This window comes from Podarcis gaigeae (genome assembly GCF_964106915.1).
Source record: "Podarcis gaigeae genome assembly, chromosome: 1".
NCBI classification, from domain to species: Eukaryota; Metazoa; Chordata; class Lepidosauria; order Squamata; family Lacertidae; genus Podarcis; species Podarcis gaigeae.
The window spans coordinates 76,995,519-77,424,840 of record NC_139678.1 but is presented as its reverse complement, the minus strand read 5'-3'; the positions used below and the strand labels follow the sequence as shown (position 1 = coordinate 77,424,840).

At 43.6% G+C, this 429,322-nt stretch overlaps 9 protein-coding genes and 4 long non-coding RNA genes across 43 annotated transcripts in view; 6 read left to right on the top strand and 7 right to left on the bottom strand.

Moving 5' to 3' along the window:
• Positions 1-9,476: 9,476 nt before the first annotated feature.
• Positions 9,477-78,715, bottom strand: SLC25A22 (solute carrier family 25 member 22; the record flags this gene model as incomplete). 6 transcript variants are annotated; one of them, XM_083698346.1, is made up of 10 exons in its annotated part: positions 9,477-10,350; positions 11,542-11,617; positions 12,596-12,750; positions 13,102-13,273; positions 14,946-15,064; positions 27,973-28,063; positions 33,641-33,696; positions 34,704-34,829; positions 40,760-40,876; positions 78,346-78,715. In XM_083698346.1, 9 exons carry the CDS (start codon positions 40,777-40,779, stop codon positions 10,197-10,199), a joined length of 969 nt encoding a protein of 322 aa, XP_083554472.1. In that variant the 3' UTR covers positions 9,477-10,196. The 6 variants fall into 6 exon arrangements, with proteins under 6 accessions (XP_083554472.1, XP_083554475.1, XP_083554473.1 ...); XM_083698349.1 differs by having other exon boundaries at positions 14,946-15,060; positions 78,346-78,676; XM_083698347.1 differs by lacking the exon at positions 78,346-78,715 and adding an exon at positions 50,556-50,677.
• An 8,448-nt stretch (positions 78,716-87,163) lies between these two features.
• Positions 87,164-108,794, bottom strand: PIDD1 (p53-induced death domain protein 1). 3 transcript variants are annotated; one of them, XM_083754930.1, is made up of 16 exons: positions 108,050-108,793; positions 105,827-106,200; positions 103,494-103,907; positions 102,019-102,222; positions 100,045-100,102; positions 98,367-98,568; positions 97,170-97,298; positions 95,965-96,144; positions 95,371-95,518; positions 94,592-94,727; positions 93,190-93,340; positions 92,146-92,269; positions 91,391-91,509; positions 90,151-90,258; positions 89,683-89,888; positions 87,164-88,735 (listed from the first exon to the last, which is right to left on the bottom strand). In XM_083754930.1, exons 2-16 carry the CDS (start codon positions 106,089-106,091, stop codon positions 88,498-88,500), a joined length of 2,682 nt encoding a protein of 893 aa, XP_083611056.1. In that variant the 5' UTR covers positions 106,092-106,200; positions 108,050-108,793; the 3' UTR covers positions 87,164-88,497. The 3 variants fall into 3 exon arrangements, with proteins under 3 accessions (XP_083611056.1, XP_083611057.1, XP_083611058.1); XM_083754931.1 differs by having other exon boundaries at positions 108,335-108,793; XM_083754932.1 differs by lacking the exon at positions 102,019-102,222 and having other exon boundaries at positions 108,050-108,794.
• Positions 88,701-100,038, top strand: LOC310852102 (uncharacterized protein). Its single transcript, XM_083754963.1, has 3 exons — positions 88,701-88,766; positions 97,002-97,127; positions 99,462-100,038. Exons 1-3 carry the CDS (start codon positions 88,749-88,751, stop codon positions 99,780-99,782), a joined length of 465 nt encoding a protein of 154 aa, XP_083611089.1. The 5' UTR covers positions 88,701-88,748; the 3' UTR covers positions 99,783-100,038.
• Positions 108,795-114,140: 5,346 nt separating the features above from the next.
• On the top strand, positions 114,141-120,568 carry RPLP2 (ribosomal protein lateral stalk subunit P2). Its single transcript, XM_083698765.1, has 5 exons — positions 114,141-114,296; positions 115,404-115,527; positions 116,819-116,867; positions 119,588-119,683; positions 120,447-120,568. The coding sequence occupies exons 2-5, from the start codon at positions 115,405-115,407 to the stop codon at positions 120,521-120,523; spliced, it is 345 nt and encodes a 114-aa protein (XP_083554891.1). The 5' UTR covers positions 114,141-114,296; position 115,404; the 3' UTR covers positions 120,524-120,568.
• A 1,669-nt stretch (positions 120,569-122,237) lies between these two features.
• Positions 122,238-124,953, bottom strand: LOC310825437. Its single transcript, XR_014555314.1, has 2 exons — positions 124,862-124,953; positions 122,238-123,339 (listed from the first exon to the last, which is right to left on the bottom strand). It is a non-coding gene; the product is annotated as an uncharacterized lncRNA (long non-coding RNA).
• Positions 124,954-125,016: 63 nt separating this feature from the next.
• Positions 125,017-165,042, top strand: PNPLA2 (patatin like domain 2, triacylglycerol lipase). Of its 2 annotated transcripts, XM_083757141.1 has the most exons (10): positions 125,239-125,796; positions 147,609-147,841; positions 148,064-148,129; positions 151,489-151,698; positions 152,648-152,708; positions 154,802-154,984; positions 156,716-156,848; positions 157,267-157,389; positions 159,101-159,256; positions 159,545-165,042. In XM_083757141.1, the coding sequence occupies exons 1-9, from the start codon at positions 125,610-125,612 to the stop codon at positions 159,210-159,212; spliced, it is 1,308 nt and encodes a 435-aa protein (XP_083613267.1). In that variant the 5' UTR covers positions 125,239-125,609; the 3' UTR covers positions 159,213-159,256; positions 159,545-165,042. The 2 variants fall into 2 exon arrangements, with proteins under 2 accessions (XP_083613266.1, XP_083613267.1); XM_083757140.1 differs by lacking the exon at positions 159,101-159,256 and having other exon boundaries at positions 125,017-125,796.
• Positions 155,540-167,761, bottom strand: LOC310825430. Its single transcript, XR_014555310.1, has 4 exons — positions 167,747-167,761; positions 166,733-167,002; positions 158,799-166,527; positions 155,540-158,651 (listed from the first exon to the last, which is right to left on the bottom strand). It is a non-coding gene; the product is annotated as an uncharacterized lncRNA (long non-coding RNA).
• On the top strand, positions 167,484-208,144 carry CRACR2B (calcium release activated channel regulator 2B). 7 transcript variants are annotated; one of them, XM_083756933.1, is made up of 20 exons: positions 167,911-168,142; positions 169,645-169,711; positions 178,627-178,682; positions 179,461-179,532; positions 181,722-181,966; positions 184,470-184,581; positions 186,670-186,826; positions 187,558-187,704; positions 188,480-188,570; positions 188,730-188,822; positions 190,969-191,156; positions 192,428-192,499; positions 193,454-193,508; positions 199,101-199,388; positions 200,632-200,767; positions 201,763-201,844; positions 204,376-204,490; positions 205,298-205,405; positions 206,132-206,208; positions 207,689-208,144. In XM_083756933.1, the coding sequence occupies exons 5-20, from the start codon at positions 181,766-181,768 to the stop codon at positions 207,771-207,773; spliced, it is 2,007 nt and encodes a 668-aa protein (XP_083613059.1). In that variant the 5' UTR covers positions 167,911-168,142; positions 169,645-169,711; positions 178,627-178,682; positions 179,461-179,532; positions 181,722-181,765; the 3' UTR covers positions 207,774-208,144. The 7 variants fall into 7 exon arrangements, with proteins under 7 accessions (XP_083613060.1, XP_083613059.1, XP_083613058.1 ...); XM_083756934.1 differs by lacking the exon at positions 178,627-178,682 and having other exon boundaries at positions 167,484-168,032; positions 179,460-179,532; XM_083756932.1 differs by lacking the exon at positions 178,627-178,682 and having other exon boundaries at positions 179,460-179,532.
• A 7,434-nt stretch (positions 208,145-215,578) lies between these two features.
• On the top strand, positions 215,579-257,720 carry CD151 (CD151 molecule (Raph blood group)). Of its 10 annotated transcripts, XR_014555204.1 has the most exons (10): positions 215,767-215,893; positions 231,425-231,484; positions 236,778-236,890; positions 237,545-237,736; positions 241,369-241,443; positions 245,224-245,328; positions 248,249-248,404; positions 252,309-252,395; positions 255,120-256,904; positions 257,005-257,720. XR_014555204.1 is itself a non-coding variant. In XM_083698508.1 (9 exons), the coding sequence occupies exons 3-9, from the start codon at positions 236,807-236,809 to the stop codon at positions 255,177-255,179; spliced, it is 759 nt and encodes a 252-aa protein (XP_083554634.1). In that variant the 5' UTR covers positions 215,767-215,893; positions 231,425-231,484; positions 236,778-236,806; the 3' UTR covers positions 255,180-257,720. The 10 variants fall into 10 exon arrangements, 6 of the variants coding, with proteins under 6 accessions (XP_083554631.1, XP_083554632.1, XP_083554630.1 ...); XR_014555202.1 differs by lacking the exon at positions 231,425-231,484 and having other exon boundaries at positions 215,614-215,893; XR_014555203.1 differs by lacking the exon at positions 231,425-231,484 and having other exon boundaries at positions 215,749-215,977.
• LOC310825450 lies at positions 221,575-228,643 on the bottom strand. The gene is made up of 2 exons (XR_014555325.1): positions 227,505-228,643; positions 221,575-221,895 (listed from the first exon to the last, which is right to left on the bottom strand). It is a non-coding gene; the product is annotated as an uncharacterized lncRNA (long non-coding RNA).
• Positions 257,721-300,158: 42,438 nt separating the features above from the next.
• Positions 300,159-310,400, bottom strand: POLR2L (RNA polymerase II, I and III subunit L). 2 transcript variants are annotated; one of them, XM_083698798.1, is made up of 3 exons: positions 310,286-310,400; positions 307,591-307,692; positions 300,159-300,607 (listed from the first exon to the last, which is right to left on the bottom strand). In XM_083698798.1, exons 2-3 carry the CDS (start codon positions 307,683-307,685, stop codon positions 300,499-300,501), a joined length of 204 nt encoding a protein of 67 aa, XP_083554924.1. In that variant the 5' UTR covers positions 307,686-307,692; positions 310,286-310,400; the 3' UTR covers positions 300,159-300,498. The 2 variants fall into 2 exon arrangements, with proteins under 2 accessions (XP_083554924.1, XP_083554923.1); XM_083698797.1 differs by lacking the exon at positions 310,286-310,400 and adding an exon at positions 310,112-310,279.
• A 218-nt stretch (positions 310,401-310,618) lies between these two features.
• TSPAN4 (tetraspanin 4) overlaps positions 310,619-429,322 on the top strand; it is a 500,093-nt gene continuing 381,389 nt past the window's right edge. For 2 of the 7 annotated variants that reach the window (XM_083698412.1, XM_083698406.1), the window contains exons 1-2: positions 310,624-310,740; positions 413,651-413,731. The gene's annotated coding sequence lies outside the window, so the exon portion shown is untranslated. Of the gene's footprint in view, positions 310,741-311,825; positions 311,922-366,599; positions 366,658-410,020; positions 410,076-413,650; positions 413,732-429,322 lie in introns of those variants that run through there. The other 5 variants (XM_083698409.1, XM_083698407.1, XM_083698408.1 and 2 more) reach the window with 5 other exon arrangements.
• LOC310825435 lies at positions 369,573-377,249 on the bottom strand. The gene is made up of 2 exons (XR_014555313.1): positions 377,123-377,249; positions 369,573-369,945 (listed from the first exon to the last, which is right to left on the bottom strand). It is a non-coding gene; the product is annotated as an uncharacterized lncRNA (long non-coding RNA).

Genomic DNA, 429,322 nt, shown 5'->3' with positions numbered 1-429,322 from the left:
AGAAGCACCACTTAACAAATGGGTGGCCAAGATGAATGGCAACAGAATCCTTTTTAATACCAGCAAATAAATAGTTAACATAAAATGAAGATTATCTGGTTGAACATGTTGTCAACAGAGATTTGAATTACTGAAATGAATATATAATCAGGGCACATAACCCATAAAGGGATTTGTTGGACTCCCCCCCCCCCCCCCCACTTTCTTAGCTGCAATTGATCGAGGAACTACACCAAGAAAGCAGAACCTAAGAAGAGGGATTCTTCTGAAATGGAACGCCCTTAGAAGCCCTCAAAGCATGCCAGTGCCACATGACAAAACCAGAAAAAACAACGCCAAGAGCACAGTCAGCACAGAAAAATAAGAGTAATAATGAGGGAGCTTTTCACCACCTTAACACCCAACTCTCCAGCACCATTTTGAACATCAAACGACAAGCACTAATCAATTCACATCACTGAGGAAATAGCTGCGTAGGCGGGGCTGAAAAATACTCTTGGGAAAGGAGGTAGCAGATTCAAAGAAAAAGACCACTGCTAGCCTTCTGACTGATGTCACGCATGGTCCAAAGGAGCTCACTGAAGTCACTGGAGCAGTGAATTCAGCAGCTGAAAAATTACAGTTTTCAATTTAATGGGTTTTTTTTGTTTTTGGGGAAAAAATCAGTGTTAGAACAACCTCAAAGCATTTCCATCCACAAGAACATTCAGCAATGCACAGCCTTACATAAGTGTAGCCACACAAAGGAAGCTAGATTCAGCACACTAAAAAAAAAAACCCTGCACAAATGTGTATTCACTAGACACGCTTTTTGCAGAAAACACACATTCAAATCCTATCGGTTTCCACGTGAAAATTACCAGAGGGTATTCAACTAAGTTTTACTCAGAGCCGACCCACTGAAATTAACGAACATGGCTAAGTTAGGTCTATTAATTTCAGTAGGTCTCCTCTGAGTAAAATTTAGTTGAATACCACCCATAAGCATTAGGATTTCCCAGAGTTTTCAGGTTAAAGATCTAATAAGGAAAAGGATGGGGAACCTGTGGGCCTCCAGATGTTGCTGGACTACAGTTTCCATCACCTGTAATTATAGGCCATGCTGGTAGTGGCTGATGTTGGGAGTCCAACAGCTGCAAGACTGCAAGTTCCCCTTTCCTGAAGTGGAGGTAACAGCCCCTCCTATTCACTCATAGTATTTGTTCAACTGATTGGAATGGCCTTGCTTCAGACAAGAGAGAAACATTGTTCCATTCCACAGAGCATTTTTTGCACACATGTGTATATACCCTTGTGCAATGCCAAGATAGTGCTTTCTGGATCACAGCCAGCTGATGAAATAAATAAAAAAGTTTAGCCAACTCTGTGACTGCGAGTCTATATTTTTATCTCTAATTTATATCACAAGTTGATAAATTCTTCATTTCCACATACATTATTTTACGATTCCTGAAAGCTCAGGTTTAAAATGTGACATTTTAATAAATAAATAAACAAGAACCAGAACTAACTACCCTTCCAGTTTAGATGATAGAAAGCAGGAGAGTGGTGAAGCGAATTGACAAAGAAAGGTTTTCTGGCTCCTTGATCTGTGCTTCTGTTGCCACTATTAAAAATGATGGCAGGAAACTAGGACTTGGTCCTTTTTGAGTTGCATACAGACATGTTGTTTAAACAGCTCACCTGCTGGAGAAGCACCTTCACCATGTTCTATACACTATACAATTCCCTTTTGAGCTCTGGAAAAATAAGTTCTGCCAACCAAAATCGACTGCACACAACAGATATTGGTTGGTGCTTGTGGTGTGACAAATCTGTTTCCTTCCCACCCCTAGAGCAGTGCGGCATACTTTAAAAAAGGAAATAATAATAATAATAATAATAATAATACCCTTATTTATAATGAAGTCATGCTCTGGCTTCTTTTTTTAAACAGGTACCTAGTCTACCTGAAGATTGGTGGGAGCAGCAAGAGAGATAATTGAGCTCGGTGTTTGACTAAGTGATAAGTACTCTTTGTCAAACATGAGAGGAATAGGAGCAGGGAGCAAGAGCTTGACCTGTGGGAGAAAAAGCCCAGGCAACCCCCATGTAAAGATCCATCTGTATGTACCCTTGGAATAAGAAAAGCCAACAACCTCAACCAGATGCATATTTACAGAAGTGGGTCAGGCGTCCCTATGGGATTGCTTTGTGGCCAAGTAGTTTCTGACATTTGATTTCATGACTGGGTAGAGAAGCAAGCTCAGACATTGCGCGGAGAAAGAAAGGAACAGACGGAAGTAGGCTAATCAGGAAGAAACGTGACCTTGGAGACATTAAAAATACATGGCGTTTCAGTCTTTCAGTGAAGCTGTAACGCAGCAACACATTTAAAGTGAAGACTTCAGCTCCCCTTCCAGACGAGCTTTTGGTCCTGTGCAGTCCAGTTTAGCATTGGGCAGAGGACAATGCTAATGCCATTCTAGAGAGGAGATGTGATTCATCTCATTCCCTAGAATAGACTATTTTCACACACTTCACCTTCACCCTTCACTTGTTTTCCCTGTATATTTCTTCACGTGGTTTCCAGTCATATCACATCCTTCTTGGACCTCAGGACTCTTCATCACATCCTTCAGTCCTCACACTGAAAACACTGTTGAAAACCTGCACATAATAACTCAGAATTTTCTCTAATTTCTCTTCCCCCAGCAACTATGCACATCATAGCCACAGGAGTGTTGGACTAAGACCTAGGAGACCAGGGTTCAAAACCCCGCTCAGCCATGAAATTCACTGGGTCATCTCTCAGCTTAACTTACCTCACAGGGCTGTTGTGAGGAAAAACAGGGAAGGGACAGTCATGTTAACCACCTTGGGTTTCTTGGAGAAAAGGGATATAAATTAAACAAATCAATAAATGACACCGGTACACAGACTCAGGTTGTTTTTCAGCTTCCTTCACGTGATAGCTTGAAAAACCCTATCATGCTAATTGCCAACAGTTCAGGTTTTGGTGGCTGAACATCAACAAACTAGGAGCTTATTGTGTCACATGTGTGGTTCACAAAGGCAATTAATTCACTTTGTCAATAGAAAATGAGGTTTGGGGATGCATCAGCACTATTTCACAGTCCAGTCAACACTTTGTTGTGTTCTCTCTTCACGCGTTCCACCCTCCCCAACATCCAATAGCTTCTGCAGTCACTGAAAGATGGGAGTCAAGTGATGCTCAATTGCCTATAATGTGTTGCAGACTCCATTGCCACAAGTACCAGCAAGTTACACAGCTTAGTCATGGTTCTCACAAAGGCTAATGCTCCCTCATCTGCAGCCCCCATGTCCCTATGCATACTGGTTCCAGAGTCAGGGACGCTCCAGGATGGCATGTCAAGGAGCATAAGGAGGCTGTCTATGGACAGACAGACACAGCACACACACAAACACAAACATGCACACACATGCCTTCCACTCATGTGATAGAAGTGGCTTGGGTCCAAAGGTCAAACAGCTTAGTTTCACAAAATGGAGAAGAAAAGTAAGCCATGATCCCGAAGCATTTACATAAATTCACAGTAGTGTCAGTGAGAAGCAGCCATGGCAGAGGAAAAAATATCTGAACACTCATGGCTAAATTCACATGAGAAGCTACCCTTATTAGTTATGTGGAGAAAGGCCATAGCTCAGTGTGGTGGAGCATCTGCTTTACATCTAGAAAGTCCCATGTTCAATCCTGGGCATATTCAGGTAGGGGTGGAAATGTACCATCTGAAACCCTGGAGAGCAGCTGCCTGTCAGTGTAGACAACACTGAGTTAGATGGACTATTGCTCTGACACAGTACAAAGCAGTCACTGTCAGATCCCCCTGCCAACGGCAGTGTTCTGTTATCTTCAGTGTTGACTAGCTGTAGTAAAGAACCAAGCTTAAAGTCAGACATGTGTGAGCCTTGTGTCACACCTTTCCTGGTCCATTTCCATGGGGGGGGGGGGACTATTTGTGGCCTAAAAGCTGATAGCCTAACACAGATACTGGGGAAAACCTCAAAACTTTAATACTAGCAAATATCCTGCATCTAAAAGATGGGCATACGTAGAACACAAAAGTACAGAGCTCCTGTGAGGTAATTTCACATGAAGGGAAGTTAGTGCCTTAACTGTATTGTTCTTACTACTACACAACATGTTCCAGTTAATTTTTATTTACACAACAGAATTTGGATTCACAGACTGGATGTGAAAGCAGAATATTTTAATATGCAGGGAACATTGACTGGGCATCAAGCAACTTTGATGGTTCTAGTGTGACAGATGGAACCCTAATGAGGGAAGGATCCTTAGACTTTGTTCTAAACGTAATGGAAGAATGCTAAGCTTCGAAGCACCAGTTCACACAGCTATTTCCATTGGAAAATGAGCAATGTGGCATTTTCTCATTTCATATGTTGTCTTCTGAAAGTTCTCCCATCTTTCTGTGTGAAAGTGCTTCCAGAAGTCCACTATATATCATCCTTAAATATAAACTAAATGGAATAATGAAACACAAGAATGGCCAGAATTCTACTTCATGGTTACATCAGCTAATTTTAAAAGAGGACAATGTTCAAGACAATGATAAACTCTATCATTCTCTGTCTAAGATTTAGACAGCAAGATACAAGCAGTGCTTGTACTATTCATGAATCATCTCAGTGGCAGGAATAGAAGCCAGCTGGAGTTTACCTGCTTCCATAAATCCAAGCATCAACACACACACAAAAGGGACTTGGGTTACTTAGAAAGAAAGCCAAATAACATAGAATTATAGAACTGTAGTTGGAAATGACCCTGAGGGTCATCTAGTCCAACCCTTGCAATGCAGGGGTCTCAACTAAAGCATCCATGACAGATGGCCATCCAACCTCTGCTTAAAAACCTCCAAGGAAGGAGAGTCCACCTCCTCTTGTTGGCGTCTTACTGTCAGAAAGTTATTCCTGATGATTATGTTATTTTTAATAGAGTAAAACATATTTAAAGTAGAAAGGACAGCCAATTCTAGTGGAAGTGTGTGAACACATATTCAACATCCTAGACATACACTTGGTAGCCTGAAGGGTTATTAGTTAGCATTTAAGATGCAACCTTGTGAAGTTAACTTTTAAAATGAGACCTATAAATGGGAGTGAAAAATAGGGAGCCTTTTAGAAGCAACATATGCCTAGGAATAGCCCAAAGTAAACAAACTTCATGAGAGGACGGCATTTCTGTCAAATTGTTACCTATTATAAGTCCAGTGATTGGCAAAAACTTCTGAGATCACAGTTTCTAACATGAGGAAGCTTGTGTTGATTGTTTACTCCTTCCCTAAGACCCGATACTAGTCATGTTGCAATGATTAGTTCATTATAATCAATTGTGTAAATAAAAAACCAATACATTTTTACAGTATCTGGTTGCTCTATTGAGAATCTCAAAGGGTAAGATACATATAACAGGCAAGCCAGACACAGTTGGGTTTTTTTAATTCATTTTATTAGGTTACCTGCTTAATTTAGTATGGTGTTTAAAAATTGATTTTAATGATAAATTAAGTTCAAGAAAATAAAAATCTGTTTTACACACACACACACACACACACACACACACACACACAAACACAGTAGAATTAAACTCTGGTTTGCTTGTTTTTACCTCACACCGGACTTTGCACAGCACTCTTGCCTCAGACATTATTTTTGGCTGAAACATGCCTGAGTGAAGACTGCAGTTCACATGAGTTTATACAATCACGTGAAAAGAGAATGTCAGCACTGCAACATTCCCAGTCATTCTCATACAGCAAAATTTCTATTTAACCATATGCTAAGGAACAATCCAAAACAAAATTTATTTTAAGTCACAGCTAAACACTCAGGGGGCAACATTCATAGGACGGGTTGGGGGGAGTTTCACAACGGAATGACTCAGAAAAGTAACCACATAACAGTTTGTTTGTTTTTCTATAATAAAAAAGTCATGCACATTCTCCCTCACTGGCATATTTTAGAATCATGAGATGTGGACCTCAGGATCCTCAACTGCATTCCAGGTACCCATTTTGATTTAGAAGGGCTGGCATTTTTAAAACTGAAGAGCTCAGCATTTCATTTTTTTCCTTGAAGGATATTTGTACCATTTGGTCTCTAGAGCTTCCTTGAACTCTGCTGAACTGAAAACTTGTATCTTTTTACCGCCGACACAGATTGGTGCCACTATTCCCTACTTAAAGCATGGGCTATTGTCCTCAAAAGCTGCTTGCTTCCTAGATTGGAATGGAATGGCTAAGATACTTGTTACCCCTTAGCAGACTTTAACCTGCCTTATTACTAGTACAAAAGTGTAGTTAAGAGAGACTAAAATGTGGGTTTTATTATTTCAGTGCACGATTATGATTAGAATGGGTACTATAATTCACACTGGTGATTGCAAGTACGCATCTAAGCATTACTCCAAATTTACTCAGAATAGAAGGGCATGCACAGAACTTGACAGGTCTGTGTTTATGGCATAAGTGTTGGAGATTGTAATACAGACCTCCCTACACCTGAAGGATCACTATCTACACTATCAAACTCAAATTAGCTCTGGACTAAAATAGGATTCCTTGGACCTCAGAGGACCCATAAGGCCTCTGGACCTTCTCCTTGAAAGCCCTAATCTATAGGAGCAAGAACTGAATTGCATACTTCTACCACTCACAGATATGCCTGAAATGACCTCATTAGATTTTTCTTTCTTCCTTTCTTAATGTGGACTGTGGACATGTTGGCCAATAAGCCCTTAGGAGCCAGAAAGCTTAGGAAGCAATGATTTTAGGCTATCTCCACATTGTAAATTCAAATGATTCACAGCTTCTGTAGGAACTTTAGTAGGAACGCAGTGAAGTGTGGTTCCATGAAAACACAAGGGCCTCTTAGAGCTTTCTCTAGAAGGGATGTGCATGAGATGCAGGCCAGACAGGTTTCCTCAGGATATGAAGCTGATGGAAGAGGGGAAAGCTCTAAGGTGAGAGCTGGGAGGGTTAACTCTTCTGTATGTGGAATAAGGATCAAGACATATTCATGACAGAGGGCTTGGTTTTATATATACATATAGTGTCACCCCTCTTTTCTTTATTTCTGCTTCCTGTCTCGTTTATCATTATCTTTCTTTAGATTAGTTTGGTTTTTTATTGTTATCTTATGTTGAAAACTCACAATAAAATTTAATATGAAACGTAATAAAGCTTTATCTACACTGCTAAAGCACCACAAACATTTTAAATGTTTAATTCAACATGTTTGAACAATGTGTGTCTGAAATGTGGACATATTCTAAATTTGCAGCAATAAGAATGCCAGCATTAAACATTTCAATTGACAGCTAGTATGAAGGACTGGAAAACAACACCACTCTGCTTTATTAGCTTGGTCATGCTACACTAAAATCGGGGCTTAGGAGTCTTCATGCAAAAAACAAGTAGTGCCTTTTCCCTTTACTAGCAACAGTGCTGAGCCACATCTCAGCAGGAAAATCTCCTGGCAAGCAAGCAGCAGCTGCCTTAGTGGTAGCAATGCTAACTGGAGCCTGTTTTATTTAGGCACAGATATTTTCTTTTTATCAGTATTTTTACATAAACCCTTGTTTTCACCTGGACAAAGGTTCACCTGCCATTAAAATAAAGCTTCAAACCATAAATCTCTCACACACCATTAGATTACATTTTGGGTACCACTTCAGTTTTTCTTCATGTGACAAAAGTATTGTTTAAAAAAGTTTTCTTGCAAGGGGTTGCTTTAAAATGAGGTCCCCGCTGCCCTTTCTTTTTAAAGTGCAAAAAACTAATCCTGAAGATTGTGCTTCTTAAAACACTAAATCATTGTTTGATTTCTACTTCAGAAATACCAAAGCACATCAGTGCAGATGTTCCAGGCCTTGACAGAGAATCTGTAGTCTTATGGTGGGCTCAGACATGTGGTGGCAGCGGTGGCAGCAGCAGCGAGTCCTTTAAGGCCTCCTCTTTCAAAGCGGCATTTGGTCATTTAAGCAAGACAGACATTGCAATAGAGTTTTAAATGATGATTAGATGTGAAAGTAAACAAGGGCTTACAGTGATGAAAAAGCAGCATGAAATGAAGCAAATTAAATTATTAGATGCAGCTCCTATTATAAACCAGTTCCAGCAATTTCTTTCTGTTATTTTGTGAGTCAGCACCATCAGTCCGACAATCAGTCTTCTAAAACATAATGATTCTAACATTTAATTTTCAAGATAAGCAAGGAAACCATGCTTTAAAACCCCACATTCTTCAGGCCTTGTTTTCATACGATGGAAAAGTAAAAAAAAGAAAAGTGCCATATTTTTAAAATAAATAAAACATCTCCCCCTGCTAACTCAAAGGGTCCAACAATAGGAGGGCCAGATGTAAGACAAGAGAGGGGGTCCTGTACCTTTAATATTTGTGTAGAAGAGGGAATGTCACAACAGGTGCAGCTTTCATAACAAGAAACATCAGCCAAGGCTTCCCTCTTCTACACAGCTATTCAAGGTGCAGAGTTCCTTTCCTCTTCTGCGTCTGGCTACCCTAGCCAACAGTGACATGGGCATTAGGAACATTTAAGACATCTCCAATGGCAAATGTAAATAGCCACACCATCTGCATACCTAATTCATTTCATTTCTTTGGAATGGGATATAAGAAGTATTGAGGCGCAGCAACAAGAAGACAAAGTCCAAGTTGCAGGAGGGGGGAATGTTTCTTAAACACGCTATCCTCCAAAATCAGACTACCCCACCCCCTCAAAAAAAAAAGGAATTTGCAAAACTTTAAAAGATTTTTTAAAAAATATAAAATATTTCCCTGCAATGTTGCAGGCAGCACTGTGTCAGCACCTGAGAAGCAGGAAATAGAAATAAAGGGGAAATTACCAGAATTAGCATTGATTTTGATACTTGGGTTACTTTGCTCTGATAGAAGAGTAACTGTTGAAACAAACAGAAGAAAACCAGGCTTCTATCTCTGAGAGAGAACATAAGAGATATGGAGAGCCCTGTGGAGGTTAACAAGCCACTTTCTGCTGTCAGTTTTGGTCTGAATAGGAAAACTAGCTGGCACCCTTAAAAAAATTATCATTGCAGGCCAGTAAAGAACTGGTATCTGAACTGGCATGAATATAGCATAATTCTTTGACTTCGGTGCAACTGAACCTCAAGAAATGTGCAAGATTATTTCCACTGATTTCAGCTAAGCTAAGTCTTTCTATGCCATCTGGCATTTTGCAGTGTTTACAGCCACATCAGAGATCAGCTTTCCCTAAGTAACCCTTTGGCATTATTTGTGCTCCCAGAGGGAAACAGAAAAGGAATACAGGTACAGGTCAAAACACAGACAACTGAAACACTGGGTGGAACAGCAGCATTACCAGCATCAACTAGGCTGATTGAAAGGAATGTATTACTGGGTTGGGGGTTTTTTTGTTTTTAATCCAGCATGATTTAAAAAAAAATTGATCCCAAAATTATTCAGTTCTTCCCTATCACAATGGCTCAGCTAGTTTGCGACACTGGACAGCACTGTGTTTCCACAGATGCAGCTCCTTAGCAGTTGAGTGCACATCTGCAGGGAGGACATTTCACCTGCGCACACTCCTTCAGGAAGGCAGTCCCTTTCACAAATTCTAAATACAAAATGTGCCTTTCCCTTTCCCCTCCTCCTTTGATATCCAAAGAGTTCACTTCAGTCCAGCTAATTTAGGAGAGGGATGTTTAGGAGACCTACATGAAAACAAAACATTTTTATTTCAGAAATTACCCGCCTTTTCGAATGACAAACTGGCCTCCCTTTAATGGATAGCAGCCCCTTGGCTTCCCCAGAGGCCTGAAACCAAGAATGGGTGGGGGTGGGGGAGGAAAGTCCTTTGCTCTTTCTTGATTTGTTGGTCATTCTCCCCTAGCCAAGAGGAGAAAAAGCAGGTCTGTAAGACAGTCTGTGCTAACCAGTGTCTTTTGAGATTGATAATTAGAAAGGAGATATGCATAATCAGGTATCTTCCCTGGCATAATGGTGAGGCCATGTTGACTGGAGGGGGGGGACTTGGTTTGGAGACAACATTCATCCCCCCCCCATTACTGTTTTAACTCCTTGTGCTGTTGCTCTGATAGCACGGTGACAAAGAATACTATGATGAATTCCAATTGGATGGGGAGAGGTGTGAGGGGTTAATCCTGGCGCATCGGAAGCATGTCTAGGAAATATTCAGCAATGCCGATGAAATACACAACTTGTGCAATACCAAAGAGTGGTGCGATGACCAGGGCTCTGCAATATGCCCCCTTCAAAAAGGCTGTGGGACCTTCATTCCGCCAGATTTTCCTAAAAAGGCACACAAAGAAATCAGTTGAGACTATGTGTGTTCACCACAACTCCCATTTAAGTGTTGCCAATCAGAATATGTTACTTCAGTCATGCCCGCCCCACCCATTTTGCTTTAGAGCACACAGTTATCTATAACAAACAGGCTTTCCCACATGAGCAGCAGACTTTACAAAGGCATTTCAAGTACAATGAAAAACCAATTTCCTGCTCATCTCAATGGCTATTTGGCCAGGAATAGCATAAAAATGGTTATCTGCTGCAAATTTCGTTCACATATGTGTCAGCCTTTGCCCAAACAAAGCTCAGACTAGGTGATTTTCACATCCTTGTGAAAATCACACTGGGTGGGTTTCCAGGCTTGCTTGTAGTGGTTTTTAAGAGCAATGCAAAATAAATGGTGGGAGAGGTGCAGGCAGCAGCAGCTGATGGGGAGGTGTCTGACTTCCTGGCGATGGAGTTGCTGCCACTTAATGGGTGAGAAGAGTGGGAGGGACCAGGCAGTGGGGATGCCAGCAGTGTGTGGTTGCCCCTGTGGAGCCAATCTTGCACTCCCGCCAGCATACCTGCACAGCGCCAATGCCCATGCCAAGCCCCCTGCTGCTTCACCCTTTCCCATGCTGCTAAGTGGCAGTGACTCTGGGAGCTCAGGTGAGCAGTGCTGTCCCTTCCTCCCAGTTGCTACTGGATGCAGGGTGAGACACACTTCAAGGCTGGAACCTATCAATGGGCCTAGTTAAAAACCTAAGGGCCCTGCTGGATCAGACTAAGGGCCTATCTACTCCAGCACCCTGTTCCCCACAATAGTCAACTGCATACCTATGGGAAGTAAGTCCACAGCCGCCTCTCTTCTACTGTTGTTCCCCACACCCACTGGCAACTTGTGCCTACTATGGCGTCTCCAATCCTGGAGGAAGTGTATAGCCATCAAGGCAAGCTGCCATAGTTACTATACTGTATTTCATTCACTATATTTTAATAAGAATCTCACAGTTTTATCAAAGTGGATTTGGATACATCCAGCAGCAGCAGCCCCCACAAGAAACATGTATCAAATTCATATATGAGTAAAATTCTGTTTTTATGCCTGCAACACAATCCTTTTGGTGGTAAGCCTCTGTGTTCACTGGTATCCTTGGGACAAACACCCAGGTTTCGCTGATTGCTGACCACCCTCAAAAGATCATTTACCTGGCACAGTCAATGATCCCTGAGTATGTGTCCTCGTTGACCCCCCTCTGCAAGGACTGCAATCTTGTCTTGATTACTGGGGAAAGAAGACAGCAGTGTTAGATACAATCAGTGCTCTGGTCTGTATCTAATTAATTTCTCCAGGCTTCCTTTAGCTGTTTAGGTATATACAAGTATCCCAGCACTGCTAAGCTGGAAGAGATTTTTATGACCTCCCCTTTTACAACTCTCTCTCCATGAACAGATTAGTCTTTATCATATGGACATGCTTTTTACTAAGCTCTTCATTTGCTTCTGTCATTATGATGAAGTCGCCTCCCTCCTTTAACACATTATGCTGCACCTCTACCACATTCTGCATGAACTGCAAGGCTGTTAGCCTCTGACTATCACAAAGAAGTGGGACTCTGCCACAAAATCTTGCAATGCATTTCTGATGTATGAGTGCTACCTGAGTCTGTGGCTGTTTGCTCCCTAGAGGGTTCAGATGTTCTTCTGTTAAGGTGTAGTACCTGAGGGCTCCCTTCTTCAAGGGAGAAACATGCTCTAACAGGCTACAGCCCTGGTTAGCTCCGGAGAGCTGTAAGCCCCCTCGTTGCTTTGAGAATGTCCCCCCCCCCAATCAAATGGCAAGAGATCAGGCAGAGATCACTTCTATATCTGACATGCATTTAGCGTCCCTTCAAAGATAATCTGTAGTACAGAATTTCCCCTTCCTACAAGAAGGGCCTGTGGCTGGCTGCATCTCTTCAATTCTCTTTCTCAAGTGGAAAGTATACAAACCTCCACTAGCTGGAACAATCAGGATAGCAGCTTCTCTTACTGTGGTACTGGGTGCTTTGCAACTTAGATCTTTTGCCCCTCTTTCTTAACACTGCTGTAGTCCACTGCATTATATGCCAGCTTGCCTCCTGTGACACTGTGCCTCGTGAGAACACAAAAACACCAGGGCTCACACTCTTTCCTCAGTTTCCCCCTGTCCCCAACTCTTCTGGTGAACCTCCCCACATTTCACACCCACAGCACCTTGACTGAACTTTGCTGCAGTACCTACCATCACAAGGATTCACTGCTACAGCTGCCGTGCTGCCAGCCAGGCACCCAGCAAGGAAGGACACATAGAATGGGGCCTTGACATCCGGGGTTGTCTGCCCTAGTTTGTTCAGGTTTGCAAACAATGGAAAATAAACAATGGAAAACGGTACATCCCTGCAGAAGGAGAAGCAAGACCATGAGGGAAGAGCTCTTTCCTTTAGTCCTTTAATACCAAGCTGCCCCATGCCAATTGTAAGGGGTGGGTAGTTGTGCACAGAAAGATGAGTCCCCTTTCCATAGTTTTCAAATGCATCAGATATTTCTTTCTACACTGTTCTCATTTAGTACTATGAAACTCCAGTGCAGTGTATCGCCATCTCCCTCCCTTACCCACTCTGTCCCCATCCCTAACTGAGTCAATACCCAGGGAACAACATGTGTTCCTATTCATTCCGTCTTGTTACCCCAGACTACTGGCACCATTTGGATTTTAGGTCCTCCAGAGGGCCTAAAGGGGTGCCCTACCTTAGCAACGTAGCGCCAAGTCCCTTATAAAGTCCTGCGATGCCTTTGCTCCGAAGCAAGTCCCTTGTGATTTGCATTGCTGTTGTCCGTGTCTCCACAACAGACTCTGCTGCCCCAGCACCAGTGGAAGGGTTTAACTGAGCTTGTGCGGCCATTAGCTTCTTCTGAGCAGCTGAAGAGGAATCAAGACAGAGTTGTCATTTACCGCAATAAACATGAATGCAGCATGCAAGTTACAGACAATGACAGAACATAAATGTCTTGCTTCTGACAGGAGGACAAATAGGCCAGCCACAAATGTAATGAACTGAACATTTCTTAAGGTCAGTTGTACTGCCCTCTGATAAGTCACTAGAAACCGCCTTTATCCAGTTAAGTTGTGCTGTTGAATTTTAGCTTTAAGTAAAATATTTATGTGACTGTCACAACACCATATTCTCTGAGCATATCACAGGATTTAACACACACTGCACTCCACTGTCATTCATATATATATATATATATGTATATATATATGTATATATATATGACAAAGCATTTACCCAGAGATCTATGCAGTCTGTTCACTTCTTCTCCCCCAAACTACTTCCACTGCACTTCTCCTATTTTATCAGAAGATGGAGCCCATGTAAATCCCCTGAGCTAATATATTTGCTCACATAGCCTCTGTTGCAACTGAGCACTAAATCCCAGTATTGTGCTGCAGTGAGAATCTTTCTGCAGCCTTCTAATTTAACACATTAGTAACAGAGGATTTGAAGTACAACTGGAAACTGGTAAGATACAAAAAGATTCAGAGGCAATCAGAAGCAGAGGGAGATACTAAGTCCCAGCGATGAGTGGTTGTTATTCACAATAGTCCTGTCTAACAGGATATTTATATTGGAGCTTTTGAAAACAAACAGCGTTGGTGGTTCAATTCTGTGGTTGCAAAAATTTCCCACTGAACTCCTCTGTGCTAAGCAGTTCCTGCATTATTAGAATTCATTGTTAATACAATAGACAGTGAGTATCATTAAGCTATCCCCTTTCCCAACTTACACACACACACACACACACACCTTTCCCCCTATGTTCCACACCTGTCAACAGAAAAGATTCAGTATTCTAAATTTTGTCCTGAAATTTACTTGGGGGGAAATGAGACCACATAAAAATGGTAGGTAAGGTTGTTTGGGGCAAGAACACAAGTTCTTAATGCTTAAGGGCTTTGGCACACTGCCAGACTTTCTAACTGTGGTGGAAACAGAAAGAAAGTGTCATAGAAAAGAAACACCATAGGGGGCAACTGATCCTCCTCCCTTTTTTGCATTAGTTATCCAGTTTAATAATTCACAAGCTGAACGCAAGCTATTGTTTTACCAGCCTCCTCTTCCCTATACAGATATCTAAAGATACAATTTCAGGCTCTCTCACATCAGGAGAATGGAAAGAGAACAACTCATCATTTGGCTCACAAGGCTGAGGTCCTTCCCAGTGATGTAATATATCCTGGAGCTACTCAGGGAAAGAACAACTTCAGTTAACAGAATTGCTGAAAGGGCTCCGAATCCCTAAAATTTATTAAGGTATATATTGTAACAAATTATGTCATTATGTTGTGTTCTAATTATACTCAGTGGTGTGCCCCACATTTTACTGATTCACTGTTGATGGCCTTTGGACTAAGGAATAAAAACTCAGTTTTGGATATTTGTATATCACCCCTTAATAAAACCTAATCCCAGCGCAGTTCAGTCCTATTTCCCTCCCACCACTGCCCTCCCATCATCTGCAAAGCCATCAGAGACATTTTCTGCTGCTGCATGGGCATGGTGAGGAGAGAAGAGAGACAGGTGAGGTACCAATTCGGCCTGCATCCTGCAGCTGGATTTTGAGCATCTCCATGGGAGTGGTGACAATCACCTGGCAGGTCCCTGCCCCACAGCCAGCCAGCATTTCCTTAATCAGGGTCAGCTTCTTCCTGACAAAAAGATAGGAAAGAGAAGGAGAGAGAGACAAAGAAAAATCAGCTGATTGACCCCAACTGGGTTAACCTGCCTCCAGGCAAAGCAACAGCCAGGATTGTTTCTCTCTGTGATAAGCCTTGTCTCTGTCACTTATGGATCAGAGAAGGAACAAACCCTGGGGAATGTTAGTCATCAGACATGCCCAATTTTGGCTTCCATTGGTAATGAATGCAATGCAGTAAAAAAGGCTGGAGGTAACCAAGTGACTTAAACTATCCAAGGCAGTGAAGAGACACTCAAGAGAAACAAAAAAAAAATGCTGTTGGATATCCAGATGCACAGTGCTGAATAATACACCACCAAAGACCAGCTTTCACCACAACCAAAGCCATTCTTTGGTGAGAAAGTCTCCCCAGAAGCTCAGGGAAATGCAGAAGCTTTGCTTCTGATCCAGTGAGCATCTGTTGCCATTGTGCTCCTACGAAAGGTACAGGCAAGCTAAACAAGTATAATCCCCCAGGCACTTAGGCAAGCAAGTGCACATCCAAAGAAAATGAAATTGTCAACACTGCAGGGGAGGGGGTGCAGCAGAGAGAATTTCCAGAAGACTACTTGTGTTAGTATGGACCAGGCAAAAATGTAAAGGTTGGTGGTCAACATGGGGCTATTCAGGGGCTCATCTTGCAAATAAAACCTCTCTGATGGCAAGCAATTCATCTATCCCTGATCTCAGATCCCCAGCTGTAAACACAGAACACATTCAACTGCTTTCTTCAGTTCTTCTCATAATGATTCATCCTCTGTCCAAATATAAGACATATAATCCACAGGCAGAACCGTCACTGTCATACCAAAATCCATTGGCCAAGGGGAGAAAGCAGGAACTATGAAGGAGGAAAGCTACTGTGCGGCAGTGGCTTGTGAGGGGATGTGGGGGTGCAGAGAGGCAATGCACCCACCAGAGCAAGCATAGGACAAGTTGAGCTGAGCTCTAGAGCAACTGCAGCCACCCCAGAGCTCCCCCAATCTTGCCACCACTGTGGTTTTATTTAATTGTATCTATTTATATATATTTTTTGTTTTATGGTGTAAACCACTTTGAGACTATGTGGAATAAAGCAATAACATAAAGTTGTTGCTGGTGTTGTAACAAAGTAAATAAATAAGATGTTCATTAGGTTCTTTAAAAGGCAGAGGTGGGGAACATATGGTCCTCCAGGAGATAATGGTATTACTAGACCCCAATTCTCATCACCCCAACCATTGGCCGTGTTTTCTGGGACTGATAGGTGTTGGAAGTCCAACAGCATCCTTGATGTCTGCAGGGCCACACCTTCCCCATCACTCTTTAAAAGGGATCACAAACTGGACAGCCTAAATAACCAAGTGCCTAAGATAGATCAAAGGCAAAACAAATCAGAAAGAATTGGAGATCTGAAATGACCTGTCCACTTTTAGTCCCTTAAACCTGCAGGATATTAAACATCTCATTTATAATGGGAGTCCATTTAAAACAAAACAAAACAAAACAAAAAAACCGCATGACACTTTGCCAGCAGTAGAAAACAAAGGCAGAGTCCTGCATGTGCATGTGGAGCTGTATCACTGGACCACGCTCTCCTGCGCTGCTTCCTATTAATTTGCAGCATTAAGGCAGGCAGTAAGATTTCCATTTACTAGAAGGTCACACATTAAGTGAGAGAGAGAACAGTTTCTCACTGTGTCCCATCCAAATTCCCTGGCACTTTCCACTCTGGAATGATGTGATTGTCTGATGGAGCTGTGCAGAATCTGTCCATGTGTTCAGCTCCATTTACTCAACTGAAAACTATTTCATCTAACCCCAATTAATCAAGAAGTTGGTAATCCTACTGGAGGTGTGGGAGAGATGAGGTCACCTTACAACTGCTCCATTTAGACCAGTACTCAGGTTTAAGAATGGTTTAAACTGGATATCAGGCTTATCTCTATATGGCCTTTCAGGTAGCTGTCCACCTTGCTTACTTGTATTAGCAAGGTTCAGATGCCGGCTTGCAGATCCACCCATGAAGGCATTTCCCAATGGCTGCTTCCTCCAGCAATTATGCTGCTTCTATGAACAGACACATTGATTCAGCACATTATCACTAGCATCCCACAATGTATGTCAATTGCTATGATAGTCGCTTCTCAAATGGAGAAGCAGGATTGGCATAGATGGGACAGCAACCGCTGTACCAAACTAGGCAATCAAAAGTGAAAACCCTCCCAACATCTGGGGATCCTGTTAAGATACTTCCCATTTAACATCCTGCGTTGCTGCTACAACAATACTGGGAAGCTCCTGTCTAAGAAGAAACTGCTGCTATTGCAATAACCAAATGTACTGCAGTGCTTTGAATTAGTAGAATATTCTCTGACACATTGAATCCCAGCACTTTGCAATGGGAGGGATAAGGATAAACTTATATCATCACTTTAGTTGCCCACAGTAAGGAGAAAAACATCAGGAAGCAGCAGGCTATGTGAATTTGGTTTAAAGCCCAAAGAGATCCAAAAGAAGGAGAAAAATCTCTTTACGAATATGGAAAATTCTCCAGACACAAAACTGCTCAGTTGCTGTACTTCCTCAGGAGATTTAGAACAGCCAAGGATCCTGGCCAATGGATGGCAACTTGCCCTAACAGCTAAAGGTGCAAACGGCGGCCTGTCAAGTTTACTCCTTCCAATCCAAGCACAACAGCTTTGAAGCTTAGCATCTGTGAACCGTCAACAACTTCAACCCTGTGGAAGAAGTCAGGTAGCATAAAGTTCACCCCCCTTGCCTAAGGGAACTGCCACTGCTGAAAGCTTCCTCAAGTACTTTGTTGACTTCCCTAAAGATATAACAGAATTGCTTCAGGGAACTATAGGCAGTTAATTTCGAAGACTGCATGGCTGCTGTTTGGATTCATCCTCCTCTCATCTGAGGGGATTATCGGTGTAAGGCCGCAGTGAAGATTATTAAACCACTAAATATAGATTTCTCCTTTGAGAACATAGGAAGGAATTTTTCCATATCAAATCACATTGGTGTGAAGGGAAATTAAAGAGCTGTTGACATTTTCCCCAAACAATTCATTATTGCAGTTGACTAGCTACATGCATGTGGAAGTGGAATCTGGTAGGGAGGGCCTCCATTTTCTATAAAGTCATACCTTGGGTTACAGACGCTTCAGGTTGTGTGTTTTCAGGTTGTACACCAAGCTGAACCCGGAAGTACCAGAATGGGTTACTTCTGGGTTTCAGTACTTGTGCATGCGCAGAAGCACTAAATTGTGCTTTGCGCATGCACAGAAGCGCCGAATTGCAACCCGTGCGTGCGCAGACGTGGCGCTGCAGGTTGCGAACACTGCGGGTTGCGGACGTGCTTCCCGCATGGGTCATGTTCACAACCCGAGCGTCCACTGTATTCTTTCTCTGCCCCTCAAAGCTCTTAGCCACCTCACAAATTTAGGAGAAAATGTGGATATCTACAGGGTGGTGGAGTCTCCTTCTTTCGAGGTCTTTAAGCAGAGGCTTGACAACCATATGTCAGGAGTGCTCTGATGGTGTTTCCTGCTTGGCAGGGGGTTGGACTCGATGGCCCTTGTGGTCTCTTCCAACTCTATGATTCTATGATTCTGGGGAGTTACTGCTTTAGAACTTGAAGTGTGGGGGGAAAGTTGGTGGCAACCCTTTGAGAAACATTCTCAGTATATATAGGGTATATGCTGCAGTCACTTTTTGGAAGGTCTCTAAAACAAGAGACACAAACTTAATTTCTGTCACAGTGAGTAGAAGATAGTGTATAGTCTACTAGGGGACAACTGGCTTATTTCTAGCAGAATGCAAAGCACCTGCTGGTTGCTGGGATATTTGCAAGAGAATACTAAGACTAGGTGGATCTTAGTCTGATTCAGCAAGGCGACAGTTTCCATTTCAAGCAAGAGTATATAATCAAGATCAGTAAATACAGTGAAGTAAGGTGGCCAATACCAAATTATTCAGGGTCATTAAAACAAAACAAGATTGTGAAGAACTCCAAACAGACTGAACTAATGGGCAGTAATACGGCAAAGCATTTCAATGTATACAAGTGTAAAGTGATGCATGTTGGGTTAAAAAAAAATCTTAATTTCACATAAATGTTTATGGGGTCTGAACTGGTGGTGACAGACCAGGAATGAGACCTTGGTGTCCTAATGAATAGGTTTCATGAAGATGTTGACTTAGAATGCCACAGCCATGAAAAAGGCAAATGCCATGCTAGGGATCATTAGGAAAGGAAGTGAAAATAAACAGCTGGTATCATAATGCTGTTATTCAAATCTATGGTACTATCGCATTTGGAATGCTGTGTACACTTCTGGACATGCAGAAAAGGGCAGCCCAAATTATCAAGGGGCTCCCCTATGAGGAAAGGTAATAGTATTTGGAACTCTTTAGTTTATTTAAGTGTCTATCATGTTGCCTCTTACTCAGCATGATAGACACTTAAATAATTTATTTATGGTATGAAGAAAGTGGATGAAGAAAAGTTTCTCTCACACACATAACACTAGAACTCATGGACATCCAATGAAGCAGAATATTAATTTTTTCAAGACAGATAAAGGAAAATACTTATTCACACAATGCATAATTAAATTATGGAAGTCATTTCCACAAGAGGCAGTGATGGCCTCCAAATTGGATGGTTTTAAGATTTAGGCAATTTCTGTTACGTATTTCTGTTCTCCAAGCAAAATAGAACACAAAGCAGGAAGTGGGGTGGCTTAAAGATATCGGTTTCCCTGCCGATTTTGATTACGTCCACAAAGAAACAACTACAGTAATGCAATAATGCTTAGCAGCTAGGCAGAGAAAGAGCTAAAATCAGCAGCTTTCCAGCCCCACTCTAGAACAACAAACAAAGTGAAGGTCAAGATAAAAAAGCAAAGTTATGTGATACCACAGGAAGGAGTAAACCTGAGTGATGATATGGTACCGAAATGCAGCAATATTTTCAAATGCTTGAAAGTGATTTTGGAAAGCAATGCTTTTTAATTAGAAACGTTGAGACACAGTAGCCAACATGAAATTCATGAGACAAGTCAGGATTCCTTAGAGTGATGATGTTCTTTACTGACAGTGTGTAGAAGTCATAATGCAATACAGCCTGGGAATAATATAACTTGCTTGCTTCATTCATGATGGTCATTTTCAAAGTCTTGGAGACACTTGCTTAACATCACCGCTCTACTGTCCGTGAAATTCAACTGCTTCTACTTTTGGACTTGTGAGCTGCAATGCTTAATGAAAACATTAAATTTCAAGCCACAACAGCAGTGGACTTTTGCTGCCTCTGCAGTCTCTTTACAAAAGCTGCAACAGCATTAACAGGCTGAGTGCTAATGCATTTCCTATCTCTGTGTACATATATAGCACATGGTGAATATGCAGTGCTACCATTTTTATCCTTCTGCAAACATATCTAGGATGCTGCAAAGCAGTCCCTGTAGCCAGATGTTTTTACCAAGTAAAACCGGTTCCACAGAACTGGACGTCCGCAACATGCTAATAATGTCTGCCAAGAAAGGAACTTACTGTACTTTTCCATGTATAAGCTGAGGTTTTTCTATTTAAAAACTATGTTAAATTTTGGTGATTGTCTTATACACAGATAGTGCATAGGGGGGGACGTGAGATTGGTTGCTGCTGGGAGCCGGAGATTGTCAGCGGCTATTTGGCGTGTCACTGGTGGCTGTGGCAAGGGCTGGTGTTGATTGGGTGTCACTGTGGTAAATGGGCGGGCAACTGGCGGCTTCTGCCAGCGAGGGGACAGACGATAGGCAGCTTTAGCGGTGCATGCAAGTGGCAGCATATGTCAGGCGGGTGAGTGATTTCCAGCAATCTCCCCCCCCCCCCCGCAATGCTTGACAACTCTGAGCAATCTCTCCCCCCCCCTTTTCTGAATTTTGTGTCCCCCAAAATAGGGGGCGTCTTATACACGAGGGCGTGTTATACACGGAAAAATATGTTACATTCATCCTACAAGCAATTTGACCTTGGAGACTGTCTTCAGTGGTCATTTTTACTGTAAATACATAGGCTGTGGTACACAAGTGCTTGTGGGCTAGGAAATTAATAATACAGAAACAATGTTTGAGAAGGAGTTATAAAACTATTAGGCTAATAACTATGCAGAGTGTTAATGGTACCATCTGAAAACTATCAAATAGTGGTCTTCATAATCAACACAGCTACAGAACAAATGTGGGTTATAAACACACATTAGAATGAGAACTGAAACTCTGTGTGGACCTTCTTAGGGCTTAGCCACGTTCTCTAACATAGAGTAAATTGTTCTTTCTGGGGTGGATCAGGGAAAAACTGCAACTTTCTACTCTCACCACTTGAAATTTGGGCTGGCATTGTTACAAACTGAAATTTTTATAACTTTTGGGCTGAACTGAGAAATGAAAACAAGACCAAACACAGCAGGCATAGAGGTGATGCTGCCTGTGGACTGCATCCAAGCAGCTTCTCATTCCAAAGCGTAGTGGTATTTCTAGGTTTGAAAAAGTAATATATATTTAGCCTTCATTGTTTCAGAGAGTGCCTTGAAATAGCTTGAGGGTATCTGTGTTTGACAGGTTCAATAAACAGAAAGCATTTCTACCTTTATTATATTGCACTACCCAAGAGGCTACTATTTTTATAAACAACAACAAAAAAAGATAACCACCTGTGTTTTTAGGATTAACTACCTTTTGATGCAAGCTCTCAAGGATTGCACATAGTAATGGTCAGAGTGTTTAGCATACTGTACCTTAGTATACCAAAAGGCTAAAATATGTTGGGAAATGTGAAACCGATTTTTTAAAAAACAAAAAACTGAAATGCAGCTGCAGATGGTCTTCTAGAAAATTTTGAACTATAATTTTTTCCTATATGGGGGGGCCGCTAGGGGCGCCTTGGAAGTAATTTTTAGTAATTTTTATTTACGGCCATAGGCCCATACAGGTAAAAACGACACATAAATAACAACTTGTGCACGTGGGGAAAACAGCCACTAAAACACCACTATAACAATAAAATACTATAAGATAGAATGGCATACTACGCCTTAGTTAGCTTGTAGTGCTCCTTGGCGTCGCTTTTGGGTAAGGACAGCGACCAGGAACCTTGCCACTTTCAGGGTCGTATGAGTATCCTTATCCTGCAAGATTTGGGCAAGGTGGAATTTTGGTGGGGTACCCTCTAGTTTCTGTATGATTGATCCCAACAAATTTGCCCGTGGCACATTGAACAGGGGGCAAGTGAACATAATGTGCTGGAGCGACTTTGGTGTCTCCTTATCACATTCGCACATGGCGGGGGCTTGGCCCTTTGAGAATCTATGTCTCAGGACGTTGGAGGGAAAAACGTTGAACCTCGCTTTGGTGAAGGCCAGTCTATGGGCAACAGTCGAAAGGGAGGAGAGGTATGATGGAACGCAGTAGGTTAAAGGGATACCAATGTTCTGAGGCGAGCAAACACCTCCCCCCAGCATATAATTTCGCTGTAGATCGATGTCATCCAGTCTTTGGCGAATCAGTCTTTGAGCAGTAATTTGGTCTAGTTTTAGGGAATCTGAAGGAGAGATTCCATAACTCAGGAGTTTGGCATGAATTCTACTGGTCCAAAAGCTAGAGAATTCATCTCGCCATAAGCATTGGACAAGGTAGTGGTTTGGTAATCTATGCCACAATGATAGCCAATAATTGAAGACTTGCTTCCACAGGCAAGTTTCTAAGGATGCGATCTTCAATTCTAGTCGCATGGCTGTGTTGCTTACGCACAGGGGGAGCATTAGGAGCTGACGTAGGAATTGATTTTGCAGTGTCTCGAGAGGAGCAAGATCTGTCATCACAGCCCAAAGCGGGGCAGCATAAGCAAGCACGGCAACCACTTTTGCCTTGAACACCTTTAGGGCCGAGGGAACATGCAAAGCTCCATCCGAAAAAAAGAATCAGAGGAGCGCATATGTCAGAGTTTTGGCCTTGTTAAGTAGGTGTTGAATTTGAGCTTTCCACCCCAAACTGTATTGAAAAATAACTCCTAGGTATTGAAATTTTAGAACTTGCTCTATTTTTGCTCCACCAAGCTTCCATTCGTATAATCTCCGGCTTCTGGAGAAAATCAGAATCTTGGATTTAACATGGTTGATGGTTAATTGGTTGAGTTGACAATACGTGGCAAAGATCTTCAAAGCTCTGGTTAGTCCAACACGTGTATAAGATAGAATTACCGTGTCGTCCGCATATAAAAGGAGTGGGCAGCGGTAGTCCGCTAGTCTAGGCTCGTGTGTACTTAGAGAAGAGTTAACTAGGGGTGCTCGCATGTCGCTGATGAATAGGTTGAAAAGACAGGGAGCCAATATACATCCTTGGCACACTCCCTTGTTTATTGGTATCGAATTTGTGAGGTTGCCCGCAGGAGTAAGTCTCACTCTGGCAAGGGTATCTTCGTGGAGCTGACTTATAAGCCATAAGAGTCTTCTATCAATGCCCTGTTTCGCAAGTTTCTCCCATAGGATATTTCTAGGAACGCTGTCAAAGGCTGCCTTTAGGTCTAAGAAGGCAGCACAGAGGTAGCCCCGGGGAGGAGAGGAGTACTTCCGTGCAAGATGATAAAGAACTATCACATGATCGGTTGTAGAGCGTTTAGTTCTGAACCCTGCTTGTTCGTGGCCAATCTGATTAGTCTCATCTACCCATTGCAATAGTTTAGTCAGCAAAAAGCTGGCATAAATTTTCCCTATGATCGAAAGGAGGCTGATGTTACGGTAGTTTTCCGGCTCCGTTGGAGAACCTTTTTTATGAATTGGTACTATACAATTTTATGAATTGGTACTATGAATTGGGCGCCTTGGAAGATGGCGGATATTAACATCTATCCAGCCCGCACGAGGTAATTAGAGGCTGATTATGGGGAGTAAATCAGTCTCCCTTCATCTCTCCAGGGGGGAGAGATGCAGTTTTCACCCGCTGTTGCCATAAATCACCCCTAAGTTCGGAAGAAGAAGGGAGTGAGGCACTGGGTGCACAACCCTCGGCAGGCCTTGGAACTCCTCCGAAGCTGCTTCCAGGTGTGAAACTAGTTGCGTTACTTAAAAGGAAAAAAATTGGTGAAAGATAACACAGATGCTTCAAGAAAGGCAGGAGGTTCTTATCTGCTAACAATTTTACCACTGAAATGAAGAAGACTGAGACGGAAGATTACATCAAAGTACTACAGACATGGTATGTGGAATGGAATGCAACAGAACTGAAAGGGGGGGAAATGACTTTTTATTTTTTTGCTCTATGTGATTAACTAATAACCCTCCCTCTTAGAAGATCCGTCACAGCAATTAATTGCAAATGGGACTAAAAATGAATAGTGTGGGAATAATATGAACTTAAAGGTTTTACTCTGTGAAGGATTTGGAAAGAAGAAGGGCTGTGACGCAGTAAGAATGGAGATTTGATACGAGACCTGTGTTGCAGGAGGTTTGGTCTTGTGGAGGGCGAGCCAAAGATTTATTATTTTCGAGGAGATTGTGATCTGGAAGGGGCAGCCCTCCTGGAAAAAGAGTAATTTACGATGCAACAGGTCGGGAAAGTTAAAGAGCGAGCTTTTAGACAGTATTTCATCGGAACGACAAAATGGCGATTGCTTGCTCGAGCAGAAATGCCTGGACTATTGGATGAGAGTGATTTATGAGAGAGCAGCACAAAGCCTACACAGAAACACAAATAAGACTGTTTTTTTCAACCCACTTGCGGAGCAACTCGGAGGTGAATGAAAAGGAAAATGAGTAATGACAAGGATTGAGAAGAGGGGACTGGAAATATCATTCTTAAGATGAAAGCAGTACAAATATTTGAGGATTGGACTCCTGCTGATCAAGAAGCATGGGTACCCCCCACAAAAATTTATAATTTGGAATACAATTGGATTACATGATATGTATTGTTATAATTTGGATTAATTGGTTTGATGTGTTTAATTTGGTAATATGAAACTTAATAAAAATTATTTTAAAAAATAATATAATTTTTTCCTATATTAATTTGCTTTGACAAATGTTCAGTTTGCTTTGGAAATTGTTCTGGTGCCCCAGAGTGTGACCTAATTTAGCTTGTTTGCTTTACTTGTATTTAGTTAATGAAGCTAAACTCCCATGCTTACCTAATACAGTGGTACCTCTGGTTACGAACTTAATTCGTTCCAGAGGTCCGTTCTTAACCTGAAACTGTTCTTAACCTGAGGTACCACTTTAGCTAATGGGGCCTCCTGCTGCTGCCACGCCACCAGAGCACAATTTCTGTTCTCATCCTGAAGCAAAGTTCTTAACCCGAGGTACTATTTCTGGGTTAGCAGAGTCTGTAACCTGAAGTGTCTGTAACCTGAAGCGTCTGTAACCCGAGGTACCACTGTATTGTATTTGCAACTGGCATTCATTCATCATTACTAATGAACTTATGGAACAGAGCATTTTCCACAGAAAAATAAGGCACTGGGTAATCTTCTGCCCCACATTGCTGTCTACAAGGGAAAGGTTTTCTTTTCTGTATTCTTAACCCCTTTCTGCCTTTGACCATTTTCTCACTAACTGCTTCCCCATCCAAGAAACAAGGCATTCAAATCCTTTCTCCTGCTGGTAGGCAAGCAGGCGAAGTGGAGCCTATTTCGAGTGAAGGGGGGGACAGCCTAAAGAGATGGGTTAATACTCCTCCCGCTGAAATGAGATTTGCATTCCACCCATGGCCACAATCCAGCTTTTAAGAAATGGCATTTGTAATCTATTTCCCAGGCCCTGAATTTTGCATAAATCCAAGTTTAAAGTGAATTTTAAGTGCCTTGCCTTGGTGAAACGTCCTTAGGAATTCTGAAGGTCATTGAAACAATTTCAATGAGATTCCCAAAGGCAGTCTCCAGAGGATACACCTCTTGTATCATTTTGCACAAGGCCATTCCTCAAATAATACATTGGTAAAGAATGAATGAATGAATGAATGAATGAATAAATAAATAAATAAATAAATAAATAAAGCAGTTTCACCTCTGTTTGTTAGTGCCAAACTTGCAATTCTTCAGCAGCTAGAATTTGCAGCAGAAACAAAGGGCCTCTAAGCATTAACACATGAATAATCACAGATACTGCCTTTGTTTTTGGATATTTTCCCACATTTGGTGGCAAAGTAACCTTGGCTGAGATGCAAAGGAGTCCTTTCAGTCAGCAGCCTCTCACTTTCAATTCCCGGGCATTATCTTGATCAAGTGTGCAGAATGACACATCTACTCTGTTGTATAAAGGCTCTGTAAAATTCAGATACACCTCTACCACCCAATGCCTCTTTTTGATCATCCGAAAGTAATAGTGAGGTAATACCTTTATTAGTTTCAGCTAAGGGCCAAATGTGACGATGATGCTTTAAATGTGCAAATTAAATGTGTTTGGAAATTTATGGCTGTGGTGTTTCCGATCAGCACCATGACATGCAGGGAGAGGGTAGGTAACCTTTTGCCTTTGCAAAAAAAAATACAGTGGTGCCCCGCAAGACGAACGCCTCGCAAGACGGAAAACCCGCTAGATGAAAGGGTTTTCCGTTTTGGAGGCGCTTCGCAAAACGAATTTCCCTATGGGCTTGCTTCGCAAGACGAAAATGTCTTGCGAGTTCCTGCGGGTTTTCCCCCCTCCCCCCTTTTCCTAAGCTGCTAAGCCGCTTATCAGCTGATCCGCTGATAAGCCGCTTAACAGCTGATCGCTAAATGCCGCTAAACCGCTAATAGCGCTAATCCGCTAAGCTGTCAATGGGCTTGCTTCGCAAGACGAAAAAACCGCTATACGAAGAGCCTCACGGAATGGATTAATTTAGTCTTGCGAGGCACCACTGTATCTCGGGTCCCACCAAATGCTGCAGACAGAAAAAATATGGTCACTGTCCCTTTGGTCATATAAAAGGCAGCAGTTACTGGGGTTATCGTCTCTGGTAGGAGGACTTCATGGTATGCACAGTGTCCTGCAAACAATCCAAGGAAATTGCCAGGAGGGTGTGTGACAATCAACCTAGAAATGCAACTGCATCTTTCCTAGTCCATGAATAGCTCCACAATTGGCCTTGGGCAAACAAGATATTGAATATTGCGTAATCTCCTTTGCAATTATTTCTAAAAAGCTTAACATTTGAACCCCAAAATGATCTCTCTGTGATGAGCTACAATACATTCATCATTACTGAACAAGCCAGTCTACTCAGATGCCAACTTTGTTCTCAAAGGAGAGCCCCGATGGGACCAGCAGTCGTTCTCTGCATTGGCTCCTTGTTTGCAGAATGCTCTCCCAAGGGAGGCTCATCTGGTACCTTCATCATACATCTTTAGGCCCCTGGCAAAAATCTTCCTCTTCAAGCAGGCATTGGGCTGATTGACATTCTTTGTCCTTTTAAATGTGTTTGTAGGAAGGAGGGGTCATTGCTTTGCTTTGTTTTTATTATGCATTTTGTGTTTTTATTTTGTATTTTTATGTTGTGAACTGCCCTGAGATCTTCAGATGAATGTCAATATATTACTTTAATAAATTAGTAAGTGAAAGGGAATAATATTGTCTTGAGCACTGGTCTCCACAAAATAGGGACAAGTCACCTCCAACCAAAAACTAGTGCATCCACCAAAAGAAGGAAAAACACTTGTCTGTGGTATAAATTAAATGTGTCAGTGGTATCCCATTGTTTTCAAAGCAGGCGCAGTCAAGCAGCTGAATAATGCACTTGACTCAATGGCAACAATACCAAGTACTATGGACAGCTGCCTCAGTGCATCCACACTGGAAGCAATGGGGTGCCATCAAAATATCCCAGTCATGCCACCCCTCCTAGAAAACATTATACACAGTGCCCTCTATCACACTCACCCATCTTTGGCCAGATGATGCCGGAAGAAGTCATTGGCAGCTAGTTTGATGGCTTTTTCTGGAGTCACTAGTGTCAGATTCACTGCAGCCCCTGGGCAAGAAATATGGAGAACAGAACATTAAGAGCATTAGGGAAGACTGAAAACCTTTAAAAAAAGTGTTTTCTTGGTGACCATCAACCTCACCCAGAAAACTGAGCTGGGGGAGATAAGGCACTGTAGAATCAACAGAAGATAGAAATGCAGACCAATTCTAGGAGCCACACCAGAAACAAAATGTATGCTATGTTGGAAGCCAGTGGTGGTACCCATTTCCATCCAAACCAATTGCCTCCCCTGCCACACTGTGGCATAGGATTCATTCAGTACTAACTGGGACCACGGATTCAGATGGGTCAGGGAGGAGGGTTTTTCCTCTAGTGGGGCAGAGCCAGCCAGTCCACTGCCAGCAATCAGATGCTGCTTCAGTTGCATATGCACAAACTGCTACTTGCCCTGCATCATCTAGATCAGAACCTGTGGCCCTCCAGATGTTGCTGGTCTACATCTCCAATAATCCCTGCCTATTGTCCATGTTGGCTGGGGCTCATGGTTGCTGAGAGCCCAACAACTTCTGGAGGGACACAGCCCACCCTGAAAAAAGCCCTCCTTCAATAGCTCAAGGCTTAGAAGGAGTTGGTGAATTTTTCTCTTCCAGAGGCATGCCTCTCTTCCCTCTGCCAACCAAACAGGTTACATCTGTCAAAAAGTGTTAAAAGGCATTGCTCCCTTTAACATACTATGCCCTGACCCAAGGGTCATGCACATTAATGGAGCACATCTCAATTCTGGGGGGAAAGAGCTAGGAGATGGAAACCCTGGTTAAATTCTCACTTCAACCATCTGTTCACTGGGTAGCCTTAGAGAAGCCACTGTCTGCTTCACAGACATGTACATCCAGCGGAAATTAAGGTACTCATCTACTTTATAGAATTGTTGTAAAAATTGCTGAGTTCACAAATGTGAAGCACTTTGTTAAGTATTTATTTTGCACCACAAAAAAGAGAGAGAAGTATTTCCTGTGGGAAATCTGCATAAGCATCTCTACTTAATTAACAGCATAGACTGACCTAACTGTGACCTCAAGCTCCTTTGTTCCAAACTAAAACTTGCCTCAGTTGAAAAAGTGTGTTCAATCTATGCATCCCTATCAGGGTCAGCATCAGGGGTTGGCAGCTAGTTTGTGGCAGACCATACCAAAGCACCTTTCTCCAGTTTCAACAGAGTAGGCACACACCCAACTCTGTCCTCTGGTATGTAAACAGCACGTGACGTTCACATGGTGAATGTGTGTACTCTATTATTGGGAGCAACAAACAGAAAATCCCTCTGAAGGCATTACAAACTGTGTGCTGCTCTGTATAACAAAGGAAAGCAGCATTAGTGACACAAGAGTGACCCACGCCACTGAGGTCACTTAGGAAAGGGAATCCAGTTTCGGCCGCTGCTTTTCCCCCATGAGAAGGATGACCTTTTGTTTGCTTGTTCCCCAACTATGCAGAATTCACAGAGTACTTTGCATGATGAAGGGCCCTCTGCAGTAGATTAGGGCAAGAGCCATCTCCTGAACAATCTCTTCCTCTAAAGGTTGCTTACACTTGTGATTCAGGGCCAAACTAGACATGGTGCTAAAGGCATCCCTGGGGTCAGGAGTCAGAACAGCTGCTGAAGCCCTCACCCAACAGGGAACCACTGCCACCCACTGGAGTCCTGTTTCTTCTCTTCTTTGCTGTTTTCACTTGTTCACCTGGCCCTCTAAGCTAGCGGGAGCAAGGAGGAGAAACATCCGCCTCATCTTGCTTTGCCTCTCCCCTCTAGCCAGCTGGGCAGGCTGGGGAAAGGTAATGGGAATGGGTATTAGCAGAAGTGGGAGCTCATTCAAGGAGAGTGGTTGAGCGTAGAGCTGGCACTGATTCCTATCATCTAGGTAATGGCTATCAAAGACTGGCATATTCTTTCTTGCTAAAGGTAAAGGTAAAGGGACCCCTGACCATTAGGTCCAGTCATGACCGACTCTGGGGTTGCGCGCTCATCTCGCTCTAATCACTCTCCCACTTGAACTCCTTTCAGCATACAAAAACCTGGTGCACTGTATACTAATACTAATGAAACAGCTTCTGGGTCAATATTTTTGTATCTCAAATGAATTAAAGTCAGGAAAAATGTATTTCCAGATAAAAGGTCAATCTGTGATTTTCTTCTAAATCTTTAATGTTTTCAGCAAAGCTGCTTGATGGGGGAAGGGGGAGCTATCATAATCCTTGTCCTCAGTAACCCAATGTGGCTGCAAATCACTGGAGAAAGACAAGCACACCTCCACTGACTCCCAGTATTTTTTAGTCTCCAAAATGCAGTCCTCGGCATACAGGCCAGGGGTGTTGATGCTAGACGTTGCCTAATTTACTAGGGCTGAAATGTAGAACTGCTCATAAATAAGGCTGCCAGGCTTCAGACGCCAGCAAATGACTGGGAGGCAGAGCAGACAGTCACCATAAAGCCAGCATTTTACAAGGTTTTACTAAGGGCCCCATAAACCTTTGATAGATTGACTACACATCAAGAACAACTACCTGGTTGATTTGTTACTCTACTAAAATGCTTCATGTCTTCCTTTCCATTTAACAAAATCCTCAGCATTTCTCATAAAATATATTTTATTATAAAATCTTGTTCTATATACATCCTTCTCATGCAAAGTAGTACTGTTTAATTTGTTGCTTTAATTGGTAATGAATCAACACTGGGAAATGTTTGCTCATCATCAATGCACTTTACAAGTCAACCAGTTTATTAAAAAAAAAAAAGTCAGCCATATGGAAGCATTAAATATTAGAAAGAAACCAGATAAAATGTGTGGTTTTTCTTCCCTTCTGCATCAGTCATCTAATTCCCTGCCATACATTTGCAAATGCAACAAAGGTTCTACTTTTGTTATCAGAATATATTACCAAAAATATATGCAGTTGTGTATAGGCAATGTCCTAATTCACACAATTGTGGTCAATGAATCTGAGGGTTATGAATATTTTTGCACCTATCTGCATTTATCAGGCTAAAGAGAAAATAAACTTCAGCAGAGCTGATGTTTGACGCAAGTGGGATCTGCATCAATGTACTACTGCGTGCTGCTGGAGGACACAATCGGAGAGGTTATAGAACAGCCACAAAGTGTATAAATATACTATGTATTGAAGTTAAATAAAGCCTCATTATGTTCCATCCAGCAGCTAGGAATAGTCTGCCTGTTACAGTGGGAGCCCAGGGATGACGTTGAGGGTATTCTTAGTAAGAAGGCTGTCTGCCTTGGGTGGTTTTCGCTGCTCCAGTTCTGTGCTACAGAGACCATTTGGCAAAGGTTTGGCCCTGGCACACTCACAACGCAAGAGGAAACCAATGCAGAGCAAACTGGAGGGAAGCTTCATGCCCTTAGTGTCCAAGAGCTAACTAGAATAGGAGCTGCCATCCAGAAACTGTACTGAGATATTTAAGGAGCTGCAAAGGAATCCCACCCTTTCCTGACTCAAAGTAAAGTTATATGTTTTTTACATTTATATTTTCCCACATGTCCAGAGAGGGCACATGATGAACAATGAGCTTGGCACTAAGTAAAATCTCAACTCCTTGCTGGTTACAATGAATTTGTCAGAGCTGACACAAAACACAGCCATTTGCTTCCCTTTCTAGGAACTGTTCTCCACTCAACTGCTCAACCAGCCAATCCTAATGCAGCTCCCACTCCACGCACCTCTGTCTGTTTGCCCACCACCCACCTGTAACTTGGCAGCAAGAACACTTTGCCCTCAACCGTCAGGCATGGCATCCCCATTGCCCAAAACTAGTCCCCTTTCCTGGGAAACCTGACCAAGATCTGGTAAGATCCTATTCAACTGGGAGAAACAAACTTCAAAGGTCATTCAACTTGGACTTGCGTAATCAACTAATTAAAGGTAAACTGTCAATAGTGAACTGTACTGCCAAGGTGATACAACCATGGCTTATTGCATGAATGCTTCTTGTAAACAGATAAATATCTGCACGCTCTTGCAATTCTATACTACAAGAAAATGAATGAGATTCCAGTTGTGACTGCACCCTCCTAATCACATGAAAAACTTCCAAGGTTTACAGCTGTTTGAACTCCAGCTATGTGTCTTTGATCTCTGACCACACACAGAAATATGCAAGCCAAGATAGATAAGACATGTAAGATTAACTGAAAGGTAAATTGGCTAATTTGTTACATGCTTCCTCCCCTCTGCAAGCACCAACTACTTTTTATTATCCAAGAGAGCCTTTCTGCTTTTAAACAGCTGCATGATTAGCAAAAATTCAGCACAGATGAAGTTTTTCCTCAGTGTGTAGATACAGCGGTGGGAAGAGCTCTACCTGCTGGGTTTCAGCTTCTCATGCAGCCACTAAAGTCATAGGAGACCACTTAGGAAAGAACCAGCAACTGTAGCAACCAAGAATTAGCCTCTGGAACCCACTGCTACAATTGCTGATCCCCTTGTACAGGAGCCTGGGCGCTTATAAAACTGCAGTGTGTGGTTTCCATCTTGATAAAAAGAATCCCTTCCACACACTTAAGTCAGAATCAAAATAAGAAGTAAAAGTAGCAGTAACCTTTTTCACGGAAAGAAATTCCAAGCCAGATTGTCCTATAAAGCCATTCTGAAGTCAAGAATTTGAGCGCACCAAAGAAAACACAGACCAAAATACTTTCCCACTATAAAGTTTATTTTCAAGCAGTCTCCTGTTGGGGAAATATTTGCATCTGATGATACTGCCTTTTTTCCATCCAGTATTTGGTTGAATTTGGCACTGGATACAAAAGTATTTTTTATTCAGGGCATAACCCAAACTCTTAACGGTGTGGTCTGGAAGAACAACACACTCCAGCAGTAAAAAAGAGTGAGGGAAGAAGCCATATTCATTGCAAACTGGGAAACGCCACAAAACATTGCATGCGAAATTAGTGTGCGCAAAAATTCTTCAACTCAAGTAAAAAAATACCATCTGTAAGCACAAGTCAGTGTCTAGAATTCTACCCTCTTTGCAGTGAAGATGAACTAAGCTAGATTTTGCTAAAGATAAAAATCTCCAGAAAAAGAATCCTGGAAAAGATGGTATCAAGTGGCACCCTCCAATTCGTCTGCATTTTTCTGTCCATTTCTGCTTCATATTTCTTTCCAGTGGAATAGTCCCTTACTGCATTGCTCCAATTACATTAGTTGATTCAGTTGTTTTAACTGATTAATTAACTGAATCAGTGTGCTGATGTCAAATAAATCTGCATAAAGTAAGAAGGATAGAAACAAAAAGAAACAAGAGAGCATTTTGCTAAATGATGCGGGCATATCTCATAGCCAATGCCACCTTGGTGGTGCAGGAACTCTGCTCTTCTTATTCACCATATCTCACCCCATAGGCAAACCTACACAAAAATTAGTGCTCTATGCCTGAGAAAAGCTTTGCCTGTCGAATTTCAAATTAGCATGAAGATCCTAAAAGCACAGGACGCCAGGACAAAATGTTGGCAACCCAAACCCAGGAATAACATCTTTTCCTCCTTCTCCAACAAGGCTTCCTACTGTGATAAATCATTCATAAGAATGCAGCTTAACACTGACCTCTGTACATGCCAAAATACCCTTCGGAACGGATTGTCTTGATAAGGCAGTCAGACCTATTGAAAAGATGGAGGGCAAGGAAAGTCACTTATTGGGGTTTTAAACATAGTTTCAGTCCCTTGATACAACATAAGTCATTACAAATAGTGTTTGAAGTCTGGCCACATTGCTCAGCTAGCTGCTCTTTGTCCTGTGTTAGTCATCTGGCTGCAGGTGAGAAGAGTAGGCAATTCATACACCTCAGCAGGCTTCACTAGAAAGGCAGAAAAGAGATGGAACATTTTTTTTCCAGTTTTATGCTGGTGGAAAAATGGAAGTTTTTGTAAAAACTGATACAAGACCAGGTGCAGCAAAAAGCAACAGCACCTCTCTCTGAAGGATGCACTGCCTTTCATAAGACATATCAGAATAACCCCCAGGAGTTATCCTTAGCTAATTAAAAGGCAATGCCAGAAGCAAAACTGCTTTCCTGATCTACAGATTTCTTTGGAATCATGTACCTAACGCTTTTTGCTTGTCCCCATGCTAAAGCCTACAGATGAACGGGGGGCATGGAGTGCAATGCTATTCTTGTCCACTCAAAAGCATCTGCTGAGTTCAATGGTACTTACTCAAAGGTAAGTGCACATAGGATTGCAGCTGTAATCCATTAGGAATGTTGAGTATGTAGGGGCTTATATTGGATTTTTGATGGCTCAATTATTAAAGTTAATACCCTGTACAAATGATAACCAAGAGGTTAATCATGAATCGTTTCAATTTTTAAAACTGAAACTTAATATATATATATATATATTATGTTCTATAATAAGAGATGACATGGTGGGTGACAGGAGAAGGACTGTTGCACATTTGATAGTAGTATAGGAGAAAGAAATTCTCTGTTCTAAACAACTACTAAACAACTAGTGCAAGACCCAAATGTAAAACTCTTGTTCAAATAAGAAAAAAATAAGCACAGTACTTCAAAGCAGCTTTACTGTGCAAATTGATTGTTCAAAAAAGAAATGATTGATGAATAACTACTACACAATTTCTTTCACTTTGTAACTCAAGTACTTACATGCTTGTGTACATTCTCTGGCCATTCTGCTGATTCTGTAGGCGAGTTTTTGCCAGGTCAATAGGAAATACACAGGTGACCCCAATTAGCCCAGCTATCCCTCCATTGATCAGCTTGGCAGGTAAACTGTGAGGAAAAGTGATAGAGAGGTACAAGAAGACATCAAAAGGTGAAATAACTATAGCAGCCATATGTTCAATCAAGATACATGAGCAATAATAATAAGAGGAAATAAAAAAAATTATACCCCGCCCACCCTGGCCAGAGCAGGGCTCAGGGCAGCTAACACCAGTAAAATTACAATAAAAACATAATGGGGGGGCAATTTAAAATACAATTTAAAATGCAGCCTCATTTTAAAAGTAGCCCATAGATCAAAACCATAACGGGAGGGAAACATAAGGGTCAGACTAAGTCCAAACCAAAGGCCAGGCAGAACAGCTCTGTTTTGCAGGCCCTGCAGAAAGATGTCAAGTCCTGCAGTGGACAAAGAATCTCTTACAGCAAACAGGTCTAAACCAGTATTCTCACTCTCCAACCCACACTCCCTGGTGCGCGTTATGCAGTCTAAATATTATCAGTTATGTACAGCCAGGCAGCTGGACTAATATAAATCCAGACACTTACCTACATACAAAATAAACCATGAAAACAAAGCCCACTATACTCTCAAAATCAGAAACACTAGAAAATCTGAAAGGGCCAGACTACAGATGTTGCACAGAACACATGGATGAACAGAAAAGTCTTTGTCTGGCACCAAAAAGACCACAAAGAGCAAGCACCCCCAAACTCAGCCCCCCAGATGTTTTGGGACTACAACTCCCAACATCCCTAGCTAACAGGACCAGTGGTCAGGGATGATGGGAATTGTACTCCCAAAACATCTGGAGGGCCGAGTTTGGGGATGCCTGACAAAGAGGGTGGGACGCAGGTGGCGCTGTGGGTTAAAGCCTCAGCGCCTAGGACTTGCCGATCGAAAGGTCGGCGGTTCGAATCCCTGCGGCGGGGTGCGCTCCCGCTGCTCGGTCCCAGCGCCTGCCAACCTAGCAGTTTGAAAGCACCTCCGGGTGCAAGTAGATAAATAGGGACCGCTTACCAGCGGGAAGGTAAACGGCATTTCCGTGTGCAGCTCTGGCTCGCCAGAGCAGCGATGTCACGCTGGCCACGTGACCCGGAAGTGTCTCCGGACAGCGCTGGCCCCTGGCCTCTTAAGTGAGATGGGCGCACAACCCCAGAGTCTGTCAAGACTGGCCCGTACGGGCAGGGGTACCTTTACCTTTTACCTGACAAAGAGGGTGCAAGGCTAGCTTTCATGGGAAGGCTATTGCATAACTGAGTGCCACTATTGAAAGGACCCCCCCCCCCCGTTGGTTATCTGCAATCCTTCATTGGGCAGGGCAACCTGAATCAAAGTCTTTGAAAAGGCTCTTAAAGTTCCACCACATGGATATGGCAGAGGACATTTCTTTCAATCTGGTCCCAAATGGTTTAGGCTCTATGGATTAAAATCAGACCTTTAAATTGGGCCTAGAACTGGGCGGACACAGCTAATATAGTCAAACTGCCCAGAACCAGCTATTAGTATTGTGCCCTATTTTCTGGAACAACTGTATTTGCAGACTTTTTTTATTGGGTGGTCTATATACAATGCATTGCAATACTGTAGTCTAAAATGGAAGGTTACCAGAACATGGGTAATTGTAGCCACACTATCTCCACCCAAACAAGGTTGCAGCTGGTGAATAGCTGAAGCTGATAACAGCGCTTTGAGGAACATAGGTCTCTTAGCTTCAGATGAAAAGCGCTGGATCAATAAGCACCCCAGATTGCAAACTGTGGTCCTTTATGGGGGATGGAATCCCATGTAAAATAGGCTGAAAATAATCACCTGGGTGAATGAACCACTATCAGCATTCTTGTTTGAACTGAGTCTTGGTTTATTCACCCTCACCCAGCCCATAATCACTCCCAAATACTGGTTCAGGGTTGTGACAACCTCAGCTAAGTCCAACGAAAGTGAGAGAGAAAGCTGGGTGCCATCTCCTTATGGGTGACAAATCAGACCAAATCTCAGGATAACCTCTCCCAGCAGTTTCATGTAGATTTTAAACAGCATGGAAACCCTGTGGACTCACAAAGCACTAAGGGGTGAAGAGTATTATCCCAGCCCTACTTTCCGGAAATGGCTATCCAAAAATGAGTAGAACCACTACTGGGCAGTGCCTCTCAAACCTACCCTAGACAATCAATATCAAGAAGGACACCATTTGTGATGGCACCAAAAGCCTTTAAGGAGTCCAGGTCAGAGAATCAAAAGGGTTGCGCTTCCCTTGTCTTTCACTCAAAAAAGGTAATCCCATGGGGCAACCAAGGGAGTTTGTTGTCACACAGCTAATAGTTCTCTGTGTCGTCCTATCCTGCATTTTTAAAAAACCACACACATTAAACCTGTTGTCTCAATTATAAGATGTGCCAGTAAGAGGATCTCTTTTCCCTGAAACCATTAAAATAACAAAATCCCCAACTCTTTGTCAGAAGACAACACTCATTGTCTAGCTAAGGCTCTCTGTACAAAAGCTGCTCTTAGGTAACAATGAAATTGGAAAATCACTCGTGAAATAGACAATGGCTGGATGTAAGCAGAGCCAAAGGATCAGAAGGCATTTTCTCAAAGGGCAACAGCAATTAGAAAAGCTGCTCAGATTCTCAGAGGGAGACTCGCTTTTCAGGAAAGGTCTGGCAGCACACCCAAAATGGTTGATTCGGAAGAGCCAGCCATTAAGTAGAAGTATCAAAGTCGGGCCTTGACAACTCACCTGAGCATTACGTGCCATTTGCTGTGATATGTTCTGTGTCTGTTAAACAGCTCTGTCGTCTGTTAAACAGACACTGCAAGAACACTTGCCTGATTCCATTCTAAAGTCACCGATTGCTGTGACGGTAGGGTAAAGGTAAAGGGACCCCTGCCATTAGGTCCAGTCGTGACCGACTCTGGGGTTGCGGCGCTCATTTCGCTTTATTGGCCGAGGGAGCCAGCGTACAGCTTCCGGGTCATGTGGCCAGCATGACTGAGCTGCTTCTGGCGAACCAGAGCAGCACACGGAAACACTGTTTACCTTCCCGCTGGAGCGGTACCTATTTATCTACTTGCACTTTGATGTGCTTTCGAACTGCTAGGTTGGGAGGAGCAGGGACCGAGCAACGGGAGCTCACCCCGTCACGGGGATTCGCACCACCGACCTTCTGATCGGCAAGTCCTAGGCTCTGTGGTTTAACCCACAGCGCCAGTACAAAACAACAAATTAGCTACATAATTATAGCATATGCCAGGGGTTGGCAACCTTTTCGTCCTAGTGGGCCAGATCATCATCATCTCCCATCCCCCAGTGGGTAGAGTAACCCACCTGACAAAGTTGAACCATGGGGTTGGGGGGGAGTAGTCTGCTTCCCCAGCATGCTTCCCCAAAGGGAACAAGCATCCAGCAGGACTAAACCCATCAGTTAACATCACCCAGTGAGTGACAGGCAGCTGTGGTTTGCGGGGAATGACCTCACATGCCAACTTGGAGCGCCTGTCGGGCCAAGGTTGGCAGTGAGCCAGAGGTTCCCCACCTCTGGTTTATGCCCTAACATCTTGTAGTTCATTGCCTGCTGGTCAACTGTAAACCCACAAAATATAAAATACTCTGGTTTATTAAGACAACAATGGTGACATAAATAATAGAGATATGCTGAAGACCAAGTTTTTAGTTTGATATATGGTACCTTATATGACTCAGGACCATAATACCTCAAGGACTGCCTCTTTCCATATGAACCTACCCAGACCTTCAGATCATCTTCTGAGGCCCTCCTTCATGTGCCTTCTCCTTGAGAGGTCCAGAGGGTAGCAACATGAGAACAGCCCTTCTCTGTAGTGGCTCCCTGTCTGTGGAATGCCCTCACCAAGGAAGTTTGCATGGTGCCTTCATTATACATCTTTAGGCGTCAGGCAAAGACATTCCTTTTTAACTAGGCCTTTGGTTGATCTGATTTACATCTGATGCCCTTTTAAAATGTGTTTTTTTAGGGGGGGGCTATTGTGTTTTTATTATGTATTTTGTGGTTTTATACAGTATCTTGATTTTATTCTGTGAACTGCTCTTATACCCCCTGGTATAGGATTGTATATAAATTCAATTATTATTATTATTAGTAGTAGTAGTAGTACCCAGAATTTTGTGTGTTGGCTACCAAAGAGGAGATAACTTATTGCTTGTATAGCATATTAGGAATTGTTAACTTGTTCCTGGATCCAAATTGGTTGCTGGAGGGTCAGGTAGCCTCATTTGAAAGCAAAACCTTTTACCAGCTATGGCTGTTACATTCTCTATGACCATTATTGGACAGGGATGATCTGGCCACAGAAGATTCAGGCATTGATAACCTCTAGTCTTGATTACTGCAATGTGCAGTACATGGGGCTACCCTTGGGCCTGGTCTGGGGGCTCCAGCTGGTGCAAAATGCTTCAGTCAGACTATTGGTGGGGTAAGACTCTCCCTAGCACATAACACCTATTAAGCTTTTCTATAGCACTAACTTTAACCCCTAGAAAAACATGCCATTACTATAAGATATTATGCCTCAGATTAATATAATTGCTTTAACCCAGGATTGGTAAATATTCACCCAGTGGAAAGCTGTCATGGATCGCCTTCCAGTAATATATAGGCAAGCTCACAAAGCTATTTCCCATGAAAACAGGCAATATATTTCTTAGTAACCCCACTCAACTTTTCACCTTCCATTTTCCTCATACTTCCCCCCACCCCGCAACGTTTGCAGCAAAACAACAACAACTCTGCAATATCATTTGCCTGTCCTGACTGTGTAAAAGGCAAAAAGAGCTCAGTAAACCCAGCAGAAGAATTAAAGTAAGATCACTGCACAGTCTTACTTTGTAGCCTCAAACTTTGCAGCCTTAAATTGCATGCATACTATATTTGTAAGAAGCAGAATTCCGATGAGACATTTTGCTCCCTGATTTGATCTTCTCACAGAGGAAAGAGTTGAAATTGCACAACCTTGCACAACATCAAAGTCCTTTTTCCTCCCTGCTGATAGTTGGGAGGGGACCTGAAGTGTTGGATAAAATCTGGTTGGAGGCGGCATATGGCCTGTTTTAACTCCTCTAGACTTTCTATTTCCCAGATAAATATGTACATTAATTAAAAGATGTTTGCATCCCCCAATTTTTTATTATTGGTATTTCAAAGGTGCATTCCTGTGACTCTAAAATAAATTAATAATATTGCCAGTATAATACAAAACTTATTTATCTTACTTCTATTTTAAACGTCAGAATTATAGGGTTAGTTCCAGAGTGACTTAAGTTGAAATTCACTCCCACTGATTTCAATGGGAGTAAAATCAAGTTATGATTAAATTAACATGGATCTAGTTCTAAGGACAAACAGGCCCATATACTCATGGAAAGTAATTCCACAGTGCATTATGAGTGTGAGCTTGATTGTTTACTAATTTTCCCTGGCTGAATCCACTCACATTACATTGTATGCTGCTGCATGGAGTGTCCTGATAACTAGCTTTTTGTAGAGTGCAAGTGGCTGCCAAAAGAAGGGGAACAGAAAAGACCTGGTGCAGATAGAAACAACAATCCAACTCTTTGCATCCACCTCAAAAACTAACAACTGGGCCTGTCTCCCAAACATGCAGGATGTCTAAAGCTTATGAATCACCTATGCAGATATGATTTCAAGCATGTGGGTCCTTGTATCAAAAGTATTCCTGTCCCATGGAATACAGGGCATACTCTCAGCTAAGTGGGCACAGCATTGCAGCCTGAATGCTTGAATCTGCTCCACGTGCTGTTCCTCCTATTCTGTTCCAACCACAAGACCATCAGGGGCAATAATGAAGAAAGGCAAAGGGGTAGAGAAAGACGAGAGTACTTCGGGATGTGTTGTGGACCTTACGAATGAAGAAAAGCAAATGTGGAAGGACAAAAGGAACCAGAAGCAGAGACAACAGTTGAGAGAAGAAATGCTTTTACCTGATCTGTTTATCAGCCATTTAATACAGATTTGATCTTGTGGAAACTAGATTTGTTCTTCCAGAAGTCTTTCAAATACTTTGGCGTTCAGTCACGTATTTCTGAGCAAATGGTTATCTAGAAAGAGATAGAAATATCAGGATTATAGTTTCTCATCATCGCTATAAGCTTTTTATATTCAATAAGAGCACTTACAATCTCTGTCATCATCAGGAGAATCATGCAAAGTAGATTAGGCATCCTCATTTTCAGAAAAGGACCAAAAAGCAAAGAGGCATAATCTAAAAACATCCAAAGAAGAGTATAAAATATTTTCTCTTCCACATACAAAATTTTAAAACAGTAAAGAGCAGTCTTCCAGGGTCTATGACATACAAAGGAAGATGCCAAGGTTCAAACATCCCAGGAAAACCACATTATCTGCCTAAGAAAGGGCATCCCTGGATTCCTTCTCTGGAGACATGGAGCTTCTGCTCTTATTTCAAACAAGGTAGAGGTACTCTTTCACATGCTCTACGCCAGGCGTCAGCAACCTTTTTCAGCCATGGGCCGGTCCACCATCCTCAGACCATGTGGTGGGCCAGACTATATTTTGAAAAAATAAATAAATGAACGAATTCCTATGCCCCATAAATAACCCAGAGGTGCTGTTTAAATAAAAGGACACATTCTACTTATGTGAAAACACACTGATTCCCGGACCGTCCACGGGCCCGATTTAGAAGGTGATTGGGCCTTAGGTTGCTTACCCCTGCTCTACACCATTATTACTTCTTGACACTCTGGCAAGTGGAAACTTGCAGTGCTGTCTCTTCCCCCTCTACATCCTCTCATGAATGGACCATACCTCTCACATTCACACAAGATTGATCTGATGGGACAGCACCAGATTTAGGGTGCTGTGGGCAGTTCCCCCCCCCCTCAAGGGTGCTGAGCCGAGGCAGTGCAAAATTGAGAAGATCTGTTTGGGGGCGCCAAATTTTGGCCTTGCTAAGGGCATCTTATTACCAAAAATTACCAAAGTCCGCCCCTGGATTAGATTTCCTTTAAATCAGGCTAACTTTATTAAGTCGTCAGATTGTTGAAAAACTGGTCAAGTAGGCATGCCAACTTGTTGAACTAACCCCAATAATAATTTGAGTAAACCATTACACAGCATTGTTTTAACACTGCAGACACACTGTAAATCATGCCTCTTGAACCTTATATTACTATACCAGATCCATATGGAAGTTCCTTCCATTTGTACTGGTTGTTGGCTCAAGTCATGCAGAAACAGCCTTATCTTGATTCTCAAAATGTTTACCAAACCTACACAGAAAACATCATTTCATTTGTAAGTTATTCATATTCACGTTTAATCTTTTTTTTTAAGAGCAGTATATTTCCAAGCTATTTTCTGCTGCTAACTGAAGCAAGACTGTGAAATCACACCCACTCACCCCGCGGTACCCAGGCAAGGCGCCTGCCCAAAGGTGCCAAGCTGCTGTGCTGCCAGGAGGGCATCGGAAGAGCTAAAGGGGGGGGGACTTGCTAAAGGGGGGACGACTTCTTTTTAAAAAGAAGAAGTGCCTTCTGCATAAAACTCTTAATGAAGAGAAGGGTGGAGTAGAATGAATCAGTAAGTATGAAGAAAAGGGGGGGGAACCTTGCAGGGTGGAGTTTTTTCCCCCCTAATGAACCTCATTCTAAAAGCAACTGTGCAGAGTCACAAAAAGAAGCAACAATAAGCCCCACATGCAAAACAGAAAAATTGAAAAAAGTAAATGCTGTATCCTAAAGTGACTGGGCATACCCTGAAGTGACAGCCTTGGATTTAGGAACTGTTGAGACCCTATAACACCGGTCCTGAAAGATGTACATTGGCTCCCAGTACGTTTCCAAGCACAATTTGAGGTGTTGGTGCTGACCTTTAAAGCCCTAAACGGCCTCAGCCCAGTATACCTGAAGGAGCGTCTCCAACCCCATTGTTCTACCTGGACACTGAGGTCCAGCTCTGAGGGCCTTCTGGCAGTTCCTGCACTGTGCGATGTGAAGTTACAGGGAATCAGGCAGAGGGCCTTCTTGGTGGTGACGCCCGCCCTGTGGAATGCCCTCCCATAATATGTCAAGGAAATAAACAACTATCTGACTTTTAGAAGACATATGAAGGAAGCCCTGTTTAGGGAAGTTTTTAATGTTTGATGTTTTATTCTGTTGGAAGCCACCCAGAGTGGCTGGGGAAATCCAGCCGAATGGGTGGGGTATAAATCATAAATAATTATAATAATAATTGTTGTTGTTATTATAACCTGCTTAAAACTCACTCAGGATTTTCAGGCACACTGGTGTATTAATTTGATCCACAAACTTGTGGTGCATTTTGTATTTGGTTTCATAAATGTTACTGTTGTTTTATACTGTTTGCCAATATGATATATCATTGTTTTACTCATAGGGCAAGGTAAAATTAAAAATAACCCTGCAGTTTTAGATGCTGAGCACCGCTCAATGCATGTTTTTTGCAACAATCTCTACACACATATTTTCTTGTCAAAAATTACCTAACACATTTCGGAAAAAGGAAGATATATTTGCTCTCTGTAGAGTTTGAAATTTTTAATCTATACACATAATATGCAACAGTGATATTGTTCCAACGGGATTAGGTAAGCGCTAGTGCAAATTCACGCACACATAATTCTACTCTATTTCTTCACTATTCAGATATGGCATGTACTGTAATGTGTGAAACAGTTATTACATATCAAGAAAACTCAGAGCTTTTGTTTTCCCCACCTCTACCACCACAATTTTCAGCAGTGCTTCTTTTCTAGAAAAACAGGTGCAGGAACTCCCACTTCTCCCACTTTAAGGACAACCCAGTTTCCCCGGCTGGGGGAAAAACCCCTGCTTTTCAGTACAGACAGTTCACACATTCATCAGTGTCCTAAAACAATGTCATCAAGTGATGAGAGAAGTGATGTAATCTATGATAAATTAGCTCCTGAAACTTCAATCTGTTAGCATAAGGACAGCAGTACAGAACAGGTTAAGATGGAAGAATACATGTTTGAAAACATTCTGCTGAATAGCTGGAGAGTTACTAAAGCAAATAAAAAAGACAATTGTCTCCATATAGGTAGTTTTTATTACCAAAAAGACTCTGGAAGATATGTTTGGCAGTGGGCTAACATGTGCTAGGTCCTTCTAAGCAGAACCCTGCCTGGGTTCCTAATGCAAGTGAGTGGGCGCTAGGGGAAGGGGGGTGGCTGTTAGCTGGATAGCCAACTAACTGCAATGCAATTGAGCTCTTAACCCACAAACTTGTCCATGCGTCAGAAGAAACAGTAGCATAAATGCACCCATTTCAAAACATCCCATTCACAGCTTTACTGTGTTTCACCCAGATACAGAACAGCAATAGTAACCAGTGGTAGCTACTTCCCTTTTGGGACTGCTAGGGTGGAAGGCATGGAAGAAAACAACAGGAGCCAGAGCCAACTCATTCTAGTTTGTCCCTATCCTCTTCCTCCCTACAAAGGAGTATAAGGGCAACACTGAGATGGAGGAGGAGGAGGAGGAGGAGGAGGACAGTTAATGCTACCCACCCACCTCAAACTGGTTTTAACTAAGACAACAGGCAAGCAGAGGCTGGCTGAGGGCAGATTGAGATTGGTGGGGCAGTGTCTCATTTGCCCTAATGGACTAGGCTCCTTTGATAGTGGGGGCTCATCCAGACCTGTCCCTGCCCTGCTGCTTTTCCCCTAGGGAAACTCATAATTTACCACTGAATCGGACCAAATGTCAATCGGGTTTTCTCTGAACTGACATTTGCCTGATTTATCACTGAAGAGCTGGCTTTTCTGGGGAAAGTGGCAGAGCAAGGGGGAAAACGCTTGAACCTGTGCTTTCTAGACATACGACAAGTCTGGATGAGCCCTGATTTATGTATTGCCTCTAGGTAAAACGTGTTCTTTTATGGCCCAGGAGAAATAACAGTTGATGCTGTAAACATTCCAGCCCACTGGAGAAGTGGGAAAGCATGAATTAAAAACTAGCTGTTTCCAAGTCAGAAGCTGAACTGCATTCACCCTTTCTTAAGTGTTTTGCTTGCCTGACATCAGCTGGGAACCTGCTTCCGTCTAGCAATGCACCATATCTCATTCGCTCTCAGAGCTATTCCATCTCAAATGACTGACATGCCCCGAAGGTAGAGAAGTTGTCAGTTGTTGGCATGGCAAACAGGTCAGCTACCATCCTCCCCACCAGAGGCTTTTCATTATCAGCAACTTTGGAATGAGTTGTACAGATACATTTGCATTCTGTAAGGGAATTATACACATCAGTTCCAGAAGAGGGTTTGATTCTTGTTTACATTTATAAATGTGTCAAGTAACTGCAGAGAACCAAATATATTCCAAAAAAAAAGATGTTATTTTGACAGACCAAGAAGATCAGCTTTCATTTAAATAATGAAAAATAAACAGGCTTAGGTGTTTGGTCTGCATTATTTGTTGTTGTTTTTTAAAGAAATTTTTATTAAGAGTTTTTTTTTATAGCAATAGAGAAGAAAGACAGCATAGCAAAAAAGAAACAGAAAAAGAAAAACAAACATAAAATTTAGCATCGTACATTAACCAACTTTTCTTCATTTTTTGGACTTCCTCACGTCTCTCGCTCCTACTTTCCCAATTTATAAAACTTTAACCAGCAATTTATCACCTTATTTCCATTCTTATTGTACACTTTTCCGATGTTTTGTCCCTAACTTTGAATATTTTTATCTAGGTCTTAAATATCTAATCTTACCATCATATTTATTCAAAATTTATTTTTCTCACAAAATTCACTCATTTTCACAGTCTTTTCACCCAATTTTTATGGTGCCCTGTTATTTTCAAATCCCTCATCCTTCTTAGCACTCATATAATTTACAGTGTTTTTGTAGGTAGTCCTTGAATTTCTTCCAGTCCTCTTCCACTGCTTCCTCTCCCAGGTCTCGGATTCTGCCAGTCATTTCTGCTAGCTCCATGTAGTCCATCAGTTGCATCTGCCATTCTTCCAGCGTGGGCAAATCTTGAGTTTTCCAATATTTAGCGACAAGTATCCTTGCTGCTGTTGTCGCATACATGAAAAATGTTCGATCATTCTTTAACACCCTCTGGCCAACAATGCCCAAAAGGAAGGCCTCTGGTTTCTTAGGGAAGGTATACTTAAATACCTTTTTCAGCTCGTTATATATCATTTCCCAGAAGGCCTTAACCCTGGGGCAAGTCCACCAGAGGTGAAAGAACGTTCCTTCAGTTTCCTTACATTTCCAACACTTATTATCTGACAGGTGATATATTTTTGCTAGCTTGACTGGGGTCATGTACCACCTATATATCATTTTCATAATGTTTTCTTTCAAGGCATTACATGCCGTAAACTTCATACCGGTGTGGTCTGCATTATTTGTTTCAACTCTCTCATATCTCTGCAAAACACTGGTAGCATATTGACTGAGCCCTCCAATCTAGTGGTGCTGTTGCAGAAGCCAGATCTGCCCATAAGAAAACAATGACTTGATTGTGGATGAATGGGCAGATCCAGCAGGCATTATAGAGACTTGGGCGAAAAAGCTGGGTGGCCCATATCTTACCCAGCTATGCCCACCTGGGTTTTCAGTACTGCACCAGGCTAGACTGGGGTGGTCAAGGCAGTGGTGTTGCTATTGTCCATAAGAGTGCCATCTCCCTGACCAGGAAATCTTTTGACCTTGAGACAGGTTTAGAGGGTCTGCAGCTGGTGTTGGGCCAGAGAGGCAGATTGTTGTTCACCATTTCTGGGGTATTGCTGGAGGATCCTAGGATAATAGGGTATTTATACTCTCTGTACCACCACTGGCAGCCCTACGGGTGAGGAAATTATTGTAATTATATTATTAAGAGATGCCAGAAGTTCTGAAAAGAGGAAATATTAAGATGACCAAGTTTATTCTATCTTTCATCATTTCTCAGTAGCGAGAAAGCACTAATTTTAAAGCACCTACTTCCCCCACCCATACACAAAAAAGAGCCCACTATCTGGAAGCAATCTTCAAGGTTAGCTGCAAGGTGGAAATTCAGAGGGAATGTGGAATGACGCATTATTTAGGAAGGCTTATCTTAATATGAACTGATGGCATGCGTTTTTTTTCTTTCACCTTCCCCCCTCTGCTTTTCTTTCTTTGTTACACTGGTTGTTAAAAATAATTAAAAGACTTATCTTAACCAGGTGCTGAGAAAAGAATCAAAGGCGGTACTTCAAGCAAAGAGGAGCCTCTAAAATTATGTCATGGAGATCTTGGCTGAAAATCTACCTCTTTGAAGGAAAGGACCAAAGGATAATCTACTCCAGCATTCTGTTCCCACAGCAGCTTGTGGAAGCCCACCAGCAGGACATGAGTGCAATAGCACAACAACAATGATAATTGACGGGTCTCTGTGTGCTTTCTTCTCTCTGCTGTTGAACAGATGCCACTCTGCTAAGTAAAGAACTGTGCACAGCTCCAAAGTTCACACATGGTTGCATCAGTAGAAACTGAGCCAAGGACAGAAATCATTAGCTATTTTGTACTTGTTCCTTGGGGACTAACACAGCAACAATTTTAGGAATCAAAAACTTACTATAGGAGGCAGACAAATCCACTTCTTGAACTATCCTATATACAATAAATATTATGAGTGTGAACCGTGCTGCTCTAAGACTTTTCTGATGTTATCAGTAAGATTTCCTTGGCAAGCCAACAAAACAAATACTGTTCAGGACAGAAACGCCCGACCTATCACAACAAAGGACACTGCTTAAGGTTTGCTATCTTTTATTAAACTGCTAGTTGTCTGAAGGCACTCCAAGGTTTCGAAACCAAATTCTTTTAATCTGTTCTGTTTAACATTACACTTACAAACATGTCTGATATTACACACACGCACTGTCTTTCATCCACTCTACAAGGTAAACTGTTTCATTGAAAGGGAGATGGCATAGGAGAGTCCAGCTGACAGCAGCTTAATGTTAACACTTTCCATAGTAAAAGAAAAAGTTGCCCAATTAAGAAATATTAATTATACAATAGGACATTAATTTTCACCTGCAAGTGGTGAACAATTCAGTGCAAGTGGTGAACGAACTGCTATATTGTTCATTTAACAAATGATCGATTTTATGTTTAACCCATTTTTCATTAGTTTAAAAAGAGTAGCAAGTTGTTTGAAATAGTTTCCAATGTTGTTTTCATTGTTGCGACCCACCCAGGGACGAACCTTTGACTAGAGTTTAGATGCTAAAGTTGATCAGAATCCACATGGGCATGTGGATGTTGTTTTAGGTTTTCAAATTATTATTATTATTATTATACCTCACTCAATTTACCGCTCCTTCCTCTATGGTTTCCTTTTTGTCTATTGCTTGCAAGCCCCATGGGGTAAGAGGCCTGTCAAACCTGTTCTTTGTAAAACACAATGTACACAAATTAATTATACCAGCTTTTTGGAGGGGGGGGTATAAGAAAGATCTTGTGATTTAAATGTGTGGGCAACATCTGTTGAATAGATCACTGGATTTCTTATCTTTCATGTGCTATTCTCTTACTGTAGGATCAGAGAAAGCCAAACAGCCATGCTTTCTACATTATTTCCAGTTACCTATCTCCCTCCACTCCCACCCCCAGCAGGGTTCTGGCTGATACTAAACACATGGGAAATTGTATCAGAGGACTTGTAGATTATTCCAAGATTTACTTCCCTATTTCTAGGGATAGGTAAGACTCAAGCATTTTAAAACTGATGCAGATTAACTTCAACAGAATTGTCCCCTCCCCACCCCCCAAAAAAGTCAGTTTCCAACCCTACCGATTTTCAAATCCTATTAACTGATTTTAGGATTGTGTTCTTAAAAATGCACCAGCGTGTATACATTCAGTAAACATTCAGTTGCTTAGCCTATCACTGCAGCTCTGTGACAGAACAAGTCCCACCTGCTGAACTGCTCCCTGTGCACACAGGGCTTGTCCACACTTACCTTTAGTCCAGGGGTCAGTAAGATTTATCTTGCCTGGGCCGGATCAGTCCCGCAGAGATTCCTCTGTGGGCTGGATCGTGCGCACCTGCAATTTTCAGAGTCTGCGCACACATGATTTTTGGCACCGCAGAAACGAGTCCCCGTACTGCTCAGTGCCAATTTAGTGCAGTGGGCAAGCGGGTGGCTTGGGGGCGGGTCAAACAACCTCCGCAGGCTGCTTCCGGTCCATGGGCCTTAGGTTGCTGACCCCTGCTTTAGCCCCACACATTCTCCAGGCACAGCTCCATGCTTTAAAGCTCCGTATCTGAGCGCTCTCTCTCTCTCTCATTTCCATTCCAGAGCTTTTCCCATGAAAACTCACTCTTTAAAGCTGAAACACAATAAACAGCAATTTGAATTTTCCATGGATTGCTGTTTGCTCTGATTCAGCAGTAAGGAGTAGGGTTCCACGGGGAAACCTCTGGAGCAAAAGAAAGAAAGAAAGAGCACTCAGACAGAGTTTTAAAGCACAAACCATGCCTGGAAAGCGTGGAGGAAAGGTTAAGTGTGGATAAGCACACAGCTGAGACACAATAGTCCTCTCTGAGCCAGTAAGCTCCCTACCTGAGTTTTAAGCACAAACCCTTCATTTCTGAGAGGCTGGTAATATGCCAGCAAAGGACTCTCCATCCATGATCAGAGCTATATTTACCTAGAAGCGTTCTATTTATGGGCCATGACCCCACTAAATTTTTCAATCATTGTTGAAGCTCCAGCAGTACAAAATCCCCCCACAGCAAATACATTCTTGCATCGCAACAAATGGATGCATTTGCATTTTGTGCCACTGCAACATTGTAGTGGTTAAAATCTCTTGTAAATATAAAGCCTACAAGTTCCATTATCACTGCAGATGGTGACAGCAGTCACAAAATTAAAAGACGCCTGCTTCTTGAAGAAAAGTAATGACAAGCCTAGACAGCATCTTAAAAAGCAGAGACATCACCTTGCCGACTAAAGTCCATATAGTTAAAGCTATAGTTTTCCCAGTAGTGATGTATGGAAGTGAGAGCTGGACCATAAAGAAGGCTGATCACCAAATAATTGATGCTTTTGAATTATGGTGCTTGAGGAGACTCTTGAGAGTCCCACGGACTGCAAGAAGATCAGACCTCTCTATTCTGAAGGAAATCAGCCCTGAATGCTCACTGGATGGACAGATCCTGAAGCTGAGGCTCCAATACTTTGGCCACCTCATGAGAAGAGAAGACTCCCTGGAAAAGACCCTGGGGACGACAGAGGAGGAGATGGCTGGGCAATGTTCTCGAAGCTACAAACATGAGTCTGACCAAACTGTAGGAGGCAGTGGAAGACAGGAGTGCCTGGCATGCTCTGGTCCATGGGGTCACAAAGAGTGGGACACGACTAAATGACTAAACAACAACAACAGCAAGTTGAAACTCGTTCTTTCCATTAATTCTAACAGCCGTTCAGGTAAATTCTGCTTTAACCACTAAAGAACACAAAGGTGGTCATTCTGTTCTGTAAATGCAACTGCAGATACCTTCTGGGGCACAGTACAGATTTGGCCTCGTTTCAGTGCCTTCTCTTGAGCCAGGGAGACACCACCATACCTGCATATAGCTAACAATATCCTAGCAGGATCCCTTCACGCCCTTGGCTGTTCCCTAATGGCTGTCCAAAAGAAAATACAGTTCAGTGGCTCAAGAATCCACAGCTTCAACCACACATTCTCACATTCTCGCCTGCACTCTCTTTCTCACCTTTTTCCTACCTCTCAGTTTTACGTGTACCAAAATTGAAATTCTCTTTCTACAAACACTCCAGAGTCCACATATCAGAGCAAATGCACCAGGGACCTTATTGCCATGCTGAAAAGGCAGCAATTAACTTTTGCCCCCACTTTATTACAGAAAGGAAGTACTTTATCAAAAGAAGCACAGTCCACTTTGTTACACAATAAATTTGGAAATGCTCTGTGCCCTAATAGCGAGGCTCAAAAGAAAAAGAAACCAACAAAAGCAACATAACAACTCATCGTCCAAGGTCTCCCCTCTGCATTCTGGCCCCTAACTGCCATGTTGGTAACTTACAGATCTACAATGAAGCTGCAGAACCCCAGACACAGATCCCATCTCTCTGCTGGAGTGTTCTACTATCCCAATACACACCACTCTTGGCTGTTCTATCAAGAGACTCCAGAACAGGATGTCCAGCATGTTCTGATGGACAGCTTACTTTGAAGTAAAATTCACTCTCTCAGCCAGCAGAGGAATTACCGGTAGCTTCTCTTGGCATCAGAGGCTGAATGCGACCCCTTGCTGTGCCGTTCTTGGGCAGACATTTCATACAAAATCATGCCAAATGGAGGAAAGTAGTCTTCCCACATCTAGAACACAACTGCCACCTAGGGAATTTAGATTTACTTACCTACCACCATCATGCAGCAACAAATATACACAGAGAGGCAGACATCAATAGGAAACAGATCTAAATCCAAGTCAAGCCTCTCTACCGCCACCCCTCATGCAGACACTTATTGAAGGGGAAAGGAACCAAATAAAACCAAATGTTCAGATGAAACAGTGCTGCACCTCAAGCACCAAGAGACAGAGTCTGCAGAACAGCTATCAATATGAAAAGCTAGTTACTAATCCACTGCCTATGCCAGACCAGTTTATGATATATAAATCAGGGAAAGAAAAAGTACACAGCCTCCGCCCCCACTGCCCCCTTCAAGTACAGAAACACAATCTGGAAACAAAGAGGGGAAAAGAGAAGCCCAAGAAGCAACATACACTGCAAAAAGATGCAATATACAATGACTAGTATGGAACATTATTAATTGAAAGCCTAATTCTTCTGATAAATTTGCCAGGTCAAGGCAGCTTCAGTGCTGTGCCCAGGATTTACAATGGTGAGATGGGAGTGTTTTGCCAAAACCTACAAAAGGTCTATCCAGGTCTCAGTAGATGCCGAGTTTGCCCCACTTCCACTATGGTCAAGCAGATACACTGACACTCTGGGGCACATCTCTCTCTCTAGAGCATTGTATAAATGCTTTTTCTGCAATGTTGAACAGCAGACACTCTGGCCTGCATGTTGTCTTCCCACTTCCCCCGGCAGGTGAGGCATCATTTTGAGATCACGTGACATCAGCTGACTGGTGCGGAGAGTGAGCCTCTTTGAACTTGTGCTGTCAGAACCAATCAGCTGGTTGATGCTAGGAGTGCATCTTTCAAGTAGCTGCTTCAAAAGGTGCACAGTGCCTGCAAATGGACAGCAGTCCAAAAGATCACTAGGGATGCTGAGTTACATCCCTTCAACCCTGTATGGTGTTGAAACATTCTGACAAAAGTAAAGAACACCTTGCCTAAAGATCCAGCAGTGTCTTCCTAGTTCAGAGCTGCCAATCAACCAAATGGCCTGGGAGTCTTATCTCCAGTATGGTCCATCGCACGCCTTCACTGACCACACAAATTACTGAATCACCTTCAGGGCAAGGAAGCAGTGGAGCAAATGACCTTAGAAGGGCCAAAGTGACTGACTCAGCATTAGCCTCTTCCACAATTCCTTTAAATAGCAGCACAGGTGTCAATGAGTGTGAAGATGAATGCACTGGAGCACAGAGGTGTAAAGTTTGCAGTTTGCTTGTACTTGCAGTTAAAGAAAGAATTTTGGGCTGGGGAAGGAGAACCGTGATGCAGGTGAAGGCAAGATGCAGGAGGACAGCACAGCATGATTAGATGTGAGATGTCATTTTAAAAGTTCTCCCTGGGCACCTGCTAGATGGGTGGCCCACCAACTCATCTGAATCTTGCACCCCTGCCATACACCTTTATAAATCAAGTGAACAGGCTATCTATGCGCTCATAATTGTGCATAGTTTGGCAATGCCAGAGCTTAGAAAGGGCACAGAAAGTCTGATCCAGGGTTCTACGCAGCGTATTAAAGCTGTCAAACTTCTCTTCTCAACAGACAATACTTCCACATTTTCCATAATTTTTGTTAGGATTTGTAATGGTTGTGAGGGGTTACTTGTGCGTAAATTGCCTTCGGTTTAGTTAGATTGCTTGCCCAACCATGCTTAGGGTCAGAGCTCGCCCTCCGTGACCTGTTAGTCACTTGCAGAATCCGTCAGTGGGCGTTTCTTGAACCTCTTCCAGCATAAAAGCTGTTTGACCCCGAGTCTCCTCCTATGTTCCCTGCACGGAACGCGTCTGCGCAAGTAAGGGGAAGGCAGGGGCGTGCCAGCGCTCTCTCCACTAGTTTCGGGTGAAGGGTCTTGGAGCCCTGTCACCAATTCCTCCATCTCCCTCTCTTCTCTATTGGTGTTACACTGAATTCCTTCCCCCCTGCTGGTCCCCTCTCCGGCATCGCTCGGGAGCCCTGCCTCCGCTTCTCGCTCTGATGTCAGTTCCCTGACAGGATTGCAATAACAAGAAACAATTTGGGAGTTTTTCAGGCAAATGCACACACAATCACATAAACATTTGTGCAGTGCAACATAATGTGTAAATGGACCACCACAGATCAAACACCAAGGGCAGAACTTCCATATTTCTGTAAAATCACATCAAACATGATACTTGTCAAAGGAGTCTGTTCATCTACTCAGAAATGAGTCTTCAAGTTTTAAGTAACCAAGAGTGAGGTATCAAGAGAATTGCACGTACATGTGATTCAAATTATTCATTAGAATTCCACAAAGACTGCACTTCTCAATGGAAGAGATATAAAATGCCATTGCTTGGAAGCTTCACCCAACAGTCTCAGAGTTCATCTAATCCAACGCCCTGTGGATGCAGGAAATCCACTGCTATTGCATCCCTGACACAGGTACTTAAGTGGAGGCTAGAAGAAACCACCACCATCCAAGATAGTCTGCCCACTTTCAAACAGCTCATACGTTCAGGAAGTTCTTCCTAATGCAGAGGTGGTGAGCCTGTGGTCTTCTCAGTGGTGTTGAGACTATAACTTCCATCATCCCAGACCACTGGCCATGCTGATTGGGATGTGCAGAGGTTGTTAGTCCAAAAACATCTAGAGGGCCACAGCTTCCCCACCCACAATCTATGAACTATAGCGTGTTCAGGGTTCCCCTCATCCTGGGCATGCTGTCTATAGAGCATGGAATTCAGCCAATTGTCAAGTGGGGAATGTGCATGGGGAACTGGGTCTACTCATGCCATGAAACTTTCCCCCTCTCACCTCCCACCGTGTGCCCCCTAATCCTGTTCTGGGTTTCCCTCTCCCAACCCTTCAGAGCAGATTTAGGGTGGGGGGGGGAAAGGGGGGAAAGTACCACTGTGTGAGGAGACCCCATCCCACACATGCAATTAAGTTGAACTCTATCCATAGGACTTTTTACCCTCATTGGAACCCATGAATGGGAAATTAAACAATACTCTCAAAAATCCTAGTCCTGCTGCTGTTTGTTCTTTGTATAAGCCTTACCAAATCTCCTCAAAACAACTAACCATATGGATCTGTTTCTCAGACTGCTTAGCAACCAGTATCTTCATTGGCTGCATGCCTTCTCTTGCACACGTGGGGGTTTCTAAAATATTTTGTTTGCAGTCCTGTTAAACAACAGAGCAGAACAAGTCTCATAAAACGAATGGCTCTCTGCTCAGACATTTTTCAGTTCCAAATCACCAGTCAGTCTACCCAACTATCATCAAAAGGTTTCCTTTTGGGCACTAGAACAAATAACATATGGTATTTAAGATGACTACTTTCCTTCAATCTTGTTTTTTAAAGAAATCAGGGCTCTGCTGGTGTTTCAAGAGACGAGAAAAACAATTAACCACATTCAGAAAATACTGAAAACCCTGGCAATTTGGGGAAATAAAGGACTGCAGAAAGCAAACTGGTGTACCTAATCTTTACTGTAGCCTTGAGGTGTATATTTTGAGGACCCTTCCTATTTTTGCAATAATTAAACTCTTTTAAGCTATTTTTTTAATGCTGCAGTTTAAATTATTGTACAGTGGTACCTCGGGTTAAGAACTTAATTCTTTCTGTAGGTCTGTTCTTAACCTGAAACTGTTCTTAACCTGAGGTTTCACTTTAGCTAATGGGGCGTCCTGCTGCCGCTACACCGCAATTTCTGTTCTCATCCTGAAGCAAAGATCTTAACCCGAGGTACTATTTCTGGGATAGCAGAGTCTGTAACCTGAAGCGTATGTAACCTGAAGCGTCTGTAACCCGAGGTACCACTGTAATCCACCCTGGGACCTCAGAATGAAGGGTGGATTGTTGTTATTAAATAGTGCAAGGGGACAAAGCTAAGAGACAGAGACTCTAAACAACAGGTTTGTTCTGGATATCCACCAGCATGACCATTACAAGACCAGGCTACGTTCCGTAGTCAGGAACGATCATTTTGCATTTACCCAATTCATTTTTAGAAATAATTTAGAGGAGGGAGGCAGGTTAGTGCCTAGAAGAGCTTTCACAAACCCGAACCTTCCAAACATTTTGGACCACAATTCCCATCAGCCCCAGCCAGCATGCGGAGAGACTTGTAGTCCAAAAACATCTAGGGCACCAGAATAGTGAATGTGGCTTTAATTACCGTATTTTTTGCTCTGTAAGACTCACTTTTTCCCTCCTAAAAAGTAAGGGGAAATGTGTGTGCATCTTATGGAGTGAATGCAGGCTGCGCAGCTATCCCAGAAGCCAGAACAGCAAGAGGGATTGCTGCTTTCACTGTGCAGCAATCCCTCTTGCTGTTCTGGCTTCTGAGATTCAGAATTTTTTTTTCTTGTTTTCCTCCTCCAAAAACTAGGTGCGTCTTGTGGTCTGGTGCATCTTATAGAGCAAAAAATACGGTACCCAACACCGGCAAATGCAGACGTTTGCGGCAGCCCTAGTCAGGAGGAGGAAGATATGGGAGCCTAGCAACAGGTGAGTCTGGCCTACATTCCTGTCTGCCTCTCCAGTGCTGCACAGGAGCCTATTCCCTGGCATGGCAGATTACGAGACTAAACTACACTCCGAGGTAGATAGGGGGTTGTGACATTTCAGATTTGGGGAGGTGGATTTAGGAAGGCAAAATTCAATGCACAGCAAGGTTCAAAGGCCCACTTTTGGATGTTTTCAACAAGCTTTTCCCAGGTCTCTGCTTGGAGGTTCATTCCATGTTGTTTTTAAACCTATACCTCTGCAGCTCTTGTGCTGTTTAAAAATTATTTTAGCTGTTTTTAAGGACATGTCGGCAAATTGCAACGGGACATATGTGTGGAGGGCGACTCACAAAATAAGAAGTAACAACAGAAACATTTTTAAAGCACTGTATTTCATGTGCTTTTAGGAATAATTACTTGTAGTCTGAAATCCAGAGGGATAGGCAGTTTGCCCCTCTAGATGGCATGTATCTAGTATTAGTTGAAAGTCTTGTAATTTGGGCCTTCAGTAATGACACACACCCCCTTTTTTGGGGGGGCCACCTACATTCTAAGGAGAAGGCAGGCTGGCAAATTAAGGGCCTACAGGCTTTAAATGGCTGAGTAATGCAGGATCTCAGGTGGGGGAAAGGCTTCAGGTGGCCATGAAGGGTTAGAAAGCATCCAAAAGAATGCCTTCGAACCTTGATGAGAATCAAATCTCCTCTTTCCCTTGAACCTGAAATGGCACCCCAGTGTGTAGCCCCCTGTCGACAGGCACAGCTGCCTACTCCCTTGAAGCACACGTCAAGATGTGAAGGCTGGCATAGAAAACGAATGAACACATCCTAATCCCATTTTTAAAAAGAAATATCAAAATATTTTGATATCTTCCTGCAGCCACAAACCTTTGAACGTCTAAAAATAGGCACACCGGATCTATAACAATGAAAGCGCTCTCTGGCACCCTGGTTTTCCCCCTTTTATTTTTAGTCTCAGTATGCAAGGTCTTTTTTAATCTTGACATTTGCTTATATAATTTGATTATTAACCTTAAACTTAGACAGTATTTCTTAAGTAGGAGAGGGGATTGAAATGTAATGGTTTGCATGTTGCCAACACACACAAAAAACACAACCCTACCATTTTTTCTTGCAAATAACCTTCTAAATTTTGCCATCTCTTAGCATGTTTCAACCTCCTTCACCTTGGGAACCATATATCCATATGAAATTATTAATAGTAGTAGTAGCAGTAGTAGTAGTGGCAGCAGCAGCAACAACAGTAGTAGTAGTAATGAAGTATAAACAGGTAAAACACATTAGGAACTAAAGATCATACTGCTGTTGGCCGCAGACAGGTCATGGATAGTCCCACATACAGAATGTTGCAACTTCTGTGAAAACAGTGGCTGGTTTTGCTTCCTTCTCCACGACATACTAGCAACAACTAATTCAACATATCTCTAGCTCTTATTACCTGTTAAAGCTGTAACATGGCCTCTGTTTGCTCCATGTTATCCATCTGGGATGACACTTTCTTCTTAGTTCAATTTGCATAGGTTTGACACAACTAAAGGAAAATGGACACCTTCTGTTTTGGTCCTCTAAGAACACAACACAAGGACAAAGGGAGGTCGTTTTTATTTAAAAAACAACAACAACCCACTAATATACAAAGATGACTTCTGCAGCTCGCTCTTGGTTAATGTTTGTAAGAGGAATTTGTAACCATGAGGGCAGAGTGCTCAGACAGGTGAAAAACTCAGAACAAAACATGTAGTTTGCACTGCAAACCCCTGTCATGGTATTGGGGCAAAGGTACAGTTTTAACATGAAATAAATGCCAGCAATCTATTTAATTCATTGTTGTCGATACCTGGAAGGGGCGGGGGGGGGCATCCACTGAAGCTGCTCCCAGTTACATCAGGGAGTGTGTCACTGGTCTTCTCCAGAGCAAATGAGACAGGGAGGGCACCATGGAGTGAAGTGGCCAGAAGAGTTAAATGACTAGTAATAGGTAGAATTTTGCTTCCCCTTCCACAAATCCCTCTGTGTTCAAGGGAGCAGATGAAAGAGCTGCCAGAATTCAGGCAACGAATGGGAAACACACACAAGAGCCCATTTTGAAGGCAGGCAGTCTCCAAGCAACAGGTAGCAGCTGTGTAGCAATAGCCTCTCTGCTCAGAGACCCACGGGTGTTGCCATGTGTGCACAGAGCTTCCTTGTGGGTAACAGGAGCTCTCTAAGCACATCAGAATGCACACAGAGAGTAGATGAAATCAGGCCAGAAGTTCATACTGTAGGCAGAGGAACAACTAGGTAAATAATATTCACTCTCATGGGTGAAAGGAAATATATCATGGATACTACTTCCTGAACCATTCTTTGTGCCTACTAGGGAAAAGCAGACATTCAGCTTGGCATATCCTCCGAGCTGCAGAGACTGTAAACTGAAGCACACACACAAACATTAGCATAGTGCAGCTTTTGCTGGATTGCAACCATTTCTGACAGCACATGGGGGAGCCCACGATCAAATGCTTTCTTGTATATATGTGTGTGTGTGTGTGTGTATTCCTGCCTGCACAAAACTAGCATGACAGGACAAGGTTTGCCAGACCAGCTATCTTTCTAACAAACTAGTTTGGTATGGGCAGGAATATTTTTTTTGTACTAGAAAGGAACATTCAAACATGCAGTCTCAAACAGCAGAACCCAGCAAAAGCTACATTGTTAAAAAAACGTTCCAAGTAACTGTAACTCTGGCTGGATGAAAGAGGCTGAGTTTAAAAGCTATGTCAGTCTGCACATTTCTGACTCACACAGCACTCTTCCAACTGAGCAGCATTGGAAAATAGTCAATTTTCTCAGCAAGAGGGAAAGCATAAAGCTGGTTACAAATATAAATAATTTTTTGCTGTTTGAAAGAGGAGGGGAGGGAGAGCTAATCACACTATGTTTTTCACTTTCAATACGCAATAAAGGACACTGTATGGAAGGATCAATGGGATGACTCAAGAACTCCATCAGTTGCATTGGCCGTTCTACTTGGTTCAGTCCCTAAATGGAGTTGCTGGGCATTGAACCTGAGAGCTTCTGCAGGCAACACAGATATTCTACCAGCCTTTTCCTTTTAAACAGTGCCGGTCTTGCCCTTCAGCCTGCATGGCCAGCTGTAGAAGCGGCAGCTATGGGGAAGTGCTGTGTTGCTTGGATTACAAGCTGCACCTCTAGTACATAGTTAGTAAAAGATGTAGGAGCCACATCCTCTCATTTCTGCAAACCCCACCACCACCATTCAGCAAAGGAAAGCGGCCTACTTTAGGTAGTACCATGAGAGAGGGAGGATAGAGGGAGGGGGCACCTGAATGGTGCAACAATAACACTCTCTCTCTCTCTCTCTCTCTCTCTTTTTTAAGTACTGTATTGCTCCTAACAGGAGGGGTCACATTTGGACTCCACTTCAGGCAGCAAAATGTCTTAGGCCAGCGCTGCTTTTAAAGGCATTGTGTTCATCATCAAGGACCAAGGCAAAGCACTTGGACAGAAACGTGCATATTGGGTTTTTGTTAATAGACAAAGTGCAGCCTTTTCTGAGCACTGGGGGCCTTGTGAGCAGAGACAGCATAGCCAGTGTTTAATACATTCAAACAGCATTGAAAGATCATTAAAAGAAACCTCAAGAAGCCTTGAAGAGTTTGGGAAGGGGGGGAAGGAAGAGGATCAACATGTTCCAGTTCATCACTTTGTGGGAATATGGTGCAGCCATGGCAGCATCCCATAGGCATGAAAGGTCCCATTCATTCCCCATTAGTAACAAAATACAGTTCCTGCCCAAAACTGGCTGCTTCATCTGAAAGAAAGAGAGAGTGCTTCAGGAGCACTGCCTAGGAGAAAAATCCTTCTTTCTGGCAGGGAGGCCTGGATTGCCTCACCAGCAAACCGTTTCCAGCAGCCTTAGGAGATAACTGTTTCTTGGGGACTGCATGTGCTCATCTGAGTCTCCCCTGGGGTGGGAGGTGCTTCGGAAAAGAAGCACAAGTTTAAACAAAGCAGAATGTGGCCTCTAGTCTTAGTTTGCATTGCGTAAATGTGTGTTTGGGGATGCAAGGGAGAGAGAAGGAGAGAAGTTGCACCACCTCTAAGGTGAAATCCCAGCTGCTAGGAGAAAGCTGTCACCAAGACAGTAGGAGATGCTTGCTGAAAAAAAAAAGGGATTGAAGGATATCCTCAAAAGTCCCCATATCAGCTCCTGCTAAGCTTTGGGTTTTTTGCCAGTATGGAAATCGTAGGTTTAGCATCTGGAAGGCTAACTGGTTCATGTGTCTGTTATTGGGCCCAACTATACTGACAGGGATGTCCAATTTTTTTTCCAAAGAGGGCCAGATTTGATGAAGTGAAGGGCTGTGAGGGCCGACCAAAGTTGATGACCTTTATTGTGGTTGTGGAGCTTTTTTATAATTCTACCCCCAAGTTGCTGTGCTTTTTTTTTTTAGGATTGAAGTTCTTGAGGGGTTTTTTCGGATTTTACCCCAGGAAATAAACTGCCACAGGGGCCGGATTAAACTGACCAGCGGACCAGATTAGACCCCTAAAATGGACTTTGGACATGCCTGGTAGACAGTAAAGCTGGTCCAGTAGCAGAGTTTCTCTCATTTTCAGGACTTTTGTTTCAATTTCTCCCCCCCCCCCCGCCCACCCTCCCCTGTCTCTTGAGGTGTTTTGTTGCCTCTTGTATTGTTATTTGGACAGGTATGCAGCAATTCCACTAAAAGCCCAGAGGGGAGAAAAGGCCAGTATCAGCTATTACTAAAGCCAGCACTTACCTATACAGTTTTCAATGACTCATATCCCTTTTAATCAGGCAGCAGGCAGGCAAGAAACCACCAAAAGCATCATCATCATCTCTCTCTCTCTCTCTCTCTCTCTCTTTACCGTGAGTCAGTTAATTTCAAGAAGATGCAAGGAAAGGCATTACGATGGGCCAAATGCCAGGTACTATGCACTTATGTCCTTTGGGGGACATGTTGCTTGACTACAACTCTCAAGACTGTTGGCTGTGGGGTCTGTGGCTGATGGGCAGTTGAGAGTCTCAATAACACCTGGAGGGTCATGGGTTCCCCACTCCTAACACCACCTTTGGAAGCAAACTATCTATCTATCTATCTATCTATCTATCTATCTATCTATCTATCATCTATCTATCTATCTATCTATCTATCTATCTATCTATATCTATAAAATATTCTCCACCAACCCATGAGCTCTTCATTTAGAGTGAGAGAATAACTTGATGGCCTCCAATGTTACACAAAAAGCAAGCTGTAGCCAGCATGTTTTGCAGCAGGCACCCAATGCTCACCGTTTTTCCAATGCACATTTTTGGGTGCTGCCATTCAAGGCAGGACATAAATTCTTGAAATCAAGCAAACCTTAAGTGACACAGTCCAAATGGGAGCCTCTTTCTCTCATGCTCTTGAACTACTGCTGCTGCTGCTTCCTAACACACCCTCCTGGCAATAAGAATGGCACAGTGCGCCAAGAGCCGCTTGCCAGAGCCAAGAAAGGATCTTTCATTGCTTTTTGGCATGGCGGGTAGAAACCTAGAAATGCCCTATTCATATCTGCACAGCTACCTCTTCTTTCCTTATAGAAGGCAGAATTATGGGAACAAGTAATTTGCAATTTATCTGATAGGGGTAAATACCAATTAATCAGTAGCTGCCATTTTTTGACAGATACACAGAGCTGAAGATTTCTTTCTTTGGGGGAAAAGTTAAGCCTTTTTGTTTTCCTCGTCTTGATCCACGCTCGGCAGCTAGTCACTAGAAACACACCTCTAATGCAGCAAATAAAGGCTATAGGAAGAAAGAGTGCAACCTTGTTACACAGCCTAACTCCAAATTAGGCAGCAAATTTGCAAACACTGCACATGATGCACCTGGGGCCTTATCTCTATCTCTCTGTTCTGAGAATACCATGGGCATACCAAATGCCAGCAGCTCCTGCCAGAGATGTTTTGGACTATCAAGAAACTAAGAAACCACAATAATTAGCAGCAGAGGTAATAACTACTATGATACAAGCAAGATTGCTTCCAGGATCAATGTTCCATAGGTGGTAGGTGAACGCTAGGGGATATGTTTTTATAGGACTAGAGTTTAATTGCTAATAGTGAAAGCGCAAGAAGATTTCCTTCCCTCTGTGAACAGAGCAAGCTGCTCCTGTGTTTATGCAAGCAAAAGGAAGAAGACAGCATCACTGTTAGTCCTCTTCATAGATGGAATGTGAGCGTCAAGAGAACTCAGGTTTAGCAGCCACCACTTATGGGATATACAGGTCTGAAAATAAGGAACCTTTCCATTCTGCTCAGTGGTGAAGTGTTCTATAAAACACAAATGCTTGCACGTTCCTACACACCGTCTCCCCCGTTCAGTACCTCTTTTTTCCCCCTCAGAGCAGCTTGGCAACTGTGGAGTGTATCAACGGGCTTTTTAAAAAGAATCGGTACACACTTCAGTCTTTTAGCATTTTATGCTCTTAAGAGTGAGAACTGATGCAAGACACGTACAAGCATACTTAACCCACAGGCATATCAACAAGCACATCACAAAAAAGAACAATCAAGGTTAGGCCACCTATCACAGTCTCTGCTTGTTGAAGTCTTCTTTTTCCTGTCACATGAGCAAAACTAAACAAATGTTAAGGGCAGAAGCTCAGCTTTGTTATTGCATTTCCACCAGTTAGGTCCCTGATCTACTCTCACTGAAGGCTACATCAGAGCATGCAGTGCAGACTAGCTTTACTTATTTAGAATCCCACAGAAAACACACACACACACACACACACCATTAGACATGTAGTCTCAGAAATGTAACTCAAATTACCTCCCCACCCCCACCCCCAAAAAAACCCTCAAGGAAGGGAAAGTGGTGTTTTACAATCTCTAGGCCAGAAATCTTTCTACAGAAGAAGAATGATGCTTTTGATTGTTTGTGAACTTGACCCTTTGCCAAAAACTTGCAGGATGTCATGAGATCTGTGTTCATCCTTTCCCTTGGGTAATAAGATAATATTTTCCAAGGTAATATCTTGAAACGATAAACCACTTTGGAGAGCTCCCCTACCCTTTTTCCTTGAAAGCAACAACCCAGAGAAACTGGGATTATTTACATACCGGTACTTGACCAAGTACTTTTACTCTTTGTGGGCACGGATGTGTATCTGCAACTCTACCTGAAACATTGTGGAAAGATACCCCACTAGCATATTAAAAAAATAATCCCAGCTGCAGCACAGCAACCTATTGTAACCACTGTACGTAGTGACACAAGCAGTGAGGCAAGTTCCTGGCCCAAAGAACTTCACATTTAGATCATGTGAAAGACAACAGAGGGGTGGGGAAAGGGAAATGAACAAGGGATGCAGCTATACATTTGTGCTTTACTTCATTTTACTGCAGCAAGCCTCAATGTCAGTTGCATGAGAGCAGCTTTTATAGTGGGAACATACTGATGGTATTATAGTAGAGAAAATAACTGTCAGTAAGGCCTTGTGGTAAAGAGCCACATTGATCATCCCAACAGTAACTGTGACGAATCGTGAGAGGAAGTTTTTCCCAACTGGCACAGCCCATTTTTGAAAAGGGTTCCCCAGAAGAGAATCCTGATAGGCGTCCATCAGGCTGTGGGCTGTGGGTGGCTGGGAGCAGTTTCCAAGCCTGACAAGGGCTCCTTCAACCCAACTCGGGGGGGGGGGGCGCTTTAGATTTATTTTATTACAACCTGGAGCAAGGGTTCCTAACCTGAAGGCCACATCTGGCTCCCCAATAGATTTCATCTGTTCCAGCCATTTTTGTTTTTTAAAAAAATATTCCAGCCATTTTTTTCTTTTTTTTATAAAAAAGCCTTAACATTTGACTATTCCTCTGGGTTCTCCCTCTGGGATATCATACCAAAAGGTTGTTTGGGCTCTACAATTTCTTCTACTTAAAAAACAAAACAAAAACAAAATGTATTTTTTAAGTGATGCAAAAAGGTTTGTGCCTCTCTCCAGCATCCCCTCAAAGTTATCCTTCAAACAAAATAAACCGACACACCCACTTTTTCTCCTCTCCACTGGTACTCAGAACATTCTTCAAACAGCTTCCAAGGTTTCTTTCTGCCTGTGCAACCTTGAGTCAGCAACTCAAGTAATACGGATTGATCTACTTCAGTGCGTGGGCCAGTTGCCCCGTCATTTGTTAATGGGGTTACTTAAGACGGTTACTAGACATGCACACAAGTTCTTTGTGCTTAAGTGATCTAATAATGCACCTACTAATTACATTAATTCAAACGTGCTGTGAAGTAAAGGCGCAGGGCCAGTTCAGACAGAGGAAATGACATAAAGAAGGACAAAAGGAAATGAGGAAATGAGCTACAATGGGAGAAATATTCTTACAGAATCTTACAGCATATGACACTGATGGCAGTGTATTCTGCAACTGCTGAATATGTTGGAATTTAACTCTCACTGTGGGGAAAGAGTAACCATGATGGATGAGGGGCTGCTGGGATTACGCTTGCAGTTCCAGCTGTATCATTAACCTCTTGTGTGCTAGCAGAAAGGTACCTACAGGCTTTCTTTATCTCATGCAGCTGGGAAAAGAGGTCTAATGTACCGGTATATAGGGAGTGGGGTTTGAGAATATTGATTCCATCCCCGAGAGGTAAAAATGGAAGCAAAGCTTTTGAGCCTTCCCCTTCAGAAAAGTGACCATGGACTCATATTATAGTTAATATTTACTTTTACTAGAAATGAGCATAAGCAGTAGTTTGCAGCACCAGAGCATATAGAGGGGCAGCTGAAGGCATATGAGCCCAATATTGTGCTCCAATTTTCCTCCCAAAGCCTGGGGTGTCTAATGCTCTTGCTCCAGGCCCGCTCCCTAAATTGGGAAATATCATCTGTCCTGTCAAAGCAGGTTTGGGTCCCCCATGTGTGTCTGACAAACACTTTTTGACATATTGGTTGCATTGTCTTGCACAAGATATACTATCTTCAAACCTCCCCTTCCCCTTCATACTCGCTTTACTTTTTCTAGGATGAGGCTTCCTTGTGCTGTGCTGCCACTTCTACCAATTTGTGGAAGTAAAGCAGGGAGGAAGTCCACTTCTTTAAAACTTACTGCTTCCATGATCCCTGCCACCAACAGGCTCAAACCTGCATTAAGCAACAACAGACTGCAGGCAATGGATATTTAGAGGTGTAGGGTTAAAATCCTATTATTAAAAAAAAAAAATCCCACCCTTGGTATTATCTGTTAATGGGACCCAGAATGGAATGGATGGACAAGGAGTGAAAATCAGCATGCCAAGTAAGCTAAACATACATGAAGAAGCAACCTGTATTTAAAAACAGAATGTGCATGGCATTTAAAAGCACTAAAAATGAACTTATGAAAACAGCAAACAAATATTTAAGCAAAAAATATACAATTTAATTATTATTTAATATAAGTTCTTTTGCACTAATTAGCCCAGATCTTATTGCTAGCAGGATCCCACAACAGAGGTGAGATGGGGGTCAAAGTGGGAGAGAGAGGGCTGTTGTTGTTTTTTGGCAGGGATACCCCTGTTATAAAATAGCCTCCCTAATGAGGGCTGATGGTGCCAATACATCTATCCCTCAGACATCTCATGAAGAACACATTCCAATAATTTAAAATCGTGTTGCCACTTTTAGCGTCTTATCTGCTATTTTTGTTCTGGTCTTGTCATTATATTTCTATTTTTGTAGCCAACTCTCCTAAAATAGAGTGAGGTGAAGAGCAGCATACAAATATTTTAAAATCTTGCTTTCCCAAAAGTCTTTGGCTGACCCCATTTCAAAATGGAATCAGCCACATATAGTCTCAAATAGTGAGCCAGGAAAAGCAGAGTGTTCACACCATGGCTAATTTGGTTTAAATGAATGCTACAAAGAAGACCTTGTCTTTCTTAATAGTCTTTCTGCTGGTTTTAAAAGATGATCCAAACAGGATGGGTAGAAACTGCTTTTTAGCCATCAGAGTTCCAAGTCTAATGCAAATACAGCAGACATTGTGACCTGGCAAACATAGCTGGCACCTGTGAGCCCCATCCCCCCCAACATGACACTGAACACATTCAAATAGAACACATTCACACATTACACTGAACCCAGGGACAGGTTATATTCACACCTGTAGACATTTTTCTCAGAAAAAGTGTGCACTGGTTGATTTGTTCAGCTCAATTGTTGAGTACACACATTCTACATTCATTGAACAGTACAATAACTATATAAGTACAGTGGTGCCCCGCAAGACGCCTCGCAAGACGAAAAACCCACTAGACGAAAGGGTTTTCCGTTTTGGAGGTGCTTCGCAAAACGAATTTCCTATGGGCTTGCTTCGCAAGATGAAAATGTCTTGTGAGTTTTTCTGACTTTTTTTTCCTTCCCCCCCCTTTTTCTAAGCCGCTTATCTGCTTATCCGCTAAGCAGATAAGCCGCTAAAAGCCGCTAAGCCAGTAATAGCGCTAATCTGCTAAGCCGTCAATGGGCTTGCTTCATAAGACGAAAAAACCGCTAGACGAAGAGAATCGCGGAACAGATTCTTTTCGTCTTGCGAGGCACCACTGTATACAGCTCAACTATTGTGTACATGTATTGTACGCTTGTTGAATATAACATGTGAACACTCTTACAGTCCAAACAGGATCCATGGAAGTGGTTAGGGGCTTCAGAAGTGGACTGGTTTGCTTACCAAACTTAAAGTCCGACCAAACATTAAGTTGGGAGGTTTAAGTTGGGGGGTTATTCCTCAGCTCTACCCCAAATCTTGCATTCCTCTTGATTTCATGCCTTCAGCCATTCTACCTTCATACCACCAACAACCTGATTTCAGAGGTGTCCAAATTCTGGTTCAGTTGAACTCACTGTTAACAACTATGAATTAGGAAATAAATCCCCTTTTCAAAATATTGGCATGGAAGCTAAGTTCTCCAGAGATCACTATAACCCTTGATCCCAACAGTATTGGCATTGTGACTTGATTATGTTATCTTTCACGTAGTCAGGATATACAAATTTCATACAAACCATTCTCAAGGTCACGCAAGTGCATTATCTGCTATTGATCTCACAGTGGCCACAGATCTTGGGGGGGAGGGGAGAGAAGCTATAGCTTAGCAGTAGAGCAGCTGTTTTGCATGCAGATGGTTCTAAGAAGGTCCCAGCATATCCAGGAAAGGCATTGCCAACATAATTGGCATGGATATGGAATAATGAAAGACACATGAGACTCTTGAGTGCAGATCATTTAAAGTGGTATCTCCAGAAAACCAAGCCGCATACTGACGCATTATGCGCTGTTAGAATCAGAAGAAGCATAATATGGAGGGAACGTTGTTCTAAATATAAACAGTTTTGAGGAAAGCAGCTGACATGGTACTGAAGAATGAATTACTGTAGTGCCGAAATAAAATGCTTCTACCCAAAGGCAACTATTGATTACACAAGTAAGATTTCATCTGATAGCACAGGCTTCCAGACCAGTTAGAAAATGGTAGGGAAACAAACCCTAGTTTACACAGTTGTAAACTGGAGTGTAATGGTCAAAGGGTACCTCCAGGTTCTCACTATTTTCAGGTGGGGCTTAGTCACACCCTGGCAAATTTGGGCTGTGCAATTAACACTCTTGCAAAACAAGCCCAATTCCCCCAAAGATTGGATTTTTTGCGGTGAGAAAAGTTGTGGAGAAATGCTCTGCAACATCATCTAATCTCCTCACAAACATATCAAGCTAAATGCTCATTAAGCAGGCCATCAGAAAGTGGACAGAACTGATACTGCAAGGAAACCATTGGGTGATGATAGGAAACCAATGTGCCCAGCCAGATCTACTGACTTCATCAGAAGACAGTGGTTCTCCGCCCACCGCCCCCAAGACACTTTGGTCTCCAAGTAAGCACAGTGTGCATGTCAGATGCCCTCCAGTAAGTGTAGAATTGAACCAATAAGACAGGGCAACCAACATGATGATTATTATGTTGCAGGCTTCGACTGCAACTCCCATCAGCCCCAGCTAGAATGGCCAATGGCCAGGGATGTTGGGAGTTATAGTCCACAGTATCTGGACATGACATTGGCAATCCCTGCAGTAGGGGGATTGGGCAAATTAAATGCCAAAAAAAATGGAAATGAAAAGTGGAACTGCTCATAAACTTTGGGGGCAGCATGGCAGTTTAACTCTGTGCTGCAAAATGAAGCAGTAAAGGTCCAATGACAGATCAAAGTGAGACAGGAAAGAAAGGATATGACTAAAGGTTTCTCACTCCCAGGTCTTTATTCTTAGGCCCACTCACTAGAGAGCTCTAGGAATAATTTATAGTTTCTCCGAGGCCGTCTCTCTTGTCAAGCACACACAGCTCAGGAGAAACAGCTTCATTTTACAGCCCCTTTCAGCTGACAGAGCAAACCACCTCTACATTCCCACTGAGTTGCCACACTAGGCATCCCATGGAACCCCCCCCCCCACCAACGCTTCCCTCCCCACTTCTTCTGAACCCAAATGTCATCTCAATCAGAGACTTTACCCCTCCCTCCCCTTTTGTAATATACGGGACTTCACGCAACCAAGGCTTTTTTTCAGCCTTAACCCATCAGAACCCAGTTCAAGCACCTCTCAGGTGGGCGCCATTGCTTTTCTAAGAGAACAAGGGAGGCATTTGTGGTGAGTTTCAGCACTTCTTTTTCTAGAAAAACAGCACTGCGCCCAATGGTTCAGCTGTATGCCTATTTCAGGTAAACAGCTATGCTTGCAAGTGCGTGCGTGCGTGCGTGCGTGCGTGCCTGCATGCTGTGCCACCCCATCTGCTCCAGACCATGGATTATCATGATCAGCCTGCAAAGAGCAGCTCAAGGCTGCATGTACACAGAAGCACAATAATCACACAGATCTCCTCAGCCATTATCCAACTGCAGAGAAACCTCATCACGTACTTCACGTTGCAGAACACCCTCTATCAGGCTCTGGAATACCAGGCATACACAAATATATATATGCACATGAGTCACATTGACAACAGTGGCTGTCCTTTCCTTCCAAAGCAAAATCCAGGCCATCTGTTGATCAATTTGTGAATACCGTTCCCTCTCCTGGGAGAAAGCTGGGAGGGATCCCTTCGTTTCTTTGACTGCAAGACATTTAAAAAGCATTCTCTGCTCACCACTAAAATATCAAAGTCTCAATTACGTTTGCAAAACAGTACTGATGCTCAGTGCCCCCAGCTCCCGAGAACTTGACAGAAACTCTGTTGGTGTGCAGGTGGAGTAAAGCAGAGCCAATTGCAAACCAACAGGCCATAAAACTGTTTGCAAGCACAATCTACATGAATAAAGGGTTTCAGTCAATGGAGACACAGATTTATACAAGCACCACTTTTCAAACTGATTTGGAGTGCTCCCATAAAAACTAATTGCCACAGTTGGTGAATCAGACAGGCTTAACAAGGAACCCTGTTAAAAGGACTCCTGAACTGGGAGGCTGGTCTTCTTCCCAGTGGATTGCATTGGCAGCAAGAGGGAGGCCACTAAAAACAGAAGTAGTAGTGGTAAAACATCATTTTGAAATGAAGTGCAAACTGACAACGACAGTGTTGTGAATCAATCGGTGGCACAATTTTGGATACATGCAGAAATGTAAACAACAATCAGTGAGACATAGAATTTGCCCCAAGGCAAGCATTTCTGAATCATTATCTGATATACTGGCAACAAGAGCATCTCTCTAGTGGGCCCTGAAACACATGGACTGCTGGTTAGGACATAACATTACTGACTTAATAAACCATGGTTTATTAAGCCGGGAATGAAGAATGCGCCTTCTTCACATCCTTCTGTGACCTGGAACCAGGTTCAGACAATGGCTTCCTGTCCTATTTAGCCAACTGACATTTAAAAATGAAAAAGAAATCCTGTTTTGGACATAATGGAAACTGTGCTTTCAATAGGAGCTGTGGTTTAAAGAAGCCAGGGCCAAAGCACTGAAGGCAGTGTACAGTGTAAATGACCCATGCTAATTCCTGGTTTAATGAATTATTATTTATTAAGCTGGAAATATTGCATCTGAACCAATTCAAACATGTTGTTAATTTATATGGTTCTTCTCTGAACGACAACTCATTTGCATGGATAAATTCAGACATCGTGCCAAACCAGGATTAAGGAAGTTTGGTGCAGTGCCTGAACTAATGGACCATTGTTTATAAACAGCCAGCAAAAACTAACTCGAATCTAAAACAAGGTTATGAAGTTTGCTTGCAAATAATGGTTTGTGTCAAGTGTTTAAATTGACATACCATAGTTATGGCCATAGCTCCTTCTTAAGAGAAGCTACACCATGGAGACAAGAGTGAACTTATTAAAGCAGAATTCTGAGTGTACAGAAAACAGAAAATGACAAGAAAATGACCTATAAGCCATGGTTTGCCTCTTGTACATTTGGAATTTCTAACCATGGCTTGGGTTGTGAACTATGGCTAGGCATAATGTCTGAGCCAAGGCATTAGAGACTGAGAGGTGGGGAAATGTAGGTGGTTATATAACCTGTGACAAGAAATAATGGTTTCATAGGTAAATCTGCCTCTGGCCTCAATTCTCTGCTACTAAATTCGCATACTATTTAATGGGAATGTGTTTTGTCTTCTCAACTTTAGAGATGACAACAGAAGTGAGAATTATAACAGTTCCAGAAAGTATACACAGAGATCCTTCAGGATCTCTACCAGAGAAGAATCGGTGCACAGACATATTAAAGAACTGTTTGTTTACTGCAGTAGAAACTTGTGAGAACAGAGAGCTACTTTTCAGTTGCATACCATGACATCGAGAATCAAGGAAATGACAGGCAAAGAGAGAGAGAGAATGAAAAACACTAGGAAGTTTGGGACAAACATAAATGGGATATAGGACTGCTCTGCCTAAAAAGTAATATCCGAAGGAGATAGTGGGTGCTTCCCCCTTTTTCTTCTTTTCCTTTAAAGCCAAATGATATATGGAGAATTGGAGCAAAGAATTCGTGATAAACACACCACAGCTAGATTCACAGATGCAGGATGCACAGAATCCTGCTAGACAAAAGCTTCGGATGAATCATCATCACACAGCCATATGGAGCTGTTTCTGGAGAGGCAGAAGCACCCACCAAAAACAGAATGATTAAAGAGGATGTCATGACTCAGTATGAAATGTCATTGCTCTAATCTGAGATATTAAAATGAATCAAAATGCAAAATGTAAAAGCCCTCAGGCCTTTAACTCAATCCAAGATGCTTGTGCATATGCCAACCTTCACCAAGCTGGTGCCCTCCAGCTTTTTTGGGCTACAACTCCCATCAGTCTCATCCAACACAGCTGTGCTAGCTGGTCTGATGGGAGTTTTAGTCCAAAACAGCTGGGGGGCATCTGTTTGGTGAAGGGTGGCATATGTGGTAGCAGCCTCTGGATCAGCAAATTCTGCCTAAAATTGGGTAACTACATCTGAGTCAATGTCTGCACTCTGCTTGGTGAAAGTAGAACCATGGAACTCATTGCCACAAGGAAAATGATGGATGGCAAATGATGGCAAAGAATAGATAAGACATCGGTAGAAAGTGATGTCAGTAATTGTCAATCAATTATGCCAAAAACTGTCACCATTTTGTGTTTGGCTCTGCCCCAACCTTTTATGACTGGTTGGCCTCAGCTGTCTCATGTGGGCCATGGGGATGAAAGTTTGAGAAGCCCTGATCTACAAGCCACAGATTCCCCAACCCTTAACTACTCCAAGAGATCTTTCCAGCAAGCTGAAAATTGAAGTGATGTACATAAATTTGTGAGCTTGGTTATAAAAAGTACAGATACCTTTACTCATTACCGTCTAGCACGTTTCTTCTGTAGTAATGCTGAAATGTTATATAAGTACCGTAATTGAAAGGGGGCAAAAGATCATCTCCCTCTTCCATGTCTGCAAAAGGGAACAGAATCTTTGGTGTACCAACTTGAAAAGAGATGGAAGTACATGCAATATTATCAGAAGCAGGGTATCAGTTGTAGCCTATTTTGGTAGATCCACTGAAATTAATGGGCATGGCAAATTTAAGGTCCATTAATTTTTATGAGTGTACTTGGAAAAGAATCTAGTTGGATACAACCCCATATCCTCCCAACTTCCCTCCCCACCTTTATTTGTTTTTTATAAGTGGTGGGTGTTTTTGTTTGTTTGTTCTTTTGTTTTGATTTGTTTTATTTTGTTTTTAGGTTTCTGATTAACCTTACAAAGCCCATCAGTATTGTTTGGCAGGTCAAGAAACCTATCTGAAATATTTTGATATCTCTCTCTCTCCTTGCAAATTGTGAGTGGGGGGCCTGCATGTGTGCTGAAGACCCTGGCCTTTGACACCTGAGATGTGGGTTTTCAAAGCCCACCCTGTTCCTGTGGTTGTAATCTGCCCTCTTTTTAATTTGTTGTATGATCCACATGGAAAAGCACAAGTATAGCCCACCCCCTTCAATCCCCTCCTGCTGTTTATACCCACATCTGACTCATCTAGAGCCACTCATGATGGCGCAGCGGCATCATTTAACACAGGTCCATTGGTCCCAAGTGCTGCACCAGTGTAACTCTGATGCAAAGCCATGCTGATAATTTTGTACTAGTACTGTGTCATCCTCCCCTCCTTCTGACTCTTAGACTAGGATAGCAGACCACAAGGAAGGGCTATGAAACCTGTGATCTTCCAAGTTCTAATGAACCACAATTCCCATCATCCCTGACCACTGACCATGCTGGCTGGGGCCAGAGGGCCACAGGTTGTCTATCGCTTCCATAGGGCTTTGTTCTTAGCGTAAAGGGATATGGTGGTTAGGGTGTTAGGTGGGGGAGACCGGTGTTCAAATGCTCATTCAGTCATAACGTTCCCTGGGTGCCCTTAAAACAGTTTTCTCCTCTTTCTTATACACCCACATCTCACATGACTGTGTGAAGTGAACTGTATATGCTGCCCTCAATGTGCACTTCCTGTGGCAGCCTAACGCTGCAGTAAAATGCTAGTATTAAAAAAGAAAGAGTTACCAAACGTACTCCGCCAAATCAATAGCACATCAGCACTGCAACATAAAGGAGCACGTTACAAGGAACTAAATAAAATCAAGGAATCTGCATGTTCGGGGTGGGGCTTTGAAAAAACTGTAATGCCTTTACAGCAACTTTGTAGCTTCCCCTGAAACCTATGTACACCTCATCAACATCTAATCCAGGCATGGACATACTTGGCCCTCCAGATGTTTTGGGACTACAATTCCCATCATCCCTGACCACTGGTCCTGTTAGCTAGGGATTATGGGAGTTGTAGTTCCAAAACATCCGAAGGGCCAAGTTTGGCCATGCCTGATCTAATCCAATAGTATTGATTTGCATGATTAAACAGCATTCCAGCATGTCTGCTTGCTTGCATTATGGAGAGGCATCTGCTTTTACTTAATACTTTGGCAATCAATTCTCTGGATAGAAGGACGGAGCGAAACTGGGAGGCAAAATTATTGTACGAGTGGTCTATCATTCATCTTGCCTGAAATATGTTAAGGTTGGGTCTAGATATATGGACAAATGAGGTGGTGGAGTCTAGAGGCAGAATAGACAGGACCACTTCAGACTACAGTGGTACCTTGGTTTAAGAACAGCTTAATTTATGAACAACTTGGATTAAGAACACTGCAAACCCGGAAGTAGGTGTTTTGGTTTGTGAATTTTGCCTTGGAAGCAGAACATGTTCCGCTTCCTGTTGAGTGTGTGCCATTTGTAAATTGAATCCCACACTGCTATGGGAAAGAATGCTTTGGTTTAAGAACGGACTTCCGGAACGGATTAAGTTTGTAAACCAAGGTACCTCTGTACTTGCAGTAGTGGAATATAGTGGTAAAAAGCCAGTGGTGCTGTAGTGCTTAGTGTGTTGGACTAGGACCCGGGTTCAAATCTTCACTCAACCATGAAACTCACTAGGTGACCCTGGGCCAGTCACAGTCATTCAGCCTAACCTCCCTGACATGGATAAAATGGGAAGGAAGGCAACGAACCATGCATGTCACCTTGAGCTCCTTAGAGGAGGGGGTGGGATATGAGTGCAGTAAATACATAAAATACTGAATCTTATAAACCATAGAAATCTCCTTCCAAATATTAAAAAATAGCAGCTTAGGGAGGAAGATTCAAGCCCAACCCTCTCTCCCTGCCATGCTGGCCTTCTATTTGCAGAGAAAATTGACATAGGGGTTCATTCAAAGTGTGATTTCCCCACATACAACCTGACATAGCACAGTCCATTCTACCATCTCATTCCTACCTCATTCTGCTGCATGTGAAGATGTAGCCTGATATCAAGGTCAAAATGGAGCTCTATTAATAAAGCCTGGTAAATAGGCCTGCCTATGTTGCCAGCCCATTGGCGATTTGGTAAAGAAGAGGCAGAGACCTCTGTCCCTCCTGCAACAGCAACCTGCTTCATTCCGAAACTGGGTGCAGAGGAGGGGGGCTTCCCCCTTCTGGTAGACCTTTTGGTTCTACGTTGATTTACCTAATCCTCTTTTAATGCACACAGCATCTTGTCATCTATGACTAGTGCTTAAATTAAATGCCATTTACTTAGGACAATTCCCTCATCAAAGTGCTATTTATCCAATACCACTACAGCCTGCATTTTATTTGACATTTGGTAGCATCTGCAATTTCAGCCATGCTGTGCATTCTTGGTTTCAATGGTTTGTTTTATTTTTTATTTTATTTTACTTTATTTTATTTGCAGTTCTGTACCATGGTTCTTACTTAGCTTTTTCATTTTTCAGCTCGAACATCCCCCCCTTTGCTTGGCCTCCTTTAAAGTGCAATATTGTGCAATGCTCTCCAGGAAAAGGGATTATATAAACTAATGTACTTTGGAAAAACCCACCACACATATCTCAAAATCAGTGCCTCTGCACACTCTAACTGCATGTACCCAACTTTTAAGAGAGTTTGAAGTCAGAGTTCTCCTTTAGTGATTATGTATAGAAGGCCAGTATTGCACAAAATCCCAGGATTTGCAAGCAAATGAACTTTCCCATTGGAGCAATCACATTTGTAATTAACTTTACTATCTTTGCTTTGTGTGTGGTTGCCTTGGGGGGGGGTTGCCTTAGGAAAGCATTTTTCAAATAAGTAAAACAATGTCTAGATTGATCCCTACTCTCTGTTTGATTATGCTGGTTCGGATCCATTAGTAACTACAGTATTCATACAGCACCTTGTTCCTTAGCATACTTTCTCCATTAATGCAAAGAACAGCATATTTAGGATTGTGGTGGCAGCATGGGAAATACTGTACAGCATTGTTTCCCAAACTTGGGTCCCCAGCTGTTTTTGGACTATCATCCCTGACCACTGCTCCTGCTAGCTAGGGATGACGGGAGTTGTAGTCCAGCAGCAGCAGGTGACCCTGCTTTATGGTCTTGAATATTTAGTTCTTCTGCAGTCCTGAGAGGCGAAGGTTGCTGTTATTTACATTTCGCAGATGAGAAATTGGAACCAAGGGATAGTAGCCTACCAACAATCACACCTAGGAAGCCTATGCTTGGGCATACACTGGAAACCCAGATGTACACAAACCATTTCCTTCACTGGATTACACAGATTCATGGGATCTTCAAGTAGCAGTGGTTTGTTTTTGTAAAAACACATGCAAATCTCCCTAGTCTTACTGTACATTGAACTTTCAAAGTTTCATATATTAACAGATACAGCATAGGACTAAATTCAGTGGGCTACACTTTTTTCAGCCCAGAGAGAAACCAGTGGAAGAAGCTGTATTTCTTGGTGTTTATGGGGTAATAATCCTAAAGGAGGAAGAAATACATGGCTAGAAACATGGAAGTGGCTCAACAGCTCAGAGGAAGAAACCTGGGCCACAATGCCAGATACAGATTAGAAAGACCTGGATTCAAATCCCCACTCAACCATAATAGTCAATTAGTGACCTTGGATAAGTTACCATTTCACCCTAACCTATCTCAAAGGGCTGCTGCATGGATAAAATATGGAAGGGGTGTGTGGAATGACTCCCAAATATGCCACTCAAAGCTCTATGCAGGCCAACAATGTTAAATAAATGGAATAAATGCATAAATTAATTTTCTTTTGAACAACTATATTAGGAAGCTTATATGTGTGTTTTCTTTTCTATGCTGCCAAGATAAGTTGATAAGGAAAGCATAAAGCTAGAGAAATGAGTTCATCACATCAGGCCCCTCTCTAAGAAAGATGTGGCGACTTATGTATTATTCATCGCTTCATTTTAATGAATGGCCTATGGCAAGGATACTGCCTTGTTTAAAAATTATAACTAAAAACCCAGCCATCTGTCTACAAAGTCTCTGAGCATCATGTTCGCTGCAGCTACCCCATGGCTGAGCAGAAGCCAGATAATTGACCAACCTCTTTTTGTGCTAGGTGCTGCAGGAGCTCAAATCAAAGCAAGCCAAGAGAATGGCAACACCCAATCAGATGGGAGACCCAAGGTCATATATGGCAGAGGAGCTGCAGAGCGAAGATCAGATTCTAATCTCCAGCATGGTAATCCAGTGCCAAGCCTATGCTAGAAAATGTAAGCAAATTTAAAACAAACACAAACAAACACACACCCCCAAAGCAAACATATTGCATAGCTTTCAGAGGCCTGTTTTTCATGGACACGTTTTTGGAAAATCACCCTGTAAATGCCCATTTGGATAGGATGGAAGGGAGCTGAACCCTGTGGCTGAACCCAAGTGCTGCTTAGGGCGGCAATACTCTCAGGATGGCAATACTCTTTTCAAAAGCAGGAGACTAGGAAAAGGAGCCTTTATCAGTGAATCCCAACAAAAGCTTTGGATGATGAGTCTGAGACCCTGTGCACAATCCTGCCTTAATATTCGGAGTTAACGTACCACAAGGCTCACACCATTTTTATATATTGACAGGGGGATCAGTTACAAACCACTCAGGCCTATAGCGCTGAAATCAAGCTAAGTGAGCAGATTCAGTCCTTCAGGATATGTGGAGATTTGTCAACGACGACAAATTTGTCCTTTGTCAACATACTGTGGTCACCTCTGATTCTGTATATCAGCTGGAATGTGTATCTTGCCCTGTAGTTTCAAAAAAAATAAAATTGTGTGTGTGTGTGTATACATAGATAGATACACACATGGATAGACAGATACACAGATACACACACACACAGAGAGAGAGAGAGAGAGAGAGAGAAGCTTCATGCAGCTTGATTGGTCCTGGCAGGCTGAGGCTGCCATCTCCCTCAGAGGAGGTGGAGACTTTGGCCTGAGAATCTGCCACGCTGCTTCCAGCATGTAGGAGGCGGCACAACAAGAGGCTGCCCTGCTGGAGAACAAGGTTGGAGGGCAGGCACTGCTTCTGCAAGGGTAATGGGAATCTAGAAGGCATTTGCCTAGTCCAGTATCCACATCAAACCGCTGGGCACCAAGATGCTTAAAAACACTTTAAGCCGTCCAAGGAGAGGGGAGGGCCACAAGAGTCCCTGCATTTTCACTGGGTTGAAACAGCAGCAGCAGCAGCAGCAGCAGCAGCAAGGTGGTATTACTTTATGTTTCCGCCACGAAGTTTCCAGGGTCACTGGCAGCATTCATAAAGGAGCACCCCTCAAACGCTAAGCCAAAGGTCGCGCTATCGGAAGCCAAGCTGAGGCTGAGGGGCGAGCAGGTGAAAAGGTCACGCGGCCGCTTTGGCGCGTGGCCTCGAGAGGGAGCCCCGCGGCGGGGCTGAGGGAAAAGTTAAGCCCACGCAGGACCAGAGCGTGGAGCATCCCAGACACGCGCAGAGCAACTGCCCTCTTCTTCCCCCCTATTGACCTCACACGCCCCCCAACGCTTCAGTATTGAGCTCCGGGCACTTCCCAGCCGCCCCCAGTGCTCTAAAGTCAGGCTAGGCAACGCAGTCAGATACGGGGAGGATACAGGAAGGGGTTCGTGGCCACGCTCCCGAGGGGTGCAGCGGGGCTCCCCATATGGCTGAGGAGGACGCTGGGCTCCAGTCAAACTTTCCGGTTGCTCCAAGGGAAAGGGTGGAGATGTAGTAAAGATAAAGGGGGCATGATGCAACAGATCCCTACTCCCTCGGGGGTGGGGGGGTTGGAGATGGAGGGAGGGAGGAAGAGCAGGATCTCCCGGGTGGAGTTGGCCGAGAAGACGCCCTCCTCGCGCCGCTCGGTATCCGCGGCGGAGTTCCCTGCGGGCGCCGCGGCTTTAATCCTGCCGTTTCGCTCTGCATTTGAGCAGGAGGAAAGGACACGCGCGCACTAGGTGGGAGGCTAATCCCTGCCGGGTTGCAACCGGCCGCGGCGCGCCAGCTCACCATGCAACGGAGGGAGGGACGGAGGGCGGAGAAGGGTTGCAACCCCGGCTGCATTGGCAAACCATTCCCAATAACGCTCAGTGGAACAATTCCAGGCGCTCATCCGCCCGCCCGCCCTTGGGGCTGGAGCGAGGAAGCTTGCGAGGAAGCGTGGGGCAGATGACGCTCCCCACAGCCCATCTGGCATCCCAGAGCGGCAAGGGAAGGGGGCGAAAAGGAACCAAGGGCACTCACCGAGCCGTACGGGCGCTCCGCCTCTGTCGGGAAACAGCCGGGAAAGCACCGATCTGGCTGAGTCTATGGCTGGCTGGCTGCTCCCTCGCTCTTTCCCTCCCTCGACTCTCTGGCTGTTCCTTTAAGTGGTACAAACCAGGATGTCCGTGCAGTTTCTTTCCCAGCACCAGCTCGGCACCGCCGCCTCTGGCCGCTGCGTGCAATGGCAGCCACTTTCCCCGCTTGCTGCCACTCTCTCTCTGGGCTCCGCACAATAGTTTCCAGCCCCAGGAGGGCTCACGTGAAAGCGCCCGCGTCAAAACTCTCCCCGACTTAGTACAGGACTCACTCCTCCCATCACCGGTCCAGCGCTGCTTGCTGCTGCTTGCTGCTGTCAGAAGCGGGAGGGGGCCGCCCGCTGACGTCACGACACGCCCGTTCGCGGATGAGGTCAGATTTCGCAGCCTGCGAAAATCACACACGAGAGAAATAAAAAATCTCGCCGAGGGGGCGGGGGAAAGCAAAGTTAGGGAGAAACTTTGAGCTTCCTAATCGAAGCTTTGCATAAAGATCGCCCTTATTTTTCGGAATTCTTTTGGTTTCCCCCTTGCTACCAACGTATTAAGAAAATAGGACGTTGTTTGCAAAAAGGTAGGGAATAAGCCTACAATCATATGGGCCCTCATTTGGGAGCAAGTCCCCTTGAAATCAGTGGAAATAACTTTATGCATAAGATTAGTCTGCGTGCATCAATCAGTTACCTGGGATCCTGGAGAATCTAAACGTCAGTTAGAAGGCAATCTATGTATACTCAGAAGTAAATCCTCCTAATTAATTAAACGGGGCTTACTCCCAGGTAAGTGAAGTCAGGATTCAGCCTAAATACCCCACTCTCAAGACTGCCTCCCCCCCCCTAGATAACCATCTATTGCCCACAGCTGAGATTGTGTGTGTGCATGCACAGATTGCACACTTCTGAACTAAAGAGAGAAAAGAAGGGTGTGTTTCTTGGCAACTATGCATATTGCCCAGAGAATGTGCATGTTGCTCAGAAAGTGCAAAAAATGCATTGGAGATACGCACATTGGCAATAATGCGTATTGGCAAAAGAATGTACAAAATTCACTTGAGATACTCACATACCCCAGCACTTGTTGGGGCTTATGCATATTGGCTAGTAGAAATATGCACATTCCCCAGTACCTATTGGATATTGTGCATATTGACTGGGAAATGTGCACAATTCACTCTTCATGGACAGGTGATGCACACATTCTTCATGCAACTTAGTTAACATGTGCAATGGTCAATTGTTAGGCACTTTATAACAACTCAACTTCCACTACCCCTAACATATACATAGCATCTCAAAATGGCCTCTTGGGCATAATATTTCTAGCAGAAACAAACACACTGTGTAACTCAGTTTTCAGCAGCATGGATGAGCCAAGGGAGGCATCACTGCTTCACCATGTGATGTGCCATCCACCAAGCGCCTGTGTCATCAAAGCACAGCCAACTTCCACAGTCCCACTTCCTGAGACGGCAGTTGTGGTTTTCTAGGAACTTGTGTTAGCAGTTTGAGAGCAGATGGAGAACACGGATGTCTGGATTGTTCAGTCATGTACAATATTTCCTGGACAAATTGCAGCATCCGGAAAGCTCCTGAGCTTGTGAAGAATGTGGGGCAGGACAACACTGCTATTTTGCATATGGACAATTTCTAAAAAGAGAGACTAGTTCGCTTTTCATTCATCTTGCTGTTTTAGATTGATGGGAAGGCACAAATATATATTAATATTCACTTAGGTTGTGCATGCACTATACCTTTAAAGCGTGTCTGAAGAACATTTTTCCACTGAAAGAATTCTGGGCACTGTAGTTTACTCCTCACAGGGTTACAATTCCCAGAACCCTTAGCAAACCACAGTGCCCAGAATTCTTGGAGTGGAAAAATGAGTTTTGAATGTGCTTTAAAGGTCTATAGTGTGCACCCTGCCATAATCTCATTTTGTTCCATAATCTCCATCATTAGTCTGCAAAATCTGAGGGCAAGCAAGAAGAAGGGGAGGGGAATTACTTTTAAGCGAATATCAAAGGCATACAGACTCCAGCTTGGAAACTGCCTTTTTGCTTGAAAGGAAGCCATTCAAAGAGACCCACTTCCTCTTTCACACAGAAGCTAGACTGGTCAGGGCAGCATGTATGGCAGTTACTTGAACAGCTGTCAGGTGTCATGTATGCCTGCACACTTAAATGAGGGAGAGGAGCAAATATTTTGGTTGCTTTGATATTCAAAAAGGGTGAAAGAGTAAAGATAAGGAGGCAGGGCTATAAAAATAAGAGATATTCCTGTAATAGTATTCTGTGTCATCAGCATTCTCTCCTAATGAGTTATCATCCTGCCATGAAACATCATCCTTGGCAGCTCCAACTATTAAATAATAGTTATTCTGTATTAAATAATAGTTATTCTGTTTGTTTTTAAGAATGTGGGTATTTTCTTTTTAGTGAAGACAAAACTTTAGCCTTGCTCACTGCCTAGGATTTACATTAGATATTTCAGCAGAGAGATTTTGAGACGTGAAAGTGTTTTGCATATAGATTGGGGGGGGATATTTAAGGTGAATAAACAGGAAAGACTCCCTGGAAAAGACCCTGATGTTGGGAAAGATGGAGGGCACAAGGAGAAGGGGACGACAGAGGACAAGATGGTTGGACAGTGTTCTCAAAGCTACCAACATGAGTTTGACCAAACTGCGGGAGGCAGTGGAAGACAAGAGTGCCTGGCGTGCTCTGGTCCATGGGGTCACGAAGAGTCGGACAAGACTAAATGACTAAACAACAACAACAAACAGGGAAGACAAGAATGAATTATTTTGCACAGTGCAAGGGACAAGAAGAGCTTGAGTAGGAAAAGTAGGATGAGGCTCACAACAGGAATACACATTTTGAAAATGCAGAGAAAAACCACTCAGCAGAAAGCAATGTGGGTACATTAATGATTGCACAGCAATAGGAGCAGATAGGCCATACTACATCAAAGTGTGAGGCAATTTCTTTGAAATCAGGGCACACTGTTACACTTCACCAATTTCCCCCCATAATGAAGCAACAGGCTATTAGCCAATTAACTTGCATGTATCACATCATTGACAGATATATGTGCAGGCAAAAATTCATGCTCTTTGACCATAAGAGAACATTGTTTAGAGTTAGAAGAATCAAACCTCTTTCTTAGCACCACCACACTGCTGACTCTGCTCTTACACCTGCAGCTCTCACTGGTACAATAAGAACATTGCTGTTTGCAGGTGATAAATCACATTTCAAGTCATGTAGGAAAGCGCTTTTCAACTGTGCTTGGCAATTATTTTTGCAGAGAATGGGGTGGGGGACCCCTCCCTCCTCCCTTACCACAACAGTGACACTAGTTTTGTATTCTAGTTCAGTAGCTTGAGAACCATTCTGATGTGTGAAGTAGGAAGCAGTGTGGCTGTAAGGGATAGCCTTTTAAACAGGGAATGGGGCAATGTTTTGCTTCCTAGGAACCCACAATATTGTTATATGGGTTGCATCCCATTTCTTTACTGCTGCATGTGCATTTTTTGAGCACATTGATTGGGGAAGTACATTGCAAAATTCAGAATAGAGTGCTTTTAGAAGGATGGCTGCGTTTTGGTTCCTGTCTTGCTTTGGAAAGTATGGATTAAGTGGGTTCACCTTAAAATAGGAACTGAACTGAATTTCTTCCCCAACACTACTCAGAAGGAAATCCTATTGAATTCAGCTTTTGGAAGGAATTCTCAAGGTTTGAAAAAGATTTGTTGGAAAATAATGAAAAATTATTAACAAAAATGTATAAACTACTGTTGGAATGGGAAACAAAAGATGAACAAGTTAAAGATGTAATGGTAAAATGGGCAATAATATCCCACTCAAGGACATAATGTCCCACTTGAGTCATGGGAAAGGCTGTGGAAGAAGGATCTAAAATTTACTGCATGTAGTTCATTAAAGGAAAACTATAAGAAAATGATGTACCATTGGTACCTAACCCCAGTTGCAAAGATGTATAAAAATTGCACCAAAACATGTTAGAAATGTAAAGATAATGATGGTACCTTTATGCATATTTGGTGGACTTGTAGAGGGGCAAAAGACTTATGGGAAATGATTTATAATGAGTTAAAAATGTTTAAGATAACCTTTCATAAAAAACCAGAAGCCTTTTTGCTTGGAATAGTGGGGGCAGAGATACCAAGGAATCTAAAGAGACTGTTTATGTATGCTACCACGGCCGCTAAAATGTTGTTTGCCCAAAAATGGAAAGAAGGTACACCGACGAAGCAAGAATGGATAACGAAGAAGATACTATGCCAAAATGGCAAAACTTACTGTGAAGATCAGGCAACAAGATGAGAAGAAATTTACACAAGATTGAATAAAATTTATAGAATATGTTAAAGAACACTGTAAATATGTTAAAACATTAGCAGGGTTGTTGTAACATTTATGACGGGATAAATTTGAACAATTTATTTATTAATAAGGTTTGAAACTTATAGAGGAAAAATAATGATATGCAAGATTATGACTGATTGAATTTGGAAGCCAGGGCAGGGGGGAGGAGGTCAAACAAGATGAATTTGATGAACAATGGAATTTTTTGGATTTTTTTTAAAAGGAAATCCTATAGAATTCAATTGAGTTTACTCCCAGGTTAGTGGGATTAGGACTGCAGCCCATGCTGCTAAAAGCAGCTAACTCAGATAGCTGCCTGTAGAAAAGAAGTTTCACTTCTCTTTTTATCTGGGTTAAAAAAATTATGTAACAGAATAATTCATGTTCAGCCAACATCAGGCTGTTACCAAGGTTTCCTGTTCAAAACAAAAATGAATTATTTTCTCCCCTTCTTTAGACAAGAGTAAGAGAAACAGACTGCATGCTAACATATAATTCCATACAAAAAGATGAAACAAATTTCATGATTTAAATAATGTGACCAGCAACTGTGCTTAAGATCATCAATGCAGGAGAATACCAGACTTCCACACAAACCCATATCAGGCCAGTGGATTCCCTGGAATCTACAGCACGCTGTCAGTATCAATGTAGAACAAGAAAAACATGCAGTGGACCCATTTTGTATTGGCTTTTATACTGAGGAATGCTTTCCTCAAAAGCCATGTGTTCAAGGGCATTTTCTTTCAATTCCTCTCTCCGTCTTTTCTTCTTCCCCATTTTGCACATTGAGAAAAGCTGAGAGCAGCCACCTGTGGCTCATTGCGTAGGAGGTCTAAGTACCATGGGGAGGGGGGTGATAAAACCTCCCCACTCACCTTTGGGGGTGTCTCTAGTGCCGAGTTTCCTGCACAGAGCGAGGAGTTGCACTAGTTGATCTAGGTAGAGCACTGGTTTTCAGCTGGCAGGTCATATATGCAGGGGCGATAAAGAAATGGATCCCAAAGTGCAGCCTTGGGATAAAGGTGAATTTATGTCTAAAAACACTGAAGACAACTCATCTTACACATGCATAAAAGGTAAAGGTAAAGGTACCCCTGCCCGTACGGGCCAGTCTTGACAGACTCTGGGGTTGTGCGCCCATCTCACTCAAGAGGCCAGGGGCCAGCGCTGTCCGGAGACACTTCCGGGTCACGTGGCCAGCGTGACATCGCTGCTCTGGCGAGCCAGAGCCGCACACGGAAATGCCGTTTACCTTCCCGCTGGTAAGGGGTCCCTATTTATCTACTTGCACCCGGAGGTGCTTTCGAACTGCTAGGTTGGCAGGCGCTGGGACCGAGCAGCGGGAGCGCACCCCGCCGCAGGGATTCGAACCACCGACCTTTCGATCGGCAAGTCCTAGGCGCTGAGGCTTTAACCCACAGCGCCACCTGCGTCCCTACACATGCATACCAGAGCAACATTACCGTTTCAAGCACCACGAACACCTAATTTTTTTAACATTTTACTGTGGTCTATAAAGTATTCCTGATCTCTTTTAAAAATAATCTGCAACACTTGTTTTGTTTTTTGCATGTTGTTCCCACAGCTTCATCGGTTACAGCAACAAAAGGGTTAATTCTCCTCTCCTCTCCCCCTTTAATTTGGTATAACTTTTCAAGAAGCAGTTGCCAAGCACAGTTCAGCCTGTGAGTTAAAGGAAGGAGTGAAAGAGTCTAATCTGCTCAGGTCTTATCTTGGGGCTAAAATACTTTACGTTCTTTATTGCAGACTGATTGATGGGGTTGTATTGGCCAAGAAACCAGCCTGGCTCAGGCAAGGTTCCATTTTCTTCGCATGTATAAAATCTGGAGCTGTGCTGCTTCCACCTAGTGTACATCAGGCTGCATTACAAGCCCAGTTTAAATTTTCATGGCTAATATAAGTGACTTAAGTTCTCATGCACTACTTATGGTAATTTATGGACTGGACAGGTTAGGACCAGTTAACCCCATGCTCCAGTGACCTCAGATCTAGATTGGTGCAATGTGGTCAGCACCAGACTACCTGGGAAAGTGTTCTGGAAGCTGCAGGATGTGGCTGGTAGGGTTGTAAACAAGTGACCCAGTTTGCCACATTCAGAACCACATAATACTGCTTCTGAGTGTACAGTGGTACCTTGGTTCTCAAACTTTATCCGTTCCGGAAGTCCGTTCCAAAACCAAAGTGTTCCAAAACCATGGTGCAGACTTCTAAAAACAATCCGTAAAACAGCAATTTAACATGAATTTTACTATCTAACGAGAGCACTGATCCATAAAATGAAAGCAATAAACGATGTACTGCAGACACACAATCAATCAATCAATCAGGAGCCGAACCTGGTTCCACACAATCACAAAAACAAAACAAAAAGAGCAGCAAAAACAAAAATGCAAAATAAATAGCAAAAATTGACAGACCTCAGAATAACACTCAAAACGGAAGTGTGGCACTCAAATCAGAAGCATAACACTCAAAATGGAGCATGTTCGGCTTCCAAAAAAAGTTCGCAAACCGGAACACTTCCAGGTTTGCAGGGTTTGGGTTCCAAGTTGTTTGAGTACCAAGGCGTTTGAGAACCAAGGTACCACTGTACTGTGTTGGCTGCCTATATGCTATTCGGGCCCAGTTAAATGTTGTCTTGCTAACTTACTTAGCCCTGAATGCCTTGGGTCTCAAGTATCTGAAGTAGAAATAGCCCAACTTATGATCTGCTGGGGAGACCGTCTGTACCGTCTGTTTCCGTAGACAACTGGACCGAGGCGGGTCGGGACTGCTGATTCTTTTAGACCCATCAGCAGCCTTCAACATGGTTGATCACAATCTTTTGGATCACTTGCCTTGCCGACATGGGGATTCAGGGCACAGTCCGACAATGGCTGCGTTCCTTTATCTCAGGTTGGGAACAGAGGGTAGCACTAGGGAAGGAGATGTCGTTGCGGCACCCCTTGGTGTGTGGAGTGCCACAGGGCGCAATCCTTTCCCCGATGCTTTTAAACATCTTTATGTGCCCCCTTGCTCAGATTGTCCAGAGTTTTGGGCTGGGTTGTTATCAATATGCTGATGACACCCAACTCTTATCTGTTGATGGATGGCCATCCTGAGTCGGCCCCAGACACACTGATCAGATGTCTGGAAGCTATGGCTGGATGGCTGCATGGGAGCCAGTTGAAGTTAAACCCTTCGACAACAGTCCTCTGGCTGGGTCAGGACGGTATGGGGTTGGGGCGCCAACTCCCATCTCTTGCAGGAGCTCAACTTGTGCCAGTGCTTCTGTCAAGAGTTTGGGTGTAACCTTCAACACCTCCCTCTCCATGGAGGCGCAGGTTGCAGCTACTGCAAAGGCAGCATTTTTCCATCTCCGCCATATCAAACAGTTAGTCCCTTACCTTTCCCGCCCTGATCTGGCCACAGTGATCCATGCGACGGTCACCTCCAGGCTTGATTACTGTAACTCACTCTACGTGGGGCTGCCCTTGAAGTTTTCCCAGAAACTCCAGTGGGTGCAGAATGCTGTGGCGAGGCTCCTTACGTGGCGGGACCATATTCACCCAGTGCTTTTCCAGTTGCTCTGGCTCCCGATGGAGTACAGGTCAGGTTTAAGGTGCTGGTTTTGACCTTTAAAGCCCTTTGCGGCCTAGGACCCTCATACCCAAGGGACCGCCTCTCCTGGTATGCCCCGCGGAGGACCTTAAGGTCCATAAATAGCAACACTCTAGAGGTCCTGGGCCCTAAGGAAGTCAGATTAGCCTCAACCAGAGCCAGGGCTTTTTCAACACTGGCTCTGGCCTGGTGGAATGCTCTGTCTCATGAGACCAGGGCCCTGTGGGATCTGATTTCTTTCCGCAGGGCCTGTAAGACAGAGTTGTTCTGCCTGGCCTTTGGCTTGGAATCAGCCTGATCCCCTCCCCCTCTTTCCTTTTCCTTCTGTAATGGAACCCCCTATTTGGGGACTTCCCTGGCTTTTTTCTGGCCCACGTAGGACCAGTCTGGATAGTTGGCCTTGGTGAAGATTTTATGTTTTCTCCTCCCAAACAGTTTTTGATTTGGGCTTCCACTGAAATGAGGCTGCATTTTAAGTTGTATTTTAATCCTGTTTTTAAGTTGTATTTTAATCCATTGTTTTTATACCTGATGTTAGCCGCCCTGATGTTGGCCGGGGAGGGCAGGGTATAAATAAAAATTATTATTGTTGTTATTGTTGTTGCTATTACTATTACCAGCCTGACACTGAGCATAGCAGCAGCATGTCCCTGAAGGTCCAGAGGGCATAGGTACTGAGAGGTGAGGGTTGCTGAAACCTATCCTCCTCAAACATCCATGCATCCCACACTTACGACCAGTGACAATGTGAAGGTTTGAATTTTGTTTTTATTTCATTTGTGCCCTGCCTTTTCCCTCCAAGCAGCTCAATGCTTTTGCATTTCATCCTCACAACAATCCTGTGAGGTAGGCTAGGTTGAGAGATAGCAGCCGAGACCAGAAGAAACTGGCAGTTAATAACAAGGCATAGCAACAGTTCTCCCAACTGGGAGTAGTAGGCCCAGAGTCCTTCCCCAAGTGAACCAGATGTAAAGTCTGACAGCAGATAGCAGGCACATGTCAGTTTTCCTGGCTCCCACTCCCAAATCCCATGATCCTTCAGTTATTAAAATAAAATCTAAAGCCATGTATGTTGGGGGGAATACAAGAGAATCTTCTCTGAGCAAGGCCTTCCAACCTTTCTAGAGCCAAGGGAGGATTTGGAAGTCTAAGAAAATGTCATGATGCCAGATTTAACTAACTGGTCCTGCTACCAGAAGCCCACACAAGGACTTCTGTTAGCACAATGAGGCTTTCCTCCCCTCCCCCATGCCCCCTCCCAATTGGGTAAGGAAAATCCCCAGAACAGCAGATAGGGGAGGAGAGAGGAGATCCCATCAGGCAAATGGAAGCGCTTGTGCTGAGAGAACAAGCTTCTTAGAACAATGTGGAATTTCTTCTACGGGTTCCACAAAATACCCATTCCACAGAAGAAAAACTGCCAATGCTCAGGAAACCTCCCCCTCAAAACATGAGGCAAAATACCAATTGCCACCCCCAAACAACAAAATAAAAATGGAGACAAAGTAGGCAACACCCAACCCAAAAAAGCAGGCAACAGACACACCATACTATTGGCCAGACAAAAAAGTAGGCCAAGCACCCCATTGTGGGGCCCACAAGCATACAAGGTGGGGGAGTGCTAAGAGGGAGGTAGCGTCTGTTTTCCAGATAGCTGAGCCCCATGGAAGAATCAGAATGCAATTTAGGAGGGGCAGGAGGCCTTGCCAAGAACCAAGGAGGGTGTCTGAGGGTATGGTGACACCCACAGAAATCATCTTGAATTTAACAACAGATCACAGATGGTTTTTTCCGCTTATAGGAGTAGTGGTGGACATGAAATAAGTAAGTCACCAAACTGGCAACATTTAGGGCTCAGCATGTCTCTGCGTCATTAATGTTTGGCTGGTCATTCTCATTCTAGCAGCCCTGGGTGAGAACATCTGGGGGCTTGACAAGAGACCAAGCATTAGTACGTGGGGCTAGATGCATGTTGTCAACAGTCCTCAGCCTCAGCTCCTTCACGGATCCACTGCCAGTCCTTTGCCTGGTTCCTGCCTGCCCAATGCAAGCCACAGCAAGGCAATGGAGGCCTCTTGCCGGCAGCTACACCATGGCAATGGCAGAGTCTTCGGTGCTGCTCTCCTGGTCTAGACCCACTCTCCTGATGGACTCTCTGTACTTTTGCCTTCCCAGCGCAATGATGGCTGTGATTTCATCTGCTATGTCTTGGCGGCCGCTCTCCTTCATGGCGCTGATCAGCTTGTCGACACAGTCGGGGTGTTTTTCATTTTGCTGAGCCCAGGAGAAGAGCATATGCAGAACCTGAGCACCGAGGTCGTCTCTGGAAAATACAGATGGCGCAGCACACAATGGTGAGTCTCATTGAAATATTTACAATATGCCTTTTCATTTGCTCCAGGCAGCTTACAATAGTTTGAAACACACAAAGCATAAAACAATAAAATCCTAAGACATGTTTCATTAGCAACCAGTGGAAAAATAAATTTCAGATTAGGCAGCAACCCAACCACTTCTCCAGAAGCCTACCAACTGGCTTTGTAGAGGAGGGGACACGGAAACAGAAAGGTCGGCATTATCAAAGCTGCAGGTTCTTCTGCCTAATTTAGCACCACCTGAGAAATCACACGTGTTTTAAAAACAAGCTTCAGTCCTTATGGGGCAGAGGAAGGGACATGGAAGCTCACAGACATTTTCTATAATTGTCTAAAGACCAGAAGGATTCTGGTTTTGGATTTTGCACTCATCAAAAGTTCCAGCCCCTCACTTCTTTCAGTCCTGGCCTCCACCCATCTATTGCCAGCCACCCCAATATTTTGCAAATCCCAGCTTTCATTTTCCAGTCATTCTCTGAGGTTTGGAGAGAGGGAGACAAAACAACTTCTGCAAGAAGAAAATGAGAAGCATCTAAGACCTGCTACCAAGTGTTGGAGTGCTCTTGTTCAGGGTGCCAGCCAGTCACACCCTCTAGGCTGTTGCTATATGCTAGCAAAGTTCTTCAGATGTTGCTACACAACAACTTCCTGAATCTCTGACCACTGGCTGTACTGGCTGGAGCTGAATACCACCAACACCTGGAGTTTCCCATTCCTGTTATATTATGCTGTAAGGAGCTCAAGGACTCCCTGGCTTCCGGTCAAAAGAATCAGTGTTTCATTTTTCTTTCTCAACTGATGCTCAATATTCTGCAACTACTGAGCCTGCTCCATCATTATTTGGCTGTTTTGGCAGTGTTTTTGCCACTTTAGGGCTAGATTCAGCCTCACTCACCTGTAATTGTATCGTATCTGCTCTACCTCTTGGTAAGACAAACCCAGGTTTAAGCCAATCGTTGGCCAATCAGCTCCAACACGCCTGGCAATGGCAAGTAGGTTGGCCTGGGTCAAGTAGCCAGTTTCAGCATTCCCCAAATTCAGAGGGGGAAGAGAAAAGCCATTTGGGGTTGTAGGCTGCTCCTTCCCCTGGGATTTCAGTTTCTGCCAAATCAGAATAAAAAACCCACATATGTCTATTATTCATGGGCTAAGAAAAAACAGCAACACAGCGATCGAACATGCCACAATTATCTCTCCACTTAGGAACATAGAAAGCTACTATATATTGAGCCAGACCATTGATCCATCTACTTCAGTGCTGTCTCCATTGACTGGCAGTGGCTCTCTAGGGCTTCAGACAAGAGACATTTTCAGCCATATGTGGAGATGTTGGGGACTGAACCAGGGATCTTAGGCAACTTACGGGTAGCTTGATTGGCAAGGTGGCTAGCCAATGGGAATCAGGGCCTTTCCTCCTCTTGGTAACCTCTTCAGGAATGTCCTCTGGAACAGCACCTCGGTAAAAGGAAACCTTAAAAGATCAAAAAAGTTACAAAAATGCTATTATAATAATAGGAAACACATTGTAGACCACAGATCCACACACAATACGGATTCTCTTAACCACTGCAACATAACAAAAATAAGGGAGGAGAAAATCAGCAGCAGGATATCTAAAATGCAAAAATGGTGCACAAATACAGAATCTTCCCTCTATCCGAAGTAACTCTTAATCCCAGCCAGCCACAGAAAACGACGCCTGGAACTCTCCTCTCTTTTCCCAGTCTCTCACCCTGGGTGATCTTTACTTCCCTGCCTGTCCCTCAGGGTCCTTCCACCATTTCCCCTTGTTCCTGCTAGCACAGATATTAATGGCAATAAAGTGCATCCTCCACTGATTACAGAGGATTCATGCTATGTTCTTCGAAGTCAGTAAGCCAGAGTTGGCATCTTCCCCACTTGCCCTCCTCTGCCCCACCAAAACCATTGAATTTGTATGCCAGAGAAGATTCTGTTCCTACCCAGGCACAAAATGATGAAACTAAATATAATTTATGCCTATGGTCTTATTTGGAACAAGTTACACAACACGTACTAAAATTTATGATCTCTCAGCTTGCTTAAGAGAGCTTTCTTGGAAAATATAGCTAGCTAAATTTGCATGGTTTATTTTGGCACCAATATTTGAGGTTTTATAACAATTTTGATGCTTGGAAAAGTGAAGGCGTTTTGGCAAACCTAGGCAGGAGACCCTACCTGGACCCCATCAGTCATTGAAGCCTTTTGCAAATAGGGCTTGCATGTTTTGAAATTTCTCTCTATAACATTTTGCATTTTTTAAAAAATTAAGATTCTGGGCTAGGGACTGGATTCTGCACCTTTCACAAACATATGAGTGCAATCCAGAGAAATACGTGGGACTGGAGCAATTAACTCTGATTTGTTCCAGCAGGATTTAAGTACACTCATGTTTTGGATCATGGCCATGGACTCTGAGAAGATAAGTAACCCTGTTTATGAACTGGCACATGATTGGGAATGAGGACAAGGAGGAAAAGGAATACATTTGTTAATGAGAGATGTGTCCATTTATTAAGATGCGTATCATAAATGAATATATCATGGGAAACTTGGCTGGGGCCAAGAAGGAGAAACCGATGTACCTGCCCTTTCACAGATTTGCTTTTCCTGTCCACTTCAGAGGTGATGTAGACTTCCTTCACGTTTTTCAAGTGAGAGAAAAAGTTGAATGAAATCCTTCCGTCAGTGCAGTCTGGGCGGTCTGAGTTAAGTTGGAGGCAATGTAGGCAAATAATCAGTTTGCATTAAGCCACAGTGCTATAAAAGGCTAAAAATCAAGGGACAGCAAGACAAATAGGGTCCTGCCCACCTGTCAAAGTTGGCCCGTTGGGGTGTGGGGGCAAGATGAGGATCTGGGATAATCCAGTCCCCCCCGCCCTGATTCTGCATCATTAATTGGCCGGCGAAAATGAGAAAATCAATGGTTTTGCATGGACATACTCACTGATAGATGATCTGTCTTCACTGACTGGTATGGGGGATTTCCCACCATCCACTATGGCCCAATGCAGGAGAATATCACCTGCTGAGCAGACCCCTTTGGACAGGCAAAGGGCCAGGGAAACATGGTGTCTTATCTTACATTAGCATCTCAATGGTAGCCAAGGAAGGGGCTTCTCCTATTCAGTGGCCAGCACAAAAATCAAGAGGTACTGCTATTATTATTTATAAGCAAGTCTGACTTAAGCTTGTGGCTGCACAATCACTTCTGAGCCCTGAAAAAGCCTCCTCCTTTCAGAAGACCCCTTTGGGTCAACAGATTTGAGGTTGGCGGGCAAGGGCCAAGTCCCTTTGTTCTTCAGGGGTATTTACACAAGCGGGCTCTGCTGCACTTTACCTGCATCAATGCTGATGCCTCGTTCAAAGGCTGCAAAGAACTGCTCCCCTTCAACCATCTCTACCATGTCCGATGGCTCAGGGCCTCGGTATCTGTCGTGGAGCCTTTTCAAAACAGGATCAACCTACAAGACATCCAGGAAGAGATTTTTTTTTTAAAAAAAATAGATCTTGGGGGTTCACAGAGCCAATTCATTTCATTACTCTTTGTGCGGTTTCAATGGGAGGATGAAGGTTTCTGAGGGAGAAGCTTCATAAACTCAAGAGCAGCTGGTGCGGTGCTTCAGAACCACCCTCCTGACCCCAGGGCTGCTGCCACTTGCCAAGCCAGTAGCAAGGTCTGGGCGGCGTGGGCACACCAGCAGGGGTACCAGACTGGGCGCACTAGTGCACCCATAAAACCCTGAACTCACTGCTACCCTGCCACACCCATCCTTTGTAAACGGCAGTGACACCCAGTGTTGAAAGGGTAGCTTCTGCTGCACTACCCCAGCCATTCTTGTTGCTTTCTTTGCTTCTGTTACCCCCATTATGAGGACTCATGCCAAGCTGAACACCTAAGCTGGGCTCGTTCACCCTGCTGCAGCAAACCACAGATTGCACTAGCCAATGTTTCCTGCTCCCACCATGCTTGCTGCTCTTACTTCTACTGAAGCCTATTATAAAATAACGCACAAAGCCAATCTCAAGTATTCATAGGAGAAGGCTCTACTCACAACCAGCTGGTTCCCACCCACCCCGCTTCAAACCCAGAAAGGTCTCTCTGGATTTCATGCATTATATAGCTCATGCTAGTGAGCACAGCTCCTGCTCCAGCACTGCACAACTTGTGCCCTCCTCTTTTTTTTGCAATTCAGGAAGAGAGCAACAGCAGGCGGCTTACTGATCCTCTGGTGACCAGAGGGCCGTGTTTACTTTGGTGGGTTACAAGTTGCTCTAAACATAGATATGTTCTTGGCTGCATTTCATGTTTGCAGTTCACAAGCGGATGGGCACTACTGCATGTGCATGTACACACACAAAACCAGGACAGTGAACAATTTACCTTGTGCTTTGGGACACACTGCAGCAAGACTTGTTCAGGATCTTTCTTCCTCTGCAGAGCTATGAAGTTCACCTGGTACATGCGCAACCTTTTATAGACATATTTGGCAAAGCCACCAATATAGGTCTTGGTGGTGCACCACAACCAGTACCTGGGGGAAAGAGTGGGGATTTGCAAAATCATTTTGATTTGTTTGCTTTTTTCGCTTGTGAGCACATATATTGCAAATGGGGGTGGCATAAGTGCAAAGTTCTGTTTCTCTATGTGAGAAGCAGTGGCGTAGCGTGGGTTATCAGCACCCGGGGCAAGGCAAGTAATTTGTGCCCCCTAACCCATGGATTTAAGCAGGGGGCAGAGAGCTGCGAGTGCGAGCGCCCCCCCGATGTTGCGCCCAGTGCGGCCGGCCCCCCCTGCACCCCCCACGCTACGCCACTGGTGAGAAGAAACATATGGAGGTGTGCAATTGCACTTCTTTGTCAAAGGAAAACTGCACAGATGATACAGAAAACAGACCCCCCCCCCAGTAGGGGCAATCGGATTCAGCTATTTAAATACCTGCCTAAAGCAAGGAAATGATGTGTGATTGAGGAAAAGGAAGAAGCTGTGAATCTCATTATTGAATACACATACAAAACAAAACATGATCATTCCACAAGGTACAACTCAGAGACAATACTTAGCGTGATGAGTTGAATGTGCCTGTGCTGATTGGTGTTCATGATGAAATGCATATGCAATTTCTTCACCCTGAGCAAAACTCTGAACTCAATCCCAGTATCTACTATTCCGCAGCAAAGCATCTAAAAGCAGATGGATGAAGTGCCATGGTGCATTTGCATTTACTGTGAAGCATGAGGCATCAGCACAACTGCTTCCCTGCAGATACAAAGCCAGCCTTCATGTGATCAACTCACATTCTCCATGTCTGAGTGAATCAGCAACATGAACAAGCCATTATGATACTATAAATTTTGTCCAGCACACCTGGTGCCTATAAGATTGCATTCCTCTGTGTCTGTATTCTTTGCTAAATGTTCTAGACAGACACAAATAGCCTGAGTTGGACTACGTTCAAGTATACACTGCAGGAAATCGGTAAGAACCAGAATCAGATCTGCAGCCTGGCTCATATAAGCCCCAAATGATCCTTCTTGCCTGGTGGAGAAGCAGGAACCGAGGACCATTTAACAAAGAATACTAAACAGTTATCTTACTGTGGACTGCCCACTCCCACCCCTTGTTCAGAGGAAAGAGGAAACAACTGGATGAATATGGTCTCTTCTTTGTGGAGCTCCCAGTTCTTACGTTATATAAAATGTGTACAGAGAGCAGGAAGGGATAGAACCTTCTCTTCTTGCTGGCCCAGGAAGATGTATGAAGTGTGCCTCCTGGGTCAACTCACCAGGAGAAGTGTGTGACTTCAAACAAAGCATAGAGGTGGGTGAACTCCAGCACCACCTGACTGGTGATGTCATTCCAGTTCTGAGCATTCCAGTCACTGTGCAGCAGATGCACCCTGGAGCGATCCAGGGTCAGACCTGTGGACCCAAGAAAATATGCTATTATCTACAGACCTCGAGGACAAACAATATTCAGTGCATAATCAGGATGGATGAGGTTTTGTTCCAATAATAATAATAATAATAATTTATACCCCGCCCATCTGGCTGAGTTTCCTCAGCCACTCTGGGCGGCTTCCAATCGAGTGTTAAAAACAATACAGCATTAAAAAATTCCTAAACAGGGCTGCCTTCAGATGTCTTTTAAAGATAAGATAGCTACTTATTTCCTTCACATCTGAAGGGAGGGCGTTCCACAGGGCGGGTTCCACTACCGAGAACGCCCTCTGTCTGGTTCCCGGTAACCTCACTTCTCGCAATGAGGGAACCGCCAGAAGGCCTTCGGCACTGGATTATCAATGGAACATGTGAAATTGTGAAATGACTGGCGTGGCCCAGAATAAACAAGAGCACCTTGCAGTTCAGTGTGCTATAGTGCACTATACTTGCACAACCCAATTTCCTCAACAGAAGATTAACTATCCAGCTTGAAAGCGCATTTAATTGTACCAACGTTCTGCAAATTTAACTAGCCTGTGAAATTCAGGTGTGGTAATTCTAAGGAAGCATTAACAGTTCTGTCAAAACCCTTCTGCTGAGGGAATTTCTAGATCAAACCTACCTGTGACTCCTGGGGGCAGAGGGAGCTGAATTTTTACAGGCTGAAGGAAGTCGATGCTGGAATTCTGGGAGAGGCAGAGGAGGGGGCTAGCAACCATCTCAGGATCATTTGTGATCTCCTGTAGGTCCTCTGAAGACACGGGCAGCACCTGAACATTTTAAAAAAGGGGGGGAATTGGCTCCATCAGGTAGTGTGGGGGTTTCCTACACAAGCAATGTACTTTGTAGACTCCCCTTCCCACAGCAGCTATCAATGTCTTGAAAAAATGCTCCTGAAAGTGAAGGGTCCCACCAAAGAGGGATCTTACACTGTGGAAAAGGCTGCACTCAGAAGCAATATTGGGAAAGATTCCAGCCACAGGTGTCAATAGTTTTATTCCTAAAAGTAATTATTTGAGCAGTGACTGTATAAGTCAAATAGGAGCTTCCAAAATTCTTTCAGGGCATGTCTTTTTGATTTTATAACACCAGGGCAACATTAAGGCACTCATGACCTAAACTGTGCAACTTGACTGGAATAGGACTTAAAAAAAATTAAATCTCCAATCTTTGAATACATTTCTGGACTCTTTAGGCTTCCTGGGCAGAGGCTTACCTGGAGCTTCACTGTCCTCGTCTCCTCAGTCACGCCAGGGGGAAAGGTCACTTTGATGTTGGGATCGACAGTTGAAAATAGCAAGGCTCCCTCTTGAGGAACTCTGCATTCATTCTCCACAAGTCGAGAGACAACCAAGAACCAGGAGAAGTGAGGGACGCTGCAACAGGCCACATGCTTCTGTCAGAGGGTGTGGAAGGACAGACAGGCACCATTATAACATGCAACAATACTTTAAACAGAGGGAATCAGGCACTGAAAATGAGCGCAGGTCTTATACTCCTTACAAATATCCACAAACTGGCCTGGCTCAAATGTAACAGGGCCACTTCCAACAACAGGCCATAGCCTGTTGGGTTGTACATAATGAGCAACAAGCTTGAGTGTGCCCCTTCATCCTCATCTCACACACCTAGCTTCAGAAGAGACTTCCTGCTTTCTTAAACCAGAGTTCCCTGCAGCATTCAAACCGGGAAACTCTGGTTTTAAGAAAACTAGGACATCTCCTCTGCAATCTGGGCGTTCAGATGATGAAACAGCTAGCTGACTCACAGAAATAACTAGCTCAAGCATGTTGATCATTCATAATCATCACATCTGAATTTGTCCAATTTGTGTTTGACAGACCTACTAACTTACAGAACTTTCCCTTAAAAGCTCTCTCTCTTTGGCAGTACACAGAACAGAGAGGCCAACAAATGAGAATGCAATTCCTAAGGTACTACACATATAACCAACCTTTCTGCCAAAGAGCTCAAAGTGGCACACATGATTGTTGCCCTATCCAATTGATCCTCACAACAATCTTGTCACATAGGTTAGGTTTAGAAGACAGTGACTGGCTCCTACTGAGCTTCACCAATGAGTGGAGATTTGAACCTGAGTCTCCCCTGCCTAACCACAACACTATGCTGGCTCTTTGTGAAAGGCCACCCATCTCAGTTGCAAATAAAACCAAGTATAAGACTTACTTAGCATGCCTAGGTGCAGGACCTTAATGAGTTAACGAACTGGGTGTTGCGTATTACAATCTCTAGGGGAAACACATGGCAAAACTGAAGAGAAAGCAGCTGCAGATTACAGCTCAGCCCTCCCTCCAAGCTTCCAGCAGGAATTCAATATGGCACCCAACTGATGCAAGGAAGAACTCGCTGAGAAGTGAGGTAACTGGCATGTTTTACAACCCGTTGCACTTCGTGGCCTACCTTTGGCTTTTCTTTCCATTCCACTCTGGTTTTCAAGTCACTCCAATTTTGCCCACTGAAGGTTCGAATTACAATCTCACGGTCATGCAGGTACTGCGTGGAGGCATATGGCAGCCAGATCAGCACCTCCTTGAAGAACACAAGACATAACAAGACAGTTTCCATGAGTTAACCACTGAGAAGGAAACATCTCCATAACTCCAGGGAGCAAGAGAAGGACCTCAGGAGCCGGTAGCCATTGGGGAAGACGTGGAGAGCAAGCGAAGGTTGTTAGTGTGTCTCATTTCTGCTGTACCTCATAAAGAGGAAGCGGAGAGGGCAACAGCATGGAAGGTTGCATATTACAGCGTCAAGATTGGGGAAAACGCAGCAGTTCCCACATAGCTCACAGACATGCTAGTAGTAAGAGATCGGTTTTATTGCATGGTGAACCGAAAAAGAACTTCTATACACTTCCAGCCAACCTTCAGACCTGCACTGGTTCTTTAACTGGGGATGCTGCACGCAACAGTGATTGCAAAGCACAGAACATACAACATGCAAGAACACCATTGCTGAGTTTCAGGGGCCAGGGCTAAACAGCCAGAGAGATGGGAACTTTGATGACATTTATTTAGTGCAATTCATTTTTAGCACCTATAATCTGTCACCCTCAGCCTTCAGTCTAAGTAAATGAATAACATGTAATGGCTAATTGTGATTTATTTATTTATTTATTTGAATTCCTGGTTGTTTCATAATATTTGCATGCAAATCTGTGTAGGTTTTATAATGTGCTTAATTGTTTTACTATTCTTAAAACATATGGCAAAAGGGAGGGATTATATTATTAAATACCTTTTCAGCTGTTGTTTTTTTTTAAAAGGAAAGGTCCTACCCAAACTAGATCTCTGTTTATCTTATTCCCACATTCTACATATCTCACAAGCAGAATGGTTGTCCTGGGGCATTTTTCCTGATGGAACTCGCATTTGATTAAGCTGAACCTCATTGGCAGCAGCCTAAATGCCACAAAGGGTGATTTGCCCAACCATTATCACATTTAATACACCGGGTTCTCAGTGGCCACTTTTTGTCAGGCCAGTCTTCTTCTTCTTCTTCTTCTTTTCCCCCATGCCAGTGCCCAAGTTGAAAGATTTGGGGGAATTAGTGCAGTTCTAGCCTAAACTCCTTTATGACTTCATGAGCTCTTCTTACCTTCTGGAAATGAATCCCATGAGGCTGCAGCTCCAGGACTTCACTCAGCAGGATGTCATGGTCCTTCAGCTTTACCCACTGGGGGTCAGGGGAGTGTTTTTGGAAGTGGATAGTTACCGAAGTGGTGGTGGAACCCAAGGGGAAGCAAAACTGGACACCACAAGGTAGGAAAACTCTGCAGCCTTCAGGGGTCACAGTAAAGCTTAGAAGATACAAAGAGAAGCACGGATGTTTCTACAACGTTACGGTCCTCTTTACTCCAAAGTTCTGAGTTATAAATATCTATAGACTGTCAGAATTCTAGATACAGTTCTAAGGCTTGGCTACACTGTGTTTCGCTTAGCTGCATCCAGACTCCAGATTACTCCAATCCCATGGCCTTCCCTGCTTTCCCTGGGACCCTGATTGTGGTAACTGAGTTTTGGATTATTGCTCCAAATGATCAGATAGTCTCATCACCTTCAACAGGATCTGGGTTCCATTTCTAGAATATCTGGAGGATGACTGAATGACTATCAGATATGGCTGTTCCTAGCCATGTCTGAGTGCAGAGTTTGGAAATTGCAACTACCTGGCTGTTATTGGGGGGGGGGGTGGAAGGGTGGAATCACTTTACTCTGGTACTCAAATCCCTTACACTTGTGACTTGTGACATTCCAGACCCAATACAAGCCCTAAACAATTTGGGATCCAAGTACCCAGGAGAGCACTTCCTCCAGTACTGCCTCAGCCTTACCCATCTATGAAGATTTGCTCGGGATCAGCTGTTTGTTATTCCAACTTTAGCTTCTGCTGGGTGGGCAATGATAGAAGACAGGGCATTCTTGGTGGTGCCCCCTTGCAGCTAATTATGACACCCCCTCCCGAATGGAATTTGATTGTCTCCCCACATTGGCCTCAGTTGGGCACAAGGTGAAAATGTTTTCCCAACACTGCTACTTGATGTAATTTTTTCTTGATATGGCATATTGTTAGCCACTCTGTTTTTGCAAAGTTGATGGGTGGGATATAAAAGTGACAAAGTAAAATAAGAAACTAAAACTAAGCATATCCTTGCTATTCTCAGATATTTTCCTTGCTTTTTTCCACTTTCAGGGCTGGTATGCAGAGGTCCCACTTGCAGGCTCCAGGAATGAGGGGGCCATTGGCCCTTGGATGTACGAGCCCCCTCTAGGCTTATCTGGTGATGATTGCTACTACTGGACTAGTAGCAATCTTATCATCCCAAAGATTAAAACAGTGATGGCACTCCGACTGCAGAATGACCAACAACAGCAAAGACAGTGGCCGCTGTTCCACACTCAAGAGTCCCATAAGAAACAGGGACCCAAGACCTATGTCCCTCAGTGCTGCTTTGAGATGTTACTTGGTGGTGCCTGCCCTGCTCCCTTCAATGAGTTTGCCACTGATAGTTAACTTGCAACCAGTTTCTTTTTAGAAATCCAGCTTGGCTCATTTGTAAAAAAACGGGGATGATTAACCCACAGAAACTACCCCTGCATCAACAACTGAACAAGGCATCACAGTACAATTAATTATTATTAGTATTAGATGTATATCCCTCCCTCCCAGGAGCCATGGGAAGCAAGGAGAATATTATGCCAAAAGTGAATTAGGAAGATACACTGACATGATGATAGTACAGAAAGACACTGGCCAAAAAAAGTATGTGAAATACCTATCCTCACCAGCTTCAAGGAATAGTCTTTGTAATTTTTCTGGCCTTGAGTTTGAGTCTGCAACAAGTCAGAAAACAAAGTTTACATGAATATAAACAGAACGTGTTAAGTGCTTCTGTAGGAATGAGTATAGTAGTCTTCAACTTTTTCAAACCAAAAACATGCACTTGGGCCTCAATTCTTTATCATATATTTGTATGGTGGGAGGGCTACTGTTGTGACTCCCCTTTGATCAGCTGACAAACCAGTGGTGGGTCCTCCTCCACCCATTGAAGACAAATGGTTTAGTCAAACGTTTTACTATGTTTTTATATGTGATAGAAGCTGCCCAGAGTGGCTGGGGAAATCCAGCCAGATGGGCGGGGTATAAATAATAAAATTGTTGTTGATGATGCCTTGTTCCCACAGGGCCAGCCCCAGATATTTCACCACTTGAATATTAACCATGATTTCTATGACATGAACTCCCACCAGAATTTCAAAATAAAACCTATGACAGGGTCACTAACATTTATGGATCGGTGGGCACATTTCAAATGTTGAGAGAGTCACAAAATAGCTGTTAGCAGAGCAGGGCATAACACAAAATGGCTGCAATGCACAACACAAAATTAGAGAGGCAGCCACCCCTGACACCTTTATGCTAACCACGGGAAGACAGCTATGTTCTGCTGGTCATGATTACAGACGTTGTCATGCTATATAGATTTTACTTACACACAGAGAGAGGTGTGGCTGCTGTCTATAGCAATAGGGAGCACCCCTCAGAACCAGGAACATATACAAAGTGGCCACACCAGATTCACTCGCACGCCACAGATGTTGCTTGGAAGGCACCTGCACATTTTACCTCACAACTTTGTTTCTAAGAGGGCTACAGACTGACTTCCCTTTTTCAACATGAAAGCTCAGAGACTGGGACATCTGCCCTGAAGTACCCAGGGCACCAGATTGGTGACCCCTGCCCTATGAGAAAGTGACATTCACAAGCAACGCCTGTCTAAGGGTAATGGCGATTTTCATTTATCAGCGACTGTAAGTAAAGTCACCAAGCAAATCAACCTGTTTGCTTCAAAGTCACCCACCACAAACCTGGCTTTAGAGTGCCTGGGAGAAACACCCAGGAAGCTTTAAGGCAATTTTAATTCAAATTGGTCTCTCTTTTGGCTTTAAGGGCTGCCCACCCTTCTTAGCAGCCTTCTCTTGCTTTCAGCTGTGCCTCATTTTGAGCTGAATCTGAGTCCACTTCAGATTATGTGCCCTCTTGCAGTCGCAGTAATGTGAGGGGAAAAGCAGGGCCAAGCTTGCTGCCCCCCTCAACCCTCGCTCCCCATGCATTGGATGGGAAAGTCTGAAGAAGGAAGCATGCTGTAGGCTAATGCGCTCCCCACATGATTTACTCCCTGTTCACATGTACTTCTGGGCAGTGCTGTTTTTCTAGAAAAAGAGGTGCCAGAACTCACCATGAGTGCCTCCCTTGTTCTCTGAGAATGGCAATGGCTCCCAGCTGAGAGGTGCCAGAACTGAGCTCCAGTGAGTTCCGGCTGAAAAAAAGCCCTGGATCTGGGTCACATGAGGAGCCTATACTCATAGGGCAGGCTCCCTGGATGGTGGGGAAAGGGCCAGGAGAGGACACAGCAGCAGCAGCAGCAGCAGCAGCAGCAGCAGCAGCAGCAGCAGCAGCAGCGGAGCTTAAGGGCAAAGCCCAGCTTTTTCTATCCAGGCAATTTTGATGGGATGGAGAGGAATGACTGAAGGGGGCTCAGCTGCCTGTGAAAACCAACCAGGCGGTCTTTCAACCAGTCCTTCATATTGTAAGGGCTGCAATTTCAGATGTGTCTACACACATCTCACAAAAAAACAACAACCACAGAGCTGCCTTCTGCACCAGCCACGCAGATCACACAGCAGCTTCTGACTGTCTCCAGTTAGAGCAGCTGTTAAACAAATCAGACAGAAGAAAAGCAATTAACCTGGTTGCAGCGGCACCTCTGGCTCTCCTAGAGGATTACCACGGAGATGCACAAAGGGGAGGCTCTGGATCTCTGGGGGGATGCTGCGCAGCCTATTGTTTTGCAGATCAAGCCTGGACAAGTTGGGAAGGCCAGCCAGGGATGCAGGAACTGTCACCAGAAGATTGCTGTGAAGATGTAGCTGCCGCAGAGACTGCAAATTGCCTGCAAGTCAGAGCAGGAGTGGGAAAGAGAGAGATCAGCCTACACTTTGTAAATCCTTATATGCAAGCAACTCTCCCCCATTCACAATTTGCAAATCCCTTATAACAAAAAAGAAAAGAACTCGGGGTCTTGCTTACTTCCACCACAATAAAAACCAGCCCTCAAGCATACATAGATACATACATACATACATGCATAGATAGATAAATAGATAGATAGATAGATAGATAGATAGATAGACAGATAGATAGATAGATATAAAATTTATACAGCATACTCATACCATAAACGTTTACTATAGAAAGGTTCTCGTACTAGCCAAAAAGAACGTGCCTGGTATTCGAGGAACACAATGTAATAAATAATCTAATTAACAAAGGTCAGAGGGAGTCAGGCTTAAACCTAGTATTCCCTTGGCATTGTAGCTCACCTCAGTAGTGAAGAGGTGTGTGTATGGAGGTGTATGTAAAATCCCTATGATTTTTGCATAGAACACAGCCTTCAGTACAAAGAGTCAAATCACTTGCTCTACCTACATTGCCTCTAGCCTTGCTCACCACTGTCATGCGGTCCCCGGAATGTGGCCCATTGAGGAATATGGCCCTCAAGCTGAAAAAGGTTCCTTCCCTTTGTGCTATAATACACTTACATCCTGATTATGTGGGTACCACCATTAGTAGTAGTGGATCCCTCTGCAGCTATATAACACCCTCCAGCTGCAGACTCACCAAATCTGAAACAGGGCCAGAAAAGTTTTTCTGTTTAGTCAGGACTCTGGTTATCAGTAAAGTGACAGTGCTGCTGCAAAGACTGTGCCTTTCTTCAGGCTGAATATAATAATAATAATAATAATAATAATAATAATAATAATAATAATAATTGTATTATTTATACCTTGCCCATCTGACTGGGTTTTCCATTGCAAATCTTAACAACTTTAAATATTTTAGATTCTAACTATTGGGTTTCCTAAAAAGTTGTATCGTAAACCACTTTGAGAACACCTACTAAAAAGAGGTCTATATATGTTTCATTAAATATTTGCATTTTTTTGTATTCCCTTTCATCAAAAATGACCTAATTTAAGCTCATTCTGTGAAAGCAAGCCCCGCTGAGTTAAATGAGACTTACTTCCTAACAATTGCACAGAAAAACTGCAGCTATGCCATGTGACCCTGAACGTGTCGTAGCTTTAATATCGCAATTTGTTTAGTCTCAAATTGCATCTGAAAATATTTACTCCCTTTCTCTTGCATTTGGGAACAACTTACCAAGAGAGCTAGGGATTCCTGTTAATAGATTCCCTGAGAGATCCAGCTCTGTGCAACTATGCAGGTTTCCAATCTCTTCGGGAAGCGATTCCAGTGCATTTTCAGAGAGGTCCAGTGTTTCTAGTGCTGCCAGCTCCCCTATGCTCTGTGGCAGACTTTGGAGCTGGTTCTTCATGGCGGAGAAGAAAGTGAGGTTGCTGAGCTGGCCAAAGTCCTCAGGCAGCCCCTGCAGGCTGTTGTGACTCACCAGGAGGCTCCTGAGGCTGCCCAGCTTGGTGATGCAGGGAGGCAGAGCACTGAAGCTGTTGAAGCCCAGATCCAGATGAGCAAGGCGGCTTAGCTCCCCCAGCTCTTGCGGCAATGATGCCACCAACCCTCTCTGGGGAGTGCCAATTTCATCTCTGGTGTGTCCACCTGCAGGCCAGGAAAATGCAGGAAGAGGAAGTCTCGTTGAAAGGATCTCCATTAACTAGCCTCATATAAGCATATAGATATCCAATGGAACAATATGGAAGACTGAACGGAGATAATTGGAAAATACACGAAGCTTGAAGGATTTGGGGCATGAAGGGACTACAGGAACCCGATATCTGTCAGTGGAAGTGGGTCTGGATTTTTTGCTTTCAGGGCTACAGCAGGAGTGATGAACATGCTACACTGACAAAGAGGTGTCTTTTTTGGCCCCTTAGCTTTCAGTCCAATATATAACAACGATAATAAAGCAACAAGATTGGTAGCTTGCAGCTGCGCACGAGACACACACAGCTACTGTTGCTTATATTCAGTATAAACTGGTTATTATAAATACCTGTGCTAATGAAACCTAGGTTTTTAATAGGTTGGCCAGCGGAAACTGTATTAATTTAGCTGCATCAATGAAAGCTACAGTTGCTGTTTTTGCTGTAGATACTTGAAACAAACAAAAAAAAAAGAGATCAAAACAGTTCAAGAGTTAGGCACACATGCTTATTCCTAAAGGGAGTGCCACACCAATTTCAAAAGGCAAAGAGTAGTCAAGATAGTTTGCCGCAAGTGGGGGGGGGGGGCGGGGCGTATTTTGTGGTGCCTTACAGGTTATCTGATGGAGTGGACTCCAGTCCACAAAAGCTTGTGTTGTCATAAACGTGTTAGCCAATATAATGTACCTTGTCAATTTCAACATGGTTATCAATTTGCAGCCTGATATTTTTCCTATTGTTCTGAAAAAACCATGCAAGCCTAAGTATGCATACCCTGAAGTAAGCCCCACAGATTCCAATGGAACTTACTTTGGAGTAAATATGGTTAGGACTTCAGGCCAAATGTAGTGCACATGTTACAGATGGCTAGGGGGTAGGGATCCTTAGGCTTAGGCAGAGGAAGGCAAAGGCAAACAGCAGAACATCGAATCCCCTGCCTTCTGTGCTTTTGACGGGTATTTTAAAAATCCCACATCATAGAAGAACTCTGTCACCTGCCCATTTCATTCCCAACACGAGCAAGAGGACAGAGCTTTCCGTTTATGGGAAGGTGGCATGAGAATAAAAAGTGGGTGATGAAGAGAGAATCACAGGAAGAAGAAAAGGACCCCCTCAGCTTAAATGAGACATATAAAAATCAGAGTAAATATCTCTCCAAAAGCTTTTTCATGTTGCTACATAGACACAGAGTACATCATCTCTACTGTAATATAATCATAGTAAGAAGGGAAGCTACTGTCCCAATTTGGCACTTTCTGCATTTTGACAGATATGGAACTGTCATCATCATTTTTCACTTCTGCAAGCCCTATTCCACAACTAAAGATCAGAAAGCAGTCTCGTTTCATTCACTGTTGAAACGAGGTCTGTTCCAAGCCAAATGTCAGAAGGAATACAGTAGTAAAACCTGACTTTTGTTCAGCAGAAGATAACGAAAGCCCCATGTCCATTCCAACAAGAGAAAGCCCTACTGAAAAGAGTGGGTTTACATTTGAGTAAACACAACAGGCCCATTCCCAAGAGAGGGTGCAGACCCACCTGTTGCAGGTTTCCTAAGAAGTAAATCTCACCATGCTCAATTCCTGGGTAAGCGTGCATAGGTTTGAAGTTTTTGACTGTACCATGCACTTTCCTGGCAGAAAGTAAGCCCCACTGAACACAGTGGGACTTACTTCTGAGGTGGGGAAATGCATAGGATTGCAGCAGAGTCAGACCATTTTGCGCCTTTGTGAGAAACAGTGGCCTAAGGTCATTTTGATGGGCTTGGTCGGGGAAGGAAACCTAAAAGCTAATCTAAACAGATGGGAGAAATATAAATTAAAAAGTGAAACAGTCGGTCAAAAGACAGAAAGAGAAAAGAAGCATGCAGTTTACCTTTGAGTACAAGGGATTTTAAGCCCTTCAGGACTGGAATGATGCTTAGTGTGGAAGTGATAAGTTCCTCATTGCAGCTCAGCCTCAAGAATTCCACCTGCTCCACTTCTTCCCTTCTCTTCTCATACAGCTTGAGGAACAGGCGACAGCCCTCTGGGTAGACGTCTAAGTTGAGCCTGTTGCCAGCCAAGCAGGAACTAGCAGGTGCCTCGGCCTCCAAAGCACCCTCCCCCAGAGGGTCCCCAAGCTCCTGCGGCCCAGCCATCTTCTGGTGTCACATTGCCAGGGGCTGTGCATGTTTTGACTTGCCAGCCAAACGAGCACCGGTGCCACTGAAAGGGATTGAAATGGAAGATGGAGGAAAGAGGCAGCCCCTGTGAAGAAATGGAGGGAGACGAGCAAAACGCTGAAGAACCAGTGCACATGCAAAATCCACCCAGATGAAGGAAATAGCAGAAGCTGTACTTGAGGCACTGAGCATAGAAGAGGGCAAAACAACATCTTCCCACCTGGGCTGTTTAAGTGCCATATTAAGGCATATAACGGGCCCCAAAGCTGATAAAACTAGGAAGGAAGAATGGACGTTTGAAAGACAATGTGGGGAAACTGATTGCATTTTGAAGTTTATACATCTTTCATGTACTATTAGAGTTCTTTGCCTCCTCTTTAGAACCACAAAAATGCATCTTAATAAAAGAATATTAGATATTTGCAAGCAATATAGCAATAAAAGTGTAATAGAAAAATTAAATATCTTTGAGTACCAAATCCCCATCCCTAACACACAGCAATGCCAGGTATCTCCATGGCATTTTACACATGGGGAACAGATAAAGATAACCAGCTGTGCAAATGTGATTTTTTTAAAAACAGGTGCAGCTTCATTCACAACAGCATGACATGCCACCTTTCTATAGGAAGCTAGAGCACTTTCATCCTTGACATCTGGGCACAGTTTCCCTAGGAACTGTGGATGAGGAGTCAACTCAAAAATGCCAGGATGAATACATGATTGACACAGTACAATCCTATGCACATTTACTCGTAAGCAAGTCCCACAGAGTTCCATAGGATTTGCTCCCAAGTCAGCACAGCAGCACAGCTCTAATGCTTTTTTCACGTGACCCCTTATTTTCTTTTTCAAATGTAACTTATCCTTATTCTTTCATTAGGCACTGTTACAACCTTCAAAAAGCCGATCTTTGGCAAAAGGGCCATTTTAACAAAAACCCAACCTGTCCTCTCTCAGAGTGACTGCACCACCAGATAGATAGATAGATAGATAGATAGATAGATAGATAGATATTTACTTCCTATCATTTCCCTGATTTAGCAGTGTGGAAGTGATAAATTAACAGATAGCTGCACTGCAATGACAGAAGTGGAACCTGTTGAAACTTTCCCTTAAAATATGCATGGCATCTTTCAAGGACAGATGCTGGCACCTCTAGAAATCAATTTCTTGCAGCTGTGTTAATGCAACTATTCCAGGCTATTCTGTTTCCCAACATGCTTTAAAGCAGTGGTAGCCAAAGTGGTGCCCACCAAATATTGCAGACTACAATTCCCATCAGCCCCAGCTAGCAGAGAGAGTCAATGATGGGGATAATGAGAGTTGCAGTCCAAACCATCTAGGGAGCACTATGTAGGCTCTCGCTGCTTTAAACGCTGTTCTCCAGAACCTGTGGCCCTCCAGTTGTTGCAGGACTCCAACTTCCATCAGCTAGCGGTCAGGGATTATGGGAGTTGTAGTGCAGCAACAACAGGAGAGCCACATGTCCCCCATCTCTAAAGCACATGACAGGGACAGACATAATGTTTATTTCATTACAGTATTAAATAGTATGGAGAAAGTCGTGGAAATTATTCATCAACAATTGTGTTAATCTGCAGCAATGCCATTATTACCCAAGAGGGTGCAAAACTAAGCGTGGCGAGTGTCAGGCCAAAGGATGAAGCCAAGGACCCTGGTCCTTAGCTCCTAAAACGGGAGGGAGGAAGTTCAGGTCAAGTCTTTCCCCCTAATTCCGGGGTAGGGCGCAGGGTGGACGGTTAACTGATTTTTCAGTGAAGAGAAATAAGGCTCTAAGGTGGTTTTTAGTCATTAGTACACGCTTCCCAAGAAGCAGCTCGGCACTGAAAATACAGACTCGAGAGCAAAGTCGTGCCAAAGAAAGGAACTTACGGTTGCAGCCTTGTGCTGCGACGCTACATATAACTCACCAGGAAGTGAACCCCATTGAACGCAGCGCTGCTTGCTTCTGAGTATCAGCACTTAGGATCAGCTTCTTACTGCCCGGAGCAGGAAGAGAAAAGCTTTGCATGAAGTTTTCAGATAACCAGCAGAGAAATTGCCCGGATTAAGCAGTGACGTACATCGCCCGAGGTCTCTAACCCAGCAGAAGCAAAAGAGCTTCCAAACAAAAGTTTCAATCGAAACGCGCCACCCGACTCGGCCTGTTTACGCCCGTCCTTTCCTCCGCTTCCCAGACAAGAAAATGTTCCGACATGGGCCAGACAAGCATATTTTGCCTTTTGCCGGTGCTTCTGGCTACTCCGATCCTCGCCGTGCTTACTGGAAAGTTTGTAAAGGCTGCTGATTTCAGTAGCAACTGCTAATCCAAGTAAGCGCGCTGCGGATCGCAGCCTTCGGGTCTGCTGGTCGACCTCCTAACGGCTTGCGGCGCAAGTCCCCCGCTGTTTGCACATTGCCGCCGAAGCAACAGCCCAATTCTCCCAGGCCCTCCTTCCCCTAAAGGAGGCCGATCCCTCCCGCCCTCCTGCACAAGTTCCCGCTTTCCCGCCTCGGCCGGCGCGGAGGCGGCGAACAAAGCGACGGCTTGGGCTTGCTGGGGACGTCCCGGCGAAACTGCGTCCATTGTGATCTGTTCCTTCCTAACAAATGCGCGCTGCCGCGATCCTTAAGGGCTAGTTTTGCTATTGCGATTTGTAGGTCATTGCGGATTCTTGCAACTCGTTAGGCCGGTTCCCCCCCCCCCCGCCCCCTCTGAAACAAGCGAGACCTGCGACAAAATGTTGCCGCGTATTCTAACCCCTTTAAACATGAGTATTCCTATTTAGGGTTTAGCTAGCTAGACAGCCAACCGTTTAATACTCCAGTATGTACTATGATGTAAGGTGGCTCAAGCAGACCATTTCATGTCTCCCCTAGTTTTCCACACACACCCCCAACATTTTATGGAGGCCATGGAGCATGCTCAGTCCTCATCAATATTTATTGTTCTTACTCTTCTTCTGACTACTTCAGGATTGTATACATAATACGGAAATACCCAAGAAGTATTTCCTCCCCTTACATATAATACTGTTACATGCCACCCCAATCTTTGAGCGGTATGATATTCCAGGAAATCCAAGTGCTTTACTCAGAGTTTGTGTTTCCTTTTGGAATGAGGCACAGTGGAGTCTGTGATGTCTTTATGATATATGGTTTATTTACACATATATACAACCTGGGCCTATGATGGAGGGGTTCAAAGCATTTAACTCCAATCGGGTCTTGTTTCTCCCACTGCTGCAGCCCTGGATTCAAAAGAAATCAAAACATGACTCACTGTCCCTCTGCTCAACTTGCTGCATTTAACACACTGCTTAGTGGAAAGAAGGGCTCACACCCATCTGCTGTCTAGCACAAGGTATCTGCTTTGTTAATCGGTATACAAATTTAATAAATAATTGTTGTCTTCATCATCATCGCCCATTACCTTCCTTTGGTTCTCCATAATGGCTCTTCTCTCAGGTGATTTCTAAGCACAGAAAAACTCCATTGGCCTGTATTTTTACACTGCTAAATGCAGTGTTTGTCAGCGCTTCTTAATACTCCAAGCATTGATTAAACTCCAGCAGCCACTAGACTTAGGAATTATGGGGAGGGTGTGGCACCCAAGAATTTATGGGTGCGTCAAGGCACCCACAAACTCATAATACCGTTTTTTCTCCTATGTAAACTTAGGTTGAAAAACTACCCCCAGCCCCAGACTATGTTTACAGTATGTTGTTAAACTGCCTTTTTTCAGATTATCAAAGGATGAATGGCCCTTTACTGATAACCTGGGTTTTCAGTGTTCTTGCTTTTTTAACTGTTCCAGTATTCATGCTATTAGCTATTGATAAGTGATTCCCCTCCCCCAAGTTATGCATGGCAGTCTTAATTCTGTTGCACGCTGAAAAATGATTGGTCACCTGGGATAGAGGCAGGGCATATGGTTTCCTCCTTCTGTTCAGGGCTTAATAAGATCTCCCCGGAGGGTATAGGGCTAAGCCCATAACAATTGTTTATGTAGCTATTTATCCTTTGGCTGTTTAGCTACAGATCGTGTGTACAGATCAACTTTTCTTTTTCAGATATGGTTTACTGCTTTCAATGAAATGAGATCACTATCCAAACAAAGATTTACACATTCTAAAACTTGTTGTCCTTTTGTCCCGTGAATAATTTTAAAATGAGTGATAATACTTTTATTTTATTGGATCATAGTGCTGGTTCTAGGAAGAAACATTAATAAAACACAATAACATTCCTTTAGTCAGGCCCCAGTCAAATAATGCTAAGCCAAACTATGGCTTAGTGCAAATGTGCAAGCTCCTGGAGAGATCATTACCACTTTGCTTCTCCTCTGGTCCTACTGTGGCTGCACTGCTGGGAGCTAAGATTTGGCTTGGCTTGGCATGTCATTTTCAAGCTCCTGGTTTGTCTTCTCCAGACTGAGAGAACAAATATTGCTAACAGTGCATTATTTGCTATGAACCTGGCTTCCAATGGCATGCTAAGCCAAACCACGGCTTAACTCATAAGTAGCACAGGAGGTACACAAGGAACAAAACAATTTCATTCTATTCTCCTGGAGCCTGCACAGTTATAGATTAATATTAAAACACAGTTTAGCTTAACTGGAAGCTGGTTTAGTGTATCTCACTCCTGACTAGTGAGGCTGCAGCCTCTCATCCTTTCTCTTCTGCTGTACTTCCTTTGTGCATTGCTATTCATTGGCTGCTTTGAGAAACTGATGTTTTCCTCTGCCAAACTGGTCTTTGCATCATCATCATCATTTTAATAGCTGTTTCTTGAGAACCACAGTAGTTTTGGATTGAAGGGTCATGAGACCAAGAAACAGGATGAAGGCATGGGTGTAGACTGGCCAAATTCATTGCTCTTTCTTGCTGTTTTAAGTGATCGAGAGAATGGAGCAGTTCCTCTGTATGCAACAATTACAACATTAGAAGCTTTTTTAGTTTAGAGAAAAGGCGACTCAAGAGGCAACATGACAGACGTATAAAATTCAGGATGCTATGGAGAAAGATGGTAGAAAAAAGATTTTCTTTGTCTTGCCTAACGTTAGAACTCAGAAACATCCAGTGAAGCTGAATGTTGAAAGATTCAGGACAGACAAATAAAGTACGTACCTCTCTTTGCACAGCACATAGTTAATTAAACCCACTCCCACAAGAGGCAAGTGATGGCCAACAACTTGGATGACTTTAAAAGAGTGTTAAGAGAAATTCATGGAGGGCAGGGTTTTTAAACCTGATGGTTATGTTCTACTTCCAATATCAGAGGCAGTATTCTTCTGAATACCAGTCGCTGGAAACTGCAAGAGGCGAGAGTGCTCTTCAGGGGCGCCGACTTATAAAAAATATTGGGGGGGCCCATACTGGGGTCCTGCCCCGGGAAGTTTTCTAAGATCCGCTCCCGGCCCGTTGCTGCTGCTGCCGCCCGCCTCGTGGCCCCCTCGCCAGCTGAGGGAGGGAGAGAGACCGAGAAGGAGAGAGATGGGTGGTGGGCAAGGCAAGTGCCCGCCGCGCCTCGCCTCCCACCGCCCCTCGTGCCGGCTGCCCCCTCCCCTCCCTTCCCCGCGCTCGCTCGCTCGCTCGCTCGCCCTCCTCACCCCAGCTCTTGGCCGTTCGCCCCAGGAACTCGCCGCTGTTGGGGTTGTAGATGAACCTCCGCCACTCGGCCATAGACTGGCTGAAGGGCTTCTCCTCCTCCTTGGCCATAGCGCGCGCGAGAGAGAGAGAGAGAGAGAGAGAGAGAGAGAGAGAGGCTGGAAAGAGAGAGGGAGCTCAGCGGTTCGCGGGCGGCGGTTTTTCCCCTGCCAAAACAACAGCGGCTCCTCAGAACCGCTAAGTAACTCTCCCTCAGGCGCCCGGCGGGAGAGCAGAAGAGAGGAAAAGGAAAGAGGGGCTGGGCCAGTCGCACGCACCGAGCAAAACTACTCGCGCCGCCTCTTTTACTACCGTAATAATTATTTGTTTTAACTCATTACTGAATGTATTTTAAAAGGTAACTATCATCAAACAAGGAAAATAAAAAATACCAACATAATTTTGTGATTTTACAAAGCATAATATAACTACCGTATTTTTCGCTCTATAACACGCACCTGACCATAACACGCACATCGTTTTTAGAGGAGGAAAACAAGGGGAAAAAACATTCTGAATGAAACAGTGGATGTATCATTTTTGTGCTTCATGCTGTGGCCACAGACATGTGATCTGATGGTGAATTTGGGGTGACCCAATGCAAAAATCCTGAGGATCCATGTGGATCCATGTTTTGTAACCACGTTTTCGCACCATTGCAGCCCCAGGCAACAGTGGGTGCGTGATTTTGGGGGGGCAGGCTGTAGCCATGGACATGCTATGTGCTCTGATGGTGAATTTGGGCTGACCCAATGCAAAGATCCTGAGGATCCATGTGGATCCATGTTTTGTAACCACGTTTTTGCACCATTGCAGCCCCAGGCAACAGTGGGTGCGTGATTTTTGGGGGGCAGGCTGTAGCCATGGACATGCTATGTGCTCTGATGGTGAATTTGGGCTGACCCAATGCAAAGATCCTGAGGATCCATGTGGATCCATGTTTTGTAACCACGTTTTTGCACCATTGCAGCCCCAGGCAACAGTGGGTGCGTGATTTTTGGGGGGCAGGCTGTAGCCATGGACATGCTATGTGCTCTGATGGTGAATTTGGGCTGACCCAATGCAAAGATCCTGAGGATCCATGTGGATCCATGCTTTTTAACCACATTTTTGCACCATTGCAGCCCCAGGCAACAGTGGGTGCGTGATTTTTGGAGGGCAGGCTGTAGCCATGGACATGCTATGTGATCTGATGGTGAATTTGGGCTGACCCAATGCAAAGATCCTGAGGATCCATGTGGATCCATGCTTTTTAACCACATTTTAAGTGGGGAGGGAAGGAAAAACACAGAAGGGACACGGAGCAGGAGAGGGGTGTGCAGAGAAGCAGCTGGCTAAGAATGCAGGAGAGGGGTATAACAGGAGGAGGGAGGAAAGGAAGGCAAAAGTTTTCCCTCACCTACCCACCCAAGTCAGCCAGCTCGCGGGCTCTCTCTCGCTCTCTCTCTCTCCCTCCTGCACGGAGCACAGAGACACACTCTGCTTTCCCTCTGCCTGGAGGGGAGGGGCTTTCCCTGCTCTTTGTTCCGTTTGAGCAAACACAGCAAGGAAACAGAGCAGGGTGGGCAGTAAGACCCTGAGGCAGAATGCCGGAAAAATACGGTAATAATTTTCTTAAATTATTGGGGGGGCAGAGCGAATTTTTGAGGGGGCTCGGCCCCCCTCAGGCCCCATGGAGTCGGCGCCTATGGTGCTCTTGCACTCAGGTCCTGCATGCCGGCTTCCCACAGGCATCTGGTTGGGCAAATCCCAGCCCTAGGTGGAGATGTTGTGTGCTGATCCTAGGACCTTCTGTATGCAAATCATAGGCGCGCGCACACACACACACACACACACACACACACATATATATATATATATATATATATAGACGAAAAGGGGGACAGGTAAATTGTATGAGAAACTGATCCTCAGTGTTCTCTTATGCAACAGTCCTCACAGTTTCCTGAGAATAAGCCCCACTGAGCTCAATTGAGTTTACTGTACTTAGAAGGAAACGTATCTAGGTTCACACTGTTACTGAGTTTGTTACTGAGCGCAATCCTACGCATGTTTTCTCATAGGCAAGTCTATTCTGTTCAGAAACATCGCCCAAGGCTGGCCGCCTTAAAGGGATTAGTAACAGAAATGAAAACGCAGGCTGTATTCACACAGCTCCACCGGCTAAGGCGTAATTCAGAGCCGCCACCGCCACAGATAAAAGAAAATATAGCCTCTTCCCCTTCATAGGGCGCTTGCTGACGCCTCTAATCCCGAAACAGCAGTCGCAGAGACTGATTCCTCCCTATGGGCGTCGTTGGTGCCTCTAGTGACATGGCGGCTGCAAAGACCGGCAGGAAGCGTCTCAGTTCCGTGTAGTGCTACGACCGTAAGGGCGCCGCTAACTATGCGGTTTCTGGTTGGCTATGCCTTGCGTCCAATGAGAAACCCGGTTGTTGGAGAGTACTGGGAAGAACCCCGCGCCGTAGGCTCCTCCCTTTCCTTTTTGCTATCGCCGTCGTAGAGAGCGCACGTCCAGAGGCCCGAAGTGAGTAGGCTTGGGGGCTTCTTTTACTCCGCGCCCCCTTTTTTTGTAATGGATGCCTCCAGAACGCGCTTAGATTCCATCTCCACCGCCTGCTGTTGCGCGGGTTTATAAGCTGGGCAGTTTGTAGGCGATACCATGTGGGCCAGGGTGGAGGGGGTGACATGGCGGCCATGTGCTTCCTGATCCAGGTTAGGGAAGGCCCGGCTGGGAAGGAGAGGAGCCTGTGATCGTGGTGGTCTATGACGAAAGGATGCGGAGGGCATATCATACCCTAGAAACGGCGAAGGCGAAGGGAGTGCTTTAGAAGCCTCCCGGGCAAAAAGGGCGAGTGGAGGTGGTGGGGAGCAGCCCCCCCATCCCGATTTAAAATAAAAATTCAGAGATTGCAACAAGTCGGTGAAGATGCTTTTTTGCCCTGGTAAGCGACCGTAGTGCATTAGGTTTTCCCATTTCCGGCTTGTTCTGGCCTTGGAAAGTTGAAACTTGAAATCTCAGCGGCATGGCGGCTTTGTCCAACGTGAATTTGGGAGTTGTGATGGTAGCACGTGTCTCCCGTGAAGGGGCTTATTTTTAGAAGGCCCTGAAGTGAAATCGTTATTTTTTTTATAGCCCCCCTTTCCGCCCAAGTTAAATATTTAATTTGCAGCTGAGAGAACATATTGTGTGTTGTAATGTAAGAAGAGGGTGCCTTATACCAAGTCAGGCTGTTTGTTCATCTGCCACAATATTGTCCAGTCGTGAATAGTGGTGGCACTGCAGTGTTTGGTAAAGAATAGCATTCACTACTAGATCCTTTTTAAAATAAAAGTAGTAATGTCAGGAATTGAACCTGGTGTTTTCTGCAGGCGAAGCATGTGCTCTAAATAGGAGTTACTTACTGGATGCCCCTAATATGGAATACATAAGGGTAGTTCTTAAGCATAGATTTTTCAAAAATTAAGAGGGCAGCTGTGCATACTCCCCTGGAACTTTATGTGGTATCATCCATTCTAAAACTCACTGGACTATCATATGTATTAAACACAAGAAAAATCATCTGCTGTTCAAATAAGTATTGGCCATTTTTTTTAAAAAAAAATTAATCCTGCCTTATTTTTTCTTTCCCAGAATGCGCTACGTTGCAGCTTACCTTCTTGCTGTCCTTGGGGGCAATGAGACCCCAAGCTCAAAAGACTTAAAGAAAATTCTTGACAGTGTAGGCATTGAGACGGACGATGAACGTGTGAATAAGGTGAGTGACAGAATAAGTGAGTGACAGTGTAGCATAAATGTCATTCATTGAAAAGACTACACTGGACCACAAGCCCCTTATCACCCAAAGAGAGACTATGCAAAATGAAGGCTTGAAGAATGTTGTTATTGGTTCCTATTTCACAAGTATTCTCTGGATATTCCCTGTGCACCTCTCAGCTGCTTTGGGGCTAACTTTCAGTGTCCAGAATGAATTGGAGTAGCTCTAATATTATACTGCATATCCTGTACTAATGAGACTTCCATTTGTATACTGAAGATCACAGGGTGGTTTATAGTATTAAAATAAATGAGATCACAAAATACATAGAAAACAAACCAATAACCCCCCTCTCCCACAAACATATTTCAAACACCATAGATTGTGTAAGCAGCCAAAGGCTTGGTTATAGAAGGCTTCTTCTGAGCTAGATCTACAGTTCAGTGTTGCATCTTTCTTTGGCTTCTGGACTTAATGCCAACAGCAAGGAAGAGCAGATTGCAAGCTGCCATAGCTCAGTTCTGTGTGTGCTATATCTGTCTTTTCTAGTATTAAGATTGGGACAGCTGGCAGTCATGCAGAATTTGTACAGCATAAAAAGTGCAAATTAAAGTTTTCTATCTTGAACTTTACTATGGTAAACAACCTAAACGAGCTAAGCAGCAATGAAAAAACAGCTTTGCTTAATGAAAGGCTATCACTTTTTTAGACAGAAGGTTAATTTTTAAAAGTCCCAACGTTTTGGCTTGGTAGTTTTTCAGCCATTATTAGTAGTTTCTACCAACCTTCCCTGGTTTCAATCACTCCATTATAGACTTTGAAGAAGTAAAGATGCTTCTGCCTTCTCAAAAGCCCAGCAAGCATAATGGGAAACTGATGATTTCCCTCACCCAAGGAAATATGGGGCTTGTATAAAAACAATTCAGTTATTTGAGTTCTTGACTCAAATGAGATTCCAGATGAACATCATGCTGTGCTTGGTAAGAGGTTATTTTATTCCCACTTGGATAGCTAATCTGCTTGACTGTAGCTAACCAAAAGTGCCCTGGGGATCACTATATTTTTTGTGCAAAGCTGCAATAACGCATCTGAGAAGATGGTAATCTCTTTCTGAGTTCAGTGTGGCACAGTGCAGTTTCCCCAGGGCAGCTCTAGGCAAGACCAATTGCATTTTTTAAAAAGTGTTTTGAGTTGCTTCAGTTTCGCAGTATTTTGGCCACAGTTGGTAGTTCTTTAGTTCCCTGCACTTAGAACCTTTTTTAGGTAACACTTTTCAACTTGCTACCCACAGGTCATTAGTGAGCTGAATGGGAAAAACATTGAAGATGTCATCTCCCAAGGTGAGTTTAAAATGGAGTCAGGTTTGAAAGGGACCATGAGTCCCTCTTTGGCACTGAAGGTGTTGGGGCTGAGTGGTCACTAGTTCAGAGGTATTTAACTATTTTGCTTACAGCAGAGAGGGAGTGAAATTACTACAGCAACACATGATTCAATCTTGAAATAGTCAAGTGGCCAAACTTTAATACTGTAATTACTCAGCATAGCAAATGGCAATCCAGAGTGTAATCAATAAAGTATGTGTGGCATTAATGGAATATGCTTGGAAATGTAATGGGTCCATCCTAATTCCTACAGGCTCATGCTGGTGCCTGCTGGGTTTCGCTGGTGGACCACATTAATTTGGGGAAACCCTCATAAAAACAGGCACTTGTTGCCTGTTTGTATAGAGGATGTTCTCAACAAATCGCTGTTTAAAAAGCAGCATTGCCTTCTGGGGGGGGATCTTGCTGGTTGAATGGGTCTCTAAAAAGAATAACAATTTCTGTCTTGCCAGTTTGCTCTATTAAAAGTCTTCTGCTGCCATCTTGCTCCCTGTCAACCATGCCTCCTTCTGTGATAAAATAATGAAGCTATTTGTCCTAGTCCCAACTTCATACCCCTCTTCCATCTCCCTCAAGCTATCTTGCTTGGTGAGATGACCACCCTACTAGCATCTCCCCGCATTTCCTTAATCCTGTCTGCCCCTCACCTCCTGGTCTTCTCCTTACACCTTAGCACCAATACTTGGAATATATGGGTTGCATTTCAGGTATATATCAACATCCTCCTTCTTTACTGGCCAACTTTTTTCTGCCCTCTGGCTCTGGACTTTTGGAACATGCTGTGTATTTCCTAGTGTCTCATGTTTCTCTATTGCAATTTCTCTTTCCCTGTACAATCTCTCTGATATTGCTGATTGTGCCCTTTCCCACACCTTAGGTAGAACTCTTGTTATAGGCTGGTTCTTTTCCATCCTGTTGTGTGCCTTCTGGACATACTGAAAATCTTCATGGCTTGTTCATTGGTCCCATGCTACTCATCATTTGCACACTTGGACAACTGTTTTTTGTAAATTCAGCAGTAGCAGTATGACTTTTGCGCTGTCTTTCCATAGTAATCCATGCTCAAGGCAGCTCATAACACCAAAACATTTTACATGACTCACTAACAGTTACAAGCTATGGCAAAATTTAAGCAGCCGTATGCTCAGTGAACTAATGAAAACATCTCATGGTGGACAAATATACAATGATAATAAATCCAACAGTAATATATGTATATTTTTGCTGGTAATCAAGTTGTGTATGTGTGTATATATACATCATACACCCCCCCTTGGATCACCAACAAAAAATAATGCATATCCAAAACTAAATTTTGCCCCAGCAACAACAGTACCCCACCCTGATGATTCCTGGGGAGCATGTCAAAGGTCTTCTTGTGCTCTTTGTAGCATCCACCTTGTAGACCAGCGGTGAAGCCTTGGCTTTATTTTGGATTGTTCCCTAACACCCCCCCCCATTGTTAAGTCATGTCAATCAACATTGTAAAACGTTCTGGTTTGGTCATCTCCCAACCTAATTATTGTAGGCTTCTATGTTGTTTCCCCTTGTCATTCTGCCCTCCACTCCACATAGAACTCTATGCCACCCATTGAACTCCTTGAATGCCGGCACAGTGGCATTGCCTCTCTTCCTGTGAAGCCCTTCTGAACCCCCCATCCTTGTGTGGTCACACATGCCTCCTTTTTGTTTCCACTGGCAAAATGTTGGAACCTCCTTTCAGGAGGGACTTGCATCTTAGGCTGTTAGGTGCCATGTAAATTGTTGGTGCTGAATACATAGTCATAGTAACTACAGTGATATGGCTGATCCTGTTACTATAACAGTTATATCCTTGATTATCTGATAATGTTGATGTGTCTAGATGCCTGCAGGAAAACTGGTACAGCAAACTATAGGACTTGTTAATGCTTATATGAGGCCCTTTGTATTTGTTCTAAATAAAGGGTTTTTTTGTACACTTAAATTACTTCTTCGCTCTGCAGTTACACATACCCTTTTCTGAGAATATGCTGAATGGTTATAAAATGTGTTTACTGTTCTGGCTCCAGGAATACCATGCAATTGTTTAGATTTATATTCCTAGAAACAAAGAGCAGGCATTTCCCCCACTGACGTGCTTGTTCTCACAAGGGAAATAGTATATTGCCAACTTCCCTGGAACTGTTGGCATTAATTGGTAGCTAGTCTTTAAATCTCTAGGGTCCATTCATCATGTAACTTCTGTAGTTGCACAGTGTACTCCTTACCACAGTTCTAAGTTTGGCTTCATGCTGCTAATGGGAACAAAAGGTTCCCACTGGTTGCATGGGAGAAGGGCATTGAAGGACCAGTTGGCCTGGTTTATATGCAGAAACTAGGCTGATAGAATATTAAGACTTCCTTTTTTGGCACCTGGTGTGAGTTTGGTGGTCAACTGAAGTTGATCACTGGTATTGTGTCAATAGCCTCTGATGTCTGATGTATTGAGGGCCAACAACCTGTGACAAAACTGGTCTTCTAAAGTGCTAGGCAAAAGTTCATCCTTCTGTTACTCCCTTTATCAGAAATGGACTGGGGCAGGAAGGGGGGAAAGGGTTGGGCAGTAGGGAACACTGCAGAACTGGGGGGTTGTCCTCAGGTTTCTCTCTTGTTGGCTTCATATACAGTTCTTCATTTTCTTTGTTAATGTCCCCCAGGTAACAGCAAGCTTGCCAGCATGCCAGTTGGTGGGGCTGTAGCAGTTTCTGCTGGAGGTTCTGCTGCTCCTGCTGCAGGTGCTGCACCAGCAGCTGGTAAGTATAATGGATCATGAAAAGGAAGGTTGGGTGGGCAGGCAGGCAGGCTTCAAGTGGGAGAAGACTACTAGAGAGAAATCCAAAAACTTGGTAATTTCACGTTGAGTAGCCACAGTACATGAGATTAACTGAACAACTCATATGATATGACTTGGTTGCATTTGGAAACATTGCCCAATTCAACATTTAAAAAATGTCTTGGCAATAGCTCTTCCAGTTGTAAGGAAAACATTATTGCAAGGTAATGTTCTAGCTCAGACCTCAGATACATTCTCTTCAGCTATGATACTCTGATTTGGTATGGATGCTGAGACCCAGCCAATCTTCTCTGCTTTCTTTTTACCTTCCTTTCTGCTTATTTGCAGTAGGTAATGTTGGCATATTGTAACATGGGGTTACTAAGTGCAGTGAGACATCATATGGCCTACATGAGTGCTGAACCTAATACAACTTGTTGATGAGCAGTGTCTGCCTTCAGCTATTTGCATCATGACTTTCTTTGGCTTTTCTTACAACTCCAGATTGGTTGACCCTCACACCTCATCTTTAAGGCAGCTGCAGTTGTAGTGGTGATGGGGACATGTGATGTTCTGGGTGTTTCCTGAGCTACAGCTTGCATCACCCCTTGCCATTGACCATGCTGGAGGGAGTTGAACAATGTCTGAGGGCCATTCCCCACCACTAGTATATAGAATTAGCCTATAAAAATGCTGTTTTGAGAGTTGTCTGCTAAACTGTCCATATCTACTTGTCTTTTCAGCGGAGGAGAAGAAAGAAGAAAAGAAAGAAGAGTCTGAAGAATCTGATGATGATATGGGATTTGGGCTGTTCGATTAAACTTTTGTTGAGGGCTAATCTATAATAAAATTTGGTTAAAATATTGTTTTGTTGTGGCGTACTTGATAAGCTTCCTTGCTTTCTGCATGTACAGTGTTCTGAATCATTTGGTAATTCTTTAGAAGTAGCATCTTGTGATAAAGTTACAACTCTTGTTATTGTTTTGTGAATTACAGATTTTCTAGAGTGGTTCAAAGCTGTTTGGTGAAAATCTGGACACAATAGTTGAATAATTATTATTTTTTGCAAGAACTCAAAAAAAGGGGGGTTGCTGTTTTTTAGGGAAATCGGCAAAAAACCAACACTTCCAATATGGGATGCCATATGTCCAGGTTTTCCTATACATTTTAACAGCTTACGGAAAATTCCGCCTAGACACCATTTTCAACAAACTAATCCCAGCTATGTCCAGGGATTTCCGGATATATGATAGACCTATTTAAATACATTTAGAATACAGGGCAGCTGAAATCCTCCAGCAGGTTTTCAACCCCTGCTTTAAAGAGTGATGGCCATGGCAGAAAAATCAGTCCATACACACGCATTGCATACACTCAATATACTGGCCCTTGCCTCCCAAATATGAAGTAGAAAAGTGATGGCCGAACCAAAGTGGCATAACCTCATAAATTGATGAAAAATTCTAATTTGAACCTAGATTGGTGCCGTTTGGTATCTTGTGCGTTTTGTGGCCTTCATGAAGCAAAATAATTGCACTACAGTTCTTCAAGTGACAGGGAGTGTAAAGTGAGCTAAGAGTTGGAAGGGACCCTGGGGATCATCTGGTCCAGCCCCTGCAATGCAGGAATATGCACCTGTCCCTTATGGGAATTAACATGCAACCTTGGTGTTCTCAGCACCACACTTGTGTCCAGTACCTTGGAATACAGATGTAGCTGACTTGGTCCACTCACCTAAGATAGGGTATTTTTTAATAATTTTTTTTCTTGAAGACTGTTAGGAAACTTTTGAAAGTAGCATCCAGTAACACAACATACATAACTTCTTTGATACATAGGTATTGCACCATGTTACAAGAGATTATATAAAATACAGCAATTATGTAAACAACTAGATACTTTTTCCTCAGAGTGCATATGCTTGTAAAAATGCAATGCACTGCATAAAAGGAAACTGCTGCCATAGAGTTCTAAATATTGGCACAGAAACAAAAACAGCTATAATAAGTGCCTTGGGCAAAGTGCAAAGGCAACCCTATAATGGACTATGGACTTCTTAGCTAGTAAAAGCTGGCTGGTTCCTAATTCCAGTGAAGTTGGGATATTTTTGTATCATGTTTTTAAAAGGATGGGGAAATTCTGTGACCAAACTATAATGTTTTCATAAGCAGGCAGCAAGCAAAGCATAGTTGTTTACAGCAGCAGGATCTTACTGAATAGGAGAGATCTATTATGAGCTCCACTCACAGTGCCAGATATTCAGCCTATGAACAGGCATGTGACTTAAGGAATAATATACTGTAAATGAAAATATGGTTTAGAGAACACTGGTGTGGCTTCTGACTGTGAAAGAGCTGAGTTTGGGAGAAATGCACACACACCATTATTGTTTGTCCACCTCTGTTTCTGTAGACTATTATCATAAAGGATTTCTAATCACATTCCCTGCCCCTCCTCTAGAGTCCAATGCCATTTATAAATAGACAGAAAAATATGTAGACAGAACAATATGTAAAATAATAACTTCAGCAGTGTTATTAAAACAAAAGTGTATTTCAGAGGATCAGAGTTGAATTCCAGAGATTCACCAGAGGCTCCAGGTAAAGTACACCTTTAATCTTTGGCTTGCTATTGATTACATTTCAGTTCTACAAGGTACCATTTCTCATATACGCTTACATAAGATAGACCACTGCAACCACACACAACACAACCCACCTGCCATATCTAGTTACCTTCACTAGTCCAAGCCTTTGTTGAAAGTATTCCAGCTGGCCTAGGTATAAGTTTCATAAATTTTCTGCTTCCACTTTCTAACTTATAGTTTGACTGAAAACAAAGGGGTGGTGAAAGTAAATGGAAAGATGCTAAAACCCTATGAAGTGATCTTGGGTAGTAGGCATCTATAGGACCTTCAGGATTTTTGACAAATAATTGATACCTTTCATAATCACTGGAGAATTAGTACGTGGCCTCCAGTATACTGGACTACAACTCCCATCATTGTATTTTAATTGTATTTTAATTTTGTTTTTAAGTTGTAATCATTCAACTTGTTTTTATTATTGCTTGTAAGCCGCCCTGAGCCCGGCTTTGGCTGGGGAGGGCGGGGTATAAATAAAAAATATTATCATTATTATTATTATCATCTGTGATGGTTTCATCTGCTAAATTTCAACTTGGAGTGCAACTTAAAAGGCATGTCTGCATTGCCTCCCTAACACTCATTGGTGGGACAAACAGGATTGCTGAGGAATTATTTTAATTATTTCCTCCATTCCATTTCATGCTAGCATACAAGGAAAGGTAACAGCTTGTAATTAATACATCATGTACTGATGTTGCTTAATAGCAAATGTCTCTTTAAAAGATCCCAATTAGTATAGATTGCCCAGTTAAATTATCCTTTGATAACTTACCAAATGAATTGCAGTGTTCATGCTGATAATTAACAGTACTAATCTGGTGTGTGAGATCACAGTGGCTTTCAGTATTCTCATTTTGGTTGTAGACTTGCCAAAGATGAAGCCTAAGCGCCAGTTTCCTTCTCATTTTAGTTGATGTAGATTAAGTAGGCATTGATTTTATTTTCATTTTAATATCACAGGCCAAACTGATGTGCCATGATTGGATCCACTGTAGGGGGGAAGATGCAAAATGGATCAGGGTATCACGGTGTGGGGTGTGGGTGGTTATTTCTTACTTTCGAAAACATTCTTCCCACCCCTTGCTGCTAAGTGATGCAAATTTTCTGTGTAGAAAAATAATATCCCAGCCCCCAGACCAGTGTCTCAAAACAGAGCAGCCTGGAGAACATGGGAACTGGCTGTTCTCACTTTACATTAGTCCCTGAGGCCCCAATTTTAAAAAGAAATGGTTAACATCCGAATGCCTACTTTTGAAACACAGGCAGCATGACAAGCAAACAGTAAAGAAAAACAATGGGATCTCTCTAGGTAGCTTGCTACTATTTGGACAGAACCGCTAACCCAGACCATTTCTGTCTAGTCTCTCTGTTCCAACAGATACCCTGAGCTGGTTCGCATATAATACTAAGCCAAACCATGGCCAAGCATGAATGAGTGAGTGAGGGGGTCACAGTCACCCTTCATTCTAGCAATGCTGCAAATGGATATGACAACAAGTCTCATTACACTTGACCACTGGCTATAATGGCTGGTGAGAGTTGTAATCCAAGAACATTTGGAGGGTCACATGTTCCCCATCCCTGGTTTAAAAACCAAGAGATTTGTTGTGGCATACATTCTTATGAAACCAAGCCTGCTTTGCCACTTCATGCATCTGATTAAGTGGACTCTTAACCCCCCAAAGGATATGCTAAAATAAATCTGTTCGTTACCAAGGTGCTAATTACAAGGCATTTTTCTTGCCAGCTTTTTCTTTTTTCTTTTGCTGCAACAGACAAGCTGAGCAATCTTGTCATAGCTGTCAACCTTCCTTTTTTTGCTGGAAATTCCCTTATTCCAGCTCCATTTCCCCCTGCTTCCCGCTGCTATCCCAGATTGTTAGATATCCCGTACACTGTTCCCGGGACAGGTGAGGCTGCTAATCCCTTATTTTCGAGGCTGCTGATCCCTTATTTTCAAATCTGAAAGTTGACAGCTATGAATCTTGTACATGTTTACTAGTCTTAGGCCCACTGTATTTTATTACACTTTTTAGTAAGTCTCACAAGCTGGAGGAAGGTAGTGGTGCAGTCGGGCAATTTTAGACACTGGACGTACTGGTTTGATAGCTCTCCCATTTATTACTTCACCTCTTTGCAAATGCTACAGCATTTGGGGGACCCTCCTATTTATCCTGCTGAGGAGGGGCCCCTAGCCTTGTCCTGAGAGCACCACCGGAAGATGGAAGACTTTACTTCTCCCCAAAACCCCTTCCATAGCTGTCAACGTTTCCTTTTTTAAAAGGGAAATTCCCTTATTCCGAATAGGATTCCTCGCAAGAAAAGGGAAAAGTTGACAGCTATGCTTAACACCCCAATCTCAGGTACGTTTATTTGGGACTCAGCTCCGTGGGGCTCTTTCTCAAGAAAACAAACGCAAGGAGACCACCCTCTTCTGAGCCTCGCCCTTCAAATCCCCGACCCCCAGCCTGGCAAACACAGCAGCCTTCCCTCTGCGCACCACATACGTACCCTTTAACCTCCAGTGTGTACACGCGCCCGCGCGTCACCATAACACGCCTGAGGCAACCGCAATGCGCGAGACCTTCAAACTTGGCTTCCTGGGAAAGCCAGGAGCTCTCCCAAAACAAGCATATCTGGGTCGAAAGCTACAGCAGCGGAGCTTGCGAAGAGGGCGCCCCCAGATGCGCGCTCCGGGCGCCCCCGCGATTGGATGCCGCCTCGGAACGCCCTCGAGCTTTCTGGGAAATACTCCCCAGCGGCGGGTTGCTGGAGCCGGTTGCCGAAGTCCGCCCACCCCCCGGTCCCAGGTTGGTGCGCGCCCGTCCCCCGAAGGCTTTCGGCGCCCTCCGACTCCACCTTCCGAGGGGGCGTGGAGCGTGTCGCCACCGCCTCTGCGCAGCAGCCATTAGCCGCTCGCTGGCGTCGTGGGATTGTGACCAAGCGGGGCTCCTCCCCGCTGCTGGCGCGCACCCGATATAACGCTTCCCTCCCGGCCGTCGGCGCTCAGGTGGAGTTTGCTGCGACTAGAGAGAAGGCGGAAGAAGCGAGTGGCAGCGCGGAGATCACCGGGAGAAACCCCTTCCTGCACGCCAGGCGCTGAGAAGGAGCCAGGCAGGACAAGCCACAGACGCTGCCCAGCAGTGCCCAGCCCTGCGCCGGGAGAGCTCGCTCCGTGTCCCTCTTCCTCCGTGGTTGCCCCCCTGCCTCGCCCCGCATCCGTGAGGGCGTGCGAGGAAGAGGAGGTGGTTGTGAGGCGATGTACCCGCTGGGCTCCACCTGGAATATCTCCTTCGCGGGCTGCGGGTTCTTGGGGGTGTACCACATCGGGGTCGCCAGCTGCCTCCAAGAGCACGCGCCTTTCTTGGTGGCGAATGCCAAGAACATTTATGGCGCCTCGGCCGGAGCCCTAACGGCTACAGCCCTGGTCACTGGAGCCTGCCTAGGTAAGGAGCCTGCCTGTGTCATCCGGTGCCTTTGCGTTCCCCTTCTGCGCGGTGGGTGGAAAGCAAAAACAGACTACTGGGAGAGGGGCGCCTTCCTGTCAGTCCTGCCGCTTTCCCTTTCCTTCTGAAGGAAGAATCCAGATGACAACACACTAATGGGTGGGTGTGCTTTTTTCAGCGGTGACACACGCAGAGACGGGGCGGGGGGACAAACACATACCGCTTATTTGACCCGCAGAACGGATGACTCTCACCTTTTCTGGTTCACGTGAACCTGCCTCATGCTGAGTCAGACCTTAGTACTGCATGCAAAACATAGCTCTTTTGCTGAAGCATGCCCTTTTCTCTTCCTTGTTATTAATATGTCACTTGGGTGTGGGTAGGTAGAGGCTTGGATTCTGTTTAAAAGGTTTGCATACTTCTGCTCTTCTGTGGAGATCTCAGGGTTGTTTACAAAAACAATATAAAACTGAAATAATGTTTTTTAGGTGTTGACTGTTTTTATTTTAAAATGTAATAAAATAAAGCACTGCGGGAAAAAATAATTGTCTTTACCTCGTACCTAAAAGACAACAATGTTGGCACCGGCAAGGCATCTGGGGAGGAAATTCCACGAAGGAGATACTACCTCTGAGAAGGGTATTGCTCCCTGGTTTTCACCTGCCTTACTTTACTTGGATGGTGTGGGGCCCTGGAAAGATGATCTCAAGGCACAGAGAAGTTGATATAGGAGCGGGTGTTTCTTCAGGTACCTGAGCCCTAATTTATGTAGTGCTTCAAAATGGACTGGAAGCCATGGAAGTTATTTCAATGCTGGGAAGTTAAGTTTCTACCAAGCAGACTGAGGCAATAGCTAAGTACCTGTTTTTGAACTAACCAAAGGTTCTGAATTGTCTTCAAAGCAGCATGTACAATGCAACACAGTACTCAACCCGTGTGTGTGTGTGTGTGTGTGTGTGTGTGTACAGGGTGAGTCCTTTAAAAGAGGCCCCATGGATACGGAGTACACATGTTCCACAGAGCCTCTTTTAAAAGACTCACCCTGTGTATATATATTGTTATGAATCTATGGATGCAAGACACCCTACCTTCTTGGAACCAATTGTTGTTGGCATCTGTCTGTCTTGAAAGACAATGGAGTGTGCATTTGGGGGTGAAGTCAGACGGGCTACCTTCTCAGGCAGATGAGTCCCACCTGCCCCACAATTCCCTCTACAGCAGGGGTCAGCAACCTAAGGCCCACGGGCCGGAAGCAGCCCACAGAGGTCGTTTGACCAGCCTGCAAGCTGCCCTCGAACCGAGCTGCCTCTTGTGGACTGTGCTAAACCGGCTCAGGGACTTGCTTCCACGGCGCCGAAAATCGCATCCGCACAGACGCAGATGCCGAATATCAGCAAAAACATATTCTCATAGTAGCATCTCAAAATCATTGAGATTCCCTATATTCCCTAAATATTCATTCATAGTCTTTGGGCTTCATGGATTCAGACCTATGCTTTCTACCATAACTTATAAGTGGTGTTGTTTTGTTAATCTTGATTTATTATTTGCTTATCTCTCCGGGAACCTGGAACACAATAAAGCTGCATGTCCTCTAAATTAGATCATCTGTTTGTTTTCAAGCCCTATGTATGCACACTATCTGAAAGGGAGTGTGGTGTGCATTAGGGGGCACTAACTGTCCTTTAAAAGGATAGTTAGTATTTGTTTTTACCTTCAAAATTGTCTCTCGTGGAATTCTCATAAAGGTTTCTTATAAAGTGGCTTTTAAAAAAAGGTTTATAAGGCTGCAATACTGTGCTGTGACTTAATTCTGAGTAAATATACTTAGAATTGGGCAGCAAGAATACTCCTTGAAACATGAGCTTAGTCTATGCTGGACTGAAGGAAACAAGATGTGAGTTGCCACCTGCCAGATCTGGACTAGGTGACTCCAAGGTCCATTCCAACCCTAAAATTATGTGATTATTTCCTTCTCGGTTGCAGGGATTTTGTGTCCTTAAGACCCCAAGAGATAGAAATCCAGCAGATAAAACAGAGCCTTTGTTTGTTGGGAAAACCTTTCATTGCTAATTTTTTATTTGACCTGCAGCAACTGATGGCCCAAAGGCTATGCCAGCGAAAGAAGGCAGGGGGTGGGTCCGTTCATTTGCTGGCTCTGCATGCAGCCCTGAGTAGTGAATGCACCAGTACTGTACTTTTCTTGGGGCTTATTCCTCTGGTATGACAGGATATTCTCATTATTCTGCATGTAGGGGCAACACACAGCTTTGTCGCAGAGCACTTGCTTTGCAAATAGAAATTTCCTGATTCAGTCTCTGCTCTGGCACTGCCTGTTAAACAGGGGACTTGACTAGCTGGTGATAAGGAAATACCCTTTCTTGCCTTAGACTTCAAAGAACTACTGTACTGCTTATCATAGTAGCCAGTGCTGAACTAGTTAGACTAGTGGTCTTGCTTGTTATATAAGGTAGCTTTCTGTATGCCCAAACTGAGAGCTGGTGCTAAGCAAGCACAGGGCTGAGCTTTTGCCAGTGGCATCGCGGGGGGGGCGGCGGTGTGCCCCAGGTGCCATGTTTGGGTTGGTGACAAGAAGGCACCCCATGGGGTGCTTGCACCACCGCAGCTGCATGTGGAGGATCCTCCGTTCACAGCTGCAGCCGCAAGCGGAGGATCCCGCTACTGTCCATATGTCGTTCAAGCGGTGCTGGTCGCAAACCGCTATGTACAACGCATGTCCGTTGTCACGCGCATGCACTCTACCTATGCGCCCTATGTAGCAACACCATGCATGCATCATATGTAGTGGCGCAACGCGTGCACAGCCGGCGGTTTGCCCCGCCACAGGTTAGCCTTCGTTTGCCCCTGGCTTTTGCCAAGACTAATTCCTAACTATAGAATAGCTAGGGAGTTCCCTGGTTTCAGCTTTCCCCGCCCCGTTGCATAGTTACTTCTGATTACTTTCTTTTAGGCCATTCCTGCTAGTGGGTAGGGGTCTATTTGGGAAGAAGTAGGAAAGCATAATACGTGTTCAGTGCAAGTGGCAATGAAATGACATAACCTTTCATACATCATGTAAATGTTTACCATGAGTGCGCACTTGCCAATGAGCAGCAGCCAATCCCAGCTCTTGGATGAGTCTTTCCTACATGTTTTACACAAGCAGTACTGTACATGCAAATTTGCTGCTCATAGCCATCTATTCCTTTTGCTGTCCATTCACCAATATAAATACCTATAAGCTTTAAAACGTGGGTGGCTTGTGGCCACATTAATTGTGTCACTTTATCATCAGTAAGAACAGTGTTCAAGTGGCCACTTATTTTAATCTTGCTCGTAATCTTACTGGTAAGCAAAATTAGGCAAACCATTCTGTCATGGAGATTGCACCTTGTGCTGTAATTGCTGGTGATAATGAACATACTTTTGTACTTTGTTTTGTGATTAGTCATTTGAAACATTCCCTTTCAATTCCATTGGTAATTTAATCAGCTTTGGTGAACAAGAACAGTGTAGAGAAAGTTTTCAACCATTTTTTAGAATGCTTAAAAAAAAGATGTGTTTGCTGCCATGGGCTCCTTCGGGAAGAAGGGCAGGATGTAAATTGTAGTCTTACAGCTTTTGCCATTCTGGGGCCCTCCAGATGTTCTGAACTAGAACTTCCATCACTGCAGAGCACAGAGTTGTCCAAAATGCCTGGAGAGCACCTGGATGGTGCAGGGTGTTTTACACACAAGTGCACACTGGTAATCTAATCTTCATTTACTCATTGCCCACCTACACTAGGAGCAATATATGTACATTCATCCCATGGATTCTGGATCAAAGACTTCTTTAAAAAGCAAATGGCAGCTGAAACAGCCCAGTGAGATATAAAATGTAGATATGAACTTTGTAGAGGTAGAAGCGACAGGAACCCAGGCTTGTTTTGTTAATTAAAAATTCCTTTACAAAGTGAGTGATACTAATGAGCATCTAGAAACTTCCAGGTGTAAACTTATTAAGATGCACCCCATGGAGTAACCAGACTTACTGGTTATGGGATATATAGTCTTGAAATGCATTTAAAGTGACGTTACATGCCCCTGAGCTCCAGTTGAACTGGAGTCACTCCCAATGAGAAAACTTAATATGTATGCATATTGTGTATGCATACAGTATCTGTTTTAATTGTGGCTCAGGAAAGGAAATCCATAATTAAGATTGCACAAATTTCTGTTAAAACAGACACAAACAAATTTAAAGCCTCTGCTGTTCACTTTGTATTGCTATGTTATTTATTCAGTAAGGTGTACTATATCCCTGAATACAAAGTCGATGGGAGATAAAGCCTCTGAGTCAAGTAGTTTAGTGTCTAACCCTTTCCTTCCACGTTATTATTAGAATTTTAACATGCAGGCACATTAACACAATGGAGTTGTTCTTAGAACCAACTGGGAAATAATATAGGCATCATTTGGGAATCTCTTTTCCCCATCCAACAAAGTTGATCTTGGTTGCAGGAGGGGAGTGTCATGGTCAATGCAGAAATAGCATGGGAAGAGGGTTAAACACCCCTTGCGCCTCTGCCAATCAAAACTGGAGCTTTAAATCTGTTGTGGCTTTTTGTCTATCACCTTATTGTTGGCTTGGAATTAGAAGACTTGTACACACCCGTGTTGACAGCTGCCAAAGTCCTCTGTGCTCTTGCTGGGAAGCTGGCAACACATTTGCAGCAGTACCAGTGATACACTGATGAGTCAGAAGAATCCCTGTTGTGATGGATCGTATGTACCAGTATAGCTCAAGTATCTCCAAAGAAAATGCAAGTAACTGTGTTAGCTACTGCCAGAAAATGGTCATCAACAAGAAGTTATTTGAGGGAATCTTACTAGCCTTCTGAAGCATCACTAATCTTTGGCACAATCAGCAAAACCATTAAAGCATGCGAGGACATTCTCAGTAGTGAGGATTCATGCACACACATCCTCTACACTCTGCAGTCAAGAATTGCATATTTTGTGTGATAAAGATGTTTGACATTCCAGAGAGGTTTGCTTAGGATGATATAAGAAGGGTTTTATTAGTGTCTTCCTTAAGACCTTTGGTTCCAGCCTTGATCCAGGACTCAGTGTTGGCTACTCTGTGATCAGGTCTATGTCATCGGGTGATAAAGAAGCAAGTTTCCATGTGACTACAGGGAAAAGAATATGGCTTGACAGGAGACCCTCCTGTAAGGGTAGTGTTAGACATGCTTTTTGATCTGGTCTTCTGAGGCTACTCAGTAACTGTTCCCTTCATAAGAGGATATTTTTGGCACCTTTGAGCCCTCAAAGACATGTGGTGCAGTCCTAAGTGTGTTTATTTAGAAGTAATTCTAGTTGGGTTCACTAAGGTCTGTTCCCTAGCATGAGTGCAAGGGACTAAATCCTTAATTAAGGGTCTATGTTTGTATAGAATGTAACTTCTAATGTGCCCTGTTGTATATGAGCAGACCATATAGTTCAGTCTTGTATAAGATCAGTTTCATTTGCAAGCAATGTGTGTTAACTCTGCTTGAGTTTTAGAAATAGTGACAAATGGAGATGAGAGAGCAATAAACTTGTAGTAAAGTACTAAGACAAGGATGGGCAACCTGTCGCCCTCCAGATGTTGCTCTACTACCAATTCCCATCATCTCTTACCATTGGCTAGGCTGATACGACTCCAACAGTGTCTTGATATTGCTCATCTGTGCACTACTAAGATATCAAGGAGTCCTATGCTTTTGCACTGTGAGCACTGTTCCTGTGTATTTGTGGCTAGGAAGGAATCTTCCCTAGGTTATATTCTGATGGTTATTAAATGTCTAATTTAATTTTTTGTTATCTCCTGTAGCATATAATAATTTGTTCCTTGGGGCATCTTCATGTGTTTGTCCCTAGACCTGTTCATTACTTTGCAGGAAGCATTGACATGGTGAATATTAATTTAGATATAAATGAATACAGCATATATATTGTCTTTCCAACAAAAATGGTCCCCAAGCTGTTTTTCTAGCAAGGTAAAACCAACATAATAGTACCAACTAATAGCAGCATTCAAAGGTAAAACATAATGAACCAAAAAATAATTAGCACCCTATAAATCCTGTCTGAAAAGGATTCCTCTTAATAACTTTATGTGGATTGCCTTTTGTAAGCATTTGCTATTCTGTGCAGATAGCATGCATTCCTGGGTTGTAGGTGTTGTCTGTTCTTGTCACAAGTTTTCCCTCATACTCATGCCTGAGAGAAGTGCTGTTTACAGTACATAATGTTAGGAACGGCTGTGCTTCATGTTCTGGTAGTCAGATAAAGGGGATAGTCACGTGATTTCAGAAATCAGCAATTTGCACAGGTCAGCTGCTAATCTCCTTTCAGAGCCCTTAGGGGGTTATGCGTATATCAGGTGCAAGCTGGCTACTACTAAATTTGTTATTCAATCATTTAAACATTATGTAACTACCTTGAGTCGGACTAAATCTCAGACCTCTCTCTTTAAGAATGTGATGGTAACTCCTTTTTTATGAGTGGGTGATCAGGTGACAACAGCATAACTTGGGGGCATTAAAGAGTCCTCCTATTGAATTCTAACCTGCTTCATTGGTAGCTCTTACAACATTTTATAGGATCATAGAGTTAGAAGGGACCCCCAAGAGTCATCTAGTCCCCCTACAATACAGGAATCTTAACTAAAACATCCATAACAGATGGCCATCCAATCTCGGCTTAAAAACCTCAAGGGAAGGAGAAATCACAACCTCCTGTGGAAGACTGTTTCACTGTTGAACAGCTCTTACTGTCAGATAGTTTTTCCTGATGTTTGGGAACTCTTTTCTTGTAACGTGAAGCGAGGAACATGATTGCTAGATGATGAGCCTTCTCGTTATCTCCCTGTAACTCTTCCAATGCTTCAGAAGGCTCTAGATGTTTGAAGCCTCTTAGGAGTTTTGTGATGGTGGGGCACATCATTTGTCACTTTCTAAAGAGCCACCTTTAGTCCTGTCAATTTGTCACTAGAGTATAAAGAGAAAGAGAGAAGAATGAAATTCAGCCCCAGTTGTGCACCTATCCAAGCTGCCTTTCTTACTTGTGTTACTCAGTATGGACGTAACTTGCTTCAGGAAATGGGAGGCATTGTACAGTACAGTGGTACCTCGGGTTAAGTACTTAATTCGTTCCGGAGGTCCGTTCTTAACCTGAAACTGTTCTTAACCTGAAGCACCACTTTAGCTAATAGGGCCTCCTGCTGCCGCCACGCCATCGGAGCATGATTTCTGTTCTCATCCTGAAGCAAAGTTCTTAACCTGAAGCACTATTTCTGGGTTAGCAGAGTCTGTAACCTGAAGCTTATGTAACCTGAGGTACCACTGTATAGGCTTTCTTGCTTCCGAGATTTGGATTCTGTGATAAGGCATCAGTACTAGAACTTTGCTAAATGAGTTTTCTTAATTGAGTTTTAATACCTCCTCCAATCTCTTACCACACTGTGAGCTGTTAAGGACCAGATGCTCTGAACCCTTTATAAGGGCCAGTTGGGTGGAAGCGTCAGCTTGTATAGAACACAACAGCCAGAACTGTGGTTCACTGGGGTTAATTGTTGCTCTAGTTTTGTTATGTCTACACTGGTTACCAGTTTTGTTTCTGGGCTCAATTCAAACTGTTCTTGTTGCCACCGTTAGAATAGAAAACCTCCTTTTAAAAAATGTACCGTAATTGAATTTTTTGTCCACGGCTGTATTTTGTGCTTCCACATGATTGCAGTATGCAAGCAGCCATAATCTCTGGCCATTGTTTAGTTAGAGGAGCCTACATTAATGAGACTCCCTTGCAAATTCTTGTTTGTGTACAATGCAAACCTGAATTGTGCAACTGCTCCCCCAGAAACAGACTTGTGGGAAGCTGAAGGAATCCATGGGTAGTCTGCTGATGAGAAAACTCCACTTCTACCACCAGATATTGCAGCACCAAGACTCCCTTGAGGATGGAGTATGCCAATGGCTTAACCAAGTGTATGTGGAAAACTTTAGTCTTTGAACCACACATCACTGTGCCTTGCTTGTGAATTATATTGCCCTTGGGAGGCAGTCCATTGGAATAAATTCATTATGACTTAACTGTTGGCAGCTTGCCGTGAGTAACCCAACACCAATGGGGCAAAGTTAAATTGTAAACCATAAGCCTTAGTACGTCAGCACTAGATGGAAGGGCAAAGAGGACAGAGTTTCGGGGGGAGAGAAAGCCAGTATATGAAGCAACCTAGCAGAGTGAATCCTTGGTGCTTTCATTAGAGGGGATTTTGAAAGGGCGCAGAGGGACTCCCTAGTGCTGGATCTAGCCTCTAAGGCCTGAATTTGCAATGCAGACTTTTCTCCTCTCTTATCTGGTTATCTTCTAATGCAGTGATGGCCAAACTTGGCCCTCCAGCTGTTTTGGGACTACAGTTCCCAACATCCCCAACCACTGGTCCTATTTGCTAGGAATGATGGGAGTTGTAGTCCCAAAACTGCTGGAGGGCCAAGTTTGGCCATCACTGTGCTAATGACTAGAATACTCCTGCCTGACCCTATATTACTATGTTCTCTGGAAGTTCCAGGGCAGCCAGATTTTAAAAATAAAACAAAAACAAAACAACCCGTCAACACCATAAAAAGGAACATTGCAAACATGCTAAGGAGTTGTGGGTGATAAAATAGCAAAACTTGCGTATCCTCACAACAGTGCTGTGAGGCAGGGTTAGCTCAGAAAGGGAGTGAGTCTCCCATTCAGTGAGTGAGCTTTGCAGTTCATCAGGGATCTGAACTCTGGCATTTGCACTTTACATTAACACTTGCAATATATTGTAGTTAGTCTTGGTGAAGACTTGACGTTTTCATCCCCAAAAAAGCTTTTGATTTGAGTTTTAATGTTTTAATGTTGTATTTTAATCTTGTTTTTAAGTTGTATTTCAGTCAATTTGTTTTATATCGGGTGTTAGCTGCCCTGAGCCCGGTCTTGGCTGGGGAGGGCAGGGTATAAATAAAATTATTATTATTATTATTATTATTATTATTATTATTATTATTATTGGTTAGAGTGTTGGACCAGGACCTGGAAGACCAGGGTTCAAATCCCCCCTCAGCCGTGGGCAGTCATTCACTCTCAGTCTAACCTACCTCACAGGGTTGCTGTGAGAATATAATGGGGAGGAGAAGAACTACGTAGACCACTTTGAGCTCCTTGGATGGAAGATGGAATAGAAATGAATGGGGAGATTAAGTAAATAAATAAGCAAGTAAGCAAATAAGCAATGCACAACACACTTGGAGATAGGATTCATTCAAACCCTGCTAAGCTGGACTTGCCAGGACATGAAAAGCAGCCTGAAGCTATTGGGCAGGGTGAGGCACCACATAAGAGAAGAGATGCTTAAGCTCCACTGGCCCTTCTATTCACATCTTATGATAATTATACTCTTTCCTGCTTCACAAGTGAAAACTGGAGACTCATGAGAAACCAATGAGCCCAGCCCCATCACATCTAGTTTGGCACTAGATGAAGAGGAAAGGGAGAGAGTGTTATAGGAAAGCAAATGTAAGGTAGCACAAATACTCTCTGCTCTCTCCTATGGTCTCACTGGCCGTACAGAACAAATATGGTGAAGATGGTTAATTCTGCATTTCAGCAGAAGCAGTCTAGTTTTCTCTGGTCTAAGTGATTAGGAAAGCTTTGATAACAAGAGTGGAGTCTTGTCTGTTAACTTCACTGGAGGTGGGATGGAGGGGGATGACCTCTGTTCTTGCAGCAATAAGCACTCAAGAAGTGGGGTGGAGGAGTGCAAGTAACAGCATGGTGTTTTTCAGTAAAGCTTCACAGCCCACACATCTGATAAAATGGCTTTGTATCTAAAAGCCACCCTGCCTTGGTAAACCGTTATGGAAACAAACTGCAGTTTGCACATTGTTAGAGGTAAACTGTTAGTGGCAAACACTTCTTTGCAAAGTATTGATATCACCCAGTGCCAGAATTAGGGCACTGTGGGCTGTCTCCCCTCACAGGGTACCGAGCCGAGGAGGCGCAAAATTGAGAAGATCCATAATTGAGAAGATCCATTTGGGAGCACCAAATTTTGACCTCACACAGGGCACCGTACTACAAAAGTTTACCGAGTCTGCCCCTGAATCACCACTTTACTTATATCCTGCCTTTTCCCCAAGGAGCTCAAAGCACCATACACAGACACCCACCCACACTGTGGTTCTCCTTATCAGGTGCCTTAGACACACACACACACACACACACACACACAGAGAGAGAGAGAGAGAGAGAGAGAGAGAGAACACGCGCATGTGATTGGGCCAAGACCGCTCAATGGGAATTTGAACATGGGTCTTCCAAGTTCTAGTCAGCCACTCTTAACCACTAGACTAGACCACATTGTCTCTCGTGAGCACTACTGTACACCTGCAGCCTTTCCCCAGCCCCTCTGTCTTGTTGTTTTTCCTCTAGTCTGCTGAACTAGGGAGTAGGCAGCAGTGGAATGAGGTGAGGCGAGATGAGGTGAGGCTCCAGCTGCATGCAAGACAAGGTAAGGCAAGGCTCAGGCTGTGCTGTAGATACACAGATACACAGTTCCTTCAGCAACAAACAGACTGAGCCCTATATAGTGGCAGGAACTGCATTTGTTAGCTCCATTTACACTGGACGGTGCATTCTTTTGTTAAAGAGATCCAACCTGCCCCATTAGTCTCCTACTGTAGGGGAACCTCTGGTGGGAAATGAGTTAAATAATTGTGGCTGCTAGGAGGTGTCAAACCAGCAGAACTCATAGTTTGCACAGTATCACTCAGGACAGTACCATTTCTATTCTGGATGACTCAACTCTGGCTGGCCTTACTTGTTAATTGTAAATTGTAAAACTATGTACATCCTGAAAATTCTGGTCGCTTTAAACACTGTTTACAGTTATCCACTGCCCTTTTGCAAAAGAAAGTGTTCAGATGCTTATCTTCTCACACCTTGTTAGTGGTACTTTATACTTTACTTTCATTCATGCAATGCAACATGTTAAGTACACAACATACACACCCTTACAAGGAAGATCTCTGTTATTTTTGAAAGTCTGTGTCTAAACACGAATGTGTACATAATTATAAGTATATACCATATGAAATTAGGATCTTATGCATCAGTGGATGAGGATTTTTCTTGGAAGAGGGGATTTTGATTTTGACGTAAAGCTGAATTATTTAGTGTTGTTATAAATTGTAGTAATTGATCGCTACGGGTTATAATTGCAATTTGGGAATTTATTGTGCTTTATAAATACAGTGGTACTTGGGTTAAGAACAATTTGTTCTGGAGGTCCGTTCTTAACTTGAAACTGTTCTTAACCTGAGGTATCACTTTAGCTAATGGGGCCTCCCGCTGCTGCTGCGCTGCCACGTGATTTCTGTTCTCATCCTGAAGCAAAGTTCTTAAACCGAGGTTCTATTTGTGGGTTAACAGAGTCTGAAACCTGAAGCTCCTGTAACCTGAAGCGTCTATAACTCGAGGTACCACTGTACAGCATTAGTGGTAGTGATTGAATTGAGTAAATGAAGCTTCTTGTCCCTCTCCCCATTAACAGTACATTTTCTGGAAAATGCTCATTTCAGTCCTAGTCAGAATTTGAAACAAGGCTTACAAAATGGAGATAATATGCTCTGGAATCTGTTAGGTTCTATAACCAATATTCATGCCCAAATGAATTTACTGCTGCACAGTTATTGAAACCATTTCATTTTCTTAAATGAAAGTTCTGCTAAAGGTAGGGTTCAGAGTGGGGATATCTTGCCATCATGATGTTTTTCATCTTGCATTACAGCGTAAAGCCAAAATACTGTACTTCTTGTGCAGCATGTATGTATGTGAGCTTGTTGAGATTCCTGTATAAAAAAGAGGGTTTATCTACTCATTCTCCAGAATCATTTATATATTGTAGTAAAGTAATGCTACTGACAATGAAGGCTGAGCTTATAATTATAGTTTATAATTAAGGAGACTGATGAATAAGGCTAGCTTTAATTGCTCCAAACCCAATAAGCCACAGAACAAAAGGATTCTGATGCCAGTCTGTGTTAAGCTTACCCAGGATGGAAATAGGCCCATCTAGGGAGCTATGTTTTCATGATGCACCTTGATAAAATTTGAATTAATTCGAAACGATCTGTTCCCCACTTTTGTGGGGAGCTGTTCTTACTGTCCTTGGAACTGGAAGCATAGCCATGGCTCTTGGCCAGGCTTTCTAAGAACTCTCTTTTGCAGAATTATTTGTTTGTGTAGCGCCGTTTCTCAAATATTTGTGCAAGATGACCTTTAAAAAAAAATTTAATGTGGCAGCTTGTAGTGTAGGAAGGATGGCTCGTGTGCTCTTCTCGTAGAGAATGGCCTTTAGCATAGGGCTGTTGTTGTTCAAGAAAGGCTCCTTGTCTTTTTTGCAATGCATTCCAAACAAAGAGGAGTATGAAGAAGTTGCATAGCTGGCCCCATCTTCCCCACCACCCCTCACCCCACCTCAGAAACTCATAGGCCTGGGAGTGCAGAAGGCCACTCAAACATCAGAACAAATTGTTCTAGTGTACACCATTTCTCAACACTTCTGAGGAAACAAGCCCCATAAAGAGGCAGTAGTCACGTGAGTGTCTTAATGCCTGCAAAGAAGCTTTGTCTCCCATTCAAGGTTATAAACTTCTGTTCTTTTCCAATGATTTATCACTTTATTGGGGTTTTGTTTTTTGCTGCTCTTTTTCGGATTGAGGCAAGGCGTTCTAGGGTGGTGCAGTCTATTGACAACAACATTGCCAGCTGCCAACTTAAGAGATAATATCTGTCCCTGCTTTGTTTGTGGGGGGTTGTTGTTGTTGTTTTTAAACAGACTGGAGCAGCAAAGGAAGATGTACCCTCTCCTACTGTGCTCCTCCACTAGTGACTTTGCCCACCTTTCTTCCCACTTTGCCACAGAAAGTGGGGCTCTCTGGCTCCACAGCAAGAAGGGTGAGCAGAAGAGCAGTGGAGGAGCAAGGCAGGAAGGGCACCTGCTGCAGCATCTTCCGAGGCTTCCAGGCTTTTAGAGGGCTGGTAGGCAGCCTTAGTTAACAGAGAAGGCAACAACTCAACAGCCGGGGAAGGGCTGTCGCTCAGAGGTAGAGCATCTGCTTTGCCAGAAGGTCCCAGGTTCAATCCCTGACATCTCCAGGTGAAGCTGGGGAAGACCTTTTGCCTGAAACCCTGTGTTCCTATGTGTGCAGAAAGCATTTCATAATGGTCTAGAAGGCTAGACCAACTCATTGAGTTCTTTTCCCGAAACAAGCATCTTAAAAAGATACTGTGACTCAGTAGATTGTAATGGGTGGGCATCATTATGAGAGTCGCCCTTTCCACAGATTTTTTTTTTTTAGTTACAGAGGAACCTCTGCACTTATTCCATGGGTCATCCTTAAAAAAAAGAAGAATCACTATAAACCTGCACCAGTTGTTGCTGTGGTCGCCTGAGGGTTTTTGACAGATGTGCAAAAATTTGCCTCCCTTTGGATTCTAAACTTACATTGTGAGAGATAGTTTCATGGCTGCCGTATGCAGATGGAGAAGGAACAAAGCGAGCAGAAGGAGAGGAGCTTAGTTGTCTATCGGGAAACCACAAAGTGTGTTTTCCTCGGCTGTTCATCTCAGCCCCACCCTCCACTGACTGGAGGTATACATGGTTGCTTCTTGTTGAGTAGAATATAGTTGAAAACTCCTTCATTGCTGGTCTAAGGCAGCCTCTTCTGGTGCCTTTGTTAAACTTCCCCAAAGTTAGCAAATAAAATGAGGCAGGCATGGGATACTGCTGGATGCTGGGACTGCTGAATTGGGAAAATTGAAACTTTGACAGGAAAGAAGCTCCTTCCCCAATTTCTGCTATGAGGAATCTATGATATGGTTGCTTACTGGAGAGTTGCTATCTTGGGTCTGCCCACTGAATACCTCTACCTTTAGTAAGTACCCCCAGCCTTAGCTGCAGGTAACTTAGCTGGCTTCCTGTCATTTGCAATACGTGTGTGTGTGTGTGTGTGTGTGTGTGTGAAGTACTGACTGGTGTTGCTGCCTTTTCTTCAGGGATGAAAAACAAACTGGCAAAAAGCAAAGCCTGCTGGAACAGATAGGAATGTGTGAAAACAGGAAGGGTGTGATGTAAAGCAGATTGCCAAGTGGCAGAGAGAGAAAGAGCAACTAGTGTGTCATGGTAGCCTTGTAGGAAAATCCAGGCAGCTGTCATGATCCTGGCTGGAATAAGATGATTTGCAACTGGGAAGAGGCAGAAGGATGCTTTGGAATCAGTGTTTGATAAATCTGTGCAGATCCTACACTGTTGGGAAGCAGCTATTTTAATGAGGTTGATGCCCAGATGTATAGAGTAGATAAGGCCTATAGTATCTGTTCCAAAAAGCTCTTGAAGAAAACAAGTTCCACAGCTCTGGCTACTCCCATCGCAATGTTACAATGGGGGTGGAGATTGCATGTGCCTCATAGTTAGAAACAGTCTAGCCTGATTGCAGAGTGGCTGTTTCTGTCTGAAATTGTCCATCTCCCATCCCATTTCCTATATCATGTTGGGTCTCTATGAGATGGTCTGTTTTTAAAATGTAGCTGGCATACCTTGGAGGTGGAAAGCTGACTAAATGATAGCCCTTGCAACAGTGGCAGACCTTGAGGTCTCCCATTTCATCAGCTCCCTATGCAACACCAAAATTTGGCACCCCACCCCATCGAGCCTCTCCCTTTCCATTCTACCTCATCGTCGTGGTGCCCCTGAGGCTCTGCACCCAGTGTGACAAGACCAGTTGTGCTTCCCTAAATCCGCCTCTGCTTGCAATTGTGCAATATCAGTATCAGTATCTGAAACCACATGTTTTGAAAGGACAAACATTTGTTCTTTGCAGCTCCCCACCTCCAGAATCCCTCTGCCTGTTCCCCTTTCCTCATGCAGCAGAGACAGCACCAACTTTCTCAATCAAGGTTTGCATTCTTCAGTCTTAAATTCAAAGTGTCTCCTTGCAGGTCACGCAAATCATATCCTTGGGCCGTTTCTGATGCCCTTGTGAGACCATTTTGATGCCTTGGAATTTATTTAGTTATCCCTTCATCTGTAATCGTGTCTGTGCTCCCCCCCCCCCCCCCCGTACAAGTGGGTGTGTATTTTGGCAAGTATAGCTTTACTTTCCTCTTGGAATGCTTTTTAAGCCTCACATGTTAAAATGCCCTTTGTGTTGGTCTGTAATGGAATACCTAATGAAGCTGGAATGTTCCTGGCTTTAGTTAGTGCCCTTTGCTCTGAGATGGATCCTCCCCAAGAAGAACCGGGGCTTCCAGAATGACAGTAGCTATGCCATCTCTTGCTTGCAGATAAATCTTATTTGCCACTAATTTGAATTGCTTTGCTTTTGTGAGTTGAATATTTTTGCATGTCAAATTGACCCTTCCTGGGAAGAGAGCTGGTGGTGCTTCTAATTATTTTGTGTCTCTCTGTTGCTGTGGTGTGGGACCTCTGGCCTTCTAGATGTGGCTGAATTACAAGTCCTATCAACCCTGGCCACTAGCTATGCTTGCTGGGAACTCTAGCCCAGCAACATCTGGAGGATCAAAGATTCCCTGCCTTGGTTCTGTTGGTTTAAGTATTGGGAGATTATGAGAAGGTACAGGGTTTCCCCAAATTAGAGCTTCTGGGCACCAGCAGGGAGGGCTTATGGAGATGGAGGAGGAAGAGGGGAGAAGAGTCTGGTGGGAACCAGGGCAGCTTGTATGTGGTGGTCATGTAGCAGCACCCCAAACAAGCATGGCTATAAGCCCCACACAATTTGAGGTTAGGTTGCCTGGAATAGGGCCTCCATCTGTACAGCCTTGCTTAATTCCTCTGTGGGAAGCTTATTATGCAGTGACACAAGGGGCAAGCCATCTCTGGGTTGGTGCCCCAGCTTTGGAATCCCTCTGGGATGTGACTGGAGCTTACACCACTTGAGTTTCCTGCAGTGATGTTGGGTTTTCTGGATTTCTTTTTCAAGAATCAAAATACAATTAGGGTAATTTCAATTGGGAAATTTTCTAATGCCCTAAAGCAGACACCCCCAATCTCGGCCCTCCAGATGTTTTGGGGCTACAATTCCCATCATCCCTGACCACTGGTCCTGTTAGCTAGGGATGATGGGAGTTGTAGTCCCAAAACATAAAACATCTGGAGGGCCGATTTTGGGGGTGCCTGCCCTAGAGAGTGTTCTAATTTAGCATATTTGTTTTTATTGTACTTAGTAAAGAAAGGTAACAAGCTTGCTTAATACAGTACTGTATTTGCAATTGGCATCTGTTCATTGTGAACTTAAGAATTTATGAAATGGAAAGTTTCCATAGAAAAATAAAGCCCCACTTCGTTAGTTTCCAGTGCCAGGTGAAAGCCTTTCTATTCACTCAGGACTTTGGTGGATATTAGTGTCAGGCTTGATGTGGTGTTTTTTTTTCTTTTTATGCTTGTAATTAATTGCCTTGTTTTCTAAGGCACTGTAGTATAATGTAAGTTTGTATTTTATTTGTAACCCTCTCTGGAGCTGCATTGCAATGAAGAGCATATTATAAACAATATAGAGATGGTTGACCAAAATATTGGAGGTTGTATTCAGCTAGGTTTTATTTAAAGAAGATCCACTGAAATTAATAAACATGATTAAGTTGGGTCCATTAAGTTAAGTAGATCTGCTCCAGTAAAGCCTAGCTGAATAGCTCCCTGGGTGAGGGATGAAGAGAGATTGGGCATACACACAAATTGAGACCACTCATCTTTTATATCCTCTACCAGCCTTATGCTAGGAACTGGAGATAATAGCTTAAGGATGTTTATTACTGTGATTCCTCAATAGGAGTCACCTTCCCTCTCCTTCAGCACTCTAGTGTGAGTTCTCTAATTCCCATTAATAATCCTATCTCGCATTGCCAAAGCTCAGCTTGCTGGTGGCCTTCTTCTGTTAAAGTGTGTGAGTGTGTATACATAGCATTTCATAAGGTTATAGCACATGCTCAACTATCATCACTGCTGTCATCTACTTTGGAGTCTATCCAAATAAATTCACTCTCCTTTGGCAGTGCATCCAAGCTGAATCTCTCTTCTAGGAAGTCTGAAGTTCACTCTATCCATGTCCCCCTTAAAGGTTATTTCAAGGTACACAGCTATGTTCTTGCTTTTAAACAAGTAAAGGACACATTTTATGCATAAGAACTGTACTGATATGTTTGGTAAGGACCCCCTTCCAGAGGATATAAAGGTCAGCTGAAGAGGAGCTATTCCTTTCGCTTCTGGCTTTCCCTAATTTTAGGGAAGGCTTGCCTCTCTCCCCCTGCAACCCAGTGCTTAAGAGTGCAAAGTGTACATGTGCCTGGGGAGTTAAATAATTACAGTCCCAGCCTCAGTGATGCCTTGCCACGTCAGTTTCCAAATGTTGCCCATGACCCTAGTGGCACTGCAAAATAAGAGTGTAGACTGTTTTGTAGATTATTTTTTGTCTTCGTAGGTCCAGGGCAGCAAAGGCAAAGTAATATCACAGCTTCTGTGCAGCCACTCTAAAGAAACTCATTGGGACTTATTTCATCTCTCCTTCTTTTGTACCCATAATTAGAAAACTGGTTTTAAAAGCAGCTTTCCTCTAGATATCTGCTAGTATTTCTGGTCAGTTTTCATGTAGTTGATGGTGTGTGTGCAGTGCTCAATCCCACATATACTCACAGCATCCTCACCTCTCCAAGTTTGGATCCTTATGTAGCCAAAACATCACTAACCTTCCCTTGTGCATGGAGTCAGCAGGCTTTGGGGAGCCTCAAGATTTTAAGAATTGCAAAAAATCTTCAGGAACCAAAGCAACTCAGTGAACACCGTGCATTCTCAATGGCCATTAAATGCTGACTTTTTTGTGAGGGGTATTAGAATGGAATATTCTGGAACCTGCACCCATAAACAGAAGCACTGCACACTGTTAACATTTTGTTGCAGGTGCTACTCGCTTTGCATATTTGCTGGCAGCATTATGAAAAGCAGAGCACAATCTGCTGGTTTTTATGTGCTCTCGCTAGAAACCTGAGAAAGGATATTGGGTTGTCAGCACCAAAAACTGTGATTGTGAAAACAGTTGACATTTTCTGACTACATCTCTAATTTGCAATATCAGCACTCCTACACTGCAGTTCCTTGCTATTGTTTTGTTGTCCGTTGTCTTTGTGGTTCTTATTTTGTTTGTAATTGTGCAGCTGTACTTACCTTAATTATATATTCGTTAAGCTGCCCTGGGGCTATTTGGTGAAAAACAGGCAAGAAGTACAACTAATCTAAACATTAAAATAAATACGGTATATATATTAAAACCAGGATTTTTTTTTTAGTGTATATTGCAAGGGCTTGGTTGTTCCCTAAAATCGGTCTCCTCCAGGAGGGATGCCAAGAGCACCTCTCTATTGCAGGAATCAAAGGAGGAGCAGGCTATGGCTGCTAGTCATGGTGGCTGATGTACCTCCAGAGTCAGGGGCAATTTGGGGCTTTTTAGCTTAGAAAAATAATGGGTCAGACAGGATATGATAGAGATATATAAAATGATGCATGGTGTGTAGAAGATAGACAGAAGTTTTTATTCCTTTCCAATAATACTGGAAGCCATGGCAATCCATCAAAGCCAAATGGTGGGAGATACAGAACTGACAAAAGAAAGAACTACCGTACTTCATACAGTGCAGATAAACTAAGGAATTTGCTACCACAAGATATGAGGGTGGCAGATAGGTGAACACAAGTCCTAACAAATCAGTCTATGTTCACTGTGTGAGTTCTGGCAGTTTGAATCTGACAGCTTTTAGTCTCTCTGCCCACTGTCTCTCCCCTACCCCCTTTGCCTTTTGCAAGTTTTTCTGGCTGGCATGCCCTAGAGAGGAAGTGGGAAAATGGGAGTCTTTGTTTTTCTACTAAGTCAGCCTCTGACCCACTGCAGATCGCTGGGACAGTTAAGAATGAAGCAGCTGAGCTTTTGTTCCCACAACTGTGGACTGTTTTGGAGCGACGTGATAGAGCAGTGGGACCGTCTCAATAGGGAAAGAATTGCTGGGTTGTTGTTGTTTTGCCCAGTTCACTCCTGTCCAACAGAACTCTGAAGACTGAATCAAAGCCTGTGTTGCTGCCAAGCTTAAGAAGTTCTCTTTGGGGAAATCAGTCTTCCTTTGTGGGGGTTTGTGTATCAAAGTTGGTGGCAGTATCTCATACAGTACTTCTGACAAGTTCGCTCTCAATCGTGGAAGGATGCATTTAATCGCTAATACCATGTATTTATTACAGTGACTCACAAACTGATCAAATTATTATAGCAAAACATTTTGGCTTCCACTTCCTTAGTCAAAGTGGGCTGTAGCCAGGTTGTCAGTTATAGAATGTGGAGGACTGAATATCCCAAAGTGTTGCATTTGCTGCAGCTGAGTGATTCTGCAGTATCCTTTGATTGACATCAGAGCAGTAGAGGAATGTGGAAGTCAAAGCACTTGAAATTCTATTTATTGTGTGTATGTGTGTGTGTACTGGGGGAGTGTCTTTTAGGCCTGGTAGTATGAAGAATTATTGTGGACCAACACCCACTTAACAATCTTAGAATCTTTGCTCAGTGCAGGATCTGCAATGCAGGATACAACTTCAGCATCCCTGACTGACCGTTATAGCTACTGGTCATGATAACTGAGTTATGGGATAACTCAGTATCAAAAGCCGTTTGCCCTGGATACCAGTCGCTGGGGGAACACAAGTGTGCTGTTGCACACATGTCTTGCATATGGGTTTCCCATTAGCATCTGGTTGGCCACTGTGAGAGTGGGATGCTAGACTGGGATAGTCTGGTTTCATCCAATAGTGCTCTTTTAAAAATCCACAATGGAGGCGTATTTCGACATTTAACTTTCATCTGCGGGACTCGGGTGGCGCTGTGTGTAAAACCTCAGCGCCTAGGGTTTGCCGATCGCATGGTCGGCGGTTTGAATCCCCGTGGCGGGGTGAGCTCCCGTCTTTCAATCCCAGCTCCTGCCCACCTAGCAGTTCGAAAGCTCCCCTAAAGTGCAAGTAGATAAATAGGTACCACTTTCTAGCGGGAAGGTAAACAGCATTTCCGTGTGCTGCTCTGATGCCGGCTCGCCAGAGCAGCTTCGTCACGGTGGCCACGTGACCCGGAAGTGTCTCCGGACAGCGCTGGCTCCCGGCTTCTAGGGTGAGATGGGCACACAACCCTAGAGTCGGACACAACTGGCCCGTACGGGCAGGGGTACCTTTAAGGTAAAGGTAAAGGTACCCCTGCCCATACGGGCCAGTCTTGACAGACTCTGGGGTTGTGCGCCCATCTCACTCAAGAGGCCAGGGGCCAGCGCTGTCCGGAGACACTTCCGGGTCACGTGGCCAGCGTGACATCGCTGCTCTGGCGAGCCAGAGCCGCACACGGAAACGCCGTTTACCTTCCCGCTGGTAAGCGGTCCCTATTTATCTACTTGCACCCGGAGGTGCTTTCGAACTGCTAGGTTGGCAGGCGCTGGGACCGAGCAGCGGGAGCGCACCCCGCCGCAGGGATTCGAACCGCCGACCTTTCGATCGGCAAGTCCTAGGCGCTGAGGCTTTAACCCACAGCGCCACCTGCGTCCCTAGGGGTACCTTTACCTTTATCTTAAAAAGCCACAATAGAGGCTTATTTCGACACTTAACTTTCATCTGCCAGTAAGGGATCATAGAACTTTTATTATTTTTACACCTGGAATGCTGAGCTCCCCGAGATGCACTGGGCCAGCCCAGATGCTCTGAAATATTCCATGTGAGCACGCCACTGCATAGCAGAAGTAACAAATTATTCTCCAGTTAATGTTTATGATTTTCTGGTCGTAATTTGCATCAATTTAAATGTTCCTTGACTAATATTTTGAGGTAGTGAATATGGTGCAGTAGGGTTTTGTGGTGCAAGAACAAATATGCCAGATTGCTGCTGATTTCATGATGAGACCATGTTTCAAGAACTAAGACATAGTCAAGCTACATAATTCCTGCTGGCTGCTTTATTAGATAGTATCCTATAGATGTGCAGTATCCAAGTTTGAAAACCAGTGATCACGTAATAGAAGAAAAAATAGAATAGCCTATTATAACATGGTAGATTTGTTTTATACTTAACTTTGAGTATATTTTTGTGGTTAGCAGGGGGAACTGCATGAGAAGGTAAACAACTCTGGATATGGGGGGTGGGGAATAAGGGACAGGCTTATAGCAGTGAGGTCATTTCCCAATGAAGCTCTAGATTGGCAAACAGAAGTTACTCACTATACTAAAATTACAACATTTGAAACATGGGTGCATGCTGCAACAAACTGCTTAGTGGCTGCGGCTTCTTGCAGTGTGCAACCTGTTTGGAGAACCATGTACTTCCTCCTCAGGACTATTTAATTGCATGATTTCTATTACAAATGGCACAAAGGGCATTGCCATTCTGTAATTTTAAAACCACCATTAGAACAACAGTGTTTGCTGACAGAATATAACAAGGCTGAAACTCAAATTCTAACTGTCCTTTCACTCACTGGCAAGCCTTCCATGACCTGTTTGTCCGTTTCTCTTTCTCGGCAGTACCATAGTTTTGTGATTCTGAAACCGCCAGTCATTGTGATGCCTGCATTTCAGAGATAACTGCTGTTTAGAGTGCCTTAATGTGTAAAGCCTGCTAGCTTAGTATCATGCAGCAGCGCCCTCCTAACGTCCGTTGTTCTCTTGTGCCTTAGGTGAGGCTGGTGCAAACATCATCCATGTCTCTAAGGAGGCTCGGAAGAGGTTTCTTGGCCCCTTGCACCCCTCCTTCAACTTAGTGAAAATCATCCGTACCTGCCTATACAAGACCCTGCCAGACAACGGGCATGAGGTGGCCAGTGGACGCTTGGGCATCTCACTGACGCGGGTCTCAGATGGAGAGAATGTCATCTTATCGGAGTTCAGCTCCAAAGAGGAGCTTATCCAGGCAAGTAATAACATGATGACTGCCTCGTTGATTTAGATGTGAATCTGTAGGTTCCCAGCCACCAGGGACTGGGACACCTGACTTGACTATGCTTTCATGGTGAAAGGCTGTCTTGTAGCTATCACTTGTTCCATCAGATGATATTTACTTGGTGCTCTGGATACATAAATCCTCCCCCGCATGTTATTTAGGTTTCATGTGGTCTTTTCCTGTCTCTCTCAGGCATGTGTTTGCAGCACTTTCATCCCAGTGTACTGTGGCCTCATCCCTCCCAGTCTTCAAGGAGTGGTAAGTAAGCCATCGTGGACTTGGGCTTCCAAAATTGTTTGCATTGGTACGAGGTCATGCTGTGATCCTTGCAAGGTTGGCTGTTACTGTCTCCATATTATACGTAGAGGGCTAAAGCTGAAGAAGTGGCTTGCTACTGATTGTCTCGTTTTCATTCCTGTTGGAACTGACGGCCATAAGCCACAAGCTTTAGTCATCGTGTCATCATCCCAGGGACACACCAGGCAGGCTATTAAGTCAAAGGGAGCAGGGATGAGGGGGAGTATCTTGCTTGATGCTGAAGCCACAAAGTCTGTATTAGTCATAATCTTCAGATTATAAAATGGTATTTAATATGTGTCTGTCATGACTTGGTTAAGTGGTGAAACGCCCTGCTATATGCAGCTGTGTTTTATCCAGCACCTGACAAGGGTGCCAACAATATTGCCTTAAGAAAATAGATCTGTGTAGCACAGTAGTAGATGTCAGGAGTTTTTCCTCTTGTTATTTTCCAAACTTGAGATTATTTGTTTTCATGCAGTCCTGTTTCAGGCATCAAGGGTGGTGTGTGTGTGTGTGTGTGTGTGTGTGTGTGTGTGTGTGTCTAGCAGCAAATAAGCCAGCATGTCAGCTAATTGCACTCTTGTTGAGGGCACAGCACACACAGCCTATCAGTGCAGCAGCACCCTTTCCTTGAACTCTTAGACTTTAGTGCCATTGGAATTGGAGATTGCTCAGCACCACCCAGGCCAAAGGGCAATAAATCTGGGGAAGGCAGGAAAAACTCTCTGGCCCAGCTTTCTCTGAGAAGCCCCATGTGACTATTTCACATATAACAGTAAACCACAACTTATGGCTCAGGGAAGTGAGGCAGAAGCTCCTGGAAAAAAACCCTTTCTTCTCTGACAGCGTGGCTGTGAGGAGGTGTTGTCTTAAACCAGGGGCCAGCAACCTTTTTCAGCAGGGGGCCGGTCCACCATCCCTCAGACCATGTGGGGGGCCGGACTATATTTTTTTAGGGGGGGGGATGAACGAATTCCTATGCCCCACAAATAACCCAGAGGTGCATTTTAAATAAAAGGACACATTCTACTCGTGTGAAAACACCAGGCCGGCCCCACAACTAACCCAGAAACGAATTTTAATTAAAAGGACACATTCTACTCATGTAAGAACACGCTGATTCCCAGACCATCCACTGGCCGGATTTAGAAGGCGATTGGGCCGCATCCAGCCCCCAGGCCTTAGGTTGCCTACCCTTGCCTTAAACTAACTGCAGTTAAACATAATGTCTGAACCCTGGTTAGGCTTGTTTACATACTTTTTAATGTTACTTATCATTTCTATGTTATTTTTTGGCCATTTTACTATTGAAAATAAATAGTAAAATAAACAAACCATAATGTCTGAACCCTGACATGCTGTGGCTACCCTTTGTCAAAAGGAGCCAACTTCAAACCACAGTTTTATTACGGTGGCTTGTTTCAGTTGACCACAGTTCAGGGTTTTAATGCTATGCTAAGCTGTTGTTAATTGAAATCGGAAGTTAAGGCTTCCAGTTTCCTTGCAGCTATGTTGGAGAATAAGAAGGGAAGGAAGATGGCGCAAGCCTGAAACACATCAGCTTATTCCTGCAGTAAGCCATGGTTTATTGTCATTTCAGAACAAGCCACAGTGAACTGTTTAAAGGTAGCTACACCAAAGGGTTTTGTTTTTCCTTTTCTCCTGATATCTGTTCCATTCTGGTCTGGCTGAGTGGTATTAAGAAAAGCCCATTTGCAACGGCACTAAATCAAATTGAGGTTGTGAACTCAAGGAGTGTCTGGTAGAAGCAGAGTGGTGGAGTTTGTGGAGAAGGTTGGCATGAACAGTTTGTTCCTAACTGGAATGTAGGCGGAAGGTCCCCAATAGACGGCTAGCTTTATTTATTTATTGCTATTGTTACATAATGTTGTTAACAACAACAGCTGGGGGGGTGTATGTCTTGTTTTGGAGATGTGCCTGCTTCATCACCTCTCCCTGGTCTTATTTTAGTTTGGCTCCAAACTCAAAGTATCCCTCTCCTCTAGATTAAACATATTTAGCCCTGTCTATGCATGCAGATAAGGCTAGAGCCAGCAGAGCCTTCACCTCTGTCTCTAGCCAGTCTCATTGCAACCCAAGAGTCTCCCAAATACCTCACAGCAAAAAGCCGGCTGTCTGAAGCAGGAAGCCCTGTTGGGCCAGATGCATCGAACAATTAATAAGTAAAGCAATAATTCAGAAGTGCTTGCCTTCCAGCTAATGTAGGTAGGCAGTGGGTATGTCAGTAGAAGCCCAAGGGATCTTCACTGGTTGCTGTCACCCCGTGGATCTCACTCATTTTATTTAGATATTTTGATACTACTCTTTATCATAAAGTCACAGGGGGATGCGCAACATATTAAAATGCACAAATGCATATTCCGAGGCCAATTAAAACATCTATATGAAATAAACTCAGCACAAACTAAAATAACAGAGGATAATGTAAGGTGACAAGGGGTGCCATACACTGACCTCAGTGCATTATGCCTCCTAACCTCCAGAAACCTGGGGGGGGGGGCGGGGAGTGTCTTCACTTCCCTCTTGAAAGAGTGTAGCATTGAGGCAAGACACTACAGTACTCAGTAGGAAGATAGTTCCATTGTTTTGGAGCTGCCACAGGAAAGGCTGTACTGTGGGTCCTCACACTACTGAACACCTCTGTTGTAGTGGCCATCAGGAGGTTCTCCTTAGCTGATCTTCAGGCCCAGGTGGTAGGTTGGTAAAAGAGAAGTTCTCTTATTTTAATGTCAACATAAGCACTTTGACTTAGGTTCGAAAGAGAATTGGCAAGCTGTGCAGCTGTTTTAGTACTCTGGACCCCTGCATTTTACACTAGTTGCAACTTCTGAACCATTTTGGAAGAGCAGTCCTACAAAGAGTACATGACAGTAGTCTAATCTGAAGGACAGCAGAGCATGGATAATAGTGGCCAGGCTATCTTTATTCAGGAAAGGATGCAAACAAGGGCAACCCCTTCCAGAATAAGGGTGTTCTGCTGATTCTCGGACTTTGTGCAACCACAGCACCTCTGCTTATCTAGATTCAGCTTCTGTTTCTTGGCCCACATCCAGCCCATTCCTGGTTCCCCAGGCACCAATGAAACAGATGGAGCTGTGTGTCATCAGTATATTGGTGGCAATTCACATCCCCTGAATATGGCTGCTATAACCTGCCAGACTCACCAAGCAACTGTGAACTGGTACATTTGCAATTGCCTATAAGTGTTTGGAAATTTGGGGGGTGGGACAGACTGTAAACTGTATCTGTATAATAAAACCTTCAATGATTCCTTGTCATTCTTTCTCTCCTCCCAGAGGTATGTTGATGGAGGGATTTCTGACAACCTGCCACAGTATGAGCTGAAGAACACCATCACGGTGTCCCCTTTCTCTGGGGAGAGTGATATCTGTCCACGGGACAGCTCCACAAACATCCATGAGCTCAGGGTCACGAATACCAGCATTCAGTTCAACATGCGCAACCTCTACCGCCTTTCAAAGGCCCTGTTTCCACCAGAGCCTCAGGTGAGAGCCCAGCATGATTGTCTATATTTTTGTAGTGACGCTTGAGCTTCCATAGATGGTAAACATTGTTTATGGCTCTTCATTTGAAGGAACTTCAGGCAACCTGAATTTATATACTTTCTAAATACAAATCATTGTAGTCATTCTTCATCAGAGCATTTCATCTGTCTTAGCCCTTATGCTTCTAACACAAGACTGTGCATGTTTACTTGGAAGTGAGTCCCACTGGTGTTGGATGGAGCTTACACACCTATAGAAAGCAACCTGCCCTCCATAAAGCTTCAGTGGTGTTTGTGCCACCCATTTCTGAGAGACGGGCATATGGTGTTTCATGAACAGCTGCACGTTTCCTTTTAGAAACAAGCAACAAAGTCACTGAAAGGCACATGGGTGATCAGCCAATGCATTTCATGTAACTTGGGACTCCCACTCCCATTCTTTAGAGGGTATTGACAGATAGCCTAATTTGGAGTGGCAAATTCTCATTCTATGACTTGTTTGTTTAAAGTGCTGGGACAAGAAGTCTTCAAAACTTTTGGAATGCACTGAATGCCTTTTTTAATCCCATTGGAATAACATGAAGACACCTGAAAATACCTTCAATTAGGCATTGTTTGAAAATGCTTATGGACTGTATTCAGTTGGTGTAGATTAACATTCCTTTGTTGGCCTTCTTTCTTCCCTCGTGGGTGTTCATTCAGAGCCATTGCCCAGACCATAACATGTCTCCTCCGTGTTCCTGCTTCTTCCTTTAGTTAGCAACATAACAAATGCTGTTGGTCCGTTCTTGCTTTCTGCCCTTTCTCCCTCTTTTGTTGCTGCAGTAGAAAACACTGCTGGGGTAGCAGTGGTTGTAACCAGAAAACAAGCACCTCTTGCCCTTCCAACTGGAATGTTTAGAGACAGGCTTTCATCATCATAACTGGCTCTCCTTTATCTCTGTGTGCAGGTTCTGCGGGACATGTGCAAGCAAGGATACAGGGATGCACTGCACTTCTTGAAAAAGAATGGTAAGCACTTAGCAAAAGGTTTTGCCTTCCCTCCCCACCCAAATTTTCTAGCAAAAGTAAAACTGTGTAAAAACATTTTTCTTCTCTGCTTTATAAGTTTCCTTGTGTCCTGTTTGTGCATAAAATCCATTTGGCCGCCATGCTTAACCCTCAGTTGTCCCATCTAACCAGTTGTTGCTATGCAGAAAACATTTTTAATAGTACCTAAGCAGCAGCCAGCTTCATTATTACCAATTGTGTTTCCACTTAGCTGAGGTTGAGCACCCTTTCCATTCTACATAATTAGAAAAGTTCTGAGTAAATCAAGAGGTTTTACATACTCCTACACAAATCGCTGAATGAAAGCAAAATGTTGGATATGACAAGAGAGTCTATTTTGTATTTGATCACATAGATGCAAAATGGCACTGGGTATGATCCACTGGGGTCTTCTTCTGTACAAAATTAATTTAATGGAAGCTGTGCAAGAGCATAACAATGCTTCTCTAGCATTCTGCCTATTATTCTGGCATGAGCCGGTGCTGTGGTCAGAGCACACTGTTTGTGTCTATAGTGCCACCTTGTGGTGACTGTCTGTAGTGCAGCAATATTGTGCACTGTATTTTTTTTGTCCTTACAACTACTTACATTGATGCAGTTCAGGACTTGCCTGTGTGCTTCCTACAGGCAACAGTTGGTCACTATGAGAACAGGATACTCAACCAACTGAGGCTTTGCTCTGATCCAGAAGGGCTCTTTTTATGTTCTTATATTACATGATTCAGCAGCCCCACTGTGCTACCCCAGAGAAGGCAATTGGAGAGGAAATTGACTTGGTGACAGGCAAAGATTTCTTATGGTTGCAGGTGTGAAAGGGTCTACTTGGGACTTCTTATTGAAGATATGTATAGTAGTTCTAGAATTCAAATGGTACTTTACAGAATGTGTAGGCATATACATTGGTACCTCTGGTTACAAACTTAATTCATTCCAGAGGCCCGTCCTTAACCTAAAACCATTCTTAACCTGAGGTACCACTTTAGCTAATGGGGTTTCCTGCTGCTGCTGCTGCACCGCCGCCACGCGATTTCTGTTCTCATCCTGAGGTAAAGTTCTTAACCTGAGGTACTACTTCCGGGTTAGCAGAGTCTGTAATCCAAAGTGTTTGTAACCCGAGGTACCACTTCAGACATGTCCAAGAGGTACATTGCAATCTACTGGTAGGTAATGGGGTGTTCCTGGTAGATCCTGGTAGATCTCTGGCCCCTCAGTGATCTCCTTACAAAAAACCAAACAACAACAAAAAACCAAAAAACTCCCACCAAATTTGGCTTCCTAAAAAAAGCTCCACAACCTTTGGGTAGATCACTGCCAGTCTTTTTACGACAATGAGTAGATCACTACCAGTTTTTTTATACTGTGAGTAAATCACAGACTATTGGGAGTTGGAGGTCCCTGGATAGATAAACCACGTGGTACTGAGTTCTTAGAACTACGTTGCTTCAGTCTGCAGAGGTGGGGTATATTGGTGGGCAGGATTTAACATTTGAATGTCCCTCCATGCGCATGTTTTACAAGAAACGACATACTTCTGCTGCACGATACTTCTAGGTATTAGACAGCACACAGTATGTACAACATACAATATTCTTTTAAATATTTGTAAACTAAACTTTATTCAAACAGATCCGCTGGCAGTGTACAGTTATAACAACAAAGAAAGGAAAACATAATCCACCATAGATCTATTGTTTTAAGATACCTGTGGTTTTTTTAAAAAAAGTTCCAAAAACAAATTTAGCACTTAAAAAAAAAAGTCTGAGTAAACAAATAAGTTTTAACCTGGTGCCAAAAAGAGTGTAGCATTGATGCCCACTGAGTCTTTTCCCGAGGAGCTATTTCTCTCTGCTTTGTAAACCCTCTTGCCTTGCACAGCTGTCTCACATGCCTTGGTGGCAATTTCATGTCCAGTGCTTATTGTACATGATATCCTCCATGACAGCAGGTGGCTTTTGGCTGTGACTGCCACTTTCTCCACTGTCAGGAAAGATAATCTGCAAAGCATATTAAGTTTTTGGTTGAAGCACAACAGTTCCTTCTCCCTTCTTCCTCAGGTCTTCTCCATCATCCAAGACCCACCAACCCTTTGCTGGCTATTGAAAATGGTGCTGGGGTGAGGAATGCTGAAGAAGCGGAGGAGGAGGAGGCAGGGGAAGAGGACCAGCTGAGAGAGAATGCTGCACTGGCAGAGGCTGAAGATCACATTCTTGAACACTTGCCTCCTAAACTGAACCAAGGTATGATCTTGGGTTGGAGAGGCTGCTGTGTGTCTGTGTCTAACCCAAGGCTCTCCTCATTACACAGACTAGGCTGAGGCTTTTATAATGCTCTAGGGGTGAGGAACATGTAGTTCAGCAGCATCTGATGTTGGGCCTCCACCACGAGTTCCCCAACCCTGACTTATGTCCTACTTTTCTCCTTTGTGGGAGAAAAGGGGAGAAACGGAAGAAAAAAGAATGTTGAGAGGCTAAAAGATAGACATTCCGATTCTGCACATATGCATACGTTTTATTTTGTTCTGTGCAGATGATTTGGTTTCCCTGTAAATTAGGAAACTGTGAATACATGAAATACACAGGGTGGGCAGTATGGTTAATGTAGGTAAAGGGACCTCTGACCTGTGACCGACTCTAGGGTTGTGGCGCTCATCTCGCTTTATTGGCCGAGGGAACCGGCATACAGCTTCCGGGTCATGTGGCCAGCATGACTAAGCCGCTTCTGGCGAACCAGAGCAGCGCACTGAAACGTCGTTTACCTTCCCGCCAGAGCGGTACCTATTTATCTACTTGCACTTTGACATGCTTTCGAACTGCTAGGTTGGCAGGAGCTGGGACCAAGCAATGGGAGCTCACCCCGTCGTGGTGATTTGAACTGCTGACCTTCTGATCAGCAAGTCCTAGGCTCTGTGGTTTAATCCACAGCGCCACCTGTGTCCCTATGGCTAATGTAAGGGGATACAATTTGCTCCATGGCCCCCTGCAGACATATTGCAGGACTTCAGAAAATCTCTATTTCCCATTAATAACACAAGTGTACTGAGCAGTGTTTTGAAAGTGTGCATGTGTTCACATATGCATGTGGAAATTCTGAAGTTGGTGCACAGCACTGACTTGAAACTCTGGTTCCAACCTCCACTGCCCAGTAAAGTTGGTATCTGAGAAGAACAGGCTGCCTGCCTTGATTTAGGGTCTGGCTATAGTTTTTTATTTTCCTATTGGAACTTCTCTTAGGTGACTCATGAGATAACGGATAGTGGACACTGAAGCATAAAAACCAGCAAAATTGTCGGGAAATGCCTGTAGACAGATAAGATGGGGATCAGTGTTGAGGAGAGATGAATAAAGTGATTTGCTGCCAGCTCTAGAATTGACACAATCTTCCCGCCTATAACAAACCTCTTGGTCCCCCTGCTTAGTAGTAGATGCATGTTTATGGCTAGAGAGATTTTGTGGATCTTCAAAGTAGTCTGAACATCCAGTAATTGCTTTTAAAATGTTGGTGACTTGTGTTTCCAATTCTCACTCCTGTTGTAGCATGTGAAGTCCCTCACTTCATTTCAAACCTACACCTGCATTGAGAAATTACAAGTTAATGCTGTTTTTTTGAACTGCAGGGCCTTCAGGGCCCTGGCAATAACATGTTGCTAATTCATACAGCCCAACAGAATTGAAGGTTCCAGAGGCATTCAAGTTCTATAGTGAATACTACCTTTTAAATGAGGCATGGGGCAAACAAAGCAGGCTTGGTCTCTTTCTCTGGGGAAGAAGAGTAATAGAAAACCCTCTGGTTGCTTCTCATGAGCTGGGCGAAGTCTTACACTGTATTTTTATTCCTTGCCTTTTGGGCTGATGTTTGGAGCCACAAGAGGGCTAAATTTTGGGCAGGTGTCTCTCTAAAAATTGAGAGAGGCAGTTTCTGCTTTCCCCATTGAATTGGTGACTGGAATAACTCACTGTCTCCATCTCCAGCCCTCTTGGAAGCCTGTGCTGAGAGGAGGGGATTGTTCACCGGCATTGCCAACCTGTTGCCTGTGCGCCTGGCCTCTACCTTGATGCTTCCATACACTCTTCCTCTGGAGTCGGCTCTCTCCTTCACTGTCAGGTATGCTCTAAATCCTGTTTCTGATATGCTTTTGGGAAATGCTTGTGATTGGGACCTAGATTGCTGTATTATCTGCATTGTTAAGAACTTGCTATTCTGTGGGACTATCAGCCACTGGGAAACAGTAGCAGGAACAAACTCTTGCTCTCATGTGCTGCATCTGGGCTTCCCATAGACACCTAGTTAGCCACCATGGGAAATGGGATTCTGGACGAGAAAGGTCACTGGTCTACTCTAGCAAGGGGAGGCATGCTCTTTATGTGAATACTTGCCATTGTCCCAAGAGGCGCCCTTGTGCAGGCTCTTTTTAAGAACACCTTTGCAAAGCTGCAACGTGGCTGGTGCTCCTTCCTGCTTGCAGTGTAGTAATGGCCTGCGTTACGTAACAGCGTCCCTGTTGGTCACCTGTCTCCTTCAGGTTGCTTGAATGGCTGCCAGATGTCCCTGAGGATATCAGGTGGATGAAGGAGCAGACGAGAAAAGTCTGCCACTATCTGATGAGGAAAGCCAAGAAGAAGCTGGGAAGCCATCTCTCAGCCAGGTAGGATTATCTTGTTTGCTTTTCTAAGTATTGCGACACTGGGAGTTGCCATAGGGCTGGCGCCATATAAATGGTAATCAGGGGGACTTTGGCCTCCAATCTGACCGTGCTTATTCAGAAATCAGCCCCTTTGTACTCTCCTCCAAGTTTGTGTGCTTAAGATGGCAGTTCTAGATGTGTCATCTTACTTTGCACAGCCCTCTATAAAATAAAGGTGCCTTAACTCTTCAGGAAGGTTTAGTGTTACTGTGCCTAGGTAACCGAATACATGGTTATGAAACTACAGGCAATTCCAGCACTGTGTGCTTCTTTTTCAAGAAACCAAATAACTGAAACCCAGGCTTGACAGTCCCCAGTTTTGTTTTTGGCGGTGAAATAACATAACTAAGTGCCTGAAGTCCTTAGATGTTGTACGTAACATATTTGAAAGGGCCTAATTTTCTTTCCAAAAGAAAAAGGCCTAATTTCCAAGGGTGGTGTTCAACTAAGTTTTACTCCAGAGTTAAACCCATTGAAATTAATGAACCTGTTAGGGTCTTTGATTTCATTAGATCTACTCTGAGTAAAACTTAGATATAGTAGCACCCCATATACAGAGTGTTCTGAAGAGCTATCTTGGATTAAGTTTAAAACCCAAACGACCATCTTCAAATGCATCTATTTGCTCACTCTCGGTTCAGTTTTTTTTCCTGTATGTGAACATGTTCCCAGGGCAGTTCAGGACAGTGGGCAAAAATGTATTGTGTGTGAACTGCCAAAAAGTGATTGGATTCTATCTCAAAGGTGGGGGGGGGGGGGAGATAGCCAGAGGTTGCCCATATGGAGATAGCCATGGATGCTGGAAAACTGGCTTTGGGCTGAACATTGATTCTTGGTATAATAGTCGGTGGTCAATAGCATTGGCAGAGAAACTAACATGTCAGGTCAGAACAGCAAAGGGCAAACACCATCCCTATTCTTTTTATAATACATGGCAAAAAAAAAAATCATTGAATATATAAATTGTTTGGATAGTGGTAAGAATCCACCTAACACTCACAGGGAAACGTGGTGTGATCTTTTAGAGCAACCAAATGAGATGTTGTATAGCAAGACAAATGTATATGATTTTATTGGGACAAGTTGTTTGTTATTTCCTACTTTAGCAATTGTTTATATGCTTAATTAAATAACAACAACAACTTTTTTAAAAAGTAAGGAGGAGAGAAAGCCACTACGTATATATTTTTCCAACCTAACAACAGGGACCCTATTTCCCTTTACTTTCCATGGAATGACTTATAAAAATGTTCGTTCCTGCAATAGCAGATGATTTTTCTACGATCTTCCAATTCACACATTAATTTCTCAGGACAGTTCTGTATGTCAACTGTCAACATGCAAAAGATATCAGGATGGTTTGTGCAGACAAATGTGTTGTTTGAAACAGCTTTCAGTAACAAAGCTGTCATTTAATGTTTTACAATATAACAAGTAGATGGTTTTTCCAAGTGATTTGTTTGCATTTATCGTGTGACAATAAACACTTACCACATCAACGGGTGGCTCGCGCATTACATCTGGGTGTCGCACAGTCCACTTGCGCTCGGCGGGGTGCAGGTTTTATCGAGAGATAACGGAGCCCATTCTGCCAGTGGAGAATCTCATTTTGCAGAGCAGCCCACTCTACGCATCTTGTGTTCTCACTTGTACACCTGACTCACTTTCTCAGACCGAATGAAACTCAGCAGTGTGACGACCGTCAGCCTGGGGACTCTGGAGGCTCCAAGTTTCCCCTGGACCTCAGTCAGCTCACGTGGCACTTTCTGCTTATGGGCCAATGACGGGACTAGGAAGGGGCAGGACTAGGATAGCCAGGGTGTCAAAGGTCAGTATTGAGGCATGCAAGGACAATCTGAGCACTGCTCACCTGCACCTTCCATGATCCTAGCCTGTGCTGCTGACTTTTTGTATGTGACGGTAGCATCCCACTGGCATCTTGTGCTGTTAAGGGGAAATTGCAATGGGGAATGTGTGATCTTTTATCCCCCACTCCTCTCTCTGTATCTCCATGTCTAGCCTGGAAGGTCCAGTGCAGCAAGCAGCGCTTGTGAGTACAGCATGACAAACAAACTAAACATCTTCCTCTCTCTCTCTCTTTCTCTCTCTCTCTCAGGCTGTACTACCACCTGGAACTCAGAAAAAGCCAAAGCTTGCCCCTCCCCTTGAGTATCGGCTATGGGGAGGCACTGCCCAAGTGGCTGCGGAGTAACCTCTCCCTGACGGACGTTATGACAAAATGGGAGGAGTACCAGCGCCAGCTGATGCTGGGGTTGTTCTGCATTAACGTGGACCTGCAGGCGTCCATCTTCCCATCAGAAGGGCTGCAGATGAGGCACCCGCCAGCAAGCTGCACACAAGAAAGCCTCCAGCTTTTCTGATCTCGTTGCCACACTTTGGGCAGGGGAGGGTAGACAGCCGCTGCCTCTCAACAGCGCCCTAATGGAGCTGTAACACCTTGCTAAGAGACTTCTTATTTTCTCATTTGCAGAGTGAGAATTTACATCAATATAGCCATTGTGCAACTGCTAAGCTGGTGGCTGCACAGTGTTCAAACCCATAGCAATGTGCCGGGCGTTGCGTACACTCTTAGAGATGATGGTGTATGAATGCCCAGCACATGTGACAAAAGTGCTTGGTTGAACCGAAAAGAGTTTTGCTTGGGACACCTTTTCAGAGGCCTCATATCATGTTGAACTTGCCGTTTGTGATAAGAGGATTGGGACACAAATCACTACTCTGGCATTTCTTTGCTTTTAACCTCCTTTGTTTTACATCAGTGTTGTAAAAGGGTCTTTGTTTTGAAGAAGGCCGAGTCCCTCATAGATCATCTTTGCCTGCGCTACACAGAATAGTGAAAAGCAGGCAGGCTACAACAACTGGCTGCCAGATTGGCTCTTGTTATCTAAGGCAGCCCTTGGTTTTCAACTCTCAGCTGATGCACCTTTTTAAATGCCTGTGCCCCACATTCTCTTTCAAATCTATCTGGGTGCCACTGCTCTTAATATAGATGTTAGGAATGTAGACTTGTAAAAATGAACTCTTAGAACACTAGAGTTCTTTGTTTCTCTCAGGATCACCCTCTTCTAAGGGACTTTTTTTTAACTATGGAGAGAGAAAATATTAGAAGCTCTGAAACGTGCTTCGTAAGGGTTGTATTAAAAGTAGGCCCATTGAAATTAATGGCCGTAACTAATTTAGATCCATTAATTTCAGTGGGTCTCATCTGAGTAAAATTGAATTGAATACAATCCTAAATGTATGCTTGAGCTATGCTGTTCTTTTCTTTTCGATGCTCCATGTTGTTTGGATGATGCTATTTCCACCCACCCAAAACAACACTACTACGTTATTCTTCAAATGTGCAGAAAGGCTGTAAAGAAGGATAGAGGAAGAATGCAGGAGCTAAGAGAGCTTAGTGTATGTTTTTCAAATGGTTTGTGGCTCATCTGATGAGCTGGAGCTGAGCATGTGAGGAGAGAAGGGGTGTTTTGCCACTCACAAAATGAAAGTGAAGGTGGAGGCCAAAACTGATGCTGGCCAAACTGGATTTAACCTCGAGGAATCCATATGCACTTTGTGCCAGTGGTATATTTGATCACTTTTGAAAGGACCTGGCAACCCCAACAGAATTGTGACTAGTGTGGTGGTTAGTCAGGAGGGTCAGGAGCTGGAGGTCCTAAAAGGGATGGCAGTACAGTGTGAAAAGGGTGAAAAGAGTGCCAGAAGGTGTCAGAAGTGAATGCACATCCTTCTTTCTATCCACCTGTGTCAGAGGTGGGGAACCTTGCACTCTCCAGATGTTTTTGGACTCCATCAGCTGCAGAAAGCATGACCAATGGTCAGGGAAAGTGGGAGGCGTTGTCCAACATCTGGTGGACCACAGGTTCCTCTCCACTGTACCACAGGCTAGTGGATCTTGGTTCCTGTTCTGCAAATGAAACAGGGATTCATGTCTTAGGTTAACCTGGAGGGCTTCCCCCCTATAGTTCATAGAGCCAGAAGGACATTTAGTTACTTGCCAGGTTCTCAAGTTTTCTGAGCCAAAGATCTGGTATGTGTTCCCAATGCTTTTGCAAAGTTCCCCACTTGCTGGAATTGTTCACTGCAGTGTGTGTTAAAGGTTAAGCACTCCATGTAGCAGCACATGTGCTGTCTGCTATATAGAATCCCTCTCTCTACAGATGCCTTTCAGATGTGATGTACAGTCTACTAATTGTCTCAGCACTAAACTGTTATCTCACATTTCACTGCTGTTCAAGCTACTGCGTAGCCTAGCAGAGATTTGCTGTGGCAGCAAAGCAGCAGCATCCCTTATCATATAGCAATACTATTTTCTGTGGCTTGCTTTTCCATTGGCTTTGGGGCATATCTATATATCTGTATATATAATATAAATATATATTTCTTCCCTGTTGTGATTTGTACCATGAAAGCACAGATAGGTTTGTACTACAGGGAGAAACAAGTCTTTGTATCTGTACTGTGCGGAGGTTGACTTCCTTTGCACACTAACCTACCATCTTCGATCCTCTCACAACGCAGTCAATCAGTTGAATGCCAAAGAGAATCCAAGGGGTATTCAGGGGCAGGGGGAGCTGGCACAGTATATATCAGTTAAGCAGTGTTAATAGAGATACAATTCAGAGTGCCACTGCAGAACAAAGGGGTGGGTATTCTTTGGTAGGCATACCTCACTACTCAGTGTACATTGAATAGACTTGTGTTTTTGTTCATTCCAAAGCATCTGAGTAGTGGTGTGTTGCACTGCTAAGCTTTATGAGACTCTTTGAGGCCCATGAGGTACATCCTTGGGGCATTTTTTTAAAAAAAAGAAAATTCAGAGTATAATGATTTGAAATGGGCTCAAGTCAGGACATTATGACTTTGTAGTGCATTTTTTTTTAATGGTGGCCAATACTAGGATTTCTAGAAATGCTTTCATCTGCAGAGCTTCTGGAGTGACACAGCTGCTAAACAGATTTTGAGAATGAGTAGCGTTATGAAAACTATCTTGACGCTAAAAGAAAAATATTCCAATTCATAATTGACTGCTCATGTAGTATAAGTGCCTGCCTTAACAATTTTGTAAGTAGTTTAGAAATGTGGAATTATTCAAGTATGAAGCCTTTGTGACTAGGCAGGATGGGAGTGGTGAGCATTTGGCACTAGCCAATGCAATAGTCCCTCTTCTATAACTTTATGTAAACACACAGGGTGGCAAGGAATTTACTGTTCTCTCTACAAACATTTGCCTTGGAGCTCTAGCTGCAGACTTAACTTTGGAGATGTTGCATGTGTGTTTAGTTTTATGTTGGTTAAGAAAACAATGCAGCCAGCAGCTATTTGTGCAGAGGAAAATTTAGAGGTCCTCTGCATTTTAACTGAAATATAGTCTGTGGTGCCATTTCTGTGGAGGGCCTTACCTAAAAATGGAACTCCTTATTTGGAGGAAAGACATGCTGTTAAATTGTTGCTACCTGTTTCATGCAAAGATTTGTATGATCCCCTGTATTCTCGTTGGGAGGGGGGAAATGCTCATGAAGAGCGCATCATAGTAAACATCTATCTCACCCTTCTTACATGAAATAATAGCAAGCATCTCTAAGCAGGGCTTTTGGAGTCAACCTATTGAAATACTGCAAGTCAATGGATTTCAGTGGGTCTGCTCTGAGCGTGATTAGCATGAAATAGCACCCAGGATCTTTTTTCTCTTAAGGAGTGCTTGTATATCAAAAAGTCTCTTCTCTCCTATAGAAAGATGATAATAGCTAGAGACTTCTTGTAATTCATGTGAACTACCATTTGGTCTGCTCCAAGTAATATTTTTTTTGGGGGGGGGGCTTGTATTTTGAAATATTCAGAAAAAAGACATTGCCTTCGTCATCCCAAGTTATGCGATGTGCTAATTTCCCCCTTTTGTTTTATCATAATGTAAATGTGAACTTCTTTCCTGTAAGAAAACAGTAAACATGTTTGTATGTGTACATATATAGTCAACCACTAACTTATTCAACACTGTATCTTATGTTGTTGTTTTTTAATGTCTTGCACAATTTAAATCAGGGGTTCCCAGACTGTGATTTGTGGACCACCAGTAGTCTGCTAGCTTCATCTAGGTGGTCTGTGACATGTATGCAAAGAACACTTACAATTTGAATTCTAGGGGATTCAAATTGTAATACATTAAAATATAAAAAATAAAAGAAGCAATAGAAATGAAATTAAAAATCATACAGCTTTTAGCACAGCACATTGCAGTTGCTAGAACAGGCGGGGGGGATCATTTTAGTCACTCAGCAATTTTTGAGTGGGAAATAAAGTGTGGGAACCACTGATTTAGGTTTTTCTAGTAAGTTGCTGCTTAAGGCAGAATGATTATACTGCTGTGTTTGTTTTGCTGCTAATATGTTATAATTTATATGGCCTCTTCTGTAGCAACCCATCTGGTCAGATGGGAAAATAACCAGGGTTATAAATGCTTGTTTCATCAAGTAAAATTCAGTATTTTTTTCTGCTTTAATTTTTAATTGCTTTAGTTGGACGAAATCCAGATGTTATTGCCAAAAGCTAGTATTTGACATGCATTGGTTGTTTGAAAGGAAAAGAGATCCATGATGTTCTTTAACCCTAACTTCTTTAAAAAAACAAAAACATGTTAAAATGCTATGGTCTAGGTTAGTCTCGGCTCTAATAACCACCAACCTGTAAATTAAGCACTAGTAGTAAGAAGCTATGCACCATAGCTGTGTGCCAGCTGGGGAAAGCCAACCTCTCCCACTTTTTGTCTTGGAAAAGGCTTTGTAATGCCAAATTTGGAGTCTTTTGGATAAAGGCTGAAATAGGGTGACGCAGGTGCGAGCTTTTGTGTGACTTGGCACTTAATATGGTTTCCTCAGACTAAAGAATGGCATCTGATTACACCAGAAGCCAATGGAACAATAGCTTGCCTTAATGGCTTGCCTGTATCTTGCTAGTGTAGCATTGTTCTCAAGTTTTCACAGTGCCTTTTCTTCCTTTTTTAATGCCACTTGCTGCTGCTGTCCTTACAGCACCCATTCCTCTCCTGTTCTCTCTATATCCAGTTTCCTTGCAACCAGTAGCAGCTTGTGGATTGGTAATGTTGCCACAGACGCTGTGGTTGCTGTGACAAGGGACTGGTGTCCTCTTCTTCCACTGATGCACACCAGCCTGACCTGCAATCTGCAGAAAATCCAAAGTGCCAAATAGAGAATAAGACCCAACCTTTAGAACTAATTTTATTTTGTATTAGTCTTGAGACCAGAAATCTCTGGGCTGATTGGGGGGAGGCGGTACCCTGATGCAATTGTGCACTTGTGGGATATCCTGTCATAGATCAATGTTAGCACTTGCTCACGAGTAATATGTTTTGTCTGAAGTCAGAGAGCAGCAACAAGATTAGTGAGGAAACAATTTTATTTTACATGGTGATTATCATTAAGGGAGCATTTTAGTAGTCATTGCTTGAATAGTTCCATGTTTGATATTGTTATGCTTTGCTTCCCCCCCCTTCCCATGTTTTATTGGAAATGTGTTAAGTATTTATTTTGAAACGATATACCTCCCTAATAAAATAATTCCTAAAAATGTGAACTGGGGTGTGTGTGTTTTAATTTGTACCCCCTGGGATTGGCAGCTGTAATCACGTGGTGCTTTCTATTGAAAGCTGAACTTGTTTGATGCAGTCAGCTTGGGGGGAGAGGTGGAGAGAGATGCCTGGCCATCCAAAGATGGAAGGCAGACCCCGAGGTATCCTAAGCTTGGTGACACCAAGGTGCCTCGTGTGACCCTACCCTGACATCCCATTCTCACAACTACTCCTTTGGAAGCCACCAATTATTCTCAGGAGCCCATTAGGAATTGGAGCCATAGCTTGTTACTCACCCAGCCCAGCTAGACTCTTCACCAACCCTTTGCCTCAGTTTTCTACCCCCTGTCTGTCATGAAACCAGGTGATCCAGGAGAACCACCATGTATTTTGCACTAAGATCCTTTGCTGATTTAACATCCAGAAAACCTTTCATTCTGGCCTCTCGTTTAGAGCAGCTATCACCAGTTGTGAATTCTGAAAGTGCAGGGACTTGTCGGTCCCATCTGACTCTCCTGTGTTTGTGTTGGCCAAGTTGATACTCATGGGTTTGTCAGTGCATCATCTGGGACAGATGCAAAATCTATGCACCCCTTATTTAAGACACTCTTTCCAGCCTCACCATTTTGTGCATATATCGGCCAGATATGCTTATTGTAGCTCAGTGGTACGGACACACTTATATAGAAGGTCCCAGATTCAATCCCTGACATCTCCAGGTAGGGCTGGAGATAGGTAGACCCCCATCTGAAACCTTGGACAGCCACTACCTTGCAGTACAGACAACAGTCAGCTTAGGTGGTCTGACTCAACATAAAAGACTTTCCTGTGCTGTTAACCAAAGCCACAACACACAAGATTATGTAAAGGGGAAACGGGGGGGGGGGACTTAATAAAAGCACCGTAAAAGTACCTGAAGGAGCGTCTCCACCCCCATCATTCAGCCCAGACACTGAGGTCCAGCTCCGAGAGCCTTCTGGCGGATCCTTCACTACAAGAAGTGAGGTTACAGGGTACTAGGCAGAGGGCCTTTTTGGTAGTGGTGCCCGCCCTGTGGAACGCCCTCCCACCAGATGTCAAGGAAATAAACAACTATCTGACTTTTAGAAGACATCTGAAGGCAGTCCTGTTTAAGGAAGTCTTTAATGTTTTATCGTGCTTTTAATATTCTGTTGAGAGCAACCCAGAGTGGCTGAGGAAACCCAGCCAGAAGAGTGCAGTATAAATAATAATAATAATAATAATAATAATAATAATAATAATTACCATGGATGGTAGCATTAAAAAGTAACATGCTTCTATGATATCCTGACCTAGATATTAACAACAGTCAAAGAAATGTAAGCCAGATTCCCGTGGATTCCCCAGACTGCCTTAAGCTAAGGAAATGATTCTCAAAGGAGGCAGTGACAGCCACCAACATGGATGGAATTTAAACAAATTCATGGGGGATATCAATGGCTATTAACCTTGATGGTTATGCTCTGTCTCTACAGAGGCAGTTACAGATAGGTAGCCGTGTTGGTCTGCCATAGTCAAAACAAAAAAATTTCCTTCCAGTAGCACCTTAAAGACCAACTAAGTCAGTTCTTGGTATGAGCTTTCGTGTGCATGCACGAAAGCTCATACCAAGAACTGACTTAGTTGGTCTTTAAGGTGCTACTGGAAGGATTTTTTTTTGTTTGTTTTGTCTACAGAGGCAATAAGGCTTCTGAATATCAGCAGCAGGAGCGGAGAGCGCGTTTGTGTTCAGGTCCCGCATGCGAGTTTGTATCAGGCGCCTGGTTGGCCACTGTGCGAACAGGATGCTGGACTAGATCGCCGTATGTTCAAAGAAAGAACAAAAAGTCCTCATGGATGGCGGCCAATCCACGACAGGTTATGCCGCTGCACCATGCGTTAGTCTTCAGGTGCCGCAGGATCGCTGCTGCTGCTGCTGCTGCTGCTCTGGGAGCTGCCACGAATCTAGGAAGAAGCAAGCCATAGGAAGACCCTTTTAACTTATCTGCCCCTTCACTGCTTCCGTATACCGTCCGCGTCACTTTCAGACTTGCGCCGGACAGGGAGGGCGGCAGCTCCAGGCGCGGCGAGCGGTTTCCAAGCGCTGCCTTTCCTCCGCCTGGAATCCCTCTGGATCTGTTCTGTTCGATCGAGCCAGGCATTTCGCCACCGGCGCGGCTATATCTGTGCCCGCCTCCCAACCTCTCCCCCCCCCCCTTCCACCTCGGCCTTGGAAAAAGCAATACTTTGACGCAGACGGGGCTGCTGATATGTCAAGGTTAATTCGCGCGCTCGGCCAACGGCTTCGCTGCGAGGATTCCCCGCCCGCGGCCCTTGGAGCCTCCCCGCTTCACAATTAGCTGGTCCCGAGGAGAAGGAGAGCGGGGACCCGCCTGCAAACTTTTCGCGCGGCCCTGCACCTGCGCGCGCCCCTAAAGTGGGGCCCGCGCCGGGCTGCAGCCCGCCTTGCGCGATAGCGCCTCATCCCAGCCACGCGCTACTCAGAAGCAAGCGCCGTCCAAGTTCAGCGGGGCTTCCTCGCGGGTAGCCGCTTATAGGGCGGCAAGCCCGGCTTCGACGCCTCGAGGCAGGGCCCGGGGCAGCTGCAGTAGCAGCAGGAAGAGGTTTGGACGCGGCTCTAACTGGCCACGAGGCGAGCTTCCTTTCCCCACAAGCAGCCCCAGGGTAGCTGGCCCTGCCCCGCCGCACCTGCTGCGAACACGTTGCGCGCCAGGGAGAGAGAAAAAGTTCAAGCAGCGACCGAAGAGTTTCCCTTCTTTCTTTTCCTCCCCCCTCATCTGGCGAGTCCGGCTTCTCCAGGCATTTCCGGGTTGGGGGGGAAAAAGAGAAAAGCCTCTCTCTGTTTCTTTTCTGTTTGCACATCGATCCCAACTCTTTGGACTGCTGGGCTTTTGTTTAACATCAGCGAAGGAAAAGAAATTTCCCCCTCCCTTCTGCGTCTCTTCTCAGGTGCCTTCAGGATCAGAGGTATAAGGTAACGCCGGGAGCGAGCGGAAACTTCGGGTCCCTCCCCCTTTCTGAGAAGATAGCTATTAGGGTCTTGGGGGCCGTTTCTCTCGACCTACGTCTCACACGCATATCCAGGTGAGTTTGTGCTGCACCTCACCTGGCTAACGCGGCTTCCCCTCGGAAAGGAACCACTCTTCCCACCTGTAGCCCCATCTGTGGTCTGCCTTGACCTGCGGACAGGTAGCTGGGAGGCGACGCCCCCGAAAGGCTTGCCGATAATGGCCATTGGAAGGAACGCGTCGGTATTACTTGCGAAAGGATGTGATTATTCAGCTGTAGAAGGCTTCATTTTGAGGTATCCGGAGCCTTCAGTGGCTCGAATGCGTCCTAATCGGCTGACAGAAAATTCCACGAAAGCTTATGGTGTTGGGCCACCCACCTCACTTACTTACCTGGCTCCTCTCCCCGATGAGATTTCTAGAGAGTCAGCTGTTTTCATTCTCTTTTAGCAAACACGTTAAAGATTCTTGTGGCATCTTAGGTGTGTTAATAAACGCTAACAAACTGATAATGACGTTTTGTGAACACAGAGCCACTTCTTCAGTGCAATCTTAGACGATAAGATGGTGACTTTATTTAGTTATTTTGTTTATAACCACATTTTAAAAACTAAAATGTGTAATGTGGTTCTTTAGCAAAGCCCTCCTGAACCTGCTATCTTAAAAAAAAAATCCGCTGGCATAGTTCTTGTGCAGTGGCAGGAAGAATTTCATCAGGTGGAGCTGCAATGGATGCGGTTCAGTGCTGAGAAAACTGCAGGTGTCAAACTCTTACTTTGTTCTTCACTGCAGTTGTTGCCTCTCAAGAGTTGCCTGAGACACTGAAGTTTGGCAGGTGGTGCTTTTCCTGGTGTGGAAAGAAACATGATGGGAAATGTGTTGCCTGCTAAAGTTAAGCGTAAAGGCATATGAGCAAGACCACAAAGGGGTTTGTGTGCGTGTTTAAGATTACAGCGGTACCTCAGGTTACATACACCTCTGGTTACAAACACTTCAGATTACAGACTCTGCTAACCTGGAAGTAGTACCTTGGGTTAAGAACTTTGCCCCAGGATGAAAACAGAAATTGCGTGGCAGCAGTGGCGGGAGGCCCCATTAGCTAAAGTGGTACCTCAGGTTAAGAACAGTTTCAGGTTAAGTACGGACCTCCGGAACAAATTAAGTTCGTAACCAGAGGTAGCACTGTATAGTCCTAAGAGTATTGTCATGGGTGCTAGCATGCGTCCCCATTGTGTTGCTACATCATCTTCCTATAAGAGATTCTTCAACCCTTAGTGCATTGCAGACAGAAATATAACAGGTACAGTTTCCCCCATCACTGTAGTGTTTAATTTCTGCTGCTTATGTCACTGTTATGGGCACAGAACCTTAACAATGACCCAGTTAATGACCTCTGATGCAACCACTCTTATCAGTAATAACTTATGACTCATTTCAATGAGGAATTAGAAATTCTTGTCTTGGCATCTTAAGCACCGTAGGAGTAATTATCAGTTGTTGTAACAGCTGCAGTGATTGATTGTGATTAGATATCTGACACAAGGTGCTCACAGGCGTCTCTGTTGCTCTCCTGTACAGGTAGAAAAGTGGAGCCTTTCACAAATTCTGCTCTTCGAGTTGAGATTTGAACCCAGGGCTCAAGGTGGTAAGTCCCATGTAACTTTTACACAGATCTGCTCATAGTATTATATAGTTGCCTGTGGGTAGGTTCAACTTTCTTGTAGGTGTGTTGTTGCTGCAGCTGTAGAAACTCAACTGCTGCATGCTTGGTGTCTGGAACAAGGGCAGTTTTAGGCCCTTAAGGAATGAGGGTAATTAGGAATTGGGATTGCAGATAGATGGACCAAAGGAGTAGCAGAATGAACAGCTACTTGGAGCATAGAAAGACGCTCCAAATTTCCATGAGCCATCTTTCTTCTCTCTGTTACCACATGGGATGGGGATTCTTAACAAATGAAAAGAGGACAATGTAATTTTGAGACCAAAGGATGGAAAAATCAGTGTATCAATTAAGACAGGTTCCTATTTGCGTAAGACCTATTATCAAGAACAGAAACTTTGTGCTGTTTAAATTGTCTTGTATAGCAGGAGACATTGTTTTGTTGGCACAGTATTTCCCTCTCCCCCCCCCCCCATTGCAATTTTAAGCATACTTGTAGGAAGTGTCCCATCAGGTTGAGTACTTGGGTGTGGAAGTTGAAGAATGGGATAGAGATAATAAATTATTGTTTCATTTATTCAGTAGCATTTGCTTCCTGGAAAGTGTGCCCTGCTTGCAGCTTTAACTGAACTGTAAATAACATGCAGGAACCAATCCAAATCAATCATGCTTAAAAGCATTGACTTGATAGAGCATGATTAACTTTATGTTGAATTATGGTGGTGTTGATGTGGAGTTTGTTTTGCTGACATTCCATGGTTTGGAGAAAGCTCTTCGAGGCCATTGTCACAGGTGTGGATTGTTAGTTTACCTGCAAATCCCAGCTCCTTTAAAGTAAATTTATTTGAACTGATAAGCACTTCCAGAAGGAAACTTAGGAAGCATGAGTGTAATGTTCACATGGAATGGATGAGGCCTTGCACTTGCAATATTTTTTCTTCTTCTTATTCCTCTTCTATGTCCTTGCTCTGGATAACTAGCTCGATATGCTGAGAAGAATGTCAGCATCCTCACCTGTATGCAATAGTATTTCTGTTGTGAAGTTCTTTGGATCAAATAAGCCAAGACTGAGTGTTATGTACAAATACTGTATCTCCCCCATAGGTTAAAAAATAGGAAAGAATGAATAATGTATATAGTGTAGCAAAGGGAAACAAAGCCTATTATTACTCAATTAGTTGTAAATTAACATAGTGATCAGATGTGCTCCATTGTTAAGAAAATATATGCCAAAGTATCAGTTAAATAAAAACTAACTTTTATCAGCCTTTTTCTTGATGATTTAAATCACTACAGCCTGGTTGGGCTTTAGATATTGTTAAGGGGGAGAGAGAAAAAATGGCTGAGCTGTCAGAGCATTCAGGTATGAGCTTGGCACACCCAACTGGAAGACCAACTTCAAAGACCTGTAGTGAGTTTTTGACGCTGTTTTTTCTGCCCCATTAAGCACTCCATATCTTGTCATGGCATCAGTCCTGTGAGTTCTTAGTGACATTTTCATTCTGTGTGCTACACGTTCTGACTGCCTGATCCTCTGCACCAAATACAAAGTCGGCCAATCACTGAGGTCACACAACCCCCAAATGACACCACTTGAACTTGTGTAATAACAATTCTCAGTGGCTGCCACTCTGTTGCATCAATTCTTTGCAGGTGCGCCTGCTTCCATTGTGCACGTGGCACTCCTCTACCCTCTTGCATGACGTTGCCCATTCCAGTGAAGTAAATGGGAAGATGTGTTGACACTGGGAGTTGTGTTCATTGGAGCCCAAATGGCTCCTGGACTGGTGCTCATGTGATTTTGATAGCAGTTGTCATGAGTTTTCTCTTGGGTTACTGGTATAATAAAGCTTGACTTTTTTACTGTTAGATCTGGGTTCTCCTGCTGCCCAGTCTGCCTAGCGTGATGAGTTTTCACTCAATCCAGGTGTGAAGTGTTTGACAGCAGCTCTCCCTTCGTAACCTATTATAGCGGTTCATTCCAAAGAGTGTGACATGACTCATGGGCGGTGGAGAACTGTGCAACAGAACACTTTAATGGATGCTCTGGGGGAAGGGTGTGGCTATGTTGAGCTAGAAGAAGTGCAATGGTTTTGTTGGTTCTCTGCTAGATAGATTCATGGTTTAACTTGCTATAATGCAGCTTTGTATATGTGTCCCCATATTGCAGCTTTTGTTAGTGCTTGTTCCTTTTTAAAGGATAAAAGCCACTTCTCCATGACCATATTAAAGACTTCTTCTTACAGAAAACTGAGAATTTTTAGATTTGTGAGAGTGCTGAGAATGTGATTGGGGATCAGAGCCCTACATTCATATGCTTCCAAACGGAACATGGATATAGGGGGTAAATATTGTCTTTGAGGACTGTTTTGCAGACCCATCAGCTGACCAGTCAGGAAATTGAAGGGATTAATCCTGTATATCTATTATTTGAAGTTGAAAGGGAGCATCAAAGTGCAGATAATTTAATTTCCTTCCAGAGACCCTTTTCATGTCACTGGATGATTCTCTGCCCGCATGTTACATTAATAAAATGGACAAAGGGTGAGAGCATATTCTTTTCAACATTAAATGGAAGCAAATGAGCTCCTTGATGAAGAGAAGAGAGAAACAAGCACTTGTTATTTTTCAAGGAAAACCGACCAAAATCCATTTGCCGAAGAGATTATATTTGCATGTGTGGCCTGTTTTGAGTTCCTGAGATTCATATACAGTATTTGCATGCATCTCATTGAACTCATATTTCCTGCTTGGTTTTCTTGTTCTGTTCTACCCCCCCCCCCCATGCTCCCCATGCTCTCAATAAAACCATTTCTTTTCAGCTGTACATGAGGGAGAGTAATGACATTGCAGCTTGGATTAACTTTGAATAGTGACCTAAGAATCTTGAGTACAAGCCCCATTCCCAAGTATGCTTACAACACAGTTGCCCACCAGGACTTGATTCTCCCTACAGAGGAACATTCTGAGCAGGCTGCCACAAGAAGTCCAAAAGTATATGAGGCAGAAATTATAGGGACTTGAGATATCAGAGTTGTTTCAGGAAATACTGCCTTGGGGCAGGAAGTTCAATTAAAGGACCACTAGGTATTCTACCAATTCCATGCTCTTGGAGACAACGAGGGTATGTGTGATGTTCGAAACCTAGGCCTAGCTCACACAAACAGTGGTGGTAAAATGATTCCTAGACTACATCCTAGACTCCTGGGGATCTCATGCAATCTTTGGCATTTACACGTTAGTCCACTTCCTCAGACACTTAACTGTAAGAGAAATCTTCTTGCAGCAGCTAATATTCTAGCTTTACAGCAGGTGCTACTGAAGGATGCAAATCTGGCCAGAACATGATGTCAAGTGGTGTGTTTTGCATATTGTATACCTCCCAATGGATACTTTGGATTCATGCAAAACCAAGATAAAGCAATAATTCTATGATCCTTGGAAACAAGTGTGTGTGTGTGTGTGTGTGTGTGTGTGTGTAAATACATACAGTGCTTTTTTCTGGGGGGACACAGCATACCCCTAAACATTTTGTGAATCTAAATTTGGCCTCATTGAAGGGCAGTATTTTAATATGAGCAGGAAAATGAGAGTCCCCTTAAACTATTTTTTTAAGAAAAAAAAAGCACTGCACACACAGAGATAGAGATGTGGATGCATTTTATAGTTCTATATATCTGCATGCAATCCATAGGGGGTTGAGAAAAGCTTGTTCTTCTCAGCTTTTTCAAGATCACCAGCTCCCATTTGACTTAGCAATGTACGGTTTTACCTTTGCTCTTCCTGTGTGATCTTTGATTCTTAGAAGGGATTTCTGCAATGATTTGTGTTCCGTAAATGGCCTTGTTTCAGTCACCTCCATGACCCTAAAAGTGTTTTTAAAAATCCATTCAGGCTTCAGTTAAAATCTTGAAGCAGCTAATAAGGAAAGAGGAAATAAACTCCACAGGCAGCCAAGGCACTCCTACCTGAACTCATATATTTCTCCTGGTATTGGTATGTCAAAGTTTGTTTTTGCTGGGTAAATATTATCTTTGAGGGCTGCTTTGCAGGCCCATCGGGTGACCAGTTGAGGAGGAGGTAAAGGGCATTAAACAATGCTGCTTAGAACTCCCAGTGATCCTGTCAAGTGGCTCCGGTGCTGTGTCCTTTCTCATGGCCCTGTGATAAAGCCTTGTGCTCCTTGATAGTTGCTGCTGTGGCAAAGGCCAGCTTTGCCTTGGCTTGCAGCCCTAAACGGCTGCTTTTCAAAACAAACAGCATCCTACCGTGACATTTCCAACAGGCTGGGGTGGCTTTTTGTTTCCTCTGTTTCTGTGCAGTTGAAAACAAGCATATGGCAACAGGCAATTACAGGACACTGAAAAGGGGAGGGGGTGCTTGTAATCGTTGATCCACACTGCTGCAAGAATATGTGCAACTTTATCATTATCAAATGCAAAATGAATAAGTTCCTAAAGCAAGCATAATTGGTACTCCTCCCCTCCCCCTGCTTCCTTGTCCCTCTAGTTTTGCCTACTTATCACATAAAAAATGGCCATCACCAATGCCAGTCTGAGGGCTGCAGCAATTTGTTCAGCCCAAGTGAAAGTTGAGATTTAACTATTGTTTAAATCTCTCCATTCCTAGGCTATCTGGCCTGACTAGAATAAAGCAACAAGGAACAACAAGTAATAGTTTTCCAGGATGCTGTCATTTATCTACAAAGAACAGCTGCCTACGTGAAACAATTCACTCCTTTCCTTTTATCCCTGATATTATTCATGCTTAAATCCTTGTACCTGCTGCTGCTATTAGTATAGCTGTCACCAATGTGTTACGCGGGTTGGTATGCAGGTCTTCTAGTCATGTTATGATTAGTTGGTGGCTCCATGTTGTCCACAGCAATAGGCATGCCACAGGTTCAAAAACCCTACACCAAAAACCCTTGAGCTTGTTCTCACTGCCAGTCGCACTGCAGACTGCTGTTTGCTCCGATTCAGCGGTAAAGGATGGGTTTCCCAGACAAAGCTCTGGGACAAAAGAAAACAGCCACCCTTATTCAGACATGGAGCTTTAAAGCACAGGACCTGTACCTTGAAAGCATAGCATGAAAGGAAGTCTGCATGAGCCCATAGTGCTGCAGGGATTTTGGAATTCCCATATCTGTCCATATTTTTAAGAAGCAGTGAGGAATGGTGTGCGGAGATGATTGACTAGCAGATACGGGCTGCTCTTGCCCAATCTGAACACATTTCGCCTTAGACCACATGCTATACTTGGCATATGTATATATTCCAAGCTGTTTTGTCTGCATGACGTGTTAAAAAGTGTCAGGCAGAAATGCTTACAGGCTCTGCATTTGTTTTAATGAGGTGGAGAGCCAGGAAAGTATGAAGATATTCCAGAGATCTTGAGGGAGATTCCAACAGCACACGGAGGGCACTGGGCCACAGTCTCACTTCCCTCTTCCCACCAGTGGGAAAGCAAGTACATTGGGTTATGATGTGCTAAGCGTGCAGACTTGGGAGTGAGGTCAGTGGTAATCTATAACATATGTGCTTGAGAACGAAGAAAACAGCTCTCAAGAAGGATAGACTCCTTCCAGAAACAGAGTGCTCTAGTTTCTAATGTTAAAACGTTAATCCTCTGAGGTGGGGAAGGGGCATTGGAAAAGCAGGCCTCACCTGGGCACCCCTGCTTGTGTTTTGTTATTGAATTATGTTAAAAGGTTAATCTTTTCAGAAGCCTTATAATCCCCTGAAAGGGTGAGGCTAATACAGCAATAAGCACAGCTTGAGAGAGAGGGTGTGTTGTTTGGAAACCCTCCCTCCTGCTTTTAATTTCCACAAACTATTCATGACCTTTTGAAATCCATCTTAACAGGAGGTTATGAATAGCAAACAAAAGGTTCCCTAAGCAGTGGTCCGCTCCCCCCCTTTACTCCTTTTCACCTACACACAGAAACAAAGGCCAGAAAACTGTCCATTCCGAAAATGGCTTTGAAATACAAATTTGACGTGATCAGGGAACATCCGCCTCCATGGGCCTTAGTTTTAATCTTCCCTCACAGCTCCTCCAGCCTCATGTGACTCATGGTGGATGTTGTGGATTTTTCATGGGGTCTTTTGACAGGGAAACTCTCTGCAAAGCAGATGTGATTAATTATGGTGCTGATAAGCATAAAGAGTGCCTAGTACAGAACATCTCCCCCTTTTTCCAGTGTCGGATTAGGAGTCTCTGTAGAGGCAGTAAACACACCATGCATGTTGCAATTCTTTGTTACTGGGCACCAATCCTTGGATGTTTCTTAATTCTGTAGCTACTAAACTCTCAGTTTAGATCGCTTGCCTATGATTATCCTTAGAAATAGATCTAGAAATGTTAAAAAATGTTTACCCCCACCGTTTTGTTAGGCTGCAGTACACAAGGTAGCTTATCAACATATAGGTATGTTGATTTAGCATCTCTTCAAGAGGCTGTTCTAAACACTGGGTGCTAGAACTGAAAAGGCCTTCTCTCAGGTTCACATCTACTTTATTTTAGATGGCAGAGGGGTCCTAAAAGAGGACCTCAGCTGTTGATTAAAGGTGCTGAGCAGATTCATTGTCATGAAGCAACCACAAGGGAAGGGAACGGCTTGTACTCATTAAAAGAATGAGCTGTGAGCTTGGATGTTTGATCCTCAGTTCAAACCTCACCACATGAACTCACTGGATGGCCTTGCGCAGTCACTATTCCTCCAGCGTCAGTCCTTATCTCTGTTACACGAAGCCAAGAATATTGGCCTGGCTTTCAAGGGGCATTGCATGAACGTTCTGCTGGACTTCAGCAAATGTGGTTATGCTTGGTACTTTAATGTGTGCCAGGGCTCAACCTTGAGACATACCAAGTAAACATAGATGAAGGTAAGAAAGCACAGTTTCTTTTCACTCACTACTGAGGAACTACAAAGTCTCTGCACACTAGGGATTAGGTCAGAAAATGCTGTAACCAGATCATCTTGAGCCCTGGTTTTTCCCACTCTTTTAAAAGTTATTTAAAACTGCAATTTTCTGGTGAGGGAGCAGGTTGTGTCAGTTCTTTGACATAATACCAGTGCGTGGAAGGTCTCATTTTGGCTCACCCTGGTATGTTTCTACATTTGTTTCTACAATGTCTGGGTCTGTTCAAGCTGCCAAGTAATAGGAATGAAGTGGCTCTATCTTTCTCAGTTAATAATGATCTCTACAGTCATTCCTCTCTTGATAAGATATTATTCCAACGGTTGCACAATAAACTGAGCAAACAATCTCCTTGATATCTATTAAAAACTCCCCAAGTATATGCTGACTTTCCTGCCTTTGGGTTAGGTCAGATAGTTTGGCCTTCCAGAGGTTGCTGAACTGCAACTCCCATAATCCCTGCCCATTGTCCATGCTTGCTCGGCCTGATGGGAGTTGTAGTTCAGCAACATCCAAAGGTCCTCTGGGTTAAATCCGGTGCAGGTGTCTGTGTGAATTGGCCACCAGCTTTAATTATATCCATTTGTTCAGAATCAGAGCATCCCAAGCTTTATTGTCATAACTTGGCAGAAGTCTTGTTTTTCCTGCGGGCTCCAGAATTCTGGTTGCTACTGCCAAAAGAAAAGTGTTACTTTCTTTAAAATTCTGACAGAACATCACTGCATGTTATGCATTGAAGTTCTCACCCTGGCCACCAGGAGTATTGTGCATGTAGTTTTCACTCAGGTCCACGTCAGTTATTTTAGGCGGGAAACCCTGGGTTGTTGTTGCTACAATGTTGACAGCCGGCTGCCTATAAAAGCAGGCCGGCTGAGCTGTTTGCTGTTCAGTTCTGTTCCAGCTTACAAATAAAGAGCTGCTTTGGAAGAATCGCTGTGTCATCTGATATGTTCACCCACAATTCAACACTTTATGAATTTGGTCCAGAAGTATGTCTATAAATCTGGCATTCTTTCTTGCTTTCCCTTATTCCTCAAACTTCTCCCTGGAACAACTTTCCCCCTACTTCAAAGGCCCTTAAAAAGTTCGCCAGGTTTGCTGATGATTGTACCAAATGATTTAGGTTCTTAAAAACAAAAGGGGGGGGGGAGCCAAGAGCTCCAAAAGCAGTGGAGTGATTATTATTATTTTGGTCACATTGATAAATAAGGACTATTTTAATTCTGTCTGGACACGGCAGGTTATATTTCTGGTTTATTCCACTGACTGATCACCAGTAAACATTGTTGTGGGTAGTATGAGCACAGTCTGTTACCTTCTGTACTAATCCTCTTCTGCTGAGCATACACCACTAAAACTTCACACAGGTCTTTCCTGTTTTCTTTAAAAGGGATGTTAAAAATAAACTTAATGGGCTAGAAGCAGAAACAACAGGCTTGAGTATTACACCTGCCTGTAGCACCTCTGGGCAATTTTGTATAGCCTTCGACTTTCCTATTCCCTCCCAACCTTTTTTAAAATAAAAAAATCTTAATAAAAATACTGGTGGCAGTTGTATATAAAGTCTTGGCAAAAACTTCCTTCTAGCTGGCCTCCTTGAACTTTGACTGCATATGATTTATGATCTGATATTCTAAGCCACATGGAGATAAAAAAATACACAGAGAGAGGCTTTGATAGTTTTGAGGGTTGTCTTCACACACACTTCATGCACAGCGGCTCCCAGACTTTGGAACTCCCTCCCTAGAGAAGTCAGACTGGCTCCCTTCTTGCTGTCTTTCTGCTAGCAGGTAAAGACTTTCTTGTTCCAACAGGCTTTTGGGAATTGACTGATTTTAATGAAAAGGCTGCTGCCATGCTGTTTTTATTGCGATTATTGCAGTGTTTTAAACAGTTTTTTTAAAAAAAATATGCATATAGTTTTAATTCATTCAATATTTAATTGTATTTTAATGATGGATTTTTCTATGTTTTTAGCAGTTCTTGTTTTTATCTGTAAGCCACCTTGAGTCCCATCTAAGAAAAAAGGCAGGGAATGAATGACTGAATGAATGAATGAATGAATGAATGATGCATTTTATTTCTACGCAAGATGGAAACCCCAACCCTGTGTGTCTTTGTGCCCATGGAAGCCTAATCAAGAAAAAGCTGCTTTCCTAGAAGATTACTTATTGCTCCCAGTCTTCCCAATGTAATTGACATTCCTGTTCTAATAGGAATTACTTTTGGCTATATGGATCAGGAAAGTTTCCAGACTGCACAATTATTTGGGTAACCAATAAACTGGGGCTGCCTCTGGGCTTCGTTTGGAAGTTGCAGCTCATGCAGAATGCAGCAGGTAGGGTGCTGAGCAGAGTCCCTGGCTGTACACACATTACTCCTCCATTTTAAAAATTGCAGTGGCTGTTCATTGGCAACCAAGCCGTGTTCAAGGTTTTTAATATTGCCATTTAAAACCTTAAACAACTTGGGACCACTAGCAGATCACTTTCCTCAGTTCAGACTCAGTGGACCCTGAGAATCATTGTAGGAGGCATGCTGACTATGCTGTGGCCTTCCCTTGTGTCATTTGGGAGGCATCAACAATGGCATTTTCAGGTGCTTTTGAAAATGTATTTGTTTTCCCTGGTTGCACTGCTTAGCATTATGATTTCGTATATATCACGTAGATTTTATTGGTGATCTGACAATTATATTCTTTCTTGTTAACTGGAGATTTAGTTTCTTTTTAGGTTAAGCGGTTGTATAAATAAAAGTTAGAACTGTTGGCAGCAATGCTTAACACCTTACCCTTTTTTGTCTTCGTGCAGGATTTGTGGACATGCTGTTAATCTACATTTAGGCAGAGGAGCCTGCAAAACAGATGTGCCACAGAATGTGTGTGTAAGTAGCTCATTCCCTAGAGTGATCAGAAAGCAGTGCATTCCTACAGTTTGGGATAAGCATACAAAATATCCTGTGGAGGGGGCATTATCTATAGTGAATAAACAATGGGATAACTATTCTAGTATGAGTACATGCCGGCCACATGACCTGAAAAGCTGTCTGTGGACAAACGCCGGCTCCCTCAGCCTGAAGTGAGATGAGCACCGCACCCCATAGTCACCTTTGACTAGACTTACCGTCTAGGGGTCCTTTACCTTTACCTTTATGTATAAGGGATAACTGGGAAATAATTTATTTGCATCCCTCCCCTAATTGACTTGCACACAGTGTCTGCTCAGAAGTACATTCCAGCTAAATATGTGTAGGATTGCAGCCTTAGAGTGTGTTGCTATGTTGGGGCATCCTAAGAAGTGGTCCAAAGAGCATACCTATGCATGCATACAAAAGTGCCACTTAAGTTGTCTTCATTTCCTTTCAAACAGTTATATGGATTTTGGTTTGGTGAGGGTGCTGGGAATTTTTCTGAACATGCTAAACTACCCTTGTAGGATTACAATTACCTAAGGAAAGGAAACAGTTGTTAAAATTGTTTTAAGGATGTGGCATTGTTAGGACGTGAAACTCTTGCGGCCTAAGTGCTTCATGGAAATAAATAATAAGCAGCTTTCAACTGGCCATATCAGGACCCCAAGGGTTGCATTCCGCTAAGTTTTACTTAGAGTAGAACCATTGAAATTCATGTACCAAAGTTAGTCTTTGTCATTCATTTCAATGGCTCTGCTCTCAGTAGAAGCTACCGTAATTGAATGCAACCCTTGGTAGCAACTTCAGGAATTTCACTTGTGTTTCTCTGAATCTGAACCAGTGGTGCCTTGAATAATAATAATAATAATAATAATAATAATAATAATAATAAATTTATTGCTTATACCCAGCTCATCTGGCCGGGCCTCCCTAGCCACTCTGGGCGGCTCCCAACAGAATCTTAAAAACATTATAAAACATCAAACATTAACAACTTCCCTAAACAAAAGACGGCTAATCTAAAAGTCCAAAAATGTGTGCTTATTTCAGGGGGCGATTAATCTTTTTTGGCCTGGGAGCTGCATGAAAGCAACGGGTGCAGCCACCAGCACATTATTGAGCACATGCAGCGGGAGCCAATCAACCCCTCCTTTCTCACCAAGTGACAAATCTGATGACCCAGGAGGGGACCGGTCAGCATCCCTGTCAGGTTTCTGGGCTGGACAGGGAGGATTCAACCTTTGTGCTCATCCCAACATGGCTGCCTACTTTATATTCCTTTGTATCACCATTGCCAATTGGGAGGGTCTTGGCTCTTCCCTGTCCCATCTTCTCCTAATTAGATTCTGTGGTGATCTCATCTTGCTTAATGCTTTTCTTCTCTTGGCAGCCCACAGCTGCTGAAGGAGAATTTTCATTTTACAGAAATATAAAGCAAGTATAAAAAGAGGGGGTTTGGGTAGGCCTCTACCCATAATGCTCAGGGGCACTCAGTCCTGTTCTTTCAAGAAAGCTGTCAGCTGCCCTTTGCTTTTGAAATGCAGGTTTCTGCAAGAAAATCGCATGTTAATCCCATTGTTACTAGACGTCAATTTCCCTTCTCTTTATTGTCTTTCAGTAATAGGAATGGGGTAATCCCAGTCCTTTGTTTCATATTCAACAAGGCATATTACTTGGGAGCATGATGATGGCCTTTCACTCAATCAGCTGGTTCCCACTTAATAAACACAAGTGAGCAAGGTGAGCTGGTGGGTGCAGCTAATACAGTGCTTATTTCATTCCTCCCCTGCTCCTCTTGCTGCTACTGCCATGCTACAGACAGAACATGCCAGAGTCTAGCTCATTGTGACCTCTGAACCCAGGCTCATCGCTTGTTTCTCTTGATATAAACTGTGAGTGTTAAGTCAAGAACAAATTTTGGCTTCTATGGAGACATCACCACAAGCTGGACTCCGGCTTATTTCTTGGTGGCACGCAAACAATGGAGGTTTGAAGGAAGCATTGCATTGGCTGCACCTACCAGCACACTCCTCATTTGTGTTAAGCCATAGTTGATTTTAAACTATGGCTTAATGGTACTTGTGAATCAGGCCAGTATTCTGAGGAGTTTAAACAATTCAATCCAACATTGCTTTTTGAAGAAGAATGCCTTATATTTGCAGTTAGATGCACTCCAGTCCCTGCGAGTAAATGGTCATTTGAAGCAATGGAAAGACCTGGGGAAGAACTCTCTGAAAGTTCCCATGCGGAGGACAAGGAAGAGGATGGAGCAGCCTCAGGAATCTCTTCCACTCTCTGCTTGAATGATGTGGGAAACATGCAGGTGCAGATGCTGGAGAAGGCCAGGGAGCTCTTCAGGCTCTGTGACAAGGAGGAGAAGGGCTTTATCACCAAGCTGGACATGCAGGTAAGCAGGAAAATTGACTGTGGCCACTTCCTTTGCAGAGGAAAAGCTCTTGCTTTCCTGAACTGCCACCTATGAGCGATGTACTGCCATGTGTAGATTTCATTTACCATTGTGCTGGAGAGAGATTTCATCAACATCCCACTGATATCAGAAGTCTATAATGTGTGTGTGTGTCAAGAGGTGTGTGTGTAAGACTTGAAAACTCCTGTTGACACATCAGGGGCTGCTGTTGCTGTGAAATTTGCTCTGTCTGTACTTCCATTCCTTCTCTATCTTAGCGCGATGAAATGCCAGGGAGGACAAGGGGTCCTGTATCTTTCATAGCAGTGTGGAATTGCTGGCAGGTGCAACCTGTCATGAAAGCTCCTGCCCAAAAGTTCCTTCTTCCACACAGCTATTAGAAATGTAGAGGCCCCTTTGCTCTCATGCCCCTGATCTACTGTTTCTCCTTCAAAGGCTATGCTGAATGACTATTGCTTGAGCAAAGCGCTAAGCACCTATCACCCAGACACAAAATTCCCTACCCTATGCTCAACAGGGTGATAGTGACCCAGCCTCAGACCTGCTGCCATTTCAGTTTGGCTTCAGGCCTGGACATCAGGGCCGGCACAGCCGTTAGGTGAGGTGAGGCTGCCAGCAGAGAAGCAGCACCGGCAACAATTTTGGGTAAGATTGCACCAATTTCTGGCAAGATCTCACCGAAATCATGTAAGATCTTGCAGAGCACATGAACTCTTGTGCAATTTCAGCGAGATTTCTCTAGAAATTGCCAGAATCTCACCCGAGGTCTGTGCCAATGGTGAAGGTGGCAGGGCGGTACTTCCTGTTTCACCTCAAGTGGCAAATGTGCTGGACAATGTGCGCTGGTCCCCTTGGCTGATGACTTCTGTTGGAAGCTGGAGGAGGGAGTTCAACCCTGTCCTTGAATTATTGTTATGGGTGGTTGCTTGTTATGTTTGTTGCTGTTTTGATTGTATTGTGAGTGTTTTCTGTTGTTACATGCTGCGACTCACCCTGCAACCTTCTGATTAAAGGGCAGGCAATATGTATTATAAAGAAATCATATCATCAGGCTGAGTGAGGGAGCTAGTGAGTGCACCATTCACCCTCTATTGGAGGGCAGAGCTTGTCCTGCTCCTCCCAAATTGGTCTGCTTCCCTCAGGTGATACAGAGGACACTATCCGCTTGTTGGTGTTGGAGTAACTTTCACCTGCCAGTCCACTTGGCTTCTAGAATGGGGGTAGCTTGTCCTTGTCTGAGACTGCAAAATATATTGGGCTGGCCCTGGGCCATTTTATTGCTTTTGTTAAAAACAAAACAAAACTGTAAATCACTCGGGCATCTACCACCAGATCCAGATCTCACTCTGTGCCCATCTTTGGTTTAGGGTAGCAAGGTGAAAAAGGAGGGCAGGTTTCTTGCACCTTTGCAAGAGTTCTGTAGAAGAAAGAATGTCTGCAGGTGGAGTTTGCCCTGCAAACTTCCACCTGCTGAATTCCCTTCTTTTGTACAACTGTTAAAGCTCCCAGAGCCCCTGAGGTCACTCGGGGAATTTATCCTGTTTCATGCTTATTAAGCAAGAGTTGGTTTCCCCAGTGAGTTGTGCAATAAATTATGTAATGCCAGATTTTGTACACACACCTGTTAACAGAAGCACTTGCAGTATCTGTCCTGATGGACACAGATATATTGTCTTGTACCAAAACATCGTCTTTGCACCACTCCTTTCCTTATTATGAGCTTGGACTTCACAGACTTCTGTTGCCTTCTTATGAAGAATGGCTTGAGCTCTCAACAAGCTCCAATGCTCATTGACTTGAGTTTGGCAAGGGTGAAAAATCAATGTATTGAGGGGGGTTCAGCAACCTCTGACCCAATCTGTATGTTCAGTAGAAGCTTTCCCTCCTACCATGCATCCAAGCCATGAGCTAGAATGTTTTTGTTTGTTTGTGGAGGTGGAGCAGGACCAGCCATGCCGCAGGAGGAGAATGGCAGGGGGATACAGAAGGAACAGTCGGGAATGGCACTGCTGTCCCCCAGCATTTGCTCCTTGCTGCAGCTGCCTCATCCTTCCTAACAGTAGGGCCGCCCTTCACAAGCAGGTTTGTTTTTTAATATGGTTGAACAATTGATCTTGCAACCAACACTTGAATTTTGAAGTGGCACAGTCCCTTCAGAAGCCGAATTATGTGGCTATTCTGAATGGGAAGACTGGTGTTCTGTCATGAAAGTGCATTTTGTCAGCAACCTTGAATGCAAGGCATTCACATTCCCGCAGTCCGGTCAGCAGAAATGTCTCTTCTCTTTGCCTGTCAGGAATTCCTCCTTTCCTCAGGTCACCTTTTTCTGGGTTTGGGCTCAGATTAAGAATTTGCAACTTGCACACTTTGAATCTGGCCACTTGTGGCAGTAACAGTGAAGGGAGCTGGGAAAATAGGACGAATGGAAGTTTTTTCTTGTGGTTATAATGGTCTATCCTTTCTTTTTCCTCCTCCTTCACAGCGGCTACAAAGTGAACTTCCTCTCACTCCTGAACAACTAGAATCTGTTTTTGACAGTCTAGAGCAAGACAATAATGGGTATCTCACGCCAGTCGAATTCAGTATGGGACTAGGTAAGAGGAACGAGGGAGTGTGAAGCTCAGTGGCTATATGGAGAAAATGACAACTACTGTTGCTTAGCATGTATGTGGGCAGTGGGCAGAATGGGAAGAAATGGCCTTAGCTCAGCGGTAGAGTTTCTGCCTTGCATGCAGAGGGCCACAAATTCAATGCCCAGCATCTCCAGGTAGGACTGGGAGAGGTTTCTTGCTGAAAACCCTGGAGAGCTGCTGCCAGTCAGTGTAGACAGTACTGACCTAGATGGACCAGTGAGTCTGATACAGTATAAGGCAGCTTCCTGTGTTCTTAACAGTAATATTTTCCTTCCTTGGAATACTGGCAGTTTACCGTATATTAGGCAGCCAAGGCAACTGCAGAGAATTAAGGAACTGTGGTATTGAGATAGAAACCCAGGGACCAGATTCAAGCCAGTGCAATACTCCTACATGGCAAATGTTATTTTTGCTAGATATAAAGTAGGCATGCGCACGCGCGCACACACACACACATACACATGCATATATATATATATATATATATATATGAATGAGAATGATGTGCAGCTTCTGGGGCTGTCTTTGCCATACATGCTTTCAAACTTATCTCCAAAAGTGCAGTTCTTGGAGTAGTGAATTCCTGTATATTGCACCAGATTTCATGCTTGTGCAGCATGATTGTGGAACGTGCACCCACCCTACTGGTGAGCAATGCTGAGGTGGGGCTATATCATGCCATACACTAACTGTCATTGCTGAGAAGGCTCTTTCCAATGCTTCCAGTTCAGTGCTCAAGCACGCAGCTCCTGTGGAGACATTGTGCAGCAGCCACCGCAGAGAGATCCACCTGCAGCAAAGTGCAGCCAAAGCTGTTTTGCCAAGTATGAGCTGCATGAGGGAGAGCAGAGGTTTTTCTGGCTTTTCTATGGCCCTGTGCTGATTAGAAGAAGCCAAGTTCCTTTTTTCTCCTTAAGAAAATAGCTTTAAGTCAACAGTTAGAGGAATCTGACGAAGATTCCAGGAAGAGTGCTGATCAAAGCAATCAGGAGTGGGGAGTTAGGCAAGAAGGTAACGGCAGGCTCTTATTTGAACTGGAATACAGTCGTGTTCATAGTGTGTTTTGCAGAAGCCGTAAATGTTGTGGTGTCCTAAAGCTCAGTGGGTAACATCTGGAATTGGACCAACTGGTATTGACATTGTGCAATTGTGCCAGTTCCCGGTCTCTAAGGCCAGAGTGGTTAACTCTAAAAACAACCGTACTTTAATGGATCAAACCAATGATGGGGTGGGGAGGGCTGTGTAGAACACACACAGTTCACGCTGTATTGCCTTTTTCATTTAGTAAGTGCTAAAGTGTGACAAATATCGTGCTGTTGTGCATTAAAAGTCTTCATATGGGCAACGTAAGAAACCATAAGGCATTTTAATTTAAAGGTGTTTTCTATAAAGAGAAGCTTATTGCAATATATGTTTTAGTCAGATGGTTATTTTTTAGTTTTATCCTCACCTATGTACCAATCCGCATGCAAATATAAAACTTTAATTTTTATTTCTGTTTTTATTGTCCTTTCTGTTAGAAGTTACACATTTTGGGGGGGGGGGGGTAACACTATGGAAGTCTCTTAAACTTGGCATTGTTTAGAGCCTCAGCATGTATTAATCTGGCCCTGATCCCTTACCTAGAAGTAAGACCCATTGAATTCAGGTGGGGCTCATTTCTGAGTAGACATGTATAGAACTCCATGGTAAATGCATTGTTTAAAGTCCAGAACGCAGTCCTTGAACCTGTTTTGAGTGGAACGGCTTACCCTTGGAACATTTGAAATAACGAAAGTGACATGGAGTAATGCAGAGAGTGCCTTTGAGCATGTGAAGAGCTTCCTTCCTTCATTACAGAAGTGAACCATGGTTCTGTGTTTGAAGTGGACCAGTTCCAGTTCTTTTAATTTTTACTGTTGCCCTGATTTGGCTAAAGGTGGAAGGGGTCTGATATGGAGCTTGTGGATTTCACAAGCTCTCTCCCCTCATAATTCAAACACTGATGCAAGCCATACCTGGGATTAGAGAGATCTTATAGTCCTTTGTTTTTCTCATTCCACTGACTAGGCAAATTCATAGGGATTGAGCAGTATGAGAGCTCTGGAAGCACCAGGCACGAGGAGACTTTTGAGTCAGGCTGGTCAGATGACTTGGACCAGGAAGAGGAAGAGAAGAGGTTTTGCTCCATGTTGGAGCAGCTCGAAGCATCCCAGGTCTTTGAAGAGTAAGTTGGAACTTTCCAACCTGTGCATGTTTATTACAGTGGTACTTTGGTTTAAAAACAGCTTAGTTTATGAACAACTTGGATTAAGAACACTGCAAACCCAGAAGTAGGTGTTTTGGTTTGTGAATTTTGCCTTGGAAGTAGAACATGTTCTGCTTCCTGTTGAGTGTGTTCCATTTGTAAATTGAGTCCCACGCTGCTATGGGAAAGCACACCTTGGTTTAAGAATGGATTAAGTTCGTAAACCAAGGCACCACTGTATTACGATTGCTGTTGCTATCTTTAGGAAACTTGTTTCGCAGAAGCATTGCTTTGACCCTTTCTATCTATCATGTCCTCTTCATTAATATGCATGTGCTATGTTTTCCTGGGTTGCACTGCTACAACAGGAATGGGGAACCTGTGGTCTTCCAGATGATGTTGGGACTAGCATGGGTAGCAGTGGACTAGTAGAAAGGGATGGGTGTATTAGGAGCATAATAAGGCTCGGACAAAATCACATGGGGGAAGAGATTCTCCAACAGTGTATACATGTTCAGATGCATCTTTACTTTTTAAGATGAGGACTTTTGACCTCTTATTTCCTGGATTTTCTCATCTCAGGGAGGGATGACTAGGAGGCTTAACTATAAAGTACTTTAAAATAAGTTCTTTATAGCCTGTTTGGTGCAAGGACTATGCTTATCTATTACTCTCAAGCTGATAAACTTTACTGTTTGTCTTTGCTCCAGTCAGAACGAGGTTCAGGAGCTCTGGGCTCAACTCCGGAAAGAAAAGCCAGAACTCCTAACCAGTTTTGAAGAATTTCTCTTCCACATTTCCTCATATGTCAGGGACATACATCACGAGAAGGAATCGATTGAGCAGGCGTTGAAACGGTAAGCAGTTTCTGGACATCATGTGACTACGCCATAGAAAGTGCAATGCAGTCTTAGGATGCTGTAAGTGGGAAGGAAAGTTTCACTCAGCATCCACAAGAGGATTCGTGAATGCCAAAGAAGGAGGTGGAAGTGTCCAAATGCCTTCAGCGGGACCTATTACTCTATGAATATTTTCTTCCTCTATAACCCAATCAAACCTGCAGCAAACAGGCTGTGCACACACTAAAATTTTGTCTGTATCCAGTGTGCTTCCACCACTAATTTAGGAAGCGGTGTACACACAGTGTTAGCCACAATCCACTTCCATCTGGTACTTATCCTGTCATTGCTTTTGAAATACTGTTTTGATATGTTTTCCCACAACGCCCCCTCTCCAACCCCCCCCCCCAAAAAAAAACCTTCCTCAGCTTCAACCCAGATTGGGGGAAAGAACAGACTAGCTGCTTTTTAAGCTAGTAATGTGTACACAGCCTTAGTCTAACCTTAAGCAGCATGAGCAGTTGGGTTGCAAAAGTTTCCTGAGAAAATGTTCGCAATGTGCAGCTTTTTAAGCCTTTCTGGCGCCCCCTAGTGTCAGAGGATTTCCATATCAATACTCTAGTTCCTGAAAAGTGAGACAGCACATCTTATGTTAGCTGAGACGTATTTATTTTCTCTCAGTGGAGAGGTACCGTAATTCTCTCTCTCTCCCCCTCCCCCAATCTCCCCCCTCCTCCCACTTTGTCTTTACACTGTATCTGTTCCTTGCATCCCTCTTGCTCTGTGCTTTTAGGAGGGAGGTAGACCATGACCGCGAAATCAGGTGCCTTTATGAAGAAATGGAGCAACAAATTAAAGCAGAAAGGGAACGGCTGCTGAGCCAGGTAAACACCTCATTCCTTCACTCTCAGGATGCTTGAGCCCGACACTGAGCTCAGTTGCTAAATCAATGAGCCACATCCTTGCAAAGTGCTGGAGATTTATTTTTATGCTGAACGTTGGAGTGAAGAAAAAAAAAGCACCAATTTATCTGCTTTTTGCAGGGATCAATGAAGCATGAGAAGAGCAGCTTACTTCAGAAAGAGCTGCAGAGCAAAGAACAAGAATTTGAGAAGATGCTATACCACCAGAAAAAGGTGACTTGGAGGGGGTGCCCCTTGTTTCTTTTGCTTGAATTTGGATTTTACCCTCTGCATTGTCTACACAGGCCCTGTTGAACTGGCTGGCGGTTTTTTTTGACACCAAAGTCATTGCTTCTTACACATGTGCAGGGCTAGAGCTGGATTTGGGCTCTTGTGCCTGAGATGCCACCTTAGCCCCAGCTCCTGCTGGTTCCTGTTGGTGTTACAAGAAAAACCAGTGCCAAAAGCCTTCATTGTAGGGAAAGAGACAGCATTGCATACTCCACTGTGACCAGCTGTTTCACTTCTGCTAATCATGGGAAGCCCTGAAGTGATGAGTAGACATATGCAAGTGCCCCCCCCCCCCAGTATATAAGCTACTTTAGGGAAGGGAAATTCTTCTCACTGTTCTCCTCCCCACCCCCCATCAGCACCAGACAGACTAGGTGCGCTCAAGTAGGAAAAAATCAAATCCTGTATGCACCAGCTGTCAGGGAGGCTGTGCCCTGTAAGGAGGGGAGCAAGTAATTTTTTGGGGTGGCTCCTTGGCCCAGTATAGGAGCTGCCTGTGATTATTTTATCTCTCCAACCTTATTCATCCCTAGCTAGCAGGACCAGTGGTCAGGGATGATGGGAATTGTAGTCCCAAAACAGCTGGAGACCCAAGTTTGGGAAACACTGCTCTGCCCGTGCGCACGCACACACACACACACACGGTCATTATGTCTAGTAGCCATTAGCCATTTATAGCTTTATCCTCCAGGAAATTTTCTAATTCTCTTTTAATGGTCACCACCACCACCACTTCTCATAGATGTAAATTCCATAATTTAACCTTGCACTTTGTGAAGAAGAACTTCTTTTCTGGCTGCCTTGACTCTCCCACCCTTCAGCTTCCCTGAATGATGTTGGATTCTGGTAATCTATGAGGGAGTGAAAAATTATATTCTCTTTCTCCGTACTGTGCATTATATGAAGCATCTTGCGTCATGGCCCCACCACAACCACTGTCCTTTCCCTGACAAGCTAAAAAACCCTGAGCATTGTAAAGTCTTCTCATAGAGGAGTTGCTCCAGTTCACCAATAATTTGGCTTGTCCTTTTCTGCACCTTTGGATACATCTGTACAGTCCCGCTTGAGGCTTATCTACACGGAAGATAATTGTTTCTGTCACTGGAGTTCATGGTGCTGTGCCAAGTTCCTTCCAGGATTTTAAACCTTCAGCTGTGAGGACCCTTTTAGCTTGCTGCCCCACTTGCAAAGCACACAGTGTCCTCCTTTAACCTCCAAGGCCCACAACCTTAGTATGTGATGCCAGCACCATTCATGTTTTAGCTCCAAAGAGGCGACTCCACCTCCACCAACCCAAGGAAGGCCATCTGCTCTGTTTGCACATGACGTTATCATCGTGCCATAATATCCTCTTATAGGAATGCGGCTGAGAGATAACACTGTGTAATTTGCGTTATTGGTGCAGTTTGGGTAAGTCCAGTGTCATGTATTTGCTCTGGGTTGTTTAAAAACTAAAGAGCAGTTACGTTGGGGCAAAACAACAGAGAGGAGATTAAGAATTCCCCCATATGGGTTTTCTCAGTTCAGGGTCCCTTCCAACTCTTCAATTCTATGACTCTGAGGTTATCCACTCATGTGACCAACAGGCATATAGATTAGGACCACAAAAGACCACTTCACAATAGGGAATGAAAATGCAGCTAGAAGGTCTTCGGGGTATTGATACCATGGTAATTACTGTACCCCTGCAGTGCAGGAATATCAGCTAAAGCATCCATGACAGATGGCCCCCCAACCTCTGCTTATAAACCTCCAATTCACCACCTTCCAAGGGAATCGCTTCCACTGTCGAACAGTCCTTACTGTGAGAAAGTTCTTCCTGATGTTTAGTTGGAATTTCCTTTCTAGTAACTTAAATCCATTGGTTCTGGTCCTTAACATGTTATCTTTATTAATGTACTTGAATGCATTGCAGCTAAAAAACCTCACAGATGTATTGCTCTGCTTTCTGTTTTCCTTTGTACAACTTTTTTTTAAATTTAAGATATTCTTCTTCCTCCCCTACTGCTCAAAGCTGCTTGCAGACACTGGCTACTGATGCCTTTTGGTTTTTCAGATCTGTTCATCTTGATTTCTTACATATTTTTAGCTGGAACATCAGTTACAGTCCCAGAGCTCAGAGCAGCTGGAAATGCGGGTGCAAAATGAGAGACTGAAAATCTTGAACGACAATCTCCTGGACCAATTGGAGAGAAGCAAATGGGAGCTGGAGGTAGCCCGAGGTCACCTGCAACAGCTGCAGAAAGAAGCCCAGCTAGAGCAGGAACAGAAAAACAGGTGTGTTGGGGTAGGGCTGTAGAACATGCAATGAAAAGTGCCAGTTGCTTTTGCTGTGTAATGCTGGTTTACGCTAATTAGTTAATCAGTGGGACTACAGAATGTAGAAATGAATAGCAATAATATGTGGCTACTGCAAACTGTAGTACTGGCACTATTTTCAGGCGCCACATAATACCTGGGCTGTATTTGTAAAAAATTGATCTTTTGGTGTGGCAGCACCTACCGTATTTTTCGCTCTATAGGACGCACTTTTTCCCCTTCAAAAATGAAGGGGAAATGTATGTGCGTCCTATGGAGCGAAGACACCATAGCCCCGCGACCCTCTCCCGGCTGGAGCCTCCATAGCCGCGCGGCACCTCTCCAGCCAGGAGAGGGTCGCGGGGGACTAAAGCAGCCCTGCTCTGTATAAACTAGAGATAAAAATCATTTTTCTGGTTACGTTTCCTAGAAGACCATGATAGAAATGGCTCGGAAAGCAAGCCCCACAGCAATTCACCATAAAAGGTCAATCCAAATCTTCTATTGTCAAAACCACGGCTCCTACCAGTCTGAGAACAAACAATGTGGCAAACAATAACACTGATCTCCACAGCAATCAGTCAGATTACTGTTCAGAATGTATGATGTCACTGCAAATTGGGCAACCTTTTGCTTTATTGAAGAGTAAATCTACTTTCTAATACTGAATTGGCCAAAACATGACTTCAGTTATAAACCGGGATAAGAATTTGGACGTAACGTCTGCAGAACAATTAGACCCCAGTAGGTAGATCTTCTGCCACCTTTTCTTCTCAGATACAAAGTCCCAAATGGTACAGTGGTGTTGTTTTTAGTAATAATAATTTAAAAAATCTAGAGCTGATGTAGGCATTTTAACTTAAATATGCAGTATGCACAGTTGACATTCTTTTTCTTATTTTGAACTGTATGCAAACATAGACTAATGGATCATTTTTAACAGGAAAGGCTGCTTTGGGAGGTGGAGTGATTGGGGAGCAGAGCAGTGTGGTGGGTGCAAAAGGGTGCGTGTAAATTTGGTCCTCAGCTGGAATTTCTCTTGGAAACCAAGAGAATGATATTTTGCATCAGCAAGTCATGGAGAGCAAGAATGGGAGTCAGCTCCTAACCCAGTGTTAATTTAATTAGTCCACCCTCTGCCCTTGATTGCTGCCAGAAGCTTTGGCATTTGGGTCATATTATCAACGTTTGCACAGGACAAAACTTGTAGCCCTTAAAACATTAACCTTCCCTTCCCCCTTTAAATGTAGGGATGTATTCAGAGTCTCTAAGAATATGCAGAAAGAAAAGAAAAGCCTCCTGCGACAACTGGAACTGCTCAGGTAAAGGTGGGGGCATCTTGACATCTGCTCTTCACCATCTGCCTTGAGGGCTTGTTGACATGTATAGGGAGGTATAGAATAAAAAAGCTCCTTGGTGTTATGTCAGCTATTCAAACAAAACCAGCAGAATTGGCCAGACCCACAGGGCTGCCACTTGACCTAAGCAGCAAGCTGTACAGGGGCCAGTGCTTTGGGTGATTCAGGTCCCCAGTGGCAATAGATAGTGCTAAAGAAGAAGAAGAAGAGAAGAGGTTGGATTTGATATCCCGCCTTTCACTCCCTTTAAGGAGTCTCAAAGCGGCTAACATTCTCCTTTCCCTTCCTCCCCCACAACAAACACTCTGTGAGGTGAGTGGGGCTGAAAGACTTCAGAGAAGTGTGACTGACCCAAGGTCACCCAGCAGTTGCAGGTGGAGGAGCGGAGACGCGAACCTGGTTCACCAAATTACGAATCTACCGCTCTTAACCACTACACCACACTGGCTCTCCACACTAAAGTACAGTCATACCTCAGGTTGAATGTGCTTCGGGTTGAGCGCATTCGAGTTGTGCTCCACGGCAACCCAGAAGTAATGGAGCGCGTTACTTCCAGGTTTCGCCACTCGCGCATGCGCAGACGCTCAAAATGACGTCATGCATGGAAGCGGCAACACGCGCCGACGCGCCGACGCATCTTATATTGTGTTCAGGATGCAAACAGGGCTCTGGAATGGATCCCATTCACATCCCGAGGTGGCACTGTAATGTCTGAGAGCAGCACCAAAGCAATTTCTGCAGTGAAGATTTAGGCCACATGAAGCTTCTGTGAAACCTGAATGGGGATTTGTGGTTGCGAAAAGGAGCGGTGTCTTCCCCTTTCTCACTTCTCTTTGAGGATTGTTAGTTCCCTACCGTAGTATGTGTAGAGCAACAGCTACCGCTTACCTCTGTGTGTCTTTCTTTCCTTTGGAGCAGAGAGATGAACAAGAAGCTGCGAGACGAGAGAGATGCCTTTGAAGCCAAGAAGCTGGTTAGTCTGAGAAAGAAAATTCTAATCCCCCGTCGCCTCCCCTTTGCAGCTTGCTGTTGTTGCCATCACTTGGGGTCATTTCATTTACAGGGTGGGCATTGACTGAGAAACCCTGTAGTGCCTGCATGTGGACTTATTATTATTATTTTTAAGAGAGAGCTGCACATTTTTAAACCAGGCAATTACAAAGGGGGCAATAAGGACTGCTGGCTCCTGACTCTACAAGAAAGCGTTTACAGCTGGGTGTCCCTCCAACCTGGAGGGGGAGAGAATCTTTTGCACATCTTGAACTTTGTACACTAAGGCTTCCATTCAGAGGAACCGTAGCTGAACCTCCATGTTTCAAGGCTGAGCCATTGCCACCTAGCTTGGAGAAGGCCCAGTTACGTTCTTTCTCTTCCCACCACCACCACCATTCTGCAGAGTAGTCTGGAATTCATCTCTGGACCCGCCTTGCCTCATTCCAGCCTATAGTTCTTCTGCTATATCACCTTGTGCCTATATCCTTCTAGGCTTCCATTGTCATGCAGCCCACAATTAATTTTTTTTTAATTGATTTTAATTCGTTTTGCTACATCAAACATTAAAACAAACAAAAGAAAGCAGCCCACAATTAAGAGACTGAAAACAAGATGTCTTTTTGTCTGTTTCTGCCTCTTAGTTTGGCCTGCTCCTGGAATGGGCCTTTTCCATCCCTGGGCAGTTTGTTTTTGGTAGGAGAGATGTAATGTCCACGAAACATACCACTTAGTAGATTTGATCGTAGACCAGCGAGGCAGACAACCAAAATGTGAAGATGAGCCAAAAGAAGACATTTTTGTTTCCACTGTGACATGTGACCTCTTGCTGCTGGTTTCCCTGCTCCACAAATGCAGGGCAGGAATGAAGTATAAAGGGGGGAGGGGAGTGTGCTGATCAGCTATCTAGTCTTTAGTGTTGTACAAGCATAGGGTGTAGGAATGTTTTTATTGAAGCTGCTATGTATGTTTTTGTGTAAAAAGGAGAGGGAAGTTTCCAGTGCAATGTTCTAGTCTTTGGGTATGATTGTGCAAACATCCATGCACCTGTCTGTCCATGGGTGGCCCATCCTGTTCCGCCATCTGAGGGTGAAACGAGGTGTCCCTCCCCAACACACATTGCTGCTGCCTCCCCACTGAAGCCTTGCTTACCTAGGAGTGGAGAGGGAGCAATTGCAAAGCTGAGCAAGTGGGAGCTGTTCTACAAAGCTTTGCTGCAGGCCTCTCCCCTCCCACTCGCCTAGAAGGGAGCGTTCCAGCTGCAGTGGAAGTGGTGGGGCAGGCGGGGAGCCGGTGGGGCGCCATCTTTTGTGTTTCCACCACCAGAGGAGGCTTCTTTACCTTGCCTTATGAGTGGGCTGCCTCTCCGGCTGTCCCACGACTCATCTTTCTGATTACTAGGCCTGTGGCTGCATCTCCAGATAAATCTGGGGGCATGTGATCTCCATAGTCTCAATGAGATCATTAAATGCAGCAGAAGCAACAGGGAGAAACTGTCTTCTGCAGTTGCAGTTCAGAGAGAGCAATGCAGTGAGTTCTCAGATCCCATTTGGCACTTTAATGTCTTTTTTGAAGAGCATCCCTTTCATGCTGCACCATGGGATACGTTTTAGAGCTCTTGAGTGGGGTCGCATTGAAAGCAATTTACAGTATGGCATGGAGGGACGTGGAAAGACTTCATATGGACATAAATTGGTTTTTCTTCACATGTCAAAGTAGCCGCTGGATTGTCCCTTTGACAGTCTGCTATCTCTGTTCTCTAGTGGAATATGGGCTCCAGGCAAGCTACAATGGCTTTTGTTGTCTGATCCTCTTTGAAAAGTAAATATTAATGAGATGGAGGTTCTGTTGGATGCAGGGAAGAAAGGCACCCACCACTCTTCATGCAGATTGCATCTGATGTGGGAATTCAAAAAGAGCAAGCTTTTAATCTGCACACAGTCATTCTGCAGATTTAAAGAACTGGTTTAGTGCAGAAACAAATAATATAATACTGTGGACTGCGCTTGCATAAAGGCAGGTTGCATGGGTTAGAGTTAGCACATCAGACTCTTGAAGTAAAATGTAAACCTTCAGTTAATGGAAAAAAGGATCCTTATTTGTTTCTGTTTTTTTAAACATTCCCTCCTTTTTTCTGAACCTCAGTCTTGTATCAAGATGTACCAACTACAACTATGCTGGAGGGACTGGAATGAAGGAAGTTGAGTTCTAATTTTTCTAGTGGAAAAAACATGTTGCATTATGTTCCTGTCAACTATATATGCACACACAGCCACACACACACACACACACACACATACACACACACACACACACACTTGATATCTGCTCATGCTAACTGCAATTTGCAGCAATCTTTCCATTGCAAGAGTGTGTAGTAGAAAAGGAAAAAACAAAATATGTCTGTTTGCCTTAGTTTAAAAAAGTATGGTATTTCTAGAAGGCTTTTTCTACCATCAAAGGGAATTATCAAGGAGAATAGAAGTCTGCTGATGCAGCAGCAACTTCCTGTCTTGAAGTCTCTTGATGATGGGCCCTTTCTATATTTCTCTTTTGTCCAAGACTGCAATGCTTGTGTCTGTCTGTTGGAGCATCTGCAGGCTGTTGCTTTTCTAAGATAGAGAAGAGCACAAACTCCGATGCACACTTGGGGTATACTGGCATAATGTAGATCTGGTGAGGTTTTTGGTTTTAAAGCCTGAAGGGCCTTCCTAGCCTGATCTTTCTGTTGTCGTTAGATTTGCAACTGTACTGTTTTTTAGCTAGAGATTCCTGGTTGGTAGTCAGTACCAGTCTTCATTCACTGTGACATAATGATGGACCAATCAGGTTGCCAGAGTTTAACAGTGCATCGTTCTGTAGGAGAGATATCTGGCTTGTTCTTGCCTGCACGTTTATGACAGTTTGCCTGCGCTGCAAGACATATTTCCAAGTCTGCTTCAACATATAACAGGGAGACCTTGCAATAGCGAAGTATTAAAATCTTCTAAATACGCCAAGACTGTTTATGCAATAAATGGCAGCACTGGAAATCATTTGGCACTGTGAGGGAGAAGGCCAAACTAGACGAAACATGGAAGAGATCTGAGTGGATCCATGCACACTTAAATGGGAGGAAATGTCCTGCTGGATGAAGAGCTTGAACTTTGATTTCGGTTTCTGACAAAATCTTTACTGCTTCAGTCAGCGCAGTACAAAGGCAAGACAAGAGTTAAAAGGCACAGCAGGTGCCTTGCATGGCGAAGTGCAGCTAAGATATTGATCCAGCAGGTGATTTGCCCCCTGCCTCATCCTTTTGAAGAGCTCGCAATGGGCACATCTGAGTTCTCAGATTGGACCAAGCAATCAGGCACTCCAGTCCTAGTCTAATTTGCTCACAGATGCTTCTAAAAGAATTTCGAAAGAGTTTTCCAACGTTTACTCTAGTAAGGCCCTGAGATACTGTGCAAAACTAGGACAGTTGAAGCACAGTGTGGAAACTCTGCTGATACCTTTACAAGTTCCAAGGCTGCAGAGGACTACTTGGGTCCTTGCATCTTTTTTCCTCTGCCAATCCCTTCAGGTCCCCAGTTGTTCATTAATCCGGATTACCACCCTAAACATTCTGAAGTTAATTTTGAAATTGATATTTGGAAACATCGTGCCTTGAGCTGCATTTTGTACTGCGCTTTGTTGTACCGCTGTGTGTTATGAATGGAAACTGAGTTTCCCCAAGTCCATACATCCACAGGTTTTGGAGGGAGTTGCATGCCATGTACAATCTGGTCCTTTGTGTGTCCCTTAATGAGAAACCTGCATGCACCTTCCAGAAGTCTAGAACCGGTCTCCAGGTACAACCCATTCATTCACGGGTCTAGTAACAGTATATGTGTCTTTGGTATGTGTTTACGACAAATATTGTGATGGCAAAATACTGCAAAATTCATGCTGTTGTTGGAATGTGAGCCTGTGATCCAGACTTCCATAATAAAATGCCATGCACCCTGTTATCGTTATCATCAAATATTTCATGCTTGTGTGTTCTGTCATTGCAATGCAATATTTCTTTATCGTCTGTTTTTAAATGCCAATGTTACACTGAGCCAATAAAAGCTGGCAAGAGCTAGAGAAACAGCCAGGAAACAATTGCCTCTTTCGTGCTCATGTTCCATTGCGTAAAGTGTTTCTTTTGTATGACTGTATTATGACAGACCATTTAGAGGTCCAATCAGATGGTTAAGACTGGGTTCTGAGTCTGCCCAAAGCACACAATAAAACCCACTTGAATGAAAAAACTGATATATTTATGAATAATCTTTCGATTCATCATTCTAAACCGTATTCAGCATAATAAATGTCCCATTATGATTAATCTGTTGTGAGCGATCCACACAACTTTGGAAGCAGGGTGCAGAACTGTTACATCTCGGGGATGCATTTTAAAGCTGGGAAATTGTGCTTTCATCCTGAGAATGCATTCTTTGTTATTGGAATTTAAAGTAAGTTGAGTATTTTCTGTATGCCAAACCCAAAACTGAAAAACCTTTTAATCTCTCATCAGCCGCAAAATGGCAGCTCCTGGGGTAATCTTGACTAACTGTTGGAGAGCCTCTCCCAAAGTGACATGGTGGTTGTTGTTTTTTAATTTACTTAGATGACAGATTCCAAATTGCTCTCTCTAATTTTCAGGCACTTGAAAGCAAAAGACCTCTCTTGAAGAAGGGGTCAGCGATAGGCAAATACCTAGTGGAGGAGAAGCCAGTCAAACGGTCAGAGCTGAATATGTTGTGTTGTGTCCCACTGCATGCTGTCGGTCTGTAGTCACCACAGTCGGTCTGTTGGGTCACACTGTTCTCTCCCTTTCTCCTCTTCAAGTGAACTAAGGTTGAGGCAATGGGTGTCCTTGGGGAAGTGCCCTTTGATGAACTTGGGACTGTGGGGCACTGGTGACTGAATGAGACTGTGTAGGTGGGTAGGAGGGGTGAGTCTAATTTTGATAACAAGGAGATTCAACATATACACACCCTCAAGTTTCCTACATTGCATGCATTTAGAGAGAAGGGGCAGAACACCATAAGCAAAGTTATTTCACACATTTCTGAACTATGTGAGCAGCTTTGGCCTCCTTTGGGATGGTAATATGTAAATATAGAGCATAACTCGATAGGCATATTGGATAATCAAGGTAGTTTGCCAAAAATTATGAGCATTGCCTCTGGCCCTGTCCACACCTCCACATGTTAATTGTTCGTTTGTTTTGTTCATGCATTCATTTCTGTGAGTATTGACACTTCTTGGAGCCCCTCCAAAAGTACAATTCTCAGTGTCCCATCTAGTGGAGCCCCAAGAGGTAAAACTAATGTAAAAACCAGTATACATTTTTAGTGTGGATAATATGCCTTAATGATTCTGGAACCCATTGATATACCTGCTGCTCCTCTCCTCCCTCCTCACATTTTAAGACTGTTGGTTTCCTGTCCTCATCAGTGCTGACGTTACATGAAAGTGTGGGTAAGTTTTCTGTAAATGCTGATGTTGATTGTGCTGATGCTTTTGGACATTTGTTCCCATCGTTTGTGTGCCTTGGCACAGGCAGCTTGCTCCAGGAAGTACTTCTCTTGTCCTGCCAAAATATTTTTATTTGGAAGAGAAAAACTGTAAACTCTTCCTGACCAACACTGCCAGTTTGAAGCAGGGAAGAGGAATCAATTCATCTGTGGAGGAATATGCGGTTCTTAGGAAAACAGAAAGGCAGGAAACAGCAGGAAATGTTGGGAAGCCAAAGTCTCTGATGAAGACCAGCACAATCCAGAGAGAAAAGACCAACAGATCTAATTATCTTCATTTATCGCCAAGAAGGCTGCCCATTGGTAATGAAACTGTGGTGAGTCTAGCTGGCGGGGGGTGGGGAATACTAACCTTATGTATTGTCTTTTTATTGTCATTGAATCTTGAATCATTTGTGGGCTTTTTTTTTGGTATACTTAATGACCCGTCCTGACTTCAAGTTGAAGTCCACAGGTCATGCTGGGGTATAGGAAGGAAGAGTGGCATTTCAGTACCTTGGAGAGCTCCAAGTGAGCAACTTGCTCAGGAAAAAGCTGAAGCTTGACTGCAACCTTATAACCCCCAAAGCCCAGGTTACCTACCTCTCCTGTCTACTTCCCTGCCTGTGACTTTTTAAAACGAGGACCCCCTGGCCTGGAGATGAGTCCTTCTGCATCTGACAGTGGCAGGCATTGTGGAATGGGATGTACTTGGTTCCTTGTGTGAATCAGGCTTATGGGAGTGGCCATGAAGTTCCCTGTGTTTAGGGTCCACAGGTTGACAACCATCACCCCTGGGTTCAGAATTGGTAGCCTCGTTCTGTCCTTCAGCAAGCAGTGTAGCAGCCACAGCCTAAATTGATTCAATCTTCCAAGAATCGTTTAGGGCCATGGACATGACAATTAGCTTCCTGCACTAATATGCATATTATATTCCTGGTAGCAATTATATTTTCTAATTTTGAAGTGAGACTGAACAGAAATGCTAAGGTGAAAAACAAGAAAATCCATCAGCAAAACCTTTGGAAATTTTTGTTTACCTCCTGTATCTATTCAGGGCCAAATCTTGCAAAGCAGGCAGATATTTTTAAAATTGCTCTTCAGTCTTTGCTTCTTCCCATATGGTATAGTCTGAAAACTGTTTCAGCTAGGTGAATAGTCACAGTACAGTGACACAGTACAGGCTCTGTACAGATATTTTGTACTCCAGGTGAGATGGGGAAGAGGCCATCACTTCACTATAGGGGAGACATGAATGACTGGATTAGGAGATCCCACATTTATTTAAACACATTATCTCCCTGATAGTGTGAGGTTAAAATTGCTGGACCATGTGAGCTTGAGTATTACTCCTGATCTTTATGCAGATACTTTTTAGGCAATGAGAAGCGGGGATAATATCTGAACATAGCCTCAGTCTATGCAACTGGATGTGCAGATATGAACATGGGTTTAAATTTGCTCATATTAGTGTCCCCACTGTATGTTCCTTAACATGTTTTAAATACAAATTCTACCCTAGCTCTATAAACTTTTCTTCTTCCTTTTCATTCTTACCTTGATAATGGCTTTTGCATCCAGATATTGGAGCCAGCTAGTTCTTCTCCTGACCGTGTCTTCAAAGTAGTGTTTCTTGGTAATTCCGGAGTTGGCAAGAGCACCTTCATCCATCACTTCTGCTACAATAGATTCCTGGCTGGGATCAGCTCAACTATTGGTAACTGAGGCTCCCAAACTGCAGAAAAGAGAGGCATAAGGGAATTTAATAAGTGCTTAAGTGAGGCTTGTGCCATGTGCTCAACAACTTCTGCAGCAGAAATATTTGTGAACTACACATCCCCCTTCTCAGTACTACTGTAAACATGGCAATATTCCCCATGGACATTCCACACTATGTATTCCTTTAGCAGTATAATGTTTAAAGTCAACTAATGTTGAGGAGTTTTTTAATGGGTTTTTTGGAATAGTGACAAATGGATAAGGACAAGCTAAGTGCTAAGATCTGACTAATTCAAATCACAACCAATCAGTCAGAGGCAAGGTTTATATATATTTTGATGCTCTAAAAGGCACAATGGCAGGATGCATGTAGTCTGTTCTTTCACCAGGCCTCTTGTCAAGTCTACTCCTTTGCTACTGTAATCATGGGACTCTTAACTTTGCTCTGTGGCAGGTAGTGGAGGGGTAGGGGATGGATGAGAGGACTGGTGGAGGGATGGTGATAAGAGCAAATGGTGGCTACTTTCTGTCTTAGTGCCTTCAGAACCTTTAAAGGCATTAACTCCCAAATCCCTACTAACTGATAGCCATTGGGAAGACTTTTAACTTCAAATTGTGGTAGCATACCAGATGCTGCACGCGCTTTCCAAGCAGACAAGAAAATAACCCGCAGCCCACTCGGTAAAAATAATGAACCTATTGGCAAGCCCACCCATTTTCCCCAGCCCTGGCCGTCTACTGTTCTCTATAGCACTTTTAATTTGTGATTATGCTTTACAGATTTTTCTGTGGTGCCTTCTATGCAACAGTACTGCGAAGGAGTTCATTCTCTCCCCCTTTAACTGCTGGAAACTGCAGCTAAGGGTGCCCCGTTCCAAGCCCAAAGTCACAAAAGGAGTCAAGCAGACATGCTTAACCTGGACTCCCAGATTCGAAGTCCAGCTCTGCCCACTGTGCTATCCTGGCCTTAGACTCCTCTTGTTTCTCCTGCAGGCATTGATTACCAGGTGAAGAGCTTGATGGTTGACAACAAACAGGTGGTTTTGCAGCTATGGGATACAGCTGGGCAGGAAAGGTAAAAGATTCTGTGCGATTTAGATTGGTAAAGAGCTTTAAAAGCACACAGTGATAATATGAGGAGACTTGAACCTTCTTCCAAAATTTCCAGATGTTCTTGAACACTAACAGCAATAACTGACTAGTGTAAAATTTCACATATCCAGTACTTTTCTTTTGCATGCAAGACTCTTGGAATCTGGCCACTTACAGTTTTCTTTATATAAATGGAAGTACTGTATGCTGCACACAAACATGTGTAGCAAGTCCTGATGACCAAGGTATGAGTGGGCATTTAAAACAAAACTTCTCTTGGGGAGAGAGAGCAATTTGAAGCAGAGGGGTGGGGGTGGGGTGGGGGTCAGGGGAGAAGCAGCTTGAGGAAATGTTTTGGACCCAAGAAGTGAGCAAGGCAAAAGGTTGTGTGCTTCTTCCCCTCTCCCAGCACTTACTTCCTCCAATGTTCCCCCTTATGAAACTGCTGTTCTCTTATACACATTTGTTTGTCATGTTTAGACAAGCCCTCTAGCGTAGGGTTACCAGACGTTCCTGGAGACAGTTGCCGGATTTGCAAATCTGTCCCTGGACAAATTCTGTCCCCAGAATGTCCCCAGATTTGCAAATCTGTCCCTGGGAAACATGGCAGTGGCATTCAGCAGCCCGGAGCCAGCCTGGTAGCGCAGTTGGCTCTGGCTGGCTTCAGGAGCTGCTCGCTGCCGTGGCACCTGCCATTTTTCCTCGCTGGTAGTCCCCATATGATGTGTCTTGTGCCACTGCCGAAGGGAAACCAGGGACGTCCAACGGTACAGATCTCCTGCCCCCTTCCCCCTTTGTTTTGACTGATGGGAGAGGCTCAGGAGTTGCGGGCGGCTGGCTGTTGCCCAGTTTTTTTAAAAAACTCTGTGCATTTATGTTTCACAGGGTGCGAAAGAAGGGCTTTGCGCCTTTATACAATATGCATGTGTGCTTGGGCCCAGGGTCTTTGCCTCACCATCCCCACTACTGACTCACTGTTGCTACTCAGCTTTAAAAAACAAAAAAACAAAGTGCCCCCAGATTCATTGAAAAAAAAACCTGGTAACCATACTCTAGCCTCCTTTCTCGCTGGCATGCTAACTTTCTACTTGCAGGGAGTTTTTGTGGGGGGGAAGAGGGGGTTAGAATTCAACATGTATCCTTTCACCTACTTTTCTGAAATGGCACCCTCTAAGCAGCTGAAAGAAGGGGGAGGAGTAGAGACACACAACTCTACAGGAAATACAATGGGGACAGCCCGGGTCAACATCCAGACCCTTCTTTGCCTAAGTGGCTATATCCTACCTTTCAACTAAATAATTATTTAAAGGGAAAGCAGCGACCCTGCTCAAAAATGTGTGTAGAGGAATATTTACATTAGTTTTGCAGCTGTCCGCTGCAGTGTAAAACTCTGTGGAGACTCATTAGCAGGATAGGAATAAGCCAGGAAGAAAAACAACCTTGATGTTCGACAGGTGACAATGAGTGTCAAATGCAGGCTCATGCCATTGAGACAGTCTTTCTTTTTTAAAACCTGTTTTCTCCACCCTTGTTTTAAAGCAGAATCTTCTCTATCTCCAAAGTGAACACAAGGGTCCTTCTTCTTATGGGTGCACCTCTTCCAAGCTAAGGGTGTTTTATGACAGTCATGCCAGTGGCTGTAGTACTTCCACTGATGAGAGGCTTGCAAAAATTGTGCTCCTGGATTATATCCAAGCGCCTTAGGATTGTGCCGTTCCTTGTGCTCTTTGCTGCTGGTGGGAGGGGGGAAGAGAAACAGCAGGATCAGTCCAGATGACACAGCAACCGTTGCACAAGACCAACTACAGTGGTGCCAAACCTCAATGCTAGGAGGTACACAAGAAGCTGCCTTTTGCCAGGACACACTATTTGCATAGCTAGCTGAGTTGCCAACCTTTTTTCAATCTCTGGAAACATTTCAAACTGGAGAAACTGTTGTGGGCACACACCACAACCTATTATATTGGCTGCAATCAAATGCTGTCTTCAAGTCTAATTTCAACCTGGGAAAGGGTTATTGTAGATGCACTCAGTCATCACATTGGGGGCCCCTGGTCTACTCTTGACTGGCAGTAGCTCCCCAGAGTTTCAAGTAGATGTCTGATTTTTAAAAGGAAATGAAATGAAACATGCCAGAAATTGAACCTAGGAACTTCTCCCTGCAAAGAGCACACTCCGCTATTGGGTTATGGCCCCTCTCAAAACTTTTCCTTTGTGATACCTCCTGTTTTGGCACAAGCACTGCTTGGGAAGCTGTTTTCAGCATGTAACCCAATACCTTACCCACTTGGAAATCTTTGATTCTTCCAAGCTGCTTCTAAGGTCTCAGCCTTCCAAAGGAAATGTCTGGAATGTGCTCCATACACCATTTTGTAAGTGGGGACAAGCCTCTGTTTTGAATGGTTAGCAATAAGAAGGCCACACAGAGGGAGTCCAAATCTAGGTTCAGTTAGGAGTAGTGGAATGTCTGCCATACGAATGCATTTAAGGTTCTCAGATTTTGTTTGGCATTAGATTCCAGAGTATTACCAAGCAATATTTCCGGAGAGTGGATGGCATCCTGGTCATGTATGACGTCACAGCAGAGTGCTCCTTCATGGCGGTCCGAAATTGGATGAGTTGTATCCAGGTCAGAATAAACTTGGAAGGGAGCACAGATAACTTGGTCTTTACTGTCCATACCTCTTTTTTTTTATACTACGGTACTAGCAAATGGTGTCTGTGTGTGGACACACCCCATTCAAGCCATTCAAGTATGGTCTTCCTTACAGCAACAGTCTGGCCCAAGGAGTCTTGATAACAGGGCAACAAACTTGTGATGAGAGCTGGAAATCTTGTAGAGCTTTAGGGCAGAGGGAGCATGTGTGGCTGTGCAGTTAGCCTATTCGTCTATCTGGAGAAAGGTTGAGGAGGAATCCCTGTTGGGTCTAACCTGAGTAAAGGAGAGAGCTAATAGAGAAAGAGAAGGGTGCTAGCAAAATAATCTTTCCTTAAATTGAGCCTTTTCTGCTTGGCAGGTAGCCTAACCTTAACAATACTCAAGTATTGACTTTAATTATAGTTGAAGCATGCCAAAAAATATTGAGGCAAAGCATTAACCTGACTCTTCTTTAAATAAAAAATATGATAGGTTTATCCCCAATGTCCCTTATTCAGAACATGCAAATTATTCAGATCCCTAAGAGCACAAATCGGATTGAACCACCTTAATATTTCTTCTCAAAATGAAAGGCACTATGTAAGTTATTCTAATAATCATAATCTTTATGGATCACCATTTAACTAGGTTCTAGAACCTTGCTTAGCTATTGTCTAAACTGAAAATGGTCAGGTGTTCTCTAAGTACCCTTATACTCAAGTGTAGGAATTAGCCTCTCTCTCCTTAACTATGAGCACACGCTTCATTGAGCAATGTCTTATGGCTTCTTTTCTTCAGGATGGAATTGAAGATGGTGCAGTGATATTTCTTGTTGGAAACAAAATGGATACAGCAGACAAAAAGGAACCCAAAGTCCCCAGGGCTGAGGGGGAAAGGCTGGCAAAGGTCTGGTTCTCTGTATCTCCCTTTCCTCCTTACACCAATCTCCTTCACTGCTAACAAACTTTATGGCATCTTCCATAACTTATGATAATATTTGGAAATACTCAAGGGAGTTATTCTGTGCATGAAAATATTTTCTAGGATGGTTCTATACAGAAAGAAGTGAATGAATATTTCAAAGCAGAGGATCTGCCTTGGGAAAAGTTGATCATAAGGCATCACTTTGGAAGCCAGTCTCCTTGCAATCTCAGAGTAAACCTGTTAGGGTTAAGCGTTGGTGACACCAGGAGGTAAATTAATGTGTTTTACAGACATAACAGGACAGTATGAGAATTAGGTATGTGAGAAGTAGGGACCTGGAGGAAAATTCATGCTGCTCAGGGATATGTGTGAATTTCCTCTGTGCCTCAAGCATTCCTGTGCAAACATTCTTGCAGTAAACTTATTCAAACCTTAGAATGTTACCTTGGACTTTTGAAGGTTTTGTGAATGGCCCCCACCAAAAAGAACTCAATGTTGAGTGAGTTTTGACTCACATAAATTAGGTACCTCATTGAGAATTAGATAGCAAGGAACCTTTAGGAAGACAGAGTATCTTCAGTATTCAGGAAGGTTAACCCTGAATATATTAATGGGTATAGCAAGAAAGGGGGGAAATGTGATTCCAGTGGCAGACTCTGACAATTGTTGATTGAAGTTACTTTCTGCCTTCTTTCCCTCTTTTTGCAGGAATATAAAGCTCCCTTCTATGAGTGCAGTGCAAAGACTGGCTATAACATTCAGGAGCCCATGCTGCACATGGCAAGGTATGTGCAAACAGTTCCCATAAAACTGGAAAAAGAGCAGAAGCCACTCATCCACTTGCAGCAAAGTTGCTAGGCTTGGTCCTGGTTAAACAGCAACAGATGACAAAACATAGCAGTGTGTTGGTTCCAATTAAACAGTAAGAGTCCAGTGGGTGGAGATAATTTCTTCCTCTCTGTTTTGCAGTTGCCCGGTGTGCTTTGAGCACTGCCACACTGCAAATGTTAGTTAAACTCCATTTATCACAGGGTGGATACTCCGTAGGATTATATATGAAAGACTGCAAGATGCTCAGATACCATACAGCAGGGCTGGGGAACATGTGGCTCTCAAGATGCTGTTGGATCCCATCAGCCCCAGCCAGCATGGCCAATGGTCAGGAACAATGGGAGCTGGGGGTCCAGTAACATCTAGAGGCCTTCAGGTTAACAACTCCTGCCATAGAGCTTCACCACCACAATCTCACAAGGCAGAATGTTAGCACTTCATTTTAGTGTTTGGGCAATGGAAGGTTTGTGGGGGAGGTCTATGGCCAATGTAATGATTACATAAGTTCTTAATTCTTTGCTAAGGTTCTGTCTCTTGTTTTTGTCTTGGGAGTTCCTGACAGGAGCAGATCTATGCTGGAGGTCTGTCCTGTTGGAAGTGCTGCCTTCCCCTGCCGCTGCTGCCACTCCTACTCCCACTGCCACCATGATACCGGCTGCTGCTGCCATTGCCTGCACAGCCCACTCTGCTGCCACTGCATACCTTACCACATCTGGCACTAGTGGAGAAGCAGCAGCACCATTGGTGCTGATTCAGTGAGATCTCACTGAAAATCGTGTGAGATCTTGTATACCCCACAAGATCTTGCGTGTTTTCAGGCAAGATCTTGCCAGAAATGGACTCAAACTTGTCTGAAATTGACACTGATGGCAGAAGCACTTCTCTGCTGCTGGCAGAGGCGGCAGGCAGGCAGGGTGCATGGGGGGGGGGGTTGCCTCAGAGGGCTGCTGCTGCCTGAGGTAGTACCCTCACCCTGTCTACTGGCTGAGCCAGCTCTGCCTGTTGGGTTAACTTGCAGATTCCCCAGAAAGGTCAGTTTCTTTCAGGAGATATCACATATTAACTCATAAGCCAGTTTGAGAATACTTGAATTCAAAATGATGTGCAGTCCAAACAAATACATGCACACTCTGAAGTATGTCCCATTAAGTTCAGGAGGAATTGCTCCCAAATAAGTTGCGAAAGATGCACTTTGATTTGAATTTGATAATCATGTTGCCTTGGATGCTTTAAGGTACATTGGAAGTCTCTGAAGGAGCAGTGAGCTTAGTCTGGCTTTTTGGATTGTCAGTGTGATGCTAGAGTACTCATCCTTTCATGCTGAGATAATGTATGCTTCTTCCCCCCTCAATTTGAGATTAGTGCCAAGATTTACCTGTCTCTTACTTTACTCCTTCCCTTCTGTGCTGACCTCCTATTTCGTGTGTGTTGCAGAATCCTGACAGCACATGAGGACAAGCAGAGAGAGCAGGCATTGCACCTGGAGGAGTACAACAAGAGGAAGGGATGCTGTTTGTAACAGAATCGTTCAGGGATATGTTAGAAAATAAAGAACAGCCTAAAGCACAGAGTTGGCTGCCTCCCTGCAAGAAGATAGGGATAACTGTGATTGAACTGAAGGAAGAGTCAAGATCTTTTTTAAAAAGAAAGAAAAGAGTGCTGTATCAAAGTGACATGACATCTTTTGCAGCTGCAAATCGCTCCTGCTTTTTTCGCAATGCTTTAGGGAAGTGCTTCAAATCACAGCTCATAGATCCAGCATTATTGGCTTACCTATAAAACCATCCAAGCTACTTCACAGGGTCTCAAGACTACACTCAGAAACAATGTGATTTATGCAAGTGTAAGTTATTGCAATGGAGTCGTGCAACAATAAAGTGATAATGACTTAACTGGAGTGGAGTGGTACCAGCTTTCTGCTATAGTCTCACTGCACCAAAAGCATCAATTCCTTGCCTTTATCTTCCCTTCTCTTCCTGGTTCTGCCTGAAGCAGTTCCCTCCTGCATGGCAGGGCTACCTCTGGAGATGATCATAAGTCATGAGCTCAGGAACATGAGAAGAGCCTTCTGGATCAGGTCTGGTGAGGCATGCTGTTCTCACAGTGACCAACTAGACAGACACCCGTGGAAAGCATCCAGGCGGGGCATGAGCACAACAACATTCTGCCCACATGGGATTCCAGCAACTGGTATGCAGTGGCATAATGCCTCTGACCGTGGAGGTAGAACCTAGCCATCATGGCTAGTTGCCATTGAAAGCCTTGTTCTCTATGAATTTGCCAAATTCTTTTTTAAAGCCATCCAAATTGGTGGCCATCGCTACCTCCTGTGGGAGCTTACCAATAGGATACCTGTGAATGGTTTCCTGCCCAGCTACATGTGTTAATACAATCACCTCAGTAATTATCACCACTCCGCTGTGTGAGCCTGTTGTATTTAAGCTGTAATTATCACTGTGGTTTGCATCTCACTGCTGTTCAACTTCCACCCTACATTTTTCTCTTTTATTTATCTAAGATTTCACTTCATACACCCAACGAAGGGTGCTTGAGTCCACCAAAGCATACACTAGTGATGGGGAACCTAGTACCCTCCAGACATCATTGCACCAGCCCAGCCGGCCTGGCCAAAGGTTCAGGGGTGATGGGAACTGGAACTCCCGCAACATAGTAAAAATAAAAATAAAAAATTATTATTGATACCCCACCCATGTGGCTTGTGTTGCCACTGGCTCCCCATCCTGACATACAATATAGTATTGTAAATGTGTTACGTCTGTTTAAGCTGGTCAAAGACTCGGATTGCTACTATATGTAGGCTCCCCAATATTACTGATAAAGAGCAGTGAAGGAATGGAAATGTATACATAAGAGGTGGACCAGGAATAATACCATTTTACTTAATTCAGTTGCTACCAAGGCTTGACCGAAGCTATAGATCTAAGCAAAATGGGCCTCTAGAGTTAGCAAAATCAGCCCTTAGTTCTGTCTGTTATTTGGAAATATTTCAATTAATGCTGTATTGTGGTAAACATGCAATAATCCAATTGGATTTAAAGATAGCTGTGTGTGTAAACGGGGAAGCTCTTCCATTCATTGTTTGCTGCAGCACTGTTCTCTGGAGGGTGGGTGGGGTCATGGGTATAGTCAGGATTTTTGTTAGAGGGGGCAGGACTCTGTTGGGGAGGGGCTGACCTGATGTGATTGGTTAGTTAAGTATTCCTATTGTTTTACTTTTTCTAGGGGCTATGCCCGTGGGTGGAGTGAAGAGGTCCCCCCCCCCTGCCTAAGCCGAATGAAATGCCCTTGAGGTAGTTTCTGTTCTTGACATGCTGCAGTATATACACACATTATAGATTGGAGGCCCTTACTTGCTGTTCATTCAAGTGAACACACGGTGGTGCTGTGTCATAATAACAACAACAGCTATCCAAGATGTCAGCAAAGGCGTGATAATATATTTGGAATGTGTGAAGGCCTTAAAGGGAAATTCAGGTGCCTATTCCTTTGCCAATCTCGGGCCCTCCAGCAGCACTGGCAGAGGCTGACGGGAGTTGTAGTTCAAAAATGCTGCAGGACAGCAGGTTAGCGAAGGCTGCTCCATACACTTTACAATGTGACTGCATTTAGGGCAAAATTAATTGATTAATCCAGTGGGCTGTGCACCCTACCCTGTTTTAATATGCCTAATTTTATGTATGGCAACAAGTTTATCCTGCCCTTCTTTTAAATAAAAATCAAGGCAGCGTAGAAATAGCTTAAAGCCCAATACATGTGCAATTTCTTCACACAGCAGGCCCCACTAGAGTGTCCAAGGAAGGACGGAGAGTTTTTTAGTATATTGTACCCATGGGAGCCAACTGCTATGGGCCGAGGGGTCTTTGCCCCCCAATAAAATATTTGAGGAGGCTGCCCCCCCCCCCAGTTGATGGGCATTGCCATTCAAATGGTATGTGTGCCTTGTGTCATGTGATTACGCAGGGCGGGGCTTACCTGTGCCCCTCCCCCATATTTTATTCAAGATGGCACCCTTGATTGTACCCACCCAGGCTAACGACAGTGATGGCACCCTCACTACCCATGTGAAGGAGAGCACGTGAGTTGTACCCAGCCACGTTGTCCTATTAGTACAAGGGCTCCTGCCTGTTCAATGGGACGTTCTCCCTCTGTGAACCCCCAAATCTCTTCAGGTGGCTCCCTAACCCCCTGGAGCAGCGTGGAGGGGGCATGGGAGCAACCAGAATGCATGCCACCCCTTATTGGGGAAAGTTAGGCCTTTCCCCCCTTAGGTGAGTCACTTGCCTAACCCTCCCTCACAGGCTTTTGTGGAAATAAAAGGGGAAAAGGAGAGAGAACCACGCATGCTTGAAGGTCCTTGGAGAAAAGAAGATATACGTGCAAAGAACCAGAAGTGGGATGGGGAGACTTTTTCAGCCATTTTGGGCAACCTTTCAAGTGCTGCATGCCAGAGATAGGTGGGGCCAGAGGCAAAAGTAGGAGGAGCAGCAAATGTCAGATATTAAATTTGTGCAGTAAATTTGTTTCTACACACGATCCTCTCTGTCTTCCTTCCAGAGAAATGAGAGGCTAAAGACACATTCTTATTCATTTATTGTATTAATTATTACATTTATATACTGTCCATCATAAAATCCCAGGGCGGTTCACAGAATAAAATGCAGGATAAAAACAAATACTGTAAATGAAACAAAACAGGAAAATAATACCCCCCTTCCCACAGACACATTTAAAAGGCTGCAGCATATTAATCAGCCAAACGCCTGGTTGAAGAGGAACGTTTTTGCCTGGTGCTTAAAAATATATAATGAAGGCGCCAGGCAAACCACCTTGGGGAGAGCGTTTCACAAACGGGAAGCCAATACAGAAAAGGCCTGTTCTCATGTTGCCACCCTCATGTGGCGAAGGTATATGAAGAAGGGCCTCAGATGATGAACGCAGAGTCCGAGACGGCAGCAAAAACACTTGGGGTGCAAAGCTGGGGGGGGGGCATGTCCTGAAGAAGCAGGTGTCCAATAAAGAAGCATTTGGACCCCATTTGTTAGGTTTCCTATCCCTGTAACAATCAACCATATAAATAATACAATGCAGAAGAGGATCCCAGCAATACAATCTTCACAGCCCAGGCTGATCCATGTCAGTCATGAACTGGCAGGAACCAGTGCAGACTGAAGTATTTCATGCACCTAGAGTATAAGTGCTGGGAAAGCTCTCTTAAAAAAACCAACCCTATCACTTGTAGCTGAGCTTTATATTTGGGAAAGTTACTTAGAGCATTAGCTATTAACATTTCAGTCTTGGTTTTAAGATATTTCCTCAAGTCTGCCCTGTTTGTAAATGTGTCGCATGCATTGCGGAGGTTGGAGGGGGGGGGGGGAGGAGTGGAGGTGAAAGCAGAAGCTGCTCCTTTGATTTTCCATGTAAAAAAAGAGTTTCAGTTTTCCCTCAGAAATGACTCAGATTCCTGTAAAGTTGGTCCAGCGTTGTTCTTACATTTCCTAAGGAGCTCTGAGATAGACCAAAAGCTTTCTGAGTCAAGCAGCTGTACTGTACAAGGGTCAGGCATCTCCCCCCCCCCCCACTTCAAATAATTCTGGCAGGTGTTTGGAAGCCTGGCACTAAGGGAAATGGAATTTGTGACTCTCAGTATAGGTAATGTGTCCCCCACCCCTCCTGACTCTTTCATTGCTTCCAAAAAAGGAAGTGTTACACCCAATTAGCATAAGAATTACCTCACATAGATTCGATCTCTCCTCTTTCACTGTCAGTAGAGATGGCGCATTTAACAACCAGGGCTGGTGTAAGGCATTTTGCTACCTGAGGCAGAACAGTAAGCACCATGCTCACCCTGAGTCAAGGTGTGTAGTAGCACCCAAGGCTTACCAGCATATTTTTGCACCAGAGGAGGAAAATCCCTCAAATGCCTTTCCCTGGGAGTAACAACACAATAACAAAAAATAAAATATGTTTTTCTGCCCTTTTTGTGACACTCAAAATCTGCTTCCTGAGGTGATCGCCTCAATTTGCCTAATGGTAGGACTGATAGCACACAAAAGGTTGTTAATCCTGGGTCACATAAAACATTTTCATAACTGATAACTGCAAAATCAAGTGTTGATTTTAAGGTGTGTATGCAACATTACAAATTGGTCCATGGTGGGGAAATGGCATTTAAATTAAACTAAAACTAAGCACTATAGATAGATTTAGATGTTGCCAGTTAGATACTGACTTCCTTTAAAAAATAAAGGAAGAAAGCTAAGAGGCTGGGCCTCCTGTCAGGGGGAGGAGAGAATAAATTGGAAAATGAACTAAAAATCGTTCTAAGTTCTACCCCAGAATGCATCTAATTCATATTTAGATCACTTAGCAATTATGGGAAGTACTTTCAGGTTTAGTTCAGAGACTTTTGAATTAGTTCAGTGAATTTTGATCAACTGAACTTTTCCATTCCAAGCAGAGGCATTTAAGTCATATCCAGTTTGGCGCTCAGGCTTTATTTACAATAATGCACTGAAAATACATTCCCTCTGGACAATATTAAATAGGAAAATGATGACTCACTTCCAATTCTAAAAAGAGATGCTTTTAGCAGGGGAAATGTTTTTTCTATGACTATCACATCCCGTCATGCCTAGTGCCCGACAGTATTGTTATAGGAGACACTGTATTGAAGTAGGGGAGTCAGTGAGACAAATACATAGGCTCAATAGTCATTAGTGATTTATTACAACACACTTATACCAGTAGATCATCTGTTGCTGGAAGCCAGAGGATTAAGGACTAAAATGAAGCAAGTGCTGGAATGTGCATGTGTATTAATTCACCCAAAATTACGGCGCTTCCACAGTTAGTTGCTTATTCTTCCCTAACCTGGTGCCTTCCAGGTGTTTCCGATTACAACTGTGATTTTTTTTAAAAAAAGAAAGAAATGTGAACATGAAGAAAATAGTGACTCGCTACTGCTTTGGGGCGCCTACTGCAGCGCCTGTTGAAATCAGCACAGCAAATCTCACAGGGAGTCTTGATGATGTGCTGTCACTCTCAGTGGGAATTTTTTGCATGTGTATTTTACATATTTTAAGATAGATTTGCTTCTTAGAGTCTATGGGGAAATGGTACCAAAAATATGTAAAATGTATTTTAAGTACATTTTACACACAATTCTGCTTAAGACTCGGGGGGGGATTGAACATACAATACATCAAAGGTACTATAGGTGCACTCTAAGTCTCCTAAACAAAAATATGACATCAGAAATTGCAATATTTAGAAACCAGTAGGCAAATATTTCAACCTGTCAGGACACACTACTACTATCCTTAAGATGGCCTCCCACAAAAAAATTTAACTTTGAAAGGAGGATCCAATGTGAAATTGCTGAATTATAACTTATCAAGAAGTTCCGTTCTATTCATTTGGGTCTGAATAGTGACAATGGTTTTCTGCTCCTGCTACTGTGAAGCCTGATTTGCTTATCTCAAGCTCTTGTTACAGAGTGTACTTTTTGCATTCCATTGCCATTTGACTCCAACATCTGATGGAGAAAACTCTTCTACTTCGTGAAAGCTTATGTGAAATGTGCTAGTTTTAAGGTGCCTCAGGAATCTCTGTTGTAGTTGGTTGAAGAGTACTACTTCAATACAGTGTCTCTTCCTGGAGAAGAGTGACTAGTGGGGTGCCACAGGGTTCTGTCTTGGGCCCGGTCTTATTCAACATCTTTATCAACGACTTGGATGATGGACTCAAGGGCATCCTGATCAAATCTGCAGATGACACCAAACTGGGAGGGGTGGCTAACACCCCAGAGGACAGGATCACACTTCAAAACGACCTTGACAGATTAGAGAACTGGGCCAAAACAAACAAGATGAATTTTAATAGGGAGAAATGTAAAGTATTGCACTTGGGCAAAAAAAATGAGAGGCACAAATACAAGATGGGTGACACCTGGCTTGAGAGCAGTACATGTGAAAAGGATCTAGGAGTCTTGGTTGACCACAAACTTGACATGAGCCAATAGTGTGACGCGGCAGCTAAAAAAGCCAATGCAATTCTGGGCTGCATCAATAGGAGTATTGCATCTAGATCAAGGGAACTAATAGTGCCACTGTATTCTGCTCTGGTCAGACCTCACCTGGAGTACTGTGTCCAGTTCTGGAAGGACACTGACAAACTGGAACGTGTCCAGAGGAGGGCAACCAAAATGGTCAAAGGCCTGGAAACGATGCCTTATGAAGAACGGCTAAGGGAGCTGGGCATGTTTAGCCTGGAGAAGAGGAGGTTAAGGGGTGATATGATAGCCATGTTCAAATATATAAAAGGATGTCACATAGAGGAGGGAGAAAGGTTGTTTTCTGCTGCTCCAGAGAAGCGGACACGGAGGAATGGTTCCAAACTACAAGAAAAAAGATTCCACCTAAACATTAGGAAGAACTTCCTGACAGTAAGAGCTGTTCGACAGTGGAATTTGCTGCCAAGGAGTGTGGTGGAGTCTCCTTCTTTGGAGGTCTTTAAGCAGAGGCTTGACAACCATATGTCAGGAGTGCTCTGATGGTGTTTCCTGCTTGGCAGGGGGTTGGACTCAATGGCCCTTGTGGTCTCTTCCAACTCTATGATTCTATGATTCTATAAAACTTTGGAAGGTGTTTTGTGATTGAAACTTTATACAAGAAACTCACAAGTGTCTCAATTCAGGAAAAGCTTTGCCAATTGACTCTGTTGAGTGTACAAACCAGACCATACACACATGTGTAAGCATATTTATCACAGTGGGCAGGATCCTGATAGAAAGGGAAACAGAAGTTTCTTTTTACCATGGACAAAATGGTGTGGTTTATGTGCTGAGAAAATACATACCTGCAGCAACAAAAGCACCACAAGGAAGATTAATTGTAGTCCTCAAACAATATATGATTTAAGACTTGCATATTTTACTGTACTAGTAATCAATGGTGATTGTCTGGCGCAATTTTGCAGATCAAAGAATTTACCAACTTTGGTCCAACCTCTTCGAAATGTGCCTTAAAGCTGCATGGGATTGCAGCCTCTAGTAATTTAAAATAAAGGTACCATCCCTTCTGTTCCACACGAATTCCAGTGAGCATTTGTGTGATTTTATGGTTTTGTCACATATTTTTTTTGTCTGCTTTAATGTTTTTACTGCTATTTTAAATGTTAGAATTTAAATGTTTCATGTGAGGTGCTGTAACTCACCTTGGGAGGGTATATGCACCCTAAAGAGGTGGGTTTAGAAAGCAATTTAAAAAATAATCGACATAGCCATGCCCTTAGAGAATCCAGTATAGGAATAATCCGCCTCCATTCAGAACAGTCGCTCCTACAATCCTAGTCCTGATTGAGGACTAGGATTCAAACTTTCTCTGCCCCGCCTAACTGAAGGGCAATGATCGCCTTCTCCCGCTAGGCGTCCCAGACTCGTCGCAGAGAAAGATCAGAGTTTATTCAAACAGTTAAAAATATTCCATTAGCCGCAGGGGCCGAGAACTGGGAGGGGTCTGCGGAGTAGTAGCCGCTTGCTTTGCATTCTCGCTCGCCGCGCTGTCTGGAAACGGATTCTCGCCGAGAACAGAGAAGACCACCGTCATCGCGAGGAAAAAGGTCTGCGCCGGCTCTGGGGCCCGGGGGTTTGTTGGATCGTGCGCGCACGAGGTTGCTTGCGTGTAAGGGAAGGAAAGCAAGCAAGTGGCCAGAAAGAGGGGAGGGGAGGGGAGGCGGGCGGCGGCGGAAATCCATCCACCTGGAGCGGCAACAAAGGCAACCCTCGCGCTCTGGCCTTGAAGCCGGGAGCAAGGAAAGCGGGCTTGCTTTTGCGAGGTTGTTTGGGCAGGTTTGAATCTTCCTGGAGTTGAGCGAGGAGGAGAGGAGCAAATGTGGGCGCGCGAGGCCCGCAAAGTTAGTGAAAGCGGCTTGGGTGAGAGTGCGAGGGATGGGAGACTTCTCTTCCTCTTCGCGCAGGTCTTGGGAAGCCAAGATGCCTTTTGCTTCGAGGAGGAGGAGGAGGGTGGGCGGTGCAGGAGCGCCGAAAGGGGCCCCTTGGTTGGGGTCAGGCTTGGAAAGGGCGGCGCGGGGAGAAGAAGGTACGAGGCCCACGAAGGTGAATGTTGTTTTGATCTCCGAGGGAGTGAGCTCGAACTTGGTGTGTGAGGGGGAGAGAGCAGAGGGTAGAGTTCCTTTTGCTTTGAAACGCATGGATGGCTCAAATTCCTCTCTCAAGACCGCATTTTTTCCGTTTATTTCATAACATTTTTTCTTAACCACCCCTTCATCATGCGAATCCAAGGGTGTGGAGTGCAGAAAGTGTGACAACCATTTATAAATGCAGTGAAACAAAAACAGAACGAGCCACAAGATTAAAAGGGCAAGCTGGAAATGCTAACTAAGGAACCCAAACATTTCTGACTAAAAATTCTGACTAGTATCTTGATGTTTCTTTAGCATGAAACCTAAAGGATACAGTTGGCTTATATACACTTAAATGTTTTCTTTCTGTTTAAAATCAAAAAAGCTTTCTGCCTACATCCTGGCCATCACAGCAGTTAAGGGAAAACATTTGAAAAGAATGAACTTCTGTACAGCAGGATTCTGCAACACAATCTGTTTCAATCTGCCTAATCTGGACCCTTCCTCTTTCTGGATAGCTGTGATAATAGTGAAGAAAATGTGGGAAACAGTCTAAAAGTATATGGCTTCTGAGGGAAGTTTTTGCTATCTGGACTTTAGGCTTAACTGTGTAGGCACACCTTCAAAGAGTTCATTTCCTGTGCTGTGGGGTTTTTGGTTCATCCAGTGCCTGGATTAAGGGCTCAGCCATTGGGAATCCAAGCCTTACTTAGGTCAACAAGGTTGGGGCAAACAGTCAGCTGGAAATGATTTTGCTTGGGTGGAATAACATTGAGTACAGATGAGAGATTTCAGAGACTTCACCCATCATTGTCCACCATATATATGCACATTTGGCAAGAGTTTCAAGACTGAAAAACCAGTTGGAGTAGAGTACATAGCAGGGCAGAAAATAAATGAATATGTATTCCAGAGAGATGGCTCTCTATGCTACTTTTAAATCTGTTTAATGCATCATTTCATTTGCTGTCTAACTTTTTTCAAAAAAATTAAAATGTACATGAAATGTCAGATTTTAAAAAATCTAATACATTTTACTATTCAGTGTGATTTACTGGATTACAGTAGGGATTGCATAAGGCCCTTTATCTTGAAGTGATTCTTGGGGACAAAAGTTTTGTTTCAGAACCCATCACCAGCAATTTAAGTTCAGTATTGAACATGCAAGAAAACTTTGCAGGGGCTCCATGCGATCTGCCTCTGTTTTAACTCTGCACCTGTCTGACTACTCTTGACTTCTGAAGGCAGTTATGCAAATGATGAGGAAGCATGAGTGAGCCATATTACCACCATAACGTGGGGAGAAGATACTTGCATTTCTTCCTCTGTGGTGAGACAAATGCAGAAATAGTTCATATGCTGAGGTGTGATGCTGGTTGCCCCTACACATGTAGCAGCGGAAGCAGGCCATGATAAAGCACTTGTTCACGTCCTCCCATGATTTTTCTGGGAACTATATTTCACTACATTTTCTTAAGAACTGTAAATGTGAATGGTATAGAACAAAGTTGGGGAATCTGCAACCCTTCAGATGTTGGGCTCCCAACTTCCATCTGCCCCAACTGATGCCTGAGAATGATGGACATTATAATCCAACAGTGTCTGGCGAGTGACCTCCCCTGATACAGGCCTTTGAGAACCCCCTTTGGGCTGCAGAAGCCGCTAATGCTGTTTCCTTTTATTTTTGCAGACACACCCTTCCTCCTCAGTAATAGGAAGACATTATAGTAAAAGGAGCTTTTTCTTGAAGTGCTGCATTACACCACAGTGCCAGGCTAGCTAGGGCATCCAAGAAGCTGCACCTCTTAATTATCTAATGGATTGTACAATCTTGCACGGTCTGGGGTGGGGCAGGGCATATGCTTCTTGCGATTGTATTATTTGTTTCGATCCTCAGTTGACTGAGGAGGGTATGTGTTTATCTGCGTGTTTGTATGTGTGTGCAGGCCATGATGGAGGAAAGGAGAGGGTTGTGGCCTAGCAGGGAAAGGGGCAAATGGTGTGGCTCAGGCAACTGTGAGGGGAAAATGAAAAAAGAAGAGAGGACTGCAAAGGGCAGTTGGACCTGTAGGCAGTTCTGGGCAACTGTATCTAGGATCTTAGAACAAACAAAGGCAAAAAGCTGCAGGCTGCAGTGGAATTTCCTGGCATTGACTGTCAAGGGCTGGAACCGAGCCTTAAAGGAGCAAAGTCCATTTTTTAAACAATGCAGGCCATAAGAAAGTCAAGTTTACCTGAGTTTGGAGTGAAATACTGTAATGAATCAGATTCTGGGTCTTGCATTGGGGCAAGGGTTCTAAGGTGAGAGATGTCTGGAGAGCATGTTAATTTCCGGACCAAAACATACATCTCTTTGTGAAAGAGGTTGTGAAAGAATAACACTGTTTTATTTATTTTTAAAGGTTAGACACATTATCTTGCTTTGGGTGGCACAGGCTTCCTCTGTGAGTTTAGGAGAGCTAGTCTATGTGTAGCCTTGGTGCCATGTAGAGTTAGCTGTGGCCTGAACCTAACTGATTAGTCATTAAGCTACAATCTTTTTCTACAAAGTACGCCCCAACTTATTTCAGAGGAACGTGCTCTTGTGTAAATATGCATAGGATTGCAACTGGTCTAGACCTAACTTGGACCATTCCCCAGGTTGAAATGTGGCTACATAGAGAGCACATTTTCCTAGACTGGGAATGTCTGCACCTTGCTGACCTGGAGGCTTTGTCCCAAGTGGGTGGGCCAACTAAAGGAGTTCATCTCTCATTCTCTGGTCCTCATCCTTTTAGGTTCACTTCTGTAGTCTTCCCATTTTATACCACTCTCAGTTCCTTACCTCTGTGGATTCAGCCTCTTGTGGCAATGGAAGAAAGTGTGTGGAGATTCCAAATACTAACAGGCATATATCTCAAATGTGAAAATTAGCTTACACATACTTTTACTATTGGCTTGTACCCTCCCCTTTATGCCTTTGTTAGTGGCAATTGACAGGCTGAAAGAAAATAAAGGGCATACACTCTTCCCATTTATATATTAAAAATGTCTGGTTGGCTGCAGGTGATTCTGAGTCACTATAGTTGAATGGCGATTTACAGGCTTGACACACATTGTGGCCAGGCTTCTTTAAGCATTTACTTTAGACTGGCTTAGGTGGGAGGGTCTGATTGAAGGCAGGGGTAGCAGGCAGCAAGAGGCTCAAGACTAGAAAGCAAGTATTTACCACAGTGGGGCCCTGAACTTTGCTTGGATTTCAGGATTCGCTATCAGTCATCAAAATTCAAAACCTGCTGTGATGTTGTCAGCCTTTCATTTGCTCACATTAAACTTAGTTAAAAATTAATGGGGTTGTGGGAAATCAATGTAAGTAGGCATGGACTATGTCAGTGGGTTTTAAAAGCAAACAAACTTGGAATAAATTCAGTAGGTTTTCACAAGAAAAAGACTGCCTGCCATGTTAAAATTCTAGCTGCCTTCACTTTGAATATGTAATTGCTTTTGGCAAAGAAAACATGTGTTTAAAAGAAACATAGCTGATTTCCCACCCCCTGCTCTGAAGGTTGTGTAACAGAACGGGATTCTTGATGGAGTAAACACACACCTCGTGCCAGCATTTCTAGCATGCCATTTGCCAAGTTGCATCCTTGGGGTGCTCATAGTGTTAGCAATGGGGAATCACAGGAGCAGGCTCTCACACTTGTCTGTGCAGCAGGGGAAGGGCCATTTTTTATTTATCCATTTAGACGTAAAAATGTCCAAGAACCCAAACTGATTTTTCTTTAAATGACACACGTGTGTGTGTGTGTGTGTGTGTGTGTGTAAGGGAAGTTGGATTCCCTGTGGAATTTGCTATCCCATGCAATCTGTTCCACAACACCTCGCAGCTTAAACCAGCCTTGTTCCATGAAATGTGCTTCCCCCCTCCGCCCATCCTCTCAAAAACCATGTCCTCTGACCCAGGATCATTATTTCCTTTTGTTCCTAAAGGAAACATGCTGCCCTAGGACTGCTGAGTACAGCTCCCACAGAGAGTGCTGGAAGTTGCCCTAAAATAGCATATGGGCCTCCTGCAATGAAAACAAAGCCAGTATTAATTCCAGTTTGAGAGGAGCCACTCCTGCAGGCTGGACTTTGCTACTAGCCACACAGATGGCTAAAGAGAAGCCAGTGTAGCAGAGACAGTTCGACATTGCATGCTGGAAAAAAGGTCCACAGTTCCCAGTGGTAATATGAACCTTAAGCCTATGGCCTACTGCAAGACCCCAAGCCCATCCCCTCAGTCAACATGTGGCAAACCGTCTCTTGGCTACTTGTTCCTGCTTCTTTTCCACCAACACCCACCCCTTACCTTCCCTCCCACCTGCCAGGGCTAGAAAAACAGCTTTTAAAATATGACCTTGAACTCTGATAGAGTGGTACCTTGGAACTCGAATGGCTTGGTTCCCAAACAAATTGGCTTCTGAAAACTGCAAACCCAGAAGTAAGTATTCCGGTTTGTGAGCTTTTTTCGGAAGCCAAACGTCTGACACGGCTTCTGCTTGAGTGCAGGAAGCTCCTGCAGCCGATCGGAAGCCGCACCTTGGTTTGCGAACGGTTTCACAAACCGTGAACTCCTGGACTCCTGGAATGGATTAACGGACTCCTGGAATGGATTAAGTTCGAGAACCAAGGTACCACTGTAATGTATTTTCTTGCTGGATGGAGGACAGAGTGGGTTGTGTGTATCAAAATTGGCCTACTCTGCAAAGATAAGTTTTACACTAAGTGCTCTGCCTGCTTTTGCCTCCGGTCTCACTGCCTGCCACTGGTACTACTACTACTACTACTACTACTACTACTACTACTACTACTTGGAAGGTTGTCCAGAATGGAATGCAGGCCTTGGACTGAGAGAAGTTCCCCACCCCTGTGTTAAGCCAAACCTTGGCTTAGCTCAGCGTGGTGTGGGAGTAAACAGGACCAGGGTGGAGCAGGGTCCGGTTCAAAGACATTGCAAGGAAAATCCATATTCTTACAAGTTCTGTTCATCCAGGAATAAACTGGGTAGGGAAGGTAGAAATCATTCCCCACATATTTCCCCACTTGCAGTGGTGGCTGTTAAGAGTCCCTGCCTTTAAACCTAAATGCCAAGCAGGAAACTTTAATAGGGATGCAGCAGCATTGTGTTGCCTCAGTTTTGTTTTGTTTTCAAAAAACGGGAAAGGAATTGATTCTTTTTCAACTTAGTAACAGAAACCAGGGTAAATTATTCCGCCTGTGACCAATAACTATATCATTACCTTTTGGCACTATAAAGACATATAGGAAAGGGATTGTTATGCATAATTTACCTTTTTCAGCCTGTTTCTTTGATTCTGAGGGAGAGTCAACATAAGTGTATATGATTATACATCACCTTGCAGAACCCAAGCACAATTTATGGAACTGACCACATTGATGGTTAGAGGTGCTGGGTGTCGGATATCAGTCTTACGCATTATGCCCTCTGGTGATTTCTGAAAGAAAATGGAAGATAGTGTTCATCATGTTTGGTTGTATATTGAAACATTTTATTTAAATGAGTCTGCTTTGGTACAAGTTAAGACATTTATTGAAAGTATATTATTGGAAGTAAAAAAAGAATTACCGGTAGGTTGTATCCAATATTTGTCACACTCCATTATTGCCTTTAATTTCAGTGGGTTCTTAACTTAAACCCATTAATTTCAGTGTGCCTGCTTTGAGTATGTCTAACATTTGATGCAGCTGGTTACTCCCAAATACAACTAGTTGTATTTGATTGTACATTCATTCTCAGTGGAGAGCAAAGATCCTTATTCCTCTTATGAGACCCAGTAGATCTAAGAGCAGTCTTATTTTCGTCTTTGTGAAATAAATTCCCCTGTGTTTCGGTTCAAATACAGTTCACCTGTCCCATTTCAGAGACATGGGGGTAGCTGGGAAGTGGAGGAAGAGAAAGATGGCCATGTTCTTTCTCAGTCTCGAAGGCATTTTTTAAGGTGGCAGAGGCTTGAGAGAGGGATAGTTGTGTCACTTATCCCCCATTTGTGTTGCAGAAGACCATGTCCAGTAGGCACCTATGACTTGTGCAATTGCATTCAGTATGATGATGGACATGGTCTGCCCACAAAGTGTGGCATTTTAAACATATAAGGTATTCTGCTTCAAATTACTGGGAAAATGAGGGCAGGATCCTGCACAAGTAAAAAAGAAACAGCTGTATGCTTCTTTTGTGGAGAAAAAGTGATGATATGGAAAAGCCCTAGCTGCCTGCAGTAGTTCCTGCTATGAAACCTCTGTGCATCCAATGTATAGTGTCTGTTCAGTCACTGCACTGCTTTTGTGTTCAATAGATAGATGTCAGCTGAATACAAAGGGAGCAACGCAAGTGCTTCTTTTATGTGAAATTATTTAGAATCCTGCTGCTTAAAACAAGAAAGAAAAGAAATGAAGCCATTTAGTTACATTCACTTTGATAGGCACTGTGTATAAGCATTTTAACAGTGCGGTAAACTGTGTACTGATCCCTTTATGGGAGTGCTTCCACTACCTTTGGGGTGGAGCAGAGGTGGCTAATCAGTCGTCCTCCAGATATTTCTGGACTGACATTCCTATCAAACCTGACCAGCATGGCCCAGTGGTCAGAGGTGATGGGCTTTATAGTTCAGGAACATTCTGAGGGCGACGGGTAAGCCAGCCATGCTGTAGTGTTTTTCAACCAGTGTGCCGTGACACCCTGGGGCGTCTTGAACGATGGTCAGGGGTGCCACAGTCAACACTGGCCTCTGTCCTTCTTTCTTTCCCTCCCTCTTTTGACACCCTCTTGAGGTTCTGCCTTCTAAAGGCTTGCACAGCTGTTTGTTGCACCAGCCCTGCTGCTGCCACTGCTGCCTCCCAAGGTAAGATGCTGGCTTTATGTTCACCTTTGGCCTGTCTCTGTTGGGCCACTGAGGTTGGGGGCATCCTCTGCCCAGGTCCCTGTGGGGCAGCATGAGGAGGCACATCTCTTTGGAGCACGGGGGAGCAGTGGCTGCCCAAGGACAACCAAGGAGACAGGAGAGGAGGCTGAGAGAATATTCCATGAGGGAGGGTGTTCAAAAAAGGGTGAGAGGCTGCCAGCTCTGCAGACAAGGGGTGACATAAGTGGGCTCCTGAGCCCCACAGGGGTGCCGCAGAAAGAAAGTAGTTGGTCAAGGGAGCTGTGGACTCAAAAAGGTTGGAAACCTCTGGTGTGTAGAGGATTTGCTATGGGAACTGGAACTGGGCTAACATTTCCACATTCAAAGAAATGTGCTTTCCACAGTTTTGCTGCAGAGTTCAGGTGCTGCTCTGTGCCTTCCCTCCAGCATTGGCGTATGGCTTGCCAATAAACTGCCTTTTTAAACTGCCCTTGTCTTTTCGTTGATGGGCTGCCCATTGATTTCCCTCTGATGTATACAGAGAGCTCTTCAAAGCAGCTGAGCAACAATTTTGCTGGGTCCTCTCAAAACTATGTGGCGCTGGGAAGGTGGGGAGTATAGAGAGAGGGAAGCACTTGTGCTTTTAGCAACAAGCACTGTTAATTTTGGTTCCCTGGAGGATTAATTTCAGGATCTGGTTTAGTTGGTGGTTGGGGCTGTTGTAGCAACAGCGCGGGGAGGGGAGCTTGACTGAGAACTATCCTCTCACTGGCACTGCTGCATCTTTATTCAGAAGTAAGTCCCACTCATTTTAGTAGTGTTTACACCAAAGTAAGTGTGCATGGAATTACAGCCCTGGTGTTGGACAATGCAGTATACTGCATGCCCCACTCTGTCTCTGAGCAGTCCCCTTCCCTTCCTCTGGAAAGGATAGGAATGAGGCTTCCTATTTATTAATAGTGACAAATGTGCTTGGATTTTAAAATGGAAGGCAGGGAAACTTGTGTAAATCTGTCCACGGCTTGCTGTAAGGAAGGAACAGAAATGTGGCTGAAAAAGTGGTCCCTGGCTCTGCTGCAGGTTAGTGGCACATCCTGGAATTACATTTGCATCCATTTCTGGTCCATTCAGATTATGGTAAATCATTGGTTTCACGGCTGTTGATAATGTGTATTCCTGTTCTTGGTGTGTGCTAAATGTTCCTCTTGTTAAAAAGCAAGGGCTCCCATCTCTGCCAGCGTGGATTGGTGGACTCAGGCAGCTCATTTCCAGCAGGTTCTGCTACATGTATTTAATATATTTATATATGGACTTTCACGGGCGCCAACTTGGGGCCCAGGCCTTGTGGGGCCTCGGAGATCATGCCCGAGTCCTCGCAAGACCTCCCAACGCGACTTCCGGTTTGTACCGGAAGTTGCATCAGAGCCCCCAGGCCCTCCTATAGTTGGCACCTATGTTGCCTTTCCATCATTTGATGTCAAGGAGTGTCTCCACCCCCATTGTTCAACCCAGACACTGAGGTCCAGCGCCAAGGGCCTTCTGGCGGTTCCCTCACTGTGAGAAGTGAAGTTACAGGGTACCAGGCACAGGGCCTTCTCGGTAGTGGCGCCCACCCTGTGGAATACCCTCCCATCAGATGTCAAGGAAATAAACAACTACCTGACGTTTAGAAGACATCTGAAGGCAGCCCTGTTTAGGGAAGTTTAGGGAAGTTTTTAATGACTGATGTTGTAATGTATTTTTAATCTTCTTTTGGAATCTGCCCAGAGTGGCTTGGGAAACAAAGCCAGATGGGTGGGGTATAAATAATACATTATTATTATTAAATTATTAAGGTGGCTCATGTAAAACTATCAAATCATGTTAAAAAGTTGACTTATTTTTTAAAAAATGCATTTAAAAAAGCCAATAGAGCCAAACACACCAAGACTACATCAGAGAAAGGGAGCAATTTAGAGGCAGCAATCTTTAGGAAAATGCCCAAGAGAAATGTTTTGAATATGCTTGCCATATAAATGAGAGTGGAGACGTGCTAACTCTGTTTCTTTGGGAAGTGAATTCCAAAGGTGGGATGTGAAAAGTAAGAAGGCCCTGTTCATGGTCACCAGCCACCTCAACTCTAAAGAGGTGGGAATATGAAAGCTATGTCCTCATAAACTCTAGCAAGGAAAGCTCCATCCCTGTCAATACATTCCTAATCACACAATCAGAATCCTGTGTATTAAGCAATAATTACATGTCTCCCTGTTTTGGTTATGAGTCACTATCTTATTTCTAGAACTCTTGCCTCTTTACTCATCCACCATCAATTTTCTTATGCCCAAGATTTCTCTTCATCAGTGTGCATTTTTCTTAGGTGACCGTTTATCAGTGAATCTCCTCCCTTTATCATCTGTTTCCTTCCATTTGCCAGTATCTTCAAGAAGTATTTATAGACTAATCTTTTGCTCAGGCCTAAGTTGTGTGACTCATTTCCTCAGTTTTTCTCTTAAGCAGCCAATTCTGTGACAAAATAAAGGGCACTAATGATTATGCACTTAAAACAGACAGGAGGGATTTGTGGACAACTTCTGCTCTCAAGCTGACTATTTTAGAAGAGACATCACACAAGGAGAGCAGAAGTTGTCCACAAATCCCTCCTGTCTGTTCTAAGTGCATAATCATTAGTGCTCTTTATTTTGTCACAGAATTTACTTTGCTTCTAGGGAAAAGTTGAAGGCTTCATTCCCTGGGGCAGCCTTTCTCAACCTGTGGGTTCCCAGATGTTGTTGAACTATAACTCCCATCACCCCTAGCTAGCAAGGCCAGAGCTCAGGGATGATGGGAGCTGTAGTCCAACAACATCTGGTGACCCACAGGTTAAGAACCGCTGCACCTGGGGCAAGGGGTAGACGGGGCTGTAGCTCAAAGTGGGCAGGGCCAGAGCAAGAGGCCCTCCTCTTCTTTCTCCCCCTCCCCCTCTTCCTCTCACCTCTCTTTCCCTCACTACAGAAAATCTCCTCACTCCATCCCAAGACTTGAGGGAGGGGGAGAAATTACCAATTCATGCAAATGTATATCCTGACTTTCACAGTCATTTTGCATCAGAATGCACAGCAGGTTATTTCAGCTTGTTTTTAACTCTCTTCCTAAAATCGGTGGTCTGATATTTTCTTTCCTCCCTACCCAGCAGCAACACACAGTAGTCCTGCATTAGGGCTTCAGTTGCAAGAAATTAGCTTTCCTTGTGAAAGTGCATGGAGTGAGGCTGGGTTTAGCAAAGTTAGGCCAGATCGAAAAGGGTTGTGTTCCTGAGCATCACTCTTGACACTTCACTGAAAGACACTAGTCCTTTTTTATTGTTCTTCTCATCTCAATAACCGTTGAAGTGGCTCCTGTAAATCAATGGTGCAAAGTACTTTTAGAATGAAAGGAGCTTTATTTAAGATGATGATGTTCTATGCAGTGGTGTTTCCATCAATCACCCCCTCAGAGAGCTGTCTTGGAGGCTGACCTCCCAATATAAACACAACGGAGCCAACTGTCTCTCTTGAGGATTCTATAGCACTCTCTGTAAGATGATATTATTGAATACACAGAGGATCTTCTCTCTCTCTCTCTCCCTCCCCTACACGCGCGCGCACACACACACACACACACACACACACGGTTTATCATTAGCTAAACAGTTCTCTAAAATATGCTTGGTTGAGGCCAGAGATAATTCTCCTTAAACTCTGCAGATTGTGAAATAAAATCCTTTCTACTGACCAAATGCATTTTCCCTTAGCTCTGGGTTTAAAATAGAGATCAGCAACTGGAAGACCCAGGGCCACATCTGTGCAGCTGAGACCAGAGCCATAGCTCAGTGGTAGAGCATACAGAAGGAGCCCTCCATTAAATCCTGGAGAGCTGCTGCCAGTTTCCAGTGCTGAGCCAGAGGAGCCAATGGCCTGTCTTGGTATAAGGCCGCTTCCTATATTTCTAGAAGACAATTGGTGGCAACCACAGCACTCCCAAGAAACAGGATCCAAATTCTCAGAACTAGGCCTCAGCCTAGCCCTAGACCATCTCAGTGACCCAGAAAAGAAATCACATTACAAATATGCCCACATGCCCCATGCTTTGCCCCCTGAACTCACTGGGCTACACATTTAACACATTTAGCTTGTTAACTCCTACCATGCTCATTATACTCCTTCATCAATGTTATTAATGCAGCAAACCTTCCATCAGAGCCAGTCTGTAGGGTGAAGGAAGAGATTTTTGAGCCTTCACAACTGCTCCAGTATCCTGTTCTAACAGTAGCCACTCAGTTGCCTCTGGGAAGCTCAAAGCAGAACCTAAGCGAATGAGCACACTCCCAGTGGTTTCCAGAAATTGATATTCCTTGTGCCTTTGTTTCCATCAGCACCCTTGTTTCCTTAACAGTCATTTCTTTAAGGATTATTAGCTCCAACCCCCCCATCTAGTATTGCTTCAGAAGACAAAAGTGTTGTGTAGTTTTGTGCCACAAGTGTCAGGTTTTGTGCTGTCATCTCTTAGTTGGCATTTTTGTGGGAAGTGACACTAAACCTGGGTTCTGTGGCACAAAACATCATTGTGAGTTTTGATGTGATAACACAATATTTGTTTTTTGGGGTGGGGTGGGGTGGGGAGAGGTTAACTATGAACCTCAACTGGAACACGTCAGTACCAACTAAGATTTATGGAGGCTTTTTGATATTTTGTGATATAAAACACCACACAGCTTTGGCAATACCCATTTTGGGGTATTGTTGTTAACACTCCTATTCCTTCGGGCCACTCAGACCCAGAAAATATACTGAAAATGAATTATAACCCTGCCTTCTTTTCAAATGCTACTCTTGACACCTTTTGGCTTTACACTAAGCTGGTCAACGCTGACGACTAGCCCTGACAAATTGGATCCTATTCCTGGCAATGCTGTGACGGCCATCAGTTATGTAGCATCATGGCAATGGCAGCGCTGTGATGACTGCCTTTAGTGCTGGTTTATAGAATACCTGGGAAATGATTCCCTGGCAATTTCTTTCAACCAAAGCCCTGTAATTTTACTCCAACTACAGACACACTATACCTTTAAAGCACATTTGAAGCACATTTTCTGTCTCAAAGAATTCTGGGCATTGTAGTTTGTTAATAGGTTGCTGGGAATGGTAACTCCATGAGGTGTAAACTTTACAGCCCAGAATTCTTTGAGGGGGGAAATGCATTTTAAAGGTATAGTGTGTACACATGAATGCCTCCTATTGCAATATAGGGATAACAAATGTGAAAAGTTCCTCCTTGCTCAGTGTGTATTTCTCCCAAGCTGGTATAAAATTGGTGGGGCTTGTGTGTGTGTGTGTGTGTGTGTGTGTGTGTGTGTGCGCTTTCCAAACTGTTTAATACTCAGTTAAGCTCTCTAGGAACCATGCATTTTAGGCATTGGAAGCCATATAAAAATCAGGTGGCTTGAGTCTGAGGTTCCTTTCTTTCCCACAAGTGTCTTGATTAATTTAGATGGGTTCAGGTTTGTGCCTGTCAATGGCTGCAGTCTTTCCCCAAATATTTGGTCTTAAACCTGCAGAGAACATATTTGCTCTTCATAGAGCAAATCATGCAGACCTTGTTCAGGCAAACTTCCTAATGTCATCAGGTGCAGTTTGGCAGAGTTTTTAAAAACCAACCAAAAAGTCCAATGGCATCTTAAAGATGAACAGCTTAATTGTGGGATAAAGATTATAATAACCAGGAGTCTTTGGCAACTGTTTGCTTTCTATGGATCTCTCAAGAAATCTCTGTAGAAAACAGGGACAGTAAAGTCTAAGTGAGGGAGAACTCTGGGCAAATCTTACTTTTTTTGGGTGGGAGGGAAATCATGGTCTTCTGATTGAGGGCAGATTTCCATGACCTTTTCCTCCACCTCCCTGTTGGCTCATTCAAATAGTTTACAAAGCCGACATGGGTTAAAAGGCAAGCCCTAATAATGTTTGCAAGAGTTAGTCTTGCATTTGAGAGCAAGGAAGAGTGGTTTGTGGCTTTTGTTTGTTGGTAAGTGTGCAGGCTTATTTTTAAACATCCCTGCATATTAGTCCATGAGTAGAGCTGCTATCAGCTTTGTTTTTAACTCTGTGGAGATACTGAAGGGTTTTAGAACCACATGTCTATTGTCTTTGCAAACAGTTATTTTTGTCTGTTGTTATCTGATGTAGACACTTTCTTAGTCATACAGAATTTGCAGAGTGCTCATCATAAATATATGACCTTTTGCATGCTTCAAGACTTGACTAACAGTTACCTAACATTTTTATTAAGGATTTTTAAATGTTACTATTCAAAAGAAGTCCAGAGACCAGGGTAAACACATTTTTTAGAATTGTTATTTATTATTGTGGCTTGTTACTATGTTTTTTTTTTTTTTTTGAGATCATGGGTGCTGTACAGAGAATGATTAAATTGGTTAGTTTGTTGTTTTAACCATTTTTGTTGGGGTTTGATGTTTTTGAAATTGTTGTTTTAAAGTTGTGTTAAATTATGCTTGAGCTGCCTATAAGGTAAGGTAAGTTAAGAATATGATGAATAGATGAATAAATATTTTGTTTAACATTCTGTTGACTTACTTGTCCTGCTATCTTTTTTAAAAACACCCTCCAATAAAGCTGTATACTGGAATGCATTAGGCATATCTTGCAATAAATATTTCTCCTTAGGGTTGCCATATGCCTGGAATTTCCTGGACATACCTGGAATACTGCAGTTGGAAGCAGTGTCCGGGTGGAAATTGGCAAAATGCCTGGGAAAATCTGGATGTATGGCAACCCTAAGTAGAAATATTTATTGCAAGATATGCCTAATGTATTCCAAAATAGCTCAACAACTTTTGTGTCTAATTTTTTTTGAAATATGGCCACCTTATTTCTCCTTCAACCATAGTTTTAAGCCTTTGGTCAGGTTCACACACAACGTGAAACCTTTTTGGGCACAGAAACACATTTGAAATTGAAGAAATTGCTGTTGGCATCACAAAATACCCATTTCACAGAGGAAAAAATGGTGATGCTTTCCCTCAAAAAGAAAACCAGACAAAACATTGACCCCCTTGCCAAAAACAAATATAACACAGACTGAATGTGCAGGCAGCCTCTCCCCCCCCCCCCGAAAAAGAGCTTTCACTTTTTGGGTTGGTAATGTTCAGTTTGTGCTATTTTTGTTGACTTATGTTTCCGTTGAAATGTAAGGATTGCTTGTCCTTTGTTTCCTAAGGTCCTGTTTAGTGTTTAGATCTAAACCCAGGATAGGTTAAAGCAGAAATAGCTTCAGGACCTACTTTCTTTGTTCCTGTACAGGTTGAGACAAGTGTATCTGGCAACATGTGTGTGACTCAATAGATGTATATAGTCTGTAATTATATGTTTGTGTGAGCAAATGGCTTTGCAGAGCATATGCATGCTTGACATTACTTGGGGAGGAGCCCCCAAAGTAGGTGTAATGTATGTGACTGGAGAGTTAGAGCAGTTGAGAGAGAGCTGGGCCCTACCCTTGTAACAGGCTTTGTGTATGTGGCTTGGAAAATCACTTTATCTCACTTGCCCATGCCTAATGTTCATTGTGAGTTACAAAGATGCTTAAAAACACATGTGTGTGCAAATGTGCTGTATAAATGGGTGGACAAAAGGTAGATTGGAATCAAGTGGTAGATCTTGTGGGATAACCAGCCTCTTAGAACCAACATGCTCCAGTCTGATTAGCACATGAAGGGTTAATACCATAGAGTGAGCTGTCCTGCCAGGCTTAGCTAGATCAATTCTCCCCTCCCCCCCCACCTTGAGAGGAAGCTAATCAAACCTGTTGTTCCCCTTCAGTCTACCTGAGAAGCTCAGCATGAGCTGTTTGCTCCAAGCCATTCTTCTATTCCTATACCAATAATTTATACTTTCACCACTATAACCAGGCTAAGTTTTACTGCCTGTGTTTTCTGGCTGATATATGGAAAAGCACATGAACTTGACCTTTGAAGAGTTTCTAAATCCTACTTTAACTTACCAAACACAATCTTTTTCTATGCTAGGGGAAGAAGGGAGCTTTGGGAGGAACGTAGAAGGGCATCTCACTCCCTTTCTGATTCCTTTTCCTTGCTTAGCTGGTGAATGAGGACCCCAAAAGACTTACATGCCTGCTTTCATTAGCAGAAAAGCTGATGGTGAGCATGAGGAACTGCGGTAATTTCCTTCTCTGTGTATGCATTTGTAAGTAACAAGATGACATTGCCTGCAGGATCTTTGTAGTCTTGCTAATAAAGAACATCTTGAGATGTGTATAAACAGCTCCAGAGAATTCTGCATGTTACGCTTTGCATGGTCTTGTGCAGCCAATAACTCATTATGGTGAATGAGAACAGAATGTCTTAGAATGAAACACAGGCTGTGTAGAAAGAGGGGTGGAACCAAAGAGCACCCCAAATCTAAACACTGCCTAAGTTCGGTGGAGTTTCATTGGCCTCTGCTTGTCTGGGCACACTAGTGAGGTTTCGTAGCGGTAGGTTGATGTGTGGGCATCTATGTCTTGGCATGCGGTTGGGTTTGCTGGCCTTGTGATCTCTTTCAACTCTGTGATTCCTTTTTCCTGCAAGCCTGAAGTTGCAGGCAGAAAATTTATTAAAATATTTATATACTGCTGTATCAGAAAAATGTTTGCAACAATATAAAAACATAAAACCAAACAATAAAATCATATCATGTTAATAACAAGTTAAAAGCAAAAGGAAATGAAAAATGGATTGTGCAGAGGCTCACACAGAAAATTCTGCTTTCTACTCATGGGTCAACCACCATCTTAAGTGAGAGCACTTCTGTTTTTCAGACTGGGCATAAGTTTGATTTGAGGATGAACCACCTTAACCTTTGAAGAGGGAGAGGTGCAGTTTCTCCTAATAGTAGTTCAATTCTAATTTCCTTTCTCTGTAAGCAAAACAGCTCACTAGGCCTAGATTTGAAAGTTGCCAGTTGCAACCATGTCCCTCTTTTTTACAGCCCTCCTTAAGATATAGCGGCATTCCTTTCCTATGGCTGCTAGAGGAGAATATTATTATATTAGGCATCCATTTCGTATAACTACAAGTGAAGTGCAAATTGTGTGTTAAGTTAATAGGTTCATTGCCATGTTTCAGTTGATCTAACCAAGCTGTTGCGCCGAGACACTCTTGTTGCAAAGTTGACTTTGGTAGCGCCCCTTTATGCCTAGCTGGTGACTTGTCACATAACCAGTGTGCCAGTGCTCATCCCATTTTTTTCTTCAGCTTTACACTTCGTGTTTGAAGTCAGATTTGTGTGCACAGGGAAGCAATGCTTTGTGAATTAAGGTGCGGCAGGGATGGGGCGGGGCTAGGCTTGATTGAAAGGGGAAATAATGCCTTGGGTGGTTTTAAACTTGCAATCTCCTGTGTTCAGACTGTGGCAATGTGCCTAAAGCTAAAGGGATCTTTGCCGCCTTTCTTCTGATAAGCGGGGACTTGCAGTGGTTTCCTGAACTTTGCCCTTGATTGGATCAACACTATGAGTGCAGTGAAGGATTTTGTGTGCTCTGCAAATGTAGGCTAGTACATTTCTATTGAGTGCAAATAAGAGCACACCCTCAAAACCCCACCTTTCCAACTCCCCTTGTTTTAAAGAGAAATTTCTAGCCCCTACCATTGTGAAAATGTATAGACAGTCATGGTTGAATCAAAGAAGTTCGAGGGGTGGGACTGCGCAAGTTTTCCAATTAGTGGGGTGAGGTTTTTTTGTTTTTGCTTTTTGGTGTGTGTTTTTTTGCAAAAGCAGAATAAGCAATATGATCACTTGCTGGATTTGCCTAATTCACATAGGTCACAGAACCCAGATTTCCTTGGAATGGAATGCAGCATACTGGAACACAAAATTCTGGGGTTGGAATTTTAGTGCAGCATATACAGCTCTGGCGCTAGATAGTCTGTTCCTGTGAGTTGTGTTGACTTTGCATTTCCAGAGCACTGTAGAAAAGACTGATTCGTTCTTCTTGATGGAAATGAAAAGAATATGCTAGCAGTGAAGTGGGATGGTCTGTATAGCTTGTTTAATTTCCAGTAGTACTTTCCTTGGGTTGCTGATTTAAATGCAAGAACAGCCTCATTGTTCAATGGGATGCTATTCCTGGCCAGGGCCAGTGGAGACAGCAATGATTGTTCTATGACTCACTGGCCATCCGTCCTCCATAAATCATCATGCTTCATAAACCTTCTGCTGTTCTCTGACTACAGCACTAAAATCGATGGGAGAGCCCTCTTTTAGCACCTCTTCACAATCTTGTTTGCTTTACTAGCAGTGCTATGCAACTCGTAGAAGATGGGGATGGGACTAACAAGATCCCATGTAGCTTTAAGAGCTTCGTGGAAAAACATGTGGCCAATAGACCAGTTCAATGAGCATTAATCAGAACCCAAAAACTTCAAATTGTGTTTATTATGTACACACAGAAGTCTAGTCAAGCTACCCATATATTTTAAGCATGTTGGATCAGAGTCATGCATAGCTAAATGCTGTTCCTCACTGGGAGAGAAAATATGAGAACATGGTTAATGTGCAGTTGAGTGCAGCTTTAAAATGGAAATATAATACTTTGAAGCAGCTGGTAGGCATTTACTTTTGGGTGTCTTGTTCCATAGTTAACATGATGCTTCCAGCTTCTTCCAGCTGTGACATGTCCATACAAGGGTTGAAAGAACTGATTCATGCACTATGATGGTACATCTCATCATAGATGTGGCCTCTGCTGCACTGATCTGGAATCAGCCCAGCAAACTGCAATCCTTACCAGCATTCTGCAGGGGAGAGGAGAGGTAGACTCTCATTCAGAAAAAGGGCAACCAAAAGGATCCAAGGAGATGAAACAACTGCCCTGTGCAGAAAGGTTGCAGCGCCTGGAACCTTTTGCTTAATAGAAAACTTCTATCAGGGCTGAACCCGCAGCCATTTCTCCTGCTAACCACAAGAAGAGCCACAGGCCTATCTAGCCTAACATTATGTTTCTCAACAGTAGCCAACTAGATGCCAATTGAAAGTGTAGAAACAGGACACTCACCACCATAGCAGTCTCCCTCTTGTGTTCCCAGAAGCTGGTTTTCAGAGATTTACTGTCTCTGGTACTGGATGTAATATACAGGCATCACTACTTGCAGCCATTGATAGTCTTATCCTCAGTGAATTTATCTAATCCCCTTCGAAGGCCATCCAAGTTGGTGACCATCAAATGTGTGTTGATCTGTCCTAAATCCATCACCATTCAGCTTCACTGAATGACCCTGGGTTTCTAGCATTGTGAGCGGAAATTTAGCATCCTTCTGGGACTGGGACGTGCATTTATCCAAACTGTATGAAGGTAATGGAAGTCATCCTTGCACTGCGTATGTACCTTCAGGGAGTAGAGGGCAATTTGATCATAATTGTATCCATGAAGAGTTGGGTTTGTGACAGGTTTGTAGACCGGATGGCAACTTGCCTGCTGAGATGAAGGTTATAGGTGCCACCCATAGTTTAGATAGCCTGTTAGATTGTGCAGAGGAGGAAGTCAGTGTTTGTGTGAGCAGGTATGCACCAGTGAGAAGGAGAACTGTAATTGTGCAGAACTGGAGGGTAACATTGAAGACCACAACCTCTGAGGTGGTGGCTTTCTCTGAAATGCCACCCTGTTCCATGTGCAGGGTGAGTTGGTTAAGTGAAACTGAGCTGTCTCTATGTGTAGATGAGATGGTTACACAGGGAGAAAGATTAAGGTGTTTGGGGCATTGGGGAATGTTTTGGGATAAGCTGGGCCTGTACCACTGAGAGGAGATCCTCTGCTTGAACCAGAATGGAACCAGATGCCTGGTGCTTAACATCAGAAAGGTTGCAGAGCATTTCTTTAACAAACCCTTGGGGAGGGGGGAAGCCCACGGAAATGGGAAGGTGTCCATTTCAGGATGAATCATCCCTACAGGGTGAGGATGAACATGTTTCTGATCATCCAAACAGAGGTGGGGTAGAGCTGGACCATGAGCAAGCAGCAGAACATGAAAGCCAGTCAAAGTGCCAGACAGGGAAAACTGTAGTTTCTAGGATCCTGGTTTTTTTTTTTTTGGGAGGGGGGGGGATCATGACAGCAAAGCCAGTTTATTTTTGTAGCACGTATGTCTGTTTCAATTGTTGATATTATCTGTTCTATCTATAGATAAACAAAAGGATTTGTTTTTTGTCCTGGGGACAGTAAATCTCTCATCTTATACAAGCAGTATATCCCGAGCAGGGGGGGGGGCAGTGGATGAGAGTGGGATCTTTGAGGACCAATGGATGCCTCTGAAGCTCCTTTTTATGTTTTGGCAGAGCTGTGCGGTAATTTCTCATGAAGACTGGGCTGTCAGGAAGCCAAGGAAGGAGCCTTGTTGTTCTCTCCCTTTTACTATCTTGGATGTATGCTGTCATCTCTCAGCCTCTCCCCTTCGCTTGTGAACCCTGTTTGCTGCCAGCTATGCTGTCACATATCCTAAGAGAAAAAGAATAAAACTTTCCTTGCATAATTAGGTAAAGGGGACAGACTGAGATGGCTCAGACATGGAAATATTCCCATTCTGGGAATCTCCTCCTGCCCCCAGTGTCATGTACCAGTTCCTGAGGAGGTGACATAGCTTCTGAATCATGTGAGAGAGGAAAAAAGGGAAAACCTCTCTGCACCAAACACTTAACTGCACATGAAATCCAGGAGTGGGCTGCTGTTTCTAGCTCCACATCATTAGGGGAACCTGAGCAAGATGATTTCTCATATGCCTGTGCTCTGGGTTTTTGTGGTTTTCCAGCACAATCCAAGGTGCTAGTGAAAGCTTATAACAGGGATGGGGGGCCTGTGGCTCTCTGGATGTCTCTGGACTCCCATCAGCCCCGTCCAGCATGGCCAGTTGTCAGGGTTGAGGGGAGTTGTAGTCCAACAACATCAGGAAGACAACAGGTTTCCCCATTTCTGGCTTATGAAATTTTGGATAGCCTGAACCTAGTCTGCCTTGAAGAAGATTTTTGGCTATATGACCACATACCTGCTAGCATCACCAGGGGGCCATAGATTGGTGAAGATGTGCCCTGGCACATAGTGATCTTAACTCCAGCGGTGATAGTAGGGAAAGGGCTGTAGCTGAGTGGTAAAGCATCTGTTTTGCATGCAGAAGGTTCCTCCAGGGTCAGTCCCTGGAGACCCACTTCTGGTCAGTGTAGACAACAGATCGACCAATGGTCTGACTGGGTACAAAGCAGCTTCCATTGACCGGTCCAGGAACTGACAGTGTGGGCTTTCAGTATTACCAGCCATGTTTTTCCCCTTATGTTTTTCTTAAGTTACATCTTGGCAATGCCTGTTAAGAGTGGTGGTTGAATACAGAAGAAAGCCGGTTGACAGTTGCAGATTGGGTGTCAAAGGGGGAAAGGGTTTTCTAACAGAAATCTTCCCTTTTCTTGAAGCTTTTCCACAGTCCTGCTAAATTGCGACAATGCGTGACTACTCTGAAAACAAGGAAACATGTGGGACCATCTGTCTCAAATATCTCCTCTTCATCTTCAACTTCTTTTTCTGGGTAAGGAACCAGCTTTAGCAATTTTGCTGATTTGTACTGTGAATTTGGGAGTATCCTGGAGCAATGGGGCGATTAGGATGACTTTTTATGCTCTTCTGCATGATTTAAAGAGAACAGCCAGTCTGCTCCAAAATTAGCAGATAGTTGGAGCTTAGCTTCTAGCTGCTTCTTTATTTCACAAAAAGCACAGCCACATTGAGGTGAGTGCTAGGTTAGAACTTCTCCCTGATAGCTTTCTGAAGATGGGGTGTTGATGGCATAGCCATAGGGGAACATTCCACTGTGTTATCCCCAGATAGCCTTCTGAAGAGGTAAGTTCCAGGTGGAGCTGTGATGGCAGTGGGCATCTGGACCCTGGCTGAAAAGAGCGATTACATAGGCCTTTCTTTATTCTACTCTTCCCATAGCTTCTGTAAAAAGTGACCATTAGAAATCTTCAAAGCAGTGTGATAGGCAAGGATAAGAGTGAAAAGGTGCTTCACTTGAACTTAGATCCTCATTGAGATCAGCAGGAGCCCCTCTGCCAAGGGACCCTGAATCAGACCTTGGTGAACCACCATTGATGAGGCAATAGGTGGTTCTGCTAGATAATGGTGCCTCATGTTTTCTCTACCCCAGCTGCATTTAACTCATTATCTTCCTTTCTCTCTTAAGCTGGCAGGTGGAGCTGTGATGGCAGTGGGCATCTGGACCCTGGCTGAAAAGAGCGATTACATAAGCCTCCTGCAGTCCAATACGTACATGGCAACAGCCTACATCCTGGTGGTGGCAGGCGTTGTGGTCATGATCACCGGCATCTTGGGCTGCTGTGCTACATTCAGGGAGCAGCGGAGCCTCCTGAGAGTGGTGAGTATTCTTTGAGCAAGTGGGAAGACCTCAGTGTAGGCAGGGATCGACACGGAGAGCCACGCTAAATTGTAGCAGGGAAGTAGGGGTTAAGACAGAAAGAGAGAAATGTTTGGGTGGGGAGACCCACCACTAATTCCGGCCTTGCGAAGCTACTGCCAATCAGTGTCTGCAATACTGAACTAGATGGACCAGTGAATATAACCCCTGTTGTATCAGGCCAGTGGTCCATCGAGCCCAGCATCCCAGCCAGATGCCTCTGGGAAGCCCACAAGCGGGACCTAAGCTCAAGAGCATTCTGCCTACCTGCAGTTTCCAGCAACTAGTGTTCAGAGGCATAGCTAGACTTGTGTAAGGCATCTTCCTGGGTTCCTGTGAGATCCTTCATATGCTCCTCTTTCTGACATCAATAGGAATAGTTGTGTTGCAGAAAGTGTGTCAGAGTATAATGTGAAAAGTAGGCTTGCTCCAACTAAATGTGTTGGTGGGGCTTGGAAATGGACGCGTTCTCTGCCAATGCAGCCATGAAAAAGGAAGGTGTGAGGCGGAGGCCTCTTTCGCAGGGACACCACACAGTAAGGACAAAGAAAGCGCTATGATATTTCTGAAGTGGTATTTCTCATGGCTTGTGATGATACTGGAGCTGACATGGCCTGTAGACCATACCAATCCCTCTTGGCAGGCACACAATGGCCCAGTGTGCGGAAGACTTCTCCCTTTTTGTTTCTGTCTTTCCAAGCCAGCAATTACAGATGAAAAATTTGGTACAGTCCTTTTTTGTTGTTTTGCCACAGAAAACTAATGATTGTCTCTTGGGAACAAAAGAGCCTTTTGTTGCCATTCTCCCCTCCCCTGAGTGGCTGGTTGTGACAGATCTATTGTCGCCTGTCTCTTGGCCTCCGGTTTAGTTAAGCAGCATGCACAACAAACACTTTGTGGCCAGCCAGGCAGAGTTGGCTCAAAGGCTTCTGCCAATCCTGAGCTTAAGCCCATATCCCAGCCTTCGTCAGCCAGGCGCCTTCCCTCCAGCTGCGTTGGACTACAACTCCCATCAGCCCCAGCTACCACCATGGGAGCTGTAGTCCAACCCAGCTGGAGGGAAGGCACCAGATTGGCAAGGGCTGCCATACCCCAAGCATGTTTTCACAAGTCTAGAGGGCCACTTTGCACCAGGTAACCCCAGTTTCTTTCAATGTCGTAATCTTGATGCTCAGTACAGAATGTCATATGTAAGAATAGTCTTTGTGGATCATCATGATGAATGAAAGTTTGAGAAGTGATGTGTCGGTTGTGTTATTTTATAGCCATAATGATTGAAAGCTAGAAGATATTCCTTTATAATGATGATTGTATGTAGATGGCCCACTGAATTAGAAAGTGTGGGGTCTTTCTCTCTCCTCCCCCACCCCTCCAACTCAGATCATATGACTTCCATAAACTTTATTTTGGAGGTACTCCAGTAGATGATTCACAGAGGATATTTAACTGATCTTCCTTCCCAGTTGTGGAGTATCATCCCCTCCCTGCCCCAAAGGCAGCTCTCTTTGACTAATAGGAACTCTGATGGATTCTGTCCTCCTGCTCCAACCTCACCTCTTAAAGAAGAAATGTGCTTCTATATATATTAGATGTCTTATAGCTGTGCTGTTTTAAATCTGGACTTTTCTATCAGCCCTGATCGTTCTGCCATTGAAGAAATATAGATATATCTCCTCAGTGGTGTGGTTGTGGGAGGAGGAGTGTACTTTCAAAGAGGACAATGTTAGAACACAAGCACTGGAAATTACAACTTTCCAGCTCCTTAGTTGATTGTTTCCTCTTTCCTTAATGTACAAGCTGGACAAAGGGATGATGTCAGTAGCTCTGACTAACCTGTCTCCAAAAAGAAAGCAAGAAAGCGGTCCCTTGGGTTAAGGTGTGTTTCTGTTCAATTTCAGTCTCCCATTTTGGTTAGCCAGAGCGCTGCTAGGTTACTCATTCTCATGGTATGAAAGGGATACCTTGTCCAAGCATGCAGTTGGTCTGAGGCTTCAGCAACACTTTGTGGGGTGAGTGAATGGCTGATGCGGTGTGCTCACAGACTGAAGACTGCCTGGCAGAGAAACCCTTCTAACTTTTACTGTTCAGTTAAATAACATTTATGCTATGACCTTCACTAGTGTGTATTTCCAGGGCAGCTAGCAAAGGAAGTAAATAAGAAAATTAAATCCCTCAGATGAAAGATTGAAAGGCAGTTATTAAGGAGCCTAAAAACACACACATGCTGGTCTTTAAAAAAACTTTTCAAGAGCAGCATAGAACTTCATAGGTTTTCCAACGGTTGGAAACACTCTGTGAGATAGGGCACCACAACTGAGAAGATCCTTGCCTAGCCACTACCCACTTTAACTCCAATGGCAGGGGAGTTGCAGGATGGCCTTTGGGTGTCCTAAGTCAGGGTTTGCCTGCACGGTGCTGCAGAAGTCTCCCCTGGGACTCGCAGGGATCCTGCTGGCTGCTGAAATGGGCTTGTAAAAAGCAGTCTATTATAACCAGTAGAATAGGTTGTGGTGTATGTAGCACCCATGTCACTAAAACTGCAATACCAAAAAACACATTATCAGTAATTGTGTGTGGCTAAGTACCATAATGGTGGTGGCTGATACTTGTATACAAAGAGTTTCCATGCAGATTTCAGATTTCTCCCATTATATTACTTCTAATTCTGTTGCTGACGGTACATGTACAACTCAGACTGTCATAAGCTTAGTGATGTAATGTGTCATGAGTTCTGAACGATCCAAGCCTTGCTCAAGTTCTGGGTTGGTTGTTAGCAGAAAGGTCCGCTTTAGGGGTCTCTGAGCAATTTGGGCAGGAAAACCCTTCTGTGTTGCACCCTGTCCCTGGTTTTATTCTTTGACGGTTCAGTCCAAAGTTCCGGAAGCTGCCCCTGTGCTGCTGCAGGCATCTTGCTGACTCTTGCCCACATGGGAGAGCCCTCCCTGCAAGAAGCCCAGCTATTCTGAAACCCTCCCTGCCCTCACCAAGGAAGCATTCCACTGCCCCCTAACAAGCTTGTGATGAGCTCCTAATGATGTTGCTTTGGAGGGCTTGCATTTCAAGACAAGTGGCGTTGGCAGGAGAGAAGTAGGAACCACAGCTGTGAAAACTGTCCAGGGACGAACCAAGGCTCAGTCACTCGTGCTTTGCATGCAGGAATATTTGAGGCTCAGTCCCTAGTATTTCCAGTTAAAAGCATTGCAGGTAGCAGGACTACGAAAGACGGCTGTGGAGATCCATTGCATATCTGAGTAGACCATGCTAGGCTGGGTGGACTTGAGTCAGCGAAACACAGCTTCATGCGTTAACTACACTGGTTTTTGTTGCTGAATCTACTGAACTCAACATGTCATCTCTAGCTGTGCCACTGGATCCCAGCAAGTTACTTTCCCCATTCCGTGCTGCCCATTCTCTGGGCTTTCAAGCATTGGCACCCACCTCTGCTTGTTTTGCCAGTCTATGTTTCTTATGGGGGAAGTGGAATCGATTTGTTAGCTTTGAGCATTTCCTCAAAGATTTGCATAGGGAACCTTTCACTGGTGGTGACATTATGCTCTGGTCTATTCTAACACGTCATTTTGCTTTTTTTGCAGTATTTTATATTGCTGCTGTGCATCTTCCTGCTTGAGGTAATTGCTGGAATCCTGGCCTATATCTACTACCAGCAGGTAAGCAGCCACTAATAACTAGCAAAGAGCCCCTCAGTTTGACAGACTGTATTTTCCAGGTTCTCACACCATTGCCTTTCACCTCTCACAAGTGTCCTGGTGTTTGTCATAAAAAAGCATGCACATGTTTGTTTGTTTGTTACACTTATATACCACCTTCTCCTTCAAGGGGGTGTACGAAGTTCTCCCCATTTTATCCTCACTACAACCCAGTGAGCTTCATGGCTGAGTGGGGATCTGAACTCTTCATCGCTATGTCACACTGGTTTTCCTTTCGCCCTGCACAGCCCCACCCGTCATTCTGCTGTGGTTTCCCTTCATACTCCCATGCCCAATCCCAGCCAGCCCTATAGTGACAGCAGTGGCAACATCACAGGTGAAAGAAGCCTGCTGCGGGCAGAGGCACTTCGGTTCCCTATGAACATGTCTGTTGCAGAGATGAGTGATGCCCCATACCAAGGCCACTGTAGCCAATAAACCGATACCCTGAACTGATGGGGTGAGGGTGGGTGTACAAGAGATATTTAAGTGTCCTAGAATAGCAGGCCCGTATTGTGTAACTGCTGAGAGTTCAATTTAAAGGTGTGTTATGAGCCCATCTCGTCCTACCTTTTTTCTCTCCCAGTACCTTCCTCTGGTGTATAAAAAAAACTTACTTTCATTTCAAATCTTATTTGCATGCATTCGTATACAACATTGGCCCAAGAAGAGCCAGTTTTGTGGTGCAGCAATGTATTTCTTTATTTGATTCCATTTATGAATCACTTCCCATAAAATATGTTGAAGCCATTTCACAGTGAAAAACGTTGTCAACAAAAATAATTCTATGTGTAAAAAAAACATTTCGTGGGTCTACTCTGAGTATGTCTCTGTACGATATCACCCAGTGATTTATATCAGTTTGATTTTTTAAAAAATTTAAAAAAACTACCACTGCCACCCGAAATGGTATTTGCCTATGAATTGTGTATGAGTTTGCCAATTTAATACTGCATGAAATAGATCAGCATTGAGTTGATCCAGAAAAAGTGTCTTGATGTGTGAAAATACCCTCTAACAAAGCATCTGGCTAGCTGCTGCACCTGTGCTTGGAATACAAATTTCCCTTTGCATTGCCTCTTTCTCTTTTCCCTTGTCACATTAGTATGAAATGGACTAACAGTCTGATTGCTTTTGCTGAAGATTCCCCCTCACTTACTAGCAAAAAGCTGTTGTTACTGTAGCACCTTCCTATTGTATAAAAAAGTTTGACTAAACTCAGAAAAGCTCAGTGGGGAAAATAAGAGGTCTACATGCACCAACTTCCTCAGGATCATCCATATTTTGTTTAAACGATTCTGATGTCAGCATTCAGCTACAAGTATACAGATCTGGTGGCCTAAAGGCAATGGGAAGATAGGTGTGTGACAGAACACCGTAACTCAGGTCTTCACACATATCCTTTTATAAAACAGATGTGTGCATTTCAACAAAGCTTGATCTCCTGGCTACACCACATGAGTTCATAAGCTTTGCATAGATCAGCCGTTCCCAACCTGGCGCTCTCCAGATCTTGCTGAACTACAGCTCCAGTCAGCCCCAGCCAGCATAGCCAGAGGTTATCAAGGATGGAAGTTGTAGTCCAAAACATCTGGAGGGCACCAGGTGAGGGGGCGGAGATGGCTGTTCTAGATGGGGTTTTTTATAGTATGTTCCCCCCAGCCCATAGCCTCTGAGAAGACACCCTTGCAGGGATTTTGTTGCATCTTATTTATTTAATGGGTAAGGTAAAATGAAGCTAACTCCTATATCCAGGTTTGCATGGAAATTGTTTAATAGACTGCCTTGAACAATTCCTAAGCAATCACAACTTCATATGGACAGAAATCATCCAGCACAGAACAGGCCAAACATTTTTTCAAAGAGAGGACGCTTTCTTTTTCAAAAGCTGTCTGAGGAATCATTAGCTCTTAGCATGTTTATCCAATCAGCTTCCCAGGAAGGATGAGCTAATTTAAAATGCTGTTTCAGGAATGCATGGTATTGAGTTTGATAATGCAAGCAAGTGAGCATGGCATGCTGGGATTTGTAGTTTGGGGAGGGACACCAGTGTTTGTGTGGATCCTACTTGTTTTGCAAGCCTCTGTTTCTTCTGTCTGCCACACCTTCCTTGCAAGCCTCCTTTCCCCTTATATCTAGGACTCAATGCACTTTGTCTTTTGTGATTCTTCCTCTTATTTTCCCCTCCTTGCTTCCCTTTTCCCCAATATGCTTATAAAACTCTGTGTATTTGCTTTTGCTGCCTTTGTTCCACGCTGCAGTTCTTTCCTATGAGCCCACAGGTAATTTATTTTGTTTTTCCTGGAAGGCATCTGCTAATTGAGTCTCTCTCTCTCTCTAATTTTGCTTTTGGTGCCAGCAAACCTTTTCCCCTTGTATTTGTGTGAATTATTCATCTCTAAAGCCTCATATCATTTGGGTTCAAATCAAAGCACTAGTCTGGCAAACAAATGATGCTCTAGTCACTCCTTTGATATGTTTACCTTGTACAAGTGGAATTTAAGGATGTATCACTGCTGTATTTTGATACAAAAACCCTTGCTTTGTTTCCTGGGGCATCCGCTCCTCTCCCCAAGTGCTTCTGTGGTAGAGCATTTTCTTTAGATGCTGAAAGGTCTCTGGGCTGAGTGCCTGACATTTGCAGTTAAAAGATCTCCTGTGGGTTGGGCTGAGAGAGATCTCTGCTCAAGATCCTACAGATATGTAGCCAATCAGGGTTGACAGGTAGTTAGCTAGACGAGTCCATAGTATAAGGCAGCTTTGTTGTTTCTGTGTACATTGTAGTAAGAGTTTGATGGGACTTTCCATCTCATTCACCAGCGGTGAAGTGCATGCATGAGAGAAAATGTAGCTCATGGTGATAGCTGCAGAGCTCTACTTTCAAAAGTACTGGGGTTGCTGATAGCCTGTCCCATGAATCCAGTCAAGCCCAGGTGCTTGGGCCCAAGCCAGTGGAGCCCCAGGGCTATATAACAAGCTAGAATTCAAGTGAAGTGGGATGCCTGTTTATTTTACAGAAAATATTAGAAAATAAGCTTAGGCTAGAAGCGGCCAGACTTCAGGATTGTGGGACATGTATTTGGCTTTTTAGAAGACCACCAACTGGAGCAAAATAGTGGCAGTGTGATTCTGGTAGAACGTTGTTGGAACACTTTCAACTGGGGAATTGTTTTCAGTAGCAGAACTAACTCACAGACCAGCTGGACACAAATCAACTTCTGGTTCCCCTCCTGCAGCTTTCTTCATCTCAGCAGCCTAGTTTAGAGGGGAGGAGGGGAGTGTGTCATTCCTATTGTTAAAGGATTGGGAGTCAGAATTCTTGCAGATCACTCAGATCTCACCAGCAGATTCTGATCTACCTAGGCAAAAGGGAAGAAAGGCTTGTTGCGTCTGCCTGTGTTTATTTAGAGCTTGTGGATTCTCTAGAGCAGGGATGTGGCCTTCCATTAGTCCTGGCCTACATGGCCAGTGGCTAGGAAGTTGTGAGTTCTAGTCCTGCTACATCTGGTGAGCCACAGGCTTCCTATCCCTGCTCTTGAGCAACCCACTTGCCTAACATTCTGCAACTCTCCATCTCGCCTTTGTTTCCCAAATTTATTTATCTTGTAAAATTGGACCAGGGATCTATTGAGTCATTCTGGGTGCAGTTTTGTGTTGGTTATCATACAGAGAGCTATGTCGAAGAAGGATGTTATTCATATTTTCTTTCCATCCCTACTACCTTTCCCCCACCCTGTGCAGCTGAATACAGAGCTGAAGCAAAATCTGAAGGAGACAATGACCCAGAAGTACATGAAGCCGGACGAAGTGTCTGTGACTAGTGCGGTGGACAAACTGCAGCAGGAGGTAGGCTTAGGAAATGGATTTAAATAGGGTGATAAGATTCTATATCTTTCGACTATGGAAGGAAGTATTCCACCAAATATGTGGAATGGTTTCTCCACTTGCCTAAAATGCACAACAATTGATACAAGATAGTAAACACCAAGGCATCTATCTCTAACAAACATCCATAAAAATGCCAAAAGTAGTTTCTTTCTCAAATAAGCTTTATTTTAAACAATTGCAAACGGAGTAAATAAAGAGTTCACTTGTAATATATCAGAGGTTCAGTGCTCATTTCTTCTCTTTCCAAAATAGATTTTATCTTGAACAACTGCAAACTCAGTAATAAAGAGTCCACTTGTGATATTCCAGTGGTTCAGTGCTTGGACATCGTTTTGGTAATCAGACGTTTCGTCACTAAACTGTAGGAGGTTTGACATCGTTCTCTTTCTATGCTCCTCCCAATGGAAACATGCAGATGGGGACAGATATACTTCTCCTTTAAGTCGTTTACATACTGTCTTCTCTTGTATATTATTTACTACAAAACTCGATGACTAAGCTCTTTAGCGATGAAACGTCTGATTGATGTCCAAGCACTGAACCACTGGTATATCACAAGTGAACTCTTTATTTACTGCATGTGAATTGAGGTCTTGCACACACATTGATGCGCAACAGGCCTTCTTTCCACCTCCCTTTTTTGTGGCAGATGCCATCTGCGTTGCAAAATGAGAGTCTAATTGCATAGAAATATATACATATAGGCCTCTGCTCATCTGGATTGTTTGATTCACAACTGGAGAGGGGGAGCTCCAGACTTCCATTTTCTTGAGTAGCACATGATTTTATCAAATTACTGTTTTATCTCTCTCTCTCTCTCTTTGAAAACAGCTTTGAGGTTTGTTTGCTTTTTACAGTCAAGCAGTATTTTATGACATGATAAATAACTATGAACCAGCCTTAAGAGATCTAGGGTTTGTGAGATACAGCTTGTCAGAATATTTGCAGAATACTTGACCACACAGAGCAGTCCCTTGGATACCCTGACTGGGCTTTCCAAATATAGATAATTTCCCCCATGCCTCCTACTTTGTACAGATCACTTTCCCATGCCTTCTACTTTGGTTAACCTCCTTGGTCAAGAGGTGCTGTACAGGGCACATGTATTATTAGCACATTGCTGCCTCTTGGCTTCATTCCTGGCACAAGAAGTCCCAAAAGAGAAGCACAAGTGCAGCTGGTTAAAATAAACAGGTGGCCATATTTAGTGGTTGCGCCTCTGAAGCACCAATCCACTATACCTTCACATGTCATTTGAAGAGAAAAGTGAGAGCGCAGACACATCTTCATTTGGAGCAAATGTGGCAGCCTTTCCGAATGTGGAAGGTGATGAAGCCCCTGCTACTTCTTTGTCACATCTTTTTCTCGGAGCCAGTAATCTCTAGTGACAGAAGTGTATGATGGGAAATCCAGTTTACAACAGAGCACAGAGAAAAGGCAGAGATTTTATCTTCCATCAAGCAGAGAAGCCCTATTTTAGGTCATTCCATCAGGGAGCACTTGTGTTGTCTGACACACCTAGTTTGGAAAATTTGGACAGGCATCTCATTGTTTTAGGCTGTAATTCATACAGGAGAGGAAGTGCACTCAGCCGCATAGCTCCAAGGTTACAGAAAGTTATTTGAGACTTGCTGCAGTTCAGAAAGAAGGTGAAACCTTGGCTAGTGACAGGGGAATGATTGGTTCTTATTATTCCTACTTTTTAGTTAGTAAAACCACTTTACCACAGCAATATTTTTATACTTATGTGGCTTTTTAAAATGTTGATATTCTAGACAGTAGTCCAAGCAGGAGATAACCAGACCATGCACCGCTCTGGCGAGACAGTCCACGGGCAGGTGGGGTCTCAGCCTGCATACCAGATGGAGCTGATAAACAGCTACCTTGGACACAGAATTGACCTGCGCCTTCATGGACAGCTGTGAATCCAAAATGACTCCCAGGCTGCGTACTTGGTCCTTCAGGGGCACAGTTACCCCATTCAGAGCCAGGGAGTCCCCCACACCTGCCTTTCCCCTCAAGAACAGTGCTTTTGTCTTGTCAGGATTCAACCTCAATCTGTTAGCCATATTTCAAAGAGTAAAAACCAGGACACCACCAAAATTGTTGGTTTTTTGTTTTTTGTACTTGCCTAAGATCCAGGACAAAGCGCCTTCTTTAGGAAATTTCCCCCTTTGATATCCCAGTAATGTCCAGGAAAATCTGGGCATATGGCAGGCCTACACATGCAGAGCTTCTGTCTGCATGCCTAGGGTGTTTCTCTGCAGACATGACATAAGACGGGAAAATGCAAGGAAGGGAGGAGACTCGCTTGGACTGTAATGGATAGGAAGCACGTTAGGGTACAGCATGCCTGCCAGGAATGAGCTCACTCTAGCTATGTCTCTTCTACACCATGCCGAATATTTGATCTGCTTGCAGAGAATGTAGCTTGATACAGCGAGAACAACCAGAGTAGCCTCTTCATTGACTGTCACAGGAGCAGTACGATGTTTATAGGCCAGCTTACACACATCCCGTATATGTATAGTAAGTAGTAGTGACATCACCATGTATCTCTTTGTTCAAGGATGGCTTTATATTTAAGGAATGCTTTCTTTAAAAGAAACCAGTCAGCAGTCATAGTTATACTCTTTTACAGAAATGCCAGCTAAACCCAGCTTGGTGTTGCTCTTGGGAAGAAATGTGCACAGCCCTCTAGCTCTGCAAAAGCTCAATAGCTCTTCTGTTGTATGACTGGTGGGCTGTATGCTCCTGCAGTTGTGCAGGCCAGAGGTACAGGCATTCACAGACATGATACCATAGACAACTTGAGTGTTGCAACATCTTTTCGGCAATACACCCTGCAAACTTTACCTTTATGTTTGTGTGTGTTCAGTTTAAGTGCTGTGGCAGCCATAACGCTTCAGACTGGAGTGACAGCGAATGGATCAAATCTCCTGATGCATTAAACCGGAAGTTCCCAGACAGTTGCTGCAAGACAGTGACAGATAAATGTGGCCAAAGAGATCATCCTTCGAATATCTACAAAGAGGTAAGAAATCAGGAAAGCATTATATAATGTCTGGATTGGATATAAAGATTTGCTGGAAAGTAAGACTCCAAGGTGGTTGTCGCCAATGGAGGCAAAAGCTATTAAAAAACTAAATATGGAGGCTAATTGGCCGAGATATTGGGAAATTTTGGAGCAAGAAGGAGACAGACTGAAATTGCAAAGTTTTGAGAAGTTAAAAGGGAAAGTGAGAGATTGGCTGCATTATTATCAGATAATGGAAGCTTTTAAACTAGACAGGAAAGTCGGCTTCCAGGTGGAAAAATCAAAACTAGAAACTGAATTGTTAGAACCTAGTACCAAGAACTTGTCAAAAATGTATAACTTGCTGTTGAAATGGAATACACAAGATGAAATGGTTAAATCTGCAATGATTAAATGGGCGCAGGATATTGGTCATGACATAATGTTTGCTGACTGGGAAAAGTTATGGACCACCGGGATGAAATTTACGGCATGTAGTGCCTTGAGAGAAAATATTATGAAAATGATTTATAGGTGGTACATGACCCCAGTCAAGCTTGCGAAAATCTATCATTCGCCGAGAATAAATGTTGGAAGTGTAAAGAAAGAGAAGGAACATTCTTTCACCTTTGGTGGACGTGCCCAAGGATTAAGGCTTTCTGGGAACTGATCTATAATGAACTGAAAAAAGTACTTAGGTACACTTTCCCTAAGAAACCAGAGGCCTTTCTCCTGGGCATAGTCGGCCAATTGGTTGTAAAGAAGGATAGAACCTTTTTTATGTATGCTACAACAGCAGCAAGAATTCTTATAGCAAAGTACTGGAAGACACAAGATTTACCCACCGTGGAAGAGTGGCAGATGAAAGTGATGGACTATATGGGCTTGGCAGAGATGACGAGCAGAATCCGAGACCAGGGAAGAGCAACGGCGGAAGAAGATTGGAAAAAATTTAAAGACTATTTAAAGAAATATTCAAAAATCAGTGAATGCTAGATTGATGTTGAATGAGAAAAATAGGGGTTAATAGCGATAACGGTTAAGTGGAAGAATTTGAATGTTTGTATAATTAATTCAAAAATAAGGGAGGGATTTGTTAATTAACTAATTCGACAGGAGAATGCAGAAAGGGGAGGTATGAGGATGTCGGGAGAGTAAGGATCATGAAATTAAGAGCCTGAAACTATACGTGTGGTATGTTCTTTATTGTTTTGTCTTCTTTGTTATGGATGGAAAATTGAATAAAAATTATTTTGAAAGAAAAAAAAAGAAATCAGACCTGAGCCGCCTCCCTCTTATCTGAAAGTTTAGTGGATGCCAGATGGCTCTGAGACTACTTTAATCAAGTTGCATGCAAGGCACCACAGCAGATTCAGCCTTTCAGTATGTTCTGCTACATTGCCTGAAGATTTTCTTCTAGAGTAGTCACAAAACTAGTCGCAAATAGATATTTATTTTCCTCAGCAGTTCTGTTCCAACACATGGGAAGGTGAGGCAGAGACACTTTGCCACCATCTTGTGGCGTTCTTGGGTTGTTGTTTTTACCATTTTTAGTGAAAAGGGACAAAGATTCAGACTTGGCAACCTTAACTGTATTTTTTTATAAAAAATGTTTGTCCCCTTAAACTCAAAAATACCTTGGGAAGTTTTTTTTAACCACGGAATTCCAATTTTCCAACTGTCAGTTGATGTTTCAGTCTACAGAGTGTTCTGCCAAAGAGTGATGGCAATGAAGCAATCATTTTTCAACAGGATTCAAAGGGGGATTAAATGATATGAGGAGCATGAATAACTTCTGCAACTAAGCTTGTTTTAGTCAGGCAGAGACAGACTAAGCCCTGTGCCTCGGGGCATGATTGCTGACTGCTGGGCCCAGGTGATTCCTGCTGCCCACCCCCTAGCTTCTTTTCCAAAGTGCAATAGGACATACTTTTGGTGAGAAAAGATACTCGTTTGAAAGGAGATTCCACCATTTTGTATTTCCTTCCCCAGCTTGCCCTGGCCTCCATTTCCTCCTCATTCATCTCTTGTCTCACATTGTCCTGTTTCTACATTGTAGGCCTATTGAGGCAGGGAACTGTCCTCTCATGTAAATCACACAGAAGTGCCATTTACATGGATATAAAGAAACATATAAAATAATATTTCCAAAGAGCTGGAAAGAATAGTGAAGTATTTACATTCTGCAACATTTGCCTCCAGTCTGCCTTTTGAGATTGACCTGTCTGTGACAGGCTGCCAAAAGGAAATGTAGAAAGAATGACCAGCTTACATAACCAGTTCAAACACATTTCAAAACACTCGTCCCCTCTCCTTAGGGAATCCTGAGAACCATATTTGTATGGGAAGGGACAGGGGATCCTTTAACAAAGGATTTTAAGCATCTTCCCCAAACTAGACATAGAAGTGAAATTGGTACAAAGTAGCTATAAGTGTGTTCTGTAGATATTCCTTTCCATTTTTATCCTTGCCAGAGCTATCCCATGAGGTAGGCAAGGCTGAGGGATGGTGACTGACTGAAAGCCATCCCATGAGCTTCATAGCTCATGGGGGATTTAAATTTGAGTCTCCTCAGCTCTGCCTTTACTTGCTTGAGCTTTGAAACCATGAGCCATGTACTCATGTGCTTTCTTCCTTAGGCCACTACCCAGTGGGAATACATTTGTGGAATGATCAAACAACTTAAAAAATAAAGCTTGCCTCACACTTCAGCTAATCCTGTTATTTCTCCTGTCTGCAATGACTTGGCAAGGCAGATAAACAGGCCACCAGGAGGCCAAAGGCAATCTTTTAAAGATGGAGGCAGACAGCGATTGAGCTTCCCTAACGCTGTTGTCAGAGCTGCCTCTAGGTCCCAGCTCACAGAGGACCAACGCCCGGTTGATGTAATATACAAAAGTCTTTATTGAAGTTTAGTTTCCATTTCAAACCCCAGAGCGTGCAGCCCTACGTCTTGACTCTAGATCGGCGAAGTCCCCTCTGAGTCACTATCCCTTCCGCACCAGTTTAAGATCCTAGCCCGGCTCCTCCTCCTGCGCTGTTCCTTCCTCCTCTGGGTCCTTCTGCCCCCTGGGGTTTCCTCCTTCCTGGACTCTTCTGACGCTGACCCCCCTGAGTCTTGCCCTTCCTTCCGGCGGGCTTTAGGACCTGGCTCCCTATCCGGGCTACCTGCTGTGCCGCTCGCCTGTACATTTGAACTTGGCGCACGCGCCCAGCCTGTGACTTTCCTCTTGACCGTTTCCCCGCTCTCCGATGGAGGCGTGGTCAATCCTGACTCATCTCCTCTCTCTGGTGGTGAGAACACTAGTCCCGATGCCTGGGACTCCTCCCCCCCACTGCGCTCTGGTGGGGAAGCTGGTCCTGATTTCCAACTGCTGCTCAGGGAGTCCCCGCTGGCCCCTTCCTTCTGGGGTTTCCCCCTTGGCACCCCCCTTGCCCTGGCCATCGGCGCTCCTTTCTGTGAATCTTCCGATTCGCTGGAGAGACTCGTGGAATCTCTCTGACCACTGTCACTGCCTACACCCCCCTCGGATTCCTCCTCACTCTCCATTTGCTCCATCTCCTGTGTCTCTGCTCCTGAACCCCTGACAGCTGTGTTCTACTTCATCTTTTTTTTTTAGTGCCTGTTGATGTTAGAGGTTTACAGTTGGCTACTGGTGCTCCACTGATTCAAGCTACTACTACTGATTCGACTTTATAGGAGCCCTCTATTCAGGCCACATGTGTAACATGGTCAAAGTGAAGCATTAGGCCAAGAAATCCTTGCAAGGAAGAGCATTTGTTCATATGCCCCAGCCCATTTTTTAAATTTTCTTGCATTTATTTGCTGTGTGAAAACTTTTGTTCCCAGGCGAATCTTGAAACAGCACAAGAAGACACAAATTAAACTTGAAATTATGTCAACAATTTTCTCTCTCTCTAGGGTGGCTGCATCACTAAACTGGAAAACTTCATCCAGGAACACCTGAAAATCATTGGAGCAGTGGGGATTGGCATTGCTTTTGTACAGGTATGGGCTAGTAATATGCAAGATTGAAGTGTGCAAGGTTAGAGCTTGAGAGACCACCATGCTACAGTTCCTGTCTCAGGTTTACTGTTAGGAGAGTAAATGGCGGCTGGGGACCTGTAAGCAAAGTCTGACCCATGGATACCTGTCATGCAGTTCACCATTGATCCGAAAGCTGCTATAGGACAGACAAACAAACATTGCTGCAGAAAACATATGGGTAATCAGCCACGGAAGAGAAAGAGAAAGGTTTCAGGAATATCATGAAAGGTGCATACTTCCCCAGCAGGGGCTAGGCAGGAGTGTGATATAGCACTTGGCCAATTGCTCCGGTGGTTGGCTTTGGATTGGCCTGTTGCGCACTCTAGTTGCCAACAACACTGCATTAGGGCAAAAAGGACGTCGATTTCTCTTTGCTATTGTCTGTAAATTAGAGATAATAGCTTTGCAGGATCCAGAGGATCCTGTGTGCAAATTGTAACCATGTAAAAGCAGCTGGAATTAAGCAGCAGTCCAGCACCACTGGATCCTGGAGGCTTCGTTGGGTTTGCTGTGAATGTGGGAAGTGATTCTATATACTATCTCTGTGCCTTGAGCAATCTTCTGGTCATAGATGTAGCTGTCATCTCTGATCTTATTTTTCTGACACACACACACTTTAAGCTCAAGTATCATCTCACATTGCACTGTGTGTGTGTGTGTGTGTGTGTGTGTGTGTGTGTGTGTGTGTGAATATTCTCACCCATGCCTATTTCTTTTGCAATTTTCTATATCCATGATTTGTGGCAATCATGAATTTCAGAAGCCAGTGTGTTGGCTGAGCACAGTATATTAACTAGCATTGCTAATGAGTTCTCAAAAGTTACTAGCCCCCCCCCACACAAACACACAAAGTTGCCTGCCAGCCTTCATACCTGCACTTACCTGTTTTGCCATTTGTGGTTCATTCATGGCCTCAAAAGTTGGCTTGCTTTTAGTGTTCAAATTGCTTCCCTAACTGGAGACAATTCCTACTCAATACAAGCAACCACACAAAGGACTGTTTACATGCCTGATATTAACCTTTGACCCTGACAAGTGGCCCTCAGAAAGTTGCCCTGAATGGAATGTGGCCCTCCCCACCCCTTGGGTTCCCTGCTAAGAAGCTACAGTAGAAGCCAGCTTTGGTGGTGTTTTCTTAGATGTGAGTTATCTGATTTCATTGTGAAATTGAGAGAATGTCTCCCCCACAATCATTTTAAAGTGGCAATTTCCCAAAAACATATACATGTAAATCCTTAATAACCTGTGTGCTTAAAAAAAATCCTACAGTTTATGGAGTAAGGGATGGAGGTGCTTCTAAAGGTTTGAGGTTGCCAACTCTAGATACACACGACTCAGTAAAAAAAATACCAACATACTATTTACTGAAGGGAAGGTTGTGAAAAACAGAAATCTTTCTGTAAAGCAGTGAGAAGGCAGCCTCTAGTGGTGATTTGTCCCAACAGCTACTCAGACTGAGCAGTGTAATTAGAAGGGGATGATTTTAAAACGGGGGTCCCCAAACTAAGGTTCGGGGGTCAGATAAGGCCCAAGGGACTCGTTTATCTTGCCTGTGGCGACCCCCGTTGCCACCGCCTGCTCTTACCAGCACTGCGCTGCACAGCTGCCCACTTCCAGGTCAGAGGAGAACCGGAAATAGCTTGTGTGCATGCGCAATCTTTATTTGCGCATGCACAAGCGTTATTTCCGGTGCACATCCAGGTCGGAGGAGGCCCGTGCACATGCGCACAAGCTATTTCTGGTGCTCCCGGAAGTGCGCTGGAAATAGTGTGTGCGTATGTGTATGGGCACGTGCTCCCCTGCCCTCCAGCCTGCCGCACGATCGGCGTTGGAGACACTGGCCCGAGGTGCGGTAAGTTTGCTGACCCCTGTTTTAAAATAACTTCTTTTTCTTAAAATTCAGAACACTACCAGAATAACACACAGTGACTCTGATATCTTGGGAGTTTTGACAATCACATAGTAACTATCCATTGCTCGATTTCTCTCTTCGCTTCCCATTTCAAATAATTATGAGAATGTTTCCTTTTCCTTTTTTTTTTTAATGGCCAAAGGTGAAATGTGCAGTGATCTTAATGTAATCTTAATGCCGAACCAGTGCATTTCTCCCTTCCTCTCATGCCTTTGCAGCTGTCATTGTAAAGTGCAGTTCACTCAGGACTGGCTCTTTCTCACTTGGGCGAGATTTTCCTTTTACTTCTTACAGAAAACAGCTATTACCAGCTGTCCAAAGGAATGCCCTTGCTTGCAGCATCACATCTCTATTACAGCTGAGCTGCCCTGCTGGAGCATAGGAAATTACCTTGTACAAAGTCATACTTTTGGTTCATTGAGCAGTAACTGAGAGGCAGTGGCTTTCCAGGGTTTTTGACAGGGGTCAGCTATACCTGGAAATGTTGGAGGCTGAGCCTGGGACCTTCTGTGTGAAAGCCAGATGCTGTCCCTGAGCTACAGACCACTGAGCTTGCCCAGGCTTCGGGGTTCACCTGCTGAGGTTTCAGGTCATATTTTCTCTGTACCCATATTGGAAGATCAGTCCCTTCTGACTGCAAAACTCTGTATGATTGCAAGGGACGAACATTCTTCCATGTGAGAAGAATGAAGAGGTGCTGAGATACATTGCTTGATGCATTGCTTCTCCTGTTGCTTACCCATGTTTTGTATTGTTGGTTTTTCCCCTTCTAGATATTTGGGATGCTCTTCACTTGCTGTTTGTACAGGAATTTGAAATCTGAGCCTTACTAGGGAAGCTTGGAAGACCACCCCACCTGCTTGACTACACCACGTTCCATCCCATCACCCTATCCTTTTAGGCGGCAGCACAGAAAAAATCAACCTCGCAAGGACTTCTGCTGCTTAAGGAAACTTATTCTTGGATCACCCAGTGCCTCTGCCAGAGAAAGAGCGATCAGTTGTCCTCCTTATGGCAGTCGTGGAGGCCCAGGGCTCACCCAGTCTTTTCTTTGTGGTCCAGAGTCATGGAGTTGTAGAATTCTTATCTGCCAGAAACGTTTCCAAGCCCAGACCCAAACATTCAATCTGAGAGAGAGATCATCAACGCTGCCAGGGGCCCTGGCACCTTTCCTGTTTCCCTTTTAGCTCTCTTTTAACCAAGACATTGACTCTCCGATCAGCTGACAACTAGCCCACAAGGATGCATAAGGCGTTCACAGGTTGGGAGATTTAAATCCTCTCTTCCTGCACCCTGAAGAAGTGCCTTTCTGGACCAGTGGAAGTTCTGATGCGACTGCTCTTTCCCATCCAAGGCAGTGCCTCCTTCTGCTGGGTAATCTCTTCTCCCGATCTCCTTGAGGTTGTGCCTGAGAGATGGATGGACTAGGTTACCCACAAAGCTGGCTGCTTCATCCTCAGGGCCTTCCCTCTGCCCCAACAGGAGGCCCCCCTGGAGACGAGTCTTGTGCCTTTCAGGCCAGGTGTTGGAGGACGTTCTTTTGTTCTCTTAATTAGAAGCCTTGGCCTACTTTTTCCAACAGACACACAAACAATAAGCTTTCTGTTGAAATGGCTTCCTGCCTCAGCTGTGCTGTCAAGATAACCCGACTCTGTGGAATCGTGCAGCTCCCCTTTTCATAGGATTGAGCATCCTCTCCCAGAATGACACATCATTTAACTGGGGAGAACATACTTCTACTTGCTTTTGTGTTGATCTTCAAAGTCTGATTAGCCAGCCAGGTGCTCTCTGGCTGGCATGAAAACCCAGAATTCAGCTCTCCTATCCCCCTCTCTCATTAATTTACTGAGTATGCTTCCTACCAAAATGATTTCAATTGGCAGTAAGGCATAAAATTGCAAATTGAACTATTTGGTGCAAGGAGAGAAAGTGGCCCATATCTTTTGTATCCACAGCAGTTGCCGCCTCTGCTGTAGAGGAGGCTATTCTAGGAATGGCTTCCAACAGCAGATTTGCTAGTTTTCCCAAGAATTCACCCTCTCTAAAGGTTTTCACAGAATATGTTTTAGAAACAGAAAAAGCATCCTTGATAGAGTAGGTGTCCAGATCCTGTTTGTATAGCCCATGTCCAAGTATTCCTTCCCCATTCTTACATTGACCTGTTTCATGACTGCCTCAAATTTTGATTTCAGTAAGGGAGCTATTCCATTTAACAGCTCTTCCCACACCTCATTTGTAGGTCCATTGTAGCAACACCTGTAACCGATGGGGAACCAGGTGGGCCCTCCAGATGTTGGACTACAGCTCCCATCATTCCTGGCCATTGGTAATAGTAGCTGGTGGCTGATGGTCGTTGAAGTCCAATATATGGATCCCCATCCCTCTCCTATCCCACTGAAAGTCTCCTGAGTAAACAGTGTGGCCGCTTGTGTATTGGCATTCTGTAGGTTCCGTTGAAGCTCTTGCATTGCCCCTCCATAGCCCATTCTTCCCTGTCCCCTTTCACACACCTGGCTGGGGTAAAGAGCAATCACACGGCCTAAGGAAGCTTTTCCCCAGTCTCTGGTGCCTTCCTGACATTGCCAGACTCCCAGCTCCCATCCTACCTTACTGTGGTTGATAGCAGTTGGGAGTCCTAACAACATTGGAGGGCACCAGGCTGTGGAAAGTTGATCTAAGCCCCCACCATCACCACCAAAGGCCAGCGTTTACAGGTTTTGCCCAAACTGGGAACCTAGTCTTACACTCCAAGATTTTCCTTAGCTGGCTAAATGTGACTTTCTCCAACTAAAGTAGAGACTAAAGGTAATTCCATCTCCAGCCCTTTGTGGGCTCTGATAGGCAAGCACTTAATATAAACACACCACCCAAGAAAGTCCATGTCACATAATTGCCTCTCATGGGCGTAGTGAAAAATGGAGTGTCCTCTTGGCTGCTTTGCTCAGGAGGTTCAGGAACAGTTCAGGAGGCAGCTGGGGAGATCTAAAGCATGATCACACGCGGTAAACGTCCTTGCAGGAGAAAGGTTTTGCGCCATTCTCACTGTAAAGGTGGGTGAGTATCTAAATTATTAAATTGCTAAATTATTTCTTTATACCTACCTGATATTTCTCTCCCCACTCCCCAACCTGCAAGAAAACAAAAGATCCTGATTGCAGTTGCTTGAAACAGTATTTGACTACTGAAGTGCATTTGTGTGGATGGCTAGCTTTCTCTCCACCTCCCTCAACTGGGGAACTATATTGTGCCATGGTAAGAGAGGGCCAGGGGTTGCCAGTCAGCAATCTGTGCTTGCTCTTTGGTTTTTCCTCATATAATAACCATGCTTTAAATACAGTTTATGTTGCTGGCCAATAAAGCTAATATTGTCTGTATTTTGTCTTGTGTGAGGCTGGAGTGATAACGTGGGTTTGCGGAGTAGCCAAACACCTCATCAGTAACAGGGACGGGGGTCTGGGAGATTGTCAACTACCATATTTCAAATATTTGCGCATCACATGATGCGCCTGACAGTACCTCCTATGATGTCTCAGTCAATATCTCCTGAAAAATCCACAAAGTGCTGGAGGCAGTTTGGTCTTCCTGATCAGTTCCTATTTCCGACTTGGCGTCTCCTGCATTGAACATGCTGCCACTTGGGAGGAGCGCTTAGACAGTGACCATCTGCCATTAAGTGCACTTGTAGTTGCGGGAAAGGATTTATCCTGCGCTGAGAAAATCGAATATTCGAGCCCTACAGCTTTGGAGCTCAGATATTCTCGTATTAGATGGACAGATGAACTGCATAAGGAAATTTCAAGTAGGCTATGCTCAAAGGAATTCCTCACTAAGAGAGATAACCTTATAACTTCCTCAAGCCATGAATTAAAAATAAATTTATTTCAGGAGTTAATTTCACTCCTTCAAGATTCCCTGAAGGAAAAAAGGAACAGGTCAAATAGGCAATCCTCAGTATATAAAAACTCCAAACCCTGGTTTGATCAAGAATGCCAGGACATGAAGCTAAACTTACTGAAAAAATACAAGAATTATAGATCTGCCAATTTACCCCAACTCCCCACGGTCTGGTTTGAAGATAAACGAAATTATAAAATCCTGATTAAAAACAAAAAACCCCTGGCACAGAAAAGAGAATGGAAATGCCTAATAGATGCATCCAGAGAGAGAGACTCGGCCACCTTCTGGAGAATGGTAGCGAATGGAGTGCGATCTACCTCCTCAGAAGTGGAGTATACTATACCTGCAGGGACTTGGGAGGCATTTTTCCAATCATTATATTCAGCTCTGCCTTTGACACAGCCACTAACACAGTGTGCAGCAGGTGATGAGTGGCCTCCGGTGTCGGTTGCGGAGGTCAGGAGGCTTATTCAGGCACTCAAATACAGAAAAGCCCTGGGAGCAGATAATATCTCCCCTGAGCTTCTCAAAGCCAATATTGACTGGTGGGCCCCAGTCCTTGCCACCCTATTCACCAGCATAGATCAAACAGCAATAATACCAGAGGACTGGGGATTGGCAATCATCGTTCCCATATTCAAGAAAGGCTGTAAACTTGATCCAGCCAATTACAGACCAATCAGTCTCTTAAGCATTATTAGCAAACTTTACGCAACTCACTTACGTGAAAAGTTTGCGGACTGGCTGGAATGGGAGCACATCCTTAAGGAAGCCCAGGCTGGTTTCAGGGCACATAGATCAACTTTAGACCAAGGACTGGTATTGCAACATCTAGTGGAGAAATACACCTCAAAGAAAGGAGGCTCCCTCTATGTAGCCTTTATAGATTTCAAATCAGCTTTCGATTTGATACCCCGACACAGACTTTGGGAAAAATTAAGTGCCACAAACATCGACAGACGTCTTTTGCTTCTTATCCGTAGACTACATGAAAATACTCGGATCCGTGTTAGATGTGACCGTTATGGGAACCTATCAAAGGAAATCCAAAGTTTCCATGGTGTCAAGCAAGGCTGTGTTCTTGCCCCTATTCTATTCAATTTCTACATAAACTCCTTAGTCAGAAAGATGGAGGATGCAAGTACTCATCCCCCAAACCTAAATAATATACCAGTCCCAGTCCTTTTGTACGCAGATGATGCGGCACTTATTTCCTTCTCTTGTGTGGGTCTAAGAAAACTTTTACGAGCTCTTACAGAGTATTGCGAAGCTGAACACCTAATAATAAATTACACTAAATCAAAAATTATGGTGTTCTCCAAGAGAAAACTCCGACATAAATGGAAAATTAATAACCAACCTATTGAGCAAGTAACATCCTTTAGATATCTTGGAATAATCTTTGATGAGAAGGGATCCTGGTGCCATCAGATTAAGAATTCCATTGCAAATGCGCAAAGATCCTCCAGAGCTATCATAAGATTCTTCTATAGAAAAGGAGGTCAATATGTTCCTGCTGCCTCCCAGGTCTTTGCCGCAAAAATACTTCCACAACTGATGTATGGCACCCAGATATTTAATTGTCAAAAACTCAAGTCCCTGGAATCTGTACAAACTAAATTTTACCGCTCCCTACTAGGGTTACCTACCTGTGTTTCCAACACAGCCATTAGGCTGGAGGTAGGTCAACTCCCTATCAATGCCAGGATATGGATCCTGAAGATTCACTTCTGGCTAAAACTCATATTTTTCCCAGTGGGAGTGGCTCCATTGACTCTATTAGACCCGTTCCAGTCTAAATGGAGATTGTTGCTCTATGAAAAATTGAAGGGCTTGGGACTTTCCCCACAAGAACTTATAGCCTCAGGTTTTGAAAAGGCTAAAAGGATGGTGAGCCAGCGAATAGGAGATGTAGAGCTCCAGGACCATATGAGCAAGATAGATAAATATCCAGCCATCCAAGATTATGGAAAAGGGTTCAATCTAACACCATATTTGCTGGATTTACAAATCGCAAAATACAGGCGGGCGTTTACCCTTACCAGATTTGATGTACTGCCATCTGCCTTACTAAAGGGCAGATACGTGGGCAAACCCTATGCTGAACGAGTCTGCCCATGTGGTCTGAAAGAGGTGGAAACGGTTTCACATGTGTTGCTACACTGCGACCTCTATGGGGATATCAGGTCACTGTTTATTTCCCCTATCGTTCAGAAATTTCCAGGTCGATCTGAATCTCAGCGGCTGAAAATCCTACTAGGAGATAAAAACCCAGAAGTAACACTGAAAGTGGCCAAATTTTCTGCGGCTGCGATCAAGCGGAGGGCATTAGCTGTAAAAAAGTAAAAGACTTGACCCCTGGACAAGCACCCTCATTTTTTAAGTCTATACATACATTGTAGTGCGTGTGTGCGTGTGCGTGTGTGTGTGTGTGTGCGCGCATATGTGTATTGCTTTTATGTATAATTTTACAATTTTTAATTGACACCATTACTCCCCTTGTAAACTATCGTTGTTGTTCTTTCTGGTCTATGACCGTAATAAATTCATTCATTCATTCATGCTGCCACTTGAAAGATGAGCATGTTCATTGGATGCCAGGATTAGACACCCACCCTTCCCATCGGTTCTGAAGAAAGAGCAGTGGTGACTGATGCAGATTGTTGGGGACACATACCTACTCCACACTTTTGTGGTCCTGTCTCTCTTTCTGTTGTTTTAAATGTGGCACTCATTTTGTGTTCTTCTGGGCACCTCGGCAGCCATTTTGTGACTCTCAAAATTCCAAATGTGCCCAATGGCCCCCTAAGGTTGATGATCCCTCCCCGCAAACCTCACCCTTGATGTAATAGAAGCAGGCTCTTGTGCAACCCAGACTATTGTGCATCAGAAGCACACCAGAAACTCAACCTAATGAGTGAATCCCATGTCTATCTCTGGGTTGGTTCACTATTTTTGAAACTGGAATTACAGTCATTCATAGATCCATAGTTTCTGCACTGTAGCATACCATTCAATGCATGTGTAAAGCATATGACTCCCCCCCCCCCCCCCGGATCCTGGACACTATTTTTTTTTTAAGAGTACTGGGAATTGTAGCCCTGTGAGAGGGCAACTACAATTTCCAGTATTCATAGGGGAAACCATGTGCTTCAAATGTATGGTGTGCATGCAGCCTGGAACAAAGGGAAAGAAACAAACCTGCTTGTTAATTCTCTAAAAAGCACCTGGAAGGAGGCACCAACTAGTTCCATTTGCCACTAATACGGTTCAGCTGCAGTGAATGCTCTGCCCCAACAAGCTGGGAGAAAGTAGTTAACAGTGCCAGCCAAGCAGTGTGAAGAGTTATCTCATCCAGGTACTAAATCATTTTCCTTTTTAAGCAGAAAAAGGCCAGACTTGGTCATGTTTGTTACTTTCTTTGTACTGACTTCTGGTCTCCATGTGGCCAATGAGTTGGCTGGGTTTGGTGATACTTCAAGAGAGAAAGCTTTACTACAGATCTGGGAGAGAACTCTTGCTTTCATGTGCTTGGCTGATAGAGTCCTAACTCCACCCCAGGATGTGATGTGATGTTTCTGCGGAGTATCAATGAAACTAAAATATCCAGCCTTTGGTTGAACTGTCTCTGCTTCAAGTTCAGATGGGTTCAGATTGGTCTGCTGAGCCCACAGCTGCTTCTTATGTCTTTTCTGATAAGAGAGACTTTTAGCCACTGGTAGCAAGGAACAGCATAATTTAACTGCAGGAACAGCTTAATCAATTAGACCTTTTGAAAAATATGGCTAGGTGAGCTAGCTTTGTTTTCTAGGCAAATAAACTACTCTCTCTGCTATATAGGAGAGGAAATGTGCTTGTGATAAAAGCATTCCTTCCAACATTCATTGGATGAAAATGCCCCTATGCCATGGTAGCTTGAGATGCAAAAAAGGAGAAGAATCTCCTGCACCTTTCACTGTTGGGATAGAAGAGGGGATTTCAGCAAGTGTGGCTTGTCATGCAAGCAACTCCTGCTGAAATTCTAGCCAGTTCCATTCCTGGGATGCTCAAGTCCCACATCTACTACATGGTATTTCCTCCCCCCTCCCCAACCTTTTAGCTCCCCAAGTCTAGCATCTGTTTTACCCGATTCCTAGGGGCAGTTTGAGATTTCCAGCACTGCAATACTATTCACGTGGCAATTATGCATGCTTTATGTTGCAATTTGATTCACACTTCCAGGGGTGTCCCTCCAGTTGAGCTCAGAGGGGCTTGATTCTGATTAGACACGGGATTGCACTGCTAGTATGTTGCTTGTTTTTGATGGACCTTCATTCAAGACACGTTTTCCCTTCAGCTAGTAAAAGTGAAGCATTTCAATTTCATGTCAAAATGTTTAGACGGGAGCACTGTATAATATTTTTATAACTTTAAATTTATAGCTTTGAATTGTTTATAGAATTATAGCTTTAATAGAGTCTAAAAACACCACCCGCAAACAAATTTGTGGTTTTCTCCAAGACCACAAATACATGGGCATGAGAAGACACTAGTTGTAAACCTATGTGCACATATGTGCATCTCCAGAAATGGGAAAAAACCTTATTTTGCCATTAATTCCTTTCCAGCTTTTGACCACTAGGTGGTGCTTGACATTACACAAGTATGTATATTTAAATGCCAAACATAGCATGCTGCAGGCTAAGAGCAAGGAGTGCTGCTTTTGTTTGTCCTTACAGTGAACTCTGCATCTGCCTTGTGTCCTGCAGCTGTGGTTACCGAATCATCCACTGCCACTACAGCACAAGTTGAGCCACCCTCTCTCCTGCAGTGGAAAGCAAAATAGGCTGGTGTACTTATCAGCCAAGATGCCTGTGTGTCTCTCTGTGTGATTCATTGCTCATCCTGAATCAAAAAGTATGTTTCTTAAGGACCCCATTCCTTCAATAGTGAATTGTCAGCAGAGAAAGTCTCAATCTGGTGCTCCACCCATGGCATCGATGTGTTCAGTAACACTTTTCCAGCTCCCTAAGGATAGAGAAGCCATGGCCTTCCAGCCATTCATTGGCTCCAGCTCTCATCAATTCCACGCCAGTGGCTTGGTATAGATGAGAGCCATGGCTCAACAACATGGGGTGTGTGTCTCATGCTCCCCATCCTTGGTTTACCTGAGCCAGAGCAGTGACTATCTCAATTTGGTAAAAGCGGGATCTGTCTGCTTACTGAAGTCACAACTTAGGCTTTGAGTGTGATAGGTATAACAACGGTGTGAACGCTGTGCTCTAAAATGGCACATCCTCTTGAGATGGGTTCAAATTGTTTTCCCTTCACATGGTGAAGACACGAGGCAAATCAAACCAAACCCAAAAACCTGCCTAAAGACTCTTGCCAGCTGAGAATGTAGAATTTGAACCCAAGTCATCCATGACTAAAAACTCCACTCAGAGATTCACTCTGTCTTTGCTGCCATTAAATATCAAGTAGGCAAGCTCCACTGGCAATTATAAATATGGGTTAAAACTGCAGAGGAGAAAGTTACCTTATTAAGTCTGTATCGTCTTTGGCTCAGGTCACTTTTCATCATTTTAAATTGGATGGGAAATCTCTAGCCAGATGCAGCTACCTCTGTTCCTCCCCACCACCCCTCTTGGGACTCTCCCCAGGCAACACCACCTTTCCAGAAAGCCTCCCTGGCAATGCTCTGCACTCTCCTCTCTCAACTGCTTTTGCCTGGCTGGAAGGTGCCCTTGAAGTCTGATGAGGCTTTTTGCTTACCTGGATGGAGGATGGGGACATGACCTCTGCCTATCTGGAATGTAGGCTACTATACAAATAGCATCCCACTGTCCAATACGAGACCAGCACCAGGGATGATCATGGCCTGGTTCCCGGCCAGATGACAATAAAACAGGCTCAGGTGGTGGCATAACTGCTGGTAATATGGTAACGTAACACATCTGGCCATATGTCACCAATTTAAAAAGAGTAAGTACCAAAGGTGAATCCCCTTCTCTCCCTCCACCAACAGATTGTTGAAACACTTTCAGCAACTTTCCCCTTTTAATCAGCGATAAATACCCTTTCATAATCCCGTTTAATTACCCTGATGTTCTTCCACTTGTGGTAATTAATGGAACAGGCTCTTGAGCCAAATGTTTTTGTTGATATTAACAGCACTGGCTGTCCAGTGCCAATCAAGTATGGCAGGCGTGCACACACATGGGGGGGAAGAGACTGCTCTTTTCAAAGGTGTGCTGCAGGTAGATATTCAACAGGTGCATCTCTTCTTAGCATAGAGATGCAGCAAATGGTTTTCAAAAGGGGGAAAGGCAACGATCATACAAGGCAGCAAGATGCTGGCTGGCATGGACAGGTCTGACGTCCCACCAAGGAGAAAGATCTGGCTCCTCCAAGACCCCTGGGATGCATAAAGGATCTTGGATGGGGGGAGGGTATGATATTAGTTTGCACAAAGTCCTTAGGTAGTCTGGAAGCAGAGCAAGTCTCTTACACTGCTGCTGCCGTGCAGCATAAACTGGACACAAAAGGAGAGGATGCCAGGGGGAGGGAGCAAGCACAAAGCTGGAGGACCAGGTGACTTCAGGGGAAGGATGAAGCCCTGCACAAAGTGAGAGCAAGCCCCCTAGAGGGTGTTACATAGTCCACATGCCCCAACCTTTTTTGCTCCTTTGCAGTTATGCATAGGTGGCTCCTTGCTTGCTTACTCCCCTTAATCCTGTTCCTCGGGCTTCAGAATCCCAAAGAGCTCTGCAATCATGTTGGGGGCATCTGGTGATGCAGCAATGATGGAAGAAAGGAGTTTCTTTGCAGCTGCTCCACAAAGACAAGAAAAATATTACGTTTTAGAGCATACTGCGCAAAAACACAAGCTGGAAGCACATGCTCAACCTATAAAGTATCCTTCGGCCCCAGCCACACTTCATTGATAATATGGGGCTAACAATATTTTGCAACCTCACAGTGTTCTAGCAGGGAAACAGTGGCTGAAAGGACTCTGCAAATATTAAATATATGCATGGGGGGGGGGCACTTGACAGCAAGCTCAGTCCTTGGCAACACTCACATTTTACTTATTTACTTTGATTGACAACCTGCCTTTCGATAAAACATTCCCACATGGAATCTTAGTACTGTAATCAAAATAACTGCACAATAATAAACCATATTTCTTTTTAAAATACTAAGTATACAGAGAGCTAATGCATCTCGGAGACAATAAAGTCATCCATTCTTTTGGAATAAAAGCGTTTTCAAACCCATTTTAAACTGAGAAGGTATGTGGTGGAGCTCCTAAGAAAGGAAGCCTCACAGCTGTGGTGCCACTCCTGAAAAGGCCCTGTTTCTCTGAGGTGCACTGAGGGAGGGTCAATGGGCAGGCCCTCTGAAGCTATGCTTAGGGTCTGGGCTTTCTTAACAGCTCTGACAAGTTGCAGTAGTCCTGTGCTGGGGCTATTCAGTTGTATATTTTTGTTTCTAGTGTTTCAGTTCCCCCATAGTGTAGTGGAGATACCAGGACTGAGTAGGAGCAGCTTAAAGGTAAAGGGACCCCTGACCATTAGGTCCAGTTGTGACCGACTCTGGGGTTGCGGCGTTCATCTCGCTTTATTGGCCAAGCGAGCCAGTGTCCAGCTTCCGGGTCATGTGGCCAGTTTGACTAAGCCACTCCTGGCGAACCAGAGCAGCGCACGGAAACGCCGTTTACCTTCCTGCTGGAGTGGTACCTATTTATCTACTTGCACTTTGACGTGCTTTCGAACTGCTAGGTTGGCAGGAGCAGGGACCAAGCAACAGGAGCTCACCCCGTTGCGGGGATTCGAACCGCCGACCTTCTGATCGGCAGGTCCTAGGCTCTGTGATTTAACCCACAGCGCCACCCATGTCTCTAGGAGCAGCTTGCTGGCAAGCAAAATTATGATAGAGATGTATCAGTCTCTTAAGCTGCAGTTCTATACAACCCATGGTGAACCTGTGCCTCTTCTTCCTCTCATTTCCCATTGCAAGCATATCAGAATACTCTGCTCTTTGCTAGTATTGCAAGGGGCAGGGGTATTTTTCTCCCTTCTGGTCTGTGATAGGGAGGAAAACCACTGTCTGTGCTCTTTGGAGATTGAAGAACAGCAGGCCTGATTTCTCCTCCCCATGGCAGTGCTGGGCTGGGAGAAGAGGAACCTCTTTTCACAGCACTGCAATGGGGAGGACACGCCACTTCGCTGCCCAGTGGAAGAGCAGAGTTTGCATATTCATACCAGCCTGTCGGGTGTGTGGTCATGCTCGGTCTTTGGTAAAGCCCACTTTTGTTTTGGCCACGTCCTCCACTGATATGCAGCCTTGGGAAGTTGGCCCTTGGGCACCCCTTGGAAGTAAACACAACTCAGCAGGGGCATAATTCTATGCAGGATGGCACTGTTTGCCACGATGCCCAAGTAGCTCGGAAGGATGCATATGCCATGATCGTGTGGCCCAGAGAGGGAGTGTGGAACCTTGGTGAGTCTAGCAGTCCATCCAATTTGTTTAGGCAGGAGCCCTGGCAGGGAGTGGTCCTGGCAGCATTCCTCAGCAGTCGCTGGGGCTGTGTGGGGCTGTCAACTGCGCTCCTGCAAACCCCCCCCCCCACTTCCCCTCAGTCAGCAGGTGAGAAAGGGTCGCATGTTTGGTTCAATTCATTTCTTCCTTGGAATCTGGCCAAGCTGCTGAGTATTTAGAGAAGCCTAACCGCTCTTTAAAGCCATGTCATCAAGAGCAGCCAAGAAAATGCTGGTGGTATCTTATGACTTACAGCAGTGGGGGGAGGAATGGGCAGGAAAGATAAAACACCCACACAGTCCAAATGAAAGGTCAATTTTGGGGAGGGTGGGAAGGTTATTTTCTTCACTAAATAACTGAAATCATGCAAGCAGCAAGTATAGCATGTCTCCGGCACATAGATTTGGTGAATCACTCTGTCTCAGAGGGCCGTTTAACTAGCAGGGAATTTGAAGATTGCCTTCATTTGCTATAAGGGAAGCACATTCCCCTTAGCATTGTGGCGGGTTCCTATTCTCTCTCGCACACGGAGCCCATTAGGGTTGGCAGCTCTCTCTCTCTCTCTCTCTCTCTCTCTCTCTCTCTCTCTCTCTCGTGTGTTTTTACCTTCTAATCACTCCTATTGCAGACAAAGAGACTTTTCAGGGCACTTGTGAGCAGCGAGGAGCAGATTCCGCGCAATAAAAGATTCCTGCCCAGCCAAGATAATGATCTCTCCAATTTCAACAGTCTTCCACCTCCACCCACTGCAACCTGCCACTGCCATTCTGCCAAGTGGGCCCGGTGGAAGAGCATTCTCCCCTTTGCCTCCAAAAACAAGTCCTTCTTCCCAGCCCTCTCTTGGCAGGAAAATGAAGGAAGCAGGCCACCTCCTCCTATGCCTACGGACATGGTGCCCTGTTTAAAAGGATATTTGAAAGGAGGAGATCCTCCCTACCTCCAAGCACAGTCATGGAGCTACCCACTTCCCATTCAAAGCAAAACAAAACAATGGGAGCCTTGCTGTTGATTTTACTACATCACAACCTGCAGCTCACAATTCACATTTTATTTCCTGCACCCAGTGTGCTGCCAAGTATCCACTTCCCAATGGCTATTTGGCTGCTTTCTTTTAATAGGCTTGCCTCCCACTTCTCTCCAGTCTGCGTGAGGCAGCTCACAACAGCTCACAACAATCACATAGCTAAAACAACACACAAATATATCGGCTACAAGACTCACAGAGGACATAGAGGCACTGTATATTTCACCCAGCACCCATTCACTCACGAGCAAGGCATGACTCTTTCTGCTGCTGAAAACAGGCACCTTCCCAAAAGCCAAGGAGGATACATTCAGAGGAATCTCTGCTGGAAGACTGTTCCATGGACTTGGTCCCGGAACAGGAAGAAATGCATCACAGGGCAATGGGCTCATTCACATTTTGACTTGTCCTATATTTTGACTGGTCTGTATACCAGTTCGCAAAGTGCTCCATCTGCACTAAGATCCATACGTTTGGTTGTTCTACGTGGTGTAGCAAAACCTGTACTCGTTATATTCAGGCACAAAGCTTATCCCAAGAAAAGAACATATAATGACTCAGAAGGCCATAAGGGATGAATGTAAGCCAGAGAAATGCTCACCACACACCCGTGATATATAAAATCTGCATGCTTTTATTATGTGCTCACTAATGCTATACACCTTTATATCTAGATTTTCTGGGGCAGCTTTTCATTCCTAGGACCACTTCCTAATATTAATTATTTTTCAAGAGACATGCAAGTCCAAACGTTTTAGACTAGAAGGGTGTCTTCCAAGGATGTATGCCCTCTTATTGTGTATCAAGGAGATAATCAGATATGTTATCCGACAGCTCTCCTTCCTTACAAATCCCATTCTGTTCATCGCTCTTGGGAGCTCTGTCACATTGCTAGGCCTTGTCCTTTGCAGCTATCAGTATGTTGTCTTGGCGCCCCAACCAATCCTTTTTCCGGGCTGCCTAAAGAGAAAGGTAATACTTTTCTATTATGCATCCCCTTGCTGGGTGCTATTATAGAGTATTTTACATTTACTGTATCTAAATTAAATCTCATCCCATTTAAACTCATCCATTTGGCTGAGGTCTCTCCGTCACTAAGTGATTCCATTTATCTGCTGTTTTCACAAGCCCTCCTTGTTTGATCCGTGAACATGATCAATATTGCAATGTATTTTCACCTCCAAAACCACTAATGAAGATTTTTGAGAGCAGCCAGATTGAGACTGACCTGGCACTTCCTGCTCCTAACTGGCTGCATGGGTGTTCTGCATAATTGATTTGTTGACGGGCTGTCAGCTAGATCTTCTCAGCAATATTCTCAATGGAGATATTTCAGTGATTTATCACATGTTCAGAGTGGGCAGCCTCGAGTCAAACAGGATGGTTTCCATATACAGTGGTACCTCTGGTTACGTACTTAATTCGTTCCGGAGGTCCGTTCTTAACCTGAAACTGTTCTTAACCTGAAGCACCACTTTAGCTAATGGGGCCTCCCGCTGCCGCCGCACTGCCGGAGCATGGTTTCTGTTCTCATCCTGAAGCAAAGTTCTTAACCCGAGGTACTATTTCTGGGTTAGTGGAGTCTGTAACCTGAAGCGTATGTAACCCGAGGTACCACTGTATTTTCAAAAAGTTGTCATTCTCTCTGGCTCTTAGAATGCTTCACATATACTATCAGCCTTCATTGGAGGTAAAGGATTGTGAGACTAGGTGGGTATGGCTTTTTCAGGCGAGCACTCATGCTCTTGGCTTGTGATCTGTCAGGCTGATGGGTCTTTGGGATTGGACCCAACCTGATGCTTTAGACTACAATTCCCATCACCAGTGCTATTTTTTCTAGAAAAAGAGGTGCAGGAACTCACCATTAATGCCTCCCTTGTTCTCTTAGAATGGCAATGGCGCCTACCTGAGAGGTGCCAGAACTGAGTCCTGGCTGAAAAAAAAGCTCTGCCCATCACCCAAGCCATCATTGCCAGTGATCGGGGATTATTTATTTCTTTTAACAGATGCATAACCTGCTTTTCCAGGAACATTCTTCACAAAGCAGCTTATAAAACACACATAACCAATAAAATATAAAGGTAAAGGTAAAGGTACCCCTGACAGTTAAGTCCAGTCACGAACGACTCTGGGGTTGTGGCGCTCATCTCACTTTACTGGCCAAGGGAGCCAGTGTTTGTCCATAGACAGCTTCCGGGTTATGTGGCCAGCATGACTAAGCCGCTTCTGGCGAACCAGAGCAGCGCATGGAAACACCGTTTACCTTCCTGCCGGAGGTATCTACTTGCACTTTGACGTGCTTTCAAACTGCTAGGTTGGCAGGAGCAGGGACCGAGCAACGGGAGCTCACCCCGTCACGGGGATTCGAACTGCCGACCTTCTTAATCGGCAAGTCCTAAGCTCTGTGGTTTAACCCACAGCGCCACCCGCATCCCATGCAATAAAATATAGTTTTAACCCATCTAAAACATATCCTTTGTAAGACAGCTAAAAGCCAACACACAAAAAACAACAGATACTCAGCATAATTAGACCTTCCAAAGCGCAAACCACTACACTGTTTCCACAACTTTGTTTCCAATTAACCACTGAATTAATGGCAGCTGTAGTCCAAAAAAATTGGGGGGTACCCAGTTGGGACTAGATAACCTTCCAGCTGTGATCTTGTGTGAACTGTAGGAAATCCCACTCCTCCAGCTGTTTCCTGGGAGTGCTGCCACCCTTTCCCAGGACCTTCGCAACCAGCTGTACTTTTAAAACCCTGAACCTTGCATCTGGAGCTTCTAAACACCAAGTTGCCTCATGTGTTGTATTAATATTTATCTGTGCAACACTTTGATAAGAAAAACTCTGATGCTTTCTGATTAGAAAAGATGCTTTGTGTAGGTCTCCGCCTAAAGCCTTTCTGTATCTAGCTATATTAAATTCCCTTTGTCAGCTAAATCTGCAATTTTGTCAAAGGAGGCTATTGGAGTCTGTCTGGCACGATCTGTGCTTTATGAACCCAAGTTGCTTATCACTCACTGTGTTGTTCTTTCATAAGGGCTGACATATCGATTCCCATAAAACATTAGCCTGGCTTGGAAATGCAGGCTTGCCACAAGTGAGTGAAACTGACAAGCTGCATGAGAGCTGCCCATTCTTCCATGCAGAGAGGGCTAAAGGACGGTGGCTCCTCTCCCAGGAGGGAATGTCTGCTTCTTGGAGAGCTGGGCTATCGAGGCCATTGGCAGTGGACCAACACCTTAAGATGGGCTCATGCTATGATCACCTGCATGTATGTAGCATATACACAGCCGGGATAGCTCAGTTGGCTAGAGCATGGTGCTGATAATGGCAAGGTTGCAGGTTCAATCCCCCTATGGAGCAGCTGCATATTCCTGCATTGCAGGGGATTGTGCTAGATTATCCTCAGGGTCCCTTCCAACTCAGAAGTGATTCCAGGATGCAAAAAAGGAAGCAGCTTCTAGATTACTCACAATTGTCAGAGGTTGATCTATTAGGGCAAATGGGGCACTGCCCCTACCAACCTCAGTGAGCTGCACCAGTCCAGAGGAGGGCCCTGCCTGTCAGTTTCCTCCTCCTCTTCATTCTTAGTGTTACAACTCAGCAGGGAGGCGGACAGGAACAAACTAGAATTAGTTGGTTCAGCAGTATTATGGGATCTGACCCTGCTGGTCTCCCTGCCTCCCACCTTCCCAGTCCCAAGGGGTACCTCCCACGCCTGCACACAATTGTTGAAATGGGCAAGAGGATACGGAATGCGCAATGCAACGCCATTTGAGTGCCAAATGAAAGGGCCACTCCAACAAAACAGGCAGTTGAGGTAGCCGCTGGGGGCACCATTTGCTTAAAAACCTCCAAGGAAGGAGAGTCCACCACCTCTCGTGGTCACTGCCCTTGCCAAGGTTTGCTGCTGCCTTCTCCCACCACCCTCGCTCACCGGTGGGCCACAGCAAGACATGCAGCTGACAGGGAATCCCAGGGCTTGAACTGAAAACCTCAGGGAGGTGGGCAGGGAAGGGACAAGAAGGACCCGCAAAACCAAAAAGAAGGAAACCTGGATATGACTAATGGCCCAATCCAAATCTCTTTGCTGAAATAAATGGACAAGGAGAGGTGTAAAGGTTGTTCTGATCCCAGTTGTGATTTTGGGTGGTGTCGGTGACGTGTGTGCCCCATATGTGTATACATGTACTGTATATGCAAGCTAGGAGCAGATAGAAATAAACGGCATGAAAAGCAACAATTGGAGAAGTGAGGTGTCTGGGAAAGCAATACATACATAGGCTGTGTAAAGGAATTGAACGGGGTTTTGTTTTGTGTGCATTCAGGCTCTATGCATTATGCTTGCTGTAAGAGAGATGAGTCAGATTTATCAATGAAATTGACAAAAAATCCGTGCAGCACTTATCTCCCACACAGAGCCCCCGAACCATTCCCTTATCTCTAGCCTGCCATGTGATTAGTGACTATAGACAGTCCTTTTGTGGCAAAGAATTTGAAAGGCGCTTTCAGCCATAGGTGAAATCCATTGATGTCCACCTGCCAGCAGAACAGGCACTCTCAGCAGAATGGATTCAGCCTCTAGGGCAGATGAGGGGCTCAGTGGGAGAGGAGAGGAAGGGGAGGTCTACATGTGCAATGTAGGGTGTTCACCAATGTCAACCAGTGGAAAATAAACTGTACTATGAGCTGTCTTTTGAAATATTGTATTGCTCCCATGGATAGCGGCATTATGACATTAAAAAAATAATACCTTCTAAAAGCTACTGATTAATAAAAAGCTAAACTTATTTACTGTATACATGTTTTGTTTCAGGTATGAGGGTGGGAGGATAGATATTGGGGCATGGGAGGGGAAAGGAGGAAATTGCCAGCAAATTTTAAAGGTCAACATCTGGATATTGGCACAATTAAATTGCAGCAGAAACAGGAACAACAGTCTACATTAAGAGCATTTGTTGCTTCCTTATACTTTATATAGTAACTACAGTAATGCTGTTCTTGTTCAGATAGTTTTATACATGTACACTGGAGGGGAGGAGCAAACCGATTTGTATGTTTGGCGTGCAGGCTTAGCAGAAGAGTCAGTTGTTTACAACAACCGCTTAAAATATAGAACTGGTGAGTTGGCCAGAGAGAGAAGTACACTTATCTGTGGTTCAAAACACCAGTGGAGATTTCTTGTCAAACAATAGAATTGGTTTACTCAAAATTTAATCCAGAGCCTTGAATTGTGAAGACGGATAGTTGTTTGTGGTGCTTAGCCTTTAGATCTCACCTTGGAACAAAGGCTTGTCTCACCTGTGCTCCCTTCATCCCTCTCCAGTGCTCTGCCACCCTAATTCCCCCTTCTTGTCATGTGACACCTCTCCTTCAGTCCCTGCCACAGGTTGAGGCCACACTTCTCTTTATCTCATGTTAGATGCCAGCAATGTGTCTGAGCACTGCACTTTAAACCACACTTTTCATTTGTAGCCTTCCAGCTGATGGTGGGGAAAGTGGTGTGTGTTTCTGAAGGATTTCACACATTATGTCGGTATATCCCCTGAGCAAAAAGAAAGCAGGCAGCTGCTCCCATAGACCTTAGCAACCTGGCAGAATAATATTAAAAGAATGTGTGAACAGATCACCAGGAAACTTTGCTGGAATGCCACAGGTTGGTTTTGCTCCAAGATGAGCTTGGATACACTTGCTGAAAGCAACCTTAGACTGAATGTATCTTCAGCCGTTAAGCTTTCACTCAGCATGTTACATACTCTTTCTGTCACATCTAATGCCCAGCTAAATCTATGCCTTTGGACCAAAGCACTTTGGGAAAAGCTCTAAACCTCTTTCCTAACTTTCTTACTGCTAGAATTTATTCTCTTCCCGTTCCAGACAACCCTGAGCTATGGTTTACAGTTGAGTTGTGGCTCAGCAAGTAGGCTAACAATGAACTCTCCTTGTAAGCAGCCTGTCCTGAGACCAGCTCACATTATACATGGCCGGCCAGCTTTGTTGCTCTCATGGTTTATAGGAGGATGTCAGCTGTTAATCCTCCGCCTTTGTCTCTTTTCCGTCTCCTAGAGCTCTTTAGTGCTGACTCTGCCATTGCTGCAGCACCCGGTATAAATGCTTCTGATGCAAAAGGTTCATTTTCCTCTTTTGTATCTGCCCTGTTTGGTGGAATGACAATTCCAGGAAAGCCCATAGGCAATTATGTTAAATTGAGAGCTACAGTGGTGCCTCGCAAGACGAAATTAATTCGTTCCGAAAGTCTTTTCGTCTTGCGAGTTTTTCGTCTTGTGAAGCACGGTTTCCCATAGGAATGCATTGAAAATCAATCAATGCGTTCCTATGGAAACCGCCTTCAGACCAGGTCCGGGGACAGTCTGTCCCCCGACCTCTTCTGAAGGCCGGCGGGGCGAAAGTCTTTGCTCCCCCCCGCCGGCCTTCAAAAGCCGTCCGGGAGAGTGGAGAAACGCGCTGCGTTTCTCCACTCTCCCGGGAAGGCAGGCAGGGGGCTTTTAAAATGCTGGCGGTGGGGAGCAAAGCCTTTCGGCCCCCGCCGGCCTTCCTGGACCTCTTCTGAAGGCCGGAGGGGGGGGAAAAGGCTTTGCTCCCCGCCGCCAGCATTTAAAAGAGGTCCCCGGAGATTTCCCTATGGGCTTTCTTCTTGCGAAGCAAGCCCATAGGGAAAATCGTCTAGCAAAGCGACGCAAAAACCGAAAAACCCTTTCGTCTTGCGGGTTTTTCGTCTTGCGAGGCATTCGTCTTGCAGGGCACCACTGTATATGGTAGTTATGCTGGTTCTACTTCCCAATAAATACAGAGGAAATGAGGCATTGCCTTTATTTAACCACCTCTTCTTCAAAATGCTAAATATTACATCCCTAGGTAGTGTGTGCATGTTTCTCAAAATGACAGGGCATCACTGCAGAATGGTGGCAGTGGAAGACCTTTGCTAGTATTTAGCTTTTTTATTGTATTTGTAAAAGGCTTGATAAAGATCTCTGCACTTTAGGAGCATAGGGTGCAAAGCATCGAGTCTATAAAGAGGTTTAAAAGTTTGTAAAGTTTATCATGAAGGAATGTGTTTGGTTGCTCATAAACAGTGATGTCATCAGTAGATGCCCACCACAGGCTATTTGGTTTATTGATGGATGCTGTTTGCTGTTCCACAACAGAAAGTTCACTGGGCAACTACAATAAGTAAGTATGGGGGGGGGGGATGAAATAAGACAATAAATTGTGAAATCAAAGACACAAGTACAAGAAATTCATTTTACCCATAAATTTAAAACACATAGATTTGAACAGCGAGACATCCAGACTACATACATACACTATTTAAAAGTCTTTCATGAACCATAAGGTTTTGACCTGCTGCCAAAATAGGATGTTCCATAACTGAGGGCTTATCCACATTTCTCTTTCTTTTGCACTTTCCACACTTTCTACTTCTGGGAAAGATGTCTCATCTACTGCAACATACGAGGAACAGCATTGTGTTAATTGTGTAACAGTATTGTTACCTGGGGGAAATTGTGAATTTGGGTAGCCCATGTACTATGTTGTGCTTGGGAGCACAGTGAATCAGATTTTCAAGAAAAGCTCAGCTCTGCTTAATGAACTTAAATCAGTACTGAGATTTTCATGATATTGCACTGCGTTGGATATAAAACCTTTCTGAAAGGCTGGCCATCCATATGTACAGTCCTGCTGTGGATCCTGGGATTGCAGACATGCTTACAAGACATGACAGCTGTTGCAGAATTTTTGCAGAAATTGTTTATTGCTGCCAAAGTGCTCAGGGCAGACCATTTTTATTTTTGTTTCTGCACAAACAAATCACCTTTTACATTTCCCAGACCTCTGCACTTACCTCACTCTGGCCCCACAATAAGCACCTCCACAACACTTTCTCGCGGTCTTTATGAAATATAAACACCCCGATTTCCTAGCACAGGAGGCAATTGCTGGAAGAGAACCAAGATGATCTGTTTACTGCAAAAATAGCAATCAGCATTGTGCATCTTTAAGTGTGTTTGTTCCTAGGAATAGGAAAACAAGTGACCTCCAGATCAATCCAATTAAGTAGCCCATTTTCTATGAAGTAACAATCAAATTAAAAGCAGCTGCTTCTTGCATTACACACCATCTCAACTGCATTAAAAGGTTTGCTTGTTTACTTCTAGGAAGCATGCTCAAATTGCCTTTCCGCCCACTAAAAAACACGCACGCATAGGAACAAAAATGCATTTTTCTGCATCACTTGTGGCAGCTTGCTAAGGCACAGCAGCTGTTGCCAGTCAGGAAGATCAATTAGGCAGAACCTGCCCCACCGCCTGCTCCCAATCTGTCTCTAGCGACTCCTAACATGTCTGTACCACTGCAAAGCCAGACCCCATCTAGCCTGATGTTTGGTGTTTCAGGTTTGTTGGGCAATATACTCCACACACAAAGGTGCTCTCCATACCGGCTCCTGCCCTCAAGGCCACACACAATTTTTATGTAAAAAAAAGAGAGAGGTGAGAAACCTATTCTGTGTGTTTACATACCCTGGGGAAGAAGAAGAAAAGTTGTGCAAGAAGAATTGCAATTGTGCCTGGGAACTTTGCCCACTGAGCACGTCACATATTCCTCTACATCTACGTCTAATTTACATCATGCTGCCCTTTTGCCAAGAGTGGCCCTCTAGGTAGCTTACCTTGAAGTCCTAAAAACTTTAATGATAAAATGAATCAGCCACACACACACACACCAGGTTTTCAAAATTAACATGCTCAAAACTGAATAATAGCAGCAACACAGAAGAACACCTTAGTAAGCAAATTTTTGAAAGCTATAAAAATCTGGTGGAAAAGATAAGGTTTGGAAAAGCTCTGGAGTTACGTAATGCTGGATTCACCAATGAAAAAGCTCTGTTCCAGAACATTTTGTTACCTACAGTAGAGGCATCTGAAGCAGTGGCTCTCTAACATATCTTGGCACCCTGGTGATTGTGTCTGTGTGTTTCATACGTGAAAAAAACCTCCCTCATGTCCAGGCTTCCTCAAACTTGGCCCTCCAGATGTTTTGAGACTACAATTCCCATAATCCCTGACCACTGGTCCTGCTAGCTGGGGATCATGGGAACTGTAGGCCAAAAACATCTGGAGGGCCGAGTTTGAGGAAGCCTGCTCAGGTCAGTTGGAACTTTTTAATGTAAACCAGTACCTTGAAACTGACCTGGAGAACAACTGGTAAATAGTGCAGATCAAAAATAATTGGTGTTACATGCACTCTTGAGCCTGGCAGAATTAGCCTGTTGTAAATATACTGTAAATGTGCAACTTCGATGCCAGAAACTGAGCACTAGCTTGCAAATTTGTTTCTTTTAGTGTCAAGTGTTGGACCCATGGACTGTGTTACCCTTGCCACAACCACCATTTCTGTGCCCTAAATGAATAAATCAGATTTCACAAGAAGGTGTTGCAATGCCTACCTCTGGTTTTGTATAGAATAACGAAGGAGAAAATATCTGATTTGCATATTCTGATTTGCCAAAGTGTGGTTTGCTGTAAAGGGAACTTGATAGTTTTGTTACCTAAGTCAGCTTCATGACGCTGAGCAAATTGCACCGTGCTGGGAGCAGAACTGGTGAGTGGGGATGGTGTCTCACCTCTGCCAAGAGATGCCAGAGAAGCCCTTTGAAAATGGAGTTGTCCCCAGAGGTCTGGTCACAAACACGTTGGATAACTGAATTCCCACCATGTCCCTTCCAGGACAAGCAGATAATGCATAAGATGTGAACACCGTTACAATGTTCAGAAGCAGAAAATTGGGCAGAAATGAAATGTTTGACTTCCTTAAGGATAAGGAGGACATGGGAGACAGAGCCAGGTTTAGTGAGAGTTTGCAACATTATGCCTTTTCATTCTGTCCGATTGCCAGCTGGCAGCTGTGAGATCTGTTTAAAGTTCCAAATGAGAGAGCGCAGGTGCTGTGCCTTCCATTCAGGCTTAACAATCAGGATGAAGGTTTTGTCTCATAACAGGTGGAAGAACAGGCCTGAAAGGGCAACAGCTACATCTTCCACCTGTTGCTTTGGATCTTCTGATGGGGAAAGGGGAACATGTGGCCCACCAGATGCTGTTGGACTCCAACTCCCATCAGCCCCAGTCAGCGTGGTCAATGCTCAGGGATGGTGGCAGTTGTAGTTCTACAACATCCAGAGGTTCTGGACCATGTAAAGCTGTGATCTCTGGGTTTGGGAACCCTCACATTCTGGTATTTTATACTACAGGCAACAACTGTTTTAGGCACGTCTGATATGTCAGGGACTGCAAACACGTGCATTGCGCCAACCCCAAAAGTGAGCCAAAAACGTCACAAAAATGTGTGGAACAGGGGGGTTTGCAGCCTTTATCAATGGTGTTTCAAATATACATGATTTCACTTGAATGTGTGGTGCCTTGGAACATAACCCCCGTGTAAACTGGGAGTTTCCTGTATGTTGTACTTTAAATGTTTGGCAATGCTACATTTACTTACATTGAGATCTATTGAGTGCTTCTTCTTTTTCCTTCGGCAGCAGCTGCTGGAGGTGAGGCACCTCTTAGTACTTTTGGCTCACGTGGCCCCAGCCATTCCAAAGGATGAGCTGCCATCTCTCTTTCATTCTCCTACAAGCATTTAGGGGATGTGGGGCTCAACTCGCTTTTAAAGTAGCATCTCCTAATGAATCAGTCAATGACTCTTCCGATGCGGCTCCTTTTAGGTACGCATTTGTTTTGAGTAAGCTCTTGAGTATGGCCGAGTCCTTTTTATATTGAAATCCACGATCCTCGATAACATTTTATTATGAGGTTTGCTATTTTTGGTACCACTGTTACTTTGTCATGAGCAAAGCACATAACATTTCATGATATGAAATCATTATGGGTACTGCCGAGTTCATTACTAGGGCATCTCACTGTATTAAGAATGAATCAATAGCACATACTAATATGGCAGCGTGATACCAAGCTGGAGTATGAATAGCGCATCTAGAAATAGACAAGAGTATTCTCTGGGCCTTTGTCTACTCCTCTTCCATTATCTTGTACAATTGTTTTCTCCCAGGTGATGCGATAGGTTTAGACGGTGATCTAATGATTTTGTTTAAAGTTGTATGGGCATCATATTGTTGTTTTTCTTTCTTGAAATTTGGAAAAAAGACGTCCTTAAGGTCAGGCCTTGCACTCTGCAAACGCCTTCTATGCATCCTTCATTGATTTGTGCATATTTTAGAGGCCATGCTACATGCAAGAATTTACTGGAAGTTCCTTGGAGGAAGACCATTATTTGGTTGCTTGTTTATTTCCTTATCGCATTTTTTATCCCACCCAACAACAAAGCACAAACAATAAAATGAGCACACACACTCTTGCCCAAAATCAAATCACAATAACATGCAATGTGGAACTTTCCTTGTGCTTGGTCTGGAAATTGCAGTTGTGTAGAATGCCACAGCACGACTGCTGACAGGAGGGAGAACCTGTCAGCATGTTACATCCTTGCTCAAGGATGTGAACTGGTTGCCAATTTGTTACTGGGCCAAATTCAGGGTGCTTCTGTTAGTATATAAAGCTCTCAACAGTTTGGAGCCAGTTTACTTTATGGATCACATTACCCCACATATGCCCACTATGGCTGCTCCAATCTGCATAACTGGCCCTTTTCCAAGTGTCACATACAGTTCATTCTGCACTTGTAAATAGGTATTTTACTGTGGGAGCACCTATTGTCTAAAACACCCTGTTGCTGTGCTGTTATTGACACCTGCTAAAAGATTTGACATGTAATTTTGTTATGTACATTTGTGTGTGTGCGTGTATGTGTTTTAATCTGGTCATTGAAACTATATTTTGATAATTTTGTGCCTGTTTTAAAGTCTGTTCTTGTTGCTATTTTTAATTGAATATTTAAACAATTTTATGTAAACTACTTAGAGATTTAAAATAAAATGGTATATGCATAAGCAGTAGGAGAATTTGCACTCCCCCAGTCCTTCTCCTCACGTATGTCCTCTATCCCTCTAACTTGTGCTGTTACCAGCTTAAAATGAATTTGCAGTTCAGTCTCATCCAAGACAGACTGGAAGTGCCTAGCCACCTTGCCCAAGCAAGGGACATTTTACGGCTACCTGATAGTTGATACAAACCTCTGTGTCCAAGGGGAACTTCAGAAGCAGCCTCGCAGCTGCCTCCTTCAAGTTGATTCATAAATGGAGCCCATCCATTTATCAAGTATTCTAGACCCTTCAGGTCTGAACTGTCAACTTCAGGTAGAAAGCTGAGTGCCCATTATAACAAAGCCCAGATCAGGAATTGTACTTCTTTGGGGACACATTGCCCAAACAGCTCAATAGATTGGATAAGTCCACTTACCTTAAACACGGTGTTGCAGCCTGACCACGGCCCCATGTCAACAATCCACCAGCTGACTGGGAAGAACTGCAGACCTGCCTGTGAATTGACCAATGGCAGGAGGTCCTGGGTCTGGGGATTCCCCCGGGGCAGGCCCAACTGAGCAACTGGCATCACTTGTGTCCACCCCCCAGGGAATAAATTGACGCTGACACAACACTCCTCCCTGGTTTTTCCATCAGCTCTCCCAAACTCCAACCCTTTTTGCAAATGCTTCTTCTGTCATGCTACGACCTTGCTATGGACGTTGTCGGCTGCCGTATTCGGGTCTGAGCAGGAATTTTTCCACTTGGCTACTTCACAGCAATTGTCACAACTTGGTGAGGTTAGGCATTGGGTAAGCCTTAGTCTTGGTTGGAGGAGAGGCTGTAGCCTGGGCCTGTCGCTTCTTGGTTAAGCGTATCCCATTAAAGGGGTCCATTCCCTGCCTTGAGATGGAAGCACAGGCATACTTAGGGTCAGTATCAGTGCCCACAGCAAAGAGCTGCATCGCCCCCCCAATCACTTTACTGTAATAGCCACTTTATAAATTACTACATTTTACATGACCCAAGTACTCAAAGCACCCAAAGTGAGGGCAAGGCAAGGAGGGAGGGTGGAAAAAGCACACCTTTGTGCCACAGTGCGAGAATGGTGGGAACTCATTGTGACACACATATACTTCATAAACTTCACAGGTTGATAGGGAATTTTTGTGCCCCCACCGCAGACCTGCACCCCCAGCAGGGGCTGGTTTCCCCGAACCCTAGGTATTCCTCTAGATGCCAGGACTGAAGGCAAAGCCCTTTCCTTTGTTCCGATTCACACTGGGGGGTTGGGTTTTTACAGCCCTTAGCCTGAGTTTTGGCTTGGGCGGGGGAAAAGTTGTACAAGAACGTAATATTGGGTGTGATGATGCGGAAATGGGAGAGGTCTGGGACTGTGGCTGTGCTTAATGTCCAGAAAAAAAGATTTGACCCTGACCTGGAAAGAGATGCTGGGGCTGAGCCCTGGTGAGCCCTGGCACCAAAAGGCCGAAACTAGGCCCTATGCTTCCAGTTTGATAGGAAGCTCCTCTGGGCTCTCAACTGCACCCACCCCCAGCTGGCTGTTGCCTGTCCACAGTTCATGCAAATGGTGTCCAAGTTAGGGGATTCGTCTTCCTCTTTAAATGACAGCCCAAAGTCCTGCTCCTTCTTCTCTCCTCTCTTGTTATAAACAATGCAGCAGATAAAAGTGTAATAAGAACCCTAAAAGTGCTCCTTCAGTGGAACTGATTGCTTGTGTGAATGCTGCCTAATCAGTGTGTGAAGCCCCTCTCCTTAACTGAGCCCTTGCGACATCAGCATGAGGCCATACCCATTTCACAGGCAATACCCCCAAATGGACCTGGCTAAATGGAACAATCCCCGAGATGCAGGGGGAAAGCATTATTACCGGTATATTTTATTTTTCAGCCTATGGAATCTCAGTGGGCTGCTGCGTCCAGTAATTATTCTTTTTCACCCGTGCTATTAACTTTTAAGTGGCATTCTCCACTGAAATTAATGGTATGTAGAGCTTACGGACACATTCAGAACACTTTATTTTGCTCTGAAATGTGTTGCTGTGTGCGTTGAAACATTACTATTTCCAGCTGATATTATGGCTTTAAAAAACACAAAAACAAACACCCCCAACTTATCTTTCCTACTCAATTTTTTTCTTCTTTCGTTTCAATTGCATTTTCTACCAGCCATAATGCCAGTAGCATAAGTAAACAAAACTCCATGATTATTTCTCCCTCTCTCCCCAGCCCTCCCTCAAATAACAACAATCCAATCCTAGAAGTTAATTATGATCGTCCAGGAAATTACGCACCATGGAGAAGGGTATCTATTTATCAAGGTTGCATTTACCAGCGACTGGTGGTATGTGTTTTTTTTTCTGACTCAGCTGACAAGAAGAAAAAATAAAGTTAGTGATGGCCCGAGCCTTGGGCCATTTCTGGTAATAATGTGAAGCGCTCAAGCCATTATTAGCTTAATGGTTTAATTTAATAGATCATTCCTGGAGGTAGGCTTTATAGTGCAAACAGCTAGAAAAAGCAAAGTTAATAATAGCTTGAACTGCACAGATCTTTATATGGGAATTGGCCTTCAGCACTAATTATGTTTTGCTTTTCAAATTTTAAGCAACACCTCTTGCTCGATTATTTCAGGTCCCCAGCTTGGATGCTTGGTGTTTCATTATCGTTTGTTATGCTCTGGAATGTATTATGGGAGCACTGAGCTGCAAACCCCTCTGGTTTGAATTTACCTGCTTCCAAATTATGTTTAGGAACGTAGCTCCAACACCGTGTAATATCAGTGAAGAAACAAAACTCCTGCTAAAATCATTATGGTGCACTTATGACTTGTTCACATGCTGCAGGGAAATGCAAAAGAAGGGATTTCAGCAGGTCTGGCTCACATGGCATCCCCTCTTCTATACAACTGTTAAACATGCCAGAGCCCTGACCCCTTTACATCCTATGGCCAAACCCCAAATGCCAGGTTCCACCCCACTCCTCCCTTTGAACAGGTTCAGGGTTATTGCTGCAGGTGGCTAGCTACTAGTTCAGCACTTGCTGCCCCCAGTGCGGCTGCTATGGAGTGCCTGTTCCAGTCCTCAACCGCCTTGGATGAGATCAACCAACTTCTGCAAAAAAAAAGCCTCCTGCAGACACTTCCTTGGTGGAGCCATAAGAAGGATTAACTGTTGGGTTTGCTGAGTAGAGTCAGTTGCCCACAGAAATATGAACAGGGTGCTGGCTATGGGCTCTGTTCTGGTGGAAGTGGATGAGTAAGAAGGACTTGATGTGAAGAACAATCCCCCTGAAACCTAACTGGGCTGGATCTAGACACATCAAAAATGGGTTTCAGGAAAACACGTTGTAAACTTCATTCTGGGAAATCACGTTGGTGAAAGACTCCACAGAGCCATATGGTGTCACAGTGTTATAATGCATATAAAATGCTTTTTCTTTACTAATGTAGCTGAATCCCCAGGCCTGTTATGTTGGTAGTCTAGGAGCAACATTTGAGAGGACTTTAAGAAATGATGGTGGCAGCGGTGGCAGTAGCAACAAACACAACCATTATTCTGTGTTTTTTTTAAAATAATATTTATTAACAATTTAAAGATTACAAAAAGAAGAAGAAAAATTAAACAAGACAAAACAATACATTACAAAAACAGAAAACACTACAAAAGACATTAAATTAACAAAACAAAACAATACAATTAAAAACACATCCAGTAATTTCGATATCTTATCTTTCATCATTTGTTTCAGCGACCTCCTCACACCTCCCTTTTTGTATTCCACTTCAATTAACTGTTTCAGCAATTCCTTTCCATGTTCCTCTATTTGGACTTAGTTCCTTATAACATTTCTGCTAAAGCCATATAACTTCATTCCAACATCAAAAACAACCATTATTCTGGCCACTCCCCCCCCCCCCCCCAGCTGGGATGCTTCATGGTTATATTGTGTGTGACTTGTCTGCCTAGTCTGCAGTAAAAGCTGCCCTTCCTTCTCTGGGTTTGGTTCCCTCCATAGTCAAGTGGCAATTAGTTGGAGTCTTAGACCACATTCACCACATACATGTAAAGCACTATGAAAACCACTTTAAACAGTCATGGCTTCACCCAAAGAATTCTGGGAGGTGTAGTTTGATAAAGGACTCAAGAGCCCCTATTCTCCTCCAAGAGCTAAAATTCCCAGCATTTCCTGTGAAGAGGGATTGATTGTTAGCACTCTATGGGAATTGTAGCTCTCCGAGGGGAACAGGGGCTCCTAAAAACTCAGTACCGTTCACAAACTACAGCTCCCATAATTATTTGGGGGGAAAGTTATGACTGCTTAATGTGGCATCATAGTGCTTTAAATATTTGGTGTGAATGTGGCCTTAGTCTTGCCTGTGTAGCAAGCCTTACTTGCTATGCTGAGTTGTCCATCTGTTGTTCACAAATAAATACAGCTATTGAAGTTTTCCTGACTTCTGCTTCTTCCTGATATTAGAGCCTGACCCACTGGAGTTTCCTCACACAGTGAGTATCCTTCCCAAGCCCACAGGATGTGGATCATTGGAATCCATTTCAACAGTTTATATACCACTCATTTCTAAGTGGTTTACAATGGGGTTACACAAGATTAAACTGGTTAAATTAACCATAAAATGAGAAAAAAATAAATGCCAAAATTTCAAAAGGGAGGGGGCCCATCTGATCTCAGCCAGGAGGGGATTTTGCAGAACTGGGCCCACAATATTGAGCCTGGCAGATGCAAGCCATGCATTCATCAAAAGCACAGCTTTAGCACCCGCACAGAAACATATCCAGAACTGACTGAGTGTTGGTGCAAAATCAGCATTGCATGATCTAGCGGAGGGTTCATGTGGCCAAATGCTGACCAGTTGTGCGCATTCAGGGTTGCCTCCCCCCTTCCTTTCCCTCCCCTTCTCCCATGTCTTTAATAGCATCCCCAGAAAGTTTCTCTCCGGTTGTGGGAGAGAGTTGCTGGGGAAAGCTAAACCAGATTTATGATGACAGGCCAACTCTCGGTTGAAAGGTGCTCGAGCAGAAGAAGATTAGCATTCATATGTGAGCTGACCCTGACACAACATCAGAGGCATTGGTGCGCAGGCTGGAAGTGAGGAGCTACACAGTCTTCCCTGGGTGCTGCAAATTCAAGCTGCCACTCCTGTTGCTTTCCTGAGTAAACAACTAGAAGAACTGATTTGGAGGCTGCAAAACGACTCCTGAAGCCTGCAAGGGGGTTGTTGGCTCTTGTGTCAAGGTGACTGATAATGCAATAAAAAGGATCCTGGGGAAAGACCCTGGAAGGATGTCTAGAGCAGCTAGAGCAGTCTTTCAGGACTGGGAGAACGTAGCACCTGAAGTTTATAGAGGGTAACAGGCATGGATAAACAAGTGCGGGTTAGCTTGCTTACTTATGTGAGGGGAACCATTCAGTTTTCTGCTTGCAGGTTAAGGAAGTGTGGCACAGGTGAAGGCATTCTTCCTCTCTCTCTGAAGGGACTCTCTGATACCAGAAGTAATCTGGGTTGCTGAAAATCTGGTTGTAGCAGAAGGTGCAGTGAAGAAAGACAGGGGGCGGGGTTAGGCACCCCTCTTTTTCAAGTAAATTGTATTTCCTCCTTTATATTTGGAACAGGGGAGACACATGGCTAAAATGCACAACAGCCCTCTGTCACATCTTGTTAGGCTACGCACAGTAAACAAAAAACAGAAAGAAAGAAAATCCTTCAGTCTTGAAAGTGGTATGTCAGCTACGAGGCGTTCCTCTCACATGCCACGGAATACATCTGTACATATATTCTCTTTAAAATGTAAAGTTAATGCAAATGTATGAAGTGCCACAGGTGGCTTAGAAACTACTGTTTGATTTCAGAGATGACAAGAGAGGGTTGTTGTCGTTGTTGTCCAGGAGTCCAGCAATCAGCAGAGGTCCTAGAGAATGTAGCAGAGGTGGCCAAGGTCAGGTTTATTCTTGATTGTGGAATGCAGTTGGCAAATAAATTCTGAAGCAGTTATGAAGAGCCCTGCTGCAGCCAGTAGCCATCAATAACCTTGTCCTCCATGTATGTGCCTAATTCACTTTTAAAGCCATAGAAGTTGGTGGTCATCACACCTAGCAGAAGCACAGTCCATAGTTTATGTATGCACTGTGTGAAGAAGTCCTTCCTTTTGTCTGTCCTGGACTTATCAGGCTTCAACTTCCCTGGATATCCTTGGGTTCTACTATTACAAGAAAGGGAGGAAACATTCACCCACTTTCTCCAGAATATACATAATTGTTTATAGTTTTATCAAGTCCACCCTCATTTGCCTTGTTGGTCTTGCGTTGGACATCTGCTTGCCTTTACTTTAAACTAAAAAACCCTAACTGTTGTAACCTTAGCTCCATTAATGGTTTTTCATTGCTAAGAAGAAATAGTTGGGCGCCACGCAGGAGCTGCATGTGATTTTTTGCAAATGTACACATGTGGTGTCCAGGTACAAGCTTGTGCAATGCCCTTAGCTAAATAGAAAAAACAACGGAAGCAATTTGTCTGCTCTAGATACTGAAACAGCAGGCATAGATCCTTGGCAAAGAAGGTGTAAAGAGCTCCAATAAACCATGCCATTTGGAGTGTGCAATTTTAGACACACTGGAAGAACTTTATGTTGGGAAATTACTTACCAAAATCAGGCTCTTTTATGGTCATTCATCCAAATTTACTAATTCATTTTCTTTTGTAACTTTTCCCTTTTTTTAAGGAAGACCCTCTACTATTTCCATTCCCAGAAAGCAGATGTTTATGAACTTATACCATTTGCTTTTTTCCCAAAAGTAAAAGCTGGCTAGTTTATTACAGCACTTGCTCTTGCATTTGGGGTGTGGTGTTAGGGATAAATGCGGGATTTCCTTGCATATATATATATATATATATATGCAGGTTTTGGTGTCCTCGGGTGTCTTCCCGTGTAAAAGTTGGGGTGTCTAGGCGACGTTTCGACGAGGTCTCACTCGTCATCTTCAGGCTGGTGCTTTCGGCTTCTTGTTACTGTAACAAGAAGCCGAAAGCACCAGCCTGAAGATGACGAGTGAGACCTCGTCGAAACGTCGCCTAGACACCCCAACTTTTACACGGGAAGACACCCGAGGACACCAAAACCTGCATTCCTGTACCCGTGAAAATCTACGAAAGCATATATATATATATATATATATATATATATATATATATCTAATTCAGCTTTTAGAAAGCATTATGATGATACTCAGTGCTGGCAGGAGCGGGTGCAATGAAAATGGGTCAGGCAGTGGAAATCTGTGAGCTGCTGACTGAGGCAGAGGGAGCAGGACCGCGACTTTTCCGGGATACTGCTGCATGGAGTAGAGTAGATGCTACAAAAGGAGGCTTCTGATTGGTTGTTCAAGGCGTCCCTTCTTTATCGTTGCTGGAGGTGAGGGGTGCCAGATTATTTTGCTCTGGTGGCTACTTAGTTTTAAACCATGGGTAGGCAAACTAAGACCTGGGGGCCAGATCTGGCCCAATCACCTGCTAAATCCAGCCTGCAGACGGTCCGGGAAACAGCGTTTTTACATGAGTAGAATGTGTCCTTTTATTTAAAATGCATCTCTGGATTCTTTGTGGGGCATAGGAATTCATTCATTTCCCCCCCAAAAATATAGTCCGGCCCCCCACAAGGTCTGAAGGACAGTGGACCAGCCCCCTGCTGAAAAAGTTTGCTGACCACTGTTTTAAGCCCACAAGAGCCAGCAAGGTAGGAGTACGAAGGGGAGCATGGACTTCATGTGAGTGGGTTAAGAAGTCCGAGTAGGGCCCCCACCAGAGAGGAAGAGCAAACCAAACTGATGGACTATGCGGTGGTGGTGAAAATGACTGGGAAGATCAGAAACCAGGAAGAAAAGACTTTTAATAAGGAATGGGGAAAATTTATAACGTACCTTAGAGACCACTGTAAACAGCTGAGCTCCTTAGCAGGATTTAAATAACACTTGTAATGTAACAAGAATTAGGAGTACATGGGATTTATTTATTTTTAATTGAGTGATTTAAAATATGCAGCAGAAAAGGATTAGTGACAGAACCCATGGAGGGGTGGGGGAAGTCCAGAGATTTGTTTGAGTCTTTGTTTATTTTTTTTTATTTACGATTTTGAATGTAAATTTTAATTTGTAAAATGGAATAAAAATAAATAATAAAAAGTCCACGTAGGGCCAACGATCCTTTAGCTCCGTATCTGTGCCTTTAGTGCACAAAATTGCCATTATGGGGCTCCCAGTTCAGACTGGGATCCTAGCAAAGGGTAGGTAGACTTTTATCCCTGTAGCCCTCCTACAGTTTCCATTCTCCCTGACCATTGGCTATGCTGGCTGGGGCTGAGGGGTGCTGGAGTCCAACCATATATGGAAGGCCACAACTTACCTATCCCTGCTTTAACCCTTTCTCTGCTGCTATGGTCTCCAGCAATTTGTATAGGAAAAAGAAATCCAACTGAAGCAAATGGGAGGGTTCCCCAATGCTGCTATTATAGGCGTTTTGTGGGGCATTTAGGATCAGGATCATGGCTCAGGGATAAATGGTAGCTCTGAGTCAAACTGCCCCCCAATTTGCAGAAAAGCAAGGGGAAATCAAATCACCAAACATCCATGTAATGTCTAATCTTTAACTTAAAAAAAATTATATTGATTTCCTAACTTCAGATCATAATTACAAATTCAGGTGCTCAAAGTAAATTCAGCAAGAACTGAACGCGTTTCTTCCCACATACTTTTTAAGGCATAAACATAGTTAATGGCATCTTCCTTCTCCGTTGACCAAATAATGTCTAATTTGACCTTTAGTCCTGAAGTAAGTCCAAAAGTGAAAATGAATTGAAAATCAATTTCCTTTCTCCCATGTAATTATTTGCCACAGGGTAAGTCTAAGTAATGATCTGTGGCTTGCTTGAAACCTTTTTGACCCTCTAGTCACTTGTCCAGTGGCTGCAGGGAATTGAAACAGAATTGCTTGATAATTTGCCCAAAATACATGTATCTGAAATGAGCTATGGGTGTTACTGGCAATTATTGTGGCAAGAGTCTACTTTCAACTATATAATCTCCTCCCTGGAATCAAATATGAGAAAACTCCAGAGTGTATGGACTTTATATAGAAAAGATACATACTCCCACATAGACTATATCTGTGCCGCTTAATATATAAAGTATCTCTAAGCAGGGCACAGCAAATTTTAAAAACGTAGATATTATAAAAATAGATAATAAAACCATCAATGCAAATGTCAACTAGTACAATACTAATAAACCATAACAGATGGTAACCTCTTATTCTTCTCACACATCTCCCCACTCAGCACCTCTCAGCCTCCTAGCTCTCACTTGTGGCCTAAGGAAACTCACAGGCCATCCCAAAATATCTCACAACAAAGAACCTGATGGCCTCACCCTAGTCTCTCACTCCAGGGCAGGTGTGCGGAACCCTTGGTCCTCTGGTTGTTGGTGCACTGCAACTCCCATCATCCTTGGTCATTTGCTATGCTTGCTAGTTCTGATGGGAGTTGTAGTTTACCCACATATGGAGGACCAAGGGTCAGTCACCAAGGTATGATGGAGTGGCTCCAGACTGTCACAGTTGTGCCCTGTTCAGCAATCCAGCAGCAGCACTCCACATAACTTCTTCCAGGCCACAGCAGGCTAAGTTGGTTTTCCACAGGAGGCCAAATGATGGCAAATAGGACTCCCTCCACTCACAGTTCTTTCACTGGCCTCTGCACATCATAATGCTGCTTGGAGTTGTGAAATACAAATTGAGGTCAAATGCCCTGGCTAGAAAATATTTGTTGGCAGTGTACATAGCAGATGTCTACTGGTGGCTGGATATGTTGTGACATTGTCATGGAGAATTATTGTAAGCGATGAGGGAACCAGCTAGACCTTCTGCTCTTCAAAAGAAGGCCTGTTAGGACTCTGTGATATATGTTTTAACCATCATGGAGATTGTGAAAGTGAGCTCCAGTTTGTTGTCCAATGTGGCAAAGTAAAGGTAGGGTTGCTTAATCAGGACTATGATGCTCTATCAAGCCTAGGAGAGAGATCTTACCATAGTAACCTTTAGCACTGTGATTGTGAAAAGAAAGTTTGGTACACATTAGAATTCTGAATGATGGTGCCAAGACAGTCACACTGCATTGTGACCACGTGACTAGATGGTTTGTGCATATTGTAGAGGATGAATAAGGGAAAAGAGTATGCAGTAAGGCAGCTGAGGTCTTTTGGAAAGAGTAACACTATGCCAGTGTGGTGGAAGCTGGTTCAGGAAAGGCACACACCTGGGACTAGGAGCTGCAGTGGTCTGGAAAGGCTGACTTTGCTTAAGAGAGAAAGAAGAGGGCTGGTTTGCATAAGCATTGCTGGTGCCATAGAACCCAGGTGTGTGTTGTAACTACAAACAGTTTTTTAGTATATTACTGTGGTATATAATATATGTTTTTAAGAGACCTGTCAGGAAATAGTCTGGCCCCGCTTCCTCCACTGCTGGCCTAGTTGTGTGGTTTAGTTGGAATGGGCATGGCTCTTGTTCTGTCTCTCTGGCCTTGTTCACATAAAGCATGAGACCATGATTTATTAAACTATAACATATGGTGAATTGACACTTAAAGAAGGGGGAAAATGGAAAATGAAACCCTATGAAGAAGTAAAAGAATTTGTTTATGATTGGTTGCATTACTATCAGGTCTGGGAAATGTTTAAAAAAGATTGTAAAGTGTATGGATATGGAGAAAAAGAATCAAAATTTCAACTAGAGGTATTGAATAATGAGTATAAAAATCTGTCAAAAATATATAAAATGTTGCTGGAGTGGTATACAAAAGATGAAGAGGTTAAATCGGTAATGATACATTGGGCCAGAGATTTTGGTTATAATATACAATATGATGAGTGGTCAAAATTATGGAATGAAAGACTAAAATTTACGGCATGTACTGTGTTAAAGGAAAATGTAATGAAGATGGTATACAGATGGTATATAACGCCAGCAAAACTGGCTAAAATGTATAAAACATGTAATAAGTGTTGGAAATGTAAAGAAAAAGAAGGGACATTCTATCATATGTGGTGGGAGTGTAAAAAGGTGAAAGGCTTCTGGGAAATGATATATAATGAATTGAAAAAGATGTTGAAATATACGTTTATTAAGAAAGCGGAGGCCTTCTTATTGGGATTGGTAGGAAATGAGATAAGAAAGACTGTAAACTTTTTCAATACGCAGTTATAGCAGCGAGAACACTGCTGGCCCAAAAATGGAAACAGGAAGAAATACCGACGGTGGAAGAATGGAGATTGAAACTGACTGATTATGCAGAATTGGACAAACTAACAGGGAAGATTCGATATCAACGGGACCAAAAGTTTATCGAGGACTGGGGAAGATTTACAGATTATCTGAAAGGCATATGTGATGAACAGATAACGTTTGTTTGTTTTCAAGAGACTCTGTAAAAAATAGAGGAATATTGTTAAAAAGAGAGTAAGATGAGGGAAGGAGATATTTAAAGGCAATACTAAGTTAAGAAATGCGTTAATAATATAGATGTAAACGAAAGATCGGCAGAGGAACTGAGGGAAGTAAAAAAAAAAGAGATGAATGTGTGATAAAATGTGAATTGATTGTATAAAAATTGTTTTTTGTTGGAAAATGAATAAAAATATTATATAAAAAAAAGATTTATTAAACTATGGCCTAGTGTTATGTACCAGCCCTGCTCAGCAACTTACCGTAAGTGTTTGTTTACTGTTAGCAAAGCACAATCTGAAACCATGGCTTGCTTTAATTATGGCTGGGTTAGGTGCAAGCCCATGGTTTATTTATCTTCCCCACCCCAGACACTCAATCAAGCTACAGAGGCATGAGGGAACAGCAGCCAGAAAACAAATCATGCTTTGGAGAAACAAATTATGGTTTGATTGATTATGAGACAGCTCATGGTTAACTTGTGGGTTTGTTTAGACAAACCATGGCTTATGTGTTCTGTGCGAAGCCCGCTTATGATGAACTGCTTTCTCAAAATTCAGGACAATTTGTGGTTTACGCATGAATTGTTAAATAAACCATGGCCCAGGGATATGTGTGAACCAGGCCTATGTATATGTTGGAGTAAGTGGAAGATTGCATGAGTTGCTATGCTTGGCTAATAATCCTCAGATGTTCATGTAGCTGCTCAATTTACAATTGGACACTGCCAAAATCTGACAACAGTGTCCTACTGCATAGGACAAACAGAACATTTTCTACAAAAAAGAAAAGAAAAGACACATATCTGGTAATACAGAGAAGCCAGTGGAGGAAACATTTCAGCCTCCCAGTCCACTATGACCTTTAGATGTCCATCCTTGAATAAAATAATTTCATAGGGCATCTGCACTGTGAAACCCTTGAATTACAATACACCAGGCAATTCAGTGCTATAACATGTGGACCAATTTTTAGCACACTACATGCATTAACTGGCTTACCAACTACTGTTTGTTGGTGAATGTTAATGAGGTAATGATCACTGCCTGTACTATTGTGCATTTCCTTTCTTTCTAATCTCACTGTTTACAAGTTCCCCTCCCTCCCCATCCATCCATGTACCGGTATATCTGTAGCTGCAACTCAGAATAGCACTTCATGCAACTGATGAAGTAGACTGTGCTAGTCTTTAAAGTGCCACAAGAAGTTTTCTAGGAAGCTCTAGCTCATATATTTTATCTTATTTCAGATATAGAATTGGTTGTGAAATTAGATTTTCCATTGGATCAAATTTTTAGCTGAATTGCTTCTGGGTATTACTTGGAACTGTGATGTGTTTTTAGGCAAAGACTGGGCATCTGGAAGAGAGCCCTGAAGGCAAGGAGGAGTGTCCCAAGCCCTTTACGAAGCTAGTCACCCACTGGTTAGTATATCTCAGGTCTTTGGGATGCTTGATTGTAAAGAACACACCTGATTCTAAACCCTCCAAGGTGTCTAGGCTAAGAAACTGTGGGAATTTGATTCTTGCCTTTCAGTTGCTGTCGCATTCTTACACATCTTGTTAGCAGTGGGGTGTTCCCTTGAGCATTTCCCTCATATAATCCAAGCATCTCTTGACCTTCTGTTGACAAGCATCAGGGGATGGGTGGGAGAAGTTCAACATGGTCATTACTGTCTTGCACATTCCTTGATGCACATCAGAGGGGTGGGAGCAGGTGTCAAAAGGACTGCTTGGATTATATTGCTAATGTGCTCAGGAAAGCATGTGTCAGGAGGCAGCCTGGATTGTTTTACTGTGGGTTGCCAACAGCAGGTCAGAGAGCACCTTTAGAGTACAAAACTTGTAAATCCTAACATGTTACAAGGGATGCTTTATCTAGGTACTGCCATAAGGAGTTATTCTGTATAGCATTTCTGCAGAAATGGCACTCCTGTTAAGAACTGTATTAGGAATACTTTTAAAAGGACTTTCTGTGTTCATATAGGCCATATTGCTCCTGCAACAGCACTGTAAGTTAAGTGTGTGTGTGTGTGTTTTGTGTGTGCAGTGCTTTTCTCTGAAAAAATGTTTAGGGATAGTCTCATTTTCCTACACATATTGAAATACTGCCCCTCAATGAAGCCAAACTTAAATTCACAAAATGTTTAGGGGTATGCGTACCCCTGTGCCCCCCAGAAAAAAGCACTGTATGTATGTACAGTGGTGCCTCGCAAGACGAAATTAATTCGTTCCGCGAGTCTTTTCGTCTTGCGATGTTTTTCGTCTTGCGAAGCACGGTCCGTCGCAACTGCGCCTCTTCAAGCGGCTTTAGGAAAAAAACGAACAAACTCGCAAGATGTTTTCGTCTTGCGAAGCAAGCCCATAGGGAAATTCGTCTTGCGAAGCGACGCAAAAACCAAAAAACCCTTTCGTCTTGCGCGTTTTTCGTTTTGCGAGGCATTTGTCTTGCGGGGCACCACTGTATATCTTTCCTAAGTCCACCCATTGTTTGTGTTAACTGTATCCCTTCAGGTTGCAAGTGGGGGCTCACCTGACTGAACACTTCTAGTATTCTCCATGGAAGGGTGCATTTCTGTGTACAATACTCTTTACTTAGGAGCATTCCGTAATGGAAGCCCCCAGTCGTGATATGAAGTGGGGAAATGTAAGGAAACAGATTTACCTCTTCAGCTGCTGTATGTAGATAACTAGCATCTAAATATTAAGAAGTGTGAGGCAGCATCTGTGAGCAGAAGATATATATAATATATCATAAGACTCAGAATCTCAGGGCCGTGTGTTTAAGCCCCACATTGGATGAAAGAGTTCTGCACTGCAAGGGTTGGGCTAGCTTATCCTCATGGTCCTTTCCAGCTATGATTCTATATGAAATGTGAGCAGGAAAGCACACTGTAAAACGGAATCGGGAAAGGGCCTAGTTGCACAACACATAATGGAGGGGGAGACTGAACACCAGGCTGCCATTTCCAACTGCAGCTTTGTAATATTTAATTCTGCGCTAAGTTATCACATTATGGTAAACAGTAATCTGTATTCACCTATTATGCTATGTGGGTGCCTTATCACTGGGCAAGTGTAGCATCCGAAAACACCCCAAGACTGTCTGTCCTAAATATCTTATAACTTTTAATAGATGGGAGAAAGCATAATCATATTATCTTTATTCAACATGTTGAGAGAGGCACAGGTTTTCAATCAAAAATTCATTTACTCACATATTTCAACTCTTTTCTAACCACTATGATATCCAGTGAAAATATCTATATTGGTCTTTGAGAAATGATTTATATTTTTTAAAAAATTAAAATGTATATATGCAGCCCCATACATTCAGGCTCAGCAAATTCTTTTCTTTGTTTGGGGTGGGGGAGAAGAGAGAGTGAAGGAGGGAGAGAGAAAGCTCAGCAAATTCTAATTCTGTACTGCAGAAGGCAATGCCTGTCTGTCTTCCAGGAAGAAAAGCAGATCCCATGAAATGCTTGTCATAGTTTCCTTGATATTACAGAGAAGAGTAATATTTTATATAGACAGCACTCACACCAAAAGTGTGGCTGATCAGATAACAAAGAAGGTAGGAAAGACAAGCTTATACTGTGGAATATGCCTGACAAGCCGTTGGAAAAATACATTTGATAAAATATTATCTACTTCATTGTATGTAGGTAATTTCCTGCCCCCATCCCAAACCCATCATTCTCACCCTTACTCCTAAGTTGTAGGCCCATAAGTTTAAGTGATTTTTTTTCTTTTAGGTGTTGGAACATTAATAAAATGTTATAAATGGAGATGGGCATAAAGGATCACATTGTAGCAAGACACTCCACTGTCTGCATTGGTTTTCTAATATTTTCTAGGGCTAATTTTTATGCAGATAGCTCATCAGATAGTTCCACGCATCTGTACTCGCTGGAATTGGCAACACTCAGTTCATGGGCTGCATCAAACCCATGAAGAGGGTTGTTCCCCCACCCAGTCATTTCTGCCCTGCTACCTCCTCCTCACCATGCTCCTTGAAGAAGCTAAGTGGGAGACCTTGAGTCCCTTCTTTATTTTTTGGCTTTTCTCTTTCTTCTAGTGAGGAGCCTCCTTTTCTCCCTACTGTGCTCTGCTCTCCCTCCTTGCCTTCTCCCAATTCAGTAAGTAGGAAGGGATATGGTGACAAGCAACGACTATGTGTTGGTAGGCCACATGGGGAATTTTGGTCTCGTCCCAATAACCCCCCCCCCACACACCTTGAAATGGCACTCAGATAAAAATGGTTGCTGTGGTTGACTATGGTCTTCATCAGCTCCCCTTCAGGCATTCCTATGCTTACCATGAAGGTCTGGAGAAGAATTCTAAGCATGCTCATGTGACCATGTTTATAATCCTCCCTGTTACTGGCAACCCCAATAATGAAGGCTTGCTGACTCCAGGTAGAAGTCTAAGCACATTCACCTGAATGCATTTATGAATCCCCTTCAGAACTTCGCAAGGAATACAGGGAGGTCTGAAGTGAATGTGGAGCAGCAGGGCTTTCATGCATACCTCCTTCCCACTTTAAGCCTGAAGGCCTGACCAGAAGGCTAGAGTGATTTGCCCAAGGCCATTCAGTCAAGGCAGTCAGAGGCATTTCCTGTTGTTGTTTCCCAAGCTATGGAACTCCTTCCCTGATAGACTGCCAAAACGTTTATCATGCTCTGCACTGGAGCATGATTTCCTTAGTCTGAAAATACTCTTGTGGCTGCTTGACATGGAAAATGGGATGCACACTGGTAAACTGCATATTGCCTGAAACTTGTAAGAGCTGTACTTGCTCCCCTCTCTGTGCACATACTGTAGAACAGGGATGCCAAACCTGTGGTCATTGGACTCCAGCTCCCAACATCCCCAGCCAGCATGGCCAAAGATCAAAGACAGTGGGAGTTGTAGGCCTGACCAACAACATCTGCTCTAGGGAGCCCTGGGTCCCTGTGGAGTGTATGTGCAGTAGAATAAGAAAAAAAGACCAGTTTGGTGGTGTTGTAAATAAAAATTGCCCTTTTCCCTTATGGGATATCCAAGAGCCCATAGAGTCCTTACATAGGTTCCCTATTGGTAGGAGAAGATAACAGAGGCCAACCAGAGAATATTGAGAAGCAAAGCAGCTAGTAAGCTTGATCTTTATTGATCTGTTGCAACAGGGTGCTCCTCTCACACGCAGGAAAGGAGGACCCAGAAAAATGGTATGCAAGGCCTTATAAAGATCTTTGAAATTCTCCTCCTGTAGATCAAGACCACCCCCAGAAACATCATACATACATCACAGAAGGGGTGTAACCTAAGACCACCCCTCAGATACATACCTACATCACAGAAAAGGCGGTCTAAAACAGAACATTTGAATGTTGTTTATCTCCTGTCTGGCAGGTTACTTGATTGGATTGCCTGGGGAGCCTGGCCATTCTTTTGTAGTGATAAATACTTAGTTCCTGGGCCAGGTCACAGGCTCACTCCTTATTAAAACACAGACAGGATTTGTGAAGGAAAAGACAATGGGGAGGCTTTTCCATTTTGACCTTGCAGAGAAAAGATTTGGTCAGTTTAGGAATCAAAATGGTTCCAGGTTGGCCTTCCTGTGCTAATCTATGTATGTGCTTGGTTGGTACACTTAGGAACATTACCATATATCTAAGACCTTTAAATTCCTATTACAGTGGTCACGTGTTACAGGGACTAGAATGAGTGTGCATGATGTACAGATGTGAACCTGCCTTTAGTGGTTATATGAACACATACCTCTTGGCATACACATGAACAGTTAAGTTTCTCCTTTTAAGAGGTAGGTAAAATTTTGGTTAACACAACATGACTACATTCACTGGATGAAAGATAAGCACCTTCCTATTGAAGCCTATACAGTACTAAAATACAAATCTCTTATAGAGGGGAAATGATTTAATCTGATTTATTTTTTACTATGTTACATATGAAAGTAATAGATCACATGGAAGTTGGTAAACAAACAGCTGCAGCACATACCCACTGACAATCTTTGTGTACCTTTAAAAAGAAATCAGGGCACGTCCTCTGCACTAATTACTTCCAGAGCTTAATTGCCAGAATGGAAGCATTTTTCACTTCCTATTTACATATTTAAAACGAAGAGGGTCAAATTCTCATCTCAGTTGCAAAGAAACTGTGACTGAACATTTAAGGACCCATCACACTTCATTTCTCAAGTGCATACTATTAAACGTGTTGATTTTACAGTCCTCAAACATAGGTGGAAAAATCCACTTCACCACATGGGGCCCAATTCCCTTCTGTCCATATAAAACTGTTTTAGTTTTATTGACTGCAGGACAGATTTGAATGCCAGTGAAGAGGATGGCCTATTGTTGTTAGCTGCTCACTTTCAAAAGGCTCTCTCTGCCTTTTGTTTTCTGCAAATTTGTTTTCTGCATGTGCTCTGATAAATTTTATCTCTTGCCAGGAGGACTCCTTAAGCTTTAGTCTCCCCTCTCCCCCAGCTCCAGAGAAAGCTTGTTGTGGCACATGCCAACGAGGCTAAGGGATCCTTTTTCAGACTACTGTACTTGCTTTCTGTTGTATGGCTTTTTAAAGTTTCCCCCAGGTTTGGGTTGAGAGAATTCTTCCCCCCCTCCAATTGCTTAGGGCAATAACCAACCTTCACAAATACTCATATTCAATCCCACACCCTTTCTCCATGACTGGACTCTTCTTTCTCTCTCCCTTCCTCCTCTGTATTGCTACAGCTTGCTTCCCACCCCACCGCACTCAGCTTGTTATCTCTTTTGCCCACCCTTCGAAATCCTACACTCATCAGCCTAGGGACAAAATGGGTCTGGTAGCCATGACAATAGATTGTTTGCAGTTGCACCAATGGTGCCCTCTTGTGTTGTGTATCTGCATAGGCATGATACCAACCATCTTGGGAAGGTTCAAGCTCTTACTCAGTGGTGGCAAAATTACGAGGGACATAGAACTGGGCTGTAAAATGATCAAGGATAAAACCGGCACATCTGCTAGAGTCAGATAATGCAGGGGTGAAACTCATATAAAAGCTTCTTGCTTCATCTGACCTGGCACCCAGAAGCTAACACAACCTTGTTCCCTAAAGACACAACTTTGGACGGGTAACTTATGCACTCCAGAACCATGTAGCCTAAAACAGAATGTTGTTTTTCCAGGCATTTTCCTAGATAATGTGGCAGGCGTACAAAACATAAGCTCTCCAACCAACTGTGAAACACAAATGCCAGAATTAATCACTTAATGCCCTTTGCATTAGGATAAAGTATGTGGTTTAAAATACAACAGAGCACTTTTAAATGAGGAACTGCTGAATGCTGGGGGAAAAAGAAGAGCAATCTCCTGCATCCCAGTAATAAATGAAAAAGGAAGCTTAACTTGTAAAGATTCACAGAACTGATGAGAATAATAATGGATAGGAGCTTAATAATGTTCCCAGATCGGAGGGGTTTCCAAAAAGGGAAAGCAAATTAATAAAACTCAATTAAATCAGTCTTGGCAAAAGTGGACCTCTATAAGGAAGACGCTGTGCACAGCTAGCTATCTCAGTAACTAAATAAATATCCAGTTTGTCTTCTCTACAGTGCTCCTTACCCCCATGTGCAAAAATTCACTTATTTACTAGGGACCAAACCATGCATGTGGAGAAACAGCAAAATTCTGTCAAAACTTTTTGGGTACCAAGCCCAAGGACTATTCTGCAGCATTTATTTATTTATTTTATTTATACTCACCTTTGTTCTTCAGAAAAACTGTAGGCAGCATACATGGGATTAGATTGTGTGATGGTCTCCCATTCACACACTACCCAGACTTCATCAACATTTCTGTATTGGCGGGACTCTTAATTTCTAGGACTCCAGTGTGCTTTATAGATGCATTTTCTTTCTCAGGCATGCAGGTTGCTTTTATTATTAAATGAAAGACAATGAAAAACAAATGGGTATGCAAAATCTCAGAACAATCTGCACCAGTAATTTCTGAGATGCATGTGGAAAAGCAGGCCTACTTTCCTGTAACTGTAGTATATATTTTTTAATGAAACTAATGAGACTTTATCAATGGCTTTAGGAGATAGCCTGGCACTGATATGAAGGCAAGATTTCAAATTTACAGTGTTTGTGCAATGGTGGTGAGGTTACAAACTTTGCATCTTGCTAAATAAAAGGAAAGCAAAGTTCCTTTCCTCTGTTTTAACAGCTGTGTCAAAGAGATGATCAGCATCCAAGTATTTATTTTCCAACTTTATGTGCCTAATGAACAGCTGGCTCTGCACTGATTATGGAACATACAAAACAGGTAGAAGCAAAACCTTTTATTTTGCACAGACAAGAAAACAGGCCTTTCACCTGCCCTGTATTACTGAATCTGCTCACCTCCTTTAACTGGAGCTTACACCACAGTTCTGGAAAATGGACTGCCAGTTTTGCAATGTGACATGTGAGAGAAATGGAAGGAAGAAGATTGTGCCAGCAATATACACTGGTAGCTTAGAAGATGTTCCCTCAGTCTAAATGCAATAAATTGAGTTTGATGGATAATGCCCCCCCCCTTTAAACCCACAGACTGGCTTTTCTGAGCAAACAAAATCCATCCTCCATTTTTATTACTTTTTCATATCACGTCATGGTACTTGTCACTCAACTGGATCTCATGTCTTTAAGATAACTTCATATAATGTAATAGTGTGGATCAACACCAGAGAGGTTATTTCCACCCCACCCCTAAAATGATAGGAAGTCCAGGAGTGAACAAGTGAAATAGGTTAGCATGCAGTCAGTTCTCTTTAGTTTCTTGTATGAGTCTTGATAGAGTAAGAGGAGCGCCACAGGATGAGATGAAGGACAATCCTTACAAAATCACAATGTGGCTATAACAACAACCTTTATTAAAACTGCTGCCAGTGGCACAAAGTACAGTTTTTTTTTTAAAAAAAAAATCACAATTCTCCACAACCCATGAGATTCTGATGAACTTCCATCCCTGTTTTAATTAAATCTACAGTCCCCAACTGTGTGTAAGTGGATTTCATCTTTCAGAATTTCTTTTCAAGAGGTTAGTGGCTAGGGCCTATAGCATGCCCAGAGAGTGAAATCCTTCACTGGACATGATGATCTGCATTTGTAACCCCCTGCAGCTTAGTTTGAGGAGTTCTAGCAGCACGCTGGTCCATATGTATGTAGTATAACACATTCTTTCTGCTATTTATTTCTCCAGAGGGGCATAATTCAGGAGCTTCTCAATCAGATCCACGTGGGCAAGCAGCATTCGCCGACAGCAATATCTCTTCAGACCCAGAGCATCCAAAGCATCACTAAGAACAAACAAAAAGCAGGTGTGTTTGAAAGAAAAGCAGCATGCTGAAACCTGATCCCAGCCAAATAAAGGGAAAAGCCTTGTCCATGAGATAGAAGAGGAACTATATTACTGTTGTTGTTGTTGTTACAATTTATATTCCTCCCCAAAGATGATAGGGTGGCAGGCACAGTGATAATAAAACATTTTTAAAAAACTAAAACAATTTCAAAATATTCTAAAAATAATAAAATATAGTCCACAGAAGCAAGGTGATTGACTGTGGTAGGCGGCTGAACCCCCACTCCCCAATGATCAGACAAATAGGATTGCTATTTATTTTTCATTTCATAACATTTATATACGGCTTGATTTTAGAAAATGCTATCCTCAGAGCCATTTACAAGACTGCTGCTGTACTCAAGTTACTGTTCTCTAAGTTTCACTTTGATAATCTGCTAGTTTTTAGTTTTTTAATTCATTATGACTATGAACACATTTTAACAATACTGAATGTGACAGGCTTAACTTTATTATTTGCCCATTAAAGAAGCAGATGTAAAAGTGTGCCTGAAAAGTACACAACTTCCATCACAGCCAGCCTGCCTGCCTTGAGTTTCTCTTTAAGAACAGTTATTGGATCCCTAAGATGAAATCTCAGCCATCTGTCTCTTAATTAAGGTCTACCTAGCCACAGACTTTCCCCCCTTATGTTCCAAGAAAACAAAAAGCCTGGAGGGTAGGCGGGAAACCCACAAGCTTGTATGTGTGTGGACTAGTTTAGGTTAGTCTTGTAACAAAGCATCAAATGCACAGAACACCGTTTCTGCCAGTATTGGGCTCCTGAAGGAGCTTCATTCTCCCAAAGACATATAAACAAACCATTACCTGAAAACACATCTAGTATTAGCTTACTTTTACGCCATGCCTGTGCTTTGCAATTCACTGTGCTCCCCATCACAAACACTTCTGGCTTCTAGCAATCTTCAGGAGCCGTTTCTAACTTTCCTCTCTCCCATCCATACAATAAGTGCTGTTTTCACCACAAACCCAGGATGAGTGAATATGCATAGTAGGTGAAGCAGGATTACAGCAGATGGTCCACCCCGATCTAAGTATTATTTGTCGTTGTTACTACTACTACTACTACTACTACTACTACTACTACTACTACTACTACTTTTTATGTATACCCAAATGTCTCCTTCAGCAAAGAAGTTAGCAAACACCGGAAGGCTTTGGAAGCACTCTCAAACAACAGATGTCCATTTTGACACATTCTGTAGGTCCAATATAAAGTCTTCCTACACACATATATTTCGAACGCTACAGTAGCAGCAGGACTGGAGGAACAAAAGCAGTTTGGTAAGAGGCCATGAAGTAGGCATGGCTAGTCTAAGTCAGGCTATTGGTCCTCCTAGCCTAGTACTGTCTACACCACCAGCAGGTCTTTAATGTTTTCAGACCTGGGAGCCACCTTTAACCTGGCATCATATGACATTCACAATTATTTGCAGCTACAAAGGAAGAATTGGGATCACTCCCAATTTTTAATTTCAAGCACCATATATATGGTGGGTGGGTTCCTTTTTCTGCAGGTAGGCAGGGCAACGAAGGTGCCAAATTCAAGAAGTGCCAAATTGAAGCAGAGGCTTCAATTTGGCACTTCTTCAGTACAGTGTATGACCTCAGAAGTTATTCAAATAATGGTAACAACATAAATCACCCTGTCAAATATTTTAATAGAGGCTCAATCAGTTTCATATTTATTTTATTTTTAGAACTTAGGCTGCAATCCTAAACAGTGGGGTTTACTTCCAAGCAGAGGCTGGAAAGGAAGAATTGGCTAGAAACTTAAAGTTTACTCCCAATTCTACCTTTGGAATTTGGCTCTGTGCCTTCACCAGTCATGATGGACAGGTGAATGTGTGCCCCCTGCATCACCTTACCAGCCAAATGGGGAGGTCTGGCAGGATTAGTATGCTGGTGGGCCAGAGGTTTCCCAGTGCTGCTCTAATGAATGTGACAAATGATCAGTGAGGGGACAGTAAGTTGGGTGACTGTTTTAGACAGGTTCTTTCTTATTAGTGCCTAGTTAACTCCAAGTTCAGGCTTTGCTACCTATCCTCTACCTTAAAAGATACAGCTTCTCTGGTGTCTAACCTGACCGTTTAGGTCAGCATTAGTTTCTGTTCCACTGGGGCTTTCAATGGAGACTGACGAGCTAAGATTAGCAATGGCTGGGCAGTTGACCCTCTGATGTAGCAACACATTCAAAAAGAAGTTGAGTTTTTCCAAGTGTTATTAATGTACATTTTGACATGTAATAAAGTAATAAATTTCCCATTTAAGAATTTAAATTTCCCATTTAAGAATTTTGCTCATGATTTATGCTAGGGTGGTGGTATGGGCAAACCAAGTTCTCATTCCCATTATGGGCCTACTAGAGTAATTAACATTCAGTTTGAGATGTGAGGTGCTCACAGATCAAGTAGGTAGAAGTCATAAAATAGAAGCAGAAAGCTGATGAGCATAATAAGACAGTGCCTCTTGAACTTAAGAGGCCTCCAGCACACACACTAGATTTCCACATAGGATAAAATCTTCAGTACAGTGTATGACCTCAGAAGTTATTCAAATAATGGTAACAACATAAATCACCCTGTCAAATATTTTAATAGAGGCTCAATCAGTTTCATATTTATTTTATTTTTAGAACTTAGGCTGCAATCCTAAACAGTGGGGTTTACTTCCAAGCAGACATACATAAGATTGTGCTGTTAACCTTCCCAAATTGCAGAAACGTTTGACACTACAAAATACTTAAAATAAGCCCCCACACCTTGATTGTTATGAACCCATGGTGTAGTTTTTAAAACTCTGAATGTGGAATATTTTTAGCTAAACTAATCAGCAGAACTGAATAGATTTTTGAATATTTTTACCACCTCCAATATTCTAAATAACTGTCTGAAGAAACTCAATGTAAGAGAAAAACAGCATTTCCAAATTCTGCAAAATCTCTGCATCCTCAGACAAGTAAATTATTCCCTTTAGCTGACCCATTTTTCGCTACAAGAAATGATTTTAATAATATCTGACATATAGATCTGCCCTCAAAATTGTGAGTAGGCACTGAGCTAACAGACAGCTTTGCTGCAAGGGAGAAACTCAAATATGTATTGTCTACCCACTTGGTCAATGTAAAATCATACAATAAATTGCAAGAGAATCTGATTTATGCCCAAGGCATAATTCAGGTGCATTTATCATGCAAATATTGTACTAAAGTACTACTTAATCTCAAATTCTAGATCCATAAATTCCAATTCTGTATTTGCAATGGAAAATCAATTGCTAGCAGAATGGCTATGATTAACTACAACCAGAAACAATGCTGCAAAGGTAAGAAAAATGATGGATACAGCAACAACGAAGAATTATATATGAGACTTCTCTAGACACTAGCTAGTCAAGAAAGAAAGCCTTTCTTCATTCTTTCCTTCTATATGTTTTTGATTTTATATTCTAGATCAGTGTTTCCCAACCGGTGTTCCGCGGCACACTAGTGTGCCGCGAGACGTTGCCTCGTGTGCCGCTTGGGAAACACTGCTCTAAGCGAGAGGGGACTCTGCTCAGGCTGCATCCGCCGTGCGCGAGGGAGGCGCTTCCTCTCGTGAGGGAGGCGAGAAGAAGGGAGGCGGGGCCGAGCAGGCGGATTGGCCCGGCGGCGGCCGTGACGTCACCCTGCGCGCGGCGGCAGATTCGAAACTCCTCAGGCGCAGGCGCGGCTGGAGCAGGAAGGCCGCTCTGCTTGAGAGGAAAGAGAGGGAGCCGCCGCCGGCGGGATGAAGAACACCGTTCCGCGGAGCACCGTGAAGAAGCTGCTGAGCAAGCACAAGCCGCACTTGCCTCAGGGTCTTACTGCCCACCCGCCTCTGTTTCCTTGCTGTGCTTGCTCAAACGGAACAAAGAGCAGGGAAAGCCCCTCCCCTCCAGGCAAGCAGGCAGGAGGGGGAGAGAGAGAGAGAGCGTGCGAGCTGGCTGGCTTGGGTGAGTAGGTGAGGGAAAACTTTTGCCTTCCTTTCCTCCCTCCCCGTTATACCCCTCTCCTGCATTCTTAGCCAGCTGCTTCTCTGCACACCCCTCTCGTGCTCCTTGTCCGTTCTGTGTTTTTCCTTCCCTCCCCACTTAAAATGTGGTTTAAAAGCATGGATCCACATGGATCCTCAGGATCCTTGCATTGGGTCACCCCAAATTCACCATCAGATCACATAGCATGTCCATGGCTACAGCCTGCCCCCCCAAAATCACACACCCACTGTTGCCTGGGGCTGCAATGGTGCAAAAACGTGGTTACAAAACATGGATCCACAGGGATTCTCAGGATTTTTGCATTGGGTCACCCCAAATTCACCATCAGATCACATGTCTGTGGCCACAGCATGAAGCACAAAAATGATACATCATTAATATTCACTGCCCACGGTGGCAGCCAATCGGCTGCCGCAAAGGGCGGGCCCTCACAGGTTCACTGAATAAAGTATTTTATAATTTTTCATATTTCTGTTTACTTACTATTTCATAATAAAGTAATTATAAAATACTTTATTTGTGTTTATTTGATTCCTATTAAAGAGAGTTACTTTATATATAGTCAATATAGGCACAGAGTTAATTTTTTAAACATTTTCTAATGGTGGTGTGCCTCGAGATTTTTTTCATGAAACAAGTGTGCCTTTGCCCAAAAAAGGTTGGGAAACACTGATCTAGATGTTTAATTCATATTTGGAAAATAGTGTTACACAGGTCTCAGAAGCTGAATTATGTAGCACCCATAAGTGAAGCATGTACTAGCATTTTCCTTAAAACACATGAGCTCTTAAAACAAGGTTAATAGGTAGAAATCTGCCACAGCACTTGATACTTTGTGATTTTTAAAAATCAAGCAAGTGTTCCTTATGCTTTTCTATATAATTCATGCATTTGAAACTACCATGTTGAAAGAAAGGCTCTGAATGAGCTGGAACCACTGTTCAGATAACATATTACATGTGTTATACTCTATTTTTAGCAGCATCAGCGACACAGTAGAAATAAAGAAGCTTCTTCGTTCTAGTATACAAAACATCTTTTCATATCATCAAATTTAAACCAAGTGTTCATATCATGCAGCTCACAGAAACCTGTGCACCTTTTAAGAGCTAATTGGTATTCTAAAAAATCAGATACTATTTAAAATGCCCTAAAATAGAATTTCAGTTCCTTTTAAAAGTGTCTAACTCCTGTAACCACAGGGGGGAAAGAAGCGTGACAGCAGAAAGTTTAGGTACTTTCTAAGATTAGCCTTTACTTAATTATAGGATCTTAGATGTTCTAAGTTCTCAAGAGTTCTGAGGACTCAGCAAGACAATGGGGCCTGTCATTTCATACTACTCAAGAGAAACAGAATTGTTTTCTGAAAAATAGAACCATGGCTACAATCCTATATGTACCTGGGAATAAGCCTATGGAACTATGGAAGCAAGGATAGGACCATACTGTTAACAGAAATGCAAGAGAGTTATGTTTGTGGCAAACATTACACTGAAATACAGTGGTACCTCAGGTTACAGACTCCGCTAACCCAGAAATAGTACCTCAGGTTAAGAACTTTGCTTCAGGATGAGAACAGAAATCACGGCACGGCAGTAGCGGGAGGCCCCATTAGCTAAAGTGGTACCTCAGTTTAAGAACGGACCTCCAGAACAAATTAAGTTCTTAGCCCGAGGCACCACTGTACAAAAGATGGGCAACACTATCTTCTGTTCATTGATTTGTTTGCCATGTCAGATGGTAATGCTTAATCAAAGCACTAGAGGATGCTTGAATATAAATGCTGAAAGAGTGTCAGTTCTTGCAGCTCTACCTGTGTGGGAGAGATTGAAATACTCCAATTGTGTTTGACATTCACTTCTCACTTTGTCAGTAAGTTTTATATGTGGGAAAGTGCTTTCACTTAAAGTTCAGCAATGTAAGACTGAGGTCAACCAAATGATTTTTTCTAAATCAACCTAAGAACTTTTACTTCAATTTCATACCCTGTTTCCCCGAAAATAAGGCAGCGTCTTATATTAATTTTTGCTCCTAAAAATGCGCTAGGTCTTATTTTCAGGAAATGTCTTATTTTTCCATGAAGAAGAATACGGTACACATTTATTGTTGAACAAAAAAACAAAACAAAAACAAAAAGGAAATTTATTACCTGTATACGGTATACAGCCTTACAGTAGCTTTGGGGGCCTTATATTCCGGGGTGGCCTTATTATCGGGGAGGCCTTATATTCGGGGGAGGCCTTATATTACAGCAAGAGGCAAAACTGGAAGTAGGTCTTATTTTCGGGGGATGTCTTAATTTCGGGGAAGCAGGGTAGTTAGGCAAAGGAAATTCAAGTTTATACAATCCAACTTAAATATGCAAATCAAGCATTTTATGGAGGTTTTTCCAATTTTCATAATTCATTTCAAGTGCAGCAAGGGATTCGTTTAATCCGAGTACAACCTTCTGCATTGAGCCATATCTGACAAAAAGCAAAGCAAGGCAAAGGGGGATTTAAAATGTCTCCAATGTTAGCTCCTCAGTACTGGAGCTACATTTCCCCCATGGAAATCTGTAAAGCCCCCTCAAGAAAATCAGGCAATCTCAATTATTTGTAGGTAACTTGCTAAGTCCACTACCCTTGGAGTTAGCCCCACTGAATTCATTGGACTAAGTTTTGAGTGGACAGGACTAGGATTGCACTTTAAAATATCCCTGAGTTTATGCTTTCATTATTAACATGGTTCTAAATGATGTGATTATTATTTATAAAAATTGGACCTACACTTCATAAAACATGAGCACAGGATAAAGAGTGTTATACATACCTTTTTGTGAATGATCCCTAGACTACTACAAAATGTTAATGGATACTTTTCTCAAAACAGTTGTGAAAACACAAGTGTGTGAAGCAGAGTCCTTACCCTTCTGTATACTCAGCTTGCAGAAGACCAAGATATGCCTCCCATTTGTTTCCAACAATTTTGCCGCAAGTGAAGCATCTCACTGGTATGATCATTTTACACCTAGGGAAACATTAAAAACAGGAAATTTAAACAGTAAGCGCATGATTTGATGTATCTAAAACTAATACCAAGCAGTCTAACCAAGGCATTTAAACTGCATTAGTTCCAAAGGCAAAGGTAAGTGGGTGTGGACCTGGTCAGTGTCTGAAAGCAGGAGCACTGGAGCCCTCTTTCTGGTGTTCAGCCTGAACTGGTCAGGGCAAAAAGCATGTACAGGGCAGAGGCATGCACACTGGCCCCACCCACATTGTCCCCACACAAGCTGGCTCTTAACCTTCTTGTGTTGAGCTTCCTGAAGGGGCTTTAAAAGATTTTTCTTCCTGCTCAGTGTGGAAAGGCTGGGGTTTGAACCAACAAGCTGGGGATGTTGTGGGGCAGCACCAGTATGCATGTCCCAGGCTCCTTATGCACTTTTTGTTCTTGCATGCTTAGTCTGGACATCTGAAGCAGACTCCTAAGAGCCCTATGCAATCGGGACAAAGTGTGTATTCAACACAAATCTTAGTAAAGTTCTGAATATGTGCTCTTACATGTGCTAAGGCTGCAGTCCTATGCACACTTATCTGAAGTCTCATAACAAAGTTATTTAATGTATGACTTGAATGTATTTAATTCCAAGAACCTTAATGGTTTTGAAGAAAACCAACACTGGCTATAGATACTGGTTGGCAAAACCAATATCCTTTCTTCAAAATGTTGTCAGCGCTTTGACCTAAGTATATGTTTGCATTTCACCTTTGTATAAGACAGCAATTTTGATAGGAATTTCACTGAGTCTAGCTTAATCTGGGCTGGCTATGAATTAATATTTTTAAAGTTTTATTGAAGCACAGTAACCATTACTGATAACTCAAAGTTACTGATTGCCATTAAGAGTAATTGTTTTTCAATAAATAATTTGATAGCTCAACCAGTTCTCTTTTGCCTTTAAACTGAAGAGCATTATTCCAATAATTTAAGACCCATTTACCTCTAAGCAAAAAGGTGAATAAAGATTAAACTGCAGTTAACTGAAGAAGTGTGCATGCACACGAAAGCTTATACCAATAACAAATTTAAAGGTAAAGGACCCCTGACAGTTAAGTCCAGTCGTGAACGACTCTGGGATTGTGGCGCTCATCTCACTTTACTGGCCGAGGGAACCGGCGTTTGTCCGCAGACAGTTTTTCTGGGTCAGATGGCCAACATAACTAAGCTACTTCTGGCAAAATCAGAGCAGTGCACGGAAACGCCATTTACCTTCCTGCTGGAGTGGTACTTATTTATCTACTTGCACTTTTTGGCGTGCTTTCAAACTGCTAGGTTAGCAGGAGCTGGGCCTGAGCAACGGGGGCTCACCCTATCGCGGGGATTCAAACAGCCAACCTTCCGATTGGCAAGCCCAAGACTCAGTGGTTTAGACCACAGCGCCACCCACATCCCCAAGAACAAATTTAGTTGGTCTCTAAGGTGCTACTGGACAATTTTTTAATATATATGTCGACTGCAGTTAACTGTTTTTTAAAATGCAAAATAAATATTAGAGGCGCTCCTTATCCACTCCTTGGTTTGAGTCAGGCAGCATGCATGACCGGGTCCCTCCATGGGCATTGCTGGGGGGGAGAGCAGCTGCCCCTCCCAAATCAATAAAATTCAACAAAAATACAAATACATAGCAAACTGAGCTTCTGCCCCCCAACAAACATCTTGGCTATGTCCCTGGGCCCCACCTATGCTAGAGTGCTGAGTTTGGATGCTGGAGGAACCAAGGAGCTTGCTGGGTGGCCACCAACCAAATCAGCCTCTCAGCCCAGTGCCAACTTGCCTCATGGCTGTGGTGAAGATGAAAAACTGCAACTTAAGCTGCAATCCTATGCGCGGACACTTGGGTGCGAGTCTCACAGCAAGCAATGAGATCCAGAGAAATAGCTTTGTTTGGAATGTCATAACAAACGCAAGTAAGACTTTTGTGGCACCAGAAAGACAACCATATAACTTATGGCATAAACTTTAGTGAACTACTTGGTAAGAGTGAATGGTGGCTCCAAACGGCGAACTCATATGTCACAATAAATGTGTTAAGTGTTCAAGGCACCACGAGGCTCTTGCTTGAAATCAACTCGTCATCCTCTTGTTCTCCTTAACTCTCTAAGTAAACATGGCCAAGCCCTCGCCCGTCCCAGGTTTCGGCAATACTTTAAAGCTATATAAAGAGGGGCGGGTGGGCTTCCGTCCTTGCCCACATCAGAGTGCCTGGCCGGGATCGGTGGCCCCGAGCAAGTTTTAAATATGGTGCTACAGAAACTGGAGGAAGGGGCAGAGGAGAAACCGCCCGCGTTCACAGAAACCGGTCTGAGCCTTCGGAAGCGATTTAATCCCGCTTCTCACTCTTTCCTCCTTCAGAAGGAAAAGGTAACGCATCGTTATTTATTAGCATTACCGTTATGTTAACAGTAGCAGCGGCGGTGGCCAAAGCGCAGGAAAGTCGCGACTGCTACGAGATCCCTTTCCTTCTCTTACTACGAGCGTTTTTTGAAGAGGGGGGAGGACCGGGAAAAGGCGACAAAGGGAAACCCGAACTAAAGCAGGAGGCTCGGCGGACCAACTGACTTACCTAACGGACACTCGCCGTGTCCCGCGCGCACCGTTGCCGCCGTTACCAGCTTTGCAAATCGCCACGCCCCCTCCTCGCCGGGCGCTACTAATCCACGCAATGGGGGGGAGAAGTGTTTTCAGACTTCCGCAGCAGTACGCTACAGTGAGCACGTTAAGAGACAACCGCGGGAGATTTCCGCGCAGTTCAACGCGCCCCGTGGAGGGCTGGGGACAGCGCCCTCTTCTTTTTCGCTCTATTCTTAACCTGGCCCCTCTCCGAGGGTGAGGAATGGTACGTTCCGAGCGGTACGGCGTCGCGGTTGGCTCAAGAAAGTTGCGTTCGGCGAGGGCTTTCGCGTTTCTCGTGCGCGCTGAGTGGCAGCTGGGGCGTTCGGATTGCAGAGCGCTGAGTCTGGGCAGCGGGAGCAGCTTGAGCTCGCAGCTTCATTGGAGCAAGTGGCGGCGGAGCGTCAGGTACCCCTTTGCATTCGTGTTTCTTTTCGCGGTGTTCTGCAGGCACTTGTTGCTAGAGTTTTCTTTCTTTCTTTCTCCAAGCGAGAGTTTTAGAAAACGAAGGCTGATTTTTCTGTCTTCCGTACATTGAGTTGTGCTGTTGGCTGGAAAAGTGCAACTGGTGGTGTTGCAGTAGTTCAGCCCCGTCAAGTTTTTCCTTGCTGATGGGAGCTATAAAACGGGAAAAATATAAGGTGGGGAGAGGAAAACGGTGTTTCCTCCGCTCCAAATCTAAATCAGGCTGCTGATGCCTTGCAGAGGAACACAGCTGCTCTGGTGTTATGCTACTTGTGGCGATTTCTTTCTCTCTTTTTTGCGCTGCCAAAACCCACTCAAGTTAGTGGAGATTTGCAGTATGTGCTTGGGAGAAAATGCCTAGATGGCTGTTTCCAAATGGTGATCGCAATCTCGGTGATGTTTCTACGGAAATCACGAGAGAGAACTTTAAATGGGAACACGCTGCCAGAAAGGAGTTTTCGTTTATATTTTTAAAAATCCCTTCATTTTGGAGAGCCTGGGAGAAATAGCAACAACCGCTCTTGGACATTCAATCCAGCCAGACTTCCCCTAATGCTGCTGCCCCGGCGCTCGCTCTCCTTCGGAAATGAAAAACGCCCCCCCCCCCCGTCCCCAACAAGGAGAGCATCTTTTTCCTTCCTCTCGGGTGTTAACTTGATGGATCCGTGGGTCGCTGGTGTCACGCGAAAACCTGCCCAATATATATATATATATAAATAAAAAATAATATGCGGGGAGTAGCTGCTCTGCGGGACCTACAACAGTCCTGTTTTTCCCCCTCTGGAAAACAAACCTCTCTGTGCGTCTCGCGCCCCAGTTCTTCGCACATCGGTAGTCCGATCCAGTGCACGTTTACTCTGAAGTAAATTCCAGATCACCGGTGACAGTGATAGGTTTACTTCCCTTTGAAAGTGCGTAGGCTTTGCAGCCTGAGCAAACCGTATCAACGTTTAGGTTGCATGCCATAATTCCCCCCCTTCGCTCCCCCTCCGGCATTTCTAGGTAGTGGTATATGATGGTCGGTAGAGCCACATCCTGGTACGCCCTCAGTCCCATGCACACTTATTGGTGGGTGAACTCATGGAATTGAGCGGGACCTCATCCTCCGGAGTAAACAATTACAGGTTACTATTTACTATTTTTATTTGTATTTTGTGTGCCACCCTTCTCCAAGGAGCTCAGGGTGGGGTGGCGTATGCAGCTCTTATTTTCAAAACAGTCCCGCGAGGGAGATTTTGGGCTGAGAGATGTTGACTGACTCAAGGTCGCCCCTTGATGGGTGAGTGGAGAGGTGAGCTGGGGTCTCCTTGGTAAACCTCGTGAAAGGAGGATTATTTGCCATGGCGCAGATTTTTCGGGGGGGGGGGCGGGTGGCAACATTTCATGCATATTTTACAGTGGAATTTCTCCCTGTGAAGGAGAAATAAATGTGTATGCAGTTGGAGTTAATAATGGGGCTTCTCTGCACTATGGTTTGAGAAGTGTGGGCCTAGTACAACTTTTCATGCAGTCCTCTGTTTGGCTGAGGTGAATGGGTGTGGTCTGTTTGACTTTTCTAGAGTAACTTTGGCTTCTCTCCTGCCACTGGTGCCGAATTAAATTTTAGAGTCTACTTTAAAAGGGTGAGATTTATTCACAACTGTATTTAAGAACAAACTGTTCCCGCTTCAGGGGGATTAGCATGTGGTGTTTGCAGGATTGTATCCAATGGCAACATTTTATTTGGGGAAAGAGTTATAAATCATGGGGGTGGGGAGTTTGAGGCAGAAGAGCAAATGAATAGGATACCAGAGTTTGCAAGCTGTAAGGCTCTGTGTCCTTCCACAAGCTATTGCTATGTCTTCAGGCAAAAGACCAAGAGAGATGCTATCAGATTTCTTGATCTCTCCCATTTGTGTCTCTTGAGTATGCTTGGCATTTGAATCGAGTGGGATTGTTATTATTGGTCCTCATTCTGCAAATATTTATCCAACGCTGTGCGTCATGTAGATGTTTACTTCAGAGTAAGTTTCCTTGAACTCCCTGCAACTTACTTTTGAGCAAACACTTGGAAGATTGGGTTCTATCACTTTCTTACTACAGACTTTCTTTGAGAGATGTGCAATTTCCTGAGAGGAAAGGGAAGGTGGTGGTTGAGGTTTTTGGTGGGAGAATGGAATTGTGTCTTGGGAAGTCTTACTGGGAGAGGTAGACGAAGGGAATGCAATACATTCTGGCATCTGAGGCAGACCCTAAATTGACGCCTTCCTCCCTGCCAGGGAAGAAGGGGTGAGGAAAGATCTAAATTAGGAGCAAGGTGAGGAAAGGAAGTTCAACACCGGGCTCTGCTGTCCAAGAGGATACTGCCTCCTGAGGCAGTTGTCTCACCTTGCCTCTTGGTTGGGCCGGCCCTGAGGGAACTATCCCTTATAGCAACAGTAGCTAGCCTGTTGCTCTCCAGACATTGCTGGATTCCAACTCTTCTCAACCCTAGCTAGCATGGCCTCTATTTGGGGGTGATGGGAGTTGTAGTTCAGCAACATCTGGAAAACCACATGTTAGCTACTCCTGCCCTACCACCAGGAAGACACCATGGTGGCTTATGGGGGTTGTATTGGATGGGGTGAGGGGCAAGAGTCAGGGTCTTTCACCTTAGGCTAGCTTGCTTAAGCTATAACTTTTACAGCTAGTGGGGGGCAACATCTGTATATCCCCCCCATCCAAAGTGCACTGGAGGCTATTCATTCAGCAGGAGGAGGAAAGAGTCTTCCAACATCACCTCCTCACAAGGATGAGTTTGTTTGTGTGAAGGGCTGTACCTTGAGGAGTGGGTGATTTTTCACATAAGACTTTGTATCCCATTGCTTTGCCCAGCCAAGCCCAGCCTGCTATACAGTGGACATGAATATATACTGGTGATGCTTGGGGAATCAAAGTATGTGCTGACCATGTGCCCTTTTGCATTACTGCGGACATAATTTCCTGGGACCTCCGTTTGGCCTCTGTAGAAAACAGGATGCTGGACAGGACTTTGCTCTGTTTCACCAGCGTTGTTCTTGTTTTCTTACAGTTTGTCTGTCACAGCAAAAACAAGTCTTGTGGCACCTTAAAAGATTCAATAAATTTATTATGGGTGACACAAGCTTTGGTGGACAAGTTTGATGCATAACAAGTTATCCTCAGTTGGCAGATTTGGGTATAGGTCAGGCATGGGGCACTTGTGGCTCTCCAGATGTTGTGGGATTCCATCTCCCATCAGCCCCAGCCTGCATGGCCACCGGTAATCAGGAATGATAGGAGTTATAATCCAGCAACATCTGGAGGGGCGCAGATGCCCCATCCCTGGTACAGAGGAAAACAAACAAGTAAGACTGTGACAATCCTTTATATACAAACTCCTCCTTTCACTTCTAATAACTATGTAGTCAAAAATGGCATAATCCGCATCAAAAGACATTGGCAGGTTTTGGGGAACCCTAAGAGTTGCAGAAGTACAATTAAAAAAATCCTTAAAGTGTGGGGAGAGGGAGAGGACATGCACTAGTGTGGACTGAGCATGCTTAGTGGCCAGAGAACACGGAGTGTCTTTTGGGGGAAAGAAAATGTGGTGGGTTGGAATGGAGTATTCAGACAGTCATTCTCCCCAGAATACTCTATTCCAGCCCACCCAGTTTTCTCCCCCCCCAAAAAAAACCACTCTGTGTTCTCTGGCCCCTGAACATGCTCAGTTCCCACTGGTGCATGTCTGCTTATGTCCTCCTCCCACCACACACATTTTTAGGATTTTTTGTATTTCTGAAACTTTGGGTGTGAATGGTGCCATTTTTAATTTTATTTTTTTGCTACATGATCATTTGTTACTGTTATTGCGATTTACTCTTGGGTAATTCTGGAGTTCCTGTGAATAACCAACCTCCTACCTTAACTGCTCATCTTGTCACTTTTAATCCAGTGGTGATATAGATAGGGAAAGGCCCTGACTCATTCCAAGTTCTTTCATTCATTTCTTCCGCCTTTGATTTATTTCTTGACTGTGTGTGTGTGTAATGGGAGGCAATCAAGTAAACATAATCTATGTAGTTTGTGGAGGCTGTAGATCAGAGGGAGAGAAGCCAATATTTTGCTGAGAGACCAGCTGCCTTTGGCCTTCCTTCAACGGTCACTTAGCAGCAGCAGCCATTCCTTCAGGCTACCTGAACTGTTTCTTTCCCAGCTGGTCCTCATAAGAACTGTAACTTTAAGAATTGGTATATGAGCTTGCTTGATACCTCCCTTTCTATCCCTTTCCCTTTCTGAGTGATATATTTTAGATTGTTTGTAAGCAGCTCTGGGCGCAAGTCTGAAGGGGCAGGGTAGAAATGCTTTAAATAAATGAAAGGCCTGCAAATAACCAGGAAAAATGTGTCTCACCTCCCCCCCTTTCCCCCCTTTCTTTCTGGGTGTTTACATCTCTAAGTTTGTTATTTTAAGTTGGACATTGATGAAGTTGGACACTGACTGTGCATCATGGACCTTTTAAAACTTACTGAAGTTGGATTGAAACTAGGGTGATTGTTTGTCCTACATTACTGAGACAGTTCTTGTGTTTGAAGGGCTGTTTGGTCCAAGTTCCATTTAAAGAACCTTAAGAAAGGAGAGCAAGGGGGGCATTGAAATTGTCCAGCAGTGGTTAGGACCTGGACAGCAGTCTGAGCAGGTGCACAGGTCACCTGGTGAGATGTGTTGTTTCTTTATGTAGTTTCCCCCCTCTAAATTTGCATCTATGCATAGTCTTTAGTCTGCACATTTTAAGCAAATTGTGCCATCTTGTCTCTTTTGGGAATGCATTTCATCTCTTTTGGTGATATATGACTTCCTGAAGCTGGTGTTGCACATTAGAAATAAATATGGAGTGATTCTCAAATTGGATCATACGCAGATTGCTGCATTCCCCCTAAGAATCAGTAATGCTATGTGGTCATTGATCAGGGTGTTGTTGTCCCATGTTTGTGGCTATCATGTACCATCGCTTTGTGCTTGGACAGTGGCTTGCTGTTGGATCAGATTCATTTATTATTGGCAAAGCCAATAATCTTTCAAGAAATCGAAGAAGAGCCAGCATTAAAGTGATAGCACATAAAGTTTCAGGGTCCAATAGCTGTTTTTGTCATCCTGAGCAGAAGGAGTTAGGCACAATGCGTCTCTTTCAAAATGCAGATTCTCCAGTAATCCCTTATTCATGGGATAGCTGCAATGCTTATCTCAGCATGAAGTGTGCATTAGGAACAAACCAGGGGGAAAATAAGAGAAGTTAAATGAGAAATATGTGTGGGTACTACTGATGTTCAGTAGTTCACTAAAATTACCAGTGGGATAGGGACAAGAGAGTAAAGAAAGGCATAAAAAAACCTAACTGTAGCTCCTCCTATGTTGGTCTGTTGCATTACTTGATTGCAGATTCATTAGAATCAGATACATTTTGATTATGTGTGGTATTGCATTAAGAGTGCAATCCTATACACTTATATAAGTGTGAATAGGATTGCAGCCTTGATGAACTATCAGTGGATTATATTTGCATGGGTTTACTTCTAGGTGGACATCCAAAGATCTCCATATGGATTGTAAGTGGTCTGTCATTCTCAATTTGATGAAAGCTTTTCAACGTTGAAGCAATGTGACAAGCAAGTGACGGTTTAAAACACCGCATGAAGTGTTTTTAAAGCAAGGTTGGCCAGTAAGTCCCATGGGCTACATCTGGTCCCCGACTTAATTTTATTTCCCTTGACAAAATGTCCTATTGTGTTTTGGTGCAGATGTAGTACTGTAAAACACTTGCCAGTAGTTTTGCTTATAAAGAAGATTGTTTTCAGGGGTTGAGTGTGAGAGAGATTCCACACTTCCCCCTTGGATTTTCAGTGTAATGCCCCATAACTGTGGAACTCTTACTGCTAGATTGTGTTGACTGTGTTATAGATCCTGACTTCTCAACTTCTAACAGCAGAAATGAAGGCAGGGAAGCTTTTGCCAGCTGTTTCTCTTTGTGTCAGAGAAGTTTCACAGGCTAAATTTATGCACACTGGACTGCTGTTAGAAGCAGAGAAAAGGACCAGTAAGAAACAGAAGAAAACAAGCTGGCATCTGAATAGGAAAGGAGGTGGTGGGTTGTGCTGCAAAATTTGCTTCTATTATCTGGAGCGCTGCTGGGAGGGAGCAGCCCCCAAGAGTGCAGAAGTTGACTGGCCCTGGCCTGTTCTAAAGAAACACGCTTTGCAAGTGAAATTAACACATTTTAAAATGGGCACTGAAATTAGCTGCACATTAAACCTGAGTGCCTCCTTGAGGTCAGATCTTAACCATTATTCATGTTGTTGGTAAGTAATACATATACCCATTAACATTCAAGACTTGCATGCACCACCAGGTCTTGATTCATTTCCTTGTGTCTAGTCGCTCTAGTTAATGTTGTGCTATTGTATTGATAAAAAGGTCTTGCAGTACCTAGGGCAAATGTCTGGAAATAAAGATTTCTCATCTTTCTTTCTTTTTTACTTTAGAAGTTGGAACAAGCAAGCCAAGAAAACCCCTTGCTGTGCACGATAGCAAAAGATTTGTCATGCTCCCGCAAAACACTTAGGCACAAACTACTCAACTTTCTATCCTACTTCCTGTGAGATGCAGAGAGAGGGCCCACATCGACTTCAAAGCCCCAATACACTGATGTGGCTGGATGTAAGCATGCAGAGCATCATCTCCAGTCCTAGGTGGCTACTTCCATTGATTTTTAAAGGAACTTGTTTCCACATTAGTGTTAGTGTCACAAAACAGTAACATGGCCATGTTCTGCCCCAGCTGGTCTCCAGGATATAGGAGAGCAGTCAACAGTTGTAGTAACTCTTCGTTTACCAACTCATGTGGTAGAACCACATTCAGGCAAGCCCAGGTCAGAGCCTTGCCTAGAGTAGAGTGGAGCTGTTGTTTCAGAGGCCTTCTGAAGATTGGCTCAACCAGTCTTGCTGTTGACCCCTCCATCTCCACTGAACTGTTTGCATCTTAAGGGCTGGTTCCTTGTTCTGCAGGCTCCTGTGGCCCTGGGAATAAGTCTTCTGAATCTCAAAGAGTTTTGCCAAGCCGTGTGTTATAGGCTGGAAAGACCTGGTAGGAGAGCTGTGGAGAGTCCTTGTTAGTGCCAGCACCAAGGGTCAGCATGGTCAGATATCTGCTGAGAGCCTTCACCCTGGCAAGGGACCCACTGATAAGAGCCCCATGGCAGTGAGGAGGTAGACTCACAGAGAGTATCTTGCCCAAAGGCCTTGCAGAATGTAGATGCAATATAGCTTGTCATCTAGGTCATCCTGTGGTGGGGTGTCAGCATTTGGCTGAGGAAAGTAGAGAGCATACTTGCATAGATATGAATTGGATGAATATAGCTGAATGAGCAAAAACACAAAACTCAAATGTAGATAGATAGATAGATAGATAGATAGATAGATAGATAGAGGGACGCGGGTGGCACTGTGGTCTAAACCACTGAGCCTAGGGCTTGCCGATCGGAAGGTCGCGGAACGTCGGCTCCCTCGGCCAGTAAAGTGAGATGAGTGCCACAACCTCAGAGTTGTTCACGAGTGGACTTAACTGTCAGGGGTCCTTTACCTTTACCTAGATAGATATAGATATAGATATAGATATAGATATAGATATAGATATAGATACATATGAACTACTTGGGGTGGGGAGGAGGGGCAAGATGCAACTCAAATAAAAAGGGCAATAAATAAAGAAATAAAGCACAGGTGCAGAATTGATATTTTAATTCCCAGAATACAGCTCCCATCACCCTTTACGATTTGCTGTGTTGGCTGGGGGCTGGGGGGAACTATAGTCCAACAAAACATCTGAATTGCCCCACATTCCACATTGAAGATCTTGCTCTAACAGCTAACACCACACTGGCTTTTAGGATTGGAGTGTTTCCTTCAGTCCAGAAAACAAGAAGAATAAACCATCACTGGGCTAATCAGAGCAAAGGACTCCTGTCATGCACTTTTGACTGGTGGTGTTAAGAGGGAATTCAGCAGATGTTGCTCATTTTTCCTTTTCTCTTTTCTCTTTTCCTTTTCTTATACTGTATCTGTGCAAGGTTAGATGCACCTGTTGAAATTCCTTAGCCATCTCCATCTTGCCCCTATACCCTTTTGATTTTCTAATAGTTCGGTGCAGTAGTTTATGGTCCTGGTGTAAAGTTGCATGTACAACAGAGAACTAATAAGGCATGCTTTGAAAATGGAACTCTCTGGGACCATATTTCCCCATAGTGTTGTTAGCTAATTTTATTGAATTAGGCCATTCTTCATATTATGCGATTTCCATCGGCATCAGAAAATGAATGTGCTGCTTTGCCATCCTTATGGGTTAAGTTTGTTAGTATTGTATTACTTTTATTAAAGCGCTAGTTTGTCTAAAAATGGAATTTCCACTTCCCCTGACGTGAGAGTTGATAGAAGCCATTACTGCTCTGTGTATAAATAATTGTGCCTTAATGCACAGCTTATATTAATGCATTTTCCGTGACTGGGTTTTGAACACATGGATTATTGACCTGATGTGCAGAAACTCCAGCCTCAACTTGAACTGTGGCGAAACCCAAGCAGTGAGTTTTTGCGGCTGTTGAAACATGATTTTTATGACTTGGAGTGCTAATGAAGATACAATTTACTCCCCTTTGCTTACCCAGGGACAGTAATTCTCTACAGCTGTGAACAGAGGGAATTGAATTGGCACTGAGCACAGATGGAACTGCTGTGTACGGTCTTTGGAAACCAATGGGTTATTTTTCCTTCCTTAGCTGTTGAAGTTTTCACAAACTTAAATGTCATTCTGTAATCCTTTGTCAGGAGTGCAGTCGTCTTGAAGAAATTATGTTGTTTTGAAAGATTTTTTTATTGAAGTGGGTGTAAAAAGGGAAATGTTGTTTAAAGCTGAAGACCTAAATGTTTTTGTTGAGAGATAAGTCCTATTGAGCGTAGTGAGATGACTTCCAAGTAAACCCAAGGAGCATTTTGCTGTAAGGCTTTGTGCTCCCCACTTTCTGAGCTGTGAGAAGACTTAGAACAGTGTGATAGGGTCTACTTTCCTTTCGTATATCTTGGTGATGCAAATAAATTCCTGCAGCAGACAGCATAACCTCTGACCCTGCATTAGATATTCATAGAAGGCTACAGCATCCCAAGGTGCTTTACCTTCTCCTAGCCCACAGCCCTTTCTTGCTCTGTCTCTGCTCAAATTCATACTGCAGAAACTCTTTCTAGCATCCTTCTCTGAAGCTGAACTGAATGGAAACTTGGAGTTGTTGGTTTGGAAGATGACCTTGTACTGTGGTGCAACATGGGCTAGATGCTGCTGCATGATGCAAACACCAGTCCTGCCTATCTATTTTTCTCTCAAGCTCTGGTGGGTATTACATTCCAACTCTAGAGTCCTAAAGGGGCATTTGGCACATTTAAGTTTTTGATCACCTATGAATTTTATCAAATAAACTATGGTGGTATTGTTTATTCAGACAAACAAACTCCTAACAGTATACTCATAGCTTTGCAATGCTGCAATGTAGGTTGTTATTTTATTAATTGCTTGTACTGTTATAGCCTGGTGTTACCTTGGAAGAACTACTGCATTCAGCAGTTATTCTCACAAGTAAGTTATTTTTACAGGAAGAAGAAGGAAAGCAACCTCTCTACAAATGACTATTCTCCTGTCAGGAAAGGGGCCAGGGCCATGAGAGTCTGATGAGCTTTTTTCCAGCTCGGATTGTACCTGGCAGCATGCGTGCTTTGTATGTACTCGAAGGCACACTTTCCATATGCCACCCAGCTGAGCAAGAGGCAGGTGTGCATATTTCCCTTCCTTTTAGGTGGCAGGAGGAAGACAGGCCCAGGTGCTTGCTCACAGACAGACCCAGGGCTGGCCAGGGAAAGGGAGAAGCTGACCTTGCCCTTCTGGAGCACCAGACAGAGGGAGGCAGCTTGAACCTTGCACACTTGGTGGGCATGTCTCTGTTTCTTCCTCATCTTTCCTTGGCTGTGCATCGGTGTTCTTGAAGTTGCTGGAGGATGGGAGGTGGTGGTGAATGGCTGGGACCTGCATAGCTGTGAGAGCCGGAGAGAGCAGCCGTTGTGGCAGCAGGAGATGCCTTGAGAAGCTGTGCCTTCTCCTCAGGGTTGAGGTGTCTCCTGGCCTGGCAGCAGCAACAGCTGTCCTGGGCAGCATCTCCTCTTTCTCACTCTCTCACCTCTTTCTCCTCTTTGCTCTCCCCATGTTATGCCATCCAGGCTCAGGGCATGATGTTGTTTGCCACCCCCAACTTGCTTCCTGGGGGATATGCCACCGTTTACCCCCTAGATCTGGGATTGTTGCAAGCCTGTAGTTCTCAAGGGTGGTCAATGATGACTTGCTGTTGTTCTCTCCTGCCTTAGATGTGATTGGTGTATGTTCAGGGAAACAGCAGGGCTGAGTGAGCCTGTGTTACATAAAATCCTTGCTAAGTTGTTTTAAATTGAGGGTCTTTGACACATGCATGTTGTTTCCCTTGTAACACTAGCATAGGGCACTAACCATTCCCATATCTGCTGCTTGTCCCCCTGCCAATGCCAGCCCACAATTTACCTTCGTTCACTTTTAGCTTGCCTTCTGCTAGTTCTATAGTACCATTGATAATGAGCCGTAGAGGGTTCACACTTCCTCGACTTCTTAGCACTTTGATAAGGTGATAGTCCCTTGATCTTTGTGACCTTGGACTGTTCTTGGAGACTGCAAAATGTTTTCCTGTACTTGACATTCTCCAATGATTGTCAGAATATATTTTCCTGCTATGAATGGATGACACTCCTATGGATTAGACTGTTGAGCTGGAACAGGGTAGGTAGGCTGTGTGGTGTGTATTGTGTGGCAAAACTAATAGCTACGTTTGCTTGAAATCGATTGACGTGATCACTTATTTGGAGTTGGAATTGTCTTGAAATGCTTGCTTTTGCATATAGCTCTTGTTACTTTATGCAGAAGGATACAGTACTTGGCTGGGCTGCTTCTTAGCCAAAGTTGAGCATGTAGGAAGATTTACAGGTAGGAACCTGGAGTTCTTTTGTCTAATGAGATTGATACAACTCTTGTTTAACAGAGATTTTCTCATATGTTGAGCAACTGAAATATGTATTTTCATGAGTTTGTAGTCTCTAATTTAGCGCTCATCAATGTTCGAGACAATGATGACATCTTTGCTCTTGAGCTTAACCCAGTTAAGTGATTCAAGTGGCCAAATAACCTCTCAAATGATTTTATAAATTATCAGTTGAAGTGGGGCGAAGTGTGATGCATCTTTCTTCCTCAATCTTCTAATTTTCCTACCATCATGAAAAATTGAGTTTCTGTGTTCACACCTCACACTAAGCAAAAATTTTTTTGTAACCATGTTCTACAAACCATGAGTTATATCACAAGCAAGCTAACAAGCCATGGTGGGGGTTTTCCCTTCTTCCAAACCTTGGTTTATTTTCTCAGCTGTTCTTGCCTTGTTGAGTTTCTAGGGTGGGGTGTCCAAACAAAACATGGTTGTGCAATCCTGCTGGGTTCAGACATATTACCAAGCCATACTTAAAACAAAACATATTTTGTAAGCCACTTGTATGTGAACAAGGAGCCCTCAAATATGCCCAAGTATCCTGGGATATATGGGCACATAACTCTGTTCACACAGAGCACTGTCCTGGCCTATTGTACCTTATTTCCGCCATGAGAGAACTGAGAATGCATTCTAGATCAGACCTGACACCAGTGGAGGCTGATCCATTTAGGCGAATGGTGTACACCTCAGCCAAGCCCCACTTGTCTGCCTTAATATTTACAGCCATTCGGTGGAACTGCATGCTGTTGGCTTAAGCTCTACCTATGGTTTGTCTCTCTGCCTTCTGCCCTGCCAGTCCCAATGGAAAGCAGTTACCACAGGCTGCCATTCTGCCACAGCAGTGCAGTGCAAGATGGTTAGGAGTAGTGTAGGTGAGATGTATTTCAGGAATGCTTGTCCTTCGCTACTGAAGTTATCATTGGGGGATCTCTGATACCTCTGAGGAATCTCTGGGATCTCTAAAACACAGTCAGAAGACCCACTCTATAGAGGTCCTCAATCTGTAACAAGAAGATTCACTGGCAGTTTTTCTGTTGCTCAAGGCTCTGACCTACCACCGAAAGGTCTTTGCACCTTCACCTGTTTTGTTTCTCTTTCACTCTCATCCCTTGCTGAACGTGGAGATAATACAGTATACTGTACTTCCTGGAACTGCAAGCTCATGGTATTTTGTTTTCTAATGAACATTGAATTTCTATATATACACCCAGGCGCTTGGATACCACTCAGTAAGTTTTATGCTGTGAAAATGGGAGATGTAGGGGTGGCTAGGGCCTTTTGCTAGAATCCAAAAGTAACTGAATTCTGGGATTATGAAGTAGCCAGAGTGTACAGCTTTTTGCCATCAAGCTTGCTGGGGTGAGCGTCAGCTGTGAAGGAAGTGGGCAAAACAGTGACCAGGAAGAGATGCCATACAGGACTTTATAAATCACGCTAGTAGCATAAATTGCTTGTACCTTTTCTATAAGTGTGATATTTGTGATTCCTTTAATGTGCAAAGAAGCTGGTTCATCAGTTGATGTGGCATGGCTTGCACCCCTTCTTCATGGGCAGAAGATGCAGGAAAGATGCAGGGGAAATGGCCAATGCAGTTGAGTGTATAGGGGCTTTATGGCTGCAAATGCATCCCTTTGCTATCATGTGCACATGGTGTGGGGAGCTGTGGCCAATCTCCCCTCCCATCATGCCCAAAGTTGTCCCACAGCAGAACTGCCTTGGTGTGCATGCTCTCGCTCCTGCTAGTTAGGAAGAGTGGAATGTATTTTGTCTTTAGATTATAGAACTAGGCATAGGTTTGTGTTTTTGTGCAACTAAGAATTTCTTAGTTTTTCTTAATCTTGCCTGTCGACTATGGCTGAAAGTCAGCAGGGACTGCTGACCCTTGAATGATATAAGGAGAGAGAGAGAGAGAGAGAGAGAGAGAGAGAGAGAGAGAGAGAGAGGAAGAAGAGAAGCAGAAATGCACAATTCTGCAGGAACTATTAAGGATGTGACATAAAGCAGCAAAGATTATACTGAAAAAGAAAATAATTATTAGAGTTGGTGCCTACTGCTTTGTTGTTTACTTTCTGGAACTTCAATCAAGCGTTGCAAACCTTTTGAGGTACGCAGTGCTTGCTTGGCTGTTTCAGGAAGGAAAGGGCCAAAATATAGATGTCTCTCTGACAGTAAATGGTGATTTTTTTTACATTCCAGTCTTCTCCCGGTCCCTGCTAGTCAGAGGCATAGCAGTTCAGACCAGCCTTTCCTAACCTGGGGCCCTTATGCTCTTTTGGACCACAACTTCCATCAGCCCCAGCTAGTTGTAGTACAAAATATCGGCGGGGCACACCCTGTTGGGGAAGGTTGGCCTAGACTGCTGTGCCTCTGGCTTCCCACTTAGTCAAGGAATGTACTTGCTTTTCATTGCCTATTACAGTGGTACCTCGGGTTACATACGCTTCAGGTTACAGAAGCTTCAGGTTACAGACTCCGCTAACCCAGAAATAGTACCTTGGATTAAGAACTTTGCTTCAGGATGAGAACAGAAATCATGCTCCCGTGACGTGGTGGCAGAGGGAGGCCCCATTAGCTAAAGTGGTGCTTCAGGTTAAGAACGGTTTCAGGTTAAGAACAGACCTCCTGAATGAATTAAGTTCTTAACCCGAGGTACCACTGTAATATCTTCTGAATGGAAGAAAACCAGAGCAAAGAGTGGAAAGAAGAAGTAGTGGGTATAATCTGTATTAGCACACTGGTAAGTGCACTAAGAAAGACTCATAGAATTGTAGATTTGGAAGGGACTCTGAGGATCATCTAGTCCAAACCCTTGCGATGCAGTCTAACAACACAGGCATGCCTTTTCTACTACTTGTTCAAGAATCTAGAATCTAGCATCAGGCTTGAGTTGGTCAATAATGTTTGGTTTCTAAAGGAGACTTTAATAGAGGCACTGTTACCTGTGGTGTGCACTGCTATCAAAATTCTTTGCTGGTTTTCATTCTGCTTTAAGAACTGCCTGGCTGGAGATGACAGTGGGATGATGATGATGATGATGATGATGATGGGCAGTTGGGTTCTTCTATATCAGGCCTGCTAAAACTATTGGCCTAGATCTTGAGTTCTCATCAGTGAATCCAACAGGATGCTCCCTCTGGAGGAAGTGGGAGAAGCTGTTTTCACTGCCCCCCCCCCCGCAACTCTCTGTGCACCTGCTAATCTGCTCCAGAGAATTGAAAAACTCTCCAGAACAGTCTTGGGGTTAGGGTTTGCAGGAATAATAATAATAATAATAATAATAATAATAATAATAATAATAATAATAACTCCCTGCTCCAGCATGCCGAATTGCTCAGGATCCAAGCTATTCCATCTCCCAAGTTCAGTGAAACAAATTTAGAACCGGCTGAAGCAGAACAAACGAAGAGGGAAGGGCCCTTTAAGCCTGGCAATGTGGCTGGAGATGTCACAGTTCATATTTGCTAACTTCATATCCCTGATTTCATTAAGTTCAGTGCTTTACAGTTTGCTCTGGGAAGAAAAAAAGTCCCACCATATTAGGTAAGCTTGTTATGTTGGGTGCAATGAAGAACAGCTGTGGAATACATGCATACATAATATCCATTGCCAATTTGGAAAGCGGCGCCAAGACCTTGACTCGTTTGAAAGGAGGAAAGGGGACTGTTAAGGCAGGTGGCAGGCTGTTTATTTTACACCTTGTTAATTGCTGACTGCTGATTTATATTTCAGTGGTAGGGCTTGATAAAAGGAGAAGAATCCTCTTTTATGTTCACCAGTTTTGTTAGTGAGGCCCAGGAGAAACTCTTTGCACCTTTCCACTGAGCATGGCAAGTTTTCGGCACCATTAGATATCCTTAAGTTGGGGGATGGGAGGCATACAACAACTAGCATGATATAAGCAAAGATGTTTCTTGGAAACTAACTGTAATTCTGAAACTGGCGAGCAAAATTTCCACAAATCCCTGTTCAGTGGCATTCAGGCATTGAGCTGGCATGTTGCTAATTTCCACCCTGAAGTTGGCTTTATGACTTTGTTTGGTGTAGGCAAAAGACACACCGTTTCTTGTCTTTATTGCTTGTTTCCGGAGCTACAATCCCAGACTGAGCTGCTTTAAGCCATCTAGGCATGTCCGTGGTATACACAGCTAAGTGTGGCACACATCTGTTCCATGTGTTACATCTGTATTTTGTAGAATGCTTCCCAAAATCTCCAGTGCACTATGGTAAGCCAAGAATAAATAAATACTAAAGCAGCCTGCGCTACTAATCTGCATCCTTGTAATTGGGTGACCAGATGCAAAAGAGAGTGGTGCTTTGCACCTTTCCTCTGAATGCAACATTTCTCGTTATTTTTTTGTGAAGTCCCATCTGTCCAAATTCTATTGTTCAGATGACTATTAAAGGTGCACGGCCCCCTGCCATCTCCTTAGCATCTGGCCACTCTACCTGTTTGGCTGATGTTGCCAAAAGCTGGTAACAGAACCAGTGATGTGGGGCAGAAGAAATTTTGCAACTCTCCCTAGTGCTTTACTTTTCCACGGAAGATACCGGTAATCCATTTTGACAATTTCACAACTCCATTTAGTAACAATGAATGGATGCCGACTGCAAATACAATATTGGGCAAGCTGGGCTGTTTCATTACTTTTAAAAAACAACAACTTTATTTGCTAAATGCAGGGGAAATAAACATGCTGAATTGGATCACAGTGGCACCAGAAAGTTTTACAATGCAAACCAGAAATTACCCAGTGCAGATTTACTGTAATTGGCACAGGGTTTCTCCCCCCCCCCCCCCGGAAGGCCAAACAAATGCTGAGAAGCTTAATGTCTCTGCCCACATCCATATTGTGCATTTAAAGCACACAGCTTCCCTCAAAGAATCCTGGGAGCTGTGGTCTGCTAAGGGTCCTAGGAACTGTAGCTCAGTGAGGGATAAAGCTGCAGTTCCATGATTGTTAAAGTGGTGCAAATGTGCTTTAAATGTATGGTGCGATTGTGACCTCGGGTTCAACACAGGTGTGCTGCAAAGCCTCCTTTCCCCAGAGTGTTCTCTATCCTGCTAGTTGAGAAAAAGGCCTGAAATTAATTAGTCTGCAATCTGAATCTTCGGGAATCTTTTTTAGGATCAAGGCAGGGATATTTAAGAAGCTACTCTACACACCAATGCAGAGCAATGCTGCTGTGTATGTCATGGCTGGCCTTTAATAATAATAATAATAATAATAATAATAATAATAATAATAATAATACCATTCCCAGGAATACTAGTTTTAAAATACCCATTTTACTGTGGAAAGGAGATTATATACATACATATATATATATATATATATATATATGGAGTTAAAATGATGAAGCAACATATATTTTATTTTAAAGTAAATTTGAGCCTATTCCCCTGCTGATACTCATGGTGGCACAGCATAAATTATAAATGGAGTATAGCTGCAGAGGATGCACACCTGGGGAATTGTGCTGATTATTCCCCCCCCCCCCCGCCCCCCCAGTAATATTTATTTTTGAAAGCACATCCAAGTGAATCAGTGAATGCTTCCAACTGGGACAATTGCCCAGAGGCTCAAATCTAGGAGTCCTCAATTTAAGACAATAGCACAATATCTAGTTCAGATAATGGATTGGGAATGGGGAGGGCAACCTTCTGGTGATGAGTGATAGTTTTTAAAAGGTGGGGCCAGGATTGTACTTTGCAGTTAAAGATTTTTTTTGGTGGCGGGGTGTACAGTTTTAAGGAATCAAAAGCAACCATTTAAAAGAGGGAAAGGATCACTAAAAGGGCAGGGCACTGCTACAGGGTGGGGGTGATGTTTTTATTTTTAAAAGGGCTGCTGGGGGCTCCTGTGTTTGATGCGGAACAGCAGGAAACATTCAGACCCCAAATAAGCACTGGCAGCAAAGGGTGGGCTTGAGTTGCATCACTGATCCCTACTAGTGTCACAAACTCTGCATCTGAGCTCAGTGAGGTTGGCACAGCTAGATTCCTCTTGGAAGAGCAATAGTGAAGCATCGTGTATCTGTGGTTTACAATAAGGGGGGAAAGAACAAAGAGTCAAGGGCTCTAAAACATAAAACAACTCAGTGCACATGTACAGATAATACAAATAACCACCTAATAACACTGATGATGATGAGCATTAACACTAAAAATAATAAGTAGTGTGGTCTAGTAATGAACAGTCAAGTTGCTTAAGCTTGATTTAAAGCCCTAAACAGTTATCTATAGGAACAAATTCTCTCTTTCTCCCCTGCCCCCCACCGCCCCATTCAGAGCTAAAGCAGGTGCCAAACAGAGAAAATGCCTTTTTGGTTGTGGTCTCCCATCTAGGAAACACCCGCCCCCCGCAAAGAGTCTTGGCTAGCACCAACATTGTCTTCTTTTGAGGTACAAGCAAAACCCATTTCATTCTCCCAGTCTTTTAGATAGTGAGGTACTTAAAAATCTTTCCAGTTTTCTCTTTTTATTTTCCTGCTTGGTGCTTGAAAAGCAACAACAGCAACAGGTGGTTGTTTTGACAAGAGCTGTTCTGTCTATGCTCAGAGACAACTTGGTTAGTCCAAATATGCCAGAGCTGGCACTGAAAAGAAGTTTCATGCGTGAACTCGTGTATTCTGGAGCTGAGCCCTGGCTCAGTTACGACCTGAGTATGTGGGGAGGTGGCAGCACTGTCACCTTATTTATACTGACACAGAAATGGAAGGACGTATTGGAAAAATGGAACCCAGCCTGTGATTTTTATCTTGTGATAATTTGAGATCACAAACTGATTGGCAGTTCAGAAGCTTAAGGCTGTATTTCAAAATGCACATTTCAAAGGTATGTTGGCAGTTGTATTTGTAGAGCTTGATTCTTTCTGATGCAGGGGGAGAAGATATAATCTTCACAAGAGCTCTGAAGCTGCTTAATGACAGCTTTTAGTGATATTTTTGGGCTTTGTTTTAAAGCAAAGCTGCCATTTTGACTTGTCTTTGGCTGAATTATCCTGTGCTGTCTGACATGCCCTTTCTAACAGCAAAGCTGTTATTATGCCAGTATATTGCTGACTAATTGTGACCACTGTCTGCGCACAGATTCTTGGAAGGTGACTAAAAGACCCTCCCCCCTTGGAGGGACGTAAAGAAGGCTGACTTTCCTCCTTCTTTGCTTTATATTGCAATCCCTTCCTTCAGGTAGGCCAGCCTTGGGTTAATGAACAGAAAATAGCTAAACCTCTGTTGTATCGCTCCTTGCAAAGGATAGAAAGGTGCTTTTGGAAATCTCTACTCTTACTTGTCAAGTGAGTGGTGCATAGTGAATATGCAGGAGTGGTCTCTTTTCAGAGCTTGATTCGGTTTCCTGTCTGTAGTTGATTGCAAAGCTTTTTATTAGCTCCAAATGGAAAATAGGGCACATCAGTCCTATTTTTCTAGAAAAAGAGGTTCCAGAATTCACCATGAACACCTCCCTCTTTGTCTTAGAAAGGCAATGGCACCCACCTGAGAGGTGCTGGAACTGAGTTCCGACAAGTTTCCCCCAGAAAAAAAGCCCTGGGGAATTTGCACGCCTGGCTGTGCTGCTGAAATACTGAGAGATGGAGAAAGCCTTGCCTAAATTAAAGTGACTGGACTAATAGCCATTCTTTCTCTCTCCTCCCCAGCCTTCTCCGATTGAAACCCCCGAGAACTGAAATTCAGTGCAGAGAGGCAAGAGATCTCCAAAAGATTTTTTTGCCCCCCCTCCTCAAACTATGTTTCACACGGGGGGGCGGGGAGAATGACAGTTAAGCAGGTATACAATAGTTATATAACTTTGTCCATAGATCTGCATAGGAGAAACTGAGAAAACACTTTATTAAGATTGTGGGGGTGAAATGTTTCTCTTTTAGGTAGCTCACCCTTGGACTTGCAGGATAGTGATATGCCATATGCCATTTCATTTAGGTTTTGATATAAAGGCTCTGAAAATCACTCCACCTAAAAACAGTTTCCACTGACACCAGCTTTTTCAGCTTTTTAAAAGCTCCATTGCTGCCCTGGGCTGGATAGGGGAGGCACTGTGGGCTGCTTTTTAGCAAGTGGTTCTGCAACCATGATTTACGTAGGCAATGAATCCAGGCAGAAACCATCAAGAGGAGCAGTGGATTTCAAACACTGGGCTGTTCTGCCTCTCAGACAGCTGTGGTTGCAGCTTTTGTCGCCCCCCCCCCCCACTCTGGTCTGAGTGTTGTGTACTTAAATCCTTGGGAAAGTGCCAAAATGAGCTTGCCATTTTGGCGAGCAGTTGCTCCAGCAACTTTGAGGCAGCGAGATGGAAGTATATCATCTGTTTTTTCTTCCTGACGCAAACAAGTTGGCAAATACTGGACTGTGAGTTAAATCTCCTGCTTCCCTGCTTTAACATCCCAGTACTAATCCTCTTGATTGACACTAATATATTAACTGGCAGACTGAACCCTTTGTTCCTTTTTTCTCACTGCAAGGAACTATTTTGAAAGGCTTTCCCCATTCCCTCTTCTTTCCTATGTCCATGTTGTCAGTGATCCCGCTTATGCAGCCAAAACAGCACCACCCATACATGAGGGTCAGGTGGGCAGTGGTGGAATAGTATCTGTTGTAACCCTGACCTGTCTTCTTCTCTCTCATTTGCACGTGAGGTTCAGTCTGAGTCCAGGCGGCCCCTGCAGGAGAGCTGACGCTGTATTAAACTTTGTGTATGGCAAAAAAGCCCAACTGTGTGACAGGCTTGTGAGTGACAACCAGGCTCTGAACTGACAGCCTTTGCAAATAGAGCCTGAAATCTGGAGTGAGTTCACGTTTCAGCAAGGTACAGACACGAAGGAGGAGACAAACAGGTGAACCAAAGGAGGCTGATTTGAACCCAGCCTTGATCCATTTATGAAACTAATGCTTGTATAACCCCTCCAATGTTAGATTTGTTCCGTCTAGTGGCTTTTTTAAAAAAAACAAACCCAAAAGAAGAATTAAACAAAAACACAAGCTCAGATGCTTCTTTGTGCAGTATTAATGGGCATGGCATTGGCTTCTCTTGACAAATTAAGCATGTCACTTTGAGTGCCCTTAGGGTGATAGACGCTGCTCAGCGTGGTGGGTCTCTCACCTTAAGCATGCATTAAGGAGACATGCTCGGTCTTGCAAGAGATAGTGAAGCTATTGCTCTGCGAATCCAGGAACCATAGGGGTCCTGTGCTTAAAGCACTGCTCTTAAAATCACTTTCTCTCTCTCTTTGTAGTGGGGCACTCTGTAGAACAGCAAATTGCTTTTCCGTTGTGTTCTTCTCAAAATGGACTCTTTTGGGTCTTAAAGCAACCGCTGTGCCTGCACAGTTAACGACTTTTTCAAAAGGTATTTTTATTACAGTGTTTAGAAACTATTATAGTCTAATGGGTAAATAGGAGGAAAGCCCTTAAGCCAGTCCGTTGCCTTTATAAATATGGATTTTGCTTCTTTTGTGTCTCTGGCATATGTGTTTCATTAAAGTACTGCTGCTGTAATTTATCTGCAGCACACGGAATGAGAGGATGGGTGCAGGTGGGGAAGGCGGGCGGCAGTGCTGGATGTGTTTCACGCACTTCAAAACTATTAGCGAAGAAGGGATGAAGCCGATTTGTGAGATGCATTACTGGTGGGGGACGGAATGGGAAGTGTTCGGGACTGGCACTTTTATCCGGGACTGACACATTGGCAAAGGTTTTGTAAAGCTTTTTTGGCAGCACAGAGAACTTCAGACAAGCAATCCAGGCTCTCCCTTTTAAATTAAGGGGTTTACAAGGCTAGGCCCACTGAAATTCGTAAGCATGACTTTGACTGATCTGTGGACATATAATAAATGATTGAACATGACTAAGTTAACTCCATTAATTTCTGAGTAAAGCTTAGCTAAATACCACCCATTGTGGATAAACACTGGACTATAACACAGTCACAATATGTTCTCTGTGCACGAAACCCTTCATGCCTCCCTGCAAAAAAAAGGGGGGGGGCGAAAGAGAGGAGAAATGAAATGAAAGGGAAATGGCGAATCTTTTAAAGTAGATGGCTAGCAAACAGGACAAGTTTTACTAAAAGCATGCTAATTTGTCCTACCTTTGCCAAGGCTGTCTGCTTGCAGCCTGTGCCTAATGCTCCTAGGGAGGAAAAGTGTGGACCCCGGAAGAGGTTGTGTACAGGAGCATATTTAGATGATGAATGTGGGTTTTTGGTGAACTAGAACAGACAGGCTGCAATGCTGTGCTTACTTGGAAGTCTTTCTTCTCCCCCAGAAGTTTCTGCAGAGGGTTGGGAGGCCACGCAGAACAGCATGGGAAAGATGGAATTTGTGCAAATGGCCTCCATCCTCCAGGGAACCTCTGCTGGATCTCAATCCTTCCTCAAGCAGAATGTAAACCCTTTCCATCCACAGAAGAGCAACTCTTCAATCCATGAGGAGCAGCCTGCTTTAAAGCCCTTCACTTTGCCTAGTCCTGCTAAGAGAGTTTTAACATTTAATTTCTTGTCTGTTGACAAGGCATGCCATTTCTCTGAGCACAGTAATAGAGTGGTATGAGCTGCATGTTAGAACTCCGGTGCTCCTGGGGTGCATGATTAAATCACGTAGCCCAGCACATCAGGGAACAAGTTATTTAGGAGTTTCTTCTGAAGGGTGGCAGCAGCTCCTCTCTCTGATCTGATCTGCAGTTGCTGCTACGCTTTCCTTTGGAGAGTGGGAATAATAAAATAATGTTTTGATCAGGAGGTCACATGATAAAGCTTTCTAGTGATTGAGAAACCCTTCCTTGACAATAGATTGATGGCTACTAAGAGCAGTGCACAGAAAATGATTGTTTTGCATTTGTGATATTTTTACAGCAATGAACTCTCTCTCTCTCTCTCTCTCTCTCTCTCTGTGTGTGTGTGTGTGTGTGTGTGTGTGTGTTTCTGAATAAACATAAGTTTGATCAGAGTTTCAGTTATTGAGATTAGCTTCACCTTGTTTATTGCCTGTCCAAAAACGTGCCTCACAGCTGCCTGTCCTTCAAGTCATTTTTGGGAAATGGAGAACCTCTTCCAGCTTTGCATCAGCATGAAAGCAGCATTTGTCAATTTTTTTTTAATCGTTTCTTGAAATTCTTCAATGTCTTACAAATGTGTTCACGCCTCTGGGTTATTTGCATGCTGATTGCCGTTATCACTTAATAACCTGAACTTGTGAAATTGGTAGCATCAGTCATCCCATGATAAGTCTGTCACTGGAGCCCAATCCAGGTGTAGTGAGAGAGTCTGCAGACTGTCTTCTGAGTGAGACCAAAAGACCTGTGGAGGGGGAGATGGGGAGGTTCAAGGAGAGTAAGAAAAATGACTAAGGATCCAGCAGTGTCCTTTCCTTCCTCTGCAATCACTCTACAGATGGTTTTGATTAAATGGCAGGTCACAATACCTTGTGATGATGATGCTCATCTTTTCCAGCCTCATAATTCACTCTTATCAGCTTACCTCTTCCTTTCCCCCCACTGATGAAAGCGGTCAGTTTGTCACTGTAGCTGACACAGGCCCCACCTGCACTATACATGTAAAGCAGTAGCACCCCACTTGAACCAGTTTTGGCTTCCCCCAAAGGATCCTGGGAACTGTAGTCTGTTTGGGTCACAGAGCTACAATTCCCCAAGTGGATTGACAATCCATCCCTTTAAGCAATTGACTATCCTGTCCCTGCTGAGCTTCTCTGGTCATACACAGCACCCACAGTTGTGGACTGTTTTCAACTATGGGTTGAACTCCTGATTGCTGATGGAGAGCCTGTTTTGTCCGCAAAAGGCAGTTAATAAGTATTTTCTTAAATCCTGTGTGTTAAGTAGTGAATTTAATTTCCATGATGAAAGGAAACTCCGTTCTAGCAAAACACTTCCCCTTCCCTTCTGAATGTCTTGTAATTATCAGATTAAATGAAGTTATTTTTTTTTTAAAAAGGGCTTTGCACATTATACAATTAAAAAGCTTTAATTGCGTAATGTAAATGTGGAGTGGTGGGGGAGAGATTAATAGTTGTTACTGCAGTGCTGCAATAGACGGAGAATGTAAAGAGCCAAGGTGTAGAAAATAGCTTTGCAGGGTTTGAGTTAAAGTGAACACAAGAAGAAGCTGCTGGATCAGGCCAGTGGCCCATCTAGTCCAGCATCCTATTCTCACAGCAGCTGACCAGATGCCTGTGGGAAACCCACAAGCAGGATTCCAGCACAAAGAGCACGCTCCCCTCCTGCGGTTTCCAGCTACTGCTTTTTGGAGACATGAAGCCTCTGGCAGTAGAGGTGGAACATGGCCATCGTTGCATCCTTGTCCTCCATGAATTTGTCTAATCCTCTTTTAAAGCCATCCTAGCTGGTGGCCAGCGCTGCCTCCTGTGGGAGCGAGTTCTATGGTTTAATTATGCACTCCGCAAAGAAGTACTTTATCTGTCCTGAATCTTCAGCTTCATGGGATGTTCGTTAGCTCTAGTGTAATGAGAGAAGGAAAGAAACATTTTTCTAGCCACTTTCTCCATGCCATGCAAGCATTTATAAACTTCTGTTATGCCCCTTTTCTCTAAACTAAAAAGTCCCCTCTTACTGAATGAATTTCATTAGGGACAAATGTAAGGTTCTGTACTTAGGCAGGAAGAACCAGGTGCACAAATATAAGATGGGGGACACCAGACTTACTAATAGTACATGTGAAAAGGATTTAGGGGTCTTAGTAGACCACAAGCTTAACAAGAGTCAAAAGTGTGATGCAGCAGCAAAAAAACAACTAATGCTATTCTGGGCTGCATTGACAGAAGTATAGTGTCCAGGTCAAGGGAAGTCCATAGTCCCACTCCATTCTGTCTTGAACATGCTACATCTGGAGTACTGTGTCCAGTTCTGGGCACCACAATTTAAGAAGGATATTGACAAGCTGGAATGTGTGCAGAGGAGGGCAACCAGGATGATCAGTGGTCAAAAAACGAAGCCTTATGAGGAGCTCTTGAAGGTGCTGGGTATGTTTAGCCTGGAAAACAGGAGAAGAGATATGTTAGCCATCTTCAAATATCTAAAGAGCTATCACTTGGAAGACGGAGTTAGCTTGTTTTCTCCTGCTCTGGAGGGTAGGACTCAAACCAGTGGTTTTAAGTTACAAGAAAGGAGATTCCTACTAAAAATCAGAAAGAGCTTTCTGACAGTAAGAGCTGCTCAGCAGTGGAACAGTGGGAGGTTGTGGCTCCTCTTCCTTGGAGGTTTTTAAGCAGAGATTGGAGGGCCATCTGTCATGGATGCATTAGCTGAGATTCCTGCATTTCAGGGGGTTGGACTAGATGACCCTTGGGTTCCCTTTCAGCTCTATGATTCACCAAGGGACATGCATAGATATGGGTGCTCTCTACTGTAAAAGGATTACAAAAGCATTTCTTCATGATCTACTGTTTTCTGAGGTCCATGGGAATTCTATTTACAGTATTAGCAGCCCTATGTTGTGTTTTACATGTATGGACATTGTGGAATGGCATAGTTGATGGTAACTGTGGCCTTGTCCACACTTCTGCTTCTCCCATGCCTAGAATTGCCATTTGCTGTGATTGAGCACTGAAGAGCGGTTTTCCCTTGGGGGAAAGCAGTGGGACGAGAGGAAGTGTGGATAAGCCCTGTGTCAAGTTCTTAGTAGGGTTAAGGCTGGGATTTGGGACTCTTGACACCACCATGCTGCAGTTGGAGTTTTTACCCAGGAGAAATAGATGGTAGATGTTTTATTGTGTTTTTATATTTTGCTGGAAGCCGCCCAGAGAGGCTGGGCAAACTAGTCAGATGGGCAGCATATAAATATAATAATGACGACGATGCATCTGGCTGAGTTTGGTAATCGCTGGAGGGAATATTAGGAGAAGAAATGTCAGGCCAAGTTGTGGAACAGATGTGTTGCCTGATACTTGCATTGCTGTGTTTAGGAACCCCTGGCATTCTGATTGCCCTGCTGCACCCGTAGGCTTCTGCAAAACAAATGTACATTGTTTTCCTGTTTGTTGTGTGCATCTTGTATGTCAACACTTAAGGTAGTTGCTGACAGGGGTGCTCCATTTTCTGAGCATTTAATTTATGTATTATTTTTCTACCTTAGGAAAACGTGATGCTTCCTCAATAGCAATGGCACGGAATACATTGTGTGAAGTGTGGTTGCACATGTGTCCTTTTTATATAATATACAGTGGTACCTCGGGTTAAGAACTTAATTCCTTCTGGAGGTCTGTTCTTAACCTGAAACTGTTCTTAACCTGAGGTACCACTTTAGCTAATTGGGCCTCCCACGCCGCCACCGCTGCACGATTTCTGTTCTCACCCTGAAGCAAAGTTCTTAACCTGAGGTACTATTTCTGGGTTAGCGGAGTCTGTAACCTGAAGCGTCTGTAGCCTGAAGCATCTGTAACCTGAGGTACCACTGTTCTGGAGATCTGCTGTGCATCTTCTGCATTAATGCTGATGTTTGAGCCTAGGAATCGATGCCATGTGCGGCCCAAGGCATGGGGATTGAGGTAGGGCAAAGTGCAAAAAATCAATTGGAGGTAGTTCTCTAAAAGCTTCCTAGCAATGGATCTGCCACAGCAGTATGATCAATGTTTGAAGTTTTGTTAAGTTCACTGAAGGAAGCTAGAATGTTGGTTGGAAAACCTCAAGCAATTACAGTGAGGGCAGAAGCATTTCCTCAGAATTAAGTCCCACTGAGTTAAACCGGACAGCAAATGTGTTTAGGACTGCAGGTGTAAGAGTCCTATCCTAAGTGAATGTAGCTGTGTGCAAAGCATAAAATCTACTGCCCCTTCCAAAGCCCTGCTGCTTTCTGTAGGCCAGAGCAGGAGCGGGTAGATGTACATGGGGCAAACATCCCTTTCCATTAAACCATCTCCAGGTTAGCATAAAGGCAGTGCCCCATCCTAGGGCCTCTCTGACTTAAAAGGGGCCTTGGGTCCTTCAGATCCCAGACTGTCACCATCCCACCCCTGCCCCATCCCAGAAGTGCCATTTTGTGGCCTGACACTGGCTCCTGGTGGTGAAAGAAGTGCCAGTGGTAGCTTTAGGCAGGGGGATATTTCCGTGGGGACCTCCAGGGTGGAGGGTGCCTGCCCCGCTGGGGGAGCTCTTCTCCTTTGCACAATCCTAGCCCCTTCCAGCCAGCATATCTGGAGGTTAGGATTGTTCTGTGGAAGGGGCTGTTGCTGAGCGTTACATGTTATATACTCTTCCTTTGTCTTTATAGCCCCATGTTGCCCATTTTCTGATATTACTTTGCATTTAGGAGATTTGAAACAAGGCCTGGCTTTAGCCTTTGATGTTTAAATTAACGGAAGAGCGTGAGGCGGACAATCAGATGGTTTTAAAATCTGGATCTATCCATATTCTGTTTTAATAGCAGATTTGATTATCTCTTTCTACAAAACCTGTTTAAAAGGAAATCTGAATTTAATTCAAGTGTAAAGTTCTCAGAACTTGAATTCCCTGTCCATTTATCAAATCCTGAATTAAAAGTTGCATTTTATGTACAGTGGTACCTCGGGTTAAGTACTTAATTTGTTCCAGAGGTCAGTTCTTAACCTGAAACTGTTCTTAACCTGAAGCACCACTTTAGCTAATGGGGCCTCCCGCTGCTGTCGCGCCACCGGAGCACGATTTCTGTTCCTATCCTGAAGCAAAGTTCTTAACCCGAGGTACTATTTCTGGGTTAGCGGAGTTTGTAACCTGAAGCGTATGTAACCCGAGGTACCACTGTATAGACAGGGACTAGCAAGCCAGTGCAGGGACTTGGAGTCCTGAGATGCTATCCTGTGTCTCCCTAGTGCTGTCCACAGAGCCAGTGCAGTTGAGTACTACCTGCCTGGAGGCAGAGATGATTTCCTACTGAACTTGCCATCCAAGGTTAAGGTGTTGGAAGCAAGCAGCCCCTGTGGGCTTGTAAGAAGGGCTTGTGAACTCACTCTAGACCTTTAAATTTAATGAGTTCTTAACTGAATGGTTAAGCCATCAAAATATTATTAGAATCTCCATACATGTTTTCTGGCTATCTGATGTAGACAATGATTAAGCCTTGCCTTTTACAAGGATTGCTTTGAACAAGAGGCCAAGGAGCATGCTGGCAGCACCGAACACCTTTTATGGGGCAGCCGCAATTAAAATCTGATTTAAAAGCTCCATTTAAAACTGTAGTTAACGAAATAATCAATGGTTTCGATTAATGCCTCTGGGCCTATGCGCAGTGCTTCTTGGCGTAAGGGAAATGAACTGAGCAGTGGAGAATCTTAAGAGATGAGAATGGCATTCTTGAACTTCATTTCCGGGGTGGGTGGGGGGTGGGGACAGTTTCAAAGGAAAAATCTGTTTGCTAAAGTTTAAAAGTTGGCCTGAAAGAAAAGCAAATGTTCAAACGTTTATTTATTTATTATTTATTTTTGATGATGCAAAAAGAAGTATTTTTTGACGGAGGGAGGATTTCTTTTCTTTTCTTTCTTTTTTTACCAGGGACAAAAATCCTTCCGACCTGCATCTGTTCTAGTGAGTTCCCTAATGCTGCATGTGGCTGCTTGGTGTCTTTACTTAAAGAAGGTGCTTTTTCCCAGCAATTCTAATGCAGTGGGGGAAGCGGGGGGGGGGAATGCTTCACATCTGTTACCCTTTGCCTGAGAGATACTTGGATCCTGCCAGATCCTTTCCCTAAATCTATTCTCTCCCCCAACCCCCAGTTTAGTTTTAAGAAAATTACTGATTTACCAACTTTACAAGGAATTAAAAACAACAGAGAACTGGCTTGCTGACTTGACAGCTGCTTTGCCACTGCCAATTCTATTCCTGTTGAGCTGCCATAGTATTAATAGAGAAGAGCTTCAATTTTCTAGGGGGAAATTGAAAGGTGTTCATGTTTTATATTCATTTGTTAGAACATTTAGAACATCCTGGCTTTGGACTTTCAGACATCTCCTAAAGCCCTTTTTTATGTCAACAGGCCTATGCAATAGCTTACAATTGTCTAGAGTAGCCAGTCATTTTAAAGATTGTCCCGTGCTGCTTTTAAAGGGCTTTATGTTGTACACTGCCCCAGCTTTTTGCGAGAGGGTGCTGCATAAATACTTTTATACATAAATATTTATAGCCTGCCATTCGTGTGAAAATACACCACTCAAGGCCATTTGCAATGTATAATAATGTAAAATTAATTAAAACGGCGCAAAACAATTAACGAAAGAGGCAGGGTCAGCAATTTAAAAATCATTAAAACATTGTATGCCCAATGAATTAAAAGCCTACACTATCCCTCACTGTTAGCCATGTTGCTGGGTGTTTATATTCCAACAACATCCGAAGGGCACCATGTTGTCTATCCCTGCTTGAAGGATTTTGAACGTACCATATAAGACGAGGTTTGTTTATGATAAAACAATGTTAAAAATTGGGGGTCGTCTTATACACAGATAGTGAAGAGAGGGGCGGACCGGGGATTGGTTGCTGCCGCGAGTAGGAGATAGTCATTGGCGATTGGGCGGCTGATTGGCGGCGAGCAGGCATACGATTGGTGGCTTCAGCGACACGTGTGATTGTCTATGTTGGTCCGGATGGTGAGCAATCCGCCCCCCCGAAAAGCTCAACTCTGGGCAATCTCCCCCATTTTCTTAATTTGGAGTCCTCCAAAATAGAGGTTGTCTTATACATTGGGGGGGGGGTGTTATACACGGAAAAATATGGTAAGTCATTCGGGGCTTTAAAGGCAATTGGCAACACTTTTGAAGTGCGCCCAGAAGCACTGCAACTGCTGCATGATCAGTATAACGTCAAAAAAAGCAGAAGCCGTACAGAATCCAACAACATACCAAGGGTATGAAATCCACATTTTGAAGTGCTCAGGGCTCCCCCCCCCCCACTTCATCAAATACGATCTCCCACCATTCAAGGGCTATGCTTTCCCCACCAGTTACCACACCCCTACAGCTAGTGTGGGAATAGACTCTCTTCTCCTATTTGCTTACTCCATATGCTTACCTATGCTGCTCTGCAAGTTGAAGGAAGTCCAACAGCATCACTTTGTCGGTCCAACTGCCCTTTCCTTTACTTTACCATCCTGCTGCACATCCAGTTTTTTAAAAATAAAAATGAGATCAAATACTACTGTGCGTATTTGCCTCTTTAAAAGTCCACCCCAAATTCTCTCTTCGCTTTGTAGAGCAGCAGCAGCAGCAGCTCTGAATGCCTCATGGAAAGCGAATCATAAATTAAGTAAATATTAATAATAATAACACTGATAGTGGCAGGGAAGAAAGGTAACATTCCCCCAGAAATGGTGAAACTGTGACAAGGCTTGCCCCAGAGAGAGGGGACTGGAACAGAGAATGGTGTAGAAAATTCGCATCAGTGAAATTGCTAAGTTTCCCCCTGCCCCGTGACCGCACAGGAGAAGTTGTTATGCTTTAAAAAGCCTTTCCCAAATGTGCACAACTTCTCTATGGCAAATATGGTTGGTGAAGGCCCCCCAAAAAAGAGGTTTTGGTAGAACACACCTGTTGATAGGTTTTGCAAAAAAAATTCAGGAAGATCGAGACTTGATTTTCCTTGTGGCCAACAAGCATATTTCTGAAACTCAGAAACTTCAAAAAAAAAAAATTCCTTCCAGTAGCAAATGCCTTTAAATAAATAAAAGTAAAGTGCATTTAAAGGCACACACCTGTCTTCCACATACGTATACTAATGGTAGGAAAGAGCCCCAATAGCACTTTAAATGACAGTTTGAAATCTGTTTTAGGTTATGCTTTTAACATACATGCCATTAACACACATTTAGGAAGGCATATTGGGAAGATATATCGGGAAGAGACTCTTGAGAGTCCCATGGACTGCAAGGAGATCAAACGTATCCATTCTTAAGGAAATCAGCCCTGAGTGCTCACTGGAAGGACAGATCCTGAAGCTGAGGCTCCAATACTTTGGCCACCTCATGAGAAGAGAAGACTCCCTGGAAAAGACCCTGATGTTGGGAAAGATGGAGGGCACAAGGAGAAGGGGACGACAGAGGATAAGATGGTTGGACAGTGTTCTTGAAGCTACCAGCATGAGTTTGACTAAACTGCGGGAGGCAGTGGAAGACAGAAGTGCCTGGCGTGCTCTGGTCCATGGGGTCACGAAGAGTCGGACACGGCTAAACGACTAAACAACAACAATCGGGAAGACGACCACTCGTGGCTGTTCTGTAGTTATCTATAACGAATTATTTTAAACGATCAACTGTTTGTCTTGTTTATAGCAGAAGAAAATAAAATCTGTGCCTAAGATAGATTCAAGTTTTCCTTTCTAAAGAAAATGTTATTGGTTGTGTTTTTTAGCTGCAGGCGAGATCAGTGAAAGAATCCCAGCAGAATACAAAACTTCAATTTGCTTAGTACGTTTTAATAAACTTGCATTTCTGCTCATACTCCTGTCATATTCCAATCTACATTATTACAGGAGTAATATAAAGTGCATTCAGCCACCCTTTTTTTGTTGTGGCTTTGTGCAACCTTTCCTGTTACGTCACGACCACATCTAAATTAGATACGCATGTGTAAAACATCCTGTTGCAGACTTCTGCCCATTTTGCCAAGCTGGAATGTGAAATTGGCAAGATTATCTCCCATTTAAAAATAGTTCTTGTTCTCAGGAAGTGCATTGTAGTGCTGGAATAGCCTAGTTGGTAGAGTATGAGCCTCTTAATTTCAGGGTTGTGGGTTCAAGCCCCACATTTAGCAAAAGATTTCTGTATTGCAGGGGGGTGGACTAGATGATCCTTGTGGCCCCTTCTACTCTGCAGTGTTATTATTTATTTGCTGAATTTATATCCTGCCCTTCCTCCCAAAGGAGCCCATAGTGTTGGAAAGAGGGATTCCACAGTATGGAAAAGAGAAAAGAATCAAATCTACTAAAGCTGAGAACAATACTACTTTAAAGCATTTCAACCCTGCCTTTTGGCCCCCAAAGAGCACCCTCCCAGCTGGCTTCCAGCAAATAGATACGATGATGTCTTCTTTACAAAGAACATTAAATAACCTCAGTTAAAACAGCAGGGAATATAAAACCAGGTCAGGTACAAATGCAACAACCAGCAGCGTGAGGATAAAAAACACAAGGCAAATGAAAAACTTGACAAAATAATGAAAAGGTTTTTGCAGCCTAGCTAAAACGCAAAAGCAAGGGAGCCAGCTTAGAATATGTTGTACCGTAATTCTCCCAGCATTTGGAGGCACTAGCAACCCCTCATTAAAGAGATCAGGAACACTGGCCTTTTCTCATGAAATAGCTTGTGAGTAGTAGTTGCTGCTGCTGTAATGCTATAAAAGACAACTCCTATCATGGCATAGCTGTCAACTGTCCCTTATTTGGCAGGAAACTCCCTTATCCTAGCGCTGTGTCCCGCTCCTGTCCCTTATTGATGATGTCCCTTAAATTTCCCGGGTTTCATGCTCACCCGGCTCGGGAGGGAAGCAGCAGCTCGGGGTCCTCCGCCGCGAGAGAGAGCGCACACTGGCGCAGTTGTCCTGGCGCGAGGAGTTCCATCGGCCCTTCCCTGCCCGAGAGGAGGGGGAGGGAGGGAGACTCTCGCCCACACCACCCGCGAGCCCGGAGGCGGTAGTGGTGGTGGCGGTTGGGGAGGCGGCCTGAGAGAGAAGGAAGAGGAGGGGATGGTGAGAGACGCAGAAGGGCGCCGCTGCATCCGCCTCATGCCGGATCGACAGCATCTGTCAATCCTACCAATGTTTGTAACTCTTTACAACAGCAAAATCCCTTTTTTTGGCCGCAGATCCCTTTGGCTGCTGGTCCCTTATTTTCAAATCTGTAAGTTGACAGCTATGCTCCCATCCTCTTATTCTTCTGCCTGCCCATACCCTTGAAGAGTCACGATTTTCTAGGGACAGTCCTGGAATTATGAAAGCCATCCAGGCTTCTGATTTGATCCTGGAATGTCCCTATTTTCCCGGCCAGTGCCTCTGCTGCCATGCTCAGGGAGGAGGATAAGCCAGCACTTTTCCTGAACAACGGTGGTGGTGGTGGCTGCCAGGAAACACCCCGTTGCCTTTCCATGGGCTCTCCATGGCCACCGCTGCTGGCTAGCTGCCCTGGGCAGCCCGTAGTGGCTGATGGAATGTGGGCAACAGGCTGTGGCTGCCAAGGCCCAGGTCCTTGTGACGTGCCAGCTCTCTGAGGGGCAAGCAGGGGGCAGGGCTGTCCTGGGCAGGAAGAAAGGGGGAGCGGAGCACAGTGGGGAGCAAGGAGTATTGATTAAACAGAAATAAATGCTTAGTGCATCCATGTCTAATCTTGCCCTTTTCTAAAAATTGTTTATTAGTGTGTATCTCTCTTTTTATGAAACTACCAAAGAATCAAATCGGGATTTTCTCAGGATGGTGGAGGGTATGTGTGCTGTGTCCCATTGGCGTAGTGGTAGCGGCAGTTGCCCTTCTTTTGATAGGAAATTCTTGGCAGAGGGTAGGGGGGTAGGGGAACAAAAAAATGGGGTGTTAAGGAGGGTCTGTTGCAGGGAATGAGAAATGTTCCTGTTTTCATCTGAGGAGTGTTGGCGGGTGTGCCAGCCTATCGTGCCGGTTTTTCAACGCACTCACCCACGTCTACAAAAAGTAGTTAATTTGCATTTACATGCAGTTGGTTGTGATTTAAAAGCAAAACAAAAAATGAACCATGCTTAATTTAGGATATGGGGGGAAAAGATTTCCCACGTTTCTGTGTCCTTTTGTGCTATGAATGAAATTGTGCGCTGAATGCTTTCTGATAAGAGTTAGTTATTGTATTTATTAGTTCTATGTTAGCGCAAGTAGATAGAAGAAATGCCATTAATGGAGGGACCAGAGTGACATCTTTTCCTGAGCTTGCCCTACTTTTTTTTTATTTAAAAACTCAGATATTTTTGGTGTGTGGCTGTCATTTCCAAAAGGGCTGCTTCCTAGGAGAGTGGATGTTCTGGTCCCAAGAACACCAGATTTCCTTGATTTCAGATCTGGCTTCTTTGCTCTCTGGGTAAATGAAATTATTTTAAAAGGGATCCGCTAGAGCAAGAGAGCCATGAAAGAGATCAAACTTGAGAATAAATACCTATTACATTGTCCTAAGTTCTTTGTACCCCCCTTTTTTTAAAACACAAAAAGGTACGGTAATTTACAAACTCACATATTTTTAAATTACCAGTTGGCCCTATAAAAGGTCTATCCTCACTGATTCTGTATCTTTCTTCCTTAATGTGCTTGGTTTTATTGTCCATTCAGCGCTAGATATGCATGAAGCAAGCAGGAAAGCGGAACTGTACAGCATTTGGATGTTAGCGATTCTTTGTTTGAAAATAGGTTTTAATTCCTAATTGTGTGTGACCTGTGATGAGGAAGCTGACATTCTGAGCATAGAATGGATATATGCAAAATGATCAGTCATTTGCATAAGTATTCTGCAATCTTTTGGAATGAGTTTATATGGAAGTTATAGAGGGAAGAAAAAGAACTAGGGTCAATGGGGCACAGAAAGTGGGGTGGAGTGAACAAGCCCTACTGATAGCCAGAAGACTTCCCCTTTAAAATTTTTTGAAATATACAGACAAAGATGTTGAAGGTTTATAATGTGGATATTGAAATACAAAAAACACTTAAAAAATAAGTGCCTCTTGATGCTGAATCTTGTGCCAGATCCTTTATTCATGCTTTGTGCAGAGATGTGCAGAATGCTGACTCCTCTGTGTATTCCTGAAATGCCTGCCTTTTGTGTAATCCCTTCTACCTGTGGACTTTTCTTTCTAAAATTTAATGATTGGATGAGACTTTTTCCGCCACAGGAATGATGGCTGTAGAGAGATACCTGTGGAAGGCATTACTTTGGAACTGCAGATCGACTTGGATTTCTCTGGGAAAGCTCAGTGTGCAGAATGCTAGATTCCTTTCCTGCCGTCTCTTGCTCACGCTTCTTTTCTGAAAAGCAAAGCCAAACCCAGCTTATTCTCTTATGCGTATCTATATAAATAGCTACACACGTACAGCCTGAAACAGGGCTGAGCTGACCACATTGTTTTTCTTGATTGCCAGGAAGAGAATGTGGTTGGTTTGTTTTACTGTCAGGAGAAGGTTGCCTGGCGTGCGGGCATCTCACCCTCCACTGTGATGCTTTTAAAAGGAAGAGGATAACACTTTCATTGAGGATGCCTCACTGAGTTTTGTACACTTAAGACAAATACCCCATGTACTGAGCTGTTTCTAATACCTAATTAAAAAGGGATTGGGGGGGGGGGAGCCAGAACCACAGAGGTGAGAACTTTGTGTTTCTAATCTGCCCTGTTTTGTACTTTTCCAAGTGCTTGACATAGAAGAACATCCAAGTGCTTGATTTCAGATCTGATAGATGAACATCCAAGCAAGATCTGATAGAAGAACATCCAAGCACTTTTCTAAATGCTTGACATAGAAGCAACATTTGGTTTGTGTTGGAGAAACTGAAACTTGAGACACATTTCCATTTTAGCGTGGTGAGCGCATGGATCTGAAATGGGGAACCTGTAGCCCTCCTGGTGTCGTTGGATTGTGGTTCCCATCACCCCTGACCTTTGGCTGTGCTTGCTGGGGCTGATGGGAAATGGAGTCAAATCATGCCTAGTGGCCACAGTTTTTCCATCTGTGTCTTTAGCTTTGGACTGGCTTGCATATCACTTTACACTGCAGTGAAGCTTAACTATGGTTTAGAAGTGAACACACAGAGTCGTAGTGCAAGGAGATAAAACTGCAGCCGCTTGGTTCCTCTCTTACTGCTTGCAGAAGCTCTAAACAGAGGCTTGCAATTTTCCACTCTTTAAAAAACCATGAGTGGTATAAAGTCTTATTTACAGTTTGTGGTTTATTTTGAGCGAGGTATTAAACACGGGTTTGGATGTAACACCAAGCCAAACCATGACTTAGGTGCTGGCTTCATGGCAGGAATAAGAGAGGAATGAAGCAGCTGTGATTTTAGCCCAGTGTACCACCAGCATGCGCTGCATTCATCTCTAAATTCTAGGTGAGTGCATTTATGTATTTCCTTGCACATCCCATTCAAACAGAGTTTTAAAAATCGCACACTTATGTGTCTTCCCTCCCCTGTGTGAACTCTTGGCATAGAATTTGCATAGAGCAGTTCCACTGGAACAAGAAGTGACCTTTCCCATTCCGTGTCAGTACTTAGATTACTTCCATTCCTCATTTTCAATTTGTACTTCTAACTTTCTCGCCCTTGGTGAAACACTTCACTTTGATTAGCATCCCATTTGCCATAGCTGGTCCAGAGTGCCTTGTTAGACAAGCCTTGCCCCGACTAATAAAACTGCTTGTCCATACAAAACGTGAGGATAAGCTCAATAAAACGTTTGGTTAATAGTTTGTAATGCTGTTACAATGACTTTTGGCAATCTGTTTTTTCCCTTTCTATCCTGGCAAGCATTGTAGAGATGGCAAAAGCAGCGCCAGTGTTCATGGGTGCAAAAACCTGAATTGAACACTGAATTATCATACAATGTTCAGGAGGAGGAGGGTAGAAGGAAAAGGAGCATAGCATGAATATTGTAAAAGTTGTGCAGCCTTACCTTAAAGGCAGCCCAATCAACGACTGTCCACTGATGGAAGCAGTAGACTTCTGCATAGCAGTTGCTGGAAACCACAGGTGGGGAGAGTGCTGTTCTGCTCAGGTCCTACTTGTGGGCTTCCCATAGGCTTCCAGTTGGCTGCTGCAAGAACAAGATGCTGGACTGGATGGGCCACTGGCTTGATCCGGCAGGCTCTTCTTATGTTCTTATATTGTCCAATAGCAATACAACTTGAGTATTGCAGCAAAGAGCTTGTGCAGACAATTTAGTTTCAGAGCAAAAGGAGTGACCGCCCATCACTGCCAGTGATTAGTGCTGTACTTGCTTTAGCCTCTATTCTGCAGCACTAACAAGAGATCTCTACAATTATAAATGTTCTACATAGGCACTTGATATTCGGCAGCCTTTGGCTTCTGTCCTTTGGTATTTAACAACACAAATTCAACAGTAATCGACAGTTAGCCTGCTGCAGCGTTCAGTATTAGATGTCTGATACTTAATAGTTAACATGGATTAGACCCTGTTGTTTGTCAGCTGGTGTGCAATTTTATTTAGTAGTTGACACAGTTCACTAGGAAAGATCCCCTGAAACAGGTGATAAGACTAAAGCAAAACAGTCACATTTTAAACACTGAGGCCAAATTTTGAATTTTCAGTGTTTCAGTCAAATTTTAAATCTGCATTTTGGGTAAACCTCAAAACGTTTAAAAACTTTAGATCAAGGATAGTCAGTGTGATGCCTTTCGGGTCTTGTTATAGGGCCAAACCTGTAGCCAAGGTTTGCTCTATGGTACTGTAAGCTGTGGTTAAGGAGAAGGACTCTTACCCCAGTCCTGGGGTCAGATGTCACACAAAGCCAAACGTGGATTTAGCTTCCATCCTGTGCTGACCTACAAAGCCTGGGGAGGAGCAAAGTCACTCCAGTCCCCTATTTGAGAGCCTGCACGTTTGCCATGAGCCACAAAGTCAATGTAGATAAAATACCGAGCTAAGTGGACCAAAGGCCAGACTCTGTATGAGGCAGCTTCCTACATAGCAGAGCTTGGATGAGATGCAAGGCAAAGTTCTTAGTGGACCAGCTCTTCTTGCTGAAAACAACTAGTCAACTGAAGGAAATATTCTGATGGCTGTTAGTGAACAGAGTACTGAAGAACAGAATCAAGCCATTCTGGTGTTTTAACCAAGTTTAATTGGATAGTTTTAACAGATGCCACATTAAAGTTAAATAACTGAGTTTTTAAATAATTACATATGTTATGAGTGCTGTAAATCCCTCAAAGGGGTGGGAAACTGGATTGGGTTGCTGGGCCACCTCCTGGGTTCCCCCACCTTCGGTGGGACATTTTAACACATGGGTAGAACCTGCCTACCTGCCAATCACTTGATGTCCCTGTGATGTCAGGTGATCAGTTTTTCCTTGGCACTGTAGCACACTATACTACAAAGGAAAGTTCAAGCCCTCTAAGCCCAGCGCTGACTTCAAGCTTAGCTTTCTACAGAGATTGGTTGCACTATAGAGTTGCTCATGTGGGACTCAGTAGCGCATCTGATCCCAGTGAGCATAAAGGCACCACTTATCAGCTGATTGGTGGTAACAGCAAGCCCTGCTTGCCAATGTGCTATTGGGCACACTCGTTAAGGCTGCCAGCTGCAAATCAAACTGCCCCTCACCTGACATAACATAAGACATCATGATTTGGGAGGAAATGGCCTCATAGGCCAAACTGGAATCCACGCAGGACCTGATTAGACCCATGGGGTGGAAGTTCCCCATACCTGCCTTAAATAGTGAAAATATTTCTTGTTGTTTTTTGATGTGCTCTGTTTATATCTTTCTCATTTTGTCTTGTTTGATGTTTGATGTTTTAACTATAGGGTGATCAGGAAAATACTCCCCTCCCCAACCTTTCTTCCCATTGTGAGTTGAGTGTATGCTTATTCTCTGGAAGCAATGAAATTGCCTAGTGCTTTTCATGCTCGCTTTATCCAAGAAGACTCTGTCCTGAAGAGCTTATCTATTAAACAAAATTGTGGATTTGCCCATGGTATCTGAGCAGATAAGGCAAAATCAAGGCAGAACTAACTGCAGTTCCTAGATCCATGGTTTATCTGCTGGTTTATGCAGTCTCCTGGAAAGGCACGCACAGTTGCTATAAGAGGGATAATGGGACAGGGCACTTCTCTTCTCTCTTGGGGCATGGCTGGGTAGTTAATTTGCTGCATGTGGACACTCCATTGGCCAGTTGTGACGGTCTGCTTGTATATAGCAGATTATGTCACAGAAGTGAGTAAGAGAACTTGTGATCCATGACTACGCATAACAAAACAAAAATAAATAAGATGATGAATTCCACACAGTCTCCCTCTCCTTTTTTGTTTACAATCTGGGATTTTATCCAGTGCATTTGATGACAGTGCAAGGGTCCATGTTGGGGAAGTTTGGAAGAGCTGTATATCCTTGCTATCATTTTTAGATGATCAGACAGTTGTAGAACTGGTTGAAATTTTAAAAAGAACTTGGTAGCCTAATTTTTTGTGCACTGGGGGTTATTAATTTGTGTGGGGATGTTGGCTCCTGACTTAATTAAATGAAGAAAGCTGGAGAAATGCTACATAACTGTTTGCCATTTGCTTAATTATGAAATTCAGTTTTCTTCTCCGGAGATGCCCAGTCCACTTTGACCACAGGATGTGAGATTTGATGCGGTTTAGCTCCTTGGTTAATTCCTTTGCAAGATCTAGCCATTTTTATGGTTTGGTTGTGACCTCAACTGAACATTGTAAAGCTTTCAATATGTGGTTTAAAAACAAATGCATATTGTCAGAGATAAGACATTGCACTATAGCATGCTGAGCAGTGCTTGTGCTATTTTGGGCTGCCCAACACTGTAAAAATTTGCCTGTGATATGCTGGAGTTGGGGGGAAGTGACCTTTTTTGCTCTTGCAAAGTTCTATAAAGCAGCAACTTTTGCATCGCTTAGATTTCCTAGAGTTAACAATGTCCCCCAGAGGGAAGATGTTTTTCAGCTGCAGGGATCTGTAACTAGACGATGCCATCTGGAACTAGACTATTCCTAACCTGTGGTGTTTTGAGCCAGGTAAAGGCTTCTTGTTGTTAAGTGCCAGCTTTGCAAATCCCATTTCCAGCAAACACTTTTGTGCTGTCTGGATGAGGAATTGATGCATATTCAGGTGAGCCTTTTGGGCTGGGTGGGATTTTAAACAGTTTTGGAATTCAATCATGTACATAAAACTCTTCCCATTTGAGAGGCATTTGCATCCAGGTTTTGAAAAGAGCCTGCTGTCTAACAAGGCACCTGGCTGGATAGCTGGATGTCGGAATAAATGATCAGACTATGTCCCCATCTGCACTATACATTTAAAGCAGTATCATTCCACTTTAAACAGTCATAGCTCCCCCGCCTTTAAGAATCATGGGAACTGTAGTTTGCCAGGGGTGCAGAGAGTTGTTAGGAGACCCCTGTGTTGCCCTCACAGAATTCCCAGAGTGGTTTAACAATCAATCCCTTTTCCCAGGAAGAGACCACCATTCAAAATCCTGCTGTGCCATGAATCTCACTGGGTGACCTTTTGCCAGTCATTGCCTCTCTGCCTAACTTACCTCACGGGGTTGTTGTGGGGGGAGGGGGGAGAGAACCTGCAGCTCTCTGGAGAACAGCTGGAAAATAAAAGTAGTAAATGAATGCAGGCCTCCAGGCCTCTTGACCTGTTGCTTGGAACTCTCTTCCCAGGTCACACTCTGCACTGGCTATTCAAACCCCTCCCCCCCAATATTTTCCATGTTTTCCCTGAACTCTTATAAATGCCTCCAGTTTGTATGGAGGATAGAGAGGTGTGTGTGAATAGGTATATAAATTAGTCTTCTGTACCAAGGTATCATTTACATTCATTGCTCCGCCCCTTTTGCCTTTGACCCTGCCCGCCACTGGCATGTGGCCCTCAGAAGTTTGCCCAGAAGAGAATGTGGCCCTTGGGTTAAAAATGCTCCCTACCCCTTGTCTGAATGAAAACATGTCATCTCTGCCTTGGTTGTTTGGAGGCAATTTTTTTACCACAAGTGACTAGGTGAGTGGCTTCTTAGAAACTGGATTTAGGAGTAGAGCAGACTTACCAGGAAGGCAGCCATCTAGGACAGGCTGCTGAAGGGCACGATGGTAGACCATTGCAGAGTTACAACACAACAGTTTTCTATTACTGGAGCCGACTGATTGCATGGGACTGGTTGTTTTTTTCAGTTCCTCTAGGTGGAAACTGCTCCTGCAGTGGAAAGTTTATGGGCCCAGAGGGAAAGATGGTCACCAGTACATGGGAAATGCTGTTGAAACGTTGTCATAGTAGAGATGGCAGCAGGAACTGGAGGGAGAGAAGATGTGCATTCTCATTGCTCACTGGAAGAGCAAGCTTCACAAAGCTTACAGTGCTTTGGAAGTTTATTAAAACACACAAACTCACGCATAGAACCAATCTTCCTGCTCTTAAGAAAACCTGTGCCTCTCTGAGAATACATTTGAAAGACAGCCATTTGTACTGGTTGCAGTTCTGAAGCAAAGTACTAAACAATCTGAGACAAACAAGCAAATAATACCATCCTGTATAACTTGCATCCAGGCCAAGCAGGCAGAATATACTTGGTCTGTTATTCCTGGTTTGTGCATAAGGCTTGGAGTGACACCACAGATGCATGCACATTCCTCTGTGACTTGGGCATGTGTGAAACAGCCAGAGCTTTAATAGCAACCTCCTCAAGCATAGTCTTTTCCATGGAGGCAGTTCACACATTCGGCTGCAACTTATCAAATGATGTGAGATGCTGAGTGATGGGCTTACACAGGTGAATTGGCTCACAGTTTCTGTCAGGGGTGCACTATCTATAAATAATTCATAAGAGCGCACTACCCCAAAGTAATTTGGATTTTTTAAAGAAGTCCGTGCTTGTGAGTTGGTTGCAAGTTCTTCCTTTAGACATGTACTAAGGAGAGGGGGATTTATCTATTTTTTTAAGAAGAGGTGTTTTGGTTCTTATAAAAAAATAAATTGTATAATCTTACTTTTTAATTTTACTTCTTTTAGCGCTAATCCCCAAACCTTGTGAAAAAGGCTCAGCAAGCGGGTTCAGCTGAAATGTGGCATGTCAGCAACCCACAGGACCGACCCCCACATTCCCTGCTCTTTTTGCCAGCCCAGCAGGTCTTCCTGCCCCTCCTTCACACCGCCTCTCCCTTGCATCACTGCTCCCCACCCCCAGCTGACTGCCTTGAAAACTCCAGTAGCAGCACCCTTTGCAAGAAATCATCTGCAAAGTTGCACAATCTATAAAGCTGTAGTTCAGAGGAATATAGGCCCGCGTATCTGATGTGTCCTGGCAGTGCCTCTCTCACGGTGGCGGCGATGCAACAAGGTATAGCCCTCAGTGTTCCTTGAGTTCCTCACCCCAAGAAATGCATATAGCAAAAATTCATGAGGCTAGTCCTTTAATGCCCGTGGACTTTAAATCCGTATGAAGCAGTGTCTGCTCCTCAACCTTGAGCCTGTGTCCTTCTGCATCTCTCTGTATTCCTGAACAGAGAAATCAGATGTGAGATGCAAAGCAAACCAGTCCCCTTGAGGCTTAGGGCGACGTTGATGGTCAGAAGGAAGCAGGGTCACTTAAAATTTTTCTCGTGTACCAAACTACCCGCCCTGAAGGCTGCTAGTAAATCAATGGTATGTGATAACTTGCTTGAATCATTACTGAATTTCAGTAACTGAGAAGCAAGGAGGCAGGTAATCATAGTCCCCCTACACATCATCTGGAAGGAAGGACTACACCTTTTTATAGCCTTTTTGTGTGTGTAACTACTTTCTACTTGGGGTGGAGCTGCAGTAATTCTTCCTTCCTGACCAACGCTCCAAAACCGGTGTGCAGTTCCACACATGTAAATACGTCACGGCCCTTTCCTCATGTGCACAATTGTGTGTGCAGGATTGTAGCCCAAATGCAGGAAGTGCAGGAGCTCCTCTTCAGCTGCTGGATTTGTATTTGTATTTTATTTGTGTTTTGATGTTTTTCTAGCCGCAGTAAAGCAACTATAACTCGTGACAAACCGCAACTTATTTTCCTTCTGTCATGTGCTTGCTTCTTTCCAGGGTGCTGCTCTGGCACAAATATAGCAAGGCTGCAGTAATGATTTGACTTGCACTGGGTGGAGGCTGTTGAACCTCACAGCAAGGCATACATCTTTTCCTCGTTTCCATGCACTTAATGCAGGCAGCATTTCCTTGCCCTTGGTTCCACCATTAGGCACTTTAAAAAAAGCACATTGCCCTAACCTTGTGGGACATGGAAGTCCAATTTTTCATGGTGCTGGCAGGCCCTTCACATTCTCCCTCGCTCTGTCTCCATCCCCCCCCCCCGCCGTCTTCCTCCCCTCCTCCAAGGTTTCCTTTTTTCCTACAAAACTGCAAGGGTGGATTGGGAAGCTATTTCTTGCAAGCTCTGGTCACACTGTGAAAATTTCAAGTCTGCCCTCCATGTTTCTGTCTCCCTGATGGTTCGCCTTGAAATTCTTGGCTTTTTGGCCTCAGCTGGGGCTTCTGCTTCTCTTTCTTCTCTTTCCTTTTTATTTTTTTAGCTGCTTTCAAGGCAGATCACATGAGAAATTCAGTGCCTCGCAGTTGGCAGATTAAAAAAAAAAAGAAAAAGCTGGGAGGAAAGATGATCAGCGACTATTTGTCTTTCAGAGTGTCTTGACAGTGGTATTTCCTCAGTGGGGTTTATGCTCTTTTAAAATGATGTGGAGGAAGGATGGAAGACATCTTTGGGGGCCCTTGTTAACAGGGCTGCTGAACAAGAGTGTGGAATATTGCTGTAGCTGGAAGGTTCACGCATAATCACAGATAAACTAGAGGACTAGTTTGACCTGGATGTGTTTGTGGACTCATGGCTCTCACTCACTGCTTATGTAGATGAAGATGTGCCAAGGTTTATGACTGCCTGGTAGACTTACATCTCTTTCATTTGGTGTAAAAAACAACAATACTCAAAAGTGCACCACTTCTTATTCCGTACGCTCATCCTGGACTCTCAAAGGTCATTATCTACGACTGGGGGAATCATTTTCCCTGCACAGGCCAGATCCTTACCAGAACTGGTCTATTGGGCCAAATCTGACAGGTGGACATCATTCCATGACATCACAGTGATATTGGTTGCAAGTTGTTTTGACGTTTCAGCATTGAGAGGTACTGCTATAATCAAGCAACCCCCCCATTTCAGCAGAGAATTCCATGCAAAACTGTACCTGAATCAGGAAGGGGTTTGCATTGAGTCCTACCAAACTGCTAGGATTTGATGGTCACCCTACCATCTGAGGAGACATGCAAATAGCTTCTCTTTCTGAGCAGGCATGGCAGTGGCTGATGTAGGTGTCATTCCAACTCTGCAGTTCTATGATTCTACACACGGGGGGTATGCCTGCACCATTTAAGAGCTACTGTGTCTTTTTCTACTCTTTTACACATGGCAGCCATTATACGGCACTCCCATGTTGGCTATTTTGTTCCTGGCGCTGATGACACTTCCTCAGATTTCCAAATGTGCCTACTGGTCCCAAAAGGTTGGAGGACCCTATGATACAGTATTTCCTGTAATACACTGGTTTTCTTTAAGTAAAGAGTTGAAGCTATGAGTAATGGCTTATCACCTGATTGCTTAAAGCAGGGTTTGCTCCAATAATCTATAAGTTGGGTGATGTGATCTGATTTCTGGAACAAAGACACATGTGGATGGGAGATGGTTATGCTACTAAAATGCGCTGTGTGTGTGTGTGTACGTGTACATACAGCATAGGGAAGCTCTTTTGCAAAGCTGTTTCCATTTAGACATTTTCTTGAAAGTTTTTTTTTAATAGAAATAATATTTGTTGGCTGTGATCTCCAAAGATGTCATTTGGGAGCTTCAAGTATGAAAGATTTACTTTCTGCGTCTTTTGTTGAGCTGTTCATGGTCTGTCCCACATATTTTCTCAGAGATGGCAAAGTACCAGCTTTATTCTAAAGTTTCCCCAGTCTATTATTTCATTTTCTGCTTTCTTCAATTGTAAACTAATTGAGTGTTTCAAAGGCATTAGACTGACAGCCCTCAAGAGATGCAAGCTTTATAATTCCACCATAGAAGCTTAGTATGGGCAGGAACCAAACAAACTTGCCAGTGTGGTTCTTTTGAAAGTGTTCAGAAATTAACTTAAGGGGTATTTGCACTGGTGCCAGTTCCCAGTTTCTTGCGCTCCCACTTTGAATGATGAAACTGGAGCGGGAGGATTTTATTTTATTTTAAGGGAGAAATGACAAGATACAGAGGAATACTATGTGGACATGTCTTCTTGCATTATTAACACAGATCCTGTTTGTCAACCTGAGTGGCCATCAGTAGAGCATACAAGGTGTGGACTTTGGTATGAAGTTTGGGAGCTCAGAAAGGGACGCAGGTGGCGCTGTGGGTTAAAGCCTCAGCGCCTAGGACTTGCCGATCGAAAGGTCGGCAGTTCGAATCCCTGCGGCGGGGTGCGCTCCCGCTACTCGGTCCCAGCGCCTGCCAACCTAGCAGTTCGAAAGCACCTCCGGGTGCAAGTAGATAAATAGGGACCGCTTACCAGCGGGAAGGTAAACGGCGTTTCCGTGTGCGGCTCGCCAGAGCAGCGATGTCACGCTGGCCACGTGACCCGGAAGTGTCTCCGGACAGCGCTGGCCCCTGGCCTCTTAAGTGAGATGGGTGCACAACCCCAGAGTCTGTCAAGACTGGCCCGTACGGGCAGGGGTACCTTTACCTTTGGGAGCTCAGAATGAAAGCCTCAATGAAGTGAACATTACAAGACACTTCCCCCACCCCAAAATTCTTTCCAGGCTCAGATTTTCATCTGAGCTGGAGAAGGCAGGGGAAATTGGCTCGTCTGCCATCCCCAACTTACTGTCCCTTTCAAAATCTGGTCTCCGTCAGAGAGAAATGAGAACAGCACTTACACACTTGGGGTAATACACACAAGTATCTCTCGCCTCCTCCTTTTCAATTTGCACACCTCTTAAAGTCACTTCTATGGGCAAAGCAGTTTTAAGTGTGTCTGTCCCACATATGTGCAAAACCCGAGGAAGCCCAAGACCCTAGCTCAGCACTTACCCAACTTGGTGCCCTCCAGATGTTGAGCTACAACTCTTATCTTCCCTCACAATTGGCTATGTTGGCTGGGACTGATGTCAGTTGTCGATTAACAATCCCTGGAGGGCCACAGGTCTGCAATCCCTGCCATAGAGGGACCATTTCTGGGTATGGTGGGGCCATCCTTTCTTTAAAAGAATTGGCTTAGAGGTGCCAAATAAGGGACAGTTGTTGGTATGCCTTCAGTTTTGAAAACCGCGGAGCCTCTTAAGGCATAAAAATATAAACTGTCCTATAGGTTTATAGGATGGAATTGATAAATCAATAAAGCTGCTATGAACTTACTGATTTTGATATTTTATTTGTTGAATTTTTTAATTTGCATAATTCCCATCCACCCCACAAAAAAATCCCACTGAAGCAGGGCTGGCTCACCCATGAGGCAAAGTGAGGTTTATGACAAAATTTCCTTCCTTAACACTTCTTCATTAACTTTTGCAGCCTATTCCGCCACTTCCTATGGAAGGCCTCCACTCTGATAATTTCTATCTTACTCATTTCTTTGTTATGTTTGTGTTCTGCCAGTAAGCTTGGAGCGAAGGCAGTATCCCATCCAAACCCTGAGCAGATCCTGAGCTGCTTAAGTCCAGAGATGAAACTGCATCAGATTCACTTTTCTTGGTCTCTGGGCTCTGGGGAGGGTGGATGTCCTAGCTAAGTCCTTGACTGATGTTGTTGGAGGTGGTTTTCTTCTTGCATAATGATGCCATCCCAGTTGTTGTGCAAGAAAGTTCGGAGCTGGGTGTCAACTGTTATTGCTTCTAAAGCAGGCATCTGTGAGACCTGTGGTAGGCATCTCCAAGTTCCCACTCTCCCTAAGTTGTCAATGTTTAAATGACATTTCCATTTAAGTTTAAATGGTGGTTGTCTTGACAAAGGAAAGTAGTTCCAAAGAGAGTGTTAATGCAGCACCGCAGGCTAGAGAAAAGAAAATATTCTTTGTTCTAAATGAGCTCCCAAGTAAATCTGTCTTCTCTAATGTATGCAGGGGAGAGGAAATATCTTTGTTCTAAATGAACTCCTGAGTGGAGCTGCTTTCTCCTAATGTATCGTGTTCAGTGGCTACTTCAATAAATGACAGTGGCTTGTTTTGATTTAACCCTGGTAAACAAATGCTCTTGTGCCTGGCACTTCATCTTCTTGAGCTTGGTCTTTTTGCAGCAAGGACTGGTGATGAGATTTTCTTTACCCAATCGTTTTGAGATCATGGACCCTGTGAGGAGGTATCTCTAAATTGTTCCACACATGGCAGCTGAAACCACACAGCAAGCCCTTCTATTGCAGCAATTTACCAAGTGGACTAGACTAGCAATGCTACTATTAAGGGTCCAAAGCGACGTATAACGTGACATGGCCACCTGGAAAATGTTCCATGATTTTGCACAGGTACTGCATCCTAAGAATTAGGAACATAGAGAGCAGGCCATTGGTCCATGTAGTTCAATATTGTCTGCACTGGCTGGCAGTGACTCTCCAGGGTTTCAAGCAGAAGTTTTCCCCCAGCCCTACCTGGAGATGCCAAAGGAATCTGGGACCTTCTGCATGCAGAGCATGTGCTGTGGCCCTTCCCACAAAGCGTACGTTGTGCAATAGCATCTAACATATGAATTATTGAATACGCGCATGTAGTAGTTGTAACATGTCAGAGATCCTAGCTGCAAGACATGTGTGAAAAATATGCACAGATATACCTCATTGGGCATGTGGCCAGCAGTGGTGGGTTAAGGGACTGTAGTGGTGCAAGCTACCCTCATCTATTTCTGTTTATATATCAGATTGAGACGTCTTGTGATTTCATACAGTTATGGCTGCTTAATGGTGATCAAATGTTAATTTGCCATTAGCTTTTCTGGAGACAAGAGATGAAGACATTCTCCCCAGGTTTGCTGCATTAATGTCTCTGTAGGGATCTTTCTGAGCTGCAGGGCATCTTATCTGTTAACTCAAGATTCTCTTGGCCCCACAATTGTCATGGCAGGTTGTTCTTCATTTCTTCTCTCTTTTCCCTCCCCTTGGTCATTTGCCTTGGATGCTTTGGTTCCCAGTTGGGTTGTCTGACTTTTCTGTACTTGATGAGCTTAAATCAGCTGTTCGTGTTTGTTTTCCCTCTATCTGCAGCCAAAGACTTTTACTCCTCAACACTTGTTTGCTTACATTCAGCCTCCTGCAATCAGTGATGCAAAAGTACAACCTGGATCTTTTAATACAGGTGACAGATCTTCTTTTTAAAGCAACATTTCTCATGTCTTTCACCTTCCCCCAGCTGTTATATTTCCATCTCTTAATCCATTTGAACTGGTGAGGGAAATGCTATGTTTGTAGCTGTTAATGTTGGCATTCATTCCCAGGCGGTGTACAGGGTTGGCACTTGCTGGTGCCACAATGTGTTAAGGTGCCTATGGGTGATCAGTGCTGCCATTTTTTATCTTCTGGGTATCCTGGTCCCACACAGCAGGACTTCCCCAGCTTCCTCAGGCTTCTGCCTCACCTGTCATTTACAGCCGCCGCCAGTAGGCTATAGGAGAGAGAGTAAGGTGAGCTTTCCATGCCTCTCCATTGGCTCTGCTGAACTTGGCTCCTTCCCTCTTTGATTTTTTCCCATTCCAGTTGATCATTGTAAAAAAATCTGTAACTAAGAAATGGTCTCTGAGTTTGCTTTTCATTACCTCTCTCCCAGCTCCTTTTGTGGTGTGTTTTTTTAGGTGACTAAGCCCAAAGGCAGGGGTTCGGTTTTATCATTTGACATTTGATAAGCCGCTCTGTGGGCCTTTTGCAGCTGAGGAGCAGGATATCAATGTTTTATGTAAAATACTAAATACTGCTTGCCTTTAGAGTGTCGTGCAACAGTACAGGGGGTCTGAGATGTGCTCCTCATTCTGGTGTGGCTCAAAAAGATCAGAAGCAGCAAGTCTTGTCTCTCTAAAATGACCTGTGGCAAGGAGGCAAGCTGCCCAGGAGCCCATTAAAAGCTTGGAGACACCCATAAGAAAGACTTAGGGCCAGCACAGCTGTGCTGGTTGAGGCTGATAGTTGTAGGGCACTGGTTTAGACGTCATTATTGGCCTGGGTCAAATGTGTATGGAGGAGAGAGCACAGTTATAACGACAGATTTCTCTCATCTAGAATTAGGTCTCCGTCACTCAGTAACTCTGGATTTTTCTTTCTTGTGTGTTTGCTCCGAGTATCTGAATCTGTATTGTACTTCTGGAAAGGAATTCTGAGCACAGCCCTTTCTCTGACTCACTTTGGGCTTGCTGCACTTTTCTACAAAGCCAAAGGCTTTGTTGTTTCTTCCTCCCTACCCTGCCGAACGACAGGTGTCTTCTTTGTACTGTCGCCCTGTGAGATGTAAGGGGAGTTGTCAAAAGGAAACGGATTCCTCATCCCGCCATGCTTTTCTGGCATCATTTTTGTTTTGCACAGGGGTTCTTGTCTTGGGGCAGCCTGAAAAAGAAAGACAAACCTTCACAGAGATGTCAAGTGTTGACTTCCATTGGCCAGGTCTCCTGTTGCCCATGGGAACTTCCTTTGAATCTCTGCAGCAAAGAGAATCACAGCTTCAGGGGGAGTTGGAATCCCAAACCCAGCCCTTGAGTAAATTCTATAAATCTACTTATACCTGCTTACTTTACATAATTCTTTTTTTAAATGGTGTGTGGGTGTGGGTGTGGAATGGGCCTCTCCATGGCACTGATAGCATGCATCCTGGTCACAAGAATCCCTTCTCAGTTCTCTGGCTTTTTCTCTTTTTCACCAGGCACTGCCTACATGTTTCCTCTATAATCTTAAAAAACTAGAAACACTCTCTCCCCACCACAATAAATGCTGATAACCTGCCAGTTAGCAACTGATGTGCTGGCACACCGGGCCCTGCCCCGTTTGCTCCTTGAGGAGGAAGGAAGTGAGGAAGCCAGGAATAGTTGCAGCTTCTCAGCATTCAGGAGGCAAATTGGCACAGATGCTGCTTTTCCCTTAAGGGTGACAAAAGAGGTGTATGGCCTGTCACACTGATGCTGCAGTAGAGGTGATGTAGTATGGCTCTGGGAATATGTGCTTGCTAGGGGAAGCATGAAGATACATAGTGCTGGCTGAGTAGTTAAAAACACTTGGTTGCTGCTTGTTCTTATAATAAATGGTAGTCTGTGGTTCTCTCGCCCGCTGAAGGATACTCTTTGACCAAATCAGGCTAAAGAAACAAAAGTAGTTGAATAGGGCACTGTTCTAGGTGGGTGGGGAGCAGGGAAAGACATCAGCTCACAAAAGTGGCAAACCACAGAGGTACCAAAATAGAAGAAGTCGTGCATACATGTGTCTGTGTCTGTGATTTATTCTGGTGTGTTAGTTTGAGCCAGAGGAGTTCTTCATCAAAGGATATAATTTGGTTTATGTAAGTTACTATTAGAGGCTTGCTCACATCTCGGATATCATTTGTAGAGTCAACTGTGTGGTCTGCCTCTTTTGTTTATTTGCGTGAACCTGGTGCTGACCGCATCATTTTCTCCATATATCACCGATGATGGAAACTGGCACACCAGCTGGATGCAAAGTGCAATTTCTGCCTGAGAGGAGCATGTCTTATCAGCATTTGATCACAAAGCTGTTTTGGAAGAAATTGCTTGCATGGTCTGCCTTCTCCCCAAAAAAGTGCAGAGGCTCAGCAGAAGGAGGAGGTGTTGATATCTTGAGGAAAACAATTCTACAGTCAAATAATGCTTTTCCTTTGTCACATTTTGTTTTCCTTTACTCATCTTTCACCACTGGTTTCATTGGATTTCCTTCCTCCGGCTCATCTGCCTGACTGTGGGCACTCGTTGTGCTCTCTCTGCTGCCAAACATAAACAGGAATGCAGGTAGCCATGTTCTTCTGTGGAAGGTTGTAGTTTTATTGGCAGCAGAAGGCATGAGATTGGTAGTACCAAAGCTATAATGCTTGCTAGCTTTATAGCTGTGATCTTCTTGCAGAAGCTCCTCTGAAAAACAGCTTTTGAATGCATTATGTGCAACTGACCATGGAGTTTTGTCACTTACAAGATGAAAACTGTGTGCTGTTACCATGAGATTATAGGTGCTGCTGCTGCTCAAAATAATGCTAGCACTCAGAATGGATGGCATTGGTGTCTTCAGGGTGTGACAAAGAGCAAGATCAGATACGTTCTACAGAAATGTTTCTGCATTTCCAGTCCACCAAGGATTTAAACAAGGGCCTTGCATACCCTGGACTCTGAGTAATGAGAATGTTGATAAGTAGTAATGACAGAAAGTGAGCACTTGGGGACTTGAAAAGATGGCTTAACAGCAAAGTCTGGTTACCTGTTAAAATGACACGAGTTAAGAAAAACTTGCAGATGTTTTCAATTGTGTAAACCTAGAAAGGAACAAGGAAGCGCTGCTTATTGTCACTGGAAGTCCTGCTCTGTCTCCTTCAGCTTCCTTCACCAATCTGACATAAAAGCATAAGGAGAGCCTGCTGGACCAGACCAGTGGCCCATCTATCCCAACATCTTGTGGGAAGGATGCAAGCAGGACATGAGCGTGACAGTACTCTCCCCTTCTGCAGTTTCCAGCAACTGGTATTCAGAGGCCTCAGAGAGTGGAGGTAGAACATGGCCATCATGGCTACTAGTAGCCATTGACAGCCTTGTCTCATCCTCTTTTAAAGCCATCTAGGTTGGTGGCCATCACTGCTTCCTGTGGAGGCTTTGCTCCATAGCTTAACTATGTGCTGCATGAAGAAGTTTTTTCTTTTGTGTGTCTTGAATCTTCCAGCATTTGGTTGCATTGGATTTCCACAAGTTCTAGTGTTCTGAGAGAGGGAGAAGAACTTTCTCCCCTTTCTCCATGCCATGCATAATTGTATAAGCTCTTGTGCTTAGCTTACCTTTTTGATAAACTAAGATGCTCCAAATGCTGCAAACATTCCCTCTAGATGGATTGTTCCACCCCCTTGATCATTTTGGTTGCTCTTTTCTGAATCTTTCCCAACTCTATAATATCCTTTTTGAGGTGTGGTGACCAGAACAGTACACAGTATTCCAAATGTGGTCACTCAGAGGTCCCCACACTCCTGCTGGCATTCTACCTGCATAATTGTTTTTGTAGTTTAAGTTACTTCAAGGGCAGAGTGGTTCTCCTTGTCCTGCTGCCAAATTTGTCTTGACACTTTGCCAGCTGGGGCTCCCTGTAGCTCATAGATTGGGCTCCCCATGCTGGGTTGCTCTAAATGCCTGGCTAGTTCTTCCCAGAGGCTGTAAGAAGCCAATGAGGTCAGGAGTTGTGACTCAAATTCGGTTTAGTCCCCTGGGAATAGGGAGTGAACAATGGATGTTGATTAAGCGGAGAGTGGGCAATGGCTGGTGAGTCAACCGACAGCAGACTCCTTGTGGGATGGGCCTTCCTTCCTTCCTGAGAACAGAGTCCAGTTTAAAAGCTTTCAATAATGCTACCAAATGAAGCTAACTACCTGGCAGTGATGTTGTTTCTCACACAGTTCCAAAGCTGTCTTCACAGTTGTGAGCATTGGAGGGTGTTTTGTTAATTAATTAATCAATTAATTAAAGCTCTGTTTGATTCTTGTATGTGCACTGCCTTGACTTGTCAATTGCTTCCACAAGGCCATTCACATATGCAGTGCCCTATGGCTTGCCAAGGCTCCTTCCCTTCAGTCCCCATGAGACCAGCAGTTCTGAAAGAAAAGGATCACAAGCCTGTAATAAACCTGAGCTTAAACTTCTTGCTGAATTAGGGTTTATATTATGTTAATATTCTTAGTCATAAAGTGTTGCATAAGAACCAGGAATGAATTAAGGGTTTAGTTTTTTTGTGTGTGAAGTTTTAATGCTTTGAGTAGGAAGCCCCGTCAGCCCCCAATGAAGATATTGAGAGTGTTCTCTGAACTTCAAGGAGCCTGAGAGCTTTCTTGGAACAGAAGTACCTCCCCTGTCTAAAAGTGAAGAATGCTGCCACCAGTCCTTCTTTTTCCTCTGAGGGCAACTCTTAAGGCTATAAGTAATTAAGTAATTAATGTTGGTTAGAGAGATGAGGAAGGATTCAGCCCAAGGAGCAGGGTACTCTGGTTTCCTCCAGTTCTCGCTAGACATGAATGTGTAGCAAAGGGATCTAGACAGAGTGGGAAGAACACACATCAAATCCTAGCAGCCAGTTTTAAGAGAGTTTTATTAAGAATAAGGTTTAAGAGAGTCAATATGAAAGGCAGAATGGTGCATGAAAGGCAACAGGCTTGAAATGTTTATCTATCCTTAGTCAACTACTTATAAATAGGCTTTGGGTCTCCTCATGAGTAGCATCCTGGACAGTCAGATGAATAATAAGGGATAGTGAGGGACAAAACAATGATGGCAACATTCCACTTTTAAGGGCTCTTGACCCAGGTGATTGGCAGGGGACTGAGCAGCCAGTGACAGGGAAAATGTTGTTACCTCTTTTTTGCACGTTGGAAAGTGAGGCTACTGCATCATTTATTATGATTTGTTATTATTTTATTTATTTATTGTTTTATTTATTTCCTGCCCTTCACTCTAAGTTCCAAGGAGGGTTACAACAACTTAAAATACAACATTTAAAACTGTCTTGGAAATGGCTGTTGGAGTTGCCCAACTTCCTTGCCAGACAGAAAACTCCACAGGCTGTGAATTGAGACTTGGCAGGAATTATCATAAAGGGGAGAGGCCAGAACCCTTCCCACAAATGTGACTTACCAGCCTAGAACTTAGAACAGTGGTTGCCCATTGAACTTGAAGAGCCAGTGTGGTGTAGTGGTTAAGAGCGGTAGTCTCGTAATCCTGGGTAACCGGGTTCGCGTCTCCGCTCCTCCACATGCAGCTGTTGGGTGACCTTGGGCCAGTCACACTTCCTTGAAGTCTCTCAGCCCCACTCACCTCACAGAGTGTTTGTTGTGGGGGAGGAAGGGAAAGGAGAATGTTAGCCGCTTTGAGACTCCTTAAAGGGAGTGAAAGGCGGGATATCAAATCCAAACTCTTCTTCTTCTTCAACAACAACTTGACTGCATGTTCTCTGAATGTTCTGTGCTGAGACAAGTTTCAAGCTTGCCTGTATGCTTGAGTGCCTGTGTGTGACTCTCTCTGGGTGTATTCACTCAGGCATGATGGAACACACAGTTTTCAGAACAGGAGATTATCTGTGAGTGTGGTTAGTAGATCTTTTTTGGAAGACTATCCTCATTTTGAGTAAATATGCTAGGCAAGACCAGATACTGACATAGTACCTGGAGGTGATCTGGTTGGTTAGGATGCCTTTTTACCTGCTTAAACATTAACTCAATATGGTTGATCTGGGAAGCCCTCCTACTCCATAAGACGCTTCCAGATTCTAACTTCAGTAGCTGAGTCTTGTGCAGCAGTAGCTTATGATTTTGATTGTGGTGTAAAGATTATGGGTTAAAAGGGGAATTTATCAATTTTGTGGGGGCAGCTGTAAATTTGCAGGTTATCTTTTGCTGAAATATCTGTTGAATAATAGAAGATGAACCTGTGAAAGGAAAAAGAGTTACTTTTGCTCCCATTTGTTTTTCTTCCTTTCTTGTTGGCAATTTTACCTGGGTAGTGGTCTGAGGAATTGATTTAAGAAAGCCAACACATCACACTTTTCTTTCTGTTCAAAGCAATGCAAATGCTGTCTTTGCTGTGTTTTGGCTGTGGGCACTTAACATTGTTGATGTTCTTGCACACCACACCAGTCTCTGAGTTGTGTGAGATTCCAGGGGTTCCAGATGCTTACCCAGGGATCGTGTTTCCTTTTTAGGAAAGAGGCACAGTGGAGACTGTGGTGTCTTTATGATATATTTACACATATATACAACCTGAGCCTACGATAGAGGGGTTCACAGCATCAACACCCCAAAGGTGTATGGTTTTTCCCATAGCTGCTGCCTTGGATTCAAGCAGAAATTAAACACTGCTCTCAAGGGCTGCTATGACTCTCTCTCCAGTTTGCTGCTTTACTTCTAGGTTACATCACTGCAAAAAACTCTACTCCAGACTCTGGCTTTTTCTGTTGAGGGAGGGGCCCCCACCCATTTGCTGTCTCATACTGAGCCCCTTAATCCCCCTTAATGGCTCATCACCCAGGTGATCACCTCACCAAGAGGCTAGCTTGGCTATGCCAATAATTAAATTCTAACACTTGCTGTATCCAGGGATTAGAAGGATCTGGCACCCAGTTTAGTACCCCAAACTCATAATAGTATTATGAAAACAAGACTCGAGGTGCTATGCAATGTTCTTCAGACTATTGATTGTAATCTGGTATGCACTTTGATGTTTTTGCTCCTGTTTTAAAATGTCTTTTTTTGTTTTTACTTCTGTGTCTAAAGTAGGTGGGAGAAGGTAGACAATTATGAGAAGAATCATTGCTTTGAAAGCAGAAAGTATCTTTGTTTAGACTGGGGTGGGGGCAAATGTGCTCCTTCAGACCCCTCTGTCTGGCTCTTGGGGATTCTGTCTAGGCCATTTGTCTAGTTCACCCTGATTTCCTTTCTCCTTGAGTGCTTTTGCTTTGCTGTAACGTATCTTTGAACTGCAATGGTGCCTCTTGCTTCCCTGGATGGAGGTGAGTGTGTATAAAACTCTGGCTTTTGCATATCTGGTATGTAGCCTAATACTCTGACTAGAAGTGTCTCTCCAGGATTTCAGACTGGGGACATTCCCAGTTATACCTAATCCTCAGATTCTCCTGGGACCTTCTGCATTTAAAGCAGATGCGGTACTGCTGATCTGCACCCATCCCCTAATGTAGAGCTGCTTCAGTGAAGATGATGGAAATTGTTTCTCAGTAAGCATCTATAGGACTGCAGGTTGTGCCAATTAGCCAGGTAGCTTGTGAGAGTTGCTACTATAATGCACAAGATAAAAAGTGTAAAATAACCACTATCATTTTAATCAGTCGTTCATTATCTCATATGTCAATCAGGGATTCTAGGAAGAAAGGTTTTGTCTCATTCAACAAACATGTTATCAACCACGGTTACTGTTTAGTATTTGGAACTGTTGTTTCTACTGCAGTTCTTAAAAAACGGATAGATCTATATGCACTACAAAAATGAATTTTATTTCCCTTGCATTCAGCTCTTGCAGAGGTACATTTCTCATTTTAATAACATTTTAAAACTGCCTGGCTTAAGGATTTTCACTTGAAAGATCTGCTGAAAATCCTTGCTTACATGGAAAATCTATTACATGAAGATATGATCTAAAATTTCATCAAACTCTTAAGATTTATTGTATCTCATCTGACTCGAGGCATGAGTTGCGAGGGTAAGAAATATGAGGCATGGAGCCCTGAAGCAAAGGTGGATTAAAAAAAAGAAAAGGGACAAAAGATTTGAGATCAGGGGAAATAATCTATGTTTTCTGGTACAAGGTATTTAAAATACCCTAATTGCCTTCCCACCAAATTCAGTGCTTATAGGATGCAAAATGAGATGGCAAAATAAAGTAATGTGAAAGTCCGGCTACTCTCTCAATTTTGCAGTCAAACCACTTGCTCAGGTGAGGAATGATTGTTCCTGAGCAAGTAACTTGTCAGAACTGCTGCCCTGGGAAGTAGAAAGGGCACGTAGGAAAACTCAGGGGGCAGAATTGCTAATAGGTTTCACTGGCCCTGGTGCTGCCTTTTCTGGCACGGCAATAAAGTAATGGGGTGGGGTGGGGGAAATGTAACAGCTTAATTTCTGTGTGTCAGAGGCTGCTGCTGAAAGCATGGAAGCAAGGCCAGTCATTAAAAAAAAAAGGCAACACAAGTCAACAACCTTGCTTTAGGATGGTGGTCAGTTTTCTGCACTTTCCTGCAAAATTGCATTCCATGTGCCATTTCATAAATGCTTATCTGGAGTGTGACGTGGGAGGACATTGCTAAAAGGTCTGGCGAAGGTGAGTAACGGTTTTCTATTTTATCGTCTTGGCATGAGATTGGAAAATAAAGTCAGATTGTGATTAATCATGCCATACAGTGTTTGCTATGATATTTCATGTGTTGCCTGTCAATCAATAATAAAATCTCTTCTATCGTTTAATAGATAAAAATAGGGACACATTTATTTATTTATTGTACGCTTGGAAGACATCCCTAACCGTTCTTGATTGAAACCCACCAGATGCTTGTGGGAAGAACTGTGTGGTAGCAGCAGTGCTGTCCTTCAGATGTGGACATAATTAGCTTCTCCATTCCTGCACCTGGTCAGGGGAAGTGGTTGCTCTTTCATCTGACCCCCAAGGCCACTGACATGGTCAAGAAAGGAGGGCAGCTCTACCAGTTTCACAGAACTGGCTGCCTGAAGGAATGACTATATGCTTGTAGCAGCCTCTGACCCCCTGGCCCAAGCATTGTTATCTGCTGTGCTCTGACTTGGTTCCCAGTGTGTGTGTTTTTCTGGGAAAGGCTTGCTCTTGTCCCCAATGTCATGACTGCCATCATGAGTTGACATCAGCTGTTCTGATTTCTATGTGGAAGCTGGATTCCTGCCGAGACTGTACATGACTTTGCTCAGATGGAGTTTGTGAGCCAAACTGGTCATTTAAGTCAAATTGTATACCTGCAGTCCAGATGTTAATTGGGCACTTTTAATTATTAAAACGTTGGCACATTCAACCAGATACGAGGTTGCATCCATTTGTGTCCCTCTGCTTGAGCAAGGCTCTTTGCTTCAGCAGATATTTCTGTGAATGGAAGGGGAAGGGAAGTGATATTTGCCAATTTCTCTTTTCTCCCACAGCCCCGCTGTGCCACTTTCCATATCATTGCAGCCTGCTGTTCTGTAAAGCAGATTTTGGGGCTGCAGAGAGAAGAGAGACTCAGCAAAAAAAAAAAAAAAAAAAGGCTTCTTCTCCCTCCCCTTTCTGCTCATGGAAACCTTTGCTGGATCAAAGAGCTTTCCATGAGCCTACTGACACAATTGGATACAATCCAGAGCTTTTATAGTACCTGGGGGCAAAATTCAAAAACTTTGGTCAAGCATCCTTCATTGTGTGATTGTGATAGGATTCCTTTCTGTGGTGTTTTGATCAATGCCTGTGTGCTTTGCTGCCCACTGGTAACCTGTAATGCTTTTGGGGGGGGGGGGGGAGAGAGAGATGGAAATTTAAGACTGCTGTATTCTGCAAATGTGCAGTGGCCTGAACATAAGTCCAGAAATAATAATAAAAATAGCTGCAGCTCTCCAAATAATCAGCAACATTTACCCACTGGATTGACAGTTTTTATAGAGGGCAGGGATAGAAATAAATTGCTGCTCTGGCCTTTTATGGCTTGATTTTTCTTGATGTAGCTCAGTTGGTAGAGCATGAGAGTCTTAATTTTAGGGTTGTGGGTTTGAGCCCAATGTTGGGCAAAAGATTCCTGAATTGCAGGTAGTGCTTTTTCTGGGGGTTCTCAAGGGTGTGCAGTACTGGCACCTTCCTCCTCCCCCATCCCAAATGTTAAAAGAGTGGCTCCTCCCCCATCCCAAATGTTAAAAGAGTGGCACTTACTCACAACTTCATGGTGAGTACCAGCACCTTTTTCCCTAAATAATAAAAAAGAGCACTGATTGCAGGAAGTTGGACAAGATGAATTTTGTGGTCCCTTCCAACTCCACAATTCTGTGATACTGTACTCTATAGCAGTGTTTCCCAACCTTGGGCCTCCAGCTGTTTTCGGACTACAATTCCCATCATCCCTGACCACTGGTCTTGCTAGCTAAGGTTGATGGGAGTTGTAGTCCAAAAACAGATGGGGGCCCAAGGTTGGGAAACACTGCTCTATAGCCACATCCTGTGTCTGATCACGTGATTTAAAAGTAAGGAAGAGCTTTGGTTCCTTTGGAGAAATACATATTAGAAAGTAGCTTAAGAATGCCCTATAACAGATTGATAAACTTAATAGCAGAAAATGAGCTTCCCCAAGTTCAGCGTGTAACAGAAGACGATGGGCAAGAATCAAGATGCAACTCAGCCCCCTTAACAAATGTAGGGGAGAGCCATGAAACCTCAAGAATGGCAGTTCTTCGTGCAAACTATACAGTGGAAGCTCAGGTTAAGAACTTAATTTGTTCTGGAGGTCTGTTCTTAACCTGAAGTACCACTTTAGCTAATGGGGCCTCCTGCTGCCACCGCACCACTGCGCAATTTCTGTTCTCAACCTGAAGCAAAGTTCTTAACCTGAGGTACTATTTCTGGGTTAGCGGAGTCTGTAACCTGAAGCGTCTGTAACCTGAGGTACCACTGTACATTGGTTTTAAAGTCGTCCTCAAAATATTTGCTAAATGTTAAGTAAGGAAAGCACCATACTGATAGGGAAAAAAAGGGGGGAAGTCATTCCTGAAAATGGGAGACAATAATTGGACTGTTGGTATTAAATAACCATTTCTTCAGTACTAGTGCAAGAAATGGATATATTGGCCTTTGTATATGCACAGTACTGGAATTTAGCATCACACAAGCTTTCCTTCTGAAATATGTCGGCTGAAGGAAGCAACGTTTTCCCCCACAGCTACATTTTTTGACTTTTTTTCTGTTGGTGGAGGTCACCTTTGTGAATGAGCTTGTTGGGGCCTGGCTTTCTGAGACTGATAACTTATTCCATTGTGAAACAGACAAGTAAGTGCAAGATGGCACACAGGCCAAGGAACTTAAAAAGGGCAAAGGCGTTAAGTTATCTTTTAAAAACCGAATTGAGAAGTGCAGAGTAGGTAATCCCTTAGAAGTAGTAAAATATCTCAGCAGGCCAAAATTACAGTGTCAGTCTTCTGATGTTCTTATCTAAATTGGCATCTAATCTTAGTCTCTAGGAGAATGAACAGGCAAGGATGTTGTTTATAGGGATGTCTGTCTTATTGTTCAAACAGAAGGTGGTAGGTGAAAATCTTCATGATCTCTAATCAAACAAGGCAATTTCAGGTGTAAACTGTTTCCAAATAAAGTCTCTGAGAAAGCTGATTTGTTTGTTTAGGACAAAAGTTATTTTAACTTAACACGTTGCACTGGGAGATGGAAAAATGCATGGTCTGGCATCAGCGTGGCTTCTGACTTACGCAGCAGAAATGCAAAAGAAATGGGCTGCTTGCTCTTATCTTGGAACTTAGCAGACATTCAGGCTGGCCTTGGGCAGTTTTCTAGAGGAAGATCCTTGCTTTCTGTCGTTGTGAATCCTTCTGAGCCAAGAGCTGCTGCATGATTTCTGAGCTGATGTGAACATTGACAAATTACAGCAAGGGTCATCAATGTGGTGCCCTCAATAACTTGTCCTAACACCCACAAAGCCTCGAAGATCCCCCCCACTCCCTGTCCCCTTCCATAATGAGGTGGTGAGGATGGTTATCTTTTTCTCCCAGGAAAAGTACATAGAGCTAAAGGAGGATGTTCTTTCTGCTTCCTCTTTGGGCTCTGTGTGCTTTTCCTGCACTACAAGGGTGACAGTGGTGCTGGCACTGGGTTTTCTGATGAAATTTTAGTCTACTCATATTATGTAGGAAAAAAATTATCCACATCCCAAGATCTTTGTGTGCATTTCTCTGCCAGCGACAGCCTGTTATACACTGCAGGAATGCATAGGAGTCGACTCCCAGGAGCCCACTTCTTGTTCCTGTTAAGCCATAGATTGTTTGGATTGCTTTGATACTCTAGGACCTAGCTAATGGAAAGAGAACCCTCAAACCTGCATAAGAATTAACATGGTTTTCAGAGAGCATCAATTCACCCCCGTTTCCCCTTTATGTTGGTTTTGACGCTCCAAAACATGTGAATTACCATGTCCCATCCAAATGGATGGAGATGGCCAGATGGCAAGCCTAATTGCAGTAGCAATTTCCCCCCATCTTCTGGAGAATGATTTGATATTCAGAACTGCAATTTAAATCCCAGCTGATTAATCAGCCTCCAAGCCGATCATGCTAATGTTCTAGAATGTTGGAGACCAATTCGCTCTCCAGTTAACTGGAATAAGCAGAGGCATTCTTCTTGGCATCCTTAACTACTTTGGGCCAAACAATGCACAACTGAATTTCTGTTAAGTTAAAGTCTTTGTCTCCCCTACCCGCTTTTGTGTACTGCTCAGTTTTATTTGTATGGTAATATAGTTTTACTGTTTCTAGTTAGCTCTAAAAAAAAATCTTATTTGAACGTTTGTTTATATAGATTTGATACTGATTTCCTCCTATTTTTTATGCAAGCTATTTAAACTGTTTAGAAATTCTTTTTTATCGTAAGCAGTATATAACTTACATAAATAAATAAATAAAATAGTGTGTGGAAACACAACCTGCTGTTTGCCCAACAGAGGACAATTGCATATACAGTATATGAACCTCCCCTCCCCTGGCCCATGTGCCCGTGTGTGTGTGCATGCAATTGTGTGACAGGAAAGATTGCCCAAGGGAAAGGGTTTAAGTACACACACTCTGCTATTGTGCTGAACAAATTAGCATCATCTCCCCTCAGCTGTATTTCAGGATTTTATTTTATTTTTTAAGTTGGGAGACTGCATTGTGAGTAACAGAACTTAGTGGAAGGACACAAGACCTAGAAAGGGCTGGACAGGAAGTCAGGGGGAGGGCCCTGGCTGTGCTCTCCTGACAGCTTCCTCAGGGCAGACTGGTGTGTGTACCTGCACAGAATGCCGTAAAGAACTTTAAGTGAGTGCTATGTTTTAATGAAACAGAGACCTGACCTGATCACAGATGTCCTGTGTAATAGTTGCTCTTCAATTTGCATTTTGAGAATGTGGGATTGGAGTTCAGGGTTTTCTGAGGTGGACATGAGAAAAACCCCTGACACACTAAACTGTATTTTTCTTTAAAACTATGATTGTGTGAAAAATGATACATTTCACTAAAGGTCATGTGCTGATGGGGAAATTGTCTTAATTATATATCTCTATCTCTATCTCTATCTCTATCTCTATCTCTATCTCTATCTCTATCTCTATCTCTATCTCTATCTCTATCTCTATCTCTATCTCTATCTCTATCTCTATCTCTATCTCTATCATCTCCAGACATCAGTCTTTGAAACAATCCAGATTAATGTTGATGAGAGCGGTGGGGTATTGGACAGTAGACGTCAAGCAGAGATAACATTTCCAGGATACCTCTGTGATGATGAAACCTGTTGTTGTTTTTTCAAACCCATCATTTTCATGGCAGTTTTGGCACAGCCACCCAAGTCCCCATATTCTACTGTAACCTAGTCTTATGTACGTGTAATAAAAGCGAATGTATATTCTTGATCTGTCACAAGTTTTCTCTCCTTCCTTGCATTAAATTTGAGATTGCAAGTTTCTTGTGGCAAGACGTTATCTGCTTGTACTTTGTGAAGTAACACACACATTGAGGATGTTGTAGTATAAAACAACAACAGTCTGTTGGCAGATTTCCTTAGGTGGAAAAAATGGGGATTCTTGCCCTATTGAACTCAACCCTTTGATTAGAGCACTGTATTGTACCTTAAAAATGCTGGGACTACAATAAATTTTCTTCTGGGAATTGATGTTCAGCCTGATCTTGACAAGATGAGACCCCCCCCCCCCACTTAAACTTTAAGCTGAAAAAGGCACACTTTGCCACTGATGAAACCTGATATTCAACCATGGATCAATAGGCATTCCAGGCTGCAAACTAGATTCTTCAAAGCTTAAAGAATGTAGTTTGCAGCCTATGATGCCCATTGATCTGTGGTTGCTGCTTGAATTTCAGGATGCACAAGGGGTGCCTTTATCCAGGTCCATTTTATATGCCAGAGGACCCTTTCTTCAGAAACTGAGATCTCCCCAATGTTACACACACCATGCTTAATGTTTATTTGGGTTCCTACATTGTATGAAATGTAGGGCAACCTTCCAAGACTGTTTGGAAACTACTGTTAGCCCAGAATGCAGCAGGCAGAATCCTATCTGGGACTGATTGTAGCGCCTGGCTCATGTAACACCTATCCCAAAGCAACTGAACTAGTTAACAATTTGTTTCTGAGCTCAATTCAAGGTGCAGTTGTTGATCTTGGTTTTGGTTATCTGAAGGAGTCTCTCCTCCCATATACAGTGGTACCTTGGGTTAAGTACTTAATTCGTTCCGGAGGTCCGTTCTTAACCTGAAACTGTTCTTAACCTGAACCACCACTTTGCTAATGGGGCCTCCTGCTGCCGCTGCACCACCAGAGCACGATTCTTAACCCAAGGTACTATTTCTGGGTTAGCAGAGTCTGTAACCTGAAGCGTCTGTAACCTGAGGTACCAGTGTACTATCCCTTGTACCTTCTCATCTTTTAGCAAGTGTTGCTTTCTTTCTAAGTGGCCATTAGAAGTGCTGGTATTTAACTCTTAAGAACTGGGTGTGGTTCCCCCCTCTTTCCTCCCTGTCCCTTTCCTTTTTTGTGTATTGCCTTAGATTATAGGTCTCTGGAGGGACGCAGGTGGCGCTGTGGGTTAAAGCCTCAGCGCCTAGGGCTTGCCGATCGAAAGGTTGGCGGTTCGAATCCCTGCGGCGGGGTGCGCTCCCGCTGCTCGGTCCCAGCGCCTGCCAACCTAGCAGTTCGAAAGCACCTCCGGGTGCAAGTAGATAAATAGGGACCGCTTACCAGCGGGAAGGTAAACGGCGTTTCCGTGTGCGGCTCTGGCTCGCCAGATGCAGCTTTGTCACGCTGGCCACGTGACCCGGAAGTGTCTCCGGACAGCGCTGGCCCCCGGCCTCTTAAGTGAGATGGGCGCACAACCCTAGAGTCGGACACGACTGGCCCGTACGGGCAGGGGTACCTTTACCTTTACTATAGGTCTCTGGGCAAAGACTTTCTTGTTCTAGTTCATCATATAGAAGCCACTCTGGAAGCCTTTTTGGTTGAAGAGTGGGATACAAATGCTCTAAATATAACATCAATGGGCTAAATAATAATAATAATAATAATAATAATAATAATAATAATAATAATAAAATGTTAACAGTAGTATCTTATGCATAAAAAACAAATTTATACTTAGGAATTGATATATGAAACTTCACAGGAGGATGACAAGGCAATTCACTTCAAACCTCCTTTATAAACAACTTAGCTGGACAAACTAATGGATTTTAGTAGTCCACTCATTAAAACTGCATACACATCCATCCTAACAAATACCAAACAATAGAATTAGTCTTGGTTGTAACCATAGTTGTGGTTTTTATATTGTTATACATTGATTGTGCAGAAGTCTAGTGGTAAATGAATTTATGAGTTTAGAGCTGTTGTGGTTTATGGGTGTGATAAGAAGGTAGGCAATATAGCTCGGATATCAACTTGCTAATGGCTGAAATAAAAAAAGTTTATCCGTGTTTTTCAGAGGCTTTGACTCTGAGTAGAAGATGCATTTCTATGGAGGATAAGGTTATATTTACTGTCCTGGGAAAATCTATATTGATGGTCATTGGGATGTTATGGCAAGACTAAATCTGTAGTTTGGGAGTTGTTGGGAAGGACTTTTAATTAATTTTCTAAACATTAAAAAGGGACATGTTTTGCCTACAACTCAGCATGACAGTTCATGCATTTGATGAAGTGGACTCTGGTCCATGAAAGCTTATGTCATAATATGTTGCTCCTTTAAGGTGTCACAAGTCATTTTTGTTGCAAGGGAAAATATGGCTACCCCTAGCAGTGTGAAGAACTTGGGTTTTTAGCAAAGAAATTGCTTCTCTCTGATGAATTTTTCCAACTGCCTGAGAAAAAGCTGGATCCTTCTGCTGACATTTGATGAAGGTTTTGGTCAATAGATGTCTGGGCCTTTCCACTTGTTATGCCTACCAATTGTTGGAAAGCTTATTTCACTTCTCTTGTGGATAGTGTATTGTGCCACAGCTGTAGTCAACTATTGGCTGTGTTGTCCTCAGGGGAATCTGTTACTAATGTGTGTTTTGTTTTCAGGCCTCCTTCAGTTTGATTAATAACACTCATGAAACTTTTTTTTTTAAGCCTGCATAAGAAATAAGTCAGATAAGTGACAAGCATTTCTAATATCCTGTTTCCATCCCATAAAAGAGATGAAGTGAAATAAGTATTGAGCTGTGGGGAAAATTGGGACTGTGAGAGAGGGAGGGCACTTCACTCCCTGACCCCCAACATATATCAAACTGGCAAGGGTCCTAATGCCTTTCTATAAACCTATGATATGTTCTGATATGATATACAATTCTGGTTGCGCTGTATTTAAAAGGATATTGTAGCATGCAACCCATCTGTTGTGTTTGACTGCTAAAGCTTTAAATAGCTGAGTCCAGGGTATATGAATGTGTCTCTGTTCCCTAGCATGGTCACCTACCCTGAATGGCTAGGTTTTTCACTTTTTCTAGCTATCCTGCTGGGCTTAGGGCTCACAGGCAAACTGGAAGCTGTCCAACAGAGTTTTTTCTGGGCAGGTTGAGTTAGGCAAAGGTAAACCAAAGGCAGAGTCAGAACTATGGACAGCTCCCAGTAGGCTCTGCTGGTTAGCTATGGGCAGATATAGTCTCAGTCAGGGGTAGGCAACCTAAGGGCCGTGGGCCAGATGCGGCACAATTGCCTTCTTAATCTGGCCCATGGACAGTCTGGGAATCAGCATGTTTTTACATGAGTAGAATGTGTCCTTTTATTTAAAATGCATCTCTGGGTTATTTGTGGGGCCTGCCTGGTGTTTTTACATCAGCAGAATGTGTGCTTTTATTTAAAATGCATCTCTGGGTTATTTGTGGGGCATAGGAATTCGTTCATTCCTCCCCCCCCAAAAAAAAATATAGTCCAGCCCCCCACATGGTCTGAGGGATGGTGGACCGGTCCACGGCTGAAAAAGGTTGCTGACCCCTGGTCTTAGTAGTGAGGTGAGGCCATCTGAAGCCAAAAGTAGGCTGTAGTTCTGCCTCCTTGGAGGAGCTGGCTGCACTGTCTTATGATATGGAGGAGATGAAGATGCTCTTGGGGGTTTATCTGCTGAGCTGGGGAAAGCAGAAAGGCTATGTCTTCACGATGTGAATGCATAGCATGAAGTACTAATGGTCGCACTGCAACCTGAATGGGGCAGCTTGTGTTTCCTTCTTATTTATATTTGTCCTAGGGTAGTGGGGGGGGGGAGTTCAAAAATCATGATACTAGCTATGCTACCCACCTACCATTATCTGCCCCATATCCCCAGTTTCCTGTTTCTTTAGCCTATTGAAATAAGGGATACAAAGCAAAATGTCAGGCAGTATTCTGTCCAATCATTTTTGGGGGGAAAGGGCCTGCTGCCTCCTCCTATTGTTCTTGGCCAAGAAGGAAGTCACACCTAAGTCTGACACCTGTCCCTAGCTCAGTGTTTATGAAGACTAGACTGACAGGGCATGTTTTGAGTTGCCAAACTCATAATATGTTGACCAGCTTATCGTGTGGTCAAGTCTGTTGCATTGCCTTTTGTCTTTGAAAGCTCTCTGTTCACCAGAATAGTTATTATAAAGTGGCCTGGAAACAATAGGTTGACTTCTTCTTCTTCTTTTTAGCTAGTGCAATTCATTGCTGAGTCTGCTTATCACTCTGTCTTTGTCTATTACTCCTTGGAAGGAACCTCTGGTTGTCATGACGACAAGAAATAGGGACTGAGGAAGTGCTAAACTGGCTCTTGCTCTGCTGTAATATTGCCAGTGGGTTGAAGCTCTTCCCAGTCCAAACTTCCAACCTAGCCAGAAGGCTTTTTTAGGGAGTTTGGTCTTGGGGTTGCTAGGAGGCAACAGTCCTTTAACTGAAGTTGCTAGACAACTTCATGGGGATGCTTGTGGGCACTGGGGCAGAGCAGCGACCTTGAAAAACCGTGGAACAAGATCCACAGGCAGCTTCTGTGACTACTGTTTGGCTTGAGCTGTGGATCATAGCCACAAGTCAACCATGGTGACTGATGCTGGTAGCCTCCTGCAGCACCTGCTACTGTCTTTACATGATGTCTTTAACACATCCATAGTGGTGTTCACTTATCTGGAGCCAATCTAGTATGATCACAGCAAAGTTCATTCCCTGATCATAAACAGGATTGAGGCAGACCTCAGGCCTCACTCTAAACCTTCCTGGTCTCCGCAGCATTCTGGGGAGAGCTTGTTTTCCTTCAGCTTCCATTTTGATGTGGGGAAAATATGTGGCAAGGGTTTCTCTGTAGTGACTTCAATACTGTGCAGTTCTCTGCTGAGGGTTCTCTACTAGAGCCCAAGTATACTGGCATCTTAGGAAATGCTGCAAATCGTTTTCGCTTACCCGGCTCGTTGACATTGAATTGATTTTTTATGAACCATTTGATGGGTGTTATGGTCTTTTAATAGTACAGGTATGGCTTTATATTGAACTGTGTGTTTACTTTTATATCACCCACCTTGAGCCCATGTAGCAATGATAACAGTAATACCTTTTTGGATTCTTTCTTTCTTTTTTTCTCGCCATCCTATTGACTTTGTTCCCACGCCTGTCCCTATACCTCTGCTGTATTTAGGAGTGTTGTCTGGCTAGATGAGAGTATGGTGTGCTTTCAGCAAGCCGCCACTTGAATATTCCACTCTTCCAGACGGGATGTTGCCTGTGGAATGTTAATCCTTTGTTCACATCAGGAGAATGAACTTTGTGTGTATACAGACTGACCTGGAGTTCTAAACCATTACTAAGGGCAGTAGCTCAGTGGCAGAGCCCGTGCTTTACATGCAAAACATCCCAGGTAAAGCTGGGAAAATGCCTCTGTCTGAAGAGCCATTACAGTCCATGACAGCAATACTGGGCTACAGGGACAAATGGTGTGACTTCCTGTGCAACATAAGGCAGCTTCCTGTGTCCCTGTGTCATTGAAATTGGAGGGTCGGGCTGGAATGACAATGATTGCTGATGATGCAGATACAGACTCCCTTTACTCCCTATGGGAGGCAACAATCCCCAGAACAGTATCCCACTTCTTATTGCCCAAGCTGGCAGCAACAGAGAATGGTGTCATGGACACACAGTTTCGAATGCTATTTAAAACCAGCTATAGGGGCACAGTGGCTTTCAACTCTCTAAGGCTGATGGTGTGTGCCTTCTGGTAGCACGAAGGGTACTTTGATGTATTGTGGGCCCCCTTTGCACTGCGCCAGTATCCTTACATGGCACTTACATGCTGCATCATAGAGATGAGCACTGATGTGCTGACCATGGAGTTGGGGTGCAAGCTCTGAACATTCAGGCCTGATCCTGTGTAGTAGTAGTAGAGCTCCATGTTGGATGCAATCCTTACCAGTGGCAGTGGCAGACTTTGGGCGTTAAAATTTCAGCTGTACCGCATGCGACACCAGAATTCAGTGCCCCCCTGCCTCTCACATTCAGTTGTTCATCATTGTTGCAGTGCCCCGTATGGAGCCCTCTCGGCTCAGCACCCAGTGCGTGTGAACTGGTCCTGCTCCCCTAAATCGTCCTCTCCAGCAACATGGTTGCCACTGTGTCTCTGGGCTTCTCCCACAGTAAATTTTCCACCCCATGTGGTTAGAGTAGGCTGCATGGCTCTTAAGCATGGCTGCATTGATTGGATCAGATGACATAGTATGCAGCCATGCTCACAGTCTGAACTGTACAGAGCAGGAGCTCTACACGTTTCTGGAGCAGTGTGGGAGTAATTGCAGGAAGTGTTTTGTTTTTAAATTGGCCCTCAGAGTATAGGAGTGGGCTGGTTTGGGGGGGGGGGAGAGAATAACATACGAAACTGCAAATCATTCTTTTGCAAACTGGATCCTTTTAGAGAGAAACAAGCAGTCAAAAGCTTACATAACGTAGAATCTTGCTGCACCACGCTCACACATTCACTTAATACGCCCCATCAAGAAAATTCCTTTGCAAGCTGATACTATGCTTTCAAGCAGTTACAGAATAGGATTAAATAACATGGCTGCAAGCGAGAGTTACTTTATTCCACCAACACCCACCCCCATCTCCCACAAATTTACAACATTCATCTGTGCTCTCTTGCTGTAGGGACCTCTGTGTTTAGATCTCTGCTGCGAGCCAGAGTTTATTGCAATAATCAACTTGTATAAAATGACAGGAACTGGAGAAATGAAACGTAAGACACTACAGAATCTCCTATTCCTTGCCGCACCCTTTCCTCCATTTGTTTAGATGGTTATTTTATTTGAAGTAACTTTTACTTATGCCAGTGTGGTGTGGTTAGAGTGCTAGACTAGGACCTGGGGAGACCAGGGTTTAAATCCCCACTCAGCTGTTGATTTCATTGAATGACTTTGGGCCAGTCCCTTGCCTTCAGCCTGATCTACCTCACAGGGTTGTTGTAATGAGATAGGAGAGAAATATATATATGCCACCCTGGACTCCTTGGAATAATGGTGGGATATAAATGGAAAAACAAATGAAAGGACTGTTGGTTTATGGTGCAGAATTATTATTTTCTATTTAAATGAGGTTTTTTTTAATCAATTGCTTATTTTTGTTTAAACTGAATTTCCTGTAGCTGTTGCTCTGTGGAAAATGATTTATTATTTTTGAAGCACAGCTTCATTACTAGAATTGGTTCATAATTTTAAGGTCTAGTACTCTTGTTAGCAATTCCTGCTCATGTTTTTGAAACCTAAATGAGAAAACAAATGTGTCTTGGATTGTAAGTCCATGGAAGCACCTGTTTACCTTGCTGTTTAATAATAATAATAATAATACTAGTAATAATAATAATAATAATAATAATAATAATAATAATAATAAATATTTATACCCTGCACATCTGGATGGGTTTCCTCGGTCACTCTGGGCGGCTTCCAACAAAAGATTAAAATACAATAGTGTATTAAACATTAAAAGTTTCCCTAAACAGGGCTGCCTTCAGATATGTTCTAAAAGCCTGGTAGTTGTTTTTCTCTTTGACATTTGGTGGGAGGGCGTTCCACAGGGCAGGTGCCACTACCGAGAAGGCCCTCTGCCTGGTTCCATGCAACCTCACTTCTCACAGGGAGGGAACTGCCAGAAGGCCCTCGGAGCTAGACCTCCGTGTCCAGGCAGAACAATTGGGGGTGAAGACGCTCCTTCAGGTACACTGGACCAACACTCCCCAAAACATCCTCTCAGAAGGGGCAGGAGTCCACCCTGAACAATATGGGATTGGAATGGGGGGCCAGGGGCAGATGGTAGGTAACTTTTTTATTCTATGAACTTCTCTCAGGACCCAGCTTTCATCAGTGCATCTTGGGAACTTCTGGTTTGTGCAATTACAGTAGATCAAAATGTTCTGTAACTCTGGTACAACAAACTCACCTTTTTTTAAAAAAGTAACTTTTTGTAGTTAAGGAAGTGATGGAGAAATGCATTGGGAAGCTTAGAACAAACAAAAGATGAGAGGGAAGGTGTATAACCTCCCAGCAAACAAATCAGAATGGATGCTCAGTAAAGACCGAGTGCAATCTAACTTCTGTGCCAGTTTTGTGCAAGCTAATGAGGGTGGGTGCTCAGGGAATTGGTCATCTGAAGGAGCTCTGATTCACCCAACATATTTCACATGCCAAAGCGAGGTTTCCTTGCTGGTAGGTTAGGGAAGGGCCACATCTCAGTGGCGGAGGGTCTGCTTTGCATGTAGTAGGTTACGGGTTCAATCCCACCATATCCAGGGAGGGTAATACACTAGTTGCTGCCAGTTAGTGTAGGCAATGCTGAGCCGGATGGACCGATGGTCTGACTCTGTATAAGGCATCATATTACATTATAGGTTTGGCTAAAGCCCTGAACATAAATTTCCTCTGTAAATCCTATCTTCTAATGCAGACCTCTCCACACGCGCGCACATACACACACACACACACAGAGAGAGAGACTGGGGTGATTCATTATTGTTTTTAAAAAATTAAATAGCAGGTCCCAGGGTGGTGGAGGTGAGGGTCAAGACTGGGGCCACCACCTTTGATCAGAGGGATCAACCTTTTCCCACATGCTGTAGTGCTGATGAAAATATCTCCCTTCCCTGCACGCAGTTATTTTCGGTGGGAGAGAAACTGCCTTTGGCTCCAATGGAAGCTTCCCTCCTATGCCAAGTACCATCTTTGAGCGGGGATGGGGGAAGTCTTTGGGATCACGGTGCCAATGTCACTGTGTAAAACTCAGAGTAGACCCTTTGAAATTAATGAAACCAAGTTAGCCATGCCCTTCAGTGGGCCTACTCTGCATAGAACTAGCCTTGGCTTCCAGGCACAATCGCTGTTGAGCCCTGCTGTGGCTCCCATTTTCAGTTCTAAAAACAAGCGACCATCTCCAAGCCATGTGTTTAATGTAACCTGCTGTTTGGTTCATCTCAGTGACTCTTCATGCATGTGGGAAATCCTGTATACACACTGGCTTCTCCATTATCTTCAGTGCTCATGCAGCTTTTCATATAATTACTGTCACTGAAATGTTCAAAGCAATATTTCCAATTGCCAGCCTTTTGTCATGTTTTGGTAATTATGTATAATGGAATGCTTCCTCCTTCCAAAAGAATTGCATGATTGGCTACTTCTCTCTTGTATCCTGAAAGTGCAACTTCAGTAATGTTGTCTGTGTAGTGTGTCCGTTTCCGAAATATTGCTTGAAAGTATGTTGCGATTATCAGGCTAATGTTTCACAGCAGAGCTGTCATTCTTCTTTCTTCCACCCTTGAATGCCTTGCCTTTGTCCAGCTTCTTTCATATATTTATTTCATTGAGATGATGGGATAAAACTGATCTAGATCGCCTGTTCACCGAGCAAACATTGTGTCAGGGATATGCAGGGTTTCTCCACTCCCTGTGGTTTTCAATATATAATAATACATTGCTTGTCTGATATATGAACCAATACACCAGAATTGCTGTATATTTTATCCTCTGATTTAATGCTCCATAACCTCATACAAGTTTCATCAGTGGTACATGGTGATGTAAACACTTGTTACCTCAGTTAGAATCATAGAATTGTAGCTGGAAGGTAGCCCAAGGGCCATCTAGTGCAATCCCCTGCAATGTACCTTATTTATAAGCATATCAACTCCTTTAAGATGTGGAGGTGCACAATAAAATTAATTTTAATGTGGTAAAAACTAATGTCAAAATAACTGCACATAAGCTATATTTGCTTGCATATATCACTACTTCCCTTAACCAACAATATGGTGCCAGCAGTGTTCTTGGTGGTGGGTGGAATGTGGCCCGAAGACACATGGGACAGCCATCATGCCAATGCTAAGCAGGTCTGGTTCTGAACAGTGCCAGCATAGGAGACCACTTGAAAAATCTGTCTGCTGCCTTATGTTCCATTGAGGGGGGTGGGAGGAAATAGATGGGATAAAAATGAATGAAATAAAAATAGTGACCTTGTTGCTGTCATCTTTCAATAGATCGCCCTTCACCAACCTGGTGCCCTCCAGATGTTGCTGGCCCTGAGTACTAAATTTAGTTTTAGACCAATGAACAGCCAAATACACACAGAGCTTTTACAGGGCAACCCTGTGTCCCTGAACACATTTGAAAATGCACAGGCCCACAGGTTTTTCCACAGCCTCTGTGGTGGAAAAGGCCAACAGAGCTGCCTGAAGCAAACAGGGTTGGAGAATAAGCCATATCCCAAGAGAGTGGTGAAAGACGAGGGTAGTGGGGCTGCATTCATCAGGCAGGGCTGTGTGTAGGATGAGAGCCATTAGGGTGTGGTGGGCACTCTTCCTGACAATCAGAGATCTCTTTGTTGTTATTAAACTCTGTGTTGCTATTTATTGTTTTATTTATTTGCTTGTTATAGGTAAGTATCCAGTGAATTTGTCCTGTTGGTGCAAGTACTTCCACTTGCATAATGGAACTTCCCCTCCATAGGAACTAACTCCTAGGGGCTAACTCCCCTTGCCCGCCCCCAATAAAATATTTGAGGGGGCTGCCTCCCCAAGTTGATGGGCATTGCTATTCAAATGGTGTGTGTGCGCCACATCATGTGGTTGATTATATGGGTGGTGCAGCTTAAAGGTAAAGGTAAAGGGACCACTGACCATTAGGTCCAAGTCGTGACCGACTCTGGGGTTGCAGTGCTCATCTTGCTTTGTTGGCTGAGGGAGCTGGCGTACAGCATGACTAAGCCGCTTCTGGCGAACCAGAGCAGCGCACAGAAACGTCGTTTACCTTCCCACTGGTGCAGTACCTATTTATCTACTTGCACTTTAACGTGCTTTCGAACTGCTAGGTGGGCAGGAGCAGGGACCGAGCAACGGGAGCTCATCCCATCACGGGGATTCGAACCGCCATCCTTCTGATCGGCAAGTCCTAGGCTCTGTGGTTTAACCCACAGTGCAGCTTACTTGCCCCCCAATATGTTATTCAAGTTGGCACCCCTGTTCTCTTCTGTTTTCTCTCCCCCCTGCCCACCCCATACCTTCCCAAAATCTGGTCCAGAAGGTTGGGAAAACAAAATCTGCTCCAGAAGTCTGGGGAAACAGATTGTGGGGGTGCATGGGGAGGGGAAAGGGAGGGTTCATCCTGTTGCACATGCTTCATTGATACAACCCTCTGTCTTTAAAGCATGTAAAACACTCTGGGTGATCTCTCTGGGGACTTAAGAAACACATACCAAGCACACTAACTAAATAAATAAAGTACAACTCTGTGTTTGACAACCTCCTTCTGTTGAAGCCTTTTTGCTGCTCTCTATATCTTAAGTTGGGGACGCAGGTGGCGCTGTGGGTTAAAGCCTCAGCGCCTAGGACTTGCCGATCGAAAGGTTGGCGGTTCGAATCCCTGCGGCGGGGTGCGCTCCCGCTGCTCGGTCCCAGCGCCTGCCAACCTAGCAGTTCGAAAGCACTTCCGGGTGCAAGTAGATAAATAGGGACCGCTTACCAGCGGGAAGGTAAACGGCGTTTCCGTGTGCGGCTCTGGCTCGCCAGAGCAGCAATGTCACACTGGCCACGTGACCCGGAAGTGTCTCCGGACAGCGCTGGCCCCTGGCCTCTTAAGTGAGATGGGCGCACAACCCCAGAGTCTGTCAAGACTGGCCCGTACGGGCAGGGGTACCTTTACCTTTACCTTTTATATCTTAAGTTAACAAAGTAAGATAAAATGCCAGAAAAAGTCCGTACAGTGTTTTGCTCAAGATGCATGTGCAGTGTTTTGAAGTATTGTGTACTTGGCATTCTTTAAAGGTCATCCTTTCAGAGTAAGATGGGTAATTACCCAATTGAGCACTCTGTTTTAATGACATCTAAAATGAAAAAAGGCTTTCTTCAAAAAGCGGCGTGAGGACCTGGGCAGCAGATAAGCCAGAATGTGGGTTTTGCAGGAAGTTTTAAGTATAATGTGTCAATCTCTCTTGCAAATGTGTGTGGAACACTAATGCATATAGTGGCTGGGTGGTTGTTTTAGATCACTTTAGTTTTAGCCTAAGGTTGCCCGGCTCTTTTAGAGGGGAAAGTGTCATATATCTGCATAAATTACTTTCTATATATGAACATTTTACCATTGGTGTGTGCAGAGCCAGAGCTTTAAAAGATAATTCCTGGGTTTTTGCCTTTTCCTTCTTTTAGAATAAGGAAGAACAACAATAAGCCCACATTAGCATTTATTAAAAACAAAACAAAAACATTGGCAATAGGGGACCTTAGTCCTTCCTGCAGTAACAGCATAACTTTGATCCAGTTGAGCAGTAATATTCCATCAGATGTGAGACTGCTATCCTTTTAAGAAGCTGAGAAGCATACTGCAGATGCTGCCCTCCTCAAAAACATCATTATAATGAGGAGCTACATCTGTGATTTCAGCCTTTCTCAGTCCTCTTAGGAGACATGCCCAGCCTTGTTTGGAAGATGGTCACCTCCACTCTCAGCCGTTATCTTTCAGGTATGTGTAGTTTTTAAAAGATGTATAATAGTGAGCATCCAAACTGGTATGCAAACTAATGAAATACACTTCTAAAGCTACTTTTACAAAATGCTTTTAAATTGTGGGTGTTTCTTTTTCTGTAACATATTTACATAATGACCTGTAGTACACATGTTTTTGAATGTCAACATTTTGTGCTCTTCAGAAATTCTGAACCCACTCAGTGTTAGTGCATGTGAGGCCAATCCATCAGCAGGAGTTTCTAGGTGCTAGTTTCTCTGTGGTAAACACTGACCAAGCTGGAATCTCTTCCTAGGAAGAAGGAAACCTGTGTTCATTGATTAAATAGCCACACTTCCAGGGGCTATCCCTTGAATTGCATGGCTGTTAGAAAAGCAATTCTGTACCACAAGAGGTTATTTTAAAGTCATTTATGGCTCTTGAATTATTGAGGTTGCAATCCTATATCCTCTTAACTGGGAGGAAGCCTTTTTGAAACACAGTGGGACTTACTTGAGTGTAGGCATGTATAGGACTGTGTTGTGAATCAGTAAAGCCAGAGCCAATTTTGTAGAAAAAGAGGTCATAGAATCATAGAATCATAGAGTTGGAAGAGACCACAAGGGCCATCGAGTCCAACCCCCTGCCAAGCAGGAAACACCATCAGAGCACTCCTGACATATGGATGTCAAGCCTCTGCTTAAAGACCTCCAAAGAAGGAGACTCCACCACACTCCTTGGCAGCAAATTCCACTGTCGAACAGCTCTTACTGTCAGGATGTTCTTCCTAATGTTTAGGTGGAATCTTCTTTCTTGTAGTTTGGATCCATTGCTCCGTGTCCGCTTCTCTGGAGCAGCAGAAAGCAAGCCGGAACTCACCACGAACACCTCCCTCCTTCTCTTAGAATGGCAATGGTGCCCACCTCTGAGGGGTTGGAACTGAGTTCCAGCAAGTTCTGACTGAAAAGTTGCAGACTGCAAGGCCTTGTGGCAGCATCGGCATGAAATTACGGCAGCAGCACTGGCAGCCTTTAAGGCCTCACGGCGGTGACAGGGAGGGGCAGCAGTAGTGGTGGCAGCCTGTGATGCCTTGCGGCGGCAACAAAAAGTGGTGATATGCTGAAGTTTTAGCTGGTGATATGGTGAGGTTTAGCTGCTGATAACATTGCAGTTTTTAGCTGGTGAGTTAGCGCGTTGAGGGAAACCAGATAATGCCTAGCCCTTACACACATTGGATGATATATTGATATATTGCCCAGCAGACAGTTGCACATGAGACTTTCCCACCCCCATGCCCCAAATTAATGCATCAGACACCCTGATGGCATGCATCTAAAAACTCAACAGATTTTGTTTCTAAAGGGTAATATTAGGAGCAACAAGTATTAAATTTAAATTCATTGGTTCTAGAATGTATCCTACCAGTTGTTTTGCTTTCAGACCCCTCTTTGTTATCAGAATTTTCTTATAACATTTTTTTACAAAAACCCCAAACTTCTTGTTATTAGCTACCTTGAGTCTTGTCAGGAAAAAAGTGGGGGTATCACTTACAGGATTGATAGCCATATAAAGCAAATAGTTGTTAGGCCTGTCTATTGAGACCCTGCAAATGAGAAAGCATCTGAAGGGAAATAATTTCCATTGCAATTTGTACCGGTCATTAGTGATATCATTCCTGACACTTGCTGTATTGTATCCTCCTTGTCAGAATGAAATTTAAATATTTCTGCCAACAGTAAAAATAAATGCTTGGCTTGTCCAGAATGCATATCAGATAATGATAGGAGGAAGATACTTGCGCCTGGATTTTCGTCTTGTCTTTGGTCCCATGGTACAGAGCATGGTGATGCTGAGACTGAACTGATAGATCGTTTTGGTTGTCCTCTGCCTCCACTGCTGGAGACAGTGTGCTTCGGGATACCAGTTGCTAGGAATTGCAGTTGGGAAGAGTGCTGTTTTGCGCAGGTCCTGCTTGCAGTCATCTGGTTGGCCATTGCGAGAATAGGATGCTGGCCTAGCTTGACCCATCTCTTCTTATGTTCCTACGTACTGATGCCCAGTGTGCTTAACTATAGTCAGCTTCTTCTATTTGATGACTGCTTGCCAAAAGCTGCAGCAGTTTAAATATTGCATCTCTCTTACAGCAGACACATTGGTGGTGTTTGCAATAAGAATGGCACAATCTTAACCTAATTTGAAAAGCAGATCCTTGAGAAGGGCACAGGAGCTTTTTTTGGAGGCTAGTTGTAACAGAAGGTCAGGCCTACGCTGCTTGCTGCCTCTTCTGTACTGCGCTCCTATCTGCTCTTCAGCTCAGTAGACTGGAAGAAAACCATAATAAGACACAGGTGGCCTCCAAGTGCTAAAGGGGCACTGTTAACTATTCTGCACTCTGTGTGGCACACTTGCCAAGAAGATTGTCCACCTCTGCTTGAGGCACAGGGTCTTGTAAATAAGGAGAAACTGTATGACTTGAGTTACTGTTGTGTTGAGCCCAGCAGTAGCTTTTGTAGGGTCAAGATCTATCAGCTACACTCTGATTCTACAGACTCAGCTGCTGTTTTTAACTCTTGTTGAGTTGTTGTGTTTTTGTTTTAAGCCACCCTTGATCTCTATGAGAGGAAGGGCGGGGTATAAGAATAATGAAATACAGGGGTACCTCTAGTTACGACATTAATTTGTTCCAGAGGTCCATTCTTAACCTGAAATGGTTCTTAACTAGAGGCGTGCTTTCACTAAAGGGGCCTCTTGCTGCCGATGCGCTGCCGGCACACGATTTCCTTTCTCATCCTGGGGCAAAGTTCTCAACTTGAGGTAATTCTTCCAGGTTAGCGGAGTTTGTAACCTGAAGTGTTTGTAATCTGAGGCGTTTGTAACTAGAGGTACGGCTGTTCAGTAAATCATATGCAAATATATAGTCATTTCCTCCCATGTAGTCATGTAACACCAAGTTCTGTAGTGTATGTGCATGTGTGTATTTTGGTAAGGTCATCCCTGACCTTAAAGATGGCTAATTACTTTACTGCAGCTTGTGCTCACTCGGGAAATCTCCTTTTCCACCACCACCCGCCTGCCCACCCCTTGCAACTGTGTTTTTACAAAACTCAAACCAAAACCACTGTTGGCATCAGAATATTTTCGTGCTGCCAGAATTCACTGCCATGTGGAAGAATTAGGCTTAGGCAGTTATCTGCCAGTGCGTGTCGATTATGTGTGGCTCAGTCTGACAGACTTCACATCTGCTGCATCCTACATACTTCCAAGAAGAATACTGTTGTGTGAAGGACATTTCAGTATAATTGGGGATGACACAGGCTAGAGTAGGTACCGGTACATACCTTTTGGCCACTCTGTGCTTCCTATTTGGAGAATGATCTTTGTCCTGTATGTTACTAGAGTGTATCAATGGAGGACTAAACTTGGATGTATTTCTTCCAGACAAGGCAACACCTTCTCAGTTGGTAGAGCATGAGACTTTTAATCTCAGGGTTGTGGGTTCAAGCCCCATGCCAGGCAAAAGATTTCTGCATTGCAGGGGTTGGACTAGATGATTCTCATGGGCCCCTCCAACTCTACAAGTATATGATTCTATGATAATTGGAAAAGGTGGAGCAGTTTGCACTGCTTTCTGCTACCTCTTCTATATCTTTGCCTCAGGTTTTTTGAAGGCGGCATAATCTTTTGTGTGATTAGTCTGATGAGGAGAGGTCTAGCACTGTTACCTATTCTGACCTCTATTTTCCTGTCCTTCAAAACCAACTGGAATTCAGACTAGATCCTCCACTCCCAACCTACACTTGCGGTGCACTATTTGGCACACTGGTGCTTTTCCAGTGCTATTTTGAAAAGAAAGGAGGGGTGGAAATCCCCCCCCATAAGCCCTACAATGCTGCTGCTATTATTAATTTATTGATTAATGCTAGGAGAAGGGTACGCATATGAATAGAAAATGCCCAGACACTGAGGGTTAAAAGCAAAATTAAATGCTGCAAGACATTGGTCTGGACCAAACCCTCAGGTGTTTCTGCAGTATGGATAATGAATAGAGAATCCAGAAAAGTACCTTGGATTGTTTCTGACTCAATGATACTCAGAGTGGACGCACTGAAATCAGTAGACAAGTTGTCCATGGAATCTTATATAACTCCTTCTAGAAGAAATGGGAGAAATCCTAAAAGCAAGTTGCAGCTGTTTTCCTGCACATTTTACTTTTTTTAGTACTTGGAATATCCCTGTTTAAGTATGAAATCATTCTACTTTCCCTCATACTTTTACCTCCCTCTAAATGTGGTTTCATTCTTGTTTACTGTAAGGTACAATTGAATACACAATACCCAAATCATGTTTCATTAGGGCTCCTGCACAGTTGCATTTATGTTTTTCTTTTGAGCTGTTAGGTCTCCAAAACAATTGAGGAGCATGTGGTGCTTATTAAAGATTACTCAATAGGTCAGCACCATTAGGGGCTCTCAGGGATGGGGAAATGTGTCAAGATGGCTGCCAAAACCGAACAGCTGGCAGCATGGGAGTTGGCCAGCTCTGGATTAATAATTTTGAGGGTTTTTGTTTTGTTTTTTGAATTTTTTTTTGTAAAAGGAAAGTACATTCAATGTGCTGCTTTTGAAAATGATTTTTATAGCAGTGCAGGGACTAAAGTATTGAGACTTCCACAACCAAATGGGATGTGGTAATTGAATAGCAAAATGTTTTTTAAAACCTGATTCATAGTGCTCATTATGCTTCGTTTCTGGATTTAGCATCTCTGACTTGTTCCTGTTCCAAAATACTTGCAGCAGTGGTTCTGCACATGTGGATTTGTGGTTAGGCAAGACTACATCTAAAGAACTAAAATAGTATAAGTAAATTAGGCATGGCTGAAGATAATCAAATTCAGAGCTGATCCCATCTGTTTAGAGAAATTGATGCCCATGTGATGGAGGTAAAGGCAGAGGGACAAAAATAGTGTAGATATCTAAAGTCCCATATTTAAAAAACATACTTAATCTGACATACTTAATCTGTGAACCCAGTATAGAGGTATGTCTTTGGACAATGCTCTCTAAGCAATGCTTTCTTTTTGTCGGGTAGAAGGGGGGGGGGAGTTATGTGTGTGACCTATATGTTGACTACATTATAATAGGTATTCTTTGTAAGTCATAGTGGACTTTATAAAGAAATTTGGAGAGCAGTGTTGTTACTTAAGAGGGATAAAGGTTCATGCACTAAACTCATTCACCCTAATTGGGATGAGCACTCTCAATCCCACAGAAATCAGTAGGATGTTTTCGGTGCAGATGTGACTATCCAAGTTGTCTCAGAATTTCTCTGAAGACTCTCTGATATAGCTGGACTTTATCCAGTGTGCCAGACTTCTGAGTTTATATCCTATAATTTACTCCTGTGTGAAACAAAGAGCACAAAGTGTCTGCATTCAAGAGAATCAACAAGAGGTAGATTAGATTGGTATGACTGAGAGGCAGCAGTACACTTGTTTCACAAGCAGATTTTGACTTCCCTGGGGTGAATTCCAGAGACTCTGTTAGCAGAAAATATCAAGAGTTCTATTTTCTGCTTTGTCAGAGGCCATAAGCACAACATTGCTCACCTTTAACCAACCGATGTGGAAACAGGATGCTTTGCTTTCTCAGACATGATTTTAGGGCTCAGAATGGAGGCTGCTGATACCACTCTTTATTTTTTGTTCTACCCAAAGCGGTACACTCATTCACCTGATGTTTCATGGTGCCATGAGAGACTGCCACGCACCTAATGAATAATCAGCTCATTAATGCTTTGTTCCATGGGGAAATCCTATACAAGAATTACTCATGAGACGTCGAGTTTCATGCCATTACAATGTGAGCCTGAAGAATTAATCATTATTCAGCTGTTATTTTATCGTCACCAGTTAATGCAAATAGATTATTAACGCTTATAAAGAGCAGACTGCTGAAATGAGTGAAAAGTCTTGAATTCTCCCTCCTTCTATAGGCACCATAAATTGATGAATTCCTGTCTTCACATATGAAATACTAGTCTGCAGCAAGGATTTGAACTCAATACTATGGCTACAGAAGCTGTACAGCTGACAGTACAAAAGAGATGTGGTTCCATTTGCAAAGTTTTTTCTTATCATTGGCTTGGCTTCTGGGACCAAAAGCCTTGAGTCTAGCTGTAGATACTTATTTGCAGACTTCTATTTAAGCACTTAGTGTGCCGCTATAAACAACAATGAATTACATTGCAACAACCCTCCTTTGAGAGGAGCTACTTATTCTGTGCCGGGCACAGAAATGCACCAGGCTGCTGAAGGAAGAGCAGAGCGCTCTGTGCTCTTCTGCTAGTAGCTTCTGTGGGTAGAAGGCTGGTTTAATATACCTGTAACTGCAACAAGTGACTGCTCTCAAAGCAGAACACTGGATGCAGCCAGACAAATGGAAGAGGGAAAACACTCCAGTTTTTCAATCTGGCCAGAATAGTAGTTGCAACTGAGGGGTATCAGCTATTTGGCGGGTTTTTGCTCCTCTTCTCAACAGGCACCTGGTTCTGAAAAACGTGGGCTTGAGAGCCACTGCCACTTTAAATTTTTTGACTTCTTGCGTCAGATGGCATGAGTCAACATGGTATTCCATCCTTGTATTCATTTTAATATTACAGCGGTACCTTGTTTCTCAAACTTAATCCGTTCCGGAAGTCCGTTCCAAAACCAAAGTGTTCCAAAACCAAGACACACTTTCCCATAGAAAGTAATGCAAAACGGATTAATCCATTCCAGACTTTTTAAAACAACCCCTAAGACAGCAATTTAACATCAATTTTACTATCTTAATGAGACCATTGATCCATAAAATGAAAGGAATAATCAATGTACTGTACTATAAAATAAATAAGACAGTATTGTAGATGATAAAAATTATTTTTTCTTCTTATCTTCACTGATGATAGTCATTGTTCGGATGTGGGGCTTTTATCCATTTCTGCAGTCACACAATCAATAAATCAATAGCTAAACTGGGTTCCACGCAGTCACAAAAACAAATTAACTGAAAAAGCCTCAAAAACAAAAATGCAAAATTATTAGTAAAAACAAAACTGCCAAACTTAATCCGTTCTGGAAGTCCTTTTGACTCCTGAAATGTTCGAAAAGCAAGGCGCAGCTTCTGATTGGCGCAGGCATCCCAGAAACAATAGCCGACAGGCGCATCGGACGTTTGACTTCTGAAAAGCGTTCGAAAACTGGAACACACACTTCTGGATTTTCAGCGTTTGAGAACCAAAGCGTTTGAGTACCAAGGCGTTTGAGAACCAAGATACCACTGTACAAACAAACGCATCAGCAGAATGAAGTACTAAGAGCAGAAAACTGCTAAGATTCTGTGCTGGAGTCTCCCAAAAGTTGCTTCATAATTCAGGTATTGTTATGAGTTTGGTGGGGGGTGCCAGGCCCCTCTAAACCCTGAATCAAATAAATGTTAAAAGCTGATCAAGCCAAGCTAGTTTCCTGTTGAAGTGATGGGGATCAAGGGACTTGGTACAAGATGGCAAATGAGTGGGGTTCCCTTCCTTAACTCGCAGGTAGTGAGAACAACAAAGCCAAAGCGGAGAGTAGAGTAGAATTTGGGGCAGTGATGTGACCTAGAAGTAAAGCAGCAAGCTGGAGAGAGTCAAAGACCAATGTTTGACATTTGTTTGAATCTAAGGCTGCGTTTATCGGAGGAACAAGACCCTCTTGGGGTGTTGATGCTATCAACCCCTCCATCGCAGTCTCAGGTTATACATATGTGTAAATAAACCATATATCCAAAAGACACTGCAATCTCTGCTGTGCCTCATTCCAAAAGGAAACACAAACCCTGGTTAAGTGCTTAGGACACCTGGAATCTCGCACTGCATTTATGCCAAAGTTGTATGTTTGGTCTCATAAGGGACAGCGGCATATTCTTGCATTGCAGGGGGTTGGACTAGATGATCCTCAGGGTCCCTTTCAACTCTATGATTTCATGAGGTACCTATGCTTGGAGATTGGGGTGGCATCCAGCAGTATGTATACTGTGGCCTTTCAAGGCATTCAGGGTGGTGGTTTAGCTGCATATACTCTTGGAAGAGACCGATTATCTCAAGCCATTCCAATCTGGGTTCAGGCCCAGTTGGTTTTCTCATGAAATTGGCCTTCGTTGCCCAGACAGATTACCTTCCCCATGGGGGAGGCAAAGGAAGTATGGCCCTGCTGGATCTCTCAGTGACTTTTGATACCATTGACTATGTGTTGACGGTTGGAGGGTCTGTTATATGGTGGTTCCACTTCTACTCGCAGGGCTGGTCTCAGTGAATAGCATTGGAGGACTATGTCGGTACTGTGGTAAATTAGCTGCAAGGTCCCACGAGGCACTATTTATCCCCAGTGCTATTTAACACGAGGCCAGTGAAAGCAGTCATGAGGAGATTTGGGACATCCATAGACTGAGTCCTTCTAAGACAAAGACACTATGGGTGATTGATTCCCAGGGAATTTGGGATATTTGCTAGTTATAAATGGAGTTGCACTCCCTCTGAAGGAACAGGAGTGCAGTTTAGGGGTCCTCTTGGGATCATCTTAGTTCATGGACACCCAGGTGGCCTCCATGGCAGAATTTCTACCACCAGCTTTAGCTGGTGCATCAACTCCAATCTTTCCTGGACAGGGATAACTTGGCTGCTGTGGTTTTTGCACTGGTATCTTCATGTTGAGACTCCAGTAGGTGCAGGGGAGGCTACATCTGGTGAGAATGTTGCAGTCTGGATGATGAGTGGTGCCCCTTACTAGGCATGTCAAGACCAGGCCCCTTGCCTTATGCCAGTATGGAGGGATCTTCATTGACTGCCTATAAGCTACCAAGCCAGTTTTAAGGTATTGTTGCTTCCATATAAAGGCGAAAACATCTCTGGACTAGGTTACCTGAAAGACCAACTTGCCCATCCCCACCTGGCAAGAGTGTTAATGTAGCAAATGGAACCCAATTAACTCTGTCATGGCCTGATGATTATCAGTGTGTACATAGTAATGCAGAGGCAGGCTTTTTCCCTAGTGGCATCAGAGAGGGCCCATCTGTATCGGCATTCTGACAGCTTCTGAAGACATACCTGTTTCCACTGGCATCCCCTTGATTTCTGAATATCCTGTCCTTCAGTTTCTGTATTGACTTAATGGTACTGCTTTAATTATGGATATTTAGATTTTAATGGTTTTGTGTACCTTGAGTTTTCTGTTCTTTAAACCATTTCAAAATCTATGCTGGAATCGTAGTACTATGGATAAACAAATAAGTAATATAAATGTGAGCCTGTCCTTAACATTTGTAGTAGCCTAATTTTTAGTAGCAATTTATAACACAATATAAAAGACTTGTTTCACTTAAATCTTTCTTTCTTTCTTTCTTTCTTTCTTTCTTTCTTTCTTTCTTTCTTTCTTTCTTCTTCAGCCCACTTGAACTTCTTCTGGAGAGAGAGAAAAAGAGACTCTGACTTTATACACATTTCCCTGCTGATGACCAACACATTTATATTGTAATACAGTAGAAATCTGGGAACCACCTGTGCAGCTAAAATGGCTTCTAAAGATAAAATCTATTATGCCTCTTGAAAGGCCATTTTGGTCTCCAGAGGAAAAAGGCAATTTTGACTTGACTGGGACCTCATGTATTGATCTTACACAGGAGGTGTTAACAGAAGAGAGAGAGATTAATCTGAGGAAGAAGGTGTTCTCTCTGCCTTGTGGAACATGCCCCAGAATGGTTCTAAAGGAGTGTAAAAAGGAATACTTATTCTTTGAGAGAATGTGCATTTCATTCTTAAACTTTTCCAAACTTCATCTGTTCATAGGGAGGAGCCAATGTGGTGTAGTGCTTTAAGTGCTGGATGAGGACTTGGAAGACCAGGGTTCAAATCCCTACTTGGCTATGAAGCTCACTGGGTGACCTTGGGACAGTCACTGACTCTCACCCTAACCTACCTCACAGGGTTGTTGTGGGGAATAAATTATTGGGGGGAGAGGCACGTACAATACCTTGAGCTCCTTGGAGAAGAGGTGGAGTACAAGGGGAAAATAAAGACTTTTGTGCTGTTCACAAGGCATTTGGCTTGGCAGTCTTTTATCATAGCACAATATGCAGTTCAGTAACCAGCAGTTTGCCAGTTGACTTCTGTTCCCTTTTTATGTGGCCTTCTGGAATAGCTGAGTAGTGAGGCACTTGCTGGTCCAGGTTTTCTATCCCAGACCCAAGCCAAAAAGGACTGACCTGACTGCAGTGAAAGCAGGCTTGTTCCACGGCAGAGCAAGGCAAAGGAGCCCTTCAGGACTCACCTGTCACAGGGCAGCTATGACTCTTGCAGCCTGGAGCAGCCTGGGCCTCAAAGCCATTCCTGTAACTGTCAGGTGGGGAAGCCCCACAACATCTTTGCAAGCAAGGGAAGTCTCAATCATCCATTGCCTATTCTAGATTTCTGCCCCAGAGCCCTGCCCTCTTCCCATTTTTCCCATTTGTGAGGGGGGGGGGAGATGAAGAGGAGAGTTTGGGTTTGGGGATTAAAATGGCATGGTAGCATTTCTCTGTGTGGTGAGGCTGGCAGACGTTGGTTGAATATATGTTGGACCAGAGATCAGCAACCTTTTTCAGCCATGTGCTGGTCCACTGTCCCTCAGAACATGTGGGGGGCCGGACTATTTTTTTTTTGGGGGGGGGGAATGAACGAATTCCTATGCCCCACAAATAACTCAGAGATGCATTTTAAATAAAAGCACACATTCTGCTTCTGTAAAAACACCAGGCAGGCCCCACAAATAACCCAGAGATGCATTTTAAATAAAAGGACACATTCTACTCATGTAAAAACACACTGATTCCCGGACCGTCCGAGAAGGCGATTGGGCCGCATCCGGCCCCCGGGTCTTAGTTTGCCTACCCCTGTGTTGGACTTAAATATATGGCTCAGCGTTATCAAGCATGGCTCCCCACTGGAAGGTGTGAAAACTAGAGGATCCTCAGCTGTGTAATACCCAGAAAACTGGCCCTGGAGCTTTTGGGAAGGTGGCTGCTGCTGCTGTGGCTTCCTCTGGCATTATAACTGCCCGCCCAAGATGCCACCGAGACAGTCGTATTGGTCGTCAGAATGGGGACACAGGAAGCTGCCTTATACCAGGTCAGACTGTTTGTCCATCTAGCCTATTTCAATTGGCAATAGATCTCCAGAGTCTCGTGCAGTGAGATGCCTTTCACTGCTATATAAATACTTTCAAGTGGATATGCCATTTGACCCTCCATATGCAAAATAAGTGCTTTGCCACTGAGCGGTTCCCCCTCCCTGACCAACCTCCTGGCTAAGGCTGGGAGAATTGCACTGAATGCGAGACACCTGCATATGAATAAATTTTTCTCTAGGCTTTGGGCAGTCTGGGTCAATGGACAACCTTCTCGGTAGTAAGCTGTGAAAATATGTGCTAGATCATTGGCACAACTTATAGGCCTCAGGGTCCAGGAGCACAGATGATTTGCCATTAGATACTAATCCCATCCTGTAATATATGCAGCTCGGGATGGAACTTCCAATACTTGATAACTTTTTAGGAAAAACACCTGCCTACTGTTTAGTGATGTATGATGCTGTTCATTATTTAATATCCAGCTGAAAAAACCATTTGAAAAGTGTGGGTGCTTGAATACCTCCCCCACCAGCAGTGTTAGGGCTTCTAATTATTTTTCTCTCCGATAACAACATTTTTCTTAGTGGTTAGAACACTGAACAATTTATACACACAGACCACACACATTCCTAGTTTCAAGCCCATGGAAAGAATACTTTTGAATTCAATAAGCTTTGAATCAGACTTCTTATGATTTTTAGATTTTTGCCTTCGGTACAAAAAGTCAGTCAGTGAGCTCAACAACCGTGCTGCAGGAATCTGAGTTGTGCAGCTTAGGCTCTATTATATATTATTGGCAGTGCCGGATTTACATATAAGCTAAACAAGCTATAGCTTAGGGCCCCACTATTTTGGGGGCCCCAAAAAAAATTTAAAGGGAAAAACACTGGATGTACATTTCCAAAATAAAAAATAAAAATAAAAAATGGCTTTAGATACCTATTAGGTCCATAAATTACCATATAGCATATATTCAGCACAAAAACCAGCGACAATTTGTTGTTGACAAAGGACAGCTGGACATATAAAGGGCCCCATTACCTTCAGTAGCTTAGGGCCTCATCAAACCTAAATCCGGCCCTGATTATTTGTAATGGATTATACGTTTAAAGCAGCATCATGCCACTTTAAACAGTCGTGGCTTCCCCAAAGACTCCTGGAAACTGCAGTTCAGGTTTTGGAAAGTTTCCAGAAGATCCCATCTCCTCTTACAGAGCTATGGCACCTAGAATTCCCTGAGAGGAGGAAGCAACTGTTAATCCAGTCTGGGAATTGTAGATTTGTGTGGGAAAACGGGTCTGCTAACAACTCTTGGCTCCTCATACCACCTGCAGTTCCCAGGTGTACTTCCCACCCAAACTACAAGAAAGAAGATTCCACCTAAACATTAGGAAGAACTTCCTGACAGTAAGAGCTGTTCGACGGTGGAATTTGCTGCCAAGGAGTGTGGTAGAGTCTCCTTCTTTGGAGGTCTTTAAGCAGAGGCTTGACAACCATATGTCAGGAGTGCTCTGATGGTGTTTCCTGCTTGGCAGGGGGTTGGACTCGATGGCCCTTGTGGTCTCTTCCAACTCTATGATTCTACTTTGAAAGGTATGTGTCCATTACTTTAAAAAAAATAAAATTAAAGTTTTCTTGGTTTACAAAGGTATGCGCAATGTCTCATTTGTTGGGACATTAGGGTTACATTAGGAAGAAAAAAGGGGGGGAAGAGGTGGAGGGGGCGTTTGTGTCCATTACTGAGACCTGATTACTGAAGTTCTTTCTGTGGTAGCTGATGTTGGATAAAACATGATATCACAGTTTCGAAAAATGAGCATGTGAAATCTGTCTACACTAAGGCTTGCAATCCCATCTCATCTTGCGATTTTGTTAAATCCTGGTTCTGTTGAGCTTTTTGTTTTGGCTTGAAATCTATTTTTGTCCCCGATTGTGTTAATATTGCTAATCTGACTAAGGTGTGTGTGTGTGAGAGAGTTTTTAAGGTAAAAGAGAGTTCCAGGCTTTTCTTTCTTATTAACATACCCTCCTCTCTCTCTCTCTCTCTCTCTCTTTCTCTCTCCTCCTGGGTTTGTTGGTCATGGGGTTATTACATTTTGCAGGAATTAGTTTAAGAGAGAAATAGCTGCAAGGCTGCATCCCTACTCTCACTGGTGCACTTGGGTTTCTGTAGCATTAAAAACAGTTGCTAAGATGCCTGGGAAGCAGCATTCAATATCACTGCCACCATCGATTCTTAACTGCAGTGGCCCATAACCTTGGATGAGGCTGTCAGTTTAGTGGATCTCACTCTTGAGTAATGTACATAGGTTTGCAACCTTGGCCGTTTGCAGATATGACACCCTTAAATGTCACTTTCGGCCTCTTTCTTGCTATTTGTATTGCATTGCTTTGTTGGGATAGAAAACAAAAAGGGATGTAAAGTGAAACCTACATTGTAGCCAATCTCATTACAGACTATAGAAATGCAACTAGCACTTCAGTGTCATTTCAAAAGACAAAGGGAGCTATTCTTCTTAACAATATCCCCCAAGTTCCATTGCAGCAAAATGCTGGCGCAGAAAGTCCAGATTTGTATTTCTTACAGGCAGTGTGCAGCCAAAGTCATGTCTGTGGTGACCATCGTCCAGCTCGGCTTTCCCCATATATATATTATATATATATTATATATATGTGTGTGTGTACATACACACAATATGCTAATACCAGCCCTAGCAAGTCCTAATGGGGGACATGGCCCCCTCATTTGGTGTTGACTCCAGGCTTGGTGGGATCTTCCAGAAATGCATGGGTAGTTCTGCTGACATATTTTCTCTCGCCCTTTTTCTTTTTAACCAAGGAAGGTCATATGTGAATCTTTAACCTCATTTGGCTGAGTATGCTAGTCTGGCGTGAAGGGACAAGAGGCAGAAGCAGTTTGGCACCTACACTCTGTCCTACATTGGTGCTTCCAGCCAATCAAGATGCTGACTGCTGCATTCTAGTTATGGAATACCTTTCCTAAGGAGGGTTGCCTAGCACCATTTTCCTGGTCTTTTGAGTAGCAGCAGAAGACTTCTGTTCACCCAGGGTATTGCTGCATGGATCTGGGAAGGTTTTTTCCATTCACATCTCTGCTTCACAGCTTGATTGTTAAGTGATGGCTAGAATTTGGTTTAATTTATTAACGTATCCTAATAACCGTGTTTGCATTTTATTACATTTATTACATTCCAATGCTAGGAATGTAGCATTGGAAAACTCTTCAATATATCCTCAGCTTGAAATCAGTTGTTCAGAAGAGGTTTAAACTCAAGTTGTGCTGGTCTAGGTTGACACAAGCATGTAATTATTTAAGTGAATCTGTCCTGTATAAATATGGTTTCATGTGCCCTGTGCTTTAATGGTATGCTGATTTTCTCCCCTCTCTTTCCAAATTTTGTGGCAGATACTGAGGGAGTGCTGAGTGACATAAAATTACACTTTTTATGGTCGTTTTGAAAGCACATCCTGTCCTTGTAAAACATTGAAAGGCATTTTGTTTTCATTAGAGCTGTGTGAGTAGGTTTTAACAAGCAAGTATTAACCAAGCAATTTGGAGATAACATTTGCAGCACAGCAGAGTGCTAGCAGTACAAATTTAATGGCAGCAATTGTCCTAAAAATCTGGGAGAGATTTCAGTGCAAAAAGGAGAAAGAGCCGGGCACTGAAGACAGAACACATGAAGGAAAGTGGGTTGTAAGAGGTGCTGGATAGGATCTTGTTCCCAGGAAGTAACAGAAAGCTAGTTTTTCTGCAATATCCTAAAACTATCTGAGGCTGCAATTCTGTACCCACTTTCCTGGGAGTATGCCTCACTTAAATCCAGAGGACTTACAGTGCAATCGTATTCATGTCTGTATAGAAGTAAGAGACTGAACACCCATATATGTGGCCAGAATGTATATATTGGAAGAATTTTTATGATAAACTTGAGCTCCATCTGATGACTGTGGTCATAAAAGATGTAGCTTCATGATGTTTTGACAGCAGTTATGTATGCTCTTTATGGTGTATCTAACCTCTCCAATCAAGCCTGTGCTGTTTCCCCATGTGTCTGCATGGATTGGAGCAACATGATCTGTGCAGGATCTGTACAGGAGGCTCTGTTGTAGTGATGTGGGAACTTTACCCAAGTACCTTAACTTCTCTTATAGGAATTTCCCATAGTTCTGACTTAGCCCAAAGTGCTGAATCAGAAAAGCAGGATATTATTGTGCAGGCAAGTCATTTGTTTAATGACAGCGGTAACTGATTTTTCACAAAATGCCCCACCATTGGTACCCATGGCAGTGTTTCTGTACATAGGATGCTTAGTGCTAAGGTTTAGTCTTATTATGAGTGAGCCAATCCATATTGTATTGGATTTGATAACCATTACGCTACATTTGCCTTCAGCACAAGTAAAGCTCTGCTGAATGAAGTACTATTGCCTCTGGTCTATTTTTTGGGGAACTCTGCTGAACTCTGCAATGTGTTTAAGGTTTTCGTCCACACGTATGACATACGAATGACAACGTATGAAAATATGGTGTAAAGCTTTGGGATCTTAACTGATCATTCTTTCAGGACTTGGAGAAAGTACTGGCCCTACTTGTTCATATTCCTTCTGCATATGTCCATGCAGAAGTGGGTCCAAGCTAGACTACAATTTTGGCTCTTACATTTTCATAACAGAATGCTCATTCTGCCATCAGTGGCGGACTCTGAGCTCTCACATTTCAGTGGCACCCTGTGTGATGCTAAAATTTGGCGTCTCCTGCTTCTTGCGCTCCATTCTACAGCTTTGTTGTATCAGCCCCTGCAGTGTGCCACCCAATGTGACTGCACCAGTTGCACTACCCTAAAACCGCCTCTGCTGCCATCTTCATGTTTGGTCTCTGTAGTTTATTGCTCACTCTTAAATTCTCAAAAGCAAGCTACTGTTTTACATATACTTGCTGGAGAACTTTGTAGTGAGCTGACTAGGATCCAGTCAATGTCCATATAACAGTTAAAGCATTTTGTGTATGTGCAAGCTTCTTTGACAGATACACTGTACATTCTTTCAGATGTTCTAGGCTGTATCCATGTATCATCAGAAAGCTAACTGTTTGGAGTTAATTAATTCAATTCCACATAGAATTGCTTTTACAGAATGGAGGCTTAGTGTCATGCCCTTTGCCTTTCTGGATGACTACTATTGGGCACAGCATTTCTGTGTATTTTGCAAAACAGCAGTAGAGGACGTTATTCATTATATTACTTAGTGCCATCTATATAACTATCCATGGCTTTTTCAACCAGCCAGAACTCAGTTCTGGCACCTCTCAGGTGGGCATCATTGCCAATATAAGAGACCAAGGGAGGCATTCATGGTGAGTTCTGGCACCTCTTTTTCTAGTAAAATAGCATTGTAACTATCCTTCTGGGAAAAATATCTGTTTGAGTTTACCCACAGGAAAACTTTTGTGACACAATGTGAGTCTGTGTACTTTTTGCTGTTAGGTGAGAAAAATTATGTTACTTTGCATACTACTCTATTTGTGGTGGCAGCCAGGAAATTAAGAGCCAGGTTTGTGTCTTGACACTGAATACCTTTTTGTCTAAATAATAACAGCTCCTCCAGTATTAGGTGAGGTGACACTTTTTGACTCTCTTAAAGGCAACAGTGACCACTGCTTATAACTATTGTAGTATTTTGTTACATAGATATTCATGAAAGGGTTAACGTTGATATGATTTCCAGTAAAAAGTACAAATTTACAGAACTCTTGTCAAATAATGGCTGCCTGTATTAGAAGTTTTTGTTTATTAGTCTTAATGGTGTGATCATTTTTTGCTCTTAGCATCTCAGCTCCTTGCCTAGGATTTTGAGTCATGGTAGCATGTGTTCAACAAGCCTTGACAATGGAAAAGCAGGTAGAAAAAATAAACAAAACATGAAATTCACCAGCTGAAATGGATTGGCTGAAAGGCAATGCTGCATTCCTTACCCTGGCACTTGCCTTTTTAGGAATTCTCTAACATTGACTTTCTTGCACTTGGTGATTCTACAAGAAGTACGTTTCCTGTCAACACATCCAGTTAAAACAGTTTTTTCTTTTCTCTTCCCTTCCAGTGACTTATTAATTAGCGCTGTCATAGTACCTGGAAGAGCCAAATGAAATAACAGTCTCTTTGCTAGGTACTGTGCTTAAATATAAAAATTATAGTCCCCGTTGTCAGTAACCTATAATCAAAACACTTAAAGCAATCAAAGGAAACAGGCTAATTATTTTAGTAGGTAAAACGTCGTGATATTCACAAGACTGCATAATACTGGTTGTTTAGTCCTTAACAAAGATATAGACATACACGCTCTAAATAGAATGTATGGATCATGTATATTAAACGATATGCAGTTTATTTTTAAATAAATAAATAAAACTTGGTTCAAGGAGAAGGAAAAAACGAGCTGCTCTTGTTTTTTGTTTTTTTTTTAAGAAGAGCATTTAGAGTGCAGGGACGCGGGTGGCGCTGTGGGTAAAAGCCTCAGTGCCTAGGGCTTGCCGATTGAAAGGTCGGCGGTTCGAATCCCTGCGGCGGGGTGCGCTCCCGTTGCTCGGTCCCAGCGCCTGCCAACCTAGCAGTTCGAAAGCACCCCCGGGTGCAAGTAGATAAATAGGGACCGCTTACTAGCGGGAAGGTAAACGGCGTTTCCGTGTGCAGCTCTGGCTCGCCAGAGCAGCGATGTCACGCTGGCCACGTGACCCGGAAGTGTCTCCGGACAGCGCTGGCCCCTGGCCTCTTAAGTGAGATGGGCGCACAACCCCAGAGTCTGTCAAGACTGGCCCGTACGGGCAGGGGTACCTTTACCTTTACTTATTTAGAGTGGAATAGCAATAGCAATGCCTTTAAACATACAATGCTGGATATATATATATATATATATATATATATATGCTTTCGTAGATTTTCACGGGTACAGGAATGCAGGTTTTGGTGTCCTCGGGTGTCTTCCCGTGTAAAACTTTTACACGGGAAGACACCCGAGGACACCAAAACCTGCATATATATATATACACACACACACACACACACACACACACACACACACATGACCACCACCCACCCCATATTTTACGCAACCTTTGGGAGTAATCTTTATTCATTTATTTTCCACATGTATGCTAAGATTTGCAGCGATACCCCCAGCCTTGTAAGTTTAATGATTGCAGGAACGTGTGGTGGTGGAGGACATAACCTGGAGTCCAGTTTTGTGGGCTTCACATGGTGTACAGAAAGTTATTTAAAGAGCCATTCTGTGCCCAGGCTTCTGCATTTTGTCTTCCCTTGCTTCTCATGGTGAATGTGCTGCTGTTGCTGCCCTCTGTGGAGCAACTACCAGGACAGTCCCTAGTCTGGGCTGACCCAAAACATTTCCTTGCCTAAGGTGAAGGATGAACTCCTACCCCTTCCTGTTCCTTATGCAGAAGGTGACTGGCCTAAGACTGTGAATTCTCATGTAAACACTGGCAGCAGGACAGTGTCCTCCACCGTACCTGACGGCACCAGGCTAGCTTCAGTGGCCTGTGTCCTCCCCCCTTTGCTGCTTATCCTTGTCCTTTATCATCTCCCTCAGTCTGCCCAACGGTAGGGCCAGCACTTACCCACACTCATCCCTGCAGCTCCAGCCTCCATGTGTGGGAGAAGGTTGGGAGTTGACTCGCAGCTTTGTGAGACTGAGCCGCCCTGGGTTTCAGCTTTCAGGAGACACTGACAAGTTCATTTCCTGTGACGGGAGCTGTTATAACATTTGTCTAGCTGCCTGGTATGACAGATTGGAAATGAGAGGCAGTCTTCTTTGCTGCTAGTGTGTGCACGCTGTTGATTTTGCCTGAGACGTTGAATAAATTTCTTGTTGGGGGCACAGCCAATAAGACCCCGAGTAATTTTCCTTACCAAAGCAGGGACCGTGTACTTAGAAAGTGAGTGTTGGGAAAGACAACCAGAGTTCTCAATGATCTTGGTGTGAAGTGCTGAGAGGATAGCTACCATGCACTTCCTAAACCATGCAAAGAGAAGGAACTTTTTGTAGTAAGCTCAGTGAATACAAAGACTGACTTTAGCGCTTGCTTGGTGGTAGTAATTTCTGCTGGGCGAATGACATTTCTGACACCTAGGCTGTGGGTGGCAAAAGCCACTTTCCTGTGGTATTGAGTAGAGCCCCAACTCCAAGAGTACCAAGTGCCCTGACAGGTGTTTATGCACAATTAAGGAAACGTCTTCTATAATAGTGTATGATTTGTGATTTTAGGGTGGAGGTTTTTTTTGCTTTTTATTGTATATATTTATAGTGTGTGTGTGTGTGTGTGTGTGTGTACTGCAATATGCAAGTATTTATGAATAAAAACAAAAACAATCCATTATTTACAAACAAATCTTTAAAGCGGGGACATTCTTACTGTGTTTTGTGAGTGAGAGTTTTTTAAATGACCTAGGAAGACTTCAGTGCTCTAAGTGCTTCCTTAGACCCTTAGAAGAGTGCCATAAATTAAAGCAGCCCTCTGGGTGTTTTGAGCTATAACTCCCATCATAGAATCAGAATTATACAGCTGGAAAGGGACCCTGAAGGGACCTCCAATGGGCAGGGACAATTGGAAGTGCAGTCCGAAACATCTGGAGGGCACCCCCAGGTTGGGAATGGCTGAGTTAGAGGTATAGAACTAGCACAAGACTTCATTTTTGATGTTTCTAGTTATAGAATCTGTTCAACCAAGGTCCAGAAAAGTCCCTGGTTGAACACATCCTACAGAAATGGGTTTGGTGTCTGTTGAGAGTCCAGGGCTGTAACTCTTTTAAGGAAAAACAAAACCTAACAGTCATCAGGAGTATGTTTTGCAGCAGTGTACTACAAATCTAGAAACACATCAGATTTAGTCTGAATGAGAGTATGACTTGCATGGTATAACATCAATCTTTAACAAAGTCACCATGAAAATAAGCAAAGCAGTATAAGCAGTCTATTTATCCCTGCAGTCCGATGCAAAACATGCAGACTCAAGTAGGGAAAATGGTCTTGCTGGGCTTATAGAATGGCAAAAGCATCGCTTTCAGTGAGTAAAATTAGGAGGCAAACTGTTCTTAAGGGATGAGGGAGTGCTGAGCTTACATGGTTCTCTTTGGATATTTTCTCTCTTATTTGCAGGGTGTGCTCTTACTTGTACATAACTCTTTGATGCTAAGAATTCACAGGTGGGTCCTGGATACAACCATTCATCAGAGAGCTTGTCCTTTTGTGCTGATTTCCCCAGGATCTCTGTGTGTTCCTAATCGGTGTCCAAGAGTGTTGTGCTGTCAAAGAGGGATGTCGGTTTCAGAGCAATTAGCTCCTTTCTGCCCAGGAGGGTGCAAGACTGCTCTGGAATACTCTCCCACTGCACTTCAGAGTCACAACTGCTGATTAGTCTTTCCCAGAAAGCAGTATTCCAAATGTATGTAGTAGCTAAGTAGTCGTTCCCTACCTACAGGGGGAAAAAATACACAGTATATATATTTTGATGTTATAGCTAGACAACAGTTTTTATGGTAAATCACAGGCATAGATTTAGTCGCTGAAGAGAATGCACCAGGGCAGCATTAAAAGCAGGCATGACATAATACTGTGAAGTTGAAATTGTCTAGGAAGGCAATTGCTTAAGAAGTATGTGGCTGCCTGGGGAGTGTATAGGGAATCCTGTTGTAAAGTTGCATGTGAAGGTTCCTCGTGAATGTGACTTCTTTCCTTTCCGAAGATACCCATAATTCATTGGTGGCCATGTTGTATTCTTTCGAATGTACTTTTATCCGATGCCCTGTCCTGATGCCAGCTGTTTGATGGAAATTACTGAGAGCCTAGTACTACTTGGCTAGAGCAGAATGAGAGAACAGCTGCCTGCAGCCATGCTGTCCTTCTGGGCGCTGGCTGCCAGAATGCTTGCTTTCATGAGCATGGATGTCAACAGAGCAAAGACGAGACGTCAGTTTTGAGGACTTTTTCTCAGCATGGAGCTGAACCTGTCTTCCAGATAGGCTTAAAAAAATTGTGAAATAATATCCCTCTTAAAACCAGGAACTACTGGGCACAAACACTACATAGCATGTAACACTAAATATTTTGACATGGTGCTGGCTGTGCTCTTGAGTCTAAATGGAACCATGCGTTGGTGATGCACCATTTAGTTATGGCAGCCGAGGCACAGCTCCGAGGCACTGATGCGCACAAAGTCAAAACAGTTGGAGGGTTTGAATTGGTCTACCCACATCTTGAGTTTCTCTGAGCTTCCTGCTGAAGAACTGTTGTGTAGTTCAAGGGGCTTCACACTGTGTTTCAGGGGAACCCTTAGGTTTTTAGGAAGCTTATCCAGAGTTCTTCAGTGCCCATGTACATAATGACAGACAAGGTTACCTGAGAGACAGCTTGTCTCCTGTCATTGGTCATCTCTTACAGTGGGAGTTGGGAATCTGTGGCTCTCCAGGTGGTGTTGACTCTAACTCCATCATTCCCAACCAACATGACCGAACGGTCAGGAATGATGGGAGCTGTAGTCCAGCAACATAAGAAGGGTCACATCTTCCCCATCCATCTTACACCAGAATTTCACCAACACACTATGACAGCGAGGCCAAACAAGCCTGGTCAGCAGTCCATGTAGACTGTGAGTGTGTGGCCTCTGCAACATGCAGAGTTTTTCTTTGACAGATAACGCAAAATGTTTCAAAATATCTGCTGTAATTAATGCTATGGAATGCTTGGGCTCAAAATCCTGAGGTGCAACTTAGGGTCAAAGTTCATATGACTGGCAGTCAATTATTCTTCCTCCTCTCAGCTTTCTTTCTGAACAGGAAGCAATTGCAGAAAGTCAGGAATAGAAGATTGGCAGGGAGAGGAGCTGCTTAGCCCTTCCCGCTCCTGCCATTTATCCACTGATATCCTTTCCTACCTGGAAGAGGTGGAAACAAGGCCATGGCTGCCACTCAAGTGAATGGTATATTCAGTGTCCTTTCATAACCGGGGGAAAAAGCATCTTAGGTAGTAGATACAGTGGTACCTCGGGTTACAGATGCTTCATGTTACAGACGCTTCATGTTACAGACTCCGCTAACCCAGAAATAGTACCTCAGATTAAGAACTTTGCTTCAGGATGAGAACAGAAATTGCGCCGTGGCAGCGCAGCAGTAGCAGGAGGCCCCCATTAGCTAAAATGGTACCTCAGGTTAGGAACAGTTTCAGGTTAAGAACGGACCTCCAGAACGAATTAAGTTCTTAACTCAAGGTACCACTGTACTTTTCAGCAGCAATTGGCCAGAAGAGAAAAGTTGGAGCAGAACAATAATATTCCCTCAGCTCCCTGACTCCGGAGTGTGTTTTCAGCTTCCCTCTCTTGCTTTCTATTTTAAAACAACATAATAAAAGGAAAGAATTATGGAACTGTCCATCACACATTTGTTTAGCCCTAGGAAACTCAACTTGGCTCTTCATGGGCCTTTGTTGCATGGAGTTTGATTGGACATTGTCAGGGAACTGCCATCGGAGCCAAAGGAGGAGAGAGGGCTCCAGAGGGATGCCGGAGAGGGTCCCAGTAGGGAGAGAGGCAGCCCATCTGCTGGGGAAGGAAATCAGCGTAGCACCAGTGGAGAAGGGGGGCAGATGGGGGAATCGGAGAAAAGGCTCCTGGACTCCTCACCAGAGACCAGCGGGGAGAGCACGAGTCCTCCGCTGCCCACACCCTCCCTGCGCAGAAGACTTCCGTGCAGGGAGAGTAGGAGGCGACTGGGCATCAAAGAACTTCTTTGCTGGAAGAAGTTCAAGAAACGCCCACTGACAGATTCTGCCAGCGACTGAGACAGCCACGAGTGCAAGGCTGTCCAGAGGGAAAGGGTTCAACCAGGCAACCTAGCCAGGAGTGGCGGCAACTTACGCATGAGCAACCCCCTTAGAACCATTACAGACATGTAGAAAGTAAGAGGAGTCCAGGGGTATCTGAAAAAAAAACCAGATTATTTTTGTTAAAGACATTGTGTTTCTCTTTCGACAAGTATTCATATGCCACTTGTAACAAAGCAAACAATCGTGTAGAAGTTTCAGCAAACTATGGTTGCAGAAGTAGAGTAAGGCATAAATGGATCTTGTCATTTTTTGCTGTGTCCAGAGAGGTGTGAAGCCTGTGAAATCAATGCAGAATCCACGTGTCTGTCATACATAACATTCCCTAGTCCTACAGCAGCAAACAAATGGAAAGCAATGCTTCTGGAGAAGGGTGAGTGTGCATGACTTGCACAGATAACCTCCCCAGTGCCCATTCAGCTCCTAGGGGCTCCTCTGCAGCAGTGCTGGTGGGGAGGAGCACAGTGCTGGTCATTTGTGGGTTCACCCATGTGACCTGGAGCTTTTGATGTTATTTGAGCAATGTGGGAAAAGTACAAACTGCAGCAACTCTGAGTGGAAGAATGCTTGAAGGGAACCTTTCATTTCTTTTACCCCTCAGGGTGTATAGTTCAAGTCTGTCAACAATCTTATTTCAAACTTTACATTCAAAAATATGTGTGTACTTAGACTCATAGACTTCTAGAGTTGGAAGGGACCCTGGGGGTCATCTAGTCCAACCCCCTGCAATGCAAGGATATGCAGTTGGTCTGTATGAGGATTGAACCTGCAACCTTGGCATCATCAGCGCTGCTCTCTAACCCACTGAGCTAACCAGTAGGTTCAAATAGCAGTCTATATAAGGAGACAATAAGTTAATGTGATGTCCTCATTGGAACGTCACCAAAATGTTTTGATTTTCGTGCTAAGTCTGATGTGAGTGGGTCTTGGGAGCTTTATCTCTTGGAAACACAAATTCTGCTAAAAGGTGTAAATATAATTGGGAGGCGCTGCTGTAGAATGTGAAAGAAATAAGCCAAAAGAGGATATTGGAAAGGGCTGGCTCTAGAAGGTGACAGAATATGTAGCAGCAGAGGGGAGACCACATAGATAATTTATAAATCTGTAGAGACGGCTGTCTGTAAGTTTAGACACAGTGTCTTTTATTTGGAGGCAAAGTCAATAGTCAAGACTTGTCTGTTAACCATGATTCTGCAGTTATTGATGGGGGTAGGTTTAAGTCCCACATTGCATGTCTTAACCTTTTTCTCTAGGATGAAAAGTGAGAGAAGGAATGAAACAGGCACACTGACGCTGATTAGGCTTAATTTCTGAAACGTGCAGTTGTGTTTTCTAACAGCATCACAGCAAGGGAGGGGTAGTGCTTTCAGACTGGAAAACCTCTCGTGTAGATATGAATTAGCAATGTCTGCCATCGAAAAATGTCCGAGGGGTGAGTCATGGGCTCCCTTCCTTTTTTCTACCACGCAGTGAAAATTAACATTTTCTGGAGCTTGAAAATCCCACAATCTCTAGAGTCCTTTCTGGAGGGTTTTAATTAGATGTTGAGTGAATTTCTCAGTCTTTTATGTGAGCATTTTCAAAACACAGGGAAGAATTCGTTTTATGATCACTTTTGTTTAGTGATGTTCAGTGAAGCTGCATGGGCTAATGTGTGGCCTGTGTGTGTGCTTGCCAATGTCATGCTGCTCACAGTAATGGATATGTGCTTGCCGAAGCTCCACCCAGTTGGCTTTGACTTGCAGTGCACATTTTCAGAAGAGGTCTATGATCCATTAGCAGCAGGGAGCTCAGGGCTATTTGCTGGCCAAGGCTGGGACAACATGCTGCTGCAGCTGATTTGAAGAAAACTCGCACAGTACAACTCCTGGCAGTTCTGCGTTTTAGTATGTCCTTTTTCATAACCAGCTCCACTGTTTTAAAAGAAAATGAGTGTCAGTGACAATGAAGTGGAAGAAGGCAGGCAGGCACAGGAAGCTGCCTTAGACCAAGCTAGACCATTTGCTCATTGACCATTTGTTCACCTAGGTCGGTGTTGTGGGTAACCTTTGACCTTCCAGATGTTGCTGAACTACAGTTTGCACCAGCACCAGCAAGCATGGTGAACAGAAGTTCAGCAACATCTGGAAGGCCAAAGGTTACCCGCACCTAGTCTATAGCAGCTGGTAGTGACTCTGTAAGGTTTGAACATGGGGCTTTCAACTTGCAGAGAATGTCCTCTGCTACTGAGTTACAGTTCTTTCTCCACATGTGCGTTTTCATGCAAAGGCATGGAGGAGCATTTTTTCATTCTCTGTCTCCTGGAATTCTGATCCATGGAGAGCCATCTTGCCAGAGACACCTCCGTAATCAGGCTTCTAGAATTCAGGTGCCACGACTTAAATTTACCACATTGTCTTCCAGGAGCCAACTTGAGACTGAATCAGTGTATGGGCTAAATTACAAACAGATGTCAAGGTAAGCTGCTATAAAATGCGCACATATGCCAGGGCTTTCTCGTTCTTGGAGTGCCACAATAGAGAGAAAATAAGGAGCAACATTTAAAATAGTCAAAGGCTAGTAGAAAAGCAAAGATTTATCTTTGAAATTATATATCTTGCTGATTCACTTTCTGTATTATAATAATTTAAATAGAAAAATGATATCTAGTGGTAAAGTTTACTGTGAAATTCATTAATCATCATTTCTGCAGAGCAGCAGGAACATCATCCTCTTTAGCATTAGATGATAATTATTCAAGAGTATTGGAGGTGGGCGGAGGAAATTTGGTTGAAGAGGGGAAAAGCCTTGTTTATTTTATCTTCCCATCTCATACAAGTCAATGGGATGGAGAAACTGAGCAGACTGGACAGCTTCTAGTCTATTTAAAGGAAGCTCTTGTAGAAACTGACTGAATATGTTGGAGAAGAATCAAACCCCATATTTTACAATGTTATTTCCCCCCAAAAAAGCATGCAACCATTTTTGAAATGCCAGTTGTGAGGGACTTTTGTAAGTACTCATAAGGATAGTCCGCTTACCTTACTTGGTAGGCAGGAACTGGCCGGGGGTGGAGATCAACGCCCTCCTTGTCACTGTTTGGCTGTGTTGCCAGTGCTAGGCGGGGCCTGGCCCAGGGGCGGCCCTCACTGTCCAATCAGCACCGGTGGGGGGCGTGGCCACAGAAAATTTAAACCACATTGCGGCCAGGAGACTGTCCTCTTGTGTCCCTTTGCCCGATCTTCTACCCACCCATCTCTTTTTATGATTTACCTTGATATGACCTTGCTATGGACAAATGTTGGCTGCCATATTTTGGGACCAGGCAGGATTTTTTCCACTTGGCAAATTGACTCCAGCCATTTGGTTTTCGCTGACCTCGTAGCAATTGTCACAACTTTGTGAGGTTAGATAATGGGTAAGCTTTGTTGGGGGGGGGGTGCTGTAGCCTCCACCTGCCCCTCCTCATTAAGGGTATCTTGTTAAAGGGATCCGGGAGTGTGGCTTCTATCCAATGTCCGGATGTGGGCTAGGGGTATGGCCCCCGGGGACCCCTCGGGCTGCCCTTATTCAGTGTTGTCTGATTGTTAACCTAAAGCTGTTTTAGCAAAGAGACGCAATATGCAGAGTAGTGATTTATACTAGGAAACTACCAATGGGGAATGAAGAGTAGTTTGCTGGTGGCAGCGGGTGACACAGAGGGATCTCCTTGTGCTTCCACCACTCAAATCTCCATACCCCCTTCAATTAATTTGTTTCTACAAAGATACCCCTATGTTGTGTTCACGTGTATTTAAAATTGCCTACTACTTTAAAGGGCCATTCTACTCATGATACTTAGATTCCCTGTTCTTCCCAAAAGGGACTTAAAGATTTGTCAGACAGCTAAGTTCTCTCAGAGAACACACCATATTAACTTCATTAATTTCCTGCATAAAATGAAAAGGCTTTATAGGATATCTTACTGAGTTTCCTCGTTGCTTGTTTGATTTACAGCCTGGCAAAATGTCAGAGACAACAATCTGGCCTTGTATAACAAGGGCTGGGAACGTTCTGTTACCTAGTTTCTACCTTGGTTTTCTAAACCCCTGAAAACTATTACAGTTTAGCACCTGAAACTGCCAAATGTTTTTGGCTAAGGTCCTCAAAGTGGCGAACACTAAAACTACAGCAAACACAAAAATACAATAAACCCATCCAATAAATATAAAATAGCAGAAATTCTAAAATAGCAGAAACCAGGTGCACCGCGAATCACGTTATACATTCATGAGTTGCATGTGTGCTGTCCCCACAAACTCAGATGCCATCCACAAACAGTTGCCCAAACAGTAGACTTTTCCCTAGAAACAGCTACAGATGTGGCAAAATCTCTACAGGTGCTCACTAGGATAGGGCTAGTTGCTCAACCTTCTGGCTCCTCAACAGGCTGATGTTTTCCAGGGGCAGTAAAGAAGTGCTTCAGAGGCTACAGTTGGCATTCACCTTGCAGCCTGCCATGGTCTTCTTACTGCTACCTGCCTCCTCTTCTGTCATGTTGAGATTCCAAGGGCCTCTTGCTCATCACATTCCTCAGCTGTTTACAGGACCAACTGTACAGCTGGAGAGTGGGGAGGGCATCTGTAGATTGCACGGAAGGTGACTGAGGAGATGGGATGCCATATGTGAGCTGGTGCATCCTAAGCAAAATAACTCTATAGTAATTAAAAGAGAATGCACCACTGAAGTACTGTTTTCTCCAGCTCTTGATCAAATATCTGGCTCAGTATGACACCAAATGCTTTTTATGGGACCAGTGTTAGATTGCTTGGATTTGGTGAGAGACCTTGTATTCATTTGTAAAAGTTAATACCAGTGATATAAAGCCACTGATAATTTCTTATGCCAATGGTGCTTGTCACCTGTGATGTTCGAGTGTCTTTTGATTTAATTTCCAGAAGGGGAGGTCCCAAAGCTGAGGACTGTTTTCATTGGTAGGCTGTAATTCGCCGGGCATGCAGAGTGATGGAAGTGCAAGAGCTGCCAGGATTGGAACCTGAGTTAAGAGCTGAGCATATCTCAGAGGAGGGCTCCGAGGAAAACACTGGATGTTTGGGCCACATATATGTAGCCCAGCAGGGCCAGGGTCTGTGTCAAGGAAGCTACAAGAGGAATTTTGGGAAATTCAAGCAGGAATGCAGACAGGTAGACAAGAGGATTGGAGGGCCAGGAGCTTGGCAAGCAGGGAGGCTGGAGAGAGGGATATTCTTTTGTAAATACTTATGCATGTGCTCCTTCTGAAATGCTATGAACAAACTTTCCTTGATGAGAATATCATCCTTTATTGACAGGGATGGCACAGTTCTGTTTTGAAACTAGGACCTCTTAGGGTAACTTTACACATGATGATGCTGTGAAAATAAAACTAGAGTAAAACCAGGAACAGATTGCACTGTAACTGGAAAGGATGGAAAAAACTAAAACATAGACAGTCCAGGGGGAAATGAAAATATATTCTCATGGCACTAAAAATGCTGCAATGTAAGAAAAGTTTGGACTTGATAGCCCACCTTTCATTCCCCTTAAGGAGTCTCAAAGCAGCTAACAATCTCCTTTCCCTTCCTCCCCCACAACAAACACTCTGTGAGGTGAGTGGGGCTGAGAGACTTCAGAGAAGTGTGACTGGCCCAAGGTCACCCAGCAGCTGCATGTGGAGGAGCGGGGATGCAAACCTTGTTCATCAGATTACAAGTCTACCGCTCTTAACCACTACACTATGCTGGCTCCATACACCATGCTGGGAGGGTATTCCACAACTGGGGACCCACTACTAAAAAGGCCCTCCCTTTTATAGACACCTGCCATACTTCATTTGTGTTTTGTTTTGTAAGAGAACAATATGTTTGTTATAACTCCAGTATAAAGGGCTGCACATGGAATAGAAACGTAATGGGAAAAGGTGTGAAAACTGGATGCATCCATCTGCTATATTAGAGAATTACCATGTTAAAATCATGTGTCTTAATCTCATACCTGCTTTCCTTCCTTCCTCCTCCTCCTCCTCCTTTGAACAGTTGCACAAGAGAGGACCATTATTGCCTTGCACCTTCGGAGGCTGTCTCTGACTGACATCATTCACAGACATCTTTACCCTGGTGAGTTTCCATAACTTTATAATAGTCAAGGCAGCTAAAGTATTTTTAAAAGCAGGATTTTGTTTACTTCATATTTGTTCTGCAGTAATAACCCACTTAAACTTTTATTGAACAGCTTGGAAAGACCAAAGTTGGAAATTCAGATTGTTGTCTTGAATCTCCTAGTGGTGGTCTGTTCTAGCAGCTTTCAAATGGAAGCCATTTATGTATCTATGTGTTTGATCATTCTTAGAACAAAGCTGTTCTTCATAATGACACCTTTAATCTGAGATGGTGCTGTCGTTCTTCACATGTGAATACAAATCATTTTGCTTAAAATAAGGAAAAAACTTAGGGGGTGGACATTAAACATGTATGATTAGACATCTCCCTTTATAAGTGTTAAAACAAAACTGGGCAAAGCAAAAAGAAGTGGAGCAAAACGGTAGGGAAATAGTCCTGCAATGACTTCAGTATAGTAGACATTTAATAGATTTTTCTTTCCATCTATCATTTCTGTTCTATGAAATCTTCAAAACGTTAATGCTTTGATTTCCCCCCTTTTCAGAGGCTCTTGAGAGATTCCATGGGTTTTGGTCCCTGATTTATCCTCTTAGCCTCCTTTGAAAATACTAAGGAAATGTTTTTTCCTCTTTTTCTAGCCTTTATGAAACGATTCATTGACCTCTGTCAGTCTTCTGATCTCTTCCAGCCAATAAATCACTGGAACATACAGAGCCATCGTAAAGCATTAAATCTTTCAAAATGTAGTTTAATGGTGGTGTTTTCCTCCAGTGTACACAGCAGACATCTGTGCTCCCTGTGTTTATATTGCCATCTATCTTTTGGTCAATTTAAAAAACTTCAATGAGTTACAGTGCTCTTGGATCTGAACTCCTCGCTGTGTGTTCATATTCCTAAAACACCCTTGTAATGTAAGGATGGGCCATTTTCAGCTTACATCTGGGAATAGAGCCATAGAATGAGGGAATTAAGCCACTAGTCCTAGAGGTGTAGGAAACTGGAAATGAATTTCTGGAGTTCCAGTTGAGTACCTCTTAGTCATGGGACTGCATTGCTGTATTTGCCTAGAATCTGGAGAATGTATTTGAGTGTGCGCACAGATGTGCGTGCAGGCCCATAAACACATGAAATACCATGTAAGAAATGCCTATGTTTCCATCTAACAAGAACGCCATATTTATATTTTGTATATTTTTCCACGGGACTACAGCATTTAAAAAGAAAATAAATTAAAACCTTAACCTTTAGTTGTTACCTTTATTTTAAACAAATAAAAAACCCTAAACCCATAGAATCATAGAATTGTAGAGTTGAAAGGGACTCTGAAGGTCATATAAACCAACCCCTTGCAATGCACAAATATCATTTAAAGCATCTATGAGAGATGGCCATCCAACCTCTGCTTAAAAACCTCCAATGAAGGAGACTCCACAACCTCTGGACAAAGTCTGTTCCACTGTTGAACAGCTCTTACAGTCAGAAAGCTCTTCCTGATGTTTAATGCGAATCTCCTTTCTTGTAACTTGAATTCTGCATTCATTTACCTGGGAGTAAATCCCAATGGATGCAGGGGATCTTAATTTTGAGTATACATGCATGGGATTTCACAGTTTATAGACTGTCCCCCATTGCAAACTGGGGTTTACCAAAAACCTTCATTCTTCTCCCCATTTAGTTTAGTTTAACATTAAATTTGAGGAAGAGTTCTTTGTCATGCTAGCTTGCTACTTTGTAACTTTCAATTGTTCCTTATAAAGGTGTTGCTATACTGCTGCTGGGTTGTTGCTGTTTTGAGCTGTATTTTTAATCGGCACACCTGACATTTAAGCCTGAAAACATACAGAGACATGGGAGGCAGTGGGGTATCAGAATGTGCTGCACTTGCTGTTTCAATATGTCTTGTCCTGCCATGTTTTCTCTTCACTTTCACAAGCTCAGCTGGCTTCCCAGTGTCCCTGTGCCTAGATAGAATTCATATATGCTTATATATTGTATATATTACAGTAGACACTGTAATGTGTATGTGAGAAAGTGTGTGTGTATGTGTAATGTGTATGTGTATGTGTAATGTGTATGTGAGAAAGTGTGTGTGTGTGTGCGCGCGCGTGCGTGTGTGCGTGTGTGCATGCGTATGTAATATGTATTGCTTGTGAACAGTAATGCCATAACAAAAGTTATTTCTATAGGTAGTACGACACTAGGATAACCTTTTGTAAATGTGTTACTATTTCTCTAACACAGCAAATGTCATTTTGTGTGGTATATGGGTGCCCATGGTCATGGAAGTAGTTTTGCCATATAACACGTTCCTTTTTCAGCTGTTAACGGCAGCTCACATATCTAAACCTTTAATTTTGCCTTACGTATTGATTTATGCATAAATAATTCAAGAAAGTAAAGCAACTTCCATACCAACATAAGAAGAGTCCTTTTGGAGGAGACCAAAGGCCCACCTGGCCTAGCATCCTGTTCTCACAGTGGCTAAGTAGATGACTATGGGAAGCCTACAAGAAGGACTTGAGTGCAACAGTTTTTCACTTACGCTTCCAAGCAACTGATATTCAGAGGAATACCACCTCTTGATATTGGAGGTGGTATACAACCATCAAAACTAGTAGCCATTGAAAGTCTTGTCATCCATGAATCTGGCTAGCCTCCTTTTAAAGCTGTCTGAATTGTCAGCCATTACTACATTTTGTGCTAGCAAATTCCGTAATTTTCCCCTGCACTTTTTTTAAAATGTGAAGAAGTCCTTCCTTTTGTCTGTCCTAATTTTCTAACATTCAAGTCCCCCATCGATTTCTCACCCAAGCAGGCTACAGAGCCTGGTTGCTCTCATTTCAAGAATTCAAAAACTCACTTGAACCTGAAGAGTGCTAGTGCATGTATAGCTCGTGTTTCATTTGAAGTCAGACCGTTGTGCTTTCTTTGAGTTTGCATTGAGCAGAAGTTAATTGCCTTGATTCAGAAGAAGTTTAAAAAGGTGCCTGCCTTTTGAGGCAGATAAAACAAAGGTGAGAGCCTTTGCCAGAGCTGGCTGGCTCTGCTTTTCCAGCACACGACAACATCTTGTTGCAGGTGTTTCTCCCCCCCCCCCATTAATCTCACAGAGTCTAGTCCTGTTTTTGCTGAGATATTGAGCCTTAGAAAAAGCTGTGATCATAAGCCTTTACCCAGTATAACTTAGGAAGGAAAGGTAACTGACTGACAATAGTCTGTTGTGCATGTAAATGGTCTTTATTTATATACCACTGTATCATAAAAAATATACCACAGCAGTTGATTACTATATAAAACCAAACCATAGTATAAAATCATAAAAAGTTAAAAAAGCAAAAGCAAAAGAATTAAAAGCAAGCGTCAGCAGACCATTGTGGGCGTTGTACTCTTAATTGTCTGTATATGCCTGGCAAAATAGAAAAATTGTCAGCAGACATTTAATAGTTGGCATGGAAGGTGCTCACTGAATCTCTTTTGGCAGAGTGTTCCACAGGACTGGGCTGGTGACACTAAAGGCTCAGTTTTTAGTCATCATCAAATGAGAACAACCAGAGAGCCTCCTGCTTGTGGGATTTAATGGAATTCTCCATGTACACTAATTTATATGTGCATGAGAATCTGGTCCATGAATACCTGCACAGTGTACCTTGATTCTTACTGTAGCTGCATATCTGGGAGAGGTTCACATACATTCCTTCATCCAATTAGATTTTATTAATACAGACTGGGTTGGTATATTCTTCTAGGATCAGATGAGAGGTTGTATGCACCAGGGATGGGGAAGCTGTCACCGTCCAGGTGCTGGACTACAGTTGCCACCAACCTCAGCCAGCCAATAGTCAAGAGATGATTGGAGTCCAACAACATTTGGTGGGCCATAGGTCATCCATAGAATAATATCATATAGGAGCATCTTTCCATTAAACGACTGGACGTTTCTTAGCAGGACCCCTAGGGCTGAGAGAACTGCAACTAAGTATTCAAAGTTATTGCTTCCTCACCCCAATCACCACCTGCTTGTTACTACTAATATGGTGGCTGCTCCTTCCTAGCTCTATAATCCTTTCACATTCCCTCCTAAGCACATTCATGGTCTTCAAGATAAATAAGTTCCCAGGATAAAACACAATGGGGAAGTCAGGATAGAATATAAATAACATAGCCCCTAACCTTCTTACTGTTCTGCTTTGGTGGTGATCTCCCCAGCAGCTGCCCATTAAAAAGACTTGATCCTGGAAGACTTGCTATGGCATTTCTAACTTTCCCCAAAGCTCTGATGTGCCACTTGTTTGTACCATTGCCAGAGGTAATCTGGACATCCCAGCAGCAATTATGGGAAGCTAAGGGAGATGTCAGGAAAAATAGTCCTCCCCATAGGCCCCAGGTGTCTTGGTAGCTACACTGGTCTTTCAGACTGCTTCTTGGTCTAAAACCTTCTCCTCTGCTGTCAAGTTCACCATACTAACTTTAGTATACTATCTGGGAAAAGCTGTGTCGTGCCACAGACTAAGAGCCTTTTAAAAGGTAAAGGTATCCCTGCCCGTACGGGCCAATCTTGACAGACTCTAGGGTTGTGCGCTCATCTCACTCTAGAGGCCAGGAGCCAGCGCTGTCCGCAGACACTTCCGGGTCACGTGGCCAGCGTGACGAAGCTGCTTTTTACGAAGAGCCTTTTCGCTTGTGCCAATGACTTGGGCCTCTGTCTGGTGTTTTGGTTTGTTTCCAGCAAAGTCTATGTGCTTGTGGAATGACTTCCACACATGCAGTGGAACTTTCCCTCCAACTTTCCCTCCCCCTGCCCATCTCAGATCTGCCCCGGAGGATCGGGGAGACACCCCCCCCAGCAGATGTGAGGGTGTGTAGGGTGGAGGAGAGTTTTGTTGCTCCATTAGTGCAAAATCTTCATTGGATACAACCCCACCCCCAGCAGCATCCTATCTCTGGTGTTGACCTGTTGTTGTTACTTAGCTAAAAATAAGTCTAATGATCAATATATTCCTATTCTCTCTGTTTGAAGCTTACATGCAAAACTGAAAGGGAGGATGCTGATAACTAGAATTGTAGGCTGAGCATCCTTCATATGTATTGCACTGCCCACAACACACACATTGATATGCACACCGAGGGAATCATTATTGTCTCTGGCCAAGTGTTATGAGCTGAGTTCCCCACCCCAGACAACTTGTGAGTATGCCTTGAGAATTCACCCATTGTTTGTGTATCTTTGATAAAAGCAGATTGATTTTAGAAACCAAAAAGGAATTGTATATTAAGATGCAATGGTCTTGTGGAGTTATCAAAATTGTTAAAGCGCTTGAATACATGAAAAGCAGAAATTTGGTATGCACATCATCTGAGACAGCCTGATTACTAGAAAAGTCTGAAAAATAGGACGTTTTAATGCTTCTCACTCAAAATATTCCAGCAATGGGCAAGTCGAACCACATGGAGTAGAGAAGCATGCAATTTCCCCTTCATTCACTTCAGCAATCCTTGGATTGTGGGAGGGGGTATTTCAGGTGGCAGGCGGGAGTGACTCTGTCTGTAGAATAAAAGCCTGTATATTGTAGCATCGTATATGGCACTGTTCTTATTCCTATATGTCGGGATTCTATTTCCCTAGAAACCAAGTGAAAAAGGAAGAATGAAGTCTTCATTAAGGCAACATTCATCCAAGGAGAAATATAAAGCTAATGCTTTGAAAAGGGGGGAGGGAGTCCTTCCCTCCTCTCTCCCCATCCAAACTCAGTTTCTTCTTTGTGGCCCTACCCTATTACTTAATTCCCTTTTTGGAACCATTTAAATTCCTCCTTCTCTTCTGAGTGAAGGAGTTTTTATATTCAAGAATCTTTCCTTTGTCATAACCAATATTCTTTTGCTTTGTAACGCTAACCTTCTTGGCTAACTCTCCAGGCAATATTTTTCTTTCTGTCATTTACTGAAGCTGCATGCTTGATTGTTCTGTATATCTTCCTTATCTGTACACATTTACCCAAAGCTGATTTCTCCTAGTTTTGCGTTTTATGGCGAGATCTTATTCATGACTGGTGCTTACCTCCCCGCCCCCCCCCCTTCACATTTAAGAAGAAAAGTTAAGGTCTAGATAAAGAGGCGTGTGTTTTAAGGATTAAGTGAAGAAAATGCTAGGGCCAATCTCTCCCCCCCCCCCGTTTCCCCCCTTCTAAAACTGATAAATGCTGGTTCAGATAAATGCCTGCACAATACATTGGTGAAGCGGTAATGTTTTTTCCTTCTTCTTTAAAAAAAAAGAATACACCAAATGCTTTGGGGAAAATCTGTTCAAAGGAAACATAAATCTTTAAATGCTGTTCAATTACTAACAGATCCTTCTCCTGAGATGCTCTATAAGAGGAGCCTATTACACTCATTACGTGTGTGTGTGTGTGTGTGTGTGTGTGTGTGTACACAGAAGCAATAGCTTTGTGCATAACACATCCTTTGCAGGAAGAAGAGCCAAACTGAATCACTGGCAGAGCTGCCTGTACTGGGCAAGGTATACCATTGGGTTGACTCTGTATCAGACAGCCTCATACATTCATGTCATAATCAGGAAAATGTATCTTTGTGAAAACCTAAAGGACTAGTTCCCTAATGTATGTTTGAAGAACATAAAGCTGAAAAGGAGACATTAGGGTTTCTGTCTCTTAATATCGCCCGTGGCACCCAGTTAGTGAATTGACTCAAGCTCTGCTGCTTTCTTCTACTAGTTGAGGATCTGGCCCAGTACTTTGGAGAGTATCAGCTTCAAAGGAAGACACAGAAATTGACGGCTGCATTTTTCATTTCTCCATCTAGCCCAGCAGCTGAGAAAGAAACATCCCACTTCTGTGGTCGCATTGGCCTTATGTGTTGTTCACGCCAGCAGACCTTAATGAAGCTCTTGCCATGGATTTGAATTCAGTCTCCTCCTAGGTTGACGGATGTATTGATCATCCAAGTGAGGGGGAAGTACTGTGGGAGAGAACACGGTTGGGGGAAATGCAGAAAATGTGCAAATTTAGGCAATGTATATTAAGAATCACTATTCATTTCCTTTAAAAGTACAGAGGAAGAGGGGAGATTTCTAAGCTACAACTTTTGAATACTTCTGTGAAGAGCAGGAGATGGGTGGAGGAGGAGAGCAGTATGCAATATGACTAGCAAAATAATCTCCATGAACAAATTCCATTTAAATGTAAATTACCTAAAGTGATGGTTTTGGAAGCATAGTCTAGAAAAGCAGAATCATTTCCCCCCTGTCCCCACCCCACCCCCATTCAAATATGTGATTCAGGCATCTGCACGTAGCTAAAAATGACTTCCCAAACTCTCCACCACCTACTATGAAGTTCTTAGCGGTGGGCTCCTCCAGGCTTTTCCCCTGAAGCAATGCCTGCAGGTGCTGACAGCTGAGATGTGAGCTTCCGTTGCCACAGCCCTGTTGGTGCCAATTAGAATCCTGATGACTGGCACATACCATCTTGGCAGTGCGCTCTGCTTTCTGTTTGGGCGACCAGCTGTATGGAGCCCCTCTCATCCCCTGCAACCTTCCCCGGTTCTCTAAACCTTGCCAAAAACAGGGTAGGGAGATAAGGAAATAGTCATATTTCCTGAAATTCCTTTTCTGTGTGAAGCACAGAATTAGCTTCTCTCAGAGTGTCTAATGAAATATATTAAGAGTGTATGCCCCTGCCCTGAAACCTGGTCTTAGAGTGCATTCAGTTGCAGAGAATAGTGCATTAGTTTTCTTTACTATAATGCTAGCACTTCTGTTCCATTTTCTAATGTTCCTGAAGTGCCTGTTGCATTACTGAACTGTGGCTTTTTGAAAGATAGACCAGCATGTCGTGCTAAATTTCACTCACACCAGTGGGCTTGATGTGACACAACAGTTGAACACCATTGGACAGCATCACTACTCTCCGCACATGTGTGCTTCTGTTTCCCCATAATTCACCCATGAAAAGGGCAGGAAAGAACTGTGTGCTGGTGTACCACCCCAAATTTCATCACTTTACACCCCACAATTTTCTGGATTAATGTGGTTGCGGATGGATTTTTTTCTGGAAGCAATTAATACAGAAACAAATGTTAAATTTCAGCTATATTCTGGTAGATTTATGGAAGTGGCTTTGATGTCACATGAAGGCCCAGATATAATGCCGAAATTAACAGTTAGAGAAATGGAATAAGTTATTGTGTGAATGCAGCCTCCGATGCCACCACTGATGCTTACTAAAAACATGGCTGGTTCCTTATTCTATTTGGGTGAATACTAGCAGAGTTTGACAGTCTGGTTGCATAGGGATCTGGTCCAAGTTATTAGTTTTCCCAAACTACTATCTGAAGTTGTGAAATACATATTCCCTTGGCTATTTTCTTAGCGGTCACAGCTGGCTTGCCTTGCTGGCATATGGAACTTAGTGGAGTTATTGTGTCTAAAGATGCACACATGTATGTACATGACCCCAATATGCTGGTGATTGTGCCTTATTCCTTTCTCCAAGTCCCATTTAGTTCAGCATTTGCTTCTCCCAGTGGCCAACCAGGTGCCTGTAGGAAGCCCATAAGCAGCACCTGAGTGCATCAGTTTCTCTATCCACTTGTGATTCTCAGGAACTGGTATGCAGAGATATCTTGCCTCTGACAGTGTAGGTAGATCATAGCCATGGGTAGAGCATAGCCATAGCCATAATTTATTAATGATACGCACAGTTTGGTACATAATAGCAAGATATTGCAAGGAATTATTTGTCATCTATGTGGTGAGTTTCCTTTGTGTATATATGCTGATTACTCTCTGTACATTTTTCACCTTGTCTAGGTTTCTCCAAAACTTTCCTGGAGAAAAAAGCTGACAGCTTATTGCTCTTTAGAGACTTGAAAATAAGACCTTGCATAATCAGGGCTGCCTCTAACATTAGGTAGGGTAAGGTGGCTGTCTGGGAGTGGTGGTGAGGTGTTGGGAGAATCAAGTTGTTTGTGCCACCTGCACTCCTTAAGCTAACTTGTTTCCTTCAGGGGCAGAGGAGCACACTGCTGAAGAGACAGTGTAGAAGGAAGAGTCGACCACCAGTCTGATTATCATTGGCGCATGGATGGGGCATGGCACAGCATCTTGTCTTTTGCCTTGGGCAGCAAAGTGCCTTGGGCTGACTCTGAGAGCTGAAACGGTTAAATTAGTTGACATATAAGATTTTTGAATTGGAGGTGGTGGCTTATTGTAAGGAAAATGGCAGTAACCATGTTACAACTGAAAAAGGGCAACTACTAAACTTGCCCACTATAGGTTGTGTGAAGGTACGTAAGCTGGTCCACCATGAAGGACCTCCTTAGTCTTGCAATAAGAAGGGTGTTTGTGTTGCAGCTTGCTGACTTGGGGCAGATTGAAGGCATGCTGGAGAATATTAAGCATGCTTTGTTTAACAAGGCATCCTTTTTTAAACTGTCAGACCCAAAAAGACAGGAAAAGAGAAACCTTCAAGAAATTACCGTATTTTTCACTCCATAAGACGCACCTAGTTTTTAGAGGGGGAATGCAAGAAAAAAAATTCTTTAAAGGGAGCGCTGAGCAGAGCCTGTATCCATCCAGGCTCTGCTCAGCGCTCCCTTTCACGAGCCGCGCAGATCGTGTGTGCGGCGCTTGCAGGCTTTTCCCTGAGGAGGGAGAAAGGCAGCCCGTCATTGATGGGCTGCCCTTCTCCCTCCTCGGGGAAAAGCCCCCAAGAGCTGCACACACACTCCGCGTGGCTCTTTAAAGAGAGCGCGGCTCTTGGGGTTTTCCCTGGGAGGTGGGGGAAGGGACTGAGGGGCTGCCCTCTGTCCCTTCCCCCACCTCCCAGAAAAGCCACGTACCATTCTTTTCAGGAAAACTTTTAGGAGATTTTGACTGTCAGAGATACTTCTATAATGGGCTTTATACAGATAACTTGATGGTCCGAGGAACCCCTTAACAATGTTCATTTGCAGAGACTAAATGTGCCTGCTTAGTGTTACAATGACATTGTTGCTGCCGTTTATCGTTATGTTTCTGAGTATGTTCTTGATACATACAGAGATAAAGGATTATGGCTGGAAAGTTGTGAAAATCCTTGGCATTGCTTGATGGAATTTCATACTCAGAATTATGCTGTTATTGTGCAAGTAACTTGTTTTTTCTCATAGCTTTGATGCTCACATTCCTCCTTTGTCTCTGCGTACTCTGGAAGCAGAACTTCTCAATGTCATGAGCTAAGAGCCTTACCATAGGCTGTGTGTTTTGGAAGTACACATTATTGTGTCTCCAGAGATAAAACAAATATCTGGGGTCTAAGTCCTCTAATAGCCCCAAATCGTCCCATGCATGAAAAGCCCTGATCCTTGATCAAGTGCCCTGTTGGCATTCTCCCACTCAGTGGGTCTTGCTTATGTCAGTCAGGGAAGTTATAGTTCCATCTGATATATTCTAGTAATATTCCTGCTCATGGTATCCCATTGGTGATAACAGTGGATAGTGGTATATTGATGTGCTTCATTATAGGAGAAATGCCAGAGGTAGTAGAATGGCAGAGATGCTTGTGCTTTCTTTTCTAAAGTTTACTTTCAGATTGGGAGAAAACATAGGTAGCTGCAGTGGGAGATAGCCCCAGAAGCTAAGGAGTGTGTGGAAAGTGATTTAAACTTAGAAGGATTGACTGCAGCCTTGGTAGCTTCTCTACACTGGTAGTCAAGTGGGAGGAAATTATTCTTTGTTGATTTTTAATCATCTTCACTGCTGATGTGCATGGTGTAGCAGAACAGCAAAACCTGTCAGGTTTTCACGGGGCCATCTTCCCTGGAAAAAGAAAATCAAGAGTTTATTATGACCGGTGGTTGCAATTTGTTCATGACTTTCCCCTCAGGGTCCCATGGGCTCTACCTGGCCCTCCAGTCCTGCCCTGTTTGTGTATCTGAATGAGATCTTGCATGCGGTGTCCTTGTATAGTTATGAAACCCCATAGTGTGTAGGGTATAGTATGCTGTTAAATAGTATATCACCACAGCTGGAGGAGAATAGGATTATTAAAACTGGATCTGGACAAAATCAAGATAATGATGGTTGCCAGGTTTTGTGGACATTGTGGGGTTTAGACTTCACTGACCACAAAAGAAAGCACTGAGTCTAGGTTTATCATGTTCCCACAGGTGCCAAGCATCTTACTCACCAAGGGTGGACATTATGCTGGTTTCCAGCTTGCACTGAATTAACACCATTTTTCTTGTATGAAAGCTCTGTGTTTGTTGCTGATTATAGAACCCTGAATTCCTTAAAGGTCACTTATTTCTTCACATCACACTGTGATCATCAAGGCTGACATAATGCCATCTTAACAATGCCATCTATGCAATTATAAATTCCCAAGGTGTGTACAAAGTCATCATGTGGCTACTCCTTTGTTATGGTGCACCTTTCTCCGAAACATCTCCAGGAAATGGTTTTTAAGCTTATATTTCAAATGGCATTTTGGTTTGAGTAAAACAGCACTGGGCAATTCTTTCAATTGACATAATCTTTCACTTAGTATTTTAATCTTTCTCCAATTTTTAGTGCTGGTATTACGTGCTTTGTGCATTTTAGCTGCGGAAATAAATTAATGCATCAGTATCGCCAGCCTTCTGATAATTTTATATAGCTGGTGACAATAAACGTAAATTAGATACATTGAAGTTTAATAAATTGAATAATACATTTATGATTAAGATTTAGTATGTTGAATAATTTATCCTTCAGTGACACCGGCAGCTTCTAGCTTTGGAAAGGAGTTTGAACTTCTGTCCAATCGAAACAGAGCTTTATGACTTCTTATGGCACATCAGTCATTGCAAATGATTATGCAAAAGGCTGCAAATAAATATTTTCAGAGTATATTTTCTTCATGCAGCAGTGATTTTAGCAAAATGATAAATCGCCTTAAACTGGAAAGTGAACTGTGTCTCAGTGTCAAGATGGATTATAATCTTAAAGGTGACCTGAAGATAAAGTGTGTTGGTCTTATGCCTTTCTTCTCACATCTTGTGTTGCATAAACATAGTCTACGAATTTATTTCCCTTTTACATTAGAAATTTCAATCATTCCACATCTCCAAAGCTCTAGTTCAAGGAAAATGAAGACCTGCACATGTTTCAGGACTGAGTCACATATTCCTGAAAAGTGGATTTCAATCATATTTCTTTGGTCATCCCACAGGTCCCTCAGCTGTTACTGGAGAAGGGCACTTAGGGTACCCCCCCGTACATGGGGGTTACCTTCCAAGTCCTTGCGTGCATAAGTGAAAATTGCATAAGTGAAAATAGCACCCTCAAAAAAGCCTTTCCAGCTATCTCTCCTGCTCTGTCTCCAGTCCAGACCAAAATATCTAGAGCTGAAGTTCTGGGGATGGCTGGAGGCTGGAGCACATGTGGGAAAGTGGCTGCTGCTGCGCTACTTTGTGCACTAGCTGTTAGGCAGGGGAGACTAAGCAGCCTAAACAAAGCCCCCTGTGCCTCTGGTCTCTCTGGGGCTTCCTCTGCCCTCACGGATGTCCTCTTCGAGTAGCAGGGAAGGTCTCCAGCATGCGCTCTCTGTCTATGTTTATTTCCTGGCCCATGTTTATATATGGCACCTGTGAGTTGATGGCACATAAGTGGGGGCTGCCTGTACTGGTTTTTTCAAAGCAGAGTTGTTGAGGAGAGAGCGTAATTACTTTTTAGTGTACACACTCAATTATTTCATCCCACTGCTGCTTCTGGTCAAATTGGTTTGTAGGGTTTGTTTAAGACTACAAACACTTGCAAACACCCCTTTACTGGGATGATAATGGAATGAGTGCCCTGTTAGTAATGTTGCAATGGAAGTGCATTGAACACTTGACAAGACGAGAGGAATTGCTGTGACTGGAGGTTAGTGGTGTGTAATTATAAATTAGACTGGATTGATGTTTCCGCTCTGAAACTATAAACTGAAGGAGTGAGGAGTCTTCAGAATAATATTAATGATGATGATAATAAAAAAATTAAACCGCTAAAAGTCAGTTCACAAAATGGCGTGGCTGTGGGGATTTCTGTTTCCAGTCACTAAGGGCAATGGGAATGGTTGGGGTTCACCTATGAAGTGATAATTCACCTATGAAGGAAAGTTACAAAGTCTGGGGTCTCTTAGTTTAGAAAAAAGGCAAGTAAGCAGTGATTGTGACAGAGGTGGATATGCATGGTGCAAAGAAAGTGAACAGGGAGCAGTTTTTCTCCCTTTCTCGTGATCCTGAACTTCTGGGTCATTCAATGAAGGTTCAAGACTGACAAAAGGAAAAACTTCTCCCCGTGGCGCATAGCTAAACTGTGACAACAGGATGATGTAATGGTTAGCATCCTAGATAGCTTAAAAGCAGGATTAGATAAATCCTGGAGGATGAGGCTATCAACAAATATTGGTCATGGTGGTTGTATGCTGGCCACTGTGGGAACAGAATGATGAACTAGATGGACCCTTGGTCTGATTCAGCAGGGATGTTCTTATGAAATCTCTATCCAGTGTTAATGGACTAAAATCCATTAATGGCAGTGATAATAGCAACAGGTGTGCTATCTGATGGAAGAACTACACTTTTTTTGTTAGTAACAAAATACAGTAGTAATATGAATGCTAGGAAAGTTGCATGGCCTACAACTGAAACACTACCAGATCCCAAAGGAAAAAGGGATAACAAATGCACATTTTATGGCATGCTTATGGTCTTGAGGCCACTTTTGCTGTGGAAGGGGGACTTTCTCATCTTTTCCAAATTGCACCTGTTGGGCTACAAATACCAATGCTTGAGATAATGGTTTCTCTCTCAGGTTGAAAATATCATAACTCACAAGCTTGTTGCTTTAGGTTGTATAAACATCGTGAATACTTGTACATTTGCAGCAGGGTCTTATCTGCACTTTTCATGTGTTCTAAGACTCTTAAGGCAGGTTTGGGGGCACATAAATGACAGCTACATCCCAAAAGAGCCCCCAGAAAGAGAATGAGGGCCTGAAATTGTCTTCCTGCTCTCGCCAGATAGTGAACCAGTGTCTCTTCACCGCCACACCCAAACCAACCCTCTCTCCCTATCCCTGTTTCTGCTCAAAAAGGAAGCTGCTTGCATCTTGCATAAGCTGAAATGCATTCACTGGTCTTCCTGTGTATTTTTCCAAAATGAAATTTCCTAATGGATTTCAGCTTTTGGCCATCTCTGGTCACAAGCTTCTCGCCCACTGGGGCAAATGAAGGCCCTCAGTTTCATTGCTCCCTGCCTTTCATCTAAGCTTCCTATGCCAAGCTATTGTGTTGTACTACCCTGTTATCTCCACCTTTTCCTCTGTTGCTCCTGATACAGTCTACTAAATACAGCCCAGGTGAGTGACAAATTGTCTTATGTGACTATATTTACCTAGAAATGTGCAGAAGAGAAGAAGTTCCGTTCTCACTGCCCTGGTTAGCCATTCCAGTTTCCCTGCATTATGCATATATGGGTCAGTTTCCTTTCGTGTATTGCTTACAAAGGGTTTTGTCACATTCTCATTATTTTTCGAAAAGTTCCTGTTAAAATGAATGGTAACTGGATCAGATCCAAAATCAGTGCCTGCAGGTGTATTGTTATCGCATGAATGGACCCACAGTGTAGGTATTTGAGGCCCTCTAGTGTCTTGACAGTGTTAGATCCATCATTTGCTAGGAAAGATGATTATTCAGCTTCGGAAATGGATTGCCTGCCCTGTCCAGCAGTCTAGAGCAGGTGACAATATTACAGAGATGCTGCTGCTCCCATTGCTTAATCAGTGGCAAGCCATTATCATGATGATGAAATTATTTCATGGACTGGGGTTAGTTGCCCTTGCTTCTGATCATATGTGTGTTTGCATGAGTATGTCCTTAAAGTCCGAAGTAAATCATCAGAGGATACACTGCAAAGTATGTGTCTCTTCTTTCATAGTTCAGTAATGAAGGATAAGAGTGCGTTCGATGTGGGAAATGGCTTTAGCTCCGTCTGGAAGTATTAATATATACAAATGATCTTTAATTTCTGCGGCAGAACGCCTGATGGGGAAAACTGTAATACCTTTGGCAAGTGTGAAGTGCACACTTTTATGGAAAGTGAACATTAAAAAGCAATATTGTAAACACTGTATATAACTTTGCTTATATGTCAAGGCAGAACGAGCTGGAAGAGAAAACTGGCATTTAATAGATGCCTGAAAATTGGAGGAATTAAAAATGCATACATTTGGTAATGCCCATCTGTTACTTTATTTTGCTAAACTTATTCATATGATTTAGTATGCAACTTGGAGGGCAAGATATATATTTTTTGGAATGATGTATATTTTCCCTGTAGCAAATTAGGCCTTTAGGGGAAGAGGGAACAAATTCAACTGCACTTACTGCAAATATGCCTAGTGGAAGCCCAGGAAAACTGGTGGGAATGTGTGCTCCTTATTTCGTTTTCCTTTAGCTCAGTTTTCTTCCACTTATGCACTTTTTTGTGTTCTGGAAATTTAGCACTGAAAAATTTATAGGTATATCTCGCACATCTTTAAACCCCTGGCTGCCGTCCCTTCTTTTGTGA

What these genes read in the sequence shown, in the direction of transcription:
- CRACR2B (XM_083756934.1), top strand. Translation starts at nt 181,766, where the DNA reads ATGGAAAGACCTGGGGAAGAACTCTCTGAAAGTTCCCATGCGGAGGAC. An exon ending in GCATCCCAGGTCTTTGAAGA is followed by an intron (nt 186,827 to 187,557) that starts GTAAGTTGGAAC and finishes TCTTTGCTCCAG; the next exon opens with TCAGAACGAGGTTCAGGAGC. An exon ending in AGGGGGAAAGGCTGGCAAAG is followed by an intron (nt 205,406 to 206,131) that starts GTCTGGTTCTCT and finishes CTCTTTTTGCAG; the next exon opens with GAATATAAAGCTCCCTTCTA.
- LOC310852102 (XM_083754963.1), top strand. An exon ending in AGAACTCGCTGAGAAGTGAG is followed by an intron (nt 97,128 to 99,461) that starts GTAACTGGCATG and finishes TTCCACTTTCAG; the next exon opens with GGCTGGTATGCAGAGGTCCC.
- POLR2L (XM_083698798.1), bottom strand. Translation starts at nt 307,685, where the DNA reads ATGATCATACCAGTGAGATGCTTCACTTGCGGCAAAATTGTTGGAAAC. An exon ending in CAAGCTGAGTATACAGAAGG is followed by an intron (nt 300,608 to 307,590) that starts GTAAGGACTCTG and finishes GTTTGTTCTTAG; the next exon opens with TGATGCTTTGGATGCTCTGG.
- PIDD1 (XM_083754930.1), bottom strand. Translation starts at nt 106,091, where the DNA reads ATGGCTGGGCCGCAGGAGCTTGGGGACCCTCTGGGGGAGGGTGCTTTG. An exon ending in AGGAATCCCTAGCTCTCTTG is followed by an intron (nt 102,223 to 103,493) that starts GTAAGTTGTTCC and finishes TCTGACTTGCAG; the next exon opens with GCAATTTGCAGTCTCTGCGG. An exon ending in CAGATACGATACAATTACAG is followed by an intron (nt 88,736 to 89,682) that starts GTGAGTGAGGCT and finishes TGTATTTTCCAG; the next exon opens with AGACGACCTCGGTGCTCAGG.
- CD151 (XM_083698505.1), top strand. Translation starts at nt 236,807, where the DNA reads ATGCGTGACTACTCTGAAAACAAGGAAACATGTGGGACCATCTGTCTC. An exon ending in TCTTCAACTTCTTTTTCTGG is followed by an intron (nt 236,891 to 237,544) that starts GTAAGGAACCAG and finishes TTCTCTCTTAAG; the next exon opens with CTGGCAGGTGGAGCTGTGAT. An exon ending in TTGGCATTGCTTTTGTACAG is followed by an intron (nt 252,396 to 255,119) that starts GTATGGGCTAGT and finishes TTCCCCTTCTAG; the next exon opens with ATATTTGGGATGCTCTTCAC.
- PNPLA2 (XM_083757140.1), top strand. Translation starts at nt 125,610, where the DNA reads ATGTACCCGCTGGGCTCCACCTGGAATATCTCCTTCGCGGGCTGCGGG. An exon ending in CCAAAGAGGAGCTTATCCAG is followed by an intron (nt 147,842 to 148,063) that starts GCAAGTAATAAC and finishes TGTCTCTCTCAG; the next exon opens with GCATGTGTTTGCAGCACTTT. An exon ending in TGTTTCCACCAGAGCCTCAG is followed by an intron (nt 151,699 to 152,647) that starts GTGAGAGCCCAG and finishes CTCTGTGTGCAG; the next exon opens with GTTCTGCGGGACATGTGCAA.
- RPLP2 (XM_083698765.1), top strand. Translation starts at nt 115,405, where the DNA reads ATGCGCTACGTTGCAGCTTACCTTCTTGCTGTCCTTGGGGGCAATGAG. An exon ending in TGAAGATGTCATCTCCCAAG is followed by an intron (nt 116,868 to 119,587) that starts GTGAGTTTAAAA and finishes AATGTCCCCCAG; the next exon opens with GTAACAGCAAGCTTGCCAGC. An exon ending in AGGTGCTGCACCAGCAGCTG is followed by an intron (nt 119,684 to 120,446) that starts GTAAGTATAATG and finishes TTGTCTTTTCAG; the next exon opens with CGGAGGAGAAGAAAGAAGAA.